This window comes from Pleurodeles waltl, chromosome 3_1, assembly GCF_031143425.1.
Source record: "Pleurodeles waltl isolate 20211129_DDA chromosome 3_1, aPleWal1.hap1.20221129, whole genome shotgun sequence".
Taxonomy (NCBI): domain Eukaryota; kingdom Metazoa; phylum Chordata; class Amphibia; order Caudata; family Salamandridae; genus Pleurodeles; species Pleurodeles waltl.
Window position 1 is genome coordinate 647,281,845 of NC_090440.1, and position 576,716 is coordinate 647,858,560.

Genomic DNA, 576,716 nt, shown 5'->3' on the forward strand with positions numbered 1-576,716 from the left:
GGGGTGGGGGTCAGGGTGGATTTAGTATTAGGGGCAGGGGTGGAAGGTTGGGGTAGTTTTCGTATTAGAGGCAGGGGATAGGGGTAGTTGTCTTTTTAGGGACGGGGTAATTTTGTTTTAAGGTCATGGGATGCTTGAGGTAGTTTTCTTTTTAGGGGCATGTGCTGGTTGGGTAGTTTTGTTTCTAGGGGCGGGGTGGATTCTTCTGTATTGTTTTGTTTTTTAGTTGCAGGGTGTGGTCATTTTAGTATTAGGGGCAGGGGGATTGGGGTAATTGTGTTTTTAGGGGTGGGTGTGGGGTATCGGGGTCGTTGTATTTTAGGGGTGGGGGTCACGGTAGTTGTAATTTTAGTGGTGGAGTGTTTACGTAGTTCTGTTTTTAAGGGCAGTGTCGGGGACCGGGGTCATTTTAGTATTAGGGGTAGGATCATTTTGCACATTAGGGCAGGTTGGAGGTGACATGCAGGAACTAACCATGCTGTCCCACACATGAATTTTCTAGGCATGCCTTTACAATGAAAAATCGTTTTAAAAGCATCAGTGGTAAAGGCATTCGTGGTAACAACGTGGCCGTTGTTCCGACCTCATTGTTCAGGCACGCATCGCTTTAGCATTCGTTGTTCCATCATACATTTGTCCACAAGTATTACTGTTACCTTCACCCCAGTGTAAGAATTTGCCTGTGGTGATGGTTAACTTTAGAGGGGCAAAGTAAATGGGCATGACCACATGAAACATGTAATAAGGCCCTGAGATGTAATGGTATTAAGAAGCAAGAATACTTTTAGAAGAGGGGTGCAGCATATAATTAAGATTCAGCATGGCTGAGGTGAGGATGTAATTGGCAAAATATAAGTAATAATATTATAGAAATTGTATAGTGAATGTGTGAGTCTGAAATTCATGATGGGTGGCGCCCAGGAATTTGACATATTTCACAATGTTGAAAGAAACCAGCGTAACCTGTGCTTTATTGTCAACCTAATAAAACTTTAATTTGTCAGATTTTAGCTGGTGTACTATCAATCTGCCAAAATTTTAAAATTTATCCTTGAAGTTCTCACTTTCTATTCATAAAATTCTACCAACTGTAGGTAGAACATTCTAATAACCTTATAGCCACTTTGACTTGGGCCCTACTAGTTATTAAACATTTTCTGCATTGTCACAGGCCCTTGTTTTTAACAACCAGTGTAGCTCCTTGTAATTGTAAGCCTTTTGTAGTTAGCACCATCCAAAAATATTTGAGTTTCAACGTCTAATATAATTTTTGTGGCGAGAGCTATCAATGTTTATGTAATTCACTTTGCTTATAGACAACTACCCTAAGCATATTTTGGGAGCATGGCTTAAAGAGCAGTAAAATTGTAACATCTATTTGTGATTTGAAGCCAGCTCCTGCTGGATTTCAATCCATTTAAACACTTACAAGGAATATATGCAGGAAGATCAGTGAACAATTTCAACATAATTTCTTCTTACCACTTGATTGTGAAGTGCTGAGTGAAGTGGTTGTAAAAGAGGGAGTACTGGTTTTTGTTCTTGTAGAAGAGAGAGTACTAAATATTGTACTTGTAGAAAAGGAAGTACTACTTGTGGTTACTGGGGGCTGAGAAGTACTACTCCTTGTAGAAGAGGAAGTACTGCTTCTTGTGCTAGTTGAAGTGGAGGTTCTTGGGGTGCTAGTTGTGCCAGTGGAAGAGGGACCACTTGTTGTACTTCTTGTAGAAGGTGGAGTAGTGGTTGATCTGGTTGTAGGAGGAGTACTGGTTGTTCTTGATGTTGATCTGATGGTAGTAGAGATCGTTAAGGTAGAAGTCGACGGTCGTGTTGATGTTTGACACACCTCAAAGTTGTAGCTGTAGCACAAGAATCTGACTTTGTAGTTTAGACATAATACATCTCCCTCATTGTAGCATTCAAGTCCTTTTGATTTTTCGCAGATCACATTTTGAACATGCTCGATTGTTCTATTATCCTGGTGGGGTTCTTCTCTGCACTCAATATCTCTTGGGGCCTTACATACTTCATGTCCTACAGCAGTGATGTTCGGAATTGTCTCAAAATCCCCATTATCAGACAATGGATTTGTTACATCGAACCAATTTGTCCAGTTGAGGATTTCCAGTGCAAGTTTGCAGTCATTAGTAGGTGGGTCTATAAACAGGAAAAGAAAGATATAATTATCCCATGCTTGAAGGTATAGGTTAATTAGAACACTAGTTATGTCATCCATTGTCAGACTGTAGTAGTAAGGTATTTGTTTACAAGAAAAACGTTTTAAGGTTTAATTATGTTTTTAATTTATACTACACGTCACAAATATGTGGTTAAACTCTCAGATAAAGGACCATATCAGGAGTGTTGATGAGTTTTATTTCCACTAAGTTGGAGGCCTTGCAGTTTCCAATAAATGTTGACTGTATGTTAATTATGAAATTAAGTTTGAGTAGAGTTAATAGTCAGCATATAGTTTGTTTTTATAACTTATACATTCAACCTGAAACACTGCACAACCATATGATACAAAACAGGTTGTTGAACATATATTGAGCCAGAAATAAGAAAGTGTAAAAACGTGAATATCATCTTGGTTAGCATCCTTAATGAGATTCTGGATCCACAACACCTCATCCCGAATCTGATGGAAGAACTTCATAGGCACTGGAGCATTCCAAGTCTCAGCCTTAGGAAGAACTGGTTCATTATTCCAGTTAATAATCTAAACTTGCAAGTAACTCCTGATATATCGGCAAGATCAACACATTGCTTTTGTGGAAAACAGAACTTGCAAAATAACACACTTGTCACTTTAGCTTTATTAGAGCAAATTATATACTTCAGCTACCAGAAAGACATATCATTAGCTTCATGTAACATAAATTAACCAAGGGTCTCAGGTACAAAGAACAGCGGAAGACAACTGCTGAAGAGAATTATGCTACTAGTTAACAAAATCTGAGATGGAACCAATATTGTGAAAAGAAGCACTGAGGCTGGAGAGTGTCTAATGTTCAGAAAGCCTTATAATATTTCTGCCTCCTGAGATAGAAAAATAATACCATATTAACTCTGATTGAGGGCATATTTTTAATTTATTAGTAGATTGTCATGGCCCTGACAAAAATCTTTAAACATAATGATCAGAACCAGGAAACAATAACTTAACGCTCACATGACACTCTCCTGCTTTAAGAGATATGAAGAAACAATTCAACTTGCTTGTGAAGACTTTTGCACTGTTGAGTAGACCAGTGGCCCATTCTGAGCTGCTTACAAATAGAACAGAATATAAGGCCAAGTACTGAAAGTAAAAAGTAGCACTAGAAGCAAAGTGGAGGCATGACGTTACCAGGTGGGCAGTACCACAAAACGCAAAAATATTGTGGAGGACAAATCTGCTGTCTTGGAAAATCAGCAGCGGTATTTAACATTATTGATGGAGTAGCATGGAGGAACTTTCAGATGGAATTGAATTTGGATCCTGTGGCTAAACTGAGTTTAGAATGTCCTTGACAAAAGCTTGGCCTCCCCATTCTATACATGAGCCACCTTTGGAGACTAAGGGCCAGATGTAGCAAAGTGTTTGCGCCTCGCAAACAGCGAAAAACGCCATTTGCGAGGCGCAAAAGCCTCTCTGCTATGCAGAAATGCATTTTGCAAGTCGGATCCGACTCGCAAAAGTAATTTCCGACTCGCAAATAGGGAGGGGTGTTCCCTTCCTATTTGCGTCTCGCAATGCTATTCAATTTCATTTCAATGAAATCGCAGTTACCATCCACTTGAAGTGGATGGTAACCCAGTCGCAAACGGGAAGGGGTCCCCATGGGACCCCTTCCCCTTTGTGAATGGAAATAAACATAATTTTTCAGAGCAGGTAGTGGTCCTATGGACCACTGCCTGCTCTGAAAAATACCAAAACAAAAGGTTTCGTTTTTTTTTCTAAGTGCAGCTCGTTTTCCTTTAAGGAAAACGGGCTGCAGATAGAAAAAAAAAAATGATTTATTAAAAAGCAGTCACGGACATGGTGGTCTGCTGTCTCCAGCAGGCCACCATCCCCGTGAGTGCCCATACTCGCAATGGGGTCGCAAACTGCGACCCACCTCATTAATATTAATGAGGTGGGTCTTTGCGACCCCATTGCGAGTTGCAGAAGGTGTCTGAGACACCTATCTACATACCAAATTGCGACTTGCAATTTGCGAGTCGCATGGACTCGCAAATTGCAAGTTGCAATTTCCTACCTACCTACATCTGGCCCTAAGACCAGCAATATGACAGCAACAGAGGAGATGAAAGAAAAGGTCAGTATTCTCCGTAGGGACATTTTGGAGGAAATGAGAATTGCCGCATTTCTCAGTCTTCACCCCTTCACTCCTGCTCCTATCATTGCTACATTATAAGACCACTGAGCCCGCATGAACACCAGCAATCTTCACATCATCCAGTAGGTGAAAAAGAAAGACATTATCAAGTGGATGAAAAAGAAAGACATCAGTATACCCTGAAGCTTCGATTGCAGTGAGGAGAAGAGGCCAGGTCAAGGGGGGCTCTGGCATAATGCTCAAACATTACTCCGGGGGGCAGAGAATTAAACTGATTTGGAAGGGGGCATCAGAAGGAGTTTCAGTAGGAAACGCATAAACTGAGTCCATGCACGCAGGGCCCCATCAGGAGCAAGTATCCTATGAGTATTTACTACTGCCAGGTTCTGTACTTGCCTCATTATTTTGCCTGTGGATACATCCATGAGAACAAAACTTACATTGCTATATAGAGACATCTTGAGTTATAGCTCTAATCAGAAATCTAGGTTTCTGATGCAAAAAACGCTGCTGAACCGAATTGCACAAAACTTGTCACAGTGCTAAAATGTAGCAAAAAAGAGACACTTTTAGTGGTTTAGTGCAGAAAAAAGTTGCCGACCTAATTTGTCAGCAACTGTAACTCAATTAATGAGCTGATCTGTCAAGCAGCATAAGTGTTATTATAAAATAATTTATTTTTATTTCCTCTTCTTTAGTTTCCAACATTGTTGACAGTTCTGTGCCTAAAATGCTGGCACCCAAATTCTATGCAGGTTTGAGAAATTTAGCCCACGTTATTATTAAAGAAAAGCTTATTGACACCCCTCCATTTCATGACCTCCCCAAGTATCACCATGAAACCTGAAATGTAATGACACGAAGAACATGTTAATGGTCTGCCAGATATCGAACAGGTTTGTCAAAAACCACAGAAGTTATAAACTGTTCAACTTAGGTATTTTATTTGAAATTGCACCTCAACCACAATCCAAGTTTGTGAATTAGCCTACATAAAACTCACATAAATGGGTACATTTAATATGGTGGAAAATAATAAATGAGGCATTAAGCCATCACTGAAAACAATTACATTTCATTGAATTAAACAAACTGCAAACATATCTTAGGAACTGAGAATAACATAAATTTGAGGGGGGAAATGCTTCAAAATTCAGGTATTCTTACCTTTGCAAGGCTCATAGGTGCAGCATAAAAACCTAACTTCATAGTTGAGGCAGGTTCCTTGAGTTTGATCTTTATTGTAGCACACAAGTCCAAAAGCGTCACATTTCACATTTTGGTTGAGGTCCTCTAATAGTATGCCAGGCTGCTCCTTTGCTCTGCATTGAAACATTCTTGGAGATACACAGACTGTAATTCCTGCCTTTCTTAAACTTTCCGGTGTCTCGATATCTCCACTGGCATTGGCTGGATTTGTAGAATCATGCCATTCCGACCATACACAATCCTCGCGTGCATAGACACAGCGTGATGGTGTTAAGGCTGTTGAGTAGAGAGGGATAATTTTAGTGGTTTGAACCAATACTAATGCAGAACTTCAAAATCATCATCCTTTAAAGTAAAATGGCTAGAAAATTAACATTCATTGTCATTTACAATTGCATATTTCTTCAATTTCAGATTCTAGTGTTTTAGCATCCACGTTTGATGAAAGTGTTCCTGACACTTTTGAAAATATACCCCTGTAAATACACAACTTCTCCTACACACTAACAATACCCATTCCTCTGTCATCCATATTAATTCTCCAGATGACCGCAGTATTTTATTTTGAAAAAAAAGCAAATTTGATATGTTAAATCTGTTGTTTGTATATCTAAACAAATCTATAATAAAAGCATCACTTTTAATCACGAAAATGCTTCTGTAAAATAGTAGCCTAACCCTGGAACTATAAGGAATACATGGCTAATTAGCAGGTTTTATTCTAAACAAATGTTTTCATCTGGAACATGAAGACATAAGTCATACTCTATTCACCTTCTCCCATTTGAAGGAGAAGTACAGAAGTCACAATGAACTTGATGTCAAAGCCAGTCCTCATGAAAAGGGAATCAAACAGTTTGTTGCTGTCTGTGTAGTCCTGGAATGAAAGACGAATTTAGAAACAAGGCTGATTCAAGTGATATGAGCTACGTCCGACAAATCTAGCTGGGTTCAGAGCTTGAACAAACCAAAATATGCCGGCTCAAGACAAAGAGGTATGCCCAGGTGCAGGAAAGCCAGTCACTACTGGAGCTTGGCTATTTAAAAGGGAAAGATAGTCATGCTGAGATGTAGGAGAACAAACTATAGGATTGCTAGGAATAAATAATGAGGCCTAGGCTTGAACAAGCTGTGCCAAGGACAGAAGGTCCAAAGGAGCATAAAGATATCATAATTTCTAAGGCTCAGGACTGAAAGAGTGAGGTATATATTCCAAGGACTGAGAGAGCAGGTCACAATGAGAGCTCAGAAGATGATCTGAACTGATGTGTAGTCGAATGAACAGCGCTCAGGGTGGCGTTCATAATAATATCTATACCTAGGGACTGGGATGGTTGTAAAGAACACCCTAGCAAAGACTGAAATGCTGATCTTTTGGAATTTGTGGGTGTAACTCACAAAATCCAGGTTTGAGAAAATTTACTTTAACCAAGGTTGTATCAGAAAGCATAATTTGAGGTAGAGAGTTGTTCTTAAGTCATGGCTTAGAAAAGCAGATGGACCTCAGAGTATAAGAGTACGGCAAATCTAGGCATCAGATTGTCAATACAACCAACGTTACGTGGATAAGGTATGTTTATAATCAGTATTAACAGTGACTCAGTGCTCAAAACCATGGATTGTTTCGGTGTGGGAACATTCAGTATCCCTATACTTGAGTATGGCTGTGTGATGAAGGCACTGGTCCAATAATTTATTCCTATCATTCGTATTTAAAAGCTGTAGTGCATACATAGTGAATGTGACAGCAGGTAAGCAACCATGCAGATATACATTTATCCCAATTTCTACATAGGTAAATAGTATTAGCAGAAGAGCTGGTGTGTACTAATATTAAAGGTGAGGGTAAGGCAGCTTCTATATTGCTTAGTATTCATACAGTGAACCAACCACATGAGGCATAAACAATGGTGAGTAGAACTTCATAGTCTTAGGAGATTTGCGAGTAGAGTGTATGACATAGAACAATGCCTGATTTTTATTATTTGTGTTTGTATTTCACAATATCCACTAACTTTTGGTACTTTTTTTGATAGTGGTCACATCTCCCCATTCTGGTGCATGAAATAAATACAAGCCTAACACATTTAATAGTGACAAAATCACCACATACCATTTTTCAATGAAACATAAAGAAAAATGTGGCGTAATAGCAATAATTGTTTGAAAACCTCTATTGAGACATCCCACATAAGTAGTTCATCAAAACTGGAAATACTCGAGCATGACTGCAGATTTCGGGTATGAATCCAAACCATGCTACTCAGTCCTTCCTCCTCATCTTGAGTTAGTGACTGCTAAAAAAACACTAATAATGGAGGTAAATTTTCCCCCAATAAATATGCCTCTATGATCTAAATTATATATAAGCAATGAATATCATATTAGTTGGTACTAGCATTCTGTTTTAATCAGTGTTAATGTTTAAATCCCACAGACACTAACCGCCTTGTTATACTGTCCAGTAGTTTCTGATGGAGCACGAAGGTCACTTTGAAGCCTGGTGATTTCTTTATAACATACCTATAAACCCCTTGAGAAAAGTGGAAATATGGTACACTTCAAAATAAGACTCCACATGCTGAGGGTGGGAATATCCATGACTAAAATGGCAGAGAAAATGTGGAATAATCGAAACATTCAGGACAAAGGTTTCACATTTCCTAGGTAATTTCTTAACATAGATGGGAGCTTCATGGGTCTACAAAGGGAAACGTCCGGAACCATGACTCTAGAACATGGAAATTGTGTACAACACAAGCAGAACCTCAGTTGCATGAACAACGACTCCCTTTTTCTCTGCCTTAACCACACATGTGCTGAACTACGCACATGCGTGGTTAAGACAGTAAAAAAGGCAGAGCAGATTGGGAGAGGTCGCGTTCAGGTAAATGGGGCTGGGGTAGGGTTGGGGATAGTTTTTAGGGATGGGGTGATTTACAAGATTGGGGTATAGGTGGCGGGTTCGGGTAGTTTGCATTCCAGGGACAAGAGTGGGGGGATCAGGGTAGTTCTGTTTTTTAGGGGCTCGGTGGAGGATCGGAGTACTTCTGGTTTTTAGTGGTGAGACTGGGGGTAGTTTATTTTTTAGGTTGGGGTGTTAGGGTAGTTTGTTTTTTGTGGGTGGGGGTCAGGGTAGTTCTGGTTTTAGGGGCAGAGTGGGATCTCAGGGTAGTTCTGAATTTTAGGGTTGGGGTCAGGGTAGTTCTGGTTTTAGTGGTGGGGTGAGTGGATCGGGGTAGTTCTGGTTTTTAGCGTCAGGGGTGAGAGTATTGCAGTAGTCCTAATTTTTAGTGGTGGGGGCTCAGGGTTGTTTTAGTATGAGGGGTGGGATTGGAGGATGGGGTAGTTTTAGTATTAGGGGTTGGGGTATTAGGGGTGGGGGTGGAGGGTAGGGGTAGTTTTCGTATTATGGGCAGGGGATCGGGGTAGTTGTGTTTTTAGGGCCAGGGTAATTTTGTTTTAAGGTCATGGGAGGCTTGAGGTAGTTTTCTTTTTAGGGGCGTGTGGTGGTCGGGTAGTTTTGTTTCTAGGGGCGGGGTGGGTTCTTCGGTATTGTTTTTTTTTTGTTGTTGCAGGGTGTGGTCATTTTAGTATTAGGGGCAGGGGGATTGTGGTAATTGTGTTTTTAGCGGTGGGTGTGGGGGTATCGGGGTAGTTATATTTTAGGGGTGGGGGTCAGGGTAGAGTAATTTTAGGGGTGGAGTGGTTACGTAGTTGTGTTTTTACGGGCAGTGTCGGGGACTGGGGTCATTTTTGTATTAGGGGTAGGATCATTTTGCACAATAGGGCAGGTTGGGGGTGACATGCAGGAACTAACCATGCTGTCCCACACATGAATTTTCTAGGCATGCCTTTACAATGAAAAATCGTTTTAAAGGCATCGGTGGTAAAGGCATTCGTGGTAACAAAGTGGCCGTTGTTCGGACCTCATTGTTCAGGCATGCATCGCTTCTGCATTCGTTGTTCCATCATACATTTGTCCACAAGTATTACTGTTACCTTCACCCCAGTGTAAGAATTTGCCTGTGGTAATGGTTAACTTCAGAGGGGCAAAGTGAATGGGCATGACCCCATGAAACATGTAATAAGGCCCTGAGACGTAATGGTATTAAGAAGCAAGAATACTTTTAGAAGAAGGGTGCAGCATATAATTAAGACACTGCATGGCTGAGGTGAGGATGTAATTGGCAAAATATAAGTAATAATATTGTAGAAAATGTATAGTGAATGTGTGAGTCTGAAATTCATGATGGGTGGCGCCCAGGAATTTGACATATTTCACAATGTTGAAAGAAAACAGTGTAACCTGTGCTTTATTGTCAACCTAATAAAACTTTAATTTGTCAGATTTTAGCTGGTGTACTACCAATCTGCCAAAATTCTAATATTTATCCTTGAAGTTCTCCCTTTTTATTCATAAAATTCTACCAACTGTAGGTAGAAAATTCTAATAACCTTATAGCCACTTTGACTTGGGCCCTACTAGTTATTAAACATTTTCTGCATTGTCATAGGCCCTTGTTTTTAACAACCAGCATAGCTCCTTGTAATTGTAAGCCTTTTGTAGTTAGCACCATCCAAAAATATTTGAGTTTCAACGTCCAATATAATTTTTGTGGAGAGAGCTAGCAATGTTTATGTAATTCACTTTGCTTATAGACAACTATCCTAAGCATATTTTGGGAGCATGGCTTAAAGACCAGTAAAATTGTAACATCTATTTGTGATTTGAAGCCAGCTCCTGCTGGATTTCAATCCATTTAAACACTCACAAGGAATGTATGCAGGAAGATCAGTGAACAATTGCAACATAATTTCTTCTTACCACTTGATTGTGAAGTGCTGAGTGAAGTGGTTGTAGAAGAGGGAGTACTGGTTTTTGTTCTTGTAGATGAGAAAGTACTAGATATTGTACTTGTAGAAAAGGAAGTACTACTTGTGGTTACTGGGGGCTGAGAAGTACTACTCCTTGTAGAAGAGGAAGTACTGCTTCTTGTGCTAGTAGAAGTGGAGGTTCTTGGGGTGCTAGTTGTGCCAGTGGAAGAGGGACCACTTGTTGTACTTCTTGTAGAAGGTGGAGTAGTGGTTGATCTGGTTGCAGGAGGAGTACTGGTTGTTCTTGATGTTGATCTGATGGTAGTAGAGATCGTTAAGGTAGAAGTCGACGGTCGTGTTGATGTTTGACACACCTCAAAGTTGTAGCTGTAGCACAAGAATCTGACTTGGTAGTTTAGACATAATACATCTCCCTCATTGTAGCATTCAAGTCCTTTTGATTTTTCGCAGATCACATTTTGAACATGCTCGATTGTTCTATTATCCTGGTGGGGTTCTTCTCTGCACTCAATATCTCTCGGGGCCTTACATACTTCATGTCCTGCAGCAGTGATGTTCTGAATTGTCTCAAAATCCCCGTTATCAGACAATGGATTTGTTACATCGAACCAATTTGTCCAGTTGAGGATTTCCAGTGCAAGTTTGCAGTCATTAGTAGGTGGGTCTATAAACAGGAAAAGAAAGATATAATTATCCCATGCTGGAAGGTATAGGTTAATTAGAACACTAGTTATGTCATCCATTGTCAGACTGTAGTAGTAAGGTATTTGTTTACAAGAAAAACGTTTTAAGGTTTAATTATGTTTTTAATTTATACTACACGTCACAAATATGTGGTTAAACTCTCAGATAAAGGACCATATCAGGAGTGTTGATGAGTTTTATTTCCACTAAGTTGGAGGCCTTGCAGTTTCCAATAAATGTTGACTGTATGTTAATTATGAAATTAAGTTTGAGTGGAGTTAATAGTCAGCATATGGTTTGTTTTTATAACTTATACATTCAACCTGAAACACTGCACAACCATATGATACAAAACAGGTTGTTGAACATATATTGAGCCAGAAATAAGAAAGTGTAAAAACGTGAATAACATCTTGGTTAGCATCCTTAATGAGATTCTGGATCCACAACACCTCATCCCGAATCTGATGGAAGAACTTCATAGGCACTGGAGCATTCCAAGTCTCAGTCTTAGGAAGAACTGGTTCATTATTCCAGTTAATAATCTAAACTTGCAAGTAACTCCTGATATATCGGCAAGATCAACACATTGCTTTTGTGGAAAACAGAACTTGCAAAATAACACACTTGTCACTTTAGCTTTATTAGAGCAAATTATATCCTTCAGCTACCAGAAAGACATATCATTAGCTTCATGTAACAGAAATGAACCAAGGGTCTAAGATACAAAGAACAGCTGAAGACAACTGCTGAAGAGAATTATGCTACCAGTTAACAAAATATGAGATGGAACCAATATTGTGAAAAGAAGCACTAAGGCTGGTGAGTGTCTAATGTTCAGAAACCCTTATAATATTTCTGCCTCCTGAGGTTGAAAAATAATACCATTTTACCTCTGATTGAGGGCATATTTTTAATTTATTAGTAGATTGTCGTGGCCCTGACAAAAATCTTTAAACATAATGATCAGAACCAGGAAACAATAACTTAACGCTCACATGACACTCTCCTGCTTTAAGAGATATGAAGAAACAATTCAACTTGCTTGTGAAGACTTTTGCACTGTTGAGTAGACCAGTGGCCCATACTGAGCTGCTTACAAATAGAACAGAATATAAGGCCAAGTACTGAAAGTAAAAAGTAGCACTAGAAGCAAAGTGGAGGCATGCCGTTACCAGTTGGGCAGTACCACAAAACGCAAAAATATTGTGGAGGACTAATCTGCTGTCTTGGAAAATCAGCAGCGGCATTTAACATTATTGATGGAGTAGCATGGAGAAACTTTCAGATGGAATTGAATTTGGATCCTGTGGCTAAACTGAGTTTAGAATGTCCTTGTCAAAAGCTTGGCCTCCCCATTCTATACATGAGCCACCTTTGGAGACTAAGGGCCAGAAGTAGCAAAGTGCTTGCGCCTCGCATACAGCGAAAAACGCCATTTGCAAGGCGCAAAAGCCTCTCTGCTATGCAGAAATGCATTTTGCGAGTCGGAACCGACTCGCAAAATGCATTTCCGACTCGCAAATAGGAAGGGGTGTTCCCTTCCTATTTGCGACTCGCAATGAAAATGTAATCTCAGTTACCATCCCCTTGAAGTGGATGGTAACCCAGTCGCAAACAGGAAGGGGTCCCCATGGGCCCCCTTCCCCTTTGTGAATGGAAATAAAAATAATTTTTCAGAGCAGGTAGTGCTCCTATGGACCACTGCCTGCTCTGAAAAATAGCGAAACAAAAGTTTTTTTTTTTTTTTCTAAGTGCAGCTCGTTTTCCTTTGAGGAAAACGGGCTGCAGATAGAAAAAAAAAAAACTGCTTTATTAAAAAGCAGTCACGGACGTGGTGGTCTGCTGTCTCCAGCAGGCCACCATCCCCGTGAGTGCCCATACTCGCAATGGGGTCGCAAACTGCGACCCACCTCATTAATATTAATGAGGTGGGTCTTTGCGACCCCATTGCGAGTTGCAGAAGGTGTATGAGACACCTTTCTGCATACCAAATTGCGACTTGAAATTTGCGAGTCGCATGGACTCGCAAAATGCAAGTCGCAATTTCCTACCTACGGACATCTGGCCCTAAGACCAGCAATATAACAGCAACAGAGGAGATGAAAGAAAAGGTCCGCATTCTCCGTAGGGACATTTTGGAGGAAATGAGAATTGCCGCATTTCTCAGTCTTCACCTCTTCACTCCTGCTCCTATCAATGCTACATTATAAGACCACTGAGCCCACATGAACACCAGCAATCTTCACATCATCCAGTAGGTGAAAAAGAAAGACATTATAAAGTGGATGAAAAAGAAAGACATCAGTATACCCTGAAGCTTCGATTGCAGTGAGGAAAAGAGGCCAGGGCAAGGGGGGCTCTGGTGTAATGCTCAAAGATTACTCCAGGGGCAGAGAATTAAACAGATTTGGAAGGGGGCATCAGAAGGAGTTTCAGTAGGAAACACATAAACTGAGTCCATGCACGCAGGGCCCCATCAGGAGCAAGTATCCTACGAATATTAACTACAGCCAGGTTCTGTACTTGCCTCATTATTTTGCCTGTGGGTACATCCAGGAGAACAAAACTTACATTGCTATATATAGACATCTTGAGTTATAGCTCTAATCAGAATGCTAGGTTTCTGATACAGAAAATGCTGCTGAACCTAATTGCACAAAACTTGTCACGGTGCTAAAATGTAGCAAAAAAGAGACACTTTTAGTGGTTTAGTGCAGAAAAAAGTTGCCGACCTAATTTGTCAGCAACTGTAACTCAATTAAGGAGCTGATCTGTCAAGCAGCACAAGTGTTATTATAATTTTTTTTTTTTTTATTTCCTCTTCTTTAGTTTCCAACATTGTTGACAGTTCTGTGCTTAAAATGCTGGCACCCAAATTCTATGCAGGTTTGAGAAACTTAGCCCAAGTTATTATTAAAGAAAAGCTTATTGACACCCCTCCATTTCATGACCTCCCCAAGTATCACCATGAAACCTGAAATGTAATGGCACGAAGAACATGTTAATGGTCAGCCAGATATTGAACAGGTTTGTCAAAAACCACAGAAGTTATAAACTGTTCAACTTAGGTATTTTATTTGAAATTGCACCTCAACCACAATCCAAGTTTGTGAATTGGCCTACATAAAACTCACATAAATGGGTACATTTAATATGGTGGAAAATAATAAATGAGGCATTAAGTCATCCCTGAAAACAATTACATTTCATTGAATTAAACAAACTGCAAACATATCTTAGGAACTGAGAATAACATTAATTTGAGGGGGAAATGCTTCAAAATTCAGGTATTCTTACCTTTGCAAGGCTCATAGGTGCAGCATAAAAACCTAACTTCATAGTTGAGGCAGGTTCCTTGAGTTTGATCTTTATTGTAGCACACAAGTCCAGAAGCGTCACATTTCACATTTTGGTTGAGGTCCTCTAATAGTATGCCAGGCTGCTCCTTTGCTCTGCATTGAAACATTCTTGGAGATACACAGACTGTAATTCCTGCCCTTCTTAAACTTTCCGGTGTCTCGATATCTCCACTGGCATTGGCTGGATTTGTGGAATCATGCCATTCCGACCATACACAATCCTCGCGTGCATAGACGCAGTGTGATGGTGTTAAGGCTGTTCAGTAGAGAGGGAGAATTTTAGTGGTTTGAACCAATACTAATGCAGAACTTCAAAATCATCATCCTTTAAAGTAGAATAGCTAGAAAATTAACATTCATTGTCATTTACAGTTGCATATTTCTTCAAGTTCAGACTCTAGTGTTTTAGCATCCACGTTTGATGAAAGTGTTCCTGACACTTTTGAAAATATACCCCTGTAAATACACAACTTCTCCTACACACTAACAATACCCATTCCTCTGTCACCCATATTAATTCTCCAGATGACCACAGTATTTTATTTTGAAAAAAAAGTAAATTTGATATGTTAAATCTGTTGTTTGTATATGTAAACAAATCTATAATAAAAGCATCACTTTTAATCAGGAAAATGCTTCTGTAAATAGTAGCCTAACCCTGGAACTATAAGGAATACATGGATAATTAGCAAGTTTAATTCTAAACAAATGTTTTCATCTGGAACATGAAGACATAAGTCATACTCTATTCACCTTCTCCCATTTGAAGGAGAAGTACAGAAGTCACAATGAACTTGATGTAAAAGCCAGTCCTCATTAAAAGGGAATCAAACAGTTTGTTGCTGTCTGTGTAGTCCTGGAATGAAAGAGGAATTTAGAAACAGGGCTGATTCAAGTGATATGAGCTACGTCTGACAGATCTAGCTGGGTTCAGAGCTTGAACAAACCAAAATATGCTGGCTCAAGACAAAGAGGTATGCCCAGGTGTAGGAAAGCCAGTCACTACTGGAGCTTGGCTATTTAAAAGGGAAAGATAGCCATGCTGAGATGTAGGAGAACAAACTATAGGATTGCTAGGAATAAATAATGAGGCCTTGGCTTCAACAAGCTATGCCAAGGACAGAAGGTCCAAAGAAGCATAAAGATATCATAATTTCTAAGGCTCAGGACTGAAAGAGTGAGGTATATATTCCAAGGACTGAGAGAGCAGGTCAGAATGAGAGCTCAGAAGATGATCTGAACTGATATGTGGTCGAATGAACAGCGCTCAGGGTGGCGTTCAGAACAGTATCTATACCTAGGGACTGGGATGGTTGTAAAGAACACTCTAGCAAAGACTGAAATGCTGATTTTTTTGGTATTTGTGGGTGTAGGTCACAATACCCAGGTTTGAGAAGATGAACTTTAACCAAGGTTGTATCAGAAAGCAAAATTTGAGGTAGAGAGGTTGTTCTTAAGTCATGGCTTAGATAAGCAGATGGACCTCAGTGTATAAAAGTACAGCAAATCTAGGCATGAGATTGTCAACACAACCAATGTTACGGGGACAAGGTATGTTTATAACCAGCATTTTAAGTGACTCAGTGCTCAAAAACATGGATTGTTTGGGTGTATCCCTTGAGTATAGCTGTTTGATGAAGGTTCTGGCACAATAATTTATTTCTATCATTTGTATTTAAAATCTGTAGTGCATATATAGTGAACGTGATAGCAGGTAAGAAACCATGCATATAAACATTTATCCCAATTTCTACAGAGGTAAAAAGTATTAGCAGAAGAGCTGGTGTGTACTAATATTAAAGGTGAGGGTAAGGCAGCCCCTATATTGCTTAGTATTCAAACAGTGCACCAACCACATGAGGCATAACCAATGGTTGTCAGAACTTCATAGTCTTAGGAGATGTGTGAGTAGAGCGTATGACATAGAATAATGCCTGATTTTTATTATTTGTGTTTGTTTTCCACAATATCCCCTAACTTTTGGTACTTATCTTGATAGTGGTCACATCTATCCATTCTGGTGCATGAAATAAATACAAGCCTAGCACATTAAATGGTTTCCAAATCACCATATACCATTTTTCTATGAAACATAAAGAAAAATGTGGCATAATAGTAATATTTGTTTGAAAACCTCTATTGAGACCTGTGATCCCACATAAGTAGTTCATCAAAATTGGAAATACTAGAGAATGACTGCAGATTTGGTGTATGAATCCAAACCTTGCTTCTCAGTCCTTCCTCCTTATCTTGAGTTAGTGACTGCTAAAAAAAACACTAATAATGGAGATAAATTTTCCTCTAATAAATAGGCCTGTATGATCTAAATTATATATAAGAAATAAATATCTTATTAGTTGGTACTAGCATTCTGTTTTAATCATTGTTAATGTTTAAATTCCACAGAGTCTAAGGGCCTTGTTGTACTGTCCTGTAGTTTCGGATGGAACACAAAGGTCACTGTGAAGCCTGATGATTTCTTTCTAACATACCTATAAACCCCTTGAGAAAACTGGAAATATGGTACGCTTCAAAATGAGACTCCACATGCTGAGGGTGGGGGAACCCATGACTAAAATGGCAGAGCAAATGTGGAATAATGGAACCATTCAGGCCAAAAGTTTCACATTTCCTAGGTAATTTCTTAACATAGATGGGAGCCTCATCGGTGTACAAGGGGAAACGTCTGGAACCATGATTCCAGAACAAGGAAGTTGTGTACAACATAAGCGAAACCACACTTGCATGAACAGTGACTCCCTTTTTCTCTGCCTTAACCACACATGTGCTGAACTACGCACATGCATGGTTAAGACAGAGAAAAAGGCAAAGCAGATTGGGAGAGGTTGTGTTCAGGTAAGTGGGGCTGGGGTAGGGTTGGGGATAGTTTTTAGGGATGGGGTGGATTAAGGGCTTGGGGCATAGGTGGTGGTTTCGGGCTAGTTTGCATTTTAGGGGCAGGAGTGGGGAGATCAGAGTAGTTCTGTTTTTTAGGGGCTGGGTGGGGTGTTGGGGTAGTTCTGGTTTTTAGGGGCAGGGTGGGAGATCAGGGTAGTTCTGTATTTTAGGGGCAGGGTGGAGGATCGGAGTAGTCCTGGTTTTCAATGGTGAGGATGGGGGTAGTTTACTTTTGATGGTGGGTGTGGGGTGTTGGTATATTTTGGTTTTGTGGGTGGGGGTCAGTGTAGTTCTGGTTTTAGGGACAGGGTAGGATGTCGGGGTAGTTCTGGATTTTAGGGTTGGGGTCAGGGTAGATCTGGTTTTAAGGGTGGGATGAGTAGATCGGGGTTGTTCTGGTTTTTAGGGGTAGGGGTGGGAGGATTACAGTAGTCCTAATTTTTAGTGGTGGCGGTGGGGGCCCAGGGTTTTTTTAGTATTAGGGGTGGGATTGGAGGATGGGATAGTTTTAGTATTAGGGGTTGGGGTGTGGTTTGGGATCGTTTTAGTATTAGCGGTGGGGCTCAGGGGTAGTTGTGCTTTTAGGGGCAGGGTTGGGGTAGAGTTCTTTTTAGGGGTGGGAGTGGTGCGTCGGAGTAGTTGTGATTTTAGGGGCAGGGTGGGGGTTCTGGGTTGTTTTGTTTTTAGGGGTAGGATTGGGGTTGTTTTGTTTTCAGGTGTGGGGGGTCAGGTAGTTTTAGTTTTTAGGGACAGGGTGGGGGGTCAGGGTAGTTTTAGTATTAGGGGTGGAAAGAGGGGTAGGGGTAGTTTTAGTATTAAGGTAGGGGTCGGGGTAGTTGCGGTTTTAGGGTTGGGGTAGTTTTCTTTTTAGGGGTGGCAGTGGGGGGTCGGATTAGTTGTGTTTTTAGGGGATGGGCGGGGGGGCTAGTTGTGTTTTAAGGACAGGGGTGGTGGGTCGGGGTAGTTTTTTTGTGGTGGAGATTGGGTTATTTTTGTTATTAGGTACGGGTCAGTGGTCTGGATTGCATTGTTTTTAGGGGTGGGGGTCAGGATTGTTCTCTTTTTAGAGGTGAGTGGTCAGGGTTGTTTTAGTTCTTAGGGACAGGGTTGAGGGTTGTTTTTTTTTTAGTTTTTGGGGGTTGGGGAGTCGGGTGGTTTTGGTATTAGGGGTGGGGGTGGTGGGTAGGGGTAGTTTTCAAATTAGGGTGGGGGTCGGGCTGGATTCAGTATTAGGCGCAGGGTTCGAGGGTCGGGGTAGTTTATGTATTAGGGGCAGGGGACCGGGGTAGTCGTGTTTTTAGGGCCGGAGGGGGGGGTCGTGGTAATTTTGTTTTAGGGTCGTGGTGTGGTCGGGTTGTTTTGTTTCTATGGGTGTGGTGTGGGGGTCGGTATTTTGTTTTTTTGTTGCAGGGTGTGGTACTTTTAGTATTAGGGGTGGGGCAATCGGGGGAATTGTGGTTTTAGGGCTAGGTATGGGGGTATTGGGGTAGTTGTATTTTAGGGGCGGGATCATTGTAGTTGTAATTTTAGGGGTGGTGTGGTTACGTAGTTGTGTTTTTATGGGCAGGGTGGAGGATCGTGGTCATTTTATTATTAGGGGTATGATAATTTTGCACATTAGGGCAGGTTGGGGGTGACATGCAGGGACTAACCATGCTGTCACACACATGCTTTTACTAGGCATGCCTTTACAATGAAAAATCATTTTAAAGGCATCGGTGGTAAAGGCATTTGTGGTAACAACGCAGCTGTTGTTCCGACTGCGTTGTTCAGGCATATATCGCTTCAGCGTTCGTTGTTCCATCATACCTTTGTCTACAAGTATTACTGTTACCTTCACCCTAGTGTAAGAATTTGCCTTTGGAATGGTTAACTTCAGAGGGGCAAAGTAAATGGGCATGACCCCATGAAACATGTAATAAGGCCCTGAAACATAATGGTACTAAGAATCAAGCATACTTTTAGAAGAAGGGTGCAGCATATAATTAAGATTCTGCATAGCTGAGGTGAGGATGTAATTGGCAACATATAGGAAATAATATTATAAAAAATTGTATAGTGATTGTGTATGTCTGCAATTCATGATGGATGGCGCACAAGAATTTGACATATTTCACAATGTTGAAAGAAAACAGTATAACCTCTGCTTTATTAATTGTCAACCAATAAAACTTTAGCTTGTCAGGTGATAGCTGGTGTACGCCCTCTCTACCAAAATATCTAATATTTGTCTTTGAAATTCTAATTTTTTATTCAGAGAATTCTCCCCACTGTAGCACTGCAGGTCGACTATTCCAATAAGTTTACAGCCACTTTGACTTGGGCTCTACTTGTTATTAAACGTTTGCTGCATTGTCATAGGTTCTTTTTTTTAACAACCAGTATAGTACTTTGCAATTGTAAGCCTTTTACAGTAATCACCGTCCCCAAATATTTGAGCTATAACATTCAAAGTCTTTTTTGTGGAGAAAGATACAGATGGTTATGTAATTCAATTTCCCTAAGCATATTTTTGGAGCATAGCTTGAAGAACAGTAACATTGTGACATCTATTTGTGATTTGAACCCAGCTACTGCTGGTCTATAATCCATTTAAGCAGTCACAGGGAATATATGCAGAACGTTCAGTAAACAAGGGCAACATCATTTGTTCTTACCACTTGATTGTGAAGTGTGGAGGGAAGTGCTTGTAGAAGAAGGAGTACTGGTTCTTGTTCCTGTAGAAGAGAGAACACCAGTTATTGTACTTCTATAAGTACCAATTGTGGTTTTTGGAGGCCGAGTGTGCTAGTTGTGCTTGTGTAGGATTTGGTACTTCTTGTTCTTTTTGTAGAAGGTGGAATAGTGGTTGTTCTGGTTGTAGATGGAGTACTGGTTGTTCTTGTTGATGTTGATGTAGCAGAGCAGTGTCTTTGATGGCAAGTATTTCAGGCATATTTACAATGAACTGGCACATCAGCTCTGATGCGCCAGTTTCCTTGTGTTGCACTGCACCCTCCTAATGACACCATGTTAGCGCTTTATTTACAATACAGCGCACCATGGCGCATGTTAGGAAAATACTGTTGGATTGTTTGACACTATTGTGGCGCTTTCGTGGAGTAGTGTCATAAGTTTTGGCGCTAGTCCAGCAAAGCACATGGAGCCCTATTGGCTAATGCACTAGCGTCACTTTAACTCCTGCCCTGAGCAGGCATTAAAAAATGATGCTACAACGGCACAGTGATATCTAGTAAATTTCACTGTGCCGTTTGTTTTTTTTAGCCTCCCTGCGGGGGAACGCCCAATTGCATACATTATACCTGGCGCAGGTATAATGTGGCCAAGGGGTTACAAGCATCTGCCATTTTGTAAATATGCCACAGGGTGGGGGGACTGGTTACCGCTGACTCAGCATAAAAAATTACACTAAGATGGGGTTAGGGGCTTGTAAATATTCCCCTTCATTTTTTTTAAACTGGACTGTCCAGCAGTTTCTTCTCACATCGAGCAAATAAGCACATTTACATACTATGGGGGTCATTCTGACCCCGCGGTCATGGACCGCCGGGGCCAGGGTTGGCGGGAGCACCGCCAACAGGCTGGCGGTGCCCCGCAGGGCATTCTGACCGCGGCAGTTTGGCCGCGGTCAGATGCGGAAAACCGGCGGTCTCCCGCCGGTTTTCCGCTGCCCAAATGAATCCTCCATGGAGGATTCTGACACCCCATACCGCCATCCTGTTCCTGGCGGTTCGCCCGCCAGGAACAGGATGGCGGTATGGGGTGTCGTGGGGCCCCTGGGGGCCCCTGCAGTGCCCATGCCAATGGCATGGGCACTGCAGGGGCCCCCATAAGAGGGCCCCACTTTGTATTTCAGTGTCTGCTTTGCAGACACTGAAATACGCGACGAGTGCCACTGCACCCGTCGCACCTTCCCAGTCCGCTGGCTCAATTCTGAGCCGGCATCCTCGTGGGAAGGGTGTTTTGCACTGGGCTGGCGGGCGGCCTTTTGGCGGTCGCCCGCCAGCCCAGTGCAAAACCCAAAATACCCTCAGCGGTCTTTCGACCGCAGAGCGGTATTTTGGAGGGGGAAGTCTGGCGGGCGGCCTCCGCCACCCGCCAGACTCAGAATCACCCCCTATATGTCCAGCTGTTCCAATGGGCAATTAAAAAATTCTACATACTTGCCTCTCATTTCTTAGTCCGTGACAGCACCCCATGAACTCCAGGACTAAAGTATACTTCAAGTAAAATCTGTAAAATTCTGGTTTCATTGTTTCATTTCATGATCTGTCCCTCATTGTGCTTCCCTTCTCTAATATAGGTGACATTATAGTATTTCGAGGGTTATATAGACATTGGGAAGAGTTAAAATCACTGAAAAACAGCAGTGCTCTTGCCCTGCTAAGCTTCACTTATCCCTCTCTGTTTAGAATTGAAGAGGCACTATAGCAGAGCCTTAGCTGGGTCCCACATAAGAATCCTTTGACCTAATGGCATGTGCACGACAGACCTCTCAGGTCGCAGTGGCCATCTTCCCACTCTATTTTGAGGTGAGCTAATTGTCACTAGATTTCCCAGTGCAGGATCGCCATGCGAGGCATAGTGAACCCAGACAGGTATATTGATTAAAAGCAGGGGCGGCTTCTCCATAGGTGACTGAGGAGCGTCATTCCTGCCCCCACCCCCGCCAGCAGCAGCAGCTGCAAACCTTTCTCCCAATAAACGATCATAAACTATGTTTATGATAGTTATTTGGGAAAAAGGGGTGGGCCACAAGGGTGACGTGCACTGAGGGGAAGTGCTCAGCACTCCTCCTCATAGCGCATGTGTGTTTGGCCGGCAGTCTAGGAAGCGCCCTGTGTACAGCGAGCGAGACAGGAGGAGGCAGAGGCGGCGCGGAAGCACAGGTAAGTGTTTTTTAAATTATTTTTTATTTAATTTAATTTTACCCCCTGTGACCCACCGTGCGCACGTGACCCGCCCCTTTCATTTAGCGTGAGACGCGACTGCTTAATAAGGAGAAAATGTCCTTCACTTCGAGGCTATCAATATTTTTAAAGAACAAAACAAGTTCACCGAGCGAATTAAAAAAGCATGCCACCCTTTTGGGCAACTCTTTGACACTGAAAGATTTCAAGTTATCTATTAGGCAGATGGGCATCCCTGATATGGCTAGCAATGGTCAGCCAAGTGGGAGATGGACATGGTCTCTGGTGACCTAACGGGATTATAGGCCACACTCTTATTCTTCACACTTGTCTGAATATGCACTTTACTGAGAAAAGTTAGACATTTTGGTACACATAGCCAGAGAGGAAACATATCTTTCAAAAATACATATTGAGTTCAACTTCTGTTTGTTACTTTATGTGTCATTTCATTCCAATTAAGTTTTGAAAGTCATCCATTGTGGCCAAAGTCTAAATGTTTGTGGCTGCTTGTCACCTTCTACAAAGGGAATTATATGGAAATTGAACAGAGTAGAAATATGTATCAAGGGACAGTCTTGGTTTGAAATGTGGAAGAGGAGAGACAAATGGGTAGGAAAATGTCTCAAAAACTTCCGTGTGTATAGGTAATGTCCCAACTATTAAGGAAATATGGTATATATTTATCTCAAACACATGCACTTTGCCACTGGACGATTATCGATGCAATACACGGAAATGTATTGTTCACACTCTCATCCTTCATAGTGCCTAATGGCTCCTCCACATAGTAGAGATATGCATGATAATCACTCGTTATTGCTCCTACACCACCATTCAACCACTGCGTCTCAGATGTAGCCACTGCTTGTTAATGCTGTGTAGTACACAAGTTAGTTGCTCCTCACAAATCATTTAGAGATAGTTTACATTTCCATTCCAGACAAAATAGATCCTTCTAAAGTTTATTGGCCCAAATTTGACTGGAATATTTTAAGGTCCCACAGAAGACAAGCTTAAGGGTGAAACACGTCTCACACTCATGTAAAAATAACGGGGATGATTAAATCACCTGTTAGTGTTACTGTCGAGCTTCTTGTCGTAGGGGTTGACTTGGAAGTGGTTGTCTGTGCTGTTGTAGGACATGTGTACTGGGTACCCTCTATGGTGCCGTTCAACCCACAGGTGACATTGATGCAGTTACCCATGCTGTCATCCAAATGGTAGATGAGCTCCTTGTATAAGTAGATCCTTCCCTCATACTCACAGAAGCAGGCTGAAAATCATATTCAAGAACATAATCCACTTAGTCATGTGACTCACTTCAAAAACATGCGTAGAAAGATTTCAGTATTTTTTGCTATAATCTTAACTAATGTGTTGCATTACATATGTTGCGTTTTAGCTTCACTTTTGTTTTGTATTTCTAATTTTTCATTTTGCACCACATTCTCCCACTTCTATGGTAGATTATTACGGCTCATGTGCCGTATCATCAGCAGCTTCGCTGAGCCAAGACCCGAAGTTTATTCGTTTGCACTGCTTTAAAGGGCGTGCATTTATTTGGGAATTTCTCTGAGAGAATGGATGAACTGCATAAAGCACACATCAGAAACAGAGAGAAGAACTCCGCCTCGAACGAGTAAAGTATACATTTCAACGATTAACTCTGGAAAATGCGAAGATAAATGTATGCACTTTAGACACTGCGGTGAGCTAGAGCACCTCTTCATGATATGGGGTTGATGTTCTCTAGAGCACAACATTGAAGATGATAATCTCTGTAGAGGAGGATAGAAATTATTAAATTGTTTTCAAGCAATTACAAGCATCTTCGTTCACCCAGCGATGTAAGTTAGTAGTACATGATGCGTGAAGAAATATCGGAGTGGCAGGGGATCCGTGTGGGCAGGGTGTCGAGAAGACAGACCAACTTGCCAAATGAAAGAATTTGCTCGTACTCTCAGGTGGCATGTGGGAAGGTGGTGCGGGCCATTCCAACCGTTCAACATACAATTGCTTCCAAATAAAAGTAATAGTCCCTTAGGTCTCATTAACAGATTAGAAATGTCATTGACAATTTCAGGACTGTTTCAACTATGTTACGAAGTGTTTACCAACATTTACGATTTTTTTAAAGGGTATCATTCAGTAAATCAATTAATACTGAAGGAAAAATACTAAACACAACCCTAAAGACTAAATTAGGTGTTCAGAGGATTGTACAGCAGATACATGTTTATATAGGGTATTCTCAGTTCCTACCTTTAGCATCATAGTTGCATATAATGCCATTCACTGTACAGGTACTGTAAGAAAAAAAACAATACAGTTTATGAAGTGTAACAACTGATAAATGGCACTCAGGTGGCAGACACGTTTTTCTTTGCATTACTTAACTTAAGACATGTTAATGTTTTTTAAGGCCAAAGAAGCACGAGACTGGAGTCTTGATTTTCAGAGGATGCATGCAGTGCAGTGACTCGTATAACACTGCGCTCTGAGAGAAATTCTCAGATCGCTTGCAGTACAACCCACTGTTCTGAGTGAGGCACAACCCACCCACTCCATTATTAATAGTAGGGAAGGATTATGCTTTGAACCTCATTGCGAACAGTAGTAAATGTTGGGAGACGAGCGTGTATGGGTCAGCAGACTACAGCCCAGCATTCACATTGACAGTGTGCTAACACTGCAACCCCAGGCTCCAAATAGTGGCACATTGTGAGTGAATTGAAGTTCAAGAATAGTATATAGTTGTCCATGAAGCTGTAATGTTCTTTGCCCACTGTTTGCAGCAGCATACATGGGGGCCTATTCACAAACTGTGTTTTGTAGTTTGTTTATGAGGGCTACAGTGTTACTACTCACCTGCTGCAAAATGCTATTCACATACCTACATGCGGAGATGGTCTTCACTTCTTCTCTCTTTTCTGTGGGGAGATGTTCTCCCTGACTGTGGAAATTTCAGTGCGTGTAAACCTCTGTTTTAGTAGCACATGTAGGATGGACATGGACAGTGATTGAAAAATGGGGAATTACTAGCTACTAAGTGGAAGGGGTTTGGGGAGAAGCTAAGAGGGGCTAAGCAAGAGTGAGTAAGGGGCTCAGGGTGATTAGTTTACTTAGAAAATAATTCTACTTTAAAACATTGTAACTTTATTCGTGTTAGAAATTAATTAAATCAATTCAAATTAATTCGATAAATAACATTCAAGATTTTTCATACATCATAAATAAATATAAACATTACTTTTTTTTTTTTTTTTACCAAATCTTTAAAAATATTGTTAATTGTATTTAATTATTTTCATGCATTAGATGATCCATTTAAAATAATTTAATCATTTTATAGATTTCTATTTATTTTTATATTTAAATAAAATATACTTAATTATTTTTCAGTAACATTTCTCTTAAAATAGTTGATTATTTTTTTATTCAATAAACTATTATGCTTCCTCATACTTTAACAAGGGAGATTCCCACCCCAGTGATAGAGATCTGTGCCTATGTGTTAAAAGTGATAGTTAGTATCTCTACACTGATCCACCCCCTGGTTTCAGGGGATGGAGTTATGTAAGTATACTCTTTGCAGGGTATTTATACTTGTAAAGTGTCATTAAAAAAGTAGTACATTTACTACAAAGAGTACACGTGTGTAGATTTTCCTAGACTCTCACACGTGAACGTTTTCCTTTGTGAAAACCTCCGTAGAGCACAAGTAGTCGAATCCTGACAGCTTACTTACCAAATATTCTCTGCCTTTCCTCAAAGGCTGATGAGCATTCTGTACTTTGCGGTTATGAATGCCGCTTCAAAGCACTATGAGACACAAAGGGAAAGGAAGAAACCTTTTCCAATCCAATTGTCCTTGCAAATTACAAGGGTTTGCAATGTGTGCATTGCGATATATAATGGTATGTTGTTTTGTTCAGTTGCAAATGTTTTTTCAACCCTTAGTAAATTTGCAATGACTTTCACCATAACACCACAGAGGAAAAACCCATTTTTCAATATACATTCATAAAACATAATTATTGTGCTGGGATTGATTTCAACTTTTAAAACCCTGGCAATCAAGTGCAACATTAAATACAGAGGTGCCCCAAATTATCCTACCTGAATGATCTGTGCGGGAGCTCACAAATTTGGTGGGGAATATTATTCATTACAGTGTAGTGTGACTTAGTAATAAAACAGCATATTTCAAGTAGAAGGGAGTGAACATTTACCCAGTGCTCCAAAAGACCACTGACATAGTGATGCCCTTGGACCTTGATTCACAGCATTGTCATGAGTAGCTGTAATTACATCTCAAACCCTGTGATGCTACCAGTGATTTCACAAGGTTATCCCATTTCTGCATTTACTGGCCCTTAACAGTACCCTCAGTGCTGGTAGGGGCTGGGATAGGGCAAATAAATGAAACTGCAGTTCGTTAACATGGCAGCTGCCTATTTTCTGTTTCTGTCGCTGCATTCATTTCCACTTGGGCCAGATATTACAAAAGAGGCAGCATTAGTAAGCCTGGCTACCCCAAAGCAATGTCCATGGCATCATCAGATATCTTCTTATTCATTCTGAAATGTATTTGATAAAGGTTGCCCAAAAATCATCTTGCTGTTAGTACAAACCTACAATAACTAGTGTGTGATGGACAGACCATTAAATAATGAAGAGAGTGGTTTGACCAAACATACACATCACAAAAATGACAAGATTCAAGCATCAAAAAGAGTGGCTCTGTTTTCAATACTTTAATTACTAAATAGATCAACTCCACATCTCATCCAAATAAATTAATCAACAATCATGTCAATGCTTTAGGAATAGCCTAAACCCTTCTAACATTATAGGCAATACAAAAATGTTAGAAACATTCTAACATAGTTGTCACATCCAGAAACAACATCCAGACTGATATTAACTAATGTGGCAGAGTAAATGTTAAGCATTCCACCCATATATTTGTTTTATCTTACAGAGTGTAATGTATTAATTGAGGTGGATATGCTTAGAAATGAGTCCAGTGCTCACTGTGCCCTGAGACCCAAGCTTTATCTTGTTGACAGGGCACAAATATATAGAAACTGGGCTGCTGTTTCTTGTGTTACATTCAAAGGGACCTGAATTGGCAGTTCAGCCTTGACTGCTACTGTTGAATACTGACCAAGACTGTTTTGCATAAAGCTGGTTCCTATTTGTCAGTGGCTGAGGTTAGCTCAACCGTTCCAGTCATCACTTTTTGTCTTGCTCTTTGTTAGAAATTGAGTGAGCCCTTGCGAATTTAAGAGCTCAAGAACCACACCAGTGGTCCAATACCTCTAGAGATCCTATTGGGGCTCAGGAACTTGCTGAAGACAGGTCCAGGAATCATTAGGGACCCTGAAATGTCCCTGAGGATCAGATCAGGAGGCCAACAGACTAGCCCTTTGAGTCACTCTGGGGTTCTGAGTTCAAGATGGAGCTCTCCTTCCCCAGACAAGAGTCAGACAGGTCAAGGAGTCTACTGAAGAGTTGGTGTCTGAGGTCCTTCTTTCATACACTGGGGCCCTGATTCTGGAAAGGGGGAGACGTTTCATGACAGTGGCTTTAAAGTGCATGGAATTCCCTGCCTCTCCTGCCCTGGCTCTAAGCTGGCTGAAGTGGCAATGCAGGGTCATTAGGCCCTTTGTGTGGAGACAGGACACAGCCTATTCAGCGGTGAGGATGGGCTCAGTTCCTCCATTTTGTCTTGCCAGTGATGATCTAACCAGTTCCACCTAAGCTCCCATTGTGTGTGGCTATCTAGGAGGAATAGACAAAGCCCACCTAACTTCAACTACACTCTGTCATGTGACCAGAGATAGGCTGCAGGCACTCAATGGCATAAATTAGGACTTTAAATTAGGATTCTATAGACACCAACATCAACCATTAGCTCTTTCATTTGGGAATTCCACTTATAAAATGTAATAAGGCACCTCTAATGTTATCCTATGGGAGGGGCTGGTCTTGCAGTAGTGAAACACACATTGAATAGTTTTCAATGCTGGGACATGTAAAACTTAAAAGCACACGTCCAATGTTTTAAATACATTGCACCATGCCCTCTGGGCTGTCCAAGGCCTCAAAATGGCAGTTTAAAACTGCACACACACGCTTTGCAATGTCAGGCCTGAGATGTTTAAAAGGCTACTTAAGTTGGTGACACAATCAGTGCTGGTGGCCTACTAATAGCATTTCATTTACAGGCATGGTACATTCAGTACCACTTTACTGGGGCCTATAAGGAAATTAAATATGTCAATTGGGGATAAGCCAATATTAACATGTTTTAAGGAATGAGAATGTGCACTTAAGCACTTCTTAGCAGTGGTAAAGTGTGCAGAGTCTTAATGTCAGCAAAAAGTAGAATGGAAAAATGGTGGAGGAAGTCAAAACATTGGGGGGAGGAGGGACCACCCTAAGACTGATAGGTCTAACACTCATATTTCCTATAGCATTTTGAAGCATTACATATTATTGGCAAGTGTCACAAACACCAGTGATGGATCAACTGTCATGTAAAAGAGTGTTTTGGAACTGAGATGTGATACTCATGCTAAAGCCCATTTGACCATGGCTCTGTTAATGTATGCATGGATGGTCATCTGAGGTGGACCAGGGCAAAAACCTTGCATTGTGAAGTGAACTGTCTGTCTCAAATCCTAAGCAAAGGCAGGCACAATGATGTGGTCATACACTACATTGCCTGATATACCTACATATGTTACATGCATACTTGTACATGCTGACTCCTTTGCTGTTATTTACCCCTAGAAAATCGTACAGGAGAGTGTACCTTCAGTCTAAATGCTAGGATAGGAACAGCTCGATCACCTTTGCAAAACAGCTATTTTCTGATCCTTGGCATAGTGCAGCACTACATGTTTGCTTGAGATGCTCTGTTTTGTGATAGACAGTATGTCCGGTCCTCAGTCTCCTCCACCAAGCTGCACGTACTTAAGTTGTATAAATGTTGTATTTTTCCATATGGCAGTAAAGGATCTAGTCCATCATTACAAATCATATACACTTTGGGGTTTGTTTAGAACACACTCTAGAAAGGACAGATGTGAGCATTAGCTGTTTTGGTGCAAGTCACACATCTGCTAAAATTGCAGTAACCACCATGTGTCTTTCAAATGACAGAATCTCTTGAAACCTTACCAGTTAAGGCAGCTCTCACATATATCCAGTTGATCTCCGATATTGTAATAGTTTCCAACTACATCATAACAACCACACTGTGTGATACACTCCATGCTGTTCTCTTCAAGATAAGGTCTGTCTGAGGGACAGGTAGGATAGCAGCCTAGAGGAATGGAGTGAAAATAATTAGAGGTGGACACGAACAGAAGAAGAACCTGAAAAACTGGATCCAGGTGGCTGCTATTGTGGCAGGGTTTAGAGAACTGAAGAATAATTTGTAGGCTGATCCACATTGAGAGCAATTTTTGAGAACTAAGAAATCTCTGTGAGATGGGACTGGGATCTGCATCTGAGCCCTGGCTCAGAGGTTTGCATTATCAAGCATAAAATGTGAATATAAAACAAAAATAAAACTTCAATGAAAGACAGTTTATTGCCAATGAATTCCTATTAAAAAGCAAGTTTTAATCAACTGATAATCTTTTCAAAAATATTCCTCCATCACATTCATGCAGCGTAATTTTGGCTCCACACCCAACATCACAATGATGGTCCTGTATAGGTGTTTAGCATTGTTTTTTTTGTGTGCTCTAACATTATTAATGTAGTGTTTCACTTGAACACCACACTAAAGTGCATTCACTGTAGAATTTGAAAATCACATATTCTGTGTGCCTTAACCTTATTAAATGAAATGTAATCTTTAAAATAGGGGAGAAACTATCCTCACGTTATTGCAATGCATTTTCTTTAGAAACGAGAAAGAATCATGCAAACGTGTTTTACATTTGAATTTAAATGTGGTTCTTAGTCATATTTATACTTGTGTACTAAAGGTTGCATTGCATTCAACTAAAACTGTAACATGAATTTAGGATGAACTTGTGTACTGACATAATAATTTATTTGTAGTTACATGTGCACAAATGATACGTATTAAATATGCACCTTTGAATTATATGTTTAAACTTGATTTAACTAGGCCTGTATTTCTGTCAGCATGAAATAGTATTTTTCCATTTCTGCTTGCATGATGTTTTCTTTGCCGGTGCATTCACATGAATTATTGGCTAGGGAATAGATGTGACACTGTATTTGTGATAGAAAGCCTGAGAAAAGGACGTTGACAAGGAACTTTGAGAGACAGAACATTAACAGACAGTCTCTATTCAGTAAGGTAACAAAGATTCGCATGTGTCCAAGGCTGACATCATTTTCAGGACCGGTCTGGGAGATACTGTAAATGTTGCAGCTTACAACATGCGAATGGAGAAAACAATGGAAATCCTGATGGTGTGAATGAGGGCTGTTACTTAGAAGATTCACGTGGTATTCACTAATGTTCTAGGAGCAGATCTCTAAACGTTTCCTTGTCCATCCTATTTTCCATTTGCAGAATCTGGCTTAGGTTGATACTCATTTCTCTCTATAGAAGATTCTTGACCTAGCTTCTAAAATGAAAAAAAAAATCTTTTTTACATGCATGCACATATATTTTTCTCTTTTTCCTAGAATTTACCTGACTTTTTTAGATAATTTTTTATTATTTCCATTTATTGTTATAGATGACATTAGACCATACTCATGTTTAAGAGAAAAGACCCTTCTCTAAGCACCAGATTTTACAGCTAATTTTCTGTATTGCTGTAACTGAACTTCTGGTTTGTCTTATGCTGATTTGCTTGGTTCATATTAACCTTACTGTTAACTTGCAATAACATTTTTAACTACATTTTGGATTCCTAGTCTTCATTGTGTAGCAGAATGAGTTACACTGTTAATTAAATTTCTTTACCAAAAGTTCATTCTCTCCATCCTTTCAGTCAATACAAAAACATCCCTCTGATAAACGATTTGAGAAGTTTGGCCCAGGGCACTATCAACATTAATTTGTTTTGCAAAAAAAATTATTTTCCATTACTTTGAAAATGTGTTTCTGTTTTACATATCATATAGATAACTCATATTAATACATTTTTCTTCAATATTCTGTAGGTATCCACCAAGCAAATGTGTGAGGATAGAGAAATCGTTTTAGCCTCACTACTTCTGTAAACATTAAAACACATGAGGTCACATTATATTCTTTTAGAAATAGAGCACGTTAGGGGCAGTATTACAGAAGTGCCCTGTGGGTGCAATAGGGATTTGTGCCTGCTTTGTATGCGTGTGAGCAGCCCCTTCTGTAACACATATAATGCTGGCACACATGTAGCGCCATAACAATCTCAAGAAGGTGTTCCCTCATTTTCATAGGGCGTGGCCCAATTTTAATGAGTGAATAACTTTGCCTCTGCACCCATGCCAAATTACCAATGTAGAGGTAGAGACAAACATGCCTTTACAGGGGGCAATGAAAGTGTGCCACAATAAGATGCCAAAGTGTTGGTGCGCCCCTTAAGGACAACCCTCCCGAGGGATAAAAGGGGGTTCAATGAACACCCAGACATCTCCTTATAGGTTGGTGCAGTCACTCATGGCACCTGCCTGCAAGGGGATTTCTAACCCCTTTTCAAAGTCAGACAGGTTGCTGTCTCCACAGAGAAACATAGAGCAGCTTTTCAACAACTGCTTTGTATTTCTCTTGAATGTGCTGCCATGGGGACAGTGTGAGTTTACAGCTGCCCTGCGGGCTGCGCATTTTACATAATAGGGTGCTCTTTCTCTGTTTGCACCCAATGCACCTGCTTAAAGGTGCTCTTTAGAGCAAACAGTAAAGTTCGCCCTATCTGTAGTAGGGCCTCTGTTGTACTTGGATAACAGCCATTATTAATATTTTCATGAACTTTGAGTTATTTGAGATCACCTCATTAATACTTAAAGATTTATCCTAATGAGTCTCATGATGGTGAGAAATATTCAATACTGTACATTACACAAGAAAAAACACAAAGGATATTTGCTTCAACTTTATGTACAAAAGTTAATTAAATCTCCATCAAGACAAAGCAATAATTCAATATTAATAAGGTAGCCATAGATTGTGCTCAAGGAATACATTTAACATAAATTATCTTGAAAGGTGCAGTTATATGTTTGCACAGTTTGTAAAGTGTGTGAATTCTTTGATTTCAGTGTACTTCTAACATATATTTGTTTGATTCAGGTTATGTACTGAAAAATATATGACCAGATTTCCAAATTTTCAAAGTACACTTTTTATCATTCACCTACTAACAACTGATGGTAGGCAGTTTGTGACGGATTCTTATGACTTCCACACGATGGAGTCATCCTGGTATTGTCACCACACATGGTTTCCATTACTAGGCAATGAAAGTTTTGGATGGTGAAAGGAGTATGCCTATTTACTGGCAACAGTGAGTCATAAGTAATACAGGCTCCAACGCAAATCTGTTTTAATGGTACTACTTAACCAATTAATATCAAAACCATCTTATTTTCATCAAAATATGCATGGGATTATAAAGCTGCCTTCCAGTGACAAAGTGTCCCCATATACTAATTCAGATGAAGAGCAAGCCACTTGTAGGAGGGCACAGACCCAAACCTCCACCACACATATGCCCTGTGGAGACAGTATATGAGATAACAACACTGGATGACCAGTTACAAATGTGAGTAGGCCTAGTTCCAGTTTCTTTAGGTTTTTCATTTCTTGTATAGCAGTCATGCTTTGAACCAGAAAGATACTTAGGCCCTCATTATGATTTGTCCACTTTTATTGCATAGGTTCTGACCCATCAGAATTATGAGTTTAGCGGGAACCCTCTGCTTAATGGTATTTCCCCCAGAGATTTCACCTGCAGCAAGCAAATGTATTTTTCAGGTAGAATACTGGTGAAAAACCTGCATTTGCACATATGTTGTTCCTGCAAAACTCAGAACATCCACTATTTTCCCTCATCAGTAATTACATGGACCCCTGGCAAGTGTAAATCCAGAGGAGGGAAATAATGGGGACTTTTACAGGCCACTCCTAATAAGAGCCCAAGTACCATTAGACTGAAAAGGCAGAGATTTTTCCCACAGTCTGATTCCTCACTATAGGTATTGCATCCCAGTTTGGCAGTGACAGACAACAAACCATTTAACAGAACAACCTCTCCTACTAAATGATATACTTTTAAAGTCTCTGCTATGGCATTGCTCAGACTTAGGTTGGTCACAAGGCAGCCGTGGTAATTAATCTAATACCATGGGCCTTGTTCACAAAATCAGTTATTAAGTCTGCCTTCCAATGTTTACAGTGCAAGTGTGGATTTATGACTTTCTGAAATTCACAAACAATCCCAGAAACATCTATCCAAAGCCATGCCCGGCCCAGGTTTCCATGCGTATCCCTGGGAAGATCGCCTGATATTCCCAGCAGGATCCTAAACCTGCCGGGAACTCTACATTAAGAAGAGAATAGTATCCCTGTGCTAACACACATTTGTTGGTTATCTTTTTTCCTCCATTGAGCTCTACTATATAGTCATTTTGAGTGAGGAGCTTCTTTGTCTTGGTTGAGTTTGATAGGTAGACCTAGGTCCTGAATGTTGGAATGGAAATGTTGTCATGCCTTAAGTTGCAGCTTCCTGGGTTCTACTTAGAAACAGGGCACAGTTGGTGGTAGATCCATAATCTATGTTTCTATCATGATCCTGAAAAGTGTTGCTCATGAGGTGTATTTGCTTAATATTAATGTGGATATGCTTCCTTCTTTACAACAGATTTTGAAAGTGCCTTCATCCACAGTGATCTTATTATCTTTTGATCTTATTATAAACTCATCAGATCTTTGTGCAGTTACCAGCTGTTCAAAAGGAGCAACGCATTTGTCTCTTAAAATATCTGTGCAGTTCCACCTGGGTTTAGAAATATTTTAAACTGTTCATCTCTAGATGGATGCAAAATGGTATGAAAGCACCAATATTTATACAAACTGAGAGAACTTCAGAAAGGCACCTACCTTCTAAGCCTGGTATATCATGGAGGCACTGCCCACTAGGGTTGCGACATGTCTTCATGCAGGGGGCTCCACAGGGCTTGTAGTGCCATTCACACCCTCCATCTTTTTGGTTATAATAATCACAAAACAGAGCTGTTACAAAAAGAAACAGGAACATAATAACATTAGTGCCCATATTGTCTAAGCTGTTTTCTTTCACCTAATGAGAATAGAGGTTAATGTGCAATTCCCATTTCAATTTTTACCTCAAAGTTATTTGTCCCCATGCTGGTTGAGGTGAGTCTTTAAGCATTCATGTTATGTGCTGCCCTTCATTTGGTATGTCCATTGTTTGATTCTATAATGATGTTCAACGGAGGAAACCTTTTTGATTACCAGAGGTCTAAGGGTAATTATTTTAGTAATAGGAGATGAGGGAGAGAGGCCCAATCGCCGGCCCAGGCTAGAATAGTGAATTGGACATCAGTGTGACCCCGACTAGAATAATAATTTGGACATCAGTGTGGCCAAAACTAGAATACTATACTGTACATATGGTGCCAATTTAGAACTTTTTTGGGAAAAAACAAAACTATACCAGCAGATTTTAAATGCTATACAAATAATTAATCGCCCTGGAAACTTAAATTAATTTTTGGATTTGTTTGTCTTTCAGTACAAGCATCTAGGGGTCTCACAAACAACTAAAATGTTGACTCATGTATGTTAAGTGTTAGTGTCTGTGTGGGAGGAGTGATAAAACAATTATTAAGGATATTGCCACGTTTCCCAAAAATCCAAAGACAAGAAAAAATACCAGTGGTGCCTAGTGACTATTTAATGTCCCATTTAGCACTGATACGCATTGGGACACCTTTGGGAAGACAGTTTTGGAATAGCTAGCATCTGTGCAAAATATTCTTTGTCAACATTGATGGTGCAGAAATTGTCGTCATTGGAGCACTTCAGCACTGCAGAAAAGGACAAACGAAGGCTTAGTTTCCGAATGCTTTGATACGGAAATGCACTCCTACTGCTAGAGTTGTTAAGGCCTCAATGTAGACGTCATAATGTTGATCCTAGTACTTATTGTGGATATGGTGCGTGAATAAATAGGAGCTGTCTTGTAATTGGATGTAACTGAATTGATCAAACCCCCTAAAGCACTTGATCCCCAAAAGCATCCAGATGAACTAAAATTAGCTAACATTTTATTGATTTCCCTGCTCTACTTACTTCCACCATAGCCCTTTGGTGCTGCTGACACACAATCTAGACTGATTACATACTGTAGAAGAGAGACAAAGAAAAATACTATGCCACCCTGGACATTCTATTTTAGGATCACTCTGCTTGATGGACCTTCAGTGATTCAAGTTTGTAAGCACTATTGGCCAGATGACTGGACCTGTAAACTTAAATATTTCTACCAGAAAGTAGGTTAAAAATCCAAAAGACGCTAACAGGATAGAGAGTTTCATACAAGATAAAGAAAAGCAAACCCATTAGGATGAGCTAGATAATTTTGAGATACAGATAATAAAAAATATTTATGATGCCTTCCAAGTTTGATTTTGTGGTCCTAGAAGACATCATATGTTGGATGGGAAAACCCAATTCAATAGTGTCTTTCATGAGTGATCATTTATTTTTGCCATATTTTATATAAATGTGTAGACAGTCTGAGTAAACAAATGTATTCTAAGTACTAAATCTGAGTGCTAATCTAGTGTTAAATCAAACCGATTTGCTGATCTCATTATGAGTTCATTGTTTGAGGGCCATTCGCAATCCACCAAATCCTCTTAGAAACTTCACATTAATGAATGTCTTTAAAGCTGTGAGACTGAAGTTAATACATCTTCACTTGATTAGTTCTTTTTTTAATAATCTTTATTGAATTTCACCCTTTCCTCCCCACCCCACAGAAAAAGCAATTTAAGGAGGGAGCACATACATCACCTTCCATAATATTGCCACTTTGCATAGCAAAATAGAATATCCAAAAACAGAGATCAGCACAAATAAGAAAAAAGGTAATTTTCTCCAGCAATCAGTATTTCATGCCACCATTGAACTCCTACCTAGCCCTTAACTCTCATCTATCCCGGTTCGCATAGGTTATCCAGAACCTGCCTTTTTGGGCCACTCTATTAAATGTGCCCATATACTTTCCCCCAAGCGCCTAGACTTTTTGCCCTTTTTCCATGCAAGGTTATTTTTTGAGGTAGAAAATTACCAAAAGCCAGGTAAGCCAATGTTGAAAAGTAGGGGGGTAGCCTTTTCCAGCCAAGAGGAGGCAATACAAACCCAACCTACAGCTAGATTTATAAAGATAAATCTCTGAGTTTGACTAGGAATCTTACTGCGCTGCAGCCCCAGCAAAATAAGTTGATTAGTTAGCTCCACCCTCCTGCCCAGACAGATATAAATACATTTTGAAATCTTCCTTCAATAACAGGTCGAAGAGGGGCAATTACTACACATAGGTACTAAGTCGGCATCATGGGGGCTACATCGTGGACAAGTGATGCCTACTGAGCCTCCCCATTTTGCAATTTCTTGAGGTGTATAATAAAGGCTGAATACGGTTTGATAATGCTGGACTTTCAAATTAGCGGACAATAGGGTCCAGTTGCAAATCTCAGAGATTCATGAAACAGATACAGCACTTTTGAGAGGAAAATAATTTTGATACTATTGCTCCGACCCACAATCAACATATGTAGGTAATTACATTTCTGGAAATCCTTGGTGTCTTACTGAATTACAGGGGCTAAATGATGTTCCACCAAATGACTTAGATCAGGCATTATAGTCACCCCAAAATACACTGGACTCTCGACAACTCTTTTATTATACGCTTGCAGATTTCTATTAATAACAACCAGAATCTTATCACGATTGAGGAGATAGGCCAAAAGACTGCTGAACGCCTTTGGTTCTGTATCAATTTGTTCCAGAGCAAAATAGGGTTTGTCATGACAACTGCAACGTTGTCTCCATACGCGAGAACCTTTTGGTCCCAGCCCCAATTTTGGATGGGTTTTATCAAAACGCTCTGCTCCAATTTCCAAATGAATTGATCAATGTAAAGTGTAAAGAGTAGCAGTGAGCGGGGACATCCCTGCCTCGTTCCTCTAAAAATGTGTATCCTCCCGATTGACCCCCCCATCAGTTGCAGTCTTGCAGTGGGGTTATGATATACTGTCGTCACTGCTTTTATATAATGCGGGCCTATACCAAAATGCTCCATAGCAGTCCATAAAAAGGCCCATGACACCACGTCAAAGGTTTTTTTCAGTGTCTATAAATATAATTGCTATGGGGCTTCCAAATACAGAAGCAGCATCCGAAAGAGTGATTGCGTGCTGAATATGGTCCATAGTACCATTGCCTGAATGAACCTGTGCTTTCTAGGTGATATCAATTTGCCTTTCACTTGACATAGCATTCCCTCTTCCAAATAACATACTTCTCTACTGCTTTTTTGTCTGATATCCTAATAATTGCAGATCTGCCCAACACAACCTACAGTTGAACACTCTCTATATCCTCCCTGCAGCAACCGCCGCCATAAACTGTGATTCGGCTTCCTCCAGTGTCTTACATGGCTCTTTAAGTTGTAATTTCAGAATTTTCTGGTAATTCCATCCAAAACTTATAGTTTCCCCATGCACTCACGCCTTAAGAGGGTCCCACACCACTCCAAAGGGGCACTCCCTCAGTTGATCTCTAAAAAATCTGAGATCCAACCCTTGATATGGGCTATATAATCCATATCCACCAGAAGTGCCCGGTCAAAGGTCCAGCTCTATACGGGAGGCCTCAGATTTCTCCCAATTAGCTTAGGAACCAACAGGTTATGGTTAGACATGGCCCTTGGGTACTTTTCTATCTTAGCACCATGCAGGAGTGCAAGAGAAATAAACATATAGGGGGTTATTCCAACTTTGGAGGAGGTGTTAATCCGTCCCAAAAGTGACGGAAAAGTGACGGATTTACCACCAGCCGTATTACGAGTCCATTATATCCTATGGAACTCGTAATACGGCTGGTGGTATATCCGTCACTTTACCGTCACTTTTGGGACGGATTAACACCTCCTCCAAAGTTGGAATAACCCCCTTAGTCTAGACACACATGGAACCGGTGTGGAGGCCCCAAACAACAAACAACCCACGGGTTTTACCAAGATGTATCAGGAAATCTAGGACTTTTGGCTTTCAACCCATATATTGTTGAAACCCTTTCGCTAGCTGCGTTCCGGCTCTTATAAAAATTAATATAACCACCCATCACTATTGGCATGGGCCAGGGAGCAAGCTCGAGGTTAAGTCACTCAAATAGACACGGGTCATCCAATACTGTCCCATACACTGTTGCAAGGGTGAATAGGCCATTTGAATGGATAAACAGAGTGATCACCCACCTACCGGAGCTATCCAACTTTGTACTTGCAAATCTGCAATCACTGCCTCAAACCAAGATAGCTACCCCTCTAGACCAAGCCCCCTGCATTGTACACCCCACCAACTTAAAACACAAGGATTCCAGCAAATGTTTCCTGGCTTCTTCTGTGTGTGTCTCTTGTAGACTTGGGGGGTTATTCCAACTTTGGAGGAGGTGTTAATCCGTCCCAAAAGTGGCGGAAAAGTGACGGATTTACCACCAGCCGTATTACGAGTCCATTATATCCTATGGAACTCGTTATACGGCTGGTGGTATATCCGTCACTTTTTGGGACGGATTAACACCTCCTCCAAAGTTGGAATAACCCCCAAAGTATGTTAGCTCACAATATACTCAGACCAAACACCACCCTTCTCCTCTTAGTGGAATAATTTAGTCCTCAGATATTGCCAGTCGCCATTCGAATCTTACTCCTGGGCCTTTCTCTTGATAAGAGTAAATTCAGAATGATGACTAAAATGACTCCCCTCTTCAAATGCTCCCCCGTCTTCCCCACCCCCAAAGAAACCCAAACCAACCCTCCCCCTGCTCCACTTTACCAAAACCAGATCCATCCCCCAAGTCCCCTCTGTCCCTCCCCTCACCATAATGAGGCAGTCAGACCCCCTGTAACCAGAATGATGAGAATCTAAAACACCCATCACCCCCACCAGACTAACAAGATACCAGAAAATTAATCATCGGCTATTAGGTCTACACTGAATCTAAACCCACCATCTTGCGGGAGTAAGAAGATAAAAAACAATACACATGCCCTGGAGACCTCCGGACAAAGGGGAATACCTTTGTACTCACCTCCCAACAACCCATCATTACCTTTTTTTCCCAGCTCAATATTTTATCACCCCAATGATAGAAAAAACATGAAAAAAACATGCTACAAAAAAAGAAAGAAGAAAAACCTGGCCTCTGAAGCCCAGTAGTTCAAATTTCATATTCAAATTAGGGATCTTGCATCAGACCCCCTCTTATGAAGCTTTCCCATTCCTTGATGTCAAACCACTTATGTTTTCTGAGGCTTTTATCTCTAAAGTCAAGGTTTGGATTTTGCTGTTGAAAATCTTCAAATGGGCTGGCCTAAGCAGAAAGGCTTCCCCACCCAGATCTTGCACAGACTTAATGAGTTGTCTCAGCTGCCATCTTCACTCCAATGGCAGAAATCTGGGAATGCAGAAAACAACTCTTAGAGTCCGTCTGTGCCTTCTCAGAGATTGTCTGCCATAAGGAAAAGTTCCCAAAGTACACCAACACTGCTCTAGGCTGAGACACTTCTCCAGGTCTTGGTTCTTTGAAAAACCTCTTTGCATCCAAGCATGACCTACTACTCTCACAGCAGGTTTCGTCCTGGAGCTGCTTTATGGTACTGTATATTAGTCCCAAAGAGGGTTCCTCTCCAGCAGAAACAAGCAACTGTGCAGGATCCTGGGAAGGCGAGTCCTTGCACATCTGGGAATCATCTGACTAAATATGACTTGTAGCCGATTAATCCTATTTAAAGGCTAGGGAGGCCAAGTTGTAATCCTGTCCATTAGTCTGTACTTTCTTTTGTCTGATAGTATCACCCTTTCGGTGGACCCAGCCTCTGAGTTCTTCATGGCCTCTATAGCATTTAAACACAGGTCTTTATCTTTATCTAGAAAACTGGAGCTTGAGCGAATTCAGTCATCCCCATCCGTGAGTGAGAAAAACTGATTGGCATGCTCTTGTATGTCTACCCTGGACATTTTCTGGTACTGCTTATTTAGGCTGGGCTCGCCAGGGGAAAAAGAAGGTGTACATTGCATCTGAAAAGGCATTAACACAGAATCATGGGCATCTTCAGATGAAATGCTGGCTGTCACACCGGCTCCCCAAAAGATATTGCCCTGCTACTTCTTTATGCATTGTATTTGCAGTAGTCCGTGCGCCACTTGGTATAGCGTCTGTAACAATTAGACTCTGCCGAGCCAACTCAGCTTACGTTCCTTCTGCACTTATAATGACAGTTGAGCCATTTAAAGCAGGTGCTAGGTCAGGTCACCCCCCCTATGCTGGGATACGCCATAATAGCCTCCGCTACAGGAGACTCATAATTCAAAGATCCTTCATCTGTAAGGAGGCCAAGATTCCCCTGTTCACTACCTCTTTGATACTTTGTAATCAATCCTCCCTAAAAATGTGTTTCAGCTTAAAAATCATGAGAAGTATATTAAAACTGCCAGTTTCGTATTCATATATTGGCACACAACAACATTTTGCTACCAGGAAATTTATTCTGCAAACTTTTATATGTTTCTCATTTGTTTCTACTGCTGTTCTTGTAATATGTTGAAGAGATTTTAAAACACAGCATAAGGCATTAGTGTGATATTTAATCTGCAAATGAGGTGATAAGAGTGTGAAAAGTTACATTTGCAGACTCTCCGTGTCCTGACTTAGCTTGCCTTCGGCCTACCCTTCGCCACACTGACATTGGGGGTAACTTTAAGGCTGTTGCTGACTCACTTCTAGACTTGTCTGGCCCTATTTCTTGAGATCATGGTGCTCAATCCCACTCCTTGACTTATTGGATGACCTCCATTGGCCTTGGTAATGTCTGGAGGGTCTGGAATCCACAGGTTAGGATGTATTCCCACACCTCAGCCTCCGCTATGACGATGTCCTGGATCGATTACATTTTTTTTTCTGCAGTGGAGATGTTTGCCACCTCACGCACTCCAATGCCCCGCCGAGCATATCTGATCCGTCTCTGCAACGTCTTCGGCTAGGAGCCTCACTTTCTCACAACCGCCCTACGTGGCATCTGAATGTATGGCACCTAGTGGAAGAGAGATTGGTGGAACACCTATCTGACGGCCTTACCTCAGATTTTGAAACTAACACAGGGTCAGTACAAAGTCCTGGTTCTCTCTGGGCAAAAAAGACAGACAGCAAGACATCGCAGACTTGCATATTTGCCAATTAAACCGCAAAAGCCCAGACCGGCGCTGACGTGTTCACCTGCCAACTGGATGTAGATAGAACTGCACTGCGACAACTGATCACTTGTGAGGCACACCACTGCCAGCAGACGACAAGCCAATGCATTTATGAGCACTATAACAAAAACAACTTCACTCCTGTATCAAATGGGAACTAGAGACATTGGGGGTTATTCCAACTTTGGAGGAGTGTTAATCCGTCCCAAAAGTGACGGTAAAGTGACGGATATACCACCAGCCATATTACGAGTTCCATAGGATATAATGAACTCGTAATACGGCTGGTGGTAAATCCGTCACTTTTCCGTCACTTTTGGGACGGATTAACACCTCCTCCAAAGTTGGAATAACCCCCATTATCTCTTGGTTTATTCCGATGGTGAGAGATGTGTCCAGCATTGTGATCTCTACAGCTCCTGACATTGTAGAGGTATTTTCTGCCTGCCATCAGCAACTCTGTGCGCATACTGCAAAACCCCACCATAGAAATCCCCCAACCAGTGCCTGGCGACATACTACGCCATTCTCTGACTCTGACCCAGTGGAAATCACTAGATGAACTGGGTACAGAGGACAAAATTCATGCTACCTGGCTCAGGCGGCTTCTCCCTTGAGTATTACTCCACATTTCAGGACAATGTTGTCCCTGGCCTGCTCGTCCTTTTAGGGAAGCCATCAGAAAAGGATCATTTCTCCAGGGTTCTAGACCTGGCAACAATTTTTGTCATTCCTAAAATGAATCAACCCTCATTAGACTGTCGGTCTTATCTCCCCATTTCTCTGATAAACAAGGATATTAAGATATACACCAATATCCCAGCAGCTAGACTTCAGTTAGTCCTGACATCCCTAGTGCACCCTGACTAATGCAGCTTTGTGCCAAATCCCAGCATGCAACATTGTTTATAGCGCTTGCAAATAGCTCTTGTTCATGCTGAGGAACTGCCTGGGGACACACCCCTGCTGCTTGTCAATTTCTTAAAAGCATTCGACGCGATTGACTGAGCTTACCTTGCGGCAGTCCTACACTGCATGGATTTCGGGGCCAGCTTTCGTGCAATGGTGTCCCTCCTCTACTCTTCCACATCCGCTCAAGTCAGAATCAATGGGGTACAAGCTAAGATGTTTGCAGTTGAAGGCAGCACCCACTAGGAGTGTCCCCTCTCCCAGTTACTTTTCGCTCTGACCATCAAAACCCTGGTGTATTTGGTCAGATGTGATGCGCAACTTAGTGGCTGGTGTTGGGCCGGGGCCTTTGAGGACAGGATTGCACTATAGGCGGACGATGTCCTTCTGTATCTGGTCAACCCACCAACCTCAGCTCCCCGCACCCTGGTGATATTTAGTGCCTGATTTAGAGTTTGGCGGATGGGTTGCTCTGTCACAAATTTGACAAACATCCTGTTCATCGTATTATGATCTGCACAGGCTGATATGAGATAGTAATACAGCGGGCGAGATATCCAATACATTTGTGACGGTGTAACCCCCTCCACAAAAGTCTAAATCAGGTCCTTAGTCTCTTCAATAAGTCCTCTTTTTTGTGCCTCAACTAGGAGATTACTCCTCGTTCCTCTGTTGGGGGGAATATGCATCTACTTCTTGAAGGGCAGCAACTCCATCCGTCGACTCAGCTTTAAATATGTAGGGATACACATAGCAACCTTGCCAGATCTCACAAAGGTCTGCAACCTAACTCCGCTCCTGAGAAACACTGAACCAAGTCTCATGGCATTGTGGGATCTCCCATTGAACCTTCTTGGCAGATTAACATTGATAAAGGTAATGGTTCTGCTCTTTTCCTAATGCCATTTACAAAACTTTCTCCTCCTCATCCCAAACACCTGATTTACAGAAGTAGCAGCACTATTTCATTCCTTCCTCTGGCATGGTCGTCTTCCCCGTATTGCTCAGGGTGCATATCGCTGTTTGGTTTACGAGGGAGGTGTCGGGGAAGTAGACATCCACCCATACTATTGGACATCCCATCTTTTAGTTATAAATGATTGGCTAACAGGTGTTTGGGCGGATCCAACATATCAACTGGAGTAATGCAACCTGGGACTTGATGGAGTGATGCATTATTTATATGGTCGTCCCTTGCCCCTTTCTCTTCCAGAAATCACCAGAGTAGTCTTCTTCATATGGAAGGGGCTCTCTTCTTTATAGGCTGACACAGACGCCTGACAGGACAGATCCCACTGTGGAGAAGTCACTGGCTGGAGCAGTTGATGTGACTTAAAGGTTTCAGTTGATGGGATTTATTCGGAATCTTCACACTGACTGATATTTGGTGTGGACCCAAGATATACTCCTTTGCCGACCTCCAGACCCAATTATCTCTTTACCCCTCTTTGTTTCATCAATATTTGCAGGTGTGCCATGCCCTCAGTACCTACAGGGATGACCTAAATGAACTCCCAGACTTTAACCCCCTGGAGTGTCATTTACTCAATGGGAGGGTGGGTAAGGGTGTTGTCTCCCAGTTATATTGACCCCTTGTGAATAATGCACCTGGGTCCCTGGAGGCCCTGCATTGGAGGTGGGAGGGTTGGCTGGGAGAGTTGGAGGAGGTTGAATGGCAGGAGGGCTGTATGGCTTCCAGGGTGTAGCCGATTTCCACCCTATTGCTGCTGGTCCAACTGCATTACCTTCATCATACTTATATGACTCCCCAGAAACAGGGCTATGCGAAGATCCTCACTGACCCTTGATGTGTTCGCTGCCAGTCCCCAACAACCAATTTCTTCCACATGCTTGTGCCTCTTATGCTCCTAAATTAGAAAGCAATCTCTGGTGAAATGTGTGCCGGAAAACAGGGTCTAAACACGGAATAGAATGAGGACTATGGTATTCCCATTTCTCATGGACTGTCTTCGAATGGCCCTGTATCCCTACATCCCAGAAGCTCACATACCGGGGGTATTGGTACCTATGGGTGCACTACTACCAACGTAGACTTCTTGCGTCAGTCATAACTAGGACCTCAGTGCAAGAACAATATTACTATTCCTACTTAGAGTACTATCGAAAGTACTATCATTACTACTACTTTCCACCCTCAAACCATTTCAACGCTCCATTATGCCCTTTTATCTCCTCTTTAGTTTCCCTATCCTTTCCTCTCTCTCTCTTTCCCCTATTTAATACCTCTGTCCTTATCTTTCCCTTCACCTCATTGATTTCATATTCTTCTTCTGTCAAGGTTCATGCCCTCCTTCTCGATTTTTGTTTCACTCAGTGCATTGATTGATACTTACGACAAAGTTCAGGTGTTCTCCAGTGAATACAAATACAGGCCTTACTGCAGGCCTCAGCATAAGCAGCAACCGCAGTGCAGAAGCAGTCACAGTCTCCACCAGCATTGCAGGCACATGTGTCACTTAGGCAGGCATCGTAATAAGGAATTGCGTCCACCTGATGGGAAAATGTAAGAGGTAATTTTAGAATTTTAGGTTTATTTAGCGACCTTCTATCTTGGGTGCAATGCTTCCACTTTATTCAAGTGCTCCGTCATATGTGGCTCTTGGGACCCTCTCCATCATATCGTGTTTGGGATTTGGGGAAACACAACAGTACATGTTGACACTAGCGATGTCACACATGGAGCCATCAATCTTTTTTTGACAGCGTCTTCTGGGCCCTGGTGCTTGAATGACTGGGATGTAAATGGAAGACAGTGAGATTTGTAGATTAAAATGTTGATTACAAGATGGATGTTCTTTTCCCAGCCTACAGCATTCTTACACAAAAGGCCTTCTAGTCCTGATCATGACCATGAATATCCTTCCTGGGCCTGTGTGGGGCTGCAGTGGTCATTTTCTGATGTGTGTTTTTAGGAAGATATAGGTGACCTAATGCCTGAAATTTGACTTTGTTTGTATTTCACTTAAGAAGACTTACTTGGAGGGCTAAGGGGTTTGCTCACATTGGCTGCAGTCAGTCTTAATCTCTCACTTATTCTCCCTCAGACTTGGTCATTTACTCTCATTGGCACCTGCAGTCAGGGTTTACTTTCCAGATTCAGTTTCATTGACTCATGCAGTCTCACCAATTCTCATTCTGACCCACTCAATCCCACTCATTGTAAGTCACTCACTCTAACTGGCTTAGTCTCACTCAGTTTCACTCATTCTCACTCAGTATCCGTCATTCTCACCTAGTTTCACTGTTTCTCCCCATGGCATGCTCATTCTTCCTAATTCATCAGTCCAACTCATCCTGATACACTAAATTTCACTGTGCCTCACTCATACACAACCAGGCCCACTCTATGATTCACTCAGTTTAATTGTGACTTATTCATGCTGTAGGAGGTTGGTTGGCTGCCTAGATAGTGTATGAAGATGACATGCACTGTGCAGAGAGTCCAAGCAACCCCACTTTGGTATCCAGATGAAGAAAGCAGACCAACCACCTAATGCTCTGTTTTTATGGCAATGTCGACAAGCAGTTACGCTTATCTTGGAAATGTGCTATGCATTTATTGTACTCATAGTATCGTACTTGGAAAAATAACTCAAGACCAATTTACAAAAATACTTCAGATCATCGATATACGGTAAGTACTTCTTTTGTTATCATTTTTTAAAGTTTAGAAAATGTAGCCTTTTTCTGCATACTTATTGACCATAGGAATGAATGGGAAAACTTTTAAAAATGCATATAAAATCAGGCAATGGTCTCACAAATATCACATTCTATTTCAAAATCAAGGTCCTCGAGATGTCCTGTGGGCCAGCCGGAGATGTTCTGGCTGTTCCTGGTTCATTCAGAAGCAATGGCTGAAAGTCGTGGAGCTGGTGCATAACGAAGTTGGGTACCACTTGGAAATACACTGCACAGGTGGACCTAAAGGTAAGTCTGATAGGTCCCCTTGGAGGGTAGAGGTCACAAGGGGGTAGGGACCTCTAGAGCACAGATGGTTAGGTGTTGCAGAGGCCAGGGAGGCCAGCCAAGAGTCAGGCATCAGGGAGTCTTTGGAGCCAGGAGCAGGATACGTGGAAGGTAGACTGCAGGTCAGTAGAGCTACTTTGATGAGTGGTTCTTGGCTATCCTGAAGTCCCTTTACTGCTGCTTGCTTCTGGGTTTTGGAGAGTCTGGCGTGGACTTTGCTTCTGGATGTCTGATGTTAGGGATCCAGTACCCCGGGCAGTGGGACATCTCAAGTCCTAAAAATTGCAGTGCCACCAAACTTGGCACACTGGTAGGTTTTGTCCTTTGGGTCTGTTGTGTGGATTTTGGTCAGGCTGCTGGCTCCAGTTTGTTGGTCAGCGGTCAGTCAGTGACCTGGCCTGGACTTTACTGGTTCTTTGCTTGCAGGTTACAGGAGAGTGATACTTTGACTCTGAGGGAGGTTCTTGGTGATTTTCAGAAGGCTGGAGATGCTATGGGGTTTTCTAGAGTCCTTCAGGTTTCCATGCAACACCTCAGCTGCGATTGTCGAGTCCTCGGAGCAGCAGGCAGGGTTTGGTGCCTTTTTCTTTGTAATGCAGGACTTCTGATGTCTGATGTTAGGGATCCAGTACCCCGGGCAGTGGGACATCTCAAGTCCTAAAAATTGCAGTGCCACCAAACTTGGCACACTGGTAGGTTTTGTCCTTTGGGTCTGTTGTGTGGATTTTGGTCAGGCTGCTGGGTCCAGTTTGTTGGTCAGCGGTCAGTCAGTGACCTGGCCTGGACTTTACTGGTTCCTTGCTTGCAGGTTACATGAGAGTGATACTTTGACTCTGAGGGAGGTTCTTGGTGATTTTCAGAAGGCTGGAGAGGCTCTGGGGGTTTCTAGAGTCCTTCAGGTTTCCATGCAACACCTCAGCTGCGATTGTCGAGTCCTCGGAGCAGCAGGCAGGGTTTGGTGCCTTTTTCTTTGTAATGCAGGACTTCTGTTCTCGTGCCTTGGGCCTTTTTTGTTCCTGGTCTTCTTGTGTCCTTCAAATCTGATTTATAGGTCTAGGGATGCCCACTAAATATTGCAATTAATGGGTGTTAGGAGGAGTACCTGGTAGTGGCCAATTGAGCCAACTACCTTAGAGTGGCTACACCTACTAAGTGACCACTTCCGGTGGCAAAGGGTCACATCCCTAACCCTGATTGGCTTTTTTCCTACAATCTTACATAGAGGAAAATGAAATGGAGTGGTCACCTTGCCTGGGTGGTGTAGACTGAGGGGGGCCCGCCTCCTACTCTGACTAAGTTATCCTGCTGGTTTTCCCACTCAAAGTGGGGGAAACCCCATTGGGCAGCCACGTGCTGCTAGCAACAGATGCGGGAGACACATTTCAAAGGCAGTAAAGCCTTTGAAGCTGACTGCTAATGCAGGGTGCCTCCCTGGGGAAGGAGGTGCAACACCTCCTCCCAGGAAAGGCTTTGTGTTCTGGCTCCTGGAAGCAGAGGCTCTCACTCCAGGAGTCCAGACTTCTGCTGGTGGTGACAGGCTGGCTAAGAGCAGTCAGCAACCATGCCAGGTCTGTTAGGTTTTGCAGGAGGCACCTCTAAGGTGCCCTCTGGGTACATGTTATAATACCTCCAACACTACTATCCGTGTGGGTTTATTATTCAGAGTGATTTGATACCAAACAACCCAGTATTCAGAGAGGCCATCGTGTAGCTGGTGAACTCATAATGATGGGAGTCCAGCACATGCATTTTTTATGGCTTCCCCTGTACACCTACATGTCTTAAGGGTTTGCAAAAACACAGTAGGGGCATATGGGCTCATACACACATATACTTTCAGATGCAATATAGTGAACCATGCCTTGACCTGGCACTCTTGGTGAGTAAGAAAAATGAACTTTCCCCTAGAATCTCCTCGTATACAGCACCTATCACTCACCCAATCAGCATACATACATTGCCATTTATTCTATGGAATTTATTTGAAATATAAACAACTCAGAATCAAATGTATAGCATGTCACTATAGATTGAAAAAAAAATTTCTCAGTAACATGCACAACTAATGTATTGATCTGTGACAGTGAGACAGAAAGTATATTTTTAGTTTATTTCTCCTGTAATATATGTTATGTATATATATCTTTTTGTTTTTTATGGTCGCTGTATTTTAAAATACCTTTGCATGGATTGGAGATTTTAATGTGGGGTGGTGGTAGAAACTGAGGTCTCTAGTTGGCAGAGGTATGCACCCTGTCCAAGTAGGGACCACAATCCTAGTCAGGGTAAGTCACAACATGATCCAAATTATCCTGTGCTCACCCCCTTGTAACTTGGCACAGAGCAGGCAGGCTTAACTTAGAAGGCAATGTGCAAAGTATTTGTGCAATAACTCATACAGTAACACAGTGAAAACACCTACAAAATAAACCACACAAGTTTAGAAAAATAGATAATATGTAAGTGAATAAAATTAGGTCAAACTGTCAAAAATCCAAGAAGCACAAGTTGAAATATCAGTTTCCCTTTCAGCCCTGTCCTGTCTGCCAGGATCCCTGTGGGGTTTATCAATACTTTATCTGTGTGAGGGCACGCCACTGGCCTTTGAAGTATAAAAGAGAGACCCTCCACCCTTCCTGCCCAGGGAGATTCATTGAGTATGCAGCTGAATGCAAATGTGACTGAGTGCCCTGTGTTTATGGCTGCCTGGGAGGAATGTACAAAGGCAGCTGTCACCCAGCACATACCAGACGTGGATTGGAGACTGGCTGTAAGGCAGAGATGGCATTATGTGCACAGAAATGCCCACTTTCTAAAAATGACATTTCTAAACAGAAATGTTAAATCCAACTTCACCAGTAAGCAGGAATTTCTCATAGCATTCTGGCCATACTAAACATGACGGGGTTACTCCTTCCAGATCCCAAGCTACCACTTAAAAGTAAATGGGGGCAGTTCTAATGCTAGTCTATGAGAAGAGCAGACCTCACAGTAGTTGGAAACAAATTTGTGAAACACATAAATACATGTCCTGCCTTTTACTTACATAGCACCCTGCCATATGGGTTACCTAGGGCCTACCTTAGTGGGGACGTATATGTAGAAAAAGGGAGTTTAAGGCTTGGCAAGTAGTTTTAAATACTAAGTCGAAGTGGCAGTGAAACTGCACACAAATGCCTTTCAATGGCAGGCCTGAGACATGGTTAAGGGGCTACTTATGTGGGTGGTACAACTACTACTGCAGACCCACTAGTACCATTTAATTTACAGGTCCCGGGAACCTGTAGTGCACTTTACTAGGGACTTACAAGTAAATCAAATATGCCAATTGGGTATGAGCCAATGTTACCATGATTTAGGGAGAGAGCACATGCACTTTAGCACTGATTAGCAGTGGTAAAGTGTCCAGAGTCCTAAAGCCAACAAAAATGAGGCCAGAAAAAAAGGAGAAAGGCAAAAAGTTTGGGGTGACTTTTAGAGAGGGCCATTTTCCAACAGGTGGTAAGAATAATCTTTTTGATTACATTATGATGTGCACTTTTTAAGGTATTTTGTGACTATTAGGAAGTGGATACATTAAAGGTTTTTGGTCTTCTAATATAGTTGTGAGTCTGATATTGTTGTGGTACTGACTGACAGTCCATTTCTGTAGAATAAATGGCAATGTATGTATGTTGATTGAGTGAGTTATAGGTGCAGTAATTGAGGAGAATCTAGGGGAAAATTCATTTTTCTTGTTCACCTCATTGCCCTATCCCCTGGAGGTAAGGGCTTCTCTCTCTTTTTTTAATTATTACTCTTGGTGAATATCACGTCAAGTTTGTAACTTTTAAATACACCTTGTCATGCACTTGCAATGGCTATCTGCATGAGGTGTTGTGGGGCCTCTCAAAGTGGCACAGTTGGTGCTGCAGCTTGGGGGGGTTCCTCCTCAGTACCTAAGCCCAAGGTACCAGGGGTACCATTTACTAGGGACTTACAAGGGTAGTGAAGTGCCAAACATAGTACAGTTCTGGGGAAAAGATCTGGCCCTGGGAACCTGTCTAGCAGGGACACAGGGCACTTACAGTTTGAAACCACATAATTTTCCAGGCAGAAAGTGAGAGGCTATCATGTCAAAAGAGGCCCTCAGTTTCACTCATTCATTCCACTTCAGTCTCACTCATTCTGACTCACACAATGTCACTCTGAGAGTCACCCAGTTTCACTCTGTCTCACTATGAATCAGTTGTTCTTGCTCAGTATCACTCATGCTCACCTAATTTCTATGATTCTCCTCATAACTCACTTGTCCTTCCTGATTCACTCAGTCGTACTCATTCTGATTATATCTCACTGTGACTCGCTCATACTCAATCAGTCTCATTCATTCATACAGTCCCACTCAGTCTATCACACTCAGTCTCACTGTGTTGTAGTCATACTCATTCACAGTCAGCCTCAGTCATTCACACTCAATCTCATTCATTCTCACTGATTTTCTTGGTCATGCTTATTCTGATTAACTCTGACTCACTAAGACTCACTCAGACTTAACTCATTGAGTCTTACACACAGTAACATTCAGTTACACTCCCTGTCATTATACCCCACTCATTCATTCTCACTTGTACTCACTCTTCTTAGCACTCATTTTCCTCACTTTGACACACCCCTTCACTGAAACTCACAAATATGCACATAGAGACACAGACATACTCACATATATACATACTCCCTCATGAGCACACATTCTCACACACACACATATATATCTATATGTATATATATATATAGGGGGTTATCACAACTTTGGAGGTTGTGTTAATCCATCCCAAAAGTGACGGTAAAGTGACGGATATACCACCAGCCGTATTATGAGTCCATTATATCCTATGGAACTCGTAATACGGCTGGTGGTATATCCGTCACTTTACTGTCACTTTTGGGACGGATTAACACCTCCTCCAAAGTTGTAATAACCCCCATAGGGGGTCATTCTGACCTCGGCGGTAAAAGGCGCTTACCGCCGGTCAGAAGACCGCCATTCTACCGCCGCGGCCGCGGTAAACCGCCACGGTCATTCTGACCTCCAACTGTGAAACCGCCAAAAACCCGACATCCACGGAAGCCCGCCTCATCAGCGGGCAGCGATAAACTGGAGATGACCAAACCTCCACCGCCACGCCAACACAAACACGCCCATGTCATTCTGACCCACGAATCCACGCGGCGGTCTTTTAACCGCGGTAGTTCATTGGCGGTACACACCGCCGCGGTCAAAATACACACACATATACAAAACACAGCCACATTGGACAATTTGAAATACACACACCTGATACACATACAAACAACACTCCCACACACCCAATTAAATATAAAACACACACCCACATCACCCACAAACCCCTACGACCACAAATATCTGAGCGAAGGCACAATACACTGAGAGAGAGCACAGGGAACGCAAAGCACAACACACACAGGAACCCAACATCATCACCCACACCACATCTACGCACACATCACCACGCACATAACCACAAACACCACCCCACACCTCATCCACACCACCCCATGGCACCGCAAAGACACCCCAGGTTCTCGGACCAAGAACTCAGGGTCATGGTGGAGGAGATAATCAGGGTAGAGCCCCAGCTCTTCGGCACACAGGTGCAACACACCACAATAGCCAGGAAGGCAGAGCTATGGCAAAGGATCGTAGACAGGGTCAACGCTGTGGGACAGCATCCCAGAAATCGGGAAGACATCCGAAAGCGATGGAACGACCTACGGGGGAAGGTGCGCTCGATGGTGTCGCGACACAACATCGCTGTGCAGAAGACTGGCGGCAAACCCCCACCCACTCCACCCCAATTCACATCCTGGGAGCAAGAGGTAGTAAACATCATGCATCCTGATGGCCTCGCTGGAGTACCCGGAGGAATGGACTCTGGTAAGTCGATTCTCAACTACTTCACCCCCCCTAGCATGCCAAACCACACCCCCACCCTCACCCCCAATCTCAACCCCCCAGCACACATCCTCCCTGCCAATGTCTCACCAGCAAAACCCACCCTAAACAACACCAACCCCTGAATGGCAACACAAACCATAGACACCCATCACCTATGCATGACCACTGCACATACCCATCCACCCCCCCCAACCACCCTCACCACACCTCCCACAAGGGAATGCCAGCACTGGTGGACAAGGGCACTCACAAAATGCACGCCATGGCACACACAAAAGCAATAACCATACTCTTTTACCCCTGCAGGGCCCGACCGCCAACACACCGCCACGGAGGGTCCAGATTTGTCCATCCCACCCCCAGAACAGGCCCCCAGTGAGGACAGCAGCTCTGTCGACCTAGAACCTGATGACCAGCCCGGACCATCGGGGACCTCTGGACAGTCAGTTCCCCACTCACAGATACAGGCCACAGCAGACCCAACCCCCTCTGGGAATATCAGAACAGCCCCCACCCAGCGGGCCCATGCCTCTGTCTCCAGGACAGGTCAATCAGCGGTGTGTCCGCCACTACAGGGCACCCAGGCTGACCCAACACCCCAACAACAACAGGGACCTGGGGGCAGTGGTAGTGGGCACACCGTCCAGGGGACAGAGGCCCGGGGAAACAGGGCAACTGGGAGGGCTGCTGTGCGACAGGGGGGGGAGGACAGGCCCAGGGAACCGACTCTCCAAGAGGCCCTCACCACCATCATGGGAGCGTATCACCACTCCCAGGAGACGATGGCGACGGTACTGGCCAGGTTCACGGAGATCCAGGCACAGCAGGAGGAACGCTACATAGGGTTCAGCAATGAACTCAGGAACATCGGTACCGCTATGGGGACCATAGTCCAGGCCCTCAACCGGATAGAAAACACATTGCGGGACCATGTGGCACCCCAAAGGGCCCCTGTCACTAGCCAGGACCAGGAACAGCCTACCACCTCCGCCGGCGCTAGTGGACAGGAGGCCCCACCACAACGACAGGCCACCAGAACCCCACCTCCTGCTGAAGAACAACCACCCCGCAAGCGGAACCTGAGATCTCACAGGAAGACAGAGTAGGATGCCAAGACACCCGCCAGCCTAAGATACCCCATGATGTCATCCCACTGTCCCACATTGTCACCCTGTCCAACCTTAAACAGCCCCTGCTCCATCCTTCCACAGGCATATGGACAATGCACCTGTGAAACTGAGAACTGGACTCTGCCATGGACATTACTCCACCATCACCCATCACCGTTTTAATAACATGTACCAATATCTAGCACTATAAATAAATCACTCATTGCACTGAAATCATTCAGGAGTCCGCCTGTATTTTTAACAATTGTATTACACATTACTGTTCAATAATGTTCAGTCAATTTGTGATGACAACATACCGATGTCAATAAGCTTTAGTCCATGGGCTAACCAAGCAGAAGTCACGCAGTGGGACCTACAGCACTGAAAAGGGAAGGGAAAATCAAAAATCAGTTAAAAAGAACTGTGGGGAAATACACAAAGTAGAGATGCAGGAGGCTATAAGTAAATGTTAAATGGCGTGGGTGAGTCTTACCTGTGTGCTACTGAAAATACTGTTGGATAACTGTGTCCCTGTTGTCTGTGTCGTCCCCGTTGTCTTCCTCCTCTTCGCTCTCCACAGGCTCCACAGCTGCTACGACACCACCATCTGGACCATCCTCCTGCAGGAAAGGCACCTGCCGTCGCAATGCTAGATTGTGCAGCATACAGCAGGCCACGATGATCTGGCACACCTTCTTTGGTGAGTACATCAGGGATCCACCTGTCATATGCAGGCACCTAAACCTGGCCTTCAGAAGGCCGAAGGTTCTTTCTATGATCCTCCTAGTTTGCCCATGGGCCTCATTGTACCGTTCCTCTGCCCTGGTCCGGGGATTCCTCACTGGGGTCAATAGCCAAGGCAGGTTGGGGTAACCAGAGTCACCTATTAGCCACACACGTTGTCTCTGTAGCTGTTCCTTCACATAAGGGATGCTGCTATTACGCATAACATATGCGTCATGCACTGACCCAGGGAACTTGGCATTTACATGGGAGATGTACTGGTCAGCCAAACAGACCACCTGGACATTCATAGAATGGTAATTTTTCCTGTTTCTGTACACCTGCTCATCGTCTTTTGGGGGTACTAAAGCCACAAGTGTCCCATCAATGGCACCAATGATGTTGGGGATATGTCCAAGGGCATAGAAATCACTCTTCACAGTGGCCAAATCACCCTCCTCAGGGAAAACAATGTAGCTCCCCATGTGTTTCGTCAGGGCAGACAACACTCTGGACAAAATCTTTGAAAACATAGGCTGAGACATTCCAGATGACATGGCCACTGTTGTCTGGAATGAGCCACTTGCCAAAAAATGGAGGACTGACAGAACCTGCACTAGAGGGGGAATTCCTGTGGGTTGGCGTATGGGGGACATCAGGGCTGGCTCCAGCTGGGCACACAGTTCATGTATAGTGGCACGGTCAAGTCGGTAACGTAGTATGATATGGCGTTCTTCCATTGTCGACAGGTCCACCAGCGGTCGGTACACGCGAGGATTCATCCTTCTCCTCGCAAGTCCCAGTGGACGGTGCCTAGGAAGGACAACATGGAGTATGGAGTCAAGCAAATCACAGGTACGTTCACCACAGCTTGCATAGCACACGGTTATCTATGTATTGAAAGGCGTGTATGTGTGGCAATGCAAGGCCTAGGCCTGTGTGACGCAGTTTAAATTAAGCCATGTGGGCCCTTGAAATGGCGGCTGCCTGACCTGTGAAGTGGGACAATGGGATGTGAGGTCAATGCGCTGGCGTGGCACACCGTGGCGGTAGGCGGTGAAAGACCGCTGTACGAAGACGCATTGGTTAACATTGAAGCCTATGGGTTTCAGGAGCCAATGAGGATGTGCGCCGGCGGTCGCGGTACGCATCGCCGCGGTACGCACCGCCGCGGGCGTGACCGCCATTTTCTATCTGCTTAATCACTCGAGACCTGATCATGCACAGGAGAGGACCTATACTGCAAGTGCTGCTGTGACCTCGGTCTGGAAGAGACAATGGCTGCTGCGACTGGGGAAAGGGCCCCTGCCTTCACGTCTGAAGAGTTGGAGAAACTTGTGGATGGGGTCCTACCCCAGTATGCGCTACTCTACGGTCCTCCAGACCAACAGGTAAGTACACTGGGTGCACGTTGAATGGGCTATGCCTGTGTTGAGTGGGGTGGATGTAAGATGGTGGGGTGGGGAGCGAATTAGGAGTGCAACGTACGACAGATGAGAGCATGTGCCACATGGCAAGGTTGGGGAGGGGGGGGCAATCACATCTAACATGCAGATAAATGATGATATTTCCTTTCCCACCCTGTACATGTCAAATAGGTCAGCGCCCATCAGAAAGTCGACATTTGGCGTGCCATCGCCAAGGAAGTCCGGGCCCTGGGGGTCCACATCAGACGGGGCACCCACTGCCGCAGGAGGTGGGAGGACATCCGCCACGGGACCAGGAAGACCGCCGAGTCACTGCTGGGGATGGCCTCCCAACCTAGGAGGGGTGCCAGTCGTACCCTGACCCCCCTGATGTCCCGGATCCTGGCGGTGGCCTACCCTGATTTGGATGGGCGCTTGAGGACATCACAGCAGACACAAGGGGGTGAGTATCTGCACATTCTGCTATCTATATGCGCAGTGGAGGCGTCTGGGAGGGGGAGGAGGGTTGTGGGTGACATTAGGCCAGGGCGCTTTCTGTAGTGTAGTCCTCTCCTTTAGGCATGGCCCAGTGCCCCCGCCCCCCACCTCTGCAGGGTGCCAAGTACAGCTATCCATGGTCCTGCATCATCCATGTGTGTATTTGTTGTGCATAGACCTGTAGGCCTGGTGACAAGTACTGAGTAGTATACCCCGATTGCGCAGCGTAGTGCATGAGGCTCCTGTGTCTGTCCTCTCCGCCAACGGTGTTGACATTGCATTCACTCAACCTGTATTTTTTTTCTCCCCCCACCCTTTTTCTTAATCTTCTTGTGCATGTGTGCATTAGCATCATCAGGCGGGGGAGAATTGGCATCGGAGCACGAGGGAGCTGCAAGTCACAAGGCCCCGGTGGGCCGTGGTACAGACACCGAGGGCACCAGTGATACGGAGGGCGAGGGGAGCACCACAACGGGGACCGGTGGTGACACCAGCGACACCGACACGTCCTCGGATGGGAGCTCCCTAGCGGTGGCGGCAACATCCGGGCCCCCCGCCTCTACAGGTACAGCCACCGAGCGCACCAGCCCCGCCCTCCCAGCAGCCCCTCAGCCTACGCTCCGTGCCCGTACGCCCAAGAAGGCGGGCGTCTCCTTCGCCCCAGGCACCTCAGCCCCTGCCCCTGTTACCCCTGCTGCCCTCAGTGAGGAGGTCATTGACCTCCTTCAGACCATCATTGTTGGGCAGACTACCCTTTTGAATGCCATCCAGGGGGTAGAAAGGGAGGTGCATTGGAGCAATGCCTACCTGGAAGGCATTCATTCAGGTCAGGCTGCCCATCAACGATCGTTCAATTCTCTGGCCTCAGCAATGACGGCAGCCATTGTCCCTGTTTCCAGCCTCCCTCTTCTAACTGCCTCCACCCTGTCTCTGTCTCCTGTTCCTCAGCCTATCCCATCCACACCATCAGACCAGCCTGCACACACCTCAACACCCAAGGGCAGCTCATCCAGACACAAGCACCACAGATGCCACAAACAGTCACCCAAGCAACACCCAGATGCAGACATGCCAACAGTCACTACCACCTCTGTGTCCCCCTCCTCCTCGTCTCCCTCCTCCCTCCCTGTGACGTCTACACTCACACCTGCATGCACACCACCATCAGCCAGTGCTTCCATCACCACCACACCCTCCAGTACAGTCCGCACACGTGCAGTCACCACCCCCCCTGCCATTTACACGTCCCCTGTGTCCTCTCCCACTGTGTCTGTCACCCCCTCTTCCAAGACACACAAATGCAGGCAGCCACCCACCCAACAGCCATCCACCTCACGACAGCCTACGTCACAATCACCTGCACCCAAAGGCAGCACACCTGACTCTCCTACAACCACATCCTCTTCCTCCACTCCCATCACCACTACTCCCACCCTTTACCTTGGTCCTAAAAAAGTTTACCTCTCCAATCTTAACCTCTTTCCCTCCCCTGACCCACCCCCTCCAACTGCTAAGAGTCCCAAGAGCACCTCAGCCACCACCAGCCCAGCTACAAGTGTCACTGTAGTGCATGGGTTCTGGAGTCCACCCTTTGGCAGCAGTGACACATCTGTCAGCAGCAAGGGGACAGCCAGCCCCCCCCCTGGCAAGAGGACCCGGAAACTCAAGGGCCGCCGTGAGAAGCCTGACACGGCTGCCCCCAAGGACCAAAGTTCGGCCACTTCACCTGCCACAACATCCAGGGGAGGCAAGGCCCAGAGAGCCTCATCTAAGGAGCGAAAGGGCAGCAGGGCGGAGAAGTCAGCCAGCAGGAGCGCGGAGCAGGAGGGCCCCACAAGCCCAATCCCGGGTGTAAGGGAGGACACCCAAGGGCCCAGGACTCTGTCCCCGAAGGGTCCAGCAACTGCACGGTCGGAGGGCGACTGAGCAGGGAGTCCAGGCCAGGTCTGGCTCCCTTGAATTACTGGACAAGCACCGCTGAACAGGGCCCCGCCGTGCAGAGGAGCACCGCTGAAGAGGGCCCCGCCGTGCAGAAGAGCACCGCTGAACAGGGCCCCGCCGTGCAGAAGAGCACCGCTGAACAGGGCCCCGCCGTGCAGAAGAGCACCGCTGAACAGGGCCCCGCCGTGCAGAAGAGCACCGCTGTACAGGGCCCGCCGTGAAGATAGGCACCGCTGAAGAGGGCCCCGCCGTGAAGATAGGCACCGCTGAAGAGGGCCCCGCCATGCAGAAGAGCACCGCTGAACAGGGCCCCGCCGTGCAGAAGAGCACCGCTGAACCGGGCCCCGCCGTGCAGAAGAGCACCGCTGAACCGGGCCCCGCCGTGCAGAAGAGCACCGCTGAACAGGGCTCCGCCGTGAAGATAGGCACCGCTGAACCGGGCCCCGCCGTGCAGAAGAGCACCGCTGAACAGGGCCCCGCCGTGCAGAAGAGCACCGCTGAACAGGGCCCCGCCGTGCAGAAGAGCACCGCTGAACAGGGCCCCACCGTGCAGAAGAGCACCGCTGAACAGGGCCCCGCCGTGCAGAAGAGCACCGCTGAAGAGGGCCCCGCCGTGCAGAAGAGCACCGCTGAACAGGGCCCGCCGTGCAGAAGAGCACCGCTGAACAGGGCCCCGCCGTGCAGAAGAGCACCGCTGAACATGGCCCCGCCGTGCAGAAGAGCACCGCTGAACAGGCCCCCGCCGTGAAGATAGGCACCGCTGAACAGGGCCCCGCCGTGCAGAAGAGCACCGCTGAACAGGGCCCCGCCGTGAAGATAGGCACCGCTGAACAGGGCCCCGCCGTGCAGAAGAGCACCGCTGAACAGGGCCCCGCTGTGAAGATAGGCACCGCTGAACAGGGCCCCGCTGTGCAGAAGAGCACCGCTGAACAGGGCCCCGCCGTGAAGATAGGCACCGCTCCGCTGGGCCCCGCCGTCTCAAGCACCGCTCCGCTGGGCCCCGCCGTCTCAAGCACCGCTCCGCTGGGCCCCGCCCTCTCAAGCACCGCTCCGCTGGACCCTTCCTGTCAAGCACCGCTCCGCTGGGCCCCGCCGTCTCAAGCACCGCTCCGCTGGACCCTTCCTGTCAAGCACCGCCCCGCTGGGCCCGCCGTCTCAAGCACCGCTCCGCTGGACCCTTCCTGTCAAGCACCGCTGGCACAATGACAGTGCCGGTTCTGTGTCGAGCTACTGTTCATGGTTCACTGTGCCCACCATGCCTCCTCCATGACCAGTGGTCTCTGTAGTCCACCTGATGGACTGTGGCTTTGCACTCCCCAGGATTGTACAATGGGCAAACCACCCACTGTAGAGACATTGAGAGACTGTGGCTTTGCACTCCCCAGGATTGTACAGTGGGCAACCCACCCACTTTAGAGACATTGAGAGACTGTGGCTTTGCACTCCCCAGGATTGTACAGTGGGCAAACCACCCACTGTAGAGACATTGAGAGACTGTGGCTTTGCACTCCCCAGGATTGTACAGTGGGCAAACCACCCACTGTAGAGACATTGAGAGACTGTGGCTTTGCACTCCCCAGGATTGTACAGTGGGCAGCCCACCCACTGTAGAGACATTGAGAGACTGTGGCTTTGCACTCCCCAGGATTGTACAGTGGGCATGGTGGCCCCTTCGTGGATCTGGCGTTGTGGACTCATGTGGCTGTGGTGCCCCCCCCTTCCCTTCCCCCTGAGGTGCCTGTAGTTTTATCATCAGATGCCCCAGCAGTGTTCTCTCCAACGGACTCAGGTCTCCTGTGTGGGCTTTGCCCTTGTGTTGATACACTTTGGCCCACGGACACTTGGAATTTCGTTAAATGTGCTGGACTAATTGCCTCGGTTTATCGATTGCACAAAATATTTATTTTCTTTTGTATTATTTTTATTGCTATTTGACCATGACTTAACAGAGGCTATTTTTGACATAAATTTTGTTTCTCTATTTAATGATGTCTTTGCATTTTTCCAGGGGGTTTGGGTGGTGTCACTGTGACTTGTTGCTCTGCATTGGTGTGTACATATTTGGGGGGGGTGGGGGTCGCATATGTGTGTGCCGTAACCTTTCCTCCTCCCCCCTCCCCTGTGTCGTAGGTGCAGTACTCACCGTTGTCGTCTGCGGCGGCGTTCGTACTCGTGGTAGATGAGCAGGTAGACGAGAGCAGGTAGGATGTTTAATTCGGGTTCCATGTTGTCCTCCATCCTCGTGGAGTGCATAGAGGTGAGCGTTTTCCCATTCGTAGTCTGTTTCCGCCGTGTTTTTATCGGCAGGGCTCCCGCCCCGGAAAAGGTGGCAGATTGGTGAGTTGTGATAGGGTGGGCGGTACATTGTCTGCCGCCTGCCTGTTGGCGGTTACCGCCAACCTGTTTGTTTTTCCCGCCGTGGCGGTCGGAGTGTTAAAGTGGCGGGCTGTGTTGGCGGTTCCCGCCAGGGTCAGAATTCCATTTTTCGGACCGCCGGCCTGTTGGCGGGTTGGCTGCCGCTTTATCACCGACCGCCAGGGTTAGAATCACCCCCATAGTGTTTAAAATAATGTTTCACTTACTGTACTGTCTGTGAAGGTCCCATTCATACTCCTGCTTCTTTCAGCTTCAGCCACTTGAAATTAAAACCTCCAACCTGGGCAGTTGCAGATTCGAGTTTTCAGTACCTGTTCTTTCACCCCACCCTTTCCCAACTCCGTGATGAGTTGGGAAAGGGTAAAGTGACTGTCTGAGTCACATAGCCACGGGCACTGCAGGGTTTAAGCCTGCAACACCTGTGGCTATCCTCATCTGTGACATTTTGCCATGTCACAAACTTGAAGGCACCGAGGTGTGCCAGGGGTCTCATGCCATGGCTGGGGGTGTAGCCAGTCCTGGATAATCTCTGATGGCTGGTGCAGGCAACTTTTTGTGCCTGAGCCAGACATCAGACATTTTCTCTATCTGAGCAGTTTTAGATTGCTGCTAGACAGCATTTTCTTTTTATATCAAGAGTGACTAAAAGAATATTATTCACTCTTGGTATAACAAAGCGGGGGCATAGCCCTGAAACCTTAACAGGAAAACCGCTACTGCTGCCTATTACCTTTGACTATTATTATGAGCACAGTTAGTGGTTTTGGACTAATACATTACATGAGACTGGCAGAATACCCCAGCACAGAAACTACCAGCAAAAACAAGGTTTCAATAAATGGTCTGTATATGATTTCGTATTAGTATCCAAACTAAGGGCCTGATTACAACTTTGGAGGACGGTGTTAATCCGTCCCAAATGTGACAGATATACCACCTACCGTATTACGAGTCCATTATATCCTATAGAACTCGTAATACGGTAGGTGGTATATCCGTCACATTTGGGACGGATTAACACCGTCCTCCAAAGTTGTAATCAGGCCCTCAATCCTTAGGATTACCAAAAATTACATGGAAATCCATCAACCACTGATTGAATTCCACAGTTTAGGAATGATTTATATGTTGGAGACTGAGTGCCCTGTCCATCAACTTAATGGTCCATCCACCCAATACAAATGCAGGTGTACCTTTGTTGTAATGGCAGCAGAGACTACTCTGTCTCCACCATGGTCACACTGCTAGAGAGGTTGACCTGTATTTCCCCCCACCTAATTTAGATGAGCAGAACTGCCAGGAAAATGTTTTCAGTAAGGAAAAGTGAAAACTGCAAAATGCCCCTCTGGCACAGGAGATAACCCTCATGGCGATGAGAGCATTGTTATTTCTTAATGTTCAAAAACGAAATCCCAATTTGTTTTTCAAAATAAAAAAAATGTAACTTGCAGTACAACTCTGTCATGTTTGATGGAGCCATATGGCAAAGTTACAATATATTGGGCGGAAACTCCTTGACGGGAGTTTTTGTTAATGCTTGAAATATGTTGTCGGCCCCACAGACATTTTAAACTTTGGGCATTGGGACCTCCTCCAGAACGACAGAGAAATTTACTCCATCACCCTGGTGGAGGGCAGCCCAGCCACAGAACTCTGAATCTGGCCCTTAGTCTTTCTAAAAACCAGAAACGATTTTAAAACTACACATTTTCTTGGAGAATTATCGTTGGTGACTATGCAAGTGGAAACCAGCTTCAGAGTTTTTTTTTGTTCATTTCACACAGTTTCTACAATTTCGTAACGACACAAAGTAGTCAAACTGCCATACATTTGAAATAGCAACTAATAGTCACCTGTGCAATTTGGAGCCAATAATATAGTGGACAACAAATATGTTTGGATCAACTTAAGAAAAGAGGGCACTGGTCTATACTTGCTTGATAGCTTTTATCAGAGTCTTTGCAATGTAGAATCAGAGATGCTTCTTCAACACAAACCAAAAAACAATCACAAAAACACACTATAAAATAGGAAAGCTTTTGAGGGATGACAATGACACGTATTCCTTGTTCACATGTGCTAGTGAATTTACTTCATATTTGATGAGAAAAACAACATATAATCAAATGTGGTTCCAGAAAGAGAGGGCTACTATTGTTCTTTATAAGAGTAGTGAAATAATTCAACATTGTCATTGCCTGATGTAGGTGTCAGTTTTAACACAAGTCGTAGTGGCAATAGGAAAGTAGCACATATACTTTATAACCCAAGGCTGTTTCTTCTTTACAGAGTCAAGCGACAAAAGCCACTTTAAAGCACATCTCAGAAACACTTGTTTACTTCAGCAGGATAACTGAATGTGCGAGGAATAAGTGCCCCACCCCCTCCCAGCAGCAATTCAAACTTAAGAGCAATATCTTTGGGGCCTTGTAGAAAGCAGGCTCAAATGACTCTAACATGATCTTTCAGGGCTGCAATTAATGGGCAAAGATTCTAAATGTGACTCTTGAAAAAACGCTAAGGCATGAAATTGCTGTTTGTATGAAGAGAAACATTTCCCATATAGGCACTTTGGTACCAGATCTTGGCCAGGTGACAGACTTTACCCAAGGCCTAAATACCTAAAGAAAACATTAGCTTGGTTTGTCGTCGATTGTTTATTGCTTCTTAAATCAATAAAGATAGACCTGACTTACAAAGGGATTGGCCTTGCTTAAGGCAGCCTGAAGACTAATGGATGTAATTCATGAAGGTTTCCTCTGTCTTAAGCTACTCTAAAAGTAGTTTTTATCATGTGTTTAGTTTAAAAGGGTCTGCAGCCAAAGAAAAACCTTAATAAATCGTCACATATTTTCTGACTTAAGTAGGTCTCAGGACTTAAGCCAGGAACATTTCTTAGTCAATAAGCCTATATGACCTTACACAGCTAATTAGAAGAACATGAAAGAAATTGTTCTGGGAATACCTTTTCCTTCACACCTTTAGCGCCAAAGGCAAATGATCATCATATAGCCACTGCAGGCTGGAAAGCAAAGGGAAAGATGATCTCCACATGGAATCCCATACATTTGGGAGGTATGAAAAATAATGACTGCCTTTGTGAGAAAAGATTTCCTTTATTGTCATGAAAACTACCACAATATCCTGCCGCCTTTTAGAATATAGTCTTATAGCCTGCTGTCAAGGGCTGTGCTGGTTGGTAAAGGCTCTGAACCGGAGTTGTTGGCCAGAGCTCCTGGCAAGGGACAGGGCCTTTACCTGCTGGTCTGGCTATAAGGCTATTAGAACATTCAACCTACTGAGGGTAAGGTAGAATGTTATAAATTAAAAAGAGAGAAACAAAAAGACAAACATTAGAATGATGGAGCAGAAGGCTTATACCAGCCACTATAAGCCTCCAACCACTTCACTGTCTTTAATGAAGCTCCCAACATTTCTATGCTCTAACAATGCATACAAAATTGCTCTGTGTATTAGAGTGGATTGTGTAAAATGTTACACATGAAACTTGTCAACGTGCTTCGTAATGTCTGTTGTCTGACTTGTACAGTGTTAATGGCTACATCCACCTCTTCTATGTGAGATATACCTGAGAGTGACAGGCAGCAAACACATCACTGATAATGATGCTGCATCCCTTCAGGGCTGCAGGCTTTCGCTTAGGGTTGGTGAAGCACGCATCTTGGATACTGTTTGCATCTGGGCAATTGGGAGAGCCCTTCCAGCTGTTTACGAATTCCAGCGCGGTACCCACAGTGACATGGCTCCTGGTACTGAAGTCATTGTTTCCATTGTCATCGTAGTTCCCGCAGAGACCACAAACTTTACCCTGAAAGGATAAGAAGGAGACAATAAATCATTCCACGGAATTTTAATACACAGGTTTCCACAACCAGCCATCAATCATTTAAAATCAGCATAAAATCTTATTACAAATTCAAACTTGCCTCCACATTGCTTTTCAAAGTGTACATTATAAGGGAATTTCTGTTTATTTACACTCATTACCGCAAGAATCTGCTGTGTTTGTGTAGTTAATTACATCCTCTTTTTATACGTGGAGCAAAATGTAGCACACTTAGAGTAAAAAATTGAGGAGAAAAAAAGATATTTCTCATTGATGCACCTCTAACAGGTAGGCATAGCTTTCTGACACCTTACCAGGTGTACCGGTCTTGGTAAATCTGGGAATGCACCAAAACCCATGGGTGGATTTGTGTGAACCCCCAAGTTTCACCCATAGAATGCCTTCCCAGGCAAATTAACTCAAGGCAGCAACTTTCATTGCCTTAAATTACTCAAGAAATGCTCTGCCAGAGAAGGTGGCCTTGTGTTGCTTAGTAAATCTGGTTTAAGGATTATGGGCCTCATTACAACCATGGATGTCCCGGCGGCCAGAATCTGCCAGGGAAGTGCTGCTTGCAGCGCTGCCCTGGGGATTTTGACTCCCCTTACCGCCAGCCTGTCCATGGCGGTAGACACTGCCATGGAAAGGCTGGCAGTAAGGGGACTTGCGGGGCCTCTGGGGCCCCCAGGCATAGCCCCGTCGCGATTTTCACTGTCTGCCTGTCAGACAGTGAAAATTGCGACGGGGCTGCTGCACCTGCCGCACTGCGACATTGCCGCCGGTTCCATTAGGAGCCGGCTGCAATGTTATGACCGACATTCCCGCTGGGATGGCGGGTGGAAAGCGGGGATGTCTAAATGCGGCCGCATGGGCGACTGACTGGCGGTTCAGCCTTGGCGGTCTGCCTTGTCCGACCGCAAAGGTTGAAATGAGGGCCTATGTTCCCCTTGTAACACCATGCATGATGCAAGGGCAATGTGATTCAATGACAAATCTGGCCCTTAGTGTCATGCAAAATCATTCTTCAAGAAGCATGCTGTTTGATTAACTAACATGAAGGTCTGTATCCGTCCAAAAATTATCATTGCACTCACATGATTTATAGATTCACATGTCCTTCAACTCTTGTACCAGAATACTAGGCACCAAAAGTGAGATTTCTGTCAATGTTAAACTAAAAAGAACTGTTTTCATGTTGCATTCAAACATTGCCTTGGTTCCAGTTTTAGATACTATGGAAAATTACTTTCTGTTTTGTTAATGCCAATGGATTCAAAAGTGCATACATTTCCACCCAAGAATACCTCCCAGGGCTGTATTCATTTTGGGGAGGTTGCTGCATGGCCACCCTCCCAAAGCCTCCAGAGGCACTGGGGAGCCCATCCCCAGGGCTGAAAATGTATTTATCACATCATACCACTTACATCAGAGTTTCCTCTCCTTACTCTCACAAACACTCAAACCTCTGCCACTCACTCATATTTCAACTCTCTACACATTATACCAAATTACAAATCATTTAATCACTCTTAACTAACCCTCAGGTAATGCTCCAAGCCCACACTTACTCCATGTCTGTGTGCCTCAGGTAGCTCATAGTGATCTTAATACCTGAAAACATTGTTTATGGAGCAGGAGGGCTCGGACCCCCGTCCCCAAGCCTCAGTGGCCCCTGAGAACCCACTGCTGGTGCTAAACGTGAATGAGGCACCCACGGCCCCCCTCCCCAAGCCATCAGAGGCCCTCGGGAGCCCACCCCTGGGCCGAACATATTCTATATGGATAGGGGAGCATGCAGGCCGCTCCCTGAGCCTCAGGAGGCCCCTGGGAGCCTACCCAAGGCCTGAAATCATTTTAAATGGAGAGGGTGTGTGTGGTCCACTTCTACAAGCCTCTAAAAGCTCCAGGGAGCCTACTCCTTGGGCGTAAAATGTTCAAAATGAAGAGAGGGACTGCACAGCATCCCTGAGTCCGATGTCATAGGTCATGGCATGAGGGATGTCATATTTGAGGTCATAAGTAGCACATGGTGGTGGTGCAAGCTAAAGTTAGTGCTGCTAACTACAGCTGGTGAATTTCAGTGTTTTATTTTTAGTTCAAAATGTTGATGTTGTCATTGACAAATTCACCTAACTATAACTTTGCTTTAACTTTTAGTTTTTTTATTGAATTTCTAAGTTTTGTTTAAACAAAAACAGACCTTTATCACACCTAACTCTAACATTACTTTAAAGATTATTTTTTCCAGTGAATTTCTATGTTTCTATGTTTTTTTAACAGAAACTAATATTTAGTCTACGTAAATGCGATCAGGTCCTGCAGCCAACACCCCTCCATACATACGACCCCATGCTGCGCACAGCCTTCAGCCTTGTGCAGGTCAGCGGTTGGCAATAGGGCTTGACACTGGGGACCACAATCCCCAGGACTGTTTGATTTCTAATCAAAGGGTAGGGGGGCCCTTTTCTCCAAGCCGTTGTATGCTCAGGGGACTCCATCCCACCGGACCGTGTATTTCTTAATGAGGAGGGCTATAATTATCAGCCCCCCATCTCCCAGAGCTCCTCTTCTAAATGAAGGGGAGGAGGAGCACAGTGATAGAGGGCCCCAGAGCCATAAATCCCACTCAAGGGAAGTGAAGTGATCCTTCCAAAGACATGGTCTGTATTGGAAGTCTGGGAAACATTGGTCCCAATTGTTTGAGGGGAGAGGAAATTATAACTTGTATTCAATTAACAAAATGTCTAGCCAAACAAGAATTCTGTAATCTAGTGGAGGATTTATTTTAACAGAAGTGTGGAGTTAAAAACAAACATTGGATTGTGTAGATCTGATAAACATAAGGTAACAAATTCTAGTACTGTTCACCATAACTCTATTTTTTTTCTTTATGTAGATTTTACAGATATAAGCTGTTTGATGTCCTCCAGAAGCTTTTCCAAGTGATACAATACCTGCTTCTCCTCCTTTACAGTATATTGTTCACAAACATACTATAGTAACCCCCTCCTAAAGATGTATGATCTAGAATGGACTAGAATAAAACATTCCAGCTAATTATAAGCTTATTTCAACCATGCCGCTTTTGGCTAAAATAAATGAATCTTTGTTTGCTATCCTGTTCTATAGCTACCTAGATCCTAACTATATGCTGCCAGATTTTCAACTATGTTTCAAGACTGTATGTGGTACTGAACCCCCAATATCTAATATTAGGTAGCAGTTACTAGAAGTGAGAGACAGAAGTCATCCTGCTGATCTGATATGTTTCTGCGGATTGACCGAGTTTAACATTGTAAACTAGGGACTGTTCCTCGCCCACATGGAGCGTGAGATAGGAACAAGTGGTAGGGATACTTTCTGACAAAATAATTGCAACCAATCTGATTCAATTCAGATCAATCTATCTACAGTCTATCCCTAGAATGTGATAAACCTCTGGGGCCAGCCCTATAACTAACCCTAATCAAAGCTGCACGGTCTCCTTGACAGTCTTATAGTGGCCCATAATGCTCTTGATTAGCTGTATTCAATTGTTAGCTATATGCCACCGTCACCCAAAATTGGCTGGACCTCCATGAAGGGGCTAGAAACTCAAACACTCTGGCAGAATTCAGAGAGTCTATTAAAAAGCTGGATACCTAATAGCTTCTTGTATGTAATGCAAGTAAATTGGAAATTGTGTAGCTTGTCTCATCACCCAGCAAACATTATTATTGATTGGCCTTCTGTGTTTTGACCTGTGCCTTGCACTGCTAACTCAATGTGGAATTTTAAGGTCATTCTTGAAGCTGATCTTTCCTAAGAACCGAAGACAGCGGATATCACAAAGGCAGCCCATTAACATTGCTGTACTTTTTGGAAAATGTATACATTATTAGAACTATCCCATAACAAAGTGCTTGTCCAGGGGCTGTCATCTTCCTCAGGTATACATTTCTGTAAGAAATTGTGTTACTGGTTGGGTGGGGGTGGTGGGGTGAAACCATTCCCAATCAGCAACCACTATTATTCTCAGGGTAAAGTCACATGCAAAGTATACATTAAGCTGGGCTCAACCCTCAGGTAGCTTTACACAGAGCAGTCAGGCTTAACTCAGAGGCAATGTGTAAAGCATTTGTGCAATACTTCAAACAGTAACTCGCTTCAAACACACCTGAGATAGTTAGTTTTAAAGACTTTAGTGAAAATAGCACTAAAAAGGTGCTAAGCACCAAATGTGGATATCTGGTAATGCCGGACCAGGACAAAGTCACATGTTCAGGCTAACTAGGATAGAGCGGAGTCCGGCTAAACAGAACAAGTTAGGCCCACTGAGGAGAGTACCTTTAACCCTGGTTTGTGGAGCATTGCAAAGATGTGTGTTGAAGATGCATCACACAGCCAAAGCTATGCACTGATTCCAAGATGCAGCCGCTGTGTCGTTGTCGAGGATTCTGTCGATGATGGCTTGAATTGCACAGTCCAGAGTCGAGGATGTGTTGCACAGTCGGGGCGATGAGTCAGTTCCAAGGAGCTGCAATGCTGTGGTTCAGAGTCTGGCATTGTCATTGACACTGCTGTCCATAAGAGATGCGAGGATCTGCACTGAGGATGCAATGCGCAGCAGTAGTTCTGATGCAGTGAGAAGCTATGACGGGGTGCGGGCCTATGTGGCGGTTCCAACCCATGTATCACTAGTGATGTGTCGGTTCTGCTGGGGTTTGCTAAAGGAAAAGAGATGCAGTCGTTCCGCTGGATCTACAGAGACTGGCAGAACAGCTTAGGCCCACTTCAAAGAGTTTCGGACTTGGGTGGCACCATTTGGCAAGGTAGACTTACTAATGGAAGAGTCCAGGTGCAGGTGTAAGGTTGTTGGAGCCTCCTGTTCTTGAGGCTCAAGTAAGGCAACTAGCCCTCAGAGTTACGCTGGGTTTCTGGTTTCAAAAGATGATGTGCCAGTCCTTCTCACCCAGACAAGAGACAGAAGGCAGCAAGGCACCAGGTCAGCAAAGCTAAGCAGCTGTTCAACAAAGCAGTAGTCTGGCAGGACAGGAGTCTGGCACAGTGCCAGTCTTTCAGCAGCTCAGCAGTCCTTCTTCCTGGCAGAGTATCCAAAGTCCTGAAGTTTACTTAAGAGCTGGTCCCATAGTTATCAATATTTTACTCAATGCAGCAAACCATCTTGCTTCGCTACTCTGCGTGAAAAGAAGATGACAAGAATACACTGTATTGAACAATATATGGCACGTTCATGCTTTCTGCCTGTGCTGGTATATAACTGCCAGCTATTGCCAGCACAGAAACACTTGCACCAGGGTGCAAGGGTGCCTGTGTTGTAGGCAAAATTGTGTTTTCCAGGTTAAGACACCTGCCTGCACAAAAACCAATCCTCAGAGAACTCACAATGGCAGCAGGACAGCACAGCAATACAGCACCAAAGTAAAAGTACAGTATAATCACTGATATCAGGGTCAGAGATGAGGGGACAGAATCTCTGGAGCCCACTCTCTGCAGAACAGAGGCGGATACAGTATCTTACCACTCTGGCATACTTAGAAATAGGAACAATGAGAAATAAATATATTTCTCCTCATTAGGTCTCAGAAGGGGAGGCATACAGTTCTGACCAATTCTCTGGTCCAATAGTTTTGGTAAGTATGTAAATCTGTCCCCATGTAGCATTCCGGGAGAACCTTAGTGTGCTTCCATGTGCAGCTACAAGGCCATGTATACCAATTCTTCAGCACACATACAATAGTCCATATTTTGGGACTGTTCCGCCTATCAGGGTGGTGCCGCTGAGACCCTCCAATTCCACAATGTTTCTTCTGGCCCTCATTAGGGAGGCATTATTAAATAGTAGTGCATACTTTGGAATTGTTTGTTTGCCCAGAATTCCCCAGTTTGCTGGGTAGCCCGATGTACACATTTTTCTGCCCTACCAGAAAGTAGCAACTCCTAGACACTCAGACAAGGTTAGCATTGAAGAGCACACTCCAAAACTACTTGTCATTCCCCATCTTGCCCATTTTAAACAGTCAAGTTTGTGTTTAATGGGCTCTGTGGAAAAGCGTACATTACACCAATTGTAAGACTGGCCAAAGGGCCACCTTTCTGAGATATCTGGATATCTGCAGGTATCTGGACAGTTAGTGTCAACCAGATAGTTCATATTCTGCTGTCATCATTTCCTGAGTTGTGCTAGGGACTTCGGACACATGATCAAAAGGGTTCGATATAGCTGTGATTATCCGTATTGACATAGGGGTGTCATCAAGATCCTAATTTTGAGTGGGAATTCTTCTGCTACCTTCAGCGACTTGAGATTGTACATATCTAACATGTCTTTTAATTGCAGGTACCAAAAGTATTGGGAGTCATATTGGCATGGTAATTCAGAAAGTGACAGCATACCCAGATATTTCCACAAATAATTCAATTTTGAGGTACGTATCAAATCCCGTCTGAGGAAACCCCACAGTCTACTCACTTCTCAGAGGGCAAACGAGTCCACCAGGGGTGTTTCTAATGTTAGTTTGCCCATCCCACAAGAGTGTTCTAGTTACTGTATCTGCCTCAAAAAAAGAGTCTATCATGCACCGCATATGGCCTATTTGTCGCATGTACAGGACATTGGGTAGGGAGATCATTTTGTACAATGTCGCCTGCTCTATGAGCAATGATGGGAGCTTCCTCCAGTGCTCAACGTCAGTGCAATATTCATCAAGGATTCTACAAAGGTTAAGCCTCAGAAAGTTGTTTGCACTGGTAGTCATGTTCATACCAAAGTATAAAACTCAGCTTGCGTCCATTGTATCAAATATTCCCCACTGTTGGGTAGGGGTGTTCCCCTTGAGGGGAAACCCCACTGAGGAAAAACCTCGCCATCATCGGTCTCAAGCAACTGTTCACCTTGCCTACACACACCGTGGGACACACACTCAACCTCATTTTCTGTGCCAGCAAGAACATCACCTTCAGAAAGAACTCCACATTGGAACGACCAACACTGCATACATTTCATCACCACACCTACCGCCAGCCACTACACCCTCTGCTCCCCACATAGGAAATGGAACCAGATCACTGAGGAGCAGCTCACCAGCACCCTCAGCAAGTCACCACCTTCCACGGCCACAAACACCAACATCTCGTCAGGGAACTTCAACCAATGAATCTCTGAATGCGCCAACACCCTAGTGCCACTCTGAACGACCTCAGGCTAACACAACTCCAGGAAGGTCAGCAGGTTCTCAGGCACACTAGCAGACGTCTAGAAAAAAGATGGAGGGAACATAAAGACCCTGGAGGACCTCGCGGCCTCCAAATTAGCCATCAACAATCACCACCACCTCATCAGATTTACTGGAAAAATCACCCTTCAGGACTGTATCAACATCATAGCACAGAATACTAAAGAGCTCTTTGCCATGGTCAACGAATTTGCCAAAATCCAAACAGAACCTGCAAACATCCCTCTATCCTAGGACCACTGCAACACACTATCCACCTTCTTCCATCAAAAAATCAAGGACATCTATGGACCCCAAAACCCTCCAAGCCCACCTGCAACCGACCAGCCAGGATCCCCTGAAACCTCTGCACATCCTACACCACTGGGTCTCCACCACCACAGATGAGACCTGCTCCATCATGAGTAGCATGCACTCAGAGGCCCCCACGGATTTCTATCCCCACCACATTTTCGATAAAGCCAGCACCTTCATCGCACCTGTGCCCCACCAAATTCTCAACTGCTGCATAGAGACAGCTACCTTCCTCAAGGACTGAAAGCATGCCAAAATCTGCCCACTCCTGAAAAAAGCCATGTCCGACTCACCGGACCACAAGAACTACCACCCCATGTCACTGCTGCCATAACCAGCCAAGGTAATTGAAAAGGCCATCAACACACAGCTCTGCAAACACAAAGAAAATACCAACATCCTGGACATCTCTCAGTCAGGCTTCAGGAGCAACCACAGCATGGAGACTGCCCGCCTAGTCTCCACAGACGACATATGCTCACTCCTTGACTGAAGCAAAATAGCAGCCCTCATCCTACTTGACCTCTAGAGTGCTTTTGACATGGTCTCCCACCACACCCTCTGCTCCATACTCCATGCAGCTGGCATCCAGGACAAGGCCCTAAAGTGGATACGCTATTCATGACGGGCAGAACATAGACAGTCAGACTTCCATCCTACCTGTCCAAACCTACGGAGATCAGCTACAGAGTGCCCCAGGGCTCTTCTCTGAGCCCAAAACTCTTCAACATATACATGGCCCCAATCGCATGCATCATCAGAAGCCATGGACTGAACATTGTCTCCTACCCAGCTGATCATCTCACTGACCAAAAACCCCTCAACTGCCAAGAAGAACTTCCACAACGCAATTGAAGCCGTTTCTGCCAGGATGAAGGAAAGATTCCTCAAGCTCAACTCAGAAAAGACTGAGATCCTCATCCTGGGACCCTCCTCATCCACCTGGTATGACTTGTAATGGCCTGCAACACTTGGTACCCTCGCACCCCAACAAACCACTTCGGCTTCATCCTGGACTCACCTCTCGTAGTTACCCACCAGATCAACACTGTTGCATCCTCCTGTTCCACACACTCCGACTTCTCTGGAAAATCGTCAAATGGATCTCAAACGTAACTCACACCCTGGTCATTAGCAGGCTCAATTATGACAAGGCCCTCTACGTCGGCACCACCCTGAAGAATAGGATGAAACTACAGCACATCCAGAAAGCCTCCGCCAGACTCATCCTGAGCATCCCCTGCCCCAAACACATCAACAAACACCGGAAAGGCCTCCACTGGCTCCCTGTCAAGAAAAGGATAAATTTCAAACTCCTCACCCGCTCATAGAAGGCTCTTCCACAACTTAGGACCTATCTACCTCAACCATCACATCTTCTACTGCCCGCCAGACCTCTCCGCTCTGCTCAACAGACACTAGCCACCATACCCTGCATACAGAGGACCTCAGCTGGAGGAAGATCCTTTGTCTACCTCGCAGCGAAGAGCTGGAACACCTTGCCTCTTCATCTCAGGCAGTCACCATTGTTACCTCGATTCAAGAAGGACCTTGAGACCTGTCTTTTCAACTGAATTTGAGTGAACCCAATCCTTCAGAGCTCCTTGAGACCCTTACGGGTGAGTAGTCTTGCTTGATAAAAATTTGATTAATTGACTGATTGATCGATTTACTGAATTCTTCCAATTTATACGCAACCTGGAATACTCCTTGAAGATCCGTGGGATGGCTTGCACTCCAGGGGTAGACCGACCGGAGTCAGCTAAGTGAAGAAATATATCATCAGTGATAAGGGATAAAAGATCCTTCCAGTCCCAATCCCATCTAAGTCCCTTTATTTCTGCATCACAATGAATTTAACAAGCCATCGGTTTGACTGAACAGGTGAATCACAAAGCGGGCATCCCTTGGACCAGTGATAAAATTCACAAGAGTGCGTCAATTAACCTGACCCTTACTCTAGAGTCTTTGTATAGCAAACAGACCCATAAAGTGAAGTCTGAGGGGGAAAGCCAACAGGTTCAGTCATTCAAGCAAATCAAATGCCTTTTTGGTATCCAGTTACAGTATCAATGCATGTTCCCTTATATTTGTGGACTTTGCAGGCATGAAGCCTGAGTGACATGGTGCTATCAGTTCCTTTACCACCTCCCAGAGGAGGGTGGCCAGTTGGCCACGATTTTGAACGCTACATTTAGAAGCAAGATGGTCCTTTAAGAGGCCAGTTTAGCCATAAGCTTCTTCTTGTGAATTAGGACAATGTTCGTCATAAGGAGATTCTTTGGAAAGATGCCTTGCCCTTGGGCATCATAGAATATCTGTGTGAGGGTTCTACATAGATGCTGGACAAGTGATTCCAATGGCAGACCATGGAAAATTAATCTTCCAGCTTGTGGAGTTCCTGTATCCACACAGGATGGGTCAGAAAACTGACACTAATCATCACCCATTTGTCCTGGGTGCAAGATGGACCATATCCAGTCCTTCAGGACTCCTCTCAAATCACAAACCACAAGTCTAGCCTTTTTTTAAACTTCTGCAGTTCAAGAAAGTGGTCTGAGGAGGGTGCCTTGGGATACCACTTTTGAGATTGGCACCAGTTAGTTAGTGGATATGACTTATACGCACACCTTAACAAAACTAGAAAAAGTTCCTAGCCCTACCTACTTTTTCAGTAGTTCATGTTTGCCTTACTGTAAAAAGGCCCACCATGCAAACATTTTAAAATAACTAAACTCTTCGGTCACACTAAACTTTGGTGCTGACAGATGGGGTGTTATAGGGGAGCGTACTACAGAAACTAATAGTGTCCTCTCACATTTAACACTACAATAAAGTTAGATTGAAGCAGGTCACTGACCTACAACAAATAATGAGACAGTTGTCTAGTAAGACAAAGCAGGGTCCTTCAGCAGCCAGACAGAGGACGTGTAAGAAATGGGGTCTGGTCCTGTTGATCCCTTTCAAGGGTGCAGATGTTTTTGCCTCAGAAAAGGCCTTTCAGTCAGGATGTGTCACTGTTGTACCTACAGGACAGGTAGCAGCTCCCACCATAAATGCCCATCTAAACTCATAGAATTCATCACTATCCATTCAGGTCGACCTCTCAGTTAAAGTGATCTAATGTGTGGCTCCTGGAAGAAATTTCACAACTCATTAAAGGCAAAGTACTGACTGGGCACCTGCTGGCGAGCAATGCAAATTATCCTCCAGGTGCTTTGACAGGTTAAAGGTAAATTTCTAAAAGATACCTATCTTTAAAACTGATTAAAATTCCAACTTCACCAATTAATTGGATTTTTAACAACTATTACACAAATTGATTTAAGTATATTTCTAGCCTAATTAACTTTCTACCCATGTATCTAAGTTTATTATTTTTCTACCCAAACAGGGAATAGCAATTTTAATCTGTACTGTGAATTTCTATATAGAACATCCATGCCTGCCACAATGAAAAAAAGCTTTTGGGACCTAATCAATGTAAGGACATGGTGGCATAAATTTTCTGTATGTTTCACTTATAAATACCATGCATCCTACCTTTTGATCTGCATAGCCTACATAAAGTTACAATGTAGGCTTGTCAAAAAGGGTTATTTTGACCGGACACGCTTCAGGTGTTATACTGCAGCAGTCATGTCTGGAATGGTAGGTACAAAGCTGTGTTTTGTAAGCCTACTTTGTGGATGGCATATTAGGTGCTGCACTTCACCAGTGGCATTTAACTACACCATAAACTAGGGACATATTTGGTCAATTTAACTCCTGTTTACTAGGAGTATCAGTGCACATCCAAACAAATTGGTTCTGGAAAAAGGAGAAATATCTTGCATGACCACACAGAAAAGGCAGATGTCCTACACAGATAAATAACTGCCACAGAATCAAAGTAATAACCAACAAGTCAGGGAAGCAAAGTGGATTCATCCTATGTTTCACCAAATGAATATTCATTCTAAACAATTAAAACAAAAGTGTTCAAGATACCTTCTAGGTTAGAAATTAATAAATAAAACGTTGAGAAAGCTTGACTTGTTCCCATCAGATAGCAGCTTTCAACGGGAGCTGAGACAACTTAAAGCAGGCCTAACAAGCTATACTGGACCTTAAAGAGGCAAGAAGAACAATCCCTGTGGGCCAAGCTACTCTCTGATGTAAAAAGCAATGACAGTGCATGCTTTTGTCTTTGATAAACATGCTACAATGTCCTATGCACTGTGGCGTAAGTCATCACTTAACAGAAGAGGCCCGGGTCACGTTCCGGTTTAACCATTTTAATACAGTGCAGAAACAGGAACCAGAAAAGGTACCATAAAGGACTATCTGCCAGACACTCTCAACTCCAGCAAACAGATCGGCAAAGTGAGAATTGACCAAGCAACACCTGATCACCAGCCAAGCTGCAACTCTATAACAACACTGCCTGTAATTTCAACATGGCAAATCATTAGATTACCAAGGGAAGATGAGAGGGCCCCCCGCCCAAATGGCATTTCTCCTGTTTTATGCAAGCAAGAAGTATCTTACTGGGCCTGCAATTTGGTCCCTGTCTTCCAGCAAATTCTAATGGATGGAAAAGTCCCTGCTTAGTGGAGACGTTCCATTATTTCACCTCTATACAAGCAGGGTGACAAGTGTAGCACTAGGAAATATAAGTTGATAGCCCTTATCGACAACTGGGTTCAATACTTTGTGGGAGTTATTTTAGCGGAGTTGACATGTTGGGCCACTAGCAACTCAAATATAACTCTATACCAGACTGGTTTCTGCAAGAATATGAGTACCACCACAAACATCCTGGTCCTCTCTTTGTAAATCGATGCCACAAACGGAGCCAAACTACCTCTCTACCTCTGACCTTTTGATCATATAGACTGGAACACACTGGGGCAATCTGAACAACTGTAAGGTCCCATCTGCACTCTTGAATTTACTTGCATTGATGTATATTGAAACTTGGCTACAAGTTAAGCTGGTGTCAGTGACCCGCCTTTCCAGATGTCTTTCAGCCACCAAAAGCTTGAAGCAGGGATGCAGCACTCACTTTGCTTAATCTCTTTATGGCATATCTAACACCAAAGTTGGACAGCTGGAACTCCCATGCTTTGGCATTAAAAAATCTGAAGAAGCACATGGCCGTCCCCAGCTTTACATCACTACTGCAGTTGATTCAGGCAAAGCTCGCCCTAACCATAACGTATTGAAGTGAACCAATGTGGAGAAGAGACGCATCCACACTAGACGGAATAATGGCAGGTGCCTACAGAATGATCTTCAGTCTCCCTAAATACATGTCACCAGCGCCGATAAGGCTCAAATTCGGCCTGCAAAGGCAGACACTTGCCAGAAGGGTTGCATACATTAACTGCTGGCATAGGACCCATGAAGCACCTCAACGTCTGGCTCCAGACCGATGTCAAGACCATGATGTGGGGCACCCTCGCATACAGACCCCTGGGTCCACACCAAGCCTTCTGCAACACCCTCACCAACCTCATCGCTCCCCTTGAAATTGACTCCCTCCACTATTTCCTGCTGAGTGATCTCAGTTTCCACCCTAGCGACCCCAACAACACCCACTCAATTTCCCTCATAGAGAGCCTCAGTAACATTGGCCTCAACCAACTGGTCACCAAACCCATGCATAAAGCCAGACACACGCTGGACGCCATATTCACTTCTAGCAACAGAACCAATTTCACCCATATGACTGAACTCACCTGGACCGACCACATCAACATCCACTTTACCATCTCCAAATACCAGCACACCACCTCCAAGCACCTAGGCTGGGGCAAGGTAACCTAAACCATATGGGCACAGGCTCTAGGCACTGCACAACCCAAGTCGACGGCAGGCCTTGACCTCAATCAGGCTGTTAAAAACCTCACCACCTTGATCGCCAAATCCACCAACAGAGATGCAACGCTGATACCAGCTAAAACCAACAACACCTCCAAGCCAGTAAGATGGTACACTCCAGAGCTCAGAAACTCCAAAAGCAACTACCACCAACCTGAGAAACAATGGTGTGTGACCAAGAACCCCTCCAACAGAGCTGCCTACAAGACAGACCTCAGCAACTACCACCACCACATCAAGGCAGCAAAAAGAGCAGCAATCACTGCCCTCATCAACACTGCAGCCAACCACAAGAAATCACTCTTCAGAATCAAGGAATTCTATAACCTGATAGCCACAGAGACCACCATCCACCCACGCCAGGAATTCTACAACATCCTCTCATACTACTTCCACAGCAAGATCACCACCATATACAACAATTTCAACCCTAACCCTCAACCTCCAGCCTAGGCAACATCTCTCAAGCAGCAAACAACAGCCACATGATAACCTCCTGGTCCCCGATTACCACACAGACCACCACAGCTATCATGTCATCCATACACCCCGGGGCACCCACTGACCCCTGTCACTGGCTTTTCAACCTCAGAGCCAAAGCTATTAGCACAGAATTAACCCACATCCTTAACACCTTCATTTCCAAAGCACCCTTACCGGACGTCTTGAAGCATGAAGAGTTCAGACCCCTCCTGAAGAAACCCTCCACAGACCACAGTGAACTCAAATACTATAGACCAATATCCCTGCTCCCCTTCCCAGCCAAAGTGCTCGAGAAAGCCATCAAACAACAGCTCACAGACTAGCTGAAATGAAACAACCTTCTCAAAACCTCACAATCAGCCTTCTGGGCCAACCACAGCATAGAGACTGCACTGATTGCTACCAAGGACATCATTAGAACCCTCCTAAGCAAAACTGGATCAGCAGCTCTATTCCTTCTGGACCTCTTTGCAGCATTTGATACAGTCTCCCACCACACTCTCCTCAACAGACTCTACAACATAGGCATTCAACAAAATGCCATTAAGTGGGTCATCTCTTTCCTCTCAGGCCGCATGCAGCACATCCGCCTTCTACCCATCAATTCTACACCCGAGAACATCACCTGCAGCTTACCTGAAGGATCCTTCCTGAAGCCAACCCTATTCAATATCTACATGACCTCCTCGCAGACATCATCAGGTCCTACAAACTCAATATAGTTTCCTATGCCTATGACACTTAACTCATACTCTAACTCACCAAAGACACCCACAAAACCAAAGTCAACTTTTTCCATGCCATGACCAATGTGGCAACATGGATGAAAAACAGCTGCCTCAAAATAAATATTGACAAAACGGAAGTCCTGATCTTCGGGAACAACACCTGGTGGCCAGCAGAACTCAGCCCAACACCGTCTCTATCAGATCACGCATAAAAAACCTGAAGCTCTGAAGTTTGATTTTTTAAGAGCAGGCAATGGTACCTATATATCATATATGAACTTATATAGACTTATATGAATTTATATGCCATTTGCCTGATTGCTAAAGCTGGAAAGACAAAGATCATGATATTCAGCAACTATAAACACATGTTAAATCAGCAATAGAGGTTGCAGGAACTGAAAATTCATAATCCATCAATGTGTCTTAGTGGTTGACTGATGTGTGAGTCCTGGTCAAGCAACAGACATAGGGGGTCATTACGACCTCGGCGGTCTTTTTGTAAGACCGCCTGTGCAGGCGGTTTGCCGCTCGGCGTATTATGACTGTTGGCTGCTCTCCGTCGTTATTCCGACGGAGAGCCGCCAACAGCCATACTTGCGGGCGGCGGGGAAGTGGAGGTTGCTCCACCTCCCCGCCACGATAACAGAACACCGCCCAGTGAATCACGTCCTGTGATTCGCTGTGGTGGTGTTCTGTTGGCGTGGCGGTGTCGGCGGAGCTGCCCCCATGGCTCCCGGAGGATCGACAGACCAGGTAAGTTGATTGTCCATTAGGGGAGGGGGGTTGGGGGGTGTTGTGCGTTGTGTGCATGCATGGGGGTGTGCGTGTGTGTATGTAGAGGGGGTGTGTGAGTGCGTGTATCCTTGCGGGGGTGTTGTGTGTATGGGAATGAGTGCGTGTATGTCTGTGGGTATGTCTGTATGGATGTGTGCGTGTATGTTTGAATGTGGGTGTGCGTGCCTGACTGTGTGTGTGGCTGTGGGCATGTATGTTGGGGTGTGTGCGTGTTGGTGGTGCCTGCATGCGTGTCGGGTGTGTGTCAGTAATGTTAAGTTGGGGATCGGGTGGGAAGGGGGGCCCTGCCACCTTTGGGGGTTGGAATGGGTGGTGGGGGGTGTAGGGGAGGGTGTCGGGGTGCGGTGGGGTGTGCTTGAAGACCCCTATCAGTGCCAGGGAAGGAATTCCCTGGCACTGATGGCACTGATAGTGCTTACCGCCATGGATTTCATGGCGGTTGAAACCGCTGAAAATCCACGGCGGTAAGCCGGGTCCAAATTCCGCCGGCGGTATACTGACGGCCGCAGGGCTGGAGACCCAGGTCTCCAGCCCGGCAGTCATTTCCGCCCTGGCAGGCGGGACGGAGAACCAGCGGATGACCATGGCGGTAACCGCCATGGTCATATTTCACCTAGGTAAGACGGCCATCCGCCAGGGTTGTAATGACCCCCATAATCTGTTGAATGATGAAGCGCAAAAAGTCCCTAAATTATTTTGTGTTTAACCCTGGCTATCTTGGCACAAAAAGCAGTCAGATTTTAATTAGAAGTTATCCGTACAGTATTTATGCTGCACACAAACCATAACGAAGTGAAAACACACCATAGGAGAAGTCCCAAATCTAATACATTATTTGACACCAAATGATAACAATCTAATGAACAGTACCCGAGTTATGAGCTTTTAAAGTTTAAGGTTTAAAATAGCATCTAAAACATCAAAGCGCCAACTGAAGCCATCTGGTCACACAAGATCAGTTCAAAGTTTAAAGTCAAAAGTTAAGGCCATTGACAATGGAGCACGGTTCAGATACAAGAAGTGGATTGGGCTAGGTCAATGCTTAACTTCAAACTTAACAACATTTTGAGAGAAAAATGTCTGAGGAGGTAGAAGTTCAGCAGGGCAAAGCTACAGGGAAAGTCATCATCACATCCCCATGGAGGAAAGCCGCTGTAAAGATTTTTACCTTCAGACTTAGTTGGCAAAATAAATGTCAAATATTTCCAGTGGGACAAAGCAGAAGGCTGTAGCCGAAGACAGTCCCATAAGGCCAGATACCCCTTTGGCAAAGGTCCACTAAAATGTATTCGCTGCTGTGGAGAAGAATGTTGCAGGAAAAGCCACAAAGTCAATCTAAACGGTGATGCACCTACAGCAGATAGGCAAGCAGGTTGGTCCCAGTCTCTTCCTGGTACTCAGAGCACTTTTTGGCCAAATATCTCAGTTTTGGAAAATGGCCATCTGGGCAGCTTCACCACAACAACCAAGGGTCCAGGAGTAGATGGAGACCTCCTGGGTGTGGAGGACTCACTCAGACTAGGTGCAGGTCTGGGTTTTTGATGGCAGGAGCCTGCTATGTCCCTGATGCTCTGAACAGGAGGCCAGCAAACTAGCTCTTGGAGTCACTTCTGCTCATCTGGGTGCAGATGTACATGTAGGGCTCAACAGCAGAGCTAGCCTCTGAGAGTTCAAGGCAGGCTCCAGGCAGCAGGACAGTTCCAGGTACCACAGCAGTTTTGCAGAGTGCATAGTAGTCCACAGCAGCAGGCAACCCCCTGAGAGCCCTTCCGCAAGCCGAGTAGTAAACTGAAGTGTGGGTCTGAAGGTCCTATTTTTATAACCTGGTGTCCTACTCTCAGAAGGTGGGAGAAGTTTCTTAAAACGTTCTATGAAGTTATTGCAGTTTCCTGACACCCCTGCCTTGGCTCCAAGCTGGCTGCAGTGATAATACAGGGTAATTAAGCCTAGTGTAAGGGGATAGGACACAGCCTTTTCAGGTGCAAGTAGTACTTTACTCAGCTCCATCCTCATCCTGCCAGATGATGACCCATTGAGGCTCAGTTAATTCCACTATTATGTGACTGCCTTGGAGGAATTCACAAAGAATAACTGTCAGCTATACCCAGTAATCCTAAGGCAGTCCGAAGGTACAAATGACTAGGGGCAGGAAAATGCCAACCTTCTTATAGTGACATTTTCACAATTTTAATTTCCCATTAAAGAGAGTTTATTATTATAATTCCATAGGTACCAAACATGACATAACTACCTCCTCTCATTTAGGGATTGCAGTGTATTAGAGGGGTAGGCCTCCAAGTGCTTTTTATTAGCAGGACATGCAAAGCTCTAAAGTATATGGCCTACCTTTATTTACATACAAAGACACCAGGAGAAAACCTTTAGAGTGACAATTAAAAAAATATTATATAAGGTATTCTATAAAATGAATTTAATAATTTAAAGAATGTTCAGCCAAAAAGAGTTTGAGAGAAGAGGGCTCTATGTTAGGGCACAGTGCAAACAGAATTAACTCTCTACTATGCAGGGCATTAAGGGAATTAATAGGGAGAGTGCAAAACCAAGTCTGTCATTCTGTTGGCACTTAAACAATATGCCCACTCCTCCTTACGAGTGCAAACTCGATGAGTTAAAAATATTGGTCTTAATAAAATGCGACATGCTTTCAAAAATGCTGGCATTGATTCTAGCCTATAGACACCGCATCTGCAGCATTGTCAAATTTAGTTGTTTAGTCCAGTTTGTTAATTTACCTTGGATCGGCAATGTCGCTGGCCTATAGTATAAAAGTGAGTTTCTGCTCATTCAGTTTAAATGGATAATCCTGGATCTTTGCATTTTCATAAGGCTTAACAATTAGATGTGTGTAGGTAGCATCTCCTATTTTCTCTATATCAGCTTTACAAGAAATGGTTGTAATTTTTTTGTCAGTCCTTCCTGATGAACAAAAGTGAAACAATTAAAAGACAACTCGATTCTACAGTGATCTTTAAATCATTGGCTGTAGCTTCTAGGTATGACCCCCCGCCCCCCCCCCCCACGGATTGTTCAAGATCTTATAAATCTCAAGCTGGGCCTTCTTTAAGGTCCATGGGTCAGCAGTAACTAGTCAGTGATAATATTTGACTTGTGATGCCTTGTGGTCCAGCTCTCTCTTATAAGACTAAAGTCCAGCCTTAGCAGTGACTGCCTTATATATTTTGGTAGACTGAAGGTCTAAAAGGACTAAAAGGACTAATACAATGTGGCAGCCCTAGTCCACAGCACTGAGTAACTCTTCCCTTTAATTTAAAAAGGACTTCTTGCCCCTACAAATTCTGAGGCCTTGCTGAAAGTTACTTAGAAGATCACTTGATTTCAGGTGAGAAGGGACAAGATCAGTGAAGACTGTTTCTACACCTTTTTCACAAGATAACCCTGAGATGGGTCTTTATTTGGACAGTCTTTAATGGTCTGCATGGGTTCTTCAGAACAGTCATAATAATGTATGATGCCAGTGGTGAGACTGGCATTATTAGACTTGTGATAAGAAGTATAAGCCATTGGGAGTGTTCTGAAAGAGACAAGGATAGAGCATAAATAAGATTTAGAGACTGGCTAGAGCTTCAAAAAAAGAAATTTATCTTTCTTAATCAATACCCAATAATGTTTTGTCATGGCGTCCATCTCTACGGTGAGACTGGGAGAAGGCAACAGCCACACCTATTTACATTGACTATCTTCAGGGACTCCTGCAGCACCTACAATGCACCGGGTGACTCCAATAGCGTATATGGCTTTTATGATCTTCCTGAGAGCTCAATAATGTCAATTTTGCAGTGCTACATTACCTGATTTAGAGTTCCATCACCAATATCTAAAGGTGGGCACAGTCAGTTTCATCACTCTATGTTGTATGTCAAATATTCTATTTACATAAAATGTAAAAATGTAAAAAGGAGACTCTCACTGATTATTTGTTACAGATGACAAGCGTACTGTGTACTGTGAAAATACCATTGCAGCTTGGCCATTGCTGCTTTACTAGTTGTCTTTATGTAACCAATGACGTGTGAAGTAACATAACAGGTTGCGATAATCTGAGCAGATAACATGGCTCAAATCACTCACCTTGTAATCACTGGTCAGCTTGATGGTAATTCTGGTTTTCTTGTCCCAAATAAGAATCATCCCAATGCTGACATCAATCACCAAAAAGATGCCACTCTCTCGTACCTTGTATGGCACCTGCTCAATATTACACACAACCTCCTTGTAGTGACTTTCGCTTAAAATCAGGAGGCAGCTCTGACAAAGGAAAGACAGGCATATCAACAGGTTGACTTGTTACACGTATAGACCAACAGCATGGACAATCAGCTTCTCTACTGCTCTTGTAAAACGATGTTGTGTTTCTCTCATAATAGGAATCTTTCTTTTGAGAGATGAAGAATTAAGTCTGTGTCACTAGTCACGGTAAATAAGAACTGCATGGTTTTTATTGGTGATGCCCTGTACAAACGTGGCAAAACATTGTAATTCCTTTGAGCAGTTTACAATAGTTCAAAAATATGCTAACTAAAGTTTTGTGTATTCTTACGACCAAAGACTGGTGGACTACTTATCAGAGCTACTTCTTACGATCATTAATTTTTATGCATACAAGTTCTGGTTGAAAAGTAAAGCCTCCTTCTAACCCTTTCCACTGAGGTTTGTGCAAAGCTCTATTGCGCAAAAGTGTATTAAGGAACCTTACGATATACAATACAATTATACAATAATAGATACAATATCTTAAGAGAATTTAGTTTTCTTTTGAGAATCGTTTCTAGAACGATTTACTTAATACTATAAATACTTATACTTCTAAAACAAGGTTTAAAGTGCTCTATTACACGCAACTAAAACATACTCTCCTTGAATAACATTCTTCCTAATTCCCATTCAGAACTGTCAGTGAGATGTGGCTTATTGTGACTACATATTTACACAATGTGTGCTTTTAAAATTCACATATATCTTACGTGACTTTCTAGAGCATGATTAGTAATATCTTTTACAAACGTTTAACTAGAATCTAGTAATCAGTGTTTTTTCAATATACTCAAGAGATCTTATTTTAAAAAGACACATGTATATTCAGATGTAATAAGATTATCTCATGACAATCTTGAGAACAGAAATCTTAATTGTTGGCAAAAAATATTTTATTTATTTGGGGACCTTGGATATTCTGACATCCTGTATTTCATATAGGTATAAGCTATTTAATATAGTCTGTCTTGATAAGGTTTGCACAATTATGAACGCATCTCTAAAAAAATATGTCTAACAAATCAAATCAAGAAATTAATATGGTGCACGCCACTACGCGCTCAGCATCAGTATGTTAATCTGAATAAGAACTTGGGCTCTCGAAAATTCAAATTATGCTTCAAATAGTACCTAATGTAAGAATTTCTGAATTCTAAGGGTTCGCAAAATAGGGTATACCATCGATTTAGGGTACTTTGTGAGGTTGCTTGATCTAACCAAAATTATCCAAAGACTTCCATTACTACAGTCATAACAAACCTTTCCTAGTCAATATTAAAAAGTACTGTCCCCGAAGTTTTTTTTGTGTCATTATTCGAACTTAACTTCACCAAGCACTTTATCCAAACACATATCGAAGCTACTCACCCCCACAAATATTTTAATGGATTTTGAGCAGGTGGTCCCCGCAGTGCCACACGGAACGTTTTCAGTAACCACTCGAAAGGTTCCAATGGAGTCACAAAAGTCCTGTTTAAATCATTGACACAAGATGTTATTGGCCAAGCACTAAGCACGGACTGTCACCTATATTGATATGAGCACTCATTCAAATAACAAAAATAGAGCCAAGTTTCTAGTTACCTGAGCCAATATGTATTCACAATTTCCATTAAAAACATAGCGTTTGTTGTCAAAAGTAATGTAGTGACCTTCTCCATAAAGAACGCATGTTCCTAGTACTTCTTTTTGTGTGCAGGTCCACTTTCCTCTGTTGCACTGGCTGTATGGGGAGAGCAAATTATGTTTCAAAAATTGGCACACCATGCACCTGTTTGTTTGTTTTTAGGCATTTAAGAGAAGTTCTTACTATTTTAAAGATCTAATTTTGATACATTAGCAAAATCACCAACATTAGATGGAAATGTCAAGATGAACAAGTTACTTACTTTCGGTAATGAATTATCTGGTAGAGACTCTATGTAGCTGCAGATTCCCTTCCTTTGATTTTCCCAGGCATCAGGCTTGATCCGCACACTTCTGATGGGCAATACCCCTTGCTCACGCCGTCGGATGGCTCCATTCGGCTCCACATGGCACTGTTGGTGTCAGATGTGGCATTGCGGCCACCTATATAGAAGCTAACAATGTGTGCGGGTGTCAATCACTTTTACCATAGCTTTCCACGCTGGAAACGCAGAGTCATGATAAGTACTGGCACAAAGTGTGTCATAACTAGGGCCCTGAAGAAAGGATCACCCTAACCCTAGTAACAAACCTGTAGAGCAGGGAGGCGTGGGTGGGTGTAAGGAACCTGCAGCTAAATAGAGTCTCTACCAGATAATGTGTTACCGAAGGTAAGCAACTTGTTCATCTGATAGAAACTTCTAGCTGCAGATACCTTATCTTTGATTAGATACCCAAGCCATATCCTCCTGGCGGCGGGCTGCGGACAATGTTTCACAGTAGAAAGTCCTTCAGGACCGAACAGGCAACATGCCCGTCCCTGTGGACCTGACTCTCTAGGCAGTAGTGTTTGGAAAACGTGTGCAGGGATGCCCTGTTGCCGCCTGGCAGATGTCCAGGACTGGGACATTCATGCTAATGCTGTGGTTGCTGCTTCTTAGCAAGGGCATAGCAGATTTTAATACAGAGAACGACCCAGTGTGAAATGGTCCATTTCTATACTGACCATCCCTTCTTTGCTCCTACATACCCCACAAAGAGTTGGTCATTCACCCGGAACTCTTTTGTGCATCCACTGGAATTTCAGGTCCCACTGCAGAGCCCACATTTGCCAGCTAGCATAGCTAGCATGTTTTACTAGCAGTATGCAGGAGGCCATGAGGCCCAGCACACACAGAGTCATTCAGACCGAAATCCATGACAGAGGCTGAAACATTAGTATCATAGCCTGAATATTCTGGACTCCCTGCTCAGGAGGATAAGTCTGAAACTTCACTGAGTCCAGAACAGCTCCTATGAAAGAGAGCATTTGAGAGGGAGTCAGGTGTGACTTTGGCATGTTTATAGTGAACCCCAGTGAATGCAGGTGGTCTGCCATAGTCAGAAGGTGGAAGACGACAGCTTGAGGCAAACCTGCCTTCAACAGCCAGTCATTGAGGTAGAGGAAGACTGAAACCCTTGACCTGTGCAGATGAGCTGTGACCACTTTCATCACCTTGGTGAACACCCGAGGGGCACTGGTGAGGTCAAATGAAAGTGTTTGTGGCCTACTTTGAACCGCAGGTAATTCCTGTTGGCCAGCAGGATGGGGATATGAAAATATGCATCCTGTAAGTCTAGCACTACCAACCAGTCTTCTAGGTCTAGAGCTGATAAGACTTGAGCCAACATGAGCATCTTGAATTTCTCCTTCGTGAGGAGGAGATTTACGGTCCGTAGGTCTTCAATAGGATGAAGACCCTTGTTCTTTTTGAGTATCAGAAAGTAGCAGGAATAACAACCACTGCCTACTTCTGATATCGGGACATTTTCTATGTTTTTTTTGGTCAGGAGAACAGTAACGTCCTCTTGGAGCAGAGAAAAATGATCCTCTGCCACCTGTTCGAATGTTGGTGGAATGGGAGGTAGAAAGGATTGATAAGGCCAGGCATAGCCCTTCCTAATGATCTGTAGTACCCATGCTTCTGATGTTATAGACTTCTAGTGGAGGAGATGATGATGTATTCTCCCTCCAGTTGGGCAGGAATGGGCCTGCAGATGCAAACTAGGAGGGCTTAGAGGCCACAGCTGCTGGGGGCTGTGTAGTAGATGACTGGCCTCCAGACCCTTTAGGTCTGAAGGCACAGCACCCACGTCCTTGCATACCATGGGTTAGTTGCATAGGGTGGTGCCATGACCCTTCTGTAGCCATCAAAGGGGCAAAAGGCAGACATTGGATGAAGGTTGCCTAGAGGCTCAAGGATGTCCTCAGCCCAATGGTGCCTCAAGGCCACTGCTGACCCAACTGCTCTGCCCTGAGATTCAGTTGTATCTAAGCCACATGTCTTCAGCCAGGTATGGAGCCTAAAGGCCACTGCCGATACAACTGCTCTGCCCTGAGATTCAGTTGTGTCTAAGCCACACTGTATAGTGAACTTAGCTGCATCCCTCCAGTCTTTCACTGCTTGGGAGAGCATGGCCCAGGCCTCCTCCAGGACCTGAGGCAGCACTTGTGCAACTGTGTCCAAAATGGTATGGGAGAAACAGCCCAATAAGCACGAGGTGTTCACTGACCTCAGTGCCAAGCTGGTGGAAGAAAACAACTTTTTTCCAAGATGGGCCAGCCTCTTAGATTCCCAACTGGGGGAGTGGAAGGGAATGTGCCGTAGGATGTGTAGGCTTGGACAACCAAGCTCACAGGGGTGAGATGTTGGCTGAGAAAGCTAGGGTCGTCCGGACCAAGTTGATGGCGGTAGGCAATTGTCTTGTTGACAGGAGCCCCGTGCTAGGCTTGGAACAAGTTCCCAGCAGGACGTCTGTAAGTGCCTCATGGAAGGGCAAAAGGGGTTCAGCTGTAGAAGCCCCAGGCTGAGCACTTCCATCAACATGTTGGTCTTGACAGCCACTGAGGGCAGCTTGAGGTCAAGGAACTCTGCTGCCCTACGGACCACCATTGCATGCCTCCTCCATAGCCACAGAGGGGGAGAGAGCAAGCCAGTATCTGGAGAGGTGTCCAGGCCACTGGCCTTCTCTAGCTCCTCATCCCTGTCCAAAGATCACTGCAACTGGTATTCCAGTTACCCCTCCAACTCTTCTCCTATGCCTGGCTGTGGAAAATAAGGCTCAGGAGATGATCTGGCAGCTGTGGGCGCAGTCAGCACCGGACTCAGCGTCATGCAATGCCATTCCAGCTCTAGATTATCGCATATGAGAATGAGGCCAGCACTGCTGGTAGGTGCCAGCGGCACCAGGAGCATTCGTGTCGTTACCACTGCTGGAGAAGGTCACCTGGGTATGACCAGTGCCGGTCCGGATCCAGACCTGGATCCATGAGACTCCGTCAAAGCCAAGGCTAAAGCCGCCGGCGTGCATCTGGTTGAAGTCTCATCCGAACCTGCAGGGCCCAAAGACAAACCAGAGGGGTTGGCCTGCTCAAATACATGGCACATGGCCTCGCGGAACTTCCTTATCTGAGTGGGTGTCGATCCCGCTCCCGGAAAAGGTGCCCAGTTGAACTGACTAATGGCTCTGAAAAACTGTTCTGGGAATGCTGGTGTTTCCCGTTCGTCTTGTTGGCCAACAGATGAGGTGAAGTTGAAGTCCTCTTCGAATTCTTCTTTTTCTTATACCTTTTTCCCGAGTGTTGCCGACTGCTGGGACACAAGCAGTTTAGGGACCACACCCTCAAAGCCTTCGGCGCCATGGCCTGCCAGCCCAAGCACAACTTGGAGTCATGGTCGTGCTCGAGGCAGCAGAGGCAAAAGAGACGGGGTTCAGTGACCGACATGGAGCGGTGGCAGGTGCCACATGGTTTGAACCCCACCTTCCTCAAGGACATCTCGACACACTTGAGAAAAAAATTGACAAAAAGTCAAAAAAGGTCTGTCGAAAAGCAACAGAGGGGTGGCTCTCTCCGGATCTGTGCTAACTGGCCCAGAAAGAAAATAACTGACACCTGTGTGCCTGGGTGGTGCATATATAGGTGGCCGCTACATCACATCCAGAGACAACAACGTCAACGACACGTAGAGCCGAAAGGAGCTACCCGACAGCACGTGCAAGGGGTATTGCTCAGCAAACATTTCAAGATCCAGTCTGACACCTGGAAAAATTCAAGGTAAGAAATCTGCAGCTAGAAGTCTTTATCAGATAGTTGTGTTTATTGTGATGATCTGTAAGTGTAAAACAAAAATATTATTCACTCTTTGAGTAGGAGAAAGTATATTTGTGGAGAATTTTATGTTTATATTGGCTTGGTTTGTTGAATAAACAATGTTGTTTCCGATGCAACATTCTGAGTTGCTTTTACTAATAAACATTAATTTAACTGAAATTGATTGTCTTGATTATTGCTTTTAACCCCTTTGCTGTCAGGCCTTTTCCCTTCAAGTGCCAGGCCTTTTTTTGGCCATTTGAGGCAGTTTGTGCTTAGGCCCTCATAACTTTTTGTCCACCTAAGCTACCTACACCAAATTTGAGTCCTTTTTTTTCCAACATCCTAGGGATTCTAGAGGTACCCAGAGTTTTGGGTTCCCCTGGAGGAGACCAAGAAACTAGCCAAAATACAGCGAATATGTTGTTTTTTTCAATAAAATGGGGAAAAAGACCTGCTGAAGAAGGCTTGTAGTTTTTTCCCTGAAAATGGCATCAACAAAGGGTTTGTGGTACTAAAATCACCATCTTCCCAGCTTTCAGGAACAGACAGACTTGAATCAGAAAACTACATTTTTCAACACAATTTTGGCATTTTACTGTGACATAACCCATTTTTATTTTTTTGTGCTTTTAGTCTCCTTCCAGTTAGTGACAGAAATGGATGTGAACCCATACTGGATCCCGGAAAGCTAAACATTTCTGAAAAATAGACACAATTCTGAATTAACCAAGGGGGTCACTCGTGTAGATCCTACAAGGTTTTCCTACAGAAAATAACAGCTGAAATACCTCAAAATTTGGCCAAAAATACATTTTTCCTCACATTTCGGTGACAGAAACATCTGGAATCTGAGAGGAGCCACAAATTTCCTTCCACCCGGTGTTCCCCCCAAGTCCCCCAATAAAAATGGTACCTCAATTGTGTGGGTAGGCCTAGTGCCTGTGACAGAAAATCCCTCAAAACACAACATGGATTCATCACATTTTCACAAAGAAAACAGACCTGTTTTTTACAAAGTGTCAGCCTGTCGATTTTGGCCTCTAGCTCAGCCGGCACCTAGGGAAACCTACCAAACCTGTGCATTTTTTAAAACTACTCACCTAGGGGAATCCAGGATGGGATGACTTGTGGGGCTCTCACTGGGTTCTGTTACCCAGAATCCTATGCAAATCTCAAAATGTGGCTAAAAAAACACTTTTTCCTCACATTTTGGTGACAGAACGTTCTGGAAACTGAGAGGAGCCACAAATTTCCTTCCACCCAGCATTCCCCCAAGTCTCCCAGTAAAAATGGTACCTCACTTGTGTGGGTACAACTAGTGCCAGCAAAAGGAAATGCCCCAGAACACTATGTGGACACATCAAAACATCAAAATTATAAAATACTAAACTACCTGTTTTTGTGGGGGGGGCTGCGTTTTTGGTCCAGGGCTCAGCAGCCATATAGGGAAACCTACCAAACCCAAACATTTCTGAAAACTAGACACCCAAGCAAATCCAGGGAAGTGTGACTTGAGTGGACCCCCCAATGTTTTCTTACCCAGAATCCTCAGCTAACCTCACGTTTAGCTACAAAATCCAATTTTTCCCACATTTCTGTGTGGGATCACTGCACTGGGAGAAACTTCCTAGCACCTAGCATTCCCCTCAGTCTCCCAGTAAAAACTATACCTCACTTGTGTAGGTGGGCCAAGTGCCTGTGACAGGGAAGAGCCAGAAACATGTTGAAATTGACAGGGAACCAAAGCGTGTCCAAAAGAGCAGTGCCAAGTGGAACAGAATTTTTATCAGTATAGATGAGACAATGCTGGGTGGTAGGAAATTTGTGGATTCCAGTGAATTCCGGAAGGTTCCATCACAAAAATGTGGGGACAAATGTGTGATTTCCAGCAAAGTTGGAGGTTTGCAGGGCATTGTGGGTAAGAAAATGGTGCTGGGTGCATGTGAAGCACTCCAACCTGGAATCGCCCAGAGGTATAGTTTTCAGATGTGTCTATGTCTTCTGGATTTTTCTACATGGCAGCGTCCTAAAGTCCAAAACGTGCAGCCCCTACCATTCCAAGTGGGACGATTTTGAGAGTTAGCCAAGCTCTCATGACCCAAATGTAAAACCAAGACCCAAAATAATCAAATGTCCTCTTGCTTTCCATGGGATTCGATGTTTTAGAGGTTTAGGGGGGAGAGCTGAAAGACTGTTACCCCCTTCAGTTGGAGTGGGGACATAACCAGGCCCATACTGGTTGGTAGCCACCACCCCACTATTTTCTTTTTAATTTATTTCCTGTCATCTAGTAGACTTTATGCCCCTCCGGGGTGTGGATTGCAGGTAATTGCCCCATCTGCCCACTAGTGGGCAGAACAACTAGGCCCCATTTATTTGGGGTGAGGGTATGGCCATACTCCCACCCTCTTATTTTGAAAAAAAATCTTCCCTGGTCTCTAGTGGGCAGATATGGCCAACAATAATGTGCCCCCATGGGGAGCGACCCTTGCCCAAGGGGTTGCCCCCCAAAAGCAAAGCACACACATACATACACACACACACACACCAATCCCTGGTGCCTAAGTGGTTTCTGCCCCCCCGGCCCAATAGAAATAGGCCAATCTGCCTCCAAGGAGGGCAGTAATGGCCGAAAATAACTTTGCTCCCCAGGGGAACGACCCTTGTCTAAGGGGTCGCTTCCCTCGCGTGAAATTGACACAAAGAAGTAAAAATCCCTGCTATCTAGTGCTTTCTGCCCCCCTTAGGGGCAGATTGGCCTAATACAAATAGGCTGATATGCCCACAGGAGGGACAAAAATGGCCTATATACAATTTGTCCCCCAGGGGAGTGACCCTTGCCTAAGAGATTGCTCCCCATACATAAAAAAAAATAAAGTAAACAAAAAAAACATCCTTGGTGTCTAGCCTAATTAGAATAGGCTGATCTGCCACCGGGGGTGGGCAGAAAAGACCTAAATCTATGTTTCCCCCCTGGGAAGCTATTCCTCTTTCATCCCTGACGGGGGTGTGGGCCAGGTGCAGGAAGAGCTGGGCTCATCCTTGGCACACTGCAACCGTGGCCGAGGGCGAGCCCAGCTCATCCAAGACACCCAACCAGTTAAAATATAATCATTTTAAAGAGTGGTGTATATGCTTGGTTTAGCTGCTTCAATCCCTGAAAAAGAGATGAGGGCCAATAATAAAAACTAGGAGGCACACTTTATGATAATGGGCGCATAGTAAAACTGGTAGTTCAGCCCTAGTAAGCCCTATTCTCTAAGGTAAATATAGGAGTTGAAATTACCACACAGGTTTAACTATGTCTCATCTACGTGCAAATCTCAGGCTAAATGCAATTCACCAGCATAAACAAGATACGTATGCCTGATAGTAGCAGTATGTGACTGTGAGAAAGTGGATTATTAGTTGGGGTGGTTTGTAGTCCACTACAAGTAATAAGGTTACCAACTTGTTGGGCCACACAAGATTTTCAATAATATAAACCTGAGCGCAACTCCTGGGAGCTATGGTACAGAGCAGACAGGCTTAATTTAAAGGAAATGTGGAAAGTAGAAGTATGAAAACCAATAAAGAAAGTAAAAAACAATCCCACTCCAATTTATAAAAATAGAAACAAAATATAATAAGCAAAATGACAGCAAAACAATAAAACCTCAAACTGCATCAAGGGGAACTGGCGAAACAATATTTTAAAGAACTGAATGAAGAAAGCACTGCAAAAGTACAAAGCACCAATGATAGTCAATTGTCACTGTAGCCCAGGACCTGATCTCAGGCTGACCATGATGGAGCTTGAGTTGGATACAATAAGTTGATCGGCTCACTATGACCTGGAAGTAGGGAAGTCCAAAAACAGTTTTTAGATCCCAAACTGAAAAGGTACTTTGATGCCATGGAACTGCTGGTCATGTATGTTTTACCTCTGGAGTAAAAGTTTTCTAAAAAACTTCCCAGACTTTTTGATGCCCAAACAGCTGCAGGACTACACTTCAAAGGCCCTCAGGACCTCAAGGGGAATAATTAGAGGTACTGAGGGTGTGATACAGAGGGGAAGAAAAAAGACCAGCCTACATCCACTTGCCACTGGTCAGATGGGATTCTTCACAGGATTGTCCTCTTCAGCTTTGCTATTATCCTGGAGACAAGCTGAGGATCAGCTGTATGATCCTTAAATATCTTTCTGTCCTTGGATTTCAGGTGAAAGGGAATCCTTTCTCTTTATATCCTTCTCACAGGTCACAGATGCCAAGTGCAGCAGATTCAGTCACTGGTATTCTTTCACAACTCCAGATGTCTTCTGATGGTGTGCCTTTGTGTGCCACACTTATACTTGACACAAAGTACTGGGTGGGGTGCCTCAGAGGGACTACCTAACAAATAGGGTAAGATCTTACCAGGGAAACCACATCCAAATGTGTGTTTGTAAACATTGGAGGAAAAATTACATGTAAAGGAATTTTTAGCAGCATAAAATACTCCATCTGAAATGTTCTCAATGCGTCAGAGCTCTAAGCTTGCAAATTAAATTAAAAAAGAGTTGGCTAAATAGGTCCTTGTATGTTTAAATGGTCAGTTTGAGAGCAATACACTTGCAAGACCAATATTATAGGCAATCAAAGATGCCCAATAGATTACATCTCTGTCCAAGGTTGGTACTTTGCTGTAATTGACGATTTTCAAATGTTAAATGCAATTGATAGGGACCATTTCCCAATAAGGGCAACCTTCATTCTATCAATGTCTTAGAGAGAAAGTTTTTGCCTCTAGATCTTGAATTTCCCAAAAGCCCATAACACATATAATGATGATCATTTATTATTATTACCCAAAATACAAAAATGTGGAGTTAGGCTTGCACAACACTTAATTGGTGGTGACTGAAGGCAATGAGAGTCTAATGAATTGTGTGGTTTAGTGTTAGAAACTGAACTGGCAAAAGAAAAATAGACAGAATAGCAGTACTGGTCACCAGACCATAAAAAAGGTGAAGTGCTTCAGCTCAATTTCTCTAGACTTGAAAAGGTGGTAGAGAAGGATGAAACAACTAGAAAGGGTAAATAGTAATGGAAGTCCATATAAATAAGGTAAGAATCAAGAAGAATAAAGCCCAATATTACAAGACTAAGTAGAAGGAAATGACATCTCTAATTATTTCAAATAATATTCCAAACTTTTGGCATCTCGTTTGTTTAGGATCAATTGGGAAATCATGCATGTTGTAATGTATGATAACAGAAGACTGTTGGATGGTTTATTGCTATAAACGTATTTCAATATCAGGATGATTTCTCTGAAGGAGTATACCAGCCTGATGACAACATTTTCTCCGTTTATATTATTAACTCACATAAAAAATGCAAATTATTCACTGAAACCTACAAGAGCTGCATAGCTAGATGACCTACCGGCAAATGTAATTACATTTAACATTAAATGGCGGGCAATAGTTTCTATCAGGTGTCCGATATGGTTACCATTACAGGAAGTTATAACTACTATATGCAGATGATCTAAACATAATAAATAAAATACCATTTGGGCCAGAAGGGAAACTAGTGATTTTAACAATTACTGACAAATAAATGAAAAATAAAACAAATTAATGATTATTGTGGATAATAACAAAGTTGGAGCATTCAGTAGAAAACAATATGGATATGTCCGGTCTGTTGGACAAACAAAGGTTACAGAAGTAATAAACTACGAGTATTTGGGGATGATGTTTAATAAAACAATAACATGGACATTTAAATGCAAGGATAATCTCATCTATAGGAAGATAAAAGAAGTTGTAAAGGAATTATGGTGGATCAACACTTCATGCTTCCTCAGCTTTAATGTGAGGTGGAGACACTAGGAATGAGTGGACACCAAGACAAGGAAAAAGCAGAAAGACACTATTTAAATAATACGTTATCATTTCCAAATTATTCTAGGGTACAAGTGGTCGGACTAGAAACAAACATGCAGTCATGGTTGTTCCAAATCTTGCAAATTCAGAATAAATTGCTAACCTGTGACCAGCCTATAGTGGTTTGCTTTTGGAAAGATAAAATAATTACCAGTCAATTAGGTTTGGCTAAAGACTTAAGGAAAACATTGAATTCGTTCATAAACCATTCCATGATTAAGAGCTTCAAATATATTGTGCAATAGAATTAGCTAAAAAGAAACTGATGCACTAGGGGTGGATGATTTGAGAGGGAGAGATTTTGGCCCTCATTATGACCTTGGTGGTCTTTTCTGAAGACCGCTGTGGTGGTGGCCGCCAAAAGACTACTATGGAGACAGAAAACTGGCTGTCTCATGATGACCCAGAAACACAAAAGCACCAGAAAACAGACACAATACAGACCCTGCCAGGCCGAATGAGGGCAGAATAGAGGAGGTCCCACCACCCTCACCACGCCAACAAAAATAAGCCCTCCTAATTAAGACCCACAAATCACCACCACACTCCTTCAACGGAGGACATCCATTGACGGTGCGGACCACCACGTTCGAAAATTCACATCCACTAGATCAGAACACCACATTGTCCAATTTGAAAAATCCACACCTGAAATACACACACACCACACACATCCACAAACACCACTATAAAACACAACCCACAATCCTTTGCACGTACAAAATAGCAACCCACATATTGGGAGCCATTACTATATGATGTCCCTCACACACATTCCTCAGACACTGTAACATCACCCATGCAGAACACATCACACAGCACACTTCCACACGCAACACTGACATCAACACTGCACTCCACCACCACATCACATAACCGACATTGCACCACACACCCTGCACCCTCACCAAAACCCCACCCTCTGCCATACACACTACCTTCACCCACTACACAATCACCAAGTCCCCACAAAAACACCCATGTTTCTCTGATGATGAGTTGAAGACAATGGTATACGAAATTGTGAGTGTAGAGCCACAGCTGTTTGGTGCACAGGTACAGCAGACATCCAGTGCCAGGAAAATTGAGTTATGGTGGAGGATCATTGAAAAGGTCAACTGAGTGGGAAACTGTCCACCATATGGGATGACATTAGGAAGAGGTGGAACGACCTACGGGGGAAGGTGCATTCCATGGCATGATGACACCAAATTGCCATCCTGAAGCCTGGCGGTGGACCCTCACCTCCTCTCCTGGAGTTCACGTTATTGGAGGCGCAAGGTCTTGGCTATACTGTAACCAGAGGGCCTCACTGGAATCCCTGGCTGACTGGAAACTGGTAAGTCATCCTTACTTTCCTACCAGCATGTACACCTGTATTGCATGCATCCCCCTCGCCTTAACCCCCATCACAGCACCCAATGCCAAACTCATACTCACACCCTTAACTACCCAAACCCATTACCCCTGCGTGCCTAAACCACTAACACAACACTTTCACAACGTCTCCATTCACATCTTACAAATGCATGGGCAGCATGAAGCACTAATAATCCCACAATGCACCACCCGACAATAACATATGTACCAAAAATCACCACTGTACCCTTCCCATAGGAATACCCACCAAATCCCATAGCAAACACGAACGTAACAGGTGGCAAAAGCTAACCAGGAATGGACATGGCATCAGGTATGAAAAACAGAACTACATAGTTAACACATATGCCCAATAAAGCGACATAATGAAGCATGACAGCAAGAAGCGATATGACACATGCAGCTGCTGCTGCCATAACTTGGGACCAAGCACCCTGCACCAATTCCCTACTTAGGCTATCTGAATAAGTGAGCCAAATATTAACAACCATATTGTTGCCCACAGGTACCCCAGCTACTTGTAGCCAACAGCAGGTGCCACATCAAGCCACTCCTCCACTAGAAGAAGGCCCCAGTGATGACAGCAACTCTGGATGTCTAGATCTGGAAGACCTCCCTGGCCTTTCTGGCACCTCTGGTCAGTCTCACCCCTCAAGCCTCACACGGCTTACCACACAGCCTCCCACATCCAATGCCACAACTGTGCCCCAACATCACCATGCCTCTGTCCCCAGGACACATTAAACACCAGTGTACCCACCTGTACATGGACCTGAGACAATAGCTTCCGGCCAAGACAATGACGGTCCTAGTTTAAGTGGGAGTGGGCACACAGCTCAGGGGACACAGGCACAGGGGGCCATGACCTGTAGGAGGGCATCTGTGGGCCCAGGGTTGGGGCAAGCCAGGGAACTGACTGGCCGGAAGGCACTGTCACAAGTCCTGGGAGCATACCAGCAATCCCAAGACAGGATGAGCCAGTAACTCATCACCTTGCAGGAGAACCAGAGCCTGCAGAGGGAACACCACCAGGCGGTCATGCAGCAGTTGCAGACCCACAATGCCACCATGGCCTTCATTGCAGGGGTGCTCAAAGACATTGCTACCATTATGTATGTGTCCTCCATTCACCAGCAGGACCCTCCCACTAGCCAATCTCCTGCCCAGCCCTTTACGTCTGCTGCAGATAGTGGACTGGGGGCCCTGCCAGAGGACTCACAGACCACCAGCTCCCCTCCCTCTGTAGCTGAGGAACCCCCAAGAAAACATTCCCTGAGAGCCAAACATCCTACAGACACTGTAGCCAAGACCAAACCCAATGCCAGGAAGTGAGCCTCTCCTAATATGTGTCCCTTGTGTACCACAGAGACACCTTGTTGACTTTGGACTGCCATTGCTCCATTTTCTTATGGACCCATAGATGCTGGACCAGTGTCACCAGCTGCTTAGAACTCCCCACTGATAATTTCATATACCATAACCCCACTCCCTTGGACTATCCCTCCCATATTGTTACACAAATAAACATGCTTAAAGACAGCTACTGTGTATGTGAAGTTTTACTATCAGTATACAATGTGCGAATTACAGATATACCAGTGTGTAACTCAGTAACAATCAGATGTCATCCAATGTACAGCCAGCTTTGGGTCCAGCTTCCCAATAGATATGCTTGCCACCTGTCACCATCCTCCAATCTGTGTCAATCCATGATGTTGGTACACCAAGGGGAAACAGCAGTGGTCACTCTGAACTGTGAAAGAAAGGGTATATATTCAGTCCAACATTACCTCCAAGTCAATCAATGTACTGCACTATTAGCAAAAGAAAGCCTGGCTCTAAATGTCACTGATGATATGAAAAAAACTACAGTGGTGATACAAAATCCCTGCAAGGCCCATAAACATTGCACCAATGACACTGCTTTGTCAAGTAGTCAGAATGTTACATCCACCTGTATTGCAACCACTGCAGGGGAAACTGTTAGAGGGACAAACATCCCAGTGGGGATGTGGCAGGACTACTGTACACAGATTGCATCACCAATAACAAGGGATTGTACATTAGGAAGAGAGTATACATTGTGATGTGGCCATGTACATCAGATAGTTTTTCAACTCTAACATAGCAGATGCATGAGAACTTTGAGCCATTGTGTCAGACCTGTTTCTACAGTAATCACTGATGTCACTAAAGTGGTATACAACTGTTCCTATCAATGAAGTATGCAGTACAGCTGACACACAGCAAATAGTGAAACAATGTGGGTGTTAATGAGTAAGAACCTACCTTACTGTAATTGGAAGTACTGGTGTATGACATGTGTCCTGGTGTCCACATCATTCTCATCCCCATCTTCATCACTGTCCTGCATTCCCTCTGCTGTCACTGGTGCATAAGCCCTCTCCTCCTCATCCACTGATGGCGCATGCCTTCTGAGTGCCACATTGTGCAGCATGCAGCAGGCCAATACAATCTTGCACACCTTCTCAAGGGAATAGAGCAGGGAGCCTCCAGACGTGCAGGCACCAACACCTGGCATTTAGAAGGCTAAATGTCCTCTCTATGATCCTGCTAGTCCTTTCATGTGCTTTATTATACCAATGGTCTGCCTCTGTCCTTGGATTCCTCACTGTGTCAACACCTAGGAGAGGTTGGGTAGCCAGAGTCAACTGAAAAGAAGGGCATTCATTCATTACAACTGTGCAGAACTACAGACAGAAAGTGATAAAATAGATGATGTAAGAGACACAGACGGGGTCATTCCAACCTTGGCGGTAAAAGGCGCTTACTGCCGTGCAGAAGACCGCCGCGGCCGCGGTAAACCGCCACGGTCATTCTGACCCACAACAGGCAAACCGCTAAAATACAGACATCCACAAAAGTCCGCCACACCAAAGGTCAGCGAGAAACTGGCGATGACCAAACCTCCACCGTCACGCCAACAGAAATACGCCCATGCCATCACGACCCACGAATCCTCGTGGCGGTCTTTCAACCGCGGTATTCTATTGGCGGTACACACCACCGCGCTCAAAATACACACACTTCTACAAAACACAGCCACATTGGACAATTACAAATACACACACCTGAAACACATACACACACCACTCCCACACACACAATACTAAATAAAACACACACCCACATCACCCTCAAACCTCGCCAACAGAATCGTGAACACGCACAGAGAAAAGACATTGAGCACCCAGACGCGCATTTTACTGTCACCCAGCAATATTAGCATGCACTTCTCACAACACAACAATACACATCACCACACTTAGCACCACACAATCCACCCCACACATCACCCACACCACCCCATGGCACCGCAAAGACACCCCAGGTTTTCTGGCGATGAACTCAGGGTCATGGTGGAGGAAATAGTACGGGTGGAGCCACAGCTCTTCAGGACACAGGTGCAGCACACCACCATTGCCAGGAAGATGGAGCTATGGAGCAGAATAGTCGACAGGGTCAACGCTGTGGGACAGCACCCAAGAAATAGGGACGACATCAGGAAACGGTGGAACGACCTACGGGGGAAGGTGCGTTCAATGGTATCCAGGCACAACATCGCGGTGCAGCGGACTGGCGGCAGACCCCCACCTCCTCCCCCAGAATTTACAACATGGGAGGAGCAGGTCTTGGCGATCCTGCATCCTGAGGGCCTCGCAGGTGTATCTGGAGGAATGGATTCTGGTAAGTCAAAATTTCACTACTTCATCCCCCTCACCCCACCTGTATGCCAACTCATACCCCCACCCTCACCCTCACCCCATCACACCTACTCCCTGCAAATGTCTCACCATCACAACCCACCCATCCCAACACCAAACCCTGCATGCGACCACAAACCATGGACACCCATCACCAAAGCATGCCCACTGCACATACCCATACACCCCCCCAAACCATCGTCACTAAAGCCCCCACACGGGAATGTCAGCACTGGGGTACACGGGCACCCACCCATTGCACGCTATGGCACACACAGATGCAATAACCATACTTTTATACCCCTGCAGGACCCGAGCGCCACTTCACCGCTCAGGAGGGTCCACAAATGTCCACTCCACCCCCAGAAGAGGCCCACAGGTGATGACAGCAACTCTGTCGACCTGGATCTAGATGACCAGCCCGGCCCATCGGGGACCTCGGGACAGTCGGTTCCCCTCACCCAGTCACAGGCCTCCACAGACCTTCCCCTCTGGAAACACCAGCACAGCACCCACCCAGCGGGCCCATACCTCTGTCCCCAGGACACGTCAATCAGCGGTGTGTCCACCACTACAGGACACTCAGGCTAACCCACCACCCCAACAACAACAGGGACCTGGGGGCAGTGGTAGTGGGCACACGGTCGAGGGGACGGAGGCACAGGGAAACAGGGGAACTGGGAGGGCTGCTGTGCGACAGGGGGCGGACAGGCCAAGGGAACCCACTCTCCACGAGGCCCTCTCCTCCATCATGGGAGCATAACACCACTCCCAGGAGACGATGGCAACGGTACTGGCTAGGTTTCAGGAGATCCAGCTCCTGCAGGAGCAACAGTATATGGGATTCAGGGAGGAACTACAAAACATCAGTTCCGCCCTGGCCACCATCGTAGGGGCTCTGAATCAGGTAGTCACCACATTGCGGGACACTGTGGCACCACAAAGGGCCCCTCACACTAGCATGGACCAAGAACTGCCTACTACCTCTGCCGGCGCTAGTGGACAGGAGGCCCCGCCACAGGACCAACAGGCCACCCCCTGCAGAAGGAGAACCACCCCGCAAGCGGTCCCTGAGATCCAGGAAGAAGACAGAGTAAGATGCCAAGACCCCCGCCAGGAAAGGATACCTCCCTGATTGTCATCCCACTGTCCCACATTGTCACCCTGTCCACCCTTAAACTGCCCCTGCTCCACTTTCCCAAGGCATTTGGACAATGCACCTGTGATACTAATACTCTGGACTCTGCCATGGACATTCCTCCACCATCACCCCTCATCAATTTGCAACCACCCACCAATATAGAGCACTGTAATAAACACAGTTATTGCACAAAACAATCAGGAGTCTGGCTGTGATTTGGAACAAATGTATTAGACATGACCGTGCCAAAATGCTGATTTACATTGTGATGACAACATACCAATGTCACACAGCTGTAGTCCATGGGGAAACAAAGCAGATGTCACGCAGTGGGGCCCACAGCTCTGAAATCGGAAGGGAAAGTCACAACTCAGTTACCATACGCTGGGGGAAAAGGTCAGACAGTAGAGAGGGAGTAGTCTTTGAGTATATGTAATATGCCGGTGGGGATCCTTACCTGTGTGTCATTGAAAATACTGCTGTATTACTGTGTTCCTGTTGTCTATGTCGTCCTCTTCGGCTTCCTCGTCTTCACTCTCCACAGGCTCCACAGCTGCTACAACACCACCATCTGGACCATCCTCCTGCAGAAAAGGCACCTGGCGTCGCAAAGCCAGGTTGTGAAGCATACAGCAGGCCACGATGATCTGGCACACCTTCTTTGGTGAGTACAATAGGGATCCACCTGTCATATGGAGGCACCTGAACCTGGCCTTCAGGAGGCCGAAGGTTCGCTCGATCACCCTCCTAGTCCGCCCATGTGCCTCATTGTACATTCCTCTGCCCTTGTCCTGGGATTCCTCACTGGGGTCAGTAGCCATGACAGGTTGGGGTAACCAGAGTCCCCTAATAGCCACACCCGGTGCCTCTGGAGTTGACCCATCATGTAAGGGATGCTGCTATTCCGCAGGATGTAGGCGTCATGCACTGAGCCAGGGAACTTGGCATTCACATGGGAGATGTACTGGTCAGCCAAACACACCATCTGTACATTCATGGAATGATAACTCTTCCTGTTCCTGTACACCTGTTCACTCCTGCTGGGGGGGACCAAAGCAACATGTGTCCCATCAATGGCACCTATGATGTTGGGGATATGTCCAAGGGCATAGAAATCACCCTTCACTGTAGCAAAATCCTCCACCTCAGGGAAAACGATGTAGCTGCGCATGTGTTTCAGCAGGGCAGACAACACTCTGGACAACACCTTGGAAAACTTAGGCTGGGACATCCATGATGATATGGCCACTGTTGTTTGAAATGACCCACTTGCTAAGAAATGGAGTACTGACAGAACCTGCACTAGAGGGGGGATCCCTGTGGGTTGGCGGATTGGTGACAACCTTTCTACCTCCAGCTGGGCACACATTTTATGAATAGTGGCTCGGTCAAGCCTGTATGTCAGTATGACATGTCTTTCCTCCATTGTCGACAGGTCCACCCGCGGTCTGTACATGGGAAGATTTCTCCATCTCCTCGCATGTCCCAGCTGACGGTGCCTATGAAGGACAACAGCGAGCACAGAGTCAATCAACCCACAGGTACGTTCCCACAGCTTGCACATAACACGATTCCCAATGCATTGAATGGCTTGTATGAGTGTCGATGCAAGGCCTAGGTATGTGTGACGCAGTAGAAAGTAAGCCATGTGGGCCCTTGAAATGGCGGCTGCCTGACCTGTGAAGTGCGACAATGGGATGTGAGGTCAATGCGCTGGAGTGGCACACCGTGGCGGTCGAAGACCGCGGCGCAAAGCAGCATTGGTTAACATAGAACCCTATGGGTCTCAGGAGCCAATGACGATGTGCGCCGGCGGTCGCGGTACGCACCGCCGCGGGCGTGACCGCCATTTTCTATCTGCTTAATCACTCGATACCTGATCTTCCACAGGAGAGGACCTACACTGCAAGTGCTGCTGTGACCTCGGTCTGGAAGAGACAATGGCTCATGCGACTGGGGAAAGGGCCCCTGCCTTCACTGCTCAGGAATTGGAGAAACTTGTGGATGGGGTCCTCCCCCAGTATGCGCTACTCTACGGTCCTCCAGACCAACAGGTAAGTACACTGGGACCATGCTTTGTTGGCAATGGCTGTGTTGAGTGGGGTGGATGAAAGATGGTGGGGAGGGGAGCGATTGAGGCATGCATCAAACGACAGATGAGAGCATGTGCCACATGGCAAGGGTGGGGATGGGGGGCCACTCACATCGAGCATGCAGAAGGTGATGAATATTTTTCTCTCCCTGTACATGTCACATAGGTCAGCGCCCACCAGAAAATCGATATTTGGCGTGCCATCGCCAAGGACGTCCGGACCCTGGGGGTCCACCACAGATGGGGCACCCACTGCCAGAAGAGATGGGAGGACATCCAACGCTGGAGCAGGAAGACGGTGGAGGCTCAGCTGGGGATGGCCTCCCAACGTGGGAGGGATGCCAGTCGGACTTTGACCCCCCTGATGTCCCGGATCCTGGCGGTGGCCTACCCCGATGGGGTTTTGGATGGGCGCATGAGGACATCACAGCAGACACAAGGGGGTGAGTACACTCCAATCCTGGTGACTTTGCGCGCAGTGGAGGTGTCTGGGTCGGGGAGGAGGGCTGTGGGTATCCCTAGGCCAGGGCGATTTCTGTAGGCTAGGCCCCTCCGTAAGGCATGGCCCTGTGCTCCCACCCCCCACCTCTGTAAGGTGCCAAGTACAGCTATTTATTGCCCTGTGTCATCTATGTGTGCAGATGTCCCCCATAGGCTTGTAGGCCATGTCCCACGGATTGCGTAGTCGACTTCAAGTGCGCGGCGTAGTGCAGGGGGCTTCTGTGTCTGTCCTGTCCACCAACGGTGTCGCCAATGCATGCACTCAACATTTCTTTATTTTTCCCCACCCCCCTTTTTTATTGTCTTCCTGTTCATGTGTGCATTAGCATCATCAGGCGGAGGAGAAGTGGCATCGGAGAACGAGGGAGCTGCATCTCACATGGCCAAGGCGGGCCATGCAACGGATTCGGAATTCACCAGTGAGACGGAGGGCGAGGGGAGCTCCACAGCGGGGACTCGTGCTGATGTCAGTGACAGCGACTCGTCCTCTGAAGGGAGCTCCCTTGTGGTGGCGGCAACATCTGTGCCCCCTGCAACAACAGGTACAGCCGCCACCCAGCGCACAAGCACCGCCCTCCCAGCAGCCCCTCAGCGTTTGCCCAGTGCCCGCTTGCCCAGGAAGGTGGGCATCTCCTTCGCCCCAGGCACCTCAGGCCCTGCCCCTGTCACCCCTGCTGCCCTCAGTGAGGAGGTCATTGACCTCCTGAGGAAGCTCACTGTTGGGCAGTCTACCATTTTGAATGCCATCCAGGGTGTAGAAAGGGAGGTGCACCAGAGTGATGCATACCTGGAGGGCATTCATTCTGGTCAGGCTGCCCTTCAGCGATTGTTCAACACTCTGGCCTCAGCACTGATGGCAGCCATTGTTCCTGTCTCTAGCCTCCCCCCTCCAACTTCCTCCACCCATACCCAATCCCCTGTACCTCTGCCTATCCCAGACACACCATCAGACCAGCCTGCACACACCTCAACACCCAAGGGAAGCTCAGCCAGACATAAGCACCACACATCACACAGGCATTCACACAAGCAACATCCACTGCCTCCACTGTGTCCCCCTCCTCCTCGTCTCCCTCCTCCCTCCCTGTCACGTCTCCACTCAAACCTGCATGCACAACATCTTCAGTCACTACGTCCATCACCAGCACACCCACCAGAACCCCCGCACATGTGCAGTCACCACCCCCACTACCATTCACACGTCCCTTGTGTCCTCTCCCAGTGTGTCTGTGACCCCCTCTTCCAAGCTACACAAACGCAGGCAGCCACCCACCTAACAGCCATCCACCTCACGACAGCCTCCAGCCCAAGCACCTGCACCCAAAGATACCAGACTGAAAACTCCTACAACCACAACCTCTTCCTCCACTCCCATACCCACTACACCTACCCGTCCCTCTGTTCCTAAAATGCTTTTCCTTTCCAAACTTGACCTCTTTCCAACAACTCCCCCACCCCGTCCATCTCATAGGACTCTAGTCAGCACCTCAGCCACCACAAAAGTGGGACCTGTCATGACAGTCTGCCATGGACTGTGGAGTCCCCCACCCTCAAGGGCAGCCAGTTCAGTACGGAGCCAAGGCACGGCCAGCCCATCCCCGGTAAAACATCTGAAGATTGGCAGTGGCCGGCGCGAGAGGCCGAAGACACCAGTGACCAAAATCCCTACCATGGCTCCAGCAGGAAGTGTGGTGCCAACTGGCACACCGCCAAAGGTGCGGAAGGGCCACAGGCGAGCAGGGAAGGCTGGGATGGGCAGCACGCCCGACAAGACCGCCAGCAGCCCAGCTGGCCAGGAGGGCCCCGCCAGCCCCATCCCAGGTGGGCAGGAGGACACCAACAGGCCCGGTACTGCAGTCCAGGAGGGCCCCGCAAGCCCCATCCCAGGTGGGCAGGAGGACACCGCCAGCCATAGGTCAGGTGGCGAATGACCTCCACGCCATGGCCTGATCCGCTGCAGTGGGCACTCATCCGAAGCATTCTGAACTGGGCACTGCCGTCTCAAGCACCGCTGAACTGGGCACCGCCGTCTCAAGCACCGCTGCACTGGGCACCGCTGTCTCAAGCACCGCTGAACTGGCCCCTTCCTCTCAAGCACCGCTGCACTGGGCACCGCCGTCTCATGCACCGCTGAACTGGGCACCGCCGTCTCAAGCACCACTGAACTGGGCCCTTCCTCTCAAGCACCGCTGCACTGGGCACTGCCGTCTCAAGCACCGCTGAACTGGGCACCGCCGTCTCAAGCACCGCTGAACTGGGCACCGCCGTCTCAAGCACCGTTGAACTGGGCCCTTCCTCTCAAGCACCGCTGCACTGGGCACCGCCGTCTCAAGTACCGCTGAACTGGGCACCGCCGTCGCAAGCACCGCTGAACTGGGCCCTTCCTCTCAAGCACCGCTGAACTGGGCCCTTCATCTCAAGCACCGCTGAACTGGGCCCTTCCTCTCAAGCACCGCTGAACTAGGCCCTTCATCTCAAGCACCGCTGAACTGGGCACCGCCGTCTCAAGCACCGCTGAACTGGGCACCGCCGTCTCAAGCACAGCTGAACTGGGCCCTTCCTCTCAAGCACCGCTGCACTGGGCACCAACGTCTCAAGCACCGCTGAACTGGGCACCGCTGTCTCAAGCACCGCTGAGCTGGGCCATTCCTCTCAAGCACCGCTGAACTGGGCCCTTCAACTCAAGCACCGCTGCACTGGGCACCGCCGTCTCAAGCACCGCTGAACTGGGCACCGCCGTCTCAAGCACCGCTGCACTGGGTCCTTCATCTCAAGCACCACTGCACTGGGCCCTGCCGTCTCAAGCACAGCTGAACTGGGCACCACCGTCTCAAGCACCGCTGAACTGGGCACCGCCGTCTCAATCACCGATGGCCATTGGCGGAAGGGGCAGGCCCGCATCTGTGTCGGGCAGGGCTGCACGAAGCACTCTGGGCACCAGTCCCCCTCCAGAACCAGTGGAGACTGTTATCCACTTGTGAGACTGTGGCTTTGCACTCCCCAGGATGTAACAGTGGGCAAGCCACCCACTGTAGAGACTTGAGAGACTGTGTCTTTGCACTCCCCAGGATGGAAAAGTGGCCATGGAGGCCCCTCGTGGATCTGGCGTCGTGGACTCATCTGGCTGAGGTGCACCCACTTCCCTTCCCCCTGAGGTGCCTGTAGTTTTGCTATCTGATGCCCGTGCAGTGTTCTCTCCGTTGGAGTCAGGTATCCTGTGTGGGCTTTGCCCATGTGATTTGGGCCCAGTGGTCCACGAACAATGCCTGCTACAATGATCGGACTTGAAAATTTATGTATATAAAGGTTTTAGGTGTGATATATTTTTAAGCCAGTGATACAATATATTCCAATGTTTAGAATCATTTCCTTTTGTCTTTGCATTCTTCCGGGGGGTTTGGGGGGGTAACTGTGATGTATTGCTATGCATTGATGTGTGTGTTGTAGTGGGTGAGGGTGGGGGTGGGGGTGTCGCGTATGTGTGTCCCCGTAATTTTTTCCCTCCCCCCTCCCCTGTGTCGTAGGTGCAGTACTCACCGTTGTCTTCTGTGCCGGCGTTCGTGCTCCTGGTAGAGGAGCAGGAAGAGTATCACTGGGAGTATGTGGAGTTCGGGTTCCATGCTGTCCAGATTCCTCGTGGGGTGTATGGAGGTGAGCGTTTTTCGTTCGAAATGGCTGTTTCCGCCATGTTTTTATCGGCGGGGCTACCGCCCCGGAAAAGGTGGCGGATTGGTAGGTTGTGATAGGGTGGGCGGTACATTGACTCCCGCCTGTCTGTTGGCGGTGACCGCCACGCTGTTTGTTTGTCCCGCAGTGGTGGGCAGTGTGTTGAAGTGGCGGTCTCTGTTGGCGGTTTCTGCTAAGGTCAGAATTCCATCTTTTTTACCGCCAGACTGTTGGCAGTTTAGCCGCTGCTTTAACACCGACCACCAGGGTTGGAATGACCACCAGAGTCTGCTAATTTTCAATGGGCCAGGCTCTATCTCTCTGATTTCAGGTGTGGGACAATGCTTTTCCTCATGACGTATGCATCATGTACAGATCCAGGAAACATTTCTGTAACCTGAGCTGAATATTGATCATCAAGGCAGACCATCTGAACACTCACTGAATGAAGGTTTTTTCTGTTTCTAAAAACTGGTTCATTCAACCTGGGAGAGGCCAGAGCTACATGGGTCCCATCCATAGCCCCAATGACATGTGGAATATGTCCCATAGAATAGAAGGCAGCCTTAACAGTGGGCAAATCTGCAATTTGGGAGAATCTGATGTAGCTATCCATGTGTTTAATTGAGGCATTCAGTATATCATTTAGCACAATGCAGAACACTAAACTATGCTGAGAGATACATGCAGCCAAGCCCACGATCACCTGAAAGGACCCACTAGCCAAAAAGTGGAGCACTGACAACACCGGCACTGCAGATGGAATAGCAGTTGGACTACGAATTGCTGGCATGAGATCAGGCTCCAATTGTCCACACAGTTCCCGGACTGTTGCCTTGTTCAGTCGATATGTCATAATGATATGGCATTCCTCCATCGTAGCCAGATCAACTGGGGGCCGGTACACCAGAGCACTCCTTAGCGTCCCCTGTGGTTGGTACCTAGACATGGCAGATATTACAAGTGTCACGAAACACACAGATGGTCATCACCCTGTATGTCACTATACTGTATAATTGTCATACTGGTCCCAACTATAGCACACTTATTCTCAGGTAGTCCCTACATTCTCACTGTCAAGGTAGCATATATGCACAGTGTCATGACATAACTCTGCAACACTAGGCACAAAATTATATGAAAAATAAGTTTGAGATGTGCTTCATACATAACAGACATACAAAACAGACATAGCTAGGCTCACTAACAACTGCTATGGCAGTGAGATTATGCAATGGGAACAGCTTTTGTGGGTATTGGATACCATGATGACAATTATGTAATACGTCTAGGGGCTGCCAGGCTGTGTATAAGAAGGACCTATGACACACATATAAATGATTACAGGGATCGAAAATGTCTAACATGACATCTGCCTGTCCTCATGCAGAGGACAGATGGAAGCGACCTCACCCTGCCGGTAGAAGTCGTCATGGCAGTGGGCGGTTGGAATCGCCGTGCAACTCCTTATTGGATAACATTGATGTCTATGGGGAACTGGGGACAATGATGATCACCGCTGATGGTGACGGTGATTACTGCCGCGGATGTGACTGCCATTTTCTGAATCCCTTTTTACTTGACTCCTGAATCTCTACCTGACAAGACATCCACTGTGTGAGCTGCTGTGTCGTCTATCTGGAATCCCCATGGCACATGCTACAGGGGAAAGGGCCCCGACCTTTGCAACTGCTGAATTGGAGAAACTTGTGTATGGGGTCCTACCCTTGTTTAGATGATTGTATGGGGCTCCACATGAGCAGGTGAGCAACAGTTCCGTATAGTAGGAGCTTTATGGTTGTCTGTTGATATGTGTATGTGTATGACTAGGGGGGTCATTTCGACCTCAGTGGTCTTTTCAAAAGACGGCCGAGGGACCGCCGTGCTGAAGAGACCGCCAGTGGTGGCGGTTTTCCGCTCGGCGTATTATGACTGCTGGCAGCCCTCCGTCCTTTTCCGGACGGAGAGCCGCCAGCAGCCATACTGGCGGGCGGCGTGGAAGTGGAGGTTGCTCCACCTCCACCGCCACGTCAACAGAACACCGCCCACCGAATCACGTTCTGTGATTTGGCGTGGCGGTGTTCTGTTGACGGTGTGGTGGCGGCGGAGCAGCCCCCATGGATCCCGTCCCCTCCCGGAAGATCAACGGACAAGGTAAATTGATCGTCCGTTAGGGGAGGGGGTGGGGGGGTGTTGTGTGATGTGTGCGTGCATGGGGGTGCAAGTGTGAGTATGTAGAGGGGGTGTGTGAGTGTGTGTATGCATGCAGGGGTGTAGTGTGAATGGAAATGTGTGCGGGTCTGTGTGCATGTATGTCTGTATGGATGTGTGCGTGTATGTCTGAATGAGGGTGTGCGTGTATGACTGTGTGTGTGTCTGTTGGCATGTTTGTTCGTGTGTGTGCCGGAATGTGTGTTGGTGGTGCCTGCATGCGTGTCGGGTGTGTGTCTGTGTTGTGAGGTCGGGGTAGGGGTTGGGAGGGGGGTCCTGCCACCTTTGGGGGGTGGCAGAGGGGTGGGGGGTGTCGGGACAGACTTGGGGGAGGGGGTGGGGGTGGTGGAGACCCCTATCAGTGCCAGGGAAGAAATTCCCTGGCACTGATAGTGATTACCACCATGGATTTCATGGCGGTTCCAAACCCCATGAACTCCATGGCGGTAAGCCGGGTCATGATACCGCCGGCGGTCTTGTGATGGTCGCCGGGCTGGCGACCCAAGTCTCCAGCCCATCGGTCGTCTCTGCCATGGCGGTCTGATCGGAGAAGTGGCGGATGACCATGGCGGTTACCGCCATGGTCATAATTCCACATTTTTTACTGGCAGCCTGTTGGCGGTAAAACCGCCACTTCTCCGTCAACCGCCAGGGTCGTAATGACCCCCTATGTGTCTTGTAGATTCTGTTGCATGGTTCAGGAATGATGTACACAGGTGTATGTTTGAGGTGCTGGTGGCATGTGTAATGTATGCAGTCTATTCCACTTTCTGCCTGATAAGTGGACATAATTGTCTTCTTCTGTCTTTGTCTCCCATGCAGGTCAGCACCCTTCAGAGAAAGGGACTGTGGCAAACTATTACCAAGGAAGTGCCGACCCTGGGGGTCCATAGCCGGCACAGAACCCACTGCAGAAAGTGGTGGGAGGACCTGAGACGCTGGGCCCAGCTGGGGACATCCTCCCAACGAGGCAGGGGTGCCCGTCGGACCCTGACCCCCCTAATGGCCTGCATACTGGTGGTGGCCTACCCGGCCTTGGATGGGCGCTTGAAGGCAGCACAGCAGCCACAAGGGGGCGAGAACCAACTGTTTACTAGATTGAAGGGGTACAAGCATACTGTTGGGATAGATAGCCAATAGTGACTGGAAACCTCAGTAAGGCTTTGTAGGGAATGGAGTGCTGTACTATATAGTAATGCAGCAATGTTCTGTGATCACTTACATATGTCAGTAGTAGTAGAAGCAAGGCCTAGATGAATAGGGAGGATCATCTACTCTTTACAGTAAGGGCATGATAGTCAGATTTTGTGGACTGTTCTGTAACCCTGTGGTATGTGCAGGGCCCTGCTAGTTGTACTAACAGTACAATGGAGTAATTGTAGGTGTCCTTTAGCTTTCAGCCATACTTTGCTACTGTCAGTTTATATGTCTGCAACAGGGCTATATAGTGTCATGGGTGGTAGTTGGCAGGTTCATCATACAGACATGTGCACTAGTTGTTAATAATTGAAGTGTAGTTGTGCTATTTCTCAATGCAATAGTGTGTGCTAGCAGTCATTTGTAGTGCAGTGTAGGTCATATCTGTTGAGTATTGTTACTGACCCTATGCTCCCTTTCTTTCTCCACCACCCTCCCTCCTTGTCTTTTTCTGCCCTTGTGTGCATTAGCATCATCTGGCGAAGGAGCAGGGATACCGGCTAGTGGGGAGGCTGCAGCCCGCGGGACCCAGGAGGCTGAGACCACTGACGTTGAGTGGACCAGTGGGTTGGAGGGTGAGGCGAGCACCACAGGGTATGCCAAGACAGCCACTTCAGACTCAGATTCCTCCTCCGATGGAAGCTCCCTGGTTGTGGCAGACTCCTCTGGGACTATCCCAACTTCAACATCTTCCGCCAGCTCCCTTTCCAGCACCGCCCTCCCAGCAGCTCCCCACCAAGTTGCCAGTGCCCGCTTCACAGCAGGCAGCTCAGCCCCTGCCCAGTCAGCTCTGCTGCCCTCAATGAGGTGGCTATTGACCTCCTGAGATCCATCTCCATAGGGCAGTCAACCATCGTGAATGCCATCCAGGGGCTGGAATGACAGATGCAGCAATGCCTACCTGGAGGACATTCACAGTGGCTTGGCTGGCCTACAGAGATCGTTTCAGGCTTTGGCCTCCTCATTGTTTGTAGCCAGTGTCCCTAGTTCTTTTGTCCTCCCTCCAGCTATCTGTACCCAGTCCCAGACCCCTCTCCCCCACCCATCCCAAGCACACAATCACACCAGCCTGCATCCAAGGCAATAGACAAGACGTGCATGGACAAACACAAGCACTACAGATTACACCAGAAGCATACACACAGCCTACACACACCGGCAGCACAACAACAGCTACTGCCACTGCTGTGTCCCCCTCCACCTCCTCACTCACAGTAACATCACCACTCACACCTGCCAGCACTACATCCTCAGTCACAGCTCCTGCCACCAGTTCTGCCTTTCCCACAGTCACCACATCAGCAGACACACAAACATGCACCCCATGCACCACATGCGCAGTCACTGCGACCACTATCACTACCACATGCAGCACACCCACCTTACTTTCAGACACCACCTCAACATGCATTCACACTACCTCCCTGTCTTCTCCCACTCTCTTTTCCCCCTCCTCCTAAGAAACATAAACGCCCCCACTCACCCACCTAACAGACATCCACCTCACACAGGCACACTTTTCATTCACCTATACCCAAACCCAACATACCTACACGACAGACGACCACTCCCTCACCTTCCACTCCCATACCTTTTCCCACTGACCGCCCTTGTGTTCCTAAGAAATGTTTCCTTGCCTGTCTTAACCTGTTTCCTACTCCATTCACACCCATTGTTGTCCCTAAGCATCATGTTGACCTCCCCAAGCCCAGTCCGTCCAGCTCCCAGTCCTCCCCTACACCCTGGTCCTTCCCATGCCCTTCCCCTAGCCAAGAAGTCTCCCTCCTCTAAGACTCCTTTCCCACTCCCCGATTCAAAGCCACCCCACCGCCCCTAAACACAAGGCCCCCTCTTCTACTTGTAAACCACCCACTACTACCTCCACCCCATGCCCCCTGTCGTGCATGCCTGCCCCATTGGTACCCCTAGTCAATGGGGGCCATTTGGTTTATTAGGAGTCAAGTTGGAACAAGTTTATGCCCATGCCGGGACATTTTGGACTGGCCACTGAGCCTTTTAATTGTACATAATTATTTAATTTCGACTGCTGGCACACAGCCCATGTCAAAACATTGGTTATAAATCATGGATTTGTCCTGCTTTTCTTTTTTTGACGTTCTGTCCTGGGATTTGGCAGCGATATTTCCTCCATGTGTATGGTAAGTGTGTCAGGTAGGTGTAGTGCATTGTCTGTCGGTTGTGCATGTCTGTGGTTTGTGTGTAGTGGTGTGTTTGTGTGTGTGTGTGTGTATCGGGAGAGGTGTTTGTTTAGGGTGTATGTATGCGTTGCAGTTTGTGTTGGGTGTGTGTGTTGCATGTGGGTGTGTCCCTCTCCCTTCCCTCCCTTGTGTGCTAGGTGGCTGTACTCACGGTTGTCATCTTCGTTGTAGTCGGTGCTCCTGCACTGCATTTGTGAGCAAGAGACTCGGGGAGACCTCCAGTTCTGGTTCCATGGCAGAGGCGGACTCGTCTATATCCCTTTTGGTGAGAGTCTTCCTTTAAAGTTGCCATTTTCACCAGGCTTTACGCGGCGGTTGTACCACCTCAGAAATCATGGTCTGCTAGGTCATAATATGGTGGGCGATGTATTGTCTTCCGCCAACCTGAAGATGGCAACCGCTGTTGGCGGCGGTCGTACCACACTGTCGGTCCTGGTGGTGTCTTGGCTGTATTTGGGTGGGATCGCTGCAACGGTAATAATTTGCCAGTCTTCACTGCCAGCCTGGCGGCTGTCCAACCGCCACCTCTGCCATGGCGGTCTGCTCTCCGCCAAGGTCAGAATGAGGGCATTAATGTATCTAGCGTCAAAGATCCCAACCACATACTTAAGAGAGATTTAGGAGAAGCATATAAAGTTTTCATGTTTAACTTTTCTTTCTAATCAGTGTATATGTAGTATTATACTCATGGCCACTGGAATTATGTAATTGTGCAGTGGCAGTGATTTTTGCATACTTATAGATTTGCTGCAGTTCCCACATAATCCATAGTCTGTCACATAATCTGTAGATTAAAAAAAAATGTTTCTAGCTCAAACAGTTCAAAAGTTATTAAAAATGGAGTGACACATGTTGCCGCTGTAGGAAAGTACCATCTTTTTGGCATGTTACCCCCAATTTCTGCCTGAATGTCAGTGTGTTTGACTGTTTCACTGGGATCCTGCTAACCAGGACCCCAGTGCTTATACTTTCTTTCCTCTAAGTGTTGTCACTGCATACTGCTAACCCAGTATTTCATCCCAATTTGGCACACTGGTGACCCCTTACAACTCCCTAGTATATGATACCTAGGTACCCAGGGCATTGGGTTTCCAGGGGAAAACTATGGGTTACAGCATTTCTTTTGCCACCCATAAGGAGCCCATGTAAAGGGTTCTACAGCAATTCCATTGCAGCCTGTGTGAAATGGTACATGCACCCTTTCACTGCCATTTACACTGCACTAGGTCACTCAAAAGTCACCTACATGTCAGGCCTTCCATCCCTGAAGGCTAGGTTCAGAGTACCCGTGTGTGAGGGCACCCCTGCACTAGCAGAGGTGCCCCCACATCATCCAGGACCAATTTCCCAGACTTGGTGAATGTGGGGATGCCTTTTTATATGTGTACTAGACATAGGTCACTACCTATATCTAGCTACATAATGGTAACTCAGAATAGGGCCATGTTTTGTATCAAACATGATGGAATCATACCCCACGGATTTTCCAAGCATTGGTTGTATGATTCTATGCACTCTAGGGGCTCCTTAGAGGACCTCCAGTATTGCCATACCAGCCTTCTGAGGATTTCCAGGTAGCCCCAGCTGCTGCCTTCCCTCAGAGAGGTGTCTGCCCTCCCGTTGCTTCTACAGCTTGAGCTCAGGAAGGCAGAAACAAAGGATTTCCTTTGGAACAGTGTGATACACCCTCTCCCTTTGGATATAGGTGTTACAGACTTGGGAGGAGTAGCCTCCCCAAGCCACTGGAAATGCTTTGAAGGGCACATTTGGTTCCCCCTTGCATAATCCAGTCTACACCAGTTCAGGGACCATCAGTCCCTGCTCTGGCATGAAACTGGACAAAGGAAAGGAGAGTGACCACTCCCCTGTCCATCACCACACCAGGAGTGGTGCTTGGAGCTCATCCAGAAGGTCCAAGGGTTCTGCCATCTTGTTTTCAGTATGGGTAGGGAACTCTGGGAGCATCTAAGTGGCCAGTGCCAGCATGTGATGTCAGAGCCATCCCCTGATAGGTGCTTACCTGTTTAGGTGACCAATCCCTCTTTCATTGCTTTTTGGGTCTCTCCTTTGGGTGCTTCTTCACATTGCAAGATTCCAGCAGAAATTCTCTGCATACTTTATTTCATCGTCTGACTGAAGAAACTGCATCTGGACCTCCAGGAACTCTACAAAACTGCAACAAAGAAGCCAGGATGACTTCTGCAACACTGTATCTTCAGCTCCTGCCAGCAACTGCAGCTGGTTCCTCGTTGTCCATCCTCAGATTGCATCCAGTCTTCAGCTAGCACCAGAAGAACGAAGGAATCTCCCTGGAAGTGAACCTATCACTTCCCTGCTCTAGCAGGTACCCTCTGCATAGACAAGTTGTGGCTTGGATCCCCTGTCCTGGTGAAGTGAGTGGATCCAGCAACACAGTTGGTGGACTGAAGTGGCCCTGATGGTCCCGACATCCAGCTGTCTAACTTTGGTGGAGGTGAGAGCTTGCCCCCCACGCAAGACAGTACATCGCATGATTTGCAGTTACCAAGGCTTGTGTGCGACCTTCCATTAAGTTCTTTGTGCACAGCACAGCTCTGGCCCCCAGCACTCGCTCCTGAGAAGCACAGCTTCTTGCAACATTCTCCGGCAGCTTTGGACCCTTTGTTATAGTGCTGCATGGGCCCCCATTTGTACCTTCTTTGTCTTCATCTTGTGGGACTCCTAGACATGCTGCCTGGTCTTCTGTGGGCTCTCCGGACTGCTGAGGGCACCATCTGACTTCCCCTCTTGAGTAGAGTAGACCTGGTCCTTCATGGTACCAGACAGGGCCATTTTTCTCCAACCTGAAGCTTTGCGTTTGGTAAGGCTTGTTTGCAGAATCCAGCGACACAAACCAGACTACAATCATCCATCTGGAGTGGGACATCTTCTGCACCAACCAGGAACCCTAATCCATCTTCTTGGGTGCGCTACTGACTGTTGTTCTTCACCCATGGTTCCGCTTTTGAACCTTCCTCCGGGTTAGCAGTGCCTCCGGTTCTTCCTGGACTCTTCTGTGTTTCTTGGACATTGGCCCCTTATTCTACAGTTCTTCAGGTCCAGGAATATGTTGTTGGTGTCTTGCAGTCACTTCTGGTTCTTGCAATATCTTCTTTCTCGTTTTCTTCTGTGTGGTAGGAAAGTTCCTGTGATTTACTCCTACTTTCCTGGGCTCTCGGGTGGGTTCTATTACTTACGTTTGGTGTTTTCTAATACTCCTGGAGCACCTCTACACACTATACTTGCGTAGGTGGGAAACAGATTATTTCATTCCACTTTCTTAGTTTATGGTTTGTGTTCCCCCAGGCCTATTTCTAACTATTGTGATTTTCACTAATTGCACTGTTTTCTAACTCTTTCATATACCTGTTTTTGGATACTAGTGTATATATTGTGTATAATATTTACCTCCTAAGGGAATAGTCTCTAAGGTATAAAGTACCATTATTTTTGTACCACTGAGTATTTCCTTTCATGTATGTACGCATTGTGTGACTGTAGTGAAATTGCATAAGCTTTGCATCTCTCCTAGTTAAACCTTGGGTGCTAATCCACACTACCACTAGAGAGCCTGGGCTTCTAGACACTGAGTACATACACTAATAAGGGATAACTAGACCTGGTGTAAGGTGTAAGTACCTCTGGCACCCACAATAAACAAGGCCAGCCTCCTAGAGCCGCACAGTGGAAGGCCCTTTGCAAAGCTGGACTGGTCACCTTTCTGTCACTTATTACTATATTTCAATGTTTAATTTGTATTAATGAGGTGTAACCAGTGCCCATAGAGTGTTTTCCAAGTTTAAAAATCATAAAGTAATAAAGTAATACTATTACAAAACATGCCACATTATGCTGTATAATTTGCCTTTTCTTGCTGCATGATTTACTCAACTCAGATGCATAATTTGGCCCTCTGCTGCTGCATAATTCCAGTACCTCTGAATATACTGAAATGTAGCATAGGGCTAAACCTCTATACGCCCACCCTCTAGTTACAGAATTGTTTAAGGCTCATGAAGAGAACTGCAGTTGTGGTTTGGGTAACTGATGCACAAATGTTCATATTGTTATAGACTGTCTACACTTTTTCAATTTACGACACTTGTTTTTAAAGTTAATCTTTTGGAAATATAAGATAAGATCAATGATGTTGGCCATTCGAGTTATATACTTAGTCGTATATTTTGCTGTACGATACACATAAGCAAGATTTTTAATGGCTTTAAATGATTTTAAATTTTAATCTGTATTACGTTGTAAGTAATTGTAAGAATTGCTGTTTGGTCTGTGTTAGAAATGGGGTTTTTGGTTGGCAGTCAGGTTACCCTCTGTCCAAGCAAGAACCCTCACCCTAGTCAGGGTAAGTCACACACAATCCAAATTATCCTGTGCCCACCATCTGGTAGCTTGGCACAAGCAGTCAGGCTTAACTTAGAAGGCCATGTGTAAAGCATTTGTGCAATAAATCATACAATAACACAATATAGCACCACAAAAATACACCACACAGTGTTTAGAAAAATATATAATATTTATCTTGATATTTGCAGGTCAAAACGATCAAAGATGTAATATGAATTTGGAAAGATATCACTAAAAAGTGATATGAAGTGTCTTAAGTCTTTAAAAAGTAAACAAAGTCTCTTTCAAGCACAAAGGCCCGTATTTATACTTTTTTTAGCGCCGCATTTGCGCCGCTTTTTGACGCAAAACGGCGCAAACTTACAAAATACAATGGTATTTTGCGAGTTTGCGCCGTTTTTGCGTCAAAAAACGACGCAAATGCGGTGCAAAAAAAGTATAAATACGGGCCAAAGTACCTGGTTTGGAGTGGAAAATCTCAGCAGAGGGCCACAGAAGAGGAGATGCGTGGAAAAATGGTGTATGCGTCGGTTGCGCCCCTTCACACACGGACTTGCATCGTTATTTTTCACTCGGGGAAAACGAGCGTCGTTTCCGGCATGCGGACCGTCTCCTTCCATGGATCGCGGGATTAACAGATTAAATTTGGGCTCTGAGGCCTGGGTGTGTGGGAGTGTCATAGGGAAATCCCAAGTGCCCTGGCACATCTATCACTAAAACCCAGTTTGTAGTAGGCACTCTACCCACAACAATCCTCGAGACAAAAGCAGGGTTTCATAACAACCAGGTAGGTGGGCACGAGAATTGTCTTGGCTTCCTGTTCTTTATATGTATCAACCTTCTGACAGTTTAGGCATGTAAAGGGTAACTTTTTAAAAGTTACGTTTCCTTACTATTGATTAAACGTCTGAGTTCACCATTGAATTGGATTTTAACAACTAATAAAAATAGTGGTTTAATTATTTTTTTATCTTGTCTCATCTTCGATCTGCCAGTACTAGTAGTTTAATCTATACAGTGGTTTTTAGCACAGGATAGCTAGGCCCCCACAGTGACAATACCTTTAGGACCTTGTCACTGTAGGGACATGGTATCATTAATTTTCTATACATTTCAGTTGTAAATACCATGCACCCTACCTTGTAGACAACAAGGCTTACATAAGAATGACTTAGTGTTAGAAATGGGGTCTTTGGTTGACAGTCATGTTACCCTCTGTTCAAGCAAGGACCCTCACTCTAGTCAGGGTAGAAGAGAATCACCCTCAGCTAACCCCTGCTTACCCCGTTGGTAGCTTGGCAGAGCAGTAGGCTTAACTTCAGAGTGCTAGGTGGAAAGTATTTGTACCAACTCACACAGTAACTTAATGAAAACACTACAAAATGACACAACATCAGTTAGACAAATAAAAAAAATGTATCTAAACAAAACAAGACCAAAACAACAAAAATCTGACATACACAAGTAAAGTTATGAATTTTTAAAGATTAAACTCAAAAATAGCACTTAGAAACACAAAATGCTTCGAGGAAGTGTTAACACGGCATTGTGCCGGAGTCGATCCCAACAAGCTGGCACCAGCAGCACGAGACATGGAGTTGCATAGACCCCCAAGTACAGTACCTTTGTAGAAGAGTGAAAAAAAGTCATTGGGCGAAGTTGGGGATCGCGGCGTCTGTGCGAAACGTTGAATCTACGCACTTGGAGCGGCGTCGGTCACAATGTGGCGCGACGACTTCCACAGAGTCGCGGACTTCAGCAGCGTCGGGCCTGCAAAGGTCGTCGCGTTCCAGCGAAGATCACGGAGTCCGTTGCAGGCAGCGTACCGGATTCAGCAGCGGCGTAGTTCCAAAGTCGTCCGAAGTCGATTTCCTTGGTTTTCCACCAGCTTTCCTTTCAAGAGCCCAGGGATTGGATAGGGCACCATTTGTCAGAGCAGGACGCTCTCCATACACTCCAGGTGCTGCCAGAAAGAAGTCTTTGCTGTCCCTGAGACTTCAAACAACTGGAGGCAAGCTCTAAATCAAGCCCCTGGAGATTTCTTCACACGATGGAAGGCACACAAAGTCCAGTCTTTGCCCACTTACTCTGGCAGAAGCAGCAAATGCAGGATAGCTCCACAAAGCACGGTCATAGGCAGGGCAGCACTTCTTCCTTAGCTCTTCAGCTCTTCTCCAGGCAGAGGTTCCTCTTGTTTCCAGAGGTGATCTAAAGTCTGTAGTTTTGGGTGCCCTTCTTATACCCAATTTCTCCATTGAAGTAGGCCTACTTCAAAGTAAAGTCTCTTTGGAATGTGAAATCCTGCCTTGCCCAGGCCAGGCCCCAGACACTCACCAGGGGTTCGGAGACTGCATTGTGTGAGGACAGGCACAGCCCTTTCAGGTGTAAGTGACCACTCCTCCCCTCCCTCCTAGCACAGATGGCTCATCAGGAAATGGAGACTACACCCCAGCTCCCTTTGTGTCATTGTCTAGTGTGAGGTGCAACCATCCCAACGGTCAAACTGACCCAGACAGGCAATCCACAAACCAGCAGTGTCACAGAAATGGTACAAGCAAGAAAATGCTTACTTTCTGAAAGTGGCATTTTTAAACACACAATCTTAAAATCAACTTTACTAAAAGATGTATTTTACATTGTGAGCTCAGAGAACCCAAACTCCACATGTCCATCCGCTCCCAAAGGGAATCTACACTTTAATCAGATTTAAAGGTAGCCCCCATGTTAACCTTTGAGAAGGACAGGCATTGCAACAATGAAAAACAAATTTGGCCATATTTCACTGTCAGGACATATAAAACACATTACTATATGTCCCACCTTAACCATACACTGCACCCTACCCTTGGGGCTACCTAGGGCCTACCTTGTGGGTGCCTTACACGTAATATAAGGGAAGGTTTAGGTCTGGCAAGTGGGCACATTTGCCAAGTCGAATTTACAGTTAAAACTGCACACACAGACACTGCAGTGGCAGGTCTGAGACATGATTAAAGAGCTACACAGGTGGGAGGCACAATCAGAGCTGCAGGCCCACTAGTAGCATTTGGTTTACAGGCCTTGGGCACCTCTAGTGTACTTTACTAGTGACGTACTAGTAAATTAAATATGCCAAGCATTGACAAACTAATTACATACAATTTACACAGAGAGCATATGCATTTTGTTAGAAATGTGGTCTTTGGTTGACAGTCAGGTTACTCGCTGTTCAAGCAAAGACCCTCACTCTAGTCAGGGTCAAAAAGAATCACCCTCAGCTAACCCCTGCTTACCCCCTTGGTAGCTTGGCCAAGCAGTAGGCTTAACTTCGGAGTGCTAGGTGTAAAGTATTTGTACCAACATGCACCGTAACTTAATGAAAGCACTACAAAATGACACAACACCAGTTTAGAAAAATAGGGAATATTTATCTAAACAAAACAAGACCAAAATGACAAAAATCCACAATACACAAGTCAAGTTATCAATAAAAATGAAAAAAGAGTCTTTAAGTAGTTTTAAACACACTAACACTGCTGGCGTGAAAAAGTACCTTGGGTGCGTCAAAAATCACCCCGCACAGGCGAGTGCGTGTCAAAAAGGGCTTGCGATGTGTTGAGTCCACTCACGAGTGCGACCTTGCATCGTTTCTCCTTTCGCCTGATCGGGGCGCCTCGTTTCTTCTCTCCTCAGGAGAGCGATGTGTTGATCCGGCCAGCACTCTCGGGTCTGGGCAGGCCTTGCGTTAATTTTCCACGCTCAGCGATACTTGAGTCGGAAATCCAGCCGAACGATGATCCGAAAACCTCACAGCGCGGGTTGTGATGTCCCAGCCTCCGTCAGCGATGGTGCGAGTTGTTTATCCTGCTCTGTGCGTCGATTCTTTGGTCGCGTGTCCGGCAAGCGTCGCTTTTCAGCTGCAGAGCCAGTGGCGTGCCGTTTCTTCAGCCGCAGATTGGATTTGTGTCGATCTTTTCCCCACACAGCGCTCTGTGCGTGAATTTTCTTGTCTTGAGGCTGCCAGCTTCTCCTTTCAGGGTCCCAGGAACTGGATTGGCACCACAGGGCAGGGTAGGAGTCTGTCCAGAGACTCCAGGTGCTGGTAGAGAGAAGTCTTTGCTGTCCCTGAGACTTCAAACAACAAGTCTAAATCAAGCCATTGGAGATTTCGTCTCAAGATGGAAAGCACACAAAGTCCAGTCTTTGCCCTCTTACTCTGGCAGAAGCAGCAACTGCAGGATAGCTCCACAAAGCACAGTCACGGGCAGGACAGCTCTTCTTCCTCAGCTCTTCAGCTCTTCTCCTGGCAGAGGTTCCTCTTGTTTCCAGAAGTGTTTCTAAAGTCTGTGGTTTTGGGTGCCCTTCTTATACCCAATTTTTTTTTGAAGTAGGCATACTTCAAAGTAAAGTCTCTTTTGAATGTGAAATACTTCCCTTGCCCAGGCCAGGCCCCAGACACACACCAGGGGGTTGGAGACGGCATTGTGTGAGGGCAGGCACAGCCCTTTCGGTGTAAGTGACCACTCCTCCCCTCCCTCCTAGCACAGATGGCTCATCAGGAAATGCAGACTACACCCCAGCTCCCTTTGTGTTATTGTCTAGTGTGAGGTGCAACCAGCCCAACTGTCAAACTGACCCAGACAGGGAATCCACAAGCAGGCAGAGTCACAGAAATGGTATAAGCAAGAAAATGCTCACTTTCTGAAAGTGGCATTTTCAAACACGCAATCTTAAAATCAAATTTACTAAAAGATCTATTTTTAAATTGTGAGCTCAGAGACCCCAAACTCCACATGTCCTTCCACTCCCAAAGGGAATCTACACTTCGATCATATTTAAAGGTAGCCCCCATATTAACCTATAAGAGGGACAGGCCTTGCAACAGTGAAAAAAACGAATTTAGCAATATTTCACTGTCAGGACATATAAAACACATTACTATGTATCCTACCTTAACCATACACTGCACCCTGCCCTTGGAGCTACCTAGGGCCTACCTTATGGGTGTCTGACACGTAGGAAAAGGGAAGTTTTAGGCCTGGCAAGTGGGTACATTTGCCAGGTCGAATGTACAGTTAAAACTGCACACACAGACACTGCAATGGCAGGTCTGAGACATGATTGCAGAGCTACTTATGTGGGTGGCACAACCAGTGCTGCAGGCCCACTAGAGCATTAGATCTACAGGCCCTGGCACCTCTAGTGTACTTTACTAGGGACTTACTAGTAAATCAAATATGCCAATCTTGGATAAGCCAATTACATACACATTTTGTAAAGGAGCACTTGCACTTTAGCACTGGTTAGCATTGGTAAAGTGCCCAGAGTAACAAAAACAGCAAAATCAGAGTCCAGCACATATCAACAACCTGGGGAACTGAGGCAAAAAGTTAAGGGAGACCACGCCAAGGGTGAAAAGTCTTACACACTTTAGCACTGATTAGCAGTGGCAAAGTGCTCAGGGTTCAAAAGCCACAGCAGCAGGTCAGAAAAAATAGGAGGCAGGAGGCAAAAACATTGGGGATGACCCTGCATAAACTCAGAAGTCTAACACCCAGCAACAATACCTCAGTCTGATCTCCATTCAATTGGCATTCATATAAGAAGAAATGTGTGCAAAGCAGCTGTTCAGGTCCTCTGCACTACGATTCTCTTTTCCACATCCTTTTCACTTATTTTAAGTGGAAAGGATGTGGAAAAGCCCTCTGCATTGGCAGGGTCAGTTCTAGTTTCACATCCTACTGCCAAGTCCCCTCCTGTGGGCAGTTTTAACACCTCAACTGTTTTGGGCATACCCTCAGGTTCTGCCTTCAATAACACTGCCAATCTGTCAAGCTCATCCCCTAACCTAGTCCTTCTCATCTGCTGACCCCATGTGGGATAGAGTTAACCCTACCGTACCCTACCTACAGAGGACTCCCAGCATGTGAATAGGACAATCATGGCCAATAAGGTAATGTGGCTCTTCCTGTCTCCTGCCCAGCTAAGTCTCCATAACATTGCTTTGACCTTGAACGAGTGCTGGAAAGTTCTTTAATTTATGCATTTGCTGACATGATTCAAGAAAGTCTGGTAATGGACAAAAAGTGCTTTTACCAGTTCTCCTTGTGGAATACTGGTAAGTTTTGTTTGGCCTCTGCTTCTTCCTTCTTACACCCTATCTCCCTCCAACTCTAAATGTAGCCGTTTAATCCTGTTAGGCAACTCGTTTCCTGCCATCCCTTTCTGATATTTAGCCAGTACTTCATTTCAGGTGTGGCCTTCCATTGATTTTTGGGGACCAGCACATGTTATTCCTTAATAGATTTTGATCCAGAAAAGCAGAAGGAAAACACAAAGGGGGAAAAGAAAGAAGACAAGGAAAGAAAAACATGAACAAAGGTAAAAAAGCAGGGATGAAAAAGAACCTTTAAAAGTGAGATAAAGATGCAGGGACTGTCTACCAGACTATTAAAGAAGAAGGAGGTGAATTTAGGACTACTGAGCCTTTGTATTCATCATTTGATAGCACTGGCCACAGGCTTATGAACACACGTTTAGACCCTGGCACTTAATTCTTTACAAATTAAGTACTGTGGAAGGTACGCACTATGTTTTACTACTTAAGAGGCAAGAAGTGTAGAGTATTATATAGCAGTTAGTCAAAAATGTCAGCTTATCTTCTGGCTGTATTCTCACTTTTAGGGCCCTGCAAAGAAATCGTGATCAGATCTGTGCTTCCATTTCTATTTCTTTGGAATTTCCTCACTTAGAACCTCCAGTTACTGAAAAAAAAAAACGACGACCTTTCAATTTTGAATTTTGAACCTCATATGTTTTACTTAATGTGTGCTATCTCTGTACCTTCAGTCACTGGGCAGAGTAAAGGGAAAGCCAGTTTCAGGATTTGTTATTTTCACCAATTTGGTTGTCTGAGCCAGAGCCATGCCTTGGTAGTAATTGGCAAAGTCTCTACTCCTTCAGAGTGCTCTCTGGGGGAACTTGCTGAAATAATGTATATAAGTGCAAGAGATACAAGGAAAACAGAAGAGTGACAAGTGACAGACCCATAACAATCTGATCCACTTGTCAACTGCTGCTGTACAGAGTGGGCTTGAACAGGTCCTACTATCTCCAGGAGCACATCTAGGGGTCGATAAGAGAAGAGGGAGTTTTACTATGGGTTCTGTACTTGCTTTCCTGCTTGGCCTCCACTGGTGCACCCCATGTCCTCTATTTGCATTTCTCACAGACTCTCCCCTCGTCTGTGTTCTGGTTGTTCAACTATTTGTCAGGAGAAAGGGAGATGGACTGGGGCACAACTGGATGTTCCCCACCTCTCACAGCAGTATCTTGCAGTACTGGTTGGCTGGCCATAAACATAGCCATTGCCCGCTCACAGCCCCTCCGGCTTATAGCTCTTGAGCCTGCTCTGAGCTATTGTGACTGGTTATCTGAGGAGAACAAACCTGAAAAGAAAAGGAGATGCGTCAGACATTAGAGATAACCACAGCTGTGATGAAGCCAGTCTGGAAAAAAATCCGGAATTTTCACACTAGTCAGGGCTGTAGAGGGGTTGGTGTTTAGGTTTCAATTAGCAGTCAAACTACATTAAAAAAGTGGGGCAGCTGTGATGTTGTGTACGCTGGGGGCAGGATCAGTAAGTGAGGAGTCGGGGCTCAAGGCATGGGTAAAAAATATAATGTAACTTCTTTTGGTCTTTCACGTTCAGGTAACTACATCTAAAATAATGCGCAGTTTACATGAAAAATAAATACAGGTTAAGTTAATCAGTGGCAAATCAGTAGCAAATGCACTATTGTACATTATGAAACCTCTATTAATTAAAACACTGCAAAGGTGTGTAACTGATTGGTGCAGTGCAGAATAGTGACTTTTGTATTTTTAGTGTTAAGAGGTCCTAGCCTGTGACAGAAAGATCTTTGAATATGTAAGTCATTATTTTGAACTTGCATTACACACAGTATAAGATGGACTGCTTCAAAATGAAATGAGAAAAAACGATTAAGAAAAAATTGTGCTTCCAAAATGTGGATTTTAGTATTATTCAGACTGCATGCAATATACATATTTATATAACTGTCCTTGAAAAGCATGCATTAACACCTCAGCTGGGAACTCCCTTGCAATACCACGCAGTAATAGTGAATCTGTGTCATCAGGAATCTTCAAGTGATTCCATCAATTATAGCCAATACTGGCTTCCATGCACACTTTATATTTGCAGATTAACCAGCAGGCACCATTGCAGGAAAGCTTGTTTCTTGTTTATCTGTCTGATCTGCCTTTGTTTTCACAGCACAGGAGACTCCGTCTTGCATTTCAGCTAAAGCATTTCAATTGTCAGAATTAATCATTCTGGAACAATTTTCATCTCACAAAAAGTGGGGGAACTGTTTTTCTTAAATTAAAAAAGTAGGAGTATGTTGTGCCCCTCCGATCCCATCCACTTTGACCTCAACGAACTGCCTTGTCTCCTGGCCTTCTCCCTGATGCCATATTTCTCCCCCTTACAGAATATATTTTAAATAAAGACATCATTGTTTGAAAATGAGTGGCCGCTTCAGTGTTTTTTTCACTAATAAATGTTTTCGACAAATAATTGTGAAAAAAAACGCTTTCAGCGGTTTTTCGATTAACGGAAGGATTGGGTTTTCAAACATAGCTGCCAATAAGTACACCTCCGTGAATTCTTACAGCTAAAGACACTACTGTTTTATATGCAGGGTGTTTCTTGCTCTCCTCCCTCTCAGCCCTTGTGCAGATGTGTGACAGAAGTGTAGGTTGTGCACCACTTGCTTATTTTTGGAAAGGAGGTGCTCTATACATGTAACTGCTAGCAGTAACTCAGATACAAATCTGCACTATAATGTGGGAAGAAGGAACATTAACAAATATAAAAAAGAACAACCAGAAGAGCATTAGACATGATGTAGCATTAGTGGGTGCATATTGGGACACCTGTGTTTGAATGTTATCCAAAAATGGGGACATGGACATACCAGGTATTACATCCAACAGTAATGTTTTCCCCTCCTTGGTAAGAAATTCCATTTCTAGTACATGGACACTGATGTTCGGGTATGCAATCTCCATGGTCATTCATCACCAGAGCTTTGGGGCACATACACCCGGAGATGCAATGCACGCCGTCCTGTAATTAGAAAACATATTGTCAAGAGATATTTGAAACTTAAGACAGGTCTTTATTTTCTACATGAAAGGAGTACATTGAGGTGATCGCAGAGGAGAACAGAGGATTAAAGAACAGAACTCCTGGTTAGGGGAATCCTGGGTAAAGTTAAAGGCCATGTATAGCTCCATGTATTATATTGATAATATATTGCCGATTTATCACAGCATGGAAACATAGGGATCCTAGTTCTCTTCCTTTTATTATTTTTTAATTCCATGATTATTTGTGGACAGTTAGCTTGAAAATGTGCAGCTACCAATGGGCGCTAGTTGGAAGTAAACTGATTACCATTCTTGTATAAACTTTCACTAAAACAATAGGCACTAGTCAAGTACAATGGATTAAGACAATTCTGTGGCTGCAGCATTTATTTACTGCATAATTATAGATTTGGTGCATTTGCCACATACTTTTCAAAATCGGCAAATTTCATTAAACGTCTTGTTTCTATTTCAAATGACAGAGAATGTGCTGAGAAACCTTCATTTTCGCTGCATAATTTAGATACCTTATATATTTTGGTCTTCCATGCCACATAATCCTGGTAGGCCTGACAACGCTCCACCGAGTGATTTGACGAAGAGGTCAACTTTATGTCAGTTAATTAAAACAATGTAATTTCTTAAATTCAATAAACATAAGACACAAAAAAAATAAGAAACATTTCGCAAACGGAGCAATGTGCAAAGTGACATATCGTCTTAAAGAGTCCAAGAAAAAACTGCTAAGCGTATATGTTCTGCAAAATTGTTAAAGAGATAAAATGCATCTGTAGGGTAAAAGGAAACCCTAAAAAAGTACCGTAACCAAAGAAAATGAATAGAGAGGATATCATGTGTAATAACTTTTTTCCGCAGACAAGGTAATATTTTGCCAGTGTATGTGCAAGGATGTAAGTTGCCTCAATAGCAGACACTTCCTAAAAGTTTTCTTAAAAAAAGGCATCTCCTCGAAGGTAAGGTAATAAGCTCAAGTATCACGTATTCTTAATGAACAGAACAGGTCCATGGTAGACAGGATAGAGTTAAAAGATGCCCTCTAATTTGTGCTTGGTTTTAGTCCATGTATGGACAAATCAATCAGGTACTGTGTTACTTTACCTCGCAATTAGCCGGCCTACCTTGCTTATATATTTGATAAAATAAGACTAGTTAGACATTCGATATCTCCTTCATATTTAGAACATTGTGGCCTGTCAGGAGCAAATGCCGCACTGATTAAAAGAGTTTCGAAGCCGAAGACGACACTCTTTTAGTAACTTTGTATAACTGCAAAATCAGTTGGTCGGCCTTTCTCTGTGTTGAGTGCAGTTTTGTGTAGCCTGAAGTTCTGACCACTTCGGGAGAGGGTCATGGGAGGAAACAACCCTAAAGGGCAATTCGACCAGCCTCAATTTGTAGTATACTTTTAAGGTTTCTCCTAGATATCCTTGTAAATGAAGATTTTTCTGAGAATTTATTGTTGGCTTTGCATGGTTCCTTTTGCTAAATTGTGGATTGCCTATGGTAAAGGAGCTCCTTTTCATTAGCTTATTTAGCCAATTTTGAAGGGGCCATATGCGAGAATCTGTTCCTCCAATGCTCTGTTCTCAAGAAGCATATAGCTGAAATTAAGTATTACTTGGTGAAGAATTCTTGGTGATCAGCCCGGCTTGTAGTTCCTCCCAGATGTGGTATTTCAAGGATTTTAATTTATACATGTATTTAAGAGCTGTTGTTTTTTGCCTGCCTGCTGGTTTGTTAGGCCAAACTCCAACATTCTCTGGGCTTGCAGTGCTTTCTGTGTGAGTCTAAATAGAAGACGGTATACTTTGCATTGATTAATGTTACAGAATACCCCAAATTTGACCAAGAACGCTTCTGTTCTGTATGCCATCGAGGAGAAACTTTGCTTTGTTATCTTTTAGTACTAGGGTTCAAGATCTATTGCTTGTTTTGTAATGCTGGAAAGGGAACTAATAGAGAGCGATATCTTATGTTTTAATGAGTCGAGATGTTTGAAATGACCTCCTCAATCGTCTAGTAATGCTCCCAATTATTTATATTTATTGTTTCAATCAGGTGCTCATCTCCCAAATACCAAGGCTCTTTATTTTTTAATTTCTGACTAACAACCCATATATTCGTTTTTTATCAAATTCATGGCAATTTGGTTCCCGTAATCTAAATGATCAATCCAATTAGCAGTTTTGGGAGCCTGACTCTTGTTAGATTTAAAAGGACTACTTATTTGGCATACTGTAAAGATGAAATATGCTGAGAGACAATGCTTGGCGAATGTGAATCATCAGCATCCAAATGTGCCTTCGAATTGGCGATGTATATGTTGAACAACGTTTGGGCATGAGTTCTGATTTGTGCTGAGCATAAATTGTGCCCAAGAGTCAGTGAACAAAATCTGTTTGGTTTGGAAAAATTATAGGGGATGTGCCATCTCACTAGTTTTTTTCAGAGTACATTTCTGTTCACGTGGTCAAATGCTTTGGTAAAATTGATAACACAGAAGTTTAAGAGTTGTTTTTCATGTATAGCCTTTTCTATTACAATTCATGATGCTACCAGATTATCTGGGGTGCTGGTAATAGCTTTGAATTCTGTTTGAATGAAGGAAATTAGACTTACTTTTCAGGCCTAGGACTCTAGGTCAGCAAGTAAAAAGCTAGCAACGTATTTGGGCTCAACGTCCAACAATGCTATTAAACTGTAGCTGTTAGGGCTAGCATAAGGACCTTTTTTGTACATAGATTGGAGCACTGAGCCATGTCACAATGGAGATATATTTTGTGCGTTCAGATAGTACTTGAATACGTTGTAGAAGAGTTTTGTACAATACACATGGTCCTGTTTGAAAATTAAGGCTGACAGTCCGTTTGGACCGGGAGTTGTTTTGCCACTGTTTTCCAGATGCAATCCTTTTTCTGTGTTCAGTGGTATTTTAAGGACATAAAAAGGGCATCTTCTTTTCTTGGGCTTTTTATTTGTTCAACTGCAGTGTCCTCATATTATGACCAGGGCATCTGCCAATCTCCTTTCCGGGAAGGAGTCCTCTTGGGCTTCTTTGTTGGGGGCATCGGAGCCCTGTGACAGAGACCCCTGCAGTGCAATGGTGTGGAAGACCAGGCAACCTCGCAACCCCCCACCTACTGTGAAACTTTCACCCGAGTCCAGGGATGTGATCTACACAAGACCGCGGGTGGTTTGGTGGTAACATCGCCAAGGTGTAAATCAGGGTGGTTTGGTGGTAACATCGCCAAGGTGTAAATCAGGGCCTTAGGTTTTTTTCCTAGCTGAGGTATGGACAGGGTCTGTATAATCTTTGTGTGCCTCTATCCTGTTATCTGTTGCCGAAATAAATATGAAGACTGGGAAATAGTTTACAGCCATTGTTTTGAATCTTTGTTCTTTGTCCTCCTTTTACCATTGTCTGCTTAATTTCCACATCTTTTTTATTTAGGTTTATACATATGTTGGTGAGCTAACAATAGGCAGTATATTTGCAGATTCTGATTGGATGATACTTTCTTTGCTCGTATCTGCAGGATTAGTATCTGCTTTTTCTGACAGAGCTCGGAATTGCGAGAATTTCTGCTTTATGGATTATTGTTCTTATATTGCTCGTACAGTTGAAAGAACTAATGTCTTTGAAGTTTTTCTTGCAGTGGTGTGGAAGAGGAATATTCAAAGTGCCCTAAGTTAAGATTGATTCTGAGGTGGGTTTAATGGCTTTTACTTCCTCGACCATTGACAATTGAGCTTATTATAAATTTGAACATGATTAGATTATCTCAGACAGGGGCACATAAACATTTGAAAGAGCATGACTTGGCTGTGTCATTAAGCTTTACTGAAAGAAGTGTAATGAAACATTAATCTGAATATTTAACATACGAGAATTATCTCCATGTAAACGTGGTGCATTAAAAGACCACAACATTACCGTGCATTTATAAGTAAGCATATACAAATGCCACTTGCAAACCACATTTATACAGTATTAATCAAATGTATTAATGTTTTAGTACTTTAGAAAATGATATATTAGTAATCACTTTTCACTTACTGTATTTATGAGAACTGCATGTGTAAACGTATAACCAGAATGTGCAATTAAATGTATGCTACTTAGGATTTCTGTGTTTCAACGTGAAGCTTGTTCTTGTACAATACTTTTCCCACTTGCTAGTGCAATGGTACCAGTCTCCGTCTAATGAAGAGCACATTGTTAGTCTTAGATAAGGTGATCTCAGAAGATGCATTTTCAAATGCGTAAGGAGTGGTGAAATGCTGTGGAAAAGACTCCATTCTGAATTCCCACATTTGGGCATAATCCAAGGTGGTGCAGATGTGGTGGAATCTAATTAAAGATAGCTGTTTATAACCATGCTATGGCAATGGAAAGTTTTGTCTGTGATGTCAGTTACTGGAGAATCTTGCAAGGAGATGAAAGAGTAGTTCAGTTAATTGGATATTCAGATGCCCTTTATTCTTTAACTGGAAGAGACCTTTGAAAAGGTACAGACATCTTTCGATTGCTTTTGAATGAAGTGACTTTATGCTACACACATCCCTCGTTCAAAGCCCCTACTAGAGTTTCTGTGATACTGATACTTTTGAACTAAATCTCTTTTAGCATGCTAGATTAGTCAGGTCTGAGTTCAGAACATGAGATCCTGATTCTTTTTTTTCTGGTAGCTACTGCAGAGATTTTGGCCTTTTACATGCTTGTTAACTTCCATCTGATTTGATGCTTTGATTCTGTTTTGGTGATTCTGTATTTGTATAACAGGACTTTGAGACTCAATTATGCAAGTTTGACTTTAAGTTTGAAACAAAGCCTTTTTGAACCTTAGGTTCACCTCGGAAATTTAATGTATGAATAGAGAAAATCTTGGGACTCCCAAAAAGGTTCATCAACTCAATAAAGAAGTAGAGAAGTTTCATCTGGATCACATTCTTAATTTATTGGTGCTGAGCCCTTGTTGATGTGGTAAGCAGGTCTTTAATTGTGCTATATAGGTGCTCACTATGGGAATCAATAACGCCTGTTATGTTGTGCTAAAGTTTCAAGCACAGAATTAATTTTGTATATCTAATTTATTGAACTGAAAATTCCAGAGCCTTTTCTGTTGCATTTAAGATGGAAAGCAGGCATTTCTAACTATCCATATCGGTGTTTTGGTGCTCCTTGTCTTGCAACACTAGTAGGTCATCCAGATTTGTTTTTTGATTGATTGTTGCCAGTATTTCATTTCTATATAATTTCCACCTGGACTAAGTAGCTTATCTGCAATGGATGGCTCACCATTATTTTTGATAGGGTTTTTAGTTTGCCTGTTTGTGAAGGAAATGTGGGTGAGAGTTTTGTTGTGGTGTTTCCTCTTTTTTTACTCTCAGACTTCCTAGAATTGGTGAGTGAGCTAAATGCTAAAAGAAGGTCATCAAGTATTGCATATGGCAGTTCTTGCCCTTGTGGGAATTTGAAGATTGCATAGGTCCTGGTGGTAGGAGTTCTTTGTTTAGGTTGTGGCAGATGAGTTACTGCAAATCTAGATTGGTATATATACATCTATATACACACACAAGTAGCTCTGACCAAAATATTTATCTATATATCTATATATAATCCCTCACTCTGTTTTCATTGTTGCCTTGCTTTATGTTCTCATAGGAGGTAAGCTCAAGCTCTCTAGTATTCTCCCTTTGGATACTAATTGCCTCTTCCTCTCTCATTGTCCCTTTAGAGTCATGGGGGCCCATGAGGCTCGAGTGGCCCTTTTCTATGCTTCCTGGGACATGCTGCACCGAGGTTGCCAGCCGACTAGTCTCCAGAGTGTAGTTCAGTGGCGCGCAGCCCTCTGCTTCCACAACCACATTAGGCCTTGAGCCAATCATGTTATTTGCACCACTTGGGGGGGATGGGTTCTAATATGATTTATTGCCAACATATGGATGCCTAGAGATGGAAAATATGTGATAGCAAGTCACAACAATTTACCACTCTACTCCCAAGATACCTTGATGTGTAAATGGTTTCTTTTTTCATAATTTTAATTAGTGTGAATTTTATCATTAGATATTACAATTACAATAAATGTGATTATATACATTGATAATAAATATAAAAGTAATTATATGATTTAATAAGTACACCAAGCATAATTTGAAAATCTTTTTTTTTTACAGAGCTGGTGGTGAATGACCATGCAGCATAATGAAGAAGACTGAAACAAGCACATCCTGTCACTCTGATCCCCAGTGTATAATTAATTTATGGTCAAATGTCCAAAATGGAGTTACGATGACAAGCCCACAGAACTAATCATCATGGAAACTTTGTTTGAGGTAGCTCAAGTAAGGAATCACATTCCATTGTTAGACATAGTGAAAAATGTGCAAAGGAACTTGCTTCCCCAAGTATTTTACCACAGGAAGTGCATGAGCCTATGTACCTTGAAGAGAGATTTAGAGACTATTAAGTGAAATTCTGAAGTAAATGTCAGTGATGATGCTGGAACAAGTGAGTGCACAAGTAAATGCTTAAACAGAAGAACATCATTAAAGTCAAATGTGTATGCTCAAGAATGTATACTTTGTGGAACGATGAAATGCTATGAGGAAACATCAACGTGTAAGAAATTAATCAAGGCCACAGAGCTTAGAGTTGACAAAAAGCTTTAAGAGTGTGCAACCACTGATTGTAATTCAAAGATCTTAGCAGTTTGTGGTAGGGACATATTGGCTGCAGAAGCCCATTATCATGCATCTTGTTATAGGAATTATACAAGGGTTAAAGCAAACGAGGAAGATCATGCATCTAGCATTCAAACCGATGATCACTACAAAAATATAAGAGATGAAGCATCTGATGAACGATTTCAATAAATCAGAAATGTGATTATTCCTAACAAAGAGATAATATGTGTGACAACTCTCACTGAAGGGCTTGACACCCTTACGACATGCAGATAGAATTCAGGGAAGACAAATCAACCAAGAAGCATATTAGAAGAAAATTGGACTCCGAGTTTGGTGACCGCCTCCACATATTCCCAGAGAACTAAGGAAAATTATTGGCCAAACCTGATAGTGTCATGCTACAAGACATTTTAAGAGAAAACTAGAGTTTGAAAAGAAAATTATCAGTTTTAAAGGTTAAGGCAACAGACATGAACAAAATAATTGATCAAACATCATTGCACATAGGAACAATGATTAAAACAAACTTGACATCAACACCAGGGTCATATCATCCTTCACACATTGATAAAGATTAATTTACAGTGCATTATTACCTTAAATGGTTCCATTTAGGACTTTTGACTGAAGATCCAGAAAACACAAAGCTACCCAAAAGGTTTGCCTTATTTATTCAATCATTCAGTTAGGACATTATATATGCCATCACAAATGGCCAGCAGACACCCCCACAAGCAATTGTTGCTCCCCTATGTTATAAAAACGCTGACAGGCAATGTTGAAATCATTTGCACTCTAAATAGACTTGGTAATGGGATTTCTTACTCACAACTGGAAAGAAAATGATACCGCCTTGTGTCTTCAGAAACTTGCTTCTACCTTAAATGAGGAAATTGTTCTTCCAGACAAAATTCAGCCTCATGTCTTCATTAACTAAGCATGGGATAACATTGATAGGCTTGAATAGACTATTACTGGTAAGGGGACAACTCACTGAGTCAACGGTATAGCTGTGCATCCCAAGTTGTGTGGACCTCAACCTTTTAAAGCTCCTTTCCCAGGCATTGACAAACAAAAGCAAAGAACATTGACCATCACAAATACTGAAGAATTGTTCATGTATGTTTCTGGTGAACGAGTTGGGCCTCAGCCATTGATGACAAGTACCAAAGTAATGTTGGTATGCTGTGCCCAATTGAAGCTTGCACAAAATAAGAACATAATACGGGTTGTTACAAGACAAGACGCAAGCCTCGAACAGAAAATAACAAGTTAGACAGGATTTAACATCAGTACTAGAGTCCTAGTTAGTATATCACAGGATTCCATTGGCTACTTTAACCCCACTAATGCCCTTGCAACTGCTTTTACAACTGTTTCTGAAATTTTAAAACAGTCAGAGTCTGTAAGGAAATCACTGCATTTGGTGAAAACAGACACCTACTCCAATTGGGAGAGGGTGGAACCTGGTAAAACAGGAGAGAGCAGAGCACAGGTAGTGGACTGGAAGGAGGGGCAGCCAGCACCTCAGGCTATGTTAGATCTATTAGCTTGATACTGCATTAGGAACTGCAAACTGCCAACGTGTGTCTGCTGTCTAAATGACCTCAAGTGCACTGAGATGTGCAAACTTCCTGCCTGTGAAAATCAAACAAACGCAGATAATGATGATACCTATTCAGAAGATGATGACAACGAATGTGAATGATAAATTTGTATTCATGTTCACTCATGACATACATTGCCTATGTAAAATGTGACAATCCTTATTATTTGAAACTGTAAGTGAAAATTATGCATATAATCTATAGCAATATTTGAGGAATACAATGAAGTTTTATTGTTATTATTTTAAGGGCTTTAATGTTATAATTACAATTGATGAGCATGAATATTTTTTAATTGTATAAAATATTTAGAATTTAACCAATCTGGTGGATTTAGATATATTTTACCACGTGTTATGATGAATTTGTATGCTATTTATCAAAAATCTGAAAACTATTTTTTGCAGCTATGTTTGCTAATCCAAAATTATCAGACAAAAGGCTTTTTATCACATATTTTCCATCTCTAAGCATCCATAATTTGCACACAAATAAATCATATTAGGGCCCACCCCCTGAGTGGTACCAATGGCCTAAAGTTGAGGACCTGTCTCATGGTGTACACGGGGCTTTCTCCCCCTGGAACTCACCAGTAAGATCCACCACTGTTCATCAGGTGAGATTAACTGGTATTCTATACAACTATCATGGAGTTGTGGAGGCAGATGAGGGGCAAGTGTCAGCAGCTGCACAGGTACTGGACAAGCCTGCCTCCATGGCATCACAGGACTGTAGTGCAGTAGGTCTGGCTGCTGTTTCAGGAGCTGGATCTGGAGCCTGATTGCAGTGCTTAGAGCACCAAATGCTGAATCTGAGCTCTGTGTTCTTTCTTGTTGAGGGGTATTCCTCTCTGATCTTTTCCACCTCTCCTCCGACTCTCTTCCAGCACCTCCGGCATGTCGAGCAGCTGCTATTGCTCACTGCTCATTGTGTCACATGTCTGAGTGCACCAAGCTTCACTATAAATAATGAAGGAAAGTGTTTTTTCTGGCGCTGTTTTATGAACACTCCTTAACCATGCTTCAGAGTTCCGCAAGTGGTTTTGGTTGCCCAGTCCAGCACATCCGGGTCATGTGTAGTCCAAGTTGCGTTTTCAGTTTACTATGTCCTGCTCAACCAGCTTAATCTATCTGCAACACATGCAGTGACACAACGAGAATGCGTGTGCATGTGCCAGTGATACACTGGAACGTAGTGGTACCTGTGACACAGAGTGGTGTAGAGGCTACCATTCTGAAGATGAAAACCATATTTCTTGGTTCCCTGACTGGTAAATATGGGTTTTATAGTACTGCAAATGTACATTTATTATATGATATGATTATTGAATCATTACACATGGTGATATTTTTAGTTATAGCTACTCTTAAGCTGCAATTAATTAAAATAGCATTAGCTGGTTGTGATGGTTAAAAAAGTGCCATTTGAATGATTAACACAGCTGTAACATCAAATATCCTGATGTTCATGATTAGTTATAGAAACAATGCCATTTAAATCACGACCATAGTATGTTATTTTTTTAGGGTCGAGCCTTCAAGTGCATGTGCAAGCGCATGCGTCTTGCATGCGATACACTGCTGTGTTCGGTAAAGGGTTTGGAGCCCGCCTGTTGCTCACCATTTGTTGGTTTGCGTGGAACTCTTCTTTTCAGCCTCCTAATTCATCAAGGCATGTCTGGCATCATTTCCTTTCATCTGTGTGATGCAGGGATCAAGCACTAATTAATTTCAACTTAATTAGTGCCCCTCCGCTGCTCCCTAAGTGATTGAGGTACTATTTTGCTCTAACTTCCAATGTCCAACAAACAGTAGACTTGTGACTGGCAAAACGTGCATAGCAGGGCAGACAAAATTGCAAAGTTTTATTTTTTAAAGCCAACTTTATTTTATTTTGTTATGAGGTCTTTTCTGAGTTTCCACTCATGTTTTTTGTTTTGTTTTGCTTGTGGGTGCTGACGTCAAAAGATGACAATTAACATGTTTTTTCTGCATTGTATCAGGCGAGGACTTAAGCTTTCTGTATTGCATCCTTCCCAGTATAAACAGTCTGCATAGGCTGCAGGTCTGCACACTGCTGCATGAGATACTTGTGATAATGAAATCACTTCCTGGAGATGTTTTATTTGCTGATGTAACACAAACGCACTCTGTGTGTGCAAGAACTGCCCTTGGCAAATCAAATTGTAAAAGCAATCCATGGCTCTGCCCCATCCATAAATGTGTATTCAGTATTTACACTGTTGCTAACTAGCCCGTCCTTAACATGTTTAATTAATGTTTTCCTTTACAACCTGACTACAGTCGTAAATGCCTTGTGTGACAGATATGCAGCTTTCCCTTACTAGTTACTTAAAAGCAGCTAGGTCCTGAGGGCCGCACTTGTTTCACAGTCCTGTCAAGTCTCATTAGAGATTGTAGGGGAGATTTGCCAGACCGAGAACACCCCAGTCAAGCAGCAGTGCACACTTACAGGAAGACATAACTGTGCAGCCATGCTGTCTGGTAGTTTCGTGCACTGGGCAATCAAAATATCAGATGACAGTATTAAACAAAATCATTAAATCGGAACTCACGAGTCAGTGGTTGAAATGATCGCCGGCTCGAGGGTCTTTAAAAGAACTGGTAGCATCCGTAACGCACATGGGGCTGGCTCAGGCAGGAGGCTGACTCAGCTCGGCTGCCTTTTCACTGTTGCCCTTGAAAGAGCGTAGCTTATATAATCTATATTAGCATGAAATGTTTATGAACTAATGTGTAATAATGCCGCATACAAACTGTATTAGTGTATTTTGCTAAAACGCGCACTTGAAATGTGACCACGGGGAGTGGCCGCCAATGTATACGGGGACTAATGAAAATGACTAATGTTGCTAAAATATGATAATAAAGAATGGTTTTATACTAACTATTAATGGTTATGTTATTAAAGTTTGCTAAATAAATTTTGTAGGCCTTAGTTAGCATGAGTTGAGGCCTAGCTGCCTGGCTCTCATATTAAATATGTTTTTCTATCGTGCAGTTTGCTGAGTTGCAAAAGGACATGAACTCTTGTTTTTTTTTTCTTCAAGCTAGAAGCTTAATGTAACTATAGTAGATCCGTTCTCATGAAATTCATATTGCTTGAAGAAATGTAATAGCTAAAATGCAAAATTGTAGATTAGTATAATGTACAAGGTCGCCCAAACCGGTACAGATATTGGAGCTACTGACAGAAGATGTGCAAAGAAATTACAGAAGGATGAAATCATACCGGACGTGCTACCTTTGAAGACGTCAATCATATGGACCAATAAACTGTCTGAGAACTCGTGTGGGGTGAAAGATTAATGACATAATTTGTTTTTTAATTGGCTAAAGATAGTCAGGTGTAATATTTGCCCAATCAAGTTTTAGGAGAATGTACAGCAAAAAAGGGATAAAAACCCATGACACGGGGAGCCATTTAGATTGGTTAGGGAAATGCTGCTGATTTGATCCAGAAACCTTGTCACTCTGTTTGGTGACTTATTTTGGTTTTGCTTAAACCATCCTTTTCCTTAGATTGCCCATTTTACACTTTGCCTCCTTATGAGGGAAGTGCCCCTTTTTGCCCCAGAGCTGATTTTGGGCCCTCCTCTCTATGGAAGTCTGATGAAAAAAATAAGTTATGACTCATAATTATCTGATTTAGTGCACCCCCATAGGGTATGTTGGAAAAGTGTATAATATTCGTTACCTGCCAGTCCGTTACCCTACATACACAATCACTACTGAATGGGCACCTGACAATATTATAATCTCCCAGCCAGATAAAAGTGCATGCTCATGTCTACTTTGAACAAAATTAGAGATGAAACAGTCAAACTCTTCTATTAATTTATTAGGCTGTGCGAAGAAGAAATAAAATAAAAAATCAATAAACAAACATTTGTAAAAATTGGCAGAGACAATTTTAAAATGTGTTAAAAAGTGGTGGACAGTGGTTCCTCAGCACTGATATTAGTACATTTGAGAGAAATTAGGGTGCCAAGACCACCTTTCGACCTGCCTGATAAGAAGGGCATTAGTGTTGTTCAAGATCAATTAAAAACATATTTATAAACGTTGTCTGTAGCCCAAGACTCTTGGTAGCATACTATATCAAAGTTTTTAAACAGTGGCGTTTATAGAGGAGGATGGCCGATAAAAGAAACCCTAGGGAAGGGTGCATATCTTTCTTGGATGGTTTGTTAGGTCATTTAGATGACGTAACAAGGAACTCACCAGCCTTTGGTTTTTAAAGTTCACTACAACAGGTCTTAGGTGAAAAGCCTAGCAAGCTGTCTCTTCGAACCCTTATGATATCATCAACTACATCCGTCGGCCAGCCTGCAGTTTTTTGTAACCCAGTGAGCTGCTTTAAACTTTAAGCACACCAAGTCTTCATAACTGTCATCATCTATTGTTGAAAACCATTACAAAACTATAACATAAGGGGTACATCAAGTGGTAAATTCGGGGGGCAGATGTAAATGGCTCTGGCGGCCACCATTCTTGAGGGCATTCATCTGGATACTATTGGAGTGGAAAGAATAAGCAGGTCCTGTTGTCTGATCAAGAGTAGAATTATACTTGACTGGTAATGAAGTACTTGTGATTGCAGAAGAAGAAGACGGGTGGTAAAGATGCAACAGGGTTATCGAGTTGGGGAAGAGTACTCATGATAGGAGATGCACCCTGGACTTCTGTATTAGACAGAAGAGCTTTATTATGAATCTCTGACAATGCTTGTACTCTGTCACCCAAGGATTTAATCTGATCAAAAACTTCCAGTCCCTCAGAAGATTCTCCATGCTGGAAAAAAATGTTTACAACAGTCATACAAATCGGCTTTAAGATCAGACCTTTCCGTGGTGGCAAAAGATTGCACTGGGGTGTCGGAATCTGGCCCATCTCTATTTTTAGGCTTCTTGGCTTTTGTTCTCACAGGTCCAGCCCTTTATGTGTGAACAATACAAGGATTAATCATTCTGGCTATAGCATTGATAAGAGATGTATGGTTAGATATTAACAATATCCTAGGGACATTATTAGTCTCAGCCCCTTTTGACCTTGTAGACGATTCAACAGACTGAGTAATAGGGTCTTTTATCAGCCTTTCTACAGCGTCTATACGATCCTCAACAAGCTCCAGTTCAGTAGAAATAGCCCCCATGGCAACCTAAAGATAACATGATTGAAAGACTTGAAGGGCATCCCTTGTCTTCTCCATCTTTTTTGCTGTATATCTTTTCTTTTCCCCCATAACTGGAGAAACTGTGATACAAAGGGTTTGACCAAGAAGAGGTCTGTACGAGGCTGCCTGAGTATATGGTGTACACCTATAGGTGAAGCACCCTGTACTGAGTCCAGGCAACCGTTAATGATAATGTAAGAGGTTCTAGATAACCAGAGCTCTCAAAGGGTAGCTGTGAAGAGCAGCTAAAGCTTATCAAGGAGGAAGTAAAGCAGTTGTAGGTACTATACAGGTCAGTCAGTGATGTACACACAGGAAAAGAACCGAACAAGTGTTAGGAAATAATGTATTATTTAGTATAACACAAAAACTAAACTAACTTTGGTACATCTCCTTACTGGAGATACGGACATACAAAAATATACCAGAAACAGGTAAGTAAAAGCATAAAATAACATGGGCCCCAATGGGGAGGAAGGGGCAAACCATATATTAAAAATGGAATGTGAAAGTCACTTCTAACCAAACTACCCCCTAAGGACCCTGAGGGCTGGGGAAGCACTAAAACACCGAAGATAAGTAGCTAGGATTCCCCAGTTGCAACCCCAGGTCAGTGTCCATAGGATAACATGGGGAAGATGCGGTAAGAGTTTTCGTGTTCTAGGACCCTTCCAAGAGGACCCAGAGGAAACCTATTAGGACAATAGAGGTTCAAGAGTGTCCGCACCCGTGGATACTCAGAGAAGTGGAGTACCTACACCAGGGAGCCCAGGTGCATAGCGGTGAAGTCGTGTCGGAACCTCCTGCTGAAGTCAATGGGGACCTCGGTTGTCCAGCTGCTTTCGTGACCTTTGGACCAAGTCGGTGTAACCCATGTGTGGATTCCAGAAGAAGAGGATCTAAAGAAAGATGGGACAGAGTGCAGATCACCCAGGGATGCCCATGCGGAGTAGGGGGCAAAACCCACCCTTCATGGAGATGCTTTCCTGTTGGACGGTGGTCGAAGAAGTGCAGCTGTGGAGTCCAGGCGATGCAGTAGATCCCAGGAGTCATTCACAAGCTGTCCCAGACTGGTTGTCAGATAGCAGAGGGGTTAGTGGTCAGCAGAACCACCAACAAGCCTTGGCAAATAGAAGAAAGCATTGCAGAATTTGGGGGGCCAGCAGTGTCCAGGAGACTCTACATTTGCAGATAAGTCAAGGCCAACCCTCAGCAAACAGGAGAGCCAGAAGGTATCATTGGAGTCCCAAGCAGGACCCTCTGGCAGCAGGCAAAGGGAGTTGCAGGGAAGCATCAACAGCACAGCAAAGAGAGGAACCCACGTCGCAAGAGTTGCAGCGAGGATGTTGTTTTTGGAGCTGAGTAGTGCTGGAGGCTGGGGCTTCTTGGAGCTAGGAGGTCTTAGAATTGAAGAGCTAACAATCCTTGGCAACTAGAGTTGTGGTGCAAAGGGGTTCCAGCCAGGCATCCCCCTTGAGGGACTTCAGACTTCTCAGTTGCAAAGAAGACAGGTAAGACCTCTGGAGGGCCAGAGATCACCACATGTGTTGTAGAGTCTCGGAGAATCTGTGGGGCAGCAGGATCCACAAACCGTTTGTTGATGTTGAGAAGCCTGTGTATGTGGGGGAGATTCCTTCTGAAAACCATGCACCCTACCCTTGGGCTGAATGTCCTACCTGAGGGGTGACTTACAGTTTCAGAGTGCAGTGTCCGTGATATAAGGTAAATCTTATATTTGTGGTGAAAGGTGCATGCACTATTTCACATAGGTTGCAATAGCAGACTTGTAGTCACAGTTTGCATGGGACCCCATGGGCAGTACAATACATGCTGTGGTCCATGGGGGAAACCTGGTGTACCAATGCCCTAGGTACGTAAGTGCCATATAGTAGGGACTTGCATGGGTGCACCAGTATGCCAATTGTGAGGTGTAAAAGTTACTTAACAACTACATTTAGGGGAGAAAACACTGACACTGGGGTCCTGACAATCAGGATACCGGTGTACTAGAGTCTAAACATACTGACACCAGGCAAAACAGTGGGGGTAACTATGTCAGAAAGGTGCTACTTTCCTACAGGGGACAAGATCTTAACTGAGAGGCATACCTCAATCCTTTTCCTTAAGCCTTTTGCACCCGCCTTTGGGTCCAAAAGGGGGGGCTCAGCCCAGTTTTGTTTGGCTATGGACAGGCACAGAAGGGCCCACTCTTAGCCAGGTCTACACTGGGTCATGCCTGGGTGTGTCCCACACAGCGGCAAACTTGCTAATGCTTTGTAGTGTTCACAGACAATGTCCCGCCTCCTCAGGCAAGAGCAGGAATTTGGGGTGCTGCAGTGCCCCAGCAGCAGGAGTCATCTTTGCGTGTCCCATGCAGTGGCAACCTTTCTTGCTATGTGCAGCGCTCATCGATAATGCTCCCACCTCCTCAGGGAACAGCAGGGATTTTAGATGTTGTAATGCCCCAGCATGAGGAGTTCTCCCGCGTGTCCTGTGCAGCAGAAAACTCTTGTATTTTGTAGTGCTTGCCGATTTTGGGCCCACCTTCTCAGGCAACAGCAGGGATTTTGTGTGTTGTAGTGCACAACAGCATGAATGCTCTATGCGCGTCCTGTATATTGGCAATTTCTCTCGATCTTTGTAGCGCTCATCATTAATGGCCCCATCTCCTCAGGCAACAGCAGGGATTTTGGGCTTCTCACTGCCACAGCAGCATGAGTCCTCTATGCGCATCCCACGTAATAGCAAACTCTCTTTTGCTTTGTAGTGCTCACTGATAATGGCCTGCCTCATCAGACAAACACCGATATTTTGGGCGTTGTAGTGCCCCAGCCGCAGGAGTCCTCTATGCGCATCCCAAACAGCAGCAAATTCTCTTGTGCTTTATAGAGCTCAACGATGCGTGTTGAGTTCAGCAGCAAACTCTGCATTTTGTAGTGCTCGCCAATAATGGGCCTGCCTCCTCACAACAGCATGGGATTGTGGGAATTGTAGGGCCCCAGCAGCAGGAGTCCTCTATGCATGTCCTGCGCAGCAGCAAACTCTCTTGCGGTTTGTATAACTTCCTGATATTGGCCTTTCCTCCTTAGGCAACAACAAGGAATTGAGGCGTTGTAGTACTGCAGCAGCAAGAGAGCTCTATGCATGTCCCGCACAGCAGCAAACTTTCTTGTGCTTTGTAGCACTCACCAATAATGGCCCCACCTCCTAAGGCAACAGCAGGGGGTTTGGGCATTGTCCCAATAGTAGGAGTCCTCTATGTGCATTCCATGCAGACTGTAGGAAAGTCCTTCTTTTTGCCTGGTCATCCCCAAACTTTTTGGAAAGATACTGGTGGTTACTGACTCTGACTGTGCCCTGGGCCAGTGCTCTGTGAAAAATGGATTATTCAGATTAGGCTAATTATAATTGGCTGCAGCAACCTACTTATAAGTCCCTAGTATATGGTAGGGCATGTAGGTTTAGGGGCTCCAGCATAGGTAGTGCACCCAGAGGTGCATTGCTATGGTGCCCACTGTCATGTTAAAGGCAGGCCTGCCTTGCTGGCTGCTTTTAAGTTAAAATTAACTCTAAATTCAACTTTGGAATTAAAAGTACTTCCAAAGTCCTAACCTACCTTATTTACTCATATATTTATTCATATAAGTCAAACCTAAGGCGTGCTTTAGGTGCCCCAGGGTTGGGTGCAGTGTAGCTATAAGCAGGGACTTTATAAAATATGCCTTATAAGTCCTAGTAAGATAAAAATAGCTACATTTGTTTTTCCCTAGTGTAGTGAATGACCTCCATAGGCTAACATAGGGAGACTTTATTTTAATATAAGAAAGTCTTATTTTACATAGAAAGGACCCAAATATGGTTAGCTTAGTACCAAATTAAAAGTTATAATAAATCCAACAACTTGCCACTGTTAAATGTCATATAACTCGTACCTAGAAAGGGTTTTAGAACTCTTCCTAAAAGTTACCAACCTCAGCCCTGTAGTGTCCTCCTCTGATTGGTCAACCTCTGGCAGCCTGAGCCAGGATGCCTTGATGAGGTGTGAAGTGGCCTGGGCTGAGACAAAGGAAGCATCTGGTGGGAGGATATCTGCCTCATCAGATGATGGAACAGGATGGGGGAAAGCTGACAAACTGGTCTTCAAAGGAGGGAAGGACATTTGGGACAGCAACTGTACCTCCCCCATTTCCTGCAAACCCAGACAGCCAAGTGTCCCTTGATTAGATTACAAGAGGGCTAGAAAGGGGTCTTGGTGTGCCAAGGAAAACTTAGCCCAGTGGCAAACTCTTTCATTCTTTGTAGCCCTCATCTATAATGGCCCACTTCCACAGGCAACAGCAGGGATTTTGAGCTTCATAATGCCCCAGCAGCAGGAGTCCTCTATGCACATTCCACGCAGCAAGAATCTTTCTTGCACTTTATAGTGCTCACCGATAATGGCCCCGATTCCTCAGGCAACAGTAGAGACTTTCGGGACTTCGGCGACTTTCGGGAAATGGCCCTCTCTGAAGGGTCACAGTTTTTCCCTGCCTCCTCTTCTTTCTCTGACCTCATTTTTGTTGGCGTTAGGACTCTGGGCTCTTTACCACTGCCAACCAGTGCTAAAGTACATGTGCTCTCTCCCTAAAACATGGTAGCATTTGCTCATACCCAATTTCCATATTTAATTTACTTGTAAGACACTAGTAAAGTGCACTACATGTGCCCAGTGGGTCTGTAGCACTGATAGTGCCACCCAAAAAAGCAGCCCCTTAACCACGTCTCAGGCCTGCATTTGCAGAGCCTGTGTGTGCAATTTAAGTTCCACTTGGAATTTAAAACTGCTCGCCAACCTCTAAGGTAGGTCCTAGGTAACCCATAGAACATGGTGCTATTTATGTAAAAGGCAGGACATGTACTTGAAAGTTTTTCATTGCCCGGTAGTAAAAAAGTCCCAAAAACATTTTTCACTACTGTGAGGCTTGCTCCTAGCAAAGGCCAGCATTAGGAATTTCCTTATATAGTTTTAAGTGATAATTTCTGATCTCAAAGGAGTGGTGTTGTCATGTTTGATGTGTTTGGAATGGTTGTAAGAAATCCTGCTTACTAGTAAAGTTGGATTTAACATTACTATTTTAGAAATGGCACTTTTAGAATGTAGGCATTTCTCTGCTCTCTGTGTCTTACAGTCTGTCTCCAATCTACGTCTGGTCAGTGCTGGGTGACAGCTTCCCCAGTGAATTTCATCCAGACAGCCATAAACACAGAACACTCAGCTGCATCTGCATTCATCTGCATACTGATGGGTCTTCCATGGAAGAAAGGGAGGATGGATTCTCACTTACACTTCAAAGTGTAGTCGCTTGACCCACACAAAGGACTGTTAATCCCCACGGATCTCCTGGCAAACACAACTGGGCTGAAAGGGAACTAGTGCACTTCAAAACCACTCTTCGAAGTCTCCTTCACTTCAAAGTCACATTTTGATATACGTACTGGTTCTGTGACCCATAAAATCAGACACTTCTGGACCTGCAACTGGACTTTGTCAGAAGGAATTTGGTGCTGCTCAAAGGACTCAACTGGTCTGCTTTTCTAGAAGGACTGCTTGTTGACCTGCTGCCTGCTGTGCCCCGACTGCTGGAAGGACTCTGCCTTCCCACCACAAGTGATCTCCAAGGGCTTGTTACCTTGCCTCCTGTTCCCAAGTCTCAAGGACATCAAAAACTTGAACCACCTTGACTCCTCAAGCTGTGAGTCTGCCCTGCCCAGGAAGCAAGCCTAAGGTGCTCTACCTTCTGTGGTATTCATCGGAACTGTTTCAAAGCAACGCAAAGCCTCTTGCTGCTCAGCTGCCAGCCTCACCAGACTCCATGCCAGGCGGCGCAAAGACATGTCATGCAGCTGCCAGCCCACCAGAGCCGACGCACAGCAATGCCAAGCCCTGCAAGTCCTCGCTGCACAGCTCCCCAAGATCGATGCAAAGCAACACCAAGCCCCACAAAGTTTTGCCACACAGCCCCCCAGGATCAACGCAAATTGACACCAGGCCCTTTAAAGCCAGTTGATGATGTGAAGTCAGACAAAGCAACGCAGTGCAGATCGTGCACCAGTATTTAAGGTATTATGTTCAGCGGGCCCAAGTGGGTCACTATAGCCAGCCTGTGCTTCATCACTGCCGGCTTAAACATGTAACTTTGTCCCCGATCCAGCGTGACCAGATGACCACAGTTGACACTTTGTGCTTTTATGTGCTACTTTCACCTAAATCTTTAAAATTGCATATCTCAGGACCTACACATTGGATTTTTGTCATCTTGGTGTTGTGTTATTTATAAAAGCACCAAACGCACACCCTTTTTTTATAAAAAACATGATCTATTGTCCTAACCTATTGGGGAGTCTTTTTGTTGTGTTTTCACTGTGTTACTGTATGAGTTACTGAACAAATACTTCACACATTGCATTCTAAGTTAAGCCTGCCTGCTCTGTGCCAAGCTCCCTGAGGGTGAGCACAGGATAATTTAGGTTGCTGTGACTTACCCTGACTAGGATTGTGGCGCCTACTTGGACAGTGTGAATACCTCTGCCAACTAGAGACCCAATTGCCTTCTTTGTATTCCTTATTTGTGCATAAACCCAGTTCAAAGACTGGAACTGGGAGATCGACTGTGGTATCTTTCTTCCATGTGATAAGTCAAATGTTTTGTTCTTTTTAAAAATGATGGCGTATACATTTGACAACGAATAGCATCTTATATAGTACTTTGTTAATTGTAAACTTTTATGTTTTTTGAAGCACTATTTGATAGTTGCTCAGGAAATCTTTCAATAGCCAAATATTGAGCTATCGGAGAATGATAAGGTACAGACTACACAAACGATGAATTTCCTATTGCTATTACTTCGTTTGGATAATCAGAATATGAAGCTGATTCAGGAATTATATTTTCATATTTCATGTTTCTAAAATTGCTATGATATTATTCTTTCTTAAATTACCCTGCGTCTGCTTTGACTCTTTGATCAGAGCACGTTAGCACTTACCACAAACCATCAAAATCTCAGCTTCAAACATATGCAGGGAAGTTGTACTTACACACATCATGTCCAAGTTATGGCATCTTATCTGACATTCAGATCCTGGTGTGCCTTTAGGAGCACTGGAACAGTTAAAGTAGAACTTGGGAGCATTGCAATCTAGAGAGAAATACAGATTACACATGCATTAACTCAATAATGAAATGTATCAAAGTGCAAGTGTTAATATTGAAAAAGTCGATGTGGATGCACACAAAGATATATTCATATATAAGAATGAAATTGCATCAATATTACCAAATTCACCTCTCATGATCCCTCCATCAACTCCGCCTCAGAAGTATGTGGTCAGGCAGACTGAGACTTAGTCCTGAGGTTACTGATTCACAGGTCACAAATGGGGTGGCATGTAGTCTGCAGACAGACACGTGAACCGGAAAGTCAGATCAATGCCACAGATAGGCACAGTGACCACTACAATGGTCTGAGGAAATTGGCCCCAAGAAAACATTCATGTCTGGAGGGGTGCGCGCATTCCCCAAACACCATAAAGTCAGATGCCACATGAAGTTAGGAACCCTCAGCCAATCAGAACAAAGCACGCACAGCAACAGGCAGCCATCACCCGGCCCTCAGGCTGGACATCTGAACATGTTACTCATGGGCCCACATTGTGTCCACACAAGGTCGAGGCCACTTGCATTTGTTATCTGGACCTTATTTATGACTCCAACAAAATGGCCCACATTTTTCACCTACAGACGAATGCTGAAATTGATTTATGGTGCTCAGTAAATTGTAGAAAACACTGCTCAAATTGATTGTACTTCCAGTCAGTCCTCAGACCCTGTGTCTGTAACTGTCCTCCCGGCCGTGGTGTTCAATTAAACTAACTGTTCCTGTTTTGCTCAATGTCTCTTGTCTTTTATTTTTTCTAAGGTAAATTCAAATTCAAACAACATTTTGATGAACCAGCCAGGAGGTGATTGGGAGCTCCGACACGACTGCAGCCAATAGAAGGGGACCAGGCCGGACAGATTCACCTTTGTGCATCAAGGAAAGCTGACCAGACTCCACAATTGATTGGGAGTTCTGCTGAATTTGCAGGGCAGAGATCCGCCCTGAAGTTGTTGTCAAAAGTATAAGAGACTACAACAGAGTCCTAGTCCAGCATTTTGTGTATAACAAACTACGAAGGAGCATAAAAATGGAACCTGAGCACCCTGCCACTGACAGAAGTCTGGCATATTACCTATTTTATGTGTCCAAACTGAGTAGTAGCAAGGTGGCCTCGGAGATGTTCCCACGGAAGTCACCTTTTTTTAATAGTCAGCATCCTAGGAAAAGTGAATGTTATTTGTTTTTGTTCACATAGACAGCTGGGCGTGACACGGATGGTACGCTTTTCCCCTGGGTGTGATATTGGGTTAAGGCTTCACTGTTTGGACTGCTAGGTGTGACACAGATGGTATGCTTGTCCCCTGGGTGTTGAGGGTTTGTCGCTTGGACCACTGGGAGTGACACAACTGGCATGCTTTACCCCTGGGTATAATACAGGGTTGAGACTTGTTCACTTGAACCCCTGGGCGTGACACAGATGGTACGCTTGTCCCCTGGGTGTGGTACAGGGTTGAGACATTATCACTTAGACTGCTGAGCATGACATAGATGGTACACCTGACCCTCGGTGTGATTTTTTTTTTTTAGTAGCTTGGAGCACTGGGAGTAACACAGACGTTATGCTTGTTCCCTGGGTGTGATACAGGGATTGAAGCCTCACTGTTGGACTGCTACGTGTGACACAGATGGGACGCATGGGCCCCGGGTGTGATATAGGGCCAGCATCTCAATCATATTCTTTAGTCTAAAAGGGTTTTCTCAGTGCTACTGGTTTCTTAACATTGCTGGTATCTGTAAGAAGTGAGAGGTGTTGTTCAGTTGGACTGCTGGGTGTGACACAGAGGGTACACATGATCCCTGGGTGGGATATAAGGTATGATTCGGGCATTAGGGAAAAATATTTGGATTTAGAAGTTTAGGTATAGCTTGTGTTTGGCCAAGAAGGGCCTTTGGTTGTTGAATTGTTCCTTTTCTCTACATAAATTGTTATAATCTTTTTCCCAGAGCCAATATTGACAGACCGTGCAGAGCTTCCCCTGGTCACAGGATAGTATGCGCTGGGAGAGGGATAAGGTCTTTTTTGATAAATGCATAATTTTTTTTCTGGTCTTTTTTCTTTTTGAAATTATGGTGCTGGTAAATTAATGCAACTGTATTTTGTCTTAAGTGTTGTGTTTGTTGATGACTCATATGCTATACGAGAGAGTTGCTATTTCTCACAATCGCTATTTTTAATACCAAAGTAAAGCTTACTAATTGATGCCAAATTTCATGACATTTCATTTAAGAACTGCATTTTCTTCTAGGTTGTGACACTTCATATGCATTGTTATTTGTATTTGTGAAATGTTCATGTTGATGCATCTCTAAATAACACTGAGCTCATAGTAAAGTAGTTAGAACTAACAATCCCCATGCATATATTTTCCCACTACCAGAGTAGAACTTAAGATTCTCTAAAATTAGAAAAGCTAGAGTTTTACGAGTCCCTTATAAATTGCCCAACTTCTCATGGAGTCACCACTAAAATACATGCAAACCAGGTTCCCGACACAGGCTAACAATTGAACAAGTTTTGCCACGAATGGCTCACATACAGTAAGACACACGCATGGCATTAGGGAAGGTGAGGGAAGGGGTCCCAGTCCCCCAGAATCCAATGGCAAAGGGGAGCCACAGGGTTTGCTCAGGTAGCCAAAGAAACAAAAGAAAGCGGGTTTGAGGGCAGTTGCCGACCAAAGAGAACAGCACAGAGCTCAGAATGAAGGAGGCAACCTAGGTGGGAAAGGCCCAAACTAAGGAGGAATAAAGAGAGAGATTGCACCCTGGAAGCACAACAAGAAAGTACAGCGACACAACTTCCACCTGAGGAGAGCGTCAAGGTATATAGCACCATTCGGGGAAGAGTCTGAGGCAGAACTAGAGGAGATGCTTTGGGCTGGGATCCGAGCCTCACCAGATCATCTACGTAGGAGAGAGCTAACCAGGAACTAAGAGACCAAGTAACATGGTGCAAACTCAACTTTGACACAGGAGGACCAAGATGGTACCTTTGCGTGCGCATGAGGGGATCAGCGATGAAGACGTCCGCTTCCCCTCCTTAACACACAGGACGGACAAACTGACCCCAAGAAAGATAATGTCCTGAAAAGAAGGCGAGTTCTTTGTGTGGTCGTTTTGTCACCTGCTAGCTTGCTGGACCAAGGGAAGAGACCAGCATGATAGACCCTGGCAGAAGAAGTGATCCTTCGAACCAGAGGACCTGGCTGTTGCGGAAGACTGCATCAGGCATGGAGGGTGAGATCCCAGGTTGAATGGGAATGCTATGTCAGGGAAAAAACTGTGGCGCTGCCCAAAGCCAAAATGTACCCACTACTGCAGAAGAGCACATCAGGGCTATCTATGTGCTATGGGCTCAGGTGGATAAAGAAGAGCTAAGGACAAAAATTGCCACCATTGTTGGATGGGGCGGGGACTCATGTTTTGAGAAGAACACCTGGGAATAAACCTAGTGATAGGCGATGTCAAAAGTCTGCTAAGTAGTCTTATCGGAGAACAAACTAACATAGTGCCCACCCAAGCTTGTATCCCAGCTGTCATGCTGACAAACATTGTGTATGATGGGGCAACATTCAATTCATACAGGCACCAAAATGGATAGCCCTGAGGGAAATGTTTCCTGATTGCCCAGATGTAGGAGGGTTAATTGCAAAAACTATGCAACCTGGGGAGATCAAAATCGTTTTTCTGAATAGAATGAGGGACGGATGGGGGAAAGAGACAGGACAGCCATGGACCGATATAGGCACCCAGATAACATTCTTTTACAGTATTTTCAAAAAGGGGCTGCCCACCGAAATACAAAGCAAGTTGGACAGCGTAGTGGGACTAGATACCAAACCCTGCTGGGACCTGCAAGTTTGCATATTTCACTACCACAAAAAGAAACAAGAAAACGACAGGGAAAGACAGGCACAAGTGCAGAGAGACACCGCTAAGTTGGTCCAACACAAATTAAAAAAGACCTTTAGAAGTGAGGCATGGAAAGGTGGCCCCACTCAGGGTCTATTTTTAAAAAGTGGGTTTAAAAATCCACAAAACCAAGTCCAGCAAAATCTGAATGCACCTAACACTCAGCCACAAGGTGGTTGATCCACTTCTGAACCACTATGACAGGGGTCAGGTAGTTGGACAAATATGTGGCAACAGCAACTACAGAGAAGGAAACAAGCCCAACAAAGACTGGGGCCACAACCTCAGCAGGGAGAGGTAGCTGTTTGGAGAAGCAATGCGTTCACACAAACGCAGAGCCCAAATGTAAAGTGTCCATTCCATGCACACCTCAAAATTCACTGTACCACAACTTAAAAGAAGTACCTACAAGACTACATAGGGATTCAAACAGTTATTTGCGTTCTGGAAGCTCAGAGCTGCTGTATGTGTATTGTCGATTGGGTATCCTCAATAGAGTACGCCATTTAGGGTGCCTGTGGGAGCCTAGGCCACACTCTGCTGCTGATCCCTTAAGGTGGGGTTGGCTGGCTATACCCTAGGGGGAGGGCAGTCTGATGAGGGGGGTAGGGTGGCCCCCAACTAGTGCTTAAATGCAGTCATCCAGGGCCCTGCACCCACAAGTCAATTGGAACGGCTTCTAATGACCAAGTCAAAAGTTCTCTATTCTCAGGCACCCAGCCCCAACCCCAGAATTCCTTTGTGGTATTTAGTCCAGCACCCTCACACAGATGGCGGCCTCCAGCCAAATGGAGGCCCCCTTTTTAGTTCCAAAATGAAGCTGTCCTTCAGTGTCGGGAAACAGGTTTCCCTTACGCTTGAGATAGTGAAGACCCCATAACCTCCACAGCACATGCATGGAGTCTGACAGATTGCGAACAACTGCATGGTGCTGAGCCAGTAGAGGGGAGGGGTTCAGCAGAACAACCAGCCATCCCAGTCCATTAATATAATTTGGGAAAATTTTGATGAGCTCTTGGCCTTTCACCGGACTCTCCATGGAGCGATATTTTGCCTCCTCCTTTCCCTCAAAGTTATGTGGTCCTAGTGAGAGGGAGGTGCCGGGGAAAGGGAGTCCTATAAGATCCATCACAGTTCCGAGCGAGAATAGGATGCTGAAATGCTCTCACCCCCAGGTCAGACATAAAAATCAGCCAACACACAAGCCCTTACACACACCGTCTGGAGGAAGCAATAATCCCAATCTCGGGCACCGCAGTATCATGGGCGCATGGGGACCGTAGAACAACTCTCCGACCCCATCCAGTTCACAAAGGTTAACATAACAGATCATGTGATGGTCTAGGGAATCACTTAAAAACCAATAAAAAGAAGCCCAAAGCTAGTTCTCAACAACTCTCTAAAAAAAGGGCATAGTCAAGACACCTGACGCCACTAGGGAGGGTCAAGATACACACCACATGGCAGGACTAGAGGGGCACACACATGCCCTCAGGGCGCGTTAACCAGTGTTCAGTTGCAATATGCCTCCTCCTTACACATCCCCCCAAATGCACCTGTAGGTCAAAAGACACTGCCTTCACTGATAACACCCCCATGCACACACTAGGAGAGATAGGATACTGGAGGGCTGGCGATGCCCACGGAGTGCTAGTCAATTACCCATATGCACACAATATCACCTTGTAAAAATGCTTTACCACAACTCACCTAGTCAGTCATGGAAAGGGAACCCAACAACCCATAAAAGTTATGCTTACCTAATTTTTAAATAAACCCACTTTTTAAAAATAGATACCCTGAGTGGGGCCACCTTTCCGTGCCTCACTAAAACTGCGTTACTGAAGTGTGGAAGAAAAACCCCCTCCCTAAAAAAAGACCACAGGAACCCCTAAGAAATGATTGACGATGACACTTCAAACATGCAATGCTTTTCTAAAATAACAAACCAAACATAGCTGTTATCCAACAGGTCTGCAACCAAGCTTCCTTCACAGCGGACCATCACTTTTTCAGCGACCACATCAATAATTACCAACCAGATCAAAAACTGTGAACGACACCACAAACTTTTTTGAACTGTTGAAATGGAGAAACCCCCAATCACCAGAGGAGTACAGATGTCTCCCATGGAGTCATCCAAACAACTGAAATGCTAAATAAGTTATGTATTGTTGCACATTTGTATGCCTTCTGTTTATAAAGGGTGCTTCTACATTTATTCATTGCCTAGACAAATGGAGTTTACCCAGAATTTCTCACAAGGCTTGTGCAGAGACCTCTCCCATGTCCCTTAGAATTATACCGAACTCAACTCCAACATTCCATATGTACTAGATAGTGCTCTCATACCCAAAACATGGTATCAGCACATGGCCACTGTAGGCTCCAAGACATTAGCCAGGTTGTGTTACATGGGTTTGCTGATACTGCCTGCAGTAGGTGCAGACAGGCTTTTCTTGTCCCAAGAGGTAGCCCATGGAAAAGCAAAATGCCTTCTTCACCTATACTTATGTAGGATTACTGAGGTGGATATACGTGGATAGAATGGGAGGGGCCACCCCTAATTTTACAGAAACGTACAATGTATTCCAGTTTGAGGGCAAGTATTATTGTTTTCGTGTGGTTTCCTGCAAGTGGGGAATTCCTGCTGTAAAAACACAGTCCTCAAATTGGGTAGAATGCAAGTAACTAGGGAAGAAGGAATAGTCAAACCTGAAGAACAACAAGCTCCCAATAGTGTGACTGTCTTGAAGTATGGGTTAGATAGTGTAGTTGAAAATTCAACTAGAGGGAGGAATGTTAATATTGAAAAAGTTGATGTTGATGCACACAATCATACTTTCATATATAAGATCAAAATTGCATCACTATTGTTGAATTCACCCTTCATGAACTCTCCATGATCAGGCAGGCTCTGAGACCTAGGCCTGAGGTTACTGACTGACAGGTCACAGGTGAGGTGACATGTAGCTGGCAGACAAACGTGCAAACAGGAAAGCAGATCAGTCCCACAGACAGGCAGAGTGACACCACAATGGTCTAAGGAAATTGGCCCCAATAAAACACACATGGCCAGAGGGGTATGCTCATTCCCAAAACATCACAAAGTCAGGTGCCACATGAAGTTAGGAAACACAGCCAATCAGAACACAGCATGCACAGCAACACACAGTGATCACATGATCTTCAGGGTGGGCATCTGGACATGTTACCCACTGGCCCACATTGTGCCCACCCGCAGGCAAGGCCACCTGGATTTTTTATCAGGACCTTATTTATGAGTTGAAGACAATGGCCTACATTCCTCCCCTTGTAACTTATGGTGCTCAGAGAAATGTATGAAACACCACTCATATGGTTTGTACTTTCAGACAGTCCTCAGACATGTTTCTGTAACTGATCTCCTGGCCATAGTCTTTAATTAAACCAGCTGTTTCAGTTATGCCAAAAGGCTTTTGTCTTTTTTGTTTTTTTTCAAGGCAAATTTAAATTCGAGCAAAACAGGCATTACCTTCATTTACTGTACATTGCATTCCCCAGCTCATATTAACCTTGCCAAAAATGTCTTTCTCTGCATACGTTTTCCACAAATGCTCCCCATCCATTATGCATTCCTCTCGAAAGTAGATACATGGTGGTCATAAGGACTCGTGGGTCTGAGGCAAAGTGAGAAAACATTTTAGGACTGCCAAACCTTGTCGTCATTCCAAAAATACATGTACTTCATTATTACTGTGGCAGACTTTACAAGTCAGCGGTTCAGACGAGATTGTATACTTCTCAGATTTCTGCTTTTCTCTGTTCTAAACCATTGCTCTTTTCTAGCCTGGGGGGCTAATGTAACCATTCTTGAACTGACTGGGAACTTGGAGACTGATTGAGTACATATCATATGCAGATCATTTTCAGGAATTAGATTGAGGTTAATTTCAATCAGCTGTGTTTTTTTATTTAAAGGGACAGTTTTTTTAATTTGCACAAATTAACAGTGTGAACTTTACGTGGTAGCCTTACCTTTTGTAAACAACTGGCAGTGGCTACATCATTACAAATGTATTTTTTAATTTTATTTGTTTAAATGAAAAAAACCTCCCAGGCACAGAGTTGGTCCATTACTCTTCCAGCCCACGCCTCATATGTAGGCGGGAGGTGCATTTATGTAGGACATCATTCTACCTAGTATACTTCTAGCTGTTTTATTTTGCATTTAGCACCTCTCGAATGTAGACCTTTGTTTTGGAATCACATGTATACTCATAAAATGGTGTGTCTTTTTTCTTCCAATGCCATTACTTATAAAGTGGGACTTATATGGCTACCTGTTGTAGGGCCCCATACTGAAAAAAGATTACTGATGAATAGATTGTTAGAAAAGGTATGTGCAGGACATATTGGCATCTGTGTCAGTTATGGAACACTAAGGTAGAATGCATTTCAACTCAGTGTAAAATGATTGATATGCATCTTACCAAGTGGCAGTGAATACTGACTGCTTGGATGGCCAATCTCACCAGGCAGCAATTATTATCACATTTATATCCTATTTAAAACTTACTCTTAATTCTTTTACTGCCACATTGTTTGCACACCTCTGTGCAGAGTTTTTTTTTTAAAGTACCATCAGATTATTGTTGGACTTGGCCTCCCTGCAGAGTTATCACCCACACTCATTGCCTTCACCCTCCTGTTTTCTGAGCCCATTCCAGTTGGCTTTTAGAACTCTGTGCACTGTATTACTGCTAACCAGTTCTAATGTGCTTGTACTCTTTCCTTTAACCATGATGACACTGGTTTACACCCAATTAGCACATTTACTTTACTGGGAGCCCCTAGTTAAGTGTTTCTACATGAACCCAGGGTCTGTAACTTAAATGCTGCTAGTGGGCTACATCACTTATTGTGTCACTCATGTAAGTAAGCTTTTAAATATGTCTTACATTGCTATGGTAGCCTGTGTGTGCCACTTAAACTGCCATTGCAACCTATTAAAATAAACAGTTTTCCAGGCCTAATACATACAAGCCATCCTTAGGATAGGTCCTTCTCAGCCCATAAGGAAAGGTGCAATGTTTTTAAATTTGTTTTTCAATAAAATATATACAAGGCCTACTTCTCACATAGGAGAACATTGGATTACCTTATTACACATAATAAGTAATAACTTTCAATGGGTAGCAGGTAAAAATGTTAAGTTTGGTGTTTAGAGGATTTAAATTTAAAAACTCCGTATTGGTAAAGTTGGATTTTAAGTCACAATTCTATGAATACAACTTTCAGAAAGTTGGTATTTTCTTTTCCCAAGCATTTGGTGCCTGTAGCCTGCAACCTGGGCCACATGACAGGGTGTAGCTGACAGTTCTTTGTGTATTACTCCCAGACAGTGATACAAACAGGAAATTAGCATTGAAATGGTGTCTTTCCTTGATAGAGGGAGGAGCTGCCACCTACCATACTTGCACAACACGAAGACTCCGACTCAGGATACTCACAAGGGGTTTCCCACTAGCTTGTTGTGCGCCCATACAAGCTGGGGCAGGGTAGAGAGGCAGAAAATTCCAAGCACCTTTGAGGGTGAAAACCTCCAGAACATTCACCTACCTCAAAGCTGGCCCCAAGTAGAAACATTGGACCATCCAACTCAAATCTTCAGTACACCTCTGCACCAGTGAAAACACGGGAAGGCACAGAAGGACTGCTGTGCTTCTCTGCTGCAAGAAGGATTACTACTGTGCTACCCTCCTACTCAGCTGCCCTGCTGCCTGATTGAGAAGGAAGCATACTCTCCTCAATCATTTCTGTTATTAACAAGCGATATGACCAAAAGTCCTGCTGCGGCAGGTAGGACAATCTAACGATGTGTCTGCAGAGATCACTTTGTCCTGTGTCAATGTAGGGGCAGACACCACGTGCCAAAAGAGATCAAAGTATAAACAGAAACAACTGAGGAGTGTATACTTCCTCCATGTGATATAATTATTTTCTTGTAATCGTGCAAACACTTTGGCTGGTATCCGCATGCAGAGTTTGCACTGCACATGTTTATGTAACAGCGTCCCATGCAGACGTGCTTTAAAGCTCCCATCTATTTTCATTGGCAATTTCTCAACTACATCGCCCTAATTAGTGGGCGTTGGAAAATGCACCTTATCCTCATTGAGATTAGTACGTTACTTAAAATGTCAGGTTCTTCTTGGCACTTGCTAAGCAGTTGCATCTCAGGCATTGATTCCTAAGTGTCCTGATGAACTTTGAAAGGATCAAAACATTGCCAATTTTGCACGCAGACTCTTTACTGTATATTTAGGTTGATAGAGCTGTGTCATGGTTATCAGAACAGTGACATAAATTGATTATTTTTTTTATTTGACACCTGTGTTTTCCTGAGCACATTATTATGTTTGTTCTTTTGGTACATTATTTTGATTGTTTTTAAATCTTACATATTAACACGTTGTGTCATACCTAAATTTATCCCTGGTGTCCGAGACTAACTATTTTCTTGTAGAAACTGCTGTTTCTTTAAAATATAATTCTCCTGATCAGATCCTCAGGGACAGAAAAGGCTCCAAACACTTTGAACAGTGTGCCTGGGCTCTGCCTGTTCTGGACCCTTGGAATAGCCCTGATGGTAATTTGCCATCCCGGCTGTGATCAGCATCTGAATCAACGTGAAGCGACATGAAGCAATGCAAATCCCCACAAAGCCTCGCTACACAGCTGCCAGTCTCATCAGAATCATCACTGAGTGACACAAAGCCACGCAAAGTCTTACTGCACAGCTGCCAGCTTCATCAGAACCAACACTGAGTGACACAAAGTCTTGCCACACAGCTTCACCAGAATCAAAGCCTCTCAAAGCAATGCAGTGCAGACTGTGCACCAAAGACAAAAGGTATTTTGTTCAGTGGATCAAACTTGGACCCTGTATCTGGCTTCACTCCATTGTGGTCAGCCTGAATTTGTGACTTTTCCCAGCCTAGCACAACCAGATAACCACAGTTGGGGCTTTGTGCTTTTTAGCACTATTTTACCTAAGTATTTAAAGTTGCACATCTCCAGTTCCACTTACTGGATTTTTTTCAATTTGGGGCCAGATGTAGGAAACTGTTTGCGACTCGCAAATGGCAAATTTTGCCGTTTGCGAGTCGCAAATCGCAGTTTCCTATTCAGAAATGCATTTTGCGAGTCGGGACCGACTCGCAAAATGCATTTCCGACTCGCAAATAGGAAGGAGTGTTCCCTTCCTATTTGCGAGTCTGAGTGGTATGCAATACCATTTGCGACCGCGTACGCGGTCGCAAATGGCATCGCAGTTACCATCCACTTCAAGTGGATGGTAACCCACTCGCTAATTTGAAGGGGTCCCCATGGGACCCCTTCCACTTTGTGACTGGACCCACAAATATTTTTTCAGGGCAGGGAGTGGTCCAAGGGACCACTCCCTGCCCTAAAAAAATACCGAAACTAAAGGTTTCGTTTTTTTTTTAAGTGCAGCTCGTTTTCCTGTAAGGAAAACGGGCTACACTCAAACAAAAAAAAACTGCTTTATTGATCAAGCAGTCACGAACATGGAGGTCTGCTGACGACAGCAGGCCTCCATGTTAGCGAGTGCCTATACTCGCTATGGGGCCACAATTTGCGACCCACCTCATGAATATTCATGAGGTGGGTCATTGCGACCCCATAGCGAGTCGCAGTCGGTGTCTGAGACACCGTACTGCATACCAATTTGCGACTTGCAAATTGCGAGTCGCAGGGACTCGCAATTTGAAAGTCGCAAATTGCCGTTTTGCTACATCTGGCCCTTGGTCTCAAATAATTTATTTAATTTTATTCTATTTTTCTAGATCGTAGTGAAAATGTTCTTATGTTTTGTTTTTACTTTATTACTGTTTGAAGTACTGCATAAATATGTTACACTTTGCCTATAAGTTAAGCCTGGCTGATTTTGTGCCAAGCTGCTAGAGGGTTGAGCACAGGTTTATCTGGGGTGTGCTTGTTTCACCCTGATGAGAATTATGGTTGCTACTTGATTAGGGTTTCACACCCTCAACCAGCAACCCAATTGCCTAAAGGTGTTTTAACAAACACACCTCTTTTGTCTCTCTGTTCAACCAATAAGTTGTATGGTGTTTTGGAGGCACGTTCAGAGCTATGAATTAGTGAATACGACCTTAGCAGCCCAGAAAATGTAGAGATACTTGTATTTGTACATGTGATGAATATTATGTTGCACTTCTCAATCATAAATATGGAATAGTAACTAGGAAATGTTGTCCTGAATGCCTGGAGTCTTGCAACACCAAATATGTGTGGCTGCCACCAGTCTTGCGGTGTGAGAGCTTTGACGTGTGTCACAGTATTGGACTGGTGGCACACTGCAGAAGCCATGAAGTGCATGATAATTCAGAGTGCATTTTACTATATATTGTACTACAAACCATATAAAGCTAACAAGGATGAATCATGCATCCTGCAAACAGAATTAAGTTTAACCTTGAAAAGCAAACATTACAGAGGAAAATTAAAATACTTTATTACCAATATCAATTAACATTTATTTTCCCTTTCTATTATTTCTGTCAAATTAAGTTGACAGTTTAAAACGGTGCATACTACAGCAAGACTCACTGGAGACATAATTCACAAGAACAATTTAGAGATATATTTTTCTTAGCAAAATCTAGAGACACATCATGGGCCTGATTCACAAAAGTAAACATACACGTTTGTGTGTTTGTATTTTTTTGGTGTTCACAAACTATGAGTTAATTGAAAGTTAAGAGTAAGTTTACAATTACAGAGACTCCCCATTCAGGGCAAAGAACTCTGCACAAGCAAAGATAACCCTTGTAAGGATTTAGCTCTCTGGAGCTGAGAGAGTGTGCCACAGGTCTTCTTCTGTAGGAAAAGGCAGGCCTCAGATAGTGAGCAGAAGTACTCACAGTTTCACAAAATCCAGTAGGTAGCCAAGATAGGGCTGCTAGATTAAGAGAGTGGACTGCAAGAGACTGAACATCAAGACCTGTTCTACAATAGTATGTGTGCCTCCAAAAGGCTTAAAGAGTTAGGGGAATATTTTCAAGATATTAGCACATCAGTGCTGATGCGCCAATTTTCTTGCATTACCCGTGTGCCACCTTATGACACCATGGGTGCGCCGTATTTACAATTACGTGCACCATGGCGGTCGTTTGGCCAATAGTGAGTAAATTTTGAATACTATTGTGGCACTTTGCTGCACCTGCGTCAAAAATGTTGATGCTATTGCAGCAAACTGCAAGGAGGCCCATAGGTTTCAATTTAACTCCTGCTTTGAGCAGGCGTTAAAAATGACGCCAAAAATAATACAATGAAACTTCTAGATATCATTGAGCAGGTTATGCAGGCCTCTTAGTGCCAGAACTCCCCCTTCATTACATTATGCCTGGAGCAGGCATAATGTGGCGTAAGGGGGTGCAAATGTGACGAAATGCAAGCATTGTGGCACTTTGTAAATACGGCACAGCAAAAAAGCCTTCCTAACACTACATTAGCATAAAAAATTGACACTAATGTGACACAGGAAGGTGCAAGGGGGCTTGGTAGTGAACTTAAATTTTAGCTTCTGTAAGTTTTATGCATACATGGGTAAAGTTGAGAAGCTCTTATAAATATCACAAATTGTGTTTCAAATATCACATTTAGATGTATCTTGCTTCCACTTTGGTAGTTTACCAAATGAAAAAATATATTCATTTGGATAATTTAGATTGAGGGCTTCATGCTTTTGTGAGTAAACTTCAGGGGAGCAAATATCAGGCTTCAGTCCACGAGAGGTTAAAGAGTGATGGAGGCACCAGAAAGTGAGCAGGAATACACGTGTGAAAGCAAGCAGAAATTAACCAGTGCCACCAGCCACTGCTACAGCATGCACATCAGAACCATTTGGTATGTACTCTCCAGGATCTTACTCACCCATGACCTTTTACAGAAAAAATATAGTATTCAAAGCATTTACATAAATTCTTTCCTTGTTCATAGGTTTTAAAGGCCCCTTCATTATTTCAACATTTAACATTGATATTGGTTTATAGAAATGACAAATTGCTGCTGAGATCATCAAAATGATGACTGCAGTTAACAGTATTTTCAAGAAACTTAAAAAAAGGTTTAATGCTTTATTTTTTGTGTGCTCTCAGTGAAACATTGTTTTTTTCATATAACTTTCTTTATCGAGTTTGCAAAAAACAATACAAACATGGAGGAAGAGAGTCAGGGATACGGACTTGGCTAATTCCTACATACTCTATACGTTATTCAAATAAGAACAAGTCTTCGCATAGGACACAGCAACATAGCCAGATTTGAGCGCAGCAAGGATATCAAGGTGTGATTGGAGTGTGAGGTGGGAAATAAGGAAGGGCTGAGAAGGCAGAAAGGTGCGGTGGAATGGAAAGATGAGATGGGAGGAGAGGAGGCACTCAGATCAACAATAAAACAGTTGATACCATGTCTGAATAAAGACAGAATTTCCATGCAGCTCCACTGTAAGCGTTGCGGTCATCGTCTAATCTACTATCAAGACCCTGGTGATAATCTCGGTGAGTAGTCAGTGTGCGCATTTAGGTAGTGCACCAGGGGAGACCAAGGGCCTGATTTATACTTTTTTAGCACGGCATTTGTATCATTTTTTAATGCAAAAGTGGCGCAAACTTACAAAATTCAATTATATTTTGTACGTTTGTGCAGCTTTTGCGTATAAAAATGATGCAAATACAGCACTAAAATAGTATAAATCAGGCCTCAAATATCTTGAGGGAGTGAACCAGCAGGCATCAAGTCCCAGTATGTTTGGAACTGTTGTAACTTGCTGTGACCCAAAGCTAATCAGTTCTACAGGCTACTCTGGGACGTCCCCAACACATTGTAATCATCACTTCGCTAACAGCAAAGTCTCCGTACCCCATCAGAGTAATCCTTCACATATCCAAGTAAGGCAATCAGTGGGGTACAAGCAACTACAGCACTCATAATGATATCTATAGCAGCAAATGCTTCCTGCCAAAAGCATGGCAGGACCAGGACCAAGCTAAGTGAAGAAAATCTGTCTCGAAGGAGGAACAAAGCCGACAGCGCACATCCTCCCTCAGGCCCAGATGCTGAAGGCGCGCAAGGGTACAATACAATCAGTGCAGAAACTTGAAGTGGATCAGACGCAATCTATAATTGGGGGATAGTGTGTGCGAATGTGTGCGCAACAATACTTCCTGCGCTCTGCTGGTACTGAAACACCCAAGTCGAATTCTCATGATTCCTGCGAGGGGTAGGACCTCCACCGGGCAGTAATCTGCATTGTGAGATATAATTTTGTGGCCAGGCGGAGCAGAGGAGGATCGCAATACCTCTATTGCCTGTAGCATGTCAGGGCCACTGAGAAGGAACTATGCTTCGAGTATATAGTGGTGCGCATCTCATAATAGGTAAGTCTGTTTAAGAAGGTATTAAAGGGCACCTGCAAGGCCTGCTCAAGTTCAATAAACTGACTATCTGGGTAGAGGTAAACCATATTAGTCAGTTGTAGTGTACGCAGTCAGGCTCACATGCCCACCTATTCCATGAAGGGTAACGCTTGGTACCTCTGGGCAGGCACAAAGGGGGAAAAGAGATGGTCTACATGTGCTCTGCGATGGAGTTCATTACACCCCCACACCGTAAAAGGGACCGAATCCAGTCATGCACATGGGCAATGCGGGGGCAGGTACAGCTCCATGGAAAATGGGCAGAGATGGACGTGATCGTGCTCTGAGGCTGTGTGTGATTGGTGATGTGTGGGATAAACCCAAAAGTGTACAAAAGGTGCTTGAGCACAATTGTAGTACAAGTCCATGTCCATGCCCACAAGGCTGTCCTACTTAAAGGAAAGGGTGAGCAATTCCCATGAGACCCTAGGCTGCCTTCACACTCATGCAAGAGTGATCAAGTATGTGTGCAGGTTTGTCCTGAATCTACGTGGCAGGGGTAGTGGTAGATGTATAAACAAATAAATGAATTATTATTATTATTGTCAGTGAAAATGTTAGTGAGCACCAGCGTTCCAATTTATCTTCAAGCCAGGAAATTGCCCAACTATAATTAGCTCTCCACATCTCATCTTTGCTAAGCTAGCTTCCCAGATATTCCACAGGTTTGGATGCTCAGCTAAGAAGGAATGCAGAGGCATATTAGGTAGCGCCTCTGTCAAGGGGAACATTAGAGACTTCACCAGGTAATTATGATTCCCATCAGGCCACCAAAATGAATAAACTCCCTAATAAGGACATCAAGATATTTTTGTGGGTTTTTCACATAAAGCATAATGTTGTCCACGTACATGGATACCAAATATCACCCATGGCATCAATGCCACGCCCCTATGGGCATGATGTTCTAGTAATCAGGCAGTCAAAGGCACCATTGCTATGGCAAAAGGCAATGTTGATAGGGGCTAACCCTGACGAGTGCTCCTTGTCACTGGAAAAGGTGCTGAAATGGTAATGGTGATACGCAGGCAGGCTGTAGGCTTCTGGTATGGGAGCCCTATAAGACGGATAAACTTGCCACTCAGTTGAGGTGGACCAGCAATGCAAAAAGGTAGGGACACTCCAGGGAGTCAAAGGCCTTTGTGGCCTCTAAAAATACAGCTGCGGTCTTGCAGTCTGGCTTGGAACAAACCAGGATTGGTTTGGGCAAGTGATTAGTGGCAGGAGAAGGATCTGGATGCTATTAATTTAGCCAAGATTCTATTGTTAATATTGAAACATTGAAAGTGAGTGATAAGAGTTACACTTACGCTGACCTTTGCCAGGTTTAGGAATTGTAACAATCCTGCACAAGGATGCACATAGATGGTGGAAAGCCTCCAGCTTTGATAGATTCAGCGTACATCTTGAGGAGGAGAGGTGCTAAAGGTTCAGCATAATATTCAGAAAAATATGTCTGTGAGGCCCTCAAGGCCTGGTGCTTTATCTCCACGTAACCCCCCAGATCATTTGGACAATATTCTCCATCGTGAATGAGGCATCTAGAAAATGCCTGTGATCATCCTCTAGCCACAGTAGCTGGAATGTTTTGAAGTATTCTTTGTAGGTGTTCAAGGCAGAAGTGTGGGTGGAGGAGTAAAGTGAGGTGAAAAATGTGGGCATCGTGGGCTGGACCGCCTCAGTGCCCACCTGGTGGTTTTCCTGACAATCTTCTAATTCTACCACTTAATCGCTGCCCCAAGGCTTGCGCAAAAGATTTGCTAATGTTTTCCATGCCCTGTCGCCCTCACTATAACGCCGGGCTTGGGCCTAGTAACCCAGATTACACCCCTCTCACTGTGCAGCCTCCTCAAACTGATCCAGCTTGGAACTAATCTCAGCAAGAAGGGATTTATCTCCTGTAGCATAATAAAGTTGTTCAAGGTCTTTCAGCGTCATCTGTAATGAGGCAAGCTCATGCCTTAATGTTTGTGGGATTCCAGACTGTTTAGCATTACCTACCACCCTGATAACTACCTTGAACGTCACCCAAAGAATGGAATGAGACTGGGCGGAGTCCCTATTTCTATCAAAATTGTCTACTATTGCTTCCCTGACTTCCTTTTTAAAGACTCTGTCTTAAAGAGTGCCCCCGGGAAGGTGGCAGGTGAATGCCAGTTGCACTTCCCCCCCACCACCCGGATATGTAATTCAAGTGTTACTGGTGTATGATCTGACAGCATGCGTGGGCAGTGCTCATCAGGATGTGTCCAGGAATCAACATCTTTAGTGGCGCTCCACATGTCTATGCAAGACCAGGTTTTATATGTGGTGGCAATGCATGTGCTAATCTGTATTTGGAGCACCAAAGATCTACTAAGCGATTATCAACTATGAGTGAGCATACTAGTGCAGCTGCATGGGGATGTGGCAGTTGCGTTGTGCTATTACAGCCCACTGTGGGATCCAGTACAATATTAAAGTCACCTCCCCACAGGAGGGCTCTCAGACCCAGCATCCCAGCCAGACGCCAGACCTCAGCAAAGAAATTAGGGTTGTACGAAATGGTACTATACACTGATGAAAATCTGAAAGGGTTACCATAGAGCATGCCTGTCAAAAGTATGTGGCACCCCGAACTGTCATAAAGGACTGTCCTGGTACGCTAGGAAAGGGCTTTGCGGACAATAATCGCTACCCCTCAGGCATAACATGAGTGATGCTCAATGAAATATTCTCCAAAGAAGCCTGTTTGTGCTTCCAGTTTTACGGAGTGTTTTCACGAATGTGGCTGTGACATTATGGTCTGTGAATAAATTACTCTTGCCCCAGTGACGTATCCGCACCTTGGACCAGTATATCAGAGAGTAGGTAGCATCCATTTCTAGCAGAGAATGTTTTACCAGTGTTAGACTTGGCATCCTTGGAGTGGTCTCCCCTAACTTGTTGCCTCTGCTTCTAAACCTGTGTTGAGTCATTTTGTTGTGTTTTTGACTATATTACTGTGTGTGTTTGCATAAATACTTTACACCTAGTCTCTGAAGTTAAGCCTGCCTGCTCGTGCCAAACTACCAAGGGGGTGAGTGGGGGTTAAATGAGGGTGATTCTTCTTTACCCTGACTAGAGTGAGGGTCCTTGCTTGGACAAGGGGTAACCTGACTGCCAACCATAGACCCCATTTCTAACAACTGGCATGAAGGCTGAACCATTGGGGTTCGTAAGAGTGTTGTTTTGAGAAATGAGATGTTTCTGCTCCGGGTCAGGCATAGGATGGTGGTAGAATCTCTAAATTTCAACTATAGCACTGACATAGTGAGCTAGGGCACCCACTTAAGCTCGTGGGCCCAAGGATTGATGTGCCTTCTCAACAACCAGCAGTGCAGACATGGCACCCCTCGACAGAGTCCTCAGCATGTCTTCCACATTATTCCCAATTCATCCCATGAAGGTAGATTCGGGGACCCAAAGAATGCACAGATTTTTCCTCCTTGACAGGGCCTCAAAATCTTCATTTTTATTGTGTTTAACTTCCACGACCTTCTCCATCTGAAACACCTTTTTGCCTGCTGTGTGTTGTTCATCATCTAGGTCCAAGGTGTGCCTTTCCAACTTTTAATTCCTATTGTTTGTTGTGGCCACCTACCTTTACTTTGAGGCAATCCATGTGGTCAAACAGTTGATCATTTTTAGAGTCGATGGATGTAAAACATCGAATGAATGGAGGGCGAGTGCCCGGGGTAATCTTCCACCTCCTTTTTCGTGGAGCCTTCCTGTGCCCCCTGACTTTTTATGAGTGTCAAATGTGAGTTCAGGCTGTTTGTGGCAAGCTTTCCCCATCCCGAATCAAAGACCGAGCAGGCTGGGCACTACTATTATGAAACCAGGAATGGAGATTGTTTGGGTTGGTCCCAACTTCTCCTGAGTGGCACAGCAATGCTCCCCCTTAGCGTTACACAAAACCATCAACCAAGTGGGGGTGGGGACTCGAACCCCAGGGCGCTTCCTCACACAAGGCCCGCCACACCTCGAGGGTCCTCTACAGGGAGCACGAGCATGTCAGTCATCAAGGCTGTTGTTTGCAGAGTAGAACGTCTGCACCAGACAGCGTTTTCTTAAGGCAGCCACCAGTCTCCCATGCACCCACAGCCACAAACAGTACACCCTCCAAACTCAGTACACAATGAAAAAGATTTGCTCCTTCAGGTATGCATTGATCAACATCAATGGAACAACACACACACACCATTGACACTGCACCCACACACGACACAACCACAGCAACCAACTCAACACACTCATCTACACAAACACACTCACACACAAGCACAACTACAGACATTGTGCCAAGAACCGCTACATAACACTACTCACTCGAATGTTGCACGCAGCAACACAGAGCAACATACACAACAACAACAATGCCATATACAAGTGGCACACATACTGACAATTCATTTAGTATTTGTATAGCGCAGCACTTTCACCCCAAGGGTATCTGAGCGCTGTGAGTCTGATTTCTACATTAAAAAAACAGGTCTTGAGTTTCTTTCTGAAATCTGCCATTGAGGGTGCTGTGCAAAGATGGAGGGGTAGGTTGTTCCAGGTCTTTGCAGTGATGTAGGAGAAGGAGCGACCCCAGCTGCGGGTGCGACAGATGTGGGCGGGGTGTGTACAGGCTAGTGAGGCAGAGCACAGGTATCTTGCAGATAGGTGGAAGTTCTGTCTATGATTGATGTAGGCCCATCCTTGATCATGCAGAGCTGTAGGTGTGTGCGAGAATCTGACACAACCACATCACCGACTACAGCTCCCTCCTCGCAACCAGAACTGCATACACACATACACATACTGACTCACACTCCTAACTTGAAGCACAACATGACAGGTTCAAGTGCCCTGGAAATGTGCACACATGGACACAGTTGACAGGTGTGAATGTACCATAAAGTGGTACCACCATTCATTTGGCATTGAATACTGGCACCATAATGACAGTTGTGTATGCATGCGATATGTGTACCAGTGTGCCCCCATCCATGTCTGGCACACTCATGTCCCCAACATATGCATGTCACAGTTACCTAAATTTTTAAAAAATCCTGTGACATGTATATATCTGCAGTGGTCCAGAGCTCATGTGCAGTGACCCCCTCCAACTCACAAAGCCAATGTGGGTGACCTACATTTGTGTCCAGCGACAGGTGGGTCATGTTTTCTCTGTGGTCCAGTGGCAGCAACGACAGAGGGTGTTGTCAAGTTGAAAACAGGAGTGGAAGTATGTAAAAGGTGGGTTTTCACCCATCCACCCCAGTCCCCCAACTCAGAAGTGAAGATCAGCCTGCCACTATTTCCTTGGCTGTAAGGCAGATACAAATCTGCTTGGCCATAAGTGTAGAGAGAGTCCTGCTGTCAGCAACTATTTCCTAAGGTGCCGTTGACGCGGGTGGTGTTTCTTAGCAGAGTTGGTGGGACTCGGGTGGTCTTTTACCTATGGACCTACAGATGGGTTTTTGGTCGGAAAACCAACTGAGGGAACATAACCACTGAGATCTAAATCAGGCCCTTAGTCTGGGACAGTGGGGGTGATTCTGACCCCGGCGGTCTTAGACCGCCGGGGCCAGGGTCGGCGGGAGCACCGCCGACAGGCCGGCGGTGCCCCGCAGGGCATTCTGACCGCGGCGCTTTGGCCGCGGTCAGTGCAGGAAAACCGGCGGTCTCCCGACGGTTTTCCGCTGTCCCTAAGAATCCTCCAAGGCGGCGCAGCTCGATGCGCCGCCGAGAGGATTCTGACCCCCCCTACCGCCATCCTGTTCATGGCGGGAAAGCCGCCATGAACAGGATAGCGGTAGGGGGGGTCGCGGGGCCCCTGGGGGCCCCTGCCGTGCCCATGCCAATGGCATGGGCACGGCAGGGGCCCCCGTAAGAGGGCCCCGCAAAGTATTTCAGTGTCTGCCTTGCCACTGCACCCGTCGCACCTTCCCACTCCGCCGGCTCGATTACGAGCCGGCATCCTCGTGGGAAGGGAGTTTTTCCCTGGGCTGGCGGGCGGTCTTTTGGAGACCGCCCGCCAGCCCAGGGAAAAACTCATAATACCCTCCGCGGTCTTCTGACCGCGGAGCGGTATAATGGGGGCGGAATTCTAGCACACTTTCACATTAGAATTGTTACGTGGGTACTCAGTGTCAAGTGAACACAGAGTGCTCGAATTTACCTGCTAAAAGGTGAAAGAACAGTGATCACTATAAAATTTAAATGCAGCGGAAAGAGCCACAGAATATGTGCATATTAAACGATATTTCTAAGTGTCAAAGTCAAAAAAGGAAGAAAGGGAACTCTGCATTTCTGCATTTATATTACAATCACTGAAAGTATTTTTCAGCTGGGGAATTGTTGATGACCATTTAATCCATATCTTAATCAAAGGTCATCACTGGGTCAAAGCAGGAATAAACTGAGCACAATTATGTTGGCGCTTACTGCACAAGTAGGTATCGAACAAGGAAGAAAGGAATCAATGGACAAGGATGCCGTGGGTCAGGCTTCTGAGGATGGAAATGGAATCCAACTGTAAGAGGTGACAGAGTATAGGGGCCTCAGGAACTCAAAGTCCAGAAAAAATTATAATAAAGGGTCCAAACAATATGAAGGACATATCCCGCCACAGCCACTGTAATTGAGGGTCCAAAGGTTCAGTAATCCACAAGAAAACAATATCATAACATCAAATGCTACATTGTCAGATAAGTTCAAGCTCAAAAGTAGCTCAAGAAATGCTCCAACAAGGAGAATGAAGCCACAATTGGCAGAGCCTCCTCAACCAGAAAACGCTGAAACTGGTGTTTGAAGCTGTCAGTCCTCCTTTAACTGCAGGTGGCAACCCTGACCTTAATTTTAAATGGACAAAAGGATCCCCCTGTAGAATGGTGTAGTCAGTGACAGCACCTGCCCAAAGAGGATTGCCAGGGACCAAGGGACAGATGTAGCAAAGAGTTTTACCCATTTTGTGTCTATGGCAAAATGTGTTCGTACATATGGCCCCAAGTCCCCATGCAAAGGAGGGACCAATTTCTGGCGCAATCGATATTACAGAAGGGACTGTGGAAGCCTTCTGATGCCCATTCTGTGATACTAAAGTGAAATACACTGTGGAGAAATGTAGTGGCCCCTGACTAAACTAATGCATAACCTTGATTTGTCAAGCAGCATAAAAACATTTTTTTAAAGTGCTGTACTACTTCCATAAACAAATGATCAATTCAACTTTAAGGCTCTACATTGAAAGGAAATTAATTACCTTTTAAAGTTTCGTCTACTTTGCAGTGAATCTTCCCCTCTGTACAGGTGCTAGAAAAAAAAGATAAGAAGGATTAGCAATATGGTCTTGGTCTTTCCTGTATCTGGTTTATGTGGCCGCATGTGGCAAAAGGTGTGTTAAATACACAAAGGATTTCTGCACTGCTAATCATAATAACAGAATATTGATATGTCTGGAGTGCCACGTTATTCTGGTAAAATAGCTCATGAAATCTGTAACACCATGGTTCACGGCTCTCACTCTTCCTCACCCAAGAGCTCCGACGCTGTGGTATGGCGATACTTTGAACTTTGTAAAAACACAAACTGAAATGAAATATAAATGACATATTGTCTGTTCCACTGCCATTAATCCCTTTTCTAAAGCTGATGGGAAAGATATTGGCCTTGAGTAAGAGACTGCGTTTGAAACGGGCAAAGACAACCATTTTAGACTAGGTACATTAAGATGGTTAGTGCACTCTGACTTTTTCACCATTACAGATTTCCATACCACATGTTATTGCATTTTAAGTGATTTAAAATGAAAGCGTCCTTATCATTCACAATCCATGGGAGTTCTGTAGGGCGAAGGCCCTGCCCCACGACCACAACCATTGTGAGAGACGCAGATCTGCAAGATGTGACCTGCTTCATGTCCTGTCCAACCATTTTGCCCCACTGGATACAAGCCTGAGACAGGCTGTGGTCCTGTTACAGCAGATTCCGTACCTTTCCCCCTCCCCCACGGCCCTTCTGCATGACTTCTCCGATCTTCCTGACAGGACATCCCACAAGCGCAGCAGTCTAGTCACCAGTCTGGTCACAGCCAAACTCTGCCTACTCTGCACTGGTAACAGCCCACCCTTCCCACAACTTCTTACTGGCTGTTTAAGCTGTATGGTGTTGCGGGATATGCTGGCCATTCATGACAAGTGTTGAGACGTACCTAACTGATTCATCCCCACCTATTGGAGAGACATAGATGCATCCCATCGACAGATACGAAACATGGAGCTATTGTCCGAACAATTCCCACACTGACTCACACATTCCAATGTTCACAGACCCATTATGCCCCATTTTCTCCTCCCCTCTGCTACCCCAAAACCGCTTATACCCTCCTTTTATTCAAAGTGCTTATTCTGGGAGAGCCTAACCTTCCCTTGTTCGTGGGACTTGGCAAACACAGACCACTTGATGGTAGGTACTTAGTATTCTGTATTACTTACATTTGAGCTAGGGTAAATGCGGTTTATAATTAGCTATCAGGAAAATACGTGTCCTGTGTGCCACATACTTGTATTTTTCCCAGGGTCCACTCTTCGTTGTCTTATGACTCTTTTACTGGAACGGTGTCGTTTAAATTTCAATAAACAAAAGTTGCAAAAATAAGAGTGTCCCTATCGCTCGCCCTTACCCCAGACATATTACGAATTATCTTACCAAGAAGCACCATTTTCAAAAGTAGTAGTCTCTGGTTGCATGATAATGTCCTTGTAATAACAAGGACACTTGACTGGTGGCACACATATCCCATGTTCGTTCAGGTAGGTTCCTGTCTTACAGATGCAGCCATCCACTGGCATAAATGTAATGTTGCATTCATCTTCAGGCTCATTCAGGGAACGGCAGCTTGGTTGGCAAGTGGTGATACGGTCACTGTAGATCATGGATTCAGGGCAAACTGGTGTCATGTCACCTAGAAGTTGAAGCAAAAGATGATTAATATAGGGCTCAAATCCAAACTTTATCTCTTAAAGCCACAATGCATCTACTTCTACTAAGGACATTGGAAACTATTTGAAAACCATATTCAAATAGTGTTCGAATACATATAACTAAATAAAATATGACCAATGGGAGACTCAAGTAAACATATTATCTTACTCTCTTCTTTTAATAACATGAATTCAAATGCGAATACAAAATTTGAAATCCGGGTTACATTTTCGGGTTTGGAAGCCAGAAATGTCAACATTATTTTAACTTTCCTACTCAATATACAGGTCTTAAAAGGCCCGTTGTTATACGCCTGCGCCTTCTGGTCAGTCTGACCTACGGCAAGGGTCCTTCTATTGCTTACCTAGCCCACTAAACATGGACAGTGAACGCTTTTAAATTTTGCAGCAGCAGGCCCTAATTCTCCCTTGGCTCTGGCAAGCTGCATTTCTAGGTTTGCCAGAGCCTGAGGAGCCAGGGGCTGAAGAGAAGTACCTTCTCCCTCTTTAGCGAGAGTTCAGTGACACTATGAGCTTCTGAAGGGGGGAGGCTCGTTGTGTGCCCTCCTCCACAGACTATCTTTCTCGTTCCCCTGTGCACTTCAGATATACAGGAGAAGCACTGGAGTGGAAGCCCAAGTGGTAAGCCTAGTGTTCTCAAATAGACAGGTTTAGCATGTGGGGCCACGCCTTTGTTCTGATTCAAAAGGAGTGTACCTGTTACATTTGGGAATGACTAAACAAAGAAAACGCTCCTGATTCATAGTAGGACAACTCAGTCATCTGGAAAATAGGAATTGAGGGAAGTGGGCTGGAAGATCTGACCTTGCTGAAACACCTCTTATTGAATGCTATGATATAATACCACAGAAAAGGTAGATGTAGTCTACATGACAGAAACTATCTGACTAGCAGGACAGTTAAGAACCTTTTTACCATTTATGGACAAGGTAGACTCACAATATATGCTTCTGAGTAAGGAGCCTCCCGTGTTAGAAGTAGAGATGTTCCCGCTTCTCTTAAGTCCTTGCTGTATTGAAGATGCATTATCAGGACTAGGTCTGCAATTAAATAACTTTCAAGGACTATTAGGGACTGCAATCTGATTCTCTGCTCTGGCTACTGTGTGATTTGGAAAACAAATACAAGGAGTCCTATGTCTTGAGTACAGACGTACTGTCATATAGTTAGTCCATTTTGAATATGGCAAGCCCCTCAAAGACAGTAGGGTATGCTCTCATCTGTAACACTAAGGCAGTTACATGGACATCTGGGTCTACCTCTTATGTATCACCTGTAGTCCACAGCCAGGACTATATCCATGTAGGGTGAGTTTTTGTAAACCTCGTTTTTTGAAGCTTCTTATAGATAACATTGTTATGAATAACAAAGTATTAGGTCATACAATTACTGCAAGAACAACTTTGTAAGAGTTCCTACAACCGTAAGAGAAATTGAACTTTTGGATACCCTTCTGGGAAAGATTTTACTCACTTTCTTAACGTGTTTATAGGCATTTTTTCATTTTGTATATGATAAGAAATCAAAAAATCATGTTGCAGGGGTTCTGTGCCAAAAGCAATAATAATGATATAGCATACACATCATTTAGGGACTGCACATTTAGATATCTTATTGTCCTCGGGGTGGGGGCGGGGGGGCACTCACAGCTCTACCCCTACCACTCTGTTCCTGGACCATTTGTCTTTGGGCAATCTCCTCTTATTAGTCCTAAGTGCAACCGTCTAGTATAGTAAACCCTGCACATATTTGCCAGCACAGCATCTGTGAAGTGAAAGTGAAAGTTCAGGCCCCCAGGCCTGACTCACAATCGAAATATCACAATGTTTCATGGGGGCTCAATGTCAACGTCTTCTGGAATATCAGCCAAAAACATGGAACAGTAATAAACTCTCAACATAACGCATCATCTCTCTCAGGGAATCAATAACCATGTCACCCATCGTTGGTATCAGGAAGGAACAAGCGGGGCCCTGTGGGCTCCCAGGTGGGAAGACCTATATGGTTAAATTTAGCATGGGAAATGGGTCAGGCTGAGCTGCCCACATTGCATGGGGGAGAGGGAAGGAATGTGGGACCCGAACAGAACGTGCAGTGGGGATAGCCCTAGTGTGGTACGGGGTGCTGGAGCTGTGGCCTTTATCCTCCAGCTCTATCTTCTTCATCATGTCTGTTCTCCTTACTCCATGGTCCCCCTGGAGTTCCCAGAAAATTCAGCTCCCAAGTCAACCATTCCCCCTTTCTGTCTCTATGGGTTCTAACTCTGGGCACTGCCGGGCTGCAAGCACCTCCATTGAAAGTCTTACAAGCAGGCTCTGCCTCACCCCTCCAGCATCTCCTCATAGTAGGGCTCTCTCCTAAGCCCCACCCCACACTGTTACATCTTTCATCCAGGCATTCAGCAATGGGCCTAATGCTGACTTCCATGCCATCGCTGTGCTTCTCCTTGCTAATACTAAGATCAGGTCCATGAGCCTGGATTCAACCTTCCATTTATGTAGTCTGGGAAGCAATCCCTGTAAGTAAACCTTCAAACTACAGGATAAACATCTGGTCAAAGTGTTGTTGAGTTTCTCCAACACGGCTTGCAAGAATGGTTGAAGACAGGGGCAAACCCATGTCATTTGAAAGAAATTCAGCGTCAGGCTAATTGCATCTGGGGCAGTTGTGGGGATCGGCACCATAAATCACCTGCAGTCTGTGGGGTGTCAAATACGTCATTTGCAGCTAATTGAGCTGGGTATATTTAAGAAGCATGTTCTTAGAGACCTTCTTAGGATAGACCAAGACGTGATTCCACTCCTCTGCTGTGATTTCCCTCCCCATTGCTGCTTCCTATCAACATTTTAGCGTTACTAAGGGTTTAAAGACCATGGTACTGAGTGCGCTACAAAACCATCTCACTATAGGTGTTGCGTATTAACTTGTTAAGTCGGAGCAAAGCTGCTGTTGCCCCAATTGGACCGTCTGCTAGGTAAAGTAGGAGATCATCTGTGTACAATGAGATTATATGTTCCTGATGTTTCGCTACTATACCTGTGTCAGCTCCCTCTTGAAGGAAGAGCTTGGCCAGTGACTCCATGGCTTGGGAAAAAGAAGAGAGGACAACCCTGCGTAGTGCTTTGAAAGACATTCTATTGGGAGGAGTCGGTAAATCCGTTTCTGACTCAAGCCATATGGCGTGACTCAACCTTTCCATTGCTTTCCCATGCCCATTCTTGGCATAACCCAGGAAAGGAAGTTCCACCTGAGTGAATCAAAGGCATTTTTCACATCTACAGAAATTATTGCCACTCCTGGCCTACAGCGCGCCTCCGGGTGATAAAGGACTTGCTAGAGCCTCCACAAATTGAGGAATGTACTGCAAGAGGGGATAAAACCATTGTGGTCCTCATGCATCATTTTAAATATAGGCAGGAATAGTAAATAGGCTAATATCATGCTAATGATGGTAAAGCCCTTGTTTAACATGAACAGTGGACAAAATGCCAAGGTGGGGGCCCCATGTGCTTGTGTCTTAGGGAGAGGAACAACAACCGCACCCCGTATGGATGCTGGCAGTGACCCAATTTTCAGGGAGTCTGCATATTATAACTCTAATTTCGGGGGCAGTAGTGCTGTAAATCTGGATTGGAACTTGGCAGGCAAGCTATCCAGGCTAGGGGTTTTGTTGTCATGTCCTTTATAGCATATCTAATTTCTTGTAGCATTATCTGGTCCCCCAAGCCTACATGAGTCTCAAAATGGAATTCTCTCAGTGACTGCCATTGTAAAAAGAGGCCAGTACATAATGCTAACAGGCGCTCATATAATATCCCATAGTATTCCCAAAAACTGTCATTGAGAATAAAGTATCCACTCAACTGGTGACTTAATCTGTGTGATAAGGGCTCCATGAGACTCAAGTATGATGAGCCAGGCCAGTAGTCAGCCCGGTCGGCCCCCTCATCAGGTGCTCTGGCTACATAATTTGTGTAGTCATCACAGCGCAGGTGTTAGAAATGGGGTCTTTGGTTGGCAGTCAGGTTACCCCCTGTCAAAGCAAGGACCCTCACTCTAGTCAGGGTAAGTCACACACAATCCAAATTATCCTGTGCCCACCGACTGGTAGCTTGGCACTGAGCAGTCAGGCTTAACTTAGAAGTCAGTTTGTAAATTATTTGTGCAATAAATCATGCAATAACACAGTAGAACACCACAAACATACACCACACAGTTTTTAGAAAAATATATAATATTTATCTGATAAAATGCAGGTCAAAACAATTGAAATGCAATAAGTATATTTAGGAATATCACTGTAAAAATGCTATAAAGTGTCTTTAGTCTCTTAAAAGCAATAAATGCCTCTTTCAGACACCATTACCTAGTTTGCGTTCAAAATCTCCGCAAAGAACCGCAGAGGAGGAAATGTGTGGAAAACAGGGAGGTGTGTGTAGATTTCTCAGTGGCACACAGCAATGCGTTGTTTAATTTTCACGCAGGGAAGGCTTTTGATTTCCGGCGCTCGGTCTTGGATCCTCTTCGGGTTACAGGGTTTTGGGGAGCCCCGGGGATGATGCATGTATTTCCGGCACTGACAGGACAAAGTCACAGGGGATGCATCGATCCAGTGGGCGTAGCGTGGAAATTTCTACCGCATGGCAGGCGCTGCCTTGATTCCTCTCTGGAAGTCGAGCTGTGTCGTTCTGGCCTGGCTGTGCATTGATCCAGTGGGCCGTGCGTCGAATTTCTGGTCACTACGCTGGCGCTACGTCGATCATCTCATTGCGAAGTCGGGCTGCGTCATTCCGGTTTAGCGTACGGTGAAATTTTCACCGCAATGCAGGCTGTGCATCGTTTCTGGCAGGCTGTGCATCCATTTTCACCGCACAAGGAGTCCTTCTTGCAGAGGTGAAGTCTTTTTGGCCCTAAAGCTTCATGGAGCAGGAGACAAGCTCTATCCAAGCCCTTAAAGAACACTTCTCAGCACAGCCAGAGAGCAGCAAGGCAGCAGGGCGACAGCAAGGCAGCAGACCTTCACAGAAAGCAGTCAGGTGTGTCCCTTGGGCAGTTCTTCTTGGCAGGATGCAGGTTCTGGTTCAGGTTCTCTTCTTCAGGAAGTGTCTGTAAGGTAGAGTGTCTACCTCAGAAGTGTCTGAGTTGGTAGGGTCAGAGACCCTGCTTAACTACCCAAATGTGCCTTTGAAGGGGGGGAGACTTCAAAATTGCCCTTTGGAGATATCTTTTTGAGGCTTGAGGAAGGAAAAGGTCCGGAGACAGTGGCTGCTGTTGTCTGAATGACCATTCCAGCTCAGCAGTTTGAGATCAGACTGTTGAGCATTGGGGTATCAATCGTCTGACGAGTCTGACGAGACAGTCTGGAATATATGAGAACCTTTCCTCATATGCAGTAGGATTGCTACCATAACCTGTGGAAAATGATGCCAGAATCAAAATCGCAGCCTTTAGGAAACCGAAACCTAAATGACAAGTGTCAAGGTAGATGCTAGTTACCATGCACCTACAAGATATAAGATTAAAATTACAGAAGGCAAGGAAAGGGAAGAGAAGTAAAGGGATGGGAATGGAACAGAAGAAAAGGGCCAGGGAGGTGGGGAGAGGTGAGATGAGGGAAGCTAGAAAGCGCAGGAGAGGGCAGGCTAAGAAAAGGGGCCATGAGGGGAGGAAAGGTGAGCAGAGGGGGGCGTGGCCAAGGTCTCGGAGATGGCGCACGCCTAAATTCCGAGCTCCGGAGGGGCCGGTGAATAATTGAGCGAAAAAGCGCCTCTGCCGGGCCGACCGAAGTCCGGACTGAGGGGTAGACTCACAGGAGGGGGCTAGGCGAGAGAGTGCCCCTCTGGTGACGGCGAAGTGAGCCCGGTGCCGAAATCGGCCTCCTGGACGGCTCGGGGGACGAGAGGCCTGGGCGCACGACTGCATCCACGGCCTCGCGCTGGGCTGTGGCCGGGCCCGCTGGAGAGGGAAGGAGGCGACGGGACGTGAAGGTGCGGGGCCCTGGGCGTGGCCTTATCAGACGGTGAGAGAGCAGGGGGCGGCCGTGCCCGCGGGAGAAGTCGTGCCCAGTCTGGGCGTTGCAGGACGGAGTGGCTGAACGCGGGCGGCCCCGGGAGCAGACGGGCGCCGACCCGGGCGAGAGACTGCGGCCCCTACAGCGGCCCTTGAGGGTGTCGGGTGGCGGAGCTGACCGGCCGGCGTGCCCAGAAGCGGGCGGCTCCAGCGGAAGACGGCGGCACCATCCCGCGGTAGTAGCGGGCAATGCGAGGCGCGAGGGGGGATAGTATGGAGTCCCCTCCTCATAGCGGCACAGGTGCTGGAGGGGCCTGAGAGCCCATGAGCTCCCGCACCGGAACGGGTGCGGCGGGGCAGCGCCCCGGGAGGCGAGCGGCCCCGGGTGGACTCGGAGACCTGCTTGAGGCGGTGATTGAGACCCGGGTAGGGCTGCTGGCCGGGGCTGTGATCAAGCGTCTGGTCATTGGACCCCAGGGGACAACGGAGGAGTTCTCCTCCATCGCGACGGTGCAGCCGAAGAGCGCCCAGCGGCGAAGAGTTATCGGGAGGCTGTAAGAGGGGACCAGTGCAGCGAAAGGCCGGAGTGATAAGGGAACACATGGAGAGGTCACTGGAACGGAGACGGAACCCGGGGCCCTGACATTCCCTATGGCGGCGTAACGTGCAGTAAAATCGGTCCCTTGTGGACTGCTGTGGACATTGACGAGCCTGCGTGGGACTGGTAGGCTGTTTGGGGCAAAAGTTGAAAAAGAACGATCTGGACCCGCACCAACGTGGGGCCCCTGGGGGGCTGATCTGATACCTGGGACGGGGGGACCCATTTGTCTGGACTGCAATAGGGGAGCAAAGGCGCAGAGCACCCAACGGAGAGACTCAGAAACAGTGGACCCTGAAGGGTACGGGGACCCGGCTGAGGAAAAGCCTGGGGCAAGGCAGCGGCTCATGGAGGGGAGGGAGTGACGTCTTGGAGAAGATAGACAAACACCGCCGAGGCTGCTGTCAGGGGTCCCTGGGGCGGGGCCTGCGGCCGCGCTGATGCCCTTCAAGGCTCGCCCCAAGGCCAGAAATATGGAGTCCAAGGCTCAGGCCGAGTGCGAAGAGTCGGGCGCGCAGGACCACACACAGGTCAAGGTCCAGGACACGCTAGATAAAATTCTTGGAGCGATAGAGGACACCAAAACAACGCTGCAGCGAGAGATCAGCCAGGTTGCGGTTGAGGTGAGCTTGCTGAGAGCGGAACACCACAAATTGGTAGATAGAGTCAAAGAAACAGAAACTGCCCTGGCGGACATAGCACCGAAGCAGGAAAACCTGACAGCTAAAGTGTCCTCCCTGGTTGACAGAGTGACGTGCCTCGAAAGGAGAGTTGAAGACGCAGAGGGGAGGAACAGAAGGAATAACGTACGTGTGGTGGGTCTCCCGGAGGGGACCGAGGGTACGAACATGGTTGAATTTTTGGAGAAGTGGTTCGGTGAGACGGTGGCTCCGGGGCGCCTGACCCCCTTCTACACGTTGGAGCGGGCGCATCGGGTACCGGCGAGGCCGCTGGCCCCGGGCAGGCCCCCCCGTGCCGTGATAGCTAAACTGTTACATTATAGTGACAGGGACACCCTCCTGCAGAGGGCCAGGGAATCGGGCCCTTTTAAACTCGGAAACGGGGAGGTGACATTATTCCCGGATTACACTCTGGAGGTACAAAACAAGCGAGCTTCGTTTCTGGCAGTCAAGAGAGCCCTAAGGGAGGAGGGAATCCAATATTCGCTACTCTACCCAGCCAGATTGAGAGTGATTCTGGAAGGGAAGACATCGTTCCTTCAGTCACCTGAGGAAGCCTGGGAATGGCTAGAGTCACACAGCTCCCGGGCAGGAGGGTCCACAGGAAGGGTCGCGCTTGGGAACGGGGCGCGCCGAGCGCTGAAGGGAAGGAAGCCCAGAAACCGCAGACGTATGGTACCTACCCAAACACAGAAAGAGAAAGGAAGGAAGGAGGCATTGGAGGCAGCGGCACGCATGAGCGGAGAGGCGTCACCCCAGGAAGAATCCGGGAACGAGTCTGACGACACAATGGTTTCATCTGCAGGTGAAGCGGATCATTCAACCCGAGCCCCGAAAGTAACCCCGCAAACAGCTGACGAACTTGGCTAGCCTGGACGCACGGAAGGCCCTGGAGACAGGGCGCGTATTGGGATCGACCGGCCCCTCCGGGCAAGGCCACCCCCCCAGACCAGTACTCTGCCGTTTGACAATAATGGCGGGTACTGCTAATCAGAGACTGAACAAGTTGCACTGTTGCACAATTTGCTGGGCGACCTACAAGTTCGGAGGCGCCCTGGGGACTGGGAGTTGGGTCATACAGTTAAAAGTTAATAAGGCAATGTGGGAATTGGAATTGGAATGTGACAAAGTTATAGATAAAGGGAGAGGAGGCTCCGAGGCTTGGGAGGGCCGGGACAGAGCCACAAAACCGAAAATGGGCAATGGCAGATTACAATCTCATGACCTGGAATGTTAGAGGGATGGGCACTCCGGCTAAAAGGCACAAGATACTCTCCTATCTTAAGAGAAGGGGTGTACAGGTGGCTCTATTGCAGGAAACTCACCTGGCGCCTGGAGAGGGAGAGAAGTTGAGACGTAGGTGGAGGGGGCAGGTATTCGCAACGGAATACTCTGCCTACGCTAGAGGTGTATTGGTATGGATCAGGGCGGGGGTCCCCTTCACGACGATCTCTTCCAATATTGACAAGGAGGGTAGATTTGTGATACTGGAGGGGAGGCTGCATGGTGTACCGATAGTCTTGAGTTGCATCTATGCCCCTAACCAAGACCAGGTAGCCTTCATGTCAGGGTTATCGAGTCACCTTACACGCCAATGCACCGGAGAGCTATTAGTAGGTGGGGATTTTAATGCGGTGCTAGACACTGAACTGGACAGGTCTACCCCTCCTATACAGGGGGCTGCGGCAATAAAAACAGCCAAAAGGGTAGGGGAGTGGTTGGACGGGTGGGGGCTATCGGATGTCTGGCGAGTGCATCACCCAACTGACAGAGATTATTCTTATTACTCGGGTCTTCACCAGGTACATACAAGAATCGATAGAGTAGTATGCACTGCAGGCCTGTTAATTAACATGACACGCTCGGAATACTTGGCCCGCACCTTGTCTGACCACAATCCCTTGTTAATAACGATGAGGGTGCCGGAGGACAGACCCCCCATACCGTCTTGGAGGATGTCCCCCTCAACACTTGAGGACCAGTCGTACAGAGAAGCCTTACGCTGTCATTTGACAGAATACATCGAGACAAACAACGGGTCCACCCCCACTAGGGCCCTGGAATGGGAGGCACTTAAGGTGCTGACGAGGGGCTTTTGCTTGGGGCAGTCGTCGGGGGTTAGACGTACACTTGAAAGGGAGCTAAATGCTCTGGAGAAAGACATACACGAAGGGGAGTTGGGACAGGGGAGAACTGCGCAGGAGAAGGAGGATTACAGTCGTGCTCGTTTAAAACAGGAAAAGATACTGGTGACAATTACACAAAACACAAAAAATAATTTAAAAATTACATTACCAAATACCTAAAGAAGGCTTGGGTACTTTCTAGTACAAAATAGCAAAAAAAGAAATCTACAGAGGGTATTCAAATTTCACATTTATGGGGTTTAAGCTCATAGACCAAATACAAAATGGAGGCTTCGGGTCTGGACTGACCATAGGGGTCAATATAAAAAAACAAGTAGGCCGGGCAGGCAGAGCGATTATCAGGCCAATCAACCTTGTCAGCATTTTTGAGGGGCAGCACACACACACTTCCCAAATACACATAAACGATTTGCTCCAGGAGGGAAATAATGCTCCTTGCTTATATGCCAAAACATAAATATTTGGGATATGTTATGTGTTTCTTATTTTAAGGTATTGTAAAATTAATGTTTTTTCACGCATAAGAGTTGGAAATGTACCCTAAAATATATAATTTTGCTCCATGATTTAAAACATGTTCTTAAGGTTGGAAACCCCGCTCCCCAAATAATTTCTTGGAGATGGTCAGACGTGTTTACCTGGTGCAACATGGGACTGGCATTAGACAGTACCCTGACCTTCCTTCGGCTGCCAATATAGCTCTATTCTTCGCCGTGATGCTGTCGGACTGCTTTTCTCTAAATATCTATGCGCCTGAAAAGGAATCTATTTTATCACCTGGCAAGATTTGGTCATTCTAACTGGATGTTCATTATACTGGCTTTTTAAGAACCTCAGTAGGAAGGAAATGTTGCATCTTGGTTGCGTTCTTGCAATGCAAACCTTTTCGTCATAAGGTCTGTAAATACACATGTGCACTGTAACGTTGTAGGAATAACAGTTGTAGCAGACTGTGTAAACTCAGGAAAGCAGAAGAGCTTGTAGTTTAAGGAAAATGGTATGCACTCTTAGCACATTCCGGCACAGATTATTAATTTATTCATTAAATACGAGGAAAATGTTGCAAAGCTGATACAATTTTCGGCAGAACTTTCACATATATCTATATCTAGACCCTGCAATTCGGGTAATAACTATCCAAAGCCATGTGTCTGTGAGTAATTCTGCAAGCTTTCCCAGCAGCAAAAAAATCTGAAATCATTAAGGATAAATACTGGGACGTGTGCAGTTTTACCAGGATCGATGTCAATTTTACTTCTGAGTCTCTCCGTAATAATGCAGACGTTTTCTTAATAATGGATAGAAAAAGTCTATGATAACCTGTTTACCTGACGTTTCTGTGCTTTGCATATTTACCTGTAACAACCTACAACCTCATCTACATAGCATTTTCGCAGTCATAAACGGGGCAAGTCACCAACACAGAGTTTTTTCCACTGATAAAGAGATTTTCACAATTTACTAGACCCCTTTTGTGATTTTTAGAAACTGTTCAGAATCACACCAGAGTGTTGTATTCTTTTCAGTTAGACGGGGGAGTGAAAGGGATATCGCCTCTTATTGTAATTAGCAATGAGCTGTATCTGTGGTTTGTAATGCAACTGCACTCATTAACCATTGCAAAGTTATGGGAACCTCAAAGGAGGTGTAAATTTATTTGCAAAGGGAGAGATCTTCCTATTACACAGTTTCTTCTTCGAGAACCGAGCTGAGCAGCCTTGGGTGAAGTGGGCAATGGCACAGGGCACCACTGTATGCTTCCCTGATATCCTTTCAAAGAAAATCATTTTTTCAAGCAGTACCTATGCCTTTAACTAACATGGGTTGCTTTATAAAGTGCAGGCATATGGATGGTTGGCTGCGGCCATCTGTAGGCCACCATCCCTGTGTTTGTAGCCACTCACAGAGTGGTGGAAGCAGTGACCCGCCTAATTAATATTCTTTAGTTAAGCCTATCTGTCACACCTTATGCAAATAGAAATATTGTGATGTGACCTAGTAGCGCTTAAATCACACAAAATTCCAGGCAGGTCGCAAAAGGTTGGTGTGCCATTTGCACCCACTATTTGTGACTATGTTCAAGGGGCCCATAATCGGGGCAAAGTAAGAAACCAATATTTTTAATCAGGGGCTCTTAATAGTACCTGTGGAAACCCCTCGTTCTGTTCCTTTACTTACTGCAGATGTCGTTCCTCCAATCTTCCAAATTGACCTCTTTGATGGCACACTTCCGGGCGTAGGCTTTCAATGTCGCACACAAGCAAACTTCGGAGTTCTTGCAAGAGCAGGTGTCATGCAAACAGAGCTGATACAAGACAAGATAGAGAGAAAATATTTAGCATGATTGCTAGATTCTCCATCAAGAAACAGAAAACAGACATATTAGGCACAGAAAGAAAGTGGATGCAGAGACACACCAAAAATAGTCTGTGCATAGGCATGCATATTTATCTTTGCACATTAAAGCCAGACCTATTGTTTTGTCAATGTGCACCGGTATAGCGCCTGAGGTCTATATATTACATTATTTGTGTAATGCATTAGGTGCATTAGGGTCAGGTGTGTAAAATATTGAAGAAGTGTCATCAATCAAATTGAAAAGGTTTATATGTCCGATTATGGCGTTTATTACGAATATCAGGTCTTGGGTAGACTCTTTATTGTGGGCAAAGAAGAAGCAATGTTACAGAAGACTTGTCCAGTCCTGCCTGAATATTTGGGGATATATATATATATATATATAGGTGTGAGAGAGCGTAGTATAAATATCATATATTATAGACATGAAACGCTTACATTTGCCAAAAGCAATATTAATAAATAATATGCATTAATATACATGAGGATTTACTCATTTATGAACACTAATGTTGAATAATAATAATAATAATAACAATAATAAGATATATGCATTATTACGATCAAAACTGTATTCATTAAAATTGTATGTCTTAAGTTAGCATGAGTTGCGAACTAGCTGTGTAACTCTCATTTAAAACCTATTTTTCCTGCTTTTTCTGTGTGCGGACTCGCAAAGGACTATGACCCAGCTATTGTTCTCTTCTGTATTAATTCGAAACATGAACAAATCTTCCCATCCGCATTCTAGCAGCTTTTAGTATAAAAGATATGTGCTTCGAAACAGTAATGGACACTCTCAAGGACGAGGAGACGAGGGGAAAAGAACTCCTGATCCGAGACGTGTGCCAAGATGGTGAAGTAACCCCGGACGTACCACCTACGAAAATGCTGATTATGAAGACCAATTGGAAGACGAGCAAATATCGAAGAATGACAAATGCATTACTTAATGAATAATTTGATTGGTTACCAATGATGGGGTGTAGTTATTAACCAATAGAATTTTGGGGGAATGGATTACGAAAAGGGGATAAAAACTCATGACACAAGGGACGACAGTCAGTTAGGAAGGGATGACATCGATTGCATCCAGAAACTCTGTCACTCTATTTGGTGATTTGAGACTTAGACCAAAGTATCACAGCCCATAGACCACCCTATTACACCTTCCTCCATATGAGGAGAGTGACCCTTGATTCTCTTTAGATAGATTGACGGTGAACCATCTGATGTCCTGAAGACGAAGACTGATCCTGTATGCTGACTTAGCTTGAGGAGGGTAATTATTATTGCTAACAGAATCTCTATGCCTTTCTTTCTAGGTACCAACTGCTGTATGTTTAATTAGGTATCTTAGTTAGATGTTTTCCAAATTGATGTTCTAAATTGTTTTGCATGAAGCCCAACATGCTAATGCTAATTTGAGGTTAGGTGAGGTATTCAATTGACTGACGAAACTGACGTGACTAACATGTAGCTATGCTGAACTGATATTCTGATGTTTTATCATGCACTATGGTCTATCCTCTGCTAACGTATCTATCCTATGATTCTGATTATCGCATTATTGAAAGTTCATTATAATTGCCACTCTGTGATTAGGCTTTTATGCTTCTTGGTTTTGAGATTAATACGTTTAATATTAGATTGTAATCAATAGGGAATAAATTCACAAATTCTTCCTTTAAGGTGTGGTTATTTGAGTCAGGAACAAATGAATGCGCCGAAAATTCATTAATGGTTATTGTGAAAGATATTTTGATGTTTGATAATCTCGTTTTACGGAGACTTACCACTGGGTCAAAAGGTTCATCGACCTAAAACGAGTCCTGATGTGTATAAATTAACATAGACGGACGCGTTAACAGGTGTATTTTTCTTGGAAATTCAACTCTTGTCTTTTTCTTGGAAATTCAACTCTTGTCCTACGCAAGGAAGGCACGCTCCCAGAATTGAGAAACTTGGTGGGTTGATTAAAAGGGTACTTCAAATCCAATAGTTTTAGATAACTGTCAACGGTTTCACTTTTTTGTGAATAAATACATATACGAATAGATCAAAGTCAAAAGAACAAATACTTCACTTCGAAGTGTTTTCAAAATCTCATGCTCCTCATGGAAACACTCAGGCTATGTTTGGTAAGTAACTGTGGTAGAGATTGAAACTGCCACCAAATGAACAGGCGCTAACAGTGTGCGGCTGAATTAAACAACATCTTGGCAAGTTGTTCTGAGGAATACTGGGATTCTACAAGGAGGTAGAACATGTCATGTGGAAATGCTTTGGAGAATTCATGGAAATCTTGGAGGACAACTTTGATTAAAATGAAAATTATATCAATTAATGTCAATGTAGGAATTTCTATTTTTGTTGTTGAACAGGCAAATGAAAAATGATTGCTCCTGACGACGAAACAGCCACTCTAAAATCAGTTCTGAAATGTGCTGAACTTCTGAATTATTGAATTTTATAAAAAAATATTTGAGGTGATTATTAAGAATGAACAAAAGAATAATTGCGATGTCGTTGTGTGCCTGCCTTTATAAGGATTGAAGTCTTGAAATTCTAATCGTAACTTTTGTACTCATACAGGTTTATAGATATGGTAAATGTAACTAAAATCTCTCAGTGTGCAGTAAGGATGAGCAGATCATTTGAACTTACATCGTGTTTCCGGTGGAGAGTTTACTCTAACAGGAAAATGTGATTAAAACAAGAGATGTGTTGATTGGTTGTTTAATATCAGAACTATCAATAAAACTTTATTTACTCCCAGTTCAACTGTATAAAATATCTTGCTTGGGTACTTTAGGTTTGATATTTGTTACTTCCACAGTAAGGCATTGGATTATTTTCTAGTGCACTGGAAGTAATTCTCATCTGAGGAGAAGCAAGATGGCGGCTGAGGGAGGCAGCCGTAATGCAGCTTTCTGTCTATCCTCCAGAGCAGTAACCACATCAGAGGCACGGGACCAAAGAGTATGCTACTTGGGGTCTCGGTTGGAGTCTGGTGTGCCGTGATCCAGCTAGACTTGTGTGGCGGCAGGAAGCACGCTTCTCAGAAGAAAGCTCCTCTTCGCGCAGAAGCATTTTTCTCCCTATTGGATTGGACAAAGTGGTCTGAGGAGTGTTTGAAGGCAACCAGTGATTTAATGACAGAGATCCTTGTGAGCTCTGTGATGGCATCACCTATCTAACAGCTTGTAAGACTGCTAAAAAAGGCAGGCACCTGGAGGGAAGGGCCTAAAATGGGACTACTCACCAACAGGGCAATTAGTTGGAGGCACAGCAAAGGGTCCTCAAGAGTCTATCAAACAGAATCCCCCTACTTTAGAGTCCACATACCAGTGCATTATGTCACAAAGAGAGGAAACCTATTTGGACAGCCTCAGGACCCAAGCTGTGACTCGTAAGCTGTAAGGGGTTGTTTGCAAAGTGGCTAATTCATGTGCCGCCTTAGTAGAACGAATGTCTGACTTGGAAACCAGGGCCTTGGCCCTTGAATCAGAGGTTGCCAGTGCTCGAGGAGGCACGTAATCAATATTCAGTGGACATTGTAAGATCAGAAAAATCACCAGAGGTGCAATGACCTGTGGGTATTGAGAGTGGCAGAAGGGAAAGAGGGATCCAATGTGTGATTATTTGTGGCCGACCTGTTTCAAAAGGCCTTTCCTGAGTTGAAGGGTTGGAACTGAGGTCAGAAGGACCAGCAAGCTCATAGAATCCAACTGGTTCAGAAACAATCCAAGCTGGAAGGTGTGTAACCACGGGCAATCCTGGTCTATATCAGGAAGTTCCTGCTGAGGCCAGCAATGTATGAGAAAGCAAGGCTGGAACCCAAGTGCAGTTTGAGGGATTGTTCTTTTTTTGTTAAGCCTGATGTTGGTCACATAACAGTTAAGAGATGCTGGAGGCTTTGTCGGATAATCAAACTCTTCCTGTATAAAGGGGATCAGGCATTTCTGCTGAGTCCCGCAAGGCTAAAGGTGGTCTGAAATAATGGGACGCAGCTATTCACATATGAAATTAAAGCAAAGGAATTTTTGGTTGGCAAGAGTGTATAAAACCGACCAGTCTGGGGCATTGGGAAGTTTGAAGCGTGTATTTCGAGTTGCAATGCTTCAGGTGTGATTATGCCGATTTACTAAATTTGGTGGAAAGCTCACATGGAGACTGCATGCTTAGGTGACTGGACGGAGAGTGTGCTCTTATCCCAACACACCTATGCATTGTCTGTTCATTCTCATGGTGGAGGACTACTGGGGGTGTGTAGGAAAGTACCATCTTGCCTGGCATGTTACCCCCATTTTTCACTGTATTTATGTTGTTTTAGTTGTATGTGTCACTGGGACCCTGGTCTCCAGGGCCCCAGTGCTCATAAGTGTGCCTGAATGTGTTACCTGTGTAGTGACCAAGGGCCAGATGTAGGAAAGTTGGGAATTGCGACTTGCAATTTGCGAGTCGGAGCGACTCGCAAATTGCAAGTCGCAATTCCCAATGCAGTACGGTGTCTCAGACACCGACTGCAACTCGCTCTGGGGTCGCAATGACCCACCTCATGAATATTCATGAGGTGGGTCGCAAATTGCGGCCCCATAGCGAGTATGGGCACTCGCTAACATGCAGGCCTGCTGACGTCAGCAGACCTCCATGTTCGCGACCAGCTTTTAAATAAAGCAGTTTTTTTTTTTGGAAATGTATCCCGTTTTCCTGACAGGAAAACGAGCTGCACTGCAAAAAAAACAAAACCTTTTGTTTCGGTATTTTTTCGGTATTTTTCCCTTGGACCACTCCCTGCCCTGAAAAAATATTTTGGGGTCCAGTCACAAACTGGAAGGGGTCCCATGGGGACCCCTTCCAATTTGCAAATGGGTTACCATCCACTTGAAGTGGATGGTAACTGCGAGTCCATTTGCGACCGCGTACGCGGTCGCAAATGGAATTGCATCCCACAGCGACTCGCAAATAGGAAGGGAACACCCCTTCCTATTTGCGAGTCGGAAATGCATATTGCGAGTCGGTAACGACTCGCAATATGCATTTCTGCATGCCAAACCCACGTTTGCGACTCGCAAACGGCGATTTTTGCCGTTTGCGACTCGCAAACGGGTTGCTACATCTGGCCCCAACTGTCTCACTGAGGCTCTGCTAATCAGAACCTCAGTGGTTATGCTCTCTCATTTCTTTCAAATTGTCACTGACAGGCTAGTGACCAATTTTACCAATTTACATTGGCTTACTAAAACACCCTTATAATTCCCTAGTATATGGTACTGAGGTACCCAGGGTATTGGGGTTCCAGGAGATCCCTATGGGCTGCAGCATTTCTTTTGCCACCCATAGGGAGCTCTGACAATTCTTACACAGGCCTGCCACTGCAGCCTGAGTGAAATAACGTCCACGTTATTTCACAGCCATTTTACACTGCACTTAAGTAACTTATAAGTCACCTATATGTCTAACCTTTACCTGGTAAAGGTTAGGTGCAAAGTTACTTAGTGTGAGGGCACCCTGGCACTAGCCAAGGTGCCCCCACATTGTTCAGGGGCAATTCCCCGAACTTTGTGAGTGAGGGGACACCATTACAAGCGTGCACTACATATAGGTCACTACCTATATGTAGCTTCACAATGGTAACTCCGAATATGGCCATGTAACTTGTCTATGATCATGGAATTGCCCCCTCTATGCCATCCTGGCATAGTTGGCACAATCCCATGATCCCAGTGGTCTGTAGCACAGACCCTGGTACTGCCAAACTGCCTTTCCTAGGGTTTCACTGCAGCTGCTGCTGCTGCCAACCCCTCAGACAGGTTTCTGCCATCCTGGGGTCAAGCCAGGCTTGTCCCAGGATGGCAGAACAAAGGACTTCCTCTGAGAGAGGGTGTTACACCCTCTCCCTTTGGAAAATGGTGTGAAGGCAGGGGAGGAGTAGCCTCCCCAAGCCTCTGGAAATGCTTTCTTGGGCACAGTTGTGCCCAATTCTGCATAAGCCAGTCTACACCGGTTCAGGGGACCCCTTAGCCCTGCTCTGGCGCGAAACTGGACAAAGGAAAGGGGAGTGACCACTCCCTTGACCTGCTCCTCCCCTGGGAGGTGTCCAGAGCTCCTCCAGAGTACTCCAGACCTCTGCCATCTTGGAAACAGAGGTGCTGCTGGCACTCTGGACTGCTCTGAGTGGCCAGTGCCACCAGGTGACGTCAGAGACTCCTTCTGATAGGCTCCTTCAGGTGTTGCTAGCCTATCCTCTCTCCTAGGTAGCCAAACCCTCTTTTCTGGCTATTTAGGGTCTCTGTCTCTGGGGAAACTTTAGTTAACGAATGCAAGAGCTCATCCGAGTTCCTCTGCATCTCTCTCTTCACCTTCTGCCAAGGAATCGACTGCTGACCGCGCTGGAAGTCTGCAAACCTGCAACATAGTAGCAAAGACGACTACTGCAACTCTGTAACGCTGATCCTGCCGCCTTCTCGACTGTTTTCCTGGTGGTGCATGCTGTGGGGTAGTCTGCCTCCTCTCTGCACTAGAAGCTCCGAAGAAATCTCCCGTGGGTCGACGGAATCTTCCCCCTGCAACCGCAGGCACCAAAAAGCTGCATTACCGGTGCCTTGGGTCTCCTCTCAGCACGACGATCGAGGTCCCTCGAATCCAGCAACTCTGTCCAAGTGACTCCCACAGTCCAGTGACTCTTCAGTCCAAGTTTGGTGGAGGTAAGTCCTTGCCTCACCTCGCTAGACTGCATTGGTGGGAACCGTGACTTTTGCAGCTACTCCGGCCCCTGTGCACTTTCCGGCGGAAATCCTTTGTGCACAGCCAAGCCTGGGTCCACAGCACTCTAACCTGCATTGCACGACTTTCTAAGTTGGTCTCCGGTGATGTGGGACTCCTTTGTGTAACTTCGGGTGAGCACCGTTTCATGCATCCTTGTAGTGCCTGTTTCTGGCACTTCTCCGGGTGCTACCTGCTACTAAGAGGGCTCCTTGTCTTGCTCGACATCCCCTCTACCTCCTTGTCCAATTTGCGACCTCCTGATCCCTCCTGGGCCACGGCAGCATCCAAAAACGCTAACTGCATGATTTGCAGCTAGCAAGGCTTGTTGGCATTCTTTCGGCGGGTAAACACTTCTGCACGACTCTCCACGGCGAGTGGGATCCGTCCTCCAAAGGGGAAGTCTCTAGCCCTTTTTGTTCCTGCAGAAACCTCAGCTTCTTCTGTCCAGTAGAAGCTTCTTTGCACCCACAGCTGGCATTTCCTGGGCATCTGCCCATCTCCGACTTGCTTGTGACTTTTGGACCTGGTCCCTTTGTTCCACAGGTACCCAAGATTGGAAATCCATCGTTGTTGCATTGTTGGTTTGTGTCTTTCCTGCATTATTCCTCTATCACGACTTCTATGTCCTTGGGGGAACTTTAGTGCACTTTGCACTCACTTTTCAGGGTCTTGGGGAGGGTTATTTTTCTAACTCTCACTATTATCTAATAGTCCCAGCGACCCTCTACAAGGTCACATAGGTTTGGGGTCCATTCGTGGTTCGCATTCCACTTTTGGAGTATATGGTTTGTGTTGCCCCTATCCCTATGTGTCCCCATTGCATCCTATTGTAACTATACATTGTTTGCACTGTTTTCTAAGACTATACTGCATATTTTTGGTATTGTGTACATATATCTTGTGTATATTTCCTATCCTCTCACTGAGGGTACACTCTAAGATACTTTGGCATATTGTCATAAAAATAAAGTACCTTTATTTTTAGTATAACTGTGTATTGTGTTTTCTTATGATATTGCGCAAGTGACATTGGTGGTACTGTAGGAGCTTCACTCGTCTCCTAGTTCAGCCTAAGCTGCTCTGCTAAGCTACCATTATCTATCAGCCTATGCTGCTAGACACCCTATACACTAATAAGGGATAACTGGGCCTGGTGCAAGGTGCAAGTACCCCTTGGTACTCACTACAAGCCAGTCCAGCCTCCTACAGGGTGGATTTATGGTGGAGGGTTAGGGTGGTTGGGGGAGGGTGCAACACAAAATAACAAAAAGTGAGTAAAGGCAACGGTCAAGATAAGGATACTGTGGATGGTTGTTAGTATGAAGTAGGGAGAGTTTCCTTTTGTGTCATATACGGAAGTAGGAGGCAGGAGAGGTTCTGCATTGGCAACCATCTGGTTCCAATATGATGCAAGCAGGTAAAATTACCATCTGCTCAGTGAACGTCGTGGCCTAATTAATAATTCTAAATGGCAAAGGGTGGTGGAGATACTTGGAACCATGGGACCTGATATTATTTGTGAGCAGGAAATACATATCCCATGGGGGAAAAGGGATCTGCTGACGGCATGGTGGTATATCTTCCTTTCCTGTACTGCTCAGAGTCCCTCCATCAGGGGGGTGGGTATATTGGCTAAAGGGAATGTCGGGCCTGGAAAGCAAAGCTAAAGGACAAATTGGCCATTTATGGATCCATTTAGGATGAAGCAACTCTTCTGGGGGATTTGGAGGTGAAGCTGGCAAATAACCCTGCTGATTATTTGTAGTGACTGCATCTCGATGTTGGTATAAAATGTGAGACCAAGTACCAGGGGAGAAAGCTCAGGTGTATAGAACTATGAGACATCTAATGGGTAGCCACAGGCTAGGGGATGTTTAGGACAGAAAGTATTTCCGGCTGAATTATTTTTTTTATATCTTCACGTCTACTGAGCAGGGCTGATATTAGGAGACTCCCATGCTTTTTTCTAACCACAATCATTTAGTCTTGGAACTATCAGGGTTGGGGGTAATTAGAAGCTAGGGCAAATGAACATTTAACAGGAAGCTTCTTCTTAACACTCAGTATGTTAACCATATGAATAACTAGATAAAGGATTTCCTGGAAATTAATAGATTCAGCGCCTCAAGAGGGGTGGTTTGGGACACATTAAAAGCAGGAATTAGAAGCAAGACCACCAGCTTCGTTTCACATGTTCAACAGGCTAAGGAGGTTAATCGATTGTATGAGCTGTTAACTTCCCTGGAAAGGCATCATATCAAGGGTATTGCCTTAGGCTATGATCTCTCAGAGATTCAATAGAAAATAGCGGCGGTAAAAAAAGCCATAGTTAATAGTTACTATGCCAGGAAACTGCTGGAAAGGTTTCAGATGTACAGAGCTGAAATATGGGGAAAGAGTAGGTAGACTACTGGCCCTTCGCACTTAGCACAAGGAGGCTGCTAAGAAGATCAAAAGCATTAGGAAGAGTAACAGCACCTCAGTCACAGAGCCGGCGGGTATTATTAAAGTGCTTGAGAACTATTATAGATTTTTAGATAGGGAGGACATTATACCTACACTAGCTTAGGTAGAAGGTTCACTGAAAGGAGAGAAGAGGGTCCAGGTAGATGCAGATGAGCTCAAGGCATTACTGTCAGATATAACATTTGAGGAAGTCTCTAGCGCTTTAAAATCCCTGGCTTCAGTCAAAGCAGCTGGCCCAGTAAAATACCCCAAGAGTTCTGTAAGATGTTTTATGCAGAATTGGCAATGATTTTAATAGATATGTTTGTGGGGGTCACGTGGGAGGGGGTTTCACCATCCTCTTGGAGGGTCATTGGAATAATCTTCAGGAAAAAGAATAAGCCACTGGACAACCAGAGCTCCTATAGGCCTATCTCTCTGAACAATTCTGATGCGAAACTGTACTTGCGGTATGAATGGGGAGGGTCATAACCCAGATGGCCTCACCCTGGCAGCAAGGGTTCACACCTGGTAGTGGGACTACTGAATACGTCTGGCTTGCCATCGCATTATTCTTATTATTATTCTCGTCACTGAGGTGACGAGAGACCCTGTGGCTATGATCCTCCTTGATGTGCCTCCTCGATGTGGAAAAAGCATTTGGTATGGTTTCTTGGAGTTATCATTCGGGGGTCTTGAGACGCAAGGGATTTGGCCCAAGATTGACCAAGGCGATAAGGGCTTTCTACCATTCCCCAATCACCCAAATTCAAATTATGGGCCTAAAGTCAGGTAGGATTGTTATCACCAGGGGAACAAGGCAGGGTTGTCCCTGCTCCCCCATTCTCTTCGCCGTCTATATTGACTCATTGATAAGGCAAATACCAAGGAATCCGATTATGAAGCTGGTGAGGGTCAATATTTACAAAACAAATGTATTAGCATACACTGACAACATTGCTGTAATCACACCAGATCCCATTAGTACTGTGGCCGAGGCGGAGAAATTGGCAGAGAAATTCTGGTCAATGTCCGGCTATCTCCTTAATAGGGAAAACACCCAGATTGTGTTTATTGATAATTTAGTTATGCCAGATAGCGGTAGGGTCGAGACTGCTACTTACTTAGGGGTCAGGATATCGCCTAAGGTTGGTTCCATCTATGAGATCAATTTCGACCTATTATTGGGTAAGATCAGTGTAGATCTGAGGCGTATTATTGGCTTGCATCTTACTCTAGCGGGAAGATGTAATGTGTTAAAGATGATTGTACTCCCAAAAGTGCTTTATTTGTTTAAAACTGTATCTTTCGAGTTAGAATGATAAGGGTAAATGCTCAGGAAATTGGATGCCATTTGTGTAAATTTTGTGTGGCAGTATAAAAGGACAAGGAAGGCCCTCAAATGTTTAACTCTTCCGCAAGAATTGGGGGGAGGGGTTTGGTCAGCTCCCAGTTTTTTGCTTTATTACTGGGCAGAGCTCCTGCAGCATATGTTTTTTTTTCGGCAAGGAGTGGCATGATGGATGGCTCTTTGCAATGCTCATAGCTCCCAACTATTTATGATCTAGCCCTAGATGGGTGGCATGAGGGTGTCTCTTCAGGCAGATTGAGCCAAGCTACTATATAAAAAGTGAGATTTAAGACAGTGGTGGCAGTTTGGAGAGTTTGGACTTGGGTAAAAAAACAACTGGGCATTAAAATATATAATTGGTATGCTCCATTATGGTGATCCCCATTGTTCCTGCAACATTCCATGATGGGTTCTGTAAGCAATGGTAGCCATTTGGACTGAGCAGAGTTCGGGGGGGGGGGGGGTCTCTTCTTGCGTGGGCAGATGTGCTCATTTGTCAAGCTGCAGTAGGACCTTGGGTTGGGGATTAGGATGTTATTTAAATATTTGTAGGTCAGGGAACTTTGCAATAAGTTAAAGGATGAAATGTTTTCATTGGAAAGAATCTCCCTTTTAGATAGAGTGAAGCTGCCAAAAAGAAAGATAAGCCAAATCTACAAAATCCTTATGGATATGGTCCCAGATCTGTGCTGTGTTTACACCATTCCATTAGTCACTACCTATCCCAGCTGACATCAGGTCGGATGACGAGACCTGCAATGCGCTTGCAACTTTGAAGGGACTACATATCCCAGACTGCTTTGAGGCCCAGGAGGCAGCCATTTACCACAACACATGCACCCACTTGACCAGACCAACAAGCGCTATAGAGCACATGAGTGCACTTCGCAGCACGGAACGCGCTAGCAACTTTGAAGGGACTACATATACCAGACTGCTTTGATCTCCCAGGAGGTGGCCATTTTCCACAGCACCTGCACCCACTTGACCAGACCAGTGAGTGCTATAAAGTGCATGGAGGCACTTCACAGCATGGGACACGCTAGTAAATTTGAAGGGACTACACTAACCAGACCAATGAGCATTACAAAGCGCATGGGGGCACTTTGCAGCGTGGGACAAGTCCGGGCCGCGCCTGGGCCAAGACCAGCCCATCTTAGCCCTTTCAGAGACTGGCAGAGGCTGGGTTGGGCCCATACTCTTTAGACGTTAACTTTTTGACAAATATATTTGGGGCATTACTTTCGTAGGCATTTTTAGATCTTGGTAGCCTTTTCCCTTGTGACCTGTGGCATAATGGGGAAAAGGAAGGTGACCGCAAGTTCCACGTCCACTTCACTACCTCATTCCCAGTCCTCCATTGATAACTTTCTGGTATGCGCAGTGGATTTGGTTTCAAATGAAATTAATTTGGCAGACAGCCATCTTTCTTTAGTGGTAGAGGATATTGATATTGAATCTAGGCTCCCTAGCAAGCCCTTGAGCCCTGCCACCATATGCAACATTGGTTCTGCAAAAAATATACCGCATGATACTCAACCCCTGGCCCCTGTTACTCAAACCCCTTGCATGGACCTGGAAGGGATGGTTTAGGATAACATAGCTGGAGATGTATATGTGAGTCCTGTTGATTGTTCTGGTGTGCCAGATGTTCTATGTAGCTCTTTTGACTCCAGCCTATTACCAAAAAGGCAAAGGAGGATCGCTAAATCAAAAATTAAATCTGCCCCAAAGTCACAGCCCTTGACTCAAGATACTCTCATTAGTTCTGTGCCAAATGTTGACCCTTGGGCCTCGCTGAAAATTTGTTTAACGATTTATTGGACTCTAAGCTGCAACTAATCCATACTCGGTTAGTAACACTAGAATCTAGTTTGGGTAATTTAGTCTCAATGTCGGTGAAGGACCCCCTGCAGGCACGGTCAGTAGCATCTCAGTCAGGGGCCCTCAACTGCCCCTCTGTAAGGGGGATGGCTTTGAGACCTACTCACCTTCCTAGAGAAGCCACACAAATCTCTACAGGCTTACAGAATGGGGTAGAGAAGGTAGCTCAATTGACCAGCTGGCCACTCTTCCTGTAAATTCACAAACACAGGAGCTTAATCCTCAAATTGCAAATACTACTCCATCCCTTGGTAGCCAGCATGAACAACAGCAGGCTGTCCACCCCTTACCCCAGTACCGGTTATAAATCTGCCACCAGCCTCTTGCCCATATGTGGTCATTCTGGATAATGTCCCTAAGCTTCAAGGCCCCATAAAGGAATCTACCTTAGCCCTTGAAAACAAAGTTTTTTTGGGGCTAAATACAAATGTAAGCTGTAAGTGGAACCTTTTTAAAGAGATACTGTTTGTCCGTCGGTTGGGTGGTACAGGCTCAGTGAGGAGACAATCTCTCGGAGACCTCATGATTGTCAACTTGTGAGATCCAAATGTTGCCAAGGAAATTTTAGCACTCACTGATGCCAGTATGGTGAGGCAGAATTCAACAGTTGGGTTATTTTTATAAACATCAAGCCCCCACGAGAGATGTTTAGAACACTGAGAATACACAGACTTTCCATCAAGCCCCTATTTGGGGCCCAGGGACGCTCCCTTCCAAGCCACCTTCCACTTAGCAATCACCACTCAGTTTTGAGTGAACTGGAAGAGGTGGATTGACTACCACTGGCAGCCCAAATAGAGCCTAGTAGAACTACTGGGGAGGGGAATTTGGGGCAGAAGGGACATATTGTCACCAGGCAGATAGTACCTGAAGTTAATCAACCTGTAAATTTTCCAGGGGAACTGGCTGCTTTGCTATCCAAGAGGTGTCTATCAACTGATAAAACTCAACACTGGAAACTTCTTAGTTGGAATTTGGCCGGTTTGGCTTCAAAGTTAGAGGTCGAGGGTTGGCGGCTATTTATATCAAAATTTGATATTATCTTTATGCAGGAAACCTGGGCTGTTTCAGAATTGGTATTGGTGGATACACTTGCTTTAGTACTTTTGCCACTCCCTCACCTTCAGGTCGTGCTAAAGGGGGCCTGGTTGCCTGGTTTAAGGGCAGTCTTGGTTACAAGGTCTTACCAATATCAATAGACTCCGATGGAATTCAAGCATTTGAAGTTCAATGGGGTGGTAAGTTAAGAATGTATCTGGTGAGTTACTACAACAATAACTTTGCACCTACTAACAACTCTTCCTTTCTTGACCTCGATATAGCTATCAGTTGTTTGGCTGATAGAACTCACAAGAGTGGCGTAATGTACTTTTGGCAGGGGATTTCAATGGCAAACTGAGAGATATATCCACCTCAGTGGATTCTCCCTTCGATCCCGCTAGTAGGGAAGTGGATCAAATGGAGCTGAACACGAAGGGACAACACCTATATGCCCTCCTTCTGGCGCACAACTTGGTTAGCCCCAAATCCTGCCCAGACATTGCGGTGGCACCATCTTTTTTCTGCCGGGGCTGCAGCTCCACAATTAATTACATATTCATTTCCCAGAATCTCTTACCCCTGACCAATGGGCTTGAAGTGATTCCCTCAGATTTCAGTGACCATACCCCCTTGGTGATCTGAACATAAAGAACCATCCCAGACTAAATTGAGAGAACTTGGTCCCGGACTAAAACTAGGGACAAAGGACAATGGTAGAAGGGTAGTTTGGCGCTCAGCAACTCTGGCATTTATTATGGACCAAGTGCAAACCTCCCTTCCATCACTGCAAACATTAAGTCAAAGAAGCAGTGGGGACCCTGCAATTTGCCTAACAGGTTTTGCTGAGCTCATGTCTTATATTAGGGAACTCATGAGTAGACCAATTAAAAATGTCCCTTAGACTGGCTGCCTGTGGTTTGATAGACTGTGTAAGGTAGCCATTGCCTCTCTGTGCCAGGCGCTTAGCCAAAATCCTAGAGGCAAAGCCACTATCACTGCTTGTAGAAAGGCATAAACCCAGGGGATAAAACAGCGGAAGGCTGAAGTTAAGATAGAGCAGTGGGAAAATATAATAAAAGCCTCTAAAAAGAAGGACTCCCAGGCTTTTTGGAGCATAGTCCGGGCTGGCCTCTCAGATGGCAAACTGCCAGAAGAAATTGCATATCCCCCCTGATGCTTGGGTTGGCCATTTTTTCATATATCTATGGGGCTAACTAGGTAAGCGGCCAATCTTTACAGATAACTTTGCCCTTGAACCCTGGTTCCCTCTTTTTAGAGAGTCAGGTCCTAAAGGCGATTTGTGAAAGTCTCCCAAATAAGGACCCCAGTCTGGATGGGATCCCGATAGAACTTTTCACAAAATGCCCTGAGTTTAGGGCACCTTTGTTGACCGGGATTTTTAATATGGTGTGCAGGGTTGGACCCCCTACATCATGGCAAACGTCACTAGTGGTTCCAATTTTTTAAAAAAGGCAATACCCTAGGTGTTATCGGCCAATCTCACTGCTCGACTCCTCTTCAAAATTAATGGGGAGGGTGGTTTTGGAACGTTTGATCTCTTGGGTGCAGGAGAAAAAAATTATTTCTTGGGCCCAAAATGGTTTCAGGAATGTTCTGGGCACTATTGAGCAGTGCCTAAACCGTAACCTTGATAAGGCCAAGTACATGTATGTGAAAGGTGGGTCCATTCACTTGGCCTTTATAGACTTGTCTAGCGAGTTTGATTATGTTAATAGGAAAAAGCTCTGGGCAAATCGTCTAAACATGGGTCTTGATGATGGCCTAGTAGATCTTTTGAGACTCCTTCACCAGGACCAGAGGACAAAAATAAGGTATGGGTTAAATGGCAAAACCACCTCCCATTTTGGTGTAAGTCGGGGTGTTTGCCAGGGGTGTGTCCTCACCCCATTCTATTTCTTTTATACATTAATGACCTAGAGAAAAAGTTGGTTTCTACAGGAGCTGATGTGCCCCGCATGCACAATAGAGCGAATCCAGCCCTACTGTATGCGGATGATGCAGTCTTATTGGCGAGGACTGCAAATGGGCTCAAACTGCTAGTGGATAGTTTTTTTGAGTTCATGAGAAATTTAGACCTGGAAACCAACTGCTCGAATACCTTTGTAATGGTTTTTTGCCCTAAAAATACCAAGACATACCCTTTACGGATAGGAGAACGGACTTTAACCAAAATAGGTTCCTTCTATATCAGGGGCTAGAATTTGACGAAGCATGTAGTTGTCATCCCTGCTGAAAAAACAGGGTTTTACGCATGGTGTGTACAGTGGGTATTACCCACTCCCTGGCTGCCAATATAGGGTGGAAGCAGGTTGCCCCCATATTGGAGGTTTATAAGAAAATAATTCTGTTGGCTGTGACCTATGGCATGGGGTTGTTGGGGTATAAAGGTGTTGGGAACCTCCAGTTAGAGGAAAATCGATTATGTCACCAGGTGTTGGGTGTTCCGCTCTCTACTCCTCATTTTTCTGTCCACCAGGAACTGGGTCTTGAATACTTACAAGATAGAATTAGCATAGCACCGTTGGAGCTGTGGTGTGCAATTTGGCTTAATAAAGAAGCCGCCCTCAACCAGTTGATAATTCAGGATTGCCTTCTTAGTGATCCTGCTTGTTCAGTCTTAGGGCTGAAATACTTCAAAGGTCTTCTGAATGAAGTATGTTGCCTACATTTGTTTAAAAATCCACATTTGATTTCCAAAAAAGACAAAACGTGGATATGTGACCGCTTCCTTGAGTTAAGGCGGGCAGCTTGTGAGTCAAATGAAGTGGTCAAGGTAACTGTCAAATATTACTGTATGGTACAAATGTGTCCGGGCCCAGACCCTTATTTATTGTTTGTATATAATGTGTATGAGAGATTGCTTTTAACATGCTTCAGACTAGGGTCCCTTCACTGGTTACTGTCCTTCCCTCAATGACAGTTTTCCTTGAGCTCTATCTGTATCTGCCCCTGTGATGAGCACTTTCCACAAATGGTGCTACATTTTATGTTTCTTCTGTAAATACTATCCACCTCTAAGAAAATTGCACTTGGTACCTCTGTTAGGAAATTACAGCTTTGCCAATTGAAGGGCTGCTTTGCTTTTTCTTTTCCTCCAATTAAATGATTATGAGGTATGTAGCTTCGTGGGCCATTTTTTGAAAGGAGCGGTGGCCTGGGGTAAGAGGATGCTGTTTTAAAACAGTAGGGATGATTTTTCGTAGGACCTGTAATATTGTTATATGTTTTTACATTTAATGTGATAGGTGTTTGTTTGAATTGTATATAGGGAAGGACCTGTAAGTGGTATTTATATTTCATATGCCTCTTTATCTCGCATTAATTTTAGTATCTTGAACTTATGGATGGTCTCCGTGATTTGCCTGTATGTTTTTATTGGTGTTTCTTTTGTGGATATTATCAAATCTGAATAAAGATTTGAATACTTACTGTTACTGGTCCCGGATTATTTAGACTCACAAGAGGCAAGATGGGTAGGAAAGCTAGTGGAGGGGCTGTGATGAAAATACTTCTCTAATTTGAGAACTCAGCATTACAAATCTATGTTCAATCTTTACTATACACCCTCCAAGCTGTTCGGCTCAGATAAAAAGGAAGATGATAGGTGTCCCTAATGTGGAGAAGGTCCGTCTGACATAGCAGTTATGTTCTTTGGTTGTGGGACACTTTTTGTAAGAAGTAATTTGGAAATGAGAGCCACATTAGTCCAGCTATGATGTTGTTTGGTATTGATCAGGGCTTCACGCAAGATCTGGGACAGCTGTATTTAGTCTTCATCTCCATTACAGTAGCACACCTCCTAATAGCAATAGCATGGAAAAGTGCTGAACCACCCAATGAACAACAATGGTTTGGAGGTTTGTTAGGCGTGTATAATTTAGAAAAGTCACTGTTTAACTATAAGGGGAGGGAGGCTAGGAGACGAGGTTGAAGAATTTGGTCTCTAATGATAGATTGAATATCAGATAATCTGAGCTTTGATGACTGGTTAGCCCCAGGTCTGGATAATGTGGGGTATTAGAGTGTGTATTTGGCATGATTTCAGCCTAATGGAGAAATCATGAACTCAGCGGTAATCCTGACCCTCACTATATCAACTCAAAAACAGCAATATACTGGCATCTTATTTATGATGGATTCATTTTTATTAATTTTGTTAGTCATCGATGTGGCTGGTCCCTCAAATGCTTCGATAATTTGTGTTACTTGATAACAAACTGCCTGGGATGCCTTATACTGATGCTGAGAGGGATTTTCTTATGTTTGTCTACCATTGCTCCTTTTTTGGAAATAAAATTATTTAACAAAAAGGAATTATGATGAGTTTAATGAGTTAATCATTTTGCTTATAAAAGAGCTACCTTTGGATAAAGGCAACTATAGGAGACTGTCTTTCTATATAGTGCAGTAAAATGAAGTACACTGCAGAGAGTCCAGTGAATCCCCAATTGGTATTGGAGAGGCAAATGTAGATAGGACTAATGCTCTATTTGTGGTACTGTGGGCGAGCAGTTAGGCTTATCAGAGGGTGGTGCTAAGCATTTGTTGCACTCACAAAAGTAATAAGTGAGACACACCCTCAATAAATAAATCTAAGACCAATTTACAAAAATAACATTTGATTCTGCATGTGTTTTGAACGAAAGAACTTCATTATAGTGTAAGCAGTTTTTAAAAGATAAATACTTTGCAGTTTCAAAAATCAACACAGTGCAATTTTTCAGTTCAGCCATGGCTATGGGAGGAAAACAAGAATGCAGTTTTGCAGGTAAGTACATCATTTACAAATCCAGTCTTAGGGATTTTATGTCAACACCAGGCAAGGTTCAAATCAGTACCAAGAGTGCACCCACATCAGCACAGGGGCATCCGGGTGTAGAGGTCGAATTCAGAGTCGGGTGCCCAATCTTAACTAGAGACTGGAGGGTGAACAAAGATGGGTTGCTCATGAGTGACTAAAGCGGTGTGAGGGGTCGATCGCCTGTGGTTGAGGTGAGCACAAGGGGGGCCACCAGGCAGCACCAAACTTACACCCTCAGCGACATTGGGCGGCCTGGGGCAGAGTGCCGACAAAGGCTTGGGCATCAAATGTTAACCAACGGACACTGGGGGTAACTGAAGATGCATTGCTCATAGGTGAGTAAATTGGTGTAAGGGGTGGATCTCCTGGGGTTAAGGTCAGCAAGGGGGTACAAGGCAGTACCAAACTTAAACTCTCAGTGTCACAAAGGCGACCGGGTGCAGAGAGCCAACATTGCATAGGGCGCACAATGCAAATCAATTGGGGAGACCAGTTTTGGAAAAAGGCTGCAGGCTCGGGTCAGGAGGCTGAACGAAGAAAACCCACAGCTGCCTAGGTAGGTTCTGATGCTATGAGACGTAGGGACACTGACAGTACAGCAAATCAAGATCCAGAGGCTTCGGATGCAGGGGTGTTCCTTGGCATCCAGGACAGCTTACTGGGTGGTTGCAGTCAGGGGTCGTCTTTGATTTGAGGTTGCAGGCTTGGAGGCAGAGTCCAGCAGGGGTCAGCCCACAGTGGACATGGACTCAGAATCAAAGCCAATGGGCTACTCGGCTTTAGGGTGACTACACCCTTTTTATGACCACTTCCGTTGAGAAGTGGGAATAACCCTAACCCTAGTGGCCTAATTCCTTCCAAACAAGATGGAGGAATTTATAAAGTAGAGTCCACTTCAGTTGTCCACCTTAGGGGTGGGATAGACATTAATTGGGCACTTCTCCTAATTTAACTAATTTTCCTGCCTGTGCTGCCGCGAAAAGTGGTGTCTGGAAAGGGGGGTTGGTCAGCTCCACCATCTGAGAGACCTGGGTCACAGTACAGAGGCAGCATGGATTTTAAAGCTCCCCAACCTGGAATGTTTATACTGCCTGGGAGAGGACATAATACGTCTGCCCAGTGCAGGCTTTTGTCTCTAGGCCTAGAGAGCACTTGTTCTTAAAGTGGGGGGTCCAGAAATGCGTCTGTGGTAGCTGAACTGGTCAGGACCAGTCAGTTAACACATTAGTAAATGGCAGGTTTTCAGGGGGCACCTTTTAGATGCCCTCTGTGTGCATTTTTAATACATCCATCACTGGGGTCAGTCAGTGTTTATTTTTCTGAGATATTTGATACCAAACATTGCAGGATTTAGAGAAGCCATCATTTTAGCTGGGGAATTCGTAGTGACCAGTATCCAGCACATGCATTCAAGATGGCTTCCCTGTACACTTATTATGGCTGAGAATCAGCAAAGATATAGCAGGGACATATGAGCTCATGCAGATATGCCCTTACCTGTAATATAATGCAGCCTGTCTTAGGGTTGGGAGATCTGCTAGAGGGGAGATTTACATATATTGCATGCAGTGTTTAGAGGACATGGCACACAGGCTGTGTGGCATGTCATGTTTTCAATTTTGGAAGCATCTTGTCACACAGCCTGCAATGGCAGTCTGCATAAGGTTGGTGCTGGGTCCCTCAGAGTGGCACAAGTTCTGTTGCAGCTCTGAGCGACCCTCTTCACTACCCATGCCCTACCCATACAACCCTTTGGCATTACCATTTTTACCTTTCCAGAGCAAGCTGTGAATATGGTTTATGCTCACTAGGGTCTTATAGGGGGCTGAACGACCTAGTCACTTGGGAATCAATTGACCAGGTATCTTGTTTTAGGGAAGGAACACTGACACTGGGGACCTGGTTAACAGGAACCCAGGGTATTTCAGTCAAAGTTGCATCCAAAAACCATACAAAAAGTGGGGGGTACTGCAACCAGAAACCAGCTCCCTACACCAGCCCCACCCTAACCCCCTCCCTCCCAAGCCAACAGGCCAGGAGACTGCATGGTTGCAGGTCCTACTCTGCCTCACATCCTACTGTCTAGGTCTTTTCCTTTGGGAAGCTGAACTACCTCAAAAGCATTAGGACCACATTTACAATGCTCTTTGTTTGCTTTTCCCTTTTCTTTGGATGAAATGTGTCTACCTCTGCTAACCCTATTTTAGCCAGGACAGCCACCAGCTTGCCCAAAGAGCTTACTCACAAATGGAGTAATGCCACCATGAACAACAGGGTCAGGGGCCTAGCCTGCTATTTGACATGGCGTTGGACCACCATGCCACGGGTAGTGCAGCCATAAATCTTAACACCCAGCAGAGGCCTCTGACAGCTTCACTGCCCAGAACCACACCTGTAGGTCTTCACTAGCAGGTAAAGGGGCTATATTAAAGCCTTCTTTGGGTTCATAGTGCCTGTCTGCTAGTTTAGAGAGGGGGTTACTACATCCAGTAGCAAAGACCCTTCTTCCACTCTCTTTTCTGTTTGTAGAGGAGCCACCAACTCAAGCTTAACAGTTGCCTGACTAGTCAGGACATCTTGTGGGTCAGGCTTGGCTTCACCAGTGCCAACCTTTGGAGCTATTCCTCACTGGGGCACAATCTTCTTGGCTTACTGGAACAGTGGCTAAAAGATGCCCATCTTTCCTACAATCCGCCACATTTTTCTTGGCCATAAGGCACATCCAAATCTGCACAGTGGTAAGTGTAGCTGGAGTGCCCCTGCCAGCCACTATTTCCAAAAGTGCTATGTCAGTGGATGAGAATCCTTGGCGGAGTTGGATGGACTTGGGCAGGTTACAGTCTATGGGACTGCCAACATCTAAATCGGGCGGCAGGATCACCAAGCCTGCGGACAGGTTTTCAGTCAGAAAAGCTACGTCGGGACCGTTCCCACCAAGTTCTAAATTGGGCACTTAGGGGGTCATTCTGACCCCGGCGGTCGGCGGTCGCCGCCCGCCTGGCGGGAACCGCCATTTGGCCGCTCCACGGTCAAAAGACTGCTGCCGGCATTCTGAGCTTCCCGCTGGGCCGACGGGCGCTACCCAAGGAAACGCCCGCCGGCCCAGTGGGAAGGAGGCCTGCAACACAGAAGCCGGCTCCGAATGGAGCCGGAGGTGTTGCGGGCGTGTGACGGGTGCAGTTGCACCCGTCGCGCTTTTCACTGTCTGCTAAGCAGACAGTGAAAAGCTTCATGGGGCCCTGTTAGGGGGCCCCTGCACTGCCCATGCCAGTGGCATGGGCAGTGCAGGGGCCCCCTGGGGCCCCTAGACACCCGTTACCGCCAGCCTCTTCCTGGCGGTGACAACCGCCAGAAACAGGCTGGCGGTAAGGGGGTCAGAATCCCCATGGCGGCGCTGCTTGCAGCGCCGCCATGGTGGATTCGCCCAGCCGGGGGTAAACCGGCGGGAAACCGCCGGCCCCAGTTTTCTGACCGCGGCTTTACCGCCGCGGTCAGAATGGGCAAGGAAGCACCGCCAGCCTGTTGGAGGTGCTTCCGTCATTCGCGGCCCTGGCGGTCTTTGACCGCCAGGGTCGGAATGACCCCCTTAGTCTTGAAGGATAAGTTATCAAAAACTGTCATGAAGACCAGACCCTCTAACCACTCTATTGATCTGAAACCAGGAATTATTACAAAACACCTTGTTCTCCACCTGCTCTCCTTTTTGATAAGTCTAGTGAACCCCTCCCTTAATCAGGAGTGTTTCCTGATGACCTCAAAAGTGGTCAGGTAACCCCCACTTCTCAAAAATTCATCTACAAATGTGGGTGATCTCAACAACTTACCCTGTATAAATCCTATAATTTCTTGCAAAAGTTATCAAAAGCTGTATTCCAAGTCAACATACTTAACATGTCCATTCTCAGATGAACACTAGTCAGATTTTAGTCAAGACTGCAGCAACAAAACAGCTGGTTACAGATGTCACAGATGACTTGTTCCACATCATGGACTCAAGCAACTCCTGCATCCTTATTCTTCTTGAACTGTATTAATTGAAAGAGTAAAGCACGGTATGTTTATAAATGCTCTCAAGCATTGGATGGGCATTGAAATAGTGGTCCTCAAATGGTTCATGTCATGCTTGGTGGACAGATCACATAGGGAGAAAATTTACTCCATTTACTAAATTGCCCTAACACAAGGGGGCCCCCTGGGGATCTATTTCTATTATACCCTTCACTACTTGTAAAGTGAACCGCCTGGAATCCTACTAAAGAACTAGGGGATTCTTTATCATCAATATGCAGATCATACACAACTATATCTAAATGCAACCTCTCTTAATGACAATTCTCATCTAGCTCACACTCTGCAATCTGTTTAGGACTGGATGAGCCCCATCATTTAAAACGAAATCCATCTTCCTTGTCCCAATTAACACAACCAGTAGAATCTTGGATTGGCACAATCAGCATCCTTAACTACAAACATGCTATTATGCACTATGTCACAATGGCAAAGCCCTGTGAGTCATCCTTAGCAAAGATACAAATACTAATAATTGATACAAATAATAATAATAATACAAATAATAATAACAGATACAAATAATTTTTAAGAAATGCATGTTTTCAATTGTATGTGGACTGTAGACATTGCTGTTCCATTCCAGATTAAAAGGTTAAGGGGCTGATTTAAGACCCCCTAGCGCCATCCTAACGACACATTAGCATCATTTATTTTACACTGATGTGGCATTTGGTGGGCAAAAACGTGGTGCTCAGAGTAGGCATTAAAAGGGGGCATGCCATTGAATACAATGGGACCCTATTAACTCTGCAGGAGTGGAGCCTACATTTTGCAGAGTACATCAATAGTGTCAGGAATTCTGATGCTATTGCCCCCTACCCTGTGCCCTGGTGCACTGTATTTTAAATATGATGCACACATGGTGGCAGTAGAAGGCAATAAGGGGGAGCAAGGAAATTGGCGCTGCACTAGGTATCACTCAGTAGGGGGTACCTGATTGAAATACTGATTGATTTCAATAAAGGTTACGTGGTGTTTCACAGTAGCCAAAAGTTTGAGAACCACTGTGCTATGGCTCAATCCTTTTTAGGAAGAGCTACTACAGTAATTAACTCTTTGCATCCGGGTTTCTGTACCACTACCTCACTGACTTTTTTCAAGTCCCAGCTAAAAGTCATTGTTTTTGAAAGACATTTCAATTATTTCCCTTCCCAAACCAAACCCTTTATGGACTTTTGTTTTGCACTGTGTCTTCTCTTGAGGCTTACACATATAAATTGATTCTGTACCATAGTTTATTTAGTTTTGTACCTGTTTCTTCCTATCAACAAACAGGTAGTGCTTGTAAAACGTATTACTCCAATGTAATGCTCCTTGCCTATTGCAAAGCGTCCCAACACCCAGGTGCAACGCCTGCGCTATATAAAAATGCATAAGTAAATACAATAAATACATTATTTGATCAAAGCTGCGCCTTTTATTTCCCCCTAGGTTGCTTCCCTATAAACCCCCCTCAACCATATTATTTGCCATCACATGCTAATGTTAAGTTTTAATCTTTGTTTTCAAAAACTAAGATAGAAATTCGTGAAAAGTGGCATCATAGGAAGCTTAGGTTTGCCAAAAATAGGCCAGGCTGGTGGCTAAACCCTGACTAGTGTCTACGGGGTATGCAAAAAAAAAATAGAAAAAGAGGTTGAGTTGTGATCCTACACTATGACAAATTAAAGATATGTAGGCAACTCAAATCACAAAAGTGAATTGTACGAAAATGAAAACAAAATAGGTACTTTTATTATACAATGTAACCACACTCGTTTCAGATGGATAAAAGGGTTAGGAGGGGCTGCACATATCGTAACGGGAACTTGTGCCGCTAAAAAGCGACGTCATTTCCTAGAAGTTACATTGAAATGTATGTTGCTACTGTTAAAACTAAATGGATGGCAAAAATAGTATTGTACCTTGTAAAAAGTGTTCGGATTTACAACACTGTGACATTTAGCGAAGGGCCCCTTGGGGTCTATGAGTAGTGAGCACCAGTGCTCGGCATATTGTTCTGTGGAGAAAAAGAAATAGTTTTTTATTATTTTCATTCTACATTGTAAACTTCTAACAATATACACATTAGGAAGAAAGCATTTGTAAAACATTGTTTTGTTGCACAATCTAGATTTCTCAGTAGCACAGCACAATATACATTGGAGTGAAAAGATTAGTATAGACGTCCTTTTCTTGAAATAATCTATTATTCTATAATTAAACGTCACTTTAATCATCTCCTATCTTGAATTTGTAATGCAATATTGTACAATTACTTATGACATCATGCTTTTAGTGGTTAAACTGCTTTCCTTGTGAGTAGCAAAAGCCAAATTAACTCTGAAAGGTCAGGAGTTTGGACATCCTTATTCTTTTCTGGTGGCACATAAGTTGCAACATGAGGCTCTAGAGGTCGAAGCTTGTCCTCAGTAAAGATGGCTGCTGATTAACTTTCTCCATCTGAGACAGCTCCTAATTCGGACACTTTAGACCAGAGATCTTCAAACTTGTTGATGCCAGACCCCCTCTCAAAGATTTTTAGATGTAAGGACCCCCTCCTGACAAAGAATTTCTCGAACCTGGTACTCCTCATCATCTACAATAATAAATGTCCCCATTTCCCACAGCAAATCATTTTTACGGTGACAAAATAATATTAATATTAAACAGTGTTTAGCAAACCAAAGGTCAGTGAATATGACGCATGGTCAAAGGTGTAGCTAAAAACAAAGGTCATCATTTATAATGATTTGGTGTAAGACAGTGCCACAAGTCTTCTTGCTACACTACCCTACGACAATACAAAAGGGCAGGAGTCGACTGTATTTATGAAATGCAGTGCATTTCTGTCCTTTCCCCCCACATTGAAGCACAAATTGGTGACTAGCGCCAAAGTAGGCAGGATTGTTTTTGTGCATGAAGGGGCACCTTTGTGCACAAAAACTATCTAGAGAGGCATTCTACCTCTTTCGATGTGTGAGGCAGATAGCAACACACTTGGGAAGAGGAAAAACAAGGAGAAATTAAAATATTTCTCCTCACTATGCCTGCTCTGGGAAGGCATAGGTTTTTGCACTGCTCCAGTTTACATGCTTTTGTAAATCTGGGGCAGCATCAAAATCCATGGGTGTTGCATGGGAACACCCACCACAACGCCCATGGAACGCCTCTGTGATGCAAAGTAAGGCAATGAAGCGGCTTGCCTTACCACCATCCTCCACCATGGGCGCAGCCGGATTCCCGCCATCCTTCTGGTGTAATTCGGCTACAGTCATAATTTGGCTGATGGCTGGTAGCCGCTGCGACAGTCTTATGGCACCCATCACCGCAGCAGTAGGCGGTATATACCGCCAATTTTGTAATGAGGGCCTAAGTGATTTGCCCAGAATCACAGGAGGTTGATCCAACACCAAGACTCTAATCTGGTTTCCCAGCTCCAAAGTCAGCAGCTCTGGCAGTTAGGCCACATCCTCTCCTTTAAATGTTCTTGAATCATTTATGTAAGTGGTTCCCAAACTTTTGACTTCTGTGGACCCCAACGTTATAATTAATGGAACCAGGTGACCCCACTGAATATTTTTGGGAATTCTGGGCCTCCCCCCACCCCAATGAGTCATTACTGAAAGCTGAGGACCTAATCTGTTAATACAATTCCATTTTCTAAGCAGTTGTGGACCCCTGAGGAGCATTTGCAGACCCCCAGGTGTTCGCAGACCAAAGTTTGGGAACCACTGATTTATGTCTTTAGGTCTCCCCTACATGAGCATGCGCTCTCCTTTGCAAGAAGTATTTTGTTGAAAAAAGGGCTTGGAGTCCCCCCAGCTTTACAATCCGCAGGCTTTGTTGTCATTCTCTTTTGCTGCCTTCTAATTGAGCAGCTCAAGTTGTCTGCACTGCCTCGTCTTTCAGCTGGAGAAGGGGCCATTTACAGATGGCTTAATCTTGATTAGGGGGTCCTTCCTCTACTCATGGTGTGCCTGAGGTGTTTTTGTTTTATTTATTTTCTTTCTTCTTTCCTGCTTCAAACACAGCGCCAACAGTAGAAGACCCGTCAGTACTGCCCTTCTTGTTGAACTTCATTTAGAAATAGGCCTTAAGCATCTTTAAACATGCCTGTATGTCTTTGATTGACAGTTAAAAATGATCTTGTTTAAGAGTGAATGTACAAGAGAATGTGACAATTCTTGTTTTTGCAGTAGGTGCGGTAAGTGTTAAGCACTGCTGACTTTGCAATATGTGTATCATATGACAGTGAACCAGACACGTGTACAGCATTGTTTGACTCTGCTGTACAAGTAGCATGAATCAAGCCCATGCTTCATTGTACCTCAGCAAGGTCGACAACATGCAGCATGAATCATGCGCTTGATTAATTGTATCTCAGCAAGGTGGACAACAGAAACTGAATACTGTTTCATAAAGCAAAAAAAAAGAACCATTACAAGATGGTCACTGTGCATGAGTGTGCATATTATGCATACATGAGGACCATCTTGGAATGCTTTGAATTATACTGCATGAAAAAATATTCCACAATGGCTGTGGAGTCAGGTCTGCTATCAAGAAAATGCACACAGGAAAAGCTCCAGGGAGGGGTATCTTTCCAAGTGAATATTACAGACTACCAGCTCCTCTCTCAGTCCCCTTGTCGGGTGTTTGAGGAGTTAATGACCAACAAAAATCAAACAAAAATCACCTCATCCCTACAAAAGGACCTATATAACCGTTATACCCAAATCAATCAGTGATTCACTTCAGTGTTGTAATTATAGGCCGATTTCATTAATTAACAATAACACCAACATCCTGGCAAAAATCATGGTTAGAAAGCTAAAAAGAGCAATTACTACAGTGGTGCACAAAAACCAATTTGGATTAGTTCTGGGATATTCCTCTCAGAACCACATACAAATTCTATTCAGCCTACTATAGAGTATGACACATGAGCTGGGTAATTTGTCCCTCTCCCTTGATCTTGAGAAGGTGTTTGACCGAGTGCTGTGGGGCTCTTTTTTCGAACACTTCCAGGATGGGCATAGGCTCTACACTCATGAACATGACGCAGTGGCTGGACCAAGACCGCATCGCTGTGGTCAACTGTAACAGGTTTAGACTCTATTAATAATATAGGCAGATTGCCTAGTCCTGGGTGCCCCCTCTCTCCTCTACTGTCTTTTCATGCACTCGAGCCTCTGACCATAGCAACTCATCAACCACAAAAGGCACAGGATATCATCACTCCTGTGGGCATTTTAAAATGATACTATATCAAGATGCCATCCTCTTGACACCATCCTCCCCACAAATGTCTGTACCAATACTCATGGAACTTATCTTTTGCTTTTCCATCTTTTCATGCTACGAAATCAATTGGGCAAGAGCAAAACACTACACATGACTACGTGTACACAAAACATTCTCTACAGGGCTAACCTTTTAGCCGGGTGTGATGAAAGATGAAATACCTAGGTATCTTGAGGAGCAACAGCTTGTAGGGAATGAAGAAATATAGTGAGAGATGCTACGCTCTCTCTATAGCATAGAGGATTTAATCGAACAAATGCAAAAGGACTTTGCAGTTTGGATAATCCAGCAGCTCTCCAGGCTTCAACAATGTATTTAGTATTATGCCGCTTAGTATGATACCATTTATGACACCCTTGTTGTGTAGGTTCTCACTACCCTAACAAGACTATTGGATTTGGGCGGCAGAATCACCTGTACTGCGGGAGACAAAGTCGGATCCCACACCATGTGACACCTGTTGGCCTAATCTGGGTTTTCTTCTGGCTAACTAGCAGTGCCCCATCTTCACCCAAAAGCAGAGATGATTGGGGAAACCGGGAACATGACATAGATGGCTCATCAGGGGAATCGTGGTCAGTCAGATCTCATCCGTTTCTCTCAATTACGTGAGTCTCACATATGCAAAGACAATCAGAAGCAGGATTTGCTTCAACAAGGTTTTATTGAAGTAACTGCATCTTAGATAATAGTGCATGTATTGCAATAACTAGGACGATGAAGCACAAGATAAATAAAATGGTAACAAGGAGAGTAAAACACAAGAATGCCCCTACCATACTGTCACTACGGTTTATAGATATACTTCCTACCTAAGCTAGGTCAGAGCACAGCATGTTAAGCTCTAATTCTGCCTTTCAGGTTTCCACCTGGGAAGAAATCATCTCTCACACCTGACCAGGAGGCCTGTAGTTTAGATGGACACCGTTCCCATCGAGCCAGTAACCAGGTGGTCTACGCAAGCAGCGCCAGTGAAGCAATCAGCAATCAGCATACAGTCAAGGTCATCTGGCTGGAATCTCCCTCTACCGTACATGGGTCAAAGTAGTGTTTTTATAATAAAACAGCTGAAGTTTTAAGAAAGGATCGCCACGTAAGAGTGTGTATGTGTAGGAGCCTGGCATGGTTTGTAATGGGTACCTTGGGTACTTACACCTTACACCAGGTCCAGTTATCCCTTACCAGTGAAATGTACTAGTGTTCTAGCAGCTTAGACTGATAGAGGTAGCTATAGCAGAGTAGCTTAGGCTGAAGTAGGAGACGTGCAAAGCTCCTGCAATTCCACTTATAGTTACACAGTACTTATACACAAGTAAAGACAATAATCAGTGTTACCAAAAATAAAGGTAGTTTATTTGGGTGACACAAAGCCAAAAATACCTTAGAGGTAATACTCCTTCTGGAAGTAAATATTATACACAATATATACACTAGACGCCAAAATAAGGTAAGTAATTAGACATAGGATAGTGCAAACAATAGTAAATGCTATACAATGCAATGGGAGAAAATAGGTCTAGGGGCAACACAAACCATATACTAAGAAAGTGGAATGGGAATCACGAATTTCCCCCCTAGACAACTGTGTGTGTGCAGAATCACTGAGAGAGTAAGAATACAGTAAAGGTAAGTAAATTACCCCACTCCAGATCCCAGAAAAGCAGGAGTAATATACTACAAGTTTCCTTGGGACACACTACAAGTCGTGATTAGAGTTATTGCAAGAACCAAGCAAGGCTGCAAACAACAATTGGCGGATGCCTGGACTTGAAGACCTGCAAAGGAAGGAGACCAATTCCAGAAATCGTAAGAAGTTCCAGGAAGGACAGGAGCCCCTGCCAACCCAGAAGAGGGTGCAAAAAAAGAGTCCCCAGTTGGACGAAGACAGCAGAAATGCACCCTAGGAAGATGGCAGAGGGTTCCTGCATGATGCACTAGATGTCCCACAGGGAGGAGTTGGATGCAGGTGAGTTTTGGTGCTTGATTCTTCCAACAAGCCTTGGTTCTGGCAAAGTTGCGTTTTGCATCAAGTTGGCAATATCTGGACCCAGGAGGGACCTGGGGGCCTCAACTCTGTGTGAGGAGGCAGAGGGGGCTCTTAGCAGTTCAGGGAGCCCTCAGAACACCAGATAGTACCACTGGAGTCCCAGGACATGGGGATAAAGGAGGTTGAAAATGCAGTTGGTGCAGCACTACAAAGGAAGGTCCCATGCCACCAGAGATCAACTCAGCGAGTTGAGCGTCACAGGATGGGGTGCTGGGGACCTGGGCCAGGCTGTGCATGAAGGAATTTTGGAAATAGTGCAAAGATGCCTCAGGAGGTGAAGAAGACGCAGTGCACAGGGGTACTTTCGTTCTTGGGGAAGGCAAGGTCTTACCTCCTCCAAATTGGGACAGCAGGACCTCAGGACAGTCTGTGTCGAAGAGGCCACCCTCCATGTTCCAAGGAGCAGGCTCGTTGACAGGAGAGGAGTCCAAGAGAACCGGTCATCGACTTAGAAGGTGCCTGCTTCAGAAGGGGAGTGACTCCCGCACTCCCTGGGAGATTTCTTCGGTCCTTCTGGTGCAGGGTGAAGACAGGGAGTCCTTAGAGCGTGCACACAATGGAAACTGTTGCAGTTGCTGGCTGGAGCTGAAGTTGCAGCCCAAAAGTAGCCCTTCTGGATACTTTGTTGCTGTTACAATGGTTTCTGGAGCAGACTGTGGTGGATTTGAGGTCAGAGGATGAAGTAGTATTTGCAGAGGATTCCTGCTGGAAACTTTCAAGTAGAATCTGAAGAGAACCTACAGGAGAGACCCTATATACCCTGAGAGGGAAATTGGCTACATTATCAGGTATGGACCTATCAGGAGGGGTCTCTGACATCACCTGCTGGCACTGGCCACTCAGAGGCCTCCAGAGTGTCCCCACACCTTTCAAAGCAAGATGGCTAAAGTCTGGGACACACTGGAGGAGCTGGTTTGGCAGTACTGGGGGTCCATGGTAGAGTCCCCAGGATGCATGGAATTGGCTCCCCAATACCAGATTTGGAATGGGGGGACAATTACTTGATCTTAGATACCTTACATGGCCATATTTTGAGTTACCATTGTGAAACTACATATAGGTATTGACCTATATATAGTGCATGCATGTAATGGCGTACCCGCACTCACAAAGACTTGGAAATCGGCCCTGAACTATGTGGGGGAACCTTTGCTAGTGTAAGGGTGCCCTCATACTTAGTAACTTTGCCCCTAATCTTCAGTAAATGAAGTTTAGACATATAGGTGACTTATAAGTTACTTAAGTGCAGTGAAAATGGCTGTGAAATAGTTTGTGCACTACTTCTTGCAGGCTGCAATGTCAGGCCTGTGGAAGGGTTTGTCTGAGCTCCTTATGGGTGGCAAAAGAAATGGTGCAGCCCATAAGGATCTCCTGGAACTCCAAGGCCCTGGGTACCTATGTACCATATACCAGGGACAGTCCAGTATGCCAATTGGAATTGGTAAATGAAGTCACTAGCCTAGAGTGACAAATTTAGAAGCGGAGAGAACATACGTACTGAGTTTCTGGTTAGCAGAGCATCAGTGACACAGTCAAGCACTACTGCCAACACACACATTAGGCCACAAACTATGAGCACTGATTTCCTGGCTAGTAGGATCCCAGAGAGACAGGCAAAACACATTGACAAATATGGTTTTCACAGTGAGCACTGGGGTCCTGGCTAGCAGGATCCCAGTGACACAGTAAAAACACACTGACCCACACACACAAACAGGACAAAAGTGGGGGTAACTGTGCTAAAAAGAGGCTACTTTCTCACAGTATGTTTCCGTGAACACTGGAGACAAAGCGTACTATTTTTGCTGCCAACCTATCTTACTGCAGCCTTCAGAAAAGCACAGAGTGAAAGAAATGTCTTGTTTAAGAACGCAGTGCTGACTCTAGCGAAGAACAGCTAGATAGCAAAAATAAAACAAGACCGCAAATGTGGCTAATGTTAAAATAATAAAATGAGATGAATAAAATATATCTAGGTTAAAGTGCACAGCGGCAGGCCTAATTTGCTAAAAGAACGTGTGTAAAACTATAGCTCAATTGGCTACACAACACCCTCAATCCAATTCCGCATCAAAGACCACCAAATCAAAGACTACATTTGGGAAGACTTTCTAGATCAAAACTTCATGCCCCAATTATGCTGATGGCCTACAAAACCATAACATGGAGCAATGCCCTATGGTCTAACATCTTTCCTTGTACTTTCAACCAGAGCTGGAAACACGTGACTGGGAGGTGCTTGAAGGTCATCCCGAGGATGTGCTCAAGAGTTACTTGGTCATATACAGCAAGCCCACCAGGCTAGAAGATCATGGAAATCCAATCTTGACAGGGTCCCTTTGGATGTGGAGAAATTGCCACAAACTACTACGACAAAACCTACTCCTGCACCGTTACACTCTTAAATATTGTGACATCACCCATATATGTTGTCTTCTTGGAGAGGACATTCAGAGCATCTCAAGACTAGATAGATACATTTTTCATATATATGAACTAATTTCTGTCTTACTTGCTGCTCAAAGGAAGGATACCTCATTAGCAAACTTGCTGGTCATGGTCAAAGAACGCCAAAATATTGATCAATGATGACTACTTAATGAAATGGGGCTCTTGAAAAAAATTAATGTTGGTCCTCTACAGCATGTTGATTAACAAACTACACTATCAACAAGCACTAAAATATCTCAACAACAAGTGACAACCGCATCTTGACAAACAGTATGAGAAGGAGGACTGGAGAGAAATGATTGAGGACCACCATGAGAGATTAGGAGAAAAACAGCTGACATTGATCTTTTACAGGATCATCCACAACTGTCTTTGAATTACTTTTATACTATGTAGGGCAAAACTCAATTACAGCCCACAGTGCTGGTGGTGTGCACACCATAAAGGAGACATAATAGACATATTGGAAATCCATCTGATTCTGCTTTTATAGAATGAGCAATCTACCTACAAAGGCCTCATTTGAGCTTGCTTTTTTTAAATGACTCTCAGGACATCATTGAAAACACCAATCATAAAAAGCAATGGCTCCACTCAGTGCTAGTAGTTGTTTAACATGTATCCTAAGACATTAGAAAACATCTTCCCCAACCAGTCTCTAAAGAATGGATTAATGCAGTTCTAGAGATGGTTAACCATAAACGAGTGATATAGAAGTTGAATGGCCAACTACAGGTATTTGAAGACATTTGCAAGACATAATTAAAATTCCAGTACCTGAGAAACTGAGGAACTATGCTGAATGCCATCAGGCTACAGCATGCAGTCAATGCATATAGGCCCTTTTGTTTGAATGCTCAATGGTCTTTGACCAAGGTAATGGTTTGATAATAATAAGCACAACGGCTATTACTAATAGCTTAGAATAACAACTGCTGGACTAATTAATCAGCCAAGACTAGTAATCTGCTAACTGTGGATCCCATTTAGCAGTCTTTATTTTTGGTGTCAAGGACATACTAATGGCAACACATTTACTTTATATACAATTGTGCAACATTGCATAACATAACTTCACACTCTTACCAACTCCTGTGTTCAGGGCACATGGATCCTTGAAGCTAATCTGAACATCTGGGCAGCTAGCGTGGGTCTTCCATGTATTAGCAGCAGCAGTTGCAGTTGCTTCTACAATACCATTCTTGGATATAAAGTCATCACTCTGGTCATCATTATTGTTTCCGCAAAGACCTGTGTTAAGAAGCAAGGAAAGGTTAAAAGTCTTGTCCCATCTTAAGCAAAGGTTTGTTTATTTAGAAGAGGGGTGATTCTTACCACAGGTTGCCCCCTTATAAGATTGATCCAGAGTTATGGAGAGCATCATTATTGGTGAAAAGTCTATCTGCAGCTGAATACCGCTGGTTGTGTATAAAATGATGGAGGAAGTTGAAGGTTTGAAGATATTTATATTGCCTGTGAAGAAAATACAGAGAATCAGGATTGCTGAAAGAACAGGAACTGATTTTAGCATCAATCTCTAGTACCTAGCTGTGGAATTATTTTTTAGTGCAGGTAAATCCTAGCAAAGAATAATGTACATTCTCAGATATACAAATCATATTGAAAATGTGTTGTATTCCAGGTGAAAATGTAAAACAGGCAGGATGATATAACCAAATGAAATCAATGGTAGTGCCATACACAAGGTGACTGGATAGCTTATTGACATTTAAATGATTTCCAAACTCTTGGAATGGTAACACGCATATAATGTATGAAATTGGTTTATTAGTCGAGAGAGTTGATAGCACCACACAAACAAACACACTCCTTGTCAGGGTATGCTACAAAAAGTCACCGAATTAACCTGTGCTTAACTCTCTGGTAGCTTGGCACAAAAGTAGTCAGGCTTAACTTAGAGCCAATGTGTAAACTGTTTATGCAACACTTAAACGTTAATCAATTGACAACTTAATTCAAGAAGAATCCCACATGATTTAGAAAAATAGAGTAAATATTAATAAAGAATATGACACCAAAATGTGGGTTTCTGGTTGCACAAGACCAAGTCAAAGTCAAAAGTTAAGCCCAACTGGGATAGACCACAGGTCGGATTCAAGGGGTAGATTGGGTTCGGTCTCAGATCTGATGATGCATCAACAACAATAGATAGCTGCTTGAATAGGTCTGGGTGAAGCCATTGATGTAGGCATGAAAAAGCTCAGAGTGGGAGAAGCTGGATTTCCGGGCTGACGAGGTAATTTTCATTGATGGGCAGTTGGTTATTATTGAGCGAGATGAAGATTTTCTACCTTTGGACTTAGATGTTTTTCTGGAGCTCGGATTCACCAAGTGGGATGAGGCTGCAGGAAATAGCTGAAGAGGCATTGACGAGGTCAGATACAGCTGCTAGGAGGTCCTGCTGAAGAGGGTTTGCTGAGGAGGAGAAGAACGTAGTGGGGGTTATTTCAAAGTCAGGATGACTGGCGATGCAGCCTGGGTGGACCAGTTGGCAGGTACATCCCGGTCTTCTGTCAGTTCTCTAGGTAGTTTTGCTTGCAAAAATGTTCCAAGTCCCAGCTTTTAGGGATAGGCAGGAGCAGTGCCATCAACACCAATTCCAAGGGTCCAGGGCCTGGGGAGGCACCACTTGGGTGTTTAGGTTTCTCCAGCAGAGGCCAGCAGCAGGTTTCAAGGTCTCTGAAACTTGTGGTGCCACTGGGACACATACAGGGTGCCTGCCAGCTGGCCCTGTGATTCAATCTGATGTTTCTGGGTTCAAGGGGAAGGTCTAGTTTTCCTTCTTCTGGTCGAAAGAGAGCAAGGTAGTCCTTCCAGCAGCAGGACATCAGGCTTGTCCTTCTACCGAGTCTCCCACAGGCCCAGAAGTGATCTGAAGAGTGGTTCTGGAGGTCCAATATGTATACCGGGTGCCAGTATTTGTGTGTGTGGGGCACACCCTGCCCTACCTCTCCATCTGGTTCTCGAAAGTTTTCCCCTTCCTCTGTCAAGGTTACAAACTGTCTATGGTGACAAAAGGCTGATGTCAGGTTTTGTTGTGCATGCTGGAAGCAAAGCCCTTTGAAGACTAAGTGAGGCAGGGTACAGCTCGCCCCCAAGCATCCTGGTATTATGGCACATCCTGTCCACACCTCATTCCTTGTGTGTCACTATCAGGGGGAAAATGCACATCTGACAGCAAGAGAACCCTTCGCATTCATGTGACTCAGGATACTGGCAGAAGGCATAAATGGTTGGAAAAAGAAAATGCCAACTTTCTAACAGTGGCATTTTCAGAATTGTGACCTGAACCCCAACTTCACCATTAAAGAGAATTTAAAATTACAATTCATTTTAGTATAAACAGCACAGTTCTGATTCACAAAGGCAAATATACACTTTTGGTTGAGTATTTTACAAGTACGATCTTCACGTGTGTGGAGTCTCCGCACATAAAAAGATAGCACAGTCCTAACTTTTCATGTGCGAATATCCTCAGTCATATATATACCAATGTAAAATACTTTTGTGAACAGAAAACAACCATAAACATTCGCAAAAGTGTAAGTTTACCCTTGTGAATCAGGCCCTGGATTTCTATCTGCTCCCAAATTGCAAAGTTAGCACTTATTAAATGTAATAAAGTAACACAGTGTTAGTAAATGGGAGAGATACGGCTTGCCACAGTGAAAAACAACTTTAGGAGTCTTTCCCTACCAAGACATGTGAACCTTAAGTACAAATGTCCTACTTTTCATATACCTTGTACTCTGCCCTAGGTGGTGCTAGAGCCTACATAAGTGACATAAGTATTACAAAGGAAGGTTTAGGTCTGCCAAATGGTTTATTTTGACAGGTCAAAATGACAGCTTAAAGCTGAAGACACAGGCTGCAATGACAGGACTAAGCCTACTTTAAAAGACTACTTTAGTTGGTGGCACAATCAGTGCTGCAGGCCCACTGGTGGGATATAATTTACAGGCCCTGGGCACATGCAATAGCATTTACCAGTGGGGTACAGTAAGTAGATGGTACAAGACCTTTTGGACTGTTTAGCAGTGGAAACGTGCACCGAGTCCTAACGCAAAAAAAAAAAAAAGAATTATTCATGACACTGAGAGAGTTTTAATATTATATATTATAGACGTGAAATGCTTACATTTGACTAAAACAGTCTTAGAATATATTAAATAAAGGTATAAGTTTTGCTCATGTATGAACGTTAATGCTAAAATAATAAATATCTTCAGTTATATGTAGTATTATAAGTTGAACTACATTCATTAGAATCGTGTGCTTACGTTAGCATGAGTCGCGAACTAGCTGTGTAACTCTCATTTAAAATCTATTTTTCCTGCTTTTCTCCATGCGGACTCGCAAAAGAACTATGACCCAGCTATTGTTCTCTTCTGTATTGAAATGCAACATTAACAAAACTTCCCATCCGCATTCTACTAGCTTTTAGTATAGAGATATGTGCTGCGAAACAGTAATGGACACTTTCAAGGACAATGAGACGAGAGAGAAGAACTCCTGACCCGAGACGTGTGCCAAGATGGTGAAGTAACCCCGGACGTACCACCTACGAAAATGCTGATTATAAAGACCAATTGGAAGATGAGAAAATATCTTAGAATGACAAATGCATTACTTAATGAATAATTTGATTGGTTACCAATGATGGGGTGTAGTTATTAACCAATAGAATTTTGGGGGAATGGGTTAAGAAAAGGGGATAAAAACTCATGACACGAAGGACGAAGTTCAGTTAGGAAGGGATGACATCGATTGCATCCAGAAACTCTGTCACTCTATTTGGTGATTTGAGACTTAGACAAAATATTACAATCCATAGACTGCCCAACTACACTGTCCTCCATATGAGGAAAGTGATCCATGATTCTCTTTAGTTAGATTGACGGCGAACCAACTGATGTCCTGAAGACGAAGACTGATCCTGTATGCTGACATAACTTGAGGAGGGTAAATATTATTGCTAACAGAATTGCTATGTCTTTTCTTTCTAGATACCAACTGCTGTATGTTTAATTAATTATTTAGTTAGATGTTTTCCAAATTGATGTTCTAAATTGTTTTGCATGAAGCCCAACATGCTAATTTGAGGTTAGGAGAGGTATTCAATTGACTGACGAAACTGACGTGACTGACATGAAGCTATGCTGAATTGATATTCTGATGTTTATCATGTACCATGGTTTAATCTCTGCTGTTATATCTGTCCTATGATCCTGATTATCGCATTCTTGAAAGTTTATTATAATTGCCACTCCGTGATTATGCTTTTATGCTTCTTGGGTTTGAGACTAATACGTTTAATATTAGATTGTAATCAATAGGGAATAAATTCACAAAATCTTCCTTCAAGGTGTGGTTATTTGAGTCTGAGAATTAATAAATGCGCCGAAGGTTCATTAATGGTTATTGTGAAACATAATTGATGTTTGGTAATCTCGTCCTACGGAGACTCACCACTGGGTCAAAAGGTTCATCGACCTAAAACGAGTCCTGATGTGTATAAATTGACATAGAACACGCGTTAACAGTTTTGGTAGCAGAGTTCGGGTTTGGCCCTTGGGGGCTCTAGGACGGAGTTTTTGTGGTTAATTTGTTTTTATATATGATGAAATTTGGCAAAGGAATGAGTGGCTAGGTACACCATAGGCTCTCCTGGGATCTCGGAGCCTGCCTAAGATGAGTTGGGAATGTTCTCAGCGTCATGGTATGTGTGGTTAGGGTCTTTGCGCTTGCTCAAAAGCTTATGCAACTTGCAGGAGATTGTGAAGATTGTGTGCTTAGGTCAAAATTAAGTGTCGTTTAGCAGGAGTGGGCGTACTCCACAGTACTCCACAGTATGAAAGTAGGGAAGTCGGCGTACTTCACGTGAATGCAGCGCTTATTTTTCGAAAAATTATCCACGTGGTTGGTCAAGGTACGGACCTGTTGAGGTCTAAGACTCCGGAGTAAGGTGAAAAATATGGTTTATGTTGTAATCTGCGTGGTTTAATAGGTCAATCGGGCGTGGTTGACAAGTCAAGCTTGAGTCATAACGTATGTATGAAACCTTCGATGGAGATTTGACAAGCTCTAAAGTGCACTAGAGGGAGTCATTGACAAGTCGAGAGTAGGATTTGCGGGTCGAATTCTGCTTGTGTATGTGGGATCTGAGAAGGAGAGAGTAGCGGCCGAGGCTTCAAGTGAAATCTCTGTAAAGTTCTGAAGTGAATGTGTTATCCTTCCTGTAGTAAATCAGCAGATTTGTATTGTCATTTAAGGTGTCTGCAATAAATCGCATTAGTTTATGTGAGATATGAGAAGTTAGTGAGGTGTGGATAAGCCGCAAGACTTTCTCAGCTGCAGTGTGTATGAGTGTGACGTCAGGGGTGCCTCGCTGGGATAGGTCAGATGTTGAGAAGGGTCGCGCACGGATTGGCTGCCGTCCGTGAGAGGCAATAGGGTGAGCAAAGGGCAGGTGAAGAGTGTCCTGGGAACTGAGCCGTTCTTGATTAAATTAAAAATTAAAATGAACTTTTTTAAGGCATTCAAAAGCGCTTTAAGGGGAGATGTGTACATCGTTGCAACAGATGGGGAACCTACACCGCCCGAAGGTACTCCAGCATATACTGTTATGGAGGAAAAGGGTTTTGCACCGTGTTTGTGGTTAAAACAATGGCGCAAGTTGACAGAAAAAGAAGGGTGTCTAGCATTTCCGGAACATGGGACGTTTAATCAAAAAGTTTTAGAAAATTTGAGGTGGATGTTAAGTACACAAAAACCACCCCCGAGACCAGCTCAATATGAGGCACTAGCGATCTGGGATTTAATGGCTCTTAAACACAGGCAGGAAAGGTTTCTCAAGAGATTGACTAGAGCAGAAAAATCCTATGCAGAAGCAAGATGGGACAACGAGAATAAGATGTGAAGACGGGGAATCGTAGATGGGTTAAAGCTGTTTCCAGCGATAACACATGGAGAAGAGACACAGGGAAAGAAGGCTACTTGCAAAACTAACAGAGATTCAGACAAAGTTAAGGAACAAAAAAGGTCCTGGGAAGAAGAGGATGATTCAGAAGATGAGAAGTTTATGGACAGACTACTACATGACAGACCACCACCTTATGCGGTGAGTGATAATGTTCCGAGCACTAGCTTGGATCCTGGGAACCAGACACAAGAGAAGGGAGTCACTGGTACGGTACAGACTAGTGATACAGCTTCGATACAGAATGGTGACAGTGTACCCACTGCTCCAGACATACCGAAACAGTTGCAACCTCCACCACAGATAAAAATAATTTATCCTGATGTTCCAGTGCTTGAGACTACAACGAACTTAGTGGTGCCACCAGACCCGATATATACGAAACCAAGATTGGTTCAGATTGAGTCAACCCCACAGTTAGTGTCACAACCGCCACAACTGATACCGGGGTATAACCCAGTAGCGGGTCCTTTAAAGGAAACTGCACCAGGATTATTAGAGCAGACCTATGGTGTTGAAGCTCCCAGAAGCCTGGGATCAGGTCAGACCCCTGCTGCAATATCACTACCTATCACTGTTGGTCCCCCAGTGCCATTATATGCCCAAGAGAGAACAAGGACATGTGAACAGGGAGTTATGGCTAATGAAATCATAAGAGGAGGGTCTATTAGAACTCCACAAATAATGGCCCAGGGAGGACATGTTTCCGAGCAAACAAGACCCTTAATGGATCTCAGTCCAATAGGGGCACCTCTTGAGACAATGCGACAAGCAGGGTTGGGAGTTTTGACTCCCCAAACTATGAGTACCAACACCTCGTACACTCCAATGATACATACTGGGAATATTTCACTGCAGGGTTTTACAGTGCAGCAGTTAAATGAGTGGTTAGAGAAAACCTGTGCATCACAAAAGACTACAGCAACTACGGTAACCGAAGTCAATCCCGAAAAAGAAAAACAAAATGAATACCTGAATCTGGTACGGCTACGTGCAGAAGCAGCTGAGTTGGTAGAAGGAACCATGGGGGTAAACAGATTAGAATCTTACACTGAGGCAGAATTGAGATACTTGTGCCCTAAGATTACTAAAGAAGTGGGAAAAATACACCAGAGATTAACAAACTTGGCAGACAGATACAACATCGATATTGGGAACACAAAACATTTGAAACGAAGTTACAGATTAGACTTTGACACAAAAGATTTCGAACACATGAGATCCGCAGGTATGAAAACACACCTGAAAGAATTGCTGCAGAGTGCGCAAATCTGGGGAGCATTAGAAAAATGGGAAAACAGATGGGCAAAGAAAAAGGATAAAGGGAAGAGAGATAGGTCAGGATTTATTGAAACGGCTACAGCACCCGATCTGGATTCAGTAAAAATTTTGCCCATGAGAGAAACAGCTGGTGGTGTTTTAGTCCATGTGCCATGGTCCAGGGGAGATATTTTGTCCTTTACAAATGATTACCCGAGGTTGAGAGAGAAACCGATCGAGTGGTATCAGCAGACAGATAGATTCGTGAAGCTTGCAAAATGTCTCTGGGAGGACTTGAATACTTTGTTTGAAATTATCGTTCCACCGGATTTATGGCTTGAGTGCAAAAGAGGGGTGGATTGGCCCACAAAGGAACCGGCAAGGGACAAGGTGACAGGAGCACCTTCTGAAGAGGTGATGAAATATTATCATAAAGTAATTGAGTTTTTGAAGCAAAAGGTGTCACCGAAGGTGACCGATTGGCAGAAAATCGACCGGACTTCACAAGAAGTTAAGGAATCAATACATGCCTATTATGAGAGATTGTTAAAAGCATTTAAACATTACAGTGGTACTGAAACGATCGAGCCGAAAGATATTAATCATCTTGTGTTCAGATTTGTTGAAGGGCTGAGACCAGAGGTTGGTCAGATGATTAAGAATCATTTAATTTGTTGGCAAGCTAAACCGATTGATGAGGTGCTGCATTATGCGAAATACTGTGGTGATGAAATTGAGTTGAAGCAGAAAAAGTTGAAGGAAAAGGTGATGGTGATGCAGATAAGAGCTGCACAGGCTGGAATTTAGGGAAATGGTGTTCAACAAATTATGAATCAGCACCCGCAAATGAACGGAGGGTTTCAGGTACAGCCGAAAGGTAGAGGTCGAGGTTTTGTGAATCGAAATTCAGACATGAATAATGTTGTTATGCAAAGTGATGGGCAAGTAATGGAGCGGATGTTACCATGTCACACGTGCGGGGGCATGGGACATTGGAAGCGGGATTGTCCAAATATGGTGCATGATGGTACAGTTCAGCAGAGCATGAATGTTGGGGCACAACAGAATCAACGAGGTCCAAGAATGAGACAGCAAAATCAGAATTATCAAAATAATCTGGTACAGATGTCAGGGGTACAACCCATACAGCAAATGCAGTCGCCACGTTTCCAAACTGTGTCAGTACAACCAATACAACAGCAGATTCCTATGGTACCTAGACAGCAAATGCAGCCACCTCTAGCTCCGATGGGTCAGCAACAGGTGATGCTTCCTCAGCAGGTCACGGGTCAGATGTCGAGTCAAAACAATACTGTACAGCAGTTCCCATTACGAGGTGAAAATGAGACAAATGACGATTGGTCAGATGACAGTTTAGACGGTGAAGAGTGTAGGCTAGCAGCCTCACTAGAAGTAGATCAGAGAGGCCCATATGTAGAAGGGAAAGTAATGGGCTATAAGGTCTCATTTTTGGTTGACACCGGAGCTACACGCTCTACAGTCCATAGTGTGGAAGTACCAAGATTACCTTTATCAGGACGCACAATACGAGTGGTTGGAGTGGCTAACCAGTATCTGACAAATCCAATTACCGATCCAGTACAGGTTGAAATTGGAAATTTCCAAGGTCTGCATCGGTTTGTTGTATGCGACTCAAGTCCAGTATCCTTACTGGGAAGGGACTTACTATGTAAAACTAAATGTTCAATTACTTGTTCCAACGATGGAATAGAAGTTCAGACAAACAGTGATGACGAAGGTGAAGAGGATCAGCTCATAGGAGGAGGGGAGATGAGCGAAGATTACCCTCTAATTACCTTATTCCCGGTGTTCACATTAATCGACTTACCTGCTGACCTACAAGGGTCCGTAACAGAAAAAGTGTGGGATTTGACAGGCAAGGAGGTTGGTTTGATTAAAGGAATTAAACCAGTCAAGGTGCAGATAAAACCAAATGCAGTATTCCCACAAGTACCCCAATATCACATGACTCAAGACGTACTCATTGAGGTGACACAGATAATTGCAGATTTTCTCAGACAGGGAGTTCTAAAGGAAGTTTTGAGTAGTCCATGCAACTCACCTATCATGGGTTTGAAGAAACCCTGTGGGAAGATTCGGATTGTGCAGGATTTGAGAAAAATAAATGAAATTGTGATAAAATGTTGCCCTGTAGTTCCTAATCCAGCGGTAATAATGTTCCAAGTTCCTTGTGATGCTGAATGGTTTACCGTAGTAGACCTATCACAGGCATTTTTTTCAATACCACTACATGAAGAAAGCCAATTTTTGTTTAGTTTTAAGTTCCTAGATAAGGTGTACAGTTGGTGCAGAATCCCTCAAGGGTTTTCTGAATCTCCATCTATCTTTAATCAGATCTTAAAGAAGGATTTGGAACCTCTTGTACTGCCTTTTAATTCCACTCTTGTGCAGTACATCGATGACTTATTGATTGCATCCAAGACCAGAGACAGTTGCAAATATGATACCATTGCATTGTTGAACCATTTGGGAAAAAACGGGCATAAGGTGTCACCCAAGAAGCTGCAGTACTGCCAAAAAGAAGTAAAATATTTGGGACATTTGATTGAGAAAGGATCCCGAAGAATATCAAAAGAGAGAATAACAGCTGTCATACAAATGAATCCCCCGACAACAAAAAGAGATGTCAGGATGTTTTTGGGAATGGTGGGTTATTACCGCCAATGGATACCCAATTTTTCAATCATTGCAAAGCCCTTGATAAAATTGACAGGGAAAGATGTCAAAGAGGAACCATATATGATCACTTTGACAAAAGAAGAACTTGAGTCATTTGTGGAGCTGAAGGAGTGCATGTGCAGGGCCCCAGTGCTAGGGATGCCCGATTATGAAAAACCTTTTCTGTTGTTTTGTCATGAACGTGATGCTTGTTCTTTGTCTGTTTTAACACAGGTCCACGGAGATGCAAATCGCCCTGTAGCATATTTTTCAGCTACTTTGGACCCTGTCGCAGCAGCCCTACCGGGTTGTTTGCGAGCAGTTGCAGCAGTTGGTCAAAGCCTTTCCCAATGTGAGGGCATAGTCATGGGATATCCCTTAACGGTTTTGGTTCCACATTCTGTTGAAATCCTGTTGACAAGAACGAAAACACAGCACATGACAAATGCACGACTTACCAAATATGAGACGATTATTTTGGGGTCACCAAATGTCACATTGAAAAGATGCACAGTACTGAACCCGGCAACTCTGCTTCCCAATGAAAATACAGAAGTCAAAGAAGGGGAAGAATTTGAACATGATTGTCTTGAGGTAACTGACCTCTGTACCAAACCTCGCCCAGACATACAGGACACCGAATTAAAAGAAAACGATTGCATTATGTTTGTAGATGGGTCCTGTTTAAGAGATTCAACTGGAACATTGAGAGCTGGCTATGCAGTATGTACAATGGCTGGCATAATCGAAGCCTCCTGGCTTGAAAAAGTATTTTCAGCACAAGTGGCAGAATTAATAGCTCTTACAAAGGCCTGCCATGCTGCTGTAAATTTGAAAGTTACAATTTATACGGATAGTAGGTATGGATTTGGAATTGTACATGATTTTGGTCAGATCTGGTCACAAAGGGGCTTCATGACCTCTTCCGGATCACCTGTGAAAAATGGAGAACAGATAAGAGATTTGTTACATGCGATTCAGTTACCTCTTGAAATTGCCGTGGTAAAGTGCAGTGCTCACACCAGATCACAAGACTTTGTGTCAATGGGAAATGATTACGCAGATCAGGTAGCAAGATTTTGTGCATTAAATTGTATCTCATTCAAAGAGCAATGGGAATTGTTACCTCAGCCTGAAAATGACACAACTCTGAATTTAGCTTTACAAGTGGTTGATACTCTAGATGAGTTGAAAACACTACAGAACCGTGCTAACAAGGAAGAAAAACGCTCCTGGCAGAGAATGCAATGTACACAGAGAGCAGATGAAATATGGGTCTCATATGATGGGAAATTAGTCTTACCTAATAGCCTACTGTCACAGTTTGCCCGGTTATATCATGGGCAAGCACATTTGGGGAGAGACGCCATGATCAGATCTTTTAAGGTTGATTGGTTTAATCCAAAATTCAGACATGCTGCAGAAATCATTTGTCACAGGTGCATCATCTGTCAACAGATGAATGCTGGAAAAGGAACAGTGGTAAATTTGAGCCACATTGGAAGAGCTGGAGGTCAATTTAATAGAATCCAAATGGAAATTCCTGTTTGTGGAGGATTGTGTGTTTTCAGTCATTGGATTGATGCATACCCTACACGTAGAAATGACAGTCTCACAGTTTCAAAACTATTACTGAGGGAATTAATACCGCGATTCGGGTTCCCGGTTTCTATAGAATCAGATAGGGGAAGACACTTCGACAATGATGTGATCAAGCTTCTGTGTGCAGCACTCAACATCGTGCAGAAGTTACACTGTAGCTATCGCCCTGAAGCATCAGGACTAGTTGAACAGATGAATGGTACCTTAAAATCAAGAATAGCAAAAATGTGTGCAGCAACGAACATGAAGTGGCCAGATGCATTACCGCTAGTACTGATGTCCATGAGAAACACACCAAATAAGAAAACAGGATTGTCACCCCATGAAATCCTCATGGGTAGAGCAATGAGGTTACCAGCAGTACCTGCCAATGCACTAGTGAATGTTACCGATGATATGGTGTTGGATTACTACAAGAATTTAGCTGACGTGATACGCTCTTTCTCTCACCAGGTAGAAGCTAACACGTTACCACCAATCGGCGAACCAGGACACTCTCTGCAAGCTGGAGATTGGGTGGTTGTCAAGAAACACGTAAGAAAATCGTGTCTTGAGCCGCGTTGGAAAGGGCCATATCAAGTGATATTGACAACCACTACTGCTGTGAAATGTGCCGGGGTTCCCAACTGGATACATGCCAGTCACACAAAAAGGGTAACGTGTCCTGTTGAAGAGGAACTTTAAAATTCCGGTACAGCAACTTCAAGAGAAGAAGTCTCAGAGTCGGAAATCAGTTAAGAAAGATCTGAGACAACAGGAGGGCCCGCTGAGAACAGCCGCGTCCCTCACATTATCAGAGAGATCGAGAGAGGTGACGGAGTGCCAATCTCAGTGGAGGCAGCAGGAGAACAAAGACAAGGAGAGGTTCTCCCAGAAGCAGATGAATACAATTCAGAACCTGAATACAGTATTGAACCTGAAGGAGAGCGAGACGGAGTAGCGAAAAATACAGATCAGAGCGAATCAAGCTATCCTGATCGAGTTCCAAGTCTGCTGAAAGAAAACACCATATCACGAGAGGAGGGTGTTGTTCAGAGTCCTGAAGGAGATCACCGACACAAGACTCACAAAGGTGATACATGGCCTGAAAGGTCGCCCTTTAGAATAAGAGAATTAACGAACGAATCAATAATAGAAGAAAGTGATACTTCACAGGTGGATGATCTGAGTGAAGGGGAACAGCAAGGTGAACAAAGATTAAAAAGAAAGAGAATAGCAAATCGAAGATACTCAGGTCCTGAATGGGCATATGCTACAACATCTGAATGGCAACAAGAATTCTTAGCATTCTGCTTTGATCAAGAAGTGCCAGGCCAATACTACGGTACTTGAAGGAAAATATCAGGAAAAATTTGTGGAAATCATATAAAAAGGAAAGAGACTTCATAAACCTACCGGAAAGAGACAATCGAACTTGGATTTGACATTAAGAAACCTGATTACGACAAGCTGCTAACCTGAATTGACAAAAAGGGTCCTGGAGTGAGAAAAGACGCTGTAAATACGCTTAGAGAGTTTGCCATCTTGAGTTGATTGTTGATTTACTATTCTGATTCTATACAAACATGGCTTATAGTAACAAGGGAAGTAAAGTGTGTGGTTGGTTAGGATTTATAATAAGTGTTGTATGCGCGATAATGATTGTGGGAGTGATTGTGGGAATGCCATGGAGAGAGAGAGAAACTATTAATGCAACTTCAAAACCTGAAACTACCACTGCAACTAATAAATTATCACCGTGGGAGAAATTCGAACAAGATACTAAATATCTACATGAGGGAACTAATACAAAAGGAGAACTTTCTACCAATGTCTTCTATCGCTTATTAAATGAATATGTGGAAACTATGGATGCGAAAGATTGCTATGTGTGTACTAAAATTCCTTCATCTGTGCAGGAGGGGGTCACTTATCATAGTCTCCCTCTTACTTATGGGATTAGTTGTAGTTTATTAATAACAAGATTCTATAATCAAGAGCAGGTACAATACTTTTATTCGAATTTGGATGTTGTATTTTCTTTTGTGCCTGTTATTGAATTTCTGAATAAGTTAGCTAAGGAGCATGACATAAGATTAGTAAGAGGATTCTTTGAGCCAACACTAACATTTGGAACTGCTTATGCACACCGCAACAATTTAACATGCTTACTGTCTCCTGTAGAGAAAAGCTTTTTAGATCACACAGGTGATAGACGCAAAGCATTGAAGGAGAAACTAGAAAAAGGCTTAGAAAAACATACTTATGCAAATGATTACGCCTTCACTGCTATTAAAACACAAGGCAAGTTAGCTTTAGATGCACTACACGTAGGTAGGCTATGTATATACAGACCGAAATCTGATAATGACAATTTATTTGTGGGTACGAGTGAATGCAGGCATGTGTTTTTGTTTCAGAGTAAATGGAACTTCATGTTAAATGGACAAGACCCAGCGATTTCTGGAATCTATTACATCTGTGGGTTAAATGCATATTATCGTCTCCCAAAGGGATGGTATGGGACATGTTATTTGGGAATAGTTTTCCCAAAAATATACCAGATTGATGACTTAAAACAAATACATAAATCTTCTGAAATACAACATTCAAGACAAAAACGAGAATCAGTGGCTGCTGTCATTGGTGACATATTTGGAGCAATAATCCCATCAGTTGGGGTTATCCTAAATTCTATGAAAATTCAAAAGTTGTCCACTATTGTGGATAACATGCTGACAAACTTTACAGGAGCAATATTATTAATGGATACTGAACTTGCTGCAGAAATGACTCTACAAAATCGGCTTGCCTTAGACATTCTTTTAGCCGAAAATGGAGGTGTGTGCAAAATGCTTAATGAGCGTCACTGTTGTTCTTACATACCTGACAATAGTAAGAAAATTAGAGGCATGCTTACTAACCTAACTAGGGATAGCACAGATTTGAAGGAACTGAAAGAACCTGGAGTTTGGGAAAAATTTGGAAAAGGAATTGCCTGGGTAGGAAACTGGTTTACAAATATTTGGAATGGTGTTTTTGCAAAAATTATGATGGGTCTACTAACTGTTTTAATTTGTCTATTAGGATTATGGGGAGCATGTAAAATTAACGACAAAATTAGAAGAAATTTATCAAAAAGAGCCAAACAGAATGAAGAAAGTGAAAGAGAGAAAATGTTCAATGAAATATGGGAAAGTTCACATAAAGGGCAAGATGTTGAAATGCGCATAATGCGCAAGGTGAAAAACTGAAAATGAAGAATTGTGTGATGACGTGCGTCATCAGAGGAGGGACTGAGAGAGCGTAGTTTTAATATTATATATTATAGACGTGAAATGCTTACATTTGACTAAAACAGTCTTAGAATATATTAAATAAAGGTATAAGTTTTGCTCATGTATGAACGTTAATGCTAAAATAATAATTATCTTCAGTTATATGTAGTATTATAAGTTGAACTACATTCATTAGAATCGTGTGCTTAAGTTAGCATGAGTCGCGAACTAGCTGTGTAACTCTCATTTAAAATCTATTTTTCCTGCTTTTCTCCATGCGGACTCGCAAAAGAACTTTGACCCAGCTATTGTTCTCTTCTGTATTGAAATGCAACATTAACAAAACTTCCCATCCGCATTCTACTAGCTTTTAGTATAGAGATATGTGCTGCGAAACAGTAATGGACACTTTCAAGGACAATGAGACGAGAGAGAAGAACTCCTGACCCGAGACGTGTGCCAAGATGGTGAAGTAACCCCGGACGTACCACCTACAAAAATGCTGATTATAAAGACCAATTGGAAGATGAGAAAATATCTTAGAATGACAAATGCATTACTTAATGAATAATTTGATTGGTTACCAATGATGGGGTGTAGTTATTAACCAATAGAATTTTGGGGGAATGGGTTAAGAAAAGGGGATAAAAACTCATGACACGAAGGACGAAGTTCAGTTATGAAGGGATGACATCGATTGCATCCAGAAACTCTGTCACTCTATTTGGTGATTTGAGACTTAGACAAAATATTACAATCCATAGACTGCCCTACTACACTGTCCTCCATATGAGGAAAGTGATCCATGATTCTCTTTAGTTAGATTGACGGCGAACCAACTGATGTCCTGAAGACGAAGACTGATCCTGTATGCTGACATAACTTGAGGAGGGTAAATATTATTGCTAACAGAATTGCTATGCCTTTTCTTTCTAGATACCAACTGCTGTATGTTTAATTAATTATTTAGTTAGATGTTTTCCAAATTGATGTTCTAAATTGTTTTGCATGAAGCCCAACATGCTAATGCTAATTTGAGAAGAGAAAATTAATGGGGTGTAGAGTGAGGAAATGAGGCGCTAATGATGGCAAATTACCCTAAATATTATGACCGGGGAACCAAACAAGGGAAACACCCTACCCTTAGAGGCATAAACCACCTCAAAACAAGAACAATACACAGTGAGGTAGAGCAAATGTTAGAGTCCATTGATGAATCCAAAAGTTTATTGGAAAAATTCAGAACATCAAAGGTAGATTGCACTTCCAGCCAACACGTGTTTCGTCTTGGGAAATGTTTACATCCCTAACGACTTCTTCAGGGCTAGAAATCATAAAGATAACACACGAGTTAAGATCAAAGTTCTCAATCGCCCAGTTCACATCAAGTGTGTGATATAAAGACTCTAAAATTTGCTCTATGAGCCATGGACTTTTATGATATTGTCTATTCATCACATTATTCTGTACTTGGTTCTATAAGAGGGGAACCTCACTGTGTATTGTTCTTGTTTTGAGGTGGTTTATGCCTCCAAGGGTAGGGTGTTTCCCTTGTTTGGTTCCCAGGTCATAATATTTAGGGTAATTTGCCATCCTTAGTGCCTCATTTCCTCACTCTACACCCCATTAATTTTATCTTGTCTAATCTGAGGAGGCGGCTTGGTTGTGACCCTTTAATTTGATTACTCTACCATGGATAGGATCAAAATAGCTGAAGATTTATTCGCTAACTTAGCAAAAGGAGGTACTTTTCAGAATTTATCTGGTAGCAACTTACAAAAGGAAGGTCTTAGAATCAAATTTATAAGATTAGAGAGGTTAAAGAAGAACGAGTTATCCCGTGGGACGGGACAACATTAAAACAATATAAGAAACTCAACCGTATTCCCCGAGGTTTGAGATCTCAAATATTTTCCCACCTATGATGACTTGGATGATGATTTACTAATACTATGGGATAAGGAACTAACTGGTAGCTCTATGAAACTTATGGATATTTTGATTATCAACTCTGAGAGGAAAGTGAGTAAATTACAGGCTGAAATTGATATTCTTGAAAAAGAAATTGAGAGTTTGAATCTTAAAGATGCCACTGAGAAAAATTACAAAGTTCTAGAACAAGTTTTACTTAAGTATCAGGAAGAAATTATGCAGAAGAAAGCTCGTAAACTCAAACGGGACGAGAGAGACTATTCGACTGGTAGAATTTTTACTTTCTCTAATAAATATGATCATTTATTTCACAGTAAAGTGGTCCCCAGTGGTTCGGGTTTGTCAAAGTTTTCTGATTCAACATCTGTTAGTACTTCGATCACAAGTGATAGTGAAATTGAGGAAGGAGCCAGTACTTCTGCTCATGAAACCTCAGGTGGTAACAATTTTTTATTAGAACTAATGAGGATGAAACGAGGCAGAAATGCCCAGAACAGAGGAAGAATAGATACAAAAAAAGCAGGAGGGGTAGGAGAGGTAGGAGTAAATGTTATGAAAGAGATGGAGGGAGTCAAAACGAGATCTCGGGACAAGCAGTTATGAATTCTGATGATGTGTTTTCTATCAATATAGTGAACCTGACAAATATGGAACTGACAACAGGGACTAAAAGTCTCCTAGCAAAGGGTATCAGTTATTGTCCTAGTAACTTTGGTGACCCTTGTAATTCTAAAATTGACCTATTTAAGTTTGTCCGCAAATTGAAACTTAAAAAATACTTTCAACAGAATTCCTCTAGCGTCATGAGTATTGATGCTACTGCTCCTGTTTTGAGTACTATATCTATTGAGGATGTTCGAGATACTGCAATCCTAATCTCTCTAGCTGAACGTGACGAAGATCCTGACATTACTGCCAGAATTTTAGATGATCTAGATGTTACATCAAACAGAAGTGTTTCTAGTGGACTTAAAAGGAAATCTAGGTGGACTCCGAGATCCTTGGGTTTGAATTCCCTAGACAAGTTTTTTGATATAGTGTGTGAAGACTTCGATAACTATTTAACTAAGAATAAGTATCGATATACCTCGAGTAACTTGAGTACAGAGGAATTAACTGCACTACAAGAACTCAAGCAGAACAAAAATATCATCATTAGACAAGCGGACAAGGGTGGGAATGTGGTCATTATGAACAGAGTAGATTATGATAATGAGATTTTGGCGCAATTGAATGACTTGTCATGCTATGAGAGGATCACACATAATCCAGTCCCTAGTCTTGCATATATGATTAACAACAAATTAATGATATGGCAACAACAAGGGTTACTTAATAAAGATGAATATCTATATCTAAAAATACACCATCCTCGTTATCCGTGCATTTATACTTTGCCTAAAATTCATAAAGGTTTACCTTTCCCACCTGGGAGACCAATTGCATCAGGCATACTTGGTCCTACAGAGAAACTTTCAGAATATGTGGACTGTTTTTTACAACCATTGGTTCATAATCTTCCTTCTTTCATTAGAGATACCACGCATATTCTTAGCACTTTGAATGATGTGGAATGGGACAGTAACATGCTATTGGTGACTTTAGACGTGGTATCTCTGTATACTTGTATTAATCATGATGTGGGCATAGAGGCCTTGAAATTTTTCCTTAACAAGAGATCAGCAAGCTTGTGGGATCACACAATGATGTTATTGGAAATGGTTAACATGATTACAACTAATAATTTCTTTTTATTTAACAACATGTGGTTTCGACAAAAATGTGGTGTGGCGATGGGTTCCAAGTTCTCTCCATCCTATGCTAACCTGTTCATGGGATGGTTTGAACACACTTGGATTTGGGGCCCTAATTCTGTTAATTGGCAAACACATATAGGGGGTTATTCTAACTTTGGAGGAGGTGTTAATCCGTCCCAAAAGTGACGGAAAAGTGACGGATTTACCACCAGCTGTATTACGAGTCCATTATATCCTATGGAACTCGTAATACGGCTGGTGGTATATCCGTCACTTTACCGTCACTTTTGGGACGGATTAACACTCCTCCAAAGTTAGAATAACCCCCATACTGTTTTGGGGTCGGTATATAGATGACTGTATAATGATCTGGACAGGCGGGGAAGCAAAACTTAAGGAATTTTGTAGTTTCTTAAATTCTAACAATATGAATGTGAAATTTACGTACCAATATAGTGCGGCTAGGATTGAATTTTTGGATGTTGAACTATTTATACTTGAAGACAGAATTCATAGTAGGCTTTTCCGTAAGGCGACCGCCTGTAATTCCATTCTGCATGCTGAAAGTGCACACCCCAGAAATCAGGTGGCATCAATTCCCTTTGGAGAATTTTTGAGGGCAAGACGTAACTGTAGTATAGATTCGGAGTTTGTGACCCAGATGAATGACATGGAAAGGAGGTTTTTAGCACGGGGTTATTCTAATAAGATTATTAAGAAAGCGCAATTGAAAGCCAGACATATAGATAGAAAAGAGACTTTAAAACTCAAAGTTCTAAAAGAGACCAAGGAGACTTCTAATGTAGTGAGATTTATAACAGATTTTAATGATGCTTCCTTGATACTGAAGAGATTTATGAATAAGCACTGGAATCTACTTACGCAGGATGAGACATTGAGGGACGTGGTGACTGGAGGAGTCATCACATCTTTTCGTAAAGGCAGAACCTTGAGAAATATACTGAGTCCTAGCTACACCACCATCTCCCCGACAAAAACATGGTTACCTCAGAGAGGGGTGGGTTTTTACAAATGTGGCTCTTGCGGGGTTTGTCGGTGGGCATGTCATAAAAGGCAAGAATTCTGTCATGACGGTAAAACATTTGTTCTATGTTCCATTATTGATTGCAACTCCAATTTTGTAAGGTTAATTCTAGGAAAAACTCCCTATCATCCAAGGTGAAATACCCACATACCAGTTAAGTTAAACATTTGTCTCTGTCGTTACTGCCCTGCTTTCATCAATGTGGTGGTTAAAGTTAGATTTAATTTGAATTACCTCTGACAGGCTTCAAGAACTTCAACCTTCTTCATTGAAAATGTAATAACATGAGAAGCTGATTTACTCAGTCCATCACTTACAAAAGTTTTACCATTTAAGTCTCCCTACAAACACATTAGGGGAAAACATCTATTTATAAACTGCAGTGTTACAAACACATACGTCGCTAAGACACCGATTCTATCCGCAAATCTACCATAATTGTAAAGGAGACATCCTGTGTGTTTCACAATGTGTCAGAACGTGCCAAAAAGGGTTATTTGCATTAAGAGTGGAACTATTATTGGAAATTCTCAGTTTGGCATATCAGGGATGTTTTGAGCACCAGCTGCCCTTTCCCTTTGTCTGAGTTTAGATTTTGCACCTCACACAGGAACCAATGCGGCATGACTGTATTCCAGACAAGCTACTCTAAGAATCTCAAAGTGATGTTACACTCCTGCCGAAAATTAAAAACGTACTGCTTGATTTAATTGTTCTAGTGATATGTGCTGCAGGAATTACGTAGTTAAAAATTCATTCACACCTATTAGTGTTTGCTCTACGGATGACAGTGGTTAAGAGTGCAACCTCATGCAGGGATTTGTGGAGCCGACTATTTCTGAAAGGCAGGTCCGCTCTATAGCTTTCTATGCAATATGAGAGACAGAATATATATATATATATATATATATATATATATATATATATATATATATATACACACACACACACACACACACACACACATATATATATATATATATATATATATATATATATATATATATAAACATACAAAGGTTAAAGTTTAGACTTCGCTCAAAAAGTCTCTCTTATCGCTGTTTGGCAGGCTATCGAGAACAAAAGTAGTGACAACAAAATAGCTTGCCAAAAATCTTGAGGAACAGAACATTGTAATGGTAAGTGTATATAGATAGTTAGAACTAGGGATGCTGACAGCTCCATTGAAATCAATGGAGCAACAGTCGGCTAAAAACATTGCTATATGCTCTCTTCTGCTGCAGCGCCCTAATATACCTCTGGCTCTCCCTCGCCCCTGTATCTCCTAAGGATATTTCGGCTTCACAGAGGAATGAGAGAGGTAGAGGCTGTGAGAGAGTGCTTGAAGGACTGTGAGTAAGTGCTTGACAGTGCCACTGTCAGGACCAGATAGGTCTTTTATTCCACCAGGCATTTCCCCTGTGTCATGGAACCCTGGGATGCTGGTTTTGAAACTGCAGGCTGTTGGTGCATACAGTGTTCCCAGCTCTCCAAGGTTAGTTGCAACAGGAACAAGGAGTATTCAAGAGAGAGAGAAAAAGAGTGAGTGGGGAGGGAAGGTAGAGAGAAAGAAATCAGCGAGGGAGAAGAGAAAGAGGGGAGATGGAGAAATAGAATGGATGAAAACACTGAGAGTAAGCGAGTTGACAAGGAGAGCAGTTCTGATTCGAGCATTTTTGCCAGGGATGCTTTTGGTTCCCCAGTCCAGGCCTGGTCACTGGTGCTGTGGAAGAAAAGAGGGGATTTTTAAGAGGGGATTTTGTCCTTGACTCCTGTGTGTACCTTGGCTCTGCCAAATGGAGAAAAACAATTTGGTAGAGGTGAAGGAGGATTAGGCATACTGGCACCCACTTTCACACTCCTGCTGTTAGTATGACGTGTTTGACAGCTAACTATTATGACTGTGAACAGAAATGTGAAAGGCTTAGAAGGTTTGGAGCCATGGCCATGGGGCGATTTAACCCCCCTTTGTTTTCAAGGGGAATTTCTTTTTAAATAAAACATTCTGCTTTCATGAGGAGGAATGTTCCAAAAGCTTTACACCTTTGCTATAATGGTCTGTGCTAGCAGTTGATGCCCTTCAGTCTTGTTATAGGTCCTAACCATTGGTTCAGGCCTATAATGCTGGCTAGATTCTATAATGATATGCAATAAGGCTGTAGCGTGTATCCGTAATTCTTAATTCCACATAAACATATCTTGGTGGATACATGTGGAGCTAAGATTAGTTGACCTATAGCTACCTATATATACTCAACTTCTTGGTGGTCTGGTAGTTTATAGTTTTGCCATAATAATTTGGCAGATCAGTATTAAAACTTGGCTGGTTTGATAAATCTATCAGACATCAGGAAGGAGTTCCAACAGAAGCCAGCTTTGGTCTTATAGTAAAATAGCTATGTTAGACCTGACAGCCTTAGGGTAGTCACCCCTAACTTTTTGCCTGCCTCCCTCCACTTTTTGGACACTGTTTTTGCTGGTTTATAGACTCTGCGCACTTTACCCCTGCTAAACAGGGCTAAAGTGCATATGCTCTCTCCCCTAAAATATGGTAACCTGGAATCATACCTGATTGGACTATTAATTTACTTATAAGTCCCTAGTAAGGTGCCCTCTATGTGCATAGGGCTGGTAAATTAAATGCTACTGGTGGGCCAGCAGCACTGGTGGTGCCACCCACTTAAGTAGCCCCTTCTCCTGGTCTCAGGCCTGCCATTGCAAGGCCTGTGTGTGCAGTTTCACTGCCACATCCACTTGGCATTTAAAAGTTCTTGCCAAGCCTAGAAGTCCCCTTTTTCTACATATAAGTCACCCTTAATATGTGCCCTAGGTGACCCCTAGGGCAGGGTGCTGTGTAGGTAAAAGGCAGGACATGTACCTGGGTAGTTATATGTCCTGGTAGTGTAAAACTCCTAAATTCGTTTTCACACTACTGTGAGGCCTGCTCCCTTCATAGGCTAACATTGGGGCTGCCCTCATACACTGTTGAAGTGGCAGCTGCTGATCTGAAAGGAGCAGGAAGGTAATATTTAGTATGGCCAGAATGGTAATACAAAATCCTACTGACTGGTGAAGTCGGATTTAATATTACTATTCTAGAAATGCCACTTTTAGAAAGTGAGCATTTCTTTGCACTTAAATCCTTCTGTGCCTTACAATCCACGTCTGGCTGGGCTTGGTTGACAGCTCCTTGTGCATTCACTCAGACACACCCCAAACACAGGGTACTCAGCCTCACTGCATACATCTGCATTTTGAATGGGTCTTCCTGGGCTGGGAGGGTGGAGGGCCTGCTCTCACACAAAGGACTGCCACACCCCCTACTGGGACCCTGGCAGACAGGATTGAACTGAAAGGGGACCTGGTGCACTTCTTAGCCACTCTTTGAAGTCTCCCCCACCTTCAAAGGCACATTTGGGTATAAAACAGGGCCTCTGCCCTACCTCACCAGACACTTGCTGGAGAAGAAACCTGAACCAGAAACTACATCCTGCCAAGAAGAACTGCCTGGCTGCTCAAAGGACCCACCTGCCTGCTTTCTACAAAGGACTGCTGCGTTGCTGTTGCCCTGCTGCCTTGCTGAACTCTTGTCTGGCTGTGAAAGTGCTCTCCAAGGGCTTGGATAGAGCTTGCCTCCTGTTCCTTGAAGTCTCAGGACCAAAAAGACTTCTCTCTTTTACTTGGACGCTCCGTGCGCCGAAAATTTCGACGCACAGCTTGTTTCGCGGCGAGAAAAACGCTGCACTCCGACGCTGATCGACGCAACGCTCTTGGGACGATCGAAGATCCGACGCACGGCCTCGCAAGGATAACGCCGCCCGACCTCTAGAGGAGAAATCGACGCAACGCCTGCCGTGAGATCGTAATTTCAACGCGCAGCCCCGCAGATCGAAGTCTAGAGGAGAAATCGACGCGACGCCTGCCGTGAGATCGTAATTTCGACGCGCAGCCCTGCAGACCGACGCGCAGCCGGAGAACAAGCAGGAAAATCCACGCACAGACCCGGGACATCTGGTAATCCCCGCGATACACAGAAAGAGACTGTCCGCGCGCCGGAAAACGACGCCTGACTTCCCCGCGTGGAAAATAACGACGCAAGTTCGTGTGTGCTGGGGAGAAATCGACTCACACACCCTTTTTCCACGCACCTCTTCTCTTGTGGCCCTCTGAGGAGATTTTTCCACGCTAAACCAGGTACTTGTGCTTGAAAGAGACTTTGTTTATATTCTAAAGACTTAAGACACTTTGGGGGTTATTCTAACTTTGGAGGAGTGTTAATCCGTCCCAAAAGTGACGGTAAAGTGACGGATATACCACCAGCCGTATTACGAGTTCCATAGGATATAATGGACTCGTAATACGGCTGGTGGTAAATCCGTCACTTTTCCGTCACTTTTGGGATGGATTAACACCTCCTCCAAAGTTAGAATAACCCCCTTTATATCACTTTTCAGTGATATCTCTACAATTTCCCATTGCAACTTTATTCTTTTTGACCTACAATTATCCTGATAAATATTATATATTTTTCTAAACACTGTGTGGTGTATTTTTGTGGTGCTATATGGTGGTATTGTATGATTTATTGCACAAATACTTTACACATTGCCTTCTAAGTTAAGCCTGACTGCTCGTGCCAAGCTACCAGAGGGTGGGCACAGGATAATCTTGGATTGTGTGTGACTTACCCTGACTAGAGTGAGGGCTTTTGCTTGGACAGGGGGTAACCTGACTGCCAACCAAAAACCCCATTTCTAACAAGCTACTTCCTAGCCCTTCGTGAAATATCAAGAAAAACATTCAGGGGCAGATTTAACAGCCACTAGCGCCACTGGAGTGTCACTTTTTGTGACGCTCCAGTGGCGCTAACCACTGCTCCATATTTACAAGTAGGTGTGACGCCACTTTTTGTGGTGTTACGCCTCCTTGAAAATATGGGCCCAGAGGGGCATGCAACGGGAGTTGCAGTGGGCGTTCCACCACAACACCCATTGCTTTTGACGCTGCCTCAGATTTATGAGTTGTTGTAAACCTGAAGCAGTGCCAAAACCTAACGCTACCCCAGGGGTGGCATTAGCATGGCAAAACAAGGAAGAATGCTTTTATTACTCCTTGTTTTTGCATTTTCTATGTGTGCTGTATTTTGCACCACACATAGAAGAAGCAAAATGCCATGGATTATTCTTTATGTGCAGGAAGGGGTCCTATCCCGCACATAAACAATCGTTCCGAAATGATGTTTTGGTACTTCTATGTGTGCTGCCTTTTGCAGCACACATAGAAGTGCCAACTCACCATAATTGATTGTTTATGTGCAGGAAGGGACACCTTCCTGCACAAAAACAATTTATCCCCTCAATGCAAGTACCCCTGCACTATAGTGCAAGGATGCCTACGTTAGTGCAGACAGATTAATTTAGTGCCAGTGCAGTGGGAAACACAGGCTGCACCGTATTCCTGTAAATACAGCGCATCCCTGAGTTTCAAAAGTGGCACAGCGCTGCATTTTTTTGGTGCAGCACTGCGCTGCAGCACTTTGGCTTAAATCAGGGCCTGAATGTCCCCTATACTTCTAATATTTTAAAAGTAAAGTGACACTTCTGGGTATGATCCTGGACAAGTACTGTGTTTAGCTGCTTAATAAATTATGACTCATTATTTGGAAAGGAAAAAAATCCTTGAATTCGTGACTAATTTCATGCAGACGCATCCTTCAATAATAATAATTGAAGAGTAAGCATTGTTAAATGTGCATCCCCACCCTATTTTTATGTTTAGTTCATGCCATGTTAAACTACAAAAGGCACAGATTTTTTCGATTGCTCAACTACCTACAGATTTTACATATCAATCTTCTGCAGAGGAGATGCAGTTGGGAATAATGGCAGGAAAGTAATCCTTAGTGGGCGGGTTGTCCGATGCTTAATCAATTTAGGTAGCCCAACACAAAAAAAAAATGCATCCCATTTCAGGGTTTCTGAAAATACATCACAGCAGTCATCATATTTTTAAGATTATGGTAATGTAAGCAAAAATTTGGATAAGACACAGATACTAGCTCTAAATCGGACAGAATTTTAAAGGAAGCGCATGGTGTTTCCCATGATACTTCAGGAAATGCTAGGCTAATTACACAGAGCGCTCACTGGAAATCTTCAAGAACGGCGTCTTGAGCAACGTCTGCCCTTTGTCCTTTGTTTACATTTGTATTATGTGCCTTTCGCCAACCACAGCAACTTTGAGAGCAGGCCTACCTTTCAGGCAAGCTGCTTTAAGAATCACAGTGCGGTATCGCTTCATTTGAAAATTAGAAACATACTGTGCCCAGATGCCATTATATCTCCTACATCAGTCATTTACACATCTGAGTTGACCATCACAGTAGGACAGGCCTTATATATCACCAGGTATTTCCACAGTGGTCTGGGACCCTATGAGACCGGTTCTGAAAACTCAGGGCCGCTCCTGGTGCCTTTGTCACTTTCCAAGCATCCTAAGGTTAGCTGGAGGAGAAGGCTTCAAGAGAGATATAAAGAGAAGGAGGAAGGTGAAAGGAAGAAAGAAAGTGATCAGAGAGAGAGAGAGCTGAGATGGAGGGAGAGAGATATGTGGATGGAAAGTGAGATCATGTAGCATGAGAAGTTGAAAGGGGCAGGGCTGGTTTGAGCATTTTTGCCGGGGCTGCTTTTAGTTCTTCAGTCCGGCGCAGTCTGACATTCAAAACCGTGCCATAGGCTGGGCAACAGAAAGAAGAGTACATCTTAATACATTAGGGTGTGCTTCACACATCAGATTGTTTTTATTTCTGTAAACAAATACATGGTGAAGTGCACTGAATACATACCTTGTTGAATTAATATGTTATCCCCTAGGTGGTATAATAAAGCCCATTACTTTCAGGGCTGGACTGTAATAGAAGCGCTTGTTTCACTTTTTGTTGTTTCAGCTTACAGTCACACAAGAAAGGCCTCGCACTTCCCAGTAACAATGCTCGAAAAGCAAACTCAGGCATTTAAGTAGCAAGTGGGGGATAGCATGCAATTGTCCATTTTCAACAAGATACTGATGTGTGCAAACCTAAAATGTGCCTCATTTTTTCTACACAAATTTCATCTGATTTATCTTGTACAAACTGTGTGGTTATTTGTATAGTGCAAACATAAACTGAAAGGTTGAGGAGCACTGGACAAGGTCAAAGACAGTGACACAATCAGAGATTGATTCTAGATAGGAGTTCTGGGTTCTTGGAGGGGAGGGGAGGGAAGTATGGTCACAACGTAAAAAGTGCTGTGTGTGGGAAATAGATAGAATTAGTCACCAGAAAAAGCAGAGAAACGTTGGTGATGTTCCATTTTGCATTAATAATATGACAACCCTGATTAAAGTTGTGAGTACTGTCCCATTAAAAGTACAAATGTGCTGGGAATAGCTGCGGTGAATAAGTTAAAAACCTTCATCAACACTCGTTCTGGTAGAAACTCTATCTATTCACAGATTCCTTCACTTTGAACATTACCCGGGCATCAGACTGAATTAAGAAACCTTTCAGCAGTACCTTGCCATGAGGTGGCACTATACAGCTCCGCACTGATGCCATTTCACTCCGTAAATGACGTGCTGAGCCTATATAGACGTCAGCCCTGGGCTCTGACATCAGTTGCTTTACAGGCTGTCCATGACCCCAGACACATAGCTCCAAGAGCAAATTGAATGTGACCAGTGAACAGATAAATAGACTTGGTATCTTAGTAATGGATAGAGTCTAATCACAGTAAGAGGAAATGGGGGAGGGGGGTTGGTGAGGAATCCGGGGCTAGCTAGATCCTCTACCAGAAATTACCAAAGGCAAGTAACCTGTTCCTGTGATAGAGATTTCTAATGGCAGATTCCTCACTCTTCGACTTTTCAACCTTGGCGTGGTCTCCCTTATTTTTTTGCCTCTGTTTTTCAGGTTGTTGATGTGTGCTGGACTCTGATTTTGCTGTTTTTGTTACTCTGGTCACTTTACCACTGCTAACCAGTGCTAAAGTCCAAGTGCTCCTTTACAAAATGTGTATGTACTTGGCTTATCCATGATTGGCATATTTGATTTACTAGTAAGTCCCTAGTAAAGTGCACTAGAGGTGCCAGGGCCTGTAAATCAAATGCTACTAGTAGGCCTGTAGCACTGGTTGAGCTACCCACATAAGTAGTTCTGTAATCATGTCTTAGACCGGCCAATGCAGTGTCTGTGTGCGCAGTTTTAACTGTAAATTCGACTTGGCAAGTGTACTCACTTGCCAGTCCTAAACCTTCCCTTTTCTTACATATAAGACACCCCTAAGGTAGGCCCTGGGTAGCCCCAAGGCAGGCTGCAGTGTATGGGTAAGGTAGGACATATAATAATGTGTTTTATATATCCTAACAGTGACATTTTGCTAAATTTGTTTTTCACTGTTGCAAAGCCTGTCCCTCTCATAGGTTAACATAGGGGCTAACTTTAAATCAGACTAAAGTGTAGATTCCCTATGGGAGCGGATGGCCATGTGAAGTTTGGGGTCTCTGAGCTCACAATCTAAAAACACATCTTTTAGTAAAGTTGATTTGAAGATTGTGTGTTTGAAAATGCCACTTTCAGAAAGTGAGTATTTTCTTGCTTATACCATTTCTGTGACTCTGCCTGTTTGTGGATTCCCTGTCTGAGGCAAGTTTGACAGTTGGGCTGGTCGCACCTCACACTAGACAGTGATACAAAGGGAGCTGGGGTGTAGTCTGCATTTCCTGATGAGCCATCGGTGCTAGGAGGGAGGGGAGCAGTGGTCACTTAAACCTGAAAGGGCTGTGCCTGGCCTCACACAATGCAGTCTCCAACCCCCTGGTGAGTGTCTGGGGCCTGGCCTGGGGCCTGGCCTGGGCAAGGCAGGATTTCACATTCAAGGAGGCCGACTTCAAAGGACAAATTGGATAAAAAAAGGGCACCCAAAATCACAGACTTTAGAACACTTCTGGAAACCAAGAGGAACCTCTGCTGCTTCTGCAAGTGTAAGAGGGCAGAGACTGGGCTTGTGTGCCTTCCAACTTGTGGAGATCTCCAAGGGCTTGATTTAGAGTTTGCCTCCTGTTGTTTGAAGTCTCAGGGTCAGCAAAGACTTCTCTCTGCCAGCACTTGGAGTCTCCGGGAAGACTCCTAATCTGCCATGTGGTGCCCATCCAGTTCCTGGGACCCTGAAAGGAGAAGCTGGTAGCCTATGAGGAGGAAATCCACGCAGAGAGCGCTGTGCGGGGAAAAGATCAACGCAACTCTGATCTGTGGCTGAAAATCAACACTCGCCGGAAATGCAACCGAAGAATCAATGCAAAGAGCTGGAGAAACGGCATGCAGCATCGCTGACGGAGGCTGGGAGATCACAACCCCAGCTGCGTGATTTTCGGATCATCGTGCAGCTGGATTTCCAAAGCAAACAACACTGGGGGTGTAAAAACAATGCAAAGCCTGCCCGGACCCAAGAGTGCGGACCGGATCGACGCATCGCTGTCCTGCAGAGAGAAGAAACGACGCACCTGACCCGATTAAAGGAGAAATGATGAAAGGTCTCTCTCAGGAGTGAAATCGACGCACTGTAAGACCTTTTTGATGCACACTAGACCGTGTGGGGTTATTTTTGACGCACCCAAGGTACATTTTCATGCTAACAGTGTTAGTGTGTGTTTTAAACTACATAAACACTCTTTTTGCTTTTTAATTGATAACGTGACTTGTGTATTGTTGATTTTTGTTGTTTAGGTCTTGTTTTGATTAGATAAATATTTCCTATATTTCTAAACCTGTGTTGTGTCATTTTGTTATGTTTTCATTAAGTTACTGTGTGTGTTGGTACAAATACTTTACACCCAGCACTCTGAAGTTAAGTCTACTGCTCTGCCAAGCAACCAAGGGGATAAATAGTAGGGGTTAGCTGAGGGTGATTCTCTTTTACCCTGAATAGAGTGAGGGTCTTTGCTTGAACAGGGGGTAACCTGACTGTCAACCAAAGACCCCATTTCTAACACTGATCAAGCAATGTAGCACTGACATAACTAATAAAAGCTGCAGTCTGAGGTACTGTTAATGCCATGAGATGCAGAACTCACCCTCGGAGTAAGGAAACTGAGTGACGGATTCACTGCTGATGGTGACACTGCCCGAACTGTCAATCACGATGACCTGTTATGAGAAACTGAGATTTAGTAAACCATGCACATACATGTACACAATAATAACAATATAAAATATTTTGCTTTCCTATCATTGAACATTTAATCATTTGTATTTTCATTTTATTGGAAAATTATCATAGCTCTCAGGTCACATAAACGAGGATGCGGGGCATTTGGGAACAAATATTGCTCAGCCAAAAGACAATTAATAAAATGTATGTCTTGTAACAGAACCAATAAATGAAAAGAAACCTGTACATTTACACTGCAGTTAATATCTTCTGAGCAATAAGACTGTGTGAAGAGCATTTTTGCAGGTCCCAGGCATTTTTGTTTTTCGATTTCTTCTTTTAGGTGCTGGGGACATTAAGGTCTTGATTACAAGTGGGTTGTTTTTTCCGACCCATGCAAACCTCTGTATACACATAGGTCAAAATTACGAGTTTGATGTTATATAACACATTCAATAATTATTAAATATGTAAGAAACGTTAATCTTCATTACATTTTGTCCAGTCAAACCTACCAAAATTTAACGGGAGGACAACATAGGCTATTTACTGCATCATGCAGATTTTTGTGCATTAAACACAAAAATGAATGTGTTAATCCCCGCGAACTCGTAATGGGTGCTATTTATTGCACTTGATAAATAATGTATCCCATTGTATCATTATTTATTACGTGTGAGATACATAGTACTAAAACTTATAATCAGGGTCTAAGGACCACTTGTAAAATGGTGTAATAGAGATCACTGCAGAGACTTGATACAGAGACCACTTGAAAATCTGTCCATGGCTCTATTGTGGCGCTTGGCTATATCAAAGGAGAAATAAAGGGAAGCTTTGGAAGTCTTTCTCTTTCGAATCTATGCAGACTTTTTCGCCTGTGAGTTGTTGAACATGCACCTCTACTGCAGATCATATGGGGCTGCTGAGTAAAGAAGGATAGTGATGTCTTGGTTCTGTAACAACAGTAGCTTGGTGTAATAATATAATCATTGGTGTGGCTATATATACATGTATGTATGCGTATATATATATATTTTTTTCGCACTGATAGTAATTATAGCTAGGACCTAGTTTCTATAAGAAAAGTGTTTTTTGTTTTGCTAATACATTTGGTGCTGTTTGACACATTTTCACAATTTGATTAAAATTAGTACGACAGTCAGTTCAGCTGCTGTGTTGAATGTTTTGTGGTGATTTGTCAAGCAGGGGCTAAGAAGAAGGGGAAGTACCAAAATGCTTTTTCCCCATGAAAATTCTATAGGGGTTAATAGACACGACTACAGCCTGAACCTCTGTATGGAATTACATGAAACTTGGTAGAAAGGTCGCTCTTAGTCCAGAAAGAACCCTTTTTGCTAATTGTTGTAAATCTGTTCTGTACTTTTTGAGATATTAAAGGAAAAAATAAATATAGATATGTACGGATGCAAATCCTACACGGATCCAACAGACCTCTTGTTGAGATCTGATTGCCTGCTAGTCCTTCAACTAAGAAGTGCTAGCAGCCATCATGGGACTCAGATGCAGCCTAGTCTCAAGAAAAAAGTAATAAAAATTAAGAAGGGCGCAGGATAGGAATGTTTGACAATGTTCAGCATTCCGTCCATCACTTGTTGTTTTTGCATTTTTCGCCCTAAGTGGGAAGGGTCCCAGGATGCTTGTTTCCAGTCCAGGGAAGACCTGGCCTAGCAGTTCGGGCTGGACTGTTCCCATGGGGAACAGGGTCAAGACTGATTTGCATATGGCTGGGTCCAAACTGGAATGGCATGGGCAGCAAAAAAACGATGGATTAAACCCAGATCTGTGACTGGGGGTGAATGTTTGACAATGTTCAGCATTCCGTCCATCACTTGTTGTTTTTGCATTTTTAGGAATACAAGGACCCCCTAGATCCGTTAGTGAGGTCCTTTAGGGGGTCTAAAACAGTTTTTATTAAAAAAAGCTTGGCGGCAAAACTAGACTGGATCTGCTAATCCACTGCAAAAGTTGAAAAAGACATGTTCTCACTGATTTTACCTTGCTTTTTCACAGGTTTTTAAAGTGATGTCTTGCTTTTACCCTCGTTCTCACTGCTTTCATCATGTTTTTTCATCTGTTTTTTTGTGTGTTTCCTCCTTGCTTCCCCATCATTTTCACTGCTTTCTCCTTGCTTTTCCCCATATTTTGTGTGCCTTCTCCTTGCTTTTTCATCTCTTTTTTGTGTGTGCATTCTCCTTGCTTTTCTCTCATTTTGACAGCTCTCTCCTTGCTTTTTACCTGTTTTTTTGTGCCTTCTCCTTGCTTTTCCCTCCTTATTACTCCTTTCTCTTGCTTTTTCCCTATTTTTGAGTGCCTTCTCACTGCTTTTCCCTTGTACTCATTGCTTTCATCATGCTTTTTTACCATTTTTTTGTGTGCCCGCTCCTTGCTCTTCCCTTCTTTTCACTGCTTTCACCTTGCTTTTTTCAGCTTTTTTTTGTGTCCCCCTCCTTGAATTTCCCTAGTTTTTACTGCTTTCTTCTTGCCTTTTCACCCATGTATTATGTGCCCGCTCCTTGCTTTCCCTTGTTTTCACTGCTTTCTCTTTGCTGTTCCTCCCCATGTTTGGTGTACCTTATCCTTGCTTTCCCCTCATTTTTACTGCTTTCTCTTTGCTTTTTCCCCTGTTTTTTAGTGCCTTCTCCTTGCTTCCCCTGATTTTCACTGCTCTCTCCATGCTTTTCCCCTTTTTTTGTGTGCCTTCATCAAGAGTTTCCAACATTTTCATTGCTTTCTCCTGGCTTTTTATCTTTGATTTTCCCTCACCCTCGCTGCTTTCTCATTGCTTTTCTCCCTGTTTTTAGTGTGCTGCCTTCTTGCTTTTCCCTAGTTTTGACTGCTTGGTCCGTGTCTTCTCCCACTGTTTTTTGTGTACCTTTTACTTGCTTTTCCCTTGAAGGCTGTGTGTGGCGTGGGGTTGGATGTAGGCACAGGGTGTTGGATGCATGTGGGGGGTGTTGGGCACACCATTAAAAAGCCACAGACATTCACTGAAGAAAACAAAAGTTAAAAGGACGTTAGGAATTGGCATTTGAAAAGCCTTAGAAATTCACTAATGAAAAGGTTATAGGGACGTTATAGTTAGGATCAGAATTTACATGCACATATCCATGGAAATTCAGCTGTCATAATTAGAGTTATTTCAAGTAACTATAACTCATGCCCTAAGGTAACTATAACTGACGCCCTCGCCATGCACTGCTAATTACTTCACATATTACATCAGTAATTGCATCTTTCTTAGACAGCATTTATAGTATCATTGTAACATTTGCAGTAAAAGTATTGACCTAAAAACTGTACGTGGTAGGTGCAAGAGTTATAGTTACCTTATAGCTACCTTCGGGCATGAGTTATAGTTACTTAAAATAACTCTATAACAGCTGAACTTCTATGGTTTTGTGTGTGTAAATTCTGATCCTCACTATAACATCCCTCTAAACTTTGTCTTTTAGTGACTTAGATAGACAGACAGACAGATAGATAGATAGATAGATAGATAGATAGATAGATAGATAGATAGATAGATAGATAGATAGATAGATAGACTACAGAGAGGAGAACTGTGGCTCTACCGAAGTGCTAGCTGCCCGAGCCTAGAGTTTGATTGGCCAAAGTTGTGCGTTTCTGCTGAGAAAGACTGTTTGTATTGCAGGTTTTGTCTAGGCTCAGCACAATAGGACTGAGTGGGTTATGGCAAAAAAACATTGATCAAAGCTTGAGGTCCGATCTGCTTAATATGAAAAGTTACAACAAAAGCAGTAAGCCTCTCTTTATTGATTTGAAAATCTTTAATTTTGCACATATTTGCAAAATTATCAATGCCGAAATTGGGTCCTTGGTTTTTCTCAACTTTTGATTTAGCTGAGCAGATTTTAATTTGATCAGAAGTTGTGTACTTCCACTTAAAAGGGGTATTTTGACTATACTGTTTTGCCTTGTGTAAATTCTTGTTATTCTATTTTAGAAATCGCTGTACATTGTCTTGACAATTCAATTGTGCACATAGTGTTACTTTTATGAATGTATACCGGTAATTGCCTTGAGGAAAAACATGTGCAAAAAACAGTTACCCTGAGTTGGTTATGGTGACAAGCTAGTCATAAAGGTTATAATCCTGATTGGTTCACTAGAAAAGGTTATGCCAGAGATCATATGCATAATTTCTATATTGCAATTTATGATAATACAGGATGTTTAATGTAGTTATTATGATAATAATATTGTAAAGTTGATAGGCCTTTAGGTGTTGCTTGTTATTACACAGTGTAAAAACTTGGAGAAAAGTAATGTGTTACATGGATTCTCACAGGTCACTGTAGTCAGCAAGAGTTTTGCTGGTGGTTGCACTTTTGGTTTCTTACTCTGACAATCAGTGGCGGTAGAAGGTGTGCACTTTACTAATCTTTGTGAATCCTCCTAGAAGGCGTTGAATATTGTTTTGCTAACTACAATTTTGTGTAGATACATATAATTCCTGACTTTATCTTCGATGCTTGCCTTGTGGGTTATGTAGAATTCACTGGACTTGAGTTAGTTATCTCAAGAAGCCAATGATAAACGCTATAGGAGTAATTGGATAGTTTGAGAACATTTATGTCAGGTGCCATAGGTGTTTATTATCAAAAGTTACAACAGCAGTAAGCCACACCAATTTCTCGTGAAAAATGTTTGGTAAAGCAGAGAGGCCTTTAAGAGTGGATTGCCATTACACTTTGTTAAAGGCTGTAAAGACATATTTTGTCATATAGAATCCCACAGATTACTGTAGTAGGCAAGGGGTTTGGAGCTGTTTACACCTTCTAACAAACACTTGGGGATGAAGATTTGTATGAAAGTCTCCAGTAAACCCTCTTCAGAGGGGTTGTCTATTATTTTGTCAAACTGTAATTTTGTTTACATTTAGGATTTTAGGATCTTCTTGATGGCTACCAGCTTATGCCAAAATATAAACAGCAATATAGGAGGCTTCAGATCATCATAGTCACTGATGATTGTCTCAATCGTTAAAAGGTACATTTGATGCCACATGTCTTACCTGTTTATTATGAAAAGTTATTACAAAGGTAATAGGGATGATCTACGTATCTTGAAATGCATTTGAGAAAGCCAATAGGCCTTCAATGGTGGATTGTGTTTAAACTGTAGGCCAGTTTTTGGTGAGACAGAATCTCGAAGATTAACTTAGTAAGCAAGGTTTTTGGTGTGGGTTGCCCCCAGAGATAAACCCTGTGTGTAGGAGATTTGTACTGCAGTAATCCTTGCTAGACTGTCTCAAGTGGTTTAGTGTCTGCCAGACCAATGTTAAAGAAAGCATAAAAAAGACTTTACATACATACATGCATACCATATGTTATTCCAGCACTCTATCTAGTCAAGTATAATTCTTATTCTGCTTCCTCCAGTGACAACCTACTTCAGAGGACCATTGGTTAGCCCATTTATAGAACTGACTCTCTTACCCTGTGAGTAGTGAAATGTGGTCTGATCAATTGTGCACATTTGCCTGAAAATGAATACACTTCATTTACTAGGGTGATGGCCATTCCTCTAGTTTCTATTTTTTACCTTTATACGTCATCTTCATTTCTGTTGTTCTCCTTTTTTTCAGTGCCCAGCAGCTCCCTGGACAGTCCTACCATGCTGCTCACTTGACCCTCAGTTCATCTCATGTATACTGCATACTATTTGACTATTTCTAAACCGGTAGGCCATCTTAGAATGGTATTGCCTTCAGTGTATCACTGTATTTTCTGCATTTAAATATTTAGAAGCATTATGTAGACCATCTTGGCTCAGTTCAACAGTGGTGCATTACAGACATTAGCATTCTGAGGTGGCTACCCAGTGTGAGGTTTACTGAACAGCTACACTAGGTACAATACCATTACAAGATGGCCACCCATTACTATGTATATTTTTTTTATTTTGGATTGCAAGTATATGCCACCCAACTTTAGGTGGCTGCATATCATATTTTTTCTACTTTTAATTTTTAATTGATCTCCCAATCGAACATAGGAGTTTGTGTGTCTGTTTTTTGGGGGATGGGTAGGTGGGTAAATACACAAATGAGTCAGTGGATGTAAGACTCAATACATGTGCCAATGAATAAGTAAAGATGGCCTGCATGTGACTTATTGAGTGCCTAGACTCATGAGTGAAGAAAGAGACACTGTCAGTTACCAGCTGGACATGGCGGCATTGCCAAAGCTTGTATAATAGACAGTCAAGGTAGCATTACAACTGAAACAATTTTGGAACTATGCAACTTTGAAGAATATTAAATACATTTTCAGAAGTAATATAGGAGGTACTGACGGCATTAGAATACCAATGCTGTATTAGAGTATAGTTGATTGTCAAACAGGATCTATGACTTATGAGTATGTCATCATAAGGAATATGTTCAGGATGTTTCCCATCATCAGAAGATGTATAAATGTTAACACTATATTTAGGCCTAAGATTTTCAGGGAAGTTAATCAGCTGTATGCAAAACTAAGGACATGAGCTATTGCTTTAATTGTCTAGCTCTTTCTTAACTAATGTAATAATTTCTGGCTAGTGCAGGTTGAATTAGAATAGATGATTAGGTTCAAATCTGTTTATAGATATTTCTGTGACTACACATACATTCTACTATGACTAATACCCATGGATAATGGATTTATGTCAAAACTATCACCTAATTGCTAAACAATATCAAATAAACAGCCACTCTTACCCTCACCACTCACACCTTGACCTACCCATTGATAACACAGGAACACAAAAAAGACAAAGCCTCATACCAGTTGTGCATGCCCTCTAAAAAGCAGCCTTTCATTCCTCCTTTCACTCACTCCTAGCTATTTCTCTCTCTGGATTAGGTAGATCTGGGTATGTTCCCGCTGAGTAATTCTCAAGACCCTAATACACCTAGGACATGTGTATTACTTTAACTCATTACAGAGGTATTGTTAGAGTAGCACTCATAAGTGTCTAGTTTATGTTCAAGTGTCATTGAAGCTATCTTCATAACCAGAAGGTTCCTTATCTTATACGACCTGTTCCTTATCTTATACTTATCTTTCTTTAGAATCTGAAGCTAAGGTCTTTACTCACTGTGGGGCGATCACTTGCTTCATTGCACACAATTCTAATGATATCAAATGACTCCTTACTGAATGTAATGTATTTATTAGTTGGTTTTGTATGCCTAATAGGCACCCACACAGAAACTTGGGATAGTCTTGCCTGGCCTGTCAGTTGTAATAAGAACTTGTGTCAAGTACCTTCGGAGCATGGGGCATTACCTCAGTAAGTGAATCAATTCAACTGATACTCACATCAGCACCTAGATCCACCTGGATCCCACTCATTTAACTTGACCACTTAAATTGGCGACATTTCTAGCTGTGTTAAATGTACCTGCTGAACATTTTCTCATTATTTCTCTCCTGGATTTATCCAACTAGGGTATGTCTATTAGAAATATATCACTCTCAGAGAGATCAGTTTCCTATCATTATTATTTGTTAAGAACCATTTCTTAGGTCTTGCTTGCCTGCAACTGGCTAAGGGTTTAATTTCAGGCCACATGATCCAAATAAATAATCTGATGATATATTCTTTGAGATTCTGGTAAAATAAAATTTAATTAAATTATTTCAATGACTTTTATACTAGTCTTGACAAACAATGGACCATCGCAGCTGGGAAGACCATTGAGCTTTTGTCCTTTGCATTTGTAAAGTCTGAATTGCTTAAAATAGGCTTGAGAGGTGATCAGCATGTCACAAAACCTTGTTGTAAGAACTCTCAATCTCAGACTGCTAGCATAGCCCTGGCAATGGGTGCTAGGATTAGGACCAGATCTACAAGTGAGTGATCTACATTCACCTTTGTGAATGAGTCCCTCAGTGCATTTCCAGCTCACATATAGTCAATTAATAAACCCCACACTCACTGCTTTTTGTCTAGCCACAGGGTTTTAGAATTAAAATTGCAGAAACAATTGTATTACTGCTTCTGGATTCGTCCCCCTCCCCTCTCCATCATATACATCGCAATTGTGGTGCTTGATAATATTTTACAATGGGAAGGCCTGTGACTCCCAGGGCCCAATTCACAAACAGCAGTTTGGATCATACAAAGTAGTGCTCTAGTAGTGCTACTTGTTATAATCCATTTACAGTTCACAATCCAAGGAGTAGAGGCCTTCACCCCCTCTATCTTTTCTGTGCAGAGATTTCCCCTGGTGGCTGAGATCCCCATACATGGAGGGTTTATATTCTAGTAGCAAATGTGGGAGGGACAAAAGGAAGTGGTGAAACAAGGAAACTAATTACTACTAAAAGGGAGGAGTAAAGTTAAATTTAAGGAGGGACCTGGGGGTACATGCTAACTCAAAGCAAACACCCACAGACGATTAAGTTGGTTGTAATTCAGAAGAACGTTGTTAAATTTACTACAGCACTAATAGTTTCAAAACAGTATCAAATATACTCTAGCCCTGCCTTTGAGCACGTTATGCACCACACATGGTCACCAGCTGATGCTACAACACACTTCCTTAGTCAACAATGGAGGCAAGGAGTTAAATTATCACTCAATAGTAATTAATGTTAAGTTAATTTTAAATTGTAAATCATAATATAAACCGCCTTGTATCACCATGATTTCTAAAATCTTTTTTTCATTTTCCTTTAATGAAGTGTGCTGTCCCAGCAGATGCAGGAACAAGGGTGATGAAGAAGCACTTTTGTCTCTGTGAAGAAGGGGATTGTGCCATCTCCTAAGATAAATCAATTGCGCAAAAGAGGCAACATGTCCAGTGCCTTTGTTGGAGAGAATATGGTATGTTATGGCATTCATGTATGTTTTCTTAGCACATCCCAACTGGTATCTGTCCTGAATTAGGAATTACTTGTAATGTTGCCTAAAAGCATATTTGTTATTAGAGGACATAACAGCCTCCCTTTGCACACCCACAGTGTGGCTACTACTGTTGTGAGCTGCTCTGGGTCAGGCAAACATCCCGTCGTAGGAGCTCACCATTAGAACCGTAAGGCAGACGATGAAACAGATTTACAAGGCAGATATATTCATAAACAACTCTTTGCCATATTGTTTCCTGTAAGCAACTAAATGGCAATCTCCAGGTTCGTTTTTTTTAGAATAAATTATCTGACCTGTCACACATACAGACTGTGCGTAAAACAGACCCTATGCTGAACCGGCGATACACAACCTGTCTTCTTGTCAGAGCAGGTGACATAGCTTGGTAGATTTAGCACCTGGTGCAAGCAGTGGCAAATGACCTGTGGAACAAAGGTGAATAAAATTAAATTTGTAAAACTAAACCAGTCTGTTAAAGCCAGGGAACAGTCAATCTCTATTGCATTGTTACTAGTGGTTAGTATTAACTGCACTTCCACGAACAGTTAGTTTGTACTTTTGCTAAAGATTTGAAATAAGAGCAAAGTATAAAGTAAACGGGTGCCACAAGAGACTACACATTCGCTACCCAAAAACTGTAATTAGACCTTTGATACGAGCACCACTAAATATAATAGAAACAGTTGTCTCTAGAGCACCAAGGGTGTTTTCTACCATGCATGTAGTTACATTTGCTGTGTGTAAAATCCATGTTTCATTATATTCAACCAGAGATAAAAGATTTAACACAGTTTGTCAAGGCTATATAGTAATGGTATCCACGCCAGACAACAATATTACATCCGTTGCTAGCCAATGGTGCTACTGGCCTTTAGTAATTAAATAAGCAGTAAAATGTCTCGATTGGTTTGTGTTCCGAAAACATCAACTACAGCAGTCACGTTTTCTAGCAATTACTTTTTCAAGGATGTTCAGATAACAGAAGATATTTCAGGCAAAATTAGGTAATCCATAGTACAACCTCAGAGACTGAGTAACGTGTTTGTTGGTATTAAACTGTGATATAACCTTAGGTTAAGTATGCCAAGTAAATATAACTGTGTTGTAATTTGGAGGTAAGTGGTGCTTAAGAGTCCCAGTCAGGATTTTGAGCTGCGGTGTCAGATGTCAGTCAACTGGCTGTAGTTCAATACCAGCACAGTCGATGAGACACTGGTTTTATCTAAAATAGATGGAATCATATGCACGGTCACCAAAACCAGTCTTTTCAATTCTCAGTACTCTAGTACCACTCACAAACAAACATGCTTATTTGGAGAGGTGATCTGCCGTAGGCCATCGGGGGGTTGGGCAGAAGGCATTAATCTGAGTAGAGTCCATTGTGGGGCTTTTGTAAACATGATTGTCCTTAGTTTTCTTGTGGAAGTGAACAGTTGTGAAGCTCCTCGTTAGGGGCACCAGAGACAGTCCTACACTATGCCCCAAGAGCAGTGCTTAATTTGTAAATAAAAATGTGCCAGTGCCCAAAGCCCTCCTCTTAAACACGCGGCTGCTGCATTTAAATGTGCGAGCACGGAATACTGAAGCAGCGTAATCCTCAAGCCATCTCGGGCCTTTTCAATCTATTTACAGCCACTCCCTGCCCCTTCAGCTCACTCTAGCAGTTTTCTGCTTTCGTTTTTCTCTTCCTTTGTCTTTCCCATATGTGTCTTTTGCTCGCAGCAAATGCTTGAGGCATTAGACTAAGCACCATCCTTCAAAAATAAGTGCTGGTGCTCAGCACAGGAAACAACAAGTACAAATTAAGCACTGCCCAAGAGTAGTAGTAGTATACAATGTCCATGATGGGTCTGAATCTGAGGCAGTTGACACTAGTTCAATGTATGTAAAAAGACTGTGAAACTGATGCTGTCTGTATGTTCACAGAAACACCATAATTGCAAATATTCTGTGCATAGGTTGGCATGGATGGGCATGGTGTAATCTGGCTCAGATCATATGTTTCCCCAGAGGATATATATGCAAGGTAATGAAATCAAAAGGCTGTGAAGTTTTCTGAGTTAAAGTGCCCTAGCAGCCACTGAAGGTGCTAGTATGGTATGATCTCAACGTTTGAACTGCAGACTGTATCCTGCTGCCATACACAGGATTATCAGAAGTGTTTGTATCTGTCATCGTGGTAGCCCTATGTACAATCCTTAACAGTGCTTTAATTATGAGAAGATGGGTATACACAGACACACATTGACATCCAGGCAAGTAAGCACACTCGAGTCACTCAGAAAATGAGTTGTTTTTCTTCAAACACTACATTCACTCTGGGTCTGCCGCTTATATTGGCAGCAGGAAGCTCCTCCTATCTGAGTTACCATTGCTTAGTGCATCATAGGTCTTGTACACTGACTATCAACATGATTGACAGCAAATAGCCCGAAATATGACTTTTCACCAGGAAACTGCACCAACATGGTGACTAGTCGTATTACAGAAATAGGGGCATAATTACAAGTCCCTAGTGCAATCATAGCGTCATTTTGTTATGCTAAGGTGGCACTGATCAGTCCCCCACCCTTCGGCATATTTACAAAGTGGTGCAATGCAAACATTATGCCACTTTGTAACTCCTTGCGCCACATTATACCTTTGCTAGTTATAATGTAAGCAAATAGGGTTTTCCCCTGCAGGGAGGCCCAAAGAAATGGCATAGTTAAATCTACAAGACCTCACTGTGCCATTCTAGCCCAGGGCAGGCATTAAAGTGACACCAGTACATTAGCCTATGGGTCTCCATGTGCATTGCTGGATTAGCAGTACATTTTGGGGCGCTTGTCCAGAAAGGCACCACAATAACATCAATCATTTTGATGCTATTATCTAACATCCGCCATGGTGTACTGTATTGTAAATACATCACCAAAATTGTGACATTAGGGAGTCACAGGGTGATGCAAGTAAAGAGGGGCATCAGAGGCAATGCACCAGTTCCTTGTAAATGTGTCCCTTTGTGAAGTAAATCATGCTTTAAATGGGAGTGCAGGTTCTGCATTGGCTTTGGACCATGAATGTACAGCACTGTGCAGAAAAGCAGAAGGCATCGATTTGATTAATCTATTTACATGGGGAGATGATGTGGCATAACGGAAAGAGCTGCCAACATTGTAACTGGGGAACCAGATTTGAGTCTCAGCTCAGCTCAACATCTTTCTGGGCAAAGCACTTAGGGCCTGATTTAGATCCTGGTGGCAGGATTACTCTGTCATTTCTTGTCCACCGTATTATGATCTCCATAGCATTTTATGGGATTGTAATACGGCGGAACGGATATCCGTCACATTCGTGATGTAATATTCCCCTCCTCCAAGATCGAAAGCAGGCCCTTAATCTCCCCATGCCTACCGACTATAAATGAGCCCTTGTCTAACATACCTGATGCTCATGTAAAGTTTCCCAATACAGTAGGGTGGAGTTCATCGTGCTATATAACTGAAAAACGTATCTGTCTTCCTAATGGCAATACAGCAGTTATGGCATTTATATGAAATCCCCTATATACAATACCAACTTTCCTACTGATTTGTAAGTAGCCCCATCTTCCACTATAATGTGAATTGGAAGCATACATAAAATAAGAGTAAATCATTTAAAAAAAACAAATATTTGGTCCTGCAGACGGCCCATAAAAGTATACAGCAAAAGTCAGAGCGCTCCCTGCCCAATTCAAAACATTAACTTTAAAGTGCAAAATTCAAGCACACCTTAGGGCTCTCACAGATAAACGGTGCACAGTGTCACAGTCTAATTATCCAATATGAGGATTAGTGCCTAGCACATTTGGCAGCGCTGTTATACAGAGCTGTCAAGTGACACCTTGCCATGTGGGACATCATCAGCAAGTCAGAGCTTGCCACGATGCTCTCTGATGTACTTTTGAATCTACCTTTATACATTTAGGTTCGGAAATCCGTCTTTGCACACTGCTTTTAGATAAATTGGTGGTTGTATGAATGTCAAATGACAAAACAATTCGTACCTGGCGGGAGGTGTCACTTGTGGCATGTTGTTGCTTAGGACCTATGTATGCCTATCCTTTCACTCCTGGCCGTGCTCTACTTGTTTAGATATGCAAGCTAACTTTGCTGCTGTGGTATTTTATTTGTTTCGGAAAGAGAGGCCTCACCACTTACAGGTGGCCTGAGAAGCCATAAATAGCACAGGTTGGATGTCCAGTGAGTGGCTTTGGCTGAAAATCCCTAAGTTGGCCTAAAAAAGATGTCCCTACAAATTATGAATGGGTGCCTGCAAGGGTCAGCATTTTTGCTAGGTGCTTGGGAGAGAGGAACAACAGAAACATATCCTGTTAACTGCAGCTTAGTGAGTGTGTGTTTAGAGATGCTGCTAAGGGAGGACAGGAACAGTTGTTGAGTAGTGTTCCTGTGACACGAGAGAAGTGGCCTACAACAGGAGAGTAGTCTCATTTATTTAAAGTACCCTGGACTGCCAAGCAATCACCCCATTGAATTAATAGTAAGTCTGCTCTTTTGCATAGCGCCTCCATATGCTATCTGTGCATTGTAAGGTATGCTTACCCTGCTCCTCGCTTCCTGTGCTTTATCAGTGAGCGAGTCTTCTGCAGCTGTTGCCAATAATTAGCATATTTTGTGAAAGAGAAATTTGCACAGGTACTGTGCCTTTTTCAAGAGGGAGACTTGGATTGGAGCAAGTAGTTCTGTCTGTTTGGCGATGAATGTTTTTTTTTACAGCAACTGCCTATGATGTGCATTTTCTATATGAGGAAGATGTGGACTGTTGCAGCTTGTAATGTGTCTGTTCTTTGTCTGGACGTTATATGCACAGCATTTCCCTGTACTATGCCTACTATCCATCAGTAAAATCATCAGTAACATTTTAAAAGAAGCTCTGTATGCTACCCGTGTTCTTTGTGAATGAACCTTACACCAGGAATGCCTGTGCTTTATCGATTGTTTGTGTGAGTGAATCGTGCACTGCTGCTGCCTGTGGCTTGTCTTTTCTTAGAGAAAGACACTTTCCATGTTTCTACTTTTTCTGCTACACCATCTTGCAAGTCATGAAGTGAAATCTACGCCCCTTCCTCAACCTTGATCTCGGCACACATAAAGAGAGTGGGCGATAGACTAAAAGAGAAACTGAAGGGTCATGGACAAGAACGGTAGGGGAAAAAGTACCACCAAGTGCTGGATGAGAAAATAGAAAAGAAAGCAAAGAGAAAGGAAAATACATAAACGTAAAACGCTAATAAAGGAAAGGGGCAAAGCAATTGGGGACAGAAAGGTAGTGGATGCATGGTTTCAACCCAGGCAGGTCAAAAAATGGCTGGTGGAGGTCAGCACTATTGATCCTTTTCAAATACGGATCTAATTGTGGATGGTGAAATTGAGCTCCCATAATGATCCAGGAACCCCCATGTTTCTGAAGAGAGGCATGGAGGAAATGTTTTCCAGGATTTTGTGCCCTTCTTAATTTGTCATTTGCAACTGCTCAAGTCCCTAGGAGCTGGAAACAGGCTGTCGTGGTGCCATTGTTAGAAACACCTACCCTTGATTCCACAAAACTTGAAAATCTGGATCCAATCTCACTGCTTCTATTCTTCACCAAAGTGGCTGAACAACTTGTAAATGATCGGTTGATGGACTTTATTGTAGCAAAAGAGTTACTCCATGAAACACAATCTGGGTTTTATCCTCATTTTAGCAAATAATTTGCCTTGTTGCTGGTTTCTGAATCTTTGAGACAGATAGCAGATGATGGGAAAACTGTGGTCCTGATTATGTTAGACTTGAGCGCAGACTTTGAGACCATCTCTCATAATATGCTTCCGGAACAGTTGTGTACATATGGTGTGGAGGAGCTGGCCCAACAATAGCGAACTTCCTTCTTCCAGAATCACACCTTCGAGGTGGTTCAACAACCTTTTTTATTGAAGATGGTGTCGCTGCAGCAGGGGTTACCGCAAGGCTCAGCAATGAGCCCTACTTTGTTTAATCTCTATATGCGTCCCCTTGCCGATGTCATTGAGCATCATCAATTTAATATTGTTTCATACACAGATGACAGACAGCTTGTCATTTCGTTTTCCCAGGATGGAGGAATATCTGCATCCCAGTACAAATCCTGTCTGTCTGACCTTCCAGAATGCATGTCCCAGAGTTGCCTCCAGCTTAATAGGGGCATGATGGAAGTCATGGTAATTGGGAAATAGTCCTCAATCTGGTCCTCTGCCCAGTGGCCGGAGGCTCAAGGGCCATACCAGCACCTCCAGTGAAAGTGAATACCTTTGGTGTCTGGTTTGATGCCAAGTTATATTTTGAAAATCAGATTCCCTGCCTGGCAGGGAAATGTTTTGGCATTCCTAAAACATTAGGTAAAATCATGGGTTTTGTCCAGTTGGAGTGTAGGAAATCTGTAGTTTAAGCCTTAGTGATATTAAGGCTAGATTATTGTAATGTTTTGTATCTTGGAGTATCACACGGCCGACTATCTAAACTCCAAAGACTGCAAAATGCAGCAGCACGCCGTCTGCTTAATATTCTTAGACAGGCGACTATGGGGGCTGCTATTACACTGGCTCCTTATTTGCAAAAGAGTCCCCTTTAAAGCTCTATGTTTTTGCCACAGAATTCTTAACTGGAAAGGCCCCCATTATCTTCACAATTTGATAAAAAGGTATATCTCAAATAGAGGTCTGAGATCCTCCAGTGCGTTCCGTGTAATCATTCCCGGAGATTCAAGCATGGGGGAAGCTCCTTTAGCTTCCGTGTTTCTAAACTCTGGAACTCCCTGCCCTTTGATCTGAGGTCAGAAACGTCTGAAGTACTTTTTCGGAAGAAACTTAAGACATGATTTTTTAGGCAACTGTAGCTGTCTGTTCATGAGGGGTCTCTGTTTCCGCTGTTAGTGCTCAGTCACTCTGTTTGGGGTAACCACGTGCTTCATAAATTATTTTATTATTATTGTTGTCTGGGACAGAAAGGACAGCAATATAAGTAAGAGAAAAATCAAAAAATCAAAAACAGGGCATAACGAGAGACCAAGAGAGAACAGTAGGCAAGCAGAGAAGTGAGAGTGATAGCAGTATTCGGTGCAAGGTGGTTAGGGAGCTGAGCCATGATCGACAGGGCACAATAGTTTGATTGGAGATACGAGATGAGAAAAAGAGATGATTGATTTTTGCGAGATAGGATGTAATACATTGGATGGGAGAGAATTGAGCATGAAACAGGAAACAAAGCGTGGCTAAACGAAAAACTGAGAAATAAATATTAAGTCAGATTTAAAATATGAATGGGGAGCTTAAAACATGCAAGCAGAGAAAAGTGAGCAGACGTGAGGAAAACCAAAATGAAATGAGCCAGAAAATTAGAGATGTAGATGGTGACTGAGAGAATAAGAGAGATACAGCTGGATGGAAGACTAAAAAAAAAGGAAAGAATGAGAGTGAGAAGTGAAGTGGGAGGCAGACAGGAAAAGATAGATGTGGATAGTGGGGCAGATAAAATAGGAGGTAAGAGAATGAGAGTGGTAGAATTGAACCAAAGAGGCAAACCAGGAGAGTAAGAGTGACCTAATGAATTGTAGATTCACCCACGAGAAAAAAGTAGAGAGAGAAATTCTGAAGGTGTAAGAGTAACATAATGCTGGTACAAGAATAGGGGATTGACTTCAGAATGGAACTTGGGGGAGAAGGAGAGCAAATTATGGAAATGTAAGATGAGAATGAGAAGAACAGGTAGAGGTGATAAGAAGACTGACAGAATGAGACAAGAAGAGATAGTGAAGGGGAGCAAGAACCTAGAAGTAGATGGTGATAGAAGCAGATATTATGAGATTTATTAGAAGATATTGTTGCTTGTTAAAGAATGGGATAGAGTTTTTATTGTATTCATTTGAGCTTTTACAAAGCATGTTGCACATCATTCTTGACACTAGAATGCCTTCCTGAGATGGCAATTAATAACACAGGTCAAGACATACAGACGATAACAATATCAGTTGAAAAAGTTGGTTCTTTAAGATGTTTCTTAACATCATAAATGTGTGATGTTCCTAGCTTTCTCTTTTGTCCTTCTAGTTGTACCGAGCTAGTCGTTCCTTATCGAGTCAGTGAACTGTTTAACAAAAATTCTTGAATTCCTTTCTTGAAGCCAGATCAGAGTTCGATTCAGGCGGTGGAAGCAATGGATAAGAGAGATGAAAAGGATATATCATAAGGTATTTTTATGCATTGCAAATGTACTTTCAACAGCGCACAGGAAGCACTGTTGCTCACTGCCACGCCTTGTAGGATTGTAGCATGTCTGTTAATAAAGGTATTTGTACAGCATGAAAGTAGCTGTAAAGAAATAGGGCACTGAAGAGAGGGTGTAGACATTTGGTACAATTCAGGGATCTATTATGAGGCAGAATATTTGGTCTCTATCATATAGGGAGGAGATGTTTGCTGAAGTTGTTTGTCTTGAGCTGCTTTCTGACGTTTGTGAATTTTAGGAGGGCAGGAGCTGATCTGATGTTAAAAGGGATGTTGTTCAATATCCTTGGTGCATAAATGAAAAAGGGTTGCATCCTGTTTTCACTTTCTGGTATTTTCAGTCTAGAGGTGTCCTTGCTTCTGGTACAGTGCTATTTGCAAATACGCAGCTGCGCCTTTTCTAGTGACCTTCCACATGATTCAACTGTTGCTAAAGATGGTATGGGCATGGAGGTGGAGTCTGTGTAATTATTTATTGTAAGAGTAATGTGGTTGAACTTCTTCATGTCTTTGATGAGATGTGCTGGCTGAAGTATTTAGGATGCCTTTCCGGAGAGCCAGTTGGGTGTCTGGGAACCTCCCAAGCAATATGTTGTCTCCAGTTAGGTAATAGACGACTAAGGCATGGACTATTGGCATTAGCAACAGGTCGGAAATATTTCAGTTCATTCAGGAGTGATAGCTTGCACCAAGCTGTCTTGATTTCCTCGGTGAGGTTTGCTTTACTGGAGAGGTCAGTATTAACAATGAAACCAGAGAATCTGGAAGCTTTCAGGACCGAATCAGCCCTGCACCCAGGTTAATTTCAGAAAATCTTTCTGGTTGTTTGATGCTGCTAGTTAGCATTAGGAACTTTTCCTCATTGGGCTGATAATTGGTGCTTGATATGCAATTCTAAATTCGATCGTAAGGTTTTAAGTGGCTGGATATCATGAGGTGTGGAGATCTTCGTGTGAGTTGTGCGTATTCAGTCTACTATTAGATATTGATACTACTGAGATCTCCAAAAGCTTCTGTGTTTAGGTTAACAATAAAAGAGGACAGGATGATGTTCAGGGGTACACTTAAGGAGATTGCAAATTAATGGAAATTTAACTTTTCACCCTTATGAGTTGGTGTAGTTTAGCAATGTAAAAAATGTACCATTACAGGACTGTCAATAAAGTCTAACCAAGTTTCCGGTATGTGGATCACTGCTTTGTGGATAATCATACGAAAAGTTGAAGTGTGGTTGGGTAACATCAGAAGAGTGGGGTCATTTCTCTAAGTGATTATAAGGCCATCACCAGCTACCTGAACGAAAGCAATTTTCATCTTACAGCATGATTTGGGGCTGGATTTGTAGAAGTGTGGAAGGTTACTCTTCCTGATATTATCTTGTAGTTGAATAGAGGATACATTCTCAAAGATCTCATTTAAGATCAAACATAGGTGGGTGAAACGGCCATAGTTGGAGTGTGGGCCCAGAGTGGGGTTTTACAGCAGGCAGAGGTAACTTTGAGGTAGCTGAGAATGTCAGTGGGGCCCTGGAAGCAAGGTGAATATCTGTTCATCGTTGTCAATGTTGATTAAGATTTTGTTTATCCTCATAGTGAATACGCGATTAATGACACTGCATTGGTTATGTTTGACGATGACACAGGGCATGTCTGCTTTGAACAACTTTGCCTCTGTGAGTTGGCTTGTGGATGGTGATCTTGCCTGAAATAACTTTGTCTCCACTGATTAGGGTACCATATGCAGGTGAGGTGCTTTGTGTATTGTGAGAACATCGGGGCCTTTAGTGTGTCTCCTTTGCTTTGCTTGTCTTAATATATAGTATTTGTTCAGTGCAGTCTCTTTAGACTACCATGGTGCCAGAAATTTAATTTTGCAGAATCATGTTTTCAGTTGTATTTTGAAGTCTATGTCGTTTTCCAGAATGGTATATGAGTCAGCGAGTATGACGATTTCCTGTAAAGGCCGTAGCAGGTAGAGAGCTTCAAACCTGGAGGGAGTCTGTGTTGTATTTAAATGAGTTGTGTGTTTGTTTTTATACCATTGGTGTAGCATGAAGGAGGGAGGAGTTGATGGCAAGATTTTCAGTCCAGTCCAGGCATGGCAGGGGGTTGAAATAGTGTTAATGTAAGGTCTATGTCATGAGGTTGAAGTTGTTTACTTTCATGTGCACACATTTGGTGCCTGGCTGTTTGATGTTCGAGGTGTTGCGGAATGTATAGAGAGCATATTTAATTACCTTGATACCTGAGTTTTTGGAACATTAAAGCCCCTGAGAGATGTGTGAATGGTGTATAGAATGGAGGCAGAGGTGATGTGCGAGATTTGCTCTGTTTAGTCCTTACTAGTGATATGAAAACTGTTGATCAAGATGAAGGTGACAGTCTGGGATACATAGATGGGGAACTGGAAGGTGAGAAATTGATGTTTCAATCATGTGAGTCAACATCTATCTTATGTGTGTGAACAGCACACTGGATGTAGAAGTCTGTGGGGAAGAGGATATCTGACGTTTCTGTGACCATGGGTGTAAGCCCTACTTCTGTGATAAAGGTGATAAAGGATACATATACATAGTGTTCTGTGGTGATGCCTGTGAATGAATGCACTAATACCCATAAAATGACAGTTGTATTGAGACGGGTGGATATGTATTACAGTGAGTATAATATGGATAAAATGATGAAGTTTGCTAAGCACTATGTCGGAGGTGGTCTGGGGTACATGTGATAAGGTTTGGTGCATCGTTTGTAATGCACACAGTGAGTGTGCTTTACTTAGAGGAGGGGTACTGGCCAAACACTCTTCTCCACACTAATCGGCATAAACCGGAGGCTGCTTTCTTCTTAAGTACGATTTAACATCGACACCCTTGTAAGAGATGCCCTAGGATTGGTAGATTTAGAAGGCAGAACTGGAACGTCATGAGATGAATGGCTTCTGGTGGCTGGCTGTGATGGCTTCTGGTGTCACTCCCAGTGGTCACTGACATGCTATTTGTACTGCATGAGGTAGCAAGAAAGAGAGGGAGAAAGCTGATTAGCTGACGGAGATAAGCAGCATTGTAAGGCCGACTCCTGGAGCTCCTGGAGCTCCTGGGGCATCTGTGCTTCTTAGCAGTTGCGCTTTTTGCATGAGAATGCAGAAAAGGGTGGGAGAAAGCTAATTGACTGATGTCTGATTACTTTGATAGCGCTTCTGTACTCCGAAACCCAATGCTTGTCCCTGCAATCTCTATCTGTTGCAAAGGGTTGCTTCTCTAGCACCTATAAAAAGGTGCTCCAATGCTCACCAGAATATAGAGTTGACTATCTATAACCATAGAACAGTGAGCAGACCCAGGCATCCGAAGCAGCCTATATTTCAGTGAAACCCACTATCAAGATGAATTTGTAGATGATCTAGAGCCACCAGTTCTGCTCAAAATTGGAAGGCTATGTGCTAATCACTATTACCTTTCACTTAAACATATCTGCTCTTCGTTCAACTATTGATTTGATAACAGTAAAAGGAACCCTGAGTCATACACAGATCAACTAGAAAAGCATGTGGAGAACAACTGTTCCCTCCAGTTTCAATTCATTCTGTCTCTTTTAGGCCTTATAAAATGGGTCTCCTGCAAGCCTCAATGTGATCCCTTGTGTCTTGAAATACATGTAAGTTTAAAACACTAAACTGCATTGTTCATCCCTGGAACTTATACGTCAGGAACTAATAGCTAACTGGGAACATCATATGAAACTTTGAATTGTATGATGTTGTCTCCCCACACTTCCATAGTGAAGGAGAGCAAGAAACAGTTTTTGCCAATGTTCCAATCCACCAAATGAGGGCATATAATATCAATATAACTTGGGGGAATGCTAAAATAATATTTGACCTAATGAAACTCAATAAACACCACCACAAATCTTACCCAGTACTGTAAGGCATTGGCTTAATATTTAACAAAAGCCAAAAAATACACAAAATCGCCAACACCTCATGAGATCGGGAATAGGGGGGGTGAACTGCAATATTAACGTCCCTTGTCAGCCACATCCATCAAAAATAAACATTCATGTGAAATACAATTCAAACCAATAATATTATACACAAGAAGATTATTAATCCTGGCCCTCATGCAAACTCTCAGTGAGTTCCTGCCTGTTTGAAAGCAAGGGAATCACATTGTTATCTTACGATTTTAGAGTGTTTTTCAGTAAGTCCTTTTCCTGCTAGGAGGCTTTCTCTGAATTATGTCGAATGTCAGAAGAATCCTGCAGTCTTTATAGACTCCTCTGAAGGTTGCCTCCCTCTGTCCCTAAAGACTCTGAAGGAATTTCCGCCAATCCTAATTATTACCACCATCTTCTCTTCCATCCTGGTCTGAGGTTTGAAAGGCTTTACTACTTTTCTGAGATTGTTTCTTGGTCTGAACTGCACCACAACCACATAGTCTAGAAAACCCATGACTGCTGTTGCCCCCCATAAAATGACCAGGCCAGGCTCCCATTCCTTCTGCAAAATCAGTACATGGTCACAGCAGTTCAGCAATCTCGCCAGCATATTCCTCGGAGGCAGCAAGGGGATGTGGACCCATTGGCATGTCTTTTGAATAGCATAGAAAGTTGAGAGGCCTTGAATAGCTACCAAGAGTGATCTATTGCTTCAAAAATCTGAACCTGGGCAAAATGTAGTTTATGACACCATACTAATTTCTGGCATGCATTTTTACAGTCATCACGCGGAATGCTCAAGATTACACCATTACATCATGTTGTGCAACTGAGATTTTGCTTGGGAAAAAATCCTATTGTGGGTGCATTGAAACAATGTGCATGAACTGGGTGTGTTGCTGTTTGCATCACTTGTGAGAGTGAGGAACCACAACTGGAGCTTTATGCCATCTGTATATCCATCCAACTGAAACAACGTAGAGAATGAGCCTGCCCAGGACCAATCTTAAAAGCCCCTGTTTCAAACTAAACAATAGAGAGTATCGGTGCCATAGCAAAATAAAGCTTCACAAATAGTTGGAGCGGTCCTCTGGAGGACAGTGCTATCAACACCCCAGCAGTCACTACTGATGTCAAACCTCAGTTCCAGACACTCAATGACGGGGCTCAGCTACTTGGCTTCTTTGCTCAGTCCCCCACACCAGGCTGCTTCTGACATCCCTCTGAGATCCATTGACATACCTGGGCAACAGGAGGCCTAGGGGCCGGGTCTTGTGTCTGCACGACCAGGGCAAAGAGATCTAGAGGCAGTCAGTTCAATTACTTCAATTCAGATACAGGCCAGAGAAAGGAGGTCCTCCGGGAAGAGCAATCTGTTGCTGTTGCCATCTTGGCTTGGTGCTGCAATAGAAAACTTTGCTGATGTTAGGGTTGCCTGTTCTTGCTGCCCTCCTCCTGTGCCAACACCAGATGCACAGGGGCTTCAAAGTTGGTTGACTCCATCTTGGTCCAACAGTGTCATGGACACCAACAGGATCAATGCAAAAGGAGGAAAATGGAAGGTGCTCAGGGTACCATGTTATTCCATGAGTCCACACAAAGCCTTCAGCCAATGAGTCTCACTTGCTTTTAATTTTTAGGTGCCGTACAAGTCTTTGGAACTTTCCCGGCATTCATTTTATCTCACCATTGTTTTATAGACATTCGAAAGAAGGGTTGTGGGTACTCTGATCTCTGGTGTTTATATCGGAAATAAGTTATAGCTGAAAAGAATTTGGAGGAAAGACTATAGTATTTCCTCAAAGAAAATATATAGAGAAGCCATTAGAAACTACCATGACAATATTAAATTAGCTCAATCTTCATTCTATAGCACCAGAATAGAGCAATCAGTAAATTCTCAGAAAGAGATCTTTCATTGTTTTAAAGAACTTACCCATATACCCTCTGATGAGTCACCAATAGAGGCTTCTATTGGGCACAGTAATAAACTGGCGGTCTACTTTCAGGAGAAGGTTATTGATATATACTCTTCCTTTCCAACTATAACTAACCATGAAGTCATTAGTGATAGGTTTGTCAATCCCCAGCCCCCATCAATTTCATTTGCAGCTTTTCAGCCTTTAACAGAAACTTTGCTTATGAACCTCCTCCATAATATCAAGTCAGGATCCCCTCTTGATCCCGTCCCTCCCACTATTATGGCGTTGGCCTCCGACATTATTGTCCCGCCGCTGACGAGAATTCTGAATCACCTTCTAACCTCAGGATCTCTGCCACATTCCCTTAAACATGCTGCATTAAACCTCTTTTGAAAAAGCCCAAACTTGACCCTACCCTGCTAAGTAACTACAGGCCTATCGCTCTCCTTCCAGTCCTAGCCAAAATTATGGAAAAGCATGTCAACAAGTGTAGGAAAGTACCATCTTGCCTGGCATGTTACCCCCATTTTTCACTGTATATATGTTGTTTTAGTTGTATGTGTCACTGGGACCCTGGTAACCCAGGGCCCCAGTGCTCATAAGTATGCCTGAATGTGTTACCTGTGTAGTGACTAACTGTCTCACTGAGGCTCTGCTAATCAGAACCTCAGTGGTTATGCTCTCTCATTTCTTTCCAAATTGTCACTGACAGGCTAGTGACCATTTTTACCAATTTACATTGGCTTACTGGAACACCCTTATAATTCCCTAGTATATGGTACTGAGGTACCCAGGGTATTGGGGTTCCAGGAGATCCCTATGGGCTGCAGCATTTCTTTTGCCACCCATAGGGAGCTCTGACAATTCTTACACAGGCCTGCCACTGCAGCCTGAGTGAAATAACGTCCACGTTATTTCACAGCCATTTTACACTGCACTTAAGTAACTTATAAGTCACCTATATGTCTAACCTTTACCTGGTAAAGGTTAGGTGCAAAGTTACTTAGTGTGAGGGCACCCTGGCACTAGCCAAGGTGCCCCCACATTGTTCAGAGCCAATTCACTGAACATTGTGAGTGCGGGGACACCATTACACGCGTGCACTACATATAGGTCACTACCTATATGTAGCTTCACCATGGTAACTCCGAATATGGCCATGTAACATGTCTATGATCATGGAATTGCCCCCTCTATGCCATCCTGGCATTGTTGGTACAATTCCATGATCCCAGTGGTCTGTAGCACAGACCCTGGTACTGCCAGACTGCCCTTCCTGGGGTTTCACTGCAGCTGCTGCTGCTGCCAACCCCTCAGACAGGCAGCTGCCCTCCTGGGGTCCAGCCAGGCCTGGCCCAGGATGGCAGAACAAAGAACTTCCTCTGAGAGAGGGTGTGACACCCTCTCCCTTTGGAAAATGGTGTGAAGGCAGGGGAGGAGTAGCCTCCCCCAGCCTCTGGAAATGCTTTGTTGGGCACAGATGTGCCCAATTCTGCATAAGCCAGTCTACACCGGTTCAGGGACCCCTTAGCCCCTGCTCTGGCGCGAAACTGGACAAAGGAAAGGGGAGTGACCACTCCCCTGACCTGCACCTCCCCTGGGAGGTGTCCAGAGCTCCTCCAGTGTGCTCCAGACCTCTGCCATCTTGGAAACAGAGGTGCTGCTGGCACACTGGACTGCTCTGAGTGGCCAGTGCCACCAGGTGACGTCAGAGACTCCTGCTGATAGGCTCCTTCAGGTGTTAGTAGCCTTTCCTCTCTCCTAGGTAGCCAAACCCTCTTTTCTGGCTATTTAGGGTCTCTGTCTCTGGGGAAACTTTAGATAACGAATGCATGAGCTCAGCCGAGTTCCTCTGCATCTCTCTCTTCACCTTCTGATAAGGAAACGACTGCTGACCGCGCTGGAAGCCTGCAAACCTGCAACATAGTAGCAAAGACGACTACTGCAACTCTGTAACGCTGATCCTGCCGCCTTCTCGACTGTTTTCCTGCTTGTGCATGCTGTGGGGGTAGCCTGCCTCCTCTCTGCACCAGAAGCTCCGAAGAAATCTCCCGTGGGTCGACGGAATCTTCCCCCTGCAACCGCAGGCACCAAAAAGCTGCATTACCGGTCCCTTGGGTCTCCTCTCAGCACGACGAGCGAGGTCCCTCGAATCCAGCGACTCTGTCCAAGTGACCCCCACAGTCCAGTGACTCTTCAGCCCAAGTTTGGTGGAGGTAAGTCCTTGCCTCACCTCGCTGGGCTGCATTGCTGGGAACCGCGACTTTGCAAGCTACTCCGGCCCCTGTGCACTTCCGGCGGAAATCCTTCATGCACAGCCAAGCCTGGGTCCACGGCACTCTAACCTGCATTGCACGTCTTTCTAAGTTGGTCTCCGGCGACGTGGGACTCCTTTGTGCAACTTCGGCGAGCACCGTTTCACGCATCCTCGTAGTGCCTGTTTCTGGCACTTCTCCGGGTGCTACCTGCTTCAGTGAGGGCTCTTTGTCTTGCTCGACGTCCCCTCTCTCTGCAGGTCCAATTTGCGACCTCCTGATCCCTCCTGGGCCCCAGCAGCGTCCAAAAACGCCAAACGCACGATTTGCGTGTAGCAAGGCTTGTTGGCGTCCATCCGGCGGGAAAACACTTCTGCTCGACTCTCCAAGGCGTGGGGGATCCCTCCTCCAAAGGGGAAGTCTCTAGCCCTTGTCGTTCCTGCAGTATTCACAGTTCTTCAGCCTAGTAAGAGCGTCTTTGCACCAACCGCTGGCATTTCTTGGGCATCTGCCCATCTCCGAGCTGCTTGTGACTTTTGGACTTGGTCCCCTTGTTCCACAGGTACCCTCAGTCAGGAATCCATCGTTGTTGCATTGCTGATTTGTGTTTTCCTTGCATTTTCCCTCTAACACGACTATTTTGTCCTTAGGGAAACTTTAGTGCACTTTGCACTCACTTTTCAGGGTCTTGGGGAGGTTTATTTTTCTAACTCTCACTATTTTCTAATAGTCCCAGCGACCCTCTACAAGGTCACATAGGTTTGGGGTCCATTCGTGGTTCGCATTCCACTTTTGGAGTATATGATTTGTGTTGCCCCTATCCCTATGTTTCCCCATTGCATCCTATTGTAACTATACATTGTTTGCACTGTTTTCTAAGACTATACTGCATATTTTTGCTATTGTGTATATATATCTTGTGTATATTTCCTATCCTCTCACTGAGGGTACACTCTAAGATACTTTGGCATATTGTCATAAAAATAAAGTACCTTTATTTTTAGTATAACTGTGTATTGTGTTTTCTTATGATATTGTGCATATGACACTAAGTGGTACTGTAGTAGCTTCACACGTCTCCTAGTTCAGCCTGAGCTGCTTTGCTAAGCTACCATTATCTATCAGCCTAAGCTGCTAGACACCCTATACACTAATAAGGGATAACTGGCCCTGGTGCAAGGTGCAAGTACCCCTTGGTACTCACTGCAAGCCAGTCCAGCCTCCTACATTGGTTGTGCAGCGGTGGGATAAGTGCTTTGAGACTACTTACCACTCTTGTCATTGTACTTTTCATAAGAGAAAAATATACAAAACAAGGTCAGTGTATATACACATAGCCAAAAAGTTTTGCATTTCCTCTTTTCACTCTTTTCTAAGTGCTGAAAAGTACTTCTAAACTTTCAAAAAGTTCTTAAAAGTTTAAAAAGTTTTTTTTCTGTCTTTCCAAAAAGTTCTGAAAACTTTTTTCTCTTTGTCTATCACTTTAACTCTCTCTAAAAATGTCTGGCACAGGCCAAAAAGTTGAACTGTCCAAACTTGCATATGATCACCTTAGCTGGAAAGGAGCAAGGAGTCTCTGCATAGAGAGAGGTTTGAGTGTAGGGAAGAATCCTTCCTTAGAACTGTTAATCAATATGCTTAGAGTACAGGATAAGGCCATAAGTGCCCAATCTGTAGAAAAAGTAGCTAATGGTTCTCAATCTGATCCAGGGACTCCCCCAGGAAAAGGTTCAGGAAAGAAACTTCTCAGCCTGCCCATTACTAGACAGTCTAGCATAGTTGGTACAGAGGTTGAATCACATCATACTGTTGATGTGCTCTCACATTATGCTGGTAGCCAAGCTGTTAGGGTGCCCTTGGTAAGGGACAGGTCTCCTTCTGTTCATTCCCATCATACCTCTGTATCTAGAAATGTCCCTCCCACCCACCCTGATGACAGATTGTTAGAAAGGGAGCTCAATAGATTGAGAGTGGAGCAAACCAGACTGAAGCTCAAGAAGCAACAGCTGGATTTGGATAGACAGTCTTTAGAAATAGAGAGGGGAAGACAGAAGATGGGTTTAGATACCCATGGTGGCAGCAGCAGTATTCCCCATAGTCATCCTGCAAAAGAGCATGATTCCAGGAATCTGCACAAGATAGTTCCCCCTTACAAGGAGGGGGATGACATTAACAAGTGGTTTGCTGCACTTGAGAGGGCCTGTGCTGTACAGGATGTCCCTCAAAAGCAGTGGGCTGCTATCCTATGGCTATCATTTACTGGAAAAGGTAGGGATAGGCTCCTTACTGTAAAAGAAAATGATGCTAACAATTTCCAAGTTCTTAAGAATGCACTCCTGGATGGTTATGGCTTAACCACTGAACAGTACAGGATAAAGTTCAGAGATACCAAAAAGGAGTCTTCACAAGACTGGGTTGATTTCATTGACCAGGCAGTGAAGGCCTTGGAGGGGTGGTTACATGGCAGTAAAGTTACTGATTATGACAGCCTGTATAACTTGATCCTGAGAGAGCATATTCTTAATAATTGTGTGTCTGATTTGTTGCACCAGTACTTGGTGGACTCTGATCTGACCTCTCCCCAAGAATTGGGAAAGAAGGCAGACAAATGGGTCAGAACAAGAGTGAACAGAAAAGTTCATACAGGGGGTGACAAAGATGGCAACAAAAAGAAGGATGGTAAGTCTTCTGACAAGGGTGGGGACAAATCTAAAAATGAGTCTTCATCAGGCCCACAAAAACACTCTGGTGGGGGTGGTGGGTCCAAATCCTCCTTTAATCAGAACAAGGAAAAGAAACCATGGTGCTATTTATGTAAGATAAAAGGCCATTGGACAACAGATCCCAGTTGTCCAAAGAAAGGCACCACAGCTCCTACCACTACAACCCCTACTGCTACACCTAGTGTCCCTACTAATAGCAGTGGTGGTGGGAGCAAACCTACTAATAGCCAATCCAAGGGAGTAGCTGGGCTCACTTTTGGTAATTTAGTTGGGGTTGGTCTAATTAGGGAGACCACAGAGGCTACTTTAGTCTCTGAAGGGGCTATTGACTTAGCCACTTTGGTTGCTTGCCCCCATAACTTGGAGAAGTACAAGCAACTAACCCTAATAAATGGTGTTGAGGTCCAGGCCTACAGGGACACAGGTGCCAGTGTCACAATGGTGATTGAGAAACTGGTGCACCCTGAACAACACATACTTGGACACCAGTACCAAGTAACCGATGCTCACAACATAACACAAAGCCACCCCATGGCTGTTGTAAATCTCAACTGGGGGGGGGGTATCTGGTCCAAAGAAAGTTGTGGTAGCTTCAGATTTACCTGTAGACTGTCTATTAGGGAACGATTTGGAGACATCAGCTTGGTCAGATGTGGAGTTGGAGGCCCATGCAGCAATGCTGGGCATCCCAGGGCATATTTTTGCTTTGACAAGGGCTCAGGCCAAAAAGCAAAAAGGACAGGGAAGCTTGGATCCTGGAACAATGGACCAAGTGCTCCCTAAAGCTAGGGCTAGTAGAAGCAAACCAATTCCTACTATCCCTCCCTCTACAGTGGATTCTACTTCTGAGGAAGAAGAATTCCCTCCCTGTGCAGAACCTACACCAGAGGAGCTGGAAGCAGACACTGCTGAGCTTTTGGGTGAAGGGGGGCCTGCCAGAGAGGAGCTGAGTGTGGCACAGCAAACCTGTCCCACATTAGAGGGTCTCAGACAGCAAGCTGTCAAACAGGCTAATGGGGATGTCAGTGACTCACACAGAGTTTACTGGGAGGACAACCTCTTGTACACTGAGCATAGGGATCCTAAACCTGGAGCTGCCAGGAGATTAGTGATTCCTCAGGAGTACAGAAAGTTCCTCCTAACACTGGCACATGACATTCCCTTAGCTGGGCACCTGGGTCAAATGAAAACTTGGGACAGATTGGTACCATTGTTTCATTGGCCTAGGATGTCTGAGGACACAAAAGAATTTTGTAAGTCCTGTGAAACCTGTCAAGCCAGTGGCAAGACAGGTGGCACTCCAAAGGCACCCCTTATCCCACTGCCTGTGGTTGGGGTTCCCTTTGAAAGGGTAGGGGTTGACATAGTTGGCCCCCTTGACCCTCCTACTGCTTCAGGCAATAGGTTTATCTTGGTGGTAGTGGACCATGCCACAAGATATCCTGAAGCTATTCCTTTAAGGACCACTACAGCTCCTGCAGTGGCAAAGGCCCTCCTGGGAATATTTTCCAGGGTGGGCTTCCCAAAGGAAGTAGTATCAGACAGAGGAAGCAATTTCATGTCTGCATACTTAAAGGCCATGTGGAAGGAGTGTGGTGTAACTTACAAGTTCACAACACCCTATCATCCACAAACAAATGGACTGGTGGAGAGATTTAATAAAACTCTCAAAGGCATGATTATGGGACTCCCTGAAAAACTCCGCAGGAGATGGGATATCCTTCTACCATGCCTCCTTTTTGCCTACAGGGAGGTACCCCAGAAAGGAGTGGGCTTCAGCCCCTTTGAACTTCTTTTTGGACACCCTGTTAGGGGTCCACTCACACTTGTAAAGGAGGGTTGGGAACAACCTTTAAAAGCTCCTAAGCAGGATATTGTGGATTATGTACTTGGCCTCAGATCAAGGATGGCTGAGTACATGAAAAAGGCCAGTAAAAACCTTCAGGCCAGCCAAGAGCTCCAGAAGCAATGGCATGATCAGAAGGCTGTTTTGGTTCAGTACCAACCAGGGCAGAAAGTGTGGGTCTTGGAGCCTGTGGCCCCAAGAGCACTCCAAGATAAATGGAGTGGACCCCACACAATTGTTGAAAAGAAGGGTGAAGTCACCTACTTGGTTGACTTAGGCACTGCCAGGAGTCCCCTTAGGGTGCTCCATGTCAACCGCCTGAAACCCTACTATGACAGGGCTGATCTCACCCTGCTCATGGCAACAGATGAGGGACAGGAAGAAGACAGTGATCCTCTACCTGATCTCTTCTCTTCCACAGAACAAGATGCTCTTGTGGAAGGTGTAGTTTTGGCTGATTGTCTTACTGCTGAGCAGAAAGATAATTGCATAAATCTCCTAGGACAATTTTCAGAACTCTTCTCCATTGTGCCAGGCACCACTTCTTGGTGTGAGCACACTATAGATACTGGAGACAGTTTACCTGTCAAAAGTAAGATCTATAGGCAGCCTGACCATGTCAGGGACTGCATAAAGCAAGAAGTTCAGAAGATGTTGGAACTAGGAGTGGTTGAGCACTCTGACAGTCCATGGGCTTCTCCTGTGGTACTGGTACCAAAACCCAATTCTAAAGATGGAAAGAAGGAAATGAGGTTTTGTGTCGACTATAGAGGTCTCAACTTGGTAACCAAAACTGATGCTCACCCTATACCCAGGGCAGATGAGCTCATAGATACACTGGCATCTGCCAAGTATCTAAGCACTTTTGATTTGACTGCAGGGTATTGGCAGATCAAATTGTCAGAAGATGCTAAATCTAAGACTGCATTTTCTACCATTGGAGGACATTACCAGTTTATTGTAATGCCTTTTGGTTTGAAAAATGCACCTGCCACTTTTCAGAGGTTGGTGAACACAGTCCTGCAAGGGCTGGAAGCTTTCAGTGCAGCATATTTGGATGATATAGCTGTATTTAGCTCCAGCTGGGATGATCACCTGGTCCACCTATGGAAAGTTTTGGAGGCCCTGCAAAAGGCAGGCCTCACTATCAGGGCTTCAAAGTGCCAGATAGGGCAGGGTAAGGTGGTTTATCTGGGACACCTTGTTGGTGGGGAACAGATTGCACCACTTCAGGGGAAAATCCAAACTATTATTGATTGGGTTCCCCCTACCACTCAGACTCAGGTGAGAGCCTTCCTAGGCCTCACTGGGTATTACAGGAGGTTCATTAAGAACTATGGCTCCATTGCAGCCCCTCTTAATGACCTCACATCCAAGAAAATGCCTAAAAAGGTATTATGGACAGCAAACTGTCAGAAAGCTTTTGAGGAGCTGAAGCAGGCCATGTGCTCTGCACCTGTCATGAAAAAGCCTTGTTACTCTAAAAAATTCTATGTCCAAACTGATGCATCTGAATTAGGAGTAGGGGCAGTCCTATCACAACTTAATTCTGAGGGCCAGGATCAACCTGTTGCTTTTATTAGTAGAAGGTTGACCCCTAGAGAAAAGCGTTGGTCTGCCATTGAGAGGGAGGCCTTTGCTGTGGTCTGGGCTCTGAAGAAGTTGAGGCCATACCTGTTTGGCACTCACTTCATTGTTCAGACAGACCACAAACCTCTACTTTGGCTAAAACAAATGAAAGGTGAAAATCCTAAATTGTTGAGGTGGTCCATATCCCTACAGGGAATGGACTATACAGTGGAACATAGACCTGGGAGTAGCCACTCCAATGCAGATGGACTCTCCAGATATTTCCACTTAGACAATGAAGACTCATCAGGTAATGGCTAGTCTTATTGTCCTTCGTTTGGGGGGGGGTTGTGTAGGAAAGTACCATCTTGCCTGGCATGTTACCCCCATTTTTCACTGTATATATGTTGTTTTAGTTGTATGTGTCACTGGGACCCTGGTAACCCAGGGCCCCAGTGCTCATAAGTATGCCTGAATGTGTTACCTGTGTAGTGACTAACTGTCTCACTGAGGCTCTGCTAATCAGAACCTCAGTGGTTATGCTCTCTCATTTCTTTCCAAATTGTCACTGACAGGCTAGTGACCATTTTTACCAATTTACATTGGCTTACTGGAACACCCTTATAATTCCCTAGTATATGGTACTGAGGTACCCAGGGTATTGGGGTTCCAGGAGATCCCTATGGGCTGCAGCATTTCTTTTGCCACCCATAGGGAGCTCTGACAATTCTTACACAGGCCTGCCACTGCAGCCTGAGTGAAATAACGTCCACGTTATTTCACAGCCATTTTACACTGCACTTAAGTAACTTATAAGTCACCTATATGTCTAACCTTTACCTGGTAAAGGTTAGGTGCAAAGTTACTTAGTGTGAGGGCACCCTGGCACTAGCCAAGGTGCCCCCACATTGTTCAGAGCCAATTCACTGAACATTGTGAGTGCGGGGACACCATTACACGCGTGCACTACATATAGGTCACTACCTATATGTAGCTTCACCATGGTAACTCCGAATATGGCCATGTAACATGTCTATGATCATGGAATTGCCCCCTCTATGCCATCCTGGCATTGTTGGTACAATTCCATGATCCCAGTGGTCTGTAGCACAGACCCTGGTACTGCCAGACTGCCCTTCCTGGGGTTTCACTGCAGCTGCTGCTGCTGCCAACCCCTCAGACAGGCAGCTGCCCTCCTGGGGTCCAGCCAGGCCTGGCCCAGGATGGCAGAACAAAGAACTTCCTCTGAGAGAGGGTGTGACACCCTCTCCCTTTGGAAAATGGTGTGAAGGCAGGGGAGGAGTAGCCTCCCCCAGCCTCTGGAAATGCTTTGTTGGGCACAGATGTGCCCAATTCTGCATAAGCCAGTCTACACCGGTTCAGGGACCCCTTAGCCCCTGCTCTGGCGCGAAACTGGACAAAGGAAAGGGGAGTGACCACTCCCCTGACCTGCACCTCCCCTGGGAGGTGTCCAGAGCTCCTCCAGTGTGCTCCAGACCTCTGCCATCTTGGAAACAGAGGTGCTGCTGGCACACTGGACTGCTCTGAGTGGCCAGTGCCACCAGGTGACGTCAGAGACTCCTGCTGATAGGCTCCTTCAGGTGTTAGTAGCCTTTCCTCTCTCCTAGGTAGCCAAACCCTCTTTTCTGGCTATTTAGGGTCTCTGTCTCTGGGGAAACTTTAGATAACGAATGCATGAGCTCAGCCGAGTTCCTCTGCATCTCTCTCTTCACCTTCTGATAAGGAAACGACTGCTGACCGCGCTGGAAGCCTGCAAACCTGCAAGATAGTAGCAAAGACGACTACTGCAACTCTGTAACGCTGATCCTGCCGCCTTCTCGACTGTTTTCCTGCTTGTGCATGCTGTGGGGGTAGCCTGCCTCCTCTCTGCACCAGAAGCTCCGAAGAAATCTCCCGTGGGTCGACGGAATCTTCCCCCTGCAACCGCAGGCACCAAAAAGCTGCATTACCGGTCCCTTGGGTCTCCTCTCAGCACGACGAGCGAGGTCCCTCGAATCCAGCGACTCTGTCCAAGTGACACCCACAGTCCAGTGACTCTTCAGGCAAAGTTTGGTGGAGGTAAGTCCTTGCCTCACCTCGCTGGGCTGCATTGCTGGGAACCGCGACTTTGCAAGCTACTCCGGCCCCTGTGCACTTCCGGCGGAAATCCTTTGTGCACAGCCAAGCCTGGGTCCACGGCACTCTAACCTGCATTGCACGACTTTCTAAGTTGGTCTCCGGCGACGTGGGACTCCTTTGTGCAACTTCGGCGAGCACCGTTTCACGCATCCTCATAGTGCCTGTTTCTGGCACTTCTCCGGGTGCTACCTGCTTCAGTGAGGGCTCTTTGTCTTGCTCGACGTCCCCTCTCTCTGCAGGTCCAATTTGCGACCTCCTGGTCCCTCCTGGGCCCCAGCAGCGTCCAAAAACGCCAAACGCACGATTTGCGTGTAGCAAGGCTTGTTGGCGTCCATCCGGCGGGAAAACACTTCTGCTCGACTCTCCAAGGCGTGGGGGATCCCTCCTCCAAAGGGGAAGTCTCTAGCCCTTGTCGTTCCTGGAGTATTCACAGTTCTTCAGCCTAGTAAGAGCGTCTTTGCACAAACCGCTGGCATTTCTTGGGCATCTGCCCATCTCCGAGCTGCTTGTGACTTTTGGACTTGGTCCCCTTGTTCCACAGGTACCCTCAGTCAGGAATCCATCGTTGTTGCATTGCTGATTTGTGTTTTCCTTGCATTTTCCCTCTAACACGACTATTTTGTCCTTAGGGAAACTTTAGTGCACTTTGCACTCACTTTTCAGGGTCTTGGGGAGGGTTATTTTTCTAACTCTCACTATTTTCTAATAGTCCCAGCGACCCTCTACAAGGTCACATAGGTTTGGGGTCCATTCGTGGTTCGCATTCCACTTTTGGAGTATATGATTTGTGTTGCCCCTATCCCTATGTTTCCCCATTGCATCCTATTGTAACTATACATTGTTTGCACTGTTTTCTAAGACTATACTGCATATTTTTGCTATTGTGTATATATATCTTGTGTATATTTCCTATCCTCTCACTGAGGGTACACTCTAAGATACTTTGGCATATTGTCATAAAAATAAAGTACCTTTATTTTTAGTATAACTGTGTATTGTGTTTTCTTATGATATTGTGCATATGACACTAAGTGGTACTGTAGTAGCTTCACACGTCTCCTAGTTCAGCCTGAGCTGCTTTGCTAAGCTACCATTATCTATCAGCCTAAGCTGCTAGACACCCTATACACTAATAAGGGATAACTGGGCCTGGTGCAAGGTGCAAGTACCCCTTGGTACTCACTACAAGCCAGTCCAGCCTCCTACAACAAGCAATTGACATGTTTTCTCGAGGATCATGAACTCTTAGACTCTACTAAAATGGGATTCAGACCCTAATACAGTACAGAATGGGCCCTTCTGGCAGTTACTGAACCACCCATCAACTGTTGTGAACTTTCTTTTATTTAATACCGTTTTTATTTCCCGTGTCAGAGTTGTCACTTCCTTTTTAGCGCTGGGAGGGAGGCCTTTGGGTAGCTATGCGCTTTATAAATCTGTTAAACTAAACTAAAATTATATTCCATTTCTTCTGTGTGACCAATGTGTGACCTTTTGTGTGATCACTCTTCTCAGTTATCCAAATCATTTTGGTGCTTAAGACATAATGAATACCTGGCTTTACAGAACTCATTAAGAACTTTCCCTGAATTAGCTCACAGAGTTTGGTGAGGCAGGTAGTTTGTTTTAGTTCATATATTGTTCATTGTTCATGGTGACATTCAGGGAAATATTTCTCATTGGAATGGACAAAGAAAGGGGGATATAAACAATAGTTCTGCTAATTTCCACCTGCTGCCTATTCTAGACAATGAAAGTAATCCATGACAGATTAGCAAGGAACTAATGGTGGCACTACAGCAATGGATTATCTTTTTCACATCATACCTTTATTTCTTGTGAAAATATTATTTACCTCTTACACAAAGCGTTTTTATAACAAACATGTTTTACAAACTGTCACTTTCCAAACCATGTAATGTTACCATAAAGTGGCCAATATGATTATATTTGGTTTTCTGGCTTTCTTAAATGTATCTATGTGTGAATGTGTATACTGTGCAGATTGAAATAAGTTTTTTCATTGCTTTTTTTATATGCATTTGTGATGCACAAGATCCTAAACAATATGGGTATGCAGTGGATATTACCTGTTTTGAGGTGTAAATTTGGTTTAAAAAATCACTTACAAATCAGCTAGTTGGTTCCATTTAGTACCGAAGTAGTTAGTAGTAGTAATAATAATAATAAAAATAAAAACATTTATACAACTATTAATAAACATATAAGAACATTAATGTACTGCTTAATCATACCATATTATACAAACTACATACTATGCAGCAGTTACTGTATATTTTCAATGTAGGAAAATTTGTTAATATTTGGGGAGAATGAGAATGCTTCTGAAGTAATATGTACAATATCTTGTCAAGCCCAGCACAGAAGTTCAATAAATAAACCTGGCTATGACCTCTGGTAGCTTTGGCTCAGAGCAGACAGACATAACTTAAGGAAAATGTATAAAGTATTTATCAGTACCAAAACAAATTAAAAGTCAAACAACAACACAATAAATAGAGACAGTTTTAAACAGAAAAATGAAACAAAATAATTAAAATACAACAAGCGGAATGAATATATGATTTTTAGAGTGTTATAGTAAAAAGTACCAAGGAAAAAGTAAAGCATCAAACAGAAGTCATTGTTTTCAGTTGACCGGGACCTAGGTAAAATTTCAGGTTGAACGTGATGGAACAGAGGTCAGATACAGCAAGGGGGTTGTTGTGGTCAAAAAGTTTACCTTCTGCCTTAGTGTCTGAAATGAAATTCAAAATCATCCAGCGGGGCAAGGTTCGAGGCTATATGTAGGGAAGTCATCTTGCTGTCCTGCGGCAGTTACTAGTTGTGTTGGAAAAGGTTGAGTGCGGAAAAACTTCAGTTCCACACCCGACGAAGTTCTCTCGTCAGTCAGGTATTTTATGCTATTCCTCTCAGTCAAAATTTTGATTTCCACACTTGGGGCCTGATATAGAATTTTGCAGATGAGCTATGAGCTACTTCATCAAAGGTATCATGTCAACTTCACTACAAGCACCAAAGGATATAATGAACATGTAATAATGCAAAGCTAACAATATGTGCTGTAAAAGTGGGATAGGTTGTCCATGGGAACTTCTTTTTCATTTGTTAGGTAGTGTCCAGTAGTCAGACCCACCCACTAGCTACTAGAACCTACAAAAGCAAAAAGTCACACACAATCAATCATTTAATCACGTATTTGTAAAACACAGCTTGTCACACTCATCGGAGCACTCTATGGACTTATGTATGAACAGAAGAAGCTGGATTTGCTGATAAAGAACTATAGGGCTAAGCCTGCACCCACTTGTACTGAGGATTTGTGACTAAGGGACACAATATGTTTCAAAAGGTCTTTTTCCTGAAGTGCCTAGCTGACCAGTAGCAACTGGACTGGGCCCTGCTGGTGGCCTCTGCCTTAGATGAGTCCAAGAGGAGTTGCTCCAGAAACTGAAAAGTTGAGAATTATTGAACTACCAAAGTCTCTCGCATGCTAGCGGGCCTTGCAGCAATGGAGTACAATTTCGAGCATTACGCTGCTGGAGGATTTTGAGTTGCTTAAGAAACAGTAAGTCCAAAGTCAGAAATCTTCACTGGGTAAAAGCATGAAAAGTATCTGCTTTACCCAAGGACTTTGAAGGAGGTGAAATTTTGATTTCTCTCATTATAAGTTTTCCCTGCCAAATTCTAAAGCCTCAGTGGAACCTTTTCTAATGGCCATCCAACTTTGAGAGGACTTGGGCAGATAAAGCCTGCAACTTTGGCCACTAAAGGACTTCAACTTCAATTTCAAAGACTAATTCAAAAGGTACAATCTTGGGCCAGTATGAACAGCTTTGTGTATTCAGTCTGCTCTCAGTCGGGGGTGTCCTGAAATCACACCTAGGGCCTCTTCAGCCATGAACAGTGTCTACTGGTTCGCACTCTACCTTTTCTTGGTGCTTTTTGCCCTTAATCTGTAAAATGTCATAACTCAGGTTCTCCCTATTGGAGTTTTGTTGTTTTAGTTCAGTGGTTCCCAACCTGTGGGTCGGGGACCCCTGGGGGTCCGCGAAGCCTCCTCAGGGGGTCTGCAACTGCTAAAAAAATGGATTAATATTAGGTTCCAGCTATCAGTAATGACTCAGTGGGGGTCCCCGTGTTCCAATAATGATTCAGTGGGGGTCCCCGGGCTCCAGTATTGATAAAATGGGGGTCCACAGAAGTCAAAAGGTTGGGAACCACTGTTTTAGTTCATATTGCATATTACATTATTCTCTGTTTGGTTGTGGGGTTTTCACGAAGACTTACCAAGACACGTAGACTGCTAAATGTTTGCATTAGGAATGTGAAGGTGATCTAGTCATGTAAGTGGATTCTGTGATTTGAATGACCTGATATGAATTATCTTACCAAAATGTTTTTCAATTACTTTACCTTGCCATCTATACGTAGGAGGACACTACTCAGAACAGTCTCACTTTCTTCTATTTCAAGAGATCCTTCCACAACAAATGTTTGGTTTTTGCAGTCCTAGAAAAGAAAAGATAATGTTCGTGTTCTACATAGTAAACATTAAAAGTGAAAACGACTTATGTTGTATTAACAGATTTACAAAGACACCTGGACTGCTAAATGTTAGCATTAGGAATGTGAAGATGATCTAGTCATGTAAGTTGATTCTGTGATTAGAATTACCTGATATGAAGTAATACTTGATATGAAGTAATAATTCTCACCTGGGGCTGGAAATGAGTGCCTTGAGGTATTTGATGCTATTTATCACACACACTGAAATGTGATACTTTGCATTTCACACAAAGGAATTACATGCATCAGTTACAATTTTTCTGTTTAAAATGAGGCAAAACATGTGGATGTTGGCGCTCCTGCATCAAACTCTTTGTGTTTCAGTATTCAACAGCTATTTTCCCTAAATAACTTTTAGCAGGCTGACCTACTGAAATTTAAATGGAGAAAATTAAGAGGACGCAAACATTTTAGTATCACATGTAATTGAGCCACCTGCCCCAACAGTTGTTTGCACAGGGGTTGCAATTTAAGGAGATGCTTATAATTGAGGCTATAGTTTCATACTGTGGTAAGACTTATGTGCATTCAGAGGGCCTATTATTATCTCAAATGCAACACAGCCTGGTTGGCATGAGTTACGTATGGAGGCATCAACAGCATATTTGCTGCCTACTCAAATAGGTGGTGGTAGTGCATGTCACTGGTAGTGGTAGAACAAGCCACCTGACCCAACAACATTGCTGCCTAGTTCTTATGAAGGAGTACAACAGGAAGACTTTATGAGTACTCACATGTGGCATGTGAAAGTAGCTCTGCCGGGGCTTGATGAGGAAGGCAGATGTCAAATGAGACGTCTGTCTGCCCTGTGTATTCTCTTGAACCTGGACTGCATGTCATCAAACCAGAATCAGGAGAAGAAAAGAGTGTGTGCATCTGTGTGCCAGTCCTTCTGTGAGTTACTGATGTCTAAACTAAGGTAATGGTCATATTCAAAGGCTAAATCCTACAATGAGTTACTACATAAGCACTGAGCTTTTACTGTGTAACAGAAACCTCTGGTCTTGAAGACTCACACATAGACCTTTTAATTTTAACTGCTTGAAGCACAACCGTTCAGTAGTTAGTTGGTGTTTGGAACAGTGGAAACCCCAACATAAACTGGTGGAGCTTTCTTTCCACCAAATCTGTGCCCCCCCCCACTCCTTTAAGAGGTGGAGGAACCAGTGGGCTTCCAATGGCAGAGACTCAGCTGGCTCAGCCATCAAAAAAACCTTGACACTGGGGTCTGCTCATCAGAGGGCTCTGAGCTCACAGTAGCAGATGTCCTTTCCTACTTAGGTGGAGTTCTCCTGACTGGGACATATAACTGGGTGAGAAAAATGAGAAATGTCCCGATGTGCTAAGATAAAACTACCTGCCCGTTAAGGATATTTTTTTCAGAATAAAACACATGTTTTTAGCAATGATTTCTGAAAAACAAAAGAGAATGCTGAAAGAGCAACATAAACATGGACACCTGCTCTGCAGTGTACTTTGAACAAAATACATCAAAAACATTTGAAGAAACACATTTAACACGGAGATCCCCCCCAGGCAGGCAGGGATTTATCAAAAAGGTGGGTGGTCCAGTGGGTGAAGATGAGGATCTCTGTCAACCCAGCCGACTGGTGGGGCCACCAGCTGAGATTTAAATGACACAGTATTAAAAAGCATGCACTAGAAATGATAGGGATAGTGAGGCAGAACAGTCCAAGGCCAACTCAGGGAAGGTGGTGTAGGTTAGTAATCACCATTCTCTGGCACACAATAATAGCACTCAATAAATGATTGTCCAGCCAGTACATTTTCTTAAGGAAAAGGAGAAGTATATTTATTATACACACTACTAACTACTATGCAATAATATACAAAGATGTACATTGGCAGATTGAACATACCATATATGACATGAAATAATCACCTTTGAGCCCTTAAAGGGGTCATACATACATATAAATTGAGTCTACTGGTTTTGTCAAGATTCAAGCGCTTCAAACCACATGGTAAATTCATAATTTCTACTTAAATGTAATTATCAAAAAGAATAATCCTGCATGAACGCACTTATTAATGCTAATAAACCATTAAAAAAAATATATATATATATTTATTGATTTTATTTTCCAAAATATGATACAAATTGTTCAATTTGCAACCGCAGGATAAACCAAAACAATGGCTAATTATCTAAGTCATGTAACAATTACACACACCCCCAATATGCACTTCACGAAACACTTCTAATCTTGCGGTATCATTTCTGGCTGCACCCTCCATGGGTTTATCCTTCCTTGTTTATTTTATATAGGCATTCGCTTGAGACCAGTGTGGACCTTGCTTTGCGTGCATGAGTTCCCTAATTGTCAGAGGGGGGCCTCAACTTAATTAGTGTGTGCAGTTGGCTCCCCTGGTTTTCTGCTCCTCACGCATCGCTAAAACTGCGGTGGCATAGATTTAGTGGGCGACTATTACTGGACAAATGGGGGGAGATGGTGTGCATTCTCTGTGGTGCCTGGGTGTCCTATGAATTTTGTTTCCGAGATGGGGGGTGCAGAGGAATTTGTGCTGTGGTTGTTGCGAATACGCGTGCCCCGGTTCAAGGCGGCTTCTCATCGTTTTTGGCCTCCAGCTTTGTCACCATATCCTCCCATGTAGAGCATCCTGTGTGTTGTCACCCTTCGCGCACCATTCTTTTTAGTACCTGATATTCAGTGCGAGTCCAGCGTATTATTAGAGAGTACCAGGATTTCGAATCAGGAGCCTTAGCGGCTTTCGAATGCATTGCTATTAACCTTTTGTACATTAAAAAGGCCAGGTCTATGAATTTGTGTAAATGCCTTTGTTTTTTTGGTCTTTTCCTAAGTCCCAACAGACAGGACCCGGGATCTGCTACTAGTGCAAGTCCCGTTAGCCCAGATACCTCCTCTACCACCTCTGCCCAGGTCGTTTGTATGTTCGGGCAGTCCCATACCATATGATAGAAGGATGCCGACGTTACTCTACATCTAGGGCATATTGATACTGCATCAGGGAACATGCGCTTTATTCTGGCTGGGGAAAGATATGTTTGATGCGTGTAATTAAATTGGGTGTATCTGAATCTGGGATTCCTTGACACACCTCTGATGTGGGACAGGGCCTTGGGCCAGTCATCCAGTGGTATCGGAGTGGGGAGTACTGCATTCCATCTACCCTATGCTTTCCCTGTTTGTGCATCCGGTGACCTGTAAAGGGTTCTGTATAGATTGGATATTATTTTTGTTTGATCACTATATTGTAGAAGCTAGTGAAACACAGGGGAGATCTCTGGTTCCGAGGTGCCCATTCCCCATATTTTCCTGATTTCGTGACCTATGGCATGATATGTCAGGAACTGCCCCGGATTTATCTCCGTGAGGGCCTGGAGAGCCTCGAACGTCATTAATTTACCGTCTTCATAGCAATCCCCTACGGTCAGTATTCCTGCTTCATTCCACAGCTTTACCGCTTGCATCCTCGCTGCATTTCCCACCAATAGGTAGTTCAGCGGTATGTGTGGAGAGTATGGGAGCTTATCCGCTCTTTTTTGCACATACCTGACCCAGCACGTATGCGCGACTGCCAGCAAAGGGTTAACTAGTGCCACTCTGGGGGGCTTTGATGATAGCCAATTTAAAAGGGGGATCCCGTTCCGCCGGGGCTCAAGGCTCATAGGTTCCGCTTGCTCTGGTCTGTGGATCCAATGTTGGACCCATTGGAGTTGTGCAGCTGCGGAGTATTTTTCAAAATTCGGAGTTCCTAGGCCACCGTTATCCAGCGGATGCTGCAGTGTGGATAGCTCCACTCGTGCTCTGCCACCTCCCCAGATGAGCTTCAGTAGCGCTGTGTTTAGGTTGCTAAAGAAGCGTTTGGGAATGATTATCGGCAGGGCCGCAAAGTAATATAAAAGCCGAGGTAGAATCAACATATTAGCAATCGCCACCTTGCCGGGAGGCGAGAGTGGGAGCTTGTTCCAGAATTGTAGGGAGCCTTTAATAGAGGTTAGCGCCTTCCCCAAGTTCCCATCTCTTAAGTCTTCTGTGGCATGGTATATGTTTATCCCTAGGTATTTAAATGTTGTAGGGCACCACTTAAGGTGTCCTACCTCTGGAGGATCATGGTTGCTGGGAGCCCTTTTTACCAGGGGAAAGACACACGACTTCTCCCAGTTTACCACAAGGCCAGACAGGCCTCCAAATTCAGCCAATAAGGATATTACGGATGGAATAGCTGCACAACCGTTCCTGAAATATATCAAAGCATCATCAGCATATAGTGAGATCGTGTGATGTAGCCCATTTCTAATAATTCCCAATTTGTGCTCCATGTGACGAACTTTTGCCGCTAACGGTTCCATTGCTATGGCAAACAGAAGCGGGGATAATGGACAACCCTGCCGTGTCCCCCTGGAAATCGGGAAACTATCAGAGATCACCCCGCCTGACTTCACCCTCGCGCTCGGATTAGAGTACAATGTCCGAACCCAGCGGATGTAGTTAGGACCTATTCCCATGCGGGCCATCGTGGCCAACAGGAAGTCCCATTCAAGCGTATCAAAGGCCTTTTCTATGTCCAATGAGAGCACCATTTCCTCCTGTGCATTCTTGGGGGTATCTCCTATTATACTAAGCAACCTACGAATATTTAGGAAGGTGTTACGCTTGGGAATGAAGCCGCACTGATCTACATGTATCAGTAAGTGCATAAGGGGGGCTAACCTGTTGGCCAGTATTTTGCCTAATATTTTGCAGTCTGTGTTTAACAGCGATAGTGGTCTATAAGATTTCACATCTGTGTGGTCACGGCCCTGTTTAGGGAGTACCACTATCATAGCTTCCCTTTGGGATGTGGGTAAGCTTTCTTTAGTCCACGCCTCCTGGAACAATCCCAGCAGATGGGATTTCAGACTGGGTAGATAAGCTTTGTAATACTCCGAGGGGAGGCCATCCGCGCCGGGTGCTTTGTTCCTGGGCAGCTGTGCAAGGGCTAATTCTATTTCTGCTGTTGTTATAGGGGTTTCAATTCCAACTCTATCTGTTTGTGGTAGCTGGGGTAGGAAGGAGTCCGCCAGAAAGGCCTCTAGTTGTGTAGCTGTGCACGAAGTACGTTTAGTGTATAAGTTAGAGTAGTAATTCCTAAACGTCTCGTTTATTTCTGCTTGTGTAGTAGCCATCTCTTGCGCGCTCACCCGGATGGCCCCTATTGGAGCCTGCTGTCTATCCTCGCGGAGTAGCCACGCTAGCATTCTGCTTGATCTATCTCCTTCCATTTGTAACCTGGTTAAGTAATATTTATAGTCGTGGCAGCGGAGCCTGCTATCTGCCTCATTGTATTTTAAGCGCTTTTCTTTAAGAACAGTGCTGGCAATTTCCTCCCGTGCCACCGCTTTCTCCGCAACTCTCAGCTCCTTCTCAAGTTTGCTAATTTCCGTCTGTAGGGAGCGTCTCACTCCCCACGTAGTGGACATACATACTCCGCGGGCCACTACCTTGTGGGCATCCCACTCTATCGCCCGGGTTGTTGCAGACATAGCGTTTACTTCCCAATAATGGCTTATAGATTTCCCCAGTGTTGCAGCAAATGCTTGATCTTGTAGCGCCTCCGCCTGGAATCTCCAAGTGGGAATTACCTGACGTGCCCTGCCCCAGTTCAGAGTTACCCGCAGTGGCGCATGATCTGAGATTGTCTTTGCCAAATATTCGGACTCAGTGGTCAGCGCCCCTATTTCGCGGGTGCCCCATATTATGTCAATTCTAGTGTGGGTGTTGTGTGGGGCCGAATAAAATGAATATTCTTTTTGCTCTGGGTGGCCTAACCGCCATACATCGTATAGGCCCATAACGTTTGCCCATTCTTGTAGGGGGCTTGTAAGTTTCCTGTTGATTGATGCGCTCTGGTGGGCGATGTTTCTGTCTAATGCTGCTACTGGGGTGCTGTTAAAATCACCTCCCCAAATGGCTAGGGGCATGGGGTGGGACAGCAACGTTGTGGTGAGAGTGGTAAGAAATCCTGTGATGTTACTGTTGGGGGCGTATACCCCAACCACAGCCAGTTGTCTGCCATCTAATCTGCCCTCCATTACTACGTACCTCCCTCCCTGGTCTATCTTGTGTGTTGACATGAGGAATGGAACTCCCGCTGCTATCCAAATCAGCACCCCTCTTGCAAAGGTCGAATATGTTGTGCCTATCAGCTGGCCCCCCCATTTCACGCGCAGGTCTCGTAGATCCCCCTCTAGCATATGTGTCTCTTGCAAAATAGCGATATGCACTCCTAGTCTCTTAAGTCGAGCATACACTCTTGCCCGTTTGCTCAGCATCCCAAGGCCCCTAACATTCCATGTTAATATGATATACTGGTTCCCCATGTTGCTTCTAGAAGACATCTTGTAGGGTGCTGGGGGTATGTTGCTGTATTGTGGGCCTGGTTTTAATATTGGCCCACCTGGTCTCTGCCTTTCTACTGCTAATATTTAGATATAGCGGGTGCAGGTCCATCTTTTGTGCATTAAGTGATTCCGATCGCTGCATTTCCGCTAAACTACTAATCCCCTCCCCCCTATTTAAACCCCCTATACTGCACACAACTACAGTGAAACTACAAAACTTAAAAATGTGTATTATAACTTTTATCCAGATGGATTCGCACAGTGGGATACTCATAACTTACAGATGTGGCTCTTGTAAGGGGCTCACATTGTGCCGCAGACTGAGTCTGCCAATATCTTCGGGCGCCCCCCCTTGGCATATTTCCGTTCCCTCTGGCCCCACCTACCCGCCACATGCCACCTGTTTGTGCCCCAAATCACTTAGCTTAGTATTTATATCAAAGATGTATATTGTCGGGAGCACTTTATCCCCACATCTCGGCAGTGTCATGAAGTCTCTATAAGTTTTCCCAGTTGCTGTCGCCATCTCTAGTGTTCACTCTGGACCTGAGCAGGTGGTTTATAGTTCATCGGCAGATCTTGGGGTGACCTTCGGCCCACCTAGTTCTCTTGTTACCGTGGATACGGAGCTGGCTGTGTCTGAATCCGGTTCCAGCTCCACAAGCCCGCCGGAAGTTATACTGCTGCTTTGCATGTGCAGCGGCGTCTCTTTAAGCACTTTCGCTCTTTCCTCAGCTACTTGCCAGTCATTGGGCTGGCCTCTAGTGCGCCGTTTGAATCGCTTCCCTGCAGTGGGTCTCCGCCGTTTCTCGTCCTCCTCTGCATCTTCCCGGGGGTGTGCAAGGCCCTTGGCATGGAGCCATGTTCAGGCATCCTCGGTGCTGGTGAATATATGAGTGCGGTCCTCCATCACAACCCTTAACTTGGCTGGGAAGAGCAAGGCATATTTTATGTTCTGTTCTCGTAGGCGTTGCTTGATTTTAACAAAAGAATTGCGCTGATTCTGCACCTCTTGCGTGAAGTCTGGATAGGCATTGATGTTCGAGTCTTCATACTTGAAGGGCCCTTATTGCGGAATTGTTGCAATATTGCATCTCGGTCTCTGTAATTCAAGAACCTGGCAATCAATGGTCTGGGGGACTGGCCGGGGGCTGGAGGCCTGCCCGGGACTCTATAAGCCCTTTCAACTGAGAAAAACTTGGATGGAGCCCCATTTAACACCTCCTTGATTAGCCACTGCTCTAGGGAAACTTCTGCTTCCGGTTGACGCATACTTTCCGGAAAACCCAGAAATCTCACGTTATTCCGGCGCGCCCTGCTCTCCATTTCCTCGGATCTTCTCCAGAGTATCTTCAGCTCTTCATCCATGCGCTGAACTTGTTTTTGGTTCCCTTGCGCTATTGGAGTTAAGTCGGATATTTCAGCTTCAGTTGTTTTCACTCTTTCAGCTATGCTTCGGTGTGCAACTGCATCAATTCTGTTTTCTAAAGATGACTTAGGCCCTCATTCTGACCCTGGCGGTCGGCGGAGAGGCGGCGGTCGGACCGCGAACAGACCGGCGGTCAGAAAAATGGCATTCTGACCGCGGCGGTCACCGCCGCGATCGCCCGCCACTTCCCCACTCCGACCGCCACGGCGGTCATGACCGCCGGGCTGGAGTTTGCGCACTCCGGCCCGGCGGTCGTCCCAAGACCGCCAACGGTATCATGACCCTGCCTACCGCCGCGGTTTCTTGCGGTCGGGAACCGCCATGCGAACCATGGCGGTAAGCACTATCGGGGCCAGGGAATTCCTTCCCTGGCACTGATAGGGGTCTCCCCCACCCCCCACTACCCACCCGAGTCCTCCCCCCACACCCTCCACCCCCCTGCCACCCCCCAGAGGTGGTACGAACCCCCTCCCCACACCCACCCCGACATGCACATACATGCACCCCGACATGCACACACCCCCAACATGCACATATACACACCCCCTACACACACATACACAACGGGGACACATACCCGCACACATACATGCAGACATGCGCACCTGCCGAACAGCACACATTACCCATAGACACAGCAGCACCCCCCGCCCGCATACACGCACTCACACACCCCCTCTACACACTCACACGCACACCCCCATGCACGCCCACATCACACAACACCCCCCTCCCCCTCCCCTCACGGACGGTCAACTTACCTTGTGCGTTGGTCCTCCGGGAGGCGACGGGAGCCATGGGGAGGTGACCGCCAACAGAACACCGCCAACAGAAGACCGCCACACAGATATGTGGGTCGTAATTCTGTGGGCGGTGTTCTGCTGGCGTGGCGGTGGAGGTTGACCAGTCTCCACTTTTCCGCCGACCGCCAGTGTGGCTGCTGGCGGTTTCCCGGCGGAACGCTCCCAGCGGTCGGAATGCGCACAGCGGCATACCGCCGCGGTCGGCGGTCTTCACCGCGGCGGTAACTCGGCGGTCTCGCGAAAAGACCGCCAAGGTCAGAATGAGGGCCTTAGTGTCCAAGATCGCCTGCAATACTTTCTCGAACTGAGCAGAATGCGCCAGGAGTGTGTTTTCTAGTGACTGCAGGTATGGGTTAGATTGTTGATCAGCAGGTGTTGGTCCTTGGGTGGTTCGGTCTGAGTTCTTGGCTGATTTGGCTCTGCCGGCCATTTTGGCTGTCTCGAAGTCTCCTCCTAGTCTGCGGTAACTTCGCACTTCTCGGCCCTTTTAATTCGTTGAGTTAGACTGTTGCTGAGTGTCCTGGATGAGGTGTGTACATACGGCGTTGAGAGCGTGGGGTTGGCCAGCAATGTCAATGGAGGGCGTAGCCTTGTTTACGCGTGCTTACAGCCTGTGGCCATGCGTTCATTGACAAATGCTGCGGCCGCCGGCTTTCACGACGGTTCGACGTTGAGTTCTCGTGGGGCTGCCTGCGGGGCCCACCGGTGTTCGTGGGGAGCGTAGCAGCTGGAGGAGAGCACTCTCACCCTCATAGGTGGCGGCGGAGCCTGGTGCCAGAGGTTTCCCCAACAGGAGAGGGAGCGTAGTTGAGGGCCGAGGCAGGCGGCGTGGCCCGGGAGAGACCGAGGAGCGGGACGAACGTCGGGAGCCGCAGGTGGGCTCTGTGCATCGCAGGGCAATCCAGGCAAGCGCCGACCGTGGGGGGCCGGTGCGGCCCCAGCGCCCACAGCACGCACCAGCCGCCTATGCTATGTGCATTGACAGGTCCAAGCCTATGGAAGCACGTGACGCTTCTTAATCTTGCGTCTTTTTTTTTTTCCTTTTAAGGTTCGAGCCCTACCTATCCCCTTCCCAGAGGGCGCAGGTGGGTTGCATTGATGGTGGGGCGTTGGGGGGGGGGGTGGCCGGGAACCCAGGAGTGTCCCCTCTGTGTGGGACTTAGTTTTTCCCCCCGGGTTTCCCCCCTCACCGCAATGTGCTGGCTCCTGTTAGTGGTCCTCTGTTCCCTCCTGGGCTGTTGCAGCTATGTGTTCTTGGCTCTGGGCTGAGGTGCCTTTTCTTTGCTTTCTGGAGTGTGTCCGCGCGGCCCTGTCGCCGCGATGCCCAAAATGGCGCCCGACCCCCCGGGCCGGCTCCAGCTCCGTGCGCCTCGGGGGTAGCGCGAAGAAGTCCTTGTTTGGCCCGTACGGCCGCAGCTCCCCTGCCCCTCCGGTCGCGTGTGGAGAGGGTGGGCTGTTGCTGTGAACAAAGCGAACATTGGAATGTTGGCGCTGCGGGCTTTTACCGGCCAGTATAAGCCCGCAGCACTCCATTGTTTTCAATGGAGCCTCCAGCATTCCAATGTTCTAATAAAGTTTCATTAATTCTGGACTTGTGATATTATCAAGAGATAGCTCAGATCAACCCCCAGTTTTCTGGAACCTGTGATATTTAATGGCAGAGGACTTGTTGTTTAAAGATGTAAATGGGACCTGTAGTATTAAAATCTTAATGGAGTTCACTTGTGATACAAAAGGTTTAATGATAGAACCATGCAGTATCGAATATTTATATCGGGAGCCTGAGATAGTGAAGTGAAAAAACTAGGGAAACCTGGGTGCTAACGTATCACAGTAAAGAATGTGTTTTTGTGTTATGGATTCAAAGCATAGAACTTTATATGCCTCTCGTATTGCATTTTTCTATATGTATTGTAATGTTAAACAATTACACTTCACTGTGTTCAATTAGATAGCATATTTCGTCATTGTCAGGTCCATGCAAAAACATAAATCGTATACTTCAGTGGTGTACCTTAGCCAGGATGTATGTACAATCTCCAGTAAAGATGTAATTATTTTTGTCAAAGGTTGTAATCTGTAGGCATCCTTCCACAGAGCAAGAACTCGGACACAGACTTTTTTCACAATTCCACTGACCTCCTTTGCAGATACTGAAGAAAGAAAAATAAAATGGTATTATTCAATGGCTCCAAACAAAGGAGGGGATAATTCAACCTACACACAGACACATGGTTCCATATTGTCTACACAGATGTCAACACCTTGGACCGTATTCACAAAGCTCTTTTAGTTCAATAAAGCTTCACGTATGTCTGCCTATACCCATAGAAAAATACTCATTCAAATGTAATCAACCATAATTTGATCTCCTTCTTTTGTTTGTAGTTTTCATTAGAATGTTATAGCAGTTCAAAAATATATAAAGGGGATTGTATTGCAGTTGTGTTGCCTGGTAAAACCTATTCATGGGGTACGTGTAGCTCTCTCTTTGGGTATTTGTGATGTCACTATCCAGCACTTGTGTTCTAGATATAAAAAGGGGGTGGCTGGAATGTACCGGAGTCTTTGAAAAGGAAGTTACGATGAAGCCTCATTTTTGTAATTGACAATAAAGAAAGAACCTTTCACGTTAAAGGATTTGCAGTTCATTACTTGGAAATGATGGACAGAGTGTAGCTCTTGCGGGCTGGGCAGGGGAGTGTGTTCCATCTTCCTCACGTTTCCCTCCATTTGGTTTAAAGTAAACGGAGTAGTGATGGACTGCTGCCTGTGTACTTCTCCGGCAGTACAAATTGATCTATCGGTTCATTTGACATTTGTGTGCGCCAGTAACCATAAATTACTGTGCTGATCCATGCTCTTTTCTTTCAAATGACTACAGCATGGGGTGAGGCGTCAGAGGTGAGACTGCGCTGGGATACAAAGCAGTGTCTCCCCTGACGTGCTACGTGCTGCCGTCTTTTGGGATTGGAGATCCTGGTTGCGCAAAAGTAACAGCTGAAGACTAGCGCTGATATGTCTGCGGGCCTGTTTACGTTTTTCTCGTGTTTAAGTAAAACTGCACGTGCGAGTCTCTGCATGTGCGTGTTTATATCATGAGAGAGAGTGCTCTTAGAGCACAGGTGAGTGTGAGTGAACTAGCAAATTAACAGGGAGAGCCGTGGCAAAGGTTTTGCATGGCTCTAATACCCCCAACACGATCCAAACTATAAAACGGTTGACATATAAATCGCGCAGCAAACAGTCTATTAAAAGTTCAGAAGGATACCCCTTTAACATGCAGAAACATTTTCTCAAATTGCTGCAAGTGGCATGCTCTACCCTCAACCCTCCTGCTAGACCTGCATGCAGATGCCAATACTAAAACAAGAGGCAGGTCAGTTATGGATTCCCTATATTTGGCCTATTCATCCAGCAACACGACAGTCAATTAAATAAAAAACAACACGGTTTTATACAGCGCACTACTTGAACTCCTGTGTGTCAATATGGAATAATGAAAACAGGAAGGCAATTACATTTAAAAATTGCATAGGATTACACAATTTGGTTCAACGGGGAAGTTGGGATATTTCTTTCTATCCCACCTCAAATGTCACTGCTGTCTCTTCAATTAGTGTCAGATGATGTTATAGGGGCAGGGTGCGAAGAAGAAGCCACCGACAGATGTGTCTCATTTGGGGCTGAAGCTGAACTCGACCTAGACATCTCTCTAAAGACTTCGGTGGCTCTAGAGCTGATGCAGTTTATATAACAACCTTCACACCCCGTCACTTTCTAAAACCATTAGCCACCACTTGTTCTACCCTGCTTTCAAATCCATATTGAAGAAATATTCAATGTCACATCGTCGTCCCCGTAGTATGAATGACAAGCTATGACTAGCTCAGCTTTCGAGGTGTACTAATGGGAATTTTTGTGGATTCCCAAATGTTCTACATTTACACCCCTACATAGGGTATATCTACGGGTTTAATCAGGATCTTTATCTTTTCCGGTAAAAGTCCTTGGTTTAGCTGTTTACAATTCAATTAAGAAATAATGTCACTTGGATAAAAACAAAATTAATAATTTAGCTTTCTTGTATTTTATTGGTAATTCACTTAAAGTTAATGCATAAACATATAGTACGTTTTTGAATTTGCTACAATATGCATTATCACACTAGGCATTATTGTTTAGAGTGCTGGTGTTGCTTAGAAACTGTTTTTAATGCTGATATTTTAAGTTGATTAAAAATGTTTTAAGCTGCAGTGCTGAAAGGCCCAGAAAAAGGCAACCAAATACCAGTCAGGTAAGGGGACTGGGAGATGGACCCTATACAACTAAAAGCATTTAAAGGTCGGGGTGAGGAGAAAAGGGATATTAAACACAATTATTTCAGTATTTAATATAATAGAAGTACTACACACAAATGACTTTGCATTTGTAGGAATATTTGTAACCAACTAAAAAAGTCAAGTAACACAACTTTTGTATTCATTTTTTAATGATTTTTTTGCAGGCATTGTGATCAGGTCACCCAGAGACTGCAAGCACTATTCTCCCAAGGTGATTGTGGAATTTGAGTGGCTGTCTTTAGGAGGCTGGCCTGGTTTGTAGTGGGTACCAGAGTTACTTACACGTTATACCTGGTCCAGTTATCCCTTATTAGTGTATGTAGGCAGTCTCTAGAAGCCAGGTTCTCTAGTGGTAGTGTGGATGAGCAGCCAAGGCCTAACTAGGAGACATGGAAAGCTCATGCAATATCACTACAGTCATACACTACTTACAGACATGAAAGAAAATACTCAGTGGTACAAAAATAAAGGTACTTTACTTGGTGACACACTTGCCAAAAATACCTTAGAGACTACACTTCCTTGGGAGGTAAGTGATATATATGCACTAGTACCCAAGAACAGGTAAGTAAACACTCAGAAAAATGCAAATAGTGAAAATCACAATACTTAGAAATAGGCCTAGTGGGAACACAAACCATATACTAAGAAAGTGGAATGTGAATGTTGGTTCCCACCTAGGCAAGTGTAGTGTGTAGAAGGGCGCTGGGAGTGTTAGAAAACACCCAAAAGCCCAGGAAAGCATGAATATGTTTCCTGAAAGTCGTGATAGAAGATTATGTAAGAACCAGAAGAGACTGCAAGACACCAATAATGGATTCCTGTACCTGAAGACCTGTGGAAGAAGGGGACCAAGTCCAAGAAGCACTGAAGAGTTAGGGGGGAACAGGAGCCCCAGCTAACCCGAATGAAGGTGCAAAAGAAGACCCACCGGTGAAAAGACAAAGGCCCTCATTCTGACCCTGGCGGTCTTTGACCGCCAGGGCGGAGGACCGCGGGAGCACCGCCGACAAGCCGGCGGTGCTCCAATGGGGATTCCGACCGCGGCGGTAAAGCCGCGGTCGGACCGGCACCACTGGCGGGGTCCCGCCAGTGTACCGCGGCCCCATTGAATCCTCCGCGGCGGCGCAGCTTGCTGCACCGCCGCGGGGATTCTGACCCCCCCTACCGCCATCCAGATCCCGGCGGTCGGACCGCCGAGATCCGGATGGCGGTAGGGGGGGTCGCGGGGCCCCTGGGGGCCCCTGCAGTGCCCATGCCACTGGCATGGGCATTGCAGGGGCCCCCGTAAGAGGGCCCCTACATGTATTTCACTGTCTGCTGCGCAGACAGTGAAATACGCGACGGGTGCAACTGCACCCGTCGCACAGCTTCCACTCCGCCGGCTCGATTCCGAGCCGGCTTCATCGTGGAAGCCTCTTTCCCGCTGGGCTGGCTGGCGGTCTGAAGGAGACCGCCCGCCAGCCCAGCGGGAATGTCAGAATTACCGCCGTGGTCTTTCGACCGCGGAACGGTAACCTGACGGCGGGACTTTGGCGGGCGGCCTCCGCCGCCCGCCAAGGTCAGAATGAGGGCCAAAGTCAGTTATGCACCCAAGAAGACAGAAGCAGGTTCCTAGTTGGTGCAGAAGATGTTGCACGCCGGATGGATGATTGCAGTCTGGTTTGCGCCACTGGAGCCCACCAACAGTCCTTGGCAAATGCAAAGCTCGCAGTTAGTGGCACATGGCCCTGCCTGAGCCCAAGAAGGACCAGGTTGACTCTACCCAGGAGAGGGAGACAGAGGGGGGGTCTCAGCAGTCCAGAGAGCCCTCGGAAGACCAGGCAGTGCACACAGGAGTCCCACAGCGCAGGGACAAAGAAGGTGCAAATGGATGCCCAAGCAGAATGACACAAAGGGATCCCACGCTGCTGGAGAACCACTCAGGGAGCTGTGTGTTACAGGATGGAGTGCTGGGGGCCGGAGCTGTGCTCTGCATGAACTTTGTGGAACGTCGTGCACAAGCCTTGACAACTGCAAGTCATGCAGTGCATGGTAGTACTGTCTTGCATGGGGAGGCAAGCTCTTACCACCACAAAAGTTGGACAGCTGGACTTCAGGACCGTCGGAACCACTTCAGTCTACCACCCGTATTGCTGGATCCACACACTTCTTCAGGAGAGGGGTTCCATCCCACCGGTCATCACTGCAGAGGGGTGCCTGCTATCAGGAGTGTAGCATTTGGCCTTGATCTTGGCTAGGACTCTCAGAATGAGGGGAATGGGAGGAAAAGCATATGTATTTATTCTGGACGATGCCATCAAAAATGTGTTCCCCTATTACCTGTGATGGTGATCCCGACTTGCAAAGAATTGGCATTTTGCATTCTGGGGAGTGGCAAACAGATCTAAGTTTGGTTTGCCCAACTGATAGAAGATGTGGTCCAGCAGTTCTTAATCTAATTCCCATCCACGGTTGGATATTCTTAACCTGCTGAGAGTGTCTGCAAACAGACCTATGTTTGGTTTGCCCCACTGATAGAAGATGTGGTCCTGCAGTTCTTTATCTTATTCCCATCCGTAATTGGATGTTCTCAACCTGCTTAGAGTGTCTGCTAACACATTCTGCTGTCCTGGCACATGCTCTGCTCGTAGATGCACTCTGTGAAGGATGGACCTATTCCAGATATGTTGTGATTTTTGAGTTAAAAGAAGAGATCTGGTCCCTCCCTGTTTGTTGATATAGTGCATAGTTGTAGTGTTCTCCGTATATATGAGGATTGTGGAGTTTTGTATTCTTGGGAGGAAAGCCTGAAGAGCTAGGTGAACCTCTTTCAGCTCAAGAAGATTTATGTGGAAGCTCTGTGTTGCTTTCTCCACTTGCCACTGAATTATATGTCCTGTAGATAGGCTCCCCAGACCTACAGGTAAACACTTGTAGTGATGATCCGTAGAGATAGTGGATTGAGTAATGAGAGACCGACTGATAGATGGGAGCTCTGGGTCCACCAGGATAGTGCTATGACTGTGCCCACTGATTGTCCAGCTCTTCCTGAAGGGGATCACATTTTTTTGAGACAGCAAAATGGAATGAGAGGTATACAAGACAACACCATTCCTAATAGTGAGGAGGCGTACTGAAATAGACTTTTCTTTAAACCAGTGCTTAATTTGTGCTTGTTGTTTCTGGTGCTGAGCACCAGCACTTATTTTTGAGGACTGATGCTTAGTCTTCTGCCTCAAGCATTTGCTTCGAACAAAATACACATTTGGGAAAGATGGAGGAAGAAAAAAATCGAAAAAGCGTCACAATGAGAGAAAGCAGAAAGCTACAAGTGTGAGCTGAAGGGGCAGGGAGTTGTTTTAAATGGATAAAAGAGGCACGAGATAGCTTCAGGATTAAGCTGTCTCAGTATTCCGTGTTCACACATTTCATTGCAGCAGCTGTGTGTATAAGAGAAGGGCTTTGAGAACCGGTACCTTGTTATTTACAAATTAAGCACTGCTTTGACTGATTTTGCCAAAGTTGTCAGTCTTGGCTTTCTTTCCTTTGTAGGAAAAGCTTTGTTGAGTGATGAGTTCAGTATTGCCTCCAGGAAGGTGATGTTTTTTGAGGAATGAAAATTTGATTTTTTGTGTTGATTGTGAGATCCAATTATTTCAACAGATTTATGCAGGATGTTGTTGATGTCTGCGCCTGTGCCTTGGACGGGGCCTTGATTAGCCAGTCATCCAAATATGAGAATACCTGATGTCTTTGTTTCCTCAGGAGTGCTGCAACTGGAGGTAAACATTTGGGGCCATATGTACAAACACTTTTTCCCATAGACACAGAATGGGGAAAAACCTTTGCTACATCTGGCCCTTGGTGAATTCAGGCCAAATGGGACGACCTTGAATTGAAAGTGACTTGCGGCTACAGTAAATCTGAGTAACTTCCTGTGGGACGGATGAATTGGGATGTGAAAGTATGCGTCCTGGAGGTCGAGAGTGGACATATAATCCCCAGGATTTAGAAGCGATAGGACATCCTGTAGAGTAATCATACAGAATGACTGCTTCTTGAGATGTGTGTTCAACTACCTAAGGTCCAGAATTGGACGCCACACCTTCCACTTCTCACAGACGAGAAAGAAACAGGAGTAGAACCCTTTCCTTCTGTCTGAAACAGGAACTTTTTCTATTGTTCCCTTCCGGAGCATTGGCAAAACTTCCCTTTTGAGGAGATGGAGGCACTTTTGAATGTGTGGAAGAGGAGATCTTGTTGGTTCAACCTACACAAACTCTAGGGTATGACCAAAGTGTATAATGTTAAGGACTATTTGGTCCAAATGTGATGCGATACCAGTGCCAATAATAATGGAAAATCCTTCCTCCTAGCTTTGGGATCAAGGAAGTAATGGAAGCTGGAGTTTGGGTACAGTCATTGTCCATGGCATGTGTCCTTTTCCAGATGCCCTGCTCCACTCTTCTGCATGGGTCTGCTGTAGGTGGCCTGTGGAGGTTGTCTCTGCGGATACTGAGGTCTAAATGACTGGTAAGAAGAGGAGTAAGCTGGGTGTCTATACAGCTGGAAACCTCCTCTTTATGAATTGAATGGTCCATAGGCACTTGTCGGTGTCGGTTTTAGTTTTAATAGCCTGTAGGGTGTCATCCACATGTTTTCCAAACAGGGCTTCCCCATCAAATTGTAGATCTAGAATCTTGTTTTTTACCTCAGGCCTGAACGAAGTTTCTTGAAGACAAACCTTGTCTTCTAAGAACAGCAACTCCTGCCTATTGTTGAAAAGCTGTAGTAGCAATGTCCATTGCGGAGTCAATAGCCTCTGCTGAGGCCCGTTACCCCCTCTTGGAAGATTTTTCTTGCCTCTGGTTAAGACCCCTCTGGTTGTTGATCTAAGTAAGGAGCAATATCTTCCCATAGCTGTCTATCATACCTGCATAAAACAGCTAAGGAATTTGATGCCCTGACAGTAAGAACCTACATTGAAGAAAAAAGTTTTCCAGTGTTGTCTAACCTCCTCCCCTCTTTGTTGGGGGTGCAGAAATGGGGGGGCCAGAGGTTCTTTGATCTATTTTGGGCTGCCCAAGTAATTACAGGGTCTGGCTTGGGGTGACTTGTTACGCAGGCTGGAGCATCCTCTGGAGCTTTGTATTTTTTTGTCCCCGTACAGCAGGACTGTGGTGACTGTGGCAGGGTTTTTCATCACATTCAGGCTCTCTTCCCAAATATAATTGACTATGGGCATGGATCTCACACTCCTTTGGAAGAGCTCTTTAAAACCATAAAGAAAGCAGTCAGTCTGTTTCACTTAACATAGGTAGTGCAAATCTTTTTGCAGTTCTTTCTAATAGATTATGGATTCCTCCAAAGTCCTCTGGTGGAGAATCAAATGGAACAGGAAAAGGTGAAGACAGTGTGGGTATGGGATAATCATCCTATTATGTATTGACATCTCTCAACTCTTCTTCTTCCCTCTCATCATCAAACGTTGCTGGATCTTATAGTAAGGCTGTTTGAGGTGTATGCCTGTCAGATTCATATAGTGATACAGTTGTCTGTAAAGTTGTGGAAGGCGACGGTACTGGTGACTTTGGTGGCCCAGGTAACTGATGCGTAGCTGTAGGTCACTTCCTGTAATCAACTAGCATTAACTGTAAGTCTGAGATGAGAGACTCAGGCACAGGAACCATTTATTTCTGATAAAGTAATTGCTCTTCAGGGTTATAAAATGCTTGTGAATCATACCTTTCAGACTTATATTAATCCTGGTCATCACCCTCAATCTGGAATTTTACATGTAATTCAGATGATCTGTGCTCCACACCAAATGGACCTTCATCATCTTAATCATCTTCTTCCAGAAGATGTGCAGGAATCAGAGGAGATATTTTGCTGGGAGAAGTGTGGGATGGTGTTAAAAAGTTGCTCTTTTCCTGTTTTTAACTTTTTTCCCTTGTTGGCGATATCGTTGATGGTGTCGTTGACAGCATGATCTGCAAAGATGTAGGGAGCCCTATTGATGAGTGGGGCATCAACAGCGGTAGAGTGACTGTCGACTGTGGTATTTTCAGTGGTGCAGAAATAGAAATCTTTAATGTCAACGGCCTCACTGATGAGGTTGTCGATGATGGCAGCATCGTCTGGGATGCTCAAGTACTGCACACTGTGGAGACAGTGGTTGTGGTACTCATCGTCGATTTGATGATCGACGGTGCGGTTCTTGTCGGCGTCTTGTCAGACGGTGGAACAGAACAAGGCTTCTTGAATGAGTGTTGAACCCTTTGAGGTGGCGTAGGGGGTTTATAAGAAGCCTCTTGAAATCTTTCTGAAGAAGTAGAGTGTTCTTTTTTCTGCTTGCGAGAAGATGATGATTACCTGTGAGGAGAACCTGAAGGACTGTGAACTTTATAAGACCCTTAAGTGGTCATTTTTTAGGCCTTTTTGCGCTGCTCACTAGAGGCATGGGAGTGAGGGGATCTGTCCCTTTTGTGTGACCTCCTTGATGATGTAAGTGAGTCCCTACTGTCAGAGTCAGACACAGACTCCTATCTTGATTGCAGTTTTTGAAGCCAAATGAACAGTCTCCCTTTTCTGTCCTTCAGAGTTTTATTAGAAAATGTCTGACAAACCTTACAGTCCTTCATTGAATGGTCTGGGTAAAGGCAATATATGCAATCCTTATATGGATCTTCAAAGTAAAGTCTTTTCTTGCCACAAGTCTGGCAGGCTCTGCAGCGTGGGACTCTTTTCCTCTCTATCTGACAAGGTTGGTGAAGGAAAAAAATCAGTTAAACACCAAAACAATACTATGGTATAGGAAATATTAGCTGTGAGAAATAGAAAACTGTGGAAAATATTCCCAGAAATGATTCCCCAGTATGACGTGTGGTAGAAAATCGGAGGGACTGGAGGTTCTCAGAGAAAGGTTCTAAAGGGAGGAAAAATCTGATTGGCTGAAAGCAATTGTTGGTCTCTTTTTTCAAATAGACTGAGATGTGTGGCCTTAATGCATTATACTTTACATTGCATTCATATTATAAGGTACCGGGGGACTCCCATCTCAGCGAAGGGGAATGATTAAAGCATGTGAATCAATGAAAGTTCCAGTACTGGAATAACGATGCAGCTCCAGCACAGCAAAAGGAGGAAAGTAGGTCACCCCACAGGTAAGTCATTTACAGTTCACAGTATGTCAGGGCACATGACAGAGAAAGGCACCAGAAAGGCCAGGATAAATTAGAGGAGGCCAGGTGCCACTGACAAGTAGGTAGATGGTCAGGCTAAGGCTTGCGTCGAAGCAAGGTGCAATTGTAGGGTGTCTGTCTCCCAGGCCTCTCCAAGCGCAGCCCCTCAGCACCCGGACCAGTTGGTGATAGACCATCTCCAACAGTCAAGAGAAGCAGGCCCTGCCAGCATCTGGATCAGCACCAGCCCAGGACAGCCAGTCAGGCAGGAGATGACAAGGAGTGGCCTGCACAGAGTGCTGCTCTACCAGGACGACCTCTTACCCAGCAGCGATCACAGGGGATCAGCAGGGCACCCAGTGCAGCTGGTCTGGCCCGCACAGCCCAGTGCCTCAGCGTGACAGCCCGGTCCGGCACTGCTGGAGAAAAAGAAGGCCTGCCCCCTCTAACAGGCCAGCTGACTCTGTGAGGGTAATCGCACCAAATAGGGCTCCTCGCAATCAGGGGAGGAGAAGCAGGAGCCAGAGACAGCTACTGCCTCCTAGCAGCCACTGCGGCCATGCCCTCATTATTGCCCGCAGCTCCAAAGGTACATCAGGCAGAAACAGAGGCATGTAGCAGCATCATAAAGGTCTGGGGGAGCACACCCAGGTGAGTAGAGGGGCTATGGGTGCCGCCCGCCAGTGTAAATGTTGAGTTTACCAAGTGCTAGGCCATGGGATTGGACAATTGGTGTGGGAGCTTCAGCGCCAAGAAGCTATCTTGGTCTTGGGAATGGCCACGCCCAACATCCACTTCTAACCTCTTAAGTGAGATTTAATAATGCAGATTTCTATGCACTCATGGCAAAGAAATCCTCGGCAGTAATCAAAGGACATATGTCCACCAGAAACCATTTTCTGGAGTTGCAGCAGAAATAAAAAAGGTAAATTTGTTTGTAATCTTACATTTATAACTGCAATTACCTTTGTGAATAGAATAATTTGTTTGTATGCTTTTAATTGCATGTGATGGGCAAAAAAACATGGAAGCCATTCAATGGCACAATCTTCTCATGTACATGCATATTCAAAGTTACCATGAAAGGCATCCAGTGGTAAACGAGCTCCCTGGAGGATAGATCTTGTTTCCTCTAGTACAGCTGCACATGTCCTGGTCGATGCACCCAGAGAACCTGATGTCATCAAATACAGTTCCTGAAACCAAGAATAAAACCAAACCAGTTCACTAAAGAATTCTAACAATGCTCTTTGACTAGGGCACAGTGGGTTTTAACACATAAGGCAATCACATTTTTCTGCATTGAGAAAGAGTTCTCCACTTCGATATAGTGCCTAGTGTTAACTCAGGTCCTCTCCTCCACCAAGAAGATAAAAACAGTAAACATAAAATGAGAAATAGGAATGAAATCTCAAGACATTCAAATGGGAGATTTCGGTGCACTTTTAAAGAATAAAGCAGTCCATGATTCACTTTGTTTAGGATAAAAGAGACTGTAAGTGTTTGGTAATGGAGCTGATTGTACTTCAGGTAGAGATATTTGTTTTAATTCCCTGTCTATTATTTGAGATGGGAAAGCAATGTCATCACCTTTACTAGCACAGATAAGGCACACCTACCTGAGCATCAAAGACCATTTTAATGATTGGCTTAGGGTAACAACAATGAGGAATTATGATATGCCCTCCCATCTTGAGGGGCCACTCTGATGCTAATGCCCTCTATTTCTAATGTCATGTCAGAGGGTAGGAAAATGGGTTTGGACCTCTAATGTCATGTTAGTGAGTTACTGTGAGAAATTGGCTTATTGGTTGGGGTGGGCGGTGGAAGCCCCACTCAAATACTAAACATAATTCTCATCAGGGTGAACAGCAAATGCCACTTAAATAACCTCCGCTTAACCCTTTGGTAGCTTGGAACAATGCAGTTAGGCTTAACTTCGAGTCATGCTGAAGACAAAGATAAGCTCATCAGCCTGATATATAACACTGGAACCAAACTATATCTGGCTGAAGAGCCCTAACTAGAGTGAAACCAGTCCTAAGCTGCTTGTGTTTTGGTTCAGGGAGGACCTGGCCTGGCAGTTTGGTTTGCACTGTTCCATGAGGTGCAGGGTCAAGACTAACTTGGATATGGCTGGGTCGAACCTGAGGTGGTATGGTGGGCAAAAAAACAATGGATTGTAATGTGGCCTCAAGTGATTCACAGTGGCTGAGATTATTTCAAGCATCCCATCCTTGTTGCTTTTGTAACATGAAGCAGTCATTTTTCAAAAGTGTACATTAATTATGGGAAGAACTTGCCTGCTGGACAGTAGCAGCCACTGTAGCATTCCTTTGTGCAGATCTGGGAATGATCTGGGTTGGAGCAGGTGTCCTCACAAGCTGATCCACATTCCTGGTACTGCAAGTTCAGGGGACACATGACAACTGGAAGGCAATGAAGATGTTTTTATATAAGAGTGTAGAACAATTCCAAGAACATTTCCTTTGTGTACATCACAAACACAAAAGCACCCTAGATAGATACTAATAGACAGGTTTTGCACCTTTAGGTATGATTCCAGTATGGCTGAACATGTCTCCATTAAATCCCTACCACACTCTATTGGATTGTTACCCACAGCGTCAGAAAATGGCTGTACATCTATCAATTTCTACATCACACAGAATTAAAATAAAAAATTAGAGCAAGCTAAAAAAGGTTTTGTGAAGTTTCTGCCTTAGAAGAGGAAATGTGGCAGATCCTAGGTATGAAACCGCCTTCTTATTCCACAGCAATTACCACGTGAAAAATTGTTATCTTCTTCCACACTACACACTTGACTAAAAGAAATACATTTTTGCATCACAAAATGGCGATCAACGGGCACCCTGACATCACAACATAAACAGTCTTTAGATTTGCTCATGCTTTCTCTGAAATATTAATCACCTTTAGGAAGTCATATAGGGGTTGCAATTGTGACCCCTGGCTTCCCTCCTGTAACCCCTGACACTGCTTTGCGACCCCTGGCCCCAGAGGTTGTAAGGGAAGTGTCACAAACAAAGTTAAACAAGCCCTAGTGCTCCTTGCGTGCTTTCCTTGCCCCTCAGCTACACTGTACGCATGAGGAGGCATAAAAAGGCTAAGCAGAAGCCACATCTGTTGGAAAATACATTTTAGTAACGCATTTAGTGACCCAGATGTCAGCAGGTTTCATGATTAACAGCTTAACGTAGAAAAGATGCACTGATGTGTACTTTAAAGGTGCTCAAGTTTTCATGTGTGGTGGTCACCATTGTGCCTACTAGATATACTAATAAGATTTAAATTATAGGAAAGTATATTGTAGATTCTAGACTAATTGCTAGTATGAAAATGAATTACATTTTGTAATGTTTAATATGTTTAAAGAGACGTGCACATAAAAATAAATGTCATTTTTAACATGACGCTTTAACAAGTTGTCAAATTATAATGAACTGTTTAACTCTTTCTGGTGATATATTATTAATGCCAAATGTACAAGTTTGCATATTATGTGTATTGTATTAACAAATATATATTGCAATTACATTTCTTGTGTGAGTATAGCTAAGCCTGCAAAGCTCATATTTGCAGTGATAAAAAAGTGATGAATCATTGTTCTTTCTAATGTGAATTTTTCCTCTAGGTTCTGTTCTCATTAAATGCTTTGCAAGCAGTATAGGCTCTTTGTTCAGTTATACAGAGACTTATGCAGTTAAATAATGTTGGTTTCGGGAACATTTAGGCCTGCGGACATAAGGTGAAATAAATTGTTTCAACTAAAACAGATTCAAATGTGACTAAGACAACTGCACTGTACACCGTGGGAAGAAAGTGGAGGGAAATTTAATTGTTATTGACTGTTTGGATTCACACAGAAAGAGGAGACGATTCCAGACCAAACTTGAAAAAATACCGAACTGTTGCAACATTTTATTGATCTTTGATTGGATGACACCTCTTTTGCATGATGTGAGGCCACTGAAGATTTAAATCAGAACTAAAAGTGTGCTTCACTATAGGGCTAGATTTTGTAAATTTTAGTCAGACTTTCTTTAGCTCTTGACCCTGCTGTTCTCTGTTCACCTTGTGTTCTGCATTTCACTGATTGTACTGCTAATGTGCTTTGCTGCTGATCTGATGATTTGCTAATGAAAAATCCTTAAATGCTGACTCTATATCTCCCTGCTGATTTTTATTTCCCTTGGCATGTTTTCCTTTTTCTAGAATAGAAACTAGCATGCTCACACTCACTCTTTTTATTTTTCTAGTTGGCAATCTGTAGCCCTAGATATATTTGTCCAAATAATTTTGTCTTCTTTTGCATTTTGCCCTAATGTGTTAGCCTGTACCCATACATCCATGTCCAAATTTGGGGAGCGGTAGGGATGACCTATGCGAACCCAAATTTGCATATTCTGTTCAATTGAGCTAAACTAAAGTTGATACAGTCTGATCTTAGATATGTTTCTGTGGCTCGAGTTATTCTTTCATGATATGCATTATTATTCTTGAATGCTTAATTGTGCTGATGCTAATTTGATTGAATTTGTTTTGCCATTTTGGCCAACCAATGATGATCTATCTGTATAATTTGATTTTGCCCACAGTCTTCATCACATTAGCTTTCTGGTTATAAAATAAAGCTTTGAAACGTTTCATTGATTGGAGTCTACTCCTGTGTTCACATTGGTCATGATGTTTAAGTTGTTTGGGTGGTGTTAATGTAAGTTTGTGTGTGGCTCAGCACACTCTTTCTGAGTCAAAAGGTCCGTCAACCTCGGTGAAGTATTTGATTCTTGTGAAGGACGAAAAAAACATTAACATATCTAAACAAAAATAACTGTAAAACAAATGTTTAGTTTACAAGTGAAGCTGACCCCTGTAAGAGGCATCTGTGTGCCTTCTACTAATGCTGAGCACGTGAATAGAGCAATAATTACATGAAAGAGAAAGATTAGAGTGGAAAGACTGAGGGGAAAGATAATATAATAATATAAGGATTAGTGGAAAAGAACACTAGTGAGAGACAGGTGAGAAACAGAGTCAAGTACAAAGGTCTGAGAGAGAGGGGTTAAAGACAGATATAGGTGACAGATGTGAGAGAGAGAGATATACAGATGTGAAAGAGTGTGACAGTTGAAAGTGATAGATGATAAATATATAGGCATACGAGACAGTTAAAAGTTAGAGGCAAAGACTAGTGAGAGGGGATGACAGTATGAGAGAATTACTATATATAGAGACAAATGAGAAATACATAGTGATGGAAGATAGAGAGAGGGGTAGAAAATGGTTTGAGAAATGTTATAAAAAGACACGTGATAAGCAACTGAGAAAAAGATAGGTGAGACCCATTAGAGAGCCAACTTTGAGGGACACGTAGGAAGCAAAGAAGGCAGGAGATGAGAGGAGGAGGGACATGCTAGTGAGAAACTAGTGAGAGAGTGTTCAGAGAGAATGAGATGGAGAGCATGGAGGGAAATGTGAGAGAGGTTACAGAGACAATGTTGAGAAGTAGCACAGGTGTGAGAGAGATGCACAGTAAAGAAATGAAAGACAGGTCAGGGAGATGGAGAGGTAGGCAGATGACAAGGTGGCAGCAAAAAGAATCGAGCCAGTTGAGAAAATGATGATAAAGTGCCAAAGCAGAACTGGAGAGAGTGAAGTTATAGCGTATAGAGTGAGACAAAGTGGTCATAAGGAGATCGACATACTGGAAAAAGACAGCTAAGGGAACGATGATGGCAAAAAGTAAGAGATATAGATGTAAAATAAACAGAGACAGTGGAGAAAGAGGCAGACAGTTTGAGAGGTGTGGGGGGTGTATAAGAAACAGGTGAGAAAGTCAACTGACAGAGGTGAGAAAGAGACAGCAACAGGTGAGTCTTAATAAAATAATCAACAGTTGAGAAAAGAGACAGCAGAAGGCAGGTTGACAGTGGGTCAAAGGCCATATGACATCACTTACTTTGATGACATTGGTGTCAACGGACATGGGCTGTCACTTCCACTACCCCTGGCATTTTGTCGAATCAACACCTATGCCTAGACTGCTTAAGTTAATTGTGTTTTCTTTACTTCATCTGCTGAGACACTTTTGCATTTATGCTGTATCCTTAATATGGAGCCTCCAGAATATAAAACGATACTTCAGACAACACCTGTTGTTTTATGTACAGTTGTAAATGTTCTCCCTTTATCTGACTGTTCTAATACTGTCGAAAAATCCTCATTCCCTCAACAGGCGGGATAATTGTATAGTAAAACCTGATGTTTCCATATAACTAAAAGATTCCTGTCCATTTTAGTGGCTTTTGCATCCTCGTCTCCCAACCTTTACCAATGTTTTGGACTTTTGCTCCTTTAGTGTGTGGCTTTGCAAGTAAACCTAAAAGGACACCTCCATGATCACTTTTAATGGTTTTCAAATATATGCCTTAAAAGTGCCACATACTCAGTGGAATCTATAATCCAACGTATGGTCAATTCCATAACTTTTATGATACATTTTCAGATGTACCAAGTGCAACATACTGTTTATCGCCATTGTTGAGGCTGTAGAGAAGGAGCCAAGTCTCACAAGAAGCAGTGCCTTAAGTGAGTAATGCTGCCCCTACCCTCCCTTAAAATTGGTAATAAAAGGATGTGACACTACATGTATAGTTTATGACATGTTGTATTTCGTATTTGTTTTACAAAAGATTAAAGTGATAATGGGCCCAAAATGGTTACGCGTGCAATCAGGTGAAATAGCGCTTAAGTTTTGATGACGTGTTACACCGTCACAGACAAAACCACAGGGAAGTCGGCACAGACAACACGTAGCCAAGATCTTTTTAACAATTTTATAGTCCAGATTTTCCTCGGGTAATGGGTGAAATGAAGGTGTGTGAAGAGGCCCGTCGAGTTTAAGGGACACATCCGCCGTTGCTTATGTGCTGAATTTTACTGTTTGAGGAGTCATAGTATAAACAACACAATGTAGGTTTCATAAAATTATACCAAAGACGCACTGAGCCCAGCCTATTCCTCTAACAACTTTATAGTTGCTCTAACGTCTGTGGTAAGCAGTGCTGCCAGTGTCTCTGGGGACAGCCTAGAAAGACAAGCTCCAATTAAAAAGTTAACAAGATGATCAGTATGTGGTGTGTGAAACTAGAGTACAAAAAGTATAGAAACAAAGTTAGCAATGATTCTAGCTTTACTGTGAGGATGATCTCCAATGTCAGGACGTTACACATTGAGTGTCCCTGCCTACTTTCTGCAGGGTGTCTAATTAAGAAAGTAGGAAGTCAGAACACTTAAATCTCTCCATCAGAGCATCATGTTCAGTCCTATGAACAAAAGCCCAAAGCCCTGTATGCTGCTGGTAAATTGGGCTATGTTTCTTAGAATCACTCTCCTCACTCCACCATCACAAATGCCTTTCATTCTGTATGGTTTTTGCTTTGCACTGCTGTGGGCACTAAAAAAATATTTTTCTTCTACCGCTCCATTCCAGGAAAATCGTGGCTCACCCTCTGATCTCCTCGAGACTGGACTGAACGTATTTATTTGGATTCACCAACCTGTCTCCTTATTCAACAGACAGTACAGAATGCGGCTGCCTGTTTGTTGTTAAAAACTCCTTATTGTGACCATATTTCTAATCATCTCATTGCTCTGCATTACTTGCCTACTCAAAAAAAGGATGTCCTCTAAGACTGTGGTGCTTGCTCATCCTGCCTTTCATGACTTTAGCCCCCAATATCCATCGGATGGAAGTACACATTAACATCTCTATCAGGCATTACGCCGATCAGAAGCTTTTCCTGCAGCGACTCCTAAAATCAAATGGATGCTTCCTTCTCCTTTCTTGCAGCTCCATTAATGACACGTTTGATAGCAATGTGAGGTCTGTTGTCCCAAATACCAGCACAGCGTATGGTTCCTGCTCTGCATACTTACAAGGACAAAAGACCTACACTGGTACCCATGGTCAGCATTAAGTGGTTTTCAAGGATGTATCCCCTCTTTGTTGTCCTACGGAAGCCCAGCTTCAGGGTATATATGGGTGAAAACATTTGCAAATAAATAAATTATGAGATTGATGCAGTCACAGGGCAAAATAATGGGTTGAATAATTACCCCTTATTTGACTAACCTTCATTCAATCAATCAACCAATCACTTGTAAAGCACAAATTATTACCCATGGGGTCTCAATGTGCTGTTGTGGGTGTGTTGCTCACTAGAAAAACCAAGTCTTGATATCCTTCCTGAACTGCTTCAGTGAGGTGGCCTGTCTGAGGTTGAGTGGAAGTGTGTGCCATGTCTGGGATGAGATAATTTGTATTTGTATTTTGCATTTATAGAGCGCATTCCGGCCAAGGCATAAAAGAGCTAAGAATGTAAGGAGAAGAGTCCACAGAATAAAGAGAAGTTCAAAAGACAGACACTAGAGCGGAAAAAGCCATGTTTTGACTAACCTCTTAAGGGCTCAGAAATGTTGTTCCTTCCTGATAGTCAGGGATAGAGAATTCCAACATTTAGATGCAGCCACCGTAAAGGCTTTATCTCCCCATTTCACTTTATAGGTACGGGGAACCTGAATTCTGAAAGCTCCTACCGAGCGAAGTAGTTGTTTGGGTTTATACCAGTGTAGCTTAGAAGTCAAATATTTGGATCCATTTCCATGTGCTGCTTTAGAGGTCAGATATAAGGTCTTAAAAATAATACGCTGGGCCACTGGAAGCCAGTGCAGTTGTTTTAAACTGCCACTGGCCGATGCTGAACATGCAAGATTCAAAATAGCCTGAGCAGCAGTATTTTGAATCAACTGAAGTTTCTTTAGAGATGTTTTATCTAAATTAAGCATCAGCGCATTGCAGTAGTCCAGTTTGGATATCACCAGTGCCAAAGTCACTGTAATTCTCCAATCCCTTTGAAGGAAAGGGAAAACTTTCTTTAGCATCCCTAATGTCCAAAATCTAGTTTTCACAATGTAATTGACATGTGATCTAAAAGAGAGGTAATTGTTGAAAGTGACACTTACATTTCTTGTAGCAGTAATAGGAACTGGGAGAGTGCCACAGTCAGTCGGCCACCAACAGGAGTTCCACAATTCCTTGCCTGATCCGAAACATAGTATTTCAGTTTTACCATCATTTAATTTGAGCCAATTTGCGTTCATCCATCCATTGACTTCACGCACACATTCGTTAAAGCGATCAGCCACTTCCTCCCAATTTTTATTGACTGGGATGATCAATTGGGTATCGTCAGCATAGGAGGATGGCCTAAAGCCAAAATAACAAATCAATTTGGCCAGAGGAGCAACATACAAATTAAACAAGGTGGGGCTAAGTGATGATCCCTGAGGGACACCACAAGGTAAGTGGTATGCAGGGGACTTAAGGTCGCCGCAGGTCACCGTAGTCCGTCTATCTTTCAGAAAAGATTCCAGCAATTTAAGAGCCTCATTTGTAATCCCTGCTTGATATAAGCGGGCTATCATAATCTGTGGTGAAATAGTGTCAAATGCTGTGGATAGGTCCAGTAGGATTAAAATAGCCCTTTGTCCTTCATCCACCATTCTCCGGATCAAATCCAATGAAGTAATGAGGGCTGACTCTGTACTATGTGCCTTCCTAAAACCAGGTTGGGAGGCATCTAGTCCCCCTGATTCTGTTAAAAAACGGACTAATTCCCTATTAATATGCTTCTCCAAGATATTAGCCAGGTCATGACTGATTCCATCTTGTTTCTTTTTCAAAGAAATTACTGTAACATCCTTCCAAGAAGTAGGATAGACTCCGGAAGTGAGGATCTCACGAAATATTGGAGCTGAGGCTGTCGAAACAAGATCAGGGGTTAATTGAAGAATAAAGGGGGGGCAAGGATCAGAGGGGGAGCCTGATTCAATTTCTGACATAAACTATTTTATTCTTTCAGGAAATAGGGGTTGAAAGTTAGTTAGAATTTGATTCAATATGAACTATATCAGGGCAGCCATCTCTCTCCTCAAGTTGACTAAAACTAGAATAAATATGCAAATTTGTATTTTCGAAATGTAAGGCCACTTTATTACAGAATTCCTGTGAATTCTCCACCTCTAACAGTGGTGGGGGAGAAGTCAGTGCATTAATAACTTAAAAAAGTTATCGGGCGTTAGAGGCCTCTTTAATTTTTAGGGTGCAATAGTCAGATTTAGTTTTAGTGTTTGCCTCTTTATAGTTTTTAAGAACAATTCTTAACTTTTCTCTCTCAATAGGAGTAGAATTCAATTTACATCGCTGCCCTTGTTGGCGATACTTTCTTTGGAGTAGCTTAAGGTCCTTTGTAAACCAGAGTTGGCTAGGTTTTTTTGTTTTCCATGAATCATAGGCCTTAAGGGGGGCCAATTGGTTCATAGCAGTAGCAATTCCCTGATTAAAACTATCCACTGGTGGCAGGGACACATTTTTAGCCCTTTCCCAGCCTGCTTCCAGTGCAGGCACTAACTGTTCTTTCTTAATACGATTCCAGTGCCTAATCGATTTTCTTTTACAATTGGGTGGCTGGGGTAAAAGACCCTCTGTAAATCTGAAAGTCAGGACTAAATGCTCAGTCCAGCTTAAAGGGGCATTGGATAATGCCAGTTGGTCCTTAGTTGGGGCAAAAATCCCATCTATCAAATGTCCAACTGTGATAGGACTTTCAGATCCCAGTCTAAGGCTGCCATAAGATTTATGAATTCTTTAATGTGCAGGTTATGAATCTCATTGAAATGAATATTAAAATCTCCTAGTATGATGGCTTTATTTGACATAACTAAAGGCTCTAACAGACCAGTCCAATTCTGAAGAAAATTTAAAAAAGGGCCAGGTGGTCGATATATTAGCAGTCCCTCAAGGCGTAAAGAATTATGCTGATAAATTTGAAAATACATGGCTCCACATATCTCAGAGGGGGGGTTCGGTCTGTTCCATTGGCACGTAAAAGTTGATCTACAAATAACTGCTAGTCCTCCTCCTCTACCAGTTGTCCTACCTAATCTGTAGAAGGCATATCCCAAGGGAGAAGCCTCAATAAAATCGGGATTAGAGTCCATTTTAGCTCATTTTTCTGTAATAAAAAGACAATCAATGTTGTTTAGCCCAATTAATTCCACAATTTCGGTTTTATGTTTAGGTAATGAGTGGACATTTATCAGGCCGTATATTACGGACCCCTACTAGAAGTCCTGTCCTGTACATGCTTCCCCCTGTCCTATTTAGCCCTGAGATCTGGGCTCTAGCCTCCTCCAGGGTCTGAGGTGCTTGAATCACCCAGTTGCAGTGCCTACTGAGTGGGGCAATCTAATGCCATCTTGTGCTGGCAGGAATTACCTGCAAATGAGCGAAGATATGCAGGGGAGAAGGTCAGCATTTGGGCATGGTCCCCAGCCCCGGTCGGTCGTGGACGGGCGCAGACGGGCTTGCCTTAGGCGCGCCTTTGACACGTCATCAGCGCGTCGACTGCACGTTCTCATTGTGAGAACATATATTTCCGCCGGGTCGGAAGAGCAAAAGCTCACGTGACCCGCGGCGTCTAGACTGCTAACCAAAGAATAGGCAGTCAACAGGAAGTAGGGCTCTAACTGGCCCTTACCCTCGAAAAAAGAAAAACAAAATGAGCTCCCCAAAAAATACAAAGATTCTGAAATTTGCCCACAATATATTAATTAAAAATAATAAAACCAGTTAAGATAAGAGAAGGACTTGTCTCCAGCTTTGCTCTTCCTGATTCCAGGGATGGCAGCGAGGGTGAGTTGGGAGGATCAGAGCTGCCTGGTGGGGGTATAGAAGGTCAAGCTGTGGTTGTGGTAGCCGGTCCTATATTGTGAGTGCCTTGTAGGTGTGCATCAGTAGTGTGTTGGTGATACGTTTGTCGACTGGGAGCCAGTGCAGGTCTCTGAGGTGGGTGGAGATGAGGCTGTGGTGGGGGATGTCCAGGATGAGTCTGCCTGCTGTATTCGGGATTCTCTGTAGTCGTGTTTGGAGCTTCTGTGTGATGCTGGCGTAGCGTGTGTTGCAGTAGTCTAGTTCGCTGCTGACAAGCGCGTGGGTGACCATCCTTCTAGTCTTGGTTGGGATCCACTTGAAAATCTTCTGAAAAAGGCGCAGGGTGTGGAAGCAAGATGATGAGATGGCATTCACATGGTGGATCATGGAGAGCGTGGAGTCCAGGATGATTCCCAGGTTGCAGGTGTGATCTGTGGGGGTGGGGGCGTTTCCTAAGGAGGTTGGCCACCAGGAGTCGTCCCAGGCAGAGGAGGCAAAGCTGACTACAAGCATCTCTATTTTCTCTGAGTTGAGTTTGAGGCAGCTGGTTTCCATCCTGGCAGAGACTGCTCTCATTCAGTTGTGGAAATTTCTCTAGGCTGTTGATGGATTATCGGTCAAGGAGCGGATCAGTTGGGTATCATTGGCATAGGATACAATGTTTAGGCTGTGCTGTCTCACGATTTTAGCGAGTGGGCCATGTGGATGTTGAAGAGGGTCGGGCTAAGTGAGGATCCCAGGGGTACTCCACTACATTTTTCTTTGGGTGCCGAAGGTGAATGGCGGGAGTCTGACACTCTGGATTCTTCTGGTGAGGAAGGGTCAAATCCATTCCAGTGCTTTACCATGGAGGATGGCGGCATGGGGTCTGGTGAATAGGGTGGAGTGGGCGACTGTGTGGAACACAGTGGAGAAGTTAAGGAGGATGAAGACGGCATATTTTGATGCATAAGAGCACCCATCTTGAAATGGTCCTCCTCTGCACCACCTTCCCCTTCTTTGCACCCACAAAGAGTTGATCGTCCACCCGGAAGTCTTTGGTACGATCAAGGAAGAACGCCAATGCTCTTTTTTGGGTCCAGACGGTGGAGTCTCTCCTCTTCATGTGAGGGATGTGGGGGTGCATAAAAGGTAGGCAAAGTGATGGACTGCCTGACATGGAAGGGTGTCACTACTTTAGGTAGAAAAGAAGCCCTTGTGCAAGGTACCACTTTGTCAGGGTGTACTGGCAGAACAAATGGTTTAGATGAGGGAGCCTGGAGCTCACTCACTCTGTGGGCAGAGGTAATGGAAACTAAGAAGACAGTTTTGATGGTTAAGAGCCATAAAGGGCAGTTGTGAAGAGGCTTGAACAGGGCACACATAAGGTATGTTAATACTAGGTTCAGATCCCATTGGGGCATGATGAATGGGATAGGAGGAAAAAGATGAGTGAGGCATTTAAGAAACCTCCCAACAATGAGAGATTTGAAAAAAGAAGGTTGATCTGGTAAACTCAAGAAAGCAGAGATAGCAGAGAGATAGACCTTAAGGGTACCCAGTTTGGAGTCCTTTTGGGCAAGGGAAATAATAAGGAGATGAACCTGAGAGAGAGGGTAAGATAGAGAATCGACAGATTTGTAGATGCACCATGCCACAAATTTTTTCCAATGATAGGCGTTAACCATTTTGGTTGAGGGACGCCTGGCTGCCAAGATAACGTTACAGACTTCCGGTGGCAGGTCAGAAGATGTCAACTGTCGCCACTCAATCTCCACTCAAGGAGTCAGAGGGTGGACAGGTTCGGGTGGATGACCCTCCCCTGTTGCTGTCACAGAAGATCCTCCAGAAGAGGCAGCCTGATTGGAGGAGCTGTGGCCATGCTCAAGAGCTCGGGATACCAGACTCTTCGTGCCCAGTCGGGAGCCACCAAGATTACTTGGGCACATTCTTGCCTGAGCTTTTTCAGAACTCTGGGCAGAAGTGGTATTGGCAAAAAGGCGTACAGGAGGCCTGAGCTCCACTCATGACGAAAAGCGTTGCTAAGCAAGTGCCGCCTTGGAAACTCCAACACGCAAGACAACTGACATTGCAAGTTTTCTACGGTGACAAGGGCAGCCTAACCAAGGTTCTCCCCTCTGAAGGAAGAGACCTTGCGCCACCTCCAGATAGACACCATTTGTGATCGACCACCATCGTCGGCTGAGTTTGTTTGCCCTGGCTTTCAGGGAGCCCGCCAGGTGTTGAACCACCAGGGAAATGCCCTGAAGTTTCAGCGAAGTACAGAGGCGAAAAGTCTCTTTAAAAAGGGTCTACGACCCCACTCCGCCTTGTTTGTTGCAGTACCAAATGGCGGTGGTGTTGTCGGTGAACACCTGCACTGCTTTCCCTCCGAGAGAGTGAAAAAATGCTTTTAATGCTAGTCAAATTTCTCGGAGCTCCGGACTGATATGGAGCTCGGTTTCCGCAGGGGACCAGGGCCTCTGATCTCCACCTCTCCCATGTGGCTGCCCAGTCCCAGCAGTGATGCATCTGTCACTACTGTAAGGTCTGGTTGGGGAAAGGAGAGGGAAATGCCTTTGTCCCAATCCTGATCCATTAACCACCACTGCAGGCCTCTCGCAGTGCCTTCCGAGATCTGGACCTTGTCGGAGAGATTCCCTTGATGTTGCGCCCACTGGAACTTCAGGTCCCACTGCAGAGCCCGAAAATGGCATCTGGCCTTTTAAACTAGCAGGATGCAGGAGGCCATGAGGCCCTGCAGCCTCAGAGTCCTACTCTCCGAAATCTAGGAAAGAGGCTGAAACATCGGTATCATAGCCCGAATATCCTGGATTCACTTTTCGGGAGGATACGCCCAAATCTGCACTGTATCCAATGAAAGGGAGCATCTGAGATGGAGTCAGGTTTGACTTCGGCACATTGATAGTGAACCCCAGGTAATGCAAAATATTTGTTGTAGTCTGGAGGTGGGAGACGATTGTCTGGGGCGAGTTCGCCTTCAACACCCAATCATCGAGGTAGGGGAAGACTGGAACCCCTAACCTGTGCAGTTGAGCTGCCACCACTACCATCACTTTTGTGAACACCCAAAGGGCACTATTAAGGCGAAAAGGGAGCACGGTGAACTGAAAGTGCTCTTGACCTACCACAAATTGCAGGTAATGTCTGTGGGCCTGCAAGACGGGTATGTGAAAGTATGCATCTTGTACCATCCACCCTTCTGGGTCCAGGACAGATAGGACCTGAACCAATTTCAACATTTTGAACTTCTCCTTCGTAAGGAAGAGATTGAGGGACTGAAGATCTAATATAGGGTGAAGACCCTTGTCCTTTTTCGGCACCAGAAAGTAGCGGGAATAACAACCACAACCTATTTCTGGCAGAGAGACCTTCTCTATAGCGCCTTTGGTCAAAAGGGTTTGGACTTTTTCGCGGAGAAGTTCCATATGATCCTCCGATATGCGATTGTCTGAAAGTGGCATGGCTGGAGGAGTTGTCTCAAAGGGGAGGGAGTAGCCCCTTCGGAATATCTGGAGAACCCACCTGTCCGAGGTAATGGATTGTCATTGGGGCAGGTGATGGCGAATCATCCCACCAACTGGTTCCTGGTATACCCACGGACTAGGAAGGTTTGGAGGCTGAGGAGGGGGCGGGGTAGACTGGGGACCTGCTGGGGAAAAAACTCGGTTGGGTGGGTTGCCCCTTCCGTAGCCGCGAAAGGGACGAAAGGCAGACTGATGGGGTTTAGGAGCAGGTGCGAGGCCAAGGGACCGGGTCTTGGCTCGGGAATTCTTGAAGTGCCCGAGCGCTGAGTCTACCTTGTCTTCAAAGAGACTTGTGCCATCAAAGGGCATGTCCATCAGAGATTGCTGGACATCCCCTGAGAAGTCAGATGTTCTCAGCCAGGCGTGGCATCTCAATGCTACCATCGATGCAACTGGTCTGCCCAGAGTCGGTCGTATCCAGTCCACAATGAATCATGAACTTAGCTGCATCCCTACCATCTGTCACGGCTTGGGAAAGGACAGTCCGGGCCTCCACCGGCACTCTAGGCAGCACCTGCATGACCGTATCTCAGAGAGTATGGGAATAGCAGCCCAAAAGGCATGCAGTGGTCACGGACTGCAGCACTATACTGTTGGAAGAAAACATCTTCTTTCCCAAGTTGTCCAGTCTTTTTGATTCCCTATCCGGGGGTGCCGGCGGAAATGCGCCCAAAGAAGATGAAGCCTGGATGACAAGGCTCTCAGGCGTGGGGTGTTTGGTGAGGAATTTTGGGTGTGTTGGCGCAGGTCAATGGTGGCAGGCATTATTTAGGTGGAAAGCAGCCAGCAGTTGTGCTGGCGGTCAGTGGTGCAGAGACGGTTCCATTGCCGGCCCCACCTCACAAAAAAGGACTCCGCCAGCCGTATTATGACTAGTAAAATAAGGCCTGGCAGTATCCTGATGGCAGGGCGCTGCCAGCGGTGGAAGCGCCGGGTCCCGTGCTCCGCAAGGGGGGGTGTCAATGGATGTTTGTGTGTGTGAGTGTGTGTATGCGTGTCATGGATGGGAGATGGAGGGGAGTGTTTATATGTGTGTGCGTGTGTGTCTGTGTGTAAATGTGGTGATGCGATGTGTGTGTGGGTGAATGCGAATGGTGGGTCGAGGTGCACGTGTGCATGCATGTAGATGGGGTGGGGTTGTGTGTGTATGTATGTTGTGGAGAGGAGGGGGTGGGGATGTAGTGTGTATGCGTGTCAATGGGGGTTGAATGTTGTGAGTGCGTGTGTGAGTGGGGGTGTTGTGCATGTGAGTGTGTGTATGGATTTTGGGGTTTGGGGGTGTTGCGTGTCTGTGTGCACATGAGTGCAAGGGTGCTGTGAGCGTGAGTGAGTGTCAGGGTGTGTGTGTGTGTATGGGTGCATGCATGCATGTATTTGGGAATGGGGGTTAGTAAGGGGATCAGGGTGGGGGGCTCTTGTGTGGATGGTGGTGGGGCGGGGGAGTCGTATACCAGCAACAGGAATGCAAATTCCTGTAGCTGGTACCCTTTCTGCCAGGGATTTCATGACAGTTCTACAGCCATGAAAAGGTAGTCGTGATACCGTTGGCGGTCTTTGGTAGACTGCAGGATCAGAGATGCTAATCTCCATCACGGCGGTCCGACCGCTCTGGTAGTATGCAAGGGAAAGTGGTGGATTAGCACAGGCTAAACCACCACGTTCGTAATTTGGCAGACCACACCACCGGCCTGTCAGCAGTGGGACCTCCACCGTGAGTCTGTCGGTCTGAAGGCCTCCAGACTCATAATGAGGGTCAATGACATTTAGGTGGATATGTATGTATTTATTTTATGTTTTCATACACTACACCTGGACCTATGCATAACAGGGGTCTTTTATGTGGATTAAAGAAGAACGTTATATAAGGCAGAGTGGTGTGTATGTGTGTAACAATTTTAACAACTGTGTTGAACACCACACGTCTGTAGATATTTAATGTAACCTGGTAGCAGTGCTACGTTAAAACCACCTTGCTCTTAAATGATTTAGAATCTGTCTGAAGAGTTGAGTTTAAGAGAGATGGTCCTTGAAGGTGGTGTGAGGAGTTTGTTTGCATTGTTTTGAAGACAGCGAACACCAGCCTGTGGTGGTGGACCTAGAGAAGGAATGGTTTTGTGCAAATAATGTCCTGAATTTGGAAATGCTGAGATTAAGAGTATCCTTGCTTATGAAGCATGTTATGGTGGCAGAAATAGACAGCTAATAGATATATTAGAGTGAGGAGCTATTGCTATGTGTAACCTTATAATCTAGACTGCAAATCTTAGATCATATTCTTCCTAAAATGGGAGCCAGTGATGGTCTTCAAGTATGGGATGTGCTGGTCAATGTTGTTTTTGGTGGAGACAAAACAGTGTCCAAGTAGAACACTGCTTTGAATAGGAAATTGATGTTTGGGTGTAATCTGGGAATGACAGGCACAAGGAAGGCTGTTTTGAGTTGGTTTTGAGGAAACAGTTAGTGTTTTTAGGGGAAATTCTAGAAATGTGTTGTTTTTACTACCTGTTGATTTAAAAGATGATGGTGTAATCAAAGAGTGAATCCAAGGGACTTTGTAGTGTGTGCAAGACTGAGGGTAAATTAATTTAATTTTAATGTTTACATGATAGAGTGGTCAAATTTGATTTTAGAAGAGGGCTTGAACAGGAGAAATAAGCGGAATGTTATTTGTCATTCAGGTTTGGAATTTTGAGAGGCAGTTTCTATGGGAGAGGATATTGCATTTTTTAATTGAATGTCATTGGCATAGTGGTGCATGGCACAACTTGCTTTGCCAAGTATAAGACTTAATGACTCCATGTATAAGGTAGGAGCTAGGATCAAGCCACGTCACTTTTCCTTTGGTGCAGCAGTGATATCAAATCCTTGACACTTGGGCCCTCATTATGGCCCTGCCACAGTGGCGGTTTCACTGCTGATGGGCCGGCGGTGAATAATGTGGCGGGCTGTGATCTGCCACATCCGGCTTGTACCGCCAGGGTGGTTGGACGTGCCGGGCCAGAGATTAGCAACTCTGACCTGGCGGTCCAATGAAGAATGCGGTGGTATTAGGAGTCGTCTTTCCACCAGGGTTTCCGAGGCGGTAGCACTGCCACCAAAACCCTGGCGGAAAGGCTACTATAAAAGTACCAAATAAGGCTTCGAACAAATTAGCAATAGAGATCATTGGTCCCATGGAACTATCAGATGGCATATCTGATTATGACGTAGTGGCAGCAAACTTTTATAGTCGCTGTCCAGAAGTCAGATTTATGAAGGTTCCTAACAGCTTAAAAGTTTTAGATTTTTTGGAATCTGTTTTTGACAAGGAAGGTATTCCTGATGAAACTTTGACAGACAATGGCTGTCAATTCACTTCTGTGCAAATTACAGAAATTTTGAAATTCCTAGGAATTAAACATAGTAAGACATCCTTATATCACACCAGAAGTAATGATCTTGTAGAGAGCTTCAATAAATAATGAAATAAATGTGCAGATAGCCAGGATAAACAGACTTAATTGTAAATTGGAATTAAGAAAAGTACTTTGGGCAATTCACACCACTCCAAGTGCTTATACAGGTGGGTCCCGTTTGTGTTATTGAGGGGGAGGGATCCTGCCACCAAAATGACAAGACAGTGAATGGGGGAAATTTCAATAAGTAATCAAAAAGATGGAAGATGGAAACAGCAAAAGATTAGCAGCCCAAAGTAAGCATGTGGACAAACACTTAAAAGTGACAAGGATTGAGCAAGGAGATAATGTGAGAGTACATTTTCAAGAATGGTATCCAAGGGGGAATCCAAGTGTTCAGCACCAAAAAAGGTACTGTAAGTGAAGAAAGTGTGATGAAACTGAAAGATGGCAAGCGGTGGAACAAGATAAAATTGGCTAAAGCTCATGAAATGGAGAAAAATATAGGAACCAGAAAGCAAGAATGGTTAGGTGTGTGGGAGACAGTGTGAGTTAAAGAATCTTGGAATTACTTAGACACACACAATATCTACAAGAAGAAAGAAACTGCCACATATATGTCTTGAGTATGTTCTCAGTTAAATTTATTCTGTACCAAATTTCCCACACATTATATGTAGTTAGCATCTTATTCTATATAGAGTTGATGTCATATTGTATCTGTAGGAATATAATTATTTTCTGCCATGCCATCACATGGGTTCCTCAACCTAGTTAGAGATGCAAACCAAATCCAGCCAATTCCGCCCGACCCAATAGGAACGCTATTTATCAAATAACAATATCCTCTCTCCCCTCGCCACATGTAACCCTGCTCCAATTGACAACATTATGCCTACTGAACAAATTCAGGCAAATATCTCACATACACTATGGAAACCCCAACCTAAATCTAAATCTATTAATACAATGAGCTTCAAACACATCCCCATTTCATATTCATCTATCAATGTTACCAAAACATTCCTAAAATGCTTGTTACTCAATTGTTGCCCACCTTTGAAACACTCGCTGACACAGCTGACCTTATGCTTAACTTTGACCTTGACCTTCTAATACTCACTGGCTGAATGAATCCTCATCCCCATACTAGACATCTTAGTCCCTCCCAGTCATGACATCATCCGAATAGACCGCTCAGGCTGCCACAAGGGTGACATCATCTGCATCTATTCGAGAAATCTTTGTATAAAACAAACCCATACTCTGGGGGTCATTCTGACTTTGGCGGGTGGCGGAGGCCGCCTGCCAAAGTTCCCCCGCCAGAACACTGCTGCGCGGTCAGAAGACCGCTGCGGTGATTCTGAGTTTCCCGCTGGGCGGGCGGATGACCGCCAGAAGGCCGCCCGCCCGCCCAGCGGGAAACCCCCTTCCATGAGGATGCCGGCTCCGAATGGAGCCGGCGGAGTGGAAAGGGTGCGACGGGTGCAGTTGCACCCGTCGCGATTTTCAGTGTCTGCAATGCAGACACTGAAAATCTTTGTGGGGCCCTGTTAGGGGGCCCCACGACACCCGTTAATGCCATTCTGTTCCTGGCGGTGAAAACCGCCAGGAACAGGATGGCGGTAAGGGGGTCGGAATCCCCATGGCGGCGCTGCAAGCAGCGCCGCCGTGGAGGATTCCCTAGGGCAGCGGGAAACCGGCGGGACACCGCCGGTTTCCTGTTTCTGACCGCGGCTGTACCGCCGCGGTCAGAATGCCCATGGATGCACCGCCAGCCTGTTGGCGGTGCATCCGCGGTCCCCGGCCCTGGCGGTCTATGACCGCCAGGGTCGGAATGACCCCCCCTGTCAATGTCCTCTCGCAAATATCTGAGGATCAACATTTCCACCCAAAAAAACATAACATACACACTGCACACAGTGGAGATAACCACACATTCCTAGAAATAACCACACATTCATGAGCAAATCATGGAGATAATCTCTTCCAATAAAACAGAACACAACAACCAGATTTTACTTGGCAATTTCAACATTCACTGGAACAACACTAATGATCTACTTGTGACAGCTACAAGATCTTCCTCCACGACCTCAACTAGACTCAAGTCTGCAAATACCCTACTCATAATAAAGGAGCCACTTCACACTTAATCATAGGAAACACCAAACAAATTAAATCTATCCCACCATGCGAATGGACTAACCACTAGTGCATCAACTTCATGGTAGCTGAAAGAGCAGTTATCTCCAAAGGTCAACCTGTGAACGCCAAACATTGGGTTAGAGGCACCTACTTTATCAACCCAGTCATCCAGCCCGCATCTATGATGCACAAGACCTTTCCAATCACTACATCAACTCCATGTCAAACGTGATAGATTCCATTGCCCAGATCCAATTAAATAGATCAAAACATCCAACCCATGGTTCAACTGTAACTTTAACAAGGAATGCTGCTGTCTCAGACTTGCAGAAATATAATGGAGACTGGCCTCCTCTCTGACAAACCTCAAGCTTTTGCAACAGAGATGGAGCACCTATAATAGGCATATTATAAATTTCAAAGCAGCATTTTTCCAACACAAGCTAGGCGTGGCAGAAAATCAACCCATCAAATTGTCAAAAACCCAACAAACTGGAAAAGCAATTCCTGTTCCTCAGACAATAAAACCAAATTGTGAAACATTTGCATACTTCTTCTCTGAGAAAACAAAGCTAATCAACACTAATCTCCAGAAAGCTATGAAACTCTTATTGATCGAAGCTCCTCCACATCCCTCATTCAGGAACAATGCTGTATAAGCACTCTCCATTTACCGAAAAACAGTGCCTCTTGGTCTGTCTTTAAAACCATTTCAAAACTATTGACAAACCATATTCAAACTATTGACATCTCTGAAATACTAAAACCACTTCAACGATCCCCTACCCTCCAAACTCCTCAATAAGACCAAACACCTCCTGCTCCCCTTTTGGACCAGGATTATCAATGTTCACTTACTCAAGGTTCCACACCAGACTGACTAAAAAGTGGGCAGGTTTTCCATATCATAAAAAAAAACAACTCCAACTAGCCTAACCCTAACAACTATCTCCCAATCTCCAACATCGTTGCAGTCTCAGCACGCAATTCCAACTCCTTGACAAATGCAAATATAGTTTCAGACAGGTTCATACACTGAAACTGCCCTGGTCCACTTTGTTGACAATGCTCTACGATCACTCGATAAGAATGAATCTTGCTTACTAATTCTACTTGACCTATCAGCTGCGTTTGACATGACCAAACATGAAACTCTCATGAACCTCACAGAATGTAGGATGAGTCTCAGCTGTAGCATGTTAAAATGGTTCTCCACATTCCTACAGAACAGATCTCAACACGTTTTGATCAACCACACTCTATTCAATCAGTTGCCAGTCATGCTTGGCATTTCCCAAGGCTCAACTCTCTCCCTCACCTTGTTTGACCTGTACTGGCAGCCTCTTACTGAAATCCTCAGACTCTCTCACATCTCCTATCATATGCATGCTGATGATACTTAACTCTACATGAAAATTGCCTCACCCAAAAGTATCAGCATCCTCAATAACACTTTGCCTGACTTGTAACTCCCTCAAACTTAATGCACTCAAAACAGAATTCTTATTAATCTCACTAACCAATATTGCTCCGAACATGAAGGAATGACTCCCACACATCATGAACGCAGCAAAATCCCTTGGAATAATCTTGGGCAGTAACCTTTCCAAACAGAACCATCAACTACATGCATTAAGGAAACTAAAACCGTTCCTTCCCACAGCAGATCTCATGACAGTGGGTCAAGCACTTGTGTTATCTATATTAAGCTATGGTAGGGCTAACCCTTGTGGGCCTACAGAAAATAAAAAGGCTATCTTGAACGAGACAGCATGGCTCATCCCAGGCGCTAAAGAAAGTGATCATATCACCCCTGACCTCCAATGACTGAACTGGCTACCTTATGAAGCTAGGATCCATATCAACATTGCTTGCATGAACCATAAAGGTCCTTCCTACCTGGCCCAGAAAATGACCTTATTTGGAGGAAACCCGATCTTCTTGAAGCACAAGCTCCCTTCTACTAAAGCCCCAAAACTTCAAAAGAAAGAAAACCTACCAATAAGCCTTCTCTGGAATTTCCCCAAAAATCTGGAACTCTCTACATCCTAATGTCCCTTCAATACCCCTTTTGAAAAATAAAAAAGTAAAACTAAGAGATTCCTTTCACATTTTTACCCTTACTGTTGTGACATAATTTGCTCCTGTTTACTTTTTTATTGTTACAGTCCATGTTTGACATTCTATTTATTACTTCTTTGTCCAATACCAATCCCCGCCGATCTTCCATTTCCTAACGACTGACGTATAAACTGTGGTACAATGCCCAGACACTCAAAAGGGTCTTGTTCACGCTATAACTTCTGAGAGAAGATGGCCTATATTTATACTCTGTTTGCGCCAGATTTGTATCATTTTTTTTTAGGCAAATCCAGCGCAAACTTACCTCCATATTTATATTTTGGCGCTAGACATGTCTAGTGCCACAATATTGGAGTTAACAACATTTTTTGCCTGTGGAAAACTACCTTGCATCAATAAGATGCATGGTAGGCGTTCCAGGGCAAAAAATGCCTCAAGTGCCCTAGCACCTTATTTATTCTCCTGTGCAATAATCACACACAGGAGGAGGGCCTTAAATAATGGGGCTAAGCCTGCCTAGCGCCATTATTTACCGCCTGGGTATGAGCAGGCATAAGGGGACCTGGAGGCAGATTTACATGGTCAGAGACCATGGAAAATGCCCAGAGGTGCCCTTTCCTGTCCCCAGTGACATCCGCACTCAACCCTGCCAAGACCAGGATGTCACCTACAGATGGGGGACCCATCCAAAAGTATGTCAAGGTAAGTATATATTTTTTGTGACCAACGCCGCTCAGGGACCCTGACTTGGGGCCCGTGCATGGCACTGGCCCCAATGACCATGCCCATGGGACATTTGTCCCATGGGCATGGCCATTGGGGTGGTGGGCATGGCTCCTGTCTTTACTAATACAGGAGCCATGTCCATAGGGCTTGTGCGCCAGAAAATGGCACTTCACTGCTAAAAGGCAATTTGTTTGCCTCTACAGTGTAGCACCATAATTTGGTGCACAAGCCCCGGTTCCCCCTATGCCTCCTAGGCCCTGTTTTCATCCTTTACAAGTACGCTAACAGGGCCTTAGCACCAGCTAGCGCCATTCCATAAATCTGGCGTCCAGCAGGCCTCATGGAATGGAGCTAGCCGGCGCTATACTTTTTGCCACAAACCTGCGCAGGTTTGTGGCTAAAAGTATAAATCTGGCCCTATATGTTTCTGTCTTTTTATTCTATGCTATCTCCCATGTTCTGCCACAGTAACTATTACTTCTATGACCAATACCATGTATATTTCTGTTGTTTAATGCTTGTATCATAACTACCTTTCCATATACTGTTGTACAGCACTCTGACACCCGAAAGGATCTTGTTGGTGCTATATAAAACTCTATAAATATAAATAAATAAATAAATAAATAAAGGCAAAGAGAGTAAAAAAAATGTGAAAACTGGTGACAAAACAGGTATTAGATCCTACAAGGAAAAGGAGAGGGACAATGGTGCAGGTGTTTGAAAGAAAGGAACAAAGTAGTGGCAGGAGGTGGAATGTGGGAATAACAGTAGAACAGTCTCAGAGTTTGAGTACTGTCCTGGACAAACAGATAGAGGTGAAGAAATCAGGTGGAGAGGGAAATGAGGCAACAAGAATAATGACAATTTTGGGAGAGAATGGTGGAAGGGATTTTACATTATAGGTTTTTCTTCTGCCATTTCAAATGGAAAAAAAGGATAAAAGAACCAGAAAATTAATCCTCTCAAAGTGTCCAAGTTTAAAAACAATAACCTCAAAAGATATACAGCAAGGTGGTTTTGCCAGCAATTAAGCAGGGAGAGAAATACCAAAGGTACTATTCTTCTCAAAGATCATTAGAGGCACTTGAGAAAGCAGAGAAAGAGATTTTGAAAGAAGGTGTTAAGTTCGTATCTGAGAGGAAACTTGTAAAGGAATGTACAAGGAGGACTTTCTTGATCAACTGTGCAGGCTTAGGGAATACCTAATAACTTTTGGCTGTATGAATGGTGGGTAGTAGTTACAGAGGATCACTTAGTTTGAACATCCTAAGGGATAGTTCAAATGAGTGCAGGAATGTTCATAAGGACAGGAATCATTTTGTGAGGTTAGAATCTCTGATTGCGAGAGAGTCCATGAGCTTGAGTGACCTAGACTGTGGTAGAAATAGTCCACCCAGCCTGTCAGTTCAATCATGGACTGTCTGTGGGAGAAGTAGAATGTTACGATAATAAATAATAAGAAATAATATAACTCTAGGAGATTATGTGCTGACAGGAAACATGGCTGTGTGACAACTGTTATTCATGGTTTCATGCATGTTTACAAAAACGCCAATAAGTGGGGCGAGGGTCGGTCCTGGGGTGGACTACTAATGTTAATCTCCACAAAAATTGCAAAAAATGTGACAATGTTAAAAGTAGAAGTAGCTGGATTGTGGTCTGTCGGTAAGATTAAGGAGTGGAACTGACTGAATTCCAGGAGGATATAGAATGGTTATGTTACTGCAAACAAACTGACATGGTTTTATTATTAGGTGATTTTAACCATAAATTGGATTTGAGTAGATGTGATGCACTATAGAAAGATATTTTATCAGCATGTAACAGAAGTTCTGCAACCTTTCCATTAGGGACAATAACAGGATGTGTTGCAATTTTGGTAAAATTCATGGGTTCAATGGGGAAGTTTAATTTAAATTGTTGTATTGACTCAGATCGAGCAGCCAGGCAGTCTTTTTTTGTTTTTGACTTTTTAAATTGAATTTCTTATATACTTGCCCAATAACACATAAGCAAACAAAACATCGAACACATTTCATGAATGCTTCATCCAACATCATCTTACAGTATTGATCAAGCTTAATACTTTGTGAAGAATACAGGATTTTGAGCTTATAAAAAATAGTTTAATTCATTTATGGTCATATGAAAAGACAGCCACAGCGCACAGTGGCACATTTCAGGATATTTTCAATCTGAACAGAAAAAAACCCTATCCGATAAAATGAGGGAAAAAAGTAAATAGGCATATACAAAAGTAATTATAACTGGACATGTCTCAGGAAGGTAGTCCGGCATAGATTTAACTGGAGCTGATCCCAAGCCTATTCAAGGTATGAGTGGAGTAGAGAGATAAGAAATAGAAAAACATAATGAAACGCTAGATACCCTTTCTCACTTTCTTAGATAGAGTATCTGGCCTTCTTCCATGACCAGGTAATTCCCCAAACATAAGGCACCTTCAAGACATTGGAGCACCCTCAAATTAGGAGACGTCGAGAAGTTAAACCCAAATCTCACCTGTAGTGAGTCACATAATATCATCCAGTTCCTGACCCTAAACATCTCATAAATGCCTTTGCAGTGATCCTCTGAAAAATTAAATCTGTTTCCTCCATGATCAATCCCCAGGCACACGGAGAAGCCCACTGAGGCAGTAAACCCTCTTGACAACATGTCTCATATGACCCTTAATATGGCCTACTTCCACATGACTATAGTGTGATGCACATCTTCGAGAAAAAGCAAAATACTTTCCTCCAGCAGAAAACATTTCTTTAGGGTGGCCTTGCACAACGGTCTATGTCTCTAGTCAGTAGATTTCACCAGTACTAACACAGTCCAACAAATGTAGTATCATCTGCATTTCTCCAAGGAGGGCCTTTTCCCACAATCCCTAACAAGGTTCTCAGCACTCTTAAGTGGGTGCCACTCAATGGATTATGGAGAACCTCCACTTTCTTCATTCTCACTATGATTCCCACTTTACTGATCCAAAAAGACTTCATTTCTCACAATTCTCTCAGCCTAAACTTATAGCATTTTTATGGTTTTCAATATTCTCCCCATCTTCACTACTTTTCTTTTCATAAAGTCAGGCCTTCCATTTTCTACTGAATGTTCCTTGCAACAATTACCTAATGTTATCTTTCAGCTCGGAGTGCAGGGATTTGATGGAGTTAAGCTAGGAACATTGACTGATCATGATTTCAGAACATTCATGGCGATACAAAACACTTCATCCTTTTTAGGCCAAGCATGGCATTGTGTAAGGAAGTCCTCATTTCCTTTTTAGGGTCGAGTGTGCAAGTGCTCTGGCTGCTGTTGTAATCTCTCTGTGGGCTTTTAACCATGCCAGTGTCATGCCCATCACTTTGGTTGGTTTGTGGGCTTGCCTTTTCTGGTGTTTAGCCGTCCTCAAGCGCACCTGCCAACTACTGAAAACAGACGAGGCTCCATGTTTTCTGCATGGTTTCTGGACTACTTTGTCTTTTTATTTCCTATGCAGAAGTATCTCACTGGGCAGTAATCAAGTGCTTTGCATGATCACCAGTTTAATTCTATTGTTTATCCTAGTGCTCCTTCGTGAATTCAAGGTTTTACACGTTGCAATTGCGTTTGTTTTCTTAATTAATTTGTACCTTTTCCCCGTCCCTAACCCCACCCCCACCTACACCTCCCCTTGTTTAAAGGTACTAAAGTTCTGGAGGGAGAGAGCCTTGGGAGTTTACAACTCTAACTCATTTAATTCTGCGTTTTAGACAGTCTTCTGGTATTACTTGTTTAGCCTTCCTTTCAGTGACCACTGCTGGGAGCTTTTCGAACTCTAAAAATGGAGTGTAGTCTGTTGCAGTGGCCTGGCGAGAAGCGCTGGTCTGTTTTTCCCCCAGATATTTGCAGTGGTGAGTAAATGGTAGTGCTCTCTCATGTGTACTACCGGATGATTGTTAATTGGTCTGTTTTTTTAGCGCCAAAAGTATAAGGCATGGTAGATATTTTTCAGGTCTGAGCACCAAGAAGTGTGTGAGACCCTTAGCCTTGCAAAGGTGATTTCTTCTGACAACATTCAGGTGTAACTTTTGTCCTGCATGCATTCAAATATAAACTTCCCAGGGTCCTTATACTTTCCGTATGTAGGGGTTTGCTAACGTTTTTGTTTTGGTTGTAGACTGTAAATTGACTATCACTGCTCCCAGATCATATCTGTCTTTAATTGCCAGTGCACTGGATGTGTGCTTAGGAGAGATGAATGACCGGTCCAAGCGTAAGGAACATGCTGTCATACTTCCACTCTAAACACAGCATGTAAAGGAAAGCCTGAGACACGATCTAGTGCTAACAAAGTGCCTGGAAACACAGCACTACTAGTCTGAGAACCAAGGAATCCCCCTGGTGTTTACAGATCAGCATCTCCTCTCCAGGGTTGTGCAGCTTTCAAAGTGAAGCAAGTGGACTTCATCTACCACTGCAGGGCTCCAAATTGTTCATGAGCCTGGACTATCTTTTTCAAGGGTTAGGAGCTGCCCAAGGCCCATGATGGAGAGTCTTTAGGCACATCTAATGTGTAAGTGGATCTGATAGGTGCATAGTCACAAATAACTACGGAAAATACCACTTACGTGAAAAGTGCCAGCAGAAAATGACTGAGTAGATCACAACATGTGATAGTAATACAAGGAAATGGGACTATTTAGAGGAGCTGGGAAGATCTAAAGGAATAAGAAAAAAAGACAGTGCCCTGGAAGGATGGTCATTCTGAATGTGACGATGCCTTCATTGAAAAGAGGGCCGAATTGCCAGTGCTAAGTACATTCTGCATATACAGCCTTTTTAAGGATAAATATACTGTAGTTAATCTCAAAATTGAACTTTAACAAAGAAACACATTGTTAATATATGTGTTGTATTGAGTGGGGCTACCTTTGTTTCAGCACTCTTTCACTGATGCACAATTTAGGGCGGATGCTTTATAAAGTATGGGACAACGGTAGTGGCACACATCAAGGAACGAGAACACATTCTCTGATATTACCCAGCATCACATAGTGTGGTCCATTGGGGAACTTGGAGCTTTGGAAAGGAGCAGGAGGCTCAGTCAGTCTGCGATACCTCGTTTTGAAGGTTTTGAGCTGCATGTTTTAAAAATCCACATGGCACCATTTAAAACCAATTGTAAAGATATTTGTAGTGTGATGTATTTGTGTGGGTGCTGGACCAATGTTTCAACTTAATTTATTTCTTCAGGTGTGTAGCTATTAGTGCACCGGCTTCAGTGCCACGTGATTCTAAGGATGCGGGGCTCCCAGTGCATCCCCAACTTTGGCTGCCGTGTAGGTCGAGCATACCAGCGTGCAAGGGCTGCTTTTCAACAAGTTAGTATCTATAACTTCGCCCATCATTTTCGTTCGTTCGTGGGCTTGCCTTTCAAAAATCTGTTGTTATCATTGGTAAATGCTTTACGTTTGTCCCTCCTTGGGGTGGTTCTGTTACTGCTTTGGACACAGACCCTGTTACATGGGTGTTGGAAAATGGGTTATTGGTAGGGCATGTAGGTACCTACACCTAGCAACAAGCCACTAACCTCCACATAGGTACAGTTAGGTCTCAGTAAATTAATCCCAGCTCAACCCTTGGTAGCTTGGCAACGAGTGTCAAGGCTTAACTTAGGAGACAAAGTGTAAAGCATTCAAATATCACAAAACAGTAATTAAATAAAACACAGGAAACAGTTTAAAAATCCAAAACCAATTTATAAAAATAGCTTATATTTTTATCTTTAAAATGACACAAAAACGATTAAAATCGGTTCAGGGGAACCGGAGATATGAATTTTTAAAGAATTATTACTTTTCTAGTGCTTAGAAACAAAAAGCGCCAATCGGGTCATCTGGTTGCACCATGACCGGGGCAAAGTCAAACTTTCAGGCCGACCGCGATGGAGCCCTGCTTGGCTACAGGTCGCGGGAGGCCTCGGTCAAAAAGTTACCTTCTGACTTAGTCTTTATTTTGAAGTTTTTCTTCACCGGGTCGAACCTGCCAGTTGAATCCAACCTCCTGGAGCCCTTGTCCGGATACGCGATGTCGGTTTCCTCGGTGGAGACTTTTACCTTCGGACTTAGTCGTTTTTTCGAGATGAAAATCCTTCGACCGGGGTAAACCTGGATCTTGATCCGACGTCCATGGAGCCCTTCTCGGATACGATGGCTGGGAGGTCCCGGTCAACTTTTTACGTTCGGACTTAGTCTCTTTTTTGGATGTTTTTCTTTACCGGGACGAACCACGAAGTCAGGCCGGGTCGCGGTTGAGGCAAGCCGGCTAGAATTTCCGCAGCGGGTCGGTCCCTCTCTGGAGCTTTTTTCCAAAAATTCTCAAATCTTTTCCAAACTTCTGGGGCTTCACCCAGATGTTCTTTTAAGGTTCTTTTGGGGTCCACAGCTCACCCCAAGGGTCCAGAAGTTCTGTGATGGTCCTTGGGGGGTGCGGACTTCAACTCCCAGAATGCACCTGGCACAAACTCCTTTTTGGCCACTGGACAGTGGTCAGCTGGTCGCTTTCTTCAGGAGTTGGTGCAGGGGACTCTGGTTAGCAATTTTTCACCTGTAGCAAACAGGGAGTCCCTCCTTGAACCAGTTGAAGCCAGGCAAAGTCCTTCTTGTGGTGAAGCCCAAGTGTGCAGCTGGTGCAGTCCTTCTGAGTGCAGGTTCCAGGTGCAGGCCAGGGGTCCAGCAGGGCAGTCCTTCTTCTTCTTTAGTTCCTTTCTTGTTAAATTCTGGAGGGGATCTGAGGCGTGGGTGCAGGTCTGCCAGTTTTATCCTTGCTCCTGGGTGAAAAGCAGGGGGGCCCTGGTTCTCCAATCAGGGACAGGGTCGTCCCCCTGTGATGACCACTTCCTGGGAAGTGTGGCAAAAATCCATCCCAGAAGGCAACAGTCTCTAAAAATCCAACATGGATGAATCTGATTTTTGGAGGTTACATCTGGCTGAGCCCACCCACTGGTGTGGCTAAAAATCATAAACACACCCCTCTCCTGCCCTCTCCTAATCTAATCAAGGGGGCACCTAATTGTCTGGGGTTGCAGGATGTGGGGGTGTTGCTGGGTGCTGCAAATGTCCAGTTTGGCAGCCCTCCCCCTTCCTGCCTCACCATCTGCTGAGGGGAGATTCTCTCCCCAAGCACATTCCTTTGTGTGAAGTCAGGCCACTTCATACCTCATCAAGGTAGCCTGGCAGAAGCTGCTGCAGGCTGGCCAATCAGAGCACAGCAGCAAAAACAATGCAGAGCTGAAATTGGCAACTTTTTAGGTCAAGTCTAAACTTTTTACCTGCACTAGTTATATTAAATCCAACAACTGGAAGTTGTGGGAGTTATTACAACAATCAATTTGATACCAAATTCTTGGTATGTAACATTTAAGGAGACTTTAAAATTTAAAATAGAGTCTGCCCATTCTAGCCTATGAAGGCCATTTACTTCAATGAGGGAAAAACGAATTTGGCTGTTTTTACCTCACCAGGGCTTATAAATCTATTTTTATAAAATCCCTGCTTATAGTTACATGGCACCCAGCCCTAGGGGCACATAGGGCACACCTTAGGGGTGACTTATATGTAAAAATAAGGTAGTTTAAGACTTTGGAAGTACCTTTAATTCCAAAGTCGAATTTGCATATAACTTTAATTTAAAAGCAGCCAGCAAGGCAGGCTTGCTTTTAAAATGACACTGGGCACCTCAGCAATGCACCTAGGTGTGCACCACCTATGCTGTGGTCCCTAAACCTACATGCCCTACCATATACTAGGGACTTATAGGTAGGTTAACTTAGCCAATTATAATTAGCCTAATTTGCATATCCATTTTACACAGAGCACAGGCCCTGGGACTGGTTAGCAGTACCCAGGGCACCATCAGAGTCAGGAAAACACCAGCATAAAGTGGAAAATGGGGGCAAAAAGTTATGGGGCCTCTGCAATCAGCCCTAGTTTCTCACAATGGGCAGTTGCACTTTTTGCTGATACGTTTGACTGCAAGCAAACTTATTTTATCTTTTGTGTCTCTCCTTCGTGCTCATGGCGGCCATGGCACTTTGAATCAGCTCACTTATGTCAACTGTTTTACTTTTCATTTTCAATTTATGTGGCAAGAAAAGTCCATTTAGGAACCTACAATGCTAATAGCTCTAACTCGTCCCATTGCATTGAAATGCTTGTTTTCTGCTGAGGTCAAACCAAAGTGAGGGGACAGGAAAGAGGATGATATAATCGCACATTTAGCCTCCAATTTTCTAATGCATCATAATAGGAGGGGGACTAGCCAAGGTGCTCAGAAAATAGTGTTAACATTTCTTATGCTAGGACCAATTCAGATAGGCCCTTCATGTTTTACAATACAGCATTTGCCACGGATGTCTCAGAAACAGAGAGCATATGAAATTCCACTTCCTTCCAGGTTTACTACCCTAAAGTGCATTAAATTGCAAAATGTAACAGTGTTAAATGACTCATGGGTATCTCCCATCAGTAATTTTGACTCAGTAGCTGAAGTTGGTTCCCCCGACACTGCTCTAAATCTTAGCACGCCCCAAAGTTCGGACCTTAATGAAAAGAAGGAAAATTGGCAGTTTTCCTTTCATTTCTGTAGTGACAAAAAGGCCGTTACTGGGGTGCAGTGGGCCTCTCACACTCACAAGCATCAGTGCCACTGCATCTGCTGCACTGTTGATAGATATACACTCATTTCTCCCTCCACAGAAACCTTACAGACTTAAATCCGCAATCAAAGCAATATTTTCACTGTGAAAGTAGTGGTTGAGTGAAAATTAGGAGAGCTCTGTTGACGTTTTGGCTCTTTCTAATCTATTTTCAGCCCTCTCACAGCATCATTCCATACTACAACAAATACATATCTAAATGCTCATGCAGTTTTAGTTACAAATACAGTTGCTCAAGCCTCATAGTGGACACAATTGACTGTGTTGTTTGGGAGTACTCACAGCAGACGTCTGGCGTCCTCCAGTTGTCAACTCTCCCACCCATATAGGCGCACTGCCTGGCGTATTCAGAAAGGGTACTACACATGCAGAGTGTTTTCTGTGGCTCCTTGCACTTAAATGAGTCCTTAATGCAGGCCATTATGTATGAGGAGGAGTCAATATATTCTAAACAGTCTTGTAATTTTGCAGCTGTAGATGTACAGAAACCACTCTGTAGAAAAACAAAATAAGTGTATCAGTACCTGCATAGAATATTGCAGAGTTTCTACTGAAAATTACTTTAAAATAATGTAGCACAACCACAGTATTTCCGGCATGTTCACCTTACAATTTTCACACTTGTTTTTAGCGGTGGCTCCTCCATTAGGAAGGAGGAGCTCACTCCCCCATCCCCCCAGCAGCAGCAGCTGCAAACCTTTTACTACAAAACGATAATAAACTGTGTTCATTATTGTTTTTAAGTAGAAGGGTTGTCCTGTTTGGGCGCTCACAGCCAATCCTGACGCTGCCCTGAGCAGTGCCAGGATTGTCAGCAGGGGAAGATGGGATCCTCTGCCTGCTTGCTGCCAGCAGAGCAGAGGAGCATGGCGCGGCGGCGAGATGGTAAGTGTTTATGTTTTTTTTGTTGTAATTAATTTAATTTTTATTTCCCTATTACCCCCAGGTGTTACCCTGTCCCATCTGCACTCCGCGAGCCACCACTGCTTGTTTTGAAATCAGTAGCAATTACAAATGTAAAAAAACAGCATTTATTAAAGTTGACCTGTCAGATATGCGGTTATGAATGTTTGAGGGGGTACTCCTACCAGCTTAATCAACACAGTCCTGTCTGATCAAAAATACATTCTTGAAGAAGCTCTGATTAATCCATGGTAGCAAAGCAAACAGCAGGCAATTTACTTGAGAATTGCAGGTTAAATTAAAGCTGTACCTGCAATTTTATAGTCGGGACCATGGTACAGTGAAACTCTCGGTCCGATTTAAAAAAAGAGAAAAGTTTAATGATCACAAAGACAGTGAAACAATTAAACTTATTAAGGGAACTAGAGTTGTGATTTTTTTTTAAGTTATAAGGTAAAAAGCACAAAAAAAACACAAAGCTCTGATTAATAGTTCAATTCATGTATGAACAGGACATAGGTGCAGTGGTCAGGTAAGCAAAGCTGTTCAAAAGTTTTACCCTCAGACAAAGAACATTTTCTGGATATCCAAACCTTTAGTAAGTGTGAAAAAACTGCAGAAGACAGGAGAGTTATAAATATAGTTAAGTATTTATTCAGGTTCCAAGTTACAGAGGAAAAACCCAATCTTCAGGATCAGCCAGCAGCAACTGACCATCCACACATTCTACGTTCTGTTACCTCACACATTCTACAATCACCTATGTCACACCTTGTATTTTCTTCATAGACAGCAGACATCTCCCCCTGACATAGTCACAACTAAATAAATACATTTATGCATGAGGATTAGGAAAAGGAAATATAGTAAACTTAACTACAACATGAAACTTCAAAATCAACTCGAAATGTGAAAGCATATTCCATGTTAAGCAAATTGGATGATAAACTATAATCAAATTCGGCTACACCTACCTATCTAAATACCTGGAGCGAACCACAACAGGTTTGCTTTTTCTCAGTCACACACCCCATCACCCCTGTATGCACAGAAACAACCCTGTATCAATTCCAAATGCAGTCAATTTCATCGAGTTATTGAACAATTTGATGACTGTATATAGATTAGGAGATTCTGATGTACAACATTTCTGGGGAACCTTTACTCTCACAACATCACCAACCTTCCCTTTTGTTTTTGACACAGTATGGCTTGCATCACAATTACACGTCCTTTTCTGTATCAGTTCATTTTTTTCATCCCATTTCGCATTGTCAAAGGACTTTCCCATGTTTTTGTTAAACATCTAAGAAGAATATATCATAATAATTGGTACTCTACCTCTGAACAAATCAAAAGGTACCTTGCCAGTGACCAAATGGGGTCTGTATAATTTCATTCAATTATCTGTTTTCCAATTGCTGTTTTGTGATTTAGCAACCTGAATTGATTCTTACAACATCCTTTATAATCTCTCAGTCATACAATTGGTTTCTGGATGATACAGGAAGCATTTATTGTGTTTTATTCCTCTCTTCAATAAAAATTCCACCATCTCTCTGGAAACTAATTGTACTCCATTGTCAGGATGTACTCACGAAAGCCCTCTATACTAAAAGTGTCCTCAAGGAATTTTCCTTACGTGACCATATTGGTTTTATTCTCTATGTGATACTTATTTCTGGCCATTCAGAGAGCATGTCAATGAGAACTAACACAGATTACTAGCCAGATTTGCTGTTCATGGATCATAGAATATCTAATGTTACTTCATGCTAAATTCTACTTGGAGTGTCTCTCATAATCATCTGCTGTACTCTGGTCTTGTCAATTGTGTCACTCATACTGCATTCAAGACATTCCCTCACCAGTTTTTTCTCCTTGTGTATCAATTTCTTCCCATAAAAAAAAAGAAGTCTTATCCTCTCTTTAGTCTTTGAAATACTACGGTGACCTTGGTGGGCTAACTGTAGCAGTTGTTTTCTAATCTGAATTGGAGGAAACAGTTTTGGGCCTCTTCATAATAAATCATTGCTCCCAGAAAGCTTGTCTCTTATGTTCCAGTACTTTTGAATTCCCTCATTATCTTCTCTTTTCATGCCCCACCCGACAGAAATCAATTTAATGACTTCTTGTAAAGCATCATCATTTAATATTAAGATTTTCCACTCATTCTCACTCACCATTCCGTCAATAACTTCACACACTTTAAAACTAGCAGAGACATCATCATCCATCCTAGATCCTCACCCACTTGCTTTGATACTAGCTCCTCTATTCTCTGAGCAAGGTATATATTTGACTCTAAAATCATATTCTTGAAATGCAATACTCCACTGACAGATGTTGGATGAGATTAACTCTAAATTTATTTAAAAATATATATATTTTAGAGGCTTGTGGTCAGAATGAACTAAACATATGTTGCCCCAGAGACATTTCATAAGCTTTTTTTGGCCCAATATTTGCACATGGCTTCTTTTTCTATGTCTGAATAGTGATTAATGGGACCCACTATAGTTCCGGACAAAAATATTATGGTTACTTCTTTACCATTCTTAATTTCCTTGAGAACGGCACCTAATCCTTTAGAGCTAGCATCTGTGACCAAAATGGAGAAATTAATAATATCAAAGCTCTGTAAAGATGGAGCGGTTCTTAAAGCATTTTTATTTCTTGAAATTCATGAAGACATTGGGTTGCCATAAAAATTGTATACCTTTCTTTGAAAGAGATCTAAGCGTATGTGTGTGGCTGGCAAAATTAGATACAAATTTGTTGTGATATTCAGCTATACGCAAAGAGCTGACCAGGTCTTCTTCACTATTCGAAGTAGGCAGATTTTCAGTTGTCTTTACTAAATGATTTTTGGGTTTAACTCCCTCCTTCGCTAATTTGTGACCGAGGTACTCTGTATTTCTGTAAGATTGAACCTACACTTAGCTTCTCTAAAAGTGAGACATCTATCTTTGAATCTCTCTAAAACCAACCTCAACCTACAATCATGCCCTTCTTGAGACCAGGCACAATTTAATACATTGTCCTAGTTCATTTGTACTTGCAGTAGACCTGTCATCTTTCATGGCTCTCTGAAATACCAGTGCTGCTGAATTCAAACCAAATGGCAGTCTTGTAAATTTGAACAAGCCAAAAGGTGTGCTAAATGAAGTCAATTTGGAGGGCTGAGGGATATAATGATACACAGATCGGAGATCCTAAGTTGAAAACAGAACTGCATTGCCAGGCTGAGCAAGCAATTATAGCTCACAAATCCACACAGAGCCTTATTTATCCAGAGGCCTTGCAAGCAATAACCATGGGTGTAAGCTACTCTGTTGTTTCTGTTTCCACTATGATGCCCTCTTTTTGTAACTTAATAAGTTCAGAAAGCATTGACTTCCTCAAGGCTAAGGGTACACCCCTAAGTTTACATGCCATGAGATTGGTTACCTTTTTAAATACAAACTTATGAATATATTTGGATAGACAGCCTTGTCATGTTATAGATGATCCCTGTTTATGCTTTATCAACTATTTTGGTTTCAGCATCCAACCCCATATCACACAACTCTTTTTTGCCGGACGGCTCTTCTTTAAGAATAATGCAAGGTTCACTGTTTGGATCCAACATGACATTAAGATCGCTCTGGCGAAACCAACTGATCATGCTGTAACCTTCTGAAGAAATGTACATTTTGCCTGACCAAAGAAATTTTCACACTGGAGTCAAATAACATGTTAATTTCTGGTCCGCTCACATTAACTGAATCAATATTGGACTTGCTCTTTTATGCATATTATGCTGACAAATATGGGGTACTACCTCCCTACAATGTAATTCATTGTACTCATAATCACTATCAACATCAAGTTTAACTTCTGTTACCTTTTTAGATTTCAGTTGTGTCTTATAACATTCAGCAAAATGCCCTTTTTTGTCACAAGTGCAGCATTTGACTAATAGTGCAGGACATAATTTATCATTTGTCAGAAGACTTTCGGAACCACTTTGATTACACTCTTCCTTGAAAAGTTTCTTCTTCAAATTAATCTTTTGGACTTAGGTCCATCTGTTGTTTTCTTTTCTGCATGTCTAAAAACATCTGTGAGTGATTTATCAGCATGACCACTAGGTGATGTGCCCACTGTATATAGTTTGTGCAAGTGGGCAAAATTATTTTCTTGCATTATAACCTCTATGCAGGCAAAGGAGTGTTCAATTCTTTTTTCAATGGATACAACTTTATCTAACTTAGCGTCATCCTTCTGCCACAATTCATTTTTATTATTTTCTATATTACATCCAAACATAAATTTGTCTCTTACTTGTTTTTCTAAGGTAATTCCAAATTTACAAATGGCCCCTAATTTACGTAGGTAAGTAATATATCCCTCTATTGTGTCTTGCAGTTTTAAACTCTTTTGCCAAAGTGGTATTGTTTTAGAATGTTACTAATGTGTGGGAGATAATATATATCTAACTTTAGTAAGCAGACTTTAAATTCCGTTAAATGTTCTGCTTCATTTTGTTCCACATCAGTGAGATGTTCGAAAACTTCCTGGCCTTCAGATCCTAAGCAATGGAAAAGAAGGGAAGTTTTCCTCTCTACATTCAAAGATCTTCTGCACACACGAGCAGAATGTAAAAAAAACATTCATTTATTTGGACCATCTAATTAAAGGCTCCCCCAGGGAAAACAAAAAAGAATTAAAGAGTTGTGATCATTTGCATTTTTGCTCCTTAACTCAAAACAAAAAAGTTAAACCACCCTAAGGCACAATAAAATTGAGATTCACAACCTCCAGATAAGTCTATTAGAGCCACATGTAGTAATAAGATATCTAGTCTAAAATTAGGCAGTAACAATAATCAGTTTATATGTAAAATACTATACAGGTGCACAGGGAGAATATCATAAATTGGTGTATGTAAACATGTAGGTGTGTGATTATTGTAACTCCGTAACCGGTCTGCCTGTCACCGCTGATATGAGGTGTGTGTGTTACTGTTACTTGAATTATCTAGACACATTGGTAAAAGTGCTTTTGGAATATGTGGACATGCAGTTACGGTGTGCACAACATGGGTATTCATATGGTACTTACAGGCTGCATAAGATAACTGAGTGTGTCACCATTAAATAAATGAAGGATAATGTTCCTGTAGAGAGTACATACTGAGGCGTTGTTGACAACATCGTCATCTTGACAACAGTTGAATGATACACATGTTTTTCGCACTTGTATTCATTTTATGTGTTTCTTGCAATAGCAAACTATTTTTTGCCACTTGCATATTTTTATTTTACTTGTTTTTTGCCTTTTGAAATACTTTACATCAAGGTAGTGTGCCTTTTCCCTCTTAGCTTCCTTTGTTTTTCTTTTTTTTTTAGAAATTACAACATATTTCAGTGCCTCATTTCCTGAGCTTTAAAACCTGCCAAAAATCACAGGGGAAGGGACCCAATACATTGTGCGGTCCACATATGTTAAGCTGTTTTAGATAAGGGGTTTTGTTTCAGACTCCGTAACAGTACTTCTTTTGGTTTGACTCCGTGACAGTGCTTTCTTTGTTTACGTCCGATATCAGTGCGTCCTGTATCAGATGCTTGCACGTCCTGCGGCCCACGCCCCATACTCACCATGCCCACAACAAGCTGACAGAGTATCGCTTTAAAAAACCATTGCCTCTGACAGCACAAGCCTGGTGTGAGCGGGACACTAATAGGTGCTTCAGAGGCATGCTACCCTTGATGATCTGAGTAGTGAGTCTTCCCCTTTTTTCCTCCCACCCCGCATGACTGAATTTTAACCGCATTTTTTCCCTTGCCTTGCTTTTTGTTAATACGTGCTTTAACTAACTAGTGACACTAGATGGCATACTGTATCCTTTTTCTTTTCCCTCGACTGGGACATATTGACAGTATGACAGTGTGTGACTAAAGGGGCACGCTCCTCCAGCACCCTCAGAGGTTTGAGTGGTAATCCAATGTGAGTTAGAGTGGCTGTTCCTTTCAAGTTTTTCATCTCATGTGACTACTCCCAATACGCTTGCTGTGATATTCAGGCATGTTTATCAGAAGATTAGGTTGGAATCTTGAAATATTAAATTTATAGTGATGTCATCTTACTTGTTGCAAGCTAATATTTGCACGCAAGATGATTTAAGTAAGCATGAATCTGTGCGTGCAGTGTTTTTGCACATGAGTGAACCTATACTCACAATCCACAGAGGACCGATACTTGCTTCCCTCCTTCATCTAAGCAATTTCCTAAAGACAAGAAGAATACAAGAGGCAACACACAGATGGTATGTTGTCTGTTCTTTATGGTTTCTTTTCCCGGTACTACGGCACTGATTTTGATTGGATAAGGCATGTTAATATACTCTTCGCATGCAAGTTTTTAGCACTGCATGTGTTCAGTTTGACTGACTGTACATTGACGCTGGGGCAACTTTAAACATGGACATCCTGATAAAAGTCCAGGACTTTTTTAGGCCCTAGCTAGGAGCTGAAATATGTAGACGGTTTAACTGAGGGTCTTAGGGCTATAAAATCCTAGTAGTCTCCTCAATATTTTAACTTATACCCACTTTGACCACGAATAAAGGTCACCTTTGGCCGATGCAAGGTATTTTTAATCTTTAGAGTCCCCTAATAGGATCTGTATTGAAATGCTCCCTAGAATATGGTTGAGCCCACCCTGGCATTTAGGTGCTGCTGTAGACCCTAAGATAAAGCATGCCAGTAATAGAGTGAGTGAGGGTCACAAATTAAGAAAATAACTATTTTCTTTAGAAACAATACAGTTTTTGCCTAAAGAAGGAGTCTTATAATTCTTGGCTAGGAGTACTTAGTTCTGTGTAGTATTGATGTATAAGGGAGACTGTCCTCACCATGCATCCCCTTTAACAGGGAAATATCTTCCTTTCCCTTCCCAGTGGCAGGGCCCCTTCTCAGCCTTGTCCCACTTTTTTGCAGATGATGGAAACTATCCTGGCCTGACATCCCTCTAAGACACAGTGTGAGGTGATGGGCTTCTTGGACCTCACAGGATTGTAAAGGGATGTGGCACAATTGTCCCCCCATTAACAGAGGTGACTTCAAAGAAGCAGCCCAGATAGGTGATCTGGGCAGATGCCTACCTGAAAGCCTTTGATATCCTGAAGGAGGACATGTGTACAGTACCCTTACTTAAGGTTTGTGACATTTATAAGGGGTTCATGGAGCAGATAGATGCTATAGAGCGTGGAATAGGGGGTGTCTAAACATAGTTAAAAAGGAGCGCCTAAATCAACCGATATCCTTTATTAGCAGAAGGTTACTTCCACTGGAAAAAGGAAGACTGTGATTGAAATGGAGGACTTTGCTGTGGTATGTGCATAAAAGAAGCTGAGACAATATCTGTTTGGGACTCACATCTGGGTTCAGACGGACCACAGGCCCTTCAGATGGCTGATGCAAAAGAGGGGTGAAAATCAGGGAATGGCCTTTATGATGGAACAGTGTCAGTGGTCAGAGCATGACATTGCTAATGGTCAACCCAGCTTCTTCTTCCTTAGTGATGAGAAATCCCAAGATGTTGGGTAATCCTCCCCACTTTAAGCTGGGGAAGGGGGGTACATGCTAGATCTGTCACTATTAAGGTGGTCTTCCCTAAACTAGTGCCTCCTCCATTTTTGCTGATCTAGTTTTTGCTGGCCTTAGGACTCTCCCCCCTTTACTACTGCTGACCATTGCTAAAGTGCATTTTCTGATTCCTTAAATCATCGTACCATTGGTTTATCCCCATTTGGAATATTTAATTGAATTGTAAATCCTTAGTAAACTGGTACTACATATGTCCAGGGTGTGTACATTAAATGCATCTAGTGGGCCTGCAGCACTGATTGTGCCACCTACTTAAGTAACCCTTTTAGCATGTCTCAGGCATGCCACTGCAGTTTTTAAACTGACATTTCATCCTGGCAAAATAAACCTTTTGCAGGGCCTACATCTAAATTTTTAGTACATAAAAGTTACCCCTAGGGTAGGCTCTTGACAGCCCAGGGGGGAAGTGTATTTCAAATCAAAGGACATGTTATTTTAAGTCTCCTGGCTCCACAAGCCAAGATTTAATGTATTTTGTTCAGCGGGCCTAACTGGGTTCCTGAAGCTGGCTTGCTCTGCATTGTGGTTGGCCTAAACATGTGACTTTGGACCTCATTTTAGAGTTTGGCAGACAGGTAACTCTGTCACAAATGTTATTGATTTCCCATCCATCCTATTAAGATCTTCATAGGCTAATATTGGATGGTAATACTGAAAACAGGATATATGTCAAGTCTGTGTCAGATTAACCCCCTCCGCCAAACTCCAAATCAGGCCCTTTACCCTGGTCCGGCTCAACCAGATGTCCACAGTTGGTGATTTATGGATTTTGGCGATACCTTCAGTCGAATCTTTCAAACTAAATATCTCCAGTTCTACTGAGTTTTTTTAATTTTGGTCTTGTTTTATTGATTAAACATTACTTTATTTTTATAAATCTGGTGTGGGCTCCTTTTGTGGTGTGTGTTCACTGTGTTACTTTACAAAGTGTTTCACAAATACTTTACACATTTCCAAAGAGTTAAACCTGACTGCCCTGTGCAAAGCTACCAGAGGGTAAGGGCTCACACCCCAGTCGACCAACATTTCTTACATAGATGACCTAGTGTATTCTGTTTTAAAAGAAGAAGGATGAAAAAAGCAGTGATCATCCACTAATGTCCTGTGTAATGACACAAGATCCAAGACAATTCCTTCTTGCTCCATAGAAGCATACTTAAGAAACATAGATAAGGTGCTGGTGAGTTCGGGAAGGTGAGACACAATATCTGATTGTGGGAAGGAATGCTGCAGCGGTCAGGGGTGGTAAAGGGAGGAGAGTTCTAATTTCAGGCTGGGAGACATAATAAGGTACTCTGGGAGGCATTACATTGCATGGCATATTGAGAAGAACTTGTGAAGCCATGCTGTTTGACATCTGGTTTCAAGGTAGGTAGACTGATAATACCATCTATTGCTCTTTGCTTATTTTGGAGTGTTGGGTGGAGGTCTGTGTAGATCACCAGCAGATTTTCTGACAGGCCTGTGTGACTCCCAACACTCCCACCTACAAGAACATTACTAAAAAAGGAGTGAGAGACACTTGTTATCATTGTCACTTTGAAAAGGTTGCAGTTGACTTTTGGAGCTAAGTTGATCTCCCAAGAGTGAGCACAACAATTGGGAGGTAACTCAACACCATCATCCTGTTGATATTGCAAGGCAAGGACCATGTCTGGTCCAGTTTGGGAGGAATATCCAAAAGACTGGAACCACCCAAACCTTTACCCGGAATGGAATATACAAACTCTGCCTGCAAACTTAGTATAAACATCGGGCAGAAACTACTGGCCGGGGTGCAGAGCTTTCTGTACCGGATTCCAAGAGTAGTAGTGACTGAAAAACTCTTTTGTGCTCCAGGGTAGGAGCATTGACCACCAAATCCCTATTACCAGGTACAAGAGCAGCACACTGGGGAGCTAGGCTGCCTACAAGGGGAAACTGCTTTTTAACATATCTGAAATGAAGGAGCTAACTAACAGCTTTTTGAGGTGCTCTTACATAAGGAAGACAATGGGTAAACGAGGGAGACTGCCGGAAGCTTAGGCAGGACAAACTGACTCTTCCAGTTGTAACTCAGAGAAAGGATCTGCATCTCTGCACTACAGGGAGATGCCATGAGGACTGAATTACCCTGTAGGAAGTACAGAAGTAGATGAGCCCTCACTAAATGCCAATAGAGGAAACCACTGTTTTGCCTACTGTGTTTCCCACCAATAAAGAAAAAGCACTGAGTGCAGCGAAATCGTAAGCAACTTTGGTTACTTTGGATAGCAGAGTGAGATGGTGGGAGTGGTGTGCATTAACACTGAGAACTGCTCCCCAGACACCGTTGGCATGCAACTGACCTGCACATTTCAGGCTTACTGAAAAATGGAGTAGGTTATTCACATAATACTAAAAGTTATGAGAAGTCATGCTGTTCTTACCCACCTCTTACTTTGCTAATTTCTGTATTACACTATTTGTCCCCCTTTTCCTACATTGCTACATTGTTTTGTAGCAAGGTCCATGCATAAATACATATACCTGCACATTATCTTGCAGGAACCAGGTTAAATGTTGTATTGAGGAAGCATGGCATTATATAAGGGAGGCACAGGTTGTGGAAACATGTATTGCATAGATTGAATGGATCACAGTGAGGTATAATCACATTGACAAACAGTATGGATCCAAGATTGCCAATACATTAAAGAGTGGCATTACATATGAAAGGAGCTTCTTCCTAGGTTGAAAACAGAGATGTGTCTCATGTATGAGGAGATAATTTTGGTTCCCCAGTCAGAGATCAATGCTCTGGTAAATCTGACCATAGAAAGGATCCCCAGAAGAGCTTTTGCTAACACATTTGCACTCATGCACCTCAAAGGTACTTCCTTGTGATATCTGGTAGCATGATCCACTATATATAAAATGTACAGTTACCTGACTGTGAGGAGGGGTTGAATGGACCACCAATATCTATTCCCACTCACTCACATCAACACCCACATCTGGTAGGGACACTAATGGTGTCCTACTCCCCTCCTGATTTTCCACTCAGTTGGCAAGCTTGACAGGGTCCACTGACTCCTCTTTATCTCTGAGCATCCCTTTCCAGTAAAACAGAGTGTCTAACCTGTAATGGGTCTTTATAATTCACAAGGGTCCTGCCAAGGGCAGTTACTTCTTGGGCTGGTGACCGACCTCGAGCCTCTTTATGGAACTTGGCTCAAGCTTCACTGACTCACTATAAAGTATGTCATTCTGCCACCCAACATAGAGTTTCCCAACTACTCCCTGTTCCTAGGTTTCCTGGCAAAGTCCCACAAGTGTAGGACACTGCTCCTGTGTCTGGCATAAAACATCATCAGTAGCCCCCCAGCAGCAAGCAAAAACTGCAGCTCCAGAAGTGACACAGACTCAAGCAGCTGGTCCTCTTCAGGAGCTGCATCCTTCTCTCTCTCAGGAGCAGAAGCTATGACCTCCACTGCCAGTGCCTTCTCAAGACTGTCCTTTTCTGAAAACTTCTGTGTTCTGATTCCTGTAAATCAGGAATGATCACAATCTCTTTCTGAGATTGCTGTGCAGCCTGTGCCCTGGTCAACACAGCTAACAGCATTCAAGCCATACAGGCTTACTGGTCCTGGCATTAAGGCAGGGGCAATCAAATCATTGTCTGAAAGACACCTTGAAGCACCTTGCTTCTCTCTCAACCCTACATCTGCCATAGCTGTCTTGCAGCCTTGCAGTTGATTTCTACTTACATTCAGGCAAGGGAGTACTCCATGTCCTCACCAATGGCTTCCAAACCTGCCTCCTTTGTACCAGGGAGAATGTCCTCGGATTGAGACACTTCCTCTCAACCATAGTTCTGAAAGCTCTAGTATTCCTCACCTTCCTCCTATAAAAAAACACTATCATGTTAGGTTGAATGTGCTTCAGAGTCTCTGGATCCTTCTCCTAGTTGTCTGTCCACCATGGGTAAATGCTACAGAGACCTCATGGGTCCCTTCATTCATGTGTAACACACTAGATTTCTTTGGTAACATGCATGGCATTGAATTATAAGTTATACTTTATCAGTCCAGTAAGCAAATTCACAGGAGATGCATGTCTTTAAACTGAAGGTCTCTTTTAACTGTCCGACCTGCTGGCACTCATACTAAGTCACAAATTTGGATGTGCACTGTCTTCCCTTCTCATTATGCTCCTTACTAGAATCAGCATAACCAATTCATATTTACCTGGGCTCTTCTCGGGTCCCTTAGGAATTACCCTTCAGTTTGGAACCAGTTATGAGAGAGCTTATCTCCCCTTTTGGCTTTGCACCATGCTGTTCTAATCCCCTGAAAACCCTATTAGATAACCACTTGTCAGATAACAGTATACATTTTCCTTGATCCCTCTCTGTCACATTGACTGGTACTGCCTAAGTGAGGTAGACAACTCTTCCTTAAATCACTCTGTCACCATCAACTGGTTAACAGACTAAAAATCTTTGGCCTCCATCCCTCTCACCCACTCATTCCAAGCACCAAACACTTTGAATCCAAGTTTCAAATGGAACACCATCTGCTCTCTTGCATTCAGTGAACCACTGAAGTACAGAGCTTGTTTGAGCCAAACCATTGAATCAGATCTCCCTTCATGTGCTCGAGACAAGCTTGTTCAACACAGACATCCTACCAATGAAGGTAAACAATGTATTAAAGCAGCTGCAGTAGACACCTCATTCAATGCCTGTGCCTTACAAACCTCAAACCTCACAAACCACTGCAAGATGCAATGCCCTGCACTTCCACATGTATATTGGAATCTTGGCTACTACCTTGCTTAAACTAGAAGTAGAAACTGCAGAAACCAGGGGGCACCCTATAACTCTACTTTGCCTAGGGTAAATATAACATTAATACAGAAAAGAATGGCAGGTAGAGACGAATTTCATCTTAAATTATAAGAACAGTCCTATATTCTGTTGCTTCTCAATTTATTTATTTCTCACATTTATTTCAACTAAATTATGTAAATAGCCAAAAAGGACTTATGGTGATATATAACAACCCCAATAAACTGATTGTCAAGCCAATTGCTCACTTTCCTGATAAAAGTAGTATATAAAATAGGAACAAAAAGTATATAAACAGTGCACTAAACAATATCCTCAGACTCTTGAAGAGAGTGTGCTAGCATGGTCATGGTGTGTTTCCCTGATTCTCTCACCCTTTTCCCTTCTAATGGAGTTATTTTTTTCTCATTCGAAAATAGAGGCAACTTTTAGGTGCAACTCATGCTGGTCAACACACAAAATAAACAGCACCAAGCGCTATGTTTGCACAAGTCATAGGGAGGCGAGGCAACCTAGAAACAGTCTTACCTGGCAAGGGCTGCTGGCCAGTTCTGGGTGGACCAGGATATATCTTCTCACTTTCTGGCCTCTCAATGCTAGATAGCTGTGGTCTCTTTCAGAGGATGTGGCTGTATTGATGTCTCCTTTGTGGCTTTCTTGACTTTTGGTGAGGGCCGCCATGACCAATGATGTCTAGGGCAGTTCCTTCCTTGTAGATCCTTTGAGAGGGGTCCTCTTGGAACTGTGTTCCAGGGAGATGGTCCTAATATTTGTAGTAGTCCCCACATGGCATATGGGAGTAGCTGGGTTACAGCACAGCAAGGATGATGATAATGATCTTCACAGTGGCCCCTACTTGGAATACGTGGGTTGCTGGCTTACAGCACCACAAAGGCGATGGGCCTAATCTTCCCAGTAGCCCCACCTTCCATATAGAGTTGCTGACTTGATGGCAAGAGGTGCAGACAGCTCACACTCTGGTAATGGTCATGACCAGACAAAACACCTCACACTTCATTTACCGGGGCCCACTCAATTAGATCCCAATGGTGTTGGAGAGTTGTTAGGTGCATTAACATACAATGCAGTTCACTCTAGCAAGGGAGCAGGTGTCACTGCAAACAGATGCCTACCACCCATCAAGTGGTCCCACATGAGCAGGATCCCTTATCCCTGGAATCCCTTCTCCTGCTCCACAGAGTGTACCATGTGGAAGTTTCCATTTGCACTACTGTTTTAGAATTAAAAACAGGCACTGGAAAAGCCAACAGGTATCACCTTTGGCACTTAAAATAAAACTGTCTTAAATAGTTTTCTGAAATTAACATAATCATAACAAGCACTGATGTGGAAAGGCAAGGTATTCCATTAAAACGGTCCCAGGTAGGTGAAGGATCTGTCACCCCATCTTGTTAGTCGAACATGAGGAACTTACAGTAGGGCTGCATGCTTGTAAAGTAAGTTCCTAATTGGGTAGTAATGTTTACGTTTCTGTGTTAGATAGCTAGGATCATTGCCCAATAATGATTTATAAGTAAGACAGCAAATTTTAGAAATAGTCCTATTCCTAATAGCCAATCAGGGTAGGGCCCTCAACAAAGATTCAAATGAAGAGCTGGCAGGAAGATTGCAGACAAACTGAGTAGCTGTGATTTAAACCACTTGCAATTTTGCCAAAAGAGTCTCGTTTGCTGCAACAAGTAAGGCATTGCCATAGTCTGATTTGCTGAAAATCAGAGACTGAACAAGAGTTTTCCTGGCAGAGAGTGGAAGGTAAGAGAAAGGCTTCTTTAGCAGACACATCTTATTGAAGCAGCTGCCGCGAATTGCAGCTACATAGTTTTTCATAGATAGGGACTGGTCTGTTTTCAGGCCAAGGTGCTTAACTACCTGCTTGGGCATAGGAGTTGAGACTTTTTTTGTTGGCCATCAGTCTGGAGGTCAAAGTTTATAGGCTTCACCGAATAGCATGATCTCAGTTTCATCAGCATTTAGTTATAAGCAGTTTTTTGCCATCCGTATTGCTATTGCCTACATACCATTGGAAAATTGTCCTTGATTTCTTCCCAGCCTTTATCAAGGGAAATCATCAGCTCTGTGTCATCGGCATATGATCCTTTTGCAGCTAGGGGTGCTACATAACTGTTAAACATCATGGGGCTTAGACAAGTGCCCTGTGGTACTTCTTTGTCAATCGATATTGTGCAATACTTTAAGGTGCTCAGAGAAATAGTCTGAGTTCTATTTTTGAGGAAGTCTTGAAACCACTGCAAGGCAGTTCCCAAAAAGCCAATCTCATACAGCCTTAGAATCAGCCTAGAACGTAACACAGTATCAAAGGCTGCAGATAGGTCCAAGCATTGAAGGGCTGCCTTTGTCCAGGGAGTGTCTTATAAAGTCAGTAACAGCAACTAAGGCAGTCTCCGTGCTATAAGCAGACCTGAACCCCCATTGGGATGGATCCAGGATCTTATTCTCCTCAAGATAGGATGAGAGTTGTGAATTTATTAGACCTTCCAATGACTTACCCACCAGCGAAGCAGTGATATAGGATAGTAGTTTGCTAGATTGTTAGCCTGTGCAGACTTCTAAGCACAAGGAATCCTTCCCTTGTCTACAGCTACATTAGCAGTGCCATAACCACAGGAACCATCCGGTGAGAGAGTAAGGATGTAATCCATGGAGGACTGCGATCCAAAGGAGAGCCAGATTTGGGTTTTCCTAAAACTTTTTCAATCTGCTTGAGAGAGAAAGGAGCAAACTTTTTTAAAGAGTAGGTACCATTGTGAAAGGGAGTATCATAGTTTAGCATCTCAGCAGATGGAGCTGCAGGCATAGTAAATTTCAAATAGATTTGTCCACAAAAGAGTCTGATAAGGAACTGCACAGGTCTTTCGAAGCTGAAACAGTTTGGGAGCCAGAGGAAGGATTTTCAAAATTGTTATGGAATTTGAATATTTCTTTGGAAGAAATACCAGCTTGCCCAATTTGAGTAATAATATGGGCTGATTTAATCTGCCAATGATAAGATGACAGTGCTGATCTAAAGAGTCTTTATCGCTTTGGGATTTAGCTTTCCACTATATTCATTTTAGCTTTATGCAGATGGATTTCTCCTGTCTCAGCTCCTTGGGGTACCAGGGCGTATTGGGCCAGAGCAGATGTTTTAGCTCCATTTTTTAAGAGTTGCAATGCTAGCAAATGCCTGATTTTTGGACTTATTTAATTGTGCTAAGGCTGCTTTAATATATAGATCCAGTGGGGGCACCGAATACACAAAAGTGTTAGAAAAGAAGTCTGGGGTTACCAGACGCCATTGTCGCAAAGTTTTATATTCTCCTGTATTAGACTTAGTTGTCCCATCTTTTTTCAGGATCTGGAAATGGATTAGAAACTGATCCATCCAGGTGAGAAGTCGGGGAGAATCACAGCATAAGTCATTAGCTTTAGAAAAAATTAGATCTGAAATATGAACTGCGACATAGGTGGGACCTTTAATTTCTTGGTTTTGCCCCAACAAACCCAAATACAAAATGAGTTGTGCAACATCAGAGTTAGAGGAATCTTCCTCATGATAATTGAGGTCACCCAGCAAAAGAAAAAGTTTTGCAGATAATAAATGGGTAACAATATACTCAGTTAAACAATATGTTAAAAATGGAGTCTTTGCTTGGCTGTCAGGTTACCCCCATCCAAGCAAGGACACTCACTCTAGTCAGGGTACGTCACACACAATCCAAATTATCCTGTGCCCACCCTCTGGTAGCTTGGCACTGAGCAGTCAGGCTTAACTTAGAAGGCATTGTGTAAAGGATTTGTGCCAAAATCATGCAATAACATAGTATAACACCACAATAATACACCACACAGTGTTTAGAAAAGTATAAAGGTGGTCATTACAACCTCGGCGGTCTTTTTGAAAGACTGCTGAGGGTCCGCCGTGCTGAAGACTGCCAGTGCAGGCGGTTTTCCACTCGGCAAATTATGACTGCTGGCAGCCCTCCATCCTTTTTCAGATGGAGAGCCACCAACAACCATACTGGCGGTTGGCGGGAAAGTGGAGGTTGCTCCACCTCCACCGCCTCATCATCAGAACACCACCCACTGAATCACGTTCCGTGATTCAGCGTGTCGGTGTTCTGGTGACGGGGTGCTGGCGGTGGAGCAGCCCTCATGGATTCCGTCCCCTCCCGGAGGATCAACGGACCAGGTAAGTTGATCGTCCATTAGGGGAGGGGGGTGGGGGGTGTTTTGTGTTGTGTGCGTGCATGGAGGTGTACGTGTGACTATGTATAGGGGGTGTGTGAGTGTGTGAATGCATGCAGGGGTGTAGTGTGTTCGGAAATGCGTGCGTGTCTGTCTGTATGTATGTCTGTATGGATTTGTGCGTGTATATCTGTATGTGGGTGTGCGTGTATGACGGTGTATGTGTCTGTAGGCATGTTTGCGGGTATGTGTGTTGGTGGTGTATGCATGCGTGTACGGTGTGTGTCTGTGTAGCAATGTTGGGGGTAGGGGTGTGGAGGGTGGTCCTGCCACCTTTGGGGGTGGTTGGGGTGTTGGGGTGTTGGGAGTGCGGGGGGAGGACTTGGGGTGGGGTGAGGTGGGTGGTGGGTGGTGGGGCAGACCCCTATCAGTGCCAGGGAAAGAATTCCTTGGCACTGATAGTGCTTACCGCCATGGATTTCATGGCGGTTTCCAACCCCATGAAATCAACGGCGGTCAGCCGGGTCGTGATATTGCCGGCGGTCTTGTGACAGCCGCAGGGCTGGAGACCCAAGTCTCCAGGCCAGCAGTCGTCTCCGCCCTGGCGGTCGGAACAGAGAAGTGGCGGATGACCATGGCAGTAACCGCCATGGTCATAATTCCATTTTTTTCCCCCAGCCTGTTGGCAGTAATACCGCCACTTCTCCGCTGACTGCCAGGGACATAATGAGGGCCATAATATCTATCTGGTTAAATGCAGGTCAAAAACAATCAAGATTTGATTACTACCCGTTAAATTATCACTTCAGAGAATGATAAAAGGAGTCTGTGTCTCTTGCAAGCTTAAAGTACCTGGTTTACGTTCACATTCTCTGCAAGAGACCGCAGAGGAGGAGATGCGTGGAAAATGGGGAGGTGTGCGTCGGTTTCTCCAGATGCACACAGACAATGCGTCAATAATTTGCACGCAGGGAATGCTTTGCGTCGATTTCTGGTGCGCTGACTTGGATCCTCTTCAGCTTGCTGAGTTTTCGGACGCTTCGGGGACGACGCAGAGAAATCCTGGGCATGAAGGATGAAGTCACAGCAGCTGCGCTGATCCAGTGGGCGATGCAGGGGATTTCTGTCGCGCGGCAGGCACTCGTCAATTCTTCTCACAGGAAGTCGGGCTGTGTCGTTCTGGCTCGGCTATGCGTCGATTCAGTGGGCCGTGTGTCAAAGTTCTGGTCGCTATGCTGGCGCTGCATCAATCTCCTTTTGGGGAGCTGGGCTGCGTTGTTCTGGTTCAGCGCACAGTGATTTTCTCACCGCAATGCAGGCTGTGCATTGTCTCTGGCAGGCTGTGCATTGCATTTTTGCCACACAAGGAGTTCTTTGCAGGAGGAAGTCTTTTTGGTCCTGAGACTTCAAGGAACAGGCGGCAAGCTCTATCCAAGCCCTTGGAGAGCACTTCTCCGCAGAGCCAGAGGACAGCAAGGAAGCAGCGCAATAGAAGGGAAGCAGTCCTTTGCAGAAAAGCAGACAGGTGAGCCCTTTGGGCAGCCAAGCAGTTCCTCCTGGCAGGTTGCAGGGTCTGTTTCAGAGTTTCCTCACCAGTGGTTTCTTGTCCAGAAGTGTCTGAGTTGGTAGGGTCAGAGGCCCTGTTTAAATACCCAAATGTGCCTTTGAAGTGGGGGAGACTTCAAAGAGTGGTTTAGAAGTGCACCAGGTCCCTTTTCCGTTCCATCCTGTCTGCCAGGGTGACAGTAGGGGGTTTGGCAGTCCATTGTGTGAGGGCAGGCCACTTGCCTTTCAAATGTAAGTGTTAGGCCCTCCACCCTCCCAGCCCAGGAACACCCATTCAGTATATAGATGTGTGCAGGTGTGACTGAGCATCCTGTGTTTGGGGTTGTCTGAGTGAAATGCACAAGGGAGATGTTAAGTATCATAGCCAGACGTGGATTGTGAGGCACATAAGGATTTAAGTGCAGAGAAATGCTCACTTTCTAAAAGTGGCATTTTTAAAATAGTAATAATAAATCCAAATTTACCAGTTAGCAGGGTTTTGTATTACCTTTCTGACCATACTAAATGGGACCTTGTTACTCTTTTCAGATCAGAATCTACCACTCAAACAGTATATGAGGTATCCCTAATGTTAGCTTACGAAAGGAGCAGGCCTCACAGCAGTGTGAAATTAATTTAGGAGTTCTACACTACCAGGACATATAAACTACACAGGTATATGTCCTGCGTTTTACCTACATAGCACTGTGCCCTATGGGTTACCTAGGGCCCACCTTAGGGGTGACTTATGTGTAGATAAAGGGGAGTTTAAGGCTTGGCAAGTACCTTTAAATGTCAAGTGGAAGTGGCAGTGAAACTGCACACACAGGCCTTGCAATGGCAGGCTTAAGGCATGGTTAAGGAGCTACTTATGTGGGTGGCACAATCGGTGCTGTAGGCCAACTAGTAGCATTTAATCCAAAGGCCCTGGGCACATGTAGTGCACTTTACTTGGGACTTACAAGTAGATTAAATAAGCCAATAGTGTATGAACCAATGTCACCATGTTTTAAGGGAGAGAGCATATGCATTTTAGCTGTGGTAAGGTGTGCAGAATCCTAAAACCAGCAAAAACTGCTTCTAAAAAGTGGAGGGAGGCAGGCAAAAAGTTAGGTTGGCCACCCTAAGGCTGTCAGGTCTAACACAATGACTGAACTCTTTCCTAGGGCCTGGAGGACATTATGCAAGTGCTCCTTTCCAACAGTCTCCCAAGAGAAACTTGACTTTAAAAATGTCTAATTCAGGCCAATCAGCTATTAAAGTGTCTATAGCAACACTTATTGCCTTTGCAGTGCCTTTTGGTGATGCTCTATAGCATGGCCAAATGAAAAGAAAGCAAAAAATGGTTAGTGAGCTGTTTGTTTTTATTTAATTTATGGAATTTGTAACCTTAAAAAAATAGCGATAAAGATTAATTAAGATGGAGAGGTAGGCAGCACTTTGGTACCTCGACTTCCCCTCCTTCATAAAATAAATATAAAATTCAATATTTGACAAAAAAATAAACATTGACTTGGGGGCAATGCAGGAGCAGGTGAGGGAGACAACTGGGAGCGGGCACTGAGAGGAAGAAAGCAGCACATGAGAGAGCAAAATGGAGGGGGTGGGAACAGCTAGAAAGCAAAACGGAACTCAAGGAAAGGAGTTTGGTGGGGGAGAACTTGGGAGAGAGAGAGCTTGCAAAATGAGTGAAAGACTGACAATTCAACAGTAGGTCTTTTGCAACCAGATAGGTTGCTCTGCCTGGCAGGCTGAACCACAAAGACTGATAGTGAAATGTAACAGAAAACTCTGAGACTCAAGTAAAAATGTTGAAGGTTCACCGGGTCTGATCACAAGATGAGACTGTCTTAAATGTCAGGTTGTGAGGCATATTTGCATACATACGTTTTCAGCAATATACATGTCTGTGTTTGCTCAGCTGCTAAGTGATAATATGTTATAACAAAACAAAGATTATAGTTCATAATGAAGGCAGGAGGCAGCTGCTTAAATTGGGGTTAGGTTTTTTTCATTTACTACCAGCGTATGCATCGGTATATGGCCATCAGCATATTGCATCTGGAACTGTGGTTTTTGTATTAAACATTGTAAAAATCAGCTCAAAATCTCATCATGCAAAACACTGCTAGTCCAAATCAGCACTAGGTATTTATGTCATGTGTGGCATTGGGGACAATTTGTAGTTATGCGTGTCATGAAAATGCCCTCTTTTCCTATCCTTAGTGTACCTGCTATGTGTGCTCCTGTCTGAGACAAGAAAATGAAGAATGCAGGATGGAGATTCAAGAATGAAATTAATTATTCTATGATGGGGTGAAGGAAGAGATAAAATACAGAACAAGAAGAAATCAGTGTGAAAAGGAATGGAGAAAAGTGGAAATTAGGAACAGATACGGGTAAAAGGAGAACAGAAGGAGACAGATAAAGAATGCTAAATATATGAAGAAAAGGATTATGGGAAGGTTAGATAATTTACCAACTAAACAAAAAAGGTTTAGATAACGGATGAAAAATAAAGAAATTAATGGGAAGGGTCTGAATGAAATGAAAGCAAAGAAGAGCAGAAGAACAAGACAAGCAGGGAATGAAGATTGGCAGGCAAAAATAGATGAGTGAAGACTTACAGGAATACAAACTGGTAAAATAAAGTAGACTGAATAATTGTAAAAAATAAGAAGGTAGTGATAAAATTAGGAAGGCAGGGAAAAATAAATGCCTAAAAGAGTGAAGGGGGATAAATAATGAATTAACCAAGGGTAAGGGGTGATAGTAGATGGGGCATGGAAGAAATGTAGTTAAGAGAGACAAAATGGCAACACAGAACTTACCTTTTACCATATATTTTGTTTTCACGACTTTCATTTCTGCTCTGTGCATATTAATTGGGGAGTGTTGGACCTGGCCCTTTTTGCAGGGTCATCCGTAAACTTTTTGCCTCTTTCATCTTATTTTTTCTGTCCTAGGTTAGCTGGCTTTACGACTCTGGGCACTTTATCACTGCTAACCAGTGCTAAAGTGCATCTGCTCTCTGTCTAAATTGTATTGGTGATTGGCCTTTCCATTTACTGGTAAGTCCCTAGTAAATGGCACTATGGCTTCCCAGGGCTTGTAAATCATATACAGCACTTATTGTGCCACCCACATGAGTAGCGCTGTAAACATGTCTCAGACCTAACACTGCATTGCCTGTGTGTGCAGTCTTGCACTGCCCGTTCGACCTGGCAAGTGTACCCACTTGCCAGGCCCAAACCTGGAATTTGTACATGTAGGTCACCCCTAAGGTAGGCCCTAGGTAGCTCCATGGGCAGGTTGCAGTGTAGTTTAAAGGTAGGATATGTACTGATAGTGAAATACTGCCAAATTCAGTTTTCTTTATTGTAAGGCCTCTGACTGGTATAGGTTAACATGGGGACTGACTTTAAATATCTTTTAAGTGCAGTTTGTCTTTGGGAGCAGATGAAGATCTGAAGTTTGGGGTCTCTGACCTCACAAGTTAAAAATTCATCTTTTGGTAAAGCTGTTTTTTAAATTGTCAGTTTGAAAATGTCACTTTTAGAAAGTGAGCATTTTCTTGCTTAAGCCATTATGTGACTCTGTCTGCTTGTGTATTCCATGTCTGGGTCAGACTGACAGTTGGGCTGTTTGTGACTCTCCACTAGACAGTGACACGACACAAAGGGAGCTGGGGTGTAGCCTACATATCCTAATGGGCCATCTGGGCTAGAGTGGAGGGAGGAGTGATCACTTACACCTGACTGGGCTGTGCCTGCCCTCACACAATGCAGTCTCTGACCAGCTGGTGTGTGCCTGGGGCAGGCCTGGGCAAGGCAAGATCTTTTGAACAAAAGAGACTGTCCTTTGAAGTTTGCCAACGTCAAAGGCAGAAGGGGGTATAAGTAGTGGGCCCAAAACCCCAGATTTTCAGATTAATTCAAGGATTCAAGGGGAACATCTGCCAGGAGAAGTGCTTTCCCTGCTTTTGACTGTGCTTTGTTTGGCTATCCTGCAGTTGCTGCTTCTGCCTGTGAAACGGGACAAAGACTGGACTTTGTTGTGTATTCCTGCTTGCGAGGCATCTCTAAGTGATTGGACTGAGCTTGCCTCCTGTTTTTGAGTCAATTCACAAAGAAACATTAATTATTGTACGCTTTTTCACTACCCAAATTTGCAACGCATGACAACTCGATTCAAGCAGAAGTTCCATAATAATTTTATTGACAAAGTAATCAAGAAGGAAAAGTGTGTCCTTACTTCTTCAGTGTCCACCTGTATATCTTCAACTAGTGAATCTTCACAGCTTTCTGCAGGGTCCTCCAGCTTTTGCAATTTTCCATAGTTTATTTCGGTCAACATTTGATCTGTAAAAAGCATACTTTTGACTTATTCATATCATTACATGGAATCTTTTCAAAACATTTAAATGGTCTTTTTGTTTTGGTGTAGATCTGAAAGCATCATGAAGATTGCCCTCCTTCTGGGAGGAGATTTGGTGTAGTGGCTAAGCAAACTTTGAGCCTGGGTACCTGAATTCAAAACCAATTGTATTATGTAATGTGTATAATTCAAGGATATTTATGGTATAGTTAATGGTTCACGGAGGAACTTTACGTTGAACACTATGGATACATCAAACATCAAAACATTAAGTAACAGAGAAGCAAAGGTACCAAAAGGAATTAGAAGGGCCCAGAAGCTATGGAAAGTGGAACTTGAAGGGGTGCATTTTAAAGATTTTCTGTGACCTGTAACTATATCCTCTGGTATTTGGTTCTAGAGTTTGGGAGCTAGTCATAAAAAGGCCTTTTGAGCAAATTTGTGTTTTTTACCTGAAAAAATATCGTGAGTTAGTCTTTCCTTTTTCTTTCTCTTGAGCCACCAGAATTGTGCAATTTTTCTTTGACCCATGAAAGAAGACCTGTGTGGAAAGCTTTGTGTGTCATGCAGGGGATTTTGAAAATGATGTGTGCTTCTCATGGGATCCAAGGGAGTTGTTTAAGAACTGATGAAACGTTCCGCTTTCCTGATGTATGCTACCAACCAAGCTGGATTCCTCATAATGGCTTTGAGGAGTGAGACAGATAATTTAGGGAGACCAGTGTTCAGCTGTCAATATGCAAGAGAACTAATGCTTGTACCTTGGGTCTGAAGTCTTCTGCGTAATGAAATTTTTAATTTTCTTAAGAAGGCACTCAAGGTACCTTGCTACTTTTGTTAGATTTTTTATGTAATTACTGAAGTTTAGAGAGCCATAAAGTGAGAATTCAATGGATGAGGTAAAAATCCAGAGGGAGGCTGGTTATAATACCTAAGAGGGCTATTTCATTCAACAATCTTTGTTTTGATTGGAGCAGCTGGTTTGAATATAGAAGTATGAGTTTGGTATACTTAGCGCACCAAATGTGCCTTTTCTGAATAGTCACTGTTAATTTTCTTCCTTAGCGTGGTCTCTCTTAACTTTTTGCCTATGTTCCCCAGGTTGTTGATGTGTGCTGGACTCTGATTTTGCTGTTTTTGTTACTCTGGGTACGTTCTCAATGCTAACCAGTGCTAAAGAGCAAGTGCTCCTTTACAAAATGTGTATGTAATTGGCTTAGCCACAATTGGCATATTTAATTTGTTAGTAAGTCCCTAGTACAGTGCACTAGAGGTGCCCAGGGCCTGCAAATCAAATGCTACTAGTGGGCCTGCAGCACTGGTTGTACCACCCACATAAGAAGCTCTGTAATCATGTCTCAGACCTGCCATTGCAGCGTCTGTGTGTGCAGTTTTACCTGTAAATTCGACTTGGCAAGTGTACCCACTTGCCAGGCATAATCCTTCCCTTTTCTTACATGTCAGACACCCCTAAGGTAGGCCCTAGGTAGCCCCAAGGGCAGGGTGCAGTGTATGGTTAAGGTAGGACATGTAGTAATGTGTTTTATATGTCTTGCTTGTGAGTGAAATTGACGCATCGCAAGCCCTTTTTGACGCACACCCACCCGTGCGGGGCTATTTTTGATGCACCCAAGGTATATTTTCACGCTAACAGTGTTAGTGTGTGTTTAAAACTACATGAAGACTCTTTTTGCTTTTTAATTGATAACTTGACTTGTGTATTGTGGATTTTTGTTGTTTTGGTCTTGTTTTGTTTAGATAAATATTTTCTATTTTTCTAAACCTGTGTTGTGTCATTTTGTAGTGCTTTCATTAAGTTACTGTGCGTGTTAGTACAAATACTTTACAGCTAGCACTCTGAAGTTAAGCCTACTGCTCGTGCCAAGCTACCAAGGGGGTAAGCAGGGGTTAGCTGAGGGTGATTCTCTTTTACCCTGACTAGAGTGATGGTCCTTGCTTGGACAGGGGGTAACCTGACTGCCAACCAAGGACCCCATTTCTAATAGTGACCCCAGATTGTTTCCTTTTGATGGACCCTATTTTTGCTAGCTTTAGAAATCTGTGCATTCTATCACTGAAAAACAGTGGTGAAGTAATTTTGATTCCACTCTAAATCGTGTGCTTATATTTGCACTTCCTATTTACCTTCAATATACAGTATAAATGGTGCCATAAGTGCTCATATGACAAGGAAATGTAAATGTCATAATTGGGCTGCAGTATATATTTACATCACCCACGCACCTGGCTAAAATTGCACCTAGACCTCAGTCCATCATGTATTGTTTTCTTTCCATTATGATTACCTTTTTCAAGGCACTTTGTACTTTAAAATGTTAAAACTCAGTATCTCTGGTTCCCTTTAACCTATTCAGGTGATCTTGGTGCGTGGGTGTGTTCATTAAATGTGGCTTTATTTTGTAATTGATTTGGGAGTTTGAATGTGTTGTGCTCTTTACTTTAAAACTAGTGGTACTGCTTACGTTTATCACACACTTCTCTGAGGATTACCTGCTGTTTTCCATATAAACCCAAGGGTTTATGTGGATTATGCCTAGGCCCCCATTTTTAATTGGTTGGGCTTTATATACAATGGAATAAACTTCTGGTAGTATGATGCCCACAGAAGACTTTGCTATAGAGGCGACCCATGATTCTGTGATGAAAAGCATGTCAGCAGATGGGAAGTTACTAAGTTTGCAATTTGGCAAGCATTAGCAATTGCTGACATAGCATTTGTCAGCATGCATCTTAAGGCAGAAGAGCATGTGACTGTGGAGGAAGGGAGCCATGTTGTTCCAATAATTATAGGGTTATTGTTTCTGATTCTTTGCCATGGTTTGCTCAATGGGGATTCGGTGAGGGAGTGTGCCTGAGGATTAGGTTATGCCAGACATTCTTTTTTTCAGGCACACGGCAAATGATAACGATGTAATCATACAGAGCAGGGCTTGTGCTGTACATGGTGATAACCTATACTAGCCAAATTGTGTAGGGTACAGGAAGTGAAGTAACTGCTGAAAATGATGTAAAGATCACCGGGACCGGCGGTTTCCCGCCGGTTTTCCCCCGGCTGGGCGAATCCGCCAGGGCAGCGCTGCAAGCAGCGCTGCCCTGGGGATTCTGACCCCCTTCCCGCCAGCATGTTTCTGGCGGTTTTCACTGACAGGAAGAGGCTGGCGGGAACGGGTGTCCTGGGGCCCCTGGGGGACCCTGCACTGCCCATGCCACTGGCATGGGCAGTGCAGGGGCCCCTTAAAAGGGCCCCATGAAGCTTTTCACTGTCTGCTTAGCAGACAGTGAAAAGCGCGATGGGTGCAACTGCACCCGTCGCACGCCCGCAACACCGCCGGCTCCATTCGGAGCCGGCTTCTGTGTTGCAGGCCTCCTTCCCACTGGGCCGGCGGGCGCTAACATGGTTAGCACCCACCGGCCCAGCGGGAAGGTTGGAATGGGGGCATCGCTATTTTGGCCGCCACGGGCGGCAACCACCGCCCGCCTGAGTCAGAATGACCCCCTGAGTGTGAGAAAACAGAGCTGATTGCAGAGGCCCCCTAACTTTTTGACCCATTTTTCACTTTTTGCTGATGTTTTCCTGACTCTGATGGTGCCCTGGGTACTGCAAACCAGTCCCAGGGCCTGTTCTCTGTGTAAAATCAGTATGCAAATTAGGCTAATTATAATTGGCTAAGAAAACCTACCTATAAGTCCCTAGTCTATGATAGGGCATGTAGGTTTAGGGACGCTAGCATAGGTAGTGCACCCATAGGTGCACTGCTGAGGTGCCCAGTGTCATTTTAAAGGCAGGCCTGCCTTGCTGGCTGCTTTTAAATTAAAGTTACATGCAAATTCGACTTTGGAATTAAAAGTAGTTCCAAAGCCTTAAACTACCTTATGTTTACATATAAGTCACCCCTGAGGTGTGCCCTATGTGCCCCTATGGCTGGGTGCCATGTAACTATAAGCAGGGACCTGGTGAGGTAAAACAGCCAAATTTGTTTTCCCCTCATTGTAGTGAATGGCCTCCCCTAGGCTAGAATGGGGAGACTTTATTTTAATTTTCAAAAGTCCCCTTAAGTAACAGATACCACAATTTTGGTATCAAATTAATTGTCACAATAAAGCCCACATCTTCAATTTGTTGCATTTAATATAACTTGTTCAGGTAAGGTGTTTTAAAATTTACCTGAAAAGTTGCCAACTTCAGCCCTGTAGGGTTTTTGCTGGTTTGCTCTGACTGGCCAGCCTCTGGCAGCCTGGCCAGAATGCCTTGATGAGATGTGAAGTGGCCTGGCTCAACACAAAGATATGTGCCTGGGGGAGGAGATCTGCCCTTTGCAATTGGGGAAGCAGGAAGGTGGGGTGCTGCCAAACTGGTCTTCAAAGGCAGGGAAGGACATTTGGAGCAACCCAGTAACACCCTCAGATCCTGCAAACCCAGACAATTAGGCGCCCCCTTGATTAGATTAGGAGAGGGCAGGAGAGGGGTGTGTTTAGGATTTTTAGCCACACAAGTGGGTGGGCTCAGCCAGATGTAACCTCCAAAAATCACTTTCAGCCATGATGGATTTTTGAGGAATGTTGCTCCCTGGGATTGATTTTTGCCACACTTCCCAGGAACTGGTCATCACAGGGGGAAGGACCCTGCCCCTGATTGGAGAACCAGGACCCCCCTGTTTTTCACCCAGGAGCAAGGATACAAGTGGCAGACCTGCACCCACACCTCAGTTCCCTTCCAGATCCCTATCAGATTCCAACAAGGAAGAACTACAGAAGAAGAAGGACTGCCCTAGTGGTCCCCTTGCCTGCACCTGGACACCGAACTCTGGAGGACTGCACTAGCTGCACACTTGGACTTTACCACAAGAAGGACTTTGCCTGGCATCAACTGGTTCAAGGAGGGACTCCCTGTTTGTTACTGGTGAAAACTTGCTAACCAGAGTCCCCTGCACCAACTCCTGAAGAAACCAACCAGCTGACCATTGTCCAGTGGCCAAAAAGGAGTTTCAGCAAGGTGCATTCTGGGAGTCGTAGTCCGCACCCCCAAGGAGCATCTCAGAGCCTCTGGAACCTTGGGTGAACTGTGGACCTCAAAAGAACCTTGAGAGAACATCTGGATGAAGATCCAGAAATTTGGAGAACTTTGGAGAACTTTTGGAAAAAAAGCTCCATAGAGGGACCAACCCACAGCGGCAACAATAGCTGGCTTGCTTCAACCGCAACCCGGCCTGACTTGCAGGTTCATTCCGGTGAAGAAAATCTCCAAAAAAGAGACTAAGTCTGAACGTAGGAAGTTGACCGTGACCTCCCAGATAGTGTATCCAAAGAAGGCTCCAAGGACGTTGGATCAAGATTCAGGTTTGCCCCGGTCGAAGGATTTTCACCTCGAAAAAACAACTAAGTCCGAAGGTAAAAATCTCCACCGAGGGCTCCTGTGACGCGTATCCGAGGATGAGGTCCAGGAGGTCAGAATGGAGTGGCTGGTTCTTCCCGCTGAATAAAATCTCCACAAAAACATCTAAGTCCTAAGGTAAACATTTGACCGAGGCCTCCCCCGGGCTGTAGCATGCCAGGCTCCATCACGGTTGGCCTTAAACTTTGACTTTGCCCCGGTCGAGGTGCGACCAGATGACCAGATTGGCTTTTTTTGTTTCTATGTGCTATAAAGCATTAATTCTTTAAAATTCCTATCTCTGGTTCCCCTGATCTGATTTTATTCGTTTTAGTGTCATTTTAAAGATAAAAATATTTTCTATTTTCATAAATTGATTTTGGACTTTTCAACTGTTTCCTGTGTTTTCTTAAATAACTGTTTTGTGATATTTGAAGGCTTTATGCTTTGTCTCCTAAATTAAGCCTTGTCACTCTTTGCCAAGCTACAAAGGTTGAGCTAGGTTTAATTTAATGAGACCTAACAGGCACTAAGAGGAGGTTAGTGGCCTATTGCTAAGTGTAGGTACTTACCTGCCCTTACCAATTACACATTTTCCAACACTGAGAATGTATGGACTATTGTATAATGTTACGCTGTGCTAGAACAGCTTCTGGATGGAGCTAGGGGACAACGTTGATAGTTTATAATGGCTGAAGAAGGCAACAGTGGAATGTTTCAAGGAGATTATAGAGACATGGATCTGAGAAACTGAGAATGTGCTGAAGTATGTGCGATTTGTACGTTGGTCAAGGAATTTCAGCTACTGAAGGAAGTTGACACATCTTTGACCTCAACATCTTTAATGAGTGGATATAGAAATTTCATAGCTTGAAATGAAATAGAGATTCAAATGAGAATCCAACGTGCCTGGCAACAAAGTTGAAGAGAATTTGGGGTAAGGAATTTAGACATTCTGAGTCGATGAGCACAGACAGATGTCTTCTGAAGACACAGAATTTATATATCACGTTAGCTCATGGATTTTGGGTTCAAGTGCTGTCTTTCGCACAAACATTGCCACATGAGGAGAGAGCACGAGGAGATAGCATGAGCTGTTCTTCTCAGTTAGACACCTTGAAGAGTATGCAATAATGTACAGCAATATTATGCAGCACTCTGTTGCTCCCCGTGTAGGCTAATGCTATATCAACATCAATACATACATATATTGCCCACACCAAGATTCTTCCTGAGTCAAATATGAGATAGTACATTATTAATGGCCATCTAGTCATCTGGTGGATTGTGCGAGGCATAAAGAAATCAAAACTATGTGGATGAGTGAAAAAATAAAAATAAATTGTACTTTCATGCTTCCTGTTGGCCAACCAGATTTTCCAACTATGCACTCTAGTAATTTTCAAGCCTTTGGAAGCACTGGTAACTTGGGAACATTTTGCATTTGAGTGCCTTTACCATAGGAAGTACTGTGGAACCCCGTTGCAAGCATTTTGTAGGCGTGTGCACACATTGCTTAGCATTTCCTTACAAGTAGATTACACATATTATACCTATGTATGAAACGCGTGCAAAAGTTAAGATTTGCATGTAAACACCCAACTCACCAAGAACAAAGAGTCAAAAAATAACTTTGCAACTCCACAAACGACAAATTAGACAAGCGAAACGGCTAACGGTTTGTCTCAAAAATGCACTTCTCTCGCGCTGTCTGTTCCTGTCTGCCTCTTTCTCTCTCTTATATATACACTAGTAGCAATCAGGCGGATTTATGACACAGCTCTTTGTCCCTTGTGCCTCTTGTAGGCTGCGACTCAGGAAGGTTACAATGTTGTCAAAATAACAATGGCCCCCACGGATGTGACAGACTGGCCAAATACAGGAACCCGAAATACTAAGATTGACATAATATTTTTGAACTGACAGAGGGATCCATGTTCTAATTAACTCTTTCATGTCCTCCCGTATCACTCTCTTGCATTGTGCATACATTGTTCACTGTGCAATGCACCATCAGCACTTATTTGTTTTCTTGTTTTTGGGTTTTGTTGTATTGTATGTGTTATAATTCCATACACATGGATCTTTCCAAAAATTTTGTTTATTCGGGTCATTTTTTGGTCATTATCACTATTCAGCTAATTTACTAAGAAGTTAGTGATGCTTGCTGAACCACAAATAAAAGAACCTGGGACCAGATGTATGTAGGTAATTGTTTACAATTACCAAATAGCTCATTTGTGCGATTCACTGTTTGGTAATTGCAAAGACCCATGTACAAATGTGCGTATTGCACATTTTGCAATTCCCAGTGGCTTGCAAATAAACCTAACTCATGCATATTAATGAGGTAGGTCTCTGCAACGCATTGCAAATCGCCAAAATCACAGGGATGATGGTCTGCTGGAGTCTTTTATTAATCTTTTTTCTTTTTCTTTTCTTTTTTTAAGATTAGGTAGTGGCCTATGAGACCACACCCTGCTCTTAAAAAATGTTTTACATGCATTCACAAAGGCACAGAGGTCCATTTGGGACCCATTCCCATTTGCGAACGTGTTACCACCTACTTGAAATAGGTGGTAAAATGCAAATGTTTTGCAACAGCATTACAGTTACAAAACATTCACACATATCACTGTGATTCAGTATTAGGAAGGGAGGCTATAAACCTGTGCCTTCCTAATACCGACTTGCAAACCCAACTTGCGATTCGGTAATAGGTTGTGGAATCGCAGATAGGGATTTGTATTTTAAAAAAACCTTTTTGTGTTCGCAAACAGGTCAGTTCTGTGAATCGTCCCCTTTGCAAAGATAAAAATATTTTGTACTTCTGTGGAAAAGACGAGTTGTTAAGGCATGCGTTGTTCCGGTATGCGTGCTTCTGTTATACAACCGATCCTAATTGGACAAAGGGAGCCTGTGTCCTGTGGATCCCCACAGGAACTAGATGCACCATCATGAGAGTTGCTACAAATTATTCCTTAGAGATGGTGACTTTCGTTTGACAATCTTCCTGGTGAGTGCACGGGCTGTGCTGGGTGGTCCTGCTAAGAGAGAGTACCTCCAGACATTGACGAAGCAATTGCACTTTCATTTCCATGCTTCCATTTGAGAGAGAAAGAATGAGCGAATGCATCATCCTGTCTGGCCCCAGGCATCAGTGCTGGATGGAGTGGAGAGCAGTGGGACTACAGAGATTTGGAACTGCTGAAAAGTCCTGCTTTCAAGTTGTGTAGGTGCTAATGAGGGCAGGGGCACTTGATGGTGTAACATGTTGAGCAGAAGCATCAAAGTTTTTGCAAAACAAAAATGTAGAGAGAGTACTTTGAAAGCTGAATTAGTTACTGATGATTTTAATTTATGATGGGTTAAGAATTTCTAACATAGAAAATAATGTGCGACTTGGAAAATGTGCCCACGTGAGTTACCGCCATGAAATACGTAATGCTTTTTAGTCAATGCATATTATCAATTGATTGATAAGCATGTGTAGACAGATAAAAAGTAGCAGTATGTCATATTAACGATTTACTTTCATGTATTTGTTTTAAATTAGTGAGTTTGGCCTAGTCTGCACAACCTCATGTCAAGCTGACATGTTTAATAGAATAGTGGAAAATGTATGACCAGAGAATTAATGCCTTCATTGTTCACACTTACTGACCGAACGATTTGTAGATGTCTTTAGCTTTCTCATGAGAACTGCCTACTAGCATATCCTGTATTAGAAAATGCAACTTTGTAAAGTTTGATGCGTGAGACAGAGATGTTCCCAGGAACCAACAATGGATGCCCTGACTGGACTACGGATTGCAACGAAAGAGTTACCAGATGAGTCTGACGATGGGAATAGGAGAAGAGGAGCCAATCACCGACATGTGAAAGACAGTTTAGTTACATCCTAGGGGCTTGGATTTTAGTTTCTATTGGATTAACTGTAAACATACAATTTTCTGACCAATGACAAAGCAGGTCATCCAGCTTCTTGTTCAACCATCTTAGTCACACTGCATGGCAGGGGACGCCCAAAATCAATCATGCCACAATAACATTTGCATAATTGGCATCCCTGAAAACACACAGACTTCCTCCCTTGCCTCCTATCTAGAGGACTGGTTTACATCTTGGGTGCCATCGAACTGCCTCACACCTTGGTTTGCCATAGAATGGGCTCATAAAGCTTTGCTGACCATGCCCTCTCCGGGATTCCCACCGAGACCAGTAATTCTTTGATTTTTCAACTATAAAAACAGAGATGCAGTGTAACAGGCAGCTTGCGCCCAGGGTGAACTGCGCTGCAATGGAGCAAAGGTTCTAGTGTTCCCGGATTACACCAGAGAGGTTAAACAACAAGGTGGAAGTATAGCAGAAACTGAGGGTAGTGGAAATACCACAGTGCCTTCTCTTCCCGTCTTGCCTCAGAGTAATACATGCCAACAAAACCTATTTCCTCGAGTCTCCTGCGGCTGCCTGGACAAGGCTGACCGAAGAGATTCTGCTGACAACATCTGAAGGTGGCCCTCAGTGGGGGCAGCCTGCACTGGTTTGGAGCACCTATTTTCACGACCATAGAGCCAGCGACACTGCACTGGGTCTGGGAGGCGCAAAGAAGAGCGGTGGTCCCAACCTGGCTCTCCCATGTGGCGGCTGCGGGGGGTATCTGCTGATCCAGACCCACACGGAGCAAAGAACACAAGCGAGACTCAAGGAGCTGTAATGGAACCATAAGCAGAGGGGTTGTTCCCGGGTCTGGAGGACCCCTCCAGTGACTCTGACCTGTCCCAGAGTCCAAAGCTCTCAATGACTGGGAGGAACAGGAATGGGCGAAATAAGATCAGCACTTGTTTAAATTATTGTTATGTAACTATATATGAATTTGATCAATACATCCACCTTTATGGAGGGGTCACCATGACTGGTTAGCTTAAGTTTTTCAGTTAAGGACTTTAAGAGTTTAATGTTTTCTAAGGGCAAAATATGCTTCTGGGGGGAAGTATGGGTTGGGGTGAGAGTTGGGGGGGCTCAAGGGTATGCCTGTCACTGAGTAGCACATGTTGTTGGTGTTAGGAGTTGTTATTTGCTTTTCTGTTACTACAAACACATAGGGTTCTAGATACACATCTTGGTTATTAAGAGACCCTCGCGGACATGGAGGCAATAGTCCCACTTGCTCACCTCGTGGGTGGGCAGTGTGGACCCCGACTGCAAGGCTATATCGACTTGTGCACATATAAATGGTAGGACCAATACAGGTTCTCTCTTGAAACGTCAACAGACTTTTGGATAAGATCAAGCACACAGCCGTCCTCACATATGCCCACCGCCACCAACCTGATTTGCTCTTGCTTCACGAGACCCGCCTACTAGGAGATCATTGTCCTTTTCTAGCGCGTAGAGGCTTTGACAGAGTTTATCACACCAGGGGGTCAACAGCGGTGTCCGTAATGCTGCGCTGATCCTTTCCCATGATGATCATGAAAGTACAGCGGAATCCACAGGGGCGGTTCCGGGTCCTGTCAAGGCGCATCAAGAGGCTCAAACTTAATGTCATATGCGTATACGTCCCACCGGCGTCCTTGCGCACCGTTTTGAACTTCCTTACCAAAGTACTCCTGGATCTGCCTCTGAGGACTACCCTGATAGGTAGAGATTTTAACGCAGTCCCAGATCCACTACGGGATGTGTTGGGACCCCCATTACACCACAGGCAGACGACGACCTCCAGCATGATGAACTTGATGACATCCTTGGGGCTATGTGATCCGTGGAGAATTTGGCATTCATGACAAGCTTGGTTTACACATGTCTCGCCAGCACACAGAAAGCAATCTAGAATAGACCTCATTCTGTTGCCAACTACAGACTGCAGCCAACTTATGCACATTGGGATCCTTTCTAGGGCCATCTCCGATCATGCTCAGCTGCGACTCGTACTTGGGTCTGCTTTGTCAGATGACCACCCGATGTGGCAGACAATTGCAGACAGTTATTCAGAAATACTATTCCCTAAACACGAACTAGGTCCCTTTGGCGGGCATCTTGTGGGGAGCGTGTAAGACAACGGTTAGGGGGGCTGCAAAGGGACTGGTCAGTGCCCAGGAACATGCCCAGAGGCTTCACATTTCTAGTTTGGAAGCTAGAGCTCTCCGTCTGGAGGCCAAACAATCCTGGGGGCCACTGAGGAGCTGAATCTACAACTCATGCTCGTACAGGAGGAGATACAAGACATCTCTCTGGATGCAGCAAGACACTTATGGCATACTTCCACCACCCATGTATATGGGTGGGGAGACAAAAATGGGAAGTTGCTTTACTGGTTGCTATCACATCATCACTCATCTAGAATTATCCCTGAAGATAACAACACTGGGGGAAGTGGTCACCAAGCTGCAAGAGGTAGCCAACACTTTCGCCTCTTATTACAGTGACTCATACAAAGCTTTGTTGAAGATTATCCCAGAACACGCCTGACAATTCTTGAATGATGTCCCCCTTCCGGAGCTGTCACAAACGGACATAGACAACCTTAATTAACATAATGGGGCAGGAAATAAATGAGGCAAATGGCACTGGGGGTGGGGGCGGGGTGTGAAAAACTCCTGGGCCTGATGGGTTTCTGCTGGAATTCTACAAAATGTTTAAAGAGGGGTTAACACTGCAACTTCGGGCCCTTTATGACATGGTGGCCAAAGTTTGTTTCTTCCCAGACAGAATGGACATGGCCACCATAGTGGTGATCCCCAAGACACAGCCGCCGACCAGGTCTTGTGCGGACTACAGACCAATTTCACTCATTAATAATGAAATAAAAATCTACGCCAAAATTCTTGCGACCCGCCTCAAGAGGGTCCTGCCACTTCTGATTCACCCCTACCAATGCGGCTTTATGACCAGCCGGAGTACGTGTCATTGTATACGTCATCTCGATGTAGCATTGGCTAAACCTCACTGCATTCCATTTGATTTAGCACTCCTGTTTATTGATTTTGAAAAAGCCTTTGACACAGTGGACTAGGACTACTTGCGTTTAGTGCTAGTCTGGGCTGGCTTGGAGCAAAGATTTCGCCTGATCATCCAAGCTATGTACAGCAATCCAGTAGACTGGGTTTGAATGAACCATATGCTATCTTTCGCCTTTTCCACTTGTCGAGGGACACGTCAGGGCTGTCCTTTATTTCCCCAGTGACACTGGCCCGTAGAGCCTTCATTTGTTGCGCTGCTTTGAGGAGGCATCAGGCTTGCAAATGAACCCGGCTAAGTCGGTCCTGGTGCCACTGGCCCCCTCATGTGACTGCTTTGATTATATGGATGTCTAGATGACTCTCCTCCCTGAGCTGACGTGGGCCCTGAACATGACCCAGCTGGCATCACGGGTGAAGGTAGACATGGCAAGGTGGCAATCCCCATCATTAAATGCTTTGTGTTTTGTGACCCTATATAAAATGATGATTTTGCCATAGTTCTTGAATGGTCTTCAAAACTTTACACTTCCAATCCCTTGCTTGTGGTTCCATGCCCTGGACCAAGCAGCAGCCTCCTTTCTCTGGCGTGGCACGAGACACCACATTGCGATACAGTGCAGTCAGAGCGGTACATACAAAGGTGGGATGGGCATGGCCAACCTACATCTGTATTACTTGGCAACACAACTGCTGGTCATTCACAACTGGTTTAACGGGGCTGGGCAGCTTATCAGCTTGAACTGACGGCCTTGAGCTTTCCTCAGAAACAAGCTTTTCTTTACAGATTCCAACTCCCTTGTGACCTGGAACCAGTGTCCAAGGTGGTCTTTTTTTCCTGGCAGGCAGCTTTATGGCAACACGTTAGGAGAATGTAGTAACCCAGCAAACACCCCTATGGCAAGGTACCTGGCTGAAGGAATCGGCGGCTTTGCATGGGTTTGGGAGGTGGGATCTGCTGGGCCTATCTCTGCTGAGGGATGTGTGGAAGGGGGTAACTATGAGACCCTTTCAGGACTTACAACCTACCCATCAACTTGCCCACACCCAGTTTTATAGATACCTCCAGCTCTGGCATGCCCATAACATACATTTACGGCACAATGACACGATACCAGAATGGAGCCTGCTAGAGGCCAAGGTGCTGATAGGAAGAAGGGGAGAAGGGTGTTTCTCAGCTCTATAGAATGCTAATTAATAATACTCCAGGTGACTTGGACCATCTTCGGGCCTGCTGGGAGGGTTGGCTGGTCCCCTGGGGAAGCAGACTGGCGGCCCAGGTTAATAACCATATCATCCAGATAGAAACTGATACAATTGTACTTCCTGTACCGGGCATACTTCTCTCTGGCACAACTGTATCGGGCTGGGCTCCGATCTTCCCCCCACTGCCCCGGATGCATGGAGGGACCTGTAAAATGTTTTCACCTGGTATGGGGATGCCCACAAATTGTGTTATATTGGCAAGGAATTGCATGCGATGGTGGGATAGGGGCGTCCGCAGTCTCCGACACTGGTTTTATTGGTTGTGATGGAGGAAGTGGGGGGCTCAAGGGTGGAGAGAAGTTTTATGGGAACTGCACTGATGGTGGCAAAATGGGACATTACAGTTCAATTGAACTCCTCCACTGTCCCTGCTGAAGTGGAGGCATCAGGTTGACTGGTGCACTAATCAAGAAAGGTCCGTTTATAAGGCAAGAGGATGCAAGCACAAACATATAAAAGTGTTTGGAAAATTGCTGGGTCTCCTAGCATGAACTTCCAAGGTCACAAGAGACTTGAGATTAGAGGGTCTGGACAGATTCTATCTTGTTGGGTTACTTCTCAAGGTGTGCTACTATTTGCATGAAAAAATCTCAGTGTCTTTGTCGATTCATGTCTCCTACCCTGTGGTGTGTTTCTCTTTATCTTCAAAAATCTATAAAATTGTTTTATAAAAAAAAAAAAATTGAGATTCTTTAGAAGATTTGGTGAGCCAGTGTTTTTCAAATATGTTTATAATTTGGTATTGAGACTATTTTACATTACTTTGGTATTGTTATTATAAGGAAATAAATAGGGTAGTTATTTGTTGCCAAATGGGTCATGTTACGTTAAGATTATTCATTCAATGTTGTTTTATTGATTATGTTCAAAGGATTGTCGATTGAAGGTGCAACTCATAGTGGAATCACTTCAAGCGTAGTCAAAAGGTCCATCAAACCTCTAACACGTCCCCTTATAAATTAAACTATAAAAGACCAACTAAGGGCAGACACGCTCACAGATCTTGGTAGCAGAGGATGGTTAGTCTCCTTGTGAGCCCACTGGAGTTGGATGGCTAGTCTCCTTGTGAGGCCACTAGAGTCGGATGGTTAGTCTCCTTGTGAGACCACTAGAGTCAGATGGTTAGTCTCCTTATGAGGCCACTATAGGTTGGATGGTTAGTCTCCTTAAGAGATTACTATAAATCACAGATTTGGTAGAAAAGTTGGATGGTGCGTCTCCTTAAGAGATCACTATGATCTCTCCAGTATAAAGGCTATAATGTTGTAGATTTTGGCACTACAAATGAAAGGTCATGTCTCCTGAACAACCTATCATGACTTTCACAAAAACTTGACGCCATATTTATACTTTGGCGTTAGACGCGTCTAGCGCCAAGGTATGGGCAAAGAGCGTTATTTTTTAGCGTGAACGCCTTCCTTGCGTTAATGAGATGCAAGGAAGGCGTTCCCATCTAAAAAAATGACGGCGACGCAAATGCGTCGTATTTATACTCCCGGGCAAAAATCACGCCCGGGAGGTGGCGGGTCAAAAAACCCTGCATTTGCGCCACTATTTAACGCCTGGGTCAGGGTAGGCGTTAAGGGGCCTGTGGGCTCAAAATGAGCCCACAGGTGCCCTCCCCTGCCCCCAGGGACCCCCCCTGCCACCCCTGCCCACCCCAGGAGGACACCCAAGGATGGAGGGACCCACCCCAGGGACATTCAGGTAAGTTCACGTAAGTATAATTTTTTATATTTTTCAATTTTTTTTGGGTGGCATAGGGGGGCCTTATTTGTGCCCCCCTATATGCCACTATGCCCAATGACCATGCCCAGGGGACATAAGTCCCCTGGGCATTCCCATTGGGCAAGGGGGCATGACTCCTGCCTTTACTAAGACAGGAGTCATTTAAATGGCGTCTGGGCGTCGAAAAAATGGCGCAAATCGGGTTAAGACGATTTTTTAGCGTCAACCCGACTTGCGCCATTTTAAGACGCCCTAGCGCCATTTTCCCCCTACGCCGGCGCTGCCTGGTCTACGTGTTTTTTTTCCACGCACACCAGGCAGCGCCGGTCTGCTTGCGCCGGCTAACGCCATTCCATAAATACGGCGCCCGCATGGCGCTTCGGAATGGCGTTAGACGGCGCTAAATTTTTTTACGCTAAACTGCGTTAGCGCAGTTTAGCGTCAAAAAGTATAAATATGGGCCTTGGAGTTTGCCAGTGCTTGTTTGAGGATGTTCTCACCACTTCTAGTGACAGTGTGAATTAAAAAGGTTTTGTGTTTGCACAGGTTAAGCAAATCACAGATGAATTGGGATATTTGAGAGTGTTTGTGTACTCCAGATGAAGTTGTTTAGAGAGTTTGAGTACTCCAAAGTGTGAGAGTAGGGAATTTGTTGAGCTTTACATGTGTGTGTGCCTCTTTGTGCTCAAAAAGTGTCCACGTGGTTGTTGGGAGACGGGCCCTGTGGTATTGAATAGGTGTATGAGAAACTTGGTTTATGTTGTAATTTGTCTCTTTAATAGGTCAATCGGGCAAGGTTGACACACTCAAGCGTGCGTGTTAAAGTGAGTTTTTTTTACAGAGATTTGGTTAGTCCTATGTGAACCAGGAAGACCCAATGATCAGCTGAGAGTAAAATTTAGTGGTCGAATTTTGCTTGCATGTCAGGAAAGCTAAGATTGAAGGAGTATCTGTCAGAGCTAAAAGCTGCAGTTGAAAATTCAGTAAGGTTTCTGAAGCAATTGTGTACTCTACCTGAAGAAAACAGACAAGTTGTGTGTTGATTTTATTTAGTGCTCTCAATATTTGTATTTAGTTTTGCGTGGATCTGAGTTGAGGAGGGCAAGGCGAAGGGCTTTGTCAGCCACAGTTTATGTGAGTGTGACATAATTGGAGCCGAGCTGGGATAGGTCGGTTAGTGTGAAAATCTGCAAACAGATTGGTGGACAACCGTGAAGCATAATTGGCTGTGAAGGTAGGCTAAAAGGATTTTGGGATTGCAATTCACTTTGTTTTTTTATTGAAAGTAGAGTAAATTACAGAAATTAAATTTTTCAAAGCTTTAAAGAGTTCCTTAAGGGGAGATACATTCATTCCAGCTAGAATAGGAGAAATTACACAGCCAGAAGGTACACCCGCCTATATCGTATTCGAAGAACAAAGTGCTGAGCCATGTCTTTGGTTAAAACAATGGAGTAAAGAGACACAGAAAGAACAGAGCTTAGCGTTTACTACCCATGGAACATTTAATTTGAATATATTAGATAATTTGAGGAGAGTACTGTATGACTTGAAACCTCCTCCGAGACCTGCACAATTTGAAGCATTAGCTATTTGGGAATTAGCAGCTAGACAGCAACAGCAACTGAAATTTGAAAGGAGAATGAGGAAATCTGAGAAAACCTTAGCTAAGGCAAGATGGGACAGTGAGCAGAGGATTTAGAGAGTGCAGACTTTACAGGGAATCAGGATGTTTCCTGCAATTACACAAGAAAACAAAAGTAAGGCTGAGAACCAAGAAGAGGGATTCCTATCATTCATATGACAGAGAGCTGAAATCCACAGAGTCTACAAAATCTTCGATTTACGATGAAGAATCAGATGATGGCGAGCTTATTTTATAGTCACTGAGAAATTGTCCCCCAACGTATGCAGTACATGAGTCAGGTTCAAGTACTAGTATAGACCCTACAACTCCAGTACCAATTGAACCTGCACAGAGACAGACAGAGGTTAGCTATAGTGTTCCTACTACTTCTGAGATTCAAATGCCTATGCCGCAGATGGACATACCCAGAATTTATCCAGATGTACCTATTATAGATATTGCAACAAACTTGCTAGTTCTGACAGGACAGGCTGACACATCTATCAGAAGCAGACGCTGATCTAGATAGAATCTACCCAGAATTTGATGTCTCCAATGCAAACACAGACAATCCAGAGACAAACCCACATAACAGGGTCACAGATAGAGTTGCCTGCATTGACAAGTCAAAGTACAGGAGTAATGTACCCCGAGAGATCCAAATTTCCGACCAAGTCCAGAAGCAGTGTCAGTACCAGTTACCATAGTCCAGTCATACCATTGTTTGCCCAGGGAGACAATAAGTGCAGTGAACAGAAAATCTTGAATCCAAGTGTAGAGAGGGAGAGATTAACTGAGAACGCAAGAATGATGACTCCCGTGAGACCGGCATTTGTTGGAACAGGTCTGTTAATTGATGTGAGTAACCTTAGGACCTGACTGAATGATTTGGGAAGACCGGAATTAGGTCCTAACCCATTTACAATGACACCAGAGACTCGAGCCTAACATTACAGCAAGTGCCCAGTGTAAGTAATAATGTTTCATTACAAGGTTTGACAGCTCAGCAGTTAACCCAATGGATGGAGAAGTTGAGTAGCACCCAAGGTGATTCTAGTGGAGGAAGTGCATTGAATTTGCCCAAGCTTAAACTAGAAGCAGAAGACTTACTTGAGGGAACGATGGGGGTTACACAGACTTGACTCATACCGTGAAAAGGAGTTACGTTATTTGTGCAAATTGATTACAAACAAAGCAAGAAGAGTACATGAGAAATTAGCAAATCTGGCAGAAAAATATGACATAGAAATTGAGAAAACAAAACACTTAAACAGGAGTCACAGATTAGAGTTTGACTCAAAGGACTTTGAGAACGTGAGAATACCGGGAATTAAAATTCACATTAGGGAATTAGTTCAGAGCATTCAAACATGAGGAACATTAGATGGGTGAAGAAAACAGACAAGAAGAAAAGGGATTCTGGGAATCTTACAGCAAATGTGCAGCAGTTTGAAGACCCCATGAAAATATTACCAAGAGAGATTCCAGGAGGGAATTTTGTCCATGTCCCTTGGAGCAGAAGTGACATTTTGTCCTTTACAAATGATTACCCCACATTGAGAGAGAAACCAGTGGAATGGTGTCAGCAAACAGATAGGTTTGTGAAACTTGCAAAATGCCTGTGAGAGAATTTGAAAGCCTGTTAGAGATAGTAGTTCCAGGAGATTTGTGGGTTGAGTGCAAGAGGAGTGTAGATTGGCTGACAAGAGTACCTCATAAAGATCCAGCTGCACGTGCACAGTCTCCCGACGTAATGTAACATTACTATAAGGTGGCTGCATGTCTGAAAACAAGAATTTCACTCAAGAAAACTGACTGGCAGAAAATAGACAGGACAACTTAGGAAGGGAAGGAGTCAATTCATGCATACTTTGAGAGATTGTTGCAGGCATTCAAACATTACAGTGGCACAGAAACAATTGAGCCGAAAGACATGATTTATTTTGTGTTCAGATTTGTTGAAGGATTAGACCCAAAATTAGCCAGATGATTAAGTGCCATTTGATTAGTTGGCAAGATAACCCACTTGAATAAGTATTGCGGTAAGCAAAGTACTTTACTGACGGTATTGAGTTAAAACAGAGAAATTTGAAAGAAAAGGCTATGATCATGCAGATTAAAGTGGCAAAATGAGGAATGCAGGGAAGTTTTCCACAGCAGCAGCAGGGGAACATGTGGTTCCAGGCCCAGGCAAAAGGTCGAGGTTGTGGTGGAGTTGGAAATACAAATCGTGGTCCTGATTTTAATACTGTTGTTATTCAGAATGATGAGCAAGGGATCATCAAGATGTTACCATGTCATGGTTGTGGAGGCCTCGGACATTGGAATTGGGAGTGTCCGATGTTAAGTCAGGAAGGTGTTGTTCATCAGACGAATGTGAACCAGGTGCAATGTTTACAGCCTATGCAACAGATGTAAATGCCACGTTTGCAGATGCCCCAGTAGCAGCAAATGCAACCTCAAGATCAAATGGTACCTAGGCACCAAATTCAGATACTTGAAGCCCCAATGGATCAGAAGCAGATGATGCTTCCTCAGCAGGTCTCAGGTCAAAGGCTTATCCAGAGTAATAACAATACACCAATATCCATTACACAGTGAGGATGAAGCAAAATATGAGTGGGTGAGTAAGAGTTCAGATGAGGAGGAATGCATTTTAGCAGCTTTTTTAGAAATAGATCAGAAAGGTCTGTATGTGTTGGGAAAAGTGATGAGTCACAAAGTCTCATTTTTAGTTGACAAGCTTTACAGTGAGAAGTGAAGAAGTTCCAAACCTGCCATTTTCAGGCAAAACCGTACAGATTGTAGGAGTTGCAAACGAGTATTTGACAAACCCAATTACTGAACCAGTTCAGGTTAAAATTGGCAACTTTAAAGGATTACATAAATTCGTAGTTTGTGACTCGAGTCCGGTGTCCTTACTAGGAAGAGACTTGCTATGCAAAACACGATATTCAATTACTTGCTCAAATGATGGCATTGTCATTCAGACAAACAGTGATAATGAAGATAACTTGTCAACAGAAACAGATTGTGACACAGTGAATGAGGAGTACCCTTAGATCAGTGTCTTTCAGTTTTTTCAATATGTGATCTTCCTTCTGACTTACAGGGAACAGTCAAAATTTAATTGTGGGATTTTACAGGAAAGGACATTGGTCTAATTAAAGGAGTTGAGCCAGTTAAGGTCCTAGTCAAGCCAAATGTGATTTTTCCCCAGATTCCCCAATACCACAGGACACAATTAAAGGGATTGCACCCATAACTGTAGAGTTTGTGAGGCAAGGTGTTTTAAAAGAAGTATTGAGGAGCCCATGTAATTCACCAATAATGGGATTGTGGAAGCCATATGGGAAATTTCAGATTGTTCAGGATTTAAGGAAAGTGAATGATATTGTGATTAAATGTTGACCAGTGGTGCCAAATCCAGCAGTGATATTGTTTCAGATCCCATGCATTGCTCAATGGTTCACTGTAGTGGACCTATTGCACGCGTAGTTTTCTGCACCTCTTCATGAGGCTGGCCAATTTCTCTTCTGTTTTAAATGCTTGGACCAAGTCTATTGTTGGTGCAGAATTCCTCAAGGGTTTTCAGAGTCACTGTCCTTTTTCAACCAAATCCTGAAAGGGACCTGGAGTAGTTGGAAATGCCTTTCAAATCAGTGTTAGTCCACTATATTGATGCTTTATTTGTTGCTTCAAAGACAAAAGAAGCTTGCACGTATGATACCATTGCCTTGTTGAATCACTTGGGAAAGAATGGACATAAAGTGTCACCAGTACTGTTAGAAAGAAGTGAAATATTTGTTACTGTCAGAAAGAAGTGAAATATTTGGGACACCTAATTGAAAAGGGAGCTGTCATAAAGAAGCTCCCTTTTACAAAATTACAGTACTGTCAGAAAGAAGTGAAATATTTGGGACACCTAATTGAAAAGGGAGCTAGAAAAATTTCCAGAGAAACAAATACCGCCATAATACAGATAAATCCCCCAGCTATACAAAGAGATGCCAGAATGTTTCTGGGATTGGTGAGCTATTGTCGCCAGTGGATTCCCAACTTTTCAATCATTTCAAAGCCATTGCATAGGCTGACACACAAAGGAGTTACTGATCCATTAGTGTTAGACCAAGCCTGTATGAAAGCCTCTACTGAATTGAGAGAGAGCCTGTGCAAAGTTCCAGCTTTGGGAATGCCTGACTACAAAAAACCCTTCATGTTTTTTGGTAATGAGCGTGATGCACATTCTTTGTCTGTCTTGACTCAAGTCCATGGTGGTGTAAACGGACCAGTAGCATATTTTTCAACTACTTTGGACCCAGTTGCAGCAGCACTACCTGACTGTTTGCACAATGTAGCAGCGGTTGGACTGAGCCTCACTCAGAGTGAGAGCATTGTGATGGGACATCCTTTAACTGTTATGGTCCCTCATGTCATTAAAGTTTTGCTTACTCGAACCATGACCCAACATTTAACCAATGCTATGTTTACCCTCTATGAGACTGTAATTCTAGGTTCTTCCAATTTGATCCAGAAAAAATCTAGTGTGTTTAACCCAGCAACTTTGCTTCAAAATGAAATTGTTGACAATGAGAAATTAAAGGAAGTTGAACATGACTGTCTGGAGATTACTGATTTGTCCACAAAACTTAGACCTGTCATTAAAGATACCCGATTGGAGGGAAATGACCAAATTAATTGCGTTGATGGTTCCTATTTAAGACCTAACATGGGAACATTGAGGTTAGGATATGCTGTGTGCACAATTTCTGGTATACTCAAAGCGTCCTAGCTTCGAGGAGTGTATTCTGTACAAGTGGCTTAGTTGGTAGCACTTATGCATGCCATGTCTCTCCACAGCTTAAAGTTACCATCTATACTGATAGCCAGTACGGATTTGGAATAGTCAACAATTTTGACCAGCTATGATCACATAGAGGTTTCCTGTTAGAACTGGTTAAATAAATACAAGTTTTACAAATGCCTGAATAGATTGCTGTGGTGAAATGCAGTGCACACCTGAAATCACAAGATTTTGTTTCAATAGGAAATAGATATACATATCTAATCGCAAGGTTTTGCGTGTTGAACTGTAAATCGTTCAAAGACAAATGAGAATTGTTACTTGAGGAAGAAATATGTACCAGTTATGCCTTACATGTGATTGACATTTGGGAAGAATTGAAAGTGCTTCAGGATGATGTTGACAAGGAGGAAAAGAAACCTTGACTAAAATTGAAATGTGCTCAACATGAGGAGGATGTTTGGGTGTCCTGGGAGGGACAAGTGGTTTTACCAAACAACTCACATGGCTAGATAGTATCATGTACAATCACATACTGGGAGGGTTGCCATGATTAGAACTTTTAAACAATTTGGGTTCAATCCAAAATTTAGACAGGTTGCCAAAGCAATTTGCCATTGTTGATTTATTTGCCAGCAGATGAACATGGGTGAAAGGACAGTGGTTAATTTGAGCCACATTGGAAGATCAGGAGGTCCATTTAGCAGAATTTTAGCAGAAGCAGAAATTTAGCAGAAGTTACCCCATATGAAGAAATGGCAGCCTTAAAGTAGCAAAGTTGTTGCATCGGGAACTGATACCTCCTTTTGGTTTTCCGGTCTCTTTAGAATCAGATAGTGGAAGTCACTTCAATAATGAAGTAGTTAAATTACTATGTTCAGCTTTAAACATTAAGCAGAAGTTGCATTGCAGCTACCGCCATGAAGCCTCAGGTCTTGTTACATAAATAAATGGTACCTTGAAGTCAAGACTTGCCAAGATGTGTGCATCCACGTTTCTGAAATGGCCAGACGCACCACTGTTAGTTCTGATGAGTTTGAGAAACAAACCCGGCAGGAAAACTGGACTGTCGCCACATGAAATCCTCATGGGCAAAGCAATAAGATTGTCAGCGGTTCCTGCCAATGTGTTTGTGAACATAACAGATGATATGGTGTTGGATTGCTGCAGAGTCTGGCTGATGTGGTTTGCTGTTTCTTTCATCAGGTGGAAGCCACCACACTGCAACCATCTCAAGATCAAAGGCACAACCGGAGAGCAGAAGACTGGGTTGTGATCAAACACATGTGATGAAGTAGTACTGGTTACTACTACAGCTGTGAAATGCGCTGGAGTTCAGAACTGGATTCATACCAGCCATATGTGGAACATAACCTGTCATCTGGACAATGAAGAAAAGTTGTTGAGAGTACCAACAACTTCTGTACAAACTCCAAAATCAGAGAAGGAAGGTAGAGAATCGGAGACTGAGTCTGAGCACACCGCATACAGTGTAAACACTCCTGTGGGAGACGAAGTGGAAGACATGCAGAAGAGTGAAAGTGATCCAACCTCAACTGAGGTAGCATGGGAGTCTAGTCAGAGGAGGGCTCTCCCAGAAGTAGACAGTGTTGAAAGGCAAACAGAGCAAACAACAAATCCCAAGGGGGAAGGAGTTAAGGCGATCAAAGCCAAAACAATCTGAATCCTCCTGAACCAGTTGTGGGTACATCAAGAGAACATACTGCAGCACAAAGATAAGTTACAAATCAAACACTGGAAAGAGCATTGACAAAAGGTCCACTGAAAGGAGATAAGTGGCCGAAATTACAAGCCCAAGGAAAAGAAGCAATTACAATGACAACAATTGAAGAAGAATTAGACACAACAAGAAGAGAAGACTTGAGTAATGGAGTGTTAAATGGAGATTGAAGATTGAAAAGAAAGCGAATTGCAAGCAAAAGGTACTCAGGTCCTGAATGGGCATATGCAATGACATGTGAATGGCAGAGCGAATTTTTGTCTTTTAGTCTTGCTCGAGAAATTCCAGGTCAGTATTTTGGTACATGGAGAAGATCAATGAGCTGAACTCTGTAAAGTCATGAAACTAAGAAAAGTGACAAAGAGGCACTTGAAAGTAACCAGAAGAAACTTTTGAAATAACCTGATTTGACAAGCTGCTTAACCGATTTTGACCAATTGCCGATTTTGACTTGTTACCTATTTTGACAAAGTCCTGGAGCAAAAGATTGGAAGCTGTAAATAACTGCTAAGAAGACTGAAGATTTTGTTTTGCTTTTTGCTGCATAGTTATATTTTTCACTTCTACTTTCTGATTCTATACAGATCATGAGTAACCACAACAGCAGGTTAGAAACAATAGGTCCTGTAAACACCTAGGTGTTGGTTTGGCGAGTGTGTGCATGATAGTGTGTTTGGTATTGATCGTGAGTATGACTTTGCTTGACAAGGTTGCAGCCAAACATGACTCTGCTTTAGAGACGACTACTACACTTACAGAATTAGACAAGTTTAGGAAAGATGAGAAATATTTGCAAGTAGACAGTTCCCAAGGAGATCTTTCGTTTAATGTTTTCTATAGCCTATAGCGTGAGTATGTTGTGATGATAAAAATATTTGATTGCTATGTTTATACACAAATTCCTTCACCATAGTTTGCCTCTTACTTATGGAAGGAGTTGCAGTCTTTTACTAACAAGATTCCATAACCAAGACTACATTCAGTATTTCTATTCAAATCATGATTTGGTGTTTTCATTTGTTCCTATAATTAAGTACCTGAGTAGGGTAGGTAAGGAAAATAATATAGAATCTTTGAGAGGTTTCCTTGAACCTACATTAACCTATGGCACAGCTTAAGCGCACAGGAAGAACCTGATGTGCTTGCTTACGCCTATAGAAAAGACTTTCCTAGATCAGACTGATGATAGGAGGAAGGCATTAAAGGAAAAATCAGAGAGAGGCTTAGAGAAAAGAACATTTATAAATGATCATGCATTTAGTAAAATAAAGGCACAAGGGAAATTAGCTTTAATGCACAACACAAAGGGAAGATTTGTGTATATAGGCCTAAATTTAGAACTTACACATTGTTCGTGGGAACGAGTAAATGTAGGCGAGTTTCTATTCAAGAGTAAATGGACTTTCATGTTAAATGGACCGGACCCAGCAATTCCAGGGGTTTCTTACATCTGTTAGAACAAATGCGTATTACCATCTTCCAAGAGGATGGTATGGCACATGTTACTTAGGGCTAGTTTTCCCAAAGATTTATCAACTTGAGAACCTCAATAAAGTACCTAAAATGACTAAATTACAACATGTTAGACAAAAGCGAGAATCTTATACTGGCATAGTTGGAAATAATTTTGGAGCAATAATTCCTTCAGTGGGAGTTATTCTGAATTCTTTGAAAATGTGAAAGTTGTCTACTATTGTGGATACCATGCTGACAATTTTTTTCAGGAGCCATGATCCTAATGGATACAGAAAGGGCTGTGGTAAAATCTATGACTCTTCAGAACCGCCTTGCGTTAGACATCCTTTCAGCAAAGAAGGGCAGAAGTTGTAAAATGCTGAACTTGCAACATTGTTGCATATTTATACCTAACAACAGTAAAGAATTAGAGGCCTTATTAACAATCTGACTAATGATAGCGCTGATTTGAAAGAGCTGAAAGAACCTGGAGTTTGTGAAAAAGTTGGAAAAGTTTTGCTTCTGTGAGAAATTGATTGGGCAACCTAGGGCAAGGTATAATTTAGAAAAAATATAGATAATATTGATTGTTGTGATTTGTATAATTGGAGCATGGGGAATTCATAAATTGTATCACATGATTAAAATGAAGAAATGGAAAAATTATCAGATTAGGGAAGAAATTAAAATGGAGAAATTCTTTAGAGAAAATTTGAGAAGGGAAAGAAGAAATAAAAGTTACAGAGAATCCAAATTTTAGGTAAACAAAAATGTGTATTGAATGACGTAAGGTTTGATGACATATTTAGTCATCATAGGAGGGATTGTGAAAGCTGGATTAATTACTAATTACTTTAATTTATTATGGGTTAAGAATTAACATGGATATGGCTAGTATAGAAAATAATGTGTGACTTGGAAAATTTGCCCACTTGAGTGGCCACCATCAAATATGTACTGCCTTTTTGTCAATGCATATTATTAATTGATTGATGTGCATGTGTAGAGAAACAAAACTTAGCAGTATGTCATATTAACGATTTCATGTTATGTATTTGTTTTAAATTAGTGAGGTTTGGGCCTGGTCTGCACAACCTCATGGCAAGCTGTCATGTTTAATAAAATAGTGGAAAATGTATGATCAGAAAATTAATGCTTTCATTGTTCACACTGTACTGACCAAACCATTTGCAGATGTCTTTAGCTTTCTCATGGGAACTGCGTGCTAGAATGTCTTGTATTAGAAAATCCAACTTTATCAAGTTTGATGCGTGAGACAGCGATGTTCCCAGGTACCAACAATGGATGCGCTGACTGGACTACGGATTGCAACAAAAGAGTTACCTGATGAGTCTGATGATGGGAATAGGAGAAGAGGAGCCAATCATCGACAAGTGAAAGACAGTTTAGTTGTATCTTAGATTTGGATCTTAGTTTCAATTGTATTAACCGTAAACGTACGATTTTCTGGCCAATGACAATGTGGGAAGATTCTTTAGGTAGGACATTCCTGACTTAGCCCGACTGCACAGGGGAAAGGGAGCTCTTTTCTATTCTGATTTTCCCTGTAATGGATCTGTTTGAGGAGCTGAATAGTTCCTCATGACTTTAATTTTCTAACTTTGACTTGATTGCTTAAATTGCTAATGGTGGATGCTGATCCCTTGGAAATTGCTTCTTAATTCCATATAGCTTAGAGTCCCCCATGTCTGAGCCATTTCCTTTCACTGTCCTTTGCTGGAGCTGACCAGATGGATGTCCAAGTGATGAAGAGAATCGCAGCTTGCTGATTCAATTTGAGGAGAGGTATTATTAAATGCTATTGCCTTGTTGTAGATTTTGGCCTTTGTTTCTAGGTACCAACCGCTAATTTGATAGACCCACAGTTTAGATGTTTTTCCAAAATATCTTTGACTAAAATTGTATTTGCATGGAGCCCAAACATGCTATTCTAACCAGAAAGATAGTTAGGAAGCCCTGGAAATGTTAACATACTGCAATTAACAAGGAACTGATATTGTTCACCTGTTGAATCTAGATGTATGTCATTTCTATTGCACAGTAATTTTGCTATTAATTTGTACTGTAACTCTTGAATGCTTAATTGCAAATACATTGGTTAAATTGAGATTCTTTAGAAGATTTTGTCAGCCAGTGTTATTCATGTTTGTTTATCATTTGGTATTGAGACTAATTTACATGACTTTAGTATTGTTAATATGGTGCAATAAACTATCTAACTTTTAGTGAAAGGTGTGGTTATTTGTGGCCAAATGGGTCATGGTGCGTAAAAATATTTGACTCCAAATGAAATGTTGTTTTATTGATTATGTTAAAGAGATTGTCATTTGAAGGTACAACTCATAGTGGACTTACTCCAGGCATAGTCAAAAGGTACCCCGAACCTCCAATGCGTCCCCTTATAAATTGAGTTATAAAAGTCCAAATAAGGTCAGACATGCTCACAGTACGAAAATAAAAATATACTAACCCATGCTGCCACATAAAAAGGAAAGCCCTTAGGTTGAAGGAGCACATGTGCAGTGTAAAAATATACATGTCTGTTGGTTGTGATGCTCCAGAGGTGCAGGGAGACCACAGTGTTAGATCCTGTAGAGGATAACTCAGAAACAGAGGTGGGCCCTCCAAGAATCAATTTTCCCTACATTTATGTAAAACGTTGACATCCTCTGATCTAAAGTACAGAATTAGGGCTTGATTACAACCTTGACGGATGACAAACTCCACCAGAAACGTGACAGATACACCACCCACCGTTTTACAAGTCCAGTAGGATATAATGGAACTTGTAATACTGCTGGAGGGATAGCTGTTGCATTTGGGAGTATCCTATCCACTAAGGTTGTAATGAGGCCCTTAGTGACTTGGGGCCAGATATAGGAAGCTGTTTGCATGGTGCAAACTGCGAAAATCGCAGTTTGCGCCATGCAAACAGCCTTCTGCGATGCACATTCACAATTTGTGAGTTGATACCGATTCGCAAATTGTGAATGCGACTGGCAAATAGGAAGGGGTGTTCCCTTCCTATTTGCGACTCGCATCGCAATGCAGAATTGCTTTGTGACCGCGAATGCGGTCGCAAAGCAATTCGCAGTTACCACCAGTGTCACACTGGTGGTAACTCATTCGCAAAAGGGAAAGGGTCCCCATGGGACCCCTTCCCCTTTGTGAATGTTGGCAAAAAGGTTTTTTTAGAGCAGGCAGTGGTCCTTTAAGGAAAACGGGCTGCAAAATAAAATAAAAAACTGCTTTTTGAAAAAGCAGTCACAGACATGGAGGCCTGCTGACTTCAGCAGGCCACCATCCCTGTGAGTGCAGGGACTCGCTATGGGGTCGTAAAATGCGACCCACCTCATTAATAATAATGAGGTGGATCTTTGTGACCCCATAGCGAGTAGCAGACTGTGTCTGAGACAGTGTTCTGCATCCGAATTTCCGAATCCCAAATTCGGACCTTGCTATATCTGGCCCTTGGTGACATGTTCAGGTTAATTTCCAATTTGCCGTGGATTTTTTATAGATGTACCCTTGGATGGTCCTTAAACTAATAACTTTTGATTTCTCAGAGGATATTTGGCAACCTGCTTAAATAGTATAAATATGACATTTATTGAATCATTTAGTGTTTTGTAATATTGTTGTTAAAAGTATGTCAAGCCCCAAAGAAGTGTTCTTTTGTAATAGCAAAAAGCCATACTTACATATTTGTGCCCATCTCTCGCAATGTTTATTAATATTGAAATGCATATATTCCATTGTTGCAATTATTGTAAGATCCTGTGACAAAGACTATAGACCTTACTTGTTAAGACTGAATAACACATAATTTGTTCTAGGCATATGTGGGATGTTTGTGGCTTTAGGGTTTAGGGTGTGTTGGCATGCAGACCTCTAAATGTGCATTATAGCTATGTGTAATAGTTTGATTTTAGGGTGCTTGATTTTTTTATCATTTCCTTAGTCTGCATACTCTGTAATATGTGAGGTCCTTTATTAAATGTCCCTAAATGGTTCAACCTGCCATTTAAAATACACTTATAATTGTCCCCGCATCATTTACTGATCTTACACGCTGCTCCATTGCCTGAACAAAAGGCAAAATTTTGTAAATCTGTTTTAGCCTCCATAATCTGATTTAAAATCAACTTATTCACTACTTTAATACTGTTATTTCTGTGAAATCCATGTAATAAAATACGCAAGAGATTCAGTATCCTGCTTGATCAGTTGAGTTAAAACAGGGCACTAAATGGAACCCCCCCAGTAAATCACTTAATTTGAGTGAGGGTAAAACTGCAGGATGTCTTAGCCCGTGCCACTGAAATAAACCCATACCTGACCAGCATTATCTGCATATACCTGTGGCCCATATCAAGTAATAGCTTTCTTTCCACTTAAGTATGCACAGGAAAAACACTATGAACAACCGGGGTTAGCAGGCTTTAGTCTCTAATAACGCTGCTAATTCCCCTCTCTGTCAACATATCATGGTTTCTGAAAGGCGCTATAAGACCACCATTCTAATTAAATGTTTTTTTTTTTTTTACATTGGATCAGTAATGGATTATTCTTTGGATGGTATGAGAAATCTGGTAACTCCTAGGGCAGTCAGAAATGACTTATTCCCAACTGTGTCAACTAGAATGTCTGACGTATGGTACACTGGCACATCTATCCATGGACCCTTCAACTAGGGACCACATACCCTTTTATAAGGCCTGGGAAAAATTCACATAATTTCCGTTATTTGAAATGCTGCTAAGTTTTTTTGCCATTTTTTTTTTAATGGTAAATTTTAGATGCGCGGATGCATTTTGCAGTAAGAAAAGTAACACAAAATAGCGCATGATATGAAAAACAGTTCCTTGTGTTTGCTTTGTTTCCTACAAATGTTTTACCCAAACAAATTCTCAGTTGCGTAATGTGTCATAATGGAGTAATCACCGATATTTCGAGGAACAATCTTAAATTAAGATGATGAAAATTCTTGAGATTATGCTTGTGTAAACGCAATTTCTCCCAGTTTATCTTTTAATGTGTAGAGAGGTAGAGCAGTCAAAGGCTGACTCGGGTAGGTTCTGTGGACGGTGGGTAGAATTCAACATCATTCAAACTAACTAACAATGAATTATTGTGCAATCATGCTTTTTCTGTAAAAATTATATATGCACAAGTAAATACTACACATAAGCATGGGCGCAGTTTGGTGGAGGGGGTTGTTTGAGGTGTTACATACCCCCCATAAATGTATTCTGTATTAAATAGTTGGGTCCATGTGCTTTAAGTAAGGTAGGGATTAGGTGTTTGTTGGAATTCACTTCAGAGTTTGACATACACATGCAGACTAAAACACAAGCACACCTTTGTCTCTATTTTCGTCTCATCTTAAAAATGCTTATTTCACAAAATATTGAGGTTTAGGTACCCCTCACAATCCGCACTCCTCCCCCCACCGCACCTTCAGCCCCTTTTTCGCCCTGCTTCTTCACAAATAATGTTTTTTAGCCTGTGTGATTGTTGGGAATTCTGAAGCTCACACCCTCCACCCAAATCATACTGACCAAGATACGCCTATGCACATAAAAACAAATGCTTACAGGATTGCAAGTGGAATTTCATTTGAAACCCTTCACAGAAAATAAATAGGTTAGACATCAGATCACAGAGGGCAACTAATCCTCTAAATCTAGTCTGTACCCTTTGTCTGATGAGTACCTAGAAGCAATGTGTGCAGCACCAAAGCCTACTCACTAAAAAGGTTGCATCTCAATGTACGCTTACAACAGAAACCTAACACAACATAAAATATTATTGCCAGTCAAAAAACATTGCTACTGGCTTTTTCAAGTGTATTTACTATTCAAACATAAGGCTTTCAGCCTTTGCCAATGCATAGTGTATCAATAACCATAAGTCTATTAGCTTTATCACGTCAAATACAACATTGACTTTTTACCATAAGTAGGTGAAACCTGTTGACATTAATAAAGCTTTGACAACTTTCCAACCTGGTGATGCCAGATCATCCATGCACCACTTTGTGTTTCCAGTAGGAATCAGCCACTTGCTTGTCCCATACATGTGTTCTAATACTCTGAGATGTTTAACATCAGTTGCTGCTATTGAGATTCAAGTATCCCTCTTCTGCCAACAGAAAAAGGCTAATGTCTCTGAAAAGAGCCTATTGTCCTAGGGGTCTTTGATCGGCCAGCGGTGCTGGAAGAGTAACTTACTCTGGCAGCCAGGCAACTCAAAGCACACATCTTATTAAGGCTGCCTTTGAGAAATATGTCCAAATTTTAAGTACGGTTTTCAAATCATGGTCCTTCTAAACTTTCCAAAGACACAGAATTTCAAAACTATCAGAAACAGCCACTTCACCCTCTATCAATATTTACTATTCTGTCAGTCTGACTTATGAATCAAGAAAGACACATTTAAATAAATGGAACCTTTTCACATGCAAGGAAAGTCACAGATATTTGTTTGACACAGTTTAGTCTCTTGTTCTGCTTTCTCCTCCCATATCTGGACACTCTGTGACTCCTGTTTGAGTGTTAGTCTGTCTGCTTGTGCTTAGCACCATAGTAGTGAGCATTTTAATCTGTTCCATCATGGTTTTCTAACCTCTTATGAATGTTTATTATACATTCTTTCATTCTTTCATGAGCGATTTGATCCACAGATATGAAAACATCTTTAGAGTCTAATGCTTTCTTTCCATTAAAATCTAATATTAACGGCTACATTTGTTTTGTAATACTCAATTTACCACTGGAAAGGAATCACCACTAAAACACAAATTGTTCCTTGTCAGTAGAGTCCTGAACAAATGTTGGGGGAACACTATCTACAACATGCCATTTAATACATTTTCTGTTTTATTTGGTCAATCCTGAAAACGTTTACTCAACGTTTAAGTTGCTAGTTGTCTTCATATTTCTAAGTGTGACGTTTTACAAATGTACAAGATATTTCTTTCCCTTTACCCAAGAAGCACTGCCAAATTGTGCTTTCAAATGCATTCAGAATGATCAAAACTAGTTTATAAATTGTATGAATGTGATCAAATAGATTTATCTGTAATGATAGATTCCCATGCAGCTCTTTATAAAAACAACTGATCCAGTAGATGGTTTCCTTATATATGCATATTTGATTTCTCTTTGGAAAACAATGCATTAGCAGGTAAGCCATCTAGCGAGAGCACAGGAAGGGAAAAAGCATTATGGCAGAATGATTCTGTAGCCTTTGCTTTTTCAGTGTCCGATTATATTAATTTAACTTAGGATGTAACACCAAAGGCCATTAACATCTTCTCCCTCTTAGTTAATGCACATTTATTGACACTTTCTGACAGTGGTATTATCAGAAATCAAATTAAGTGAGGCATGATAAACTCAGTGTTCCAACTTCTAGGTTCTTACCATTCACAATGAATTCGTTCTTTGATTCCCCATTGAAATCTCCACAGAGGCCACAGGTCTGGTTTCTATATTTTTCATCCAGTTTCAGCTGAAAGAAGAAAAGAAAGACACTCAATTGGTATATTTAATTTACTTACAACCTTGTAGCTTGGTTTACCATACACCCAGGGTCTGTAAATTGAAAGCTACGAGTGGGCCACCCACCTAAGCAGCACCTTATGACATGCCCCGGGTGTGCTGTTGCAGCCAGAAAGCAGTTTTAAACTGACATGTCTACTTGATATTAAAACCTGCTTGCTAAGCATTAAACTCCCCTCTCCCACCTGGCACCACTGAGGTAGATCCAAGGTAGCCAATAGGGGAGGAGGCTATGTAATTGAAAGGATGAACATGTACTTTTAGGCTTTTATATCTCCTGGTAGTGAAAAACTCCTAAATTTGTTTGTCACTACTGTAAGGCCTACCTCTCTCACAGCATAACACTGAGGATTCCTTATTCCATTTAATAAAGCTGTAATTTTACAATTGGGGGTTCAGAGCTATACCGTTTTTTGTGTCTTCGACTTGAGGTGAAAATCCTTATTTAATGGTAAAGTTAGTCTTTTTAGTCACAAATATAAAAATGACACTTTTAGAAAGTTGGCATTTTTCTATCCTAAGCTCTTTTGGGGGTATAGCCTCCCCTTGGTCACATGAGTGGGTGCACCTAATAGACATTGTGGATTGCTCCAAGACAGTCACACAATAATGGGATTAGGTATGCCTCAATGAGCCATATGCTGCCAGCATGGGGAGAGATCTGAGAACAGCCCCAATTACTACTGATTAGTGTGTGTTCTGCCTTAACACAAAGGGCCTAATGACCCTGCATTTTCACTTCAGCTAGCTTGGAGCTAGAGCAAGGGATGCAGGAAATTCCATGCATCTTAAAGACACTGTCTAGAAGCTTCTCTCACCTTTCAGAGCCAGGGCACCAGGGTATAAAAGTAGGACAATAGACACCAGCATTCTGTACACTCCTGGACCTGTGAATATTCTGCCAGAAAGAAGGACTTTTGTTCTGCTAGAAAGGTTGTCACTCTGCTGGACTACTACTCTACAATACTGCTGACCTGTCTGGATTGATGCCCTCTTTGACCTAATGCCCTGTTACCTTCTGTTTGAGGACAAGAATGGAGCTTTAACTGCCTTAGGACCTTCTGAGTGACTTACAAAGGCTAATTTTCTGGCCTCCAGTTCAGAGCCACAGGGCAACAAAAGGCTTCCTCCACCTTGAACTTGAACCTGGACCCAGCCTGAGTGAGCCTTGATCCTCCAAGTGATGTCCTTTCGTTCCTGAACCCTTGAAAGAGGTTCTAATGGTGCCCAGGTAGCCAAAATTCAAAATTGGGGACTTAAAACATTTTTGTCGAAAACCATCTCAGAAAACCCAGAGGAGATCAGGAGCAACTTGCTTGCCTATCCGCCTGAGGTGCATCGCGGTCGGATTGATGCTACAGCTTCTCCAGCTACATTTTTCTCCACAGCAGCAAATCCATTTTTGCCCAAAAGGGTATCCGACCTTGTGGCACTGTCTTCGGCTACAGCCCTCTGCCTCATCCTGCTGGAGATTATTTGACTTCCATTTCAAAGACTAACTCAGAATGTACAAATCTTCACCGCAGCTTCGATGCAAGGTTATCCTGTGATGGTGCTCCCTCATCGTACACCTCTTGCTTTGCCCCACTGAACTTTACCTACTCAGACATTTTTTCTCAAGAATGTCTCTAAGTCTGAAGGTAAGTGCTGACAGGGTCCAATCCACTTCTTATAACTGAACCATGCTCCATCACGGTCATCCATATTTTTCTACTTTGACGCAGTTTCGTGTGACTAGATGTCTATGGTTGGTGCTTTCAACTTTTAGGTGCTAGTTTTTAACTAAAAAAACATTAAAAATTCATAACTCCAGTTTTGCTGATTGGTTTTTTGTCATTCTGGTGTCAAATAATGTAATACAAATTACCCTATTGTTCTAAATTGGTTTGGGATTTTTCTTGTGTCTTCACTTTATTACTGTTGGTTCGCTGCATAAAACGTTACACGTTGCCTCTATGTTAAGCCTGACTACTTTTTTTGTGCCAAGCTACCCGGGATTAACTACAGGTTAAAATAGTGATTTTTTTGTAGTTCCTCCCACAACGGACTGTGGCTGTTCCTTGATCAGGGCTCACACCTCAGTCAACCAACAACCTGATTTCTAGCAAGCGTATAAGCTAAATGCCAGTGCTTAATTTGATCCTGTGTTTTGCACTTCCCAGCACTGCCACTTAATTGTCAACACTGGCACTTATGACAGTCTGCCGCATGGTGGTGCTGTCTAATTTACAAATGAGCAAAACAAGAGTTGTTTATTAATTCAACACATTAAAAATGACTAATACCTGCCACCCAAGCCTTTTTAATATCTGTGGGGTCCTGCTGTAGTATAAATTGTCCCACTTGTGGGACTGTGCTGGTTAGTAGTTGTGTTAGTACTGTCATTGGCAGCGCTGGCAGGGGCAATGGATGGTGCTGCTGTCGTGTGTTCCTGACGAGCGCCTTGACACTTATTTTTTAACAAATTAAGCACTGCTAAATGTTGCTAAAAAATCACACCACAAAGGAATTTACGCAACAGATGATTTTATTGACTGATATAGCAGATAACTTCAGTTCTTAGATTTAATAAGGTATCAAAGGATAGACATCTCGACATCACAGTATGACCAGGGTACCTAAACCTATTCACTTGTTTCTAAGATAAAATGCTTAACAAAGTTTATCATTGAATCACCCTCGGATCCGAGGTGTAAACCAAAATTGTGCTGTAGTGTTCCTTCTGGTAGGAGGGACATCCCCTAAAGATTATGTAATTTTTTGAGAAAGTCACAAAAAAAGACCTACCAAAGATAATGGGACTTTACTGGATTTAAGGAATAAGAGTACTTTCATAGAACCTGTAAATCACAAGGTGTTGGATTAATTTGAGGTAATCAGTCGAAAAGGAATTCTGGAATGTTTTTAAATCCAAATCCTCCAAAACTTCCAATTTGAAGGGTGAAAGAAAGGAATGCCATTAGGCAACTAGCAAACAATGCAGAGATTAAATGTTGCTAAGCAGATACAGACAGTGCCATAATTATTGATAGTTTCTTTTACAATGAGAATATCAGCAGCCATGTACATGACTAGTCTATGTATATGAAATTGGAGTCAAACCCAATGAATGAATTTTCTAAAGTGTTATCGGACTTTTTTAACAGAGCCACCAACATAGGTACCATCACTGAAGATGACAAGAGATACTGTATGCAAAATAATCCTAAAACTCCATGCATATGCACTCCACCTAAAATTCACAAGAATCTTCAAAATCAACTATTTAGGCCCATTGTATCCACATGAAATTCCATGCATGAGTATGTTGGGAAATACTTAGATCGTCATTTAAGACCTCTCGTACTCAGCATGAGCACTTACATAAAAGACACAACTGATGTTGTCAACAAGATTGCTTCAATTCAGCTTGAGAAAACCAACAATTTTGTCATGTGTACTTTGGATGTAAAGTCCCTATACACTTCCATTCCACATAATTTGGGATTAGAGGCGGTTGAGTCATTTCTATTAAACTCAGATATACATGAGGACCAAAAATGTTCTTACTTGATCTGCTACATTTTACATTGTACCATTGTTATTTTACATGGAATAATTAGTACTACTTACAGAAGAACAGGACTCCCATGGAATACTGCGTGGCCCCATGCTACGCTAATTTGTTCATGCACATGTTTGAACTTGATATCATCACGAGTAGCCCAGAATGGCTGTACTATTTACTTGCGTGCCAGAGATATATTGACTCTATTTTCCAAATATGTAAGGGTCCTAAAGCTAAACTGACAGTAGTCACTGAGAGACTAAATACTATCGATGACATGATATAGTTCACGGAAACCATCACTGAGAGTGACATTAATTTTCTGGATGTCAAAGCTATCAGAAAAGACCACTCTCCAGAAAATACTTTATATTTCTAGACCGTAACAACTTGTTACACTTCAATAGTTTTCATCAGCACTCTCTAACAAAACATCTCACCTACTCTCGGCTACTAAGAATTAAGTGGACCACGTCTAATCCCAGGTTTTACAATGCTTGACAGGATGTGATGGTGACTAAATTCAACCAACGAGGTCACCCTGATGGTGTTATTCATCCATCAGAAGGAACTAAGATCGAATTACATGCCATGGCCACCTGTAACTCTAAGAACATCATTTATCTTTTGAAATGCCCATGCGGATTGACTTATGTGGGAAAAACTGATTGGAAGATCAAAACAAGGTTGATTGAACACAAGAGCAATATCAGCGTAAAGGACACTTTCCAGCACATAAACAACCACACCCTTCAACACAGACTTCTTTACACAATGGTGCAAGGATGCCTGCGTTGGTGCTGGCAGCTAAATGTAGCACCAGCACAGGGGGAAATGCAGGGGTGCACTGTGTTCCGTTTCTAAAGTGACGCAGCGCAGCATTGTCAATTTTGGCACAGCACTGTGTTGCCCCACTTTTGTATAAATCTGCCCCTGGGTGTTTTCGTGTGCATTTCTGTTGACAATATGTATTTATGGAAGTCAGGGAATGTTTTTAATTATTTACTAACCCATCACCATTGTTGTGCATTTTGGTTATAAATGCATCTTCTGCAGCCGACGCGTCTGCAAGGCTGTCACCGGTGGAGTGGTTTCCACAGCAGAGGACTTGGCAAGTATGAGGCACTGGAATCAGGGTTCTGAGGGTTCATGAAGCACGGTTGCTGACAGGTGGTATAATTAAGCATATTTTCACAGGTGATTTTGCCCTCTGTATTGGGCGTGACGTCATCACTTCTCCGGCTGAAGTGCGCATGACTTTTGTTTATTCTTTCAGAGCTCAGTGAGCTGATAAGGCAGTTTGTTTTATTGGGTGGTTTAATTTTACGCATCGGGTTTTCTTTTTAAGTAGTCACATAAATTAATACACCATGGGAATTTTAGGTTTCTGTTGGATTGTATTTACTCATTATTGACTGCAAGTTTGTCTCATCGTGTAAGTTCTTTTTAGCACATATTCTATTAGAGTACGCAACGGGCACTTTTTGATTTTGCTGTGTTGGATTTCCACATAATGGACTGCATGTTTGTTTCAATATGGGAGTTTATTTCAGTATACACATTGTGAGTGCATGTGATTTAGACTGGCTAAATGAAGGATGTGACAAAGACTGTGAACCTAATTTTTGCTTGGAAACAGTGCATGGAGAAACATGCATTTACACTCATAGCATGTGCACTGGTGGCAACAGATTATTGGTCTCATTGTTTACAACATTTGGTTGATATTCTTTGCCTGGTATGTTTGTATGATACTGTGCTATGGTGCTATGTCGATTTTGTTTTTTTCTCCCCACCAATACACACAAGCTACATTGGCAGTGTGCATGTGCTTGGTGAAGGGCCCCTAAGGGTGGCACAATATATGCCGCAGCCCTTATGACCCTCCCTGGTCACAGGGCCCTTAGTACCAGCAGTACTTTTTACAAGCAACTTAGCTGTGGGCCAAGCGTGTGACAACTGTGGAACAATGGCACAGTTTTAGGGAAATACCACAGGTTCTGGGGCCTGGTTAGCAGGATCCCAGCACACACTCAGTCAACTTAGCATCAGATCACAGGCAAAAAGTGGGGGGTACTATAAACAAGGGGCCAGTTTCCTACAGTTATTCTTTACTGCACGGTTACTTATTGTTTATCATAATATGAGGGTTTTTAACATATTCATTTTTTTTTGTTATGATCATTCACTTATTTTTTTATTAGATGTTGATTATGATACCCTTGTGCAAAGGTGTTGTTTAGATATGTTAGATCTCTTGACATGCTACTCAAGGCACGCCATTAGTCACTTAGGATGGGGCGCATCATTGTTATACTAGCAGTAATGCACACTTTATTTGATCACACATGCCATGACATTGTATATCCTTATTGTTTACATCTGCTCTTTAGACATATTCGCTATACTTCTTGGGGCATATTACAATGGCTTTACCTAGTATCTTACCTTTTCCTGAGTATACATGCCAGGACTTGGCTAACTGCATTGATTCATGTGCATTAATGTCTCACGGATTCCTACTCTTTAGGGGTGTAACAGAATCACATTTTATAACATCACATTCTTTGCTCAATTATTCACCATCTTAAGATGGTGCTCACTAATTGCTTTCATCCGTCCTTGCTAACCACATTGCTTAGAGTGTAGTAACGTCTCACTAATACCCACTCTTTAGAGGTGTAACAGAAACACAATATGCAACAGCACACCCCTTGTTCATTATCTTACCACCTTAAGATGGTGCTCATTAATTTGTTTTTCATCCGTTTTTGACATTTACACTTGCGTTATAACGCAAGACAATATTGCCACTGTTGGACATTTTAGTTTATGCAGGGTCATCCCCAATCTTTTTGCCTCCTGCCTCCTATTTTTTATGACCTGTTTCTGTTGGTTTTTTAACTCTGAGCACTTTACCACTGCTAACCAGTGCTAAAGTGCATATGTTCTCTGTGTAAATTGTATTGTTGATTGGTTTATCCATGATTGGCATATTTGATTTATTAGTAAGTCCCTAGCAAAGTGCACTAGAGGTGCCAGGGCCTGTAAATCAAATGCTACTAGTGGGCCTGCAGCACTGGTTGTGGCACCCACATAAGTAGCTCTGTAATCATGTCTCAGACCTGCCACTGCAGTGTCTGTGTGTGCAGTTTTGACTGTAAATTCGACTTGGCAAGTAGGCCTAAACCTTCCCTTTTCTTACATGTCAGACACCCCTAAGGTAGGCCCTAGGTAGCCCCAAAGAAAGTGAGCATTTTCTTGCTTATACCATTTCTGTGACTTGCTTGTGGATTCCCTGTCTGGGTCAGTTTGACAGTTGGGCTGGTTGCACCTCACACTAGACAGTGACACAAAGGGAGCTGGGGTGTAGCCTGCATTTCCTGATGAGCCATCTGTGCTAGGAGGGAGGGGAGGAGTGGTCACTTACACCTGAAAGGGATGTGCCTGTCCTCACACAATGCAGTCTCCGACCCTCTCTGTCTGGGGCCCGGCCTGGGTAAGGCAGGATTTCACATTCAAAAGTGACTTTACTTTGAAGTAGGCCTACTTCAAAGGAGAAATTGGGTATAAGAAGGGCACCCAAAACCATAGACTTCTGGAAACAAGAGGAACCTCTGCCTGGAGAAAAGCTGACCTGAAGAGCTGAGGACGAAGAGCTGCCCTGCCTGTGCTTTGTGGAGCTATTCTGCAGTTGCTGCTTCTGCCAGAGTAAGAAGGCAAAGACTGGACTTTGTGTGCCTTCCATCTTGTGAAGAAATCTCCAAGGGCTTGATTTAGAGCTTGCCTCCTGTTTTTCAAAGGCTCAGGGACAGCAAAGACTTCTCTCTGCCAGCACCTGGAGTCTCTGGAGAGACTCCAGCTCTGACAAGTAGTGCCCTATCCAGTCCCTGGGCCCTTTAAAGGAAATCTGGTGGAAATCCAGGGAAATCGACTTCGGACCAACGCTACTGCTGAATCCGGTGATGCCGCCTGCAACCGACTCCGTGATCTTCGCTGGAATGCGATGACCTTTGCAGGCCCTATGCCGCTGCAGCCCTGCAGAAGTCCACGACTCCAAGGAAGTCGCCGCACCACGTTGTGACTGACACCGCTCGAAGTGCGCGGATTCAACGTTTCGCACAGACGCCTCGATCCCCAACTTTGCGCATCGACTTGTTTTCACTCTTCACCAAAGGTAGTGCACTTGGGGGTCTACGTGGGGGTCTACCTGACTCCGTGTCTGGCGCTGCTGGTGTCGGCTTGTTGGGAACGACTCCGTCATGATGCCGTGTTAACACCTCATCGAAGCATTTTGTGTTTCTAAGTGCTATTTTTGAGTTTAATCTTTAAAAATTCATAACTTGACTTGTGTATGTCAGATTTTTGTCATTTTGGTCTTGTTTTGTTTAGATAAATATTTCCTATTTTTCTAAACTGTGTGTTGTGTCGTTTTGTAGTGTTTTCATTAAGTTACTGTGTGTGTTGGTACAAATACTTTACACCTAGCACTCTGAAGTTAAGCCTACTGCTCTGCCAAGCTACCAAGGGGGTAAGCAGGGGTTAGCTGAGGGTGATTCTCTTTTACCCTGACTAGAGTGAGGGTTCTTGCTTGAACAGGGGGTAACCTGACTGTCATCCTAAGACCCCACTTCTAACAGCAACCAATTCAAATGCTGTTCAGGATTACACAAGTGGATGCTCCTTTTCTAGAGGTAAAGAACCATCCGTCAAACTTTATTTTGATGCGATCGTGGGAATACGGTCATTTTCACAGTTTTACCTAGCTCGCACCGGGTGTGATTATGTGACCATTTGATTTTGTGACCTCTTGTAAAGCCAATTGGATCTGCACGGGAGATATCAAAAGCCATTTGGTACACCAATTATAAATGGTGCTCTGAAACTGTAGCTCTAATAACACTGCTACTCCTGTGCGTGATCTTGGGCAGCTCTGCTTCACATCAGTCATTACTGCAATCATTTACACTGAAAAAGCTCTTGGAGTTACAGTCTATATAAAGCATGAGATTTTGTAATCCCTTTATGAACAGGAGTCAATAATTTCTCTAGAATTGTCTACTTGTGACGCACCAAGTCACTGATTATAAAGAAAAGACATTCACTGATCATGAAGAAGAAACATCAGAAAATGACTATTATATGGTTTTTTACAGTCGAGTTCTGACATCACAATGCCTTCTGCTAGAGCTAGCAGACAAGGTGAAAGACAGATCATGTCATAGAGCATAATTAATGCAGCTGTTTTTAAAAAAAACAACAATTGGAATGTTGTTTATTCATTCATGTGCTCTATTTTAATAGCTTGCACTGACAGAAGCTATGTACTAAGATTTTAAGTGGTTTGTGGGAAAGTTGATGGTGTGACCATGTATTATATGGGGTAAAGTACCCCCCTGCATACATAAGGATATTGCAAGTCACCTTGGAGTTCATACCTTATAAACAAGCATTGGCAAAGCCAATAGGTCTCGCCTATGCAACATACCTAAAGGAAAACAGAAACTGTGTCACTTCCTCTCAGGGTCTGTGGAAGGCAGGGAAAGCTACTATGGGGGTCATTGTGACGTCAACAGAAATATGGAGGAAAGTACTGCCAACAGGCTGGCAGTACTTTCCTCCATATTATGACATTGGCAGTTAGGCTGTAGCCAAACTGCCAATGTGCGACACCGACCGCCACAGCTGTAACGGCCACCGGGCTGGAGACATCAATCTCCAACTGGGCGGCCGTCACTTACCCACCTGTGGGATTATAACCCTGCCTACTGCCATGGTTTTCGTGGCTTACTTACCACACGAAAACCATGGCGGTAGGCACTATCAGTGACAGGGAATCCCTTCCCTGTCACTGATAGAAGTCTTCTCCGCCCCCCTTCCACAGGTTCTTCCCCATCCCCCTCTTCCTCTCCAGACCCCCTTCATACACGCCCCTCCCTTCACACACGCACACACACATACACACCTCCTTTCCCACATTCACCCACTCATGCATTCATGTATTCACACAAACATCCACACACACTTACATACATACACAGACACACATTCACACAACCCAACATACACGCACTCTCTCCCCAAACATGCACACATATACAACATGCAACACACATCTGCATACATGCACGCACAGACATACACACGTACACACACACACCGCCCACACACACACAACGCCCCCTACCCTTTTGGAGCACCCACTTATCTGGATCCAGGGGGTCCTCCGGCAGGAGACGGGACGAGGCACTGCTGCCAGCAGCAGCGTCGGCCAGCAGAGCACTGTCAGGCCGAATTAACTCTCATAAAACGGCCGGCGGCAGCGCCACCTTACAACCAACCACCAGCATGGTCACAGCCGGATTTCCACCTATCTTCTGGTGGAAATCCAGCTGTGATCATAATATGGAGGATGGCTGGTAGCCGTGACAATGGTAAAAAACTGTAAACTGTAAACTTTGCACTTGTATAGCGCACTACTCACCCGTTAGGGTATTAAGGCGCTGTAGGCATACCACTGTGGAACCTCTCCTGGCTTTTCCCTGTGAGGCGCCCACTCATGGACAGCCCCAGGGCGAAGCCAAGCATCCAAGCGCTGTGAAGGCCAATGTGGAGATTAAGCAAGCTATTGCCCAGAGTTACAGAGTGCGACCCATTAATTAGATTAGGCACTGAGGCGAGAATTATCTAGACCCACCAAAGTGGGAATTTAACCCTGGTCCCGGACCAGATCTCTGCATCAGGGTCTGCTGCTCTAATGATGGTCTTTTTGCGGCCGTCGACGCGGCAGTAGGTGGTATATACCGCCAACGTAATAATGAGGGCCTGTATGTGGTGAACTGATACAAGAATTGGTGCACGCAAAAAGACAGGCCCTAGTGGGCCAACATACACCAAGTTTACCCCCTCATGGCTGAATACTCTAGATGTCACACCACTGGTACTCTTAGGGATCTTGTGAAAAAGAAGACATAACTTAATGGCTTGTTCACCTCCCGAGTAGAAAAAGCTCTATTCAGCGTGAAGGAGGGGCATTATTAGAGAGGGGAGAAGGCCAGGGGCATACTAGCTCTGACTCAGGCAAACGGGATCCGCCCATACAATTCCGGTTATTAGGACCGTAATGGAGAAACAGCAACTTATCCCTTAGATATCTTTCATGCCTTCCACTTATTTTATGGCTAGATACACATGGCAGACTGTCCCAAGTCCCACCAATTGGGGATGACTTTCTTTCCACTATAACCCTTTCCAGATTGAAATGTGAAATTTCAGCTCAAATGGCTAAGGATTTGTCTGAGATTGAGATCAGTCAGGTCATAGACAAACTCCCTGCATCCAAAGTTTTCAGGGTTGATGTTTACCCAGCGGAGTTTCACCAGTTAAATGAAAAACAACCTCAGTCTCCCTAATATGGAAGCTGTTTAATGAAACCTGTGATGACTGCCCCCTACTCTGGCAGGCGAACAAGGCCAGGATAATCATACTGCTAAAAACCAAACAAAGACTGACTGGATTATGTGAGCTATCGACTGTTCTCCCAGCTCAATACCGATCTTATGGTACTAGCAAACGTCTTGGCAAATAGGCATCTAGACCTTCTGCCACTGCTGAGCAACAAAGATCAAGTGGCCTTTATCCCTCACCATACGTCAGCCTCCCATCTTCAAACATTTGTTCATATCATTTGACATGTGAGATATGATGAAGACTTATGGTCTTGCTAGATATCATAGGGTTGAAGTAGGCTTATTTCTTTTGGCTTCTGGCCCCCTTGCAGATAGCCCGGAGTTTCTATTTAAGGTCAGGTGGCTTTATACTTTCTCTTCTGTGGTAGTTTCCTGTAATGGACGGGCATCTCAACCCCTTGTCACAGCTGGGGGAGTGAGGCATGGGTGCCCATTTTCCCCTTTGCTCTTCATCCTAGCCCAAGAACTTCTAGCCATAGCCATTCAACACTGCTGTGAGATCAGATGCATCTCCACTCTGGGGGAAAAATAAGGCATTACTTTATGCTGAAAACATCCTCCTGACCCTATTCCACTCGATGGACCCTCTAACCCATCTCACAGCTCTGATTTCACTTTTTTCTACCTTTTTAGGATTCCATATTAACTGGGGGAAGTGCAAGGCCAAGTCTTTAACCTGTTTCGTCACCAAATGTACTTTGGGCTTCTTCCCCATCTAGTAGAAACTGAATATGTGGGCATCGTCTTGAACCCTGGCTTCATAGACATCATTGTAAATAACTTATGTCCCCTACTTATGAAGCTCTATTATTGGCATGGATAGATGGACACCCTCAAACTCTCTCTATGGGGCAAGGTCCAAGTCATCAAAACGATTGTGAGCCTGAGGTTAAACTGCATCTTTGCGATGCACCTTCTCATTCTGCTAAAAACTGAAATTATTCACATGTTTAAACTGTTTCTGTAAGAGGAAGCGGGGAATAGGGGAAGGGCTGGGAATATTCGATTCCCAAGATAAACAACTGCTTGTCAAGCCCAAAGTGTTACAGTCCTCTGCACATGCCTGACAGAGAGCACACCAAATAATGAAAGTAGAAAGCAGCCCACTTGAGAAGGCACCACTTTGGGATAACTGTTGGAAACCAAGAGCCCCACTGGGAAAGCTTTATAGATAAAGGAATATGCACTGTAGACCACCTATTGTTGGGGAGTAAGCTCCTCTCCTTTACCGAAGAACGCGCTTTCTTCCATCTTCTTCCAACTAAACCAAAGGTGGAAATACTAACAACTCACACATTGCCTAACCACCATTCTAAGCCTTCATCCGAATACCCTCCCCTGATCCTCTCTCTTGCATTCCCAACAGACATGAGGAAAATATAAAGTCATCTTGGGGTTATACAAGGCACTCATCCACATGGCCCTCTCAGCTCCTATGCAGGCACGTCTGAAGAAGTGGTGGTCCACTATACTGCAGGTTCAAAACATTGATGAGGACTGGCCTGTCTTCCTGAAAGACCACCTTACGTATCCTAGGGAGAATCAACTAAAATTAGGGTACTGAAAAATACTACAACCGGTTGCAGCTGGTATCCAACCCAGCTGAAGCAGGCTAAGATTGCAAGGGACTCCTCTTGCTGGCGCTGATCCAGAGAAGACTGTTTCATAGTTCATATATGATTGGAGGGCCATAAATTCAATCTCTACTAGGCAGCCATATGGTGAGAGCTATAGCACCAGTAAGAGTTTGGGGAGATTTAGGGGCAGTAACAGTGTTGCTTCATAACTTCGCACATAACCTAGAAAATACCCCATGATGGGGAGATGGTTTGCCCTGGCCCTTGCCATGGCAAAGCTATGTATGCTCTGCCACTGGAAGACTGCTCTTACCTCCACAATGGCAGTCTGTCTGACAGAAATATTTCATATAGCCACCTAGTAAAAAATCATGTAAACGTGGGAAGACAACCTGTTTTCGAAGCTATGTGGGGCAAATTTCTATCCTCTGAGGGATCTCCCCCACTAGCAACATGAGAGCCCCTAAACTAATGGGGATAGGCATGGTGTAATGCCTTCACTTCTCAGTCAGTGTCCACCTAGGGTCTTCGTGCTACATAGGTGGAAACCCTCAAACCCTCTTAGGTAGTGTTCTTACTTATCCAAAGTTTAATAGCTTATGTTACTTTTTGGAGGTGCATATACGGATGGATACAGTGTGGGGTGTAGGGAGTGTACAAATGTTGGGTACAGATGTTTTTTATGAGGGAAACATATACTCTGTGCTGATTGGAGGATGAAGCCAATATGGACAGTGAGAGTTCAAATGCTATTATGAGATGTGTGCTTTGGTGATCCTTGAGTTACGTCAAGATCCTCTGAGTTTGTACACAAGGGCTTAATCTTAGTGATTTGTGTTATTACATGTTGTGTTATTGCTTGATAGAAGGATGACGGCTGTACACCTATACTTTGAACTCTGTTAATGAAATGTTTGAAAAAATTAAAAACTTTTTAGAAAATAATATTACATATGGACTTTTCAAAATTTGAACACGTATTCATTAAATATAATCAATTTACTTCAGGTGAGATTTTTTTAAATAAAACTTAAAAAAATATTTTAAGTTAATATATTTAGATTAATTACTTAATTCAAAATTACCTTACTAATGCTGTAGCATTTCTTTTTATTTTCTTCTAACTTTGAAACACAAATAATTACATACAATCAATTTACATGAATATGAATCCTAAAAACATTTTTAGTATTTTTTCCTGTTTATTAAACTTTTAGATGTATTCCCTTTACTTTACCAAATGCATATTAACATAAATGTCACCTGAAATAAAATGTTACTTGTTATGTCTACAAATTACAAGACATTATACGTGGAACTAACTAAAGTTCATTTTTTTAAAACATTATATTTATTTTTAAATTAAAAAGGACCCCACTATGGTGCACTGCCCCGGACATCACACATTAAATCACTGATGACATCTAAAATCCATGGAGGTGCAAATTAAACTAGGTTATTTGAGTATAAATGTTAAATTTCAGTATTAACTTGGTTCTATAACTATTTTTTTTTATTAGAACTAAACTCCACTTAACGTCTCCATATATATATATATATATATATACATATATATATATATATATATGAATTATTCATCAAGTTCAGATTTTAGACACACAAAACTATAGAAATTCAGCAGTTATACTTATCTCAAGAAACTATAACTCTCGCCCAGAGATAACTTTAACGAATGTCCCCAACATGCACAGTTTTCTCACCATTAATTTTATTGCAAATGTTGCAGTAATATTATCAGTGATGTCATAGAAGATTTCCTGACTGATGTAATATGTGTGGTTATTAGCAGTGCATGGCGAGGGTGCAAGTTATAGTTACCTCAGGGCACAAGACACAGTCTAAGTATAAATGTAACTGTTGTATTTCTATGGTTTTGAGTGTGTAAAATGTGAACCTAACTATAACGTTCCTGTAACCTTTTTTTTTTTTAATTGAAATCTAAGGTTTTGTTTAATTCATTTTCCTAACTATAGTGTCCCTGTAACCTTTGTTTTTTTCCAGGACATTTTTATGTGTTTTTAATGTTATTTCCTAGCTATACCATATTTCTAACCTTTGTTTTTTTTAAGTGAATTTCTAGAGTTTTTCATCATATAGTAATATTTCATTACCATACATTAATCCAATCACTCTGCAGCCAATCCTACACACTTAGTCAACACCACGCCGCACTATATTTTGTTGCTCCGTGCACTGATGCTGAAGGGGCTAAACCAACATGAAGAATTGTATATCCACCTGTAGCAAGAGAACCAATAAAGAAGGGAAAGGATAGTAGAGCCGGAAAGAGCTGTGGCACCTTTACAAAACGCCAAGAGAGGGGCAAAGAATGAGTAGGATAATTGCTAGGATAAAGAAGCACATGAGAGTCCACCAGAGGACCATGGTCTGGTTGTATAATTATGACAAACAGGAGCACGATTAAGGATTTGCAGAAAATTGTTTATCAAAATGGGTCATTCCAATCAAAGTGTCAAATTTAGAGACTACAACAAATAGAATAATCTGAAATGTGTTATAAGGATGGAAGCAGGAATGAGCCTGTACACACAAATGACAGACATTAATGAAAGACAACACATGTTTCTCATCAAAGTTTAGTGCCCATAAGACAACCAGAGCCTTGATTCTAGGCAATCAAAGATCATTATACTACATGTGAAAAGTGCGTAAGGTTTTAAGAATTGTGCAGGAATCTTAGTTCGGTGAAACTTGTGAGGGCACACACGAAAAAGACCTGAATGCCACAATACATTGTGTTCATGGTACTCTAGCACGTCTTGGACTACAGAGACTAGCATGCATAGGACACACTGTGCATGGAGATGGTAGATGATGTAACTACACATGTTTGTACACGCAGTATGGAGAATTGCCATGGCCTCAGGCAATAAAATAATTAAGCATACAAATAAAATGATGAACCATATTGATCATCATGCTACATGTGGACAGGGCACGAGGTTTCCAAAAATGTGCACAAACCTAAATCCCTGGAACTTGTGAGTGCACACACTTGTTGTACTGAAATACTTGTTGGACACCAGAGACCAGCATGCCTAGTGTAGACTGTGCGCAGGGACTGTATATGATGTAAATACACATATGTTCGTGCCTGAAGTATGGAAAGAATGAATTATAATGTTTTTATAGGTTTTTGAGCACGTTGCCACATGAACTTTCAATTATACACATTTCAAGCACCTAACACTAACCTTCTTATATTTCACTTATTTGCACTTTGTCAGGGAAACTACATGAGAAGTTGGGTTAAGAGAAAGTAGCTGAGTAAATGGGGATGAAGGATATTAAACAGGGAAGTAGGACTGTTACATTTACGCATGATCAAGGTCCTTTGCCCATAATTAAGAACGCTGCACTGCTGGAGGTGACATGCAGAAACTACACAGAACAACAACAGAATATGTGCAGGTACAAGTAGTTACCTCAAGGCGGTCACGTCTATTCCATTCAAGGACTAGACCCACTGCAGCCATGATAGTTATAGATGACTTGCTCCTAGAAATCTGGATTTCGGGACTGATGAAAGACTGGTTGGTCCTGAAACAAAAGGTTATCATGGTATGTTATTGGTGCTTTAGACAAACAGTGTGGATGTCAGACTACATACAGGATTGCTATAAAGCTGCACAGGACATGTAGAGATGGTACATGTCCAAGCATTTGATACAACAGAACTAGGTGGGTCAGGGGTCCAATGAATTATTATAAACCTTTCTCAATTAAGGGACTGCAAGTGATGACACCCAACTTTGCCCTAATTCACTTTTCATTACAGAATCTTATACAAGCATTGCACACATACAAATGCACATGCGAGGGGGGTCATTTAGGAGGCCAATTAGATGTACTGAATGCAAATGACACTGGCACGAAGGCTGATGGTAACTAGTTTCAAGCAGTTGTCACAGAGGTTTCACATGTCTCTTGACTTGTCACTCAACTAACTACGGGCACATTATGGGGCTGGCAGTCTTGAGACTAACAGCCTCATGGTGGCAGTTGGACTGCTGCACTCTAGGCAGCCGGACTGCCACATTACGACCCTGTCGGTTGGACCGCCGTCCCCACCAGGAGCATGGTTCTCCCTGCTGGGTTGATGGTGTTCAGACTCATGGTCAGCCCTGACTGCACTGAGTTCAGCATCGCTGTGCTGATCATGAGTCCCCTTCCCAGCATCCTTTTATGCCAGTTTAGCCACCATGAAAAGGCTGGCGGAAAGGAAGTTCTGGAGGCCCCCTGCACTGCCCATGACCATTTTGTGAGTAGTGCAGGGGCCCCTGGCCCAGCACCTTTGGAAGGTGCACTGTCTGCTTTGTAGACAATGCGCATTCCAAAGGTGCTGTTCTGCTACGGTATTGAGCTCGGTTCCCTTAAGGGAGCCAAGACCAGTACTGTAGCACTGTTCCCGCTGGGCTGACTAGCAAGAACGTCATAATATGATGTTACCGCTGGTCAGCCCAATGGGAATATTGTATTAGGACTCGGGGTGAGGCTGCTGGCTTGACAGTGGTCTCATCCGTGCACGTTTGGTGGTCGGCTCGTCCGACTGCCAAACTCGTAATAAGGCCATGAGTAATTTTACCAACTCCACATAGTTAATTAGCCTAGAAAGATAAATATAAAAAAGTTGGTAATATGAGCTGAGGATGTTACCTACGGGGTACGTCTGGCCCAATTCATTGATCTAAATAGTTCATACTTTATGGATGACGTTCAAAGAAGACTTGGGGGGGTAGGTTGTTTAAAAAAAAATTGTTCCAGTAACAGAAAATGGTGATGGTTGTTTTAAGCTTATTAATTGAAAATGTTCACATTTTGTAATGAACTTTGACGCAATGAAACACGTTGCATCATCTGATTTTAAAATACAATTAGATTTGTGAACTACTCAATCAGTGCATTGGTATGCAACCATGGAATGTGTGAATATCAGACCACTATATCTACTCATTTATTAGAAATACTTTGCTACCCAAAATATTCAATAGTCTTAGGGGTCCATTTAGAGTGTGGAAGATGTGCAAAACATCCCGGACCCACTATACTGTTGGTGTGCCAGTTTAAATTACAGAGAGAGGAGCTGCCTGGTTTTCGATGGCAGAGCCTCTGCTAATTCTGCCATCATAACCATTTACCCAACTGCCCATTGTCAAAAGCCTTCTTACTTCAAGTCCCACCCTATTTCAGGGGGCCAGACAATGCACACTTTTATTGTCCACAGCTGGCATATGTTTTGTTGCAGCCTTGAACAAGAAAAAAACACAATGGCCCCCCGGCGTTGGATAAAAATGCCAGCTCCTCAGTGTCACTGCTTTTTTGTTTTACGGAAAATCACAGCTTTAATTTTTGGTGTGCCAGAGGCTGCATGTTCGAAAATTATGTCTTGATCATACAGGCTAGTCAATCAATCAATCAATCAATCACTGCATTTGTAAAGCGCTCTACATACCGGCGAGGGTCTCAAGGCGCTGGGGAGTGGGGGTGCTACTGGTCGAAGAGCCAGGTCTTGAGGAGTCTTCTGAAGGCCAGCAGGTCCTGGGTCTGCCGTAGGATGGTGGGGAGAGTGTTCCAGGTCTTGGCGGCGAGGTAGGAGAAGGATTTGCTGCCAGCAGTGGTTTTTCGGATGCGGGGGACTGTGGCGAGGGCGAGGTTGGCTGAGCCGAGGCTTTGGGTGGGGGTGTGGAAGCTGAGTCGGTTGTTGGGGTAGGTGGGTCCGGTGTTGTGCAGTGCTTTGTGTGAGTGGCTCAAGAGCTTGAAGGTGATCCTTTTGTTGACGGGGAGCCAGTGCAGGCCTTTCAGGTGGAGTGTGATGTGGCTGCAGTGGGGGACATCGAGGATGAGTCGGGCCGAGGCATTCTGGAAGCGTTGGAGTCGTCTCAGGAGCTTGTTTGTAATTCCTGAGTAGAGGGCGTTCCCGTAATCGAGTCTGTTGGTGATTAGGGCCTGGGTAACCTTTTTTCTCGTGTCGAGGGGGATCCATTTGAAGATCCTGCGGAGCATACAGAGGGTGTTGAAGCAGGACGCGGAGACGGCGTTGACTTGCCTGGTCATGAAGAGAGTGGAGTCGAGGATGACCCCCAGGTTGCGTGCGTGGTCTGTGGGTTCCGGGGCTGTGCCTAGTGACCTGGGCTACCAATAGTCGTCCCAGGCTGATGGGGTGGGTCCGAGAATGAGGACCTCCGTCTTGTCTGAGTTCAGCTTCAGTCTGCTGTCCTTCATCCAGTCGGCTACGGCCTTCATTCCTCGGTGGAGGTTAGCTTTGGCGGTGTGGGGATCTTCGGTGAGGGATAAGATCAGCTGGGTGTCGTCGGCATAGGAGATGATGTTGAGATTGTGTTGTTGTGCGACATGGGCGAGGGGGGCCATGTAGATATTGAACAGTGTCGGGCTGAGGGAGGATCCCTGTGGGACGACGCAGATGATCTCAGTGGTTTTGGAGCGGAAGGGTGGGAGGCGGACGCTCTGGGTTCTGCCAGAGAGAAAGGATGTGGTCCAGGCTAGGGCCTTGTCTTGGATACCGGCGTCATGGAGGCGTGCTGATAGGGTGCAGTGGCAGACCGTGTCAAAGGCTGCTGAGAGGTCCAGGAGGATGAGGGCGGCTGTTTCTCCTTTGTCCATCAGGGTCCGGATGTCATCAGTGGCGGTGATGAGGGCGGTCTCGGTGCTGAGGTTACTGCGAAAACCGGATTGGGAAGGGTCCAGGATGTTGTTGACTTCGAGGTAGCGGGTCAGCTGTTTGTTGACAATCTTCTCGGTCACTTTTGCCGGGAAAGGGAGTAGGGAGATGGGCCGGAAGTTCTTGAGGTCCTTGGGGTCCGCCTTGGGCTTCTTCAGAAGGGCGTTGATCTCGGCGTGCTTCCAGCTTTCTGAGAAGGTTGCTGTCTCGAAGGAACAGTTGATTGTTTTCCGGAGGTGGGGCGCGATGGCTGCGCTGGCTTTGTTGAAGACGTGGTGAGGGCAGGGGTCCGATGGGGATCCGGAGTGGATGGAGTTCATGGTTTTGATGGTGTCTTCATCGCTGATGCTGGACCAGACGGTCAGGCGGCTAGTGCGAGTGGTAGTCGCAGGGGTGGTGGACTCGGTGGTGGAAGGGGGGGGGTCGGGGTTGAAGCTGTCGTGGATGTCAAAATATGAAATCTTGATAGCTTCTTTTCCTTAACAATCACCCCGGTTTGGTAACTAGAGAAACACAGAAGGTACATGCATTCTGCCTTCACCTTTCATAACCTACATGGGCTGCTTGAGCCTTCTTTGTTGGCTTATTCCATTAAAACATGATCCTGGATGGTGAAATTACAGTTGATGGTCTACGTTCCACAGCACATCTAAAATAAATAAGCGATGTTGCACCAGTCTGAGTGGGCAATTTCTAATATCTGCTAACATTTAATATAGTTTATTTGAATTTTCAATAACTGCTGGTTGGTTAGTCTACAAGTTAGACACATTTTCCAATAGACTCTAATCCAGATGGTAAGTAAGCCAGTCAGACTTTCCTCTTGATTCCAAAGTTAGGAATGTACATCTAATGATGTCTATCAATTTTTATTAGGCATGTCATAATTAATAAGAACTTAAAATCACCTTGATGACTAAATTGTGAACACATTACTAGGTTGAGGACTCTTATCCAGGGTACACCTTTAGGCAACATGCCCTTGACAGAAAACCAAAAATGAAAATCCATACAAAGCAATCCATTGTGATAGGTAATTCAGGTCTTTTAAATCTGTCATTAAAGATAGAGCCGCCAACAGCCATACTGGCGGGAGGCGGGGAAGTGGAGGTTGCTCCACCTCCACCGCCATGCCAACAGAACACCGCCCAGCGAATCACATCCTGTGATTCGCCGTAACGGTGTTCTGTTGCAGGTGTGGTGTCGGCGGAGCTGCCCCCATGGCTCCCGTCCCCTCCCGGAGGATCATCGGACCAGGTAAGTCGATCGTCCGTGAGGGGAGGGGGGCGGTGGGTGTTCTGTGGGTCCATGGGGATGTGGGTGTGTGTATGTAGAGGGGGTGTGTGATTGCGTGTATGCTTGCGGGGGTGTTGTGTGTATGGGAATGAGTGCATGTATGTCTGTGGGTATGTCTGTATGGATGTGTGCGTGTATGTTTGAATGTGGGTGTGCGTGTATGACTGTGTGTGTGGATGTAGGAATGTATGTCGGCGTCTGTGCGTGTAAGTATGTAGGTGGTGCCTGCGTGCGTGTTGTGTGGGTATGGGTAAAGTGATGTTGGGGATCGGGGTGGCGAGGGGGGCCCTGCCACCTTTGGGTGGTGGCAGGGGTGGTGGGGGGGTAGGGGAGGGAGTTGGGGTGGGGGTATGGGGTGGGGAAGACCCCTATCAGTGCCAGGGAAAGAATTCTGATAGTGATAGTGCTTACCGCCATGGATTTCATGGCAGTTCAAACTGCTGGAAATCCACGGCGGTAAGCCGGGTCCAAATACCGCCGGCGGTATAGTGACGGCCACCGGGCTGGAGACCAAAATCTCTAGCCCAGCGGAACGGAGAACCGGCGGATGACCATGGCGGTAACCGCCATGGTCATAATTCCACAGAGTAAGACCACCAGCCTGTTGGCGGTCTTACTACCGGTTCTCTGCCTTCCACCAGGGTTGTAATGACCCCCTAAGTGTCTTAAGTCTTTAAAAAGCAAACAAAGTCTCTTTCAAGCACAAAGTACCTGGTTTACAGTGGAAAATCTCTGCAAAGGGCCTCAGAAGAAGAGATATATGGAAAAATGGTGTGTGCGTCGATCTCTCCCCTACAAACACGGACTTGCGTCGTTATTTTTCACGCGGGGAAGTCATGCATCGTTTTCTGACGCGCTGACAGTCTCTTTCTGTGGTTCGCGGGATTACCAGATGTCCCGGGGTCTGTGCGTGGATTCTTCGGCTTGTTTTCCGGCTGCGCGTTGTTCCTGGAGGCTGTGTGTGGAATTTTCATTCTCACAGCAGGCATCGCGTTGATTCCCCTCTGGAAGTCGGGCGGCGTTGTCCTTGCAAGGCCGTGCGTCGAAGTTCCGGTCGCCCTGAAGGCGTCGCGTTGATCAGCGTCGGTGTGCGGCGATTTTCTCGCCGCGAAGCAAGCTGTCCGTCTAAATTTTCGGCGCACGAAGAGTCCAAATGAAAAAGAGAAGTCTTTTGGTCCTGAGACTTCAGGGAACAGGAGTCAAGCTCTATCCAAGCCCTTGGAGAGCACTTTTACAGCCAGACAAGAGTTCAGCAAGGCAGCAGGCCAACAGCAGTCTTTTGAAGAAAGCAGACAAGTGAGTCCTTTGAGCAGCCAGGATGTAGTTTCTGGTTCAGGTTTCTTCTCCAGCAAGTGTCTGAGGTGGTAGGGCAGAGGCCCTGTTTTATACCCAAATGTGCCTTTGAAGTGGAGGAGACTTCAAAGAGTGGCTAAGAAGTGCACCAGGTCCCCTTTCAGTTCAATCCTGTCTGCCAGGGTCCCAGTAGGGGGTGTGCCAGTCCTTTGTGTGAGGGCAGGCCTTCCACCCTCCCAGCCCAGGAAGACCCATTCAAAATGCAGATGTATGCAAGTGAGGCTGAGTACCCTGTGTTTGGGGTGTGTTTGAGTGAATGCACAAGGAGCTGTCAACTAAACCTAGCCAGACCTGGATTGTAAGGCACAGAAAGATTTAAGTGCAAAGAAATGCTCACTTTCTAAAAGTGGCATTTCTAGAATAGTAATATTAAATCCGACTTCACCAGTCAGCTGGATTTTGTATTACCATTCTGGCCATACTAAATATGACCTTCCTGCTCCTTTCAGATCAGCAGCTGCCACCTCAACAATATCTGAGGGCAGTCCCAATGTTAGCCTATGAAGGGAGCAGGCCTCACAGCAGTGTAAAAATGAATTTAGGAGTTTTACACTACCAGGACATATAAACTACACAGGTATATGTCCTGCTTTTTACCCACACAGCACCCTGCTCTAGGGGTTACTTAGGACACACATTAGGGGTGACGTATGTGTAGAAAAGGGGGAGTTTTAGGCTTGGCAAGTACTTTTAAATGCCAAGTCGAAGTGGCAGTGAAACTGCACACATAGGCCTTGCAATGGCAGGCCTGAGACAAGGGGAAGTGGCTACTTAAGTGGGTGGCACAACCAGTGCTGCAGGCCCACTAGTAGCATTTAATCTACAGGCCCTAGGCACATACAATGCACATTACTAGGGACTTATAGGTAAATTAAATAGTCCAATTGGGTATGATTCAATGTTACCATGTTTAACGGGAGAGAGCATATGCACTTTAGTACTGGTTAGCAGTGGTAAAGTGCACAGAGTCTAGAAACCAGCACAAATGAGGTCAGAAAAAGAGAAGGAGGAAGGCAAAAAGTCTGGTGATAACCCTGCAGAAGGGCCATTTCCAACATATCCTCCTTCCAGCCTAAAGCCAGGGTAGACTAATCAACACTCTGATGGACTTCCCTGCCTAAGGCGATAGAACATGGACAATGGCCCACTACTGCAGGGGCACTTGCCAGTTCTACGCCTTTCTGAACTCAGTGAGGCTTATTTGTCTATACTCTCTGGGGACACTGATCTGGCCCATGGGGAACCCTTCTCATCACCTGAGGACCCCATCTGTAAAGCTCCTAACTTTAATTTGCTTACAGATGCATCCCAGTATGCAGACAGTACCACCAGGGCCAACAAAGTGATGTGGCCCATTCCATTCCCTGGGTCTGACTTCTGTCCCCAACCCACGGAAAACTCTGCCCACAAGGAGAAAAACCAACAGATGCCACTGACTGCTGTCAGTGTCATGAGCCAGGTCCCAGGCCAGCCACTGCTAAGTGGAGACCCTGAGGGGGCCGTTGGATGAGCTTCTCCTCCAACTGGGGGGCTGGTAGGGAGCTCCCAAGGGGCTCCTGAAGCATCCCAGATTGGGTGGCAGTAGCCCCAGGGGTCTTGCACCCCTTCTCCATTTTCACCAGTTCAGGGGTGGATCCCTGATACCGGTCACTCAGCCCAGGGTCTGTATCCTGAGGCTGAACAGAGGTCAAGGGTGAGTCCTTCCTCACTGTGCCTCCACATCTGGGCTCACATACCCTCCTCTGGGGAGTGGCACTGCCAGACATTGGAACTGTCAGGGCACCCTTAGGGGTCAACCCTCTCAGCTCTCTTGACAGTAGAGGAACCTCATTCCCCAGAATGCAGTCAATGGGCAGCTGGGGACTAACTATGACCCGCCTCTAGGTCACCTCCCCACCACATTCTAGGGACACCCGGGCCATGGGGCGGAAAAATCTTCCCCAATGGCTGGAGTCACTCTACTCACCTGTCCGGTGTACTGCTCTGGTGACACTAGTCTCTCCACAATCATGGTAAGACTAGCCCCTGTGTCTCTCAGAGCGCTGACTGGGACCCCATTCACTCCCACCTGGTGGAAGTGACGACTCCCACCCTCAGGGATCACCAGTTTACCCTCTGAGTCCACCTCCCAACTAAAGGAGATGAAGGCATGGTCTACGACCTGCCCCTGGGGACTACTTTCCCCTAAGGCCACATGGGCCATCCCTGTAGAGGGGCCAAAACTGGGTGAGTTCTTTGGACAGACAGAGCCCCTCTTCCTGTGTCCTATCTGGTAACACTTAAAGCAGCAGGGTTGGGAATGGGATGCTTTGGGCCACTGCACACCAGAACCACCACCCTGTTTTTCAGATGGGGCATGGGAACCCTTTCCTCCCCCCGCACTCTGGGACTTGTCTGGGTTATCTCTAACCTCCCCCTCACTCTGTGGGGGGGAACCGGAACCACCCTTTTCGAGGTCACTCCCAGATACCTTTTTGGACACCCTGGTACTAGTCCGGAGGTCTGCCTCCTCAGCAAGCTTCCTGGGATCAGTCAGCTTACTATCTACCAAGCGCTGGCGCAACTCTGTATAAGAAATACTGAGTATATGCTCTCTCAAAATCAAGTCATATAACCCTTTGTAATCATCTACTTTGCTGCCCGCACCCATCCATTCAGTGCCTTACTGGAAAAGTCAAAGAAATCTACCCATGTTTGTGTGGATTGTTTGATGCTGTCCCTGAACCTCTGACGTTATCCCTCAGGGGTCAGCCCACACTTGGCAAGTAAAATGACTTTCTGAAGTGGGTATGTGTTGTGATCCTTTATGTCCAATGTGAGAAGTGTGTCCCTCCCCAAAGGTGGCACATAGCTCCACATAGCTGTACCCCATTGCCCTTCCGGAACCTCATGAGCCCTTAGTGCAACTTCACAAGCAGCTAACCATATATCTATGTCATCTCCCACCACAAAACTGGGCACCACATTTTTGGGTATACGAACCTTCTTTTCTCTAGCAGGTCCTGTCAGTACGCTGCCACCATTACTGCTGGATTCAGACTGTCTCAACTTGATCTCCAGCTCCTTGAGACTCAGTTCATGAGCCAACAATAGTTTCTTTTCAGCCAAAGCTCTCTCAGCTGCCACCTGTTAGTCTGCTCTTTCAGCCTCAGCTTGTTTGGCTTCTCTCTCTGCCCTCCTTTCCTCCTGTTGGGCCTCAATTTTCAGTTTTGCCATTTGCAATTGGAACTCCCTTTCCTCTCTCCTTTCCTTTGGGGTCAGGCTTTGCTCAGATACTGCTCCCTGGTCTTGAAGGGGGCACAATTGCAGTGGTAACATTACCCACTGATGGCAATAAATCCTCTGAGGGGCCATTTTCTGGCTCCTCTTCCTCATCATCCTCCTCTAAATGGGCTTCTGCCCAGGCCCTCAGCGCCACTTGAAAGTCCTCCTTTCTGGAGGCCCCTTGGGTGGGTACTCTTATCACCTTGCAGAACCCTCTTAGCTGTTTGACAGTATGGGGGTCATTCTGACCCTGGCGGTCATTGACCGCCAGGGTCAACGACTGCAAGAGCACCGCCAACAGGCTGGCGGTGCTCTCAAGGGCATTCTGACTGCGGCGGTTTGGCCGCGGTCAGAAAGGGAAAACCGGCGGTCTCCCGCCTGTTTTCCGCTGCCCTAAGCGCCGCCATGGGGATTCCGACACCCCATACCGCCATCCTGTTCCTGGCGGTTCGGCCGCCAGGAACAGGATGGCGGTATGGGGTGTCGTGGGGCCCCTGGGGGCCCCTTCAGTGCCCATGCCAATGGCATGGCATGGGCACTGCAGGGGCCCCTGTAAGAGGGCCCCACAAAGAATTTCAGTGTCTGCTTAGCAGACACTGAAATTCGCGACGGGTGCAACTGCACCCCTCGCACCCTTCCCACTCCGCCGGCTCCATTCGGAGCTGGCTTCCTCGTGGGAAGGGGTTTCCCGCTGGGCTGGCGGGTGGCCTTCTGGCGGTCGCCCGCCAGCCCAGCGGGAAACACAGAATCACCGCGGCGGTCTTCGGACCGCGGAGCGGTGTTCTGGCGGGGGAACTCTGGCGGGCGGCCTCTGCCGCCCGCCAGAGTTAGAATGACCCCCTATATGTCTCCAACAGCGCTAGGTCCAAATCTCCTGCTTGAGACCCAGCCAGAGACATGTTGAGTTAGGATTTAGATTTAGAAAATTGTCGGAAAGAAACGAATTTGCAGAAGAGATAAATATCAAGTTGACCTTCAACTGTTGGTAGGTAGTGAAATACTTAGCTACTGTATGTCACTGCACAAATACAAGTCCTATCCTCACCGCTGATCACCAATGTTAGAAATGTTTTTTTTGGTTGGCACTCAGGTTACAGTCTGTCCAAACAAGAACCCTCACTCTAGTCAGGGTAAGTCACACAAAATCCAAATTATCCTGTGCCCACCCTCTGGTAGCTTGGCACGAGCAGTCAGGCTTAATTTAGAAGGCAATGTGTAAAGTATTTGTGAAATAAATCATACAATAACAGCATATAGCACCACAACAATACACCACACAGTGTTTGGAAAAATATAGAATATTTATCTAGATAATTGTAAGTCAAAAAGAATGAAGATGCAATGTGAAATTGTAGAGATATCACTGAAAAGTGATATTAAGGGCCATATGTACGAACACTTTTTCCCATAGACACAGAATAGGTATAAACCTTTGCTACATCTGGCCCTAAGGGGGTCATTCTTACTTTGGCGGGCGGCGGAGGCCGCCCGCCAAAGTAACCCCGTCAGAACACCGCACCGCGGTCGAAAGACCGCTGCAGTGATTCTGAGATTTGCCCTGGGCTGGAGGGCGGCCGCCAAAAGGCCGCCCGCCAGCCCAGGGCAAATCAACCTTCCCACGAGGACGCCGGCTCAGAATTGAGCCGGCGTAGTGGGAAGGTGCGACGGGTGCAGTGGCACCCGTCGCGTATTTCAGTGTCTGCATAGCAGACACTGAAATACTTTGCGGGGCCCTCTTACGGGGGCCCCTGCAGTGCCCATGCCATTGGCATGGGCACTGCAGGGGCCCCCAGGGGCCCCGCGGCACCCCCTACCGCCATCCTGTTCATGGCGGGTTTCCCGCCATGAACAGGATGGCGGTAGGGGGGTGTCTGAATCCCCATGGCGGCGGAGCGCGCTCCGCCGCCATGGAGGATTCAGAAGGGCAGCGGTAAACCGGCGGGTGACCGCCGGTTTACCCTTTCTGACCGCGGCTGAACCGCTGCGGTCAGAATGCCCTTCGGAGCACTGCCAGCCTGTCGCGGTGCTCCCGTAGCCGGTGACCCTGGCGGTCACCGTCCGCCAGGGTCAGAATCAGGCCATAAGTGTCTTAAGTCTTTAAAAAGCAAACAAAGGGGGTCATTCTGACCCTGGCGGTAATGGACCGCCAGGGCCAACGACCGCGGGAGCACCGCCAACAGGCTGGCGGTGCTCCCATGGGCATTCTGACCGCGGCAGTACAGCCGCGGTCAGATACGGGAAACCGGCGGTGTACCGCCGGTTTCCCGCTGCCCAAGGGAATTCTCCATGGTGGCGCTGCAAGCAGCGCCGCCATGGGGATTCCGACCCCCTTACCGCCAGCCTGGTTCTGGCGGTTTTGACCGCCAGAACCTGGCTGGCAGTAACGGGTGTCGTGGGGCCCCTGGGGGCCCCTGCAGTGCCCATGCCAATGCCATGGGCACTGCAGGGGCCCCCGAACAGGGCCCCACCAAGATTTTCAGTGTCTGCCACGCAGACACTGAAAATCGCGACGGGTGCAACTGCACCCGTCGCACCCCTTCCACTCCACCGGCTCCATTCGGAGCCGGCATCCTCATGGAAGGGGGTTTCACGCTGGGCTGGCGGGCGGCCTTCTGGCGGTCGCCCGCCAGCCCAGCGGGAAACTCAGAATTACTGCGGCGGTCTTTTGACCGCGCAGCGGTATTCTGCTGGCGGGACTTTGGCGGGCGGCCTCTGCCGCCCGTCAAAGTCAGAATGACCCCCAAAGTCTCTTTCAAGCAAAAAGTATCTGGTTTACAGTGGCAAATCTCTGCAAAGGGGCGCAGAAGAAGAGATACGTGGAAAAATGGTGTGTGCGTCGATTTTTCCTCTGCACACATGGACTTGCGTCATTATTTTTAATGCGGGAAGTCGTGTGTCGTTTTCTGGCACGTGGACATTCTCTTTCTGTGGTTCACGGGATTACCAGATGTCATGGGGTCTGTGCGTGGATTTTTCGGCTTGTTTTCCGGCTGCGCGTCGTTCCTGGAGGCTGTGCGTTGAATTTTCGTTCTCACGGCAGGCATTGCTTCGATTTCCCCTCTGGAAGTCGGGCGGCGTTGTCCATGCGAGGCCGTGCGTCGAAGTTCTGGTTGCCCCGAAGGCGTCGCATTGATCAGCGTCGGTGTGCGGCAATTTCCTCGCCGCAGAGCAAGCTGTGAGTTGAAATTTTCAGCGCGCGAAGAGTCCAAATGAAAAAGAGAAGTCTTTTTGGTCCTGAGACTTTATGGAACAGGAGGCAAGCTCTATCCAAGCCTTTGGAGAGCGCTTTTACAGCCAGGCAAGAGTTCAGCAAGGCAGCAGGCCAACTGCAGGGCAGCAGTCCTTTGTAGAAAGCAGACAAGTGAGTCCTTTGAGCAGCCAGGCAGTTCTTCTTGACAGGATGTAGTTTCTGGTTCAGGTTTCTTCTCCAGCAAGTGTCTGAGGTGGTAGGGCAGAGGCCCTGTTTTATACCCAAATGTGCCTTTGAAGTGGGGGAGACTTCAAAGAGTGGCTAAGAAGTGCACCAGCTCCCCTTTCAGTTCAATCCTGTCTGCCAGGGTCCCAGTAGGGGGTGTGCCAGTCCTTTGTGTGAGGGCAGGCCTTCCACCCTCCCAGCCCAGGAAGACCCATTCAAAATGCAGATGTATGCAAGTGAGGCTGAGTACCCTGTGTTTGGAGTGTGTCTGAGTGAATGCACAAGGAGCTGTCAACTAAACCTAGCCAAACGTGGATTGTAAGGCACAGAAAGATTTAAGTGCAAATAAATGCTCACTTTCTAAAAGTGGCATTTCTAGAATAGTAATATTAAACCCGACTTCACCAGTCAGCTGGATTTCTTATTACCATTCTGGCCATACTAAATATGACCTTCCTGCTCCTTTCAGATCAGCAGCTGCCACCTCAACAATGTATGAGGGCAGCCCCAATGTTAGCCTATGAAGGGAGCAGGCCTCACAGTAGTGTAAAAACGAATTTAGGAGTTTTACACTACCAGCACATATAAACTACACAGGTACATGTCCTGCCTTTTACCCACACAGCACCCTGCTCTAGGGGCTACCTAGGGCACACTTTAGGGGTGACATGTGTAGAAAAGGGGGAGTTTAGGCTTGGCAAGTACTTTTAAATGCCAAGTCGAAGCGGCAGTGAAACTACACACACAGGCCTTGCAATGGCAGGCCTTTGACAAGGGGAAGTGGCTACTTAAGTGGGTGACACAACCAGTGCTGCAGGCCCACTAGTGGCATTTAATCTACAGGCCCTAGGCACATACAGTGCACATTACTAGGGACTTATAGGTAAATTAAATAGAATAGTCCAATTGGGTATGATCCAATGTTATCATGTTTACCAGGAGAGAGCATATGCACTTTAGCACTGGTTAGCAGTGGTAAAGTGCACAGAGTCTAGAACCCAGCAAAAATGAGGTCAGAAAAAGAGAAGGAGGAATGCAAAAAGTCTGGGGATAACCCTGTAGAAGGGCTATTTCCAACAGATCTGTAAAATAGAGATGATGACAACAAAACAAACACAATGTACATAATATAAAATGGCCTCTGGCCATGGGGGAGGAGGGTTTGACTCCGGGACTGGCCTTTGACTGTCCAGTGCCCAACTTGTGAGCAGCACATAGCCATTGCACACAGTCTTTGGCCATACGCAGTGGGTGGTGGCTGCAAGGCTTGGCATAAAGCAAGGCCCAGTGATCAACATGGTCTTCAGCCATGAGTAGCAGGAGATGGCTGGTGTGGCAGGTGTCAGCCAAGCCCAGTGCCCAACCCGCTGTGAGCAGCTAGGCCTCCTACTGCTTTACATACAATCCTTCCACTAACTTCTTGAATTATGAAAGAAGCTGAAGACCTAGATTTTCAAATAATGACATTGGGCCCTAGGTTAGGATAGGTTCACACCTGCTCAGCACCATGATGTCCTCCCAGGTGAAACTGTGCTTTACCAATTCACATAACAAAAAATGCCCTTACTCGTCTACCTACAAATTTAACCATTAAACCATTATCAGAAATCAGTTCTCATGCACTCAACTCCACACAAAATCAATACAACTTGATGGGACAGTGCTTTTCAAATAGATGCATTGAATGTGTATAACAGTGATATGCAATCTGATGATACTTTCTCATTTTTTCTTGTGGACACAATCAGGTTCTTCAAATACAGGCTTGAGAACCTGGAGGCATTTTTTAAAAGACAGTTAACCACAGCGACTACTCTAGCACCTGGTGGAGTTATGCAAAACAGGTAATCTGCTTGCTCCAACTTTTTAGGACTAATTAGTTCTGTTTCCTCTGATTCTGCAACCCATTATACCCTTAATGAAGGTCATACAAATGATGCAGATAATCTCACTAGAGACAAGACTTACTATCCTACCATTAACATTGTGAACTACAGTACAGTATAACCTCCTTGTTTGTGTATGTTCTATCATTTATGTATGTGTTGTGAAGTCCTCTTATGTATAATTATAAAAAAGAAGTGAAGTCATGGGCATTGCATTTGGTGTGCTCATGTCGGTTAACATGTCAGGTGTGCAAGCTATGTTTTGCAGGTCCACTCTGGGGACTTTCAGGGGTTCCCAGTTTTATTTGGTCCATAAGTGAGTTTTAACTATTTTTGTGTGAATTTCGGTGATTTGTTCATATACATGAAGATAATAGATTGAAAGCTTATCATAACTATATTTTAACTTTGTTTTATTCAGTCGTTTTCAATTTTTATGCTATACAACACTGAATACTTATAAAAGAAACCCCTTCTAAACATTGCTTTCAAACAAATGCAGCAAGTTGTCAGTAGCTCATATCCCTCAAACAGCCTTCGGTTGTGCACAATGGTGAATTGCAGTATGTAACCAACCACCAGCACGACATGCAAGTTGCAAGTGGAAGACAATTCTAGGAGCTCAAGATCCATGGAGATCCAACAAAGTTGATAAAAATGTAAGCACGTTTGACCTTCTTTATCCATCACCTCCTTGATAGATCTGCATCAAATCTAACATGGAAATATGTTAAACATGCAGAGTGCCTGCCAAGTTTTAGGAAGATCTATGAAATGACTGTTAGAAAGGTAATGCAAATTAGCCTCCAGAATCTTCAAGCAGGTAAATGGTAACTTCCTAAATTTCCTAAATGTTTTTGAAAAATCTGACTTCATCATTGAATTGGGATTTAATAAATATTAAAAAGTAGTCTTTGAATGATTTTTTCAGCTGCTTCTTGTCAAAAGGCACATATCAACATATATAATCTGTACTTTAACATTTTCTGGCATTCGCCTAAAACCCTTTCAGTGAAAATTGCTAGTAAAAGACGGTGCATGGCAACTTTAATTTTGCACATGTTGCACTTTTAAATATTGGACACTGCACCTTGGATGCAACAAGGAGGACTTTTGGGTGCTGTAAGAAATGACAATCTTTTGTGTGATGTCCCCCCCAACACTTATTACCCTATTTGCTTTGGTGCTTTTAGACCTCTATGCATGTATCCTCTGCTAACTAGTAGTAATGTTTCAGTGCTCCCCCTTTAAATATGGTTCAATAGACTTCTTGCTAATTGACAGATTTAACTTGCCTATAGGTCCCTAAAAAGTGTAGTGGACTGCAACAGCTATTGCACCATCCACTACATTGGCAGGACAAACATGACTTAATTCCCACTCTGTTGAGCATGACTACTATGGTGTAAAACCTGCAACATGACCTTTCAAAATACCCATTTTTGACAAGAGAAATCCTTCCTTTCCAATTCCTTCCTTTCATTACTATTCGGCCTTTCAGCACACAAGGCAGGGTGCATGGTATTTAAAAGTTGGACATGTAGAAATTTATGGTTAACATGTCCTTTCAGTGACTAGTACCCAAAGGCTATTTACAAAATGAGAAAGCTGACTGGCCCATAGAAAACATATTGGGAACCTGGATTAAATGTTAATCCTGCTATCCCTGGATTGTGACCAATTAAAATATGATTAATACACTCTGTATCATATTTATTAAAATCCCCATTTCATGGTAATGTTGTTTTTTAATAAATATTAAGGAAAAGTAACTTGTATAAAGTGATACGTTCTCTGCCTAAAGCATTACTTCTCCACCAGTAGCTCAGTGGGTGATAAGCCTTGAAGTGGAGTGAAAAGTCTCCCAGAGTTCAACAGCCACGTCTGCTTGCTGGAAACAAGTTAGATTTACAAAATGAAAATGAGAAAACATTATTCAGCAATTTATGGCACACACGTTTTACAGCAAAAATGCTCTTGGTAGTTACTTATGTTTTATAGAAGATACATGTTTTTGTGTTCTGTGCATCGATTTATAGTGAACTGAAGGGTATGTGAACTTACGGCACATTGTTGACATAAATCGTGTCTGCTTTTATCTCTACCAGTGTCCCAGTGAGCATCATAGAGATTGTATCAATGCTGGGGAAGTCACTCAGCTGTGAACGACGTAGCTGGATGTGGAACAACTTGGGGGATGCATAGCAATGCGAAGCAAAACGGTAATTACAATGTCCTGGGAAGTGGAAGACCATGTTGTCGAAGGTTTTGAAATGATAATTCCCCCAGGTGCTGCACACTCCAAAGGTGCTTGTAGAAAACTGAGCTGTAAATTGAAAACAATAAATTATAATTAGTTTTATGCAGATTGCCAGTCTAGGCAGATTATTTAATCATAAAAATTGGATGTTGGTAATTGCTGGAGGTTAATTTGGTGGAAGCCTAAGCATCATTAGTAGGGAATACCTTGTTACCTGATAAGAGGAGACATTTTCCCTAGGATCAAATGAGAAGCAATCACAATCTATAAAATATCCTTTCCTTTCCTCCTGTTTGCATCATGGCCGGACTGTGAAATCCCTGTACTATATCTTCCTTGGGTTCGACTATCTCTTATTGGCAACCGTCAGAAACACGTTCTTAGTTTTACCCTGTCAGGGAAAGAGGAGTCAGTCCTGCTGTGTGCTGATGTTGAGCCTCAACAAAGGCAAACATCTAGATTGCAAGAAGCACGGAGGTATCTGTAAGGAATCTGAAGGTTAACCTTGGTAGCATGGCATATATATATATATTCATCATGTTGAGCGGTGGTTGCATCTACTGCATGGTGACGTGAACTTGCTGGTGGCCTGTGAGCACCGTTACTAGTATTTTGCATTCTTATGGAGTACACTCTTTCACAAGGTATCGGAGTGCTGTCATTTTAAAATATCAGAGATGCATGGCATCGTTACAATGAATGGGAAAGCAACAGAAGAGGGACAGTGCAGAGAGAGGAGAGAAGATAGTCACTGATCAGAAGTAAAATCTTGTACGTTAGGAAAAAGATGTAGGCAAGATGGACAACTAAAAAGGACACTGAACTATGAAATAGTTTGTTGTGTTAAACGAACAGATACTGTTACGGAGAACAGAAGAAAGGAAACAGATAGTTTTAATGACAGATAGGAAGAGGAGCTCATGGAAAGAGAACCAAGCCAAAGGAAGAGGAAGTGAATAAAAAGGGGAGAAAATGGAAACTAAGAAGGGAGACTGAAAGGTTTAGGAGATTATTCGTAATTTATTCCATTCTCTCTGAACATTCAGTGCTGCATCTGGTGGTACACATGCTTGCCAAATAACAGTTTTTGAATCTCGGAACATTTCTACATCAACGGTAGAGGTTGCCTGTATACACCATTCAGTATTTAATGTATTTATTTATTTTGAGATTTGTGAAGTGTACGCTCACTCGAAGGCATCAGAACAATAAAGTTCTCTGTACAGGGTAAACTCATCACCTTCTTCACCATTCATCTTAAAAAACAAGAAAACAACCATGTTTTTAACTGTTTTCTAAATTCAATCAAGCAATCGTGATTCCCATCTGAGAACAGGTGAAGAATGTCCCACAGTCTGGCTGCGCACTCAGTGTGTGTATCTTTTAAAAGAGGTTAATTTAAGTATCCTGGCCTCAGCTGAGCTCAAATGATGATGAGTATGATATAATGAGAAACTGTCAGATAGAGGATAACTCTATTGCCGAGGTCAGCTTTTGAGCGAAGGCTTTGAATTTCGCCCAAAGCGTTGAAACATAGAGATCTACTTGGCTGAATAGAAGATACATTTCAAAAGTCGTTGCTATTTGAAACTATGTTTCCAAAGGTCGTTTGTTTTGTCACTTGCCAGGGTAATTGTATTCTCTTTCAAAATTGTGTTGGGGTTTTCTCCCAGTGAGCCACTCGCACATTCGTTTTAGCACTTCTATTTGTCATATGTATAAAATTAAATATGATTTTATGTATTTTCGGTATGTATTTTGAGCTTATTTTAAATTATTTACTTTCTCGGTGTTCTACATCATATTCAAAGGAATAGGATTTATATAAGGTACGTGAACAGCATTACGGAAACAACATTAAGTGAGAAATAAACAAGTGAAAATTTGGAAGCTACGTAAAAAAATACTAAAAGGTAATGACTAAAAATAAACCAAAACAACTAAAATAGAATTTGCGGCTCATGAGTTTTAAAAATAACGAATGACTACAGAGAGGGTAGGAACCTAAAAATCAGTGCAGAAAGTCAATGTATCTCATGGTATGTGTTGGCTAAGTACTAGATACCACATGTAGCTGACCAGCAATGTGGTGATTCAGCTGGTGGTGTGATTTCCTATTGATTTATGCACACAAGCTCCTTGGAAGTGTTCTCTGTTCCAACAAAGAAACTTGAGAGAGACTTGTGTTCTGGGCAGGATTTGCTAATAACTAATGTCGGGGATATTGCAGTCAGACAGGGAATGTTTTTCTAGCATTTTACAAGTCTCTGCCTTTGCTTATAATGATCTGAATTTATGTGTTGTTAAATGCTTTGGAAAATTTGTCGCCTCTTTTCATGAGGCAAGCCACTGTGCCAAGCATGGCTGTAGAAAGGTCTACTGAAGCTGAGGCTCTATAATGTCCCAAGAAGAGTGTTAGACCTGTCAACTCTTGAAGTGGTTTACCCTGTCTTTTTGGCTTGTGACCTCCTGTTCTGATCCTGTGCTGAACTTTGTTTTTGCTGGTTTTAGGACTCTGGGCACTTTAGCACTGCTGACCAGTGCTGAAGTACAAGTGCTCTCTATCTAAATTAAATTGGTAATTGCTTCATCCATGATTGGCATATTTGATTTACTATTAAGTCCCTAGTAAAGTGCACCAGAGGTGCCCAGGGCCTGTAAATCAAATGCTATTAGTGCCCCTGCAGCACTGATTGTGCCACCCACATGAGTAGCCCTGTAAACATGTCTCTGACCTGCCACTGAAGTGTCTGTGATGGCAGTTTGGAACTGCCAGTTCGACCTTGCAAATGTACCTACTTACCAGGCCCAAACCTTCACTTTCACTATATGTAGGTTACTCCTGAAGTATGCCCCAGGCAGCCTCATGGGCATGATGCAGTGTATTTAAAAGGTAGTACATGTATTGGTGTCTTTTACATGTCCTGATAGTGAAGTACTGCTAAATTCCATTTTCAATATTCAAGGCCTAGCTCTCGAATAGGTTAACATGGGGATTGCCTTGAAATTTGGCCTATGTGTAATTTCCCAGTGGGAGCAATAGAGAGTTGAGTTGGGGATCTCTGAACTCACAATTAAAAAATGCATCTTTTGGTTAAGTTGGTTCCTAAATTGTAATTTTGAAAATGCCACTTTTAGAAAGTGGGCATTTTCTTGCTTAACTCCTTCGCTGCCAGGCCTTTTCCACCACAGGTGCCAAGCCTTTTTTTGGCTGTTTGGGGTAGTTCGCGCTTAGGCCCTCATAACTTTTTGTCCACATAAGCCACAAACACCAAATTTGTGTCCTAGGGATCTAGAGGTACCCAGACTTTGTGGGTTCCCCCGAAGGAGACCAAGAAATTAGACAAAATACAGAAACAAATGTTTTTTTTTTTAAAGAATGGGGAAAAAGGGCTGCAGAAGAAGGCTTGTGTTTTTTCCCTGAAAATTTCATCAACAAAGGGGTTGTGGTGCTTAAATCACCATCTTCACAGCTTTCAGGAACAGGCAGACCTGAATCAGAAAACAACCTTTTATCAACACAATTTTGGCATTTTACTGGAACATACCCCATTTTTACTATTTTTTGTGCTTTCAACCTCCTTCCAGCTAGTGACAGAAATGGGGGATAAAACCAATGCTGGATCCCAAAAAGCTAAACATTTCTGAAAAGTAGACAATATTCTGAATTCAGCAAGGGGTGATTTGTGTGGATCCTACAAGGATTTACTACAGAAAATACAGCTAAAATAAAATAAAATGAAATTGATGTGAAAAAACGTTTTACTCTGTAACTTTTTCCTGCCATGTCAGATTTTTTAAAGCAATATACCGTTACATTTCCTGGACACTTCAGGTTGCAGAGATATATAGAGCTTGTAGGTTCATTGTAAAGAAATGGCTCCCTGTTGCAGTTACCCCCCACTTTTTGCCTGATACTGATGCTGACTTGACTGAGAAGTGTGCTGGGACCCTGCTAACCAGGCCCCAGCACCAGTGTTCTTTCACCTAAAATGTACCATTGATTCCACAATTAGCACACCCTGGCATCCAGATAAGTCCCTTGTAACTGGTACCTCTGGTACCAAGGGCCCTGATGCCAGGGAAGGTCTCTAAGGGCTGCAGCATGTGTTATGCCTCCCTGGAGACCCCTCACTCAGCACAGACACACTGCTTACCAGCTTGTGTGTGCTAGTGAGAACAAAATGAGTAAGTCGACATGGCACTCCCCTCAGGGTGCCATGCCAGCCTCTTACTGCCTATGCAGTATAGGTAAGACACCCCTCTAGCAGGCCTTACAGCCCTAAGGCAGGGTGCACTATACCATAGGTGAGGGTACCAGTGCAAGAGCACTGTACCCCTACAGTGTCTAAGCAAAACCTTAGACATTGTAAGTGCAGGGTAGCCATAAGAGTATATGGTCTGGGAGTCTGTTTTACACGAACTCCACAGCACCATAATGGCTACACTGAAAACTGGGAAGTTTGGTATCAAACTTCTCAGCACAATAAATGCACACTGATGCCAGTGTACATTTTATTGTAAAATACACCACAGAGGGCACCTTAGAGGTGCTCCCTGAAACTTAACCGACTATCTGTGTAGGCTGACTGGTTCCAGCAGCCTGCCACACTAGAGACATGTTGCTGGCCCCATGGGGAGAGTGCCTTTGTCACTCTGAGGCCAGTAACAAAGCCTGCACTGGGTGGAGATGCTAACACCTCCCCCAGGCAGGAGCTGTAACACCTGGCGGTGAGCCTCAAAGGCTCACCCCTTTGTCACAGCACAGCAGGGCACTCCAGCTTAGTGGAGTTGCCCGCCCCCTCCGGCCACGGCCCCCACTTTTGGCGGCAAGGCTGGAGGAAACAAAGAAAGCAACAAGGAGGAGTCACTGACCAGTCAGGACAGCCCCTAAGGTGTCCTGAGCTGAAGTGACTCTAACTTTTAGAAATCCTCCATCTTGCAGATGGAGGATTTCCCCAATAGGATTAGGGATGTGCCCCCCTCCCCTTGGGAGGAGGCACAAAGAGGGTGTACCCACCCTCAGGGCTAGTAGCCATTGGCTACTAACCCCCCAGACCTAAACACGCCCTTAAATTTAGTATTTAAGGGCTCTCCCTGAACCTAGAAACTAGATTCCTGCAACAACAAGAAGAAAGACTGCCTAGCTGAAAACCCCTGCAGAGGAAGACCAGAAGACAACAACTGCCTTGGCTCCAGAAACTCACCGGCCTGTCTCCTGCCTTCCAAAGAACTCTGCTCCAGCGACGCCTTCCAAAGGGACCAGCGACCTCTGAATCCTCTGAGGACTGCCCTGCTTCGACGACGACAAGAAACTCCCGAGGACAGCGGACCTGCTCCAAAAAGACTGCAACTTTATCCAAAGGAGCAGCTTTAAAGAACCCTGCAATCTCCCCGCAAGAAGCGTGAGACTTGCAACACTGCACCCGGCGACCCCGACTCGGCTGGTGGAGAACCAACACCTCAGGGAGGACCCCCGGACTACTCTACGACTGTGAGTACCAAAACCTGTCCCCCCTGAGCCCTCACAGCGCCGCTGCAGAGGGAATTCCGAGGCTTCCCCTGACCGCGACTCTCTGAAACCTAAGTCCCGACGCCTGGAAAAGACCCTGCACCCGCAGCCCCCAGGACCTGAAGGACCGGACTTTCACTGCAGAAGTGACCCCCAGGAGTCCCTCTCCCTTGCCCAAGTGGAGGTTTCCCCGAGGAAGCCCCCCCTTGCCTGCCTGCAGCGCTGAAGAGATCCCTTGATCTCTCATTGACTTCCATTGCGAACCCGACGCTTGTTCTAACACTGCACCCGGCCGCCCCCGCGCCGCTGAGGGCGAAATTTCTGTGTGGGCTTGTGTCCCCCCCGGTGCCCTACAAAACCCCCCTGGTCTGCCCTTCGAAGACGCGGGTACTTACCTGCTGGCAGACTGGAACCGGGGCACCCCCTTCTCTCCATTGAAGCCTATGCGTTTTGGGCACCACTTTGAACTCTGCACCTGACCGGCCCTGAGCTGCTGGTGTGGTAACTTTGGGGTTGCTCTGAACCCCCAACGGTGGGCTACCTTGGACCAAGAACTGAACCCTGTAAGTGTCGTACTTACCTGGTAAAACTAACAAAAACTTACCTCCCCCAGGAACTGTGAAAATTGCAGTGTCCACTTTTAAAATAGCTATTTGTGAATAACTTGAAAAGTATACATGCAATTGAAATGATTCAAAGTTCCTAATGTACTTACCTGCAATACCTTTCAAACAAGATATTACATGTTAAATTTGAACCTGTGGTTCTTAAAATAAACTAAGAAAATATATTTTTCTATAACAAAACCTATTGACTGGATTTGTCTCTGAGTGTGTGTACCTCATTTATTGTCTATGTGTATGTACAACAAATGCTTAACACTACTCCGTTGGATAAGCCTACTGCTCGACCACACTACCACAAAATAGAGCATTAGTATTATCTCTTTTTACCACTATTTTACCTCTAAGGGGAACCCTTGGACTCTGTGCATGCTATTCCTTACTTTGAAATAGCACATACAGAGCCAACTTCCTACATTCATCAAGAACCCTAGGTACCCAGAGCCAATAAAAGAGCTGTACCTTGAAATGGGTATCCATTCTATACCGGGTATACAGCAATTTATTTGCTTAAAAATAAAGAGTGAAATATAGGTAACAAGAAAACCTTTATATTTCCAAAATGGGCACAAGATAAGGTGTTGAGAAGCAGTGGTTATTTGCACATCTCTGAATTCTGGGGCGCCCATGCTAGCATGTGATTTACATGGCATTTCTCAAATAGACGCTTTATTTACACACTGTCTTACATTTGGAAGGAAAAACATTAGAGAAAGACAAGGGCCAATAACACTTGTTTTGCTATTCTGTGTTCCCCCATGTCTCGCAATAAAAATGGTACTTCACTTGCGTGGGTAGGCCTAATGCTCGCAACAGGAAATGCAACATGGACAGATCACATTTTTACATTGAAATCTGAAGTGTTTTTTGCAAAGTGCCTAGCTGTAGATTTTGGCCTCTATCTCAGCACCTAGGGAAACCTACCAAACCTGTGCATTTTTGAAACCTAGACACCTAGGAAAATCCAAGATGGGGTGACTTGGGGGCTCTCAACAGGTTCTGTTACCCAGAATCCTGTGCAAACCTCAAAATATGGTCAAAAAAACACTTTTTCCTCACATTTTGGTAACAGAAAGTTCTGGAATCTGAGAGGAGCCACAAATTTCCTTCCACCCAGTGTTCCCCCAAGTCTCCCAATAAAAATGGTACCTGACTTGTGTGGGTAGGCCTAGCGCCCATGACAGGAAATGTCCCAAAACACAATGTGGACACATCACATTTTCCCCAAGAAAACAGAGCTGTGTTTTTGCAACGTGCCTAGCTGTGGATTTTGGCCTCTAGCTCAGCCGGTACCTAGGGAAACCTACCAAAACTTCACATTTTTAAAAACTAGACACCTAGGTGAATCCAAGATTGGGTGACTTGTGGGGCTCTCACCAGGTTCTGTTACCCAGAGTCCTTTGCAAACCTCAAAATGTTGCAAAAAAAACCTTTTTCCTCACATTTCGGTGACAGAAAGTTCTGCAATCTGAGAATAGCCACAAATATCCTTTCACCCAGCGTTCTCATCAGTATGCCGATAAAAATGGTACCTCACTTATGTGGGTAGTCCTAGCGCACATGACAGAAAATGTGCCCACAATGTGGACACATCACATTTTCCCAAAGAAAACAGAGCTGTTTTTTGCAAAGTGCCTTGCTGTGGATGTTGGCCTCTAGCTCAGCCGGCACCTAGGGAAACCTACCAAACCTGTGCATTTTTGAAAACTAGACACCTAGGTGAATCCAAGATGGGGTGACTTGTGAGGCTCTTACCAGGTTCTGTTACACAGAATCCTTTGCAAACCTCAACATTTGGCCAAACAAACACTTTTTCCTCACATTTCGGTGACAGAAAGTTTTGGATTCTGAGAAGATCCACAAATTTCCTTCCACCCAGGCTTCCCCCAAATCTCTTGATAAAAATGGTACCTCACTTGTGTGGTTAAGCCTAGCGCCCGTGACAGGAAATGCCCCAAAACACAACGTGGACACATCACATTTTCCCAAAGAAAACAGAGCTGTTTTTGCAAAGTGCTTAGCTGTGGATTTTGGCCTCTAGCTCAGCCGGCACCTAAGCAAACCCACCAAACCTGTGCATTTTTGAAAATTAGTCACCTAGGGTAATCCAAGATGGGGTGACGTGTGGGGCTCTCACCAGGTTCTGCTACCCAGAATCCTTTGCAAAACTCAAAATGTGGCCAAAAAAACACTTTTTCCTCACATTTCGGTGACAGAACATTCTGGAATCTGAGAGGAGCCACATATTTCCTTCCACCCAGCATTCCCCCAAGTCTCCCAATAAAACGGTACCTCACTTGTGTGGGTAGGCATAGTGCCTGGGAAAGGAAATGCCTCAAAACACTATCTTAACACATCAAAATTATCAAATACAAAACTACCTGTTTTTGCGGGAGGGGCACCTGCATTTTTGGTCCTGGGCTCAGCAGCACTCAAGGGAAACCTATCAAACCCAGAATTTCTGAAAACTAAACACCCGAGGGAGTCCAGGAAGGAGTGACTTGCATGGATCCCCCAATGTTTTTGCACCCAGAATCCTCAGCAAACCTCAAATTTAGCAAACAAATCAAATTTTTCCCACATTTCTCTGTGGGATCACTGCACTGGGACAAATTTCCTACCACCCAACATTCCCCTCAGTCTCCTGGTAAAAATGATACCTCACTGTGTAGGTGGGCTAAGTGCCTGTGACAGGGAAGAGCCAAAAACATGTCAAAACTGAGGGGTAACCAAAGCGTGTCCAAAAGGGCAGTTTGAAAAGAAATATTTTTAGGCTGACAAGTGCAGCAGAAGCTATGTCAGTATAGATGAGACAATGCTGGGTAGTAGGAATTTTGTGGATGCCTGCAGATTCCGGAAGGTTCCATCACAAAAATGTGGGAAAAATGTGTGATTTCCAGCAAAATTAGAGGTTTGCAGGGCATTATGGGTAAGAAAGTGGTGCGGGGTGCATGTGAAGCACACCTCCCAGGAATCACCCAGATGTTTATTTTTCAGATATGTCTAGGTCTTCTGGATTTTTCTACATGGCAGCATCCCCAAGTTCAAAAAGTGCAGCCTCACCATTCCAAGTGGGACGATTTTGAGAGTTAGCCAAGCTCTCATAGCCCGAATGTCAAACCAAAACCGAAGATAATCAAATGGCCTCTTGCTTTGGGATAAGATGTTTTAGTGTGCAGCAGGAGAGCTGAAAGACTGTTACCCCCTTCAGTTGGGGTGGGAGCATAACCAGGCCCATACTGGTTGGTAGCCACCACCCCACTATTTTTTTATTTTTATTCCGTGGCATATAGTAGACTTTCTGCCCCCGGGGTGTGGATCGGGGTTAATTGCCCCATCTGCTCACTGGTGGGCAGAAAAACTTTGTTCCCATTTATTTGAAAAAAAAATCTTCCCTGGTCTCTGGTGGACTTTCTGCCCCCCTTGGGAGCAGATGGGCCTTCCAAAAATAGGCCGATCTGCCCCAAGGGGGCAGATATGGCCAACAGTAATGTGCCCCCAAGGGGAGTGAACCTTGCCCAAGGGGCTGCCCCCAAACAAAACACACACATACGCACACTCCAATCCCTGGTGCCTAGGTGTTTTCTGCCCCCCCCCCGGGGGCAGATCGGCCTAATAAAAATAGGCTGATCTGCACCCAAGGGGAGCATGAAATGGCCTAAAATACATTCCCCCCCCCCAGGGGAGTGAGGGGTCACTCCCCCATTTAAAAAATAAACTTAAACAAAAAATAAATTATCCCTGGTGTCTATGGGGTATCCTCCCCCCCTCTCCCTGAGGGCAGATCTGGCCTAAAAATAATTTGCCCCCCTGAGAAGCGGTCCTTGCCCAAGGGGCTGCTCCCCTGATGTAAAAAACAAAAAAACCCTGGTGTCTAGTGGGCATTTCTGCTGCCTGATTGCATCACCATCGGGCAGCAGAAATGCTGAGAAAGGCATCAAAGGAAAGGAAAGGCCTTTCCTTTCCTTTGATGCCTTTCTTGGCCCCTCCATGTGATCGGAGGAGAAATGCAAAAGGGGCAGGCCTCTGATGAGGTCAGGGCGTGATCGCACGCTAGCGTCATCAGATGCCACGGGGGGCAGGAGAGGCTGGGGGTGGAAGGGGAAGCGATTGCCCTTCCATCCTTGCAGTGGGGGCACTGAGGCGAGGCTTATAGGGGGAGTGCTAGTGCTCCGCCCATGATCCGGTCCCAGGACATAATGGTTACGTCCTTGATGCCTCAGCGCCGCAGCCAAGGATGGAACCGTTGCGTCCTTGACTGCGAACGGGTTAATCATTCGATGCCTCTACCTGGCTGTGGAATCAGGATCAGGATAACAGTTGGGTTATTTGTTAATTCACTCTAGACAGTCACACAAAGGGAGCTGAGGTGTGTCCTGCATATCCTGATGGGTCTTCTTGGGGTAGAGTAGAAGGAAGAGCTGACACCTGCATCTGAATAAGACTGTGCCTGTCCTTACACAAAGCAGTCTGCAACCAACAGGAGTGTGTCTTGGGCCAGGACAGGGAGTGTCAGGGTATTCTACACTACAAATACTTTCCTTTTAAGTTTGCCTACTTCAAGGACAGAAATGAGTATAAGTATTGGGCCTCTGAGAGCAAAACTTTAGAACACTTCTGGACTGAGGACATTCAGTTAGGGTGAAGAGCTGGATGCCATAAGAGGACTGTTGCTTTTCTGTGCTGGCCTGCTACTTGCTTCTTCTGCGCTGGGAGTGAAAGAACTGGACTCTGTTTTCTACATCCTGCTTTCCAAGGTTCTACAAGAGATTGAACTGAGCTTGTCTCTTGTTAAGAAGTCTCAGTAGCATCAAATACTTCATCTGCCAGTGCCTGGGCTTTTCTGCTGAGAGTCCTGACTTGCTAAGTGGTGCCAAATCCAATCCCTGGGCCCTTGGAAGTGGAAGTTCGTGACCTGAAGATAAATCCATGCACCAAGCCATTGCGACATAAAAATCGATGCAGCGCCTGTACTGCAGCTGAAAAATTGACGCAGTGCCTGTCTTTTGGCTGCAGATCCAATGCATCTCCTGCTTCAGCATGGATTCGTCTTTGCTGTTCATCTGGATTTTCCACACATCATTCCTGGGCATAATTTTCTTCATTGACGCTGTAGGGAAGTAAGGATTCTATGCTTCATCTTACTGCAAGGAAAAGACTTGACGCATTGCCAACTCGGTGGGAAAAGAATCAACGCATTGCTTGCTTTTCTGACTCATCACCTCCTTTGTGGCACGCACCGTCTTTCGGTTTTGACCCATCCAGGGTACTGTGTGTTACAAGGATACAACCACTGATTCGTCAGGATTCATTTTTAAACTTTAAAAAGTGATATTGCTACTTGTGTATGCTGTATTGTTGTCGTTTTGGTCGTATTTAACTCAGACAAATATTAGAAATTTTTCTAAACTGGTGTTGAATGCTTTTGTGGTGTGGTGGTGTTTTCACTCTGTTACTGTGTGTGTACGTACAAATTCTTCACACATTGCCTCTGAGATAAACCTGACTGCTTGAGCCAAGCTACCTGGGGGTGAGCAGGGGTTATCTTAGGTATGTGACTCCTTTACTCTGACTAGAGTGAGGTTCCCCACTCGGATAGGGTGTAAACTGACTGCCTATGAGAGACCCTATTTCTAACAAACAGGCTTCAGCTGGCTGAGGTACGAAGATTTATTCCCAGTAACTAAAGAGGAAGTTGTTGCAGCAAACCACTACAACCGGCTGCCACCAACAAACATCTTTCGAATTCTCTGACATCAGATCTCGGGATCACACGGCCATAGGCATTCCAAGAATGCAAGAAGCCACACTTCTTCCTTCCCACAACAATTAAATGAATAAACTGACAACTATGCATGCATACAAGTATCACATGTTCTGTTGCATTAAGATTATATATCTTTGTGAGACATACTAAATAGAATAATGAGGATAAACAAATACTAACACCACCTAATGATATAAATCAAACATTATATTTGCATGCAAAAATAACCATAAACATCTTAATACATTTCATGGTCTTTGACCCACCCCAGCGCTCTCAGTGATCTTCTCTGACCAGCAAGGAGGCTCATTAGACTGCAACACCTTTCTTGTTCTCCCGGGCTCATTAGTGATACTATCAGCCAACGTAATTTTATTTTTTTACATAACACACATTTCTGTCACTCAGATGAACACTATTAGAACTTGGAAGAGATCTGAGCACTTGGATGTTCCCTTTCTACCTTTGCGTCCACAAAGCACACACACACAGTCACCAACCTCAATGTGCCAGACACTTTTACTTCCCTTGACACACTCTCTTTCATCTCCCATTTCTTTATTCCGCCTCTGCACCCCACAGACAATAACATTCTCAGCTTCCAGCCCCATATCAACTCACAGGGTATCTTATTAGTGATGCTATTAGGTGCAGTCCAACATGCCCTCATCAAATTCCATGCCGCCTCATTCATGAGCCACTTTGACCCAGAGCCAATTGTAATCCTTCTTTTAATGTTCTGTTCCACCTCTCCAACAATCCATTCCCCTGAGGATAACAGACTGAGGAATGAACGTGTTCAGCACCCCACTTCTTCAGGAAATCTCCCATCTTACATGACACAAATTGCACTTCATTATCTGTTACTATTACTTCTGGGACACCTTCTCTGTTCCATAGCTCTTCCAGGAACACAAATACCTCTTGAGTATTAACTTGACGTGTAAATTTCACCTCTCGCCATCTGGAAAGGTAATCCACAGCCACCAGACCATATGTTACAGCATTCTGCAACCTAAACCACTCCACGCACAAGTCAAACAATTTTGAATAGTGTGTTCCACACGGCCATTCTTGCTAGGCAACCCATGCTCAGCTCTTAACCTTTGTTTTGTCACACTCATTCCTGAATTACCTTCATGTGCCATTCCCAAAATATGACTCCTCCATACCTTAAGCATCACCAACACTCTTTCCTCCACAGCACCCCTTCAGTCATTGGTAATTCATCTCCCATTTGCTGATACTCATTAGTCGGGTCTGAACCTTCTCCTCTCTTCAGCACCCATTTTTCCCATTTTTTATCACTCCTTGCAACACTTCATCCTCTGCCAAAGCTCGTGCCCATTCATCATGTTAAATTCAGTCCCTTCCACAGCACAGACACCGGCTACCATCCAACCTCTTTCATATAAGTCTTGTTCTTCCAAATAGTTGATTGGCAACCTCGACAAACAATCCGCCACCACGTTCTTTCTTCCTGGCATATATTTCACTACATAATTGTACTCCATCATTCCCATCATCCACCGTCAAATCCTGGAAGAAGCTCTGCCTGCCCCTTTAGTAGTCAAAAAATCAACCAACAAGTGATGGTCAGTACGTAACACAAACTCAGTTCTCCACCTAAATTTTTTTAAATGACTATTACCCCACCAGCATGCTAAGGGTTCATGTTGGATCATAGTAATATGTCAATTCCATCTCCCTTAATGGTCTCGTTGCATATGCTATTGTTACCTCTCTTCCTTCTCATTGCTGCAACAACACCACACCGAAACCTACATTGCTGGCATCTGTACAAATTATGATCTTGTCACAAGTGTCAAAGAGTTTAAGTAAGGGAGCTGATGATATGTTTTCTTTCACTCATACAAACTCATGTAAACACAAAACAAACTTTCAATTCTTTGTCAGTAGCTTTCTCATGTTTGCTGTCTTGTCCTCAATATTAGGTACAAATCTTTAGTAATATTCTGCTAACCCTAAGAATGAGTGGAGTTTGTCTTTGTCCATAGGGGCGGGGGCATCTTGTATGGCTTTCACCAGCTTCACCTTGGGTGACACACCGTGCTCATCCAACCAATGCTCCAAATACTCTGCTCCATCCCACTCAATATTTCACTTTTCCAATTTAATTTTTAACCCACTTGCACGCAATTTTGACAACACATCAAGCAAAGTCTTGTCATGCACTTCCTTGTCCTTCCCATATATCAGGATATCATCCTTCCAATAAGTTCTATTCTGCATCTCCTGGGACACATGGTGCATTGCTCTCTGGAAAATTGCCAATGCAGACGCAAACGCAAAGGGCATGTGCACAAATCTGTACACCACCTCCAGTGTAAAAAATGAAGTCAACGATCTTGATTCAGGATGCAGCAGAATCTGATGATATGCAGATGATAGGTCTAAAGTACAGACTTTAGATCCCTTCACCAACTTCAGCATATCATCTGTGTTGGGCAATGGATGCCTCTCCACCCATATCTCTGCATTGATATCCCAGATAGCCATGCACATTCTTAGATTACCATTAGCCTTCTTAGGTAGCATGGGGCTAGCCATTCCAGCAACTCTATAGCCTTGATAATGTTCTCTTCACACAATATGTGTACATCCTACCTTAAAGGCTCCCTCACAACGAACAGTTCAGGACGTGCTTTATGCACTTTGGTGTGGCATTGTCCTCCACTTAACCTGCCCAATTCGTCACTGAAGACTTCAGGAAATTTCTTCCTCCATTTGCACTGCAGTACACCATTGGCGCTGGATATAACACAAGATTTCTCCCCATCACTTGATCCGGGTGATTGGGGTCTAATTTTATTCGCCAAAACATTTTTTGCGGCCACCCCAATAAACAGGACCCTTCCTTTGCAATCTATACCCTGGTCACGGCTGACACACCCTAAAACTCAAAAGCACTTTAAATTGGTTTAGTGCCAAATGCAACTAACATGATGTCCAGTGATTTCACACCCTTTCCAGGAAATTTACACGTGTTGCTCTCCAATCAGTGTATGATGTACCCCTGACTCCACCATCATTTCCACTTCAACATTTTCAATAGTCATTGTGAAGAAAGGACTATCTGATTGACTTACAGCTCCCACTTCAAACACTTGTAACAGAAATACCTCTGGCACCACTATCTCCTCATTCCTGCTCACGGAGGCAACCATGATTTTAGCTTTGTTAGCAAAACTCCACTTCTGCTTATGCACACTATAGGATAATGTACAAGCAATTTACATTTTTGACAAATATGCCCCAAGGCTAGACAATCAGGACTGGTTGCAAAGTGCCTCTTCAGACCACACATCTTTGTTAAATCCTTCAACAGCTTTTCCCGTGTCTCTTGCTGCTTCATATTGATGTCCTTTTGAATTTCCCTAGTTGCATTCTTCACTTTATTTACATCACCAGATGCCATTTCATTCAATCCTTCCTGTGTATTCTCTGCCCTGTGTCTACTATCTCTACAGCCTTGCTCAGTGTGAGCCCCTTTTTGTGGTATTCTATCCTCTATTTTTTGCACCAGTTGATTTCTCAACATTCCATCCAAGAAATTCCTATAATCACAAGTTGAAGCTAATTGGCACAAATCATCCATAAAGGTATCAATTGTCCATCCTGATTTCTGACTTCTCTTCAGGAACGTGTACCTCTCTATTTTCACATTACATTTCTTTCAGTAATTATTATCTAGTTTGCGCACCATCACTTCAAATTTATCCAATTCATTTTCCTCCTCCCCATCCAAAGAAGGAAGATGTTTCAATGTGCATCGGCCCCCTGCACCTAAACAGTGTTTAAGCATAGCTGATTTGCATGCCACCATGAATATATCCTCCTCCATCTGCCAATACATAAACTTCAAAGCCTTCTATCCAGTCTTCCCTTAAAACTATTGGTTCACCTGGGGAATTAAAAAATGCAGTGGGAGCCATTACTCCTTCCATTGTAAAGGTTAGATGGTTAGTTTTCAGATGCTTGTAATTACTATAGATTATGCAACACACAAATAATGATCATAAAGTGTATTTTAGTCAATGATCTAGACTTTGCACAGTTGTGTTTTACATACATACACCAGTTCCTGCTTCAGCCACATTGAGTATGATGCTATGATGCTCTGTCATATTGACAATGAGTATTTGCTAACAATCTTCTTTTTTGTCCAGAAACAAGTTACGTTATTCCAATTGTCACTTGCCACATGCTCACGTCAGTTTTCCTTTACCAATGTCGTGTTCTCATGCTGCACTTTGCCCGGGCCTCACTGCTGCTGCCAGAACAACTCAGGCTCATGTAATAGTGGCAAATACTGTGCCCACGATGAGCTAATATTCCATGGCTTCACAGAAATGAGTGCCTATGCCTCCTTTCATCGTGCCTTCCTGTGCGCACATCACTGGTGAGATGAACTACGAGATACACGTGGTGCAGCAACATTTCCCTCAAGCTCAGGTCTGATCGGACACTAGTTGCCACTATAACATCTTAAGAAGAGGTTTCAGCTGGATGAGCTAAGAAGAATTATTGCCAATAAATACTGAGGAAACTGTCACAGCACACCATTACATCCTGCTGCCACCAACTAACATCTTTCAAATTCTCTGACATTAGATCTCGTGACCACACGGCCAGAGGGATTCAAAGAATGCAAGATGCCACATGCTGTCATACTATAATAGTCAAACATAAGTCATTAGTTTGTATAGTTTATAGTTTTGCTCCCATGCAACGGTGTTACAGGACACAATGTGGCATGAGTAGCTTAAATTTCCACTTTTCCATTACAGTCAAAGCTGCCACTCAGGAACTGAAATGTGCAAGCTGATGGTGTCCTCCAAGAATTGCATTAGAGTATAATGGAGTAAAAGGAGGAATAAAGAGTGTTTTCCAAATTGCTAAAGAGGTGGTGTGGAAGAGAAGACCAACATGGCCCCATTTGTTAAGGAAATAGAGATCAATAATCAGTGTCTTAGGGTAAAACACAAAATTTCTTCCCTTAAGGTTTCCACCAACTTCGATTTGTGCTGAGACAGATAAATTATACCACAGTATAAACACCTCACTTTCGAGTGATGAGAAATTTGTAAGGTTTCAATAGCACAGACAGAACTAAAAATAAGGGAACATCACAAAAGTAAGAGAAATGGTGATTCTTAAAGCTTCAACTGTGTACATGGGTGGGGTAGCTAGTGAGGAATCAAGTGTAGCTCAAATAACTCTGAAGTGAGTGATAGGATGAAGGGCGATTACATCTACCAAAAGCATGATGTGGCAGAAAGCTTACAGACCCTTTTGGTTTTTATTTATTATTTGTTTGTTATTAGATTATTGGAATGTTGGGGCTCCATTGCAGACAATTGAGTACTCTGGGCTTTTACTGGCTGGTAAAAGCCTGGAGCGTCAGCATTCCAATGTTCTCTTTGTTCACAGCAACAGTTGTGAACAAAGCCTCACGGAGCCTGATGGGATTTTAATCCCCTTGAGCCTCATGAGGAATTTGTTTTATTTGACAGAACATTCTGCCCTCGATTGGCAGAATGTTCTAATAGCCTTATAACCCGCCGTAGCAGGCTCTATCTGCCATTAAAGACCCTCTCCCTTGTTAAAGCGGGAGCGGGCCTTTAATGGCCGGTAGAGCCCGCTAAAGCAGTATCTAAGGCTACAATATAACGCACAGTCACTAAAGACATCTTAACTGAGAGGGGTGCATAGAAAGTAGATTAGCAGAAGATGAACGTTTGGGTCCGTTATGTAAAATAGGATCCTCAAGAATCAAACACACCTGAAGAGGGAGTACATCCCACAGGTGAGATCCCAAAACTCTGAAGGAAATTCCACACAATGTGTCTTCAATTCTACTACGGAATACCAAGGCTAAGAAAATCAAGATACAGTAACATCTTGGAGAGAATATCAGCTAAAATATTGATATGTAAGTGCATGTACAGGATGCATTGATTTACTATTCTTATATGCACCCTGGTGGTATATACATGGTCAAGGTACAGCTATGTGGATTTAGGTAAAGAAAATCTATAGTGAGTTACCTTTTGATATTTTGACTTTCGGTAATGTGTCCACGATATTTGGTGACTGTTAGAAATGGGGTCTTTGGTTGGCAGTCAGGTTACCCCCTGTCCAAGCAAGGACCCTCACTCTAGTCAGGGTAAGTCACACACAATCCAAATTATCCTGTGCCCACCCTCTGGTAGCTTGGCACTGAGGAGTCATGCTTAACTTAGAAGGCAATGTGTAAAATACTTGTGCAATAAATCATACAATAACACCAGGTAGCACCACAAAAATACACCACACAGTGTTTAGAAAAATATGTAATATTTATCTGGATATTTTCAGGTCCAAACGGTCAAAGATGCAATAAGTAAATGTAGAGATATCACTGAAAAGTGATATAAAGTGTTTTATGTCTTTTTCAAGCAAACAAAGTCTCTTTCAAGCACAAAGTACCTGGTTCACGTGAAAAATCTCCGCAAAGGGCCGCAGAGGAGGAGAAGTGTGGAAACAAAGGGGTGTGCGTTGATTTCTCGTGACCCACACGGCGATGTGTCATTTAGTTTCCACGCAGGGACGGCTGTGTGTCAATTTCCGGAGCTCGGTTGTCGATCCTCTTCAGGTTGCGGGGTTTTCAGATGCCCCGAGGTCTGTGCTTGGAATCCTGGGCTCGCAGAACAAAGTCACAGCGCTGCATCGATCCGGTGGACGTTGCGTAGAATTTTCTTCCGCATAGCAGGTGCTGCATCGATTTCCCCACTGGAAGTTGGGCTGTGTTGTCCCAGGTTAGCTGTGCATCGACCCGGTGGGCCGTGCGTCGAAGTATCGGTCGCAATGCAGGCGCCGTGTCGATCTTTTCCTTGCGAAGTCACGCAGTGTTGTTCTGGTTCGGCGTGCGGTGAATTTCTCACCGTGGGGCAGGCTGTGCAGCAGTTTTAGCGAGCTGTGTGTCCAATTTTCGCCACACAAGGAGTCCAGTTACAAGAGAGAAGTCTTTTTGGTCCTGAGACTTCAGGGAACAGAAGGCAAGCTCTATCCAAGCCCTTGGAGAGCATGTCTTCACCACAGCCAGAGAGCAGCAAGACAGCAGGCCAACAGAAAGGCAGCTGTCCTTCACAGAAAGAAGTCAGGTGAGTCCTTTGGGCAGCTAGGCAGTTCTTCTTGGCAGGATACAGATTTTGGTTCTAGTTTTCTTCTCCAGAAAGTGTCTGAGTTGGAAGGGGCAGAGGCCCTGTTTATATACCCAAATGTGCCTTTGAAGTGGGAGAGACTTCAAAGTGTGGCTTAGAAGTGCACCAGGTCCCCTTTCAGTTCAATCCTGTCTGCCAGGGTCCCAGTAGGGGGTGTGGCAGTCCTTTGTGTGAAAGCAGACCCTCCACCCTCCCAGCCCAGGAAGACCCATTGAAAATGCAGATGTATGCAAGTGAGGCTGAGTATCCTGCTCTGAGTAAATGCACAAGGAGCTGTCAACTAAACCCAGCCAGATGTGGATTGTAAGGCACAGAAAGATTTAAGAGCGGAGAAATGCTCACTTTCTAAAAGTGGAATTTCTAAAATAGTAATACTAAATCCAACTTCACCAGTCAGCAGGATTTTATATCACCATACTGGCCATAATAAATAAGACCTTCCTACTCCTTTCAGATCAGCAGCTACCACTCAAATAATGAATGAGGGCAGCCCCAATGTTAGCCTATGAAGGGAGCACGTCTCACAGCAGTGTAAAAACGAATTTAGGAGTTTTACAATACCAGGACATGCAAACTACATAGGTACATGTCCTGCCTTTTGCCTACACGGCTCCCTGCCCTATGGGTTACCAAGGGCATACCTTAGGCGTGTCTTATATGTAGAAAATGGGAGTTTTAGCCTTGGCAAGTACTTTTAAATGCCAAGTCGAATTGGCAGTGAAACTACACACACAGGCCTTGCAGTGGCAGGCATGAGACAAGGTTAAGGGGCTTCTGAAGTGGGTGGCACAATCAGTGCTGCAGGCCCACTAGTAGCATTTAATCTACAGGGCCTGGGAACATATAGTGCACTCTACTAGGGACTTATAAGTAAATTAAATAGTCCAATTGGCTATGATTCAGTGTTACCATGTTAAAGGGAGAGAGCTTATGCACTTTAGCACTGGTTAGCAGTGTTAAAGTGCACAGAGTCTAAAAACCAGTGGAACAGTGTCCAAAAAGTGGAGGGAGGCAGGGAAAAGTTAGAAGTGACCACCCTAAGGCTGTCAGGTCTAACAGTGACATCGGGATTCCTACCTCAATATTCCAGGCCCTCATTTCAACCTTGGTGGTCTTTTCACAAGACCTTGAGGTTCTGCCGGGCCGAAGTCCGCCAGTGGTGGCAGTCTTCTGCCAACCATATTATGACTGCTGGCAACCCTCCGCCCTTTTTGGACGGAGAGCCGCCAGCAGCCATACTGGCGGTCAGCGGTGAAGTAGAGGCTGCTCCACCGTCACCACCACGTCATCAGGACACCACCCACCATAATACGACCCAGTATTCGGCGTGGCGGTGTTCTCGTGATGGGTGGAGCAGTCCCCATGGATCCCGTTTCCTCCCGGAGGATCACCGGAACAGGTAAGGTGATCGTCCGATAGGGGAGGGGGGTTGAGGGATGTTGTGTGGTGTGTGCGTGCATAGGGGTGTGCGTGTGTAGATGGATTGTGTGAGTGCGTGTATGCATGCAGGGTGTAATGTGTGTAAGGGAAATGTAACGTGTATGAATGGGTGCATATTTACGTGTGTAGGTGTGTGAGTGGTGTGAGCGTGCATGTAGGGGCTGTGGGGGGTAAGTGTGGGGGTTTCAATGGGGGTGGGGAGGCGGGGGATGGGGTTGGGGAGGGTGTCCTACCACCTTTGCGCGGGTTGTAGGGGGGTTGTGGGTGTTGGGGGAGGACTCAGGGGAGGGGTAGGAGGGAGGGGAAGACCCCAATCGATGGTACATACCACCATGGATTTCGTGGCGGTACGAAACCCCACGAAATCCATGGTGGTATGCAGGGTCCTGATACTGCTGGTGGTTTAGTGACGGTCGCCGTGCTGGAGACCATTGTCTCCAGCCTGGAAGTCGTTACTGCCATGGCAGACGGTGCAGGACATTGGTGGTTTAGCATATGCCAAACTGCCAATGTCATAATGGGGGCGGTAATGACCGCCGGCCTCTTTGCGGTCTCACCGCCCTTTTTCCTCTGTCCGCCTGGGTTGTAATGAGGGCCATAGTGTCTTCATGAACCATAGGATCTTCATCAGGCTATGAGGTCCACATCTCAAGGACCTGGGCATGGTGTAGAGATCAATGTGAATGGAAAGTAACTATGAGCTCATTCAAAAAACAGCATGCTGCATAAAGTACAGCACCTTGAAGTGGAACGTCAGCTTAATCAACAGCCACTGAAGCAACCTATGGGCATCTGAGACATGGTTAAATATCCGAAGGCCAAAAGCCAAATACCCATGTATGGACATTCTGTAGATTCTTCAGGTAATTAATTCAAAGGCTGAGGTACGTAGAAGTCCCATAATTGAAAAAGGATAGAATCAGTAGCTCAACTACTGAGACTTGCTTCTCTTTTTTCTTTAACATACTCAAAAGAAGTAAACAAGGTGAACAGACTTGAATTTGAGGGTCAAACTTGAAGTTGTTACCTAACAAGACCCCACAGATTTTTGGGGTTTGTGGAGCCACAGCTAGCAGGTCACTGAGAGAAGAGGGCCAGAGCTCCAGAATTTCAGCCTTGATGCCCTTCAACTTAAAAAGTTGTCTAAAATCCAAATGTAGAAGACACAAAAACCTCCTCAGCAACCTGTTGTTACTCAAAAATGCAGTTTCTAATTGTAAAAGCAAATGAGTATCACTGAGGTAAGACAAGGCCATAAAACAGAAGCAGTGAATCAATTCATATAGAGCAGAAAATAGAGATGGAAGGAGATAAGGGAGAGTGATGACCCTGAGGGACCTCCATGCAGACAGGGCATTCTGCAGAATGCTAAGGAGACAGAGAAAGAATCTGTAGCTGGCACATGAAGAAAGACTTAGGCCAGTTGAGATATGGGTCAGCCAATCATATCCCTCCGAATGATCTAGCATGATGTAATGGTCGATTGTTTTAATGGCTGCAGGCAGGCCAAGGAGCCCTGGGACCATGGGAAGACCCTGGTCTTCTATAAATATCAGCTAATCATGAATAGCTTCAGTGCTATTCCTTGGAAAAAAATCCACCTGTAATCAATGAAGGGTATCATCAGTATTGAGGCTAGAAGTCAATCATTTCACAAGGTGCTTTTCCTTTATATTAGACACAGTTGGTAATAAGGTAGTTGGATTATAGCTTTCGGATCACTAGGATCTAGGTTACTTTTCTTTCAGAAGGAGACCTTTCCTTTCATGTCAGCAACAGACACTGGGAAAACAACCTTTACTCCCAAGTTTTTAAAATGTGGTACAATTACCACACATTTTTTACAACAGAATGACTGTTACCACGCATATTTTTATATCACAAATCTTTGCCATGCAGTTCTTTGTAGTAGATGGCAGTATTACCCCGTGGGTGAAATTGCAGTATTCTGATCATCTTATATTTTTGTAAAACATTAGTGTTATTTTAAAAATATATATTTTTTCAGATTACTAATGTGGCAGATGGTGTTGAGATTTTTCTAAAAATGTAAAATACAGCATTAAAAGCATACTTTTTACTTTTATTTACATCTATATATATGAGAGAGTGAGAGCGATACACACATTTAAGTGTTTAGTGGTTGGTAAGTGTATTGGGTTGTAAGGGTGTTTTAGGGGTGGGAAACAGTGTTGGGCGGTATGTGTGATTTCAACATTTGGAGGTGGGTAGGGCTATTTGGTAATGAGGGTACTTTAAGGGTTTTGGGGTGGCATGTGCTGGGTTGTAAAAGTATTTTTACGGTTGAGAGGTGGGTAAGGGATATGGGTGGTAAGGTTTTTTTTTTAACATTTAAGGGTGAGTAAGGTAACTGGGTTATAAGGGTGTTTTTGAGTACAAGGGGAGGGTAAGGGTATTGGGCTGCAAGGGTGTTTTTAGGGTTTAGGGGTGGGAAATGGCTACAGGGTGCAAAGAGTATTTTTAAGGTTTAGGGGGTGGGCAATGGCGTAGAGTTTAAACTGTGTTTTAAGGTTTGGGGCAATGGGTGAGTAACTTTGATAATACTTGGGTAATATTTGTAATACCGGAGTATCAATTTGGTAGCAATTTATATGTTGCACTAAAAAATATATGTATGGGAGTGGATGCAACGGATTTAGGGGCAAAGGTTTGATAAGTATTTTGAAACTTAAAAGTGCAGTATTTATTTTTCCTGTGAGACATAAACATGTTAAGTAGATAATTGGCATACAAAATATGTATATATATATATATATATATATATATATATATATATATAGCGAGAGAGAGTATTAGGGTTTATTGTGTAGTAAGGTTTCTGTATTTAGGTTGGTTTTAGAATTGTTACTCATATTGGTCAGTAAGTGGCAGTGCTACACTGTACTGAAACTCCAGGACTGTTTAGTTTTACTATTATTAAAAATATGAAATAATGGTATGTTGTTTGTGTGGTAAGTGTATTTTTTCTGTAAGCAATGTAAAAGTGTTGCATTGATATACGTGGTAAAAAACTAAGGCCCATACTTATACTTTTTGAAGCAAATCAGCGCCAGGGAAAATTTGCGTCAAAAAGTTTACAGCCGGCTAACGCCATTCCAACGCGCCAGCCGGGGCCTTATTTATGGAATAACGTTAGCCGGCGCTGCGGCCTGGTTTGTGTCAAAATAAATGACTCAAACCGGGCAGCGGAGGCGAAGGGGAGACTGGGAGTTGAGCGTCAAGGAATGGTGCAAATCAGGTTAGAGTAAAAAATATTGGCTCCAACCTGACCTGCGCCATTTTTTGACGCACAACCCCCATAGTCATGCTCCCTCCCAATGGCCATGCCCAGGGGACTTCTGTCCCCTGAGCATGGCCATTGGGCACAGTGACATGTAGGGGGCCCAAGTTAGGCCCCCCATGGCATTCTAAAAAAAAAAAAAGTATACTTACCTGCATTTACCTGCACTGCCCATGGATGGGTCCCCCATCCATAGGTGTCCTCCAGGGGTGGCCTGGGGTGGCAGGGGGTGTCCCTGGGTGCAGGGAAGGGCACCTGTGGACTGCTTCCATGGTCTTCCACCATGGAAAGGAGCCCATAGGTCCCTTAAGGCCTGCCCTGACTCAGGCGTTAATTTGTTTACACAAATCGGGGCTCACGTCATTTTCTGGCTCCGCCTCCCAGCCGTGTGCCATTTTTGCCAGGTTGGATAAATATGGCGCACGGGTGTTTAAGTCATTTTTTGGATGGGAACGCTTACCTTGCATGTTATTAACGCAAGGTGGTTTTACGCATCCAGAAAATGACGCACACCGAGATGTTTTGACGTTAGCGTGGTCTATCGTCAAAGTATAATTATGGTCTTAGTTTTGTGCCGAATTTGCATCAAAAAAATGATGCAACTCCGGCGCAAGCAGAGTATAAATATGCCCCTAAGATGTAAAGACATGAGTGGTAAAACTACGCGTGGTAATGTCATACAACCCAGGCACTGTCCCTTAACTAAATGAAAAGATGATGAAATGGCACAGTACAGGCAGAATTCTGTGAGCAAGAACTTGAAGTCTGGGAAGTGGACAGATGTCATCAGAAGAGAATAATCATTGTGTGCATTTTGTAGAGCAGGCAATGAGTGGGTTTGTAGATGCTAGATACCATGGTTGGCTTTCATTCCTGGTGTGCAGACAGGGTATCGCTTGGTCCAAACATGTTATCTAGGGCTCATCATTGGCAGGTTTGGTAGGATTTGGGCGGTGCCATCTGCACTGACACTGTCTGTCAGGCAGTCTTGAGCAATAGGGACCCCAGCAGGATGGCTGCCAATTAGTCTCAGTTCCTGCTTCCTAACCATTGACCTATGTGGCTCCCAAATATTTTAAACTCCAAAAGTTATGGACTTTGTATAGCTCCTGTAATGCTAAACAATATATAAATTTGCAAAGCTACGCAAATTCACATGCCCATAATGGCAACATGATCCAACTGACCTATTGGTATAAGTGTCTTCATCAGCTCAGGTTTGATAAGAACATGAAACTGGTGCTGTGCCCAGTTGTACAAGTAAGGGTAACAGCTTGTTGGTTGCAGTGATATATTGTATGATAACATTAGGGAGTTCGAGGTGATAAAAACGTTCAGATGTCAATTCCAGTAGGCAAAAAGATAAATTAGACTAACTGATGGCCTGGTAGAAGAAGGCCTTTTAGACTCCTTGACATGTCAGACATGTGGACAATGACCACATTTATCTGAGATAATGTGCCACATTTAAGGTTGCTGCGTTTTAAGGAACCCATCAACAGAGCCTGATGTAAATTTAATTCTTTAGTCAGTATTTTTTAGATGTAGGTGAGCTGCTGTACATTCATTTGAGAGAGTTTTATGATGTGGATATGACCGGCTTGGTTTCTTGGCAAGGCTGTAAACACTAGATGAACTGGAGATGAAATTCACACCCACACTGTTTGACACGTTTAATTACTTGTCATTGGTGACCAAAGACGCAATAGAGTCAAATGAAGTAGATCACAAACTGGGCATGTTTTCCATACATTCTTTTGCCACTATCAACTTTGCTATGACAGCAGGCACCAAAGCGGCATATATGTTACAGGATCTCCCAAAGAATTCTCAACTTCTATGCAGTACAGAATGATGAATATTAAACAGCGTTATTGTCGACGGAACAGTTGATACCACACAGACCTACATTTTACGGATGCACAATGGGTGAGTCTGCCTTCCTCAGAAATAGTCGAACCACAGCCCCAGTAAGTCTTAGTCATCTCTCTAAAAAGGAAGTATGCCACAGAATTACTCCTATAACACACAGTAGGGGAACACTTACACATCTTCGTCACAATTAGGAAGATGTGCAAATATTACAGGTGTTTGATAACTTGTAGAGTGGTGTTTGGGTTTAATGCAGGGAACATATATTGTGATGCAAAAATATTTTATCACAAATATTGGCCTGTCAAAAATATGGTCAACAGGAATATCGAAGGTAAAAAATAATGTTTTTAGTGTTGCTTTTAATATTGGTGTAAAAATAGTGATGTATAAAATATCGCAGTACGTAATATTGTTTGTAGGTGTTAATTAGTATGTAATTTCTTGTAGTGTGTTTTGTTCTATGTGTTCATTAATTTTTATTTTCGTATTCTTGTAAGATAATTTATTAGTTATGACATTTCCAAAATGTGTATGTTTAGTTGTATTAATGCATAAAAATAATAGTCTTGTGTTTTTTAAATATTTTTTTTATAGGGATATTGTGTTTTTAGGGTACAAGGGTGGGCAGATTTTTAAAACTTGTGTATTTTAAAGTAAATCTTATGTTATTTAAAGGATATAAAAATAAACATTTTAGAATTTGTAAATTAATTTTGTTACATTAATATTCTAATAATTTTTTATTTTTTGAATATTTAAAATGTGTATTAATGGTATGAAATTAAAACATTTTTGAAATTTCAAAGTAATAAATTATAACAATAATTTAAAATTAACATTAAAAAAATATTTTAATAGCGAAAATAATTTAAACTGTTTTTATATAAAATTTGCTAATTGTATAACTTTTTTGAAAAATAAATGCAAGTATTTTTTACATTATAATTTTTTATTAAAATACATTTTTAGATTTTTAAATAAAAAATTGGTTTATTGTTGCTTTTGAATTATGCTTTTTTAATTTTGTGGTTTATACTTTAGGAATGGAAGGAGATATTTTTAAAATTATATTAATTATTAAAAGTAGCACCATCTTCAAAACCAGCTGCATCATTTACAAAACCATCACAACCAGCACTCCCTCTTTTGTTGTAGACAAGCTCACCATTTCTGGTGGGTCTTGGCACATGCCACAACCATCCAGTGCAAACTAATATATGGCAAAATAAAAAAAACAAGACTACACACCTTTTGCATGGATGCACCCATGATCTAGGACAACATCTTTATGTCCAACAGGATGATCCAAAGCTGCTCCAATTTAGGAAAGAGTTGAAGGCTCACTCCTTTAAAAAATATTGCATTACAATGCATCAACCATTCACAACTCAGCTTCCTCTCCTGTCAGTTGCCAACTCATCTTTGACCATGCACAGTTCTCCACTGTCTTTTAGCTAGGTTTGCAATACAGAAATACCATACACAGACAGACATATAGAGGTGTGATCAGATTACATAACTGCAAAAGGAGTATGGTGCAATGTTTGGGATAATGCTAAAAAAGGTTTGGTTTACCCAGACCGACCCAGGTGTGAAACACTACAAGAAGACCTGTAGAGTGGCCTGGAAGAAGGCGTGCTTAAATTTATTCTAAACCATAATTTCCATTGTTCAGTAGGTACAAGAAGATTCAATAATAGATAGTACAAATAGTTCTAGGAGTTTGTTTTATTAGGAAACTGGTGGAAGCCAGAGAAATGCAATTAAGAATTTCAAGCAAGTTTTTTGAAGCTTACACAGACGTGAAGATAAGGTGACACCTCACTTAACGTCAATACAGACACCAACTCTAGTCCTGAACTTTCCAGCTATAAGTAATTGATTTCAAGTATTTTATGATAAGAAATAGCCATTTTTGTTTAGTGTACACCTAGATTTTTGCCCTATCTGTTTTGCTGGCTGCAGAACTCTATATATTTTACCCCTCTAACTAGTGGCAAACTACACAAGCACCTCTGAACAGGGTCAAATGGGCATACCCCTTATTGGCATATTTTACTTGTACTTGTATGAGTATGCCGTACACAGTGTGCTCAGTGCCTATATGTTAAGTGTCACTGGAGAACTGCATCGCCCATTGTGCCATCCTCTAAAGTGACAGTACAAATACAACTGCAGGCCTACCATTTGTAGCCTGCTGTGGCAGTTGTACACTGCCAATTTGACTTAAATATTATTGCATCACCTTCAAGGAGGCCTTAATACCCTTAACTCAGGGGGTGCATGGTATTTGAAAGTAGACAATGTAGAAATTTAATGTTACAAATTACCTTATCGTGGAAAGACCCCAAAGCTATTTTCACTGTAGCAGGCATGGCTGTTCCATAGGAAAGCACTGGGATGCAATATTAAATTCAATAATGTTATATGTGGCTAGGAGACACCTAGACATTTAATTTATGGATTTGTTAAATATTTGCTAAAAGACCAATTCACTGATAAAGTGGGATTTCTAATAAATATTACAGAAAAGGTACTTTTAGGAAGTTACCTTTTCATTGTCTAAAACCTCTGGAGGCTAATTTGTGTTAGCCTCCAACTGCAGCCATCTGAGCTCTCAGCCCTGAATGAGCTGTGAAATATGTTCCCAGAGCAGGAGTCAAAGGTTTGGGTATGAGGTTGTGTTCCTCTATCAAGATGACCATTTGGGCTGTGCAAGGAATTTTATTATCTTCAAAGAAGTCCTGTCCTGTCACAGTCAAATTTTAGTTGCCACCCAGTCAGAGTCAATGTATGTTCCCTCAGCCGGTCAGTCTCCAATCACAGTGGGAGAGGCAATGCTCCAGATCTGGTTTTGAGTGACCACAAGGACAGGATTACTCATTTCCTCAGGTCACACCTCTGGGTTGGACACACTGGAGGAAAGATTTTACAATATTGGCTGTGGGCAGAGAAGGGTGCTGTGGGATTGTTTTCTGTAGAACACCCAGAAACTACTGCAAAAATGGATAGGGTTATCACTGGGACATGTGGAAGATTAGAATAGAACTGAACCTACTGTACAAGACTTGAGAAGAGACTAGAAACTGGACCTGCTCTCCCCACCTACTCCCAGGACAAAAAAGAGGACTCCAAAGGCCATAAGGATGACCACCTCTTCAAGTTACAGGAACACAGCAAGTAAAAGAGGCCTTTCCTGCATATGCCTAGCAGCCCTGTTCCAACTAGATGTTCTGTGGATCCTCCTAGTGGCTTCTGCTGGAGTGACCTGCACTTCATCACGCTTGGCCCCAAATGGCGCTTATGTCCCAGTATACCGGTCTGTCATTTTGATGTAATTTTAGTTATTAACATTTACTGTATTTTTCTAAATTGGTTTGGGATTTTCTTGTATTGTCTTTTGACCTTATTACTGCCTTGTTACTGAGTAAATACTTTACACATTGCCTGTAAGAAGTTGTGCCTGTCTGCTCTGCACCATAGATACAAGTGAATTGAGCTTAGGTTAATTAAATGACTTTGGTGATAACACTAACACGAATTGTGGTTATTATTTGAGGTGGACACTTACACCCCTCAATTAATACCCCAAATTTTACTGCTAGTCTTGTTAGTTTACTGGAAGCAACACAAGGCTACACACCTATAATGCACCTGCAATCACACAAAGTATTGGAAACAGTGTCCTTAATGACCTGGACTGAGGTGGTCATCCTACAGAAGGAAATGCAGGGTTTGTGGCACAGATTATGTTTTCTAAGGATAGTTTAAGGAATGGAAACAAGCTATTAGGTCCGTTAGAAAGGGACTTTGGTGTATGTATCATATACACTAATAAGGGAGAGTTTTAACACATCTCTTCACAATGAAGCATGATCAGAAGAAGTTAAATTATGTCTTTTTGCGTAGCGATGCAAAGACACACTGAGTGATTATACTGTTGTAATTGGCAGACTGACACACACCCTAAGATAAGTGAGCACTGGGGTAAAATTGGAATCTCAAGATGATTTGATTTGAGAGGAGCGGTTTCATGGAATCTGAATACTGTGATGTAAGCTCTAATGCTGTTATGGGTTGATAATGGGATGAGGTGTGGGAACGGTTGGCCATTGATAACAATTATTCAAGTTTACAAGAAAGGGAAAATTGATTGGTTTTCATTTGCAAAACATAAACTAAGGTACTATGGTTTTATTGTATGCCCGGTGCTATTAGGCTCACTGTTCTTTTGCATGCAATTTCTCTCATGTGACGAACAGATTCAATTTGTAGCAGATGAGCGCCTTACAGCCAGGTAAAGCAGGTAGAGCCAGAATGGAAACAAAACAGCTACTTTTGCAGGTTGGCATGTTCTTGCTTGGTTACATGTGCGTGCCTGTGTGCAAGTGTGTATGACTGTGTGGCTTTTTGAGTACAACATTTCAAATCCACTTTATAAGTAGTTGTCATTGCTCATTTTCAGTCCTCCATTCACTGCTTTCATTATGGATGCTTTTTCTTTCTCCTTCAGAGCAAAAAGAAGCTCTACTACTTATTCCACATCTAATTTATAGATTTTTCACTTTTCATACTTCACATATTTCTTTGCTAACAGTCTAATTTAATTCTGAATTATTCATATTTGCATGCATGTTATGTTTTGGTACATATAGCAACCATTTGTTACGTTTTGTTATTAAAGGGGATTATCCATTTGTGCCCAAATCATAGGCATCAGTAAGACCTATATCTCCCTCTCCGATTTTCTGCCCTTGTTACTCTCTCCTGGCACTGTAAAGTAACATAATATTCACACATCAACACAGATCCTGTTCTATTTCCAAGCTTACTCACTGCCAGACGTGACCCTTACATGCAGGGCCTGATCCATCCTGTCTGGATTCATCCATGAGAATAAAAGGGCACAAACAACAAGAGTATACTACACCTTATTGATAAAGTCCACAAACCTGCAGCTAATGTGCTTCTGTTTGCCATGAATGTGGGTAAGGTGTTTGATAGAGTCCAATGGCCCTACCTCATATAGACCCTTAAAGAGTTTGGCTTCCGAAATGTGTTCTGGAAGTGGGTGCAATGTGGGTACTCTTCCCCAGATGGCCAAATAAGGGAGAATGAGGTCCTGTATGCACCCTTTCCCATTCAAAAGGGTTTTACAACAGGAACGTCCCCCGCCACCTATTCCATTCAGCCTCAACATCCTGGAATCAGAGCCCGTGAAAACATTAAAGGTATCTTTAGGAGGGAGAAAAAGAAGCTCAGCAAATACATGGAGGTGTAAGCTGGAAAACAATTATTTTTTCTTTTTTGTATTTAGCAATTAATATTGGTGTTTTTCCTGTTTCAATTTCTCTCAATTTTGCAATATAAGGTAATGACTCGCTAAGTTTAACTGATGTTTTTACTATTAAGGTAGCTGTTAGTATAACATTCATGCAGCACACTAGTGCTTAATTTGTAAAAGAAAAATAATAATAATAAAATAAGTGCCAGGGCTCTCATCAAGAGGCCACTGCAGCTTGCCCACACATCACCCATGCCACGTGTACAATGATAGCAACAACACAACTACTAACCATCACACTGATACAAGAGGGACACTTTGGACTATTTCAGGCAGGTAATAGTCATTTTTAATGTATATTGAATTAATAATTAACTGTTGTTGTGGTCATCTCTAAAATAGCCAGGCAGCACCACGTTGTGGCCGACTGTCCCAAGCACCAGTGTTGACAATTAAGTGCCTGTGTTGAGCACCGAAAACCACCCGCTCACTGAAGCACTGCCGTACATACATCCCACTGCACTGTTTCTTGGTGTTTAGTTGAAGAATATATTACCAACTAAAAGTTCCTCTTAAGAATGAAAGGCCAAACAAAGAATTATAGATCTTTGCCCTTGACTACATTTAACCTTCTGCACCTGGTATAAAAGGTGTTGTAATTTCTTGTCAATGTTTTGCAAATGTATAATTCCCTGCTTTGATCTTTCAGAAATTCTTCACAACATCTTTGCAAGGACAGGAGTTCATTGCAATTAAACACCAATGTTGTAGATTCAATTAACTTTATCTATTTGGTTAATTTGGTTTATGTAGCACAAATAAACTGTCTTACTGAACTCTCAATAAAACATACTCATTTAAAGAAAATGCAACTTGTGCATGGTTATGGGAACATGGTCTACAGCATACCTATCTAGCAGTTTTTCAGTGTGCCACATTATCTTGTCACATGAATGTGCGAACAACCACAGACACACGGTTTATAATCCTTATGTGGTACATTATATTGAGGAATACCTGCTCTGGCACTATCCTACTAAAAACATTCCCGAACCTAATATTATTTGCAAGATTGTCTTTAATGGAAAAGCACACTGTTGCTAAACACGATTATTGAACTGTGGACGATATATTTTTTTGAATACCTGTACAGGCTTATAAAAAACCGGAAGCACTGTGTATGAAAGATGCCTCACAAGAGGTTGGTGATGTTTGTACAACTATATTTACTGTGAATTGGCCTCAAATGGTACTCGTGTCAGAAACCCCTTTACAAGAGATCTTTCTACTACAGTCTCATTGGTCAGTAAGTGTCAGAGGTCCCGCCCCTCATTTAGACCTGGTAGGCTGATGCCAACAAACATTTTAGTCACCTCTTCTCTTAATTGAGTAGGGGCACAACCAGGTTCACTCAAAATAACAGTGAATTTGACTGTGTTAAATCAGAGAAAGTAAAAGCGACATATACCACTAACAATATACCTTTCTTCTCCCTCATTTGTAACAAATCTTCTAAGCTAAAATACATTGAGTATTGGAAAACTGTTAGCTAAAAAGTAGTTAGTAAACAGCAATTTGGTTAAACTACAAAGCACTCACGATCGATGATCCGCTCGCCTCCTTCCATTTGAGAGTTCGTAGGATTCTTACTGTATTTGCCAGAAGAAATGCATTGTTTGACTTGAGCTATAAAATCAAATGATATAATTGATTGAAATCAGAAGTCAGATCTATTAAAGTACACTTTTGAAATCCTATATGGCAGCTCTAATCGTGAATTTCAATGTAATAACACTCTGAAATATCCAAGTCATACTAAATTCAATGAATCCTAAACAGTGAAATATTGAGTAGAATCTAGACATTGTTACCATCCAGATTGTTACTTCAATTAAACAATATTGTAATCATTGCACTTAGATGAAAGAGAGCTACAACTTTCGTGTCTTTACATAATTTCTGATGCTTCATAAGATGTGTATGTCTGACTGCGTGCACGCGAGTGGATCTGTATGTTCCAGTGCATGTGTGCGAGTGAATGGGTGTATCTGAGTGAGTGTTTGGATGTGAGTGTGTGGGAGTGTTTGTAAGTGAATGTGTGGGTGATTGGGGTGGTGACAGTAGGTGTGTGGTCGTGTGGGGTGTGTCTGCCGGAAACAGGAATGGAGATTCCTGTCGCCGGGTGCATGAGTGCTACGAAAATGCTGGTGTCTGCTGAGTCATAATGCTGATGGAGGTATTGCGGCTACCCCCGGGATTTAAATTGTAATGTGATATGTGGTGTTACTAGAGATGACATCCATGATACAATCCGTAATACCATCATTAGGATCATGTGTGAGGTTATGAGCAGTGAACTGGGAGATGTATAACTTCACATATATGCTGATTTTGGGGTTTACAACCTATCCCCAAGGTACCCTTATTTGTGCAGGTCTTTATGGTGTGAACTTTGTCCGAGGTCACTAGAGTGATTGGCAATGTAACAAAAATAGGCTACAGATAATAAACAACAAGACATTGTACACCTGGCACATGCGTAAAACAAATCAAAATCAGTAAAAAGTGGGACACGAGGTTACTAATAAACCCGCCACAAGAGTCGGATGAAGTGGCATATGTGGACGAGAAGCAGGATAAAATAGACCATTTTGGGGGGACAAAGGAGAATTACATAAATTATTTTAAAAATGGTAAATAAATCATTCAGTAAATGCATAAAGAGCAATTATAATGGTGAACACTTAGCGAGGGATGTACTGTATGGTAACATGGGAGTGGCGCAGAAAGCCAGAGATGGGGGTGACATTGGAAGGAAGCAGAAAAATTGAAAGAAGGGAAACTCAAGTAAGGTACTCAAGAAAGTAAATAGAAAAGGCTAGAGCTCTTCGGAAGCGGTGAGAGAGTTGTAACAGCAACATAGTGGGTATTGGAGGTGCTCAATCGGCAGTTGGGCAGCAGTTAGGACTTGGGAATTAGAGGGGTAGACATGTTTTGTTTCAATCAGATGTCTTTGGAACAGGAAGATTGTAAGATTCTTTTTAAAAGTTGCAAGATTAGAAGTGTACATAGAACTGTGAAAAGTGAATTCACACTTATGAGTTACTGCAGAGTAGGATTGCTTCACATTATTTGTATGTAATCTTCAACTAAAAATAAAGCACTGTTGGCATGTCACGTTTACTAACATTCAGGACTGAAACTCATAGAAGGTGTTTAAAAAATACAGAGAATAATGGAAACCAACCATATCGATCTAGGCATCAGAACAACGTGCTAATAAAGTAAAAATTTTGGATCTACTGTATGGTAATGACTTGCCAAATCCCAATCTTAGTAGTGATGCCTGTACATGCATTCATATTGGCTTTTATTCAAAGAGTTAGGCCACGCAATTCTACCACTGATTCAAAAGTACTTAAATTTCGTCATTTTGAAGGGAATAGTATAGTCAGTAGGACATGTTTTACACTTCTTAGATGGATAATAATGGCACACTTTTCAGAACTTGTGGCCACTAAAATTACAGTTCCATTACGAACTGTTAGGTTAAATATTGCAGCTCTTCCTCAGTGAATTTTGCTTCCAACGTCCTTTAAGTTAAGTGAAAACAGATAGTGGAATGTAAAAGTTGACTATTAATTCGGATGAACGGGAGTCCATCACAAGGGATAAAGCCACGAACCTGATAAGATAAAACACAGTTTCTATAAATTATAGCTGTATTTATCACCCTGGTGACTATGGTATATAGCATACTCCTGTAACTTAAAAATATGTACAAAAAGTGGAAAGTACTTAGCAGTAAGAAAACAGTTGAAAACTAAAATCATAACACAATCAAAACCCCACAGCCCATTTAGAAAAATGGAGAATACAGAGAAAACATTAATGAGTAAAATCATGTGAAAACAACAAAAATCCAATAAGGGGAACATAAGATATTACATTTTGAAGACTTGAGCAAAATGATCAAGAAAAAGTAACGTGCCAATTAGTAGTCACTGTTTGTGGCAGACTATGGGGGTCATTTCAACCCTGGCGGTCATCGACCGCCAGGGTGGATGGCCACGGAAGCACCGCCAACAGGCTGCCGGTGCTTCTTTTGGGATTCCGACTGCGGCTGTAAAGCCGAGGTCGCCCAGCCGGGTCCGGCGGTTTCCCGCCGGATTTCCCCCGGCTGGGAGAATCCTCCATGGCGGCGCTGCAAGCACCGCCACCATGGGGATTCCGACCCCCTTCCCGCCAGCCTGTTTCTGGCGGTTTTTCCCGCCAGGAACAGGATGGCGGGAACGGGTGTCCTGGGGGCCCCTGAACTGCCCATGCCACTGGCATGGGCAGTGCAGGGGCCCCCTAACAGGGCCCCAGCATGATTTTCACTGTCTGCATAGCAGACAGTGAAAATCGCGACGGGTGCAACTGCACCCGTCGCACCCCTGCAACACCGCCGGCTCCATTCGGAGCCAGCTTCTGTGTTGCAGGGCCTTTCCCGCTGGGCCGGCGGGTGCTCCCTTGGCGGGCGCCCGCCGGCCCAGCGGGAAAGTCTGAATGGCCCCCGCGGTCTTCTGACCACGGAGAGGTCATTTGACGAGGTAAGTTTGGCGGGCGGCAACCGCCGCCCGCCAAACTTGGAATGACCCCCTATGTGTGATTTCTAGGCCAACAGCAAGGCCGGACTGGTATTACTGGGCCACAAGTGGTTATCCTGGAGGCTGGAATGGTGGTGGTCAGTTTTGTTGCTGGGAGCTGTTTTTGGTACTCGGGACTGGTTTATCACTAAGTTGGGGGCACTGCGTTTTGCAAATTGTTATGAGTTTAAAAGCACCTACAGCAGAGTTACATTTATAGCCAGCAGCTTTCAGGCAACAATAAAAATGTCATCTCTGGTGATTAATGCTCCTCCTGGAGAGGGATTGGCGTTTTGTCTAGCGGCAGTTGTGACTCATTTAAAGGAGTGCAGAGGGGTTACATGCTTGCTGCAGAGAACATGTAGCATGCGGATCACAGAACTGTATTTTATGTGAATAGCTCAGTGGGTTACTGCTTTTGTCATAGAGCTCCTTTTGTTGCTCACAGTTCATAAGTTACAGTCGCAATATAGCACAGTGCAGTGATCTAGGTATTACCATAAATGCAATCTGCAGGGTACACTTTAGAAAGTTAGATTTTTCCCAGTCTTTCATTATCCTAATGTTGCTAAAAAGGTTTGTTTGGGTATAAATAAATATTAGTAAAGTCAACCCTAACCACAGTGTACGTTTTGAATCCTGAGTGTGAGTCTCTTAGATCAAACACTTTAAAAAAAGGCCTACCAGTATGGATGAGATTTGAATCCTACAACTTTTATCTTATGTAACATTTTCTATACACTGATGCATGTATGTATTATGAATGTGTGTGATATAAAGCACTCTGACACCCTAAACTGGTGTTATAAAACAAAGGAAACACATGTTAGAGAGGAGCTATGAAGAGATGGGGGGTGCTGTTGAAGAGTGATAGTGAGGGAATATATGGAGTGAGAGGTCAATGGGAGGGGGGTCGCCCACAAATATTGTCACACCAGCCACTACCAGCATTAAAACCGGCCCTGCTATGCTTATTGGGGTGGAGGATGCTAACATCCCTCCAGTCTTTCATTGTGTTCTCAGATTCTGGGCTGCACTGAACAGTGAATGTGTGCACTTATGTGATCTTTAAATTCATGCTTCATTCTTGACAACGTATTTTTTTAGTTCTCTATACGAATGTAGGTGAATATGCTTGAGAATCCTGGTGCACTGTAAGGTCATCATTTACTATGCTTTAAAAGCTAAAACAATTAAATACATAATGAAAAAATGTGTTGTAGAATGCACCATTTTTGACAAATTTTCCTATTGTTTTGGGGGGAACCCCAATCCAGACCCCTATTGTAGTGGTCAAGCTTGCCCGCTGCACTTGCTTGCTATGCACCATGTGGGGGCTGACCTGACAAAACTTGCCAGCGCTGCATAGGGTCCCCAGCCATACCCTGGTCAACAGTGATAAGGAATGGTTCAGATGCAGCAAGTGGGTTCATCCCAGTCAAAAAATTTACATTTTGACGTAATCTCTGAAATGGAAGTCAATATTTTCCAGTGGAACAAGGTTGCAGTCTGTATCTGCTGAAGTCCCCTCAAAAATGGATAGCTGCTGGATAAGGTCTACTGAAGCCATTGGTTTTGGTTGTTTATGCTCAAATTTCAAATTTTGGGGCTGATTAGGACTTTGCATCAGGCGGATACTTTTCACACCCTGATGAGATCAAGATATCTACCTTCTGAGCAAGTGCCTTTGGTAAAGCACAAAATCCTCTAGCGGGACAAACCTAAAGTTGTATCTGACAAAGTTGTGTCACAATTGTACACCTTTGCTGCAAGAACAGGTCTTCTTGGTCACTTGGGACGTCTGGGACAGAACTTAGGGACTAAGACCAGCTGGGTCCCTTCCAATTGCTACTGGTTTACTGGGCACATCCAGAAAAAGGCCTTTGCAGGTTGCTGCACAAAATGTGTAAAACACACACATACATATGAGTCCTTGCGATTACTGAATAGTGAATCGCAAAAAATTGCTATTTGGTAATCACAAACACCTTTGTACATGTGGCTCCAAATGTAAAATATCACATACACAAGGCATCTTGAAATGGAACCTCCATATTTTTCATTTAGCGTATTCTTAGGTGGCACATCATTCACATAGTAAGCTAACACAACATGCCCTGTAGGAACTGGGCAGGTTTCACTCAGAGTCAGAATGCAAACTCTTCTACCAGGGCTACATGTAAAAAGGCATGTGCCCCACACTCAAATCCCACCTTCTATCAATCACTAATCTCCCCAAAGCGTTTTACTATTACAACGTACAATTTGAGCCAGCAGAACATTGTGCTATGCTGGTGGAACATTACAAAAATATATTACCCAGTGTCATAAGGAAACTTAAGCCCCTCCCCCCTCCCTGCAGAGTACATGGAGGGGCCACCCATGAACGGTGCCAACCCAGTCAATGTACTGTCCCGAGGGGGCCTCTGGATTTTGGGACACCCCCGCTCTGCATGGGCAGCGGGAGGTAATGTTACACCACTGATGTCAACATCAATGGACTGGTAGAGGGTTGAGCATGCATATCAAAACAAGAAGAAAACAAAGGAGCCAAAAAGTGGAAAAAGGGAGGGTGACACAGTGTAATTTACCATGCATGTAGTTTGGTTGTTAGAAGACGCATCCTTAAGTCTGAAACTGAGGCTGTGCTTCTCTTTAAAAAGAGAATCTACCTTCGCCACTCCCAGTTTTTTAAATGAAGAATTTCAAAACATTGTTCATAAGACTGCATTATTATTTACAAAAAATGTCTAATGCAATATTATGACTGGTTAAAAAGACGTCCAGCTTAATTGTTGGTCGACTTTGTGGAATATGTTGGTAGCTAAGTTTTTCAAACCCATTTGTATGGAAAGCAAAAAACACCAATTATGTTATAACATTCTGTGCAACAATTGCCTTTTTATGACAATGCAGATTGAGAGAATAGCATGAAACAATAGAGAGGGAAGTTCTTACGACTACATAACAAAATGTCACTGCGAAACCTTTGCCTAGATTGTTACTTCGTACTTCCCACAAATAACTAAATGAATGAGTTGAATACATTTCATAATCAAAGTCTAAAAATGGATGAGCTGAATACATTTCATATTCAAAGTCTAAATAAGGAAGTTGTATAGCTAAAAAAGTGGCAAAGAGAGTAGATTGTCCAGTATTGTCTCACTGCTCCTACTAAGGAAAAGGTTTCACCTCTGACTCTCACTTCAGCTGCCCCTGGGCTCCTGTTCCTATTTCCAGTTTCAAAGGTGTGGTTTTAACCATCTTCGCCTCTCAGTTATGAAGTGCATATATTTCAAAAATATGTCTTCGAGGCCAACTCTAGGAGTTTGCGCTGTAAATTCCGCCCTGCCTGCCGAGTTAGCGGAATTGTGGCGACTCCGTTTCGAGCATGAAATTCAGAAAAAAACCTCTGCAGGATGGTGGAGTTTACCGGCGAGCTAACAGCCACCCCCAGAGATCTGAGCAAAAAGTCAAAACTGCTGACTTGAAAGGGCAAACGGCAGCAGGAGGCGAAAAGCAGACTGACGCACTGCCTTTCTGATACCGCTTTATGCTCTTATCAACATGAGAAATACGGCTGTTGCTCCGAGTGGCCCATACGGTATCGGCTTTGATGTGCTGGAGCCAGTTTTCCTGCTGAGACAGCAGGCTGGTCCGGCACGGATGGGTGAGAGCCAGGCAGTTCTCTGACAGCAAACTGGGTTCTTTTCTTGCTCACCTTCATTTCTGTTTCATTCTTCTGTGTGAAGTGACACGGGTTGCCCTTAGCTATAGATTATTAAAACTACAGCTTCTTCGACGGAACGGCAGTGAGGCAGCGACATCTACTTACTCGGTACCTTTTTAACTAACCACTAATTGATGTCTGGCCATTTCAGAAGACAAAGGGGGTCATTCTAACCCTGGCGGTCGGCGACCGCCAGGGCTAAAATGACGGAAGCACCGCCAACAGTCTGGCGGTGCTTCCTGGGCCATTCTGACCGCGGCGGTAAAGCAGCGGTCAGAAAAGGGCAACCGGCGGTTTCCCGCCGGTTTACCCCTGGCCCAGGGAATCCTCCGTGGCGGCGCTGCTTGCAGCGCCGCCATGGGGATTCCGACCCACTTACCGCCATCCTGTTCCTGGCAGTTTTCACCTCCAGGAACAGGATGGCGGTAACGGGTGTTGTGGGGCCCCTGGGGGCCCCTGCACTGCCCATGCCACTGGCATGGGCAGTGCAGGGGCCCCCTAACAGGGCCCCATAAAGATTTTCAGTGTCTGCTTTGCAGACACTGAAAATCGCGACGGGTGCCACTGCACCCGTCGCACCCCTTCGACTCCGCCGGCTCCATTCGGAGCCGGCATCCTCGTAGAAGGGGGTTTCCCGCTGGGCCGGCGGGCGGCCTTCTGGCGGTCGCCCGCCGGCCCAGCGGGAAAGCCAGAATGGCCGCTGCGGTCTTTTGACCGCAGTGCGGTCATTCGGCGGTTCCCGCTTGGCGGGCGGCGGTCGAATGACCCCCAAAGTCAAGGAAAGTGTGGGCGGAGCACAAGGATTGAAAGCCTTACTCTGGCGCTCAGAGACAAGTCTGACTCCACAGACTGTTTCCTTTTTAAGGAGAAATCCTTTGTGAAGAATCTTTTAATCTTTGTGAGATTAACTCGTTATTTATAAAGACACCGTTTATTACATTGGGAGACGTCTATAGCTCTAGTTTACAAATGCATCAGCCCCTCACCTCCCGGTCTCCATGCCTCAGCTCTCCCTCGGCTTCCCATCACCTCCACCCACCAATTCTCTACTTGGTTTGTGCTGTTGTCTCTGCCCCACTGCCTATGGCCCTGCCTCTCCCTCAGATTTGTGCTTCCACTCTTGCCCTGCAGCCTAGGACCTTCATTCTCTTTCTTGATATAGTTCTGCCTCTGCCCTCTCCACTAATGCTCTGTCAAGCTCCCAACATATACGCAACACTGCAATCTGGCAATTGTAATTTCGCTTTTTTCTGCATGGTTATCTGATTATTTCATTTGTTGACAAGGTCCAGCATGCTGAGTACCGTTTACCAGATCTTTTTGTAATCTCGATGTTTCCTTTCCTCATGGGTTGCCACACGAATGTGTGGCGTATGGGCAGGTGGGCTTTTCCTTAACATTAGCTAGGTCTCCTGATCTCTTTTCGATAGGGTTAGTGGGAAATTTCACATGTAGAAGTTGTGCTGCAACCTACACATGTGATTTGGAGAGGGACAAGGGGTTGAAAAATGTCTAGTCCCGAATAAGAAAGGAAGGGGAGAATGTGCCACAGCTGAAGATAGAGCCCAGGTTCCACAAAGGCAGATGCTCGGTCATCTGGAAACGGAGAGAATGAGGTGAAATTAATATTATTATCCTGAAGGAGGCTGCGAGAAGGGAATGAGAATGAAGCAAAAGGGGGAGGACACACATGTCATGAACAGAAGAGACCCCAGCTTACAGCCAGACTCAGAATTACAGCGCTGTGCACAACTCGTGTCCTTCCAGGCCCTGTGTGGAGAGCCCATATCAAACATTCAATAGCTAAATGTAGACATGGTCCAAACACCACAGAATCTCACAGAGTTTTTATATAACTCTGCGTTATTCCACATAGTCCAACTCCATTAATTCGATCCACCCCAGTCACCACACCAAGCCTATTCTTTGCTTCAGTCCACAGCACATAATTGTAATCCTTAACAAGTGCATCTATCTACTAAGAGCTAAAGGCCTGTGTTAGAAATGGGATTCCTGGTTAGCTGAGGTATGCACCCAAGCCCGACAGGATCCACCACTCAAGTCAGGGTAAGCCACATATACAACTCAGATAGCCTGTGCTCACACTCTGTTAGCTTGGCACAGATCAGTCATGCTTTTCTGAAGAGACAATATGTCAAGTATTTATGCAACACACACATATAGCAACTCAATGAATGCACCACAAAAAGACTCCACAAAGGTTTATAAAAATAATGAATATTTATATGAATAAAATAAGAAAAAAAAAAAAAAGTCCAATAGTTAGATTATGTTTCTTCACTCTTAAATACATCCAAGCAGTGCTTAATTCAACTGGGCTCCATTTAGAAACTTCACTGTAAGTCTTCGGTGGGAGAGCGACTCACTGTCAAAAGTTTCCAAAACTGGACTCAACACGTTCTAACGTAGTTTTACAGGGGGGGGAGGATGGAAATGCAGCCAAATAACCTCCCATTGATATATGAGTGGAGTCGCTGGGCAGTGAGTCACGCTGCGGCACAGCTGATCGATGAAGTGAGGCAGACAACTTTTCGGCCCCCATAGAGATCGGAGAATGCATGTCCAGCTCATCGTGGTCATCAGGGCAGGCCATATTTAGAAGTGCTGCTATCCAGGCACTCAGCAACAGGGAGGCACTGCTTCTTGGCACGTGGGAAATAACTACACACAAAAGAAAGGGTCACTTCTTTAGGGCAATGCGAGGGCAAAAATGAAGCACTGTGCTTTATTCAAACACCCGGGAAATAACAAATGAAGGTTCCCTTGTGTAGAATGGTGCAAGGGGCTATGATCAGGCACTGCACTCGGTCCTCAGACTAGTCAGCAGAAAACAGGCATGCTTTTGCAACACAGAATGCTTGAGCTGTATTTACAAGGTCTAGGATGTCCCTGAGACCTCAGAAAGAAAAGGGGACAAGCCAGCAGTCCCTTGCAGACTTACAGGGGTTTTAGTCCTTAGTCCTCTAACAGGGCAGAGGTCAGAAAGCAACAGGGCAGCTCAAAGGACAGCAGTTCCAGGGAACAGTTAGGCACAGCAAAGTGGTAATACTTCCACCTGAGCAGCCTTTATTCCAGCAGAGTTTCTTCCAGGTTGATTAATGTGCTGATTTCAGGGGGTTAGAGCCCCATTGCCTATACTCGAATCTGTCTTTGATGTAGGGGTACCTTCAAAGCAGCTCTCTCAAGTGCACAGGTCTCCCTTTCATTCCAGCCTCAGCTCCAGACTATCAGTTGTGGGTAATCAGTCCTTTGTGTGTCCTCAAGCCACTACCCTTTGAAGTAAGTGTGGGCCCTTTCCATCCTCCCTTCCCAGGAAGCTCCATCAGTGTGCAGATGAATGCATATACAGTTGAATGTCATGTGTTGTAGGTGTCTGAGAGAATGCACACATGTAGCTGTCACCTAGACCAGACATGTATTGGAGACAGGCTGTTAGGGACACAGAGCAGTGAGAGGAGAGAAATGCCCACTTGCTAAAAGTGGCATTTCTAAAATTGTAATAATAAATCTGTCTTTATCAATAAAGAGGATATATCGTTACCATTCCAATTATATGGAACATGATGTTGCTGCTCCTTTTGATCAGGAATTGCAGCCTAAAAGGAATTCCCGAAGCTGGCCTATGAGAGGAGCAGGCCTCATTGTAATGAAAAACGACCTTGGGAGTACATTTCCTGCTTTTTACTTACATAGCACCCTGCCCTATGGGCTACCAAGGGCCTACCTTAGAGGTGACTTATATGTAATAAAAGTGTAGTTTAATGCTCGGTAAGAGGTTTCAAATGCCAAGTTGAAGTGGCAGTGGATCTGTACATGCACATTCTGCAGTTGCAGGCCTGGGACATGTTTAAGGGCTACTGGAAGTGGGTGGCACAACCACTGCTGCAGGCCCAATAGTGGCATATAATTTACAGGCCCTGGGTATATGGTATACCACTTAACAAGGGACTTACAATTGAATTAAATATGTCAACCATGTGTAAACCAATGTTACAATGTTTAGAAAAGAGAGCACTTGCACTTTAGCATTCATTAGCTGCGGTAAAGTGCCCAGAGTCCAAAAGCCAACTAAAAGATCAGAAAAAAGGAGGAAGGCAAAATGTTTGGGGTGACACTGCAAAAAGGGCCATTTCTAACAGCTTGCCTTATTTGTATTCTTAAAAGGAAAGATTAAGTTGGAAAGCTTGCACACTATTGACTCCTACACCACCTGGGACATCCTTTCACCCGATAGACATTCCTTCAGTCCAAATAAGGGCTGCATCAGTTTGTTATTCCAAATAGGGTGATCAAGCTATTTTTACATGGATACTCATGAAACTGCTGGTATATCTTGCTTTAAGCTTGTGAATGCCTCATTGAGTAAATAATGTTTCCTTCATCTTTCTAGGTAGTAAATTTACCTTTACCAATAAAAACCCACCCACCTACAGAAAACGAATCTTTACTTTTTTGCTTACAAATGTTTGAGGATGTATATATATTTTTTAAAGAATCGCTACTCTTGTGTAAAAAGACCCTGCTAACTAACGTTTGCAAGCCGTCAACAACGTGTTGTCTGTAAATTGAGTTGTTTGTGGTGGGGAGGTTGTGTACTGTGGGATGGTAACAAAGCATTGGCTGGGATATGAGTGGGTTAGGAGAGAAGGATGCAGTCTCCACTTATGCATTTGTGCTCTCTTAATACAGAGTTTTTTCAGTTTTCTTTTAATTTTCTCTTTTCTCAGCATAAACGATTCTCCGAATTTAGTTTTACACTGTATTACGTTTGCAAAATAGGGAATAATTTGGTAGAAAAAAAAAAACATATTTTGTGGTCAATTCTGAAAATACATTGGGTAAATGTAGCGATCAATTTCAAAAGCAAACTTTTTCCTTATAATATATGTCTGAAGTTGGGCAAGCATTGCTGGTTGACTAAAATCATGATTAAGCATATTGCATTTGAAGGCTGTTTTCGAAGTTAGCAGTAGGCGCTCATTACGAGTTGGCTGTACTTAGATTATAGAGATACCGGGGTGGGAATTACTGATTACAGGTTGTATCTCCGGATCTAAATCCACCCATCAGGAGCTTTTGTGCCAAAATCGGTAATAACCATGTGGACATGGAATTTCTGGGTATTTTTACTTTGGTTTTCAATGTTTCAGGGGACAAATGTGCCTGGCTAGATAAAGCACTGTTTCCTCACCCTGTGATATTGGAGGGGGCAGGAAGGTGACAGTCATTTGTGCTGCTCACAGCCACTGCCCCCAGTTTTACTGGGTCTGGATCCGCATCAATCAAAACCAGGTGCCACATTTCTAACCCAGGATTACCTGCTCTGCAATTCGCAGATCCGGTGATTGCTGGTACAGAAACTTCAGGTGACACACGACAACTGGTAATGAGGGCCCACATGTCTGTTCCAGAATTCCTATGCAACTGTAATCCCTCTGCTTCCTAATGGTTTGAAGGAGCTGTTCTGTTTACAGAAAAAAAGCTTATCCTCATACAACAGAGGAATTGTCGAATCATCGTTAGTCAGGACGGAAAAGTGTCTAGTGTTTGCTCAGCTTCACTATATATACTTTCAACAGAGAATATTAGGGGTCATGAAGAGCATTTTGCGGAAATCAAATGTGATTGAATATATTTTTTTGAGTAAGGGAAAATGTACATATTTTGTAGATACGTTTTAATCATCCGAGGTTGTAAATTACTACTATTTTTTTTTCCGTGCGTGTATCATATTCTAGATAACGAATGTAATGTCTTTTATATTATTCATCTTATTCATACATGGTACCAAGAATTCTTCCTAATGAATGTTGCATTTCAAAAGTACATGGTGTGTCCGGTGGTACAACCAGTAGGCACAACTCCTACCTTGATCAAATGAGTGAAGTGTACCACAGCAGTCTCTGGTGCTTTCATAAATGAAGAAATATCAAAAACTATAAGGGTGCTTACCATTTCCCGGGAGAAGGGCCATTCCTAATATTAAAAGAATGCCCCACAATGGCCTTGTGGCATCCTCGCCGGTGTCCATCCTTGCCACTGTTTGATTCCAGAGGGACTGCAGCCAAGCAGCGCTGAGAAAGGAGCTTTTATAGAAGCAGTGGCTGGCCGCTGACCACTCGTTTTGAGAGGTGGAGCTCTGGGAACACCTCCTTCCCTTCACCGTTCCTCAGAAGAAGGAAAGGAGGTATGGGCATTCTGGTTCCAGATGGTTAGATTGAGAGGTTAAACATGGGTTCGTTGTTCCACTGGAGAACAATGCACGCTTTTTCAGTCGCTTTTCATCAATCCATTGTTTTTTGGATGTGAAACGTTTGTCTGATCCAGATGAACTGTCCAGAGTAATCGATTGGACCATCAGTCCCTAAATATCGAAGATATCGTAACAAGAGAAATATAGTGCATTCTCTTGCGGAATTGTCCAAGCAGAATCGGAAACATTCCAAAGGACTGGTAGCTAAAAATGCTTTAGATGTAGGTATCTGTGACTGCTGAGAAATAACTTTATAAAGTGACACTTCGCACAATGCAAAAGACTTACAAAAACAACAACTGTGTGCAGTGAGACTTGCAACACGGATTTTTACTTGACATGTCGGAATCACTGACTGTTTTCCTACAAAAGCGTCTTCATTTTCTTCCCCTTGCTGCTGCCTTCGAGTGCATCACTGTTTTAACAACTGGCTGAGGTAGAGCTGTGATATATGGTTAAAATAGTGACAGGATGCACGTGCGAAGTGTGAGATCAGCGGTTTACAAAACTGTAATTGCAATGCGGTTAAACTGGGGTACCTCTCTTTATAGTAAGTTATGAGGCATTTTAGAATCAACATTCTTTGCTGAAAAAAACAAAAGTACAAGATATTACTGGAAGTGGGTGCAGTAGAGGAAAGTTTGTGTGCAGGCATTTGGGCACAGGTGTCACTCCGGCATCATTTTCTTTAATGGAAACCCAGTAAAAACATTTCAGTTATGTTCTAGATGGCATGGTATGTTTTACTGTTTCAGGCATTTGAAGTCATCAGTCTTCTGCCTTCCAGAGGTGAGGTTATAAAATGTGCATGCCCCTTACCTCAGGCGTATGACATCCCACTGCTTCAAAGTTACTCAAATTTCTCAGTGTGTAAGGATGGGTGTGTGGGGAATGGCAAACTGCAACCCTAACCAGGAATTTGCAATGCAGTAGTTCTTGCATTTGCTTGAGTTAGAGCTACTGGTGTTGTAAATTCATAAGTGGACTTTTCTTGCCACATAAATTGGTCAACCCTGCCTCATAATTTAGTCTTTCTTGCCACATAATCCCAGTGGCTGTGCATATAACTACAGCACTTCCATTTACCTTTGTCCTATATGTGCAGGAAGAAATTACAATGTTGCCATTTAGCATCCCAATTTAATTCTGTCATCCTAATTCCAATAGAATACCACTTTCACCACCCCACTATCAGAGTTGCTGGCTGGCTAACACAACTCTAAAAAAATACACACAAGACAGCCACAGAGGAAAAATAAACTAGAAGGGTCACCCAAACATATCAAGAGTGCTCAAACAGTAGTAGTTTAATAAGGATATTAAGTTGGCCTGAATCATGGTCATAATTGCAATAGCAAGAGATTATAAAAACATATACAATAATCATATAAACATTGATCAAAAATACACTTTTGGGATCAGACTGTAATGCTCAAAACAGCCCCTAGAGGACACCATAACAAAAATATTGTTTGTAAGAAACATGGTTACCACTAAATTGCACCTGGTTTAATTTTTTAAATAAAGTCACTTCATAAATGCAGACTATGGTTAATTCAATACATTAATAGGACACCAAAAGTTGTAAACTGTAAACATGGTGCCTCATTTGACAAACCGCGCAACTGCATTTGGGAGATCTCAAGTCCCACTTACTGAGCAAAAGTTTCATGATCCCTGACAAGGCTGCATACTGCTAGTACATGGCTCAGCGCAGCAGCGTTAGAAGTGTAGATCAGGCGTGGATAAGCTGTTCACTTCCTCGCCCCCATGCCTACGACACCACTAGAACCTCAGTGTGCACACCTGAAAGTGGTCAGAGAGAAGCTGTAAGCGCACTCCGCCATCATCTTCTCAACAGCTGTGACTGTGATAGACCAGAAAACCCAGCTGCTCCTGCGTGGAGCTAGAAAGAGGACCACAGTGTAGCATCAGCTTACAGAGAAGCAGCTGCTGTATTGGAATAGTAGTGACGTCTCTGTCCATTAATAAATCCTTAACATGTCCTTTTATGATACAACGTTTTTTTAATAACAGTTATAACACTTTTTGAGTTATTATATTATGCTACTTTCAGTGCATATTGTTTTTCTAAAAATACAGTATTTTTTATTATAGTTTCTGCCTCACTACATACAAATATTCCCTTAAATACAAATAAAGCAATCATATCTCCAAATATAGAACGTATTTCAATGAGAATTTCACTCTCTCATTGTTTCACCCCTAAAGTTTACCTATCAAAATGTCTACTTAGTTTCAATCCACAGCGGAGGATGTGCTCCTGCTACCGTACTTTTGGGATGAACTAAATTTTGTGTCTTTTCATATTGTGCAAGAGTCAACACCAATAAGTGTTGCAAAGTCTATAACTCGTGAATGAACAGGATTTTGCGCAAATGCCAGTGCACATTTGAATGCCAGCCATTTACCTTATGATGCTGAGGAATAATAAGACTTGAAAGTGCCATGGAGCGCGAAAGGGGAACAAACTAAAAAATGAGAAGTAACTGGAAGTCCTGCAAAGCGCTCCAATACTGCTGATTGAGTTTGCTCTGTGTATGACTTGAAAGCGTCATGGAGCGCAAAGGCGAAACAAAATAAACAATGAGAAGTAACTGGGAGTCATGCAAAGAGCTCCAATATTGCAGATTCAGTTTGCGCAGTGTCAGACTTGAAAACGCCATGGAGCGTGGTGGAGGAGGGAAACAAAATAAATAAAAAAGTAGTCCAGAATAGTAAAGCATATATACAATCATGTAATTATCTATAGAACAGGTTCGGAAACCAAGGCCGTAACAAAGCAGCCTTAAGGCAGGACAAACGTAAAGCATTTACCAATGACATCCGGGCACTTTTGAAAGACAAGCCCACAGACAGTTGAAAGTGTTGTTTATGAGGTGAGCAGGGTTAAAAGCTCACGATACTAACAACAGGTCAGACGTGCTTGTGCTTGATCTAAAAAGCACTCCTTAATATCTGTTGTGGTTGCAGGTGGTGGCTGCTGGTACTCATTGTTGTAGACCAGGGCATCATATTTCTAAACGAGAGACAAAAAGGCAGAAAGGGGACTGTAAGAATGGAGAGGAAGATAGGGTAACAGTGACAAAGGCAGAAAGCAAGAAGTAAAATCTTGCAAGAGTGGGAAATAGTAATAAATCTCAATGGCGAGGTGGGGGCGTAGAAACAGATGAGCTTGGGAGGGGCAATATGGAGGGTGAGGACCTGATGTGGGAAAGGGAATACAGTGGCGAGAGCAAGGTAACATATGTACTTCCATGGACTGTTGAAAACAAGGAAAAATGAGTTCCCTAATGTGGAGCAGTAGAAGGACAAAAGTCCTAAAGGAGGGTAAAAACTTATGCTCAATGGGACGGATAAACACAAGAGGAAAGAAAGCCATTTATAAATATGTAAGCATACAGGATTGAAAAGAAAGACAAACATAGGGAAGCAAAGGACTACCCCGAAGCCCACTGTATTTTTATTGTCCACAATATGTCTTTGACGTTAAAAGGGATCTTTAGGAAAGGCCAAAACACTGGGCTCCTACACTTATTTTGTGAGTAGTTAAAAACATATGTTTTGAAATAGCATTAAGACAAACATACATTCTTTAAACTGCAGAGCATTCCTGTAAAGCAGAAAGCTGTAAAGCAGGCAAGCTCTCTCTAAAGTTGAGAAGGGGCAGGGTCTTTAGATGATATCATTAAAGGGCTGGAGTGGTTGTGTCTGGGTTGAGAAGGCCTGCAAGCTATGTATTAGTATATTTCTTGATAAACACAGGGCACCATCAACCTTATGTTGCCAGCTAACCAGTGCTAAAGTGCTGGTGCTTCTGTATAAAATGTATGTGTAACAGGTTCTCCATGATTGACATATTTGATTTATTAGTATGTCCCTAGTAAAGTACACTAGAGGTGCCCAGGGCCTGTAAATCAAATTCTATTAGTGGGCTTGCAGCACTGGTTGTGCCATCCACATCAGTAGCCCCGTAAACATAGATCAGGTTTGCCAATGCAGTGTATGCAGTTTTAAACTGCCAATTCGACATGGCAAGTGTACCCACTTGTCAGGCCTAACCCTTCCCTTTTTATACCTATTAGACACCCCTAAGGTAGGCCCTAGTAGCCCCATGGTCAGGGTGCAGTGTATGTTAAAGGTGGAACATGTACTGATGTGTTTTACATGTCATAACAGTGAAATACTGCTAAATTCAGATAGAAATATGGAGTTTGGGGTCCCTGAACTCACAATTTAAAAATACCTTTTTTAGTGAAGTTGGTTTTTAGATTGTTAGTTTGAAAATGCCACTTTTAGAAAGTAGGCATTTTCTTGCTTAAACCATTCTGTGACTCTGCCTGTTTGTGGTCTGTCTGTCTGGGTAAGTTCGACTGTTGGGCTGTTTGTGAATCCCCTCTAGAGAGTGAGACAAACGGAGCCGGAGTGTAGCCTGCATATCCTGATGAGCCATTTGTACTAGAGTGGAGGGAGGAGTGGTCACTTACACCTCAATGGGCTGTGCCTGCCCTATCACAATGCAGTCTCCAACCCCCTGTGTTTCTGGAGCCTGGCCTGGGCAAGGCAGGATCTTGCCAACAAGACAGACTTCCCTTTGAAGTTACCAACTTCAAAGTAAGAAAGGGGTATAAGTATTGGACCCAAAACCCCTGAAAATTAGATTACATCTGGACTCAGGAGGAACCTTGGCCAAGGAGAAGAGCTGAAGAGTTGAGAAGTGTTGTCCTGGCCTGTGACTGTGATTTGTTGGGCTAGCCTGTAGTTGCTGCTACCGCTTGTGAAAAGGGGACAAAGACTGGACTTTTTTGTGCATTCCTACTTGAGAGGTATCTCCAAGGGCTTGGAGTAGAGCTTGCCTCCTGCTTTGAAGCCTCAGGGACAGCAAAGGCTTCACCATCTAGTTCTGAGTCTACATGCTGGTGACTCTAGCTTGCCAGAGGGTGCCATTCCAGTCCCTGGGCCCCTGAAGTGAATTTCTAGTGAAATCCTGTCTAAAGATGCCGGATGACACTCTGCAACTTCTCTAAGGACGCAGCTGCACAGAAACTGCAATACGGCATGTCCCGAAGCTGGGGATCTGGCAGAAGCGCAACAACCCAATGACTCTGCAGGCCTTGCGTCGCTGCAGCCTCTGACCCCGCATGACCTCCTGAGATGAGTGTGTCATAAGTCTGACATCCATGACATACGATGCCATCGCAGTGCCTGTGTCCCTGTGATGTCATTGTGACCCCGTGAGGTCGCCCAGCAGCATTGTGACTTTGCTGGACTTGGTGCCTGCCAGAACCAGGGGACCGACACCTTGCAACCAATGCCACCTCACCTCCACCGCTCTGCAGTAAGGACCCAATGCCTCTTTGCAATGCTTCTGCTCCTCTGTCCCATAGCACCGGAACCAATGCCACCTCAGATCCAGCGACACCTCGCTTCCCAACTCCGTGCATCAGCCTGTTTTCTACTTGTTTTACAAAGGTACTGTGCCTGGGGATTGTACGACTCCGTAAATGGCGCCAGTGGCGCTGCATTGTAGGAAGCGACTCCGTCACAACTCCTCTTAACATCAAATTGCAGTATTTGTATCTCTAGGCACTATTTTTGTGTTTTTAAGTGGTAAGGTCATATTTCTAATGTTGTATTGTGGATTTGTATTGCATGTGGTCTTGTTTATTTAGATAAAATATTTACTATTTTTCTAAACCTGGACGGTGTCCTTTTGTAGTGGTTCACTGTATCACTGTGTGTGTAGGTACAAATGCTTTACATATTGCTTCTGAGTTAAGCCTGCCTGCTCGTGCCAAGCTACAAAGGCGGTGAGCGGGGATGAACTGTGTGATTCTCCTTTACCCTGACTGGAGTGAGGGTCCTTGCTTGGACAGGGGGTAACCTGACTGCGAACCAAAGACTGCATTTCTAACTTTGGTGGCAGCGGTTGGGATTGCATTTGTATTTGTACTTGACATACACAAATTAAGTGTACACTAATGTTTTGTGTTCAGATCACTACGTGACCACATACTACTTGTCTTGTGATTTTGCTATTTTTCTTGTGGGACTCCTTTTTGTTTTACCTCCATGCTTTTGCTGATCCCTTGAGTGACTTTTCTTTGAACTTCATTGGGAACTGTTTTCTGCCTTTGGAATTTTGCATTTGTGACCATCATGTTTCAGTCTGGAGATGCAACAGCTGGAGCTAGGTTTGAAGTAGACAAACTGAAAGAATATTCAGTTGCCCAATTGAAACAGTTCCTTAAAGATCTTGCCTGTCCCATTAAGAACTCCACCAGGAAGGGGGAGCTGTGAATGGCACAGAGGGCCTGGGTGACAGTCAAGGAGGCTGGGGGGGGCACACAAAGGAGAAGGATATGGATGGGGAACTGCAGAGGATACACACAGTGGTGTAGTGCAGGTACCTGTTACACCTGGGGGGAGGGCCCTCAGGAGGGGTAGCAGGGTGTCATCCAAGGGTCTGACTCCTGAAGAGTTACAGGACAGACAGGCAGAGAGGGCTCACCAGTTGGAGTTAGAAGAGTGGAGAAAACAAATGGAAGAGAAGAGGAGGGACTCAGAGATAACAAAAAATGGTTTTGGCTTATGAGCTAAAACTGAAAGAGCTGGAAGTTATGAGGGCTGAGTCCATCTAGAAATGGTGGGAGCAACAATTCTATATCCAGTACTGCTGAAGAAGTGCCCATGCCAGAGACGTGGTGCCCTACTTGAAGGAGGGAGTTGCTAAAGATCAGGAGGTTCAGGAGAATGAGGTAGCTTCATTAATGCACAGGGTCCCTGAGGTGGATTGGGAAACTGGCATGGGGAGTCATATTCCTACTGGTGGGAGGGACACTCTACTGACTCTAGGTGACAGTGACAGGGAGAGGGGTTCCCCCCCAGGTAAAAGTCCTGGTTATGGAGTGTGAAGACGTCCCAGAAGAGTGTGGGTTGAGTGTCAGGGACAGTCAGGTACTGTCTCACCAGTCTCATGTGGGTGATGTGGGGTTCTTTTCGAAGGCTGAGTCACTGGATGGTTGGGTGAAGGGTACTATGGTTAATTCATGTGAGGGGCTGAGTGATGTAATTGCTGGAGAGCATATGTCTAGTCCTTATTTTCCAGAGCCATGCCAACACCAGGTAGAGTGTGAGTTCTCTCATCCCAGGGAACCTACACTGGAGGCAGACCTCTGGGTGAGTACCAGAGAGTTTGAAGAGGCATTTCGGGGTGCTCCTGAGGGGAGTGTTCTAGGTATTCTCAGCCCAATTGAGGTAGGGAAGGATTGTAATGTCCCAGGTAGGTCCCAGTGTAGTGGGATGGGGATGGGTGAGGAACCAAATGTCCAGTCTCAGAGAAGAGGGAATGGGAATAGGCTGAGGCCCAAGGTGCCCGAGATCCGGTCCCAGGTCCTGGAGGGTTCCGTGAGGGAACACCAGGAGGGGAGCCAAGTCTGTACCGTAGGGCCATCTGCTAAGGGAGACCCCACAGTGTCAGGAGAACTGGGAGGGGGAGGCTGTAGCCAGCGTCCCACCAGTTCTGGTATCTGGCAGTACCACTCCTAGGGACGGGGTACAGAAGTCCAGACAGAGGGTTTAGAAGGGGTTGCGGAACCCAGTGGAGAACGTGGAGGGTTAGGGGTCAGCTCTGAGAGCAGAGCCTCCCAGGAATGACCTTGGTGAGACCATTTCTGGGTTGGGGGAAATCCAGACTCTGCCAGATGGGCAGGGGTCAGGAGACCTGCACCAGCCAGACTCTTGGGTGACGCTTAGCGATGATGTGTCCCTTGTGGGGGGCAGGTGTGTCCCCCAGGAAGTCCTGGTGTGCCAGGCAATGGTTCAACCGCAGGGTGGTGACTCTGGGTTAAATGATCAGGTTCAGGGGGTAGACTCTGACCTGATGGGGAGTAGGTGTACTCCCAAGGAAGTCCTGGTGTGTCAGGCAGTGGTTCAACTGCAGGGTGGTGACTCTGGGTTGAATGATCAGATTCAGGGGGTAAACTCTAACCTGATGGGGAGTAGGTGTGCTCCCAAGGAAGTCCTGGTGCTTCAGGCAGTGGCTCAACCGCAGGGTGGTAACTCTGGGTTGGATGACCAGGATCAGAGGGTAAACTCTGACCTGGTGGGGGGTAGGTGTGCCCCCCCAACAAAGTACTGGGTTGCCAATTAGTGGTCCAGTCTGAGGGTACAGACCCTGGACTGAAGGATCAGGAGTGTGGGGTAAACCCTGACCTGAATGGGGGGCGGGTGGCCCAATCACCCCACCTTGGTGTGATTTCTAGGGGTACTCTCCCTGAAGGGGCAGTATAGAACCCTGAAAGTAGGGTCATGGGAGGGAGCGACTCACCCCTGACCCCAGTTCAATCTAAGAGTACAGACCCTGGATTGGAAGGCCAGGTTCAGGATTTCCCCTCTGACCTGGAGGAAGGGGCTACTGCTAACAGTGCCCCTACCATGTTGTCTTCTGGGGGGCCACTCATAGTTGGGGGTTGCAGGACCCCAGAATGGAGGGCAGGGGGAGGGAAGCCTCATCCCCGGCCCTGGGCCAACCTGAAGGTACAGACCAGTTGGTGGACCAGTTGCAGGTTAGCATCCCTGCACTGGTGGAAGAATTGTGCAGGACTCCTTCTACAAGCACCCTAACAATTTTTTACTCTGGGGGTGCCGCTCTTGGAGGGAGGGTACAGAACCCCAGAAGGGAGGACCAGGGTCAGGTTGTCATCCCTGACCTAGTGGAAGGGAGAATAGTCAAAGGGTGCCAGGCATCTGGAGCTACCGCCCCCCACTCTCCACAGTCACAATGGTTGGAGAGGCGTGAGGTTGGGCTCTCATCCTTGACAGTTGTCAGGGGTCACTGTGGCTTGCTGTCCTGGTGGACAGAATGGCCCCGGGGGAGGGGGGGACGAGAATCACACCCTGGGGGTGGATTGGGCAACATCACTTTTTTGGTCCTGGTGGTGCTATCTACCCCCTGGGATACCTCTGTGAGCAAAGTAAAGTTAGGTACTGCACAGATGGTATCTGCAGATGAGGAGAAGGGCTCCTCATGGGTTAGCTTAGTGGGCCCTGAGAGTACGGACAGAGGGATCCAACTGGAGTCAGGAAGGCGTGGAACTGGAACATGCCCCTGCTGTTATGGGCCTGAGTCCCTGTTCTATCTCCCCAATCAGAGAAGAACATCCCTGACTTTAGGATGGTAGGGGGTCGTATTGGACTTTTTTGCTTATGCAGGGTCATCCCCAATCTTTTTGCCCCCTGTCTCCTATCTTTTCTGACCTGTTGCTGTTAGCATTTGAACTCTGAGCACTTTACCACTGCTATCCAGTGCTAAAGTGCATATGTTCTCTGTGTAAGTTGTATGGTTAATTGGTTTATCCATGATTGGCATATTTGATGTACTAGCAAGTCCCTAGTAAAGTGCACTAGAAGTGGCCAGGGCCTGTAAACAAAATGCTACTAATGGGCCTTCAGCACTGGTTGTGCCATCCACATAAGTAGCCCTGTAATCATGTCTCAGACCTGCCACTGCAGTGACTGTGTGTGCAATTTTTAACTGTAAATTCGACTTGGCAAGTGTACCCACTTGTCAGGCATCAACCTTCCCTTTTCTTACATGTATGCCCAAGGTAGCCCCAAGGGCAGGGTGCAGTGGATGGTTAAGGTAGGACATATAGTAATGTGTTTTATATGTTCTGACAGTAAAATATTGTAAAATTAGTTTTTCACTGTTGCAAGGCCTGTCCCTCTCAAATGTTAAGATGGGGGCTACCTTTAAATCTGATTAAAATATAGATTCCCTGTGTGAGCGGATAGACATGTGGATTTTGGGGTCTCTGAGCTCACAAGTTAAAAATAAATTTTTTAGTAAAGTTGGTTTTAAGATTGTGTGTTTGAAAATGCCACTTTTAGAAAGTGGGCATTTTCTTGCTTAAACCATTTCTGTGACTCTGCCTGTTTGTGGATACCCTGTCTGGATTAGTTGGGCTGTTTTCACCTCTCTCTAGACAGTGGCACAAAGGGAGCTGGGGTGTAGTCTACATTTCCTGATGAGCCATCTGTGCTAGGAGGGAGGGGAGGAGTGGTCACTCGCGCCTGAAAGGGCTGTGCCTGCCCTCCAACTCCCTGGTGAGTGTCTGGGGCCTGGCCTGGGCAGGGCAGGATTTTACAATCAAGAGCGACTTTCCTTTTAAGTAGGCCTACTTCAAAGGGCAAAATGGGTATAAGAAGGGCACCCAAAACCACAGTCTTGAGAACACTTCTGGAAACCAAGAGGAACCTCTACCTGGAGAAGAGCTCAAGAGCTGAGGAAGAAGACCTGCCCTGCCTGTGACTGTGCTTTGTGGAGCTATCCTGCAGTTGCTGCTTTTGCCTGTGCTAAGAGGATAAAGACTGGAGTTTGTGTTGCCATCCTTCTTGTGAAGATCTCCAAGGGCTTGATTTAGAGCTTGCCTCCTGTTATTTGAAGTCTCAGGGACAGCAAAGACTTCACTCTGCCAGCACCTGGAGTCTCCGGAGAGGCTCCTACCCTTCCAAGTGGTGCACATCCAGTTCCTGGGGCCCTGAAAGGAGAAGCTGGCAGCTCAAGAGTGAGAAATCCACACACAAAACTCTCTGCGGGGAAAAGATCGATGCAACTCCGATCTGCAGCTGAAAAATCGATGCGCCGCCGGCTTTGTGACTGAAAATTGACACTTGACTGCGACACAACCAGAAGATCGACACCCGGGCTGGAGAAATGAAGCACAGCATCGCTGATTGAGGCTGGTGAGATCGCAACCCGCGCTGCATGGTTTTCGGATCATTGTGCAGCTGGATTTCTGACGCAAACACCGCTGGGCATGTAAAAACGATGCAAGGCCTGCCCGGACCCAAGAGTGCTGACTGGATCGATGCATCATTCTCCAGCGGAGAGAAGAAACGACGCACGCCGACCTGACTAAAGGAGAAACGATGCAAGGTCTCCCTTGTGAGTGATATTGACGCATTGCAAGCCATTTTTGACCCACACTCGCTCATGCGGCGTTATTTTTGACGCACCCAAGGTATATTTTCACGCTAACAGCGTTAGTGTGTGTTTAATATTACATGAAGACTCTTTTTGAATTTTTTGTGATAACATGACTTGTGTATGTCGGATGTTTGTCATTTTGGGCTTGTTTTGTTTAGATAAATATTTACTATTTTTCTAAACTGATGTTGTGTCATTTTGTAGTGTTTTCATTAAGTTACTGTGTGTGTTGGTACAAATACTTTACACCTAGCTCTCTGACGTTAAGCCTACTGCTCCGCCAAGTTACCAAGAGGGTAAGCAGGGGTTAGATGAGGGTGATTCTCTTTTACCCTGACTAGAGTGAGGGTCCTTGCTTGAACAAGGGGTAACCTGACTGTCAACTAAAGACCCCGTTTCTAACACAGACATTTTTTTTGGTTCACTCAGTAGGAGAGAAAGCTGTTCTAAGAAAGGGAGAGATGGTATTTCACATGGGTAGATCTGCAAGGGGTCAACCCACTCCCTCTGTAAAAGATGGCTGGGGTCATTTCTGAATGGGAAGCACTGGGAAGGTTTACAATATTTCAATAGTAGTGTTGAAAAAAACATATTTTTGTGTACATATTGTCAGAATTGGGTGTACAGAATTCTCCAATCACTGGTTGGTGCACAGTATAAGAATGGCACCTCACGACTACCTCCTCAAAACATTTCTGGATTTGGAGTCCACCTGAAAGGAGCAGAAGAGTCTCCTAAAGGATGCCTGATCTCCCCTGGCACACAGGGCACCTAGGATCTTGAACCACCATTCAAGAATCATCTTACTTGATCCCTGTTCACTGCAACAGTGACTGAAAATGCAGAAGAGCTCCCTGTTCTGTAGAAGATTTGGCTGGTCAATTGTGTGAGAGCACTGCAGTGGCCGCTGAGTCTGGGCTTGAGAGAGGCCTGGTGTTCAGAAGCTGGCCCTGTAGTGGAAAGCAGGAGTGTGTTGTCTAGCATCAATAAAAGAAATAGAATTTAGTGATTTGTCTGAGTTTCCGCGGACTGGGCTGGACTAAAGGAGAAAAGAGTGGATGATTTGCAAATTAACCTTGTTAGGGGCTTTTTGCCATGAATTAAGGGAACTTGTGATGAAGGTATCAGGCCGCCTGGACCCCTCCCTAGCAACTATGGTCAGTCTTCCTATGTTTAAGAATTATTTTGGAGCCAAAAATGGGCTGATGGTGTTATTGAGAATTTGATGTGATATGCTTTGTTCTGCCAGAGCAGGGATGTACTCTGCTCTCCTGGCGGACCACAGCTTGCAATTATCAGCAATCTCCCCCTGCCAAGTAGATATCTCTAAGCCTACAGAGTAGGCACTACTATGCTAGATCCTTTGAAGGCACTATTTAGTGTACCCGTATAGCAATGTTGATTTTTCAAAAACAAGCTCACAAATTCCAAATATGGGAGTTGTTTTTTCAAAAAACAAAAATCTAATGTCACTTACCCCCTGGCAGTTTTCTCCCAGTGTATAGGGATCATTTATTTGCTTTCCAGTTTGAGACGCCCAGGATTTTAATAGGGAGGAATCTAGTATGGTAGTTTGGTTTAAGGTACTTATAACGATGGCATGATATCCGTAGCTGCCAATTGTTTGCCCAGCTCTAAATAGAGCAGGAGAACAGAGAGTTTGGTGGACAGTGTACTCTGCCACAAGCATGGTGGACTGCCCTGTCTGGCAAACTCTATATAAGCCCATGGGAAATGGAGCTGATAAGAAGCAAAGATTATATTTCCAGGGCAAAACAACCTCCATGACCATTAAAATCAAACCTTGGGGGGGCGTGGCCAAGGTGTCAAGATGGCGGTCGAACTTTCGTAGTGCTCCGGACCCCTCCGTCATCCGCCTTTGGCAAAACGCATAATCCTACATCATCTGCCCCGCAAAACAGACCCCGGAGACCCTAACACCACGCTGAGCTCAGCAAGACTCCCGCCAGCCGTTCCACCAAACCGTAAGCAGCTGTGCCGCGAATAACCATCCGGGGCCAAGATAGCGGACGGGGGGCAGAGACGTGAATTGGAGCACCAGTAATTGAAGAGGCCGGGGTGGCGGCGGATCGTCCCTCTGGCACTGCGGAGGGTCCGGAGGTGAGAGGCGGGACACCGAGTTGCTGGTGGGTGCCCGGGGCAGCCGCGGCACACAGAAAGGGGGGAAGGCAGACGAGGCGGTGGCCGGAGCCTGCCGGTGATCGCGGGCCTCGCACGGCCGGTAGCGGCGCATCGGCTCTGTGGGGGACGGGGCGCCTGCCCCCTAAAATAAAAGGGGGATATGGGGTGCCTGCCCCTAAAATAAAGAGGAGACGACTGGCGCCGCTGTCAAGGGGCGCGGCGGGCTCGGTGGGACCTGGCTGGGACGGTGATCTTGAGGCGGCCCTGCCCCTCCTGGGGCCGAAGACCTGGGATCGGGGTGGTGACTGACACTCGCTCTCACTGGAGATCTCCGCATTGCCAGACAAAGCGGTTCAAACTTCAATATCATCTGGCCGTGGGCCCACTCACAGGAAGTGAAGACAATAAGTCCTGCCGGGTGGGAGCAGGGAGGGGAATAACTGCAGAAGTGGCAGGGTGCTATACCGGCACATCTGGGCCCAGGGAGAGGCCTGTTCTCCGACTGCGCGGGAAAACCGTAACATTGAAGCCCTTGGGGCTCCCACAGAACTGAGCAAGTACGAACCGGAGGTTGTGGCCCGGGTCCCCGACGCCCTGCACTCACACAGCTGTCCCCCGGAGGTGGAGAGGTCCATATGTTCCGAGGCCCGGGCGGTCGCCCCAGCCCCTGCTGCAGAGAAGTGACTTTAGCAGGCAGCGGCTCACCAATTCGCCAAAGGCTACGCAGAGAAGAGAAAGGGACTAAACTACAATGGGCAAAGACAAGACAACGAGGCAGGCAGCGGTCCAAACACGCATGGACCAGTTCACCACGAGCGCAACTGGTCTCCGGATGGAAGACAATGCCCCAAGTGGAGAGGGCCACCCCCAAACGGCGTCCAGTGATCTGATAACGATACTCCAGGCGATACAGGCGTCCCAAGTGGCTGTTGAAACGAAAATAGGAGAGGTGAGGGTGGATGTAGCCTTGATCCGATAGGACCTCCAAAATGCCACAGCCCGAATCACTGAAACTGAATCCAGAATCTCCACAATGGAAGATGACATGACCGCGCTTAATGCCCAGGTCTCCACACTGACCACCCGCACTTCTGAACTACATAGGAGAGCAGAGGATGCTGAAAACAGGTCTAGGTGTAACAACCTCAGTGTGGTGGGCCTTCCAGAAACCAAAACAGAATCGTCTGTGGCCAGTTACCTGGAGGACTGGTTCCGCTCCTGGATGCCGGCGTACCGTCTCACGCCATGGTTTGCAATCGAGCGAGCCCACAGGGCCCTTCAGTCGAGGCCCCCGCCCGGATCCCACCCAGATCAGTGATACTGCGTCTTTTCAATTTCAAAGACAGGGACGCGGTACTAAAGGAGGCACGCTCCAAGGGAGATCTTGTCTGCGACGGGGCGAAGGTCCTACTCTTCCCTGACTATACAAGGGAGGTGCAACAGCAACGCCGCTCATTCACAGAGGTGAACAGAAACTAAGATCGATGAACATTCAATATCGCCTCCTCTTTCCAGCACGACTCCGGGTGGTCTACAGCAACAAAACTTACTTCTTCGATCAGCCAGCCACGGCCTGGACCTGGTTGACAGAGGAGGTCCCCTTAGATCCCTACAGAGATGGATCTCGACTCCAGGAAAAACCAGCACTGTGTGACCAGAAGGGGTGACAGTCCGATCGCCGCCACCGCACCCGTTCTAGGCGGCGCAGGGCCGACCGCGGAGCCCGCCTGGATTCCCCTCCCGGGGTCCTCCGGATGGGGTCGCTGAGCCCGCGGTTGCTGGGAAATCGGAGGACCCCCCCCCCCGGAGCCGAGACCCTCGAGACACAAACCGAGCCTGATCCCGGTCTCCGGAGGACACAGACCTATCTTGCAGCCCAGAACTATGATCTCGCGGAGAGATCCCTTGACAAAAGCATCACTTTGCCAAGCAGATAATAACTACATTAGTCATTAGACTAACATGTCCATTGTATTCTTGATCTTAATCCGATTTTATAGAGGGGTCCACCACCACTGTTACCCTATTAGTTGATGTTCCACCTCACCAGTCCCACAAGGGAGGTGCAACACATGGGTAACAGATGCTTCTGGGGGGAAGTATGGGGTGGGGCGGGAGTTGGGGGGCAAGGGAGTTCCAGCCTAGTTTCAAAGGCAAATGTTATAGTTCTTTTGTTACTATCAATTATGGGCTTTCCATGTAAAATACAGAACAGGGACAATAGAGATTTAATAGATACAGCAGCGACGCACGCTGGCAATGACATGAATGACATGGGGACTCTTTGCTATCCCCAGGCTCGGCAACAAGAAAGATTGACGGACACCACAAGACGTTTCTAAATACCCATCCACCATGACTCAAACACAGGTAATCTCTTGGAACGTTAACGGCCTCCTAGATAAAATTAAACTGACTTTTGTATTCACCTTCGTACACCAACATAAGCTCTGACAAACATCCAGGTCCGGAGGGACCGATAGGGCCGACACATAGCCATCACTGGCAAGATCGAAGGAGTCACAACTAAGATAGTCAGTGTTTATGTCCCCCTCCCACTGGTTTGGAAAACTCTCGACAACCTTCCATCCGGGCGTACGATGGTGGGAGGAGACTTCAACGCAACCCCAGACCCGACTCTAGACGTGCAGGTCCGATCTCAGCACATAGACAAGTAGCAGCGGCGGGAATAACAGGTTGGCTCTCCGCGACGGGGCTCTGCGATGGCTGCCGGGTGTGGCACCCAAGATGGCGACAATTCACACACACTTCAGCGCCCCATGGGTCACACGCCAGAATCGACCTGGTGCTGCTCCCGAGCACAGACTGCACAACCCTCTCCCATATTGAGATATTAGCGAGGGGAGTCTCCGATCACTCCCCAATTCAGTTTGTCATAGGTCCTACCCGATCCCAATCTCAACGCATGGTACCTTCAAGACGAGAACCTCACAGAACAATTGCGACGGGAACTGCAAGACTACTTTGCGTTGAATGAAGGGTCGGTGACCTCGGCGGGTACTTTCTGGGCAGCAGGTAAAGTGGTATCAAGGGGCACAGCCAAAGACTTGATACAGAGAAAAGAGCGTGCACGAACCCAACACATTGAACAACTAGAGCTTCGTGCAATGAAGCTTGAAGAACAGAACACAATAGACCCAAACGACAGAACAGAACGACAACTAATCCTAATCCGGGAGGAGATCTGAGACCAGTCCCTAGAAGCGGCGAAACACCTGTGGAGAGCCACCACGGCGGGGGTTTATGGGTGGGGGGAAAATACGTGAAAATGCTATATTGGCTGGTGTCACGTCATCATGCCTCCAGGATAGTCTCGGAGGTCTATGATGGGGAAGGAAACCCTGTGGTAAAACACTCAGAAATAGCGAACACCTTCACCATATACTACCAAACACTGTATCAAAAGTCTGCCCTGGTTGACCTGGAACTGGCTCAACGCATGCTAGACGAGGTCCCTCTCTCACAACTTCCGGCTTTGGAGATGCAAATCCTAGACGAAGCTATCAGTGCTGAAGAAATAGGAACAGCCATATCGTCTCTTTGCGCCGGGAAAACGCCTGGACCCGACGGGTTCCACGCTGAATACTACAAAGCCTTTAGAGAGGACGTAACACCGTACCTGCTAAAACTCTACGCAGAGGTCAAAGAGAGTGGAGCCTTCCCCTGAGAAATAGACGCCACCACCATTGTGGTGCTCCCTAAATCCCAACCTCCCTCACCATATGTAGGAAAGTACCATCTTGCCTGGCATGTTACCCCCATTTTACACTGTATATATGTTGTTTTAGTTGTATGTGTCACTGGAACCCTGCCAGCCAGGGCCCCATTGCTCATAAGTGTGACCTGTATGTGTTCCCTGTGTGATGACTAACTGTCTCACTGAGGCTCTGCTAACCAGAACCTCAGTGGTTATGCTCTCTCTTTGCTTTCAAAAGTGTCACTAACAGCCTAGTGACCAACTTCACCAATTCACATTCGCATACTGGAACACCCTTATAATTCCCTAGTATATGGTACTGAGGTACCCAGGGTATTGGGGTTCCAGGAGATCCCTATGGGCTGCAGCATTTCTTTTGCCACCCATAGGGAGCTCTGACAATTCTTACACAGGCCTGCCACTGCAGCCTGAGTGAAATAACGTCCACGTTATTTCACAGCCATTTACCACTGCACTTAACTAACTTATAAGTCACCTATATGTCTAACCTTTACCTGGTAAAGGTTGGGTGCTAAGTTACTTAGGGGGTGATTCTAACATTGGCGGGCGGCGGAGGCCTCCCGCCAATGTTCCCCCGTCAAAATACCGCTCCGCGGTCACAAGACCGCTGAGGGTATTTTGAGATTTGCCCTGGGCTGGCGGGCGGCCGCCAAAAGGCCGCCCGCCAGCCCAGGGCAAATCTACCTTCCCACGAGGACGCCGGCTCTGAATGGAGCCGGCGTAGTGGGAAGGTGCGACGGGTGCAGTTGCACCCGTCGCGTATTTCAGTGTCTGCTTTGCAGACACTGAAATACTTTGTGGGGCCCTCTTACGGGGGCCCCGCGGCACCCCCTACCGCCATCCTGTTCCTGGCGGGAGACCCGCCAGGAACAGGATGGCGGTAGGGGGTGTCAGAATCCCCATGGCGGCGGAGCGCGCTCCGCCGCCATGGAGGATTCTGTAGGGCAGTGGTAAACCGGCGGGAGACCGCCGGTTTACCCTTTCTGGCCGCGGCTGAACCGCCGCGGTCAGAATGCCCTTGGGAGCACCGCCAGCCTGTTGGCGGTGCTCCCGTGGTCGGTGACACTGGCGGTCGCCGGCCGCCAGGGTCAGAATGACCCCCTTAGTGTTTGGGCACCCTGGCACTAGCCAAGATGCCCCTACATCGTTCAGGGCAAATTCCCCAGACTTTGTGAGTGCGGGGACACCATTACACGCGTGCACTATACATAGGTCACTATAGTAACTCCAAACATGGCCATGTAACATGTCTAAGATCATGGAATTGTCACCCCAATGCCAGACCCCCGAGTCACTAGCACAGACCCGGGTACTGCCAAACTGCCTTTCCCGGGGTTTCACTGCAGCTGCTGCTGCTGCCAACCCCTCAGACAGGTTTCTGCCCTCCTGGGGTCCAGCCAGGCTTGGCCCAGGAAGGCAGAACAAAAGACTTCCTCAGAGAGAGGGTGTTACACCCTCTCCCTTTGGAAAAAGGTGTCAGGGCTGGGGAGGATAGCCTTCCCCAGCCTCTGGAAATGCTTTGATGGGCACAGATGGTGACCATCTCTGCATAAGCCAGTCTACACCAGTTCAAGGATCCCCCAGCCCTGCTCTGGCGCGAAACTGGACGAAGGAAATGGGAGTGACCACTCCCCTGACCTGCACCTCCCAGGGGAGGTGCCCAGAGCTCCTCCTGTGTGCTCCAGACCTCTGCCATCTTGGAAACAGAGGTGCTGCTGGCACACTGAACTGCTCTGAGTGGCCAGTGTCAGCAGGTGACATCAGAGACTCCTTCTGATAGGCTCTTACCTGTGTTGCTGACCTATCCTCCTTCCTAGGTAGCCAAACCTCCTTTTCTGGGTATTTAGGGTCTCTGCTTTGGGGAATTCTTTAGATAACGAATGCAAGAGCTCATCAGAGTTCCTCTGCATCTCTCTCTTCACCTTCTGCCAAGGAATCGACTGCTGACTGCTCTGGACGCCTGAAAAACTGCAACAAAGTAGCAAAGATGACTACTGCGACCTTGTATCGCTGATCCGGCCGCCTTCTCTACTGTTATCCTAGTGGTGCATGCTGTGGGGGTAGTCTGCCTCCTCTCTGCCCTAGAAGCTCCGAAGAAATCTCCTGTGGGTCGACGGAATCTTCCCCCTGCAACCGCAGGCAACAAAAGACTGCAACACCGGTCCTCTGGGTCCCCTCTCAGCTCAACGAGGGTGGTCCCTGGAACTCAGCAACTCTGTCCAAATGACTCCCACAGTCCAGTGACTCTTCTGTCCAAATTTGGTGGAGGTAAGTCCTTGCCTCACCACGCAAGACTACATTGCTGGGTACCGCGTGATTTGCAGCTGCTCCGGCTCCTGTGCACTCTTCCAGGATTCCCTTTGTGCACAGCCAAGCCTGGGTCCCTGACACTCTAACCTACAGTGCACAACCTCCTGAGTTGTCCTCCGGCGTCATGGGATCTTCTTTTGTGACTTCGGGTGAGCTCCAGTTCACTCCTCTTTGTAGTGCCTGTTCCAGCACTTCTGCGGGTGCTGCCTGCTTCTGTGAGGGCTCCTTGTCTTGCTGGGCGCCCCCTCTGTCTCCTCACGCAATTGGCGACATCCTGGTATCCTGGGCCACAGCAGCATCCAAAAACCCTAACCGCGACCTTTGCAGCTAGCAAGGCTTGTTTGCGGTCTCTCTGCGTGGGAACACCTCAGCAAGCTTCTTCACGACGTGGGACATCAATCCTCCAAAGGGGAAGTTCCCATTCCTCTTCGTTCTTGCAGAATCCACAGCTTCTACCATCCGGTGGCAGCTTCTTTGCACCCTCAGCTGGCATTTCCTGGGCATCTGCCCAATCTCGACTTTGTCACGACTCTTGGACTTGGTCCCCTTGTTCCATAGGTACTCTCATCCAGAAATCCACTTTGGTTGCATTGCTGGTGTTGTTCTTCCTTGCAGAATTCCCCTATCACGACTTCTGTGCTCTCTGGGGAACATAGGTGCACTTTACACCTACTTTTCAGGGTCTTGGGGTGGGCTATTTTTCTAACCCTCACTGTTTTCTTACAGTCCCAACGACCCTCTACAAGCCCACATACGTTTGGGGTCCATTCGTGGTTCGCAATCCACTTTTGGAGTATATGGTTTGTGTTGCCCCCATACCTATGTGCTCTCATTGCAATCTATTGTGACTGTACATTGCTTGCATTGCTTTCTATTGCTATTACTGCATATTTTTGGTATTGTGTACATATATCTTGCGTATATTTGCTATCCTCATACTGAGGGTACTCACTAAGATACTTTTGGCATATTGTCATAAAAATAAAGTACCTTTACTTTTAATATATCTGTGTATTGAGTTTTCTTATGATATTGTACATATGACACTAGTGGTATAGTGGGAGCTTTGCATGTCTCCTAATTCAGCCTAAGCTGCTCTGCTAAGCTACCTTTTCTATCAGACTGAGCTGCTAGAACACCTCTTCTACACTAATAAGGGATAACTGGACCTGGTGCAGAGTGTAAGTACCCATTGGTACCCACTACAAACCAGGCCAGCCTCCTACACCATACTGCGCTGATTATAGACCAATATCACTGATTAATACCGAAGTTAAAATCTTTGCCACCATCCTCGCTAACTGCCTAAAAAGGGTCTTATCACAACTGATCCACCCGGATCAATGTGGATTTGTGGCCACTCGCAGTACTCAACACTGTGTCTGTCGTCTACATGTGGCCCTGGCCGAACGCCACCGGTTACACAGGGACCTGGCCCTTCTACTCATAGATTTTGAAAAGGCCTTCGACTCAGTGGTTTGGAGCTTTCTTTTCTTGGTGCTTCAACGAGCAGGCCTGGGCCCAAGATTCTGTCGACTGGTTCAGACACTATGGGGGTCATTCTAAGTCTGGCGGGCGGCGGAGGCCGCCCGCCAGACTTCCCCCTCCGAAATACCGCTCCGCGGTCGAAAGACCGCGGAGGGTTTTCTAAGTTTTTCCCTGGGCTGGCGGGCGGTCGCCAAAAGACCGCCCGCCAGCCCAGGGAAAAACTCCCTTCCCACAAGGATGCCGGCTCGTAATCGAGCCGGCGGAGTGGGAAGGTGCGACGGGTGCTGTTGCACCCGTCGCGTATTTCACTGTCTGCCAAGCAGACAGTGAAATACTTGTAGGGGCCCTCTTACGGGGGCCCCGCGACCCCCCCTACCGCCATCCGGTTCCCGGCGGGCGGACCGCCGGGAACTGGATGGCGGTAGGGGGGTCGGAATCCCCTCGGCGGCGCAGCTAGCTGCGCCGCCTTGGAGGATTCAATAGGGCGGCGGTACACTGGCGGGAGACCGCCAGTGTTGCCGGTCGGACCGCGGCTTTACCGCCGCGGTCAGAATGCCCTGCGGGGCACCGCCGGCCTGTCGGCGGTGCTCCCGCCGACCCTGGCCACGGCGGTCTAAGACCGCCGGGGTCAGAATCACCCCCTATATGCTAACCCCACAGCCCGCATACAGGTGAATGGCACATTGTCCTCAACATTCGTAGTCAAGCGGTGCACACGTCAGGGATGTCCCTTGTCTCCCCTCCTATTTATCCTGGCCATGGAGCCCCTGGCCCAGATGATTAGGACATACTCGGTGTACCGCGTGTGGAATTGGGGTCACTCCCAAGAAGACAGAATTGCACTGTACGTCGGTGATGTTTTGCTGTACATGGAATACCCCAATACAACGGGCCCACAAAGCCTCTGCATTTTACGGCGCTACGAGCGGGCGTTGGGACTGAAGGTGAATCCCACTAAATCTATGCTGATCCCGCTGGCTGACTAACGTGACTGCTTCGACTGGCAATATCACAACGTCGACTCAGTTTTAAATACTTGGGTATCTGGGTGTCCACCCTGCCCGAACTGGCTTGGGCCAAAAACCTGACACCGTTACTGACACGCATAAGGTCTGACTTACAAAGATGGCAAACCTTGCTGCTAAAGGTAATGGGCCACGTAGCCCTTTTCAAGGTGATGGTCCTGCTGAGGCTCCTGTATATCTTTCAGAATTTTCCCCTGCCGATCCCTCGCTCCTGGTTCAAGGCTCTCGAAAACGCCGCAGGCCAGTTCCTATGGAGAGGTGCTAGACACCGAGTAGCGACCCACCACTGTAGGAGAGGAACGTATGACGGAGGCCTGGGTGCCTCAGACCCCTACCTGTATTATCTAGCCACCCAGCTCATTGTGATTCACGACTGGTTTAATGGAGGATGGGGTGACCCAGCCTACCGAGTGGAACTTGAGATCTTGGGGTTTCCACACATCCTAGGAATACTATATGGGAGACCCCTCCCACGGGGCATGGGAGAGGTGACCAGAGCGTCCTTTTTGGATTGGCGCGCAGCTTTAAGACACACCCAATGAAACAACACCATCACACACCAGTCCCCACTATGGGCAGGGAGATGGCTAAATGCGACAACGTCACTGGAAGGATTCACAGACTGGGACCGGCTAGGCATTTCCTTGGTGGGTGACGTATGGAAAGATAAAACAATGAAGTCCTTCCGTGACATGCAGACAGATTTCCAACTAAATCAGACACAGTTCTTCAAATACCTTCAACTCAGACATGCTCTGAGGGTCCACTTACCAACCATCGGCCCCCTACCTGAATGCAACCCTCTCGAGGCCAAACTACTTATGGGTAACCTGGGGGGAAGGTGTCTCCCGAATATATAAAATGTTAATTAACAACGCCCCCGGAGGCCTGAACTCCATCTGAATAAAGTGGGAGTCCTGGGTGGGGGCCTTAGAGGATTCGGAATGGAGGGAGGCTCTGATGGCACGCAGGGAATTGGTGGTGTCGGCCAGACTCTGCGCCATGCAATTCTACTACTTACATGGGGCTTACCTTCCACCGTCCAGACTACACTGGGCGGGTCTGCGCCCCTCCGCCCAATGTCCATGGTGTGGGGATGGCCCTGCCGACTTCTTCCATATGGTCTGGTCCTGTCACGTGATACAAACATTCTGGGTGGGGGTATTCCGGGAGATCGGGCCGCCCTGGGTTGGGAGGTTCAAAGGTCTGCTAAGTTGGCCCTGCTGGGGGTGATGGAGGAGATGGGAGGCCCACGAACGAAACGAGCCTTGGCTGCCGCGGCCATGCTGGTCACCAAAAGAGACATTGCCGCTGCCTGGATCTCCCCTGAGGGCCCATCAATTCGAAGGTAGCGAAAAGGTGTTGATTGGTGTGCTAACCAAGAGAAAGTGGTATATGAATCCAGAGGCTGCCCCCAGAAGTTTGAGAAAATCGGGGGAGGATGGATGGTTGTATGATCATAAAATAGACAAAGGGCGTGAGCATGGTTGTGGTAACAGAGCTTAAGCTGGAGGGTCCTATCAGTCTCTACTCATGTTCAAACTGTCGCCGATGGCAGCCCGTCGTTAGAATGTACTGCCATGTAATGGTTCGCTGCCTTTCTCTACCTGCTCTGTCTGAAGTTTTTGATACTCGTAAAAACAATAAAAACTTGTTTATCAAAAAAAAAATCAAACCTTATCTCTCTTGGAACTTTTGGAAACAACACTGGAGTGTCCAGGAGGAGTTTGATGATGGCGTAAGTGACTTTGGCGGAATATCTTAGATCTGAGGGACCCTTACTAGCATCAACATACTGCCTTGCCTCAATTAAATGTTTTGAAAACCAGAAAAGTAACAATGTGCCACAGTAAACATTTTGACCGTTGTGTCTCCCTAGGTTTAACCATTCCTTGCAATCAGCCATGCACTGCTCTTAGATAATGGTCTACAAAGAACATTAATGTTGATTACCCTGTTGCAGTTTTCTGGTGCTTTTAACCTAAAACTTTTTAAAGATCATAGCTCCAGTTCCCGATTTTTGTCATCTTTGTGTCTTTTTACTCCTTACCTTCGCCTTGAATTGTTTAAATTGATTTGAACATTTCATATAGTTGCGTTCGTTCCTTTAATCATGTTCAATTCAGCTCACATTTGTCTTTGGAATTGCCTGCTCATTGTGCCACAGCTACTGGGGGTTAAGCAGGAAGTCACTTTTGAAATGTGCCAGTGAGTAATTAAGATTGTATTTATTAAGTTGGCTGGTGTAAATCCTTCCTAAACAAATGGGCCCTTTTCTAGGAAGACCCAGTGAATAATGATGGGCAAGGAACAAATGAAGGTAAAGCCTCCAACTTTATTGTAAACAGTTCATAATAAGCGACAGCAGCCAGCCTGGAGCACTGCTTAGCAAAAAGTTCCTCCCATCCTACGGAGTGCGGAATGCACTTAGACGATCATGATGCCAGATGCAACTTCTCAATTATAGATGTATGGCTATAGACAAAATAATTTGAAACCGTTCTTCTTACTCAGGGGCATACCTATCAGTATTGCAGCTGGTGCAGTGGTAACAGTGCAAAGCCTACCCTACAATGGATGCAATTAGTTAAGCTGGTGCTCACTGTTAGTGCTTACGTGAGGTCTATTCTGTATTTACTATTGATGGGGATTGAGAGACAGGGTCCTCTCATGTGCTGAACTGTTTTGTAATTGGATGTATTATGTCACCCAACAACAAAGCTGTTAACTTTAGGCAGAAAGAGCAGAGGCTGCCAGTTAACGTGTACAACTTTTGGGAGATTACTTGCACGATTCCGTTTTAAATCCGTAGTTTGGCATGCCAACCACAGCCCCAGGGCTCTGTTTTCAGCTGCATACCTGTAGAGCAGGTTATTGTGGCTGGGCTGGCGAGAAAAAGGTGACTGCATCATGCAAAAGAAATCAATGAAAAAAATATACAAAACACTGTTTTTATATTTCTTTTTTTTAAAGACGTTTTTTATTGAGTCAAATACAAGAACATTAACTTAACATTGCTATAACAGAGATATACACTTGTGAGTATATATGAATAAAGAATATTGTATTTATAAATGTATATTAAACACGTAAATGAATTAGGTATATACAGCAGTATAATGTCAAAGACTCCAAGTTTGAATAAAGAAAGAAGAAAGGGAGAGAGAGAAGAGCTATAGGGATAGAAAAGTGAATCAAGTGATAGCCATGTGGAGAGAGAGGTAATAGACAGTAGTTACAGCAAATGTTAGATGAAATAAGTATATATATGAGAAGAAAAACAGGAAAAATATTGACATTTTTTAAAAGGAGGAGAAAATCTGTTTCTTTCGCGTGCGTGATAGATAGTTACTTAATGGCAACCTTAGCTAATGACGTTTGAAGAAAGTTCCTGTTGAATCAAGCTTGTACCTCTCAAGTCTATAATAATAACATGCAGAATTCCACCACTGTCTGAGATTAATGTTCTCCGAAGATTTCCAGTTAGAAGTAATAATAGAGATTGCAATAGAAAGCAAGAGGTCCACCAATTTTCCAAGAGGCTTCAATGAACTCCAGATTTTGTGCATGCCACCCAGAATCAGTAATTCATATGTAAGGAGATCTGAGCTATTGCTGAAATGCGATACCATATTGAAGACCAAAAAGTAGATAGGGATGGACAAGAAAAAAACATGTGAAAGTCAGTACCCTGCTGAGTGGCAGCCCCAACAATTGTCATTTTGTGTCAGTTTGAGTTTGTAAAGGCGTATAGGAGTGTAGAAAAGTCTATTATAAAAAAATATAGGGTCTGCAGGAAGCTTGCAGTGCATGCAGTGGAATGTATCTTATACCACATTCTATCCCAGAAAAAAGTTGGCCAAACAACACCAAGATTCCCACAATGTCTCAATAGGTGATTTGAGCTTAGGTGGAACAGACGTTCTTAAAAATTTATAAATTCCAGCTGCCCCAGGAAAATTAGAAGTTACGATTGGGTGTGGAGATGATGCAAGAGAAGAATGATTGTGATGTATAAGTTTATTGAGGGCCTCTTGGACCAGAGTAGAAAGAATGATATATTGGGATTTCATGTGAATAGGAAGATTATAAATTGAGAGTAGTAAAAGGGATGAGAGAGTCTTAATGATATAATTGGGAAATAAGAATAATACCTTTAGTCATCCAAGCCTTCCAACACAAGGTTTTACCTTGTTCCCTAAGAGAACTATTGTGCCAAATAGGACTGATAAAGAATTGATTAATGGGGGTAATATGCAAAATAAAAAAAGGTTTCAGTAAGTTGAGTGAATGGGAGATAGTGCTAGGCAACCAGCATTTTGGGGGGTTAGACCTAAATATAGGGGGTGATTCTGATCTCCGCCGCCCGCCAGAATTCCGCCCCCATTATACCGCTCCGCGGTCAGAAGACCGCGGAGGGTATGATGAGTTTTTCCCTGGGCTGGCGGGCGGTCTCCAAAAGACCGCCCGCCAGCCCAGGGAAAAACTCCCTTCCCACGAGGATGCCGGCTCGTAATCGAGCCGGCGGAGTGGGAAGGTGCGACGGGTGCAGTGGCACCCGTCGCGTATTTCAGTGTCTGCAAGGCAGACACTGAAATACATTGCGGGGCCCTCTTACGGGGGCCCCTGCCGTGCCCATGCCTTTGGCATGGGCTCGGCAGGGGCCCCCAGGGGACCCGCGACCCCCCCTAACGCCATCATGTTCATGGCGGCTTTCCCGCCATGAACAGGATGGCGGTAGGGGGGGTCAGAATCCTCATGGCGGCGGAGCGAGCAGCGGTAAGTCGGCGGGAGCCCGCCGACTTGCCGCTTCTGACCGCGGCTGAACCGCCGCGGTCAGAATGCTCGTGGGAGCACCGCCAGCCTGTTGGCGGTGCTCCCGTGGTCGGTGGCCCTGGCGGCCACCGGCCGCCAGGGTCAGAATGACCCCCATAATGTGTTTATGGGAAAAGGGAGAAATACATGTTTCTTCTAAAGAGAACCATAACTTTGAGGAGCATCTTTGAGTGTAGATAAATAGGGTCGTATTTGCTTAATGCCAAAAGATTTGTGAAAAGTTAAACAGTCAGGGAAATTAACTCCACCTTGTACTTTAGGAACTTTTAATTTCAAGAGAGAGATTCGGGGTTGTTTACCGTTCCACAGGAACTTGAATGGAATTTTATCAATTGAACTAAAAAAAGTTTATGTATCTCATTAGGAAGCATCATAAGGAAGAAGTTAATGATGGGGAGAAGCATCATGTTCATGGTGTCCAAGTGGCCCTACCACGTGAGATATAACGGAGACCATTTCTGTGTGAGATCTACAAGCTTTGCTGATAAGATTTCTGAATTAGTCTTTAGAGTATTCTTGAGAGTAGTGCAGTACCATACCCCCAGGCATCTAATCTTAGAATAATTCCAAGATAATTCTGAGTCAAGTAATACAGAGCCAGTGCAATGAGAATTAAGTGGTAAGACCACTGTTTTGTCTATATTACATTTATAGCCAGATACATCAGAATATACGTTGAGCTCATGCAGAATTGCACAAGAAGAATTGTCAGGGTGAGACATGAACAAAAGAATATCATCAGCATCTGCCATACATTTAATGTGGGTATTATTAATTTAAAACCCCGTAAATTGTTCAGAAGTTTTTAATTGGTATAGAAAGGGTTTTAGAGCCAAAATAAATAGTAAAGGAGATAATGGGCATCCCGGACGAGTGCCCCTTTTAAGAGGGAAAAAAGAAGATCAATACCATTTGTTATAACCGAGGAACATGGTAAGGAATAAAGAATGGATATAAAATGTCGGAATTTAGTGCCTAGTCCATGCCAATTCCATTGCCTTTGACAAGAAACCCCAGTAGACTCTATTGAAGGCCTTTTCCCCATCCAATGATAAAGCTGCCCAAGGAATCTTAAGTTTAGAAGCCTTGATAATAATATTTTAAAAAGCATGAGAATGATCTGCTACATTTCTATTAGGGATAAAACCAGATTGGTGAGAATCAGTAAGGTCAGGTATATATGGGAGTAAATGGAGAGCTAAAACTTTGGCATAGAGTTTACAATCAGTATTAATGAAAGATATGGGTCTATAATTTTTACATTCAGTTACATCCCAACCTTTTTTGGGGAATAAGACAAATGATGGCCTCCGTAAATGAGCCAGATGCAGAACCTGATTTTATAAAGTGATTAAGTAATTGAAAGAGTTTGGGGAAAAGAGACTTAGCAAACTGAATAAAGAATTCTACTGTGAAGCCATCTGGGCCTGGAGCCTTACCCTTGGGGAGAGAATATAGTTCAGTAAGTTGTATGGGTTGGTCTAAAGGTCAATCTGCAATGGGTCCCTTGGTTTGAGATTAGAAAAATATTGGTTGATAGATTCAACTGCTGGTGTGTGTTCTGGAGTGTATAGGTCCTTGCAGTGAGAAGCGAAACACAATGCTATATCTTTATTTCTAAAGTGTTTAACACCATTGTTATCTGTGATTGATTTAATAGTTGTTTTTTCTTTTCTTTGTTTCAAATATCGAGCTAGAAGAGAACCAGCTTTATTGTTACCACCATAATATCTGGCATTTATTTTCAGAAGGGTGCCGCTTGCTTGTTCAGTGGTATATTGGTTAAACTCCATTTTAGCTGAGACTAGTGCTTCAAGATGTGATTTACTAGTTTTGTGAGTATTGTATTCATGTTCAAGGGACTTTATATTGTTAAGGATGGAAGTACATTTTTGTTGAGCAGGCTTTTTTTTTTAGTTAGCGTAACGTATGATGAAACCCCTCGAGGCTGCTTTGAATGCATCCCACACCAAATGAAATGATAGTTGATCACTATCGTTGATGTGGAAGTATTCTTCTATAAACTTACTGTAGGAAGCGATAAAAGCAGCATCAGTTATAACAGGTGGGTGATCAGAGATCAAAATAGCACAAATTGAGAGTTGACTATATGTTGCAATAAACCTTTACCCAGAAAGATATAATCAAGCCGAGAATGAGAATGGTAGGAGAATAAAAAGAGTATTCCACGAGGTCAGGATTGTCTATTCTCCAGGAATCAGAAAGAGAATACTCTAAAATAAAGTTTTTAAAAGCTTTGTGGGAGGCATGTGGAACAAAACGTGAAGTGGAACGTCTGTCCAAAAATGGATCAAGAATTTGGTTGCAGTCACCACCTATTAGTATTTTGTTTGAGGAATGTTCAGAGACACTATGTGAAAGATTATTTCCAAAATTTGGATCTGGATGTGTCTGTTTTAGTATTTCTGAGTGTTTCTCACCCTCACTTATATTACTAAAAAATTAGGGTAGCAAGCACTACGTACAATATGTCCCTTCATTGTGCCCCAGGAAAATTAGCCAGCTTTTATATTTTTAATCCTTTTCTTAAAAAATGGTTCAGGAAATAAAGATTGGAACCCATTCCGAATTATGTTGGATTGCGGCTCATGTTTTTTCTAAGTGACACCAAGGAAAACTCAGAGAAAATTGCCCTTGCATTGCTATTAGCGCCCAAAACAAAAATACTTTCCACTACACACTATGCAAAAAACCAACTAAACGCATTTAAGCTGTTGTAATTCTACCTAGTTTAAACTGAACCAGTGGACTAGTGTACGGATATTGCATGATCTCTAAATTGGATTACCAAACAAGCCTTTCTTCAAAGGATAGGATTGTATTTATTCCCATCTTCCTAATTAATGAACTTACATATTTTTACCAAAGAAATCCACAATTCAAAATGATCCTCGCACAACCGTGAGTAGATCCCAGAAAAGACTTATCTTTTATTTCGTCTAACAGATATAGTTGTATCAAGTCTATGTTAACAACTGAATGCCTCAACTGACTAACCCTCACCCCTATATACACACAACCCCGTGTTTGGATACATACAGCTCCTCGTGCGTGGCGCATACATACGAAACATAACAATAGACACGAGCTTGCACAGCTATGCCATGCTCATGTCTCATGTACTTGAAGAACGGCATCATTTGAAATTAGCAAAGCATGAGAAATAACCACAAGCATTACACAAGTCACACTCATGCACAATAGCCACACGTAAGACACCTTCTCTTTTTTGCAATGATTTTTTTTTTTTTTATGTATGTATTTTTTAATGCTGACATGTAATCTCTGAATCTCATGGGAGGTCTGCCTGTCCTCATGCTTCTAGACGCATCAATGCCATCAACTCCTCCACAGGGCTGCATTTTTCTGGTCATGTCTACAGTATGTCTTTCACTCAATCAGCTTCATCCACATCCAAAAAAAACATTATCCAAACATTCCTCAGGACCGAAAACCTTTGCTTTGAACAAAGACACACAACTGAGATTCCAGACACTTCCTCATTCCACCCGCACAGCATTTAAAAAAAATTAAGGGCCATATTTATACTCCGTTTGCGCCGAAATTGCGTCATTTTTTTTGACGCAATTTTGACGCAAAACTAACGCCAACTAACGCCATATTTATACTATGGCGTTAGAGGCGAATAGCGCCAAAGTTCCCGGAATGTGCGTCATTTTTTAGCGTGAACCCCTTCCTTGCGTTAATGATATGCAAGGGAGGCGTTCCCGTCTAAAAAATGACTCCCAGGCCTTTACGTGGTATTTATACTCCCGGGCAAAAGTGACGCCCGGGAGTGGGCGTGGCTAAAAACGGCGCATTTGCGCCGCTTTTTAACGCCTGGGTCAGGCATGGCGTTAAGGGACAAGTGGGCTCAAAATGAGCCCAGAGTGCCCTCCCCTGCCCCCAGGGACCCCCCCTGCCACCCTTGCCCACCCCAGGAGGACACCCAAGGCTGGAGGGACCCACCCCAGGGACATTCAGGTAAGTTCAGGTAAGTTTTTTTTTTTTTTTTTTTAATAATATTTTGTGGCATAGGGGGGCCTGATTTGTGCCCCCCTACATGCCACTATGCCCAATGACCATGCCCAGGGGACAGAAGTCCCCTGGGCATGGCCATTGGGCAAGGGGGCATGACTCCTATCTTTACAATGATAGGAGTCATGTTGATGGGGGATGGGCGTCGTTAAAAAATGGCGCAAGTCGGGTTAAGACGATTTTTTCGACGTAACCTGACTTGCCCCATTTTAAGACGCCCATGCGCCATTTTCCCCCTACGCCGGCGCTGTCTGGTCTACGTGGTTTTTTCCCACGCAAACCAGGCAGCGCCGGTCTGATTGCGCCGTCTAACGCCATTCCATAAATACGGCGCCCGCATGGCGCTTCAGAATGGCGTTAGACGGCGCAAAACTTTTTGACGCTAAACTGCGTTAGCGCAGTTAGGCGTCAAAAAGTATAAATATGGGCCTAAATGGCCCACGTAGGATCCAACCAACATGCAAATCCCTTACCACTTGTTCTGCCTTTCTTGAGTCTCACCATATCATTAAGGTTCTCCATCTGTTTGTTACTAGCTCCTTTCCTCTTCCATAATGTGTCTCTCATTTTCAGTTTATACTCATCTACCCTATGTTGGATCGCCTTAAAACCCACATCAGCCACATCATCCACATTTTTTTTCTGATTTCTCAACCACCAAGGAACCAGTTTATTACTAGGTTTTCATCCTCTTAATAATTCAAATGGACTAACTTAAGTCACTGAGTTGTGTGCAGTCCTGTATGCCAACAGCATGGACTATAAAGCCTTCCTCCAGTTCAAATCACCTTTACTGCCAAACGTTTCCTGTCTGGGTCACACTGTAAATGGGCCAATAAAATCCAAGCCTAATTTCTGCTACTGTGGCACAGGTAATTTAACCGTCTGAGGATCAGGAGTCAATGCCCTTGCCATTTTGTCACTCACAGCACAGTTATCAAACATCCTCACATGACGTTCCGCAAATTAATCTATCGCCGGTCACCAAATATTCTCCCTGACCCTCCTCCTAGTGCTCGACATGCCCAGATGTCCTTCATTCACAATATCCACTTACCTTCCTGAAAGTAAAAGGAGGTACAAACTTTTCACCTCTAAAGAAAAAACCATTCTCCACTGCCAACTGTTCCCGGACTTTAAAAATCCCATCAAATCTCCTGGGACTGTCCTTTCTTTTGGCCAACCTCTTCTGATACACTGGATTACCCTATTCAATTTACCATCCATCTCCAGCTCCTCTTTCCACTTTGCTACCTGAATAGCAGGATATTTCAAACTTAACAAATTGACATTCTGTAGTGTGATTGCCACTTCAAATTCTTCTCCATCTGGTTCCAAATGATCCTTACCAGGTAAAGGAAGCTTGGACATGCAATTAGCATGAACTTTACACCTCTCTAGAACATACTCAATGCAGAATTGGAAACTTTGCAATCTGAAAGCAAGTCTAGGCAACCTTGTAACATTGCACGCCCTCCACCAGGTGCCTTGATATGCACTAACAGGTTGTGATCAGTCTTTATGATAAATTTGGTTCCCCACGGAAAAGTCCTAAAGTGCTCCACTCCCCTCACACAAGCTACCAACTCTCTTTCTATGACTGAGTAATTTTTTTCAGCATCCCACAATGCATGTGACGCATAAGCAGCAATCCTTTCCTTGCCATGCTCGTCTTGCATTAACACTCCACCCAGTCCACAATTGCTAGCATCAACCATCACAACACACTCTTTCTGAATGACAAAAGATTTGAGACAAGGTGCATCGACAATTATTAACTTCAGTGCACGGAATGCAGTAGTTATATATTCAGTCCATTCAAACCTTTCATTTTTTTTCAAAGACATCTAAAAGGATCTACCATGGACGCATAGGTAGGCATAACATTCGGTCAACCCAAGGAAAGCCACAAGCTGTTCCTTGCAATTGGGAATAGGTGCTCTGGAAATGTTTTCAACATCGTTGCTTTTGGGTTTGATGCCAGGACCACTAATATGATGCCCATGGTACTCTACTTCCTTTTTGTTTAATTTACATTTCTCTGAGCACAATTTAAGTCCCTTAGATGATAGCGCTGCCAAAACCTTGCTCAAATTATTGTCATGATCCTCCTCATTCTTGCCAAAAACTAGAATATCACCCTAAAAGACTACTGACACTTGTATTCCCATTAAAGTTTCTTTCATCAGCCTTTGAAAAACTGAGGCTGCGCTGGCCAACCCAAACAGCATCCTATGGCATATAAATTGACCTTCTGGAGTAATAAAAGCAGGCACATTTTTAGACTCATCAAGTCTGACTTGATCATAGGCACTAACCAAATCTATACATGAGAATACCTGTGCCCTGCTAAAGTGGTGACCATTTAATGCAGGTTAGGGAGAGGATGAGCATCCACCCAGATAGAACTGTTAAGGTTACATAAGTCCACACAGAATCTCAATTCACTAGAGGCCTTAACCGAAATAACTATTTGAGAAACCCATGGTGAAGTCTGCACAGGTTCCATTATATCTTTCTTGCACATGTCTTGCAAACTATCCTTGATCTTATCTCTGTAAGTGAGTGGTATATTTCTCACCTTATGACATGTATGAATGGCATTATCACATAGCTTTATGCAGTATTTAAATCCCCAGTATTCCTACAGGTTGTCACTAAACAAATCAAGAAATTGCAATTTAAACCCTTTAATAAACTTGCCCAGATGTGCGCCTCCCACCTCCCCATTGGCCTCAGAACTATTCCTAATATTGTACACAGGAGGATCAGCACTAGAATCTAGTTTTATACCCATTGCCTCTTGAAGGGGCCAACCCACCAAAGACTGTCTGCTCCTTGCCACATACTCCTTCCCAGGGGTATGTCACCCTGAGAAACCTAAATCAGCCAAAAATAGCCTACTAAGCATACTTTCTGACCATTAAATCCTCCGGCTGCCACATCAGATGATATTAAGTTTTTGTCAGGCCATTTCTCCTTTACAAAAGCATGTGACAAAATAGTGTACCACACACACAAATCAACCAATACAGGTATCTTCACACTATTAATAGTAATATCACAATCTGGAAATTTTGTTATGGTCTTTTTTCATCACTTATGTTCAGTATGGTATTAGGATCCTGATCAAAACTATCATATTCAGATTCATCTTTATCCCAGCACTGCACCAAATTCACTTTCCTGAATGCTGATCTGCACACTCTACTAAAGTGTCCTTTCTTATTGCACTTTCGGCAAATTGTGCCCACAGCAGGACAAAACTTAGCATTTCGCAAATGTGATCCACTTCTGCACCTATAACACATTGCTACATCCCCTTACCATCAATTATTTGCCATATAGGCTTTACCTCATTCCTTTGTCTCACATTTGTCTTGGCCTTCACCCCACTCTTTTTTGACACCACATGAATGTCTTTTTCTGCATCCCCCCTAATCTCTTACACAAACTTTACAGAATGGTCAATGGATTTAGCTAGTTCAATAGCAGAGTGAAGTAACATACCTGATGTACTCCATAGCCCTTCTTGTATTTTCTTGGTCTTAGTTCTCATTAAAATGTGGTCTCTCAAAACCTGCTGATAAGTAATATGCTCAAAGTTTTACGTCAATGTTTCCGGGATTAATTTAAGCCTGTACATTTTTAGACTCCTTCAATCCTATACCCTCTAAACAATACTTTGACAATGCTGATTTTCTCGCAAGTTTGCAATCATCCCCTTCCAATACTTGCACATATGCCTGGAAAACTGCCTTCCATTTCTCTAAATCCATAGGTGGTTCACCTGGCACTATGAGAAATGAGGGGGGTGACACCCGACATTTCCCTCTTAAATGGCACACCAGAACACAATAGCCAGGCAAACATAGTCTTTCAAAAATAATAAATATTGAAGCACTATAATAAAAGAAGTCACTGTTGTTTTGCAGTACTAACAATAGAGGCAGTCACTGTTGTTGTGCTGGAGATGGTGTGCACATCACCATGACGATAAGAGCTGGGAAATGGTGAGCGCAGCACCGATAAGATGTGCTGGAAATGGTGTGCACACCAACGTGTGCATTTGCACTTGGAAATGGTGTGCGCATCACCGTGATGACGCTCTGGGTAATGGTGTGTGCATCACCATCCGAGGATCGTGGAAACACTGTAGGACCTCCCGATGTTTGTCACACACATGAAGGAACACACTCCATCCAAGGCTCCATGCATCGTGTTAAGCACGTTGAAGAAATGAAACCTCTTCCTCAGCTCATGGTACCAATCATGATTGTTGAAAGCCGTCAGCACCCCTTAGGGCTGGAAAAATCATTAACATGTTACTAGACCTGCAGGTCTAGTAACTTAAATAATCTACTAGACATACCTGTAATGTACTTGACCCGTAAATAGGTCTAAAATTGTGTGATCCTAGGCAAATAGTTTACAGAGTTGCCATTTTCTTGATTTTGACATAATTGCACCTTTAAGTATGTGAGCTCAGCATTTTTGCAGTGCAAAAACCTCTTTTGTTTGATTAAGTAGACAAAAGTTTGCTGCATGCATCACACAAATCTAGCCCACATACCCATGAGGTCTAGCCTACATAACCTAGGACTTCTTTTAGTTTACTAACATTGCCATCAGGGCAGGAGTGTTTCTCAGTTTGTTTAAACACTCAATTTTAAGAAATATATCACTAAACCACGATATGGTAACATATTGTCATCGACAAACAGTAACTTTTCAAGAAATGTCCAAAAACCTTTCCACTAACTTGCAGCTTTACTGATAAAGCTATATAGTGTATTAAAAATCTGTGAAAAGTGGGTTTCAGAAAGCATATACTTTGCACATCAACATGTAAAATATTCTGATTTGTTTTAATCCTATTACAATATTTTTGTACAGAAATATTTTTAAAAGGGCTTTCACATCTACTGAAATATATTTTGAAATGTTTGCACAGATGACTTAGGGGGTCATTCCGACGCCCAAAGACCGCACTGCGGTCAAATGACCGCGGGGTCATTTCAACTTTCCCGCTGGGCCGGCGGGCGATCTTTAAAAGATCGCCCGCCGGCCCAGCGGGAAAGCCCCTGCAAAGAGGAAGCCAGCTCCGAATGGAGCCGGCGGATTTGCAGGGGTGCGACGGGTGCAGTGGCACCCGTCGCGATTTTCACTGTCTGCTAAGCAGACAGTGAAAAACTTTGTGGGGCCCTGTTAGGGGGCCCCTGCACTGCCCATGCCAGTGGCATGGGCAGTGCAGGGGCCCCCAGGGGCCCCACAACACCCGTTCCCGCCAGCCTCTTCCTGGCGGTGTAAACCGCCAGGAACAGGCTGGCGGGAAGGGGGTCGGAATCCCCATGGCGGCGCTGCAAGCAGCGCCACCATGGAGGATTCCCTGGCCAGGGGAAAACCGTCGGGAAACCGCCGGTTCCCCTTTTCTGACCGCGGCTTTACCTCCGCGGTCAGAATGGCCCGGGAAGCACCGCCAGCCTGTTGGCGGTGCTTCCTCTGCCCTCCACCCTGGCGGTTTGAAACCGCCAGGGTCGGAATGACGGCCTTAGTCATTTAAATGTTGTGTGTTAGGAAAAACCTGACACCCTTTATCCTCTTATTTTACATTCTAAGCAGCAGATCACACACACAGTTCACCTTACAAAGTCCTGGAACTCTGCAGTGAGAAGGAAAATTAATTGTAAGAAATACTGACTTTTGACCTCTTTCTGTTAACACAGAGCAAATGTGACATAAGAACAAGATTTAAAGGCATCTTTTATTGCCCCTCCACTTTTCAACTGTTCAGTGTCAACTCGCCAGAAGGGACGAGTAAGTATTAAAAATAGATCGACCTGATCATAATAATTCCCCCTAATGCAAGTGGTCGAGTGGATTTTTCAAGTCCTGCTCCTGTATCAGGAATAACAGTAACAGGGCTCCACCAATACCAACTCTGAAATAGCTTCTGGTGTTCCCCAACCACTGAAAACCTTCTGTGAGACACCAATAAAAAACAGCAGTAGATGTAACCAATGCTGCTGCTTTTTTTTAAAATACTGAAATCCAGCCACGGTACTCCCACGTCTATCAAGGCTGTCGACATTCCTGCCACAGCAAGCCCATATTGATCTGTACACGCTTGTCACCAGTGTTACAAAAGTAATCCACAGTGTTTGAAATGATCCTCTCAGAACCGTGAGTAGATACCAGAAGAGAAGTATATTTTATGTCACCTAACCTATATAGTTATGACAAGTCCATGTTAACAACTAAGGGGGTCATTCTGACCCTGGCGGCCGGTGACCGCCAGGGTCACCGACCACGGGAGCACCGCCAACAGGCTGGCGGTGCTCCCTCGAGCATTCTGACCGCGGCGGTTCAGCCGCGGTCAGAAACGGAAAGTCGGCGGTCTCCCGCCGACTTTCCGCTGCTCGGGTGAATCCTCCATGGCTGCGTAGCACGCTCCGCAGCCATGGGGATTCTGACACCCCCTACCGCCATCCTGTTCCTGGCGGGTCTCCCGCCAGGAACAGGATGGCGGTAGTGGGTGCCGCGGGGCCCCCGTAAGAGAGCCCCACTGTGTATTTCAGTGTCTGCAAAGCAGACACTGAAATACGCGATGGGTGCAACTGCACCCGTCGCACCTTCCCACTACTCCGGCTCCATTCGGAGCCGGCGTCCTCGTGGGAAGGTAGATTTGCCCTGGGCTGGCGGGCGGCCTTTTGGCGGCCGCCCGCCAGCCCAGGGCAAATCTCAAAATACCCTCAGCGGTCTTGTGACCGCGGAGCGGTATTTTGACGGGGGAACATTGGCAGGCGGCCTCCGCCGCCCGCCAATGTTAGAATGACCCCCTAAATGCCTTAACTGACAAACACCCACCCCTATACAGACAACCCCCCGTTTGAATAAATACAGCTCCTCGAGCATGTCCCACATGTTGAGCCGCACACATATGAAACATAAAAATAGAAAGGGGCGTGCATAGCTTTGCTATGCTCGTGTCTCTTGTAGTAGAATACTGCATTCATTTGGAATAAGCACAGCATGAGAAATAAGCAAGAGCATAACACATCTCAGTCGTGCACAATAGCCACATGTAACACATATGTAAAAGGTGACAGTGCATTACCTGTTTTCTTCGGTACTAAGCACGGTATTGTTGGTCAACGAATAGGGTTTCATTTTTTTTTTTTATTATTTTTTTTTTTTCATAAATCTGTTTATTGGCATTTTATGAATTTTACATTGTTACTTATTTTGGCAATTGCTCCAAGCTAGCATATTTGACAGTATATTACTTATATTTCCAAAAGGTAGTTTGCACATTGGCGACACATTAATGCAATGTTCTTATATAGTTTGTCAATGCAATTTTTCAGGCGTTCTTTACAACCACTGTTTTGTTATTAATTTTTCATCCTGTATGGCTTTTTGTCCCAAGTGTGCTGTGCTATTGTTGTTTAGTCATAGCTTAAGTAAAGGTTTGTATGCACAGTGTCTGTTAGGTCGGCACAGTGCTTGATGGCGTTTGTTAGTGTAACATTTTTCAATCATAATTGTTTAATTATAGTACTTTTTTGAGAAAACAGACACTATGGCCCTCATTCTGACCTTGGCGGTCGGCGGAGGCAAACCGCCAAAGTCCCGCCGTCAGGTTACCGTTCCGCGGTCGAAAGACCGCGGCGGTAATTCTGACTTTCCCGCTGGGCTGGCGGGCGGTCGCCTTCAGACCGCCAGCCAGCCCAGCGGGAAAGAGGCTTCCACGATGAAGCCGGCTCGGAATCGAGCCGGCGGAGTGGAAGCTGTGCGACGGGTGCAGTTGCACCCGTCGCGTATTTCACTGTCTGCACAGCAGACAGTGAAATACATGTAGGGGCCCTCTTACGGGGGCCCCTGCAGTGCCCATGCCAGTGGCATGGGCACTGCAGGGGCCCCCAGGGGCCCCGCGACCCCCCCTATCGCCATCCGGATCTCGGCGGTCCGACCGCCGGGATCTGGATGGCGGTAGGGGGGGTCGGAATCCCCGCGGCGGTGCAGCAAGCTGCGCCGCCGCGGAGGATTCAATGGGGCCGCGGTACACTGGCGGGACCCCGCCAGTGGTGCCGGTCCGACCGCGGCTTTACCGCCGCGGTCGGAATCCCATTGGAGCACCGCCGGCCTGTCGGCGGTGCTCCCGCGGTCCTCCGCCCTGGCGGTCAAAGACCGCCAGGGTCAGAATGACCACCTATGGGTCTTATACAGTTTAACATTTGAATAAAGAAGAAAAAACCTTGATGAAAGGAACAACAACAACCTTTACCGGGGTCAGATGGTTGGTTATGTGGTTGATTCAAAAGTGACTGTTTCCGTGTCGGGTGGTGGTCGGTTACAACAGGTTGGTTTACTAGTAAAGGGGAATGGGTCAGCCATCTGGTTTGATGCATGTGGTTTTCCCTCCCCATAGTGCCATGGTGTGTCTAGTTGGTTCCCACGTTCGATCCCCTTGTGTGATGTGTTTTCGCAGTCATTGTTACTCGTCTGTGTTAGTCTAGTCCCTCCTCAACTGGGTGTACCCCCATGCCACGCAGATGCAGCAAGAGCCCCTCCCAGCGGTCTGAGATTGGGAATTGTCACAGCCCCTGGATCTCCTCTCGTCACAGTGCCGATCCCTCCGCCCCCGCCCACACCTCGAGCGAGCGCCTCCAAGCATGCCCGGTGGGGGGTCTGGCGATTTCCACCTACGGCTCACTTATCTTCACGCCACAATAAGTCCTGAATCTATGAAGGGCGTCTCTGCTCTGTGTTGTTTGCCTCTGGGGAACAGTCCTAGGATACATGTCTCCCATGTAAAGGGTATCTGTAGTGTTGTATATGTAGATAAGTTGTCAGTGACCGCCTTCCAGTAGGCCACCAAGCCAGGGCAGGACCATATCAAATGCAGCAGGTCCGCTCCGGTTTCCTGACATCGGGGGCAGGCCGCGTCCTTTCAGTTAAAGTATCTGTTCATGCGAGCAGGTGTGAGGTAGGCTCTGTTCACTATATAGTATTGGATTAGATGGAATCTGGAGTTACGTGGTATGTTAAGGTGGCCCGAAAGGGCAGCCTTCCATCTTGCTGCCGCGATCGGGCTGCCGGTGTCAGTCTCCCATGCCACTCGCAGCATACTGTTTTCAGGGGTTGCCTGGTTTCTCAAGGCGTCCGCTAGCCAGCTAACTAGATGTTGGCCAACACCTGCAGGTACTGGACCAGCAAGTGGGTGGGTGGGGCTGTTGTGATATCACCCCACCCGGATCCCAGCTCCCCCATCAAGGAGCGATGCAAAAGAAATTGGCCAGGTGGGAGTCCCATTTCCTGAAGCCTAGCAAACGGGAGTAGTTGGGTTTCCTCATACAGGTCTCCCAGTGTGTATAGTTCTGTTTCGTGCCATGTGCGCAACTCGGAATCTGATGTGACCTTGGGGCCCCTTGGTGTGCCCAACAGTGCCAGCGCGGGTGCAAATGGGATGACCGATCTTGTGAGGTAGAGCGATCTGCAGAAACATTTGCGGGCTATTTTGAGATACAGTTGCCGTGGTGCCTGTGTGCGTGTGAGTGGGTGGAACATATGTTGTATCTGCTGGAGCGGCCATGGTTTCTTCTCTGATGCTGTGTCCATAAGCTGTGCGCCTGCTAGCCATCTGGCCACCCATTGGAGTTGGGCTGCCAGGTAGTAATGTTTCATGTTGGGGCCGCCAGTCCGCCCTTGTCGGCGGCAGGTACAGCCTCTTCAGGGCAACCCTGCAGCGGCCGCCGCTCCAGATAAACTCCCTAAATCCCGTCTTGAGTGCCCTGAAGAATCCTGGGGGTACGTAATATAGGAGACTGGAAAACTAGTAGAGGAGACGCAGAAGAACCATCATTTTAAGGAGTGATATCCTGCCCGCAACCGATAACAGCAGTGTCCTCCAGAACGTAATTTGAGACCTGATTGAGGACACCGCTTTTACAAGGTTACCATCAAATGTATCTTCCTCGCAGTGGTAGACTCGGGTGCCTAGATATCTGAATGTGCTTGGTTGCCATGGGACTAGGCTCCCGGCTAGATTAGGTCCCGGGTCTGGGAGGTCCGGATCAAATGGGAAGAGGCATGACTTAGACCAGTTCACCTTAAGGCCGGATATCGTCGCGAAGCTTGACAGGAGTGAACCAGCAGCTGGCGGGATGTGCGTAATATCTTTGAAATATAGCAAGAGGTCATTGGCGTATAATGACACTATGTGTAAGCCGTCTCCTAGGGGGATTCCCCAGTTATCTCCCTCCCCACGCAGGGCAGCCGCCAAGGGCTCCATAGCAAGTGAGAATAATAGTGGTGAGAGGGGGCAACCCTGTCTTGTGCCTCTGCGCTCTTGGATTGGTTCCAATATTTCCGGCCCTAGCCTCACTCGGATCTGAGGTTTGGTGTCCAATAATTTCACTAGGCGAATAAAGGATGGTCCCATGCCGAAGTGTTGCAGCACCCTGAACAGATGGTGCCATTCCAGGGAGTCGAAGGCTTTTTCCAGATTGAGGACGAGACATCCCGCCGTGGCCAATCACGCCTAGCATATTGCATTACCCAGAATAGTCTTCTGACATTGTGGGAGGTGTCTCTGGCCGCTACAAACCCATTTTGGTCGGGATGTATTAGGTCCCGCACGTTTGGGGCAAGTCACCTTGCCAGTACTTTGGTCAAAATTTTGTAGTCAGTATTTAGCATTGCCAGTGGCCTATATGAGCCCATGTCCGCTGGGTCTCCCCCAGGCTTGGGAATGGGAGACCAGCAGTGCCTCTCTCTGCGTAGCCGATAGGTGACCCTCCTGCTCCGCTGTCATGTATACCTGAAGTAGTTATGAGTGCGAGCTGTGTAGCAAAGGCTTTGTAAAAGAGTACTGGTAGCCCATCCAGTCCAGGTGTTTTGCCGGATGCAAGTTCCCTGATGCTAGCCCTGATCTCCTCCAGGTCAAGGGGTGTCTCAAGTGCCTTGGCCTGGTCGTGTTCCAGGTGTGGGAGCATCACTTCAGCAAGAAATTCAGTGCTGGAGTCATTTCCAGGGGTCGCCTTCGAGGTGTAGAGCGCTTTGTAGTGTCTCGCAAATTCAGCCTGTATTTCTGTCGGTGTTTATGTTAGTTCCCCTGACTGTGAACGGATTTCGGTTATCGGTTTCCTCTCGGTATTTCAATTTATTAGCCAGGCCAGGAGTTTGCCTGCTTTATCTGCTGACTAGTGGGTTTTCGCGGAGTGTGCTGTATAATTGAGGCATCTCAGGCGCTCTAGCAGTGTCAAGTGTTCTACGCGCATTGCAGATAGCTCTGACTTTTCAGTTTGGTTACTTGCAATATCTTCTTCTGGTCGCAGCAGGGCTCGCTCTATCCAGGTCAGGTCGCGCTCAACAGAACAGCGCCTGCTACACTGATCCCCCAGGCAGTGCCCCCAGATGAAGACCTTAAATGCATCCCATTCAATCAATCCTGATGTGGCTGTGCCATCATTCTGCTCAAAGAATTCTGGGATTATGGCACTTAGCGATGCTCTAAAAGCAGCATCCTCCAGCAGCTCTGGCCTCAGTCTCCACATGGGGACAGCTGTGCGTGGGGATCCCCAGCACTGATGCGCCACCAGTGGGTTGTGGACGGAGTGTGTGCGCCCCATGTATTCCAGGTTGACCGCGACCGGGACGAAATCTGCAGAGCAGAGTATACGGTCTAGGCGCATGTGTAGGGAGTTTGGTGCAGAGTAGAAGGAATAGACCCTGTCCTCTTTGTGTCTCTGTCGCCACACATCCACCAAGTGCCATTGTTGGGTCCAATCTACTAGGCCGCGTGAGGCAGTCACCACAGGCGATGTGGGCAGTGTGGGAAAAGAGCGGTCAAGTTCAACATTGAGTACGCTGTTGAAATCTCCCCCAAGTAGCCAGGGAAGGGTGCTCCAGTTCACCAGTTGTTGCGACAAACTATGTAGACAAGTGGTCTGGTCCCAGTTTGGGCCGTAGATAGAATCCAGCACAACCGCGTGACCTGCCAGCCTTCCCCGGACGAGCGCAAATCTACCCTGCGTGTCTACGATCTACTCCTCCACCACAAAGGGAGTGCCTGCTCTGACCCAAATTAGTGCTCCTCTCGGCGTATGCTGAGTGTCCTGTCGCGAATAACTGCTCTCTCCAGCACTGATGCAGTCGGGGAATCTCAGAGCTCACTAAATGTGTCTCCTGCAGAAATGCTATTTGTATTGAGTGCCTTTTAAGATATGAGTAAATAGCATATCGCCGCTTGGGGGTGTGGATGCCTCTTACATTCCACATAATTGCTGTGTATGTGGCCATGTTGTGGGTGTTGGGTATTTTTCCAAGTCTGCTCGCCCAGCCTAAGCATTTGGCCCAACCCCGTCAGTCTTTCATTCACTACTATTATTTAAGGGGTTAGTGAGTGTCCACCGTCAAGAACAATATGTAACTAATGCCATCAGAGCAGTTAAACAACAGGTCACCGCCCAAACAATACAACAAAAACAACAACTTCCAATCGTATAGCTATGCGCTATGTGTCTCCGCTGATAGGAGCGTGGGAGTGAGTCAAGCATATAAGGGGATAGTTCTAATCTAGAGCCGGTTTGTTCGGCTATTCCGAATAATTGAAAGGATGAGATAGAGGGGAGTGTTGGGGGGATCTCTTTATAGATGGACATCAGGGGATGCAGCGCACGGAGACGAGGGCCGCGTCTATCATTGTGCACGCGGCTCCGATGAGTCCGACACGCGTGTTTTAAAGCCGAGTCTATTATTTGCTCGCCTCCTAAGGTGCGTCCGCATGAACGTTTCTGGTTGGGCATTTCTTGTGAAATACAGTTCCTTTACCGTATATAAAGGCCCCCTAAAAGAGTTTGTCTGCGGTGGCAGGCGTCACAAGAGGCCCCTCGGCGAGGCCTTGTTCAGCTATACTGTCCGGTGTGGGAGGATGGTCATTGGTCAATTGAGAGAGTTGCGTGTCTGATCCCAAGCCCGGGAGGGATGCACCCATTGTTGCCGCACTGTGGATCGCCTCTCTTCTCTCCTGGATTAGCTGTTCCAGGTCTGGGGTACATTTTGTTGTTTCTGCATGCGTGGTGTTTCGTCTCCGGTCTCTTTTATTTTGGGTGCGTTTGGCTCGAGGGGTAGGCCCGGTCCGCTCTGGTGCGCTGCCAGTCGAAAGTCCAGACGACTCCAACCATTCCCAGGCGGCCTCTGGAGTGGGGAAGAAGTGTGTTTTGCTGTCAACCACAATTCGTAGCTTGGCCGGGAACAGCAGGGAGTAGGTTAGGCCAAGTGATCGTAACTTGCGTTTTAGGGGGAGGTAGGAGGCTTGGTTTCTTTGCACCGCCATGGTGTAATCCTGGAATAACAAGACCTGCATGTCGTCTATCCTGGGTGGCGATGTAGCCCATATCGTTTGCAGAATAGTATCTCTGTCCGCATAGTGGAGAAGACGGATGATGAATGGGCGTGGGGCGCACCCCGACGGTCTCATCTGGGCTGGCATACGATGGGTGCGCTCCACGGAGAAGAAGGGGGTGAGCACTCCATCGGGTACTAGTCCCCGTAGCCATCTTTCAGCGTAGGCCGTTGGATCGTGGCCCTCTGATCCCTCCAGTAGGTTCACCACGCGGATGTCGTTTCTTCTGGAGCGGCCCTCCGCTTCCTCCGCCTGGCGTTCCAGCTCTGCTACCCTGGTCTGTATGTCTTCCATCCCTGCTTTTAGCTGGGCGGTCGCAGGGGTTAGATCCTTTACTGTGGCTTCCAACTCCTTGGTTTTGCCTGTTAGTTTGTGGTGGTCTGCATGTAGTAAAACAAGATCACTTGCCACCTTATCTATCTTCGCCTCTAGTGACATGCGGGCACGTTCCAGTGAGTCTCCAATACGCTCCACCGCAGCGAGCACCGCGTCTAATTTTTGACTGTCTTGGGTTAGGATATCCTGTGTTTTCCCGGCTCCAGCTCCAGAGCGCAGGCGCCCCGTTCCTGCCATAGTTCAGGTCTTATGGGGATACTGCTTGGGTTTAAATCAATGTTCTCAACTCATTTGGCCTCCTTGCGCGTGCTGTTTTGTGGCTGGGCTTTGGTTGGGGTGGTGTGGGGTGGGTATGCCGTTTTCGCTGGCTCTGGGTTTCACGGTGAGAGGTCTGATTTGAGGGAGTCGCTCTTAAAGCTGTGTCGCAGAGCTTTGATTGCGGTTGGTCCTGTGGGGAATAACCCCGGGAAGGGACATTTCTGTATTTTCTTGCTCGATTTGGTTGCTCGTAGGTTCTTTATTTCCAACGCCGACTTTGCCCATTGGGCGTCCGCACCGAGCGGGGGGGAGCTGGACCTGCTTCCCGAGAGGCAACAGTTTGCCTCTCCGTGGCAGCACGAGCAGTCCAGTCAGGCAGTTCCTCCCTCCAGGCCCCAGGTCACATACTTTTGGTTTTGTGGAGTTTTGTGGCCTCTGGAAAGTTCAGGTAAGTCAGGGAGTCTCTGCGCTGGTGTGGTTTGGATCCGTCAATTCTCCCAGGCCCATCGGGTGTTCAGGGTGCCCCCTCTACTGGTGACCCCCAGTTACTCCCGGCGTGTGGTCTAAACCCCGGGGGGGTTCCCTCCATTCGGTCACTCTGAACAGTGGCAAAGATTGGGATACTCCAAGTTTCACCGGCCTGCCCGGGGGTTCCCGCGTCCATGCAGGGCTCACCTCTGTTTTTGGCGCAGAATCCGGTGATGCTGCACCTTCGTTGTGCCCCTCTGTCGCCTGTGGATTGGCCGGTCAGTGCCCTGTGGCTTGGTCACCCAAAGACAAGAGGAGAGGCAGAGGGCGCTTCCACTCAGCTGCACAGCCATTGCCTCGATATTTGCTTCCCATTGCTGATTTGTCTCGCCTTGCACCGGTCTCCCAAGCCCGGTCTTCTGCGCAGCATTAGTTCTTGGCTAGGGAGGGGGTAGGAGCCCCACAGGCGTCTTCAGGACCTTCCGCGGTTCCCGGCGCCGGGGTCTCTGCAGGGAGCCCCCCCCACCTCTTTTCTACGATCGCTGAGCACGGGGAGGGGGAGGCCAACCACCACCTCGCAGGCTGCGCCGGACAACCGGCGGGACGGGTAGGGGCTGCCCGAGCTCCAGCGTGCATCTCCGGCCCCGCCAGCAGGATCCTCCGTGGCGCAGCCGCCGCCTCGCAGCCCGATCTCAGCACCCAGTCCGCGCGGCTGCAGCACCAATCTGCCAGCACGAGTCGCCGGGGCCCGCCTCTCACTCAGCCGGTCCCGGTGTCTTCCTCGTCCCCGCCCAGCACGCGAGGAGCATTAAATCTCCCCGTATTCCCTCTCAGAGTGCATTTTTGCCGAGCGTGGCGCGGAGCTCTAAGAGCTCGCGCCCGCCATGTTTGCTGGCTTGGCCACGCCCCCAACTAATAGTGTTTCATATCACAGATCTAGCGAGTCTCCAGGCCTTCACATACCCCTTTTAGGCTTTTTGGGACTTGTATGATTTAGTTCAGTCAACCTCATTAGACTGTCACACTTAAAAACACAATGGGGGTCATTCTGACCCTGGCGGTAATTACCGCTATGGCGGAGGTCGGCGGTAGCACCGCCAACAGGCTGGCGGTGCACCGCTGGGCATTCTGACCGCGGCGGTTCAGCCGCGGCCAGAAACGGAAAGTCGGCGGTGTACCGCCGACTTCCCGCTGCCCTTGAGAATCCTCCATGGCAGCGGAGCACGCTCCGCCGCCATGGGGATTCTGACACCCCCTACCGCCATCCTGTTCCTGGCGGGTCTCCCGCCAGGAACAGGATGGCGGTAGGGGGTGCCGCGGGGCCCCCGTAAGAGGGCCCCACGAAGAATTTCAGTGTCTGCTTTGCAGACACTGAAATTCGCGACGGGTGCAACTGCACCCGTCGCACCTTCCCACTCCGCCGGCTCCATTCTGAGCCGGCGTCCTCGTGGGAAGGGTGTTTCCCGCTGGGCTGGCGGGCGGACTTTCGGCGGTCGCCCGCCAGCCCAGTGCCAAACCCAGAATGACCGCCGCGGTCTTTTGACCGCGGTACGGTCTTCTGGCGGTTCCCGCTTGGCGGGCGGTAGCCGACCGCCAAGCTTAGAATCACCCCCAATGATCTTTAAAAGGATAACGCAGAATGGAAGCCAGGGGTCATCTTGGCAAGTACTCCTATTGTAATCCTAGCAGTAAAGCACTTTAATTGGTCACAAATCTCTAAACTGCATGTGTTACTGCAAGTAGGGTGATGGTGTAGGATGCTTTTGGTTGTGAAATTATGCTCTTGTACTTTGTTGTAGGTAGTCTTTATTGTCTCGGCTTTACAAATGTGAGCCATACAATATAAACACAACTCAAAAGGCCATACAATTAAAAGGCTAAACATATCATGCTGCACAAAATACCTACAACAATTACAAAAAACCCTAAAAACACAAGACTGCTGAAAAAACCTGTGAAATTTAACGACGAATTCCTCATGTTGGGATTGCTTTATTCATGATTCCATACATAAGTCATTTAGATCTTAAATGGCCTGGTCTGCAGTGGTAAACAATTATGTATGCAGGCTCATGACAATTAAAAAAGTATATTAACAACAAAAAAAATGAACCTCCAAAATGCCCAGATAGGCAGTTGGTGTTTTGGCATGCACAATTAACAAATCCATTCAAATCGGACACTACCCCCTCCGTGGGTGGAAAATACCCTCTAAAACAAAAAAGAATGTCAAGCTCCGTCAGGCTTTGAATGCTTGAGAGAAACTCTAGTCTCGACGTAGAAGAGGGCCATGCACTATGTTATCACCTAAAATGTATCTTTCAAAAATCTAATAAAAACACAAACCACCTCCTGTTTAATGTGAGTCAATTGTTCACGCTATGTACAAAAAGTGCAACCGTTTGTCTGCAACCGTTCGTGTGTGTGATCTAACAAAGTGCTAGTGCGTCGTACTCCCTCCTCTCGTGCAAATATGCTAATGTGAACGGGATTATGCTGTGTTTTAGGTAGTTGCCAAAGTTCGCCCCAAGTTCAAGGTGCATAATGTAAGTTAAATTGTAAGGCACCCTACTCCCCAGTGCTGCCATGGGTGCTAAACTGCAGACAGAATACGGTATGGACGTGCTCGCTTTTTGCCCAGTTCTGGCGGCCTCCAAGTTCAAATAACACCACAAAGGTCTTAAAGCGAAGTGGTGTCCTTTTCTAGGCAGCTTAGATGTATGATGCCACCAGTATAAAGAAAAAAAAAAACTCTTCAGAATCAGTTCTTGATGGTTAAATTATACTCAGATCTTTCTGCTATTATCTGGGAAGGCTAACAGTACTAGGGCACACATTGCAAGAAAGAGTTGTTCTGAGAACAATAGTTAAGCTTTAAGCCCTTTCACTATATTCAGGCATTGAGGGCTCTGCCCGTTATATCAAAAAGAGTCTGGGAAAAGTGGTAATAATGGAGAGTTAAGTGATGCGACAGGACTATAAAACGTTCAGATAAATAACTGCAACCCAAAGAAATAGTTTAGCTGGCTAAATGCCTGCTCCCTGCGCTGAGTGTTCCATGCGGATCACAGGTTCCATTCTAGCAGCAGTAAGGATAAGTTACTTACCTGTAAATCCTAGTTCTCTTCCAGGGGTATCCTCATCAAAGTCATAAACATTGAATATTCCCGTCCTTGTGCGGGGACCCCGGAGCATATATAAAATACACATATATAAAGTATGAAATATGCACGAAAAATATATAGCATTTTTAGTAGCCAAATTTTCATACCAAACTCATATATACATGTGTAAAACAGCAATGCAGACTATAGTCATAAACAGGCTAAAATGCTTTATTTCTATGGAGTTTTTTTTTTAGTTTTTTTATTGTTCTCAAAATTACAATAAGAGAAAAATATCTACCAAAACCACACCACTGACCCCGGGGAAATCAGCAGTAGTAATCATCAGAGAAAAAAAGATAGAAAACTACATTGAAAAACACTTGAGCATTCTTAGCCAATAGGCTGCATGCAGGTTAACCCAGGAGAACCATAAAAACTTTGGCACTGTGCCTTTAAGACCCTGAGCACCTCCAGTATCCCACCATGCCTCAGGGGTGAAGGAGAGGTGACAGTTGGTTCACAGTTAGGTCAGTACTTTTTTACGGTGACAAGCTGTGTAGCCGATTCGAAAGATAGTGTGTCCTTCATTTCTAGAAGACGTGCGTCCAGGGAGGAGGGTGGGTTGTTTATGACTTTGATGAGGATACCCCTGGAAGAAAACTAGGATTTACAGGTAAGTAACTTATCATTCTCTTCCAGGGAATCCTCATCAATAGTCATAAACATTGAATAGATTAGCAAGCCCATCCCTTGACTCTGCGGACTGTCCAATAGAAGTGCAGGAATAGATATGTATCATGCAAACACATTTCTCAGAGAGGCTTGCCCAACTTGGGCGTCTGCCCTTGCATCTGAGTCCAAACAGTAATGTCTAGTAAATGTATGTGCAGACTTCCATGTAGCAGCCTTACAAATTTCAGATATTGGAACATTATAAAGGAGGGCAGCAGTAGTCGCTTTTCCTCTTGTGGAATGCGCTTTAGGTCTAGCAAGTAGTTGTTTGTTAGCCAACTGGTATGCATGAACAATACAAGAAACTATCCATCTTGATATGGTCCGTTTAGATGCTGCCTCTCCTGTTCTCAAATGACCATAATTTATAAACAAGTGGTTGGAATGTCTAATCGATTTTGTTTTATCCAAATAAAATTTTAGCACTCTTTTCAGATCTAGGGAGTGCAACGCTTTCTCCGCCGGAGTCTCTGGATTGGGGAAGAAAGTTGGTAGAGAAATAGTCTGATTGATGTGGAATTCTGATACCACCTTCGGTAGGAATGATGGGTGAGTTCACAGAACTACTCTATTGTCGTGAAAGACTGTCTACGGTTCTTTGGAGGACAAAGCCTGAATTTCACTGACCCTCCTTGCGGAAGTAATGGCTACCAAAAAAGCTGTCTTCCACGTAATGTGTTGCAAAGAGGCTTTGTGTATAGGTTCGAAAGGAGGGCCCATACGTTTTGAAAGTACTATGTTCAGCTCCCATGGAGGGGAGGGTTTCAGAATGGGCGGAAAAACTTTTTTCAAACCTTCTAAGAAATCCTTGACTACTGGTTTCGTAAAGAAGGATTCCTGAGAAGGCGATTTACGATAGGCTGTAATGACAGATAAATGTACCTTAATAGATGATACCTGCAGACCGGATTTTGCCAGATGGAGTAAGTAAGACAGTATGACCTCCTCCTGAGCCCGTATGGGATTCTGACCTTGCTGACAGCACCATATGTAGAACCTCTTCCACTTAAACGCATAAGAACGCCCCGTGGAAGGTCGTCTGGACTCCTTCAAAATGTTCATGCACTCCTGCGAGAGCCCTAGGTGCCCATACTGCAGGAATTCAGGAGCCATGCTGTCAAGCTCAGAGAGGGTAGGTTGGGGTGCAGTACCCTGCCCTCCATCCTGCTCAGAAGATCCGGTCTGCACGGCAGCCTCCTGTGAGGTTGTTCCGATAGGTTGAGGAGATCTGTGTACCAGAACTGACGGGGCCATTGCGGAGCTATGAGAATCATTCTGGTGCTGGATCTGTAAAGTTTGTTGATCACTGCCGGTATGAGGGGGATCGGTGGAAAAGCGTAGAGAAATATCCCTGACCAGTCGATCAACAGGGCATTCCCTCGAGATTCCGGATGGTAGAACCTGGACGCGAAGTCTGGGCATTTCTTGTTTACCTCGTCTGCGAAGACATCCAATTGAGGCCGACCCCATTGAGCGAAGATGTCTTCGACGACTTTGCCGTGTAGGACCCAATCGTGGGTGTCCTCTAGATGTCTGCTCAGGAAATCTGCTTCCACGTTTTGTTGACCTGGTAGGTGAACCGCTGTAAGCGACATTCCTCTGGCCAGGAGCCAATGCCAGATTGTTTGGGACTCCCGAGATAGGGGTAGGGATCTCGTTCCCCCTTGTCTGTTCAAATAATACATTGTGGTTGTATTGTCCGTTTGTATTAGGAGAGATTTCCCCTGAATCGATGGAGCAAAAGACTTGAGAGCCAGATGGACCGCTCTGAGCTCCAGCAGATTGATGTGGTACTTCCTTTCGTTGTCGGACCACAGGCCCTGAGCTTGAAGGGGACCTAGATGAGCCCCCCAACCCTGAAGAGACGCATCCGTTACCAGAGTGTCGGATGGAATTACTTGGTGAAACGGAGCCCCTACTGACAGGTGAGGTCTGTGCATCTACCATTGCAATGACTGACATGCTGCTATCGGTGGCCGCACTCTGTCCTCCCAGCGACCTGTCCTTTGGCTCCAGTTGTTTTCCAACGCCTCTTGGAGGGGCCTCATATGTAGCGTGGCATTCGGGACAGTGAAAATGCATGATGCCATGGAGCCCAGCAGAGATGTCACCTGACGGGCCGTAGGTGCGTCGGATTTTAACAGGTCTTGACACTTTTTCATTATTGATAATAGTCGTTCCACCGAAGGATACACTCTTTGGAGCTCTGTGTTTAGTATTGCTCCCAGGTAGTGGAGGTTCTGCATTGGAATCAAGGTGGATTTTTGGTAGTTGACTTGAAGACCTAGAGACTCGAAAACCTTGAGCACAATGTCCCGATGGGTTCCTGCCTGCTCCGGAGAGGAGGCTTTCAATAGCCAGTTGTCTAGGTATGGGTAAATGAAGATTTTTTGTTTTCGTAGATGTGCCGCTACCACTGCCACGCATTTCGAGAAGACGCGGGGAGCAGATTTCAGGCCGAATGGTAGCACCTTGAATTGATAGTGCTGTGAGGCTATGTGAAAGCGCAGGAATTTCCGATGCTAGGGAACTATCGGGATGTGAAAGTATGCATCCTGCAGGTCGATGGAGCACATCCAGTCTCCCTGATGTAGCTGAGGGAAAATCTGGTGAAGAGCCAGCATCCTGAATTTTTGCTTTCTTATGTACTTGATCAGAAGCCGTAAGTCCAGAATTGGTCTGAAAACGCCCTCTCTGACTTTTTTCGCCACCAGAAAATAACGGGAGTAAACCCCTTTCCCTCTGTGCGCGAGTGGAACTTTTTCTATTGCCTTCTTTCGTAAAAGGGCGAGAGCCTCTTTGCGCAATAGGCTGACGTGAGACGGATTGCATTTGGCTGGTGGCAAGTGCGGTGGAGGGTGCCGTAAAAGGAGAGAGTAGCCATTCTCGACAATGTTGAGCACCCATTTGTCTTTTGTGATAGAGCGCCACTCGTGAATAAAGTCTGTGATACTTCCCCCCACCGGAGTGGTGCACAGTGTTAAGGGAAGCGAGTCCTCATTGTTTAGCCGGCACTTTGGGTGTGGACTGTTATGGTCTACTTGACCCTCGTTCCCTTGTGGCCTTACGAGACTGAAAAAGCGGGCGTCCTTGCCTCTGCTGTGGCCTCTGGGACCAGTGAGGGGTTTGAACCCTCTGCTAGAAAGGGCGCCTGTCATAAGGCCTATACCTTCGCCTGAAGTCCTTCTTCCTCTCCAGGCCTACTGCCCTCATAGTGTCCACTTCTGTTTTCATGCACGCCATTTCTTCGTCCGTGTGGGTACCAAACAGCGAGTTCCCGTTGAATGGAAGATTTAAGATGCGCTGTTGTGCTTCCTGTTTTAATCCAGTCAGTCTCAACCAGGAAGACCTTCTTGCACAGATCCCATGTGCGTACCCATGTGCAGCTAAGTCTGCCCCATCTGCCGCTGCGCTGATGACCTGGTTGGAAACCAGACATCCCTCTTGAAGGATCTCTTGGAAGTCCTGCCTGTCCTCTCTAGGTAACTTCTCTGTGAACCTGTTCAGAGAGTCCCACAGTGAACGGTCATATCTGCCTAAGAGTGCAGACGCACTGGAGACCTTCATTATAGATGCTGCCGTGCCGCACATTTTTCTCTCCAGAGAGTCTAGATTTCTGCTCTCTTTGTCTGGTGAAACCGTGGAGGATGATGCCACTGAGTGAGTTTTTCGGGCTGAGGCCAATATGACTGAGTCCGGCAGCGTATCCGTTCTGAGAAATAAAGGATCTTGTTCAGGTGCTTTATATTTTTTCAAGATCCTAGCAGGAGCCGATTTGAGGGTGGCTGGCGCTAAAAAGGTGTCCATGGTTGGCTGCAACAGACCAGGCACTAGCGGCAGTAGCTTTTTCGAAACAGCTCTATGCTGTAGAGTCTCAAAAATGACTGATGAGGAGGTTGATGGTTCTGGAACCTCTATGTTTAGCTTCTGTGCTCCCCTGACAAGCACCTCATTAAAAGTAGTGATGTCATCCACCGGTGAAACCCTAGCTGGTGGAGAATCTGTTAAGGTGGGGAGTATCGCCTGACGGATGACCCTGATGACGACCAAGAGGGCGACCTTCTTGATCATGACCTAAATCGTCGCTGGGAACGTGACCTGCTGCGAGACGCTGTAGCAGAGCGCCCAGGCCTCGTGGTCGGCTGGCGAGAAGCAGAACAAGCCCGTCCTGCCCACGCTGTCGGTGATGGTGTTCTCAGGAGAGAGGCAGTAGGAGAGTACATCCTTGAATACTGCGAATGCAGGGAGGCCGTTGGTCTGTTAAGGCTCTCCAACCATCTTGGTGACAAATTGATGGGTGAGACATGCCCCAACGATGCCGCTCTCGACCGAGAAGAACCACTTCTTATGGAGACCACTGGAGATGGAGTGGTCTTATCTGCTGGCGGAAGCCGATATTCTGCTCCCTGCAAGACAGGTAAAACCTGTGTCGACGTCGACAGCCGTAATGACGTAGAAGGAAGCGCCGCCGGTTGTTCCGGTCTCGACATTGAGTGTCTCAACGGCGAGTGTCTTGACGTCGAACGGCGATCTCTGGATCGCGACCTGCTCACCGCCGTGTGCCTCGACGTCGAGCGGTGGGCTGCCGATGGCGGATGTCCTCGCTCTCGCCGCTGGGGCGATTTCGACGTCGTCTCTCTTGAAGTCAAGGGGTGCGAGGCCTTCGGCGGCGAATGGGCACGCCGGTGATGACTCGACGTCGATCGGCGGGTTGCCGTCGACGGAGATGTGCCCCTGCAATGGCCATGTTCTCTCAACGCCGTATCCTTCGACGTCGGTCGGGTCGCCGTCGCCGGCGATCTATGGCGGTGAGATGGTGGCAGCGACGATGACGACGGGGAACAAACCGGTATCTTCCTACCTGTTGACGTCGATCTAGCCTGTCTCTCCTGAGAGTGGCTTGTTGGCTGCCTGGGAAGCGAAGAGGATGATGTTTTCTGCCTCTCGTGAAGCCCATGAAGCCTGATTTTTTCCCTGTCCTTCAGAGTCCTCTTTGACATGTTCTTGCAGTGTTTGCAAGTGTCAGGACAGTGACTCTGAGGCAAGCACACAATACAGAGAGTGTGTGGATCTGACTGGGCTTTCTTCTTCCCACAGGAAGGGCATTTCACAAAAAGTGAAGGCATTTTTCTGTCAGAAAAAAACTTCCAAACTCAGACAATGATGTTAGATGTCGAGTAAAGTATGAAAAAATGCTGTTCTAAAGTATTTTTCTGAGAAAAACTCAGAAAAACTGAGAGCTCAATGCTCCAGGATCCTCTCAGAAGAAGCCGGAAAAAAGAACTGACCTAACTGTGAACCAACTGTCACCTCTCCTTCACCCCTGAGGCATGGTGGGATACTGGAGGTGCTCAGGGTCTTAAAGGCATGGTGCCAAAGTTTTTATGGTTCTCCTGTGTTAACCTGCATGCAGCCTATTGGCTAAGAATGCTCTAGTGTTTTTCAATGTAGTTTTCTATCTTTTTTTCTCTGATGATTACTACTGCTGATTTCCCCAGGCTCAGTGGTGTTGTTTTGGTAGATATTTTTCTCTTATTGTAATTCTGAGAACAATAAAAAAATTAAAAAAACTCCATAGAAATAAAGCATTTTAGCCTGTTTATAACTATAGTCTGCATTGCTGTTTTACACATGTATATAGGAGTTTGGTATAAAAATTTGGCTACTAAAAATGCTATATATATTTTTCGTGCATATTTCATACTTTATATATGTGTATTTTATATGCTCTGGGGTCCCTGCACAAGGGCGGGAATATTCAATGTTTATGACTATTGATGAGGATCGCCTGGAAGAGAAAAGATAGTTTTAGCAGCTTATTGTCAACGCTGCACAGCGTGAACAAAAGAGATGGGAAAACATGGTGTGACTTTTAACCGCGAATAGTTAAGCTGATTAAGTATTGTGAGTACTTTCATAAAGTGCCCTACATTTTTACCATCTCCTTTCCTAAAGATCCAGTTGCTTCAGTGCTACCTAGTGAATATAACTTTCAGCACTACAATGTTCAGCAAGGCTACTTCTCGTAATGCCACCTCTAGTGTTGTCACTTTGGGGTATGACACAGAGGGCAAAGTTTCTTCTGTACAGTTCAGGCTCCTCCAGAAGACTTGGAAATTATCTCCTCGCTATGATGGGAACATGTAACTTGTCTTCAACAACGTACACTTCACCTATGCGCCACCATTACATGCCATACAATGTAAAGAAATGCATGGATTTACTGAGGTTGTGTTCAGTGGGCGCTCAGAATCCATATCCATCTGACAGTGATCTGTAACATCAAAGGCCTGTTGGTGCATAGTCCTCCTCATCGCTGTTTGAGCTGTTTCCACTGTTTTCAAGGTGAACACATGGAAACAAGAGGATCTGGGCACACACGCTCACACAGATTAATTTTTTTCTGGGCTGAGTCCGTTCTTTGGGCCTGATTCACAAAGGTAAACTTACACTCTTGTTTAGGTATACAGTTGTTTGCTGTTCACAGGGGTATTTTATGAGTAGTATCTTTACGACTAGAAGTGTCTTTACAACTGCAGTCTCCCCAAATAAAAAATAGAACTGTTCTTTCTTTTTATGTGCGGAGACTCCGCAGTTATAAAGATACAATTCATAAAATACATTTCTTAATAGCAAATAATTCTAAACCTATGCAAAAGTGTAACTTTAGTGACTCAGGCCCTCATTTTCTTTGAACCATGCCCAGTTGTGAAAGGACCAGAGACTTTCTCCCACTTTGACTGCAGAGCTCTCCTGACCCACAGCCCAATGACCTGAAACAGGCATTAAACTACTACAGCTGACAGAGTTTCTCTCTGCTCTTCTAGGGGTGTATCTTTGTATGGTGCCCATAGGCCTAAAGGGCCTACAGAAAAGTATTTATTACTTTATCCAACTACCCAGCCAGTGCTGAGGGGGCCCATTTTCCTTACTTACACCAGGGACCACGACATCCTTGATATGCCTCTGTTCTTATGCCAGTGCTTATGTATGATAAGATGCTAAGAAATTAAATCATACTTTTTAGACAAGGACGGCCTTGTTATAGTTTCTCAAATGTAATTTTAAAGAATCTGTTACCCGGTACATATCGTGGGGCTGAAGCAGCAAAAGAAATGCTAAGATATGATTCAGAGCTGAACAAAGGTTGGTGACTCTGTTTGGTTGGAAATTCTTCTGAAAGAAATGACAGCCTTCGAAATTAGTAGCTGTTACTTCATTTTGCAGCCTACGTTATTCCAAGATGATTATTCTGTCCTTGAAAGGTAATGTTTGCAAGTTTGTGGTCTTCTAAATAATCTATTAGCTACTACTAAAAACTTCCATGGCAATCAGCAATGATTATTCTGACTGGGATCTGGCAATACGAAGGCTGAGCACTGAAATTGATTCTAAAGCAGAATCTAAAAAAAATAAATCATATTAAAAGTGGATGTTGAGAAAAGACTTTGCAGGCTTAAGGGAGGCACACAACCAAAAAGTAAAGAAAGAGCCAGTCAGCCCTGTGTGTACAAAGAGGAAACCCAGTGAAGAAGGAAAAATATGGGTTTGCACTCAGTTTTATATCAACGGGCTTGAATGGCGAATTCATTGACTGGATCTTGGAGCTCATGTTTGTTAATATATTATAATTAATGGAAGAAAGTGGCGAGCTTCGCGAGATGGCAAATGGAATAGCATATTTTTGGTTGGTTGGGGTGCAACATGAATGAAGCTGAAAGATTGCTTGAGAGACCCAGAACGGCCCTCCAACCATCACAGAAAACTGCACCAAAATAAATAGTACTCACAGGAATTAAGGGCTCGGAGGTAATCCTTCGATAACGAGGGTAAGCAATTAAGAAATCAGGAAGCTCCGATAGAATATTCTAAGAAGGTAAATGTAGGAAAGTACCATCTTGCCTGGCATGTTACCCCCCCATTTTTACCTGTGTCAGTTTGTTTTGCCTGTCTCACTGGGATCCTGCTAGCCAGGACCCCAGTGCTCGTAGTTTGTGGCCTGAATGTGTTCCCTGTGTGGTGCCTAACTGTGTCACTGAGGCTCTGCTAACCTGAACCTCAGTGCTTATGCTCCATCTGTCTTTAAAACTGTCACTGCAGGCTAGTGACCATTGTTAACAATTCTGATTGGCACACTGGAACACCCTTATAATTCCCTAGTATATGGTACCTAGGTACCCAGGGTATTGGGATTCCAGGATATCCCTATGGGCTGCAGCATTTCTTTTGCCACCCACAGGGAGCTCATACAATTCTTACACAGGACTGCCACTACAGCCTGAGTAAAATAACGTCCACGTTATTTCACAGACATTTTACACTGCACTTAAGTAACTTATAAGTCACCTATATGTCTAACCCTCACTTAGTGAAGGTTAGGTGCAAAGTTACTAAGTGTGAGGGCACCCAGGCACTAGTCAAGGTGCTCCTACATGGTTCAGGGCAATTTCCCCGGACTTTGTGAGTGTAGGGACACCATTACACGCATGCACTACATATAGGTCAATACCTATATGTGGCTTCACAATGGTAACTCCGAATATGGCCATGTAACATGTCTAAGATCATGGAATTGTCCCCCCATGCCAAATCTGGTCCAGCATGGACCCCAGGTACTGCCAAACCAGCTCTCTGGGATTTTCACTGCAGCTACCGCTGCTGCCAACCCACAGACAGACTTCTGCCCTCCTGGGGTCTGGGCAGCCCAGTCCCAGGGAGGCAGAAAAAAAAAATTTACTCTGAGAGAGGGTGTTACACCCTCTCCCTTTGGAAATAGGTGTTAAGGGCTGGGGAGAAGTAGCCTCCCCAAGCCTCTGTAAATGCTTTGAAGGGCACAGCTGCCCTTCTTGCATAAGCCAGTCTACACCAGTTCAGGGATCCCCCAGCCCCTGCTCTGGCGCGAAATTGGACAAAGGAAAGGGAAGTGACCACTCCCCTATCCATCACCACCCCTGGGGTGGTGCCCAGAGCTCCTCCAGTGTGTCCCAGACCTCTGCAATCTTGAATGCAGAGATGTGAGGGCACAATGGAGGCCTCTGAGTGGCCAGGGCCAGCAGGTGACGTCAGAGACCCCCCCCCCCGATAGGTGCTTACCTCACTAGGTGGCCAATCCTCCTCTAAGGGCTATTTAGGGTCTCTCCAGTGGGCTTTTCCTCAGATAACGACTCACCAGAATTCACCTGAGTTCCTCTGCATCTCTCTCTTTGACTTCTGCCAAGGATCGACCGCTGACTGCTCCAGGATGCCTTCAAAACTACAACAAAGTAGCCAGAAGACTACCAGCGACATTGTAGCACCTAATCCTGCTGGCTTTCTCGACTGTTTCCTGGTGGTGCATGCTCTGGTGGCTGTCTGCCTTCACCCTGCACTAAAAGCCAAGAAGAAATCTCCTGTGGGTCGACGGAATTTTCCCCCTGCTAACACAAGCACCAAACTTCTGCTTCACCGGTCCTCTGGGTCCCCCCTCATCATGACGAGTGTGGTCCCTGGAACACAAGAGCTGGATCCAAGTGACCGCGACAGTCTAGTGGTCCATTTGTCCAAATTTGGTGGAGGTAAGTCCTTGCCTCCCCACACCAGACAGTAATACTGTGTACTGCGTGAACTGAGTTGCTAGGGCTTCTGTGCATTTTTGCAAGGAATCCTTCGTGCACAGCACAGCCCAGGTGCCCAGCACTCCCACCTGCATTGCTCAACTCACTGAGTTGACCACCGGCGTCGTGGGACCCTCCTTTGCAGTGTTGAGATGACCGCCGTGCTCAGTTTTCTTGAACCCGTATTCAAGTACTTCTGCGGGTGCTGTCTGCTTCTGTGTGGGCTCTCTGCATTGCTGAGCACCCCCTCTGTCTCCTCCTCCAAGGGCCGACCTCCTGGTCCTTCCTGGGCACTAGCAGCACCCATCTTCTTCAACCGCAACCTTTGCAGCTAGCAAAGTTTGTTTGCGGTCTTTCTCGTGGAAACAACTCTGCATCCTCCAACATGCCGTGAGACATGGTTCTCATGCCAGTTCCTGGCATCTTCCATTGTTGCAGAATCTTTAGCTTCTGTCACCCGGAGGCAGCCATTTTGCACCTTCATCCGGGGTTTAGTGGGCCCCTGTCCCTCCCTGGACACTTTCGTGACTCTTGGACTTGGTCCCCTTCCTTTGCAGGTCTTCAGTGCTTTGCAGTCAGTTGTGGTCTTTGTAGAATCTCCTATCACAACTTTAGTGTGTTTCTGGGGAAGTAGGGTAACTTTACTCCTACTTTTCAGGGATTTGGGGTGGGGCATCTTGGACACCCTTAGTGTTTTCTAACACTCCAAGTGACCCTCGACACACTACACTAGGCCTGGGGTCCCTAAGTGGTTCGCATTCCACTTTCTTAGTATATGGTTTGTGTTGCCTCCAGGCCTATTGTATCCTATTGTATTCTACAGTGTTCACACTACTTTTCTAACTGTTTACTTACCTGGTTTTGGTTTGTGTGTATATTTTGTGTATTGTACTTACCTCCTAAGGGAATGTATCCTCTGAGATATTTTTGGCACATTGTCACTAAAATAAAGTACCTTTATTTTTAGTAACTCTGAGTATGTGATCCTTATGATATAGTGCTATATGGTACAAGTGGTATAGTAGTCGCTTTGCATGTCTCCTATTTCAGCCTAAGCTGCTCTGCTACAGCTACCTCTATCAGCCTAAGCTGCTAGAACACTACTAATCTACTAATAAGGGATAACTGGACCTGGCACAAGGTGTAAGTACCATCAGGTACCCACTATAAGCCAGGCCAGCCTCCTACCTTGGTGATGCAGCGGTGAGATAAGTACTTGTAATTGCTTTACCACATTGTCATTGGTGCTTTTCATAAGAAAAACATATTCCAAATACTTAAAAATATACACAGTTAACTGAAACAGTTTAACTCTCTTCTAAAAACGTTCTAAAAAGCTTCTGAAAAGTTTTGAAAAGTTTTGAAAAGTTTGAAAGGTTTTTCTCTTTTCTTTAAAAGTGTCTAAAACTTGTTTCTCTCTGTCCTAAACCCTTTCTAAACATGTCTGCAGTAGACCTTACTCCCACAGTTGTCCAGGCAACCAGTGGTAGTTTAAACTTTAAAAGTTTGAGGGGTCTCTGTACAGAAAGAGGTTTAAGCATTGGTAAGAACCCAATTAAAGATCTTCTCTTTAGCCGCCTCCTAGAAAGTGACCAGGACCAGCCTGGCCCATCCCAGGATCAGGAGGTAGAGGAGGGGGTGCCCAGCAACAATCAGGGGAGGGCCCTAAAGGACTCTGGGGAGGGTTCATCCAAATACCTGCCAGCTTACAGGCCACCTAGTGATTCTGGTAGTGGGAGGGGGGCACACACTAGTAGGGCACCTTTCACTCCAAAAGACCAGGTAACTAGAGTCCAGCCAGTTAGAGACAGGCCCACTTCTGCCAATTCCGACATTTCCTCTGTGTCTCAGAATTCCCAAGCCTCCCACCCTGAGGAGAACACTCTAGAGGGGGAACTCAGAAAGCTGAGGTTGGAAGAGGCCAGACTGAAGCTAAGACAGCAACAGTTGGCCTTAGACAGGGAATCTTTAAATGTAGACAGGGAAAGGCAGACGTTGGGGTTAGTTTACTATTGTGGCAGCAGCAGTGTTCCTGATAGTAATCCTGTAAGAGAAAAAGATTGTAGGAACCTGCATAAGATAGTCCCTCATTACAAGGAGGGGGATGACATTAACAAGTGGTTTGCTGCACTTGAGAGGGCCTGCATGGTACAGCTGGTCCCTCAAAGGCAGTGGGCTGCCATCTTGTGGCTATCTTTCACTGGTAAGGGTAGGGATAGGCTCCTTACTGTCAGAGAAAGTGATGCTAATAATTACAACGTTTTGAAGGATGCACTCTTAGATGGATTTGGCTTAACCACTGAACAATACAGGATGAAGTTCATAGATACCAGAAAAGAGTCCTCTCAAGACTGGACAGACTTTGTAGACTGTTCAGTGAAGGCCTTGGAGGGATGGTTAAATGGCAGTAAGGTGACTGACTATGAAAGCCTGTATAATCTAATCCTGAGAGAGCATATTTTGAATAATTGTGTGTCTGACTTGTTGCATTAGTACTTGGTAGACTCAGATCTGACCTCTCCCCAAGAATTGGGAAAGAAGGCAGACAAATGCGTCAGAACAAGAGTGAACAGAAAAGTTAATTCAGGTGCCAATTCCCACATTTCCTCTGTGTCTCAGAATTCCTAAGCCTCCCACCCTGAGGATAACACTCTAGAGGGGGAACTCAGAAAGCTGAGGTTGGAAGAGGCCAGACTGAAGCTAAGACAGCAACAGTTGGCCTTAGACAGGGAATCTCTAGATGTAGAGAGGGAAAGGCAGAGGTTGGGGTTAGTTTCCCATTGTGGCAGCAGCAGTGTTCTTGATATTAATCCTGTAAGAGAACAAGATTTTAGGAACCTGCATTAGATAGTCCCTCCTTACAAGGAGGGGGATGACATTAACAAGTGGTTTGCTACACTTGAGGGGGCCTGCATGGTACAGTTGGTCCCTCAAAGGCAGTGGGCTGCTATCTTATGGCTATCTTTCACTGGTAAGGGTAGGGATAGGCTCCTTACTGTCAGAGAAAGTGATGCTAATAATTACAAGGTTTTGAAGGATGCACTCTTAGATGGCTTTGGCTTAACCACTGAACAATACAGCATGAAGTTCAAAGATGCCAGAAAAGAGTCCTCTCAAGACTGGACAGACTTTGTAGACTGTTCAGTGAAGGCCTTGGAGGGATGGTTACATGGCAGTAAGGTGACTGACTATGAAAGCCTGTATGATCTAATCCTGAGAGAGCATAATTTTTATAATTGTGTGTCTGACTTGTTGCATCAGTACTTGGTAGACTCAGATCTGACCTCTCCCCAAGAATTGGGAAAGAAGGCAGACAAATGGGTCAGAACAAGAGTGAACAGAAAAGTTCATACAGGTGGTGACAAGGATGGCAAGTCTTCTGACAAGGGTGGGGACAAAGATAAAAAACACTCTGAGTCTTCATCAGGCCCACAAAAATCCTGTGGGGGAGGTGGGTCCAAATCCTCTTCCAACAATCAAAAGAAGCAATGGTGTTATTTATGTAAAAGTAAAGGCCATTGTGCAAGTCATTCCACCTGCCCAAAGAAAAGCACCAAGGCTCCCACTACCACAACCTCAACTTCGTCCTATACTGTCCTTAGGAATAGCAGTGGTGTTGGGAACTCTACTACAAATAGTCAATCAATGGGTGTAGCTGGGCTCACCATTGGTAATGTAGTTGGGGTTGGTCGTGTTAGGGAGACCACAGAGGCTACTTTAGTCTCTGATGGTGGTATTGACTTTGCCACCTTGGTTGTTTGCCCCCTTAAATTGGGTAAGTACAATCAACTTCCTCTAATAAATGGTGTTGAGGTTGAGCCCTACATGGATACAGGAGCCAGTGTCACTATGGTGATTGAGAAACTGGTTCACCCTGATCAACACCTACTTGGTCAGCAGTACCAAGCGACTGATGCTCAGAACAACACTCTTAGCCACCCCAAGGCTGTTGTGAATCTCAACTGGGTGGGAGTTACTGGTCCAATGAAAGTTGTGGTAGCCACTGATTTACCTGTAGACTGCTTACTAGGTAATGATTTGGAGACATCAGCTTGGACTGAAGTGGAGTTGGAGGCTCATGCAGCAATGCTGGGCATTCCTGGGCATATGTTTGCTTTGATAAGGGCTCAGGTCAAGAAGCAAAGAGGACAGGGAAACTTGGATCCTGGAACAATGGACCAAGTGCTCCCAAAAGCTAAGGGTAGAAAGGGTAAGTCCTTTCCCACTATCCCTCCCTCTTCAGAAGATTCCCCTTTTGAGGAAGAGCAACCCTCTCCCTGTGCAGAACCTGCACCAGATGAGCTGGCAGCAGACACTGCTGAGTGTTTGGGTGCAGGGGGCCTGCTAGGGAAGAGCTGAGTGTGGCACAGCAAACCTGTCCCACGCTAGAGGGTTTAAGACAGCAAGCTGTAAAACAGCAGAATGGGGATGTCACTGATAGCCATAAGGTCTATTGGGAAGACAACCTCCTTTTTACTGAGTCAAAGGGACCCTAAACCTGGAGCTGCCAAGAGATTGGTTATTGCTTTGCTTTATAGGGAGTATCTTCTGACCTTGGCACATGACATTCCTTTGGCTGGGCATTTGGGCCAAAGCAAAACTTGGGACAGACCTGTTCCATTGTTTCACTGGCCTCACATATCAGAGGGCACTAATGAGTTTTGTCGCTCCTGTGTCACCTGCCAAACCAGTGGCAAGACTGGTGGCACACCTAAGGCCCCCTTAATTCCACTCCCAGTAGTTGGGGTGCCCTTTGAAAGGGTAGGGGTTGACATAGTTGGCCCCCTTGACCCTCCAACAGCTTAAGGCAATATGTTTATCCTTTTGGTAGTGGACCATGCACTAGATATCCTTAAGCAATCCACTTAAGGACAGCTCCTGCAGTGGCAAAGTCCCTCCTGGAAATCTTTTCCAGAGTGGGCTTCAAATGAAGTGGTGTCAGACAGGGGTAGTAACTTCATGTCTGCATACCTCAAAGCTATGTGGAAGGACTGTGGTGTAACTTATAAGTTCACTACTCCTTATCATCCACAGACCAATGGTCTGGTTGAGAGGTTTAATAAAACTCTCAAAGGTATGATTATGGGACTCCCTGAAAAACTCAGAAGGAGATGAGATGTCCTGTTGCCAAGCCTCCTTTTTGCTTCCAGGGAGGTACCCCAAAAAGGAGTGGGCTTTAGCCCCTTTGAACTCTTCTTTGGGCACCCTGTAAGAGGTCCCCTTGCACTTGTGAAGGAGGGTTGGGAACAACATTTAAAAGCTCCAAAGCAAGACATTGGGGACTATGTACTTGGCCTAAGATCCAGAATGGCTGAGTACATGAAAAAGGACAGTAAAAACCTTCAGCCCAGCCAAGAGCTCCAAAAGCAGTGGCATGACCAGAAGTCTGCCCTGACCCAGTACCATCCAGGATGGAAGGTGGGGGTATTGGAGCCTGTGGCCCCAAGAGCACTCCCGGACAAATGGAGTGGACCCCATCTCATTGTTGATAAGAAGGGTGCGGTTACCTATTTGGTAGACCTGGGCACTGCCAGGAGTCCCCTTAGGGTGTTCCATGTCAATCGCCTAAAACCCTACTATGAGAGGGCTGACTTAACCCTGCTCATGGCAACTAATGAGGGGCAGGAAGAAGAGAATGACCCTCTCCCTGACCTCTTTTCTACCACTGAAGCTGATGGCTTAGTGGAGGGAGTGGTGCTTGCAGATTTCCTTACTGCTGAACAGAAGGACAACTGTTTAAATCTCCTAGGCCAATTCTCTGACATCTTCTAACTGATACCAAGTACCACTACCTGGTGTGAGCACACAATCAACACTGGAGACAGTTTACCTGTCAAAAGTAAGATTTATAGGCAGCCTGACCATGTCAGAGATTGCAGAAAACAAGAGGTACAGAAAATGCTGGACTTAGGAGTAATTGAGCCTTCAGAAAGCCCATGAGCTAGCCCAGGGTGCTTGTCCCAAAACCTCACAGTAAGGATGGTAAAAAAGAAATGAGGTTTTGTGTTGACTACAGAGGTCTCAATCAAGTAACCAAAACTGATGCTCACCCTATACCCTGGGCAGATGAGCTAATTGACACACTGGCTTCTGCCAAGTATCTAAGCACTTTTGATTTAACTGCATGGTATTGGCAGATTAAATTATCACAAGATGCTAAATGTAAAACTACATTTTCCACCATTGGAAGACACTATCAGTTCACTGTTATACCCCTTGGTTTGAAGAATGCACCTGCCACTTTTCAGAGGTTGGTGAACACAGTCCTGCATGGTTTGGAAGCCTTTAGTGCAGCATATCTAGATGATATAGCTGTCTTTAGCTCCGCCTGGGATGAGCACCTGGTCAACCTATGGAAAGTTTTTGAGGCCCTGTAAAAGGCAGACCTCACTAATAAGGCTTCAAAGTGCCAGATACGACAGGGGAAAGTGGTTTATCAGGGCCACCTGCTAGGTGAGAGCATACCTGTTTGGTATTCACTTTATTGTTCAGACTGACCACAAACCTCTATTATGGCCTAAACAAATGAAAGGTGAAAACCCTAAATTGTTAAGGTGGCCCATCTCCCTACAGGGAATGTACTACACAGTAGAACATAGACCTTGGATTACCCACTCCAATGCAGATGGACTCTCCAGATATTTCCACTTAGACAATGAAGACTCATCTGGGCAAGGTTAGCCTTATTGTCCCTCATTTGGGGGAGGGCGGGTTGTGTAGGAAAGTACCATCTTACCTGGCATGTTTCCCCCATTTTTACTTGTGTGTCAGTTTGTTTTAGCCTGTCTCACTAGGATCCTGCTAGCCAGGACCCAAGTGCTCATAGTTTGTGGCCTGAATGTGTTCCCTGTGTGGTGCCTAACTGTGTCACTAAGGCTATGCTAACAAAAACCTCAGTGCTCATGCTCTCTCTGTCTTTAAAATTGTCTCTGCAGGCTAGTGACCGTTTTTCCAATTCTGATTGGCACACTGGAAATCCCTTATAATTCCCTAGTATATGGTACCTAGGTACTCAGGGTATTGGGGCTCCAGGAGATCCTATGGGCTGCAGCATTTCTTTTGCCAGCCATATGGAGCTCAGGCAATTCTTACACAGGACTGCCACTACAGCCTGAGAGAAATAACATCCACGTTATTTCACAGCCATTTTACACTACACTCAAGTAACTTATAAGTCACCTATATGTCTAACCCTCACTTCGTAAAGGTTAGGTGCAAACTTACTAAGTGTGAGGGCACCCTGGCACTAGCCAAGGTGCCACCATATAGTTCAGGGCAATTTCCCTGGACTTTGTGAGTGCGGGGACACCATTACACATGTGCATTACATATGGGTCAATAACTATAGGTAGCTTCACAATGGTAACTACGAATATGGCCATGTAACATGTCTAAGATCATGGAATTTTCCCCCCATTCCAAATCTGGTATTGGGGTGCCAATCCCACCCAGCATGGACCCCAGGTACTGCCAAACCAGCTCTCTGGGGTTTTCACAGCAGCTACTGCCGATGCCAACCCACAGACAGGCTTCTGCCCTCCTGGGGTCTGGGCAGCCCAATCCCAGGAAGGCAGAACAAAGAATTTCCTCTGAGAGAGTGTGTTACACCATCTCTCTTTGGAAATAGGTATTAAGGGCTGAGGAGGAGAGGCCTCCCCCCAGCCTCTGGAAATGCTTTGAGGGGCACAGTTGGTGGCCTCCATGCATAAGCCAGTTTACACCGATTCAGGGATCCCCCAGCCCCTGCTCTGGCACGAAACTGAACAAAGGAAAGGGAAGTGACCACTACCCTGTCCATCACCACCCCAGGGGTGGTTCCCAGAGCTCCTCCAGTGTGTCCCAGACCTCTGCCATCTTGAATGCAGAGGTGTGAGGGCACAATGGAGGCCTCTGAGTGGACAGTGCCAGCAGGTGACGTCAGATACCCCTCCTGATAGGCGCTTACCTGACTAGGTGGCCAAACCTCCTTGAGGGATATTCGGGGTTTCTCCAGTGGGCTTTACCTCAGATAACGACTTGCAAGAATTCACCAGAGTTCTTCTGCACCTCGCTCTTCGACTTCTGCCAAGGATCGACCGCTGACTGCTCCAGGACGCCTGCAAAACTGCAACAAAGTAACAAGAAGACTACAAGCAACATTGTAGCACCTCATCCTGCCAGCTTTCTCGACCATTTCCTGGTGGTGCATGCTCTGGGACTGTCTGCCTTCACTCTGCACTAGAAGTCAAGAAGAAATCTCCTATGGGTCGACGGAATCTTCCCTCTGCTAACGCAGTCATTAAACGTCTGCTTCACCGGTCCTCTGGTTCCACTCTCATCATGACAAGCGTGGTCCCTTGAACACAGGAGCTGCCAGTCCAATGGTCCATCTGTCCAAATTTGTTGGAGGTAAGTCCTTGCCTCCCCACACCAGGCAGTAATCCTGTGTACTGCATGAACTGCAGCTGCTAGGGCTTCTGTGCACTTTTTCAAGGAATCCTTTGTGCACAGCACAGCCTAGGTCCCCAGCACTTCGTCTTGCATTGCTCAACTCGCTGAGTTGACCACCGGCTTCATGGGACCCTCCTTTGTAGTGTTGAGATGACTGCTGTGTTCAGTTTTCTTGAATCCAAGTTCAAGTACTTCTGCAGGTGCTGCCTGCTTCTGCGTGGGCTGCTGTGTTGCTGAGCGCCCCCTCTGTCTTCTCCTCCAAGGGGCGACCTCCTGGTCTTTCCTGGGCCTGGGCAGCACCCATTTTCTTCAATTGCGACCTTTGCAGCTAGCAAGGTTCGTTTGCGGTCTTTCTGTGTGGAAACAACTCTGCATACTCCAACATGCCCTGGGACATCTTCTGTGCAAAGGAGAAGCTCCTGGCATCTTCCGTTGTTGCAGAATCTTCAGCTTCTTCCACCCAGAGGCAGTCATTTTGCACCTTCATCCGGGGTTTAGTGGGCTCTTGCCCCCCCGGACGCTTTTGTGACTCTTGGACTTAGTCCCCTTCCTTTGCAGGTCCTCAGGTCCAGGAATCCATCTTCAGTGCTTTGCGGCCAGTTGTGGTCTTTGCAGAATCTCCGATCACAACTTTAGTGTGTTTCTGGAGAGGTAGGGTAACTTTACTCCTACTTTTCAGGGTCTTGGGGTGGGGTATCTTGGACACCCTACTGTTTTCTGACACTTCCAGCGACCCTCGACACACTACACTAGGCCCGGGGTCCCTAAGTGGTTTGCATTCCACTTTCTTAGTATATGGTTTATGTTGTCCCTAGGCATATTGTGTCCTATTGTTTTCTACATTGTTTGCACTACTTTTCTAACTGTTTACTTACCTGATTTTGGTTTGTGTGTATATTTTGTGTATTTTACTTACCTCCTAAGGGAGTATATCCTCTGAGATATTTTTGGCACATTGTCACTAAAATAAAGTACCTTTATTTTTAGTAACTCTGAGTATTGTGATCCTTATGATACAGTGCTATATGATACAAGTGGTATAGTAGGAGCTTTGCATGTCTCCTAGTTCAGCCTAAGCTGCTCTGCTATAGCTACCTCTATCAGCCTAAGCTGCTAGTACACAACTAATCTACTAATGAGGGATAACTGGACCTGGCACAAGGTGTAAGTACCATCAGGTACCCACTATAAGCCAGGCCAGCCTCCTACATTGGTGGTGCAGCGGTGGGATAAGTACTTGTAATTGCTTTACCACTTTGTCATTGGTGCTTTTCATAAGAAAAACATATTCCAAATACTTGAAAATATACACAGTTAACCTAAACAGTTTAACTCTCTTTCTAAAAACTTTCTAAAAAGTTTCTGAAAAGTTTTCAACAGATTTCAAAAGTTTGAAAACTTTTTCTCTTTTCTTTAAAAGTTTCTAACATATTTTTTCTCTCTGTGCTAAACCCTTTCTAAACATGTCTGTAGTAGACCTTACTCCCACAGTTGTCCAGGCAACCTATGGTAGTTTAAACTTTAAATGTTTGAAGGGTCTCTTTATAGAAAGAGGTTTATGCATGGGGGAACTCAGAAAGCTGAGGTTGGAAGAGGCCAGACTGAAGCTAAGACAGCAACAGTTGGCCTTAGACAGGGAATCTTTAAATGTAGAGAGGGAAAGGCAGACGTTGGGGTTAGTTTACTATTGTGGCAGCAGCAGTGTTCTTGATAGTAATCCTGTAAGAGAATAAGATTGTAGGAACCTGCATACGAGAGTCCCTCCTTACAAGGAGGGGGGTGACATTAATAAGTGGTTTTCTGCACTTGAGAGGGCCTGTATGGTACAGTTGGTCCCTTAAAGGCAGTGGACTGCTATCCTGTGGCTATCTTTCACTGGTAAGGGTAGGGATAGGCTACTTACTGTCAGAGAAAGTGATGCTAATAATTACAAAATTTTGAAGGATTCACTCTTAGATGGATTTGGCTTAACCACTGAACAATACAGGATAAAGTTCAGAGATACCAGAAAAGAGTCCTCTCAAGACTGGACAGATTTTGTAGACTGTTCAGTGAAGGCCTTGTAGGGTTGGTTACATGGCAGTAAGGTGACTGGCTATGAAAGCCTGTATAATCTAATCCTGAGAGAGCATATTTTGAACAATTGTGTGTCTGACTTGTTGCATCAGTACTTGGTAGACTATGATCTGACCTTTCCCCAAGAATTGGGAAAGAAGGCAGACAAATGGGTCAGAACAAGAGTGAACAGAAAAGTTCATACAGGTGGTGACAAGGATGGCAAGAAGAAGGATGGTAAGTCTTCTGACAAGGGTGGGGATAAAGATAAAAAAACATTCTGGTGGTCATTACAACCCTGGCGGACGGTGTTAAAGACAGGCAGGCGGTAAAATTTTTGCAATTACGACCATGGCGCAAACCGCCACCAAAGACACCCACTTTAACACTCTGACCACCACGGCGGTACAAACAAACAGCGCGGCGGTCACCGCCAACAGACAGACGGGAGACAATGTACCGCCAGCACTATTATGACAGGCCAATCCGCCACCTTTTCCGGGGCGGATTCACCACGGATAAAAACACGGCGGAAACAGGAATTTCAAAAGGAAAACTCTCACCTCTACACACCCCACGAGGAATGAGAACACCATGGACCCGGAACTCCAAATTCTACCTGCAATAGTATTCCTGCTCCTCTACCAGGAGTACGAATGCTGGCAGCGAAGACCACGGTGAGTACTGCACCTATGACATAGGGGAGGGAAAAAACAGGGACATACACATTCAACACGCAACACTCCCACCCCCATCCACTACAACACACACACTAATGCATATCAATACATCACAGTTACACCCCCAACTCCCCCGGATGAATGCAAAGACAATAGAAAATTAGTGTAACCATTGTAATATATTAAAATCAAGTATGCAAATATATATATATATATATATATATATATATATATATATATATATAAACCATTTACAAAATATATACCAAGCATAGTAGTCCAGGTAGTGCTCCAATTAAGTCTGTGGAACACTGGGCCCACACGGTATGGGCAAGGCCCACACAACATCCCCGACCATGACGGAGAGAACATTGCAGGGGCATCAGACAGCAACTAAACAGGCACCTCAGGGGGAGGGAAAGGGGGGGCACCTCAGCCTGGTTGAGTGCACGACGCCAAATCCACGAGGAGGCCACATGCCCACTGTTACATCCTGGGGAATGGCAAAGCCACAGTCTCTCAAGTCTATACAGTGGGTTGGTTGCCCACTGTTCCATCCTGGGGAGTGCAAAGCCACAGTCTCTCAAGTGGATAACAGTTTCCACTGGTTCTGGAGGGGGCATGGTGTCCAGAGTGGTTCATCCTGCTAAGGACAGAGGTAGTGGATGGATCGCTCCACTGGTTCTGGAGGGGGCATGGTGCCCAGAGTGCTTCATCTTGCTAAGGACAGAGGTAGTGGATGGATCTCTCCGCTGGTTCTGGAGGGGGCATGGTGCTCAGAGTGCTTCATCCTGCTAAGGACAGAGGTAGTGGATGGATCTCTCTACTGGTTCTAGAGGGGGCCTTGTGCCCAGAGTGCTTCATCCTGCTAAGGACAGAGGTAGTGGATGTATCTCTCCACTGGTTCTGGAGGGGGCATGGTGCCCAGAGTGCTTCATCCTGCTAAGGACAGAGGTAGTGGATGGATCTCTCCACTGGTTCTGGAAGGGGCCTTGTGCCCAGAGCACTTAATTCTGCCTGTGACAGACTCAGTAGCATCAGTGCCCTTGGGGCTCGTGGGCCACCGGTGCTTGAGACGGCGGTGCCCTGTTCAGCGGTGCTTGAGACGGCAGTGCCCTGTTCAGCGGTGCTTGTGGCGGCGGTGCCCTGGTCAGCGGTGCTTGAGGGCGGTGGTGCCCTGTTCAGCGGTGCTTGAGACGGCGTGCCCTATTCAGCGGTGCTTGAGACGGTGGTGCCCTGTTCAGCCGTGCTTGAGGTGGCGGTGCCCTGTTCAGCGGTGCTTGAGACGGCGGTGCCCTGGTCAGCGGTGCTTGAGACGGCGGTCTCCATTGCAAGGACTCAGCTGCTGGCGGTCCTTCATGGCCCAGCGGGGCTTGTGCTGGCGGTCCTTTATGGCCCAGCGGGGCTTTTGCTGGCGGTCCTTCATGACCCAACGGGGCTTTTGCTGGCGGTCCTTCATGGCCCAGTGGGCTTTTGCTGACGGTCCTTCATGGCCCAGCTGGCCTTTTGCTGGCGGTCCTTCATGGCCCAGCGGGGCTTTTGCTGGCGGTCCTTCATGGCCCAGCAGGGCTTTTTCTGACGGTCCTTCATGGCCCAGAGGGGCTTTTGCTGTCGGTCCTTCATGGCCCAGCGGGGCTTTTGCTGGCGGTCCTTCATGGCCCAGCGGGGCTTGTGCTGGCGGTCCTTCATGACCCAGCGGGGGTTTTGCTGTCGGTCCTTCATGGCTCAGCAGGGCTTGTGCTGGCCTCCTGGGCAGCTGGGCTTGTGCTGGCGGTGGCCTCCTGGGCAGCTGGGCTTGTGCTGGCGGTGGCCTCCTGGGCAGCTGGGCTGGTGCTGGCGGTGGCCTCCTGGGCAGCTGGGCTGGTGCTGGCGGTGGCCTCCTGGGCAGCTAGGCTTGTGCTGGCGGTGGCCTCCTGGGCAGCTGGGCTGGTGCTGGCAGTGGCCTCCTGGGCAGCTGGGCTGGTGCTGGCAGTGGCCTCCTGGGCAGCTAGGCTTGTGCTGGCGGTGGCCTCCTGGGCAGCGTGGATGATGGCAGTCTTCTCCGCTGTCTTGCTCTTCCCAGACTTGCCGGGTTTCTTGTGGCCCTTCCCCACCTTGGAAGGTGTCACAGCTGACTCCACACTCCGACCAGGACCCCTGGGAGCGGCTTTGGTGGCTGGAGTCTTCCCGCTCTCCCACCGGGCACTGGCCAACTTCTGATGCTTCACAGGTTGGGGTCTGTCTGTGCTGTGGCTCCGTGACACACTGGCTGCCCTGGTGGGCGGTGCACTCCAGATTCCGGTGACTACAGGCACCACTGGTCCCGGAGATGTTGTGGCTGAGGTGCTAGTTCGGGACCTATGAGACGGACGGGGTGGGGGAGGTGTGGAAAAGAGTTCAAGGTTGGACAGGAAAAGTGTTTTTGACACACTGGGACGAGTAGCTGAAGGGGGTTTGGGAATGGAGGAAGAGGTTGTGGTTATAGGAGGTGTTTGTTTGCTGACTTTGGGTGAAGGTGCATGCGCTGTAGGTTGTCGTGAGTTGGATGGCTGTTGGGTGGGTGTGTGCCTGCGTTTGTGTATCTTAGGAGGGGGCATCACAGACACACTGGGAGAGGACACAGGGGACGTGTGAATGGTAGTGGGGGGGTGACTGCACGTGAGCGGGTGTGGTGGTGGGTGTGCTGTAGAGGGACGTAGTGGCTGTAGAGGTAGTGCATGCAGGTGTGAGTGTAGACGAGACAGGGAGGGAGGAGGGAGATGAGGAGGAGGGGGACACAGTGGAGGCAGTGGATGTTGGTGTGTCTGCATGTGTCTGATGCTTGTGTGAGTGCCTGTGGGATGTGTGGTGCTTATGTTTGCCTGAGCTTCCCTTGTATGTTGACGTGTGTGCATGCTGGTCTGTAGGTGTGCTTGGGATAGGCTGAGGTACAGGGGATTATGTCTGGGTGGAGGAAGTTGGAGGGGGAGGCTAGACACAGGGACAATGGCTGCCATCAGTGCTGAGGCCAGAGTCTGAAAAGCTCGCTGAAGGGCCGCCTGACCAGAATTAATGCCCTCCAGGAATGCATTGGTTTGTTGCAACTGCCTTTCTACACCCTGGATGGCATTCAAAATGGTAGACTGCCCAACAGTGAGGGACCTGAGGAGGTCAATGGCCTCCTCACTGAGGGCAGCAGGGTTGACTGGGGCAGGGCCTGAGGTGCCTGGGGCGAAGGTGATGCCTACCTTCCCGGGTGAGCGGGCACAGGGCGAAGGCTGAGGGGCTGCTGGGAGGGCGGTGCTGGAAGGGGGTGGTGGCGGCTGTACCTGTAGATGGGGGGGCACAGATGTTGCCACCACCACAAGGGAGCTCCCATCAGAGGACGAGTCTGTGTCACAGGTCTCAGCTCCTGTCTCTGCCGTGAAGCTCCCCTCGCCCTCCATCCCACTAGTGAACTCCGAGTTGGTAGTGTGGCCCTCTATGGCCATGTGGGATGCAGCTCCCTCTTGGCCCGGTGGCACTGCTCCTCCACCTGGTGATGCTAATGCACACAAGAACAGGGAGACCACAAAAGGGGGGGGGGACAACAGAAGAAAGACATGTTGAGTGCATGCATTACCGCTACCGTTGGCGGACACGACAGACACAGAAGCCCCCTGCACTACGCCGCGCTCTTGGGCTCCACTGTTCAAGTCCTGGGAAATGGACGACATCTGCACACATAGATGACACAGGGGCATGACTAGGTGTAGTTGTCACTCTACAGAGGTGGGGTGGGGTGCCACATGGCCTGCCTTACGGAGGGACCTTGCCTACGGAACTCGCCCTGGCCTAGGGAAACCTACAGCCCACCTCCCCCACCCAGACCCCTTCACCGCACGCAAAGTCAGCAGAATGCGAGTGTACTCACCCCCTTGGGGCTGCTGTGATGCCCTCAAGCGCCCATCCAACTCTGGGAACGCCACCGCCAGGATCCTGAACATCAGGGGGGTCATGGTGCGACGGGCACCCCTCCCACGTTGGGAGGCCATCCCCAGCTGAGCCTCCGCCGTCTTCTTGCTCCAGCGGCGAATGTCCTCCCATCTTTTCCGGCAGTGGGTGCTCCGTCTGTGGTAGACCCCCAGGGTCCGGAAGTCCTTGGCGATGGCACGCCAAATATGTTTTTTCTGGTGGGTGCTGACCTACATGATTTGTACAGGGGGAAGAGAAAGTTATTACCAACTGCACCGTCAAAGTGATTGGCCCCCATCCCTACCCTTGCCATGTGGCACATCCACTCACCGTTGTTTCATGCACACCGCACTCTTCCCCTTCCTTCTTACATCCACTCCTCTCCACACAGGCATAGCCCATACATCATGCTCCCAGTGTACTTACCTGTTTGTTTGGAGGACCGTAGAGTAGCGTGTACTGGGGGAGGACCCCATCCACGAGTTTCTCCAACTCCTCCGATGTGAAGGCAGGGGCCCTTTCCCCAGACAATCGAGCCATTGTCTGTTCCAGACCGAGGTCACAGCAGCACTTGCAGTGTAGGTCCTCTCATGTCGAAGATCAGGTATCGAGTGATTGAACAGATAGAAAATGGCGGTCACGTCTGCGATGTGCGTACCGTCACCGCCGGCGTACATCGTCATTGGCTCCTGGGACCCATAGGGTCCAATGTTAACCAATGCAGCATTGCGCCGCGGTCTTCGACCGCCTACCGCGACGGTGTACAACGCCAGCGCAATTACCTCACATCCCATTGTCCCACTTTAGATGTCAGACAGCCGCCATTTCAGGGGCCCACATGGCTTCATTTTCAACTGCGACTCAACACACATACAGGCAACTTTTTGAGTATGAATGGTGTTCTGTGTAAGCTGTGGGTACGTACCTCTGAGTTGTTTGACTCTGTGCTCGCTGTTGTCCTTCATAGGCACCGTCCACTGGGACATGTGAGGAGATGGCGGCATCCTCTGGTGTACCGACCGTTGGTGGACCTGTCGACAATGGAGGAAAGACATGTGATAATCACATACAGGCTTGACCGTGCGACAATCCAGGAACAGTGTACCCAGCTGGAGCCAGACCTGATGTCAGCTATCCGCCATCCCACAGGAATCTCCCCTCAAGTGCAGGTGCTGTCAGTGCTCCATTTCCTTGCAAGTGGGTCATTTCAAACAACAGTTTTCATAGCATCAGGGATGTCCCAGCCTATGTTTTCCAACGTGTTGCCCAGAGTGTTGTCTGCCCTGCTGAGACACATGCAGAGCTACATCGTTTTCCCTCAGGTGGAGGATTTGCCTACAGTGAAAGGTGATTTCTATGCCCTGGGCCATATCCCCAAAATCATAGGTGCCATTGATGGGACACATGTAGTCCCCCCCCACAGGCGTGAACAGGTGTTCAGAAACCGGAAGAGTTATCATTCTATGAATGTACAGATGATATGTTTGGCAGACCAGTACATCTCCCATGTGAATGCCATGTTCCCTGGCTCAGTGCATGACGCTTACATCCTGCGGAATAGCAGCACCCCTTATGTGATGGGTCAACTCCAGAGGCACCGTGTGTGGCTATTAGGTGAGCACCTGGAAGCTAGTCAGTGGAAATGGTTGTCTGGGTCTGGTGATATTCTTCCAGGTTAGTGTGTGTCTAACAGTTGTCCCTCGCCATTTGCAGGTGACTCTGGTTACCCCAACCTGTCATGGCTACTGACCCCAGTGAGGAATCCCAGGACAAGGGCAGAGGAACGCTACAGTGAGGCACATGGGCGAACTATGAGGGTGATCGAACGCACCTTCGGCCTCCTGAAGGCGAGGTTCAGGTGCCTCCATATGACAGGTAGATCCCTATTCTACTCACCAAAGAAGGTATGCCAGATTATCATGGCCTGCTGTATGCTTCACAACTTGGCTTTGCGACGACAGGTGCCCTTTCTGCAGGAGGATGGTCCAGATGGGGGTGTTGTTGCAGCTGTGGAGCCTGTGGACAGTGAAGACGAGGAAACAGAGGAAGAAGACATGGACAACAGGGACTCAGTGATCCAGCAATATTTCCAGTGAAACACAGGTAAGAATACAAACCTGCCTACAACAAGTACTTATACACTACTACCTCTCTATTGTCTGTCTTTTTCACCCAGTGTATGGTCACTGAGTTGTCACTTTCCCTTACGATTTCACAGATCTGGGTCCCACAGTGTGACATCTTCTTTGATTCCACATGGACTAGAGCTGTGTGACATAGGTATGTTGACATTACAAATGAAAGAGCTTTTTGCCACAGTTATTGCTAATACAGTTTTCCGAAATCACAGACAGACTCCAGATTGTTTTGTGCTTTAAGGGTGTTTATTTTAGTGCTCAAAATTGGAGGGGGGTAGCAAAATGGTGAGGGGTGATGGCAGAGGAATGTCCATGGCAGAGCCCAGTCTATTAGTCTCACAGGTGCATTGCCCAAATGGGCATAGGAAGTGGAGCTGGGGCAGTTTAACGATGGACCAGTGACAAAGTGGGACAGTAGGATGACAATCAGGGTGTTCTCATTTCTTGGTGGGGGTCTTGGCTTCGTTCTCTGTCTTTGTCCTGGATGTCAGGGACCGTTTGTGGGGTGGTTTTCCCTCTGCAGGGGGTGGGGTGCTTGTGTGGTAGTCCTGTGGCGGTGCCTCCTGTCCACTAGCGCCGGTGGAGGTGGTGGGCAGTTCATTGTCCAGGCTAGTGTCAGGGGCCCCTTGTAGTGCCACAGTGTCCCTCCTGGTGTTGAGTACTTCCTTCAGCCCCCCTACGATGGTGCCCAGGGTGGAATTGATGGTTCTGAGTTCCTCCCTGAAGCCCATATACTGTTCCTCCTGCAGGCACTGGGTCTCCTGAAACTTGGCCAGTACCGTTGCCATCGTCTCCTGGGAGTGGTGGTAGGCTCCCATGATGGAGGAGAGGGCCTCGTGGAGAGTGGGTTCCCTGCGCCTGTCCGCCCCCTGTCGCACAGCAGCCCTCCCAGATCCCCTGTGTTCCTGGGCCTCCGTCCCCTGGAACGTGTGCCCACTACCACTGCCCCCAGGTCCCTGTTGTTGTTGGGGTGGTGGGTTAGCATGGGCTCCCTGTAGTGGTGGACACACTGCTGATTGACGTGTCCTGGGGACGGAGGTATGGGCCGGCTGGATGGGTGCTGTGCTGGTGTTTCCAGAGGGGGGAAGCTCTGTAGTGGCCTGTGACTGCGTGTGGGGAACCGACTGTCCCGAGGTCCCCGATGGGCAGGGCTGGTCATCTAGATCCAGTTGGACAGAGGTGCTGTCATCACTGTGGGCCTCTTCTGTTGGTGGTGTGGACATGTGTGGACCCTCCTGTCCGGTGACGTTGGGTAGGGGTCCTGCAGGGGTATAAAGGCATGATTATTGCATCTGTGTGTGTCAAGGTGTGCAATGGGTGGGTTACCGTGTACCCCAGTGCTAGCATTCCTGTGTGGGACCTTGTGTGATGATGGTTTAGGGGGGTGTATGGGTATGTGCAGTGGGCATGCTTTAGTGATAGGTGTCCATGCTTTGGTGTTTCATGCAGGGCTTGGTGTTGGGATGTGTGGTTTGTGATAGTGGGACATTTGTGAGGAGTAGGAGTGATGGGGTGAGGGCGAGGGTGGGGTTAGGTGATAGCATGCAGGTGGGTGGGGGATGAAGTAGTTAAAGGTTTGACTTACCAGAGTCCATTCCTCCATCTACTCCTGCGAGGCCCTCAAGATGCAGAATCGGCAAGACCTGCTCCTCCCATGTTGTTAGTTGTGGGGGAGGAGGTGGGGGTCCGCCGCCAGTCCGCTGAACCACCAGGTGGTGTCTGGAGACCACGGAACGCACCTTCCCCCGTAAGTCGTTCCACCTCTTCCTGATGTCCTCACAATTTCTTGGGTGCTGTCCCACTGCGTTTACCCTGTCCAATATTCTTCGCCATAGCTCCATCTTCCTTGCAATGGCGGTCTGCTGCACCTGTGATCTGAATAGCTGTGGTTCTACCCGGACGATTTCCTCCACCATGACCCTGAGCTCCTCCTCCGAGAACCTGGGGTGTCTTTGCCGTGCCATGGGGTGATGTAGGTGATGTGTGGGGTGATAAGTGTGCTGATATGTAGTGGGGTGTTGTGTGAGGTGCGTGGAAGTTATGTGGGTGATGTTGTTGTGTGCCTGTGGATGCTAGTGTTGTTGATGGTGGTGTCTCTCTCTGGCTTTCGTTCAAGATTTGTTGTCGTAAGGGTTTGTGGGTGATGTGGGTGTGTGTTTTATAGTGTATTGGGTGTGTGGGAGTGGTGTGTGTATGTGTATCAGGTGTGTGTATTTGGAATTGTCCAATGTGGCAGTGTTTTGTAAGAGTGTGTGTATCTTGAGCGCGGCGGTGTGTACCGCCAATGGAATACCGCGGTTCAAAGACCGCTGCATGGATTCATGTGTAGTGATAGTGTGGGTGTATTTCTGTTGGCGTGATGGTGGAGGTTTTGTTTTCGCCAGTTTATCACTGATCTTTGGTGCAGCGGACTTGTGTGGGTGTCTGAATTTTGGCGGATTCCGAACTGTGGGTCATAATAGCTGTGGCAGAATTCCGCAGCTGCGGAGGTGTGGTGGCGGTCTTCTGCACGGTGGTAAGAGGCTTTTACTGCCAATGTCATAATGAGGGCCTCTGAGTCTTCATCAGGCCCACAAAAACCCTCTGGGGAGGTGGGTCCTAATCATCTTCCAACAATCAAAAGAAGCCATGGTGTTATTTGTGTAAAAGTAAAGGCCATTGGGCAAGTGATTCCTCTTCCCCCCCAAAAAACACCAAGGCTCCAACTACCACAACCCCAACTGCGTCCTCTAGTGCCCCTAGTAATAGCAGTGGTGTGGGAAGTCTACTACAAATAGCCAATCAAAGGGTGCAGCTGGGCTCACCATTGGTAATGTAGTTGGGGTTGGTCTTGTTAGGGAGAACACATAGGCTACTTTAGTCTCTGGTGGTGGTATTGACTTTGCCACCTTGGTTGCTTGCCCCCTTTAATATGGGTAAGTACAAGCAACTTCCCATAATAAATGGTGTTGAGGTTGAGGCCTACAGAGATACAGGAGCCAGTGTCATTCTGGTGATTGAGAAACTGGTTCACCCTGATCAACACCTACTTGGTCAGCAGTACCAAGTGACTGATGCTCATAACAACACTCTTAGCCACCCCATGGCTGTTGTGAATCTCAACTGGGGGGGAGTTACTGGTCCAAAGAAAGTTGTGGTAGCCAATGATTTACATGTAGACTGCTTACTAGGTAATGATTTGGAGACATCAGTTTGGGCTGAAGTGGAGTTGGAGGCTCATGCAGCAATGCTGGGCATGCCTGGGCATATTTTTGCTTTGACAAGGGTTCAGGTCAAGAAGCAAAGAGGACCGGGAAACTTGGATCCTGGAACAATGGACCAAGTGCTCCCAAAAGCTAGGGATAGAAAGGGTAAGTCTTTGCCCACTGTCACTCCCTCTCCAGAAGATTCCCCTTTGGAGGAATAAGGAATCCTCTTCCTGTGCAAATCCTATCCCAGATGAGCTGGCAGCAGACACTGCTGAGCGTTTGGTGCAGGGGTGCCTGCTAGAGAAGAGCTGATTGTGGCACAGCAAAACTGTCCGACACTAGAGGGTTTAAGACAGCAAGTTGTCAAACAGCAGAATGGGGATGTCACTGACAGCCATAAGGTCTATTGGGAACACAACCTCCTTTATACTGAGTCAAGGGACCCTGAACCTGGAGCCGCCAGGAGATTGGTTATCCCTTTGCAGTATAGGGAGTTTCTTCTGACCTTGGCACATGACATTCCTTTGGCAGGGCATTTGGGCCAGTGCAAAACTTGGGACAGACTTGTTCGATTCTTTCACTGGCCTCACGTGTCAGAGGACACTAAGGAGTTCTGTTGCTCCTGTGTGACCTGCCAAGCCAGTGGCAAGACTGGTGGCACACCTAAGGCCCCCGTAATTCCACTCCCAGTGGTTGGGGTTCCCTTTGAAAGGGTGGGGGTTGACATAGTTGGCCCCCTTAACCCTCCAACAGCTTCAGGCAATAGGTTTATCCTTGTGGTAGCGGACCATGCCACTAGGTATCCTGAAGCAAATCCCTTAAGGAACTCTACAGCTCCTGCAGTGGCAAAGGCCCTCCTGGGAATATTTTCCAGAGTGGGCTTCCCTAAGGAAGTGGTGTAAGATAGGGGTAGTAACTTCATGTCTGCATACCTCAAAGCTATGTGGAAGGAATGTGGTGTAACTTATAAGTTCACTACTCCTTATCATCCACAGACAAATGGTCTGGTTGAGAGGTTTAATAAAACTCTCAAAGGTATGATTATGGGACTCCCTGAAAAACTCAGAAGGGCATGAGATGTCCTGTTGCCAAGCCTCCTTTTTGCTTACAGGAAGGTACCCCAAAAAAGGAGTGGGCTTTAGCCCCTTTGAACTCCTCTTTGGGCACCCTGTAAGAGGTCCCTTTGCACCTGTGAAGGAGGGTTGGGAACAACATTTAAAAGCTCCAAAGCAAGACATTGGGGACTATGTACTTGGCCTAAGATCCAGAATGGCTGAGTACATGAAAAAGGCCAGTAACAACCTTCAGGCCAGCCAAGAGCTCCAAAAGCAATGGCATGACCATAAGTCTGTCTTGACCCAGTACCACCTAGGACAAAAGGTGTGCGTATTGGAGCCTGTGGCCCCAAGAGCACTCCAGGACACATGGAGTGGACCCCATCTCATTGTTGAAAAGAAGGGTGAGGTTACCTACTTGGTAGACCTGGGCACTGCCAGGAGTCCCCTTAGGGTGCTCCATGTCAATCGCCTAAAACCCTACTATGACAGGGCTGACTCAACCCTGCTCATGGCAACTGATGAGGGGCAGGAAGAAGAGAGTGACCCTCACCCTGACCTCTTCTCCACCACTGAAGCTGATGGCTTAGTGGAGGGAGTGGTGCTTGCAGATTGCATTATGGCTGAGCAGAAGGACAACTGTATAAATCTCCTAGGCCAATTCTCTGACATCTTCTCACGGATCCCAGGTACCACTACCTGGTGTGAACACACAAGAAACACTGGAGACAGTTTACCTGTCAAAAGTAAGATTTATAGGCAGCCTGACCGTGCGAGAGATTGCATAAAACAAAAGGTACAAGAAATGCTGGACTTAGGAGTGATTGAGCCTTCAGAAAGCCCATGGGCTAGCCCAGTGGTGCTTGTCCCAAAACCTCACCATAAGGATGGTAAAGGAGAAATTAGGTTTTAGTATAGAGGGCTCAATCAAGTAACCATAACTGATGCTCACCCTATACTCAGGGCAGGGGAGCTAAATGATACACTGGCTTCTGCCAAGTATCTAAGTACTTTTGATTTAACTGCAGGGTATTGGCAGATTAAATTATCATAATATGCTAAACGTAAAACTGCATTTTCCACCATTGGAGGACACTATCAGTTCACTGTTATGCCCCTTGGTTTGAAGAATGCACCTGCCACTTTTCAGAGGTTGGTGAACACAGTCCTGCAGGGTTTGGAAGCCTTTAGTGCAGAATATCTAGATAATATAGCTGTCTTTAGGTACACCTGGGATGAGCACCTGGTCCACCTATGGACAGTTTTGGAGGCCCTGCAAAAGGCAGGCATCACTATCAAGGCTTAAAAGTGCCAGATAGGGCAGGGGAAACTGGTTTATCTGGGCCACCTGGTAGGTGGGGAAAAGATCGCACCACTGCAGGGGAAGATCCAGACCATTATAGAATGGGCTCCCCCTAAAACTCAAACCTAGGTGAGAGCCTTCTTAGGCCTCACAGGGTACTATAGGAGGTTCTTTAAGAACTATTGCTCCATTGCAGCTCCTCTTAATGACCTCACTTGTAAGAAGATGTCTAAAAAGGTATTGTGGACAGCTAGCTGTCAAAAGGCTTTTGATGAGCTCAAACAGGCCATGTGCTCTGCACCTGTCCTAAAAAGCCCTTCCTATTCCAAGAAGTTCATAGTCCAGACTGATGCTTCTGAATTAGGGGTGGGGGTAGTGCTATCACAGCTTAACACTGAGGGCCAGGATCAACCTGTTGCTTTTATCAGCAGAATGTTGACCCCTAGAGAAAAGCGTTGGTCTACCATAGAGAAGGAGGCCTTTGCTGTGGTCTGGGCACCGAAAAAGTTGAGACCATAACTGTTTGGTACTCACTTTATTGTTCAGACAGACCACAAACCTCTATTATGGCTTAAACAAATGAAAGGTGAAAACCCTAAATTGTTCAGGTGGTCCACCTCCCTACAGGGAATGGACTATACAGTGGAACATAGACCTGAGAGTACCCACTCCAATGCAGATGGACTCTCCAGATATTTCCACTTAGACAAGGAAGACTCATCTGTGCAAGGTTAGCCTTATTGTCCCTCGTTTGCGGGGGGTTGTGTAGGAAAGTGCCATCTTGCCTGGCGTGTAACCCCCTTTTTTACTTGTTTTGGCCTGTCTCACTGGGATCCTGCTAGCCAGGACCCCAGTACTCATAATCTGTGGCCTGAATGTGTTCCCTGTGTGGTGCATAACTGTGTCACTGAGGCTATGCTAACCAGAACCTCAGTGCTTATGCTCTCTCTGTCTTTACATTTTTTGCTCAGGCTAGTGACCATTTTTACCAATTCTGATTGGCACACTGGAACACCCTTATAATTCCCTAGTATATGGTACCTAGGTACTCAGGGTATTGGGGTTCCAGGAGATCCTATGGGCTGCAGCATTTCTTTTGCCACCCATAGGGAGCTCAGGCGATTCTTACACAGGACTGCCACTACAGCCTGAGTGAAATAACGTCCACCTTATTTCACAGCCATTTTACACTGTACTTAAGTAACTTATAAGTCACCTATATGTCTAACCCTCACTTAGTGAAGGTTAGGTGCAAAGTTACTAAGTGTGAGGGCACTCTGGCACTAGCCAAGGTGCCCCCACATAGTTCAGGGGAATTTCCCTGGACTTTGTGAGTACGGGGACACCATTACACGTGTGCACTACATATAGGTCAATTCCTATATGTAGCTTCACAATGGTAACTCCAAATATGGCCATGTAACAAGTCTAAGATCATGGAATTGTCCCCCAATGCCAAATCTGGTATTGGGGTGCAATCCCATGCATCCCCAGGGCTCCAGCATGGACCCCAGGTACTGCCAAACCAGCTCTCTGGGGTTTTCACTGCAGCTACCGCTGCTGCCAATCCACAGACAGGCTTCTGCCCTCCTGGGGACTGGGCAGCCCAGTCCCAGGAAGGCAGAACAAAGAATTTCCTCTGGGAGAGGGTGTTACACAGATGGTGCCCTCCTTGCATAAACCAGTCTACACCGGTTCAGGGATCCCCCAGCCCCTGCTCTGGCGCGAAACTGGACAAAGGAAAGGGGAGTGACCACTCCCCTTTCCGTCACCACCCCAGGGTTGGTGCCCAGAGCTCCTCCAGTGTGTCCCAGACCTCTGCCATATTGAATGCAGACGTGTGAGGGCACAATGGAGACCTCTCAGTGGCCAGTGCCAGCAGGTGATGTCAGAGACCCCTCCTGATAGGTGCTTGCCTGACTAGGTGGCAAATCCTCCTCTGAGGGCTATTTAGGGTCTCTCCTGTAGGTTTCTCCTCAGATAACCAATGCAAGAGCTCACCAGAGTTCCTCTGCATCACCAGCTTCAACTTCTGCCAAGGATCGACCGCTGACTGCTCCAGGACACCTGCAAAACCACAACAAAGTAGCAAGAAGACTACCAGCGACATTGTAGCATCTAATCCTGCCGGCCTTCTCGACTGTTTCCTGGTGGTGCATGCTCTGGGGGCTGTCTGCCTTCACCCTGCACTGGACGCCAAGAAGAAATCTCCCATGTGTCGATGGAACCTTCCCCCTGCTAATGCAGGCACCAAACTTCATAGTGACGAGCATGGTCCCTGGAACGCAGGAGCTGGATCCAAGTTACCGCGACAGTCCAGTGGACCATCTGTCCAAATTTGGTGGAGGTAAGTCCTTGCCTCCCCATGCCAGACAGTAATCCTGTGTACTGCGTGAACTGCAGCTGCTAGGGCTTCTGTGCACTTTTGCAAGGAATCCTTCATGCACAGTACAGCCCAGGTCCCCAGCACTCCGTCCTGCATTGCTCAACTTGCTGAGTTGACCACTGTATTCATGGGACCCTACTTTGTAGTGTTGAGAAGACCGCCGTGCTCAGTTTTCTTGAACCCGTGTTCAAGTACGTCTGCGGGTGCTGCCTGCTTCTGCGTGGGCTCTCTGTGTTGCTGAGCGCCCCCTCTGTCTCCTCCTCCAAGGAGTGACCTCCTGGTCCTTCCTGGGCCCGGGCAGCACCTATTCTCTTCAACCGCGACCTTTGCAGCTAGCAAGGTTTTGTTGCGGTCTTTCTGTGTGGAAACAACTCTGCATCCTTCAACATGCCGTGGGACATCTTCTGTGCAAAGGAGAAGTTCCTGGCATCTTCCGTTGTTGCAGAATCTTCAGCTTCTTCCACCCAGAGGCAGTCGTTTTGCATCTTCATCCGGGGTTTAGTGGGCTCCTGCCCCCATTGGACACTTTCGTGACTTGATCCCCTTCTTTGCAGGTCCTCATGTCTAGGAATCCTTCTCCAGTGCTTTGCAGCCAGTTGTGGTCTTTGTAGAATCTCCTATCGCACCTTTGATGTGTTTCTGGGGAAGTAGGGTAACTTTACTCCTACTCTTCAGGGTCTTGGGGTGGGGTATCTTGGACACCCTCAGTGTTTTGTGACACTCCCAGTGACCATCGACACACTACACTAGGCCTGGGGTCCCTAAGTGGTTCACAATCCACGTTCTTAGTATATGGTTTGTGTTGTCCATAGGATTATTGTATCCTATTGTATTCTACAGTGTTTGCACTACTTTTCTAACTGTTTACTTATCTGATTTTGGTTTGTGTGTATATTTTGGGTATTTTACTTACTTCCTAAGAGAGTATATCCTCTGAGATATTTTTGGCACATTGCCACTAAAATAAAGTACCTTTATTTTTAGTAACTCTGAGTATTGTGATCCATATGATATAGTGCTATATGATACAAGTGGTATAGTAGGAGCTTTGCATGTCTCCTAGTTCAGCCTAAGCTGCTCTGCTATAGCTACCTCTATCAGCCTAAACTAATAGAAAACTACTAATCTACTAATAAGGGATAACTGGACCTGGCACAAGGTGTAAGTACCATCAGGTACCCACTATAAGCCAGGCCTGCCTCCTACAATAAAAGAACTATGAAAAATCTACAAAAACGCACTGTGGGAGGCCCAATGGAATGTGGAAGACCAGAAAAGGCTGTAACTCTTTGAAACCTGCAGGAACAAGGAATCAGAAGGTTTTCCGGCGCTTCATAAATCACCTGAACAATGGTCAGAGACAGCTAATAGGTGATATTAGTGATCAAACAATATGGATAACCTACATCCAGTAGTTATACCAGGCAAAGGACTCTGAACAACCAAAGAAGACCATGACCCTCTCATGGTGCCCTTTGATATTTTACCCGAAGGAAATCAACGAGCGGATAAGAAAAGGAAATGGAGACAAGGCACCAGGGCTGAATTGCCTGCCTGCTGCCATCTTAAAACAGGACCCAGACCTCTGCTCAGAATTCTTTTACAAACTATTTACTCACTGCTTGGTGACCAAAATCATACCATACACATGGAAACGGTCAGATTTACATATATTAAAAGGGAGCATACTTGAGCCCGGATAGCTTTTGCCTGATAACAGTTGCTAGGACTTGAAGCAAAGTACTTTGCAAGCCTCCGGTTGTCAGACTTCGAAGACTTGGCATGTTAGGAATATCCAATCCTGTTCAATCAAACAGACTTCAAAGGAAACTCAAGTACAACTGACAATTTGGTCAGTCTATCAATGGTAATTGATGTCATATAAAAAGAAAGAGTTACTTTATACCTGATTTATTGATTTTACTAAAGAATTTGATAACGTCAACAGGAATCCATTATGGATGTAGCTGGCCTAATTGAATAACCTATCTAACTCCTCCATGCTATTCAACTGTTATACACTAATATATCGATACAAATACAATTATGAGGAAACCATATGCTTTCACCAAGAATGCCAACACAAAGAGGACTCAAGCATGGTTGTGTGCTTTCTAATTTATTTCAGTCTTCAGCACCGTTGTGGAGTGAACCGAGTCACAGCCTAAAAACGTGGTGGCCAGGGAGTAACATCCTTTCAATATGCTTATGACGTACTGTTGTTTAACCAAAATGGAGTAGTCACTTAGAGACATCTAAATGTACTATACAAATATTGCAAAGAAAACCAAATCAGAGTTGTTGGACCTGGCGTTTTGACAGGGTCATCCCCAAACGTTTTGCCTCCTTCCTCCTATTTTGTCTGACCTGTTGTTGTTGACTTTTGAACTCTGGGCACTTTACCACTGCTAACCAGTGCTAAAGTGCATATGCTCTCTGTGTAAATTGTACTATTGATTGGTTTATCCATGATTGGCTATTTAATTTACTTATAAGTCCCTAGTAGAGTGCACTATATGTGCCTAGGGCCAGTAGATTAAATACTACTAGTGGGCCTGCAGCACTGGTTGTGCCACCCACTTCAGTTGCCCCTTAACCTTATCTCAGGCCTGCCATTGCGAGGCCTGTGTGTGCGGTTTCACTGCCACTTCTACTTCGCCTTTAAAAGTACTTGCCAAGCCTAGAACTCCGCTTTTTATACATATAAGTCACCCCTAATGTGTGCCCTATGTAACCCCTAGAGCAGGGTGCTGTGTGGGTAAAAGGCAGGACATGTACCTGTGTAGTTTATATGTCCTGGTAGTGTAAAACTCCTAAATTCGTTTTTACACTACTGTGAGGCCTGCTCCCTTCATAGGCTAACATTGGGGCTGCCCTCATACATTGTTGAAGTGGCAGCTGCTGATCTGAAAGGAGCAGGAAGGTCATATTTAGTATGGCCAGAATGGTAATCCAAAATCCTGCTGACTGGTGAAGTCGGATTTAATATTACTATTCTAGAAATGCCACTTTTAGAAAGTGAGCATTTCTTTGCACTTAAATCTTTCTGTGCCTCACAGTCCACATCTGGCTAGGTTTAGTTGACAGCTCCTTGTGCATTCACTCAGACATACCCCAAACACAGGGTACTCAGCCTCACTTGCATACATCTGCATTTTGAATGGGTCTTCCTGGGGTGGGAGGGTGGAGGGCCTGCCCTCACACAAAGGACTGCCACACCCCCTACTGGGACCCTGGCAGACAGGATTGAACTGAAAGGGGACCTGGTGCATTTCTTAGCCACTCTTTGAAGTCACCCCCACTTCAAAGGCACAATTTAGTATAAAACAGGGCCTCTGCCCAACCTCATCAGACACTTGCTGGAGAAGAAACCTGAACCAGAACCTGCATCCTGCCAAAGAATAACTGCCTGGCTGCTTAAATGACTCACCTGTCTGCTTTCTACAAAGGACTGCTGCCTTGCTGTTGCCCTGCTGCCTTGCTGAACTCTTGCCTTGCTTCTGAAGTGCTCTCCAAGGGCTTGGATAAAGCTTGCCTCCTGTTCCCTGAAGTCTCAGGACCAAAAAGACTTCTCTTTTTCATTTGGACCCCTTGTGTGCCAAAATATTCAACGCACAGCTTGTTCCACGGTGAAAAATTAACCGCACGCCGATTCGGAAAGTCGACGCTCGATGCAGCGCTTGCGGTGCGACTGGAACTTCGACGCACCGCCTCGCCTGGACAACGCCGCCCGACTCCAGAAAGGAAATCAACTCGACGCCTGCCGTGAGGAAGAAGATTCCACGCACAGCCTTCTGGAACAACGCACAGCCGGAAAACAAGTCTAGGATTCCACGCACAGACCCGGGACATCTGGTAATCCTGCGAACCACAGAACGAGACTGTCTGCGTGCCAGAAAACGACGCACGACTTCCCCGCTTAAAAAATAACAACGCAAGTCCATGTGTGCAGGGGAGAAATCGACGCACACACTATTTTTCCATCTCTGCGGCCCTTTGCAGAGATTTTCCACTTTAAACCAGGTACTTTGTGCTTGAAAGAGACTTTGGGGGTGATTCTAAGTCCGGCGGGCGGCGGAGGCTGCCCGCCAGACTTCCCCCACCAAAATACCGCTCCGCGGTCGAAAGACCGCTGAGGGTATTTTGGGATTTGCCCTGGGCTGGCGGGCGGCCGCCAAAAGGCCACCCGCCAGCCCAGGGCAAATCAACCTTCCCACGAGGACGCCGGCTCAGAATTGAGCCGGCGTAGTGGGAAGGTGCGACGGGTGCAGTGGCACCCGTCGCGAATTTCAGTGTCTGCAAAGCAGACACTGAAATACAAAGTGGGGCCCTCTTACGGGGCCCCTGCAGTGCCCATGCCATTGGCATGGGCACTGCAGGGGCCCCCAGGGGCCCCGTGGCACCCCCTACCGCCATCCTGTTCCTGGCGGGTCTCAGATGGCGGTAGGGGGTGTCAGAATCCCCATGGCGGCGGAGCGCGGAGGATTCTGTAGGGCACCGGAAAACCGGCGGGAGACCGCCGGTTTTCCTAGTCTGACCGCGGCCGAACCGCCGCGGTCAGAATGCCCTGCGGGGCACCGCCGGTCTGTCGGCGGTGCTCCCGCCGACCCTGGCCCTGGCGGTCTGAGACCGCCGGGGTCAGAATGACCCCCTTTGTTTGCTTTTTAAAGGCTTAAGAAACATTTTATCACTTTTCAGTGATATCTCTACAATTTCATATTGCATCTTTGATCGTTTTGATCTGCAATTATCCAGAACACTGTGCGGTGTATTTTTGAAGTGCTATATTGTGTTATTGTATGATTTATTGCACAAATACTTTACACATTGCCTTCTAAGTTAAGCCTGACTGCTCGTGCCAAGCTACCAGAGGGTGGGTACAGGATAATTTGGATTGTGTGTGACTTACCCTGACTAGAGTGAGGGTTCTTGCTTGGACAGAGGGTAACCTGATTGCCAACCAAAAACCCCATTTCTAAAAAGAGTCAATCTTGGAAAAAGAAAAACCTTGATTTTTGGGAAAAAGGTAAAAAGAAGTGTGTCTTGTACTTGGGGGACCCGGCTGTATGGAGGCCATAAATATAAATACCTTGGTGTACAGTTGTAAGATCATAGTTCACATCTTTTGCACTTTAATGGTTTGCAATCCAAGCTAGCATTTTTTATTTTTGCTTTTCAAGAGCTCCTTAACAAGTGTTCTGGTCTGTCATTGCTCATATTACTGTGCGTTATAAAAGCTAAGCTTTTGTCAATGATGCCTTTTTGGGCAGTTGCTTACCCAGAAAAATGGAGGTCCTTTTTTAATATAGCACAATGAAAGTGTACCACTTGCTATTTCAGATCCCTAAAAATGCTGCTCAAGCACAGATCACGTTAGAGTTTGGTCTAATTGACCAGCAATTGGTCCAGAAAGCTTAACTACTTAAATATTTATTTTATTTGAAGCAAACAAAAGTATCTACACTAACGTCCTTCATCTGGAAGGAGATACTGCTGTGGCAAATTAAAATACATGTAAATGGAGGCCAGTTATGATTCCAGCTCTCCAAGACCTTCAAGCGGAGCACCTGTGGGAACAAAATATATTGTACAGAGGCTTCAAAATATTGTTGAATAAACAAGTTAAATGGATCACCTTTTTTTATAAAGACAAAGAACTATTCAGCAAAAGAAGACACACTTGGCTGTCAATCAACACATAAATGCCTCCAACCCCAGAGCTACTTAGCACTGCCCTATCAACAATCATATATAATAAAGTCATTGACAGAACCGAGAGGTGTTGCTAAGTAACGAACATTACACAGTCATGCCCTAAATAGGATCAGACAGTCTGTCCAGTGACCTATGGAAGTCCTCAGAAATGCAAAGTTTGGTGGTTTGTACCGACCGGAAAAACAGATGAATTAGTCACACTCTAAAATTCTTTTATCTGTTTTACAGACTAAGGGAGTCATTTTGACCTCAGCGGTCTTTTTTAAAGACCGCCGAGGGACCGCAGTGTGGAAGACCGCCAGTGCAGGTGGTTTGCCGCTCGGCCTATTATGACCGTTGGCTGCTCTCCGTCCCTTTACGGACGGAGAGCCACCAACAGCCATACTGGCATGAGGCGGGGAAGTGGAGGTTGCTTCACCGCCACGCCAACAGAACACCGCCCAGCGAATCACGTCCTGTGATTCGCCGTGGCGGTGTTCTGTTGGTAGTGTGGTGTCGGTGGAGCTGCCCCCATTGCTCCCGTCCCCTCCTGGAGGATCGACGGACCAGGTAAGTCGATCGTCCATTAGGGGAGGGGGGTGGGGGGTTGTTGTGTGTTGTGTGCGTGCATGGGGGTGTGCGTCTGAGTATGTAGATGGGGTGTGTGAGTGCGTGTATGCCTGTGGTGGTGATGCGTGTTTGGGAATGAGTGCGTGTATGTCTGTGGGTATGTCTGTATGGATGTGTGCGTGTATGTTTGAATGTGGGTGTGCGTGTCTGACTGTGTGTGGGGATGTTGGCATGTATGTCAGGGTGTGTGCGTGTGTGTGTTGGTGGTGCCTGCATGTGTGTTGGGTGTGTGTGAGTTATGTGATGTTGGGGGTCGGGGTGGGGATGGGGGCCCTGCCACCTTTAGGGGGTGGCAGGGGTGGTGGGGGGTGTGGGCGAGGGAGTCGGGGTGGGGGGGACTCCTATCAGTGCCAGGGAAGGAATTCCCTGGCACTGATAGTGCTTACCGCCATGGATTTCATGGCAGTTCAAGCTGCTTGAAATCCACGGTGGTAAGCTGGGTCCAAATACCACCGGCGGTATAGTGACGGCCGCCGGACTGGAGACCCAGGTCTCCAGCCCAGCGGGCGGAACGGAGAACTGGCGGATGACCATGGCGGTAACCGCCATGGTCATAATTCCACAAGGTAAGACTGCCAGCCTGTTGGCGGTCTTACTGCCGATTCTCCGCCTTCCGCCATGGTCGTAATGACCCCCTATGACTTGATGCCTGAATGAGATATTAGATTGTACTGGTGTTAATGGTTTTACATGTAATGTGGTTCTACTTGCTGATTATGTGACATTCTAAAGGAGGATTGGTTGGCATTAGGCTTTTCTTTAATCAGAGTATTTTGAAGAGTGGCATATTTTAAATGATCTGTAGAAGGTTTTATGGTTTCAATTAACTGTAATAAATATTTACCTACTTACTTGGATTGGACCTGGGTGGGCTTTAAAGACCTGTTGTGACATAATTTATTAGAGGCCACTTTAATATTTTATGCAAGTCACTTGGCAATGTCAGATTTCATAGTCTTCTTAGCGTATGAAGTGTTGGCTTCCTTCAAATAAAGATGCAGGAAACATCAAATACCCAAAGAAATATGTGCCCATTCATAACTGCTACAAGTGCAGCTACTCAACCATGCATGGTGATTACCATGGCCCTCGTTACAAGTAGCCCAAATTCAGATGCAATAATTATCGCACCTTTGTATTGTAAACACAAAGGTGTTTGCAGTTTATTGTACTGATAAATAAGACATATAGAAGGTATTTCATAAAATGAGGCGTAACATTGAGGTTTCCAGACTTTGTTCTACCTTTATATTATGGCAGGATTACCTGTGGTACTTTTTTTGGCCCAAGCGGTTTGTATAACACTGTTATGCACCATGTTCGAAATAAAATGCAAAACTCATAATTCCGATAGGTGCAGTAACAGAACTAACACAGATATTAGAAATTATCATGCCACTTGTAATGAGATGATTGGTCTTTAAATAAGCCTAAATGTTTGATAGTCCCACCTTTCATTATCCCAAAAGACAGGCTCAATGTCATTGGCTCTACATCAACTCCATTTGAAATAGAGAGCAAACTATGGACTATTTTAGATTTCCTGAAACAAACAAAGTATTGTTCTCAGAACGCAAGACTAAGATTTTGACACTGCTCTTTAAAACATTCAATCAGCTTCTTTTTATCCATGACTTGGCTTTGTGCATAATACAGTTTCAAACAAGTGCACTAGTAGTTTAAGGCATGCAAACTATGAGGGTTGGAAAGAATGACACACTGGGACAAGAGACACAGACATAGAAAACCAGGGTAGAGAATGGGGCAGTGGGAGTTGAGAAACACAAGCACTGCTACGGAGAGGCACTGTTCTTGGGAGAGGGAGATGCAAGTATAGGGTCAGATGACAGAAACAAACCAAAGAATCGGACCAAGATGTTTACTGGCACTGGGATAGGAAGACAAGCACACCAGGATTAAGACGATTGATACTGGGAGCACGAGAGAAATACAGCTATATGCACAAGGCCACCAAAGGACTACATAATTGATGGATGCTAAGACATTAGAAACCCTACTACAATATAATCATTCTGGTCATGCCAATAAAAATCCAATTTACAAAAGACTCTTCAAAAAGTTGTTGCAGCCTTTCTTAAACTGAAACCCAATGGCTATGTCGAACCAGCATTACAAGATGTACACTGGATTGAGGTGCAAAAGTAAAAAAATACACAATCCTAATTATAACCCTTTAATCCTATATTGATCTGAACCATGTCATTGATAGCACACTGGTACTTGCATCCTAATGTTTTTTGTGAGGTCATCAAGTATGTCCCCATTGGTCGCATGGACCATTGTTAGTTGACTTGAAGCGATGTAGGGAGATAACATTCTGAATACATTTCCAACCTGTGAAGCCAATGTGACTCTGCAATAAGGTCCAGGAATCAAAAATTTGTATTTAATGGGGTTATTTTAGAATATTGACCAATCTAGTATACACGTAGAGTAAAGTAAATTCACAAGATATAATAATCGTACTTCGGTAGACGTTCAAGGAAATAAAAGGAGTGTTCAGCATGAAGCCTTACATTTAGGGAAAACCCAGCAAGAGAGATCTTCTTCCCCTCAGAGTAAGAGAAAGTCAACCTAACGCCAATAACATATAACACATGGATGTGAAATTCCTATCACTCCATACATGTTGTTTCGGGTCAAGGGCAAAAAGTTTTCATGTTTACTTTGTCTTTGGGACAATTAGGTCAAACCCCATGCAGCACAAACCCTTTGGCTGTCAGTTTACAAAGAAGAAAACTGTTTGCAGTTGAGTAAATATGCACATCAATATCTTAATACTATTCGAACTTGTACTTATGGTTCATTAATGAATAGCCTTCATCAATAGGGTGAGTGTAGTAAATAAAAGTTTTAATGTTACACTGCACTACTGACAGTGGTTCCAGTAAAAAAAAGTGTGCACACATGTTTGAAACGTTTACCAATATGAGGCTAAGTATAATGTTCCCAGAATGCTCTCTGACTAGATGCAAAAGTTTGCAGAAGCTTATAAACAAGAGTGATGATTATTTGCTTTCAAAATAAAATGTTCAGAAAAAAATGTAAGATGGAAAAAAAGTTTTGTTACTATGAAATTTTAGGTGCTATTTCTTTTAAGCGCAACTTAGTAAAATGTGTTGATGCATGCTAGTATTTCGAAAAAATATTCTTAAAGGAAAGTCAGTGAAACCATTTTCAACAAGATTATGGGAAGCATAAAACTAAACAAGCACTGGGGAAGCTTTGTTAGTCTTTTAGTTTTGTCAATGCGTGTCTTGTTTTGACATGGTTTTTGTAAGACTTTCTTGTTGTGGGAGCTGCTGGGGCTTCACCATTGTAACAAACATTGGCAAAAAGAAAAAAAATGTTTTTGGGTCTCAAATAAGCACACATTGCCACTAGTGGCGCAACAAAGGCCCAGCAGCCCCCCTCCAGGGCCCCCTACAGGGCCCCCCCAGCACCGCATCTTCCCTGAGTCTGGAGGGGGCCTCCATGTTCTGTGCCGGGGCTCCCTCCGGTTTCATTACTCCACTGGTTGCCACACTAGATTCTTGCACTGAACAAAAACTACTTTGTGTGCCAATATGCTCTTTGTGAAGAGCAGAATGTGATCACTCACAGTAAAGCCAGCCGATAGATAAATAGAAGTTTCATAAAAACAAATTGTCTTTGTTAATGCCAGACCTAATTAGAGACCCAATTCTTAAAGGAAGTCACAAAAGTGCATCCATGGTATATGCCTTTGAATTAGTTGCTTTCATGAATTCACAAAAACTTACAGAAGTAGACGAGGAAATCATACTCCTAGAAAATATTTGCGAACTGTATCTTAGCACGAGCAAATATGCATGTGTAGATTTGCTCATGTGAAAATGTATTGAGTGTCTACAAGTTCACTTTCCCTCCAACCACTTTTTTCCCAACCCTGGAAAAACTTCTCCTTCTGCCATTGTCAGGAGTACATTTCCAACCTTTCTCACTATGGGAAACGATTAGATAAGATCTTTTGAAAATCCTTAAAACGTGCAAGTTAGTAGGTTTGCAGACTCAAAGGCATTCCAGTCCTGGAACTATTGCTTACTGCTTCCTCCTGCCTCAGTATGTACATCTGTGGAAAGGTGGGAAAATAAGGAAATTGCTATAGTAGGGATTGAAATAACAAGTATTCAAGCCCTACTATAGTAGTAACCCCGGCATAATCAGATAGGCTATTATCGTCGCCACACTACATGGCAACAAAGAGACAAGCAGATCTTTTTTACAGGACAAGTATATTTAAGAAGCAGCCTGTCCCTTCGACAACTAGATATTTTATTAAATTTCACACCCCTGTAATAGTAGCTTTGAAAACATCTGTATCTCTCCTTATACCACCAGGAAACAGCAAAATTATTGAATGTGAGGGAATTAGCACACTCCCTTAAGTTATTTATTCCTGACATAAAAGGAGGGAGCCTACATTATTCTGTTCCAATTTAAATTATATTCCTTCAGTGAATGTTTATGTATGCTTTCCAGGTACTGCTGAAATCCCTCCATGCAAAGCCCTGAGATATAAAAAACCTTGACATGCCACCTCTCCTCTATTGAAAACCATCTAGAATTTTAAAAACAATAGAAAATATATTCGTAAAGGCTTTTAGCACATACTGAAATGCGCTTGTATGCCTTCTTTAAAACAGACAGCTACCTGAGACACCATGTAAACACAGAAAATGCCTGACTGTTATTCCCAGAAGAAAGGAAAAAGGTATAAGAGAGATACCAGCTCTACACTGTCGTTGCCGCATTTGGGGATGACGAGATAGAGCCAAGAAATCACCCCAATCTCTCTTCTGGAAGACCTCATCTTTATGCATGGTGTTCAATAGTGCTTGCATCAACGTGTCAAAACATATCCCCCTACTTCTTATGTATCCCCATTCTACCTTGCCCCATTTTGGCACTTCGTTGCTTGCCAGCTAGGTTTGCGCTTTAAACATACCAAACATAACTACATATGTACATAAATCAGGCATTTTCTGTGAAAGACTGTGTCTGTGCTGGGCAACTGTCTCACCCCTGTACTAGAGTCAGGAAAAACATAGTACTGACTTTGAGTCCTGGATTGTGCGATGTGCAGCTCTCGCTACAGCTACTGGCAGTCCGAGAGGCTTGCTGCTAGACCTCAAGAGAGATTGGTTTACCACGGGCCTAGAAAACTGTCCAGAGTTCGCCTTATGCAGCACAAGTATGGGTCAGTGATGCAACTTCCCGCACATGTGTCTGATGGCTCATGATGTAAAACGTGATTGGCCGGAAAGTGTATAGCAAGTATAGGAAGAGTATTGGCTCCTCTGCTGCTGAGGATGCAACTTCATGCAGAAGACTTTAATAACTCATCAAGCAAAGAATGATATAAGTATACCCTGATAGTGCGTGTAGAAGTGTCAATGAAGCTGCCTCTTCCCCCAAGTGAGTTTGCGGCTTAGACTGAAAGTTCACTTCAAGTTTCCGCAGAATATGTTGTCACGAAAATTGCGAAAAATATACACCCAGATGGTCCTCAGCTCTGAGTATGTTTCAGATACTGCTCCAGTAGTGCTGTTTGTAAGGGTATTCAATCAGAATATGTCGTTTTAAATGTCATCCAAACATGTTGTAGGCAGACTGCTAACACAATATTGTAAATGTTCGCTTGTATAGTGTATCTATAGTTAATTATAGATGTACTATTCTAAATGCCAAAATACGTGCAGGACTGTTGTGCGCAGCATGATCACAGTGGCTGGAGATGAAATACTTATCCTCATGGTGTACGCCAAACGCAATCAAGAAAAATGTTGTCACTCATGCCGCATGGCACTCCAAATGGCAAATGCCTATCTATCCTGTTGGCTAAACAACAATTGAAGTGACAGTATCAATAAAGTCAACTGTTAAAGAGGGTTGATGCACTGATTACCTCTATGCATGTTAACTGTGGGCTGATCCATGATGTGAGTGAATCATTAAAATCCCTGAATGGGTTTTTGCAAAGCTACCCTATGCATTAGTGTATTTATGTATGTATTATTTTTGAAAGCCTGGCAGACAGCAATAGCTGCCTTCACGCAGTCCTAAAATGGCAAACATGGCCAATGTTTTCCCTTTTTGCTTACCAATACTTGGTTATTTGTTGAAAAAGGTAGTCCCTGCTAAATGAAAGTCCTGAATACATGTGAAATTCTGTCACCCACGTCCTTAATTCCCAGTAGATGTAAATTATTCAGGCACCTTTATAGGCTTCACATGTGCTACAGACGTTTAGAAGCAAACACTGCTTGCTCAGCTTGCCCTCAGACACCAAAGAGCAAAATCGCAACAGCCAGTTCTTTGCTGCCCATAGTGATCGTCACAGAATTAAGATAATAGGCAAAAAAACATCCTTTGTTATGTCAATGTACATTTTGATAGGTCTTTTGGTGTCATTGTGAACCGTACCTTATTCGGAACACTTCGACCTGAAACACAATGCATGGTGTAATCATCTATTGTGCTGTGAAAGGTCCACATTTGCTTTTCATATCCAAACTGTTAGGCCAAAGAAACGGGTGCTGTCAGCAAAACACTTCCAGCAAATTTGCACTAGGTGTCAGCCTGATGCCCAGCTGGATTACTGCCTCTACTCAGTCTCTGCCCTGTATGCATAATACACCAGCGTGGATTTTGCTGCCCACTTAACTAGATTCCATTATCCCAACTACCCTTAATTTCAATTTATGTTCTCCAAGCCCACCACATAACCCAGTATCCGTATTACAGCTTTATATTTGAGCTTATAAAGCAATTTTGAAAAGCAACATGTTTGAACAGAGGTGGTGTAAAGACCGGTGTGGATTAAAAATGCAATTGTTTGGTTCGTGGCTTTTCTGGTGAACATGGTGGTTACTCTGTGAGAGAGCTGCCCTACCCAGCGGCTGATCTATCTACAACTGCTGCCCCCAGCCCATCCCACCCAGGTTGACCCTGCTGGCAGTGTCCATCCATGCTGTATCACCCCAAGGGCAGCGCCCACAGATGCCCTAAAGAGAAGCAGGGTGAAAACCGAGCCTTAGCAGCTGAGTTGGCGGAGGCTGCGGTGGTGACAGAGCGCCTGCCCCGAGATGTTGGGGGCCCTGGTGGAGCCAAGCTAGAGGGGCTGCCAGAGGAATCCAGAGGTGGTGGTTCACATGCTCCAGGCGGTCCCCAGCAAGGGGAAAGTACAGTTTGGGAGTCAGGGCCACCGGGGAGGGAGAGGTAGCCGTGTGGCAGCAGAGCGGCCTACAATAACCCTTGGCAGGAGGGGGCCATCGCTGGGCTGGCAGGCTTCATTAGCACGGAGGGGCTCAACTTGGTGGTTGTGTGGTGGTGAAGGAGGGAGCCATGTGTAGTACTGGGGCCCCCTGACTTGTGTTCTGCTACAACTAACCTTCGGTGTGTGTTGGCTGTGAAGGGTGCCAGGTGAACTTTTGGAGGCCCCCACACACCACCATTATTGCTGGCCTTGGTGAGTGTTACGGGACTCCCCCACTTGAGACAATAGGGAGTGTAGCGACGGGGGGCACCGTCATGTGGGATTGACTTACACATTGCATGTGAGATGCCCTGAGTTGCCAGCTTGGTTGCCTGTGGTGCAGATTGGAGGCTCATCTGTTGCCTGGATCTGAGTACATCTGGTTGGCGCTCCCCTGGAACAGTGTTCTGGGCAATACCCTCACCCCTTTGAGATGCACTCAAACCATGTATGATGGACTGGCCCTTGGCTGCCCCAGTGCTGTTCTGGGGCATAGGGGTCTGTTGGCCTTGGAGTTGAGGGGCTCTGCATGTTCAACTGTCCAGGCCTTTGATTTACTCAGCTGCTCTATTGAGCCTCTTTCATCTGGTGGGCACCCCGTGGCACTGTGTGGACAGTCGGCTGCGTGGGACCGACGATGCAGCCGTAGCCTTTTTCTGGGAGTTGGCAGCTTTGCCTCGCCATGAAGTGTTCAATCAATCAATCAAGAAAGGATTTATAAAGCGCACTACTCACCCGTTAGGGTCTCAAGGCGCTGGGAGGGGGGAGCTACTGGTCGAAGAGCCATGTCTTGGGGCATTTCCTGAATGTCAGGAGGTCCTGGGTCTGGCGAAGGTGGAGCGGGAGGGAGCTCCAGGTCTTGGCGGCTAGGTGCGAGAAGGATCTTCCTCCAGCGGTGGTGCGGCAGATGCGGGGGACGGAGGCGAGGGTGAGGCTGGCGGAGCGAAGATTGCGGGTGGGGGTGTGGAAGGTGAGTCTGTTGTTGAGGTAGGCTGGACCTGTGTTGTGAAGGGCCTTGTGTGCGTGGGTGAGGAGTTTGAAGGTGATCCTCTTTGGTACTGGTAGCCAGAGTAGGTCTCTGAGGTGGGGGAGATGTGGTTGTGGTGTGGAACGTCAAGAATGAGGTGGGCAGGTGCGTTCTGGATTCTTTGCAGCTTTGTTTGGTGTTTGTTTGTTGTTCCTGCATACAGGGCATTTCCATAGTCCAATCAGCTGCTGACCAAGGCATGGGGGACAGTTTTCCTGCTTTCGACAGGAATCCATTTGAAGATTTTGCGGAGTATGCGGAGAGTGTTGTAGCAGGAAGAGGAGATGGCGTTGACCTGCTGAGTCATGCTGAGTGTGGAGTCCAAGATGAATCCTAGGTTGCGTGCGTGGGTGGTGGGTGAGGGTGCGATCCTAGGGAAGTGGGCCACCAGGAGTCGTTCCATGCTGAGGGGTTGGTGCCAAAGATGAGGATTTCTGTCTTGTCTTTGTTCAACTTGAGGCGGCTTGATTCCATCCAGCTGGCGATGGCGAGAAGTCCGTTGTGGAGGTTGTTCTTTGTCGTTTAAGGGTCTTTCGTGAGGGATAGAATGAGCTTGTGATGGGTTCGTGCAATGTTGGCGAGTGGGGCCATGTAGACGTTGAAGCGCGTGGGGCTGAGCGATGATCCTTGGGGGACGCCGCAGATGAGTCTGGAGGCTTCTGACCGGAACGTTGGAAGGTGGACTCTCTGGGTTCTGCCTGCAAGAAATGACGAGATCCAATCAAGTGCCTTGTCCCGGATTCCAGCGTTGTGGAGGCGTGTGCGGAGAGTGTGATGATATACCTTGTCAAAGGCGGTGGAGAGGTGCAGGAGAATGAGTGCTGCTGTTTCTCCTTCGTCGAGCATGGTCCAGAAGTCATCTGTGGCAGCAATGAGTGCGGACTCAGTGCTGTGCTGTGGTTTTTGTGGAATCCGGATTGGGAGGCGTCGAGTGCCTTGCTGTCTTCCAGGAACTGGAATAATTGGCTGTTTACAAATATTTCGATGACCTTGGCTGGGAAAGTGAGGAGGGAGATGGGCTGGTAGTTCTTGGGGTCGTCTGGGTCAGCCTCAGGCTTTTTTAGCTGGGCGTTGACTTCTGCCTGTCAGACCTTGAAAACTGCAAAGGGGATGAGCCCTCTAATTAGGATGGTAGGGAAATACCACTGGTACACCTGAGTGTAGCCCCTACGGGCCAGAAATGGGCACTTGTTGTCCATAAGGTTTCTTGAATTATCACTATATCTGCGTACTTCCTGAAGGCCGCTCCAATCACCGCCCCCCTCTTAAATGTTTAGCTTCCCATCGACATTCCAGGACAGGAGGGTGAGTGTAGTTGGGAACCAAATGCCCCACCCCTAAGATCCTTCTAAGGTGTATGTTAATCATTGGATGATTGTGTAGATATGCGTGCACACTACATGTATCCTCGCTCAGTGTCAGTATCTGAAAAAGAGATAAAACCAAAAACCATACCCCCCCCATACTTCGTGAATGGGAAGTATCTGTCCTGGTGCAACTAGGGACTGAAGCCAATCGGGCTTTCGTGTGAGATGTGTCCCCCCCTTTGCACAAATTCCCTATCTCAACAACAACTATTCCCAACTAAATAAAGGGCAAAGATGCCCTGGCTAGCAACAGTGACCCCCAGTAACGAACATAGGAAATTCACAGAACAGTTAAAGATGCCTGTAGTTGATCACCAGAACCAGAGGTATTGGGGTGGCCAGCCAGGTGTGTGGATGAATCATTCAGGAGCCAGTGTGGCCAGGTCCCAGACACTGGGTGCTCCATTATAAGTGTTTTCTGAAGGCTGTGTGCCATTCTCACTGGGGTCCTCCAGCCACCGCCAATACCCCCCACCATAAAATGAAGCATCCATCTTTTTCAGTGGTGGACTCTCCTAAGTCCCAAACTGACTCAGAAGAATCAAAGAAGAATGTTTTCCCTGGTAGATGACTTTCAAGTGAGCAGGGAGAGGAGCATGTATGTGATCTCCATTGCTCTCAGTTTTCTTCTCGTTCAACTATGAAGCAGGTCAACATGACTTCTTTGGGTACCCCGCTAGATACACAGTTCCACATTGTAGGAGGCTGGCCTGGATTATAGTGGGTACCTTGTGGTACTTACACCTTGTGCCAGGTCCAGTTATCCCTTATTAGTAGATTAGAAGTGTTCTAGCAGCTTAGACTGATAGAGGTAGTTATAGCAGAGCAGCTTAGGATGAACTAGGAGACATGCAAAGCTCCTACTATACCACTTATATCATATAGCACTATAGCATAAGAAACACAATCCTCAGAGTTACTAAAAACAAAGGTACTTTATTTTAGTGACAATATGCCAAAAGTATCTCAGAGGATATACTCCCTTAGGAGGTGAGTAATATACACAAAATATACACACAAACCAAAATCAGGTAAGTAAAACACTTAGAAAAGTAGTGCAAACACTGTAGAACACAATAGAATGCAATAGGAGAAAATAGGCCTGGGGCAACAAAAACCATATACTCCAAAAGTGGAATGCGAACCACGAATGAACCCCAGGCCTAGTGTAGTGTGTAGAGGGTCACTGGGAGTGTAAGAAAACACTAATGGTGTCCAAGATACCCCTCCCCAAGACCCTGAAAAGTAGGAGTAAAGTTACCCTACTACCCCAGAAACACAGTAAAGTCGAGATAGGGGATTCTGCAAAGACAAAGCACTGAAGACGTATTCCTGGACCTGAGGACCTTCAAAGGAAGAGGACCAAGTCCAAGAGTCACGCAAGTGTCCGGGGGTCAGGAGCACACTAAACCCCAGATGAAGGTGCAAAAGGGCTGCCTCCGGGTGGAAGAAGCCAAAGATTCTGCAACAACAGAAGGTACCCGGAACTTCTCCTTTGGTCAGAAGATGTCCTGGGCTATGCTGTGCACGAAGGAAGTCTTGCAAAAGTGCACAGAAGCCCTAGCAGCTGCAGTTCATGCAGTACACAGGATTACTATCTGGCGTGGGGAGGCAAGGACTTACCTCCACAAAATGTGGACAGAAGGGCCACTGGACTGTCAGGGACACTAGGATCCAGCTCCTGTATTCCAGGGACCACGCTCATCAAGATGAGAGGGGACCCAGAGGACCGGTGATGCAGAAGTTTGGTGCCTGTGTTAGCAGGTAGAAGATTCAGTCAACCCACAGGAGATTTCTTCTTGGCTTCCAGTGCAGGATGAAGGCAGACAGCCCTCAGAGCATGCACCACCAGGAAACTGTTGAGAAAGGCGGCAGGATGAGGTGCTACAATGTTGCTTGTAGTCTTCTTGTTACTTTGTTGTGGTTTTGCAGGCGTCCTGGAGCAGTCAGCTGTCGATCCTTGGCAGAAGTCAAAGAGGGAAGTGCAGAGGAACTCTGGTGAGCTCTTGCATTCGTTACCTGATGAGAAACCCACAGGAGAGACCCTAAATAGCCCTCAGAGGAGGATTGGCTACAGAGAAAGGTAAGCACCCATCAGGAGGGGTCTCTGACGTCACCTGCTGGCACTGGCCACTCAGAGGTGTCCATTGTGCCCTCACACCTCTGCATCCAAGATGGCAGAGGTCTGGGACACACTGGAGGAGCTCTGGGCACCTCCCCTTGGGAGGTGCTGGTCAGGGGAGTGGTCACTCCCCTTTCTTTTGTCCAGTTTCGTGCCAGAGCAAGGAGGGCACCATCTATGCCCTTCAAAGCCTTTCCAGAGGCCAGGAGAGGCTACTCCTCTCAGGCCCTTCACACCTATTTCCAAAGGGAGAGCGTGTAACACCCTCTCTCAGAGGAAATCCTTTGTTCTGCCTTCCTGGGACTGGGCTGCCCAGGCCCCAGGGAGGCAGAAACCTGTCTGAGGGTTGGTAGCAGCGGTAGCTGCAGGGAAAACCCGGAAAGTTAGTTTGGCAGTACCTGGGCTCTGTGCTGGAGCCCCGGGGATGCATGGAATTGTCCTCCCAATACCAGAATGGTATTGGGGGGACAATTCCATGATCCTAGACATGTTACATGGCCATGTTCGGAGTTACCATGGTGACACTATATGTAGGTGTTGACCTATATGTAGTGCACGCGTGTAATGGTGTCCCCGCACTCACAAAGTCCGGGGAAATTGCCCTGAACAATGTGGGGGCACCTTGGCTAGTGCCAAGGTGCCCTCACACTAAGTAACTTTACACCTAACCTTCATTAAGTGAGGGCTAGACACATAGGTGACTTATAAGTTACTTAAGTGCAGTGTAAAATGGCTGTGAAATAACGTGGATGTTATTTCACTCAGGCTGCAGTGGCAGTCCTGTGTAAGAATTATCTGAGCTCCCTATGGGTAGCAAAACACATGCTGCAGCCCATAGGGATCTCCTGGTACCCCAATACCCTGGGTACCTAGGTACCATATACTAGGGAATTATAAGGGTGTTCCAGTGTGCCAATAGGAATTGGTGAAATTAGTCACTAGCCTGCAGTGACAAATTTAAAAGCAATGAGAGCATAAACACTGAGGTTCTGGTTAGCAGAGCCTCAGTGATACAGTTAGGCACCACACAGGGAACACATACAGGGCACACTTTATGACCACTGGGTCCTGGCTAGCAGGATCCCAGTGACATAGGCAAAAACAAACATACATACAGTAAAAATGGGGGTAACATGCCAGGCAAGATGGTACTTTCCTACACACATGAATTTCATTAGTGTAGGACCCTCAACCCCCTCAGGAATGCCAACAACTCAGAGGTTGTTCCTTTGCAACTTCCCCTCAGCATCTTCTGCACGGGTCTCTAGTTGCCCAATAGGGGCTGTATGGTGCTCAATAATTTTTGTGTGATATGCCTGTATCTTCTGCTGTCAACACCCCACTCTCAACCTCAGTAAACCCCTGCATAGTATTGAGGAAATCTTGTCTAATCAAAGTGATACCTACCTTCAGTTCCCTCAGCTTGCCCTCCATAGTGATCTTGAGGTCTTGGATTTCACATGAATTTCATTGGTGTAGGACCCTCCAACCCCTCTGTAATGCCCACAAGCCCTCAGCATCTTCGGCACGGGTCTCTAGTTGCCCAATAGGGACTGATATGTGGCAGTGTCAGTCTCTCTTCACGGCCACCCCCTCTTGTTGTAATGCGTTTACACCCCGGCTCCCCTTTCTTTGGGCTTCCTGGTCAAGCTTGGTGACCTTATACTGGACTTGCCGGAGGGCCTTTGGTTAACTGGGGGGAACTTTAATGGGGTGTGTGATATGAACGTGGGCCTCTCTTCGACCACTGTAGGTGCAAGCAGTGGGCCCATGCTCATGGCAAATTTTGCAAATAATTGGAACCTGAGAGATGAATGGAAGCCACACCACACTGGAACGAGGGGATACATCTTTTACCCTGGGCCACACCGCTCCTTCTTATGCTTGGACTGTGTCTTCATGCCGGGCCGGGAGGGCCATCCAGGTTTCATGGCAGAGCCCTCTGTCCACTCGCCGGTGGTAGTTGCATTGTCGTGGGGCACCGACGGGACGGGGCCGAGATGGCATCTCGAACGCTGGTTCCTCCAAAAAGAAGTCAGAGAGCTGTGCCAGCACGCATGTCAACAATTCCTGGCTGATGGCAAAGGATTTGTGCCTTCCCACGTTATGCTTTGGGAGGCTCAGAAGGCTAAAGTCCAGGGTCGCCTCATCAGCTATTCCAGAGGTCAGAGAGACAGAAACAGAAACAAGACAAGAGACCTGGAGGAACGCGTGTTGGCCCTGGAATGCAAATATGTAGAAACATCAAAAGAATCATTCCTGCGAGACGCACTCCATATTTAGACTTTGCTGCAGCAAGAACTCACACAAGAGGTGAGGGAGGCAAGGTTGGCTACCTGTAGGGTCTGTCAGTGGGGTGATTAGGCTA

General features: G+C 44.8%; 1 protein-coding gene across 1 annotated transcript; it reads right to left on the minus strand.

The window, feature by feature from the left end:
• Positions 1-6,300: 6,300 nt before the first annotated feature.
• On the minus strand, positions 6,301-472,347 carry LOC138283526 (mucin-5B-like). Its single transcript, XM_069221466.1, has 33 exons — positions 472,252-472,347; positions 459,520-459,606; positions 426,697-426,958; positions 410,165-410,279; positions 393,967-394,054; positions 361,424-361,530; positions 338,336-338,546; positions 307,975-308,100; positions 306,750-306,867; positions 296,177-296,315; positions 285,390-285,485; positions 247,299-247,371; positions 217,971-218,108; positions 217,722-217,886; positions 208,756-208,850; positions 184,287-184,413; positions 172,379-172,634; positions 170,934-170,983; positions 148,123-148,223; positions 127,353-127,504; positions 85,769-85,907; positions 85,553-85,654; positions 84,002-84,178; positions 64,231-64,470; positions 44,991-45,147; positions 34,319-34,450; positions 29,422-29,566; positions 24,493-24,536; positions 23,300-23,503; positions 19,975-20,034; positions 14,358-14,675; positions 10,907-11,037; positions 6,301-6,411 (listed from the first exon to the last, which is right to left on the minus strand). Exons 1-33 carry the CDS (start codon positions 472,328-472,330, stop codon positions 6,301-6,303), a joined length of 4,545 nt encoding a protein of 1,514 aa, XP_069077567.1. The 5' UTR covers positions 472,331-472,347.
• Positions 472,348-576,716: the final 104,369 nt, after the last annotated feature.

Coding starts and splice junctions, on each gene's coding strand:
- LOC138283526 (XM_069221466.1), bottom strand. CDS start 472,330: ATGGACACCGGCGAGGATGCCACAAGGCCATTGTGGGGCATTCTTTTA. Junction 426,959..459,519: donor AGGCGAGCGGATCATCGATC/GTGAGTGCTTTG, acceptor TTCAATTTACAG/CTCAGTTTTCTACAAGCACC. Junction 217,887..217,970: donor TTATAAGGGGGCAACCTGTG/GTAAGAATCACC, acceptor TTCTTAACACAG/GTCTTTGCGGAAACAATAAT.